The following is a 574,307-nucleotide window of genomic DNA, read 5'->3' as shown; positions in this document are numbered from 1 at the left end:
AAACCCTACAAGTAAAACACATCTAGGGTCTGCTCCTCTCCGGCTGCCCCGATGTTCTGTTGCTGAGGGACAGAAATTTCTTCCCAAGTTGGGCTTCCCTTAGGGACACTGTGCCCTTTCCCGTGGCGTGGCTCTCCCCTTCCCGGTACAGCCTTCATGGATATCCGCAGAATTCTTGAAAAAAGTGAGGGTTCTCGTCCCGCTTTTATGAAACTCTCCCTTATCGGAGTTGTTCTCTCCCGTGTCCTGAAACCAAGGGTCCCAACGTCTCCGCATTCCCCTTGGTGCCCCTCCCCTAAAAGCCTGGTGATACTGACTTCTTGTAGTTCTGTGCACGTAAATACAAATCTTTTTCTTGCATCGTATTTCTTGAAGTTTGGAAATAATATAGGCTAATGCTAAAGCCCCTTACTAAAGACAAGTCAGAAAATAGCCTTTGCAAGACTTCGAGAAAAGGGAGGGAGAAGGAGGCCGGACGGGTCTCCCGTCACCTGTGAAGCACATCAGGCCCCAACGTTGCCTTTGCACAGATCTGGGAATGTGTGAGGCCTTCAGAATACAGTGTCACTCCCGCCCGAGTGGAAGATAAAAGCGTGTGTGTGTTCCCTAGTCTGCCTCTCAGTCCAGGTTTCCTCACTCCTGTGCTTGGCACTGGATGGTTCTGCAGGGTCTGTCCCGCTTGGAGACCCTGGGAACAGCCATACGTCACTGTCCTGTCGGGCTTCCTTGCTTTGTTCAGCGTCCAAACCATCCAGAACACTTGGCACTTACGGCGGCTTCTGTGGGAGCAGGATGTCCGCGGGTGCCACGAAAGAAGCCCCCTCCTCACCCCTGCAAATGAGGTCTGCTCAAAGAGAAGGCACAAGAAGGGGGCTTGTCTGGGAACAGAAAATGAGGCAGGGCAGCGAGAAGAAAAGAGAAAAATAGACAAAGTCCCTGCTATTTTTAAGTAGAACATTCTTTTCTCCTTAGAAACCACGTGTTGAGTGGGGACAGAGGCAAACGCAGGCTGAAAATGGATTTTTATTGACAGTAAAGTACTTGTAAATGGGAATCTATTTTTGACTGGAGCTAAAAACAAAGTCCTGCTCTGGGGAAACACGCCATGATTGGCGTCCTGCTTTGTTTGTCTTCTGCACGCCATTGTCTCCGGCAGAACAAGAAGCATGTCTGCGTTATTTATTTAATCAGGCAATTCTCTTGCTCCTTCCCTTTGCAAGACTCTGACAGCGTCCTCCGGACGAGGAGCAAACTGCACGTTCCTGGCTCTCCGAGTTCTGTCCTGAGCTCATTCAGCAGGCCCACCTTTCGTGACCGTGCCCCGGGAGGCTGCCGCCTCAGCGTGAACTATTGCAAATACCGTGGGACACGGTGGGACCGTCCTGAGGGGGCAAAGCTCAGACCCTGAGTCCCTCGGAGCCTGGCTGCCACAGAAAAGTTCGCTTTGGTTGGGGCCCCGGAGATGTTCCCCTGCTGAGTGGTACCTTTCTTGTTTATCCGTGTTCTGAACAGGCTGAGACAAAAGATTAAAGACGGGAGGGAAAATATTGCCCTAACCGCTGATGGAGGTCAAGGCAGGTGGGATAATGCAGTGCTGTCCCCGCCCCCCAAACACACCCAAGTCCTCACCCCTGAAGCCTGTGAATCAGTTAGGGTCTTAGGGTTCCCCAAGAGTGATTTAGGCTGCTGAAGAGCTGACTGTACTTAGGGGGGATTATCTGGGTTACCCCAGCTGGGTCCTCAAGTGCAACAGTGAGCCAGAGGATGGGCCATCCGGGAGGCGCACCTGTGGGAGAAAGGCACCGAGGTGAGAAGCTGCTGACCTTGGAGACGGGGGACGGGGCCACGAGGAATGTGAACCACCCTCGGCTACTAGAGCAGGCACCCCAAACCGAGAGCTTGCTTCCCTGCCCCAAATCCCCGGCTGCACCTTCCCTGAGGTCAGTGCAGGTCCCCCGGGGGGACCTGGAATGTGTCCGTAGGACCAGGATTATCCAGGATCCGTCACCCCAAGGGTGGACCCCAGCCCTCAGTCTGGCCACATCCGTCCTGGATTTTCCCCAAGTGCGTGAGCCTTCTCGAAGAGCCTCTTCAAGATCTGTTATCCCCTCCCCTCCCACCCCTGACACTGGTTCTCTTTAATTCTCTAATTCAGCACTGCCCAAACTAGAGACAGCACCAGCCACGTATGAATGGTGAATGTCCTCGGGCGACATTTAAAAGGAGAAAGAAAAAAAAAAAAAAGAAAAAAACAGGTGAAACTCATTTTGATAATATATTGTATTTCACCAAAGATACCCAGAATTCCAACATATCTTCAATGCAAAATGAGATATTTCAATATTGATGAGATATTTTACTTTTTTTTTTTAATATGTCAAGTTTTGGAAATCCGAGGGCTATTTGTACTTCTTACCAGTGGATCTCAGTTCAGACCCGCGGTGATTCAAGTAGCCACGTGTGACTCGTGGATGCCCTTCTGGACGGCGTGGCCTGGGTCTTGTGAAAGCCGATCTCTCGATATTCTGGTTTTCATGTTTGATTTGTACGTCTTCACAGGAGACTGGCCTTATCTTCCCCGAGTAACACGCATGAAGTTGGAGCCCTGCGGGTGTGCAACATCATATCCTTTAATTTTTCTTTAAATTAACTTAAATCTAGCTCTGAGGGCCCATGATGCCCGATTGCCAGAATATTTACAATAAGCATTATTAGGGCTCCGAACCTGACCGCTCATGAACCCACAAGGTGCTCCTCCCGCTGTCTAACCCAGAGATACCTACTGTCTCACCAACACGGTCATTCAGGTCGGTGCTTTGGCAACCAGAGCACAGGCTAGATTTAGATTCCACTCATCCCTTGAGCTGAGCACCCTTGTGCAGTGAACAACCTGTGCAACTGTATGAGGAAACCTTTTTCTGTGCAACCCTCGGGAAGCTATTGACCACTCTCTGTGCCTCAGTTTCCTCATCAGTAAGGCAGGAATAATAACCTAAGCCACCTCACTGGGTGTGGGGATTTTCTGAATGAGCTAAATGGCATTGACACCCATGAAAACCGGCCCAGCACCAAAGTCAACTCAGAGCTAATGTGACTTGTGACCGACCCCCACCCTCTGCTCACGTTGCTCACGCTGAACTTTCACAGCATCGTGGCAGGGGTTTCCACACCGGGAAAGCACTGGAAGGAACTTCAGGGGCGGCCAGCGTGTGGCAATCATCAGTAAATGTTAGCGGCTGCTGCTGTCACTCTGTGCCGTGCAGCGTGTCCCCCTGGCTTTGGGCCCTTGCTGCACGTTCACATCTGCAGGAAAGGACCCGTGACCCCCATTATCTGGAGCCAGCCTGCTGGGCGCTGGGGGCCAGTGGGAGGTAGGAAGCTGGCAGAACATCTCGCCTGCCCTCTGGGAGCTGTGACCAGATGAAGATGAGGTCATCACCGGAGAATGGCCCCTTCGCAGAAGGTCGTAGTCCGTGTACATGCGGCCACGAACCTCCCAGGACCAAGAAATGTCCGTGTCTGCCAACGGGCTCCTGCGGGTCATTCTAGAAAGCAGAGAGCAGCATTACGAGGGGTGACTTTCTTATCTGCTCAAAGCTTCTACCTCCTCATTATGTCTAGGGGCACTGACACCTAAGAGGGGCTGTTTGCAGTTCCTCGTGGGCTGAGTTTGGCCAGAAGCCCCTCAGGCTGCCGGTGCAGCCAACACCCGGGGCTCTGTGGAGGTCAGTGGGACGACGTGGTCCTCTTTGAGATGCCAGCTTAATTAACAGCCAGCCCTCTGCAGGCTCCTCCCCTTTGGAGGCTCGCTCTCTCCTCATGCTCAGTCCCTCCCCTGGTTCTGGAAGGAGGGTCGTGGGGAGAGGGCCCAGGTGTCCCGCTGTCCACAGGGAACAGTGCTGGGGGGTGGGGGGAGTCCGGGTGAGGGGTGAACAGCCACAGCGGCATGGCTGGCTCGACCCTGGAGACGAAGTGTGGTCCTCCCGGGCCAGCAGGTGCCCTGTGCAGTGAATGGCCCTGACTCTGAGATTAGCACCCATGGGCATCGCTCACTGGCCAGGGGCCTGTGCTCCACCTCTCTCTCGGGGTCGGTGTCTTCAGGGCAAAAATGGGGTTCATCAAAGCACCAGTCCTCTAGGGAAATTCTGAATGAGCCTGAAATAATTCTTATCAAAGAACAGTGCCTGGTCACACCTGTAAGTCCTCAGTAAATGACCATTTGTAATGAGTGATTGATTTCTTCTTGCTGCTCTCACAAATGACCACAAACCCAGTGGCTTAAAAAAATGAAAATTTATCATCTCACAGCCCTGGGGGTCCTAAAGCAAAGTCCTAAAATCAGAGTGTCTGCAGGGCTGTGCTCCTTCTGGAGACGGTGGAGACGATCTGTTTTCTTGTCCTTTCCAGCCCCCAGGGGTCACCTGATTTCCTTGGCTTGTGGCCTCGTCATTTGCAAAGCCAGCAATGTTGTCATGCGGTCTCCCCCGGGCCCCTCCTCCACTTCTGTCGTGGCATCTTCCCCTCTGGCTCCGATCTCTGACCCTCTTGCCCCCACTTAGAGCCCACCGTGATTCCACTGGGCTCACACAAACAACCCAGAAGAATCTCCTCGAGACCCTTAATCACATCTGCAAAGTTCCTTTTTCCATTGAAGTTAGAATTTGTGCAGGTGCCTGACATTAGGATGCAGGCATGTTCGGGGGGACACTGTCCCGCCAACGACAGAACCCAAGGGGCACGCAGTGACTGGAATCCGCCCTAAATTAGGACAATGGTCAGCAGTCGACAAATTCCCGCAGCCCTTCCTTACCCGTCGGCCCACACACGCCGCCGTCGTCAGAAACAAGATCCCAACTCACATTTGGTGTCAAACTAGAGAAAACTGATTAAAACCGCGTCGGTCCTCATGTAAAGCTGTGCCCGACTGCCCGTGGCAGCTTTGTAAAAGCCAAGCCCGGAGGGAGTCCCGATGTCCTGCACCAGATATGTGGTTAAACCACCTCCGTATCTCCGCCACACATTGTCTGTCTCTCTCAAAAATAAATAAACATTAAAAACATTTAAAAATTAATTTATTTGCAATACAATTTCTTGACTCACAGATCAAGGATGTGTGTTCATTGGAAACATTTCCTTCAAAGCATGGCCAGGAAGCCTCCTTAGGAAGCTGTCTCTCCTTTATGAATGTATTTCCTGGTTTAGCTGACCCTGAACCTGAGCAATAGAAAACTCACACCTGAAGGAATCCTAGCACTGGGCGGCTTGATTTCCAGCCTTATTTAAAAACGATAAGGAATACTTGGGCAAAAGACGTTTCTCGCGGGAATGCGCAACAAGGGAACAAGAATCTGGGCTAATTCATGTTTAAATGACTCTGCACATCAACAGGAATTGTTGTCCGCTTGTTTACGGATATTTCGTCAGCACCTGTAATGATCACGTTTCATAGTATCTTGTAAACTGTCAGTGGATCAACAAATCAATGAAAGTCTGTCTTTGTGATGTTTCCTTTAGAAATAAAACTGGTTAAAATGGTTAAGTGTCCAGGGGCGCCTGGGTGGCTCAGTGGCTCAGCGGGTTAAGTGTCCGACTTCGGCTCAGGTCAGGATCTCATGGTTTGTGAGTTCGAACCCCATGTCGGGCTCTGTGCTGACGGCTCGGAGCCTGGAGCCTGCTTTGGATTCTGTGTCCCTCTCTCTCTCTCTCTCTGCCCCTCCCCCTCCCCCTTAAAAATAAACAAACTTAAAAAAAAGGATTTAAGTGTCCATGCCTCCACATTTGTGAAACGTGGGCACGTGTTTCACCGTGGTAGGTATGAGACCTACCAGGAGTGTTAATAAACCCAACCAAAGTCTGCGGGGCTTGTAGATGCCTGTATTGCTGTCACATGCAACGTGCCTCCCAGGGATTGCGTGGGGGTCCTGCGCTGTGTCCCCTGGGCTGACCCAGGACCCCCTCTCAATTCTGCTGCGATCACCACGCAGTGGAAGAGAAGATCTGCCTCAGTTGTGTGTGTTCTTGCTTTTTCAGTCGTACAGATGCAGCTGATTTTTTAAAATCTTACTTTTCCTAAAAGAATAAAATGTCGGGAGCACCTGAGTGGCTCATTTGGTTAAGCACCCACGTCTTGATTTTGGCTCAGGTCGTGATCTCATGGTTCGTGGGGTCGAGCCCCGCATCGAGCTCTGAGCTGACGGCACAGAGCCTGCTTGGGATTCTCTCTCTCCCTCTCTCTCTCTGCCCCTCCCCTGCTCACGTGCTCTCTCTCTTTCTCTCTTTCTTTCAAAAATAAATAAACTTAAAATAGAAAGTAAAAAGAAAAAGAATAAAATTTCACTCCGCTCTGCCCAAGGCCAAAGACTGGGAGGCAGGTTCACAGTCGACCCATACGGATTCTTATTCGGGAACATACCTGCCGAGCAGCAAGTAAGGACAGAACCGAACGGGACGGTTCTTCAAATGCTGTGCCGAAACCGCACAACTGAAATTAAAAGGTTACAGACACGGGCAACGGCAGCCCGTGTCATTAGGTCATTAGGAACACGGAGCTGGGGCACTTTGTTCGGCCAGTGAGTTAGGCTGGATTGAGGAGCTCTTGGCGAGCTGCTCGGGAGACCCACACTCCCCGACTCTGCCGATTGAGGCTTCCTCCACTGCCAAGCATTCGCCGACCGTACATGGTTGGGGAAATCAAACGTCTCCTGCCAATCCGGGAAAACTCGACCCGCAAAAGTGTGGACAAGACCGAAACGGTTTTAGGGGCGCCTGGGGGGCTCAGTCGGCTAAGTGTCCGACTCTTGATTTCAGCTCCGGTCATGAGCTTATGGTTTGTGAGTTCGAGCCCCGCATCGGGCTCTACACGGAGCACGGAGCCTGCTTGGGATTCTCTCTCTCCCTCCCTCTCTCTCTGCCCCTCCCCTGCTTGCGTGCTTTCTCTCTTTCTCTCAAAATAAATAAATACACTTTTTTTAAAAAAAAATGAAATGGTTTTATTATTGAATAAGCATTAAAGCCACTGACGACCCACAAAAGAGACATAAAGACAGGAAGGACGTCTCTCACTTTTCGGGAGTCAGACAGACACGAGCTGTTATGTACGTGTGAACTGTCTTTATCCAGAGGAAGTGCAGACCAGCCCACACCTTTGCAGGAAGGCACCCAGGACAGACTCCCAGCCGAACGGGGAGACAGACGGGCCACAACCCTCCTCCTTGACGTAATGGGAAGCGAAGCCTCCAAGGCCTCCGAAGGATATTCCCTGCTGAAAACTCAGCAAGAGACTTCTTTAGAAGATTCGCCTCTAAATCTTTTTAAGGGATTTATATATGTCTCCAGAAGACAGGGGAAGGATTTACAAACACGAGCTTTCCAAAGGAAATACTGACAGAAAAGGGGGACTCCTTTTCTCTTCTGGCATCAGGAGAAGTTCATTATTATTTTGTTTGTATTTACCCCACCGGAAGCTCCATCACACCAGGAATCATTCGTGGAAAGGGATTCAATGATGATCGAGGCTGTGGGAGCAGTGAGAAAAGATGAACCAGGGGCGCCTGGGGGGGTGGGGGGCTCAGGCGGTGGAGCATCCGACTTTGGCTCAGGTCGTGATCTCTGCTTGTGAGTTTGAGCCCTGCCTTGGGCGCTCTGCTTTGAGCACAGATCCTGCTTTGGATCCTCTGTCCTCCTCTCTCTCTCTCTGCCCATACCCAGCTCATTCTCTCTCTCTCTCTCGGAAATAAATAAACATGGAAAAGAAAAGAAAGATACACTCGAATCAGCAATCATCACTCCCAACCAGGCTGCGCACGGAGAGAGGGGGCATGTCTAAAACCCATGAGTCCCCCGGAGGGTCTTTTCCTGGGTCTTACAAAAAATAATCCAGAACAGTGTAAACCTGGGGGCCCCACTCGAGTTACCTATGAGGCCTCGGACGGGGGTGAAGCAAAAGGCTTTCTGCCCCTGCGGATGCGCACCTGGGACGGCGGACGGAGGCCACACCAGAGTGGGGTGGCCTGGACCAGATGCAGACACCCTCCGTCCTTCCTGACCCCGCTTGTAGCGGCAGGGAAGCGTCCCCACCCCCAGACTCCTCCCCTTGGGAGACCAAGGGTTCCTCTGCAGCTACAGTGGTCCCAGACCTACTGGAGACACAGAAGCTCTGCCAGGAGGCTTCGGGCAAAACCAGGTAACAAGAACGTCTACTTGTATCCTCACCGCTGTCTTGTTTGTGACATAGTTATGGGGACGTGCTGCCCGGTGCTTCTTCCGCTCACGTGTCACCACGGGCAGCAGCCCCAAGGATGAGGAACCCATGCTCAGGGCACAAGAGAGCGGCCAAGAGGAAGAAAAATCGGAAGGGATAGTCCAAGTGGGATTTTCTTCTCTTATTTTTTCATTTTATTTAAATCCAGGTTACTTAACATATAGTGTAGTATTTTTCTGAGTTTATTTATTTTGAGAGAGAGACAGAGAGAGAGCAGGGGAGGGGGAGAGAGAGAGGGAGAGAGAGAATCCCACGCAGGCCGCATGCTGTCAGTGCACGAACCGTGAGATCATGACCTGGGCTGAAATCAAGAGTCGGACACTTAACCAACTGAGCCACCCAGGCGCCCATACATACGGTGTAGACTTGGCTTCAGGAGCAGAACCCAGTGCCCATCCCCCACCTAGCCCATCCCCCACCCACCTCCCCTCTAGCAGCCCTCAGTTTGTTCTCTGTATTTAAGAGTCTCTTAGGGTTTGCCTCTCTCTCTGTGTTTATCTTCGTTTCCCTTCCCGTCCCCTATGTCCATCTGTCGGTCGTGTTTCTTCAATTCCACCCATGGGTGAAATCCTACGGTATTTATCTTTTAACCAAACGACCCATGCTTGTTGCCAAACCATTGAAAAATACCAAAAGAAAGGGAAAATGAAACGATTCACTCGCAATCTGGTGATGAGGCTTTGTTTCGCTTCTGAAACTTTAGGCTTCACGTCTAAGATCCTTTCCTATGGCAGAACCAGGGAGCCCGCTGAGTTTTCGGTCTTTCCCCCGCACCTCCCACCCCCGTACCCCCCGCCCTCCAATTCCCAAACCAGAAACATCATCAAGTCCAAGTAACTTCAAACTTCAAACGCTTCAAACGCTTAACTTCCCAAGCGTGGCCGGCGGGCCACGTGATGCTGTTTCCCTGGCGGTCACGGGCCGCGGGGCCTGGCAGCTGCTGGCCTCAGAATCGGGCTGGTACCCAGCGGCATCCCGTGCCCGACTCTGTATACTCACACAGTCACGCACTCGCTTATCTCTTGAGTTTGAAGCACAATCTCTTTGGAGGGTTGGCAGGCTGCGGGGACAGCCGGTGAATGCCAAGATAATCCAGCCACAATGACAAGAGAACCTTCGGTAGGACGGGAAAGCATTGTGCGCACGAAGCGTGGGTTTTGAATGGTAATGAATGCACCAGCAGGAGCCTTTGCAGGGCCCCTCACAGGCCGCACAAAGAAGGCAGCCTCCGTGTGGATGAGGGGGACTTTGCTCCCAGCCGGTGCAGCTGGTAATTAAGGGGCCTTGTCGGAAGGTCTAGATGTTTACGGATGCAGCGGGAAGAGGTGACTGAAGAAAATAAATGAGGAGAGCAAAAGAATATTAAGAACTGCCTCGAAAACCTCTTTGATGTCAACAAAGTTGAAAACACGTCGCTAAAATAGGGCGCCCAATCCTTGGCTGAAGGCACCATTGTAGAAACGTGGCTGAGCTTGACGAGAGCCTACTTTTGTGAGCTTTCGGAGGCGTGTGCGTGTGCATTGTTGACTCGGTAGGTATGTAAATCTGGGCTTAGTGAGGACGCAGACTGCTTATTTTGCAAATGCCCAGACCCAGCTCTAACGCCCTCAGAATGGAGAGGTGCAAGCCTGCCCAGGATGCTTCCATGGCCCCGGTGAGCGCTCTCTGATGGGAGTTCACTGGCCACTGACAAGCGCACTTAAGGCCAACACATCGCCCTCTCCAAAAAATACTGGTCCTTCTGTGAAGTCTGCAATTAGCTCGTTTATTACAGGTAACGCACTGTCCCTTGTGCACATCTTTGTTAAGTGGCAAAGAAGACATCATGATCGCATTACGAGGGCAGGTGAGTTCGGGTGGCGAGTTGTCCAGGAGAGGCCAGCTTCGTAGAGGCGGTGCGACCCGTTGGCTGAGAGCTAGGATTTTAGTGTAGAACCACCCAGGTTCCAATCCTAGCTTGGTAGCTAACTAGCCACACAAACGTGAGCATGTTTGTTCCTCTACCGCTGCTCTCTCTGCCCTACGATGGGGTTGATAAGTGAGAGACTGGACTTAAAAACAGATGTCGGAGAGACCACAGATGCCAACAGAACTCCGGCCTCCCACGTCCCCAACAGCCAGCCCAGGACGCCACACCCAGCCTGTGCAGCAATCAGCCCGTAGCCGTCAGGACCCAATGTTTAGAGCAGCACCTTCGACAAGAGTCTAATTATGGAAAGAGCCCAAATGTCCATCAACTGATGAATGGTGGCTCATATACATAATGGAATACTACTTGGCAATGAGAAAGAATGAAATCCTGCCATTGGCAGCAACGTGCATGGACCTGGAAGGTATTAGGCTGAGTGAAATAAGTCAGCCAGAGAAAGAAAGATCATATGTTTTCACTCATATGTGGATCCTGAGAAACTTAACAGAAGACCATGGGGGAGGGGAGGGGAAAAAATAGTTACAAACAGAGAGGGAGGGAGGCAAACCATAAGAGAGGCTTGAACACAGAGAATAAACCGAGGGTGGATGGCGGGGAGGGGGAAAATGGGGGATGGGCACCGAGGAGGGCACTTGTGGGGATGAGCACTGGGTGTTGTATGTAAGCGATGAACCACGGGAATCTGCCCCCAAAACCAAGAGCACACTTCACACGTTGTATGTTAGCCAATTTGACAATAAATTATGATAAAAAAAATAATTAGTCTCCCTGTATTCCCCTCCGCCTCACATCCTCTGGAAGCCATGGGCTGACAACTCTGTTTCTGCTTGAAGGAGGGGAAGGGAAACACAAACCAAATCACAGGAAATTAGCACCTCAGAGTATTATTTCGGGCACCCACAGGAAAATACCTTGAGGGCATCTCTACCTTCTGCACAGACATCATCACCCTCAGAGCCAGACCTGCTAACAAGGTTCCTCATGTGGCCTGCTTTTTTATTTATGAAAACAGGGGAACACGTTCCTGTTGGGGGCTGAGTGGCGGCAGTGAGCAGCATGGGGCGGGAGGAGAGGGGGCTTCTCTCCCTGTTATCATGCGACCTTCCTCTAGAATCGGCCAGCCTCAGGATGCTGTCCGCATGTACAGAAATAAATTTCCCCAAATGGGTGTTTTTGGCCCGCGAGATGATAAATTGCGTTGCTCGCCTCTGTGCAAATCAGGAATTGAAAAGTCGTGGCAAACGATTCCAGATGTCTTGAGGAGAGCCCGTGGGCGCTTGTAGGAAGGGGGGAGGGGGAGACGTGTCCTCAGGAAGGGGCTGGGGTTTGCAGGTCTGTGGTGACGGGGCAAATACGGGGAATTTCTTCCTAATAACATCACCATCACCTGAGCCTGCATTTTTTTCACTGATCTGCACACCCTTCCAAAGAGTCTGTCCTGTAATTCTGGTGAAAAGCGATCGATCGAGCTCGTTCCAGGGATGCCCTAAAGAGTCAAACTTCTTCCTTAGAGAACAAACCAAAAATTAGTTTCCAAGTGTTTACGGGATTCTCTGGGACAAATGTAGGTGCCTGAACAATTCTGGAGGAGAACACTGCAGAAATGCCAGGACCCGCTGGAAGAGACCACTCAAGACTCCCTGAGGACCGTCTGGTCTATCGCGGGGTCAACACTGATACGTACTGAAATGTTTCCAGGGGTCACCGCACCCCTTAAAGACACACCCACGTCTTTCAGCTTTGTCGTTTCTTGGAACCGGTAGGAAGTGTGAAAAAGCAATTGATGTGTTGTATGGAAAAACAAACAAGTTAGCGGCTGAACTCAAAGGTCCTTCAACACTGACAGCAAAAGCTTGAATGCCATTGTCAGTGTTTTGGGACTTCATAAAATCTAAGGAAATGCAGCCAACAATCCCAACGTGTATACACCATATGTATACAAATGTGCATAAGTATAAAATATTCAATAGGCAGCACCAACAGGTTAGAGAAAGAGATGATGTTTACGGACGCCCAGCAGGGCCAAACCGGCCAGCTCTCTCTGGAGAAACATGAGCCTTGTCAGCCCCCAGACCCCAGGTCACCGTGTCCACACCGTCCAGGATGCGAGCAGCTTTGCAGCCAGGAAGCAGGTGCGTCTGGCCTTCCTGGGGGAAACGGCGAATCCGCTCGGGGACACAAGCTTCTGTCCCGTCCCTGGTGCCCACTTTGGTTCCGCAGAGCAGGGCCGTGGATGGCCATCGGGAGGTCACCTTTCGGGGCTCCACCGGCCCTGGCTCCACCCTTCTCTCTGGGTCGGAAGCCTCCTGCAGGCTGCAGGCTGGTTTCTGCCCTCACCTGGGGGGTGAGCGTGGGCACCTGCACGGGGCAGCCAGCAGTCAACCAGGAGACACGTGTGATCAGACAGCCCCAGGCGAACGGGAGGGCCCAGAGCGTGTTGCCACAGGGACGCAGACAGAGGGGCCAGGCTTCGCTAGTGACAAATGTCACCGCCCCACTGTTTCTTCCTGGATTAAAGGAGCCCATCTGTCTGACCCGTTCACCCGGCAGAGCCGAGGCTGACAGCTCCTCGGGGCTCCGTCCAGTCTGGTCCACCGGTCACAGCCAGTGACGGGACCTAGGAATGCACTGCTCCAGCTGGAAATTTCTTTCCCCACCTCTAGTCCACGATTCTTCTTTTATCAGCGAGTTTCTTTCCTTTTGAATTGAGAAATTGTAATCTACTTAAAAATTCCAAAGGGAACTTATATAGAAAACGTCCCCACCTCACAACTTACCGGAGGTCGTGAGCAAAGTACCCGGGGCGTTAGGGGGTGGTGGTACAGGTGAAGGGGAAGAACCAAGGCCTGGAGCTCACCGGGAGCCACGAGCATCCCCGAGGGCGTCTCGGGCTGATGGGTGCCCTGCAGGACAGTGGCCTGAGGGGTCTGGTGTCCCCGTCTTGAGAGGCAGCGCTGTGACATTGGTGTGCCCTCGCTGAGCCTTCCTGTCCGCCTGGCAAGGGGCTGGGATACGGGGGTCCATCAACGAGGCCGGCCTGTACTGACATCAGGGCTCACTGGGGCACCGAGTCAGGTTGCCCATCTAGAAAGCTCTTTCTGCCCTTTCTCCTTACTTCCAAGTCCTTCTCCCTCCTTCGGTGGAAGCTGAAATTGCCAGATACACAACACTGCATCCGCCTTTAGAGCTGGGACTTGGGACTGTCTCTGATTCTGGCCGGTGGGAGGCAAGGAAGCCTCCTTGGAGCCCCTGGGACTTACTGTCCTCCCAGTAAAGACAGAAATGTGGGACAGAGGGTCTGCTCCCTTAGTTCTATTTGTGCGATGTTGCAGAGGACGGGATACTTGGAGCAGTGGCAGCCTTCTTGTGACTAAGAGGTAAAGACCTAGACAGTCCCACGGAGGCCCATCCACAGGCCTGAGATGACAGAGTCACCAAACCAACCCAGGGACCAAGTGTTTCTCGGTTGCCTCTTGTTAGCCAGGTGTCTGTTGTCTGAAGCAAATGCTGCACTTTGAAGGCACGACATGGGCTCTTCCCTTGTGCTCGTGTCCGATCTTCTCGTCGGCTTGGGAGACCCCTCAAGACTACCAGTTCCTCGTGGCCGAAGCCACGCCTTCCTCACGTGCCCGCGGTGTATCAGACCAGCTGAGATCAGTCCTTTCCCTCGGCGGATGGGGGAACAGGCCCGGGCTTCTCCCTGAACAAAGAGCTCACATCTGGCAGGACTCATTTCGAAGGATATTCATCCTCCGGGGCTACTGGTCAGACTCCAGTTTCAGAGAGATCCTCAACACAAGGGAGGGGACTTCGTCGCTTCCTGATGTGGTGAAAGTCCATCCAGAACAGAGACACCTGAATCCACCCCCTCCCACCCATTGGGACGAATACGGAGGAAAGCTTGGTTTCTGGCATTGTGTGCTTGCCGTATTCGAGGACAGTCAATCCTGCTGCGGAAAAGAGGAGGACGCGAACGAATGAGGCCCAGAGATGAAACCCACCACGGCCTGTGCCATTCGTAGGACAAGAGGGGGAGCACTGTGAGCAGAGCATGGAGAGAAATGAGTGGGAGGACCCCACGTGGGCCAAGTATCCGAGAGGCCGGGGAGCAGAAAATGTCCCTGGTGCACTGAGTGGCTAAGGCACCGAAAGGCAACAAATACACACGACACAAAAACCACACGAAACCATAACACTTCGAAGAGACCACGGGAACAGTATACATGTGACACGAGACACTCCTTTAGGCTCAGTGGTTTCTCTCATTTGCAACCAGACAAAGGGAAACGTGCTGGAGCCACGAAGGAGAGAGGAATTTGCTGGCACGGGACTGGGGCGAGGTCGTTTCATTGCAGGGGTGGGACTGGGACAGACGACGTGTGCGAACGATGAGAAGAGGGACGTCCGGAGACAGCAGATCAAAGAGCTGAGACGTGGAGCTGGGGATGTGCCCCTTAGGTGGGTGTCCGTACCCCCTGGTTCAGCCAGGCTGGGCGGGTGGGCGGCGTCTACACTCACGGCTGGTTAGCAGTGACCGCGTCCCTCTCGGGTCTGTTCTGGCTCGCACACTACAGGAAGGGATGGCCCTTTGCTCAGAGCACCCGAACGAAGCAACGTCTCCGGAGTTCTGAACGCACGACTTGCGCTCTGTGGCAACACGTTCCTTAGAGCCAACGGCCTATGCCTCCTTCTCCGGTGTTGACATTCTCCGGATCCACCCAGAAGACGGCGTGCAGGGAGCCATCCCCAAAGGGGGCCAGGGGAGGCCAGAGAGGAGTTTCCTCCTGTACGTGTGACGTGGGGGGACGGAGGAAGCACGAGGTGACTCAGAGAGGGTCACGCACTCGGCACAGCTCAGCCACTTCGGACTCTAATTACCGTCTGTCGGTAAATGTCAAGGTTCTTTAAAAACTCAGTCCAAGTGCACATGTCAGAAAGGGATTACTTCGCATTCTGCACGTCCTTCTCCACGCAGGAGGCTCTGAGAAGATCTCTTAGAGATTCTTAAAGAGGGTAGGCATTGCAGACACAAAGATGAGGGAGGGAAGGCCAGGGGCACCAGCTGGCGGACAGGGAGGCAGCAAAACGCAGTGACCCGGGAAAAAACCTATCGGGGCACCCGGCACTCCCAGCTAGATCTCTGCTCCGACCCCTATGCGTGCGTGCGCGTGCATGTCCATGCGTGTGTGCGTGCGCGCGCGTGTGTGCGTGGGTGTGCGTGCACGCTTCATGTCTCTGTGTCTGTCGCCGGGGGATGGGTGAGGGTTCCGAATTCACTGCTGTGCAGGCAGCCCTGGGGTGGGAGTCAGCAAGGCTCTCGGACCAGATTACGTCGCTCCGATTACGTGTTTTATTCAGAACACACAGCAGGAGGCGCAACAGGGACACGGGCGTTCGGAGGAATATTATTCGTAAAGAGAGGAAAGAGCGCGCCCGTCCACTGCCTGAGCAATGGATCGTCCTGGCCACGCAGTGAAGTCTTCATGCGATTGGGGCGGGTGCTTTTTTGGGATTGTGTGCTTTCGTCTTTGCCTTCGGAACAGGAAGGAGTCGGATCTCTCTCTGTGTCCTCCGTGGTGACGGTGTGGAGTGTCTTTCCACGCTCGGTTACGGCTGAGACTCTGGGACGCAGCCAGGCTACGATGGCAACACGCAGGAGTCCACACGTCTCCCTGAGGCAGGATTAGAACTCAGATCTCCGCTTCCTGCAGCTGGCGTTGCCATGGGACAGAGTCTCCAGGCTGGCGTTCCCGCACGCGTGACCTGAGCCTGTGTAACTGGCCACACCAGGAGCTCGCAGGTCACAGTAGCTGAGGGACTAGCCCGAGCTCCGTCGAGGCTGACGAGGCCACGGCTGATCGGGGCAGAATGCCCGCTTGGGCAGGCTGGCCGTGAGCATGCGCACAGAGAGCACGGGCTCCGGGGTGACATAGCTCTGACTCTGCGGGGCCACCCGGAGCCTGTAGGACTTGGGGCAACGTATCTCCTCTCAGCCTCGGTTTCCTCCTACAAAACAGGGAACTGGGGAAAACTCAGACATTGCCCCGGGAGCCGGTTGTGGGGGTCAGACAACTGAATGGCCCCAAAGCTTAGCCTGGTGGGGACTGCGTCAGTCGGGACCAGCCGAGATCAGAGACACTGTTGTAGGAACACGGGGCCTTGGTTACGCGGGTGCTGGGAGGATGAAAACCCAAACATATCGAGAAGCAGCGAGAGATGAGCAGCTGCGGAGAGCAGCTGTCCCCTCGGGGCTGGAGGAGAGAGGGAAGAGGGGCTGCCCCCGGTGCCCAGGAGCCGGGCCAGCGCTGGGGGCTGCCCCGGGGGAATCCTGGAGGAGGTGTAACCGTCGCTGGAGATGCCTCCTGAGGCCGAGAGCCTGGTCCCGGTTCTCCCTGCCCCCTGCCCCCAGCACCTCTCCTGGGCGGGTTCCAGCCAGAAGCCACGTGTCAGGGGAGCCTGTGACTCCTTGTGACAAAGAGCCAGGCCAGAGTGGGGGAGGGAGTGGATCACAGAGCGAAAGGGCGTGGCCTCCCCAGCGGAGGCGGGCCACCTACCAACAGGAGTGCTGGGCGCGGGGTCACCCCGTGGGCCCGTGGCTCCCAGGGATGTGCTGGGTGCACTCTGAGCCCTGCGTCCCTGGTTTCTCGAAGCATCTGTGAGACTTCCCATCTCTCTGTCCACCTGAGCTCCCAGCAGATTGCGATGATTCACTCCTTCAGCTGCTGGAGTCAGAAGTCCAATCTGTGGTGTGCAATGGGTGTTCTCTTTCTGGAAGCTTCTGGAACATTCTAGAGCATCTCTCGTTCTGAAATGTCGCTACAATGTCCCGGAGTCTGCGTCTCTTTCTCTTTTTTAAAAAAACGATTCCTGGTCCTAAGTACCTGGTGAGAGCTTTTACCTGGGAACGGATCGGTTCCCATCTTGCAGAATCTTCTTTAACCCTCCACCTGACGTCTCCTGTGTCCTGTCTCTGGAACCCGCAGTGACGTGTAGGCTCCCTGACCCCACGCCCCAAACTCGTCATCTGCTCTCACCTCGTTCTATCCCCGTGTTGCGTGTGGTTGTTTGGTGGGGCCTCCTGTCGTCGAGATGCCGTAAACGTGAACGTCTGATGCTTTGCTGTTTTAACTTTCTGCCCTATTTTCATGTCCCAAAGGCTTTCTGGTTTCCTTACTGTTCATTTTCACTGAAAGAACGGCTTCTGGTTTCGGGGGCTCGAAGGAAACCATTCCTGGGTGTTCAGAGATTTCCGGTTCCGGTAGGTGTCTCTCCCTTCAGAGTCTTTCCTGGACGTTTTGTCTTCATCGCGTTTCTTTCCTGGTGCGTCTCTGCCGGCCACTCGCATCTGGGGTTGATGAGCTGAAGCGCCGACCAGAGTCCCCGCAGGAAGGACAGAGCTTGACGTCTGGAGGCGGGCTGAGTGCCACCCGCCCGGGCTGTCCCTGCAGGTGCCTGGCGCTCAGTGTCTGTAGTCCAGGCTTTCCTCGGGGCCCCACAGGCCCTTGGAGAGGCGCCCTGAAGGTCCCGCCTGCACAGCAGGACGGACCACGGGGACGCTGCCTGCACCGTGGGCGGGGGACACTCGCTGTGGCCAGGAGGCCTCTGTGGGAACCCTTTGCAGTGTGGCCCCTCTGGCTCCCCCGGGCCTGGGGACGGAACCCAGAGCCCCTGGTGCTTCCTCCCCACGGAGTGACCCGGTCCTCCCCCGGGAGCCAGCGGGGACACTGCCCGGCCTCCTGTGCGGCAGGAACACAGGGTTGGGGGCCTGAGCCCCCAGGGGGTGCCCCCGTTAAGGACACTGCGCTTGTATTTTGGGGGCCCCGGGGCCGGGCTGGGGAATGAGACCTCAGGGGGCGCCCCCGTTAAGGACACTGCGCTTGTATTTTGGGGGCCCCAGGGCCGGGCTGGGGGACTGAGACCTCAGGGGGCGCCCCCGTTAAGGACACTGCGCTTGTATTTTGGGGCCCCGGGGCCGGGCTGGGGGACTGAGACCTCAGGGGGCGCCCCCGTTAAGGACACTGCGCTTGTATTTTGGGGGCCCCGGGGCCGGGCTGGGGGACTGAGACCTCAGGGGGCGCCCCCGTTAAGGACACTGCGCTTGTATTTTGGGGGCCCCGGGGCCGGGCTGGGGGACTGAGACCTCAGGGGGCGCCCCCGTTAAGGACACTGCGATTGTATTTTGGGGGCTCCGGGGCCGGGCTGGGGGACTGAGACCTGAGGGGGCGCCCCCGTTAAGGACACTGCGCTTGTATTTTGAGGGCCCCGGGACCGGGCTGGGGGACTGAGACCTCAGGGGGCACCCCCATTAAGGACACTGTGCTTGTATTTTGGCAGCCCCGGGGCAGGGCTGGGCTGCACCTTCCCCTGGCAGACAGTTACTGTCCTTCCACTTCCCGATTCCCCACGTTTTCTTCCTTAAATCTGCCCGCCCGGCTCGCTTTGTCCTTGTGAGCTGGTGTCCCCTTCCTCCCCCTTGTCATGTCTGTAGGCTCCTCACGTGCGGCAGAGCAGGAAGGAGTAAGGTGGGCACGTCCGTGCCACTGCCTGTTTAACCTCAGTCCCGGGTCACGGTGAAAGAGGTCATGTTAACAGGGGTTGGTCCCCGTCGCTCGTCCATCGTCTCCCCGGATCTGTGCTGCACAGAAGCTCTAAGGACAGCACCGTGCAGGGTTTGGGGCTTCGGCTCTGGAAGCATCCAGGCCCAAAGCCTGGCTCCACCCCTTCCTGGCTGTGTGACTTTGTGTGACTTTCTAACCCTCTCTGTCCTAAGCTTCTCAGCTATAAAAGAGGCACGGACCGAATCAGCCACTCGCAGCTTTCTCTGAGAATGAGAATGTGACGATGTGACGCGGGGGCACCGATACACGAGGGTCCTCATTCCCTTCGCCTCCAGGCAAGAGGAAGCGTCCTTTCCGAAGTTTGAGCGACGCAGCTCAACGTGCATCACCAGCCGCACACAGGTGCCGACACCTGGCGAGATCAGGCTGGGTCCTCGGTTCCCGCTTTTTCCTTCTTGTCTCAGCCCCCCACCCCCGTCCCTCCGGCAACACAAGTGAGGGGAGCGGCGTCGTGACTTGTGTGGTCTTGTTTCCCTGGGCTGGGGTCACACAATGAATCAGGTGCACGCGCTGGCCCCTGGGATTTCAGCGAGCGGGAACTGCAACGTCCTGCAGGTGGATGCGGGCGCCAGCCGTCCAGGAGGCCGGACCAGGTGAGACGCCCTTTCCAGCAGCTCAGGAGGAAAGTGACGGGAGCCCAGGGACATCAGCCAAAGGGGCCGTTAGCGTCTGCTTTGTTAGGAAGACGTCAGATGCTGTGTCCCCACACCGGGCATTTCTGGGATGACTTCGCCTCGTGTCCCGCCCGTCGTCTGCATCCCGACCAGGGAGGGACCAGGGAGGAGCGCTCCAGCGGCTGCATGGGGTCGAAGGTCCCGGGTCGTGTGAGGGGCTCCGGGACCCTCCCCGCGGGGAGTTGATGCTGGGAAGCTCCAGGTTTTGCTGAAATTCCATCCCTCCGAGGGACTAGCGTTCAGAAAAGCGTCCCAGTGACTTAGTGCCAGTGGCTCTCAGACGCCCTCCCTCTGCCCTTGCTCGTGATTCCTTCTCTCCCCCCATCCATCACCGCAGGCGGTCAACAAGGGGTCTGCCGGGTCCCCTCCTCTTCCTGGGGTTCGGCCTCTGAGTTTGTTCAGCTGGGGGAGCCGCAGTGACCGGGACAACGGGTCCGGGAGGCAGGCACCCGGTGCGTAGACGGCTGTGAGCACAGGTAGCCACCCCCCTGCGTGGAAAGCCGGCTGGAAACAGGTGCCCGAGATGTGTAAACAGGAAGCTGGGAGGAGGTAGCCCCAGGGCGAGGAAGGACGTCCGTCCGTCAGGAGAGCAGGAACCTGTATGTGACGCGAGGCGAGAGGAGGCCACCGCAGGTGGAGAAAGGGGGTGCCGGGCAGGAGGAGGAGGGAAGTAGGGCCAGGCAGGTGACCTGGGGGGGCCCCCGTGGGAGAGCCTGGGGTGAGGGGTGGGGGATGGTAGGACGGGGTGCTGGGCAGGTGGGTCCCAGCGACCAGCTCAGAGCGTCGCCGGCACCACGGGGATGTCTGTGCCGGGTGGTGACACGAGAGAGAGCTGGGGACTGCGGCGGATGGTGGCCTGGCTCTGTGGTCAGGGGGGCACAGGGTCAGCAACGCAAAACAGGTGCAGTGGCCCACCGGCTTCTGGCTGCTCTGGGCTTTATCCTACAGGCCGAATGAGCCGAGGAGAACGATCCAGGGGACTTCACGTGTTCGTGCTTTCCGTGCTCGCCTTGTACCCGGAGCAACTTGGGCGCTGACACCTGAGACTGATTTGAGGGCATAGGGAACAAGCACTCGGCGTCTCCGTGAGGCCTGGTCTCTTCGGGTCGGGACAGAGCGACCCCCTAGGGCTCCCGGGAGGCTCCCTCCCAACCCGGATGTTACCTCTGTACTTCAGGGAAAGGCTGACTTCCCAGCCTTCCTGCCAGGTTCATGGCTGTGGTCTCAGAACAGGGTCTCCGGCCCAGATGCCCACGCCCTGGTCCCCGAGGCTGTGAATGTGCTCTCTTGGGCGGGGGGTGGGGGGGGGGGCAGGAGGGATTCGCAGGTGTGATTAGTTTAAGGTGCTCGGGCTGGAGAGTTCTGGATCACCCAGGTGAGTCCAGTGTAATCACTAGCGTCCTTATAAGAGGGAGGCTGGGGCGCAGGCTCACAAGGGGTTGCGATGGTGGGAGAGGCGGCCGCACGTCCGTGGAGCCGGGAGCCCAGGCGCCTCCAGACCCAGAGAAGAGGGGAAACGCTTGTCCCTTGACGCTCCGGGAGGAAGGCAGGTTTGGTTTTCAGCCCTAAGACTCTCTCCCACTTCCTGAGTCCTAAGGTGATGAGTTGGCGTCCTCTGGAACCCCGCGGCTTATGGGGGCAGTCACAGCAGCCTGAGGAGACACGGAGCGGCCTCTGCCCCGGGGCCTGGGTGTCGGGTCGACCCTCGGGGGGCTAATGCCTGCTCCTCTAGGGAAAGTGGTGTTTTCCACGGACAGGCCGCTGCCCCCCCGGGTGTAGAAAGGCTTTATGACCTTGCTGCTCTAAGATTTGTAAGTATTTTTGGGGAGGGGCCAGACTTGACCCGGGCCGCCTGTCCTGGACGGTGGCTGCAGGGACAAACGGGGATTTCTGCATGGCTGTGAGGACGCCCCTGCATGGGGGCCCCAAGGAGGGGAGGGAGGAGGAAGCCCAGGCTGGTAAGGGGATGGGAGGATGTCTGGGGGGAAGAGACCCGGACAGGGTTTCGGTCTCCTCTCTGCTGTAAGTCTCCTAGGGGTCTGGGTAACTTTGTGTCTGGGGGACGCTGTCCAGGACGCGTCGTGAATCCCCATTTCCCTGCCGGCATGTACGGGGCGGGGGCCTGTGTTTCATGGTCCCCCGGTGGCTTCTGGGGGCAGAATTCCTCCCTCTCCCCTGGGAGGTGACTGGGGGCGAGACACCTGAGACCCTGCTTCCCAGATGGCGTCTCTGCTCCTGCCTCTTGTTGTCACCTGGACCCCACCCGGCAGAGGGAAAGCCGGGGGGCACTGAGTGACGCTCTGAGCGGGTGGGCTCCAGTCCTGCCTCAGGCACCCGCCAGCCACCGCGTGACTCGGGGCTCGTGGCCCGAGTTTTCCTCAGTGTTCCCACCTGTGAGATGGGGCCGACAACAATGTGCACCTGCTGGCGTGCGTGGGTGTCTGACACGTGCAGGGTGGACCGCCCCGGGCAGGTACTTAAGGAGGCCGCAGGTGTCTCCCTCACATCAGCGCTGTTCCGCGAGCCCGGGGTCAGGCTGGGCTGTGGCCCCGAGGCTGCCTGCCTGATGCCCAAAGGCTGTTCTGCACCCGGAGAGCGCTCCTGAGGGAGAAGCAGACCCCCAGTTCTGCAGCGGGTGAGGGCTTTGGTGTCCGATGGATCCGTGTGGGGCTCCTGGCCACCTTCCGTGTGGCTCCGGGAAGGTTTCTCAAATGGTCTGTGTCCTGAACTATCTGGAAAGTGGGCATCATGAGGACTCCTGCAGGAGGTCATGTGAAGATGAACTTGGGGTTCCCTGAAGGCCCCCACACGGGGTAGGGAATGTTGTCCTTGGTGTGGGCGTGGCACAGAGGGGTGGGGGGCTGGGAAGCCAGATGGCGTGGGTTCACATCCTGCTGTAAACCACGCTTGCTGTGTGGACCAGGCGAGTCCTGACTTTGCTGTGTCTGGAGCTCCGTCTGGAAAACGAGGGCAGGTGTCCTACCTCCCCACAGTTCTGTCCTGACTAATGGCTATCCACAAGCTTGGTGGCTCTAACAGCCCTACTGTCACTAGTTCTGAGGGTCAGAATCTCGGTATGTGGCTGTCCTCTGCACGGCAGGTCCTCGGGTGGGGCGGGGGTGTGAGGAGTTGGCCACTGGCTGCCTCCCGACCAGGGGCTCCGAGGGTGAACCAGGTGCACGGGGTCGGTCGAACTGCGGTCTTGAGCTGCAGAATGGAGCCCTGTCCCCTTTGTGGCTGTCAGCCAGGGGCCCCTCTGTGTCCAGACGCCCCCCTCCCTGCCTGGCTCGTGGCTGCCTTCGAAGCAGGTGGTGGGAGGTGAGCTCCATCTGACTTTCCCTTCTGCCTCTATCTCCCTCATCAAACGCGAAGTCTCCGAGTTCTCCATAGAAGTAAAAACTCGGTCTTCGAGGATACAGAGCTGTGCCACCATGACCAGCCTAGTGCTTGAGTATCTCCCTTCTGGAATGACCCCCAGGACCCACTCACGCGTCTCCAGGCCCCCACCTGGGTCCTCCCTGAGGGGTTCAGGTCGGTTAAGTAGTAACTGCCTGCATGTGCAGAGTCCTTCACGGCGGGACCTAAATGCTTGAGTAATTGGGGTCGGGGATGGGGGTTGTTCAGTACTGTGCCCCTCTGCCTCGGGTGGCTGTGGTTGTACCCAGCTGGGTGGTGTAGGACATGGGGACCCGTGCCCGTGGAGAGTGCTCCCGGGCTGGCGGAGGAAGTGCCGGTGAGGGAGCCCCCGTGACCTGGGTTCCAGGCAGCTGACGCGGGTTCACGTAACACTAACCAGGTGTGATTTCCAGCCCCATCTTCCACGTGGGGAATGGAGGCCCGCCTCCGACGCCCACGTTTCCACGTGGCTAATTCCACCTGCTGCTTCCTTAGCTGCTGCCCTTCAGGACCCCTCACGCCCCTCGTTTACCTTGTTGAATCCCTTCTCAGCCTGTACTTGCATAGATGGTGTGTCCCCCGCCCCCTGTCCGTGTGTCCGTGGCCCTTCTCCCTGGAGAAGCGGGTTTAGTGGGCTGGTGCGTGGACCACCCTGAGGCCCCCGGCCAGCAGCTGGAGGGAAGAACCTCTTCTACAGGTTTAAAACCTAAAATGGGTTGCATTGTGGCCCCTTGTGGGGGAGAAACGTGCCCGGTCCTAGAACACCAGCGCCTTGAGAGCGGGGAGGTGTTTGCTCTATTCCCGGAACTTTGGGGCCATGAGGGGGGAGTTTACGGAGCAGTGAGGGGCTGGCCTAGGGCTCAGGCCTGGAAAGCAGGCGGGTAACGGAGGAGCAGCCCGTGTTTCACTACGTCCGGGGTCCCCTGGGCCCCCAAAGCTGGTGGGGTGGGGGGCACCTGCAGAGCACGGGCCCGAAGCCCATCCTGGTCCAGCGCACCTGGTCCTGCCCCGGAGCTGGGTACCGAGGCCCAGGTGCACCTGCTTCGTTCTGACCCCGTGGGCTCCTCAGGCCTGGGCGGGGACGGTGATGGGACTATTAGGAGGGCCAGCCAGTAATCCCTGGGACCTGTGGTAGTCAGGGTTAAAGGGCCAAGGTAATCATGGTGAGGACCTTCACCCCAGAGCGGATCCTGAATTCTCCAGCTGGTCGCAGAAGAGGCAAAAGCTGGGAAGCCCAAGCAGGAGGGAGACTTGGGACCTGGCCCGCTGTTGCGGGTGGGGGTGGGGTCTGATGCAGGCGGGAGCGGGAATGCTGTTGGGGTCTGGGGGAGAAGATGGGCTGCTGGCTGGCACAGGGACTTCATCTCTGCCCCTGTGAAGAGCCGTAATTCGGCCAGTGATCACGGCCGGCCTGGACACAGACCCAGAGCTGGCAGGAAGGCGCACAGCCCAGCCGACATGGCCTTTGTGAGACGCTGGGGTGAGCCAGGACCCCCTGGACCCTGAGGGAGGTGATGTGTTGTAACCGGTGAGCCTGTGGTGTTATCCGGGTGACAGAAGGTGCCTCCTGGGGAGGAGCCACAGGGAGGAAGGGACAAAGCCTTGCCGAGGGAGTCGGGGGGGGACAGGGTGGTGGTGGGGGGGCACTGGCCACTATGGGGGTCATACGGGGTGTGATCAGGGTGGTGGGGACGTGGTGGCTGTGTGCTGGGGAGGGCAGGGATGGGGTCAGGGCGGGGCTGTGGGCTGTCTGGACACATCCGGTACTTGGGAGGAGGGTGGGTTTGGGGACTGGGGCTGCTCTAGAGTGCAGTGATGGAATGCCATCTTCTGTGTCAAGGGGGCTTTGTGTGGACTCCCTGCAGGGAACTGTCCCTTGTGGAGCCTAGAATCCCATGAACCCAAGGAACAGCCCCCCCCCCCCCCCCCCGGGTCCTGACTCCAGTGGCTGTGAAGTCCTCCTCCGGCGTTTATCGTGTTTTGTCTGTGGAAGTGACCCCTACGTCCTAGGCACAACCACCTCGTTCCTAACAGCCTGGGGATTGGGAACACTGCGATGGCCCTCACTTTACCCTCGGGGTATGTTGGGGGACGTTACCTGCTGGTGCACCCCTTGTGGCCCCTGGCCGGACCCGCCAGGGGAAAGTACTTTCTGGTGGTGGCATGTCCCCTGCCCAGCTCACGACAGCCTGTCCCTCCTGTGTGGAGAGCAAGGGAGGGCCCCAGGGCCCATCAGGGTTGCTGGTGGGGAGGGTCTCCGAGCAAGTCGAGCAGGACTGCAGGGGTGAGTGTCCACCGAAGCCTTGTGTGGCATTGTGGCCTCACAAGTGAGGCTCCCACGATACAACCCGAGTGGGTGGGGTTAGGAGGGACTCTGACCCCAGGCCTGTGGAGGATTGGGTGGCAGACCCTGGACCTGTGTGTGGACTGGGTTTTATGGACGTTAAAGCCCGAGGGCTGGACTGTCTGGTGCCGGGCTCCAGGACTGTGTGAGGTCCCCTCGGTGAAGCCCAACCTGTGGGCCCCGCTAAGCTAGTGTTCCCCGCTAAGCTAGTGTTCCCCGCTAAGCTAGTGTTCCCCGCTAAGCTAGTGTTCCCCGCTAAGCTAGTGTTCCCCGCTAAGCTAGTGTTCCCCGCTAAGCTAGTGTTCCCCGCTAAGCTAGTGTTCCCCGCTAAGCTAGTGTTCCCCGCTAAGCTAGTGTTCCCCGCTAAGCTAGTGTTCCCCGCTAAGCTAGTGTTCCCGCTAAGCTAGTGTTCCCCGCTAAGCTAGTGTTCCCCGCTAAGCTAGTGTTCCCCGCTAAGCTAGTGTTCCCCGCTAAGCTAGTGTTCCCCGCTAAGCTAGTGTTCCCCGCTAAGCTAGTGTTCCCCGCTAAGCTAGTGTTCCCCGCTAAGCTAGTGTTCCCCGCTAAGCTAGTGTTCCCCGCTAAGCTAGTGTTCCCCGCTAAGCTAGTGTTCCCCGCTAAGCTAGTGTTCCCCGCTAAGCTAGTGTTCCCCGCTAAGCTAGTGTTCCCCGCTAAGCTAGTGTTCCCCACGGAGACTGGCTGTGTCGGGTGGGGGCTGGGCTGGCATCAGGGTCCCTGCACCCTGAGCCCCTTGCACCAGGTGGGATCTCCTCCCTGTGCTGAGGGGGTACAGATGTCCCCCATCTGCCCCCCACCCCTCAGTGGCCGGTGGTGAGAGGGGTCCTTTGCCAGGTGGCTACTCCCTGTTCTGTCTCCTGACTGGGTCTCGGCTTGGGGTGCCCCCTGCCCCCTGCCGATGGCCTCTTGCTGTGGGGGAAGCGGAGGGCTCTTTCCCTGCTCCCTACTGTTGGCCAAGTAACCCCACAGCAGTGATGGTGGGCGTGTGACTCAAGGGGACCTCGTGCTCTGAGGGCTCCTTATCCCTGTCGGCACTCCCGTCAGGGTTTGTGGCTCAGGGGAGAGGGCTTCTCTGAATCCGAGATCCCGTCCTCCCTTAACTGGGCGAGATCGGTGCCCAGGTGCTGGGGGATGTTCGTACGATCAGATGCTGCCGATCCTGGCCCCGCTGGAGGGTGGGCACAGCGTCTGGGCTGAAAGAGGCAAAAACTGGGTCCTGGGGGCTTGTTTGGAGCTTGGAGCTTCCCTCCCTCCAGACTTAAGCATCTGTTGGCAAGAGTGCCTGTAAGTGAGGCTGGGAAACTGTGCCCCTGTGCTCGCGGGGGAGTCCCCCTGCGCATGGTGCACTGCGGGGCTGTTACTCGGGATGTCTCAGTCACGAGACCATGGGGTGTATGCTCAGGTCTGTCGTGGAGGCTAATGATGTGCTGGCTCACGTGGTCCTGGAGGCCAGGGGTCCCAGGCTCTGCTTCCTGCCAGCTGCTGATGAGACTGGGCTGGAGAGCCAGAGGGGGCCCAGGGTGCAGGTTCCAGGCCTGAGTGCCAGGACCCCTGAGGGCAGGACGAGACTCCAGTCCCAGCTCCGCAGCCAGGCAGGGGCTCTTTCTTTCCTGCACGTTCTGGTCTCCAGGCCCCGAGCCTGTGAGGGACACTCCCCACCTACGGAAGGCCTTCTGCTTGGCTCAGTTGGGTGACTGGGTGCAAACTTCCCCAGACACCCCCAGAAATAGAAGCCTAACTGGTTCCCTGTACCCCCAGGTTGGCACAGGACCCTACGGGCCTCGACTGTGTCTCAGGGACTTCCTCCTAACCCCCGCGAGCCCTCAGATCTGTGTGCCCTCCCAGGACATGTCCCTGCTGCGTGAACAAGGCTCAGCGTCCACACTGGCCTCCCAGGTGTCACCAGGGCTGAGCAGATGAGGTTCTCAGCACCGTGTCTGGCCACTGGCTGTCGTGCACAAAGTGTTGAGGGACTTCATCGGGGGTGGGGGGGGGGGTGCTAGTGATCTGGAGTCAGCAGGAGGAGTCTGGCCACTGTACCATCTGCCCAGCTTCCCAGGGGGTGGGGGGCAGTCCCTGCCTTGGCCTGACCTTCCCAGTTCTGTTGCTGCTCTGGGCCCCACCTGATGCAGGCGTTCCCCGGGTTTGGAGCCTGGCCTCTCCCTTCTTAGCGCCCTCCAGTGTGTCCTCTGACCCTAGCTGAGTCTGTTTGCTGGGTTCTGAGTCTGCAGAGGGGAGGGGCTTTGTGTGCTTCATGCCCGGTACAAATTGGGTACTAAAGGGTACAATTCCCTTTAGTGAGGTGGAGTCTGGGTTTGAACGACTTGATTTTCTCTCCCCCACGTGACCCATTAGAGGACCCCTGCTCCCCACCCCTGCTCCCCACCCCTGCTCCCCACCCTGCTCCCCACCTGTCAGCACGAGGGGCAGCAGGACAAGGTTCAGGGGAGACCAGAGAAGCAGATTGGTGTGAATCTATGCGTTTTCCTCTTCGGGAGAGACCAGTAAGAGTGGACTGCCCCTCACGTGGCAGGAGCAGACTTCCAGAACATTCAGTCCTCCCCTGGACTCCGCTTTGGTGTCTGTCCTCTCTGGGGTCGGAGGTGCTCAGGGTCCAATCCAAAGTACCCCCCCCCCCCACCCCGGGGCATCTAGAGTGGGGTCCTGGGAGATGACGTGCACCAGCCTGTATCTTATGGGAATTCTGTGGGTTCTTGAATCCCCTGGGCCCTGTACCCAGGATGACTTTGGGTTAAGCAGTATGGTGGCCGGGGCTCAGCTCCCCAGACTTTGTAGGGGATGCAGAGCAGAAATGGTGACCTTGCAATCTTTGACCTCAAATCAGCTGGCTGGCTTTTTCTCCAGCCCCCAAAGCTCCAAAAACCTTGCCAGGTAGGGAATAGAAAGGAGGAAGCCCATTTTCACCCTCTCCTTGGCCCTGAACCGGGTTGGGAACCACCTGTGGCTGGGGAGGCTGGGCGGCTGTGGTCACAGGGCAGGAAGGTCCCGTCTTCTCTCCCCGGGTCTTCAGAGCGGCCCCAGGAGGAAGGAACAGGGGTGTGCTGGGGTCCCCCAAGATGCCCCCAGGCCCTGTGCGGGGTGAGCAGTTGATCAGCTCAACAGGAGGCTGAACTGTTCTCGTGAAGGGTTGACCGATGTTGTGTTGGCGTGCAGTGTAGGATTCCAGCCCTGATGTGGTGCTCCCCGTCGTCCCCACACACCCACGTTGCCGGAGGATCGCCTGTATTCCCTGCGCTGCGTCTTGTGTCCCTGTGACTTACAGGTGGAGGTTTGGACCTCTTCATCCTGGTTCCTCACTACGCAGCCCCTCCCCCTCCGCGACAACCAGCTCTCTGTATCGGGAGTCTGTTTTCTGTTCTTCTAGGCTTAATCCCAAAGTAGTTAGCCTACGGTGTTCTCTTCACCTGAAGTGTGCAACGTAGGGACTCTGTACGTCCGTGCTCCTCATCGGTGCCCACAATCCCTATCCCTGTTTCATCCACCCCCACCCACCTCCCCTCTGGGGACTGTCAGTACATTAAAGGTAAGATTGGTCTTTTTCCTTTGCTCGTTAAATTCCACATATGCGTGGAGTCCTGTGGTCTCTGACTTTCGCTTGGTTTGATACTCTCTCGTTCTGTCCGTTGTAACTGACTATTGTAAATCTGCGGGAAACTTGGGCGCATACACCCTTCAGGATTCACGTTCTTGCCTTCTCTTGGTAAATACCTTCTAGTGCCGTTACTGGATGGCAGGGTAGCTCTCAACTTTTTGAGGAACCTCTGTACTGTTCTCCACAGTGGCTGCACCAGGTTGCACTCCCACTGACCGTCTGAGGGTTCCCCTTTCTCTGCATCCTCACCAACAGTCTCTTCTGTTGATTTTTGCCATTGGGAGGTGTGAGAGGGGATCTCGTTGTGGTTCTGATTTGCATTTCCCTGACAAGTGATGTTAAGCATCTTTTCATGTGTCTGGCCCATCTGAACGTCCTCTTTGGGGAGATGTCTGCTCACTTCTGCCCAGGTCTCACTGGACTATCTGTATCATGGCGTCATAGCTCTTCACGTACTTTGCATACTAACCCTTTATCAGATACGTCCTGTGCAGACATTCTCTTACGTTCTTTAGCTGGTCTTTCAGTTTCGTCGATTGCTTCCTTCACCGGGCAGAAGATGTATTTCCAACCGCTTGCTTTTGCTTTTATTTCCCTTGCCTCGGGAGACCGCCTAGAAAAGTGTTGCTACGGTCAATGTCGGAGAAATGACTTCCTGTGTGCTCTCGTAGGATTTTTATAGTTTCAGGTCTCCCATTTAGGTCTTGAACCCATTTTGAGATTATTTTTGCGCATGGTGTAACACAGTGCCCGGTTTCATTCTCTTGCTTGTAGCTGTTCAGTTTTCCAACGCCATTTGTTGAAGGGACTTTTTCCTATTACGTATTCTTTCCTCTGGTGCCCGAGATTAAATGACCATATAATTGTGTGTTTCTGGGTTTTCTTTCTCTGTTCTGTTGATCTATGTGATCCTTTTTGGGCCAGTAACCAACTGTCTTGATGAGCATAGTTTTGTGGTAGAACTTGCTGTCGGGAGTGTGATCCCTCCAGCTCTGCTCCTTTTCAAGATTGCTTTGGATATTTGGGGTCTTGTGGTTCCATACAAATTCTAGGGTTATTCTAGTCCTATGAAAAATCATTGGTATTTGAGGATTGCATTAAACCTACAAACTGCATTGAGTAGTAAAGCCATATTCTCCTAATCCCTAGTCATAGAATGACTTCCCATTTATTGAGTCTTCAGTTTCTCTCATCAGTGTTGTATGGGTATCACAGTATAGGTCTTTCACTTCTATTGTTAACTGATTCCTGGGTGTTTTCTTGGTTCTGGTACAATTGTAAACGGGGTTTTCCTAAAGATCTTTAATGTTTGTAACTTAATTTGAGGGGGGGTGGAGGGGAGCAGAGAGTGAATCTGAAGCAGGCTCCAAGTTGTCAGCCTGGAGCCCAATATTGGGCTCGAACCCACAAGCCATGAGATCATGACCTGAGCCAAATTTGGATGCTCAACCAATTGAGCCACGCAGAGACCCATGGGATTGTTTTAATTTCCCTTCCTGTTGCTTCATTATGGGCATAAAGAAATGAACAGATTCCTCTACACTGATTTTTGTGTGCTGTGACATTACTGGATTCATCTATGGGTTTTAGTAATTTCTTGGTAGTCTTTAGGGATTTCGACACACAGTATCCTGTCGTCTGCAAATAGAATTTTACCTATTCCTAACCTGGATGCTTTTTATTTGTCTGGTTGTTATGGCTAGGACTTCCAGCACTATGCTCAACAGTGGTAAGGATGGATATTCTTGTCTTGGTCCTAATCTTAGGGGGAAAGCTCTTAGTTTTCACCATTGAGTGTGACTGTAGCTGTGGGTATTTAAGGCTTTTTTCTTTTTTTTTTTTTACACTGAGGTTGTTTTCTCTCCTTCTACTTTACTGAGAGTTGACTATGAATTTATGTACCTTTTCAAGGGGCTTTCTGCATCTATTGAAAAATCGTGACTTTTTTTAATCCTTACTGATGTGATCTGTCACATTGATCTTGTGAATATTGAACGGCCCTTGCATTCCCAGAATAAAACCCATGTGATCGTGAACATTAAAGTAGTGTTGGATTTGGTTTAATATTTGAGGATTTTTGCATCTGTAATCATCAGAGATAACTGCCTGTATTTCTTTTTCACATCTTTATCTGGTTTTGGTATCTGGGTAATGCCCCTTAAAGTGAATTTGGAAGCTCTCCTTTATGTCTTCCTGGAATAGATGGAGATAGTTGTTAAAACGTTCTTAGGAAGGCATCTGGCCCTGGACTTCTGATTTTTGGGAGTTTTTCGATTACTGATTCAGTTTCATTGCTAGAAGTTGGTCTGTTCAAATTTTGATTCAATTTTGAGGGGTTATAGGGGTCTCAGAACTCATCCATTTTTTTTCTAGGTTGTCCAATTTGTCCTATGTTTCATAGTATTATAATCCTTTGAATGTGGTGGTGAAGGCTATTTCTCCTGTATCCTTTCTGGTTTTGTTGGAGTCCTCTCCTTTCTGAGGAGTTTTGCTAGAAGTTTATCCGTCTTGTTGATCTTTCAAAGAACTAGCTTCTGGTTTCATGGACTTATTTTTATTTTTTATTAGTTTCTATATCCTTTATTACTGCTCTAATGTTTCTTTCTGGTTTTGATGTGGTTTGTTTTTTTGTTTTTTGGTTCTTTTTCTAGTTCCTTTACATAAAATTTGGTTGTTCGTTTAGGATTTTTCATCTGGAGGTTGGCCTGTATTGCTAGAAATTTCCCTCCTAATATGGTTCTTTTGCTGCAACCCAAAGATGTGGGACCGTTTTCATTTTCATTCATCTCTAGTATCTGATTTCCTCTTTGATTTCTCGGTTGACCCATTCACTGTGTAGTAGCATGTTCCTTAACCTCCAGGCGTTTGTGGCTTTCCAGATTTTTTTCTTGTGGTTGACTTCTAGTTTATAGAGTTTTGGTCAGAAAAGATGGTTGTTATGGCTTTGATCTTCTTGAATTTGCTGAGACTTGTTTTGTGGCCTAATCGATGTGATCTCCTCCAGAGAACGTTCCATGGGCACCTGAAAAGAATGTTTTAGGATGAAAGGTTCTGAATATATCTGTCCATCTGCTCTAGGGTGTCCTTCCAAGTCCGTTTCCTTGTTACTTTTCTGTTTGGATGGATCTGCCTACTGATGCGAGGGGGTGTTAAAGCCCCTTGCTATTATCCTGTTACTATCTGTTAACTGCTTTAAGGACTTGGGTGCATAAATATCTCAATCGTGTCTTGATTGTCCCCTTAATGATTCTCTCCTGTCCTTTGTCTCTCGCTACAGTCTGTGTTAATGTCCATTTTCTCTGATGTGAGTATTACTACCCTGACTTTTCTTTTGACATCTGTTCGTGTGATCATTCTCCCAACTGATTTTCAGTCTGCAGGTGTCCTTAGGTCTAAAATGAGTCTCTTGTAAGCAGCATGTGGATGGGTCGTTTTGGTCCACGCTGTCACCCTAGGTCTTCCAAGAAGAGCCATGTAGTCCATTTACTACTTTCAAAGTAATTGATAGAGCTGTTTATTGCCATCTTATTTGATAGGTGGTGTTTGTAGTTTTTCTGTCTTGTTCTCTTTACTGTCTTTCTCTGGTGATCGACGTGCATTCCTCTTTATTTTTGCATACGTATTAGTGGGTTTTGATTCATGGCTACCATTAGGTTTGTATGTAACCCTTCGTATTGCCACCTGTATGAAGTTGATGGTTGCTTAATTCTGAGCCCATTCATGACTCCTCTTCTCACCGTGTTTTAGGTACAGCGGCCTGCTCTACAGTCTCTTGAGTCCCTTGACTGACTTTTTTTTTTTACAGAACTAATTCCTGCTTTTGTACCTCCTACCTTCCTTACTCTTTCCTGTGGTGCTTCCTTTCCACCTAAAGTAGTCCCCTATAGTGTTTCTTGTAGGGCTGGACTAGTAGCCAAGAATTCCTTTAACTTCTGTTTGTCTGGAGGACTCGATCTTTCCTTCTACTCTGAATCATAGTCTTGCTGGATAGAGCGTCCTCGGCTGCAGATTTTCCCTTTCGGCCCTTTGAATGTATCCTGCCACTCCTTCAGGCCTGCAACGTTTCTGCTGGAAAGTCTGCTTATGGCCTGATGGGGTTTCCTTTGTATGTAATAGCTTGCTTTTGCTGCGTTTAAACTTACCACTATTTTTTGCCACCTTAATTGCTACATGTCTTGGCGTGGACCTTTTGGATTTTGTTGGGGGTTCCGTGTGCCTCCTGGATCTGGTCTGCTTCCTTCCCCAGATCTGGGAAGTTTTCAGCTATTTCTTCAAATACATTTTTCTGCTCCCTTTTCTCCTTCTGGGATCCCTATAGTGCAAATATCCTGCGTGGTGGTGCTGAGTTCCCGGAGTCTATCATCCTTTTGCATAATTTTCTCCCTTCAGTTTGGTTTTTCTGTCTCCACTTGTGACTATTCTGTCCCTGGATCTGACTTGTTCCTCTGCTTCATCTAGTGTTTTCAATATCCTTTATTGTGTTCTTCATCTGATTGGCTCTTTATTTCTTTGAGGGTTTCACTGAGGTCCTGAGCCTCTCATAAAGTCCAGCAAGCATCTTTATGATCATTACTTTAAATTCTCTGGCAGACAGGTGCACCTCTGTGGCTCTGCCACGGTTAAGCGTCTGACTTCAGCTCAGGTAATCTCGTGATCAGTGCATTTGATCTCCATGTTGGGCTCTGTGCTGACGGCTCAGAGCCTGGAGCCTGCCTCAGCTTCTGTGTCTCCCTATCTCTCTCCTCCTCCCCTGCTCTCACTCTGTCTCAAAAATAAACCTATTAAAAAAATTTAATTCCTCTGGCAGGCACACTCTATCCATTTCATTTAGGTCTCTTGCTGTGACTGTCCTTTTTTTCTTTTTCTCATTTGCAGCGCCTTCCTCTCCTGATTCCTTTTGTCTAACTCTGGAACATTGCCAGCTAGGTCTCCTGCTTGTGGAGGTGGCAGCCTTCTGAAGTAGTCCTGGACCACCCTCCAGTGCAGTGTTTCCTGTTCTCCAGAACGTGGTGCTTCAGGGGTGTCTCTTGTACGCATGGTGTGCGCCCTGGCCCCTTATTTCTGCAGTCCTCTGTGACGGCTGTCTTTGCCTGTTGTGGGCAGTGTTTGGTCTCTGGCATTAGTTGCCTGTCTGGGGACACCTCAGCCACCAGTTGAGCAGATGGTGCATTTACCTTAGATGTGGTAGCCATGAGCTGAGGGTGCTTGGCCAGTGTGTTCCCTGAGAAGCTCTGATTGTGTGTGGAGCCTGCAGTCAGACCAGTCATCTGCCCCTAGCCCAGTGCCAGGGCCTCCATCTGGGGGGGTGTGTGGTTCTTGGCCCTCTCCTGAGGAGGAGTCCTGATGGAGAGCTGTGGCTCCTTTGGGAACTGCTTGTGCCCTGCTGGGCCCGGGGCACCACCCTCTAAAGGTTCTGGCCAAGAGCTTGTTGCAGAGACCAGATCTGCCAAAGCAGTGGTGAGGTGGAGGGTGGGGGGGGAAGGTTGGTGTAGCAAGTTTGTACCCTGTGAGAGGGGCCCTCAGTGCCTGAACTGGAGGGGTGGGACGGTGAATGCACGGAGTTGGGGGTAGGGTGGTGGTGCCAGCCAGTAAGGTAGTGACTCCAGGTGGCCCAGTGGTAAATCTGGGACAGGGGCATGAGATGTTGGCCAGCTCCTCTGTTCTTGGAAGAAACCCCTAGTGATTTCCATCCCTCCAGGACCTGCTTGGAGACCATTAAACTCTCCTTCCCAAGTGCCTCCTGTCCCTGTCACACTACTGCTTCTGTCTTTCCTCTCCAAGGGCTGTTGTGCTGCCTCGTCAAGGGCATGGACTCTGTCTCCTCACCTACCTGCTCTCCCAGAGCCGAACCCCCTGGTTTTTAAAAACTGCGTGTTTTAATCCCTGCTGGCTGTAAAAACTCGCAAAATTCTGCACCCTCCCTATCAAAGCCACCTGTTTGGGGAGGCTGCATAGGAAAAACAAGCCCCTGTGTGGGCCTCTATGCCGACAGCATCCCTCCCAAGGATGGTTCCATGAGCCCTTTTAGTTCCCAACCACCTCTCCACCCCTACCTTCCTCCATGTGGGCTCTTCTTCACACTTAGTTGTGGAGTGCATTCTGCCACTCTTGAGGTCATTTTCTGGGGTGCTTACACTCATGTGGGTGTTAACTTGTAGGCCTGGGATGAGGTGAGCCTATGGTTCTCCTCCACGGTTTTCCCTGGAAGTCCTTGATTTTATTAAACTCCATATAGATGAAAGCAAGGAGTCAAAGAATAACTTGATTATCCTTTCACTCTGCACATTTACCCTCTAGGGGGTAATCCATGGTCCATCCATGATGTCCTAAATGGCCAAATCTCATTCTTTTTATGGCAGAGTAATATTTCATTGTGTTTATACCATATCTTATCCATTCATCTATGGAAGGACACTTGGTTTTCTCCCAGATCTTGGCTATGGTAAATGCTGCAGTAAACCTAGGGTTGCATCCTTTTGAATTTGTGTTTTATCTTTGAATACTCAGTAGTGGAATTATACATCATTTGGCATTGTATCTTAATTTTTAAAGGAACCTGCATATGGTCTTCCACAGTGGCTAAACGAACTTCCCTTCCTACCAAAAATGCATAAGGATTCCTTTTTCTCTGCATCCTTGCTGACACTTCATGGTCTTGTTGATTCTAGCCATTGGGGGGCGTAAAGAGATAACTCATTATGGTTTAAACGTGTATTTCCCTGATCAGAGATGGTGAGTACGTTTTCACGTGTCTGGCCACCTGTATGGCCTCTTTAAAGAAATGTCTCTCCATATTCTCTGCCTATTTTCTAATAGGAGATATAACTTTTTTGGTGTTGTAGAAGTTCTCCATATAGTTTGGGCATTAATCCTTCTCACCAGCTATGCCTTCTGCAAATCTCTCCTCCTGTTCAGTAGGTTGTCTTGTCAATGGTTTCCTTTGTGCAAAAGCTTTTTGTTTTGGTGTTGTCTCAACAGTTTATATTTGCCTTTTATTTCTCTTGCCTGAGGAGGAAAGTCTAGAAAACCATTGCTTGGGCTCATGTCCGAGCACTTCCTGCCTGTTTCCTAGGAGTCTGGTGGATTTAGGTATACATTCCATCTTGAGGTGGTTCTTGTGTGGGGATGAGGTGGTCCACCTTCATTTTCTCATGTGTAGCTGTCCAGTATTCCCGGCACCGTTTGTTGAAGGGGCTGTTGTCTTCCCGTTGGATATTCTGGTCTCCTGGGTTCTCTGCTCTGTACCATTGGTCTAAGCATCTATTTTTGTCCCCCCACCATACGGCTTTCATTTACAACTGCTTTGTGTAGCACATTTTAATCTGGGATTGTGAGAAGTCCAGCTTCGCCTTTCCTAAGATCATGTTGGCTATTTGGTACCTTTTGTGGTTCCATCCAAACTTTAGTGTCCTAATTTGTGAAAAATCCTATCCTCATTTGGAAAGGGATAGTTTAGGCGTTATGGGCACTTAAATAATCTTCCAGCCCATGTGCATGGAACATCTTTTCATTTGTGTCCCTCTCAATTTCTTCAATGTTTTATAGTTGTCAGTGAACCAGTCACTTCCCTCCATGGTGGTTATGCTTGTTCCTAGTTTATTCTTCTTGGCCAATTGTAAATGGACTTAATCTGTTCTACTTTTGAACAGAAACACAACAGATTTCTGTATTACTTTTGTAGCCTTCAACTTGACTGAATTCTATTACTTCGAATGGTTTCTGGTGGTGGTCTTAGGGTTTTCTCTGTATAGTATCCTGTTCTCTGCAAAGAAGAACTCTTTAACCTACTTACCAACTGGGATGCATTTTTATTGTTGCTATGGCTAGGACTTCCAGTACCATGTTGAATAAAAGTGGGAAGAGTGGGCATCATTGGCCTTTTCCTGATCTTGGAGGGGGAGCTTTTCTTTTCCAACGAATATATTAGCTGTGGGTTTGTCACATTACGTTGAGCTATGTTCCCCCAAGACTCACTTTGAGTTTTTGTCATGAACAGATGTTGACTTTTGTCAAATGCTTTTTCTGCATATGTCGATCATGATTTTTATCCTTTGTTAATTCGTATTCCGTTGACTGATGAAGAGTGAACTGTCCTTGCATCTCTAGGATAAAACCCACATGGTCATGATGAATGATTCCTCTAATGTATTGCTGGATGCAGTTGATTTCCCCTTTTCTTGGAGACTCTTGCTTCTGTGTTCATCAGGAATGTTGACCTGTGAGTTATGTAGATCTTTGGTTATGGTATCAGGGCAATGCTGGCCTCCTAGAATGTATCTGGAAACATGCTTTCCTGTACAATTACTTGGAATAGGCATTAGCTCTTAATATTTGGGAGAATTCATTTGTGAATCCATCTGGTCCCGGATATTTGCTTGGGAGGTTTTAAATACTGGTTCAACTTTACTTGCAATTGGTCTGTTCAGATTTCCTATTTCTTCCTGATTCAGTTTTGGAAGATCTGTTGCTAGGAATTTCTCCATTTCTTCTAGGTTGTCCAAGTTATATAAATTGTCATAATCTCTTCTTTATATTTCTGTGGTGTCCTTTTATGACTTGACTTGGGTCTTCTTTAAGGAGCAGTTATATCTTTATCATTTTCGTCTTTTTAAAGACCCAGCTCTTGGTTTCGTTGATCTTTTCTATTTTTAGTCCTATCAATTCTGCTCTGACCTTTATTTCCTTCTAGCTTTGTGCTTCCCCCGTCCCCCCACCCCCACCCCGCTTCTGTAGGTATAACATTCGACTCCTTGAGATTTTTGTTTCTTGAGCTAGGCCTGTCTCACTATCTGTGATGGTTAGAACAACTTTCACAGGATCAGATTTTTGACCATATTTTCAGTTCTGTATTTTTCATATTTCATTTCCATGTATTTGATTTCTCCCATTGGTTTAGTAGCATGCTTAGCCTCCATGTGGTTTTTTCCCCCAATTTTCTTGTAACTTCGTTTCCTACCATTGTGATGGGAAAAGATGCTGGATAGATTTCAGTTGTCTTAAAGTTATTGAGACTTGTTGTGTGGCTGAACGTGATGTATCCCAGAGAATGTTCCACGTGCTTTTGATAAGGTGTTTTCTGGTTTTGGATGGAATGTTCTGTAGAGATCTGTTAAGTATTTTTGGTCTAATGTGCTGTTCAAAGACCGTCTCCTTCTTGATTTTCTGCCCAAATGATCTATCCATTCGTGTGCCATGTTAACCTCCCCTCCTACTGTATTACCATCAACTTCTCCCGTTGTCTGTTAATGTTCACTTAGGAATTGATGTGCTCCAATGTTGGGTGCATAGATATTTACAACTGTTACAAGGCTTCCAAATTTTGTGGTATTAGAATGAAAAGTACAGTGGTGGTGAATTTTCCCCTCGGGTAGTTGGACATTAGGCTGTGTATCTGTATTTCATGTGCAATGAAATAGGATGTGAAAAATACCTTCATCAGCTCCAAAACCACTCCTTTGGAGTTGTGTGGGCCTGAATGAAACTTATGGTAATAATTGCACACGGAGACTAATTGCGCAGAGAAGTCTGTTGAAATTCACAAGTGTCTATTCTACCTGCCCTCTAACTGCACTTCTGAAGCATCCTGCATTTTGTCAAGCTGTGAAGACTTTCTCTAGTGTCTCCAGGATGTTATAACCGCATTATAAGACTATTTCCGTGCCTACCCGCTTCACATGACGTTTACTCAGCTGTGAAAGAATTTTTCCCATCCGTGGGCCTCCTCTTCCAGCTCCAAAACGTCGATAGTCAGATGGTCTGCTGGCTGCTGGTCCTGCTCTGTAACTTGAATTGCTTGTCCCTCCAGTCGGGGACTGGAGTTCCAGAAGGTGCAAGGATCCCCACTCCTTCCTCCTGTCCATCCCCACCTGGACCACCTTCAGCCCACCATGCTGTGCACTCTCCGGGAGAAAGCATTCTGCAAACAGTGGCAAGCTATGGACTCTCCCTGAATGAGCCGAAGCAAATGCACACTGGAGATGGTCTTAATCTGAATGGGAGCGAAGCCGTGATCTTCCTGCTCCAGTGACCAACACTGGACTTTGCTGGCTGTACCCTCTGTGTGGCCCTGAGCCAGGCGTTCGTTGGGGGTATACGTAACCTGAAGGGGAAATGGGGTCTTAACAGCTGCCCCGAGAATTCCTCTGTAGTGGGTATGAAACTCACACCGGGTCGCCTGTGGAAAATAGAGGTTATTTTCAAGGAACTGTGTTGACTTTAAGCTCCAATTGTCCAAAGCGGCAGAAGAATTATTGTCGACTCCTGACTTCCCATGTCTTCCCTGCCTCAGCCCGGATCTTAGTTACAGGGTATTCCGTGTGTGTGTGTGTGTGTGTCCTTCCCCCAGCCCCCCACCCTGCCAGTCACCATAGAAGAGGGAGAAAGTGCTCCCAGGAGTCTTAAATGGATGGACCTCCCCCCACTCCCTGCAGCAGTCCTCCCTTGCAGTCCTGATGCCCAGGCCGAAGTGGTGTGGCCCCTACCTCCCCAACTGCAGAGGGCAGGGCAGCTGGAAATGTTTAGTGACCAGTTCCAGGGGCCCCCATACAGTGCTGCCCCCCACCCGGAGTTAGGTCGAAAGTTGTCGGGGGGGATCGGAGGGGGTGGCGGGGGAGGAGGAAGCAGGTGGATTGTAGGGCATCCATACATTGTGATGTGACCTGGCTCCGAATCTGCGATGAAGCTTACCCAGAAAGACTTCGCATGACGTCAGATTAATTTTCTCACTGAAACCAGCAACGGGGCTGAATCTGGCATTGTGAATGATGGGGTCCCGAGCAGCGCCAGCCCACGTGGACAGACTGCTGGCATCTTGGGCTCTCCTGCTGCTTCCTTGGAACTGCTTTGCTCTGTAAGAGACCCACTTTGACTGCACAAGTGGAGATGTATTCCTGGGAGCTGGAGGGGGAGCAGTGAGGATTCTTGGCTTCCTCCCAACCGTCTGTTCTAGCAGCTTCCTGAGCAGCCCAGAGCAGACCCCATCGGTTCTCGAAAGCAACACAGGGGGCTCCTGCCACAGAATATCTGGGTTTTTTTTTCATGGGGACAGTCCAGATGCATCTAACAGCAGGGCTTCTGGGATTTGTCTCCATTCCTGTGCTCCCTGAGGTGTGGGGTTGGTTTCACCCATCCAGAGACCCTGTGCTGATTCTTAAGACTTGTGAATATCTCTGGGTACTCATGTGATGGTAATCCTTGGTTTTATCCACACTAGAGTAGGCTGTCTTCTATGTCGGGGGAAATGGTGTCCTTACCCCCCCCCCACTGTGCCAGCCCCTCCTGAGACACTGAAGGGAAATGCAATTTGAGGAAAGGCCATTCATTAGATGCTTGCATCCAGGCTCAGGTGAGAGAAAGGTCCTAGAAAGTATGAATAGTCCTTGAGAAGGTTGAGGACAAAACCCAGCTGTACCGATCAGGGTCTCAAGGAAATTATAGGTCGTCCTTAAACTATTACAGTGATGTGGGAAGGCTTGAAGAGATCTTGGAGAACACTCAGGGCTTCCCTTTCCTTGGCCAGATGTAGCAAGTGGGGGGGAGCACGTGGGCATCGGTGCCCGAGGGGAGCACAGCCTAGGAAGGGTGGTCTGGAAGCACTATGGTCTTGTCTAGAGGCACACAGAGCATGCCAAACCTGGCGTCTGGGGCAGAATTTGGGGACAAATACTCTGCCCTATCTCTACCCTCCTCTGTTCTGGTGAGACCAGAGAGTCTCTTCTTAGATCGACTAATTAGGACAAGGGAGCCTGTGGAATACAATATACCCAACTGGGGGCATGGACTGGTGTCCCCAGTCTTGATGGAGCCATAGTGTGACCCGGTGCAAGAACTAAGGGGGAGAGGCACAGCCCCATGTATATCCCGGGCCCAGAACCCAAGAAGGGAGGGCCCCCTCGCAGGCTGGGGTGCTCTGCACAGACGTCATGCATGATGCGGGGCTGGATAAGAGCCCTGGATGAGAGGAAACCGTCTCCTGGGACTGGGTCTCCATTTCACACCTAATAATCCTGGTCCCTCTAGTTGCCTGGTAGGGATGGAGCTTCTCTTTCCTTGCAGAACTCCTCTTCCAGGGTGCATGTTGTTGGCCACCAGCGTTCTAGGCTCCAAACTAGGAACACAACCACATCTTAGGGGCCCCACATCCAATTGGCTGCAGAAAGCAGTTTTTCAGCTTCTAACCTCTCCTTGTTCTTTTAAGTTTAATTTTGAGAGCGTGTGCAAGTGGGGGATGGGGGCAGAGGGGAGGATCCCAAGCAGAGTCTATACCACTAGTGCAGAGCCCCATGCAGAGGTCAAACCCACGAACTGGGAGATCATGACCTGAGTGGAAGTCTGATGCTTAACTGACTGAACCACCCATGCTCAGTCGTTCTTTAGTTCCTGGGCTATGGGAGGGTTTCCTAAGACTTTTTTTTTGCCCCTGTTCCTTTTCACCTTGTTGGCTCATTAGGGGAGAACCAGAACAAGGTCACAAAAGGAAGATCTGCTCATGTGACTTCATTCTGGTCAAGAATTAGGCTCCCTGTTCTCCACCTAAACAAGCCCTAACTTCCAGCTCGTGTCCCACGCCCCCTGAAAACTGTCCTTGTAGGTCTCCTCTGTTCAGAGCCTCAGAGCTATGGGCAGTTTCCTAATCTCCCTGGAGTCTCCCATGCCTGCTTTATGCTGATAGTTCAACACCAGTGCTCTTGAATCACGCTGCCCGAGGTGGATTCCGAGCTGCCCCTCATGCTGGCTGCGTGATCAGAATCCCTGAATCCTTTGTCTGAAACCATCTGCCAAAGGGGGATGATGACGGCCCTGGTCATAGGGCTGCTGTGTGGGTTAATGGCGTAATGCATGCAGGGCACCCTGTACTCGTCCAATGTGTTGTCATTATTTGAATAGGCATCATGTCTACACGTTGATGAACACCCTTGGTGTTGGCTTCTCTATCCCTCCCTGTTGCTTGAGTCCTGTTCCCTGCTCCTGCCTCGGTAGGCGTCTTGCTGCTGAAGCTCTTCCAACAGCCTCCTGGTAGTACAATGGTAATGGGTCTGTCTTCTGGTAGGCTTCTCTGGGCTGTACAAAGACAGGCATGGTGTCTCTTAGGTTCCTTGAACAGAGGTGGGGTGTGTTGAATTTAGCTTTTGAAGGGTTTTTAGGTGTGGAAATGCCCTGTGCTCCTTCAGTGTCTTAGAACCCCAGAGATGGGTGGGACCTGGACCAGATTCCTGACTTTGGGAAAAACCTACAGACTTTCTCCAAGTCACAAAGAGGGGGCATGGTGAAGGACACAGGAATTTTAGCAGCATGAGGAAAACAACTCGGGGACGTTGATGAAATTGGAATTCTGACCTCAGACCTGGGTTTGCACCTGCATGACCCACTGGTTTGCTAAGGATGCTGAACAAGTGACTTGACCTCCCAGCTTCACTCTATTCTTTATTACAAAGGGAAATAATAGTACCTGCTTCAGAGGATTGTTGCGGTGGCTAGATCAGATAATCAAAGTGCTTAACATCCTGGTTGGCAAAGAGAAAGTGCTCAGTTAAACCCAGACTTCATCAGCTGGGATGAAGAGCTGTTTTGGGAGGGGAAGGGAGGAGTTGGAACAAGGCAGTGCGTGGAAAACCCGGTTCTGGAATATCAGCTGAGCACTTTGGACTCCCATCTTGTGGAGGGGGATGTCCAAAAGACCTGCATCAGAATTTGTTGGGCTGTCCTATAAAATCGTGTGCTTTCTGGAGCCCTTGATGAGCTCTCCTGGCCATTTTGGTGGATATTGTAACTTAACAGGTCTTGCTAAAAAGCATAGAACAGCACTAACCATAGAAAACATGAGAAGATGTTCCTAGGAATGCTTTGGGGACCAAGCCACATGCTCCCAGGTCTCAGAAGAAGGAATAGAAACAAGGAGCCTGGTCAACAGAACGGACCAGATGAATGGAAACAAGGAGCCTGGCTAACAGAATGGACAAACTCCAGGTGCTGAAGCTGAAATCTGAATCCCAAGAATCCGGGGGAAAGAGTGGATGTGTCACTGTTACCCTGAGCAGCTGGGTCTTTTAACGTGCCATTGATGACACCTATTCAGGGAGTTGTCCCCAGCAGCTCACTCTCCATTCACAGCATCCTCTCACTTAGAACTCACTTGGACGTGCAGAGAATCTGCCTCCATTAAGCCGGATTTCATCTTTGTGAACAGTGTCCATCTCTGCTTTGTCTATATATATGTTCTTGATCCCTCGTGACTATTGGCTTTTACCTCGTGTACTCATATGAAAGTTAGCTGGTTTGCCCTGAGTTACGATATTAAAACTGTGCCAACTCCTGCCTCTTTAGCTTTCCAAGGTGAAAGTTACTGGAGGCAACTCCTGGGGCTCAAAGTTTGCACAGAACAGTGAGATTGATATGGGGGTGGGGGGAGATACATGACCTAAAGGGAGAATTTTTTTAAGAAAGCCGTGTCTTTCTACCCGTTGAAATTTGTTAACTGTCATGGTCTAATATAACGTTTGAACAAGGACTTTCTGGTCACTTGAAAAACAAGTAAAATGTTGCCTGGTGTTTAGATTGAACACATCTTGACGTTTGGTAAAAAGTCATTTCTTCCTATGTTTACTTTGTAATTCTAGTCAATGTAATCAGTGAGACTGCTGTTATTTTACTTAACAAAAAAAAAAATAAAAGGAACAAAACAGGAAGAGGTGGGTATAAGGGGTCCCGAAGCTCTCTGAACGCAACAGGATGGAAAGCCACATGGGGTGCTCTGTGGTCGTGGAGTAGGCTGAATGTGGGCAGAGCCTGAGTCTCAAACTCTCGGAGCAGGACCAGTAACCACCGTGGGGCTCTAAGTGGTCTTCCTCAAATGCGGAGGACTTCTTCCTGCATCTGGAAGGGGACATCTGAGAAGGGCAATGTGTTCTGTAGACTCAGTGCCTCCTGGATTCCATCACCTTCCATGCATCTCCCCTCTGCCCCTTCCTCCTCTGAGCAGAGAATCTGCTGTCGGGATGGGGTTCCTATTCGGGAGGGAGGTGACCTGTGTGTTTGTCCCTCAAGTGGTGGGGCCAGCATCCCAAGCGTGGGAATCCTCAGCCTCAGAAGTTACCAGAAGGTGACCTGTAATTAACATGCAGTTGTGAAATGGCGTTTTGATATACGGACATTTTAGTACTCACCCCCCATCTCGCTATGGTCCTTTTGTGTGTTTTTTTAGGTAATTATTTATTTTTATATCAACCTCTTAAAAGTTCTTAAATTCCAGTTAACATGGTGTAAAAGTAGTTTCAGGTATACGATATACGGATTCAACACTTCTGTACGTCACCCAGTGCTCGTCATGACAAGTGGACCCTTGAATCCCTATCACCTATTCCCCCCCCACCCCGTGACCGTCAGTTGTGTATAATTAGCATTTCCTGGTGTGCCCCTCAGTTTTTTTCCTTTGCTCATTTGTTTCGTTACATTCCATGTGAATGAAATCCTATGGTATTTGTCCTTTCTAACTGATTTTATGGAGCATTATAATCTCTAACCATCCGTGCTGTTGCAAATGGCAGGATTTCATTCGTTTTTATGGCTGAGTAATCCTCCATTGTGTATACTGTATATACCCATCTTTATCCATTCATCTATTGATGGACACTTGGGCTGTTACCATAATTTGCCTATCATATGCTGCTGTAAGCATAAGGGTGCTTGTATCTCTTTAATCAGTATTTCCATATTCTTTCAGTAAAGACCCAGTAGTGCCGTGCTTGGATCATAGGGTAGTTCTATTTTTAACTTTCTGAGGAACCTCCATACTCTTTTCCAGAGTGGCTGCCCCAGTTTGCATTCCCACCAACAATGCAAGAGGGTTCTCCTTTCTCCACATCCTCTCCAATACCTGTTGCTTCTTGGGGTTTTGATTTTAGCTATTCTGATGGGTAGTCTTTTCATTTCCTTGATGAGTGATGAGAGATGAGAATTTCTTCACATGTCTGTTGCCCATCTTGAAGTAATTAGAAAAGTGTCTATTCACGTCTTCCCATTATTTAATTGGATTCATTTTTGCAATGTCCTATAATTTTATGTTTGGGTAGTCTTTGTTAGATGTTAGATATGTCTTTTGCAGACCTCTTCTCCCATTGTTTAGGTTACTTTCTAATCTTTTGATTTCTCTGCTGTGCAGAAGCTTTTGTCTTGATGTAGTCCTAACAGTTTATTTTGTCTCCTTATGTCAAGAGACTTATCTACAAAGCAGTTGCCATGGCCAATGTCGAAGGGGTTGCTGCTTGTGTTCTAGGATTTTGGTGGTTTCCTGTCTCACATTTAGGTCTTTAATCCATCTTGGGGTGTGTGTGTGTAATAAAAGTGGTCCAGTTTCATTTATTTGCATACTAGCCAGTTTTCCCAGTACCATTTCTTTGTCAGAGATCATCTTTTTCCCATTGGATATTCTTTCATTTGTTGAAGGTTAATTGTCCATATAGTTGTGGGTTTATTTCTGCATCTTCTATTCTGTTGATACACATGTCTATTTCTGTGCCAGTACCATACTGTTTTGATCACTACAGCTTACAGTAATGTAACTTGAAGTCCAAAATTGTGATGCCTCCAGACTTATTTTTGTCAGGTTGTTTTGGCTATTAAGGGTCTTTGGTGTTTCCATACAAAGTTTAGGATTGTTCTAGCTTGTGAGAAAATGCTGTTGGCATTTTGATAAAAATTGCATTAAATCTGTAGGTTGCTTTGGGGAGTATGGACATCTTAACATACTCCCAACCTATGAGCATGGAACATCTTTCCATTTGTGTCGTCTTCAAGGTCTTTCATCAGTGTTGTATAGTTTTCAGACCACATATCTTTCACCTCTTCGGTTGGGTTTAGCCCTAGATATTTTCTTGTTCTTGGAGTAGTTGTAAATGGGATTGATTCCTTAATTTCACTTTCAGCCACTTTATAGAAATGCGCGTTTTTGGCACAGTGATTTTTGTATCCTCTGACTTCATTAAACTGATCAGTTCTGTCAGCTCTTTGGCTGAGTCTTCAGGGTTTTCTATGTAGAGTATCCTGTCCTCTGCAAATAGTACAAGTTTCACTGCTTCCTTGTTGGCCTTCGTGACTTCTTTGTGTTGCCTGAGTGCTGTGGCTAGGACTTCCACTACTGTGTTGAATAAAAGTGGTAAAAGGGGACATCCCTCTTGTGCTGCTGCATCAAAGGAAAAGCTGTTTTTCCCCATTTAAAACATTGGCCGTGTGTTTTTTGTATAAGGCCTTTATTATGTTGAGGCATGTTCCCTCTAAACCCACTTTGTTGAAGGTTTTTATCATGAATGGATGTTGTACTTTGTTAAATGCTTTTTCTGCATCTATTGAAATTATCATGTGGTTTTTGCCTGTCTCTTACTGATGTGAAGTATCCTGTTTTGCAAAGATCCAATCGCCTTTGCAACCTGGGAATAAATCCCACCTGATCACCGTGAATGATTTTTTTAATGGATGGTTGAATTTGGTTTGCTCGTATTGAGAATTTCTGCATTCTATTCATCGGGGATTATTGGCCTATAGATCTCATTATTAGTGGTGTTTTTGTTTTTGGTACTAGGATAATGCTGGCGCCTAGAATGATTTTGGAAGTTTTTCTTCCTTTTCTATTTTTTGGAAGAGTTTGAGAACGATGAGTATTAACTCGTTAAATACTTGATAGAATTCTCCTGTGAAGCCATCTGGTCCTGGACTTTTATTTGGGAGGTTTTTTTTTTCTAATTGCTAATTCAATTTCATTGCCGGTAAGTGTACTGCTCAAATTTTCTATCCAGTTGAATTTTGGTACGTTAGATGTTTCAAGGAATTTATCCATTTCTTCTAGGCTGTCCAATTTGGTGTATAAGTTATCCTATTTCTGTGATGTTGGTTCTTTATCACTTCTCATTTTAGTCCTTTTTTTATGAGTCTTGCTAGATGTTTATCACTTCTGTTGATTTTTTTTTTTCAAAGAACCAGCTCCTGGTTTCATTAATATGTTCTATTTTTTGTTTCGATAGCCTTTATTTCTGTTCAAATCTTTATTCCTTTTGCTGGCTTTCAGCTTCATTCTTTTTCTAGCTCCTCTGTGTAACGTTAGGTGGGGTTTTCTTTTGTTTTTTGTTTTTTTTGGATTTTTTTTTCTTGAGGTAGAGCTGTATTGCTATATACATCCCTCTTAGGACTACTTGTGCTGTGTCCCAAAGATTTTGGACTTTTTCATTTTCATTTTTTCATGTTTTTAAATTTCTTGGATTTCCAGGTTGACTCATTCATTGTTTAGTAGCATGTTGTTTCACTTCTGTGTTTGTGATCTTTTCAGATTCTTTTTCTTGTGACTGACTTCTAGTTTCATTGCCTTACATTCAGAAAAGGTACAATGGTAGGACCTCAGTCTTTTGTATTTGTTTATGCCTGTTTTGTGACCTAACATGGGTTCTAGAGAACGTCCCATGTATACTTGAAAAGAATGTGTTCTTCTGCTTTAGGATGAGATGTTCTGAAGAGATCTGTTAAATCCATCCAGTCCAGTGTGTCATTAAAAGCCAAGGTTTTTCTTGTTTTTCTTGACCATTAGATCTGTCCACTGATGTAAGTTGAGTGTTAAAGTCTGTTAATATTGTACTATCAATTAGTTCCTTTGTGTTATCAATTGTCTTATATATTTGCATGTTACCATGTTGGGTGCATAGATATTCACAATTGTTCTATCTTCTCGGGTTGTCTCCTTTAATAAATGCCCTTTTTCTTGTTACAGGCTTTGTTTTAAAGTCTCTTTTCTGATCTAAGTATTGCTACTCTGGCTTCGTTTTGACATCCCTTTGCATAATATTTCTCCTCCCCTTCACTTTCAATATACAAGTGTCTTTAGCCTATGAGTCTCTGGTGGGCAGCATATTGAAGACTTTTTTTTTTAACCCATTATGACATCTATGTCTTCTGATGGGTATGTTTAGTCCATTTATATTCCAAGTAATCTGTATTGCCATTTTAGTTTGTGGTTGTTTCTGGAGATTGTCTCTGGTCTTTTATGATTTGCTGACATTCTTTAGTGGTATATTTGAATTTCTATTTGCATCTTAGTGGTTTTTGATATGTGTTTGCCACTAGGTTTGTATACTGCCTCTTCCTATAAATAGCAGCCTATATTAAGTTGATGGTCATTCAAGTTTGAACTCATTCTTTTCTCATGTCTTGGGTACATGTTATTTTATATCTTGTTTTGAGTTATTTGATTTTCATAGAACTACTCATTTTTACTGCTTTTGTGTCCCTTTATACTGTCACTTTTGGTATGTCTATTCTCCTCAGAGTCCCCTTTAATAGTTCTTGCAGGGCTGGTTTAGTGGTTATGAACTCCTTTAGTTTTTGAGAAACTTGATCTCCTTCTATTCTGAATGACTGGATATCTAGCTTTACTGGGCAGAGTATTCTTGGTGCAGATTTTTTCCCTTCACTTTGAATATATATTATGCCACTCCCTTCTGGTCTGCCAAGCTTCTGTTGAGAAATCTTCAGCTAGCCTTATTGGTTTTCCCTTAGAAGTTAATGATGATTCCTGTCTTGCTGGTTTTAACTTTTTCATCACTAGATTTTGCAAATCTAATTAGATGTATTGGTTGGCCTGTTTTAGTTGATTTTTGATGGGAATTCTCTCTGTGCCTCCTGGATCTAGATGTCTGTTTCCTTCCCCATTGAGGGAACTTTGCAACTATTCTTTCCTCAAACTTTCTGCCTGCATTTTTCTCTGCTCCTTCTGGGACTCTTATAATATGAATGTTACTATGTTTGGTGGAGTCCCTTAGTTCCCTAAGTCTATTCTCACGTTAATTCTTCTTTCTCTCTTGTTCAGCTTCATTGCTTTCCATTACTTTGTCTTCTAGGTCACTAATTCTATTCCTGTTTCTTCCAGCCTAATATTGATTGAATCAAGTAGGTTTCCAATCTCATTGCACTTTTCATTTCTGATTCTCTTAAAAGTCTTCAAACTTGGTGGTAAGGGTCTCACGGAGTCTTCTGTTCTCAAACCTAGTTGAGTATACTTCCACTTTAAATTCTCCAGGAGGCGCCTGGGTGGCTCAGTTGAGCGTCCAACTTCGGCTCAGGTCATGATCTCGCGGCTCGTGAGTTTGAGCCCCGTGTCAGACTCTGTGCTGACAGCTCAGAGCCTGGAGCCCGCTTCGGATTCTGCATCTCCCTCTCTACCCCACTCCTGCTTGTGCTCGGTCTTTCAAAAATGAATAAACGTAAATATCTTAAATTCTCCATCAGGCATGTTACTTCTGTCTTTAGGTACTTGGCTGTGGCCTTCTCTTGTTTTGTTCATTTGGGATAAATTCCTCTGTTTTGTCTAAGTCTCTGCCGCCACCTCTCTGTTAGAAAAGTCAGTTATGTTTCCTGTTCCTGAAAGTACTGACCTTTTGAAGACTAGTTCATGTAATGCCCAAGGCCTCACGATTCAGGGAGCATCCCTGGTGTCTGCTACGTGCACTCTGCTGTTGTGTTGCAGCTGCTCTATCCTTCAGGCCAGTTGCCTGCAGAGGCTTTATGCTGTGAGCAGTACTTGGTCCCCGGCCTGAATGTGGTGAATTTTAGCTAGGTGTGCTCTGGTCTGCTTGTGAAATGGGTCCTGCCAACCCCTCCGTTGAAATGAGGCCATGCAAATGTCTCTGTCCAGAAGATGTGATGTGAGCAGGGGTTTGTTGTGGTCTTCTAGGGGAGAGGCCCGAGAAAGGGCAGTTTCTTCAGGGGGCACGAGGGAGAGGGGTGGTGTAAGCAAGTCAGGCTGCTTGTGTGGGTGCTGTGCTGCTTCCTGCAGGGGGCACTAAGCCCTGCTAGTTGCAAAAACTCTTGAAACTCCTCCCTTCTCATTTTCTGAACCAGTGTCTTTAGGGAGATCGTTTCCTTGTGGGTTCCCCTGTGTGCTTCCCTCCTTCCCTCTCGTGTGCTCTCTTCCTCCTCCCCTCCTCTGTGACCATGGCTCCCTCTGCTCCACAATTGTCACCATACCTTTCTCCCCTAAACCATTCTATATGCTTCCCACCTTTTTTGTTGTAGCCTCTTCTCTCCCTCTATTTGTAGAGTTTATTCTGTCAATCTTCAAGTACATTTCTGGGGGTACTGAGGATGATTGGATCATTATCTAGTTGGGATTGTGAAACAAGACCCTAGGTTCCACCTACTCTGCCGCCATCTTTCTGCTCATGGTCGTTTCTTTCATCACTTTGTCACTCAGAAGGGAAGAGTCAGGAATGGGAAGCTGGCCATCGTGTGCTGGCTGGCCTGCATGGCCTTCCTAGACACGGGTTTACATTTTCAGGAAATCTGCAAGCCAGTGAGGCCTTTGGTAGCTTGAAATGTGCCATCTTGGGAGTATTTACACCATGAAATGGGCATGCCACTGGAAAGGAATACTCTGACTTCTGGATTTCCAGTCCAGCTCTCAGGATGATGGAAAGGAGTCTTTCACAGAAAATGCTGTAGAACATCTCCTAGATGAAGGAAAGGACAATCCAGAGCTTAGGTGCTAGTGGGTCCCTGAGAAAGGACATCTCATTGTTCACACAGTGAGGAACACAAATCCAACTCACAGGAGAAATTGGCAGATCTGAGAAGGAAGTTGTGTGTGTCTTTCCCTGGATATAAAGCATTGCAGGTGTAGGACCCCAGGGTAGAAATGGCTGTGTGGTATTAGGTGGGTGAGGCAGATCTCCAGGCCCCAGGGTGGCTGGGGGAAGTGGAACAGTTAGTCAGCCTCATACCCACATACAAATACAAGTGTTACCACGGTGATCACACTGAGGGAGGTGAATTTATCAGGGAGCTAATTGCACAGCCTGGTGTGGAGTGTCAGGGAATCCCAGGGAGTGAGCAGGAACCCAGGCAGGTGACTGTAGAGCTGCCCTTCTCCTGTAGCCCAGAGGGTCAAGGGCAGGTAGAGGCTATCAGAGCCTGGGGGGGGGGGGGGAGGGGTCCTCTTGAGAGGAGCAGTGAGCTCTGGAGGACCATGGCCAGACAAGGGACCTTTGCAGAGAAAGCCAGAGGAAGAACGATCCAGAACACCCTCTCCTTTCCTCCCTCCTCCAGCCAAGGCTGCTTATTGACCAAACCTAACAAAGTCATGGAGCCTGTTTCTGAAATCGCATTGACGCATGACGACACACAGCAGGTAGAGAAAGATGGGGGGGGGGGGGTGCTTGTTTTTGTAATTACAAAAGGTACACTCTTTTAAAAATCAAGGTCTCTGCAAACTTTGAGTATTATGCCTATTGTACTACATTTTCTTCTACCTTCTGTTCAGTCCACGTTAGTGAGTGCTTAAAAGACTTTGTAAAAGTAATAAAGATAGTAATGCACTGTACCCCAAACAGTGATTTCTAAGAAAAACAGGAAGTTTAGTATGGAGTCTCTTTTCTTGACCTACTGAAATAATTCAATTAACCTTCATTTTAACTGTTATGATCCATCTCCTAGGCCTAGAATACAGCAACTATCAATGAACGGAACATGATACTTTAAGCTGAATTGTACACTCTTTATATAAAAGACCCTGGCTTTTTTCAAAATAGTTTACTCAGCCATCAAAACGAATGAAATTTTGCCAACTGCAACGACGTGGGTGGAGCTAGAATGTATTCTAAGCAAAATAAGTCAAATACCATATGATTTCACTCGTGCAATTTAAGAAACAAAACAGATGAACATACGGGAAGGGGGTGGGGAGAAAAAAGTGGGGAAACAAACCACAAGAGACTCTTAAAGACACACAACAGAGTTGATGGAGCTGGGGGGATGGGCCAAATGGATGCTGGGTACTAAAGAGGGTACCTGCTGTGATGAGCCCTGGGTATTGTACATAAGTGATGAATCACTGAATTCTACTGAAACCAATATTGTACTGTTAACTAGGATTTTTTTAAAAATTTACAGAAGAATGCATTGAGGGAAAAGTTTGAATTTTATCAAAGACAACTTTCTCATAATTTGTCTCTGATCTTCAAATATCAGTTTCCCATGGCCATGGTGGTACGTGGGCAATAGCCTGAATTCCAGGAAACTAGGTGACAGATGGACCAGGTACTGGGCAGGCGGGGCCTTTCAGGAAAAGAATGGGAACAACACAGACCAGGGCTGTAAAGGGAACCTTCTGTGACCAAGGAAACGGTCCCTGTCCACGCTCTCCAATATGGCGGCCACCAGCCCCATGTGGGCTTTGGAAACCAGGAATTGAGTTTAAATGTATCAAATCTTAGTAGCCGTGGGTGGCTAGTGGCTGTGGAATGAGCACAGACTTAGAGCAACCTGCCAGCCCTGATGTCCCTGGGCCGGAGCCCTACAAGTTCTACCCTGGCAGAGCCTCTGGGCCAGGCAATGGCCACATGGCCAAGATTGTACACCTACTTCCTAAAACTCCCACAGGTCTGAGAAAGCAGGGCAGACCCCAAAATAGCCATGACTGACAGGAGACCCGTTGTGCAGTCGGCAAATGCTTTGCATATATGGGTTTCTATAATCTGTGTAACCTCATGATGTGGGTGCCACTATCCCCAAGTCACAGGCAAGGAAACAGTCTTGGGGGAAGCATCTTGCCCAAGACCACCTGAATTTACTGAGACAGGATGGAGGCTCAGGACAGAAACTGGGATTCTAGAAGCATAGATTTGTGCTGGGGCTGCCTGAGCGGGTGGCTGTGGTTCCTCCTGGCCCTGTGAGGACTGTGGTTCCTCCTTTCTGTGGGGGTGTTCCGACCCCAAAGGTACCGTGGGGTTCAGTCCCCTCCATCGGGTGGCCGGCAGTCTTGCTGGTGTGGCAGATGGGCTCACAGTGAGGCGGGCTTAGGCCTGAAGCAAAGTGATGACCCTCAAGGGACATCAGGTGACCAGGGAAAGGCTGGTGGTAGCCCCTTGAGGTCGGCGCCCCCTGGTGGTGACTAGAGGAAATGCGGGCCGTTCCTCCAGCCTCTGAGGGAATTTCTGGGGGTGGGGGAGGGAGTAGAAAGGTGCACACCCTCAATGGGGGTCCAGGCCTCTTACAGCGCACTGTGGACTGGCTGGGCCATCCTGGATAAAAGAGTATCTCTGAGACTCCGTTTGCCCCTTGAGAGGGGCGGTAGAAGTTCCTCTACAGGCGATCATGAGGGTAAAAGATCATTTTGGGGAACAACATGGAAAAGCTAAGGAAACCAGGCAGCATACCATCTCTGGAGTCTTACGCTTCCAAGCTGGCTGTGGCACCACGGCTCAGCTGCACCCCCAATGCTGTTCCTCGATCCTCGTGAGGTCATGTCCTCCCTCTGCTTGTGTTCTGTGTTCCTGGGGGACAGGGGTGGGCTGCACCATAGACCCTGCCTGGGCTGTGGGATCCAGGCTTCCTCTGGTCACTATGCACCTGAACCCTCAGGGACTAGGGGGTGAATCGTGCGGGAACTCGACCAGGCGACCTTGCAGCGGAGGGAAGGTTGGGACCTTCCTGTATCCTGTTTCCCTGAGACAGACGGTGGAGTCGTGATGCAATCTGGCTGGGCTTTGGGTCCCAAAGGGGTGGGATCGCTGCCTGGTCTGGGTGGACGTAAATACCAAAGGTAGCATGAACGGGGAGATTCAAAGAAAGAGGCTCTGATCTCAGGCTTGAGTCTCTCTCTTGCTGGAAAGGGTGGAGCATCGCGATGGAGCACAGCTGTGGGCTGAAACATTGTCTCTGATCCTTCTTGAGCTGTGACAGTCACTGTGGGGTGGCATTGAGCTCAAATTCCCATGGCAGGAGTCTCCTGGGACTCTCCCATAATCGCCCCTCATCAGTCGGAGTTTCAGGTATATGTCTAGCATGTTGAATGAGTCAAAAGTTGGATCCCATTATGTTTTCAAGGAGAGGGAGGGATGGGCGTCTGAGTGGCCCCAGGTCTGGAGGCGGGAAGAGTGAATCCATTGGCCGCCGTAGGTTTCGCTCGGCTGTTAACAGTGTCCTCTCAACAGCAAGGATCCCTCTCAAGTAAACCGTGTGTTTTGGAAGAATTCTGATCCCAGGCTGCTTCTGCAAGGTCTTCAACGTCTCTGCTCCCAAAGGGAAAGTAACGAAAATACTGGTTTTCTTGTTTTGTGGTTTAAATGATCATGGCTGCCCTGAGACTGAGGATTAAGTAAAACTGATTCAAGTCCTTATTTTAATCAATCCAACTCAACATTGTGGGTTAGGCCAGCAAACCCTAACGAACTCTTGTGCAATGGTATTTGCATATGTGTTCTCTACCCTTTGTGAGCGTGCACACTACGTATAACTTTGTACGTACACAGAATAAGTTTACCCAAAGTTACAAACCATATGAAATTTTCAAGTGCAACATTGGCTCCTTTTTTAACTATATAGGCTAAACTTAGAACCCTCCTTTTCAAAAATAGTAGGTCTGTGCCTCAAAGTAAGTTGCCATAAAACAGAGATGCCCCAAACCAATCTTGAAACATTCCAAAGAGTTTTTAACCAACAGACTGAGGAGTTCTTGCAAAAACCTCAAAATTAGAAATACTTTAGTTAAAATGTTAGGAATGGGTGAGGCTTGGTGTCACAGTCGAGTATGATGAAAAATCCAGCATTGGGATCATGTGCAACATGTTCAGATTTGCTCTTCATGACAGCATTTCTCCTCTACGGGTGAACATAGCAATGCAGACAGATGTGGGTTTGTATCCTATGTAGACACGATCGCTCAACACCCACATCTAATGAGCCCAGTGCTCTGTGTGGACAGTAAGTCACTTGAGTCTTGGGTGGAAAGTCCCATCCACACATTCTGTATTTCTGGTCTGTTGGGTGTTGTCCCAACAGGTTGCTGGTGAAGCCACTGGTTGTTTCTTCCCTCTTCTGTGGGAGTCTGTATAGTCAAATGACTCCAGGGGGTTCTAGTATTTCTCTAACACCCCAATCACCTCTCAAATGTGCTCTAAACATTTCTATCCATACACCAAGAATTGTTTCACTGAGGTCAGAAAGATCATCTTTGTGTTTGGAAGGTGTGGGTTCAAGACCACTTGTTTTCCAGCTGTGTGGCCCTGCACATTTCACATGAACTCTGATTTTTCTCATCAGCAAAGAGGAGAAAGAACACCTTAGCCAGATTCGGGGCCGAATTGCCACACACCTGTAAGGCCTTGGTCCGGTGGCTGAGTCCCATGTTCAGGGCTCAGGCTCCATGACCACATCTGTGAGAACCAGGCACACAGTGACATGAAGGAGGTAGGACAGTGAAATTCCTATCTCCTACCAAGCAGGGGCAGGAGTTGCAGAGGCACGTGATGTCCCACGGGGACCTAGTTCTTCTGTCTGGTGGCTATGTGTCCTCACTGTCCTAGGTGAAGGTGACCCAGTTCAGTACAAGACCTATAAAGGGTTCACATCCCATGGACCTGAAACCTGAGGACCTGATTATCTTGCCTGCACATCTAGCTGCAAGGGGGCTGGGAGGAGGTCGCCTTCATTCTGCGGAGCTATGAGTCCAGAGTGGGAAGGAGGAGGAAATGGAATCACTAATTACAGTAGAAACATGTGGGGCACAGTGATTCCTACCGAGGTCCCCTCGTTCTTTCATTTTTGCTCATTTATATCCAAGTCAGCGTAGAGTGCAATGACTTCAGGAGCAGAATCCAGGGATTCACCCCCCACATGTGACACCCAGTGCTGATCCCAAGTGTCCTCTCTAATGCCCCTCACCCGTTTAGCCCATCCCCCCACCCACAATGCCTCCAGCCCCCCTCTGTTCATATTTGAGTCTCTTCAGTTCTATCTCCCTCCCTGTTCATATTTTTGCTTCCCTTCCCTCGTGTTTCATCTGTTTTGTATCTGATTCCACACGAGTGAAGTCCTATGGTGTTGGTCTTTCTCTGACTGATTTCACCTTGCATAATACCCTCCAGTTCTGTCCACGTAGTTGCAAATGGCAACATCTCATTGTTTTTGATTGTTGAGTAATACTCCAGTATACATAAGTGCCACATCTTCTTTATCCATTCATCCATTGATGGACAGTTGGGCTCTTTCCATACTTTGGCTGTTGCTAATAGTGCTGCTATAGACCTGGAGGTGCATGTGTCCCTTCGAAACAGCACCCCTGTATCCTGTGGATAAATGCCTAGTCGTGCAATTGCTGGGTCGTAGGGAGTTCTGTTTTTAATTTTCGAGAAGCCTCTGTACCGTTCTCCAGAGTGGCTGCCCCAGTGTGCATTCCCACCAGCCTAAGCCCCCTTTATTCCCCAGCATCTTGCTCCATCCACAAAAAGGCAAGTTGATTCGATAATCCTCTGAGAGGCCCTTGCAGGTCCCAGCACTTGATGTGCATATAGGGACTTGATTGCTCTTCTCTCTAAAACACAGCTACAGATTCTGCTCCCCAAACACTTAAGACGTCCTTGTGGCTTTAATTTTGGGGAGAGAATGGAGACCAGGAAGCTTGATAGCAGGTGATACGTGAAATTGGTCTTGACCCCGAGTGAGCACTCTGTTGGTCACAGGTGCCTACCAGCTGTTGCCATAAACCCTGAGCCTTTCCCAGGGGGTTGTGGAGACACGAGCTTAGCACTGCTTTGGAGCAGCTGTTGGACACCATATTGGTTAGTCAGGCACGTGTCTCCCACTCTCCTAGTAGCATCGAGACCCTGGGTACATTTGAGATCCTGGGGAGCTCTGAGATGTGCTTTACCAGCGTTATCTTCACTCTGTTCTGGAATCAGCCCCGAGTCTGAGCAGGTGCTGGGAGTGCCAGATGGTCCCCGAGAGCCTGCCTCACCCAGGTCAGTCAGCATGCAGGTGACGGCTGGGAGTAGCCCCCGGCTGTCAGACCCCCACGCTGCACTGGGGACTTGAGACGTGACATTTGTATGTCCGAGAAAGCACACACAGTCCTCAAACCTGAACCCATTCAGGAGAATGAGTATTGGGGAAAAAGGACCTGACTGCCAGTGACCTGAGACCTGGACCCCGTCTCTTCTCCCATGATCCATGTGAGCTATGACTGTGTGAGCGTGGGAGGTGCCTCAGAACAGGGCCTGGTCCAGATCCTAACTGCCTCGCAAAGTGACATTGGGTTAAGGGCTCTCAAGACTGTTATGAAGGCGAGGACCAGCCCAGCAATGACTAGTCCCAGCCACCACCATCAAAGGGACAAAGGAGGTGGCTCCCCCCACCATGGCTTTGAGGCTCTCTGGGCAGAGCGGGAAGGTGCAGATAAGCTTTCTGACAAACCATTTGATTTCTGAAAGAATCCCCTGGCCGTCTGGTTTATTCCTTCCTGTAGACGATTAAGGTGAGTGAACTGTGGTGATTCTGATCTGTGTTTCCAGCTGCGTGTGAGGCACCACATTAAAAAGTGGCAAATGTTCTCTTCCTGCGGCCTTAGGAAGATGAGCAGATCATGATTGAGGGGGTGTTTAGCTCAAGGGACTTGTCGACAAGTGGTGTTTCCCCTGAAAAGACCCTATTTATAGTCTGGAGATGGATGCAGGGTGGTTCTGGCCACTCAGTGACAGGGCCCTGGGTGAGTGTCTCTGAATTCTCTAGGACCTTCCTCAAAAAGACCCTATTTATAGTCTGGAGATGGATGCAGGGTGGTTCTGGCCACTCAGTGACAGGGCCCTGGGTGAGTGTCTCTGAATTCTCTAGGACCTTCCTCATGGTCACAAGATGGGTGTAATTGCTCACGAATCACCTCCTCACATGACCGTGTCCAAAGAGTGCTCTCTTTTCACCTTTTCATGAGGGGTGAAACATGGGCACCAGAAACCCTCAGCAAACTTTCCCTCCCACGTTACTGGTGTGGATGGAGCCACAGGCCCTGGCACATTGGAGTCAACACTGGGTGCCTTCAGGTAGGGAGGAGGAGGGAGGATGATGGCTACTGAAGGAAACCGTTTCGGCCAGAGCTGATATTCTGGGTGAGAAACAGCCAAGGAACAGGAGCTTCTGGGTGTTGTAAAACCTTCCCTTCCATTTCTCACTATAAATGCTTGTAAATATTCAAGCCTCCCGGATAGTGTGAGGAGCAAGCACATCGCCATAACCTAGATTCTGCCCTCGTGAATATTTTATGTGCATTTCCTCCCCGGCGTGTGCTCAGCAATCACTGGGCGTCCCCAGCTCCGTGCAGAAACTTCACTGAACGCTCTTAAAACCCGAGATCATTCAGCTAATCAACATAGCACGTCCCTGTCACCTGACTCAAAATCTCCAGTGTGATGTAGGGTCTGTGTCCAATTCCCCTTCTAGCTGTTCTTAACCAGGATCAGGTGGAGACCCTTGCTACCCTGCCATCCACTCTGTCTCTCTGTGTTGCCCCCACCCTGCTGCTGGCTCAGGCCCCCTTGCACTAGGGCCCAATTCATCTTTAGATGCTTGTCTTCAGATTCTTCTCCTTCTGAAGTCTCTGCTCTCCCACTGGCAGAATCCGGTCTCCCCAGGAGCTTTCCAGAATTGGATTTAGCTTGGTGGGTGCTGCTCACGGCTTGTCATTCAAACACCTGCTCCTGGACGTCTGGGCCCAGGCCCCTTGTCAGTCTGCGCCTTCCCCTTGCCATGCTGTTCCTCTGGTATAGACCTCCTCCCTGTCCGTCAAAGCCACCTTGTCTAGTGCGGGGGCTGGTCTCCCCCTAGAACCGACCCCACAGGTCGCCCGGCTCCATGCTGTGCAGTCTGATGGTGGAGGTTTTATTGGCGAATTGGGTGCAGGTCGTGGATCTGAGGAGGTGTCTCCAGATCAGGAGTGAGGGGGCAGGTAGGGTGAGGCGAGGGGGAAGAGGTGATAGGACAGTGCATCTTCAATGCAGCCACCCTGCAAGGTGGGGGCGTGACTCTGCTGGGGGCTTGGAGGCCTGTACCTTGCTAATATGTTGAGAATGCCTGTATGTGTATGTGTCAGGGATGTTAACCTTAATCTTCAAGTATTTTTTCATCGTGCTACGTGTACTTTTTAATCCCCTTCCCCTGACTCCCCGTTCTCTTCCCTCTATCTCCCTCTTCTAACCAGCCATTCTTTACAGTCAGTGTCTGGCTTTATTTCTTTGTTTCTTTCTTAAATTCCACATAGGAGTGAAATCATCTGGTGTTGGTCTTTTTCGGAATGACTTATTTCACTTAGCGTTATACTCTCTAGCTCCATTCGTTTGCAAATAGCAAGATTTCAGTCTCGTGGCTGAATGATACTCATCATACACATACATCTTCTGGTGGACACTTGGGGTGCTTCCATAATTGGCTGTAATATAATTGGCTGTAATGCTGTGATAAACACGGGTGTGTGTGTTCCTCTATGTTAGCATCTTTGTCCTTCTTGGGTAAAGCCTCAGTGTGACTACTGGATCGTAGGGTAGGTCCATTTTTAACTTTTCAAGAACCTCCATACTGTTTTCCACAGTGGCTATGCCAGTTAATGTTTCTGCCAACAGTGCACGAGGATTCCTGTCTCTCTACGTCCTCACCCACACCTGTTGTTGTTTTGATTTTAGCCATTCTGATAGGTGTGAGGTGACCTCTCATTGTGGTTTTGATTTGCATTTCCCTCATGATGTTAAGCAGAATCTCGTGTGTCTGCTGGCCCTGTATGCATTTTTGGAAAACGTCTGTTCATGTCTCTTGCCCAGTTTTAAATTGGACTATTTGGGTGTTGTAATAGTTCTTTATATATTTTGGTACTGATCCTTAAATGGATGTGTCATTTGCAAATCTCTGCTTCCATTCAATTAGGTTGCCTTTTACTTTTGTTGCCTGTTTTCTTTTGGCTGTAGTTTCCGATAGCTCACTTTTGCTTCTGTTTCTCTTGCCTTGGGGATCATATCTAGAGAACTCATTGCTATGGCCAATGTCCCATTACTGCCTGTGCTCTCCTTAAGGATTTTTATGGTTTCAGGTCTCACATTCAGGTCTTTAATCCATTTTGAGGTTATTACAAATGGTGTAAGAAAGTGGCCCAGTTTCCTTCTTTTGGTTGTAACTGACCATTTCCCAGTGCCATTTGTTGAAGAGAGTGTCTTTCCAATTGTATACTTTATCATCCTTTGTTGAAGATCAGTTGAGCATATAGTTGGGTTTATTTCCGGATTCTATCCCACTGATGTATGTGTCTGTTTTAATTAACGCTGTCTTAATTACTACCACTTTGTAGCATAACTGGAAATCTGGGATTGTGACCCCTTAAGTGTTCTTTTTTGTTCCCCCAAGGTTGCTTTATTTGAGGTCTTTTGTGGTTCCATAACAATTTTGGTATTGTTTTAGTCCTGTGAAAAATGCTGTTGGTATTTTGATAGGGATTGCGTTAAATGCATCGATTGATTTGGGTAACACAGACATTTTAACAATATTCTGCCAATCCATGAGCATGGGACATCTTTCCATTTCTTTGTGTCCTCATCCGTGTTCGTGGTTTTCAGGATATGGGGTTTTTCACCTCTTTGGTTGAGTTTGTTCCTAGATATTTTATTTCTGGTGCAATTGTAAATGGGATTATTTGCTTGATTTCACTTTCTGCTGCTTCGTTCTTAGCGTATTGGGAATGCACCTGATTTCTGTACAGTGATTTTTGTATCCTGTGACTTTACTGAATTTATCAGTTCTAGTAGTCTCTTGGTGATCTTTTAGGGTTTTCTCTGTATAGTGTCACCTACAGATAGTGGAATGTTGACTTTACCAATTTGGATGCCTTTTATTTTTTTGTCTAACTTCTGTGGCTAAGACTTCCAGTACTATATTGAATCAAAGTGGTGAAACTGGCCATTATTATTGTGTTACCTTAGAGGAAAAGTTCTCTGTCTTTCTCCTCTAAGTATGCTGTTAATTGTGGGCTTTCCATAGAAGGCCTTTATTATGTTGAGGTACTTTCGCTCTAAAACTACTTGGTTGAGGGTTTTTATCAGAATGGAGGTTGTACTTTGTCAAATGCTTTTTTCTGCATCTATTGAAGTGACTGTTTCTTTTCCTTCTATTGATGTGATGTATCATGTTGATTTTGCGAACATTCAACCACACTTGCATCCCAAGAATAAATCCCGCTTGATCACAGTGAATGATTTTTTAAAAATGTATTGTTGGATTCATTTTGCTAGTATTTTATTGAGGATTTTTGGATCTGTTCATCAGAAACCTCAGCCACTGGTTCTTCTGTGATGTTCTTCTCTTGTTTGGGTATCGGGGTGATCCAGCTTCATAGAAGGAGTTTGGCTGTTTTTCTTCCTCTTTTAAATTTTGGACTAGTTTTAGAAGCTAGGTGGTAACTCTTTAAACGTTTGTAGAATTCTGTGAAGAGGTCTGGTACTGGACTTTGGGAGCTTTTGAATTACTGATTCAATTTCACCAGTTCTGTTCAAATTTTGTTTCTTCCTGTTTGTTTTGGTAGGTTCTATTTCTATGAATGTATCCATTTCTTCTAATTATTCATAATGTTATGTTACAATTTGTATTTATGTGCTGTTGTCTTCCCTTTTTCATTAGTGACTTTTCCAATTTTGATGTGTTCTCTCTCCCTGGCTAAGAGGTTTATCAATTTTGTTGAACTTTTCAAAGAACCAGCCCTTGGTTTCACTGATCTGCTCTCTGCTGGGTTTGGGCTTTGTTCTTTTTTCAGTTTCTTTAAGTATAAGTTTAGATCGAGATCTTTCTTCTTGAGGTATGCCTGTATTGCTATAAACTTCCCTTTTAGAACTGCTTGTGTTGCATCCCAAAGATTATTGGACCATCATGTTTTCGTTTTCATTTGTTTGCATGTAAGATTTAATTTTTTCTTTGATTTCATGGTTGACTCCTTCACTGTCTGGTAACCTGTCATTTAACCTCTGTGTACTTGTCAATGGAATACTATGTGGCAATGAGAAAGAATGAAATACGGCCCTTTGTAGCAACGTGAATGGAACTGGAGAGTGTTATGCTAAGTGAAATAAGCCATACAGAGAAAGACAGATGCCATATGTTTTCACTCTTATGTGGATCCTGAGAAACTTAACAGAAACCCATGGAGGAGGGGAAGAAAAAAAAAAAAGTTAGGGTGGGAGAGAGCCAAAGCATAAGAGACTCTTAAAAACTGAGAACAAACTGAGGGTTGATGGGGGGGGGGGGTGGGAGGGAGGGGAGGGTGGGTGATGGGTATTGAGGGCACCTTTCGGGATGAGCACACTGGGTGTTGTATGGAAACCAATTTGACAATAAATTTTCATATATTGGGGAAAAAAAAACTTCTGTGTACTTGTGCTTCTTGTGGTCAGCTTCTAGCTTTATAGTGTTCAGTAAAGATACATGGTACAACTTAGATCTTTGAATTTGTTGAGACTTGTTTTATGACCTAATATGTGATCTATTCTGGAGAATGTTGTGCGCTTGAGAAGAATGTGTATTCTGCTCTTTTAGGATGTAACTTTCTGAATATATGTTAAATCCATGTGGTTTAGTGTGTCTTCCAAAGCCACTGTTACCTTGCTGATTTCCTATTTGGATGGTCTGTCCATTGATGTAAGTGGGTGTTAAAGTCCCCTACTATTATATTTATTACTTATTTCCTTTGTTATTAACGGTCTTACGTATTTAGGTGTTTCCATGCTAGGTGCATAAATATTTACAATACTTATATCTTGGATTGTCACCTTTGTTATTATATAAAGTCCTTTTTCTCATGTTACAATCTTGTAAAGATTTAGTCCAAGATAAGTACTGTTTTCTTTTGACCTCTGTTTTTTGATAAATGCTCTCTATTCCCTCACTTCCCAGTCTGCAGGCATCTTGTGAAATGAGCTTCTTGTAGGAAGCACGTAGCTGGGTCTGGTTTATCTGCTGTTACCCACTGTCTCTTGATGGGAGCATTTAGTTCATTTACATTCAAAGTAATTATTAATATGTATTTGTCATTTTGATACTTGTTTTGTGGTTTTTGTAGTTCTCTGATCTTTCATGGTTTGTTGGCTTTCTTTAGGGATATGCTTTTTTTTTTTTTGCATATCAGTGGGTTTTGATTCATGGCTATCATTCAGTTGGTATAGAACACCTTCCACAATTAGTCTATATTAATTTGATGGCCACTTAAGTTTGAGCCCATCCTTTACCCCTCTGACCCCCCACATCTAACATATATGGTGTCCTATTTTATGAATCCCTTGACTGATTTTTACAGAAATACTTTCACTGCTGTTGTGTTCTTTACTTTTTATAGTCTTCCTTTATGATCTTTCCACTCAGTCCCCTTTAATATTTCCTGTAGGAATGGATAAGTGGTCATGAACGCCTTTCATTTTTGCTTGGGAAACTTTTCTATCCTGAATGATGGCCTTGCTGGGTAGAGTATTCTTGGTTGCAGATTTTTCCCTTTCAGCACTTTGAATATATCCTGCTGTTTCCTTTGGCTCTGTCAAGTTTTTGCTGAAAAATTGGATGGCCTCATGGGGTTTCCCCTGTATGTAAATGTCTTTTTTTTCCCTGACTGCTTTAAAGTTTTCTTTATCACTACCTTTTGTCTTAATTACTGTGTGCCTTGATGTCGAACTCCTCGGGTTGATTTTGGGAGTCTCTGTGCCTCCTGACTCTGGAGAGGTTTCCTTCCCCAGATTTAGGGAAGTTTTCAGCTATTTCTTCAAAACTTCTACCCCTTTTCTCCTGGAATCCTTATAATGCGAGTGCTACTATGCTTCATGGAGGCACTGCGGTCCCCAAGATTATCCTCATTTTGCAGATTTTTCCCTCTCATTTGCCTAGCTTGATTAATTTCCATTACTTTGTCCTCAGGTCATTAATTCATTCCCCTCCTTCCACTAGACTTTTTTATTCACCTTATTCCATCAAGTGCAGTTTTAATTTATTGTGCTCATCATCTCTGGTTCTTTTTTTTTTTTAAGGGTCTCACTGATGTCCTTCAGTCCTTTCTTAAGTCTAGTGAATATTTTTACAATCATTATTTAAACGGTCTCAGGTCTGTTTCACTTAGGGCTCTTGCTGTGGTTTGGTACTGTTCTTTCGTTTGGCAGATATTCGGTCTCCTCATTTTGTCTAACTCTGTGTGGTAGGAAAGTCAGCTATGTGTTCTGTGATTGAAAGTAATGGCCTTATGGAGAAGAGGTCCTGGAGTGCCCTGCAGTGTCCCCTGTTCACCAGCACCTGGCCCTTCAGGCATGTCGTGTGTGTGCACGCGTGCGCCCTGTTGAGCCCTGGCTGCTGCAGAGGCTCTCCTCACCTGTTGTGGACCATGTTTGGTGCCTGGGCGGGTGGGGGTGTTTTTACAAGTTGTGCACTGGCCTGCTTGCGAAATGACACCTGTCACTGCCACCTGAACTGAGGTCCTGCCAAACGCAGGGGTTCAAGAAGAGGTGGTCAGGTTTGCGCTAGTCTTCTGCACAAGGGGCCCCATGGTGTTGGGAATGAGGCAAGTGTGACTGGAAAAGGGAGATCCCAAATATGGGGGGCAGGGCTTGGTGTAAGCAAGCTAGGCCTCTGGTGGGCACTGCGCTGGTCCCTGTACATAGTCACGTTTAGAGTGGGAGACGGGGCCTGCCAGATCCTTCGTTCCTGGAGGGGCTTCTCCGTGACCCCGTCTCTCCAGGCCGTGCTCTGAGATGAGTGAATAACTCTTCCTTCCATCTGCCCCCCTGACATTTGTCAAACTGCTGCTTCTGTGCTCTGTCTTCATGGGCTGTTTGTCATCTGATCTCCTGAAGGGTGGGGACTCAGCTTCCTAATGTCTTCATAAAATTACAGGTTTCAATTCCCACTGGTTGGAAGAACTTAGGAAATCTGGCCTCCCTCACTTTCAAAGCCATAAGTGAAGGTGATTTGACTTCCCTACGTGGGCTCCTCAGTGTGATGGTCTGTCGTTCACCTTTCTCGGTGCCACAGGCTCCGTCTCTACCATGGATGGCCATGGTGCCTTTCACTCCCGAACTGCCTCTTCTGCTTTCCTTCCTCCTTACCTTTACGCATGGGGTTTGTTCAGCAGGTCTTGGATCATGTTCTCTGTCAATTATACACATGTGAGCATCCAGTTGTATCCAAGGCACAAGGTGACCTTAGGGTCCTCCTACTCTATCTTCCAGGCCTCCTTCCATAGTCTTGGTTTCAGAAGTCTGTTTTGTGTGATGTAGAATTGTTCCTGCAGCTTTTTGTTTCCATTTGCATGAAATCTTTTTCTCAGCCTTTGCTTTCAGTCCCTCTCTTCACATGACATGAGTATTTTGTAGGCAGTATAGAGGGTTCTGTTTTTTTAATTTTTAAATGTTATATTTGAGACAGAGCATGAGCAGGGAAGGGGCAGAGAGAGAGGGAGAGAAGGAGACACAGAATCCGAAGCAGGCTCCAGGCTCTGAGCTGTCAGCGCAGAGCCCAACGTGGGGCTCAAACTCCCAAACTGTGAGATTATGACCTGAGCTGAAGTCAGATGCTTAACTGACTGAGCCACCCAGGCACCTCTAGATGGGTCTGTTTTTCGATCCATTCAGCCACCCTAGTCTTTTAAAGCATTTAGTTCACTTACATTTAAAGTAATGATTGATAGGTCCTTACTGCCTTTAAAAAAAAATTCTGGTTTTTGTAGTTCCCTTCTTTGTGATTTAATGACTTGAGTGTTATGCTTGGGTTCCTGAATTTTTTTTTTGTCTATTTCTTACAGACGTTTGGTTCTGTGGTTACCATGCAATCCATCTAGAACATCCTAGGTATACTGAGGATATACTGAGTATTGTCTATACTGAGTTAATGGTTTCCAATGTTCAAGTGTGTCGTAAAAGCATCACATTTTTACTCTTCTTACCATGCCCCGTTTGTTTTACATCTTTGTGCGTCCCTTGATCTAATTATGGGTCTGGATGGCTTGACTTTCTTGGCCGTTTAACCTTCAGACTAGCTGTGTAGGTGGTGTGTGTGTTCCTTCCCTATGTTTATTTTCACCAGTGAGATGTTTCTTTAGTAATATTATGGCCTTCTATTTCTCTCTAGTTCCTTTAACATTTCTTGCAGAGCCAGTTTAGCAGTGGTGAACTCCTTTACCTGGTGCTGGTCTCCTGTCTCCTTCAATTCTGAGTGATAATCTGGCTGGGTAGAGTATTCTTGATTGCAAGTTTTCCTTTAGGCACTTTGAATATATCCTGCCATTCCTTCTGGACTGCAAAGTTTCTGCTGAAAAAACCAGCTGATAGTCTTATGGGTGGCTCCTTGTCCTGTAACCAGTTTTTCTCTTGCTGCTTTTAAGATTTTCGTTATATGATACTTTGATTCCAGTGTCTCTGTGAGGGTCTCCTCTCACTTGAGACTCTCTGCTTTGGGTTACAGATGTCTGTTGCCTTCACCAGGTTAAGGAAATCTCCAGCCTTTATTTCTTCAGATAGGTTTTCTGTCCCTTTTTCTCCCCTCCTTGTGGGAGCCCTAAAATGTAAATGTTAGTATACTTGAGGTTGTCCGGCAGGCCCCTTAAACTATTGTTTTAAAATTTTATTCCAGTTGTGTGATTTCCATGAGCCTATCTTCCAGATCACTGACTCATTCTTCTGCATCATCTAATCTGTTCCCTTTGGTTTCCATTTTCATTATTGTATTCAGCTCAGATTGGTGGTTATTCTTTGTTGAAGTTCTCCATGTAATTCTTCTGAGTTCAGTGAGGTTTTCATTATCACCACTTTGAACTCTTTGGTAGGTTGATGATCTCCATTTCACTTAGTTCTTTTTCTGAGGTTTTGTCATCTTCTGGAACATAATTGTCTCCTTTTGCCTGTTGGTTTCTATTATGGAGATGGGTTATACCTCCAGGTCTTGAAAAAGTGGGTTTATGCAGAAGCTGTCCTGTGGGGTGTAAACCCCTGGCCTCCCAGGTGCTCCAGGGATGCCCTCTATAGGGACTGCATGCATCCTCCTGTTGTGGCTGGGCCATGAGTGGTGCAGACTCACTGGCATGCAGGTCTATCCCTCAGTATGGCTGCAATAGCTGTAGGCAACCTGGTGGGTGGGGCAGGCATCCAGTGCAGCTGGCTAGGAGGTCCAGTTGTGACTCCTGCAGGTGCTTTGAGGGTGCGGGGCCAGCTCCCTGGGCAGAGAGCACTGGTGCCAAATGAGGCTGCCTAGCCAGGGTGGCAGGGGCCCACATGGGACCATCTATAATTCTCAACACATCCATGATGGATGTTCGGTGAGCTCCCCAGTGTCACTTTGATGAATTTGTTTTCAGCGTATCAGTCAGGGCTCAACTAGAAAACCAGAAGCATAAAGAGACATACGTTAGGATGGTTTTTTGCGAGAAATTAGCTTGCATGATGGCTGGGGGGAGGGGAGGGCAGAGGACGGCTAGGTAAATGTGAAATCCATAGGCAAGATGCCAGGCAGGGCATGACCTGAAGCTGCCATTCCCAGGCAGAATTTCTTGGTCTTCAGGGAAGTCAGCTCCCTTCTTGGGCATGATTATAGCTTAGAACCCTGACTGTGGTACCCATGACATTTAGTAGGGAGCTGAATCTCCTAGGAAGAGAAGAGGCCACGCTGAAGCCATGCAGAGTGAGAAATGAAAGGGCCTCATCTTCATGGCTGCATGGTCCCCACTTAGCTCTACACCTCCTGTTCTTGACGCAACACTCTCAGCAGTAGGGTAAAGGTTGGTCTCCTGCCCCACAGGACGGGGAGATCACTGCTCTCAACCTCAGTCCCTAAATCTATAGAAGCTGGTTTTGATACTTTCCATGTTGCTATTCTAGCCCATCTGCCTCTTGTCCCTTGATTTTAAACTGTTCTCTGTGCTTTTTAGGATCTACCGCCAATATCTACTGTCCCACAAAAGCGGGGACCTCCTTCTCACCTCCAGTTTTGCATATTGCTGTCCTTCTGCCTGGAACACCAGCCCTCCCCCTCCCCGCTCCATTTGGCCAATTCCTTCTTGGCTTCTAAATAGGAAATCTTTCTTGATCTTGAGTGCTGATGACCCTGCCCCAAGTTCACTGTTTGCTCCTGAGTCCTAGTGGGCATTGCCATGCTGGGTGATGGGGATTCTTGTTCTAAGGGGCTAACTGTTCAGTGTCTGTCTCTTCCCCTTCAGAACTACTCCTTAAACTGCAGTGCATTGGGCTGAGAGAAACTTACACTCATGGCTGATCAGACATTTACATGTCTACTGGAGTATGATGGGAAGACACAGCTCTGCTCCAGAATCTTTTGAGGATTTCCCCTGGAGTGGGAGACTTGGCAGGTCCCACGTAGCTGACACTTGGGCCAACTGTTGCTGCCTTCTGGTATAGGAAAGAGCTCAGTTACAGGAGTTTTAAAAAAAATGTGCTGATTCTTCAATAATGTTGGCTCATATGGTGACTTCATGTTTTACATCCCCATTCTAGGGTTTACACCGCAAAGAACTGGAAACAAGTGTGCAGGTTTATACATGAATGGTTCAGAGCAGCACTGCTCACAGGAACCAAATGGTAGAAGTCAAATGCCCATCAAGAGATGGATGAATACGTGGTCTGTCCATACAGTGGAATAGGATTCTGAAAACAAAGTATTGACACATTGGTGTTCGATGAAATAAGAAATAAAAGGGCATATATCCTAGGATTCCATTTGCACAAAATGTCCAGAGTAGACCAAACCATAGGCAAGTGGTTTCCAGGGAAACCATGTGGAGTCCTTGCTTTAGTGGGTATGGGTTTCTCTTGGAGCCGTGAGAATATTCTGGAACTAGATGGCGGGGATGATGGTCCTACAACATCGCGAATGCACTAAATGTCACGAATGGTGAATTTTGTGTATTGTGGCACAAATGGGAGGTGGCCCCCCCTGCTCTCCATCGCTGTGATGTCTGGTACTCGGTTTCACAAAACCTCAGCATGTTCTGAAAGTTGTAGAAAGCCTAGAGGGTCACCTGCCCAGTGCAATGGGACAGTTTTTGAAAGGTTTTTTAAAGAATATCTAGTATTCTCTAAGCCCTCCTATCTGATAACCCTACTTTACTATTTGCTAGAGGCTTTAGTTCATAAATGCAAATCTAACCCCTTCTCCTAGTCTGCTTCGGGGCTCTACCAAAATCCCATGAACTTGGATGACCAGCAGACCTTTATGTCTCCCAGTGCTGGAGAGTGGGGTGTCCAGAGAACTTGGGTCTTGTGAGGGCAGTGTGCCTGGCTTGCAGATGGCCACTTTCTTGCTGCATTGTTGCAGAGAGAGCTCCTCTCCTCCAGGAGGGCACTAATCCCATGGCATGAGGACCTTCCCCTCCTGACCTGATTACCTCCCAAAGGCCCGCCTCCTAATACCTCAACCTTTGGGGATTAAGGCTCGATACCAGTTTTGAGGGGCAGGGGGAACACCGTCTGTGGCACATGGGCCTGGAAACACCACCCTTTCAAGTTTTTCTCCCCAAGAATCTTAAGGACAGATATTCTCGGCAGGTAGCGGTGAATTTGATCACACAAAGGTGTGATGCCCCAGAGGGACACTCCAGGGCCTTTATCGCTTGTTTGGGTTGTGGTCAGAAGCCAGGAATGGGTTTTGAGTTCACCCGAAACCAAGCACAAATGGGGTCAGGGAGGCTGCTCCATCAACTTCTTGAATTTGAGTCTGCGTTTACATTTTCGATGGGACGTTGTTTTCAGGATGATCTAGGTTTTGCCTGCTGGTCTTTCCTCTGCCTTTGTTTTCACACAGCAAAGTAAATACTTGCCAGTAGAACCTGAGCCACAATGCTGAATTCTGCGATGTGGTGCCCACGGAGGAGAGGGTGTTTTTACCCGGAAAAGACCTTCCCACAGCACCATTAGGATAGCAAGGACTCCGCCCTTCCCTTCCTGTCCACAGATGGGGAATGGATCATGGAATCGAGTCTCAGAAACCAGAGGGTTTTTTTGTTTTAGGCTTCAGTTTCAAAACTTGGCAGTGACCCCTGATCTGAACTAATGCAAGCCTCTGATGGGCTTTGTCCTGGTTGGAGGATGGCCGCGTTTTCCTATAGTAAGAAGCAAGTGTTGGATTGTGGGGTGCCGCCCCACCCCTCACAGAAGACAGGAACAGAGAGCACATACGCCTTCTACATTCCTGGACATTCTTGGGTGGTGAAAGATCTGGCCCAAAAGTTTGAGGAGGAGGTCTGTGGGTCTATATTCTGCAGCGTCTGTCTATGAGGTCCGGTGCTTAAATAACCACACGCGTTGGCGATTCCTGTCTAATGCTGTGCACCTGTGTTCCAGAAAGTCTTTAGGAATCCAGCGTGACCTTCAATCCTACTTGATGTTCTGAGTTCACACCTGGGCTAGGGCTCCAAGGATGGGGTGAGAGCATTTGCACGTGGCATCTAGCCCAGGGGGCACGTGAGACCCTGTTCTGCTCACCGTGATGGGGACCCCAGATCAGGAATTGGATGAAACCGCTCTGGGGGTAGAGCCTGAATTCTCTGCGTTTCCCTGCCTCTCCCTGCCACCCTGTTTTATGCTTAAAGTGCCTGCTTGTACCCCAGCTCCTCACAGGGGCTGTGGGAATCCCTGTATGGACAGCGGAACCCACAAGAAAGGACCTGTCCCTACCTGCCAGGAGGAGCCCTTCCCAGCCTCGGGAAACCTCTGTAGCATCACAGCACCTTTTCAACCATGCATCGTATATTGACAAGGGAGGAGATTTTCTCGCGTGGATCGGAATAAATTGAAACCGTCTCTGAGGAAGGTGTCAGGCACCCAGATGTATGTTCATGAGCCACCAGCCCGTGTCAGCTGCCTTGTCACCTGCGCTCCAGGAGGCCCCTCTCCAGATCCTCTTGTAGGAAGGGACCAGGCTGGATTCCCACTGTGCGAATCTACAGCAAGGTGCTGGCCCTTCTCTGCCCTGCCCCTTGGGAATCTGAAAATCTAGGAGGAACAACAGGCAGAGGCTTGGAGCTTCCCCCACTCCATGGTTTATATTCCAGCCACATTCCTTAAACAGAAATAAAGCCATACTCCGTGGGGCTTCCTACCCCCCGCACTGCCCCAGTTAAAACTAAGGCAAACTTTCTCCAAATAGCCACTCTGATATGCTATCCTTCTGCATGGACCAAAGTGTTTTATAATTTTTCAGTGTACTTCAATAACTTGGCTGATTTGTATTATATGCTTGTCTTCTAGGGAGACCTTAAGTACGGTTAAAATTCAGGCAATCCAATAAAACCCAGGGGGATGCTGAGGAAGACCAGGCTTCTCGAACAGAAGCTCATTCCGGGGGTGGGACTTTTGTAGGTCCATCCAGGAGCTGCCGGAGGGGTCAGTGGGTTCGATTTGCTTCTGTGAGACCGGTGTTGATTTTTAAGCTTAAACGTTTAGTTGAAGGATCAGCACGTGCTTTGTGTAATGTGGGGAGAAAAAAAAAAATTACATCTAAGAATTGCTCATCGTAGCCTTTACACAGAGCAAAGAAATACGTTAGAAAACTTATTTTAGGAACACGTCTCCAGCAACTGCTGTCTGAAAGCCCTCACTGTATTATCAGGACTTCATTAATCTAAGGTTTGTGAAATAGGTAATATTTCAAAATTGTAAAGCCTAAAAGAGGCTTGGGCATATGACATTTGCATATAAATAGAAAAGAATTCAGATCCACACTACTAGGGAAAAGTGATTTTCTACACGTTTCATATAACTTTCACTAAATTAGACTTTAAAAATGTCCTTGTCATATAGATTGGTGGGTTTGTTTTGTTTTTTTTTTCCTATTTAAACAATGAAAATGAAACGTTTTTCTCAACTCCCAGGAACCTGTTACTAAATTCCGGACAAAGGAGAACCCCATGAAATGATGATTTTTCCTGCACTACTCATGGATCGCTCTCCTCCCTGAGAGCCTCATCAGCTGATGGGGGGCATCGGGGGCCTGCCGTTCCCCTACTCCTTCCAGATAACCCAGTGCTTTCTGGAATGCTCTGTGGTTCCAACATCCACATCTCTGAGGGATGAAACAACGTTTCCTGACTTATCACATGCCTTCGTGGGAGGGTTCAGCCTGCTTGCATTCATCTTGCTCTGGGTGGTAACGGTTAAAGCTTGGTCATTGCCCCTGCCCTACTCTTTCCTATTTCTGCTATCAACATAGTGACTTCCAACAACGTGGGTTGATGAAGTCGGTTCTGTGGTCCAGAAGTCTGCGGGGGCGGGGAGGGGGTCCTGCTTGCTCTGAATCGCCGGCCTGGGCTCTTACCTGGAGGCTCTGGTTCAGGTAATTAGCAGATGTCAATTCTGTGGGGCTGGGGTCCCCGTTTCCCCGTTGGCTGCCTGCCAGGTAATGTTTGTTCGTCTTTAGATCCGTGAGGGCTTGTTGTGTCCCCCTCGTACTGCACATCCGACTTCCCTCTCCTGCTCAGAGCTGGAGGAAGTTCTCTGCCTTCAAGGGCTCACGCGGTTACACTGATCACATGTGGGTAATCAGCTACTCTCCCCATCTCGAGGTCTCGACCATTCTATCCACGAAGCCTTTTTTCCATGTAACACAGCTATTCACAGGTTCTGAGGAGTAGAGAATGGGTGCTTTTGGGGGGGGGGAGTTGGGGGTATTCTGCCTCTCAAGCTCCCCAAATAGCCCAATATATATATGTAAAAACCAGTTCTGATCTGCAGCTACACCTGCGCCCTGCCCCCAGGTGCCGGGGGAAAGTTGGGGGTCCCCTGCACTGCCCACTTTCCTTCATGTGGTGCGTTCCCCATGTGGACGCCATTAGCCTTCCTCTCTGGGAGGATCTCCAGGCTCCTTATCTACTTCCTAAAGGGAGGAGGACGGACTAACCGTGGTCTTCTCGGCTTTTTTCTTGAGAGAGGGGTGTAGAAATGTCCCAATCTCTTGTGGATTGCTCTGCACACGGAGGTCTCATGGATGTGGTTCTCCACCTGGGGGTGTGTTACAAGGAGAGGGGCGCTTAGACCCTTGTCTGCCTCCCCTCAGAGGTGGTTGACGATCTCTGCAGGAGGAACCTGGGGCTTCTGAAGAACTCCAAGCTTTGCCTGGTGGTTCTTAGGGCTCCGGACCGCTGTCCAACGGTGTGTCCGTTTGCTCCTGAAGGTACATGTCTTCCCGGTGGTGAAGGAGACGCCTTGCAGTGTGCTGCCTGGTGCTGGGTTCCAACCCGGTCGTAGTCGGGAACCCAGAACTGTGTGGGGAAACAGCATAAAATACAAGGTACTGTTGTTAGAGGTCTTTTGCACAGAAGAGGAATTTTATGCTAAGAGACTAAGGGAGTGACACATGGCTGGCTTTTACCAGCGCTGGTGGTGTTGGGGTAAGAACGCTGTGCCCCAGGAGCCATAGCCCCCGCGGCTCCCGGAGGCTGATGCTCCAAGCCAGACAAGATTGGGAACCCCCCACAGCAGGTGCCTTGGCCTCGGTCTGGGCTCCTCACAAACTGGGTGTTCTGTGATCACGTGGCTTTTGAGCCTCTGTTTCTCCATTTGTCTGGTTTTGCCAACCACATCTTTAGGGCAAAACCATTAACCTGGGTGAGGGGCTTAGAGCCGGGTGGGAACCGTTTTTTTAAAACTGGATTTGATAGCATTATCAAAGACTGATCTTGTTTCATAATAAGGGGCTGTGGCGGTCAGAATCAGCTTTATTGTTGAAGCCTAAAAACTTTTTGTTGTTTTGAGAGTGAAATTAGCACCCATCCGTGGGTGGGCCCAGGGTTCTGGGTTCATGCAGTCCGAGAATCACAGGGTGGCGGTGGGGAGCAACCTGGCCATCCCACGAGATGGCGGCATCCATTTGAAGTCTGGGAATATTTTGGGGTCACAAATGATGGTAGGATCTTGGCTAGAGGCTGTGTAGGTTAAACTATGCACCAGGGTGCAAGCCTGCTCTATGCCTCATGTCCCCCAATGTATTCTGGAAACCTCACCTTGTGGAATGGATCTATAGGAACACACTTGGGCAGAAGGTGCTGGATGTGGATAATCAGGTCACAGACATCGTTGCTCAGTTGTTACTTGGCAGCTTTTTCCAAAATAATCTTATGATATTTGGTAAACGAAAACCCCTCGAATCAAAATGTCAAAGATTTTCGCCTTGCACGGAATGCTTATGGTACGATTTTAGGGGGAAAGAAGAGCACAGGGCTTCTATTCAGAGTGAACGTAAGAGAACTAACAGAAACTAACCAGAGAATTTACACTTGTGAATCGCAGCAGTCTCCAAAGGTAAGCGCTCGGGATGCTGTATCTCCTTCTATATTCCAGTCCTTCCAGACACAGTGGGATATTATTTTCTAACATACGTGACTTGCTTTTTTTTTTTTTTTTTTTAAACACAGAACTCCGTGTCCTTCATTTCAGGGTTTAACGGCTCCCCCCTCCCAGGGTAGACGCTGAGCAGAGGGATGCTTGGCTGGCAGAAAATCCCCATACGCCTCAGCAGGTGTTTCTTTCCTACCTTCTAAGAATCCACTTTTCTTGCTCTGAGGACCCAGCTTTTCTGTCCAATGACAGAGGGGAATTAGGCAAAGGTGTGCCACAGCCCCCATGACTCCAAGTCCTTTTTCCTCAAGAGAAAAGGTATTAAACACAGCACTGGTGTGTCCACAAATCACAAATTTGAGCCACTGAGGCCTGTGGGGTTGGGCAGCCTCCACTTCCTGGAAGGGCCAACTAGGGCTCACTGATGTGTCTTAGGGGGTCAGGAGCCTTCCCAACTCAGGGTCTTGTTCATCTTATTTTTTTGGTCAACTATTAACCACGTGTCTCCCATACCTACCTTTTTCTCTTTATGGTGCGAAATTAGGTCTGTGTTGTGTAGTAAGATTTGCTGTTGTCACGTGCTGGACATTTGATCCCTAGACTTGGAAGTTTTCTCCCTTTGGTATCTCCCCATTTCCCCTCATAACCACCATTCAATTATTTCTATGAGTGCAATTTTTTTTTTAAGGTTCCATCTGTGAGATCACAGTGTCTGTCTCCCTCTATCTGGCTAATTTCACATGGCATCCTGTCCTCTGGGTTCACCCTCATTGTTGCATCTGGCAGGATTTCCTTACATTTTTATGGCGGAAGACTATGCCGTTGTCCCTATACACCACAACCTCTTTATCCATTCATCTGGTGATGGGCATTTAGATGGTTTCCACATCTTGGCCGTTGTAGGCAATGGTGCCGTGAACGTGGGGGTGCAGACTTGAGGGAAACAAAAGTGTTGTTCGGCTGTTTTGTTGACTTAAACATTCAACTGTTAAACTTGTTCAAGCACACTGAGTGTTTAGTTATGAACACTCCTAGTAAAAGAGTAATTGTTTTTGAGATGCTTAGCAAGGGAATTTCAGTACATGAGAAAGCTATCTTTAGCTCATTTTCTCTTATCTGGCAATGCCAATGTCTATCTGTGCTTACTAATGAATAATCTATTTCAAAGAAAATAGATCAAGACTCTCCTATAATGAGAAGTTCTGAAGACTCCCAAAAGGACCAAAATGAAATACTGAGTCTAGCTTACTGTATCCTTCCCCACATCCACACCCCAGCCACGGATCCACACATCTTGTCATATGTGTTTGAAGTTGCATTGAAAGGGGATAAACTGAATTAGTTCTTGTTGATCCAAAGGACTTGTGGCATGAATTATGCATCATGCATGTAAGCTATGAAAGCGAAAAGTACAAATAAGTAAATGTCACTTTTGGGTTTTCCTCAAAGAGCACTCTGATGAGCAGCATACTATGGGCATGAGTACTGTGACTATTTTAAATGTCAAAGAATGCAAAAATGACCCTCTGTACATACAAATTTCTCTTCCCCTCCCTCTCCAGGGTCCCCATGCAATATTCGCGAAGATTAGCATCTGTGAATTAATTTAGAAAGTTCAATAATTTTGCCCCATGAGGTCTAAATGTGAGTAATCCATTTGTGGCAATGACTTAGGAACTAAATCACAACCCACTAGCACTGCAGAAAACAGCGTGTTCACTACATGTATGATGGATCATCAGTAACTGCCAAAATAAACTGACTTGATGCAACCCATACTTAAATGTGATTTCCAAGTCCTTGGTTTTGCTGGGGATATTGGAATGAAAAAAAAATCCCAATATTTGGGAGGTGTTTATTATCATTGACTTAGTCACCAAAACATCATGTCACGACTTCTCTATTTTCCCTAAGAAAATGGTACAGGCAGGCAAGATAGCTGGTGTATTTTACTGGGAAGATTTGAAAGATTTGAGTGAAACCTATCCCTGCCAAAGAGATGGTAATGTCCCAAACCAAGAAGTGCCTGAGAACCTGGCTGTGGACAAAGGGTGATTCTTGTGGTGAAGGCCTTTGTAAGGAATCCTATGTAACTAGACATCTGTAATGGCGGGGATGAGGCCATGGCCGTCTGGACATGAGCCCCAAAGTCCGTACTGCCCTTTGCTCTTCCTGTCTGCTTGTGTGACACAGGCAAGAGACAACGGGAGGCATAAAACCACGTTTTCCCCATGTAGCTCTGCCACCATTTCTTACCCATCGCTGATCTTGCTTTCTGGCTGGGGGTTGGGGGGAGGGAATGGCGAGGCAGACTGTTTTGGGGGAGGGAAGTGTTGGTCTGTGTTTTCTTAATCCTGTGCTTTTCAACCATGGCGATCTTGGCATCTCCCCATGAGTCCCAGCCCTGCCTTTTTACAGCGCCCCTTTTGGTGCTTCCTGGCTCACCACTGTCCCCCGAAGCCCTCTGATACTTTCAGTCTATACTACATTTAACAATCTAGTATGCCCATTGCTTGCTCAGGGTGAGTCATCTTTTCCCAGTGAGGTTACCACGGACTTGAGCGGAGGAAACCTTTCTTCTGTCCCTGGTCTTTCTTCACCAGCTGAGTGTGTGTTCCCATGTCAGGAACATGTTCTGCTCGAAATCTGATAACGCTAATCAGACCCTTGGGAGGGTGGCTTTAATCACCTGAGACGGATCTGATAAGCCTGTCTAGACAGGCAGTGCTCTCAGAACTGCTGAACGTGCTGAGAGCCAGAACGTTCACCCAGGGGTGAGTGATGGGGTGTGGACAAAGCCTACAATCCCTTCAGACCAATGCGCCATGACCCTGTGGGCTCCTTATGAGCAAAGGGGTTCACCTCAGCAGAGGTCTGAGTGAGGAGTATACTAGTATGACCATCGAATGGAACCGTTAAATGCCAGACCACCAGTGACACCAGTTGTGAAATGTATACTACAGTGTCTTAGTGTCTGAGCTGACCAAAAGCTTGTTATTAAGATAGAAAGTACAAGTGGTAGAAAAGTGCACTTGGCAGTGCAGATGTCTGGCAGGGTTGCAGGGGTTGGCCAGTGAAGCTCAGAAATCTGGGTTTAGGGAGAAGAGCTTTGCACATGGCCTTGAGATCTAGGACCTTGGCTGGGGAGGCACATGCTGACTTTGCACTTTCTGGGTCAACTCAGGGCTCTTCCCCCCCCCTCCCTCAGGATGAATCTATGGCGTTCATTTCTCCCTCCTCTTTGTCCCACCGGTCCCCTGCCTGAAATCTATCTCCTTTTGGAGGGGATATTAATGTTTTTGTAGTTTATACTCCATGGGAGTCCGCTTGTTTAGAGTATGGCTCTGTTTGACCTACGTATATGGTTACGTAACCACTACCACAATCAAGAAACAGAAAAGTCCCATCACTCTTCCCAAATTCCCTCACCACCTACTCCACCCCTAACCCATAGCTTCTTTGTGTCCTTAGAAGTTGAACCTGAGCCCAGAGAGTAACGGGAATGAAATTCTACAGTGTGGAGACTTGAGTCTAGCTTTCGTCAAGGGGTTTGGTCTGATTTTTGTGGGTCTTTCTGTTGACGAGGAACAGTCCGCTGTCTGAACACCTCACCCTCGTTCATTTAGCAAAGAACACCTGATGATTTCTGGTCCTCTGGGGTATTGCTGGGCTACAGGGCAGGTGCTTGCTAAACCTTTAGGACATTGACAAATCATTTTCCAAAGCAGGCATGCTGTCTTGCACACACACCAGCAATGTAGGGCTGTTTCAGTGACCCTGTGCCTTCCTATGCACTTTCTTTTTTTAACAACACTGAAACTTCTAGGTGTGTGGTATTGTCTCATGGTTTTACTACTTCTCCTGATGACTAATGTTAACGTTTTTCCTGTACTGTTTGCAGCTTCCCTACTTAGAGCCCAAACAGTTTGCCCTTTTTATTGGGAAGTTTGTTTTCTTCTTGAGTTTTGAGAGTTCTTAATGGAGTAGATACAAACCCTTCTTCAATTTTGTTTCTGTTTTCCTCCACTTGGAGGCCTGTTTATGCTCTGAATGGTGTAACTTCTGGAACTCAAGTTCTTAGTAGGAAATTTAGCAAATGAGTCCTGGTTTTGGTGTATCTTATCTATGACCTCTTTACCCAACTCAGGTCAAAAAGATTTTAGATTTCTATTTTCGGTTTGGGTGACTAAACAATAAAGATCTAAAACCATAAGGTTTTACAAGATCATCCTGTGTTCAGTGTGTGTCACCTGTATTTCATTCTCCCTGGAGCTTGGAAATGAGGGTTGTTCCTGATTGGGGTGCAAAGCAAGCCTGTCAGGTAGCAGGTAAGTTACAGCTCTGTGTTTGCCCATAACAAACTGGTTATGGGAAACTCCACATTTTCCCTTTCCTACATCAGTAAACAAGAGTGAGTGGCTGCCCCAGACGTTTCTACAGACTTCCGTCATTGCAGTGAATAACATTTAGCACCTATCTGGACCTACAGTTTCTTTTCAGAATCCCAGTAGTAAAGAGACCTAAAATTTGCAGAACTGTTTACAGAGAATATTAGTCTGTCGTCTAAGGGAAAGGCAAAACATTTTAAGTGCACCTGCATTTTTAAAAATACTTTCAAGGCACAGATGCACCTTTTCTTTGCAAAGCCTGTCACCAAATGAAGATGGTAGAGGGACCTATTTTAGGGGACCTCCCCTTCCCAGATGTCTGAAGATATAGATTGTGACCAACACATGATGATACGTCTGGTCTCAGGGTTGCACTAACCGAGATGACAGAAACCACTCCGTACAAATACTTAAACCAGCTTCTAACTACTGCTTGGGATGTACTATAAATAACTTTTTCCAACATTTTAATTATTTTGGGAATTTCACAATTGGGCACTATCTTATTTTTCTATCACAAGAGCTTGTTAAATATAAACATTCAATGTCCTACTTTTTGCAACTCTGGCTACTGTTCCTCTCTTGTTCCAGGATCCTGGGGGCAAGGCACTCGGTTTGGTGCATTTGGATGTATGTCTGTTTAAAAATAGTGGTACTTTTGCTTACCATTTGTCCCAATATTTAGAGACATCCATCAGTAACAAGACTAAAGCAAAAATCTTCTTTGAAAGAGGGGCATTTTGGTATTGTGCTCTCAGGTGATCCAGTTAAATGGAAACCAGAACTATCTGCAGGTTTCTGCATCTGCTTCACCCCTTACACGTCTCTGGCCTGGACGGGTCGAGTGATCACGTCCTTCCTGCATGCAAGGCCCAGTTCCACCAACCCTGCTCACATAGCAGGACAGAGTTTTAGAGCCATGTTTCTTTCACTTTATTTAACCTTATGACTATTTCCCGAGAGCTTGCCAGGAGGGTCTTTGAGATCTGTGTGTATTTCTTCATCCTACGACACACCAGCTCTTTCCTGGGCTCTCTGTCCACCAAGCCCCAGGCTACTGGTAAGTGGACTGACCCAGATCCCACCCTTGAGCAACCAGGGGTTTGGAGATTATACAGTGGCGATGCTCTGTGTTGACTTCCACATCTCTTGGTGTGCCTCTGTCCCGATCTGAGCACAGAGCTTGATGTCCGCTTTCTTGCCCTCGGGGCTCTGTGCAAGGCTTGGCCGACTGAAGGTGCCCAACAAAAAGAAATGGATGAACCCACCCATGCCCACTGTTTACAAGATGTGTGACTTGGGTGATTTTGTCCAATCTCCTGGTGCTTTTCACCCCTTAAAAATCAGGGATGTGGAGCACCTGGGTGGCTCAGTCGGTTGAGCGTCTGACTTGGGCTCAGGTCACGATCTCATGGTCGGTGGGTTTGAGCCCTGTGTCAGGCTCTGTGCCAACAGCTCAGAGCCTGGAGCCTGCTTCGGATTCTGTTTCTCCCTCTCTCTCTGACCCTCCCCCTCTCGTGCTCTGTCTTGCTCTCAAATACTAAAAAATGAGGGATGAATGTGGATCATTTAGTATGTTGGGGAGGATTGACAGCATTGGAAATAGCAGGGCCGAGGTCTTGTTGATGTTTGTGATGCCTGTGCCCATGTGAACCATAATCCCGGCAATGAGAACTGTCTTGGTAGCCCAGGGCTTTGTGACTCTGCTATACCAGTCAGGATTCATTTCATCGAAAAGAGAACACAAATAGATCATAAGAGCTTAAAAACAGGAGGTTCGGAGTCAGATGCTGACTCCTTGTTCAGTGCACAGAGCTGTTTACCTCCCATGCGAGATCTGAAGTTCAGGGATTAGGAAGAGGTAGCTTCTGGTTCCAAGGTCCTTCATCTTGAAGTTACAGGGTTTTGTGTTGGGTACAGCGTTCAAAGTCCTTAACGCCTGCCCTGGCCTGGCTCCAGTTAGAATGGTGCCAGCCGAGGAGGACGGTGTCTGTCCACTGCAGGGTGGCTGCACATGTGTTCTCCCCCGTTCCCCTGGGCAGAGCTGGTCATCCCTTTCTCCTCTGTTCTGAAATTTGCATGCCTCGCCCTGCACCTTGGCGGTCAGGATCTGAGTTTGGAAATTAATAGAGCCGTTTCCTAAATCAGAGGTCAGCAATCTACAGGCCTCAAGTAGAACCCTGTCACGTGGACGTTCTGTGGCCATAGCACCATGAGACACAGCCATGCCTGCTTGTGTCATCTGGTCGCTTCCCCACTGGGATGTGCACTTCCAGCCCTTTCTAGAATAGGTCTGTTGACCCTGCTCCAAACTATGGGTGTTAGGATCTCTTGGGCTGGTGACCTTGAAAGACCAAGGTGTGACAGCTCACGTGAAATCAAGAATTAGCCCACGTGCTGGGGTTCACCCAGCGTGAAATTGCTCCGGACTAATTCCAGTTTACGAAAGTTTGAGAGAGTGCAAGTGTGTGCAAAGGGGAGGGGGCAGAGAACCCCAAGCAGGCTCTGCCCTGACAGCGCAGAGCCTGATGCAAGGACCCATCTTCCAAACTGGGATCGTGACCTGAGCCAAAATCAGTCGGATGCTTAACCAAGGGAGCCACCCAAGCACTGCTAATTCCGGTTTAAATGCTTTGATTTCTTTGGCCTACCGAGATGCTAAATGCAAGATCCAAGTGCTGCATGGACCGGGCGTATCATGTCCTGGAATCGTGGGGTTTGCTTTGGAAGAGGCTCCACCCACCCCAGTTCCTACCTCGCCCCACAACTTAAACTCCCTTCATCAAAATTAGTATTCAATTCGCTGATCTCCTCCCAACGATCTTTTTTCCAAGAGCTGCTCGGAACTGAACTCGACTGCCTCCACGCTCAGCAGTGCCTGGAAATGTGTGCGTTTACTCACAAACGTGCGTGTGATGCCACACTTTCATGTTATTTTGCCCTACTTCCAACTACCTGGGAATATTTTTTTAGAGGACTTGCACTTTTTTCGGGCTTGGGGATGGGGGGGACTTTGACCTAAGTGTCCTCGATTGCCTTGTGTTTCTGTTGTGAGTGCGAAACTTTTGCATGATGGAAGATGATGCCAAGTGTCTGAATCAGGAGAGAAGGGCAGCGTTGCTGCCTTTTCTGTTCTGGCTAAACTGATTCAGAGCAGTCTAGCTAAATCATGAACAGAAGATACCGTGGGGGAAGCTGCGAGTAGGTGAGATGCAGAATAGCAGAGGTGGTAACCCCATCAGGGTCTGTTCCAACTTGGCTGCTCTTGAGACCAGGCATCGAAGGAGAGGAGTCTTGGGGCAGGTGGACCTCGGCTAGGACCACTCAGCCTGACCTTGTTCTCTTGGGCAACCAGTTCCTGGAGCCTAGACGGGGTGAGGGTGGGCACCCCCAGCGTGGGGGCGCTCTGGCCTCTGGGGGCTCAGCAGAGATGGTGGTTGGGTCCCTGCTTTGACTTGTCTCGGCGTGAGGGAAAGGAAGAGGGTTTTGGCTGTTGGCTGCCTTCCCTTCCAAGGTCAAGGCCATGAAACTGGCATCCCCATGCACCTCCGTTAAGTACCCCATCAGGTAGGTGGCATATCGATACCGGCTTCTGGTTTGAAGAAACAGACCCAGAGAGCCGAAAGGAGTTACCTAGGACTGCGTTGCTCGTTTGAGACCTGGAGCTTCAGTTTTGGAGGAAAACGCAGGAGACCCCGAGTCTACTGCAGGAGCCTAGTTTTCCACCTGCTAGAGGGAGCCTGTGCATGTTGTAGGGGCAGAAACTAGAGGTCCGTTTGACTCCCACCTCTGCCTCTTAGCAGCCTGTGCCCTTGGGAATGATGTACTTTATGTCTTGGGCCCGCTGCTGGGGTGTGCCTTTCTGTAGGTACACGTGGATTGACTTAAATGATGCACGTGTGGGCTGGTTGGTGGTTACCCCCCCCCCCAATGTAAAGGAACTTCAGCTGCTCCCTGTATGTGGACGTTCTTACCCAAGCCCGTCATGCCCCCAGGGCCAAGCAGTGCACCCCCATAAAATTCTTTTGGGTTAGGGCTGGGTTTATACATTTTGCCCAATGCGTTATAGTTGCAGATTGGGCCCTGGGTTAGCAAAGGACATACGCTTGCCTGTCTTTGTAGGATGCAATCCAAGACCCCAACCCTCTGAGTAATTCTACTGAAATCTCATTTTCTTAATGTACCAGTAACTCTAGGTGAAGCTAGAATGCTGTTACTGGATACAGACCGAGGATCTTGGAAAACAAAAGGCATTTTTGGACGTCAGGGACTCTAATGCTCTGGAATGAGCCTCTGCTCCAGGCTCTACCGTGTGTGCTGTCTTTACAATGACCCGGGGGGGTGGGTGCCATCCAATCCCTCGCTATCCCAAGAAGGGAAGTGCAGGAAGCATTCGGGCCTGCAGGCGGGCTTGAGTCCCCGGGTCAAACTCCTAGCTGCTGTGTCCCCCATCTCTTAGACCAGGGAAACACACACGTGCGTGTAGCTTGTGCAGATTGTATATGCACATGCATACACACCTACACATACTAACATACCACACATAACACACAAATCCACACATGTACACATCTGCAGATACACTTATCGGGCACATCCACACACAACTGACACCATAGGCACACCACACCCTCACAACACGCATACGCCACCCATGTGTGTGCACCTGCAAATAGGTTTACACATGCATGTGCTAACACACACTAGGCTTAATGCACAAACACCTTGCACACATCTACACCAATTCACCTACCTCTGCAAGCAATTCAATGTGCGTACATCACCTGCTCGAATATAGAGCCCACACACGGAGATTTCCCTGGGTAATGCAAATCCAAGATGCAGTCACGTGCTCAGATATCCTCACGTGCGTGTCACACACGGGAACCTTGGTGTGCTAACTCCCTGCTGGCCTGAAGGGTCGCTCTCACTTTCAGAACCATCGTCTCACGAGAGCCACAGTGAACTCTGGACTAGGGCTCCCACCCTGTCCTTCGTCCCTCGGGTCCGTGTTGGTTCCAGGAAGCTCTGTAATCCCGGGAGATGCACCAGCTGTGCTAAGTCTCTTGAATGTGCCAGCTCTCATGCCTGTGGCCACCTGCAGATCGCCAACACCTGGCTGTGTCACAACAGCTGCGGGAAAGCTACTGGGCCCACGTGAGTTCAACTCCCCCAACGGGCATTTTCCATCCCTGCCTTCTAGGCAAGTAAGTTAGGGCCTGGGGTTGCCTGCTGTTTGGCCCACAGCCAGTGAAGCAGATCGGGCTTGGCCAGTAGTCCCAGGACCGACTGCCTGCATGTGCTCTGCCTGTCCCATGGCATTGTTCCTGTCCCCAGCCCCACGATGGCCTTAGCGCCTGGGTGTCTTAGGATGACACAAGTGACATTCTGAGGCATCCACCTCTTGTCCCTCAGAAGCCACATGGCAGCCACCGGGCCTCGTGGGTGGCTTGCTCTTGGCACACTTGGGGACTAAAGATGTCTTCTTCATCTTAACGGTAGGGGATCACCTTCCTGAGGGCAGGAGGAGCCTCTGAGGTGTGCTGAGCCAGGGCAGATGGCATCAGAGCCTCGGAGGGGGTGTGATGGGGGACAGGTGACAAGGGTCTTATATTTGCAAGACTTCAGATGAACATCGGTGTAGCAAGAGGACAGATAGGAAGAGGCCGGACAGAAGTCCCAGACTTTTTCACCTTGTGCCTCATCCCCAGACCTCATCACGTATACAAGTGATGGAACCCCACCTATCACTGGGAGTTTGTGGGAGTGTGGCCACATGTCCACACTATGCTAACGTATAGAAACCTAGGCTGTTAAAAATCTGCTTTGAAATCCCTTTAAGAAAAATACACTTCCCTGGGAAGTTGGCTGGTGACCCAACAATGCTGTCCTTGCTGTTTGCCCAAAGGGGTTATGCTTCTGTCTACACAGAACATGCACACGTTATTCACAACTGATGAGATTTGGAAGTAGCCTAGATGCCCTTCCATCGGTGCATATACCGTGGCCCCTCCAGACAATGGAATCTCCTGGGCTGAAAAGGAGTGAGTCTGCCCAGTCACACAGAGAAATTTGAAATGCATGTTACCCTGTGAAAAGCCAGTCTGAAGAGGCTGCAGGCTGTGGGACTCCAGTAATGGAACATCCTTCAAAAGGCAGTGAATCTCCTCCAAGAGTGAATCACCCCAAGAGTGACCCCTGATGTAAACTCTGGAGGCTGGGTGGTGATGTGTTAATGTGGCCTTGTCAGTCATAAGACGTTCCTCCTGGCGGGGTGTTGACTGTGGGGGCAGCTGTGCACGTGTGGGAGAAGGTATATGGGAACCCTGTGTACCTTCCCCTCTATTTTGCCGTGAACCTTTGACTCTTGATTTTGGCTCAGGTCATGATCTCACAGTTCCTGGGATCAAGCCCTGTGTTGGGCTCTGTGCTGACAGTGTGGAGCCTGCTTGGGACCCTCTCTCTCTCTCTCCACCCACCCCCCCAACCCCATGCTTGTGAGCTGGCTCGCTCTCAAAAGTAAAAACTAGCAAGCCCTGTGCTCTGTGCAGCCCTGCCCCTATGGCTGGATGACCATGTAGCGTGGCTGTGCTGGAGGGGACACCAGCCCTGGACAAGGCAGTGACCTGCTAATGTGTATCCTTTCCTGCTGTCGGCTGGTGTGGCTTCTGGAGACGATCTGGTGGTGGAAACCAGGCCACCATGTACAGTGTCTCCATCAAGGGATTCTTTCTTGTCACGGTGACCAGGAGCAAGAGGGGCTGTGCCTTGGCCCCGTGGATGCCAACAGCAACCCCTCTGGCCTGCACAGATCTAGAATGTTCCTTTTCTACTTTCCACTTTGGAGATTCCCCCAACCTCCTGCTGCCTGAAGAAAGTAGAAATTGTTCACTGACCCCGAAACGACACAAACAGCCCAACCTCGAGCTCCTTTCTGTTCTCTGATCTACAAGTACCTAAGACAGAAAATCTGTTGGAGAGAAACTGAATGCAGTTGTGAACGTCTATCTGGTTCACTCTTCTCCCACATGCTGGTGAGGGCTGCTCGGTGTTCCCTGGAGGACCCGACCTCCTTCCCAGTCTGTGCTGGGGGTGCCCACCCACCCCTCCTGGCTCTCGAGGGCTGGTCACCCTCCCGGAACCTCCTTTCCCAGCTGCTGCTGCTCCTCCTGCTTGGTGTTCAGGATGAACAGAGGTTTCCATCCGGGGCTCCTGCTGCACCTGCTGACAATTGCACTCCAGGGAATCCTCTTGCTGGGCTTGGAGCCAGCCTCGGGGAGGCGAACACCTGATAACGTAGATTCGGCACCCCGATCCCCAGGACCCAGAAGCCAGGTCTATCCCCTGCCTTGACCCAGGCTGAATTGGTAGTCATTTACTCACCATGTGTAGTGATCAGGGGTATTTTGAGGAAACGTTACTAATGAAAAGCAGATTCCAGAAAATGTCTTCGCAAGACTTCAGAACCTATTTATATCCAACATCCATCGTTGGTTATCTGGAGTTTTTAGTGCTCGGCAGTTGCTAAACAGCAAGTAAGAAAGTTGCTAAAGGCAACCTCAGGGCAAACGGGTGGTAAGGTGGAGGCATTCAGGTCAACAGAAACCAGAGTGTGCAGCAGGTGGAAATGCTCTCCGGGTTGGGGCCACACCATCCCACGTGCCTGAAAAGTCCCGCGAGGTAGGACTTGCGTTCTCACGGGTGGTGGTGGGTGTGTGCTGTTGTAAGAATGAGGGGAGGGAGTCGGGGCTGGGGGGACCATCTTTGGGTCCCCAGAGCTTCAGAGGCCTTGGTAGCAGGCGCCTGTGACAGGTGCAATGTAACAAGTGACACGCGCTTCTTCGACATCAGGTGGTGCTGTCCCTGCTGCCGAGGGCATTCGCTGCTCTGTCTCCCCACCTAGTGCAGTGTGTTTATGGGGCTTGTCAAATATTCCGGAATTCAGGAAACCAGTTTGTCAGAGCCCTTAACTAGCTGGGACACCTTTGTGCTTCTGGTAGTTTGTAGGCAAGACAGATCGGCTCTTAGCTTTTTCTCACTCTTCATCTTGGCGGTATGTCTCGTTCAGGCACTGCCTCCCCCAAACCCTCCAGGCCCTATGTCCGGGTAGAGATTGATGCTCAGAAACCTCATTCAGTCTCTCAAAGGGTTTTGTTGTTGTTGTTCGATGATTCCTTGTAAGTATAAGACTAGATAGGAGTCCCCACCCTTCCCGAAATTCCAGGCATTTTTTTTCCCCTGGAGTGACGAATGGAAATCTGACTTGACAAAAGCCTTAATTCCATGGATGCTTGATTCTGCCTTTTCACCCTGGCCTGGTGGAGCAAATGGATGCCCAGAATGGTACTCGGTGGGTGGGTGGGGGTGTGTGTGTGTGAGAGAGAGAGAGAGACGTGTTTGGCTGTGTGTGCCTTGAGCTGTGGGGGGATTAATTACTCCCATGCACATCTTTTGTTATGGCACGGGTAACTTCTGCCTTCCAGGGGCAATGCTGTAGGGGACACTGGGGGGAGGGGAGAGGGGGTCTGGCTCAATCTGGGGTAGATGGCAGAGCTGATGGCAGCCAGCAAGGAAAACTCTGGGTTTGTCCTAACCAGACTGGTGGAGTGTGGGAGGTTTGAATTTCTCTCCCTTCTGTGCCACCCGACAGCTGCTGCCTCCGGTCCCCTGGCATCACTAGCAGTGTAAGTATTCGGGCACCTTTCTCAGGAAGGTTCGGCACAGCCGCTGGCCTCTCCCTCAGCAGGTGGGCACAGGGGAGCAGGCTGAGTGTGAGGCTCCTGGTGTGAGGTCTCGGGGAGCAGAGAAGTCACTTTTGGGACCCTTGTTTTTCTCTGCATGGACAGGAGAGGAGGGTTCCAGGGAAGAAGGGAGGCGGGAATTAACAGGCAGGTTTAAACTTCCCAGACTGTCTCCAAGGTTGGAAATGGTTGAAGGTGTTCTTAGGGATAGAAAAGCCCTCACATGGTATGAGAAGCCCTGGGAATCAGCAATCCGGAAACATCTGTCCTAGGCAAGCTTCCCCTGGGGAGGGGAGGGACTCCATCAATTCTCTCCACGGCGAGTGCCCGAACACCCATCTGTGTCCCCCTTAAGTACTAACCCCACCCCTCACCCTTCAATTTGTCTCTGAATTTGGCCACAAAGTTCTCGGGTTTCTCTACTTGTAGCATGTGTCCATGTCCCTGTTATAAGACTGAATAATAATTCATATGTATAAACCACCATACACGTTAATTTTTGAGAGCAATTTTAGGCTTACAGGAAAATTGAGCCAGATGGCAGAGAATCCCCCAGTACCCCTCCATCCCGCTTTCCTTGTTAACGTCTTGTCTGGATGCGTCTATTTGCTGCAACTGATGAACCAGTGTTGATAGAGCATTGACGGAAGTCCAAGGTTACATTAGGGCTTGCTCTTGGTGTCCTACCTCCTATGGATTCTACCCAATGCAGAATGTCACGTGTCCCGCAGGATGGTTTTGCTGCCCTGGAAACCACCCCCCTCCCCTGTGACACATCTCCCTTCCCTCCCAGCCCCTGGCAACTGCTTTTGCTGTTTTTATAGTTCTGCTTTTTCCAGGATGTCAGGGAGTTGGGAACCTATGAAACATAGCCTTTTTAAACTGGCTTTGTTCACCTAACAATACACATTTAAGGTTTCTTTCCCCTTGTCTGTGACTTGATAGCTCATTTTTATTGCCGAACAATCCATTGTCTGGATGTGCCACAGTGTTTCCTCAACCATTTTTAAAGGCAATGTTGGCTTCGATTAGAATAATGGATGGAGGGTGTGGGTCCCTGAAGTGGAAGGAGAGAGACCCAATAAGAGGCCTTCGGGGCACCTGGGTTGGCTCAGTCTGTTGAGCATCTGAATCTTGATCTCTGCTCAGGTCATGATCTCATGGTTTGTGAGTTCAAGTCCTGTGTTAGGCACTGTGCTGATGGCGTGGAGGCTGCTTGGGATTCTCTCTTCCTCTCTCTGTCCCTCCCCAGCTCACACCTACACTCCCTCTAAATATTAAAAAAAAAAAAAAAAAAAAAAAGTCTTCCAAGTTGTCCAGGCAGGAGATGTCCATGGTTTGCTCTAGGGAGGTGGGAAATGGACAGATTCCAAAAGTATGAAGGATTAACGAATAACTCTGGAATTTAACAGTCCTTGGAAGCAAGAGACCCTGACTTCTGTCGAGGGAGAACATCATCCCCAAAGCAGAAGCTTCTCTCCTGGTCCTGGACGATCACAGCAGCTGTCCTCAGCAGTCCCGGACAATCATGATGGATGTCCTCAATGGTAGAGATAAGGAGCCTCCAGGATGCTGTGCTAGGAAGACAGTCACTGGTCATGAAACTGGAGGAGTCCCAGGTCAGCTCTGCCACTTTCCACATGATGCTCTAGATCCTGGTTGCAATTAGAAAGTGGAACTTTAAAAAAGTTCTGATGTTAAGCTTCTACCTGTAAAATACTGGTCTTGTCACCCAGGCGACTCTAGAGCAGTTCTGGAGAGGAGTCTTCTAGAATCCCGAAATAAGCAGTCGGTGTGACCTGTGGGCATAAGGAAGGAGCTTGCTTTCCGAGGTTTGGATCAGATTAGGGGGAAAGAAGGTTCTGAACTTAAATAGGATTCTGGGATCCTTGTATTGCTAACAAGATTCCTTTGGTCACAAGTGGGGAGGAACCAGCCAGGGCAGCTTAAGCGAATACAGAGGTCTTTAAAAGCTGGGGGAAACCAGGGACGGGCACACAGCATTGCCTCCTTTCTTTGCTTGCTCTTTGTGTCCAATGCACAGGGTCACTGCCCCAACAGTGGTGGTTAATCGTTCCGCAGTTTCCAGCAGAGCCCCGACTCTAACCCGGACTCCAGGGAAGGTGACTTACCCGCCTATGGCCATGGGGTTGCAGGGCGGATAGGCACACAACGAAAACCTAACTTGGGGGCGCCTGGGTGGCTCAGTCAATTGAGCATCTGACTTCGGCTCAGGTCATGATCTCGGGGTTCATGAGTTTGAGCCCCACATCGGGTTCTGTGCTGACAGCTCTGAGCCTGGAGCCTGCTTCGGATTCTGTGCCTCCCTCTCTCTCTGCTCCTCCCCCACTCACACATGTGTGCATGCCCTCAAAAATAATTGAAAAAAATAAACCTAACCAAAAATACATACCAGGCCAGGTGGCAAGAAGTCCAACTGAGGAAAAACAAGACCGGGCCCCTGGCGATGGGTGGGTGGTGCTGAATCTTAGGAGAGGAAGACCGTGCTTTTTAGTGTAAGTTGCATGTAATGGGGTAAGTGCATGCTGAAAAAAACCTGTTGTTCATCCAAAACTCAAAATTGGGGTCCTGAATTTTTACTTGCTAACCTTGGCAACTTATCAAATTAAAAAATCAAAGTATAAAAACTCCACAGAACATCCTATTAGTTTCAAGTGTACATCATGGTGATCCAATTTTTTATTCAAGTAGGATCATCTAACATTTAGTTTCAGGTGTACGATTTAGTGATTCAACAATTCTGTGCTCAGTGCTCATCCATGTATGCTTCATTCCTGTCACCTATTTCGCCCATCCCCCCCACCTCCCCTGTGGCAAATACTAAATTTATAAGAGTCTGTTTTCTTAAATTCCACACCTAAGTGGAATCCACGATGTTGTTGCAGATAAGATTTCGTTTCTACAGCTGGGTGATATTCCATCAAACGGATATGCCACACTTCGCCTGTCAATGGACACTTGGGCTGCTTCTGTATCTTGGCTATTGTAAATAATAATGCAATAAACATACAGGTGCATGTTTTTCCCAATTAGAATTTTCTTTGGGCAAATACCTAGTAATGGAATTACTCGATTACACGGTAATTCTATCTTTAAATTTCTTTTATGTTTTTTAATCTTTATTTTTGAGAGCATGTGAACAGGGGAGGAGCAGAGAGCGAGGGAGACACAGAATCCGAAGCAGGCTCCGAGCTGTCAGCACAGAGCCTGATGTGGGGCTCGAACCCACAAACTGCGAGATCATGACCTGAGCCGAAGTCGGATGCTCAACCCACTGAGCCACCCAGCTGCCCCGGTAATTCTATTTTTAATGTATTGTTGTACCTCCATACTGTTTTCCATGGTGGCTGCACCAATTTGCATTCCCACCAACCATGCACGAGGGTTCCTTTTTTCCTACAACTTCACCAATACTTGAGTTTTGATTTTAGATGTCTGACAGGTGTAAGATATGTCATTGTGGTTTTTATTTGTATTTCCCTGGTGATGAGTGATGTTGAGAATCTTTTCATATGCCTGCCAGCCGTCTGCAGGTTGTCTTTGGGAAAGTGTCTATTCAGGTCCTCTGCTTATTTTTAATTGGATTACTTGTTTTCTTGTGTGTTAAGTTACATAATTTTTTTATATGTTTTGGATATCGACAATTTATCAGATCTATCGTTGAAAATATCTTCTCCCATTCAGTAGGTTGCCTTTTGTTGATGGTTTCCTTTGCTGTGCAGAAGCTTTTTATTTTGGTGCAGGCCCTATAGTTTATTTTTGCTTTTGTTTCCCTTGCCAGAGCAGACAGATCTAGAAAAATGTTTCTACAACTGATGCCAAAGAAATGACTGCCTGTGTTCCCTTCTAGGATTTTTATGATTTCAGGCCTCCCATTTAATTCTTTAATCCATTGTGAGTTTATTTTTGTGTATGGTGTAAGAAAGTGGTCCAGTTTTCCCAGAACCATTTGTCAAAGAGACTTTTCTCAGTGTATGTTCTTGCCTCCTATGTCATAGATCGACTGTAGAAGCACGAGTTTATTTCTGGGTGTGCTCTTCTGTTCCACTGATGTGTGTGTTTTCGTGCCAGTCCAGTACTGTTTTGATTACCATGGCTTTGTAGTACATCTTGAAATCTGGGGCGGGGGTACCTGCAGTTCTTTTCTCTCTCAAGATTGCTTTGGCTATTTGGGGTCTTTTGTCCTTCATGTAAACTTTAGAATTATTCTAGTTCTGTGAAAAATGCTGTTGGTATCTTGATAGGGGTTGTATTAAATCTGAAGATTGCTTTGGGTAGTATGAACTTTAACATATTCTCTAAATCCATGAGCATGAACTAGATTTCCATTTGTGTCCTCTTGAATTTCTTTCATTGGTGTGTTGTGGTTTACAGAGTAGAGGTCTTTCACTTCGTTGGTGAAGTTTATTCCCAGGTATTTTATTCGTTATGGTGCAATTGTAAATGGGATCGTTTTTGTAATTTCTTCATCATTACTAGTATAGAAACACAACAGGCTTCTATACATTAATTTTATATCCTGCAACTTTATTGAATTTACCAGTTCTAGTACTTTTTTGGTGGAGTATTTCAGGCTTTCCATATATTGTATCATGTCATCCGCAAATAGGGACAGTTTTACTTCTCTCTTACCAACTTGGATGGCTTTTCTTGTCTGATTGCTGTGGCTAGGACTTCTAGTACTGTGTTGAATAAAAGTAGTGAGAGTGGACATCCTTGTCTTGTTCCTGGCTTTAGGGTCAAAGCTCTCACTTTTTCCCCATTGAGTATGATAGTTGTGGGTTTTTCACACACGGTTTTTAGCATGTTGAGGTATGGTTCCTCTAAACCTACTTTGTTGAAGGTTCTTATGAATGGATGATGTACTTTATCAAATGTTTTTTCTACACCTGTTGAACTGACCATATGGTTTGAATCATTTCTCTTGTTAATGGTGATGTATCACCTTGATTGATTTGTAAATATTGAACCACATTTGCCCCTGCATCCTGGGATAAATCCCACTTAATTGTAATGATTTTTTTTAATGCTTGTTTTATTTTTGAGAGTGTGTGTGTGCAAGCAGGGAAGGGGCAGAGAGAGAGGAAGACAGCCCAATGTGGGGTTCGAACTCACCCATGAGATCATAACCTGAGCCAAAGTCAGATACTTAACCAACTGAGCCACCAGGTGCCCTGTGTTGAATGATTTTTTAAATGTATTGTCATATTTGGCTTGCTAATATTTTGTTGAGAATTTTTACATCTGTGTTCATCAGAGATATTGACCTGCAGTCTTTTTTTGGGGGGGGGGGTAGTGTCTTATCTGGTTTTGGTATCTGGTAATACAGGCCTCCTTGAATAAACTTGGAAGTTTTTCTTCCTCTTTATATTATTGGAAAAGTTTGAATAGAATAGGTATTAACTCTTCTTTAAATGCTTGGTAGAATTCACCTGTGAAGCCATCTGGTCCTGGACTTTTGTTTGCTGGGAGTTATTTTCATTCAATTTAATGGCTAGTAATTGGTGTGTTTAAACTTCTCCATTTCTTCCAACTTGTTTGCATAGAATTTTTCATAATATTCTTACAACCCTTTGTATCTTTGTGGCGTCAGTTTCTCTATTTCTGATTGTGAGTCTTTTGTTGAGTCTGGCTAGAGGTTTATCAATTTTGTTGATCCTGCCAAAGAACTTGCTTTTGGTTTCCCTGATCTGTTGCTGTTTTGAGTCTCTGTTTCATTGATTTCTGCTCTCATCTTTATTCTTTCCTTCAACTGGCTTTGCGCTTTTTCTGGCTCCTGTAGGTGTAAGGTTAAATGGTTTATTTGAGATTTTTCTTTTTGATGCCTGTATTGCAATAAATTTCCCTTTTAGAACAGATTTTTTTGCATCCCAAGGATTTTGGACCATTGTGTTTTCATTTTCATTCATCTCCGTGTATTTTTTAAACTTCCTCTCTGAGATCTCGGCTGATTTACTGTTCAGTAGGATGTTATTTTGCTTCCACGTATTCGTGTTCTTTCCAGATTTTTTCTTGTGATTCTGGTTTCATATGGGTGTGGTTGGAAAAGGAATACGATTTCAGTCTTGGAATTTGTTGAAGCTAATTTTGTGGCCTGATGCATGGTCTATTCTGGAGAATGTTTCACGTGCACTTGAATGCATTCTGGTTTTGGATAGAATGTCCTGAATATATGTTATATCCACCTAGTCCAACAAGTCCTTCAGAGGCACTGTTTCCTTATTGATTTTCTGTCTAGGATGGTCTGTCCATTGATGTAAGTGGGTTGTTAAAGTCCCCTACTGTTGTATTACTATCAACTTCTTCCTGTCTGTTAATAGTAGTTTTATGTATTTGAGCGTTCCCATATTGTGCATAAATATTTATAATTGTAACATCTTGCTGGATGTTTCCCTCTATCATTGTGTAGTGTCCTTCTTTGTCTCTTACTACAGTCTTTGTTTTTGAGTCTATTTTGTCTGATAGAAGTAATACTAGCCCAGATTTTTATCTCTTATTCTGAATGGTAGCCTTGTTGGACAGAGTATTCTTAGCTGCAGGATTTTCCCTTTCAGGACTTTGAATATATCATGCCACTCCTTTCTGGCTTGGAAAGTTTTTGCTGATAAATCCATTGGTAGACTTCTGGGGTCTTTGGGTGTGACTGTCTTTATCACTACTTTGTCATTTTAATTATGTGTTGGTGTGGACCTCCTTGGGTTGGTTTTTGTCAGAGGCTCTCTGTGCCTCCTGGGTCTGGATGTCTTGTTTCCTTCCCCATATTGGGAAAAGCTTTCAGTTATTTCTTCAAATAAAGAAATTCTGCCCCCTTTTCCCTCCCTTCTCCTTCTGGGATCCCTATATGCTTGATATCACTGAGTTCCTTTAAACTCTTCAACTTGGTGGTTTTCTGTTCCTGTCTTCCAGCTCTCTGGTCTGTTTTTATGCTTCCTCTAGTCTATTATTCTCTCTAGTGTATTTTTAATTTTAGTGACTTCTTCATCTCTAAATTTAAAAATAGTATTTTTTCTGCCTCTGTGGAAGGTCTCCTTGCGATCCTTCACTCTTTTCTCCGCCATATTGGTTCTCTTTTTCATTTTTTTATTTCTGGCCCTGTTACTGTGGTTTTGTCCTGCTCTCTTTGAAGTTTGACACATTCCTTGTCTCCTCATTTGGTCCACCTCTCTGTGTTTCTGGGTGTCCCAGGAAAGTCAGCTATATCTTCTGGTCTTAAAAATAGTGGCCTCATGAGGAAGAGGTCCTGCAATGCAATGGTGCCTCTTCAGAACTGGGAACTTGAAGGCTGTCTCCTGTGCATGTTGCATGTGCCCTGTTGTGGCTTAGCTGCGTTTCCCTTCGATCCAGTTGGCTGCACTGGTTCCCTTTGTTGATGGCAGGATTTTGTCCTTGTGCTTTTATGGGGCCAACCCGGGGCCACCTGGGACTTGTAGTTGGGTCAGGTCAGGTGTTTTCTCTCCCTGTGTTGTCCCAAGAGGCCTTTGTTGGTGGGCAGGGGCCTCAGTCAGAACACGTGCCTGTCCCAGTGTGTACGTTGGGGTGGCGGTGACACCAAACTACAGGGCTCTCTTCGTGCTGCACCCTGTGAGGTCTTTGGTGGTGGGTGGGGTGGGGGAGCAGTCGTACCACACACTTGCCCCCACCCCCTGTTGGAGCTGCAGTTGAACTGGTGGGCACGGCCACCTTCCCCTCTCTCCAAGAGTCACTTTGGGGTGGTGCTGGCTGCTGTCAGGGGTCACTGCCAGAGCTGCTGGCAGAATGAAATGTCAGGTGCCATTTTGGAGGGACTCCTGCTGAGTTGTGTTGGATGGGGTGGATTTGCAGGAGGATGTGGGGGCGAGAGGTGTTAGCCAGCTGGGTGTCCGGTCATCATGCTGGTTCCTGCAGGTATCCAGATACCTAGGCTGGAATTAGGGGAGAGGAACGTGCCTGCCAGCTCTTTTGTTGGGGAAGTCTCAAAGCTCCCTTACCCTCCCGCACATGTTCTGAGATCAGTAAATAAGTTTTCTATCACAGGCACTTTTTAAACTGCTGCTCCTGTGCTGTGTCCCCGTGGGGTTTTGTTGTGCTGGCTCTTTAAGGGGGGGGGGGGCAGGGACACTGTTTCCTATCGTTCTCTGGCTCTCCCAGAGCTGAGCCTGCTGATATTTAAAGTACCCAAAGACAAATGTCCTAGGGACTTGTCTTTTCAGTGCAGGTGCCCATGTTAGGGGGCCTGGTGTGGAGTCTACTGCTCTCCCTTCCCTGTGCTTGTGATGTCCCTCCTATTTGTGGTCAGTCTCCTCAGGAGTTCAGTGCCCGGTGCCATCTCCACTCCTCCGACCCTTTTTGATGTGCCCATCTCTCTATGATTAACTGTGCCTGTCTCAGGTCATTTTCTAGGTCAGGTGCACTGACGGAGCTCTTACCTAGGTGTGTCCTTGGGACGAGGTGAACTTAGGATCCTCCTCTTCTGCTTTCCCTGGCTCCCATCATGATTTGATATTTTTATATATTACCAAATGATTCTGGCAATAAGTTTAGTTACCATCTGTCACAATACAAAGTTATTACAACATCACTGACTGTATTCCCTGTGATGTACATTATATCCCCATGATTTATTTCATAACTGGGAGTTTTTACCTCTTAATCCCCTACACTGATTTCACCTGCCCACCCCCCACCCCCAAACTCATCCCTGCTCAGGTAACCAATAGTTTATTCCCTGTTTCTGAGTCTTTCAAGTTTTAGATTCCACATGTAAGTGAAATCATACGGTATTTTTCTCTGATAGCATAATACACCATGGGTCCATCTGTGTTGTCACAAAGGACAAGATTTTTTATGGGTGAATATTTCCTGTGTCTGTGTGTGCCCATGTATATACACACATCTATAGATACCACATCATCTTTCTTCTTCTTTGGGTGGGCACTTATGTTGCTTCTAAGTCTTGGTTATTGTAAAGAATGCTGCAGGGAACCTGGAGTGCATAGAGCTCTTAAAATTGGTGTTTTTGTTTCTTCAGATGAATAGCTCCAGTGGAATTGCCAGACTGTATGGCAATTCCATTTGAAATTCTTTGAGGGACTTCCACATTGTTTCCTGCAGTATATAGCTGCAGTGGTTTACCTTCCCACCAGCGGTGCACAAGAGTTTCCCTTTCTCCACATCCTCACCAATACTTGTGTTTTGATATTGTGACAGGTGTAAGGTGGTATCTCAGTGTGGTTCTGATTTGTATTTCTGTGATGCTGAGCATCTTCGCATGTGTCTGGCCATCTGGATGAAATCTTGTCTTTTGCCCATTTTTAGATTACTTTGTGGGTATTAAATTGTAGCAGTTGTTTATATACCTTAGATACTAACCCTTTATCAGATAAGCATTTGCAAACATCTTTTCCCATTCCGTAGGTGGCCTTTTACTTATTTTGATGAAGTCCCAGTAGTTTTGTTTTCATTTTTCTTGCCTCAAGAGAATTCTAGAATTTCTATAGCTGATGTCAAAGAAATCACTGCTTGTGTTCTCTTCTAGGGTTTTTATGGTTTCAGGTCTCACATTTAGGTCTGTAAACCATTTTTTAAAAAACTTCTCTGTATGGTGGAGTAAAGGGGTCCAGTTTCGTTCTTTTGCAAGTAACTGTCCCGTTTTCCCATTTGATATTCTTTCCTCTATTGTCCAAGAGTAATTGACCATGTAATTGTGGGTTTATTTCTGACTTTTTAATTCTCCCTTGATCTATGTGTCTGTTTTTGTGCCAGTACTATATTGTTTTGATTACTGCAGCTTTATAACATTTCTTGAAGTCTGGAATTGTGATGCCTCCAGTTTTTTTCTTCTTCAAGACTGCACTGGTGTTTGAGGTCTTTCAGAATTGTTTGTTCTAGTTCTGTTAAAAATGCTGTTGGCATTCTGTTAGGGATTGCATTAAATCGGTAGATTATTTTGGGTAGTATAGACATTAACAATATTCTTCCAATCCATGAGCTGGAATGTCTTTCCATTTTTTGGTGTGGTGTTCAGTTTCTTTCTAGTTTTCAGGGTATAGGTTTTTCACATCTTGGGCTTATTCCTAGGTATTTTTTTTATTTATGATTATAAGTAGGATTTTTTAAGATTTCTTCTGCATTTAGTGTATAAGAATGCAACAGATTTCTGTACATTGATTTTGTATCTTATCAGTTCTAGCAGTTTTTTGGTGGAGTCTTTAGGGTTTTCTATGTATAGTATCATTATAGTATCATGTGATCTGTAAACAGTGAAAGCCTTACTTCTTCCTTACTAACTTGAATGCCTTTGTTTTTGCTTTCTAATTGCTGTGGCTAGGACTTCTGTATTGAATAAACATGGTGAGAATGGACATCTTTGTCTTGTTCCTGACCTTGGGAAAACTGTGTTTATCCACTGAGGAGGATGTTAACTGTGGGTTATTCAGATATGGCCTTTATTACATTGAGGTATGTTCCCTCTAGACCTACTTTGTTGAGGGTTTTTCTCATGAATGGATGTTGTACTTTGTGAGATGTGTTTTCCTGAATCTGTTGAAATGATCATATGGTCTTAATCCTTTCTTTTATTGATTTTTTTTAATGTTCTGTTGGATTCAGTTTGCTAGTATTTTGCTGAAGATTTTTGCACCTACGATCATCAGAGCTATTGGCCTCTACTCCTACTTCTCCTCCTCCTCCTCGTCTTTATCTGGTTTTGGTATCAGGGTAATGCTGGCCTCATAGAATGAATTTGGAAGTTTTCCTTCCTATTCTATTTTTTTGGAATAATTTGGGAACAATGGGTATTCTTAAATGTCAGGTAGAATTTGCCTGTGAAGTTGTTTATTCCTGGACTTTTGTTTGTTGGGAATTTTATTGACTCCATTTCATTGCTGGTAATTGGGCTGTTCAAATCTTCTACTTCCTTCAATTTTGGTAGGTTATATGTTTCTAGGTATTTATACATTTCTTTTAGGTTGTCCAATTTGTTGGCATGTCATTTTTCACAATATTTTTAAGTCATTTGTATTTCCGTGGTGGTGGTGATTTCTTATATTTCTGATTTTCAGTCCTCTTTGTGTGCATGTGTGAGAAGAATCTGGCTAGAGGTTTACCAATTTTGTTGATCTTGTCAAGGAACAGCTCCCAGTTTCAATATCATTTATTTCTGCTCCAATCTTTAGTAATTCCTTCTCCTGGGTTTGGGTTTTGCTCTTTTTCTATCTCCTTTAGGTATAGGGTTAGGTGGAGACTTTTCTTGCTTCTTGAGGTAAGCCTGTATTGCTATAAATGTTCCTCTTGGAACATCTTTTGCTGCGTCCCAAAGATTTTGGATTGCTTTCACTTTCACTGTTTTCCCATGAAAATTATTAGCACAAATATGTTATTACATGTAATTATAAACAGCTGAGTGGCAATTTTTTCTGATGAAAAAGATTAATACTATGATGGCTATAATGATAATAGTTGTAATGTCTCAACAGCATTGTTTTGGTCAAGAAGTGATCAAAACAAAGCTATAATCTTTTATTAATAGCAGCAATGAATATGATCTTTAGGTAAACCTTGTCCCGAATTATGTCTTTACCATTTGTTACCTGTGCAAATCTGGGAATGCTGTTGAAATTTCCAAGCTTCAGTTTCTAATCTATAAAGAATTAAACGGCTAACTGTACCAAAAAATGCCTCTCATGAACTGCTTTCTAGTTCTTCAGACCCATGATTTTAGCATCTTTCTCCTTCTGAGATTCCAGTTAACCATTTTTCAGATTCCAAAGTAAAAGTTTATAAGTGACAAGGAGATCAAAGCAACACAAGTGGTTACGGTTTTAAGCAGGTCTCTCAGCCCCCCGTCTTCAACTTTCTCAACAGCTCCAGGTGTGAAAATAAAAGGTCAGAAATTACTTCTATGTACCAGAGACGTTTCTGTGAGCTATAAAAAACATTCAAGCGTTTATGCACCACCAAGACTATGACATATTAATAACAGAGTTCAGCTTGGCTAAACATTCAACTACCCTGCGGCAGGTACTTTTTAGGTGCAATGAATAAAAACAATTTAATGTCTGCACCACAGCTTACATATATTAATGGCAGATATTTAAATGTGAAGCATGAATTATTTATTAATGAAGAGAATATTCAGTGCTGGCAAATGAGACTGACACTCTCCTCCATTAGTCTTGCTATTTTACAATCTTTCTGGAAAGCCACTGGCACTATGCATCACGATCTTTACGTGTTAGAGATTTGAGCTCTACATTCTATTGATCCATATAGCCTCAATATATGTTAATAGGCATATACATCTAGAAAGATTAAAAGGGAAAAGGATTATCTTATCTCTGGGTAATGGGATTTTTTTTTCTTCTCTGCATTTTAAAAATGTTCTATTAAATATATGCATAGCAGTTTAAGATTTTTAGATTATACAGACATTGAAATCAAAGTCCTACTCATTACTGGGGGAGTGATTTTGGACAAGTTTCTTAAATGTTTTCTCACATGTAAAATAGTCCCAAGTGATAGGATTCTTATATTTGGTAATACATGTATTCTGAAAAAAAGGTAATCTGAAAAAAAAAAAAAAACTACTCCTTGACTGTAGGATACTTTACATCCCTGAAAGAGGTTTTTAAAATACGACTTGATATAGTAGTTCTGATGAATACCCTTTATTTCACTTAAATATCCTTTCGTAGCAATCCCAGAAGAAAATGCTATTTTTAGGAGTATGGTCAACTAAAAGGCTCATTTGTTTAATTTACATTTAGACAATTATTCTTTTGACAGAAGGTAAGCAAAGTAATGTTCCATGATGAAGCCCCCATCAAGCATCTCCTACTTAAGCACAGATTCCTTTTTTTTTTTAATATGAAATTTATTGTCAAATTGGTTTCCATACAACACCCAGTGCTCAAAAGTGCCCTCAATACCCATCACCCACTCTCCCCTCCCTCCCACCCCCATCAACCCTCAGTTTGATCTCAGTTTTTAAGAGTCTCTTATGCTTTGGCTCTCTCCCACTCTAACCTCTTTTTTTTTCTTCTTCCCCTCCCCCATGGGTTTCTGTTTCTCAAGATCCACATAAGAGTGAAAACATATGGTATCTGTCTTTCTCTGTATGGCTTATTTCACTTAGCATCACACTCTCCAGTTCCATCCACGTTGCTACAAAGGGCCAGATTTCATTCCTTCTCATTGTCACGTAGTACTCCATTGTGTATATAAACCACAATTTATCCATTCATCAGTTGATGGACATTTAGGCTCTTTCCATAATTTGGCTATTGTTGGGAGTGCTGCTATAAACATTGGGGTACAAGTGCCCCTATGCATCAGTACTCCTGTAACCCTTGGGTAAATTCCTAGCAGTGCTATTGCTGGGTCATAGGGTCGGTCTATTTCTAATTTTTTGAGGAACTGCCACACTGTTTTCCAGAGTGGCTGTACCAGTTTGCATTCCCACCAACAGTGCAAGATGGTTCCCATTTCTCCACATCCTCTCCAGCATCTATAGTCTCCTAATTTGTTCATTTTGGCCACTCTGACTGGCATGAGGTGATATCTGAGTGTGGTTTTGGTTTGTATATCCCTGATGAGCAACGTTCAGCATCTTTTCATGTGCCTGTTGGCCATCCGGATGTCGTCTTTAGAGACGTGTCTTTTCATGTTTTCTTCCCATTTCTTCACTGGGTTGTTCTTCGGGTGTGGGGTTTGGTGAGCTCTTTATAGATTTTGGATACTAGCCCTTTGTCCATTATGTCATTTCCAAATATCTCTTCCCATTCTGTTAGTTGCCTTTTAGTTTTGTTGGTTGTTTCCTTTGCTGTGCAGAAGCTTTTTATCTAGCTAAGGCTCTCTCCCCATGGGGACCCAATTCCAACGTCTCACAACATCACTCGTCTGAGGTCCAGAAGCGGTGCAGACTGACCCGGCATGGAAGCTGGAAGCTCCCCATGTCGTTTCCCAGGCCCGGCTACAGCAGCACGAGAGGTTTCCGGAGTTCCCCTCGACCAGGGGCCGATTCACGTGTGCGGCCTTGGCAGCCAAATACGGATCCCGACTGGCACCGTTCCTTGGGCACTCAATTCAGCCCTTCCCGGAGACCACTGCCCTGCTGTGGTTTCGGCGCCTGGAGCCTGCTGGGAGCTAACCCTGTCCCTAACCCAAACCCGATCCGGGACCCTCCACCGAAACCTAAGCCTGCCTCGACCATTAGCCCTGCAATTGAGCTGCCTTCGGGCACGGGCCCTCCCTTCAGCCCTCAAGGGAGATCACGAGACTGGAGTCGCTTCGGCCCTGGCGACGTCCCTGGACCGAACCCTAACCCTAGCTAACGCTCTCTCCCCAAGGGGACTCAATTCCAACGTCTGACAACATCACTCGTCTGAGGTCCAGAAGAGGTGCAGACGGACACGGCATGGACGCTGGAAGCTCCCCATGTGGTTTCCCAGGCCCGGCTGCAGCTGCCCGTGAGGATTCCGGAGGCCTCCTCGACCAGGGCGGATCGACGAGTGTGGCCTTGGCAGCCAAAGACGGATCCTGACCGGCACCGTCCCTTATGCCCTCAACTCAGCCCTTCGCGGAGACCACTGCCCTGCTGTGGGTTCGGCGCCTGGAGCCTCCTGGGTGCTAACCCTAACCCTAACCCTACCCCAAACCGGGACCCTCCACCGAAACCTAAGCCTGCCTCGATCCCTAACCCTGCAATTGGGCCGCCTTCTGGCACGGGCCCTCCCTTCAGCCCTCGAGGGAGATCTCGAGACCGGAGTCGCTTTGGCCATGGCGACGTCCCTGGCCCGAACCCTAACCCTAGCTAAGGCTCTCTCCCCATGGGACCCAATGCCAATGTCTGACAACATCACGTGCCTGGAGTCCAGATGCGGGGCCAGCGGACTGGGCATGGAAGCTGGAATCTCCCCATGTCGTTTCCAAGGCCAGCCTGCAGCTGTCCGTGAGGATTCAAGAGGCCTCCTCGACCAGGGGGGTTCGACGTGTATGGCCTTGGCAGCCAAAGATGGATCCTGACCGGCACCGTCCCCTGTGCCCTCAACTCAGACCTTCGCGGAGACTACTGCCCTGCTGTGGGTTCGGCGCCTGCAGCCTCCTGGGAGCTAACCCTAACCCTACCCCGAACCGGGAACCTCCACCGAAACCTAAGCCTGCCTCGATCCCTAACCTTGCAGTTGAGCCGCCTTCGGGCATGGGCCCTCCCTTCAGCCCTCAAGGGAGATCACGAGACTGGAGTCGCTTCGGCCCTGGCGACGTCCCTGGCCCGAACGCTCACCCTAGCTAAGGCTCTCTCCCCATGGGGACCCAATTCCAACGTCTCACAACATCACTCGTCTGCGGTCCAGAAGCGGTGCAGACTGACCCGGCATGGAAGCTGGAAGCTCCCCATGTCGTTTCCCAGGCCCGGCTACAGCAGCACGAGAGGTTTCCAGAGGTCCCCTCGACCAGGGGCCGATTCACGTGTGCGGCCTTGGCAGCCAAATACGGATCCCGACCGGCACCGTTCCTTGGGCACTCAATTCAGCCCTTTTTGCTTTTAATTCCCTGGTCTTTTGGGGATGTGTCAAGAAATTGCTACGGCTGAGGTCAGAGAGGTCTTTTCCTGCTTTCTCCTCTAGGGTTTTGATGGTTTCCTGTCTCACATTCAGGTCCTTTATCCATTTTGAGTTTATTTTTATGAATGGTGTGAGAAACTGGTCTAGTTTCAATCTTTTGCACGTTGCTGACCAGTTCTCCCAGCACCATTTGTTAAAGAGACTGTCTTTTTTCCATTGGATGTTCTTTCCTGCTTTGTCAAAGATTAGTTGGCCATACGTTTGTGGGTCTAGTTCTGGGGTTTCTATTCTATGTGTCTGTTTTTGTGCCAATACCATGCTGTCTTGATGATTACAGCTTTGCAGTGGAGGCTAAAGTCTGGGATTGTGATGCCTCTTGCTTTGGTGGTCTTCTTCAAAATCACTTTGGCTATTCAGGGCCTTTTGTGGTTCCATATGAATTTTAGGATTGTTCTAGTTTCGAGAAGAATGCTGGTGCAATTTTGATTGGGATTGCATTGAATGTGTAGGTAGCTTTGGGTAGTATTGACATTTTGACAATATTTATTCTTCCAATCCATGAGCAGGGAATGTCTTTCCATTTCTTTATATCTTCTTCAATTTCCTTCATAAGCTTTCTATAGTTTTCAGCATACAGATCTTTTACATCTTTGGTTAGATTTATTCCTAGGTATTTTATGCTTCTTGGTGCAATTGTGAATGGGATCAGTTTCTTTGTCTTTCTGTTGCTTCATTATTAGAGTATAAGAATGCAACTGATTTCTGTACATTGATTTTGTATCCTGCAACTTTGCTGAATTCATGTATCAGTTGTAGCAGACTTTTGGTGGAGTCTATCGGATTTTCCATGTATAATATCATGTCATCTGCAAAAAGTGAAAGCTTGACTTCATCTTTGCCAATTCTGATGCCTTTGATTTCCTTTTGTTGTCTGATTGCTGATGCTAGAACTTCCAACACTGTTAAACAACAGCGGTGAGAGTGGACATCCCTGTTGTGTTCCTGATCTCAGGGAAAAAGCTCTGTTTTTCCCCCATTGAGGATGATGTTAGCTGTGGGCTTTCCATAAATGGCTTTTATGATGTTTAAGTATGTTCCTTCTATCCCGACTTTCTCGAGGGTTTTTATTAAGAAAGGGTGCTGAATTTTGTCAAATGCCTTTTCTGCATTGATTGACAGGATCATATGGTTCTTTTATTAATGTGATGTATCACGTTGATTGATTTATGAATGTTGAACCAGCCCTGCATCCCAGGAATGAATCCCACTTGATCATGGTGAATAATTCTTTTTATATGCTGTTGAATTTGATTTGCTAGTATCTTAGTGAGAATTTTTGCATCCATATTCATCAGGGATATTGGCCTGTAGTTCTCTTTTTTTACTGGGTCTCTGTCTGGTTTAGGAAAGTAATGCTGGCTTCATAGAATGAGTCTGGAAGTTTTCCTTCCCTTTCTATTTCTTGGAATAGCTTGAGAAGGATAGGTATTATCTCTGTTTTAAACGTCTGGTAGAACTCCCCTGGGAAGCCATCTGGTCCTGGACTCTTATTTGTTGGGAGATTTTTGATGACTGATTCAATTTCTTCCCTGGTTATGGGTCTGTTCAAGCTTTCTATTTCCTCCTGATTGAGTTTTGGAAGCGTGTGGGTGTTTAGGAATTTGTCCATTTCTTCCAATGTGATGGCATATAATTTTTCATAGTATTCCCTGATAATTGTTTGTATCTCTGAGGGATTGGTCGTAATAATTCCATTTTCATTCATGATTTTATTTGGGTCCTCTCCCTTTGCTTTTTGAGAAGCCTGGCTAGAGGTTTAGCAATTTTATTTTTTCAAAAAACCAACTCTTTGTTTCGTTGATCTGCTCTACAGTCTTTTTAGACTCTATATTGTTTGTTTCTGCTCTGATCTTTATTATTTCTCTTCTTCTGCTGGGTTTAGGCTGTCTTTGTTGTTCTGCTTCTATTTCCTTTAGGTGTGCTGTTAGATTTTGTATTTGGGATTTTTCTTGTTTCTTGAGATAGGCCTGGATTGCAATGTATTTTCCTCTCAGGACTGCCTTCGCTGCATCCCAAAGCATTTGGATTGTTGTATTTTCATTTTCCTTTGTTTCCATATACTTTTTAATATCTTCTCTAATTGTCTGGTTGACCCACTCATTCTTTAGTAGGGTGTTCTTTAACCTCCATGCTTTTGGAGGTTTTCCAGACTTTTTCCTGTGGTTGATTTCAAGCTTCATAGCATTGTGGTCTGAAAGTATGCATGGTATGATTTCAATTATTGTATACTTACAAAGGGCTGTTTTGTGACCCAGTATATGATCTATCTTGGAGAATGTTCCATGTGCACTCAAGAAGAAAGTATATTCTGTTGCTTTGGGATGCAGAGTTCTAAATACATCTGTCAAGTCCATCTGATCCAATGTATCATTCAGGGCCCTCGTTTCTTTATTGACCGTGTGTCTAGATGATCTATCCATTTCTGTAAATGGAGTGTTAAAGTCCCCTGCAATTACCACATTCTAATCAATAAGGTTGCTTATGTTTGTGAGTAATTGTCTTATAGATTTGGGGGCTCCTGTGTTCAGTGCATAGACATTTTATAATTATTAGCTCTTCCTGATGGATAGATAATGCCCTTCATCTCTTGTCACAGCCTTTAAAGTCTAGTTTGTCTGATAGAAGTATGGCTACTCCAGCTTTCTTTTGGCTTCCAGTAGCATGATATAGTTCTCCACCCCCTCACTTGCAATCTGAAGGTGTCCTCAGGTCTAAAATGAGTCTCTTGTAGACAGAAAATAGATGGGTCTTGTTTTTTTAATCCATTCTGATACCCTACGTCTTTTGGTTGGCACATTTAGTCCATTTACATTCAGTGTTACTATAGAAAGATATGGGTTTAGAGTCATTGTGATGTCTGTAGGTTTCATGCTTGTAGTGATGCTTCTGGTACCTTGTCTCACAGGATCCCCCTTAGGATCTCTTGTAGGGCTGGTTTAGTGGTGACGAATTCCTTCAGTTTTTGTTTGGGAAGACCTTTATCTCTCCTTCTATTCTAAATGACAGACTTGCTGGATAAAGGATTCTCGGCTGCATATTTTTTCTGTTCATCACATTGAAGATCTCCTGCCATGCCTTTCTGGCCTGCCAAGTTTCAGTAGAGAGATCGGTCACGAGTCTTATAGGTCTCCCTTTATGTTAGAGCACACTTCTCCCTAGCTGCTTTCAGAATTTTCTCTTTATCCTTGTATTTTGCCAGTTATGTCTGAAGGGAGTTCTCTGTGCCTCTTGGATTTCAATGCCTTTTTCCTTCCCCAGATCAGGGAAGTTCTCAGCTATTATTTCAAGTACACCTTCAGCACCTTTCCCTCTCTCTTCCTCCTCTGGAATACCAATTATGCGTAGATTATTTCTCTTTAGTGCATCACTTAGTTCTCTAATTTTCCCCTCATACTTCTGGATTTTCCTCTTTCTCAGCTGCTGCTTTTTCCATAATTTTATCTTCTAGTTCACCTATTCTCTCCTCTGCCTCTTTGAGCTGTGGTTGTCTCCATTTTATTTTGCAGATTAATAGCATTTTTTAGCTCCTCCTGATTGTTCCTTAGTCCCTTGATCTCTGTAGCAATAGATTCTCTGCTGTCCTTTATACTGTTTTCAAGTCCAGCGATTAATTTTATGAGTATTATTCTAAATTCACTTTCGGTTATATCGTTTAAATCGTTTTTGATCAGTTCATTAGCTGTCGTTATTTCCTGGACATTTTTTTGAGGGGAATTCTTCTGTTTCGTCAGTTTGGATAGTCCCTGGAGTGGTGCAGGACTGCGGGGCACTTCCCCTGTGCTGTCTTGAATAACTTGTGTTGGTGGGCGGGGCCACAGTCAGACTGGTGTGTGCCTTCTCTTCCCCTCTCCTAGGGGCGGGATTCACTGTGGGGTGGCATGGCCCATCTGGGCTACTTGCACACTGCCAGGCTTGTGTGCTGGGGATCTGGTGTATTAGCTGGGGTGGATAGGTATGGTGCACGGGGGTGGGAGGGGCAGGCTCAGCTCGCTTTTCCTTTGGAGATCTGCTTCCGGAGGGGCCCTGTGGTACCGGGAGGGAGTCAGACCTGCTGCCGCTGGAGGGATGGATCCACAGAAGCACAGCGTTGGGTGTTTGTGCCGTGCAAGCAAGTTCCCTGACAGAAACTGGTTCCCTTTGGGATTTTGGCTGGGGGATGGGCGAGGGAGATGGAGATGGTGAGCACCTTTGTTCCCCACCAAGCTGAGCTCTGTCGTCTGGGGCTCAACAACTCTCCCTCCTGTTGTCCTCCAGCCCTCCTGCTCTCCAAGCAGAGCTGTTAACTTCTAACCTCCCAGATGTTAAGTCCTGCTTGCTGTCAGAACACACTCCGTCTGGCCCCTCCGCTTTTGCCAGCCATACTCAGGGCCTCTGCTTGGTTGGCGGGCTGCCCCTCTGCCCTGGCTCCCTCCCGCCAGTCCGTGTAGAGCGCACTGTCTCTCCGCCCTTCCTACCCTCTTCTGTGGGCCTCTTGTCTGCACTTGGCTCTGAGAGTCCATTCTGCTCATCTTCTGGTGATTTTCTGGGTTATTTAGGCAGGTGTGGGTGGAATCTAAGTGATCTGCAGGATGCGGTGAGCTCAGTGTCCTCCTACGCTGCCATCTTCCCAGTGCACAGATTCCAAACTATGGTCTGTGGCTCTTTTTACAGCTTTCATCCGAACTACATTTTATATTCTCTGTGATGTAGGCAATCTCTGTATATTCCTATCAGGGTAAAGGAAAAGGAAACAATAGGACAGATTAGACTTTGAAGTACAGACCACTAAGCTCATGATTCCTGTTTAAGGAGATTCTTTCCCTAGAGGTTAGTTTCTTAGTTCCAGATTCAGGTCAAGATGTGGCAGCCCTGTGATCCGTAAAATAGAAAGGTGGAGGCTCCGGGTGAGGACCACTTCTTGGGGACATTGAGATGCTCAAACTGGTCTACAACAAATTTGCGGGAGTGGGGAGCTTGGATGTTTAGGCCATATTAATAGCCTTGAAGGCTAGTGCCCTGTGGTCCATGATGCGGCTGTATGCCTGCCCTGCTGTGCAGTGGGGCATCCTCAGCCAGTAAGGGTTTTCCACCTCCTGTCTCCAGGTTATGGATTGTATTGTTTCACATGGAAAGACACAGTTTGTGGCCACCCATGCTTCCCAATCAACTGCCTGCCAGGAGTGCGATTGCGGAAGTGGAGGGTGGAACATGGTACCAGCCGTGTCCCTCAGGAGACCCCAGTCCCTCTGCATGCCAGTGGGATATGATCCTGAAAGTGTAACTTTTAAATTTATTCTTTATTGGTTGGCCCATTCATTGTTTAGTAGCATGTTATTTAACCTCCATGTATTTGTGATCTTTCCAGATTTTTTCTTGTGATGTCTAGTTTCATAGTGTTGTATTCAGAAAAGATGCATGGCATGACTTTGATCTTTTGACTTTGATCTTTTTGAATTTGTTGAGACTTGTTTTATGACGTGATTCATTCTGGAGAATGTTCCTTGTGCACTTGAAAAGAATGTGAATTCTCTTTTAGGATGAAATGTTTTGTTAATTAAAAAAAATTTTAATGTTTATTTTTGAGAGAGTGCAAGTGGGGGAGGGGTTGAGAGAGAGGGAGACCCAGAACCTGAAGCAGGCTCCAGGCTCTGAACTGTCAGCACGGAGCCTGACGCAGGGCTCGAACTCACAAACCATGAGATCATGACCTAAGCCAAAGTCAGATGCTTAACTGACTCAGCTACCCAGGTGCCTCTAAGATGTCATGTTCTGAATATAGCTGTCAAACCCATCTGGTTTAGTGTGTCATTCAAAGCCACTGCTTCCTTGGTGATTTCCTATTTGGATGATCTGATGTAGGTGGGGGGTTTAAAGTCCCCTACTATTTCCTTTAACTGTTTCAGGTATCTGGGTGCTTGCATGTTGGGTGTACATATATTTACAATTGTCCTATCCTTTTATTGGATTGTCACCTTTATTAGTCTGTCTCTTGTTACAGTCTTTGTTTTAAAGTCTATTTAAAGTCTAACTCTAAGCTTTCTTTTGACATGTATTTGCACAATTGTTCCTCCCTTCCCTCACTTTCAATCTGCAGGTGTCTTTGGGTCTGAAATCAATCTCTTGTAGGCAGCATACAGAGAGGTCTTGTTTGTTGATCTACTCTGACATCCTAGGTCTTTGGAATGCTTAGTTCATTTATACTCTAATTATTGATAGGTATTTATTGCCATTTTAGTACCTGTTTTGTCATTGTTTTTGTAGTTTTTCCTCCAATCCTTTCTCTTTCAGGGTTTGTTGACTTTCTTTAGCGATATACTTTGATTCCTTTCATTTTATTTATTGTATGTCTAATAGGGGTGTTTGATTAGTTGTTAACATTGGGTTCCTGTATCATGTCATTTGTATATAGCAGCCTATATGAAGCTGATGGTTGCTTAATTTTAAACCCATTCTTTCCTCCCCTCCCAACCACATGTTTTTAGGTATATGGTGTCCTATTTTACATCCTTTTATGAATCCCTTGCCTGATTTTTATGGATACTTTACTGCTTTTGTCATCCCAACTTTTCAAGCTCTTGATTATGGTCTTTACTCAGAGTCCCTTTTAATATTTCCTGTAGGGCTGGTTTATCAGTCACAGACTCCTTGAGTTTTTGTCTGAGAAATTCTCTCTCCTTCTTTATCTACTCCTTGCTGGGTAGAATATTCTTGGCTGCAGATTCTCCCTTGCAGCACTTTGAATACGTCATGCCACTGTCTTCTAGACTGCCAAGTTTCTGCTGAAGAATTGGATAGATTTATGGGGTTTTCCTTGTATGTAATACTGCTTTAAAAAAAAAAACTTTAATTACTCCGGGTCTTGGTATGGACCTCCTTGTCTTGATTTTGGGGGGGGGGGGGGAAATCTTTGTGCTTCCTGGATCTTGATATGTTTCCTTCCTTGGATTAGGGAAGTTTTCAGCTACTACTTCAAATGTTTTGTCCCCTTTTCTCTCCTCCACCTGGGATCCCTATAGTGTGTTATTATGCTAATGGAGTTAGAGTCCCCTAATTTTTTTCTCATTTGCTCAGATTTATTAATTTCCATTACTCTGTCCTCCAGGTCATTAATTCATTCCTCCAGCCTATCTAATCCACCAAGTATATTTTTAATTTCATCTCTTTTTTCTCTTTAAGGGTCTCACTGGTGTCCTCCAGTCTTTTCTCAGGGCCAATGAGTATCTTTATGATATTAAATTCTTCACCATGTTACTCTATCCATTTCACTTAAGTCTCTTGCTGTTGTTTGGTACTGTTCTTTCATTTGGGACCTGCTCCCCTGTGTGCTCCTTTTGTCTAAGTTCCTGTATTTTTGTGTTAAGGAAGTCAGCTATGTCTGCTGCTCTTGAAAGTGATGGTTTTATGAAGATAGAGGTCGTGTAGTGCCCTGCCATGTAGTGCTCCCTTTTCTCCAGGTCCTGGCACCTCAAGAAGTGTCTTCTGTGTGTGTGTCCTCTCATTGAGTCTGGCTTCTTGTTTCTTCGGTCCAGTTGTCTACAGAGGCTCTCCTTGCCAGTTGGGGGCAGTGATTGAGCCCTAGCTATGTGAGGTGTGGTTTAACCAGGTATGTGATAGTCGTCTTGTGAAAGAAGACCTGATGCCCCAAACTGAGTTCCTACAAAATGCGCAGGTTGGGAGACCAGATGTTGGGGTTTGCACCAGTCTTTTGGAGAAGGGGACCCACAGCACTGGGACTGAGACAAGGGTGACTGGGAAGGGCGCATCCCCCCAAGCGCATTAGGGGGGCAGATGCTGGTGTAAGTTAGGCAGTGAGTGTCCACACACAGTTCCCAGAGGTGGCTGTGTGTTTATGCCGGGGCTGGGGGAGGCAAACGGTGCGTGCAAGCATCTTTGTTCCTAGCAGGGCTTTCCCGTGATTTCTGCCTCTCCAGGCCATGCTCTGAGATGAGTACATTTATTCTACCTACAGTATGTCCCAGATGTTTTACAAAATGTTTCCATGCTGATCTCAGCTGGCTGTTTGTAGTGCTGTCTCTTTAAGGGTGGGGACCCCACTTCCTAATGCCCTCTGGGTCCTGCCAGAGCCCAGCCACCAAGTTTTAAAATTCTAGGCTAGGAGTGCCTGGGTGACACAGTTGGTTAGGCATCACTCTTCATCTTGACTCAGGTCATGATCTCATGGTTCCTGAGTTTGAACCCTGCATGGGGTTGTATGCGGATGGCAAGGAGCCTGCTTGGGATTCTCTCCTCCTCTGCCCCTCCCATGCTTGTGCTCACTTGCTCTCTCTCAAATTCTAGGCTATGGTTGCCACTGGTGTAAGAACTTATGAAATTCAGCCCCTCTCACTTTCAAAGCCAAATGTTATGGGTATTTGTCATCTTGGGGGTTCCCTGCTGTGTGGGAGTCTGTCTCTGCCCTTCCCATTTTCTTTGATGTGGCCTCTTCTCTACCAGTTTATTCTGCCAGTCTTGAGGTCATTTTCTGGGTTCTGTAGGCTGATGTGTTATTCAGTTGTAACCACAGGAGGAGGAACGTGTAGGGTCCTACTGTTTTGGATATTAAGTGCTTATAAGGTAAATGATTTGCAAATATCTTCTTGCCTTTTAGTTTTGTTGGTGGTTTCCTTCATTATACAAAAGCTTTTTAGGGTGATAGCCCATTTGTTTTTTGTTGCCATTGCCTGAGGTGACTGGTACAAAAAAGTGGTGCCAAGACCAAAGTCCAAGAACTTGCTTTAATCCATTTTGAATTCACTTTGGTTTTGGAAAACCTAGACCCCTTTCTTAAACCATATACCATTTGCTGAACAGATGGTCTTTTCCCCATTGCCCATTCTTGCTCCTTGGTCATAGGTCAATTGACCATATATGCATAGGCTTATTCCTGGGCCCTCTGCTTCTTTGTCCTGTGTATTTTTGTGCAAGTACCATAACGTTTTGATTGCCATAGCTTGACATCAGGGAGCAGGATGTCTCCAGCATGGTTTTCCTTTCTCAAGATTGCTGTGGCTATTTGGGGGCCTTCTTTGGTTTCATACAAATTTTAGGATTCTTCGTTCTGTGAAAAATGCCATTGGTATTTTGACAGATTGGTTGGAGTACATTTTATTCTTCCAATCCATGAGGATACCTTATCACACATGTCATCCTCTTATTTCAGACTTCAAGTCTTTCCCCTTCATTAAATTATCTGTATGTTAATTTGGCATCTTCTAGGACTTTAGTGAATTCCTTTATTGTAGTTGTTTGGTGGAGCCTTTAGGGTTGATATATATGTCATCTGTGAATAGTTTTAGTTCTCCCTTTCCAACTTGGATGCCTTTTGTTTTGCCTATTGGCTAGGACTAGGACTTTTGAATAGGGTAGCCAGAGGTGGGCATCCTTGTGTTATTCCTAGAGGAAAAGCTCTCAGGTTTTAATGGTGGACTATGATGTTAGCTGTGAGTTGATCACTTATGGCATTGTTTAGAAATATTTTATAAATGGATATTGGATTCTGTATCAAGAAGGTATGCCACACTGATGTGTGGATATAGAACCATCCTTGCATTGCTGGAATAAATCCCCCTTGATCATGGTATATATGTAGTCCTTTTTAAATATATGGTTGAATTTGGTATAATTTGAGGATATTATGTTCATCGGTAACATTGGCTACTTTTGCAGTGTGTGTTTTTGGCATCAGTAATGCTGGCCTCATAAAATAGGGAACTTTTCAATTTTTTTGAAATTTGAGAAATAGTTACTCATGTTTTCATAGACTTCACCTGTGAGGCTGTCTGGTCCTTGACTTTAGTTGGATTACAAATATTTAGAAGTTCTAAGAATTTGTGTAAATCTCAGTTGAGGGCTTGCTCTTATTCTGAAGTCTGTATAGAGGTTTAGCAGTGTTATTTCTTTAGGTAGGTCTGTGTCACTATGCACTTCCCTGTCTGAACTGCGTTGACTGTATTCTGCATGTGTCTCAAGGTATTATTTCTTGACCTAAATTATGCTGGTGGAGGCCTGAGAACTTTGAAGCCAATGAAGGAGTCACGGGGGTGTCTGGGGAAGGGAGAAACAGGAAGGAAGCGTCTGCCATAAAGTTGGAGGGACAACTCTTAGGGATCTCTCAGGACCTTCTAGACCCTGGTGAGCTGGGGCTCGGTGGAGGGAACATAGCAGTAGACTGGAGCCAGGGCCAAAGCACAGAGCTCCTGAAGTGCCGACTGTAGCCACTGCCAAACAGATGGTGGGGCAGTAGGTACAAGTCAGAGCCTCGACATCTTCAGTGGTAAGGTCCAGGTGCCAGATACAGAATTTGCAAAAGCCCATGTTCCAAAATAATTTCAAGATAGGGACAGAGCATGAAACGCTAAGCCAGGGTCCCTTTGGGACTACAGGGGCCATGTGTTCACGAAGCTGTACCTGGTCATGGACAGGGGGAGTGGGACAATAAGAGGAGGGAGGTTGAGGCTTGAATGGATGCAAAAGGGCAGGAAAACAACCTCCTAGCCCTTCTACAATCCAGATAATTGAAAACGGTTCTCAAAACGGAGATACAAGTAGGAAATCTGCCTGCAAGTGAAATACGGAGATCTACCACCATCCAAGAGATTATGCATTGTGACTTTCTGGGCCTGATGTGGTTCAAGTGTTGCAAAACCAGAGCTTCTACACTTGCAAGTGTGCTATTTGCTAATAGTTACGAATTCCAATGTTTGCACAGATGTCACAATCGGGCTCAGGAGACTGATGGGCCACTTCTGGAACAGGCATGTCCACATGCTGCCAGTCTCAGCCAGCATGGGCTTTAAAAGAAAAACAGCAACAGTGAAGATGCATAGGTTCAAATAATGCCTGAGATTTTAAATTTTCTTAGAGCGCACAAGCAGGGCTGGGAGAGACACAGAATCGGAAGCAGGCTCCTGGCTCTGACAGGTCAACACTAAGGCTAACGTGGGGCTCAAACCCACAACCTGAACTCATGACTGGAGTGGAAGGCGGCTGCTTAACTGAGCCACCAAGGTGCCCCCAAGAATGCTGGATTTTAAAAGGTCAGCTGTTTTTATACAAAGGAATTTGTATATATACAAAAAGTTATGATTTAGAAAGTTGGTAATTTGTTTTTAATGCTAACCATCTGCAAATAAAAATCTTCCTCTTTGCCCATATTTATACCTTTCCTAGCAACAAAAGTCATACCCAGAATAAACTGTCTTAAATGGCTGGTGAGACCTACCTTGTCATGGGATGATTACACATGAATCCCTGCCCCACACATACTAGAAGATGCAAGGCCCTCAGCCCATGGACCCCGAAATATGAAGCTGCTCTGGTATCTTATTGGACATAGAAGGGATCCAAAGATCGATTCCTCTCCAGAGGCAAGGAGATGATGCCACACCCAATGGTAGCAATTTTCTGCCTTGAGGTTACAGTGCAAGCAAATTCAACTCCTTTGTGAATGGTGTCCATCAGAGCAAAAGAGAAGGTTTTGGTCCTCAGGATCACAGCTGCAGTGAAAAAGTTTACAAAGGCAGCTCTATTGTGGTTGGGGTACTGGAAGAAGCCGCAGTCTTCAAGCGAAAGCATTTGTGAACAGGTCATGATCCCTTCGTTGTGAAAATACTCTTTTCTATCCCTGAACATAAAACCCTCTCCACCCCATCCCCTGTAACAGTGTGTCTCCGCAAGGGACCTTTGCTAGGCAGCAATGCTTCCATGTTGCTTTAATGGAGACCAGGTGCATAATTTAACCTTTATTCCATTTATAGGTCCTTTACAGCTGTCCCCACGCTCAGAAAGCGTAAAAGGAAAAGATGGCTTTCTTGGCCTCCTAAGTCATTACCTAAGAAAAGGTTTGTACCTTCCTGTTGCCTTTTTCTTCCTGAACCATTTCCAGACATACTGGAAGGTGGGGTCCACCGCCAGCAGTCATAGCAGGTGTCAAGAGGGGGTTCCTGGGGGTCAAGTGAACAAATCCCAGAAGAAACAAGTCCAAGGAAGCCACTAAACATTCTGAAGTCGAACAGCATTGGGACCCAGTGTAGAGCAGGTTGCTGCCTGGGGCAGAAGGGCCCCAAGGGGGTAGTGGGGCCAGGTCCTGGCAGCAGGGGGGTGGTGAACATTTATATATTTAGGCATTTAGTAAATGAAAGGGAAATCCATGATACAGGTATTTGTTCATCAATAATAGGTCTACATTCCTAGTCCCTTCCTACACAATGTATATATAAACAGGGGCAGAGAGAATCCCAAACAGGCTTGATGCTGACCCTGTGGAGTCTGATCCAGGGCTCTGTCTCATGAGCTGTGAGACCATGGCCTGAAATCAAGAGATGCTTAACAGTCACCTAGGTACCCCTAAATCTGCCCTTTAAACGGAAATCTCAGAGGATGTGCAGGGGTGGCTCAGTTAATCGTCTGACTCTTGATTTCAGCTCTGGTCATGAGCTCCTGGTTTGGGAGTTCAAGCCCCAGGTCGGGTGCTCTGCCCTTCCCCTCCATGTGTGCTCTCTCAAACTCAGTGGAAAAAAAAATCTTTACGTGCTACTGTAACCTGCCTGTTCTACACCCTAACCCCAAATTGATAGGAAACAATCTCCAAGGGCTGACCTTCTCCAGCAGGCTACAGGGCTACATAATTTTAACCCCCACTACTCAAACCATCTGAGACTCCATTAAATGGAAACTCCCAAATGCTCCCTCGTTCTTGCCTTGCCTTAGGGACTTAGTGGCCCATAAATTACGGTTACTTTGGGGCTCTGCCTTCTTAACCTGGTAAAGTTTGTGTCTTCCAGACTCCCAACAATTCCCAGTGAGGCTAATGATGGCAGAAGGATCCCAATTCCTCTAAGTCTTTAGAACCATCGGCAAGAGATTTTTACACCTCCAAGGTAGGACAGGGATAAGGGCCCCTGAGAGCAAAAAGCAGTTACAGAAGACACTGCTGCCCTTCACCCTCCCATGAGGATAAAGACCTTAGGGGAAATGAGACCATCTAGGAAAACAACTCCTGTGGAGCTCCTGGTCTGAGGCAAGGGTCAAAATTTCTCTACACTCTTAGAGACCAATACCTCCCAAGAAAGTAAACAAATGAGAGAATAGCCATCAGGGCAGAAGGGTGGTCTAGGCAAAATTAGAAAAACTAAAGCCTTCTATTTTCCAGGAGTCCTAAAAGAATGTCAGCCATGGAAGAAGGCCTCCTATGATTGTCTTGGGACAAGCATCAACCACGAGATATTGACCGTGGGACTGAAGGATGCTTTCCTATGCTCAGCCCCTCACCCTTTGGAGGGTGCATTTGTAAGGCTTGGACCCTTCTCTTTGAGGGACTGACATTCATCTTTCTTGTTGGCTCCACGTGTACAAGCTTTCTCTGGAGTGTCCATGTCCTACCAATGAACTCAAGAACCTGGTCTTACAGGTCCGGTAAGGAGTGGACCAGAAAAATGCACTGACCTGGACTTCCCCACACTGTGTGAATCCAGGCTGGCCTCCACCTCTCCCCAGAAGCCAACCTGTGGGGTTTAGTAATGTGCTTCTATGGTTCTTTGCTCGTATATTTGGTATTGTTGTAGGGTCTGGAACCAAAGAGGAACAAACCAAGTACCAACCCTCACTAGCCTGTTTCCTTCCTACAAGAGGATCTGGAGAGCAGAGGGGGATAAGGTGGCTCACCTGCATGCACCTGGGTGCAGAGCACTGTCACCATGTTCCAATTTTGATCCACACAAGAAAATATCCTCCCTTGTCAATACAGGGTGCAGTGTTGTGAAAGATAGTGTTGAATAACACAGTGTTACATTTTGCTGCCCCGTTGTCCTTTGATCTCTTGGCTTAAAAAGATGCCGTGTTCTTAAAAGGTTTCCTGAGGCTGGGAAGGACTCCTCCGGGCAGGTAGGACAGGTCCTTTCCCGTCGGTTCTGCTGTCCATACAGGGATTCCCACAGCCCCTGTGAGGAGCTGGGGTACAAGCAGGCACTTTAAGCATAAAATAGGGTGGCAGGGCTCTATCCCCAGAGCTGTTTCATCCACGTCCGGATCTGGGGTCCCCATCATGGTGAGCAGAACAGGGTCTCACATGCCCCCTGGGCTAGATGCCACGTGCATATGCCCTAGCCCAGCTGGGAGCTCAGAATATCAAGTAGGATTGAAGGTCACGCTGGATTTCTAAAGACTTTCTGGACAACAGGTGCACAGCATTAGACGAATTACCAGGGTGGGTGGGTTTTGCTCAAAACAAAATGCTTTTTAATATAGACTCACAATCCTTCCACCCCTTTTGGGCCAGATCTTTCCACATCTGAGAGTGGTTAGGAATTTAGAAAAGCATATGTGCTATTCTCCTTCAGGTCTGCTGTGAGGGGTATGGCAGTACCCTCTAATCCAACACTTGATTAATCTTACTACAGGAAAACGTGGCCATAATTCCAAGTAGGACAAAGCCTGGCATTAGTTCAGATGGGGTTGCTGCCAAGTTTTGCTACCAAAGCTTAAAAAAAATATTGCACAGTTCTAATCAGTTAAATGCACAAGCCAATTTCATCTGTTTCTCATCAGGGGCAAGTAGAGGAGGGCTGAGTCCTTGCTCCCCTAAAGGTGCTGTGGGAAGATCTTTTTTGGGTAAAAGCATTCTCTCTTCCATGTCCACCACTCTACAGAGTTCAGTAATGTCATTGCTTGAGTTCTAGTGGCACATTTACTCTGCCATTTTCACACAGCAAAGACCAATGGCAAAACCAAGCTCATCCTGAAAACAAATATTGATTCCTAAATTCAAGAGTTAGGTGGATTCAAATCACATTCCTGGCTTCCAACATCAATCCAGACAAATATCAGAGTGCTCCTTGGGGGAGTCACACCTTTGTGTGATCAAATTCACCACTACCTGCCAGAGAACATCTGTCTTTAAGAATCTTGGGGAGAAAAACTTGAAAGGGTGGGGTTTCCAAGCCTGTGTGCTACAGATGGTGTTCCCCTTACCCCTGAAAATGATATCGAGGCTTAACCTCCCAAAGGCCCTGCCTAATACCTTAACCTTGGGGGATTATCTGGTCAGCAGGGGGAGGTCCTCATGCCATAGGATTAGCACCCCCCCCCCGGGGGGAGAGGAGCTCTCTCTGCAACAACGCAGCAAGAAAGTGGCCATCTGCAAGCCAGGCATGCTTCCCTCACAAGAACCAAGTTCTCTGGACATGGACCCCCCCACCCTCCAGCACTGGGAGACATAAAGGTGTGCTGGTCATCCAAGTTCATGGGATTTTGGTAGAGCCCCCGAAGCAGACTAGGAGAAGGGGTTAGAGTTGCATTTATGAACTAAACCATCTAGTTCCAGAATATTCTCACAGCTCCAAGAGAAACCCATACCCACTAAGCAATGACTCCACATGGTTTCCCTGGAAACCATTTGCCTATGGTTTTCTCTTCTGGACATTTAGTGTAAATGGAATCCTAGGATATATGCCCTTTTATCTCATCGAACATGTGTCCATACTTTGTTTTCAGAATCCTATTCCACTGTATGGACAGACCACATGTTCATCCATCTCTTGATGGGCATTTGAGTTCTACCATTTGGCTCATGTGAGCAGTGCTGCTCTGAGTATTTGTGTATAGATCTGCAGTTCTTATTTCCAGTTCTTTGCAGTTCTAGAATGGAACTGTTGGCTCCTATGGTGACTTCATGTTTAGGTTATTGAAGAACGAGCACATAATTTTAACTCCTTTAACTGAACTCTTTCCTAGACCAGAAGGCAGTGAACAGTTGGCCCGAGTGGCAGCTGCACGGGACCTGCCAAGTCTCCCACTCCAGGGGAAATCCTCAAAAGATTCTGGAGCAGAGCTGTGTTTTCCCATGATACTCCAATAGACATTTAAATGTCTGACCCATGACAGAGTTCCTCTCAGTTCATCACACTGCAGTTTAAAGAGAAATTTTGAAGGGGGAAGAGACAAAGATTAGAGAATGAGTTGGGCAGTAAGCCCCTTGGAGTAAGAACCCACATCTGCCCTTTGACCACTGTATCCCCAGTACTCAGCATGGTGCTGGCATCCAAGGTGTTCAGGGTATGTAGTATCCACTAGGAGTTAGGGTGGATAGTACAGAACTTGGGGAAGGGTCCTCACCCAAGGAGGAGTTTGGTATTTCCTAAATATTTAGAAGCAAAGCAGGAATTAGGCCAAGTCAAGTGAGGGGAGGGAGGGCTGCTGTTCCAAGCAGAAGTGGCAGCAATAAGATTACAGAGGTGAGAAGGATGTCCCCACACCTGGGGGATAGTAGATATTGGTGGTCAATCCTAAAGAGTGCAAAGAACAGCTTAAAATCTAGGGACGAGAGAGAATATGTGATAAAACATCACCATGTGAAGTTTCAAAACACCATTCTGCAGGTTAAAGAATTGATTGAGGTTCAGAGATGGCCTCTTTCCTTTCTAGGAGAACGATAGATCCCTGGTACAGGTCATGGGAACCAGTCAGGTTTCTGAGCTATAAATCATGCCTTAGAGGAGAGCGGACTTTCCTGAAGAACAAGGAATTCTGCCTGTGACCTGCAGCTTTACATCATACCCTTCCCGGCATCCTGCCTATGGATTTCACCCTTGTCTACCTGCCCCACGTCCCTCCACCAACAATCCAGGAAGCTAACATCTAATAGTTCTGTTCCTTTAATTGTCCCCAACTGATACACTAAGCTGAAAATAGTCATTGGAGGGCTCACAGAATATCATGGATGTATTCAGAATGCTAGAGTGTCCACAAGTGCCTCCCACCCCAACTACCCCCTCTGGTAGATAGCCTCATTTGGCACCAATGCTCTTTGCCCAGGGAGCTGGTCCCACACCCTCAAGCACCTGTGGGAGGCACAGCTGGACCTCCTAGCCAGCTGCACTGGATGCCTGCCCTAGCCACCAGCTTCCTTGCAGCTACTGCACCCACGCTGAGGGCTAGACCCATATGCCAGTGAGTCTGCACCACTCACGGCCCAGCCACAACAGGAGGATGCACGCAGTCCCTATAGGAGACATCCCTGGAGTACCTGGCTTGGAAGACCAGGGAGTTTGTACTGAGTCCCCCAACTTTTTCAAGATCTGTTGCCAAAACTGATCTACTTAATACATGGAAATAGGCAAAATGAGAAGACAAAGGAATACGTTCCAAAAGACTAAAAAAAAACTCAGAAAAATAGATGGAGATCAGCAATCCACCAAATAAAGCAAAGATGCTCACTGAACCCAGGAGAATAAACAGAACTTCAACAAAGAACATAACCACTCAGAGCTGAATACCATAACAAATGAACACTAGAGGAAATCAATAGGTTAGATGATACAGAAGAACAGATTAGTGATCTGGAATACAGGCTCATGGAAATCACACAACTAAAATGACAAAAGAAATTTCAAATGTAATAAAGGACCTGGTGGGAAACATCAAGTGTATTACCATTTGCATTACAGAGATCCCAGAAAGAGGGAAGAAAACCTGTTTAAGAAAATATGGCTGAAAAACCTCCTTAACCTAGTGAGGGAAAGTTATCCATGTGCCTTGGCAAAGAATCCCAAATTAGAAAACCCAAAGACACCCACACTGAGATCGTATAATCAAAGCATCAACAAAGCAAATATTAAAAGAGAAAAGCTAGTTACATGACAAGGGACTGCCCATGAGACCATCTGATTTTTTTTTCCAGCAGAAACTTTGAATAGATCCTACCACTCTTTCTGGGCAGCAAAGAGCTGAAAGGAAAACTTCGAGTCAAGAATACTCTACCCAGCACGGTTATGACTCAGAATTGGCAAGATAAGGAGACCAGCAACAGGTAAAGGAATTCACCACTGGGAGGCTGGAGGAGGACCCTAAGTTCGTCTCCCCCCAGGAATACAACGAAGTGAAACACATCAGCCTAAGTGACCCAGAAAATGATCCAAAGACTGGCAGAACAAACTCCACAAAGACCAGCAGAGAGGAGGATGTATTGAAAAAATAGGAAGGTGAAGTCATGGTCTGGGGGCAAAACGGACTGTAGCCATCCATGTTGGGAAGGGAGCTGGTGACAGAGAAGGACAAAAATTACCAGAATTTTCACACCAAATAGCCCATGGGTAGGGAGGATGGATCTCTGTAATATTTTCCTCTCAATGTGAGAGACTGAACTTTAGGAGCTCTTACAACCAGTGGGATTTAAAGCCTGGAATTTTTTTTGTCTCAGCTCTGAGAGGGCCTGTTGGGAAGGAGTCTCTCTACCCATTGTGAGACATAACAAACAGCCTATGGAGATACAGCTTAGACCAGCAATTGGAAAACACGAGGGTCAGACAGGACAGAGAATGATTTGCTCATCTCAGTGCACCCAGAGCAGCAGGGATTTGCAGGAAGACACCACCAGGAACAAAGGAGCTGGCAGGCACCATTTCCCTAGCCACCATCCAGTATAAACAAAGGCCACCCGAAGGAACCGTCAACAGTGGTACTTAACTTCTGTACCCCTGCCCCCCTGCTTCAGCAGATCCGTCCTTCCCAGTCATGCTTGTGCTAGTCCTGGTGCTGTGGGACGCTCCCCCCCCTCCCAGACCTGGGCACAGATCCTACCACATCCCCCTTACAGCATGTCTTGTGGGACCTTCATTCTGGTGTGGAGGGCAGGTCTCATTTTGCAAGTAGTCCACCATGGGTGGGGACCAAACCCTGCTAACAAAAGGCAAATGACAACCTCTGCAGCAAACTGAAGGAAAGAGAGGCCACGACTCAAAAGAGCACACACAACACACGTAAATGGTACACCTGAAGCACCAGGCCCCGGGGAACAGGACACTGCAGGAATTACAAGACTGCTTCCTAAGAGCATTACCGTTAAGAACAAGAGATGTAACAGACTTTCCTCGCCCAAAGAAACAAATGAAAAGAGACACAAAAATAGGTCCCAAATGAAAGAATAGGATGAGCCCACAGTCAGGCACCTAAGTGAAACAGGTGTAAGTAATATGCTGGATGGAGAATTTAAGATCATAGTGATACTCGACTTAAAGAGAAAAAATAATCAGATGAAGAGCACAAGAAAGGAAATTAAAAAGACACTTGATGGAATAAATAGGCCAGAAGAAGTGGAGAAATGAATTAATGACTCAGAAGAATGGAAATTGAGCTGAGCAAATGAGAGAAAAAAAAGGGGACTCCATCAAGCATAACATCTGCATTGTAAGGATCCCAGAAAGAGAATAAAGATGAAAACCTCTGAATCTGAGGAAGCAGATATCTAGATCCTGGAAGCATGGATATGTCAACAACAAAGAGTTACACACTAAAACACATAGTAATTAAAATGGCAATGTAGTGATAAAAACAAAAGCAGTAAGAGAAAAGACAGTTACATATAAGGGAAACCCCAAACGCCATCCGTTGATTTTTCAGCAAAAACTTGGCAGGCCAGAAGGGGGTGGCATGATATATTCAAAGTGCTGAAAGGGAAAAACCTGCAGCCAAGAATATTCAGCAAGGCTATTATTCAGAAAAGGAGAGATAAGGAGTTTCTCAAACACTAAAGGAGTTCATGACCACTAAAACCAGCCCTACAGGAAACATTAGCAGGGACTCTTTGAGGAGAATGGAAAGACAAACTGGCAGTATGAAGGCAGCAAACACTAGAGGAAAACAAAAACATAAAACTATTTCTGTAAGAATCAGTCAAGAGATACAGAAAATAAACGGGCATAGAACACCATACACCTAAAATGTGGGGGTTGGGGGGTATAGTAAAGAATAGGTTTAAAACTGAGCAACCATCAATTTTATAGAGACTGCTGTATGCCTAAGATGTATAAACCTAATGGTAACCACAAAACCACCCAGTAATTTATATGCAAGGAATAAAGAGAAGGAAATCAAAGGTTCTCACTAAAGCAAGCCAACAAACCACAGAAAACAAGGATCAGAGAAAAACTACAACCCAAAACATTTAGCAACATGGCAATACATATGTATCAGTAAATACTTTGTTCCAATCAAAAGACACAGGTGACATAGTGGATAAAATCAAGACCCATGTATATATTTGCTTACACAAAACTCATAAATACACCTGCAAGTTCAAAATGAGGGGATGGAAAAACATCATACAAATAGCTATCAAAAGAAAGTGGGAGTAGCAATACTTATATTGGACAAAATAAACTTTAAAACAAAGCCTGTAATAAGAGACAAATCAGGACACTATTGCAAATATTTATGCACACGTTATGGGAACAGCCAAATACATAAAGCAGTGAACATAAAGGATACAATCAATAGTTCTGTAACACCTCCGTTATATCAACAGACAGATCAAACAAACAACATTGGCTTTGAATGACCCACTAAAACAGATGGGTTCAATACATGTATTCAGAGCATTCCATCCTAAAACAGGATACACATTCAAGTGTACATGGAGCATTCCCTCAAATAGACCACAGATGAGGCCAGGAAACAAATCTCAACAAATTAAAAAAGATTGGAGTAATTCCATGCATCCTGTCTTACAATACTATGAAGCTAGAAATCAACCACAAAATAAATACAGGGAGGTTAAATGACATGCCACTAAGCAATGAGTAGAAATAAAATAGCATGCAAATGAAAATAAAAACACAATGGTCCAAAATCTTTGGGATGCAGGGAAACAGTTCTAAGAGGGACGTTTGTAGAATATAGGCCTACCTGAAGAAGGAAGAAAAATAGCAATGTAGCTTTTCACCTGAAGGAGCTAGAAGAAACAAAACCCAAACTAGCAGAAGGAAAAAATGCTAAAGATTAGAGCAGAAATAGAACACAAATCAACGAAACCAAGAGCTGGTTCTTTGAAAACATCAAAATTGATAAGGACTCAAAATCACAAAGAAATACCAAAATATTAGGAGAGAATACTATGAAAAACCACTTGTCAACCAATTGGACAACCTAGAAGAAATGGATAAATTCCCAGAAACAACCAACCAAAACTGAGCAGGAAATAGAAAATTTGAACAGACAAGTTACCAGCAACAAAACGGAATCAGTAATCAAAAGAACTCCTAACAGAAGTCCAGGACCTGATGGGCTTCACAGGCGAATTCTACCAAATATTTAAAAGAAGAGGAAGGCAAACTCAAATTCATTCTAAGTATTACCCTGACACTAAAGCCAGGATAAAGATACCACTAAGAAAGAACTGCAGGCCAATATCCCTGATGAACATACATGCCAAAGTCCTCAAGAAAATACTAGTAAACTGAATCTGACAATATATTTTAAAAGTCAGCACAATCAATAAGACTTCTAGGATTCACGTGTGGTTTAACATTAATAAAGGGTAAAAAAAACAAGATCATTTTGACATGTGGAGAAAAAATTTCACAGAGTGCAATATCTATTCATGATTTTTAAAAAGCTTAAAGTAGGAGAAGAGGCATACCTCAATAAAGGCCTTACATGAAAAACCCACAGCAAATATCATCCTCAATGGTGAAAAACTGAGAACGTTTCCTCTATGGTCAGGACGAAGACAGGGATGTCCTCTCTCACCACTTTTGTTCAACACAGTACTGGAAGTCATAGCCACAACAGTCAGACAACAAAAAGAAAAGGCATCCAAATTGTTAAGGAAGAAGTAAAACTTTCATGATTTGCACATGGTATTATATATAGAAAACCTAAAGACTCTACCAAAAAACCCGCTAGAATGGAAAGATAAATTCAGTAACGTGACAGGATACAAAATCAACGCGCAGAAATCGGTTTCATTCCTATACACTAAGAACGAAGTAGCAGAAAGACATTAAGCAAACAGTCCCACCTACAATTGCACTAAAATGTTAAGCTACCCAAGAATAAACCTAACCAAAGAGGTGAAGACCTGTACTGTGAATGGTAAAGACTGATGAAAGAAACTGAAGAGGGGACACACACAAAAAATGGGAAAACCTTACATGCTCATGGGTTGGAGAAACAATTATTGTTCTAATGTCCATAGGACCCAAAGCAAGCTCAGATTTTTAATGCGCTCCCTATCAAGATACCAGTAGCATTTCCCCCACAGATCTAGAGCAATCCTAAGTTTTGTATGTAACCACAAAAGACCCCCAATAGCCAAAGCAATCCTGAAAAAGCAAAGCAAAGCTGGAGACACAATTACAAACTTCAAATTATGTTACAAAGTGGTAATTAAAAGAGTATGCTACTTGCACAAAAACAGACACATAGATCAGTGGAGAATAGAAAACCCAGAAATAAACCACAATTATATGGTCAATTAATCTTTGGCAGAGGATGAAAGAAAGTCCAGTGGGAAAAAGGTCTCTTTAACATATGGTGTTGGGAAAACTAGACTGCTGCATGCAAAAGAATGAAACGACCACTTTCTTAAGCCATCCACAAAAATAAAATGGATTAGAGCCCTAAATGTGAGACCTGAAACCATAAAAATCCTAGAAGAGAGCATGGGCAATAATTTATCTGACATTGGCCATAGCAACTTCTTTCTAGATAGGTCTCCTGAGGCAAGGGAAATGAAAGCCAAAATCACCTATTGGGACTTCAAGATAAAAATCTGCACGGCAAAGGAAACAAAACTAAATGGCAACCTACTGAACAGGAGATATTTGCAAATGACCTACGTGATAAAGACCTAGTATCCAAAATACATGAACTTCTAAAATTCAACATCCAAAAACCAAATAATCCAATTAAGATGAGACGACACGAACAGACTTCTCTCAAGACGACATACAGATGGCCAACAGACGTTCACCATCACTCATCAGGGAAATACAAATCAAAACCACAATGAGCTATGACCTCACACCTGTCAGAATGGCCAACACCAAAAACATAGGAAACAAGTGTTGGTGAGGATGTAGAGGAAAAGGAACCTTCATGCACTGTTAACAGGAATGCAAACTGGTGCCGCCACTGTGGGAAAAAGTATGGAGGTTCCTCAAAAAAAGTTAAAAATGGAACTACCCTAGGATCTGGCAATCATTCTACTGGGGATTGCCCAAGAAATACAAAAAGAATAATTCAGAGGGATACATGCACCCCTATGTTTACTGCAGCATTATCTACAAGAGCCAAATTATGGAAGCAGCCCAAATGTCCATCAGCTGATGAATGGGTAAAAAAGAAGTGCTATATATACACAAAGGAACAGGATTCAGCCATAAAATGAAATCTTGCCATTTGCAACATGGATGTAGAAAGTACAATGCTAAGAGAAAAAAAAAATTCAGAGAAAGACACCATATGATTTCACTTATATGTGGAATTTAAGAAACAAAACAGGGGCAAAGGGAAAACAGATAAACCCAGAAACAGACTCTTAACTATAGAGAACAACCTGAGGGTTACCAGAGGGGAGGCGGGTGGGGGGGATGGGTGAAACAGGTGATGGGGATGGAAGAGTATACTTATCAGAAAATAAAAAGAAAATTAAAGTTCAGCACAACTAAACCAACCTTGCAAGAAATACTCAAGGGACTGTAAATGGGAAAAGAAAAATTTCACTGATGAAAGTAAACAGTAAGGGTAGTGAATGAACCACTGACATAGCCAATTAAATGATTAAAAGACCAACCAAGTTCTCTGGACTTACAGCAGTCAAGGGATACTCAAGATGTGAAATGTCCAAAACCAACAGGATAGGGGGAGGGATAAAAAAATATATTGCTTTTACAACATGCTTGAACTTAAGTGACCGTCAACTTAAGGCAGACTGCTATATACATAGGATGCTCTAGATGGACCACATGGTAACCACAAACCAAGTACCTGTAAAACACACACACACACACACACACACACACTTGTTGAATCCAAGCACATAAAACTAAAGTCATTCAATCAGAAGGAAAAGGCTGTAGTAAGTACATATCAATAATTACTTTGGACGTAAATGGACTAAATCCTCTAAAAGACACAGGGTTGCCGAATGGATAAAAAACAGACACATCTACATGCTGCCTACAGAAGAGTCACTTCATATGAAGACAGACTGAACGTGAAGAGATGGAAGGAGATATTCCACAGAAATGGAACCCCCAGAAAGGTGGGGTAGCAATTCTTATATCAAATGGACTTTTAAGCAGAGTATAACAAAACACTAAGCATTGCATAACAAGAAAGAGATGAACACAAGACAATTGTAACTATGCACCCAACATAGAATATATAGAGTATATATTTAAAAAATAGAGTACACAAAATATAAAGTATAAATTATATAGTATATATTATATAAATATATATGAAGCATATATAAAATATATAAAGTAAATAGTAACAGAAAAACTGACACTAATACAATAGGACATCAATGGACAATCCAGAGTACCAACAAGGTAACATTGGCTTTGAATGACCCATCAGACCAAATGGATTAGTATATTTACAGAACATTCCATCCCCAAGCTGAATACACATTCCTCTTAAGTGTGCTTGAAATATTCTCGAGGATAGATCACCTGTTAGGCCACAAAAACAAATCTCAAATTTAAGAAGATTGAAACCATATTAAGCAACCTGTCCAACCACAATGGTATGAAACTAGAGATCATTTGTAAGACGGTGGAAAAAACAAAGACATAGAGGCTATACCTGCCACTAGGCAACCAATCGATCAATGAAATGAGAGTAAATCAAAAAATACTTTGAGACAAATAAAAAATGGAAACACAGGGGCGCCTGGGTGGCTCAGTTAAGCATCTGACTCTGGGCTTCAGCTCAGGTCATGATTTCATGGTGTGTGAGATCGAGCCCCACATCGGGAGAGAAACTGCTCGGGATTTTCTCTCGTTCTCCATCCCTCCCCCTCTCAAAACAAACAAAAAAAGGAAACAATGGTCCAAAATCTTGGAGTTAAAGCAAAAAGCCGTTCTAAGAAGGAACTTTGTAACTATACAGACCTACCCCAGGACACAAAATCTCAAGTAATCTTTCTATGTAAAGAAACTAGAAAATGAACAAAGCCCAATTTGAAAAAGAAGGAAATAAAGGTCAAAGTGGAAATTAAGCACAGACTAAGAAGAGAAAAGAAGTAAATAGCTGGTTATTTGAAAAGAAAATGGCCAAGTCCTTAGCCACCCTCAGCAAGGAAACAAAAGAGCAGTTACTACGATACCACAGAAACAAAAAGAACAAGGGACAAGTAGGAACACTTGCATGCCAACAATAGGATAAATTCCTAAAAATATGCCATCTTCCAAGACTGAGTGAAGAAATAGGAACTCTAAACAGACTGTTTTCTAATAACACAATTGAATCAGTAATGAAAAAAACGAGGGCCAGGTGGATTCACAGGTGAATCCTACCAAAAATACATATTTTTCCTCAAACTTTTTCAAAAAAAGAACTCATTTAACAGGGCCAGCATTACCCTGATATCAAAACCAGAGAACATCTCAAAAAGGTATAGACTGATATCCCTGATGAATATAGACACAAGCATTCTCAACAAATACTTGCAAACTGAATTCAACAACATGATCAAGTGAGATTTATTCCAGGGATACAATGTTGGTTCAATATCTATAAATCAACAGGATACATGTTTACAAAAGGATAAAAACATGTAATAGTGGCAGAAAAACCATTTGACAAAATTCAACATCCATTTACGACAACTTTTAAAGTCAATCTAGAGGAAACATACTGCAGCATAATGAAGGCTGTACATGACAAACCCACAGCTACAGCATTCTCAACAGGGAAAGATTGAGAGCTCTTCCCCTAAGATCAAGAACCAGGATGCCTACCCTCACCACCTTTATTCCCCCATGGTATTGGATGTCCTAGCCACAGCAATCAGACAAGAGATAAAAGGCATCCAAATTGGAAGGGTAAAACTATCACTATTCGCAGACAATGTGATACCACGTAGAAAACTCTAGGGCTCCACCAGGGCTACTAGAACTAAGGAAGGAATTCAGTAAAGTTTCAGGATACAAATGATAAATTCTGCTGCATTTCTCTATGCATAATGCCTCGTAATGAAATATCAGAAAAATTAAGAAAACAATCCCATTCACAATTGCATTGAAAATAGTAAAACGCCTAGAAATAAATTTCACTGAGGAGCCGTATACACTGAAAATGGTAAGGCACTGATGAAAGAAACTGAAGATACAGATAAATGGAAAGCCAAGACGTGCTTGTGGGTTGGAAGAATATAGTTAAAATGTCCATTTTACCCAAAGCGATCTTCCCCATCCAAATGTCAATAGCATTTTTCATAGAAGTACAACGACCCCTGAAGGAATCCTGAACATCCAAAAACAAAAGGCCTCAAGTAGCCAAGGCAACTGTCACAAAGCTGGAGCCATTTCACTCCCTGCTTTCAAACCATACTACAAAGCTATAGTGATCAAAACAGTGTGATACAGACACAAAAACAGATCAATGGAACAGAAGAGTCAACAAATAAACCCATATTTATGTGATGAATTAATCTCCCAATAAAAAAAAAGGCAAGAATATGCAATGGGAGAAGACAGGATCTTTGACAACTGTTGGGAAAACTGGACCACTTCACGAATGAAAGTGGACCACCCTCTTACACCAGAGACAAAATTCAAAGTGGATTAATGGCTTCATTGTAGGACTGGAAACTGTAAAAGTCCTAGAAGAAAACAGGCAGTACACACATAGATGTTGGTCTTAGATATTTACTGGGCAGGGAGGGGGCGGGGCACATCTCAGAGAAGATCAACAAAAGGAAAAATAAATGAGATTCTACCAAAATGAAAAGGCACAGAATGAAAGGCAACTTACTGAATAGAAGATATTTTCAAATGACATATCTGATAAGGGATCCATATTCAAAATATAAAAAGAATTACCGTAACTCAATAGCAAGGAATCTAAAATTAGAGAAAAAGAGGGGCACCTGGGTGGCTCATTTGGTTAAGCATCTAATTTTGGCTCAGGTCGTGATCTCACATTTCGTGGGTTTGAGCCCCATGTTGGGCTCTGTACTGACAGTGTGGAGCCTGCTTGGGATTCTCCCCCCCCCCCTTCCCTCTCTCTCAAAATAAAGACAAAACAAAATGAGCGGAGCACTTGAATAGATGCTTCTCCAAAAACAACATACAGATGGCTGACACATGCCAAGAGGCCACAATGAGATTACCTCACAACTGTGAATGGCCATCAAAAAGAAACGTGTTCATAAAAAGGTGAAAAAAAGAAATCATTGGGCACTGTTGGTGGGAATGCAAAATGGTGCAGCCACCGTGGAAAACAGGATGGGGATTCCTGAGAAAACTGAAAATAGAACTACCAATATGATCCAGCAATTTCTTCTGGTTATTTATCCAAAGAAAACACAAACAAATTCAAAAAAAGATGTACACACCTGTATGTTTGTTACCGCATGGTCTCCAACAGCCTAGACAGGGAAGCAGCCCAAGGGTCCATCGGTAGATGAAGGGGTAAGGATGTGTTATACATACACACGTATACCTGGTATCACTCAGCTTTGACCATTTTTTTCATGAGAAAGCATGAAATTGTGCCGTTTGTGACAACATAGATGGACCTAAAGGTGTTATGTTCAGAAGTCGTCAGAGAAAGACCAACCCAATGAGTTCACTTATGTGTGGAATCTAAAAACACAAGAACAAGAACAGATATATGGGGCACCATCCTTTGCCAGAGGGAAGCGGGTGGGCAGTGGGGGATAGGAGACAAAGGAGATCAAGAGGTATAGACTTCAGACACTGGGACGCAATGTACGTAGAAGGTAGTTACTAGTGTAATTTCACATGGTGACAAGTGGTATCTAGGTAGGTTCTGATCACTTCCTATATGTATATATACGTATATATGTATATATACATACACACATATACAAATACATACAAATACATATGTAGAAATACATATATAAGTGAGCCACAATGTTTTATACTTGGAATATTGTATGTCAACTACACATCAATTTTTATGCAGCCGGAGGAAGAGAAAGGAAGAAACGAAACCCCCGTCTTGCTGAGGAACTTGCCCTGCCGGACTCCAGTGGAATTGCCCCTTGACCGGCCTTGGTCTTCGAGCCACAGAAACCTCAGAGACCCTGACACCAGACTCTGCTCCCCGAATTGTCCCAACACCGCCCTAGGACGTAGATGTAGCCACCAGTGCCATTGCCCCAACCTGTAGAACCATGGTCCCCAAAAGGCTTCATTGCCTGCAGTTCCTGAACCAGCAGGGATGTTGTGAGTGATGGAGCAGAGGTCACGGGCTAGTATTCTAGCTGCGAGGGAGTCTAAGTAGTTGACTTCTCAGCTTTTATGGTGAGGGACAGTGACTCACAAGGACATTCTGCAGGTAGAGTTACCCAACTAAAGGATCTCAAACCCCCCACGTTTGTGAAGGGGAGAGTCACCCTAACACCCATCTTGCGTGCTCTAGAGGCAATTTTACTCACACGGGCAGCCACATACCTAGGGCACTAGGTCACCTCTGCAGCTGCAAAAGGCAGTCATGGTAACCCCCTTTCTGTCTGCCCCTACTCGGTCATGGAGGGGATACATGTGGCATTTGCTGGGGGTTTCTGAGAGTATTGTGGGAAGCAGCTCTCTTTCCTGCTTGACCATCCCCACTTGCCTGAAATGCTGCCACGTGAAGATAGGATACTGGGAGCTCTGGAGCCATGTACAGCCCAACTGGAAGGCGATGAGAGCCAGGACTGTGGGGAGCCACAGTCACAACAGAACAGAGCTTGTGAACAACCCTACCTCTGCTCCCCTCCGTGCTTACAGAGTGCAGCCATCATTTGGGTATTCTGCCAGACTCCAGAGGCAAATAAATGATGTGGTCTGGCCACAGATGACAATGGGATGGGACCTGTACCCTCTGCAGCAGCCAGCCCAGTTCTGCCAGAACTCGTTCAGTGACCGTCAGTCACCCCTTTTTTACTGTCCTCCTTCCTCTGATCAGAGAAACCAATTGTGCACCCCACAACTGTCACCTACAACCTCTCCTTGTTAACCCGCCTCCAGCTTTCCCTGGCCAATGACCTCCCTCCTCACCCCCCCAGCAGACCCGAGCCTCCCCAGGTTTCCATTATGGGCTCCCCCACTCCCCCACCTTTGAGTCTTTGCCAAGCTGAAGGCAGTTTGACTGAACCCCCTGGGGTAGCAAACTCTCAGTCTGTTTGTTCTCATTTGGGGGACCTTGGTGTCTACATCTGTACTTTCTACACCACTCATCCCTGGTGGAGACACCTTTCCTCCACTGTTCTGGAGAGAGAGACAAACACCATACCTCAGGCGCCCCCATTTATGCCCTCCATCACCTGGTTCTTCTGCGGGCGGCACCTGTACTTGGCATGAACAATTGCAAAACGACCTGTTTAACACCTGCCTTTCTCCCCTGCTTCCACGAGGCCCAACCAGGAGCTGAGAGAACCCTGTTCGTCCCCATGTGACAGGCCCCTAATGTGACCTCTGACAGAGACAATAGGCCAAAAATATTCGCCAAGCAGAAGATGAACTGCACCGAAGATTTTATTTTCTTTTCAACATGGAACATGGTTCCTAAACTCTGGCACGAGCCGTACTGAAACCCAACCCCCACCCCGACCCCCCCCCCTCCCCCGCAAGCACCTTCCCAGTGAACAAGCCAGGCAAATTACTTCTTGGAAGTGAACTCTCAAAACATTATCACAAGTCTCTGTACAGATTCCTGCAAATCCCTGAGGCTTCAGAAACTGCCCTTCAGGCCACAACAGTCGCTCACATTGGATCACGTGTGTTGGGAGGTGAACACGGGACAAACGCTCAAAGAGAAACACATTGTAGGGCTAGCAGCTCCGTTCCAGGGGCTGAGCCAGACACACGGTTGGCACCCAGTCCTGGGCTGGGGTGCACTGTGCTGACCGGGTGGCCTCCAAAGGTCATGTTCGACACAGCCAGTTACTTGGAGCTGCAACCCTGGGATGCCTAGGTGGGGTCCACTGGCCTAGGTAGGAATCCTATCACGTCAAAACCCCTGTGCTGGTTATACAGGTGACCCTGGAAGGCTGGGCCCTCATTAGGTGGGTGTGGACAATGGTCCCTCTGCTGGAGCAGGAACCTGACATCACAGGGTTCCCTGTTTACAACGTCCACCAGGCTCTAGTGAGTACATCGCGTTGAACTAGCCCGTGGTTTCCTAATCGTGACCATTTGACAATAGCTCCTTGTGGGTACTGGTCCGAGGCAAGCACATGGGAGGCAGGTATTGGCTTGCCTGGACACGCTGCGGCTTTCAGGTTGGAGTGTATTGAGAGTGTCATTTGGTCATGAGGTGTAAGCAAATAAAGGACCCCAAGGGCCCCACCCTCAGTATAGGACAAGACATTCTCTGGGAAGGAGAGGGGAAAACTCACGTACTAAGCACCTGCTACATGCTAATTTTCAGAGGCAACGTTTATTTTTCCCATTGTGCATCTGAGAAAGCAGAGGCTCATAGGTGTTGGACTCCACATGTACAAAATGGCTGGGCGACCAACGACAATGACCCAAGATATTGAACCATAGCTTCTCCTGGGTTCAGCTTATACGTTCAGAACTTGGCCAACAACTGCCATCTTTCCTATGCTGTGCCCACACTTCCAACTCAGAGTCTAACAAAACTACATACGTTCCCCAGACTAGCCATAGAAGATGCCCTCCTTTCACTGAGCCCGCCTCCAGCTTCCCTATTGCCAACAACCTCCAATCAAAGTACATCCAAGCCTTCCCTTTTTCTACCACATGGTCCTCGGCCAGCTCTGGAGTCTATGCCAAACACAACTAATGGTCGCTCACACCTTTGCTATAGCAAGTTCTGGATAGCCTCTGTGGGTTTCCTATCTGAACGTCATTTCCATACCTGCTTATCTGGAGTAAGTGCTAGTAGAGGGAGAGGGAGAGGGAGAGGGAGAGGGACTAACCCATCCCAGTTTACACAGGACTTTCTAGGTTTGGCACCAAAGTCCTGTACTTCTAATACTGCAGCCCAACCAAACCAGCATGCCTGGTCACTCTAGGCAGAACTGGCCCTTGAACTTAGGATGGTTGGTCTGTAAAGCCCATGTACTTTCTACAGGGACAGCAAGACGATTTCATCCCTTGTGCCAAACCTGGCAGACCAGCCAGAGCATCGTGTCCGGACGGAAAGAGAACCATGAACAACTAGCAAAGTCAGCCTCTGCCGTGAGGATGCTGGAGATGCACAGGCAGCACAAGGACCAGAGGTGCCGGATGATCTCCTAGGAAGACCCCATTCATGGCACCCCTCCCATCAGGATGGTCTTTATAGAGAGTTCGCCTCCCCTCGCCATCTGGCTGGCCTGCTGACTTGTTATGACTGAATGGGCTACTTCTGTGACTGCCAGCTTCAGTGTCACCCTCCGGGAAGCCACCTGCCCCGAGGGAGGGCACACAGGAGCCCCATGAGGGAGACCCCAGAGGATGAATGTCCATTTGGATGGCCAGCCCCAGGCATGCTCTTTGCTCAATACAGCGAGTGGTGGGGAGGCAAACCACCCCTAAGAAGGGTCAACTCACAGTGTCACAATGGAGGAGAAATCATTGTTTTTTTAACATGCGTATTTTCTAATTCAGGTGAAATTCAGATAACAAAGTCAGCTACTCTGGGGTGAACAGTTCAAGGATACTTAGTACCTTCATAGTATTACACAACCACCCTCTCTAGTTTCAGAACATGGTCCTCACTCCAAAAGCCAACACTTAAAAAGTTGTGACACCGGTTAAAGATGGGAAGCCTTTTCTCTATAGCAATAAGGTTTGTAGCAGAGAAGAGAGATTGGGTTCAACCAAGAACATGCACAAGTGAGTGTCAAAGCCAAGGAGCAGGAGGTCAGTGGATGGAAAAATCATGGGCAGGAAACATCAGACATGGCTAAGTGGGTGGGGGGTTGGGGGGGGGTCAGGCCTAACGGACTTGACAGGATTCCTACTGGAGACAGACCAGAGGGATAAGATCTCGAGAGGGACTGGACACCACAGGGGAGGGATTTCTGCTAAACTGACCCAGCAGGATTCTTGCTAAAACTGGACTTAGTGGGGCCAAGGACAAAGCCCCTGGTCATGGTCTAGATCATGGTCTGGTCGAGGAGAAGGTCTTTGTCTTGTATGTTAAGGAGTCTCTCCCTATCTCCCCTTCTTCCAGCCACTGGCAACCACCACTCAGCTTTCTGTCTCTGCTGGTAAGTGAAAAAGTTCTAAAATTTGACAGTGGTGTGAGAGCAACAGACACCTCAAGAACTAGGTATTCGCTCCCTAAATCAAACCATAATGTAGCCCCTGTAGAACCAAACTAAAGTGGACTCACTTGTGTCAAGGACAGAATGCAGAAGGTCAATGCAGGTGCATAAAGGAAACAGCCTAACCTTACCAGAATTTACAGCTCTTCTCTGAGGTCAGGACACCCATTAATCTCCAGACACCAAGTCTGTCCCTGCCGTAGCTGAACTTGCTTATTTTGCTGAGTCGCTACCCTGTTCCAAGAAAGATGACCAGTAGGCAACCCATCAGCTGAAAAAACGAAATAACCCCCATATTTACCCCCACAAAAATCCCATAGTCAGTGACCAACTTGCAACTCATGGTTCCTATAGACTTGAGTTTCGTGGCTTGCATGTTGAAAGCTTCATGACAAACTACCTTTCCTGCTTCATTTTACCAATGAGAGTTTGGTTTTTGATGGACCCAATAGGCCAAACCCCTCCCATGGATGTTGTTTTAGGATAGACCTTAGACCTTCAAAGCGTGGTCCCTGAACAGCATCACCCAGGAAAACTTGTTAGAAACACAAAACTACCAGCACCCATCCTAGACTTATTGAGTCCAAAACACCAGGGGTAGGTCTCCAGGGGGTCCCGGGTGATTCTGAAACAGTCCACGATTTAGAACTGCTTCAGGATTACGGAAGAATTAGGTACGTTTTCTTACTGTAACCACCATGTGTCACCTGCCCTCCAACGCACATATGCCCCTGTACACACACATCCCCGTCAACATTCACATGCCCACCTCTCCAGCTCCCTTTCACCCTTCCCCTGGAACAATGCCACACTGCCGTCCATAGGTATGGACTCCTACCAGGCCAGTCAAGGCACGCCGTTTCTCCAGAACGGACACACGACCTTACAGCAACCACAGAGACCATTCTCCTGCTGCTTCTCAGAGAACTCAGATTAATTTCCGCGGGACCTGACCTTGACAAGTCTCCTGCCATGATTCGCAGTCCAAGGGAGGCCTTTGTGGGGCTGAAGAATCAGGAAAGACCAAGCCCGACACCTCTGAGCCCTGCTCTCCAGGCTTGTCTGCCCCCAGCCGTCCCCGCCGACAGTTACAAGAGCCAACCAGCTCCCACCTCGCTCAGCCCATGAACAGTCATTTATTCACAAGGGAGTCTAGCAATTACCCTGCAGGACATGCAGCACCCCAGATGATCTTTGTACTCAGGACGCTGACCCCAGTGACAGTATTTATGGAGATAGTAAGAGTTCGTTTAGGGGAAGCCACACTAACCCGTGCAGATGTGGAGATCAGCACAGACACGTCTCCTTGGCACATCTCTGGCTTGAGGGGCAACCACGAGGGGCAACCACGAGGGGCAACCACGAGGGGCAACCACGAGGGGCAACCACGAGGGGCAACCACGAGGGGCAACCACGAGGGGCAACCACGAGGGGCAACCACACGCGAGCCCAGGCTTATATGGGAGCACCCAGCTTAGCATCACGCCCTGAGTCACCTGCTGCTGGTGTCCGAGCCATCCCTGAAGCAGCACAGGTGTCAGGGCAGAGCGCAGCCTAGAGAGGAATTCGTCCTCCAGGAGAAAGTTCTACCAATGACAGACGGGAGCCACTGGATGAGTCCTGGCCTCCCATCCTTCACATGGGCCTCACACAGGCCTCCAAGCCCCCAGCAGAGTCCTGCCCCCACCTTGCAGGGTGGCTGCATTGAAGATGTACTGTCCTATCACCTCTTCCCCCTCGCCTCACCCTACCTGCCCCCTCACTCCTGATCTGGAGACACCTCCTCAGATCCACGACCTGCACCCGATTCACCAATAAAACCTCCACCATCAGACTGCACAGCATGGAGCTGGGCGACCTGTGGGGTCGGTTCTAGGGGGAGACCAGCCCCTGCACTAGACAAGGTGGCTTTGACGGACAGGGAGGAGGTCTATACCAGAGGAACAGCATGGCAAGGGGAAGGCGCAGACTGACAAGGGGCCTGGGCCCAGACGTCCAGGAGCAGGTGTTTGAATGACAAGCTGTGAGCAGCACCCACCAAGCTAAATCCAATTCTGGAAAGCTCCTGGGGAGACCGGATTCTGCCAGTGGGAGAGCAGAGACTTCGGAAGGAGAAGAATCTGAAGACAAGCATCTAAAGATGAATTGGGCCCTAGTGCAAGGGGGCCTGAGCCAGCAGCAGGGTGGGGGCAACACAGAGACAGAGTGGAAGGCAGGGAAGCAAGGGTCTCCACCTGATCCTGGTTAAGAACAGCTAGAAGGGGAATTGGACACAGACCCTACATCACACTGGAGATTGAGTCAGGTGACAGGGATGTGCTATGTTGATTAGCTGAATGATCCCGGGTTTTAAGAGCGTTCAGTGAAGTTTCTGCACAGAGCTGGGGACGTCCAGCAACTGCTGAGCACACACGGGGGAGGAAACACACATAAAATATTCACGAGGGCAGAATCTAGGTTATGGCGATGTGCTTGCTCCTCACACTTTATCCGGGAGGCTTGAATATTTACAAGCATTTATAGTGAGAAATGGAAGGGAAGGTTTTACAACACCCAGAAGCTCCTGTTCCTTGGCTGTTTCTCACCCAGAATATCAGCTCTGGCCGAAACGGTTTCCTTCAGTAGCCATCATCCTCCCTCCTCCTCCCTGCCTTAAGGCACCCAGTGTTGACTCCAATGTGCCAGGGCCTCAGGGAGTACATCACGGTTGTCCTAACACCCACGGCAGTACCATTCCCCTTCCCGGATGCCCAGTTTCCCATCGTCCCTTGCAGCAAGGGCACCACGTGGCTCCATCCACACCAGTAACGTGGGAGGGAAAGTTTGCTGAGGGTTTCTGGTGCTCATGTTTCACCCCTCATGAAAAGGTGAAGAGAGAGCACTCTTTGGACACGGTCATGTGAGGAGGTGATTCGTGAGCAATTACAGCCATCTTGTGACCATGAGGAAGGTCCTAGAGAATTCAGACACACTCACCCAGGGCCCTGTCACTGAGTGGCCAGAACCACCCTGCATCCATCTCCAGACTATAAATAGGGTCTTTTCAGGGGAAACACCACTTGTCGACAGGTCCCTTGAACTAAACACCCCCTCACAACCATGATCTGCTCATCTTCCTAAGGCCGCAGGAAGAGAACATTTGTCACTTTTTTAATGTGGTGCCTCACACACAGCTGGAAACAGATCAGAATCACCACGGTTCACTCACCTTAATTGTCTACAGGAAGGAATAAACCAGACAGCCAGGGGATTCTTTCAGAAATCAAATGGTTTGTCAGAAAGTTTATCTGCACCTTCCCCCTCCACCCAGAGCACCTCAAAGCCACAGGGGGAGCCACCTCCTTTGTCCCTTTGATGGTGGTACTGGGACTAAGTCATTGCTGGGCTGGTTCTCACCTTCACGGCAGTCTTGAGAGCCCTTAACCCAATGTCACTTTGCAAGGCACTTAGGATCTGGACCAGGCCCTGTTCTGAGGCACCTCCCACGCTCACACAGTCATAGCTCACATGGATCATGGGAGAAGAGACGGGGTCCAGGTCTCAGGTCACTGGCAGTCAGGTCATACTCATTCTCCTGAATGGGTTCAAGGTTTGAGGACTGTGTGTGCTTTCTCGGACATACAAATGTCACGTCTCAAGTCCCCAGTGCAGCGTGGGGGTCTGACAGCCGGGGGCTGCTCCCAGCCGTCACCTGCATGCTGACTGACCTGGGTGAGGCAGGCTCTCGGGGACCATCTGGCACTCCCAGCACCTGCTCAGACTCGGGGCTGATTCCAGAACAGAGTGAAGATAACGCTGGTAAAGCACATCTCAGAGCTTCCCCAGGATCTCAGATGTACACAGGGTCTCAAAGCTGCTAGGAGAGTGGGAGAAACGCGCCCAACTAACCAATACGGGAGCTGAAGGTGTCCAACAGCTGCTCCAAAGTGGTGCTAAGCTCGTGTCTCCACAACCCCCTGGGAAAGGCTCAGGGTTTGTGGCAACAGCTGGTAGGCGCCTGTGACCAACAGAGTGCTCACTCGGGGTCAAGACCAATTTTACGTACCACCTGCTATCAAGCTTCCTGGTCTCCATTCTCTCCCCAAAATTAAGAAAGCCACAAGGACATCTTAAGTGTTTGGGGAGCAGAATCTGTAGTTATGTTTTAGAGAGAAGAGCAATCAAGTCCCTATATGCACATCGAGTGCTGGGACCTGCAGGGGCCTCTTCGAGGATTATCGGATCAACTTGCCTTTTTGTGGGTGGAGCAAGATGCTGGGGAACGAAGGGGGCTTGGGCTGGTGGGAATGCACACTGGGGCAGCCGCTCTGGACAATGGTACAGAGGCTTCTCAAAAAATTAAAAACAGAACTCCCTACGACCCAGCAATTGCACAACTAGGCATTTATCCATGGGATACAGGGGTACTGTTTCCAAGGGACACACATACCCCCATGTTTATAGCAGCACTATCGACAATAGCCAAAGTATGGAAAGAGCCCAACTGTCCATCGATGGATGAATGGATAAAGAAGATGTGGGAAGATGGCGGCGTAGGACAACACTGGGCTCACCACACATCCTGCTGATCACTTAGATTCCACCTACACCTGCCTAAATAACCCAGAAAACCACCAGAAGACTAGCAGAACAGAGTCTGGACCCAAGCGCAGATGAGAGGCCCACGGAAGAGGGTAGGAAGGGCAGAGAGGCGGTGCGCACTGCACGGACTGGCGGGAGGGAGCCAGGGCAGAGGGGCAGCCCGCCGGCCAAGCAGAGCCCCCGAGTCTGGTTTGCAAAAGCAGAGGGGCTGGATGGAGTGTGTTCTGACAGCAAGCGGGACATAGCATCTGGGAGGTCATAAGTTAACAGCTCTGCTCAGAAAGCGGGAAGGCTGGAGGACAAAGGGAGGGAGAGTTGCTGAGCCCTGGGATGACAGAGCTCAGTTTGGTGGGAACAAAGGCGCTTGCCAGTGCCATCTCCCTCGCCCATCCCCCAGCCAAAATCCCAAAGGGAACCAGTTCCTGCCAGGGAACTTGCTTGCTCTGCTCAAACACCCAAAACTCTGCTTCTGCAGAGTCACCCCTCCGGCAGCTGGTCTGACTCCCTCCCACTGCCACAGGGCCCCTCCTGATGTGGATCACCAAAGGAGAAGCGAGCTAAGCCTGTCCCTCCTGCCCCCATGCACCTTGCCTACCCACCCCAGCTAATACGCCAGATCCCCAGCACCACAAGCCTGGCAGTGTACAAGTAGCCCAGATGGGCCATGCCACCCCACAGTGAATCCCGCCCCTAGGAGAGGGGAAAAGGCGGCACACACCAGTCAGACTGTGGCCCCAGCGGTGGGCTGGGGGCAGACATTAGGTCTGACTGCAGCCCCGTCCACCAAATGCAGTTATACACCACAGCACAGGGGAAGTGCCCTGCAGGTCCGCACCACTCCAGGGACTATCCAAAATGACCAAATGGAAGAATTCCCCTCAAAAGAATCTCCAGGATATAACAGCCAATGAACTGATCAAAAAGGATTTAAATAATATAACAGAAAGTGAATTTAGAATAATAGTCATAAAATTAATCACTGGGCTTGGAAACAGTATAGAGGACAGCAGAGAATCTATTGCTACAGAGATCAAGGGACTAAGGAACAGTCAGGAGGAGCTGAAAAACGCTTTAAATGAGATGCAAAATAAAATGGAAATGACCACGGCTCAGATTGAAGAGGCAGAGGAGAGAATAGGTAAACTAGAAGATAAAATTATGGAAAAGTAAGGTGAGAAAGAGATAAAATCCAGGAGTATGAGGAGAAAATTAGAGAACTAAGTGATACACTAAAAAGAAGTAATATACGCATAACTGGTATCCCAGAGGAGGAAGAGAGAGGGAAAGGTGCTGAAGGTGTACTTGAAGAAATAATAGCTGAGAACTTCCCTGATCTGGGGAAGGAAAAAGTCATTGAAATCCAAGAGGCACAGAGAACTCCCTTCAGACGTAACTTGAATCGATCTTCTACACAACATATCATAGTGAAACTGGCAAAACACAAGGATAAAGAGAAAATCCTGAAAGCAGCAAGTGATAAACATGCCCTAACATATAAAGGGAGACCTATAAGACTCGTGACTGATCTCTTGAAACTTGGCAGGCCAGAAAGGCATGGCAGGAGATCTTCAATGTGATGAACAGAAAAAATATGCAGCCGAGAATCCTTTATCCAGCAAGTCTGTCATTTAGAATAGAAGGAGAGATAAAGGTCTTCCCAAACAAAAACTGAAGGAATTCGTCACCACTAAACCAGCCCTACAAGAGATCCTAAGGGGGATCCTGTGAGACAAGGTACCAGAGACATCGCTACAAGCATAAAACATACAGACATCACAATGACTCTAAACCCATCTTTCTATAACACTGAATGTAAATGGATTAAATGCGCCAACCAAAGGACATAGGGTATCAGAATGGATAAAAAAAACAAGACCCATCTATTTGCTGCCTACAAGAGACTCATTTTAGACCTGAGAACACCTTTAGATTGAGGGGGGAAGGAGAAATATTTATCATGCTACTGGAAGCCAAAAGAAAGCTGGAGTAGCCATACTTCTATCAGACAAACTAGACTTTAAAGGTTGTAACAAGAGATGAAGAAGGGCATTATATAATAATTACAGGGTCTATCCATCAGGAAGAGCTAACAATTATAAATGTCTATGTGCCAAGAAAGCTGGAGTAGCCATACTTCTATCAGACAAACTAGACTTTAAAGGTTGTAACAAGAGATGAAGAAGGGCATTATATAATAATTACAGGGTCTATCCATCAGGAAGAGCTAACAATTATAAATGTCTATGTGCCGAATACCGGAGCCCCCAAATACATAAAACAATTACTCACAAACATAAGCAACCTTATTGATAAGAATGTGGTAATTGCAGGGGACTTTAACACTCCACTTACAGAAACGGATAGATCATCTAGACACACGGTCAATAAAGAAACTAGGGCCCTGAATGATACATTGGATCAGATGGACTTGACAGATATATTTAGAACTCTACATCCCAAAGCAACAGAATATACTTTCTTCTCGAGTGCACATGGAACATTCTCCAAGATAGATCATATACTGGGTCACAAAACAGCCCTTTGTAAGTATACAAGAATTGAAATTATACCATGCATACTTTCAGACCACAATGCTATGAAGCTTGAAATCAACCACAGGAAAAAGTCTGGAAAACCTCCAAAAGCATGGAGGTTAAAGAACACCCTACTAAAGAATGAGTGGGTCAACCAGGCAATTAGGGAAGAAATTAAAAGACATATGGAAACAAAAATGAAAATACAACAATCCAAACGCTTTGGGATGCAGCAAAGGCAGTCCTGAGAGGAAAATACATTGCAATCCAGGCCTATCTCAAGAAACAAGAAAAATCCCAAATACAAAATCTAACGGCACACCTAAAGGAAATAGAAGCAGAACAGCAAAGGCAGCCTAAACCCAGAAGAGAAATAATAAAAATCAGAGCAGAAATATAGAATCTAAAAAAAACTGTAGAGCAGATCAACGAAACCAACAGTTGGTTTTTTGAAAAAATAAAATTGACAAACCTCTAGCCAGGCTTCTCGAAGAGGGAGAGGACCCAAATAAAATCATGAATGAAAATGGAATTATTACAACCAATCCCTCAGAGATACAAACAATTATCAGGGAATACTATGAAAAATTATATGCCATCACATTGGACAAGCTGGAAGAAATGGACAAATTCCTAAGCACCCACATGCTTCCAAAACTCAATCAGGAGGAAATAGAAAGCTTGAACAGACCCATAACCAGCAAAGAAATTGAATCAGTTATCAAAAATCTCCCAACAAATGAGAGTCCAGGACCAGATGGCTTCCCAGGGGAGTTCTACCAGACGTTTAAAGCAGAGATAATACCTATCCTTCTCAAGCTATTCCAAAAAATAGAAAGGGAAGGAAAACTTCCAGACTCATTCTATGAAGCCAGTATTACTTTGATTCCTAAACCAGAGACCCAGTAAAAAAAGAACCACAGGCCAATATCCCTGATGAACATGGATGCAAAAATTCTCAATAGGATACTAGCAAATCGAATTCAACAGCATATAAAAAGAATTATTCACCATGATTCCTGGGATACAGGGCTGGTTCAACATTCGTAAATCAATCAACATGATACATCACATTAATAAAGGAAAAGATAAGAACCATATGATCCTGTCAATCGATGCAGAAAAGGCCTTTGACAAAATTCAGCACCATTTCTTAATAAAAACCCTTGAGAAAGTCGGGATAGAAGGAACATACTTAAACATCATAAAAGCCATTTATGAAAAGCCCACAGCTAACATCATCCTCAATGGGGAAAAACAGAGCTTTTCCCCTGAGATCAGGAACACAACAAGGATGCCCACTCTCACTGCTGTTGTTTAACAGTGTTGGAAGTTCTAGCATCAGCAATCAGACAACAAAAGGAAATCAAAGGCATCAAAATTGGCAAAGATGAAGTCAAGCTTTCACTTTTTGCAGATGACATGATGCTATACATGGAAAATCCGATAGACTCCACCAAAAGTCTGCTACAACTGATACATGAATTCAGCAAAGTTGCAGGATACAAAATCAATGTACAGAAATCAGTTGCATTCTTATACACTAACAATGAAGCAACAGAAAGACAAATAAAACTGATCCCATTCACAATTGCACCACGAAGCATAAAATACCTAGGAATAAATCTAACCAAAGATGTAAAAGATCTGTATGCTGAAAACTATAGAAAGCTTATGAAGGAAATTGAAGAAGATATAAAGAAATGGAAAGACATTCCCTGCTCGTGGATTGGAAGAATAAATATTGTCAAAATGTCAATACTACCCAAAGCTACCTACACATTCAATGCAATCCCAATCAAAATTGCACCAGCATTCTTCTCGAAACTAGAACAAGCAATCCTAAAATTCATATGGAACCACAAAAGGCCCTGAATAGCCAAAGTAATTTTGAAGAAGACCACCAAAGCAGGAGGCATCACAATCCCAGACTTTAGCCTCTACTACAAAGCTGTAATCATCAAGACAGCATGGTATTGGCACAAAAACAGACACATAGACCAATGGAATAGAATAGAAACCCCAGAACTAGACCCACAAACGTATGGCCAACTCATCTTTGACAAAGCAGGAAAGAACATCCCATGGAAAAAAGACAGTCTCTTTAACAAAAATGGTGCTGGGAGAACGGGACAGCAACATGCAGAAGGTTGAAACTAGACCACTTTCTCACACCATTCATAAAAATAAACTCAAAATGGATAGAGGACCTGAATGTGAGACAGGAAACCATCAAAACCCTAGAGGAGAAAGCAGGAAAAGACCTCTCTGACCTCAGCCGTAGCAATCTCTTACTTGACACATCCCCAAAGGCAAGAGAATTAAAAGCAAAAATGAATTACTGGTACCTTAAGATAAAAAGCTTCTGCACAGCAAAGGAAACAACAAAACTAAAAGGCAACAGAATGGGAAAAGATATTTGCAAATGACATATCGGACAAAGGGCTAGTATCCAAAAATCTATAAAGAGCTCACCAAACCCCACACCTGAAAAACAACCCAGTGGAGAAATGGGCAGAAAACATGGATACTTCTCTCAAGAAGACAGCCAGATGGCCAACAGGCACATGAAAAGATGCTCAACGTCGCTCCTTATCAGGGAAATACAAATCAAAACCACACTCAGATATCACCTCACGCCAGTCAGAGTGGCCAAAATGAACACATCAGGAGACTATAGATGCTGGAGAGGAGGTGGAGAAACGGGAACCCTCTTGCACTGTTGGTGGGAATGCAAATTGGTGCAGCCACTCTGGAAAACAGTGTGGAGGTTCCTCAAAAAATTAAAAATAGACCTACCTTATGACCCAGCAATACCACTGCTAGGAATTTACCCAAGGGATACAGGAGTACTGATGCGTAGGGGTACTTGTACCCCAATGTTTACAGCAGCGCTCTCAATAGCCAAATTATAGAAAGAGCCTAAATGTCCAACTGATGAATGGATAAAGAAATTGTGGTTTATATACACAATGGAGTACTACGTGGCAATGAGAAAGAACAAAATATGGCCATTTGTAGCAACGTGGATGGAACTGGAAAGTGTGATGCCAAGTGAAATAAGCCATAAAGAGAAAGACAGATACCATGTTTTCACTCTTATGTGGATCTTGAGAAACAGAAACCCATGGGGGAAGGGAAGGGAAAAAAAAAAGAGGTTAGAGTGGGAGAGAGCCAAATCATAAGAGACTCTTAAAAACTGAGAACTGAGGGTTGATGGAGGGTGGGAGGGAGGGGAGAGTGGGTGATGGGTATTGAGGGCACCTTTTGAGCACTGGGTGTTGTATGGAAACCGATATGACAATAAATTTCATATATTGAAAAAAAAGTTGATGTAAGATTCAAAGATGTAAATGTATACAAAGTAGGGAAGTAAAAAAAGGTGGCACATATATATACTGGAGTATTACTCGGCAATCAAAAAGAATGAAATCTTGCCATTTGCAACTACATGGACAGAACTGGAGGGTATTATGCAAGGCAAAATCAGTCAGAGAAAGACCAACACCATAGACTTCACTCATGTGTGGAATCATACAAAACGGATGAACATGAGGGAAGGGAAGTAAAAATATAAACAGGGGAACAGAACTGAAGAGACTCTTAAATATGAACAGAGGGGGGCTGGAGGCATTGTGGGTGGGGGGATGGGCTAAACGGGTGAGGGGCATTAGGGAGGACACTTGGGATCAGCACTGGATGTCACATGTGGGGGGTGAATCCCTGGATTCTGCTCCTGAAGTCATTGCACTCTACACTGACTTGGATGTAAACGAGCAAAAATGAAAGAATGAAGGGACCTTGGTAGGAATCACCGTGCCCCACATGTTTCTACTGTAATTAGTGATTCCATTTCCTCCTCCTTCCCACTCTGGACTCATAGCTCCGCAGAATGAAGGCGACCTCCTCCCAGCCCCCTTGCAGCTAGATGTGCAGGCAAGATAATCAGGTCCTCAGGTTTCAGGTCCATGGGATGTGAACCCTTTATAGGTCTTGTACTGAACTGGGTCACCTTCACCTAGGACAGTGAGGACACATAGCCACCAGACAGAAGAACTAGGTCCCCGTGGGACATCACGTGCCTCTGCAACTCCTGCCCCTGCTTGGTAGGAGATAGGAATTTCACTGTCCTACCTCCTTCATGTCACTGTGTGCCTGGTTCTCACAGATGTGGTCATGGAGCCTGAGCCCTGAACATGGGACTCAGCCACCGGACCAAGGCCTTACAGGTGTGTGGCAATTCGGCCCCGAATCTGGCTAAGGTGTTCTTTCTCCTCTTTGCTGATGAGAAAAATCAGAGTTCATGTGAAATGTGCAGGGCCACACAGCTGGAAAACAAGTGGTCTCGAACCCACACCTTCCAAACACAAAGATGATCTTTCTGACCTCAGTGAAACAATTCTTGGTGTATGGATAGAAATGTTTAGAGAACATTTGAGAGGTGATTGGGGTGTTAGAGAAATACTAGAACCCCCTGGAGTCATTGACTATACAGACTCCCACAGAAGAGGGAAGAAACAACCAGTGGCTTCACCAGCAACCTGTTGGGACAACACCCAACAGACCAGAAATACAGAATGAGTGGATGGGACTTTCCACCCAAGACTCAAGTGACTTACTGTCCACACAGAGCACTGGGCTCATTAGATGTGGGTGTTGAGCGATCGTGTCTACATAGGATACAAACCCACATCTGTCTGCATTGCTATGTTCACCCGTAGAGGGGAAATGTTGTCATGAAGAGCAAACCTGAACATGTTGCACATGATCCCAATGCTGGATTTTTCATCATGCTCGACTGTGACACCAAGCCTCACCCGTTCCTAACATTTTAACTAAAATATTTCTAATTTTGAGGTTTTTGCAAGAACTCCTCAGTCTGTTGGTTAAAAACTCTTTGGAATGTTTCAAGATTGATTTGGGGCATCTGTTTTATGGCAACTTACTTTGAGGCACAGACCTATTTTTGAAAAGGAGGGTTCTAAGTTTAGCCTACATAAGTTAAAAGGAGTCAATGTTGCACTTGAAAACTTCATATGGTTTGTAACTTCGGGTAAACTTATTCTGTGTACGTACAAAGTTATACGTAGTGTGCACGCTCACAAAGGGTAGAGAACACATATGCAAATACCATCGCACAAGAGGTCATTAGCGTTTACTGGCCTAACCCACAATGTTGAGTTGGATTAATTCAAATAAGGACTTGAATCAGTTTTACTTAATCCTCAGTCTCAGGGCAGCCATGATCATTTAAACCACAAAACAAGAAAATCAGTATTTTCGTTACTTTCCCTTTGGGAGCAGAAACGTTGAAGACCTTGCAGAAGCAGCCTGGGATCAGAATTCTTCCAAAACACACGGTTTACTTGAGGGATCCTTGCTGTTGAGAGGACACTGTTAACAGCTGAGTGAAACCTACGGCGGCCAATGGATTCACTCTTCCGCCTTCAGACCTGGGGCCACTCAGACGCCCATCCCTCCCTCTCCTTGAAAACATAATGGATCCAACTTTTGACTCATTCAACATGCTAGACATATACCCGAAACTCCGACTGATGAGGGGCGATTATGGGGGAGTCCCAGGAGACTCCTGCCATGGGAATTTGAGCTCACCACCCCACAGTGACCGTCACAGCTCAAGAAGGATCAGAGACAATGTCTCAGCCCACAGCTGTGCTCCATCGCGATGCTCCACCCTTTCCAGCAAGAGAAAGAGAGTCAAGCCTGAGATCAGAGCCTCTTTCTTTGAATCTCCCCGTTCATGCTACCTTTGGTATTTACGTCCACCCAGACCAGGCAGCGATCCCACCCCTTTGGGACCCAAAGCCCAGCCAGATTGCATCACGACTCCACTGTCTGTCTCAGGGAAACAGGATACAGGAAGGTCCCAACCTTCCCTCCGCTGCAAGGTTGCCTGGTCGAGTTCCCGCATGATTCACCCCCTAGTCCCTGAGGGTTCAGGTGCATAGTGACCAGAGGAAGCCTGGATCCCACAGCCCAGGCAGGGTCCACGATGCATCCCACCCCTGTCCCCCGGGAACACAGAATGCAAGCAGAGGGAGTACGTGACCTCACGAGGATCGAGGAACAGCATTGGGGGTGCAGCTGAGCCGTGGTGCCACAACCAGCTTGGAAGTGTAAGACTCCAGACACAGTACGCTGCCTGGTTTCCTTAGCTTTTCCATGTTGTTCCCCAAGATGATCTTTTAACCCTCATGATCACCCGTAGAGGAACTTCTAGCACCCCCCCTCAAGGGGCAAATGGAGGCTCAGAGATGCTCTTTTTCCACGATGGCCCAGCCAGTCCACAGTGCACTGTAAGGGGCCTGGACCCCCATTGAGGGTGTGCACCTTTCTACTCCACCCCACCACCCCCCAGAAATTCCCTTAGAGGCTGGAACAACCTGCATTTCCTCTAGGCACCACCAGGGGAGCCGACCCCAAGGGGCTGCTACCAGCCTTTCCCTGGTCACCTGATGTCCCTTGAGGGTCATCACTTTGCTTCAGGCCTAAGCCCGCGTCACTGTGAGCCCATCTGCCACACCAGCAAGACTGCTGGCCACCCGATGGAGGGGACTGAACCCCACGGTACCTTTGGGGTTGGAACACCCTCACAGAAGGGGGGAACCACAGTCCTCACAGGGCCAGGAGGAATCACAGCCACCCCCGCTCAGGCAGCCCCAGCACAAATCTATGCTTCTAGAATCCCAGTTTCTGTTCTGAGCCTCCATCCTGTCTCAGTAAATTCAGGTGGTCTTGGGCAAGATGCTTCCCCCAAGACTATTTCCTTGCCTGTGACTTGGGGATAGTGCCACCCACATCATGAGGTTACACAGATTATAGACACCCATATATGCAAAGCATTTACCAGACTGCACAACGGGTCTCCTGTCAGTCATGGCTATTTTGGGGTCTGCCCTTTCTCAGAATTGTGGGAGCCTTCAGGAAGTAGGTGTACAATCTTGGCCATGTGGCCATCGTCTGGCCCAGAGGCTCTGCCGAGGTAGAACTTGTAGGGCTCCGGCCCAGGGACATCAGGGCTGGCAGGTTGCTCTAAGTCTGTGCTCATTCCACAGCCACTACCCACCCACGGCTACTAAGATTTGATACATTTAAACTCAATTCCTGGTTTCCAAAGCCCACATGGGACTGGTGGCCGCCATATTGGAGAGCGTGGACAGGGACCGTTTCCTTGGTCACAGAAGGTTCTCTTTACAGCCCTGGTCTGTGTTGTTCCCATTCTTTTCCTGAAAGGCCCCGCCTGCTCAGTAACTGGTCCATCTGTCACCTAGTTCCCTGGAATTCAGGCTATTGCCCACGTACCACCGTGGCCGTGGGAAACTCTGATATTTGAAGATCAGAGACAAATTAGGAGAAAATTGTCTTTGATAAAATTCAAACTTTTCCCTCAATGCATTCTTTTGGAAAATTTTTTAAAAATCCTAGTTAACAGTACAATATTGGTTTCAGAATTCAGTGATTCATCACTTATGGACAATACCCAGGGCTCCTCACAGCAGGTACCCTCTTTAGTACCCAGCATCCATTTAGCCCATCCCCCCAGCTCCATCAACTGTTGTGTGTCTTTAAGAGTCTCTTGTGGTTTGTTTCCCCACCCTCTTCCCGTATGTTCATCTGTTTTGTTTCTTAAATTGCACGAGTGAAATCATATGGTATTTGACTTATTTTGCTTAGAATACATTCTAGCTCCACCCACGTCGTTGCAGTTGGCAAAATTTCATTCGTTTTGATGGCTGAGTAAACTATTTTGAAAAAAGCCAGGGTCTTTTATATAAAGAGTGTACAATTCAGCTTAAAGTATCATGTTCCGTTCATTGATAGTTGCTGTATTCTAGGCCTAGGAGATGGATCATAACAGTTAAAATGAAGGTTAATTGAATTATTTCAGTAGGTCAAGAAAAAAGACTCCATACTAAACTTCCTGTTTTTCTTAGAAATCACTGTTTGGGGTACAGTGCATTACTATCTTTATTACTTTTACAAAGTCTTTTAAGCACTCACTAACGTGGACTGAACAGAAGGTAGAAAAAAATGGAGTACAATAGGCATAATACTCAAAGTTTGCAGAGACCTTGATTTTTAAAAGAGTGTACCTTTTGTAATTACAAAAACAAGCACCCCCCCACCCCCATCTTTCTCTACCTGCTGTGTGTCGTCATGCGCCAATGCGATTTCAGAAACAGGCTCCATGACTTTGTTAGGTTTGGTCAATAAGCAGCCTTGGCTGGAGGAGGGAGGAAAGGAGAGGGTGTTCTGGATCGTTCTTCCTCTGGCTTTCTCTGCAAAGGTCCCTTGTCTGGCCATGGTCCTCCAGTGCTCACTGCTCCTCTCAAGAGGACCCCTCCCCCCCCCCCCCGGGCTCTGATAGCCTCTACCTGCCCTTGACCCTCTGGGCTACAGGAGAGGGGCAGCTCTACAGTCACCTGCCTGGGTTCCTGCTCACTCCCTCGGATTCCCTGACACTCCACACCAGGCTGTGCAATTAGCTCCCTGATAAATTCACCTCCCTCAGTGTGATCACCGTGGTAACACTTGTATTTGTATGTGGGTATGAGGCTGACTAACTGTTCCACTTCCCCCAGCCACCCTGGGGCCTGGAGATCTGCCTCACCCACCTAATACCACACAGCCATTTCTACCCTGGGGTCCTACACCTGCAATGCTTTATATCCAGGGAAAGACACAACTTCCTTCTCAGATCTGCCAATTTCTCCTGTGAGTTGGATTTGTGTTCCTCACTGTGTGAACAATGAGGTGTCCTTTCTCAGGGACCCACTAGCACCTAAGCTCTGGATTGTCCTTTCCTTCATCTAGGAGATGTTCTACAGCATTTTCTGTGAAAGACTCCTTTCCATCATCCTGAGAGCTGGACTGGAAATCCAGAAGTCAGAGTATTCCTTTCCAGTGGCATGCCCATTTCATGGTGTAAATACTCCCAAGATGGCACATTTCAAGCTACCAAAGGCCTCACTGGCTTGCAGATTTCCTGAAAATGTAAACCCGTGTCTAGGAAGGCCATGCAGGCCAGCCAGCACACGATGGCCAGCTTCCCATTCCTGACTCTTCCCTTCTGAGTGACAAAGTGATGAAAGAAACGACCATGAGCAGAAAGATGGCGGCAGAGTAGGTGGAACCTAGGGTCTTGTTTCACAATCCCAACTAGATGATGATCCAATCATCCTCAGTACCCCCAGAAATGTACTTGAAGATTGACAGAATAAACTCTACAAATAGAGGGAGAGAAGAGGCTACAACAAAAAAGGTGAGAAGCATATAGAATGGTTTAGGGGAGAAAGGTATGGTGACAATTGTGGAGCAGAGGGAGCCATGGTCAAAGAGAAGGGGAGGAGGAAGAGAGCACACAAGAGAGGGAGGGAGGGGAGCACACAGGGGAACGCACAAGGAGACGATCTCCCTAAAGACACTGGTTCAGAAAATGAGAAGGGAGGAGTTTCAAGAGTTTTTGCAACTAGCAGGGCTTAGTGCCCCCTGCAGGAAGCAGCACAGCACCCACACAAGCAGCCTGACTTGCTTACACCACCCCTCTCCCTCGTGCCCCCTGAAGAAACTGCCCTTTCTCGGGCCTCTCCCCTAGAAGACCACAACAAACCCCTGCTCACATCACATCTTCTGGACAGAGACATTTGCATGGCCTCATTTCAACGGAGGGGTTGGCAGGACCCATTTCACAAGCAGACCAGAGCACACCTAGCTAAAATTCACCACATTCAGGCCGGGGACCAAGTACTGCTCACAGCATAAAGCCTCTGCAGGCAACTGGCCTGAAGGATAGAGCAGCTGCAACACAACAGCAGAGTGCACGTAGCAGACACCAGGGATGCTCCCTGAATCGTGAGGCCTTGGGCATTACATGAACTAGTCTTCAAAAGGTCATTACTTTCAGGAACAGGAAACATAACTGACTTTTCTAACAGAGGTGGCGGCAGAGACTTAGACAAAACAGAGGAATTTATCCCAAATGAACAAAACAAGAGAAGGCCACAGCCAAGTACCTAAAGCAAGACAGAAGTAACATGCCTGATGGAGAATTTAAGATATTTACGTTTATTCATTTTTGAAAGACAGAGCACAAGCAGGGGTGGGGCAGAGAGTGAGGGAGATGCAGAATCCGAAGCGGGCTCCAGGCTCTGAGCTGTCAGCACAGAGTCTGACATGGGGCTCAAACTCATGAGCCACGAGATCATGACTGGAGCCGAAGTTGGACTCTCAACTGAGCCACCCAGGTGCCTCCTGATGGAGAATTTGAAGTGGAAGTATACTCAACTAGGTTTGAGAATGGAAGACTCCGGGAGACCCTTACCACCAAGTTTGAAGACTTTTAAAAGAATCAGAAATGATAAGTGCAATGAGATTGGAAACCTACTTGATTCAATATTAGGCTGGAAGAAACAGGAATGAATTAGTGACCTAGAAGACAAAGTAATGGAAAGCAATGAAGCTGAACAAGAGAGAAAGAAGGATTAACGTGAGAATAGACTTAGGGAACTAAGGGACTCCACCAAACATAGTAACATTCATATTATAAGAGTCCCAGAAGGAGCAGAGAGAAACACAGGCAGAAAGTTTGAGGAAAGAATAGTTGCAAAGTTCCCTCAACTGGGGAAGGAAACAGACCTCTAGATCCAGGAGGCACAGAGAATTCCCATCAAAAATCAACTAAAACAGGCCAACCAATACATCTAATTAGATTTGCAAAATCTAGTGATGAAAAAGTTAAAACCAGCAAGACAGGAATCATCATTAACTTCTAAGGGAAAACCAATAAGGCTAGCTGAAGATTTCTCAACAGAAGCTTGGCAGACCAGAAGGGAGTGGCATAATATATATTCAAAGTGAAGGGAAAAAATCTGCACCAAGAATACTCTGCCCAGTAAAGCTAGATATCCAGCCATTCAGAATAGAAGGAGATCAAGTTTCTCAAAAACTAAAGGAGTTCATAACCACTAAACCAGCCCTGCAAGAACTATTAAAGGGGACTCTGAGGAGAATAGACATACCAAAAGTGACAGTATAAAGGGACACAAAAGCAGTAAAAATGAGTAGTTCTATGAAAATCAAATAACTCAAAACAAGATATAAAATAACATGTACCCAAGACATGAGAAAAGAATGAGTTCAAACTTGAATGACCATCAACTTAATATAGGCTGCTATTTATAGGAAGAGGCAGTATACAAACCTAGTGGCAAACACATATCAAAAACCACTAAGATGCAAATAGAAATTCAAATATACCACTAAAGAATGTCAGCAAATCATAAAAGACCAGAGACAATCTCCAGAAACAACCACAAACTAAAATGGCAATACAGATTACTTGGAATGTAAATGGACTAAACATACCCATCAGAAGACCTAGATGTCATAATGGGTTAAAAAAAAAAGTCTTCAATATGCTGCCCACCAGAGACTCATAGGCTAAAGACACTTGTATATTGAAAGTGAAGGGGAGGAGAAATATTATGCAAAGGGATGTCAAAACGAAGCCAGAGTAGCAATACTTAGATCAGAAAAGAGACTTTAAAACAAAGCCTGTAACAAGAAAAAGGGCATTTATTAAAGGAGACAACCCGAGAAGATAGAACAATTGTGAATATCTATGCACCCAACATGGTAACATGCAAATATATAAGACAATTGATAACACAAAGGAACTAATTGATAGTACAATATTAACGGACTTTAACACTCAACTTACATCAGTGGACAGATCTAATGGTCAAGAAAAACAAGAAAAACCTTGGCTTTTAATGACACACTGGACTGGATGGATTTAACAGATCTCTTCAGAACATCTCATCCTAAAGCAGAAGAACACATTCTTTTCAAGTATACATGGGACGTTCTCTAGAACCCATCATGTTAGGTCACAAAACAGGCATAAACAAATACAAAAGACTGAGGTCCTACCATTGTACCTTTTCTGAATGTAAGGCAATGAAACTAGAAGTCAGTCACAAGAAAAAGAATCTGAAAAGATCACAAACACAGAAGTGAAACAACATGCTACTAAACAATGAATGAGTCAACCTGGAAATCCAAGAAATTTAAAAACATGAAAAAATGAAAATGAAAAAGTCCAAAATCTTTGGGACACAGCACAAGTAGTCCTAAGAGGGATGTATATAGCAATACAGCTCTACCTCAAGAAAAAAAAATCCAAAAAAACCCACCTAACGTTACACAGAGGAGCTAGAAAAAGAATGAAGCTGAAAGCCAGCAAAAGGAATAAAGATTTGAACAGAAATAAAGGCTATCGAAACAAAAAATAGAACATATTAATGAAACCAGGAGCTGGTTCTTTGAAAAAAAAAAATCAACAGAAGTGATAAACATCTAGCAAGACTCATAAAAAAAGGACTAAAATGAGAAGTGATAAAGAACCAACATCACAGAAATAGGATAACTTATACACCAAATTGGACAGCCTAGAAGAAATGGATAAATTCCTTGAAACATATAACGTACCAAAATTCAACTGGATAGAAAATTTGAGCAGTACACTTACCGGCAATGAAACTGAATTAGCAATTAGAAAAAAAAAACCTCCCAAATAAAAGTCCAGGACCAGATGGCTTCACAGGAGAATTCTATCAAGTATTTAACGAGTTAATACTCATCGTTCTCAAACTCTTCCAAAAAATAGAAAAGGAAGAAAAACTTCCAAAATCATTCTAGGCGCCAGCATTATCCTAGTACCAAAAAACAAAAACACCACTAATGAGATCTATAGGCCAATAATCCCCGATGAATAGAATGCAGAAATTCTCAATACGAGCAAACCAAATTCAACCATCCATTAAAAAAATAAACATTCGCGGTGATCAGGTGGGATTTATTCCCAGGTTGCAAAGGCGATTGGATCTTTGCAAAACAGGATACTTCACATCAGTAAGAGACAGGCAAAAACCACATGATAATTTCAATAGATGCAGAAAAAGCATTTAACAAAGTACAACATCCATTCATGATAAAAACCTTCAACAAAGTGGGTTTAGAGGGAACATGCCTCAACATAATAAAGGCCTTATACAAAAAACACACGGCCAATGTTTTAAATGGGGAAAAACAGCTTTTCCTTTGATGCAGCAGCACAAGAGGGATGTCCCCTTTTACCACTTTTATTCAACACAGTAGTGGAAGTCCTAGCCACAGCACTCAGGCAATACAAAGAAGTCACGAAGGCCAACAAGGAAGCAGTGAAACTTGTACTATTTGCAGAGGACAGGATACTCTACATAGAAAACCCTGAAGACTCAACCAAAGAGCTGACAGAACTGATCAGTTTAATGAAGTCAGAGGATACAAAAATCACTGTGCCAAAAACGCGCATTTCTATAAAGTGGCTGAAAGTGAAATTAAGGAATCAATCCCATTTACAACTACTCCAAGAACAAGAAAATATCTAGGGCTAAACCCAACCGAAGAGGTGAAAGATGTAGTCTGAAAACTATACAACACTGATGAAAGACCTTGAAGACGACACAAATGGAAAAACGTTCCATGCTCATAGGGTGGGAGTATGTTAAGATGTCCATACTCCCCAAAGCAACCTACAGATTTAATGCAATTTTTATCAAAATGCCAACAGCATTTTCTCACAAGCTAGAACAATCCTAAACTTTGTATGGAAACACAAAGGACCCTTAATAGCCAAAACAACCTGACAAAAATAAGTCTGGAGGCATCACAATTTTGGACTTCAAGTTACATTACTGTAAGCTGTAGTGATCAAAACAGTATGGTACTGGCACAGAAATAGACATGTGTATCAACAGAATAGAAGATGCAGAAATAAACCCACAACTATATGGACAATTAACCTTCAACAAATGAAAGAATATCCAATGGGAAAAAGATGATCTCTGACAAAGAAATGGTACTGGGAAAACTGGCTAGTATGCAAATAAATGAAACTGGACCACTTTTATTACACACACACACCCCAAGATGGATTAAAGACCTAAATGTGAGACAGGAAACCACCAAAATCCTAGAACACAGGCAGCAACCCCTTCGACATTGGCCATGGCAACTGCTTTGTAGATAAGTCTCTTGACATAAGGAGACAAAATAAACTGTTAGGACTACATCAAGACAAAAGCTTCTGCACAGCAGAGAAAACAAAAGATTAGAAAGTAACCTAAATAATGGGAGAAGAGGTCTGCAAAAGATATATCTAACATCTAACAAAGACTACCCAAACATAAAATTATAGGACATTGCAAAAATGAATCCAATTAAATAATGGGAAGACGTGAATAGACACTTTTCTAATTACTTCAAGATGGGCAACAGACATGTGAAGAAATTCTCATCTCTCATCACTCATCAAGGAAATGAAAAGACTACCCATCAGAATAGCTAAAATCAAAACCCCAAGAAGCAACAGGTATTGGAGAGGATGTGGAGAAAGGAGAACCCTCTTGCATTGTTGGTGGGAATGCAAACTGGGGCAGCCACTCTGGAAAAGAGTATGGAGGTTCCTCAGAAAGTTAAAAATAGAACTACCCTATGATCCAAGCATGGCACTACTGGGTCTTTACTGAAAGAATATGGAAATACTGGTTAAAGAGATACAAGCACCCTTATGCTTACAGCAGCATATGATAGGCAAATTATGGTAACAGCCCAAGTGTCCATCAATAGATGAATGGATAAAGATGGGTATATACAGTATACACAATGGAGGATTACTCAGCCATAAAAACGAATGAAATCCTGCCATTTGCAACAGCACGGATGGTTAGAGATTATAATGCTCCATAAAATCAGTCAGAAAGGACAAATACCATAGGATTTCATTCACATGGAATGTAACACAACAAATGAGCAAAGAAAAAAAACTGAGGGGCAAACCAGGAAACACTAATTATACACAACTGACGGTCACGGGGTGGGGGGGGGAATAGGTGATAGGGATTCAAGGGTCCACTTGTCATGACGAGCACTGGGTGACGTACAGAAGTGTTGAATCCGTATATCGTATACCTGAAACTACTTTTACACCATGTTAACTGGAATTTAAGAACTTTTAAGAGGTTGATATAAAAATAAATAATTACCTAAAAAAACACACAAAAGGACCATAGCGAGATGGGGGGTGAGTACTAAAATGTCCGTATATCAAAACGCCATTTCACAACTGCATGTTAATTACAGGTCACCTTCTGGTAACTTCTGAGGCTGAGGATTCCCACGCTTGGGATGCTGGCCCCACCACTTGAGGGACAAACACACAGGTCACCTCCCTCCCGAATAGGAACCCCATCCCGACAGCAGATTCTCTGCTCAGAGGAGGAAGGGGCAGAGGGGAGATGCATGGAAGGTGATGGAATCCAGGAGGCACTGAGTCTACAGAACACATTGCCCTTCTCAGATGTCCCCTTCCAGATGCAGGAAGAAGTCCTCCGCATTTGAGGAAGACCACTTAGAGCCCCACGGTGGTTACTGGTCCTGCTCCGAGAGTTTGAGACTCAGGCTCTGCCCACATTCAGCCTACTCCACGACCACAGAGCACCCCATGTGGCTTTCCATCCTGTTGCGTTCAGAGAGCTTCGGGACCCCTTATACCCACCTCTTCCTGTTTTGTTCCTATTTTTTTGTTAAGTAAAATAACAGCAGTCTCACTGATTACATTGACTAGAATTACAAAGTAAACATAGGAAGAAATGACTTTTTACCAAACGTCAAGATGTGTTCAATCTAAACACCAGGCAACATTTTACTTGTTTTTCAAGTGATCAGAAAGTCATTGTTCAAACGTTATATTAGACCATGACAGTTAACAAATTTCAACGGGTAGAAAGACACGGCTTTCTTAAGGAAATGCTCCCTTTAGGTCATGTATCTCCCCCCCCCATATCAATCTCACTGTTCTGTGCAAACTTTGAGCCCCAGGAGTTGCCTCCAGTAACTTTCACCTTGGAAAGCTAAAGAGGCAGGAGTTGGCACAGTTTTAAAATCGTAACTCAGGGCAAACCAGCTAACTTTCATATGAGTACACGAGGTAAAAGCCAATAGTCACGAGGGATCAAGAACATATAGACAAAGCAGAGACTGACACTGTTCACAAAGATGAAATCCGGCTTAATGGAGGCAGATTCTCTGCACGTCAAAGTGAGTTCTAAGTGAGAGGATGCTGTGAATTGAGAGTGAGCTGATGGGGACAACTCCCTGAATAGGTGTCATCAATGGCACGTTAAAAGACCCAGCTGCTCAGGGTAACAGTGACATATCCACTCTTTCCCCTGGATTCTTGGGATTCAGATTTCAGCTTCAGCACCTGGAGTTTGTCCATTCTGTTAGCCGGGCTCCTTGTTTCCATTCATTTGGTCCGTTCTGTTGGAGAAACAAGGCTCCTTGTTTCTATTCCTTCTTCTGAGACCTGGGAGCATATGGCTTGGTCCCCAAAGCATTCCTAGTAACATCTTCTCATGTTTTCTATGGTTAGTGCTGTTCTATGCTTTTTAGCAAGACCTGTTAAGTTACAATATCCACCAAAATGGCCAGGAGAGCTCATCAAGGGCTCCAGAAAGCACACGATTTTATAGGACAGCCCAACAAATTCTGATGCAGGTCTTTTGGACATCCCCCTCCACAAGATGGGAGTCCAAAGTGCTCAGCTGATATCCCAGAACCGGGTTTTCCACTCACTGCCTTGTTCCAACTCCTCCCTTCCCCTCCCAAAACAGCTCTTCATCCCAGCTGATGAAGTCTGGGTTTAACTGAGCACTTTCTCTTTGCCAACCAGGATGTTAAGCACTTTGATTATCTGATCTAGCCACCGCAACAATCCTCTGAAGCAGGTACTATTATTTCCCTTTGTAATAAAGAATAGAGTGAAGCTGGGAGGTCAAGTCACTTGTTCAGCATCCTTAGCAAACCAGTGGGTCATGCAGGTGCAAACCCAGGTCTGAGGTCAGAATTCCAATTTCATCAACGTCCCCGAGTTGTTTTCCTCATGCTGCTAAAATTCCTGTGTCCTTCACCATGCCCCCTCTTTGTGACTTGGAGAAAGTCTGTAGGTTTTTCCCAAAGTCAGGAATCTGGTCCAGGTCCCGCCCATCTCTGGGGTTCTAGGACACTGAAGGAGCACAGGACATTTCCACACCTAAAAACCCTTCAAGGGCTAAATTCAACACACCCCACCTCTGTTCAAGGAACATAAGAGACACCATGCCTGTCTTCGTACAGCCCAGGGAAGCCTACCAGAGGAGACAGACCCATCACCATCGTACCACCAGGGGGCTGTTGGAAGAGCTTCAGCAGCGAGACACCTACCGAGGCAGGAGCAGGGAACAGGACTCAAGCAACAGGGAGGGATAGAGAAGCCAACACCAAGGGTGTTCATCAATGTGTAGACATGATGCCTATTCAAATAATGACAATACATTGGACAAGTCCAGGGTGCCCTGCATGCATTATGCCATTAATCCCCACAGCAGGCCTATGACCAGGGCCGTCATCATCCCCCTTTGGCAGATGGTTTCAGACAAAGGATTCAGGGGTTCTGATCACGCAGCCAGCATGAGGGGCAGCTCGGAATCCACCTCGGGCAGCGTGATTCAAGAGCACTGGTGTTGAACTATCAGCATAAAGCAGGCATGGGAGACTCCAGGGAGATTAGGAAACTGCCCATAGCTCTGAGGCTCTGAACAGAGGAGACCTACAAGGACAGTTTTCAGGGGGCGTGGGACACGAGCTGGAAGTTAGGGCTTGTCTAGGTGGAGAACAGGGAGCCTAATTCTTGACCAGAATGAAGTCACATGAGCAGATCTTCCTTTTGTGACCTTGTTCTGGTTCTCCCCTAATGAGCCAACAAGGTGAAAAGGAACAGGGGCAAAAAAAAAGTCTTAGGAAACCCTCCCATAGCCCAGGAACTAAAGAACGACTGAGCATGGGTGGTTCAGTCAGTTAAGCATCAGACTTCCACTCAGGTCATGATCTCCCAGTTCGTGGGTTTGACCTCTGCATGGGGCTCTGCACTAGTGGTATAGACTCTGCTTGGGATCCTCCCCTCTGCCCCCCATCCCCCACTTGCACACGCTCTCAAAATTAAACTTAAAAGAACAAGGAGAGGTTAGAAGCTGAAAAACTGCTTTCTGCAGCCAATTGGATGTGGGGCCCCTAAGATGTGGTTGTGTTCCTAGTTTGGAGCCTAGAACGCTGGTGGCCAACAACATGCACCCTGGAAGAGGAGTTCTGCAAGGAAAGAGAAGCTCCATCCCTACCAGGCAACTAGAGGGACCAGGATTATTAGGTGTGAAATGGAGACCCAGTCCCAGGAGACGGTTTCCTCTCATCCAGGGCTCTTATCCAGCCCCGCATCATGCATGACGTCTGTGCAGAGCACCCCAGCCTGCGAGGGGGCCCTCCCTTCTTGGGTTCTGGGCCCGGGATATACATGGGGCTGTGCCTCTCCCCCTTAGTTCTTGCACCGGGTCACACTATGGCTCCATCAAGACTGGGGACACCAGTCCATGCCCCCAGTTGGGTATATTGTATTCCACAGGCTCCCTTGTCCTAATTAGTCGATCTAAGAAGAGACTCTCTGGTCTCACCAGAACAGAGGAGGGTAGAGATAGGGCAGAGTATTTGTCCCCAAATTCTGCCCCAGACGCCAGGTTTGGCATGCTCTGTGTGCCTCTAGACAAGACCATAGTGCTTCCAGACCACCCTTCCTAGGCTGTGCTCCCCTCGGGCACCAATGCCCACGTGCTCCCCCCCACTTGCTACATCTGGCCAAGGAAAGGGAAGCCCTGAGTGTTCTCCAGGATCTCTTCAAGCCTTCCCACATCACTGTAATAGTTTAAGGACGACCTATAATTTCCTTGAGACCCTGATCGGTACAGCTGGGTTTTGTCCTCAACCTTCTCAAGGACTATTCATACTTTCTAGGACCTTTCTCTCACCTGAGCCTGGATGCAAGCATCTAATGAATGGCCTTTCCTCAAATTGCATTTCCCTTCAGTGTCTCAGGAGGGGCTGGCACAGTGGGGGGGGGTAAGGACACCATTTCCCCCGACATAGAAGACAGCCTACTCTAGTGTGGATAAAACCAAGGATTACCATCACATGAGTACCCAGAGATATTCACAAGTCTTAAGAATCAGCACAGGGTCTCTGGATGGGTGAAACCAACCCCACACCTCAGGGAGCACAGGAATGGAGACAAATCCCAGAAGCCCTACTGTTAGATGCATCTGGACTGTCCCCATGAAAAAAAAAACCCAGATATTCTGTGGCAGGAGCCCCCTGTGTTGCTTTTGAGAACCGATGGGGTCTGCTCTGGGCTGCTCAGGAAGCTGCTAGAACAGACGGTTGGGAGGAAGCCAAGAATCCTCACTGCTCCCCCTCCAGCTCCCAGGAATACATCTCCACTTGTGCAGTCAAAGTGGGTCTCTTACAGAGCAAAGCAGTTCCAAGGAAGCAGCAGGAGAGCCCAAGATGCCAGCAGTCTGTCCACGTGGGCTGGCGCTGCTCGGGACCCCATCATTCACAATGCCAGATTCAGCCCCGTTGCTGGTTTCAGTGAGAAAATTAATCTGACGTCATGCGAAGTCTTTCTGGGTAAGCTTCATCGCAGATTCGGAGCCAGGTCACATCACAATGTATGGATGCCCTACAATCCACCTGCTTCCTCCTCCCCCGCCACCCCCTCCGATCCCCCCCGACAACTTTCGACCTAACTCCGGGTGGGGGGCAGCACTGTATGGGGGCCCCTGGAACTGGTCACTAAACATTTCCAGCTGCCCTGCCCTCTGCAGTTGGGGAGGTAGGGGCCACACCACTTCGGCCTGGGCATCAGGACTGCAAGGGAGGACTGCTGCAGGGAGTGGGGGGAGGTCCATCCATTTAAGACTCCTGGGAGCACTTTCTCCCTCTTCTTTGGTGACTGGCAGGGTGGGGGGCTGGGGGAAGGACACACACACACACACACGGAATACCCTGTAACTAAGATCCGGGCTGAGGCAGGGAAGACATGGGAAGTCAGGAGTCGACAATAATTCTTCTGCCGCTTTGGACAATTGGAGCTTAAAGTCAACACAGTTCCTTGAAAATAACCTCTATTTTCCACAGGCGACCCGGTGTGAGTTTCATACCCACTACAGAGGAATTCTCGGGGCAGCTGTTAAGACCCCATTTCCCCTTCAGGTTACGTATACCCCCAACGAACGCCTGGCTCAGGGCCACACAGAGGGTACAGCCAGCAAAGTCCAGTGTTGGTCACTGGAGCAGGAAGATCACGGCTTCGCTCCCATTCAGATTAAGACCATCTCCAGTGTGCATTTGCTTCGGCTCATTCAGGGAGAGTCCATAGCTTGCCACTGTTTGCAGAATGCTTTCTCCCGGAGAGTGCACAGCATGGTGGGCTGAAGGTGGTCCAGGTGGGGATGGACAGGAGGAAGGAGTGGGGATCCTTGCACCTTCTGGAACTCCAGTCCCCGACTGGAGGGACAAGCAATTCAAGTTACAGAGCAGGACCAGCAGCCAGCAGACCATCTGACTATCGACGTTTTGGAGCTGGAAGAGGAGGCCCACGGATGGGAAAAATTCTTTCACAGCTGAGTAAACGTCATGTGAAGCGGGTAGGCACGGAAATAGTCTTATAATGCGGTTATAACATCCTGGAGACACTAGAGAAAGTCTTCACAGCTTGACAAAATGCAGGATGCTTCAGAAGTGCAGTTAGAGGGCAGGTAGAATAGACACTTGTGAATTTCAACAGACTTCTCTGCGCAATTAGTCTCCGTGTGCAATTATTACCATAAGTTTCATTCAGGCCCACACAACTCCAAAGGAGTGGTTTTGGAGCTGATGAAGGTATTTTTCACATCCTATTTCATTGCACATGAAATACAGATACACAGCCTAATGTCCAACTACCCGAGGGGAAAATTCACCACCACTGTACTTTTCATTCTAATACCACAAAATTTGGAAGCCTTGTAACAGTTGTAAATATCTATGCACCCAACATTGGAGCACATCAATTCCTAAGTGAACATTAACAGACAACGGGAGAAGTTGATGGTAATACAGTAGGAGGGGAGGTTAACATGGCACACGAATGGATAGATCATTTGGGCAGAAAATCAAGAAGGAGACGGTCTTTGAACAGCACATTAGACCAAAAATACTTAACAGATCTCTACAGAACATTCCATCCAAAACCAGAAAACACCTTATCAAAAGCACGTGGAACATTCTCTGGGATACATCACGTTCAGCCACACAACAAGTCTCAATAACTTTAAGACAACTGAAATCTATCCAGCATCTTTTCCCATCACAATGGTAGGAAACGAAGTTACAAGAAAATTGGGGGAAAAAACCACATGGAGGCTAAGCATGCTACTAAACCAATGGGAGAAATCAAATACATGGAAATGAAATATGAAAAATACAGAACTGAAAATATGGTCAAAAATCTGATCCTGTGAAAGTTGTTCTAACCATCACAGATAGTGAGACAGGCCTAGCTCAAGAAACAAAAATCTCAAGGAGTCGAATGTTATACCTACAGAAGCGGGGTGGGGGTGGGGGGACGGGGGAAGCACAAAGCTAGAAGGAAATAAAGGTCAGAGCAGAATTGATAGGACTAAAAATAGAAAAGATCAACGAAACCAAGAGCTGGGTCTTTAAAAAGACGAAAATGATAAAGATATAACTGCTCCTTAAAGAAGACCCAAGTCAAGTCATAAAAGGACACCACAGAAACATAAAGAAGAGATTATGACAATTTATATAACTTGGACAACCTAGAAGAAATGGAGAAATTCCTAGCAACAGATCTTCCAAAACTGAATCAGGAAGAAATAGGAAATCTGAACAGACCAATTGCAAGTAAAGTTGAACCAGTATTTAAAACCTCCCAAGCAAATATCCGGGACCAGATGGATTCACAAATGAATTCTCCCAAATATTAAGAGCTAATGCCTATTCCAAGTAATTGTACAGGAAAGCATGTTTCCAGATACATTCTAGGAGGCCAGCATTGCCCTGATACCATAACCAAAGATCTACATAACTCACAGGTCAACATTCCTGATGAACACAGAAGCAAGAGTCTCCAAGAAAAGGGGAAATCAACTGCATCCAGCAATACATTAGAGGAATCATTCATCATGACCATGTGGGTTTTATCCTAGAGATGCAAGGACAGTTCACTCTTCATCAGTCAACGGAATACGAATTAACAAAGGATAAAAATCATGATCGACATATGCAGAAAAAGCATTTGACAAAAGTCAACATCTGTTCATGACAAAAACTCAAAGTGAGTCTTGGGGGAACATAGCTCAACGTAATGTGACAAACCCACAGCTAATATATTCGTTGGAAAAGAAAAGCTCCCCCTCCAAGATCAGGAAAAGGCCAATGATGCCCACTCTTCCCACTTTTATTCAACATGGTACTGGAAGTCCTAGCCATAGCAACAATAAAAATGCATCCCAGTTGGTAAGTAGGTTAAAGAGTTCTTCTTTGCAGAGAACAGGATACTATACAGAGAAAACCCTAAGACCACCACCAGAAACCATTCGAAGTAATAGAATTCAGTCAAGTTGAAGGCTACAAAAGTAATACAGAAATCTGTTGTGTTTCTGTTCAAAAGTAGAACAGATTAAGTCCATTTACAATTGGCCAAGAAGAATAAACTAGGAACAAGCATAACCACCATGGAGGGAAGTGACTGGTTCACTGACAACTATAAAACATTGAAGAAATTGAGAGGGACACAAATGAAAAGATGTTCCATGCACATGGGCTGGAAGATTATTTAAGTGCCCATAATGCCTAAACTATCCCTTTCCAAATGAGGATAGGATTTTTCACAAATTAGGACACTAAAGTTTGGATGGAACCACAAAAGGTACCAAATAGCCAACATGATCTTAGGAAAGGCGAAGCTGGACTTCTCACAATCCCAGATTAAAATGTGCTACACAAAGCAGTTGTAAATGAAAGCCGTATGGTGGGGGGACAAAAATAGATGCTTAGACCAATGGTACAGAGCAGAGAACCCAGGAGACCAGAATATCCAACGGGAAGACAACAGCCCCTTCAACAAACGGTGCCGGGAATACTGGACAGCTACACATGAGAAAATGAAGGTGGACCACCTCATCCCCACACAAGAACCACCTCAAGATGGAATGTATACCTAAATCCACCAGACTCCTAGGAAACAGGCAGGAAGTGCTCGGACATGAGCCCAAGCAATGGTTTTCTAGACTTTCCTCCTCAGGCAAGAGAAATAAAAGGCAAATATAAACTGTTGAGACAACACCAAAACAAAAAGCTTTTGCACAAAGGAAACCATTGACAAGACAACCTACTGAACAGGAGGAGAGATTTGCAGAAGGCATAGCTGGTGAGAAGGATTAATGCCCAAACTATATGGAGAACTTCTACAACACCAAAAAAGTTATATCTCCTATTAGAAAATAGGCAGAGAATATGGAGAGACATTTCTTTAAAGAGGCCATACAGGTGGCCAGACACGTGAAAACGTACTCACCATCTCTGATCAGGGAAATACACGTTTAAACCATAATGAGTTATCTCTTTACGCCCCCCAATGGCTAGAATCAACAAGACCATGAAGTGTCAGCAAGGATGCAGAGAAAAAGGAATCCTTATGCATTTTTGGTAGGAAGGGAAGTTCGTTTAGCCACTGTGGAAGACCATATGCAGGTTCCTTTAAAAATTAAGATACAATGCCAAATGATGTATAATTCCACTACTGAGTATTCAAAGATAAAACACAAATTCAAAAGGATGCAACCCTAGGTTTACTGCAGCATTTACCATAGCCAAGATCTGGGAGAAAACCAAGTGTCCTTCCATAGATGAATGGATAAGATATGGTATAAACACAATGAAATATTACTCTGCCATAAAAAGAATGAGATTTGGCCATTTAGGACATCATGGATGGACCATGGATTACCCCCTAGAGGGTAAATGTGCAGAGTGAAAGGATAATCAAGTTATTCTTTGACTCCTTGCTTTCATCTATATGGAGTTTAATAAAATCAAGGACTTCCAGGGAAAACCGTGGAGGAGAACCATAGGCTCACCTCATCCCAGGCCTACAAGTTAACACCCACATGAGTGTAAGCACCCCAGAAAATGACCTCAAGAGTGGCAGAATGCACTCCACAACTAAGTGTGAAGAAGAGCCCACATGGAGGAAGGTAGGGGTGGAGAGGTGGTTGGGAACTAAAAGGGCTCATGGAACCATCCTTGGGAGGGATGCTGTCGGCATAGAGGCCCACACAGGGGCTTGTTTTTCCTATGCAGCCTCCCCAAACAGGTGGCTTTGATAGGGAGGGTGCAGAATTTTGCGAGTTTTTACAGCCAGCAGGGATTAAAACACGCAGTTTTTAAAAACCAGGGGGTTCGGCTCTGGGAGAGCAGGTAGGTGAGGAGACAGAGTCCATGCCCTTGACGAGGCAGCACAACAGCCCTTGGAGAGGAAAGACAGAAGCAGTAGTGTGACAGGGACAGGAGGCACTTGGGAAGGAGAGTTTAATGGTCTCCAAGCAGGTCCTGGAGGGATGGAAATCACTAGGGGTTTCTTCCAAGAACAGAGGAGCTGGCCAACATCTCATGCCCCTGTCCCAGATTTACCACGGGGCCACCTGGAGTCACTACCTTACTGGCTGGCACCACCACCCTACCCCCAACTCCGTGCATTCACCGTCCCACCCCTCCAGTTCAGGCACTGAGGGCCCCTCTCACAGGGTACAAACTTGCTACACCAACCTTCCCCCCCCACCCTCCACCTCACCACTGCTTTGGCAGATCTGGTCTCTGCAACAAGCTCTTGGCCAGAACCTTTAGAGGGTGGTGCCCCGGGCCCAGCAGGGCACAAGCAGTTCCCAAAGGAGCCACAGCTCTCCATCAGGACTCCTCCTCAGGAGAGGGCCAAGAACCACACACCCCCCCAGATGGAGGCCCTGGCACTGGGCTAGGGGCAGATGACTGGTCTGACTGCAGGCTCCACACACAATCAGAGCTTCTCAGGGAACACACTGGCCAAGCACCCTCAGCTCATGGCTACCACATCTAAGGTAAATGCACCATCTGCTCAACTGGTGGCTGAGGTGTCCCCAGACAGGCAACTAATGCCAGAGACCAAACACTGCCCACAACAGGCAAAGACAGCCGTCACAGAGGACTGCAGAAATAAGGGGCCAGGGCGCACACCATGCGTACAAGAGACACCCCTGAAGCACCACGTTCTGGAGAACAGGAAACACTGCACTGGAGGGTGGTCCAGGACTACTTCAGAAGGCTGCCACCTCCACAAGCAGGAGACCTAGCTGGCAATGTTCCAGAGTTAGACAAAAGGAATCAGGAGAGGAAGGCGCTGCAAATGAGAAAAAGAAAAAAAGGACAGTCACAGCAAGAGACCTAAATGAAATGGATAGAGTGTGCCTGCCAGAGGAATTAAATTTTTTTAATAGGTTTATTTTTGAGACAGAGTGAGAGCAGGGGAGGAGGAGAGAGATAGGGAGACACAGAAGCTGAGGCAGGCTCCAGGCTCTGAGCCGTCAGCACAGAGCCCAACATGGAGATCAAATGCACTGATCACGAGATTACCTGAGCTGAAGTCAGACGCTTAACCGTGGCAGAGCCACAGAGGTGCACCTGTCTGCCAGAGAATTTAAAGTAATGATCATAAAGATGCTTGCTGGACTTTATGAGAGGCTCAGGACCTCAGTGAAACCCTCAAAGAAATAAAGAGCCAATCAGATGAAGAACACAATAAAGGATATTGAAAACACTAGATGAAGCAGAGGAACAAGTCAGATCCAGGGACAGAATAGTCACAAGTGGAGACAGAAAAACCAAACTGAAGGGAGAAAATTATGCAAAAGGATGATAGACTCCGGGAACTCAGCACCACCACGCAGGATATTTGCACTATAGGGATCCCAGAAGGAGAAAAGGGAGCAGAAAAATGTATTTGAAGAAATAGCTGAAAACTTCCCAGATCTGGGGAAGGAAGCAGACCAGATCCAGGAGGCACACGGAACCCCCAACAAAATCCAAAAGGTCCACGCCAAGACATGTAGCAATTAAGGTGGCAAAAAATAGTGGTAAGTTTAAACGCAGCAAAAGCAAGCTATTACATACAAAGGAAACCCCATCAGGCCATAAGCAGACTTTCCAGCAGAAACGTTGCAGGCCTGAAGGAGTGGCAGGATACATTCAAAGGGCCGAAAGGGAAAATCTGCAGCCGAGGACGCTCTATCCAGCAAGACTATGATTCAGAGTAGAAGGAAAGATCGAGTCCTCCAGACAAACAGAAGTTAAAGGAATTCTTGGCTACTAATCCAGCCCTACAAGAAACACTATAGGGGACTACTTTAGGTGGAAAGGAAGCACCACAGGAAAGAGTAAGGAAGGTAGGAGGTACAAAAGCAGGAATTAGTTCTGTAAAAAAAAAAAAGTCAGTCAAGGGACTCAAGAGACTGTAGAGCAGGCCGCTGTACCTAAAACACGGTGAGAAGAGGAGTCATGAATGGGCTCAGAATTAAGCAACCATCAACTTCATACAGGTGGCAATACGAAGGGTTACATACAAACCTAATGGTAGCCATGAATCAAAACCCACTAATACGTATGCAAAAATAAAGAGGAATGCACGTCGATCACCAGAGAAAGACAGTAAAGAGAACAAGACAGAAAAACTACAAACACCACCTATCAAATAAGATGGCAATAAACAGCTCTATCAATTACTTTGAAAGTAGTAAATGGACTACATGGCTCTTCTTGGAAGACCTAGGGTGACAGCGTGGACCAAAACGACCCATCCACATGCTGCTTACAAGAGACTCATTTTAGACCTAAGGACACCTGCAGACTGAAAATCAGTTGGGAGAATGATCACACGAACAGATGTCAAAAGAAAAGTCAGGGTAGTAATACTCACATCAGAGAAAATGGACATTAACACAGACTGTAGCGAGAGACAAAGGACAGGAGAGAATCATTAAGGGGACAATCAAGACACGATTGAGATATTTATGCACCCAAGTCCTTAAAGCAGTTAACAGATAGTAACAGGATAATAGCAAGGGGCTTTAACACCCCCTCGCATCAGTAGGCAGATCCATCCAAACAGAAAAGTAACAAGGAAACGGACTTGGAAGGACACCCTAGAGCAGATGGACAGATATATTCAGAACCTTTCATCCTAAAACATTCTTTTCAGGTGCCCATGGAACGTTCTCTGGAGGAGATCACATCGATTAGGCCACAAAACAAGTCTCAGCAAATTCAAGAAGATCAAAGCCATAACAACCATCTTTTCTGACCAAAACTCTATAAACTAGAAGTCAACCACAAGAAAAAAATCTGGAAAGCCACAAACGCCTGGAGGTTAAGGAACATGCTACTACACAGTGAATGGGTCAACCGAGAAATCAAAGAGGAAATCAAATACTAGAGATGAATGAAAATGAAAACGGTCCCACATCTTTGGGTTGCAGCAAAAGAACCATATTAGGAGGGAAATTTCTAGCAATACAGGCCAACCTCCAGATGAAAAATCCTAAACGAACAACCAAATTTTATGTAAAGGAACTAGAAAAAGAACCAAAAAAACAAAAAAACAAACCACATCAAAACCAGAAAGAAACATTAGAGCAGTAATAAAGGATATAGAAACTAATAAAAAATAAAAATAAGTCCATGAAACCAGAAGCTAGTTCTTTGAAAGATCAACAAGACGGATAAACTTCTAGCAAAACTCCTCAGAAAGGAGAGGACTCCAACAAAACCAGAAAGGATACAGGAGAAATAGCCTTCACCACCACATTCAAAGGATTATAATACTATGAAACATAGGACAAATTGGACAACCTAGGAAAAAAATGGATGAGTTCTGAGACCCCTATAACCCCTCAAAATTGAATCAAAATTTGAACAGACCAACTTCTAGCAATGAAACTGAATCCGTAATCGAAAAACTCCCAAAAATCAGAAGTCCAGGGCCAGATGCCTTCCTAAGAACGTTTTAACAACTATCTCCATCTATTCCAGGAAGACATAAAGGAGAGCTTCCAAATTCACTTTAAGGGGCATTACCCAGATACCAAAACCAGATAAAGATGTGAAAAAGAAATACAGGCAGTTATCTCTGATGATTACAGATGCAAAAATCCTCAAATATTAAACCAAATCCAACACTACTTTAATATTCACGATCACATGGGTTTTATTCTGGGAATGCAAGGGCCGTTCAATATTCACAAGATCAATGTGACAGATCACATCAGTAAGGATTAAAAAAAGTCACGATTTTTCAATAGATGCAGAAAGCCCCTTGAAAAGGTACATAAATTCATAGTCAACTCTCAGTAAAGTAGAAGGAGAGAAAACAACCTCAGTGTAAAAAAAAAAAAAGAAAAAAGCCTTAAATACCCACAGCTACAGTCACACTCAATGGTGAAAACTAAGAGCTTTCCCCCTAAGATTAGGACCAAGACAAGAATATCCATCCTTACCACTGTTGAGCATAGTGCTGGAAGTCCTAGCCATAACAACCAGACAAATAAAAAGCATCCAGGTTAGGAATAGGTAAAATTCTATTTGCAGACGACAGGATACTGTATGTCGAAATCCCTAAAGACTACCAAGAAATTACTAAAACCCATAGATGAATCCAGTAATGTCACAGCACACAAAAATCAGTGTAGAGGAATCTGTTCATTTCTTTATGCCCATAATGAAGCAACAGGAAGGGAAATTAAAACAATCCCATGGGTCTCTGCGTGGCTCAATTGGTTGAGCATCCAAATTTGGCTCAGGTCATGATCTCATGGCTTGTGGGTTCGAGCCCAATATTGGGCTCCAGGCTGACAACTTGGAGCCTGCTTCAGATTCACTCTCTGCTCCCCTCCACCCCCCTCAAATTAAGTTACAAACATTAAAGATCTTTAGGAAAACCCCGTTTACAATTGTACCAGAACCAAGAAAACACCCAGGAATCAGTTACCAATAGAAGTGAAAGACCTATACTGTGATACCCATACAACACTGATGAGAGAAACTGAAGACTCAATAAATGGGAAGTCATTCTATGACTAGGGATTAGGAGAATATGGCTTTACTACTCAATGCAGTTTGTAGGTTTAATGCAATCCTCAAATACCAATGATTTTTCATAGGACTAGAATAACCCTAGAATTTGTATGGAACCACAAGACCCCAAATATCCAAAGCAATCTTGAAAAGGAGCAGAGCTGGAGGGATCACACTCCCGACAGCAAGTTCTACCACAAAACTATGCTTATCAAGACAGTTGGTTACTGGCCCAAAAAGGATCACATAGATCAACAGAACAGAGAAAGAAAACCCAGAAACACACAATTATATGGTCATTTAATCTCGGGCACCAGAGGAAAGAATACGTAATAGGAAAAAGTCCCTTCAACAAATGGCGTTGGAAAACTGAACAGCTACAAGCAAGAGAATGAAACCGGGCACTGTGTTACACCATGCACAAAAATAATCTCAAAATGGGTTCAAGACCTAAATGGGAGACCTGAAACTATAAAAATCCTACGAGAGCACACAGGAAGTCATTTCTCCGACATTGACCGTAGCAACACTTTTCTAGGCGGTCTCCCGAGGCAAGGGAAATAAAAGCAAAAGCAAGCGGTTGGAAATACATCTTCTGCCCGGTGAAGGAAGCAATCGACGAAACTGAAAGACCAGCTAAAGAACGTAAGAGAATGTCTGCACAGGACGTATCTGATAAAGGGTTAGTATGCAAAGTACGTGAAGAGCTATGACGCCATGATACAGATAGTCCAGTGAGACCTGGGCAGAAGTGAGCAGACATCTCCCCAAAGAGGACGTTCAGATGGGCCAGACACATGAAAAGATGCTTAACATCACTTGTCAGGGAAATGCAAATCAGAACCACAACGAGATCCCCTCTCACACCTCCCAATGGCAAAAATCAACAGAAGAGACTGTTGGTGAGGATGCGGAGAAAGGGGAACCCTCAGACGGTCAGTGGGAGTGCAACCTGGTGCAGCCACTGTGGAGAACAGTACAGAGGTTCCTCAAAAAGTTGAGAGCTACCCTGCCATCCAGTAACGGCACTAGAAGGTATTTACCAAGAGAAGGCAAGAACGTGAATCCTGAAGGGTGTATGCGCCCAAGTTTCCCGCAGATTTACAATAGTCAGTTACAACGGACAGAACGAGAGAGTATCAAACCAAGCGAAAGTCAGAGACCACAGGACTCCACGCATATGTGGAATTTAACGAGCAAAGGAAAAAGACCAATCTTACCTTTAATGTACTGACAGTCCCCAGAGGGGAGGTGGGTGGGGGTGGATGAAACAGGGATAGGGATTGTGGGCACCGATGAGGAGCACGGACGTACAGAGTCCCTACGTTGCACACTTCAGGTGAAGAGAACACCGTAGGCTAACTACTTTGGGATTAAGCCTAGAAGAACAGAAAACAGACTCCCGATACAGAGAGCTGGTTGTCGCGGAGGGGAGGGGCTGCGTAGTGAGGAACCAGGATGAAGAGGTCCAAACCTCCACCTGTAAGTCACAGGGACACAAGACGCAGCGCAGGGAATACAGGCGATCCTCCGGCAACGTGGGTGTGTGGGGACGACGGGGAGCACCACATCAGGGCTGGAATCCTACACTGCACGCCAACACAACATCGGTCAACCCTTCACGAGAACAGTTCAGCCTCCTGTTGAGCTGATCAACTGCTCACCCCGCACAGGGCCTGGGGGCATCTTGGGGGACCCCAGCACACCCCTGTTCCTTCCTCCTGGGGCCGCTCTGAAGACCCGGGGAGAGAAGACGGGACCTTCCTGCCCTGTGACCACAGCCGCCCAGCCTCCCCAGCCACAGGTGGTTCCCAACCCGGTTCAGGGCCAAGGAGAGGGTGAAAATGGGCTTCCTCCTTTCTATTCCCTACCTGGCAAGGTTTTTGGAGCTTTGGGGGCTGGAGAAAAAGCCAGCCAGCTGATTTGAGGTCAAAGATTGCAAGGTCACCATTTCTGCTCTGCATCCCCTACAAAGTCTGGGGAGCTGAGCCCCGGCCACCATACTGCTTAACCCAAAGTCATCCTGGGTACAGGGCCCAGGGGATTCAAGAACCCACAGAATTCCCATAAGACACAGGCTGGTGCACGTCATCTCCCAGGACCCCACTCTAGATGCCCCGGGGTCGGGGGGGGGGGTACTTTGGATTGGACCCTGAGCACCTCCGACCCCAGAGAGGACAGACACCAAAGCGGAGTCCAGGGGAGGACTGAATGTTCTGGAAGTCTGCTCCTGCCACGTGAGGGGCAGTCCACTCTTACTGGTCTCTCCCGAAGAGGAAAACGCATAGGTTCACACCAATCTGCTTCTCTGGTCTCCCCTGAACCTTGTCCTGCTGCCCCTCGTGCTGACAGGTGGGGAGCAGGGGTGGGGAGCAGGGGTCCTCTAATGGGTCACGTGGGGGAGAGAAAATCAAGTCGTTCAAACCCAGACTCCACCTCACTAAAGGGACCAATTTGTACCGGGCACGAAGCACGCAAAGCCCCTCCCCTCTGCAGACTCAGAGCCCCGCAAACAGGCTCAGCTAGGGTCAGAGGACACACTGGAGGACGCTAAGAGGTGAGAGGCCAGGCTCCAAACCCGGGGAACGCCTGCATCAGGTGTGGCCCAGAGCAGCAACAGAACTGGGAAGGTCAGGCCAAGGCAGGGACTGCCCCCCACCCCCTGGGAAGCTGGGCCAGATGGGTACAGTGGCCAGACTCCTCCTGCTGACTCCAGATCACTAGCACCACCCCCCCAGATGAAGTCCCTCAACAAACACTTTGTGCATGACACCCAGTGGCCAGACACGGTGCTGAGAACCTCATCTGCTCAGCCCTGGTGACACCTGGGAGGCCAGTGTGGACGCTGAGCCTTGTTCACGCAGCAGGGACATGTCCTGGGAGGGCACACAGATCTGAGGGCTCGCGGGGGTTAGGAGGAAGTCCCTGAGACACAGTCGAGGCACGTAGGGTCCTGTGCCAACCTGGGGGTACAGGGAACCAGTTAGGCTTCTATTTCTGGGGGTGTCTGGGGAAGTTTGCACCCAGTCACCCAACTGAGCCAAGCAAAAGGCCTTCCGTAGGTGGGGAGTGTCCCTCACAGGCTCGGGGCCTGGAGACCAGAACGTGCAGGAAAGAAAGAGCCCCTGCCTGGCTGCGGAGCTGGGACTGGAGTCTCGTCCTGCCCTCAGGGGTCCTGGCACTCAGGCCTGGAACCTGCACCCTGGGCCCCCTCTGGCTCTCCAGCCCAGTCTCATCAGCAGCTGGCAGGAAGCAGAGCCCGGGACCCCTGGCCTCCGGGACCACGTGAGCCAGCACATCATTAGCCTCCACGACAGACCTGAGCATACACCCCATGGTCTCGTGACTGAGACATCCCGAGTAACAGCCCCGCAGTGCACCATGCGCAGGGGGACTCCCCCGCGAGCACAGGGGCACAGTTTCCCAGCCTCACTTACAGGCACTCTTGCCAACAGATGCTTAAGTCTGGAGGGAGGGAAGCTCCAAGCTCCAAACAAGCCCCCAGGACCCAGTTTTTGCCTCTTTCAGCCCAGACGCTGTGCCCACCCTCCAGCGGGGCCAGGATCGGCAGCATCTGATCGTACGAACATCCCCCAGCACCTGGGCACCGATCTCGCCCAGTTAAGGGAGGACGGGATCTCGGATTCAGAGAAGCCCTCTCCCCTGAGCCACAAACCCTGACGGGAGTGCCGACAGGGATAAGGAGCCCTCAGAGCACGAGGTCCCCTTGAGTCACACGCCCACCATCACTGCTGTGGGGTTACTTGGCCAACAGTAGGGAGCAGGGAAAGAGCCCTCCGCTTCCCCCACAGCAAGAGGCCATCGGCAGGGGGCAGGGGGCACCCCAAGCCGAGACCCAGTCAGGAGACAGAACAGGGAGTAGCCACCTGGCAAAGGACCCCTCTCACCACCGGCCACTGAGGGGTGGGGGGCAGATAGGGGACATCTGTACCCCCTCAGACAGCACAGGGAGGAGATCCCACCTGGTGCAAGGGGCTCAGGGTGCAGGGACCCTGATGCCAGCCCAGCCCCCACCCGACACAGCCAGTCTCCGCGGGGAACACTAGCTTAGCGGGGAACACTAGCTTAGCGGGGAACACTAGCTTAGCGGGGAACACTAGCTTAGCGGGGAACACACTAGCTTAGCGGGGAACACTAGCTTAGCGGGGAACACTAGCTTAGCGGGGAACACTAGCTTAGCGGGGAACACTAGCTTAGCGGGGAACACTAGCTTAGCGGGGAACACTAGCTTAGCGGGGAACACTAGCTTAGCGGGGAACACTAGCTTAGCGGGGAACACTAGCTTAGCGGGGAACACTAGCTTAGCGGGGAACACTAGCTTAGCGGGGAACACTAGCTTAGCGGGGAACACTAGCTTAGCGGGGAACACTAGCTTAGCGGGGAACACTAGCTTAGCGGGGAACACTAGCTTAGCGGGGAACACTAGCTTAGCGGGGAACACTAGCTTAGCGGGGAACACTAGCTTAGCGGGGCCCACAGGTTGGGCTTCACCGAGGGGACCTCACACAGTCCTGGAGCCCGGCACCAGACAGTCCAGCCCTCGGGCTTTAACGTCCACAAAACCCAGTCCACACACAGGTCCAGGGTCTGCCACCCAATCCTCCACAGGCCTGGGGTCAGAGTCCCTCCTAACCCCACCCACTCGGGTTGTATCGTGGGAGCCCCACTTGTGAGGCCACAATGCCACACAAGGCTTCGGTGGACACTCACCCCTGCAGTCCTGCTCGACTTGCTCAGAGACCCTCCCCACCAGCAACCCTGATGGGCCCTGGGGCCCTCCCTTGCTCTCCACACAGGAGGGACAGGCTGTCGTGAGCTGGGCAGGGGACATGCCACCACCAGAAAGTACTTTCCCCTGGCGGGTCTGGCCAGGGGCCACAAGGGGTGCACCAGCAGGTAACGTCCCCCAACATACCCCGAGGGTAAAGTGAGGGCCATCGCAGGGTTCCCAATCCCCAGGCTGTTAGGAACGAGGTGGTTGTGCCTAGGACGTAGGGGTCACTTCCACAGACAAAACACGATAAACGCCGGAGGAGGACTTCACAGCCACTGGAGTCAGGACCCCGGGGGGGGGGGGGGGGGGGGGCTGTTCCTTGGGTTCATGGGATTCTAGGCTCCACAAGGGACAGTTCCCTGCAGGGAGTCCACACAAAGCCCCCTTGACACAGAAGATGGCATTCCATCACTGCACTCTAGAGCAGCCCCCAGTCCCCAAACCCACCCTCCTCCCAAGTACCGGATGTGTCCAGACAGCCCACAGCCCCGCCCTGACCCCATCCCTGCCCTCCCCAGCACACAGCCACCACGTCCCCACCACCCTGATCACACCCCGTATGACCCCCATAGTGGCCAGTGCCCCCCCACCACCACCCTGTCCCCCCCCTCTACTCCCTCGGCAAGGCTTTGTCCCTTCCTCCCTGTGGCTCCTCCCCCAGGAGGCACCTTCTGTCACCCGGATAACACCACAGGCTCACCGGTTACAACACATCACCTCCCTCAGGGTCCAGGGGGTCCTGGCTCACCCCAGCGTCTCACAAAGGCCATGTCGGCTGGGCTGTGCGCCTTCCTGCCAGCTCTGGGTCTGTGTCCAGGCCGGCCGTGATCACTGGCCGAATTACGGCTCTTCACAGGGGCAGAGATGAAGTCCCTGTGCCAGCCAGCAGCCCATCTTCTCCCCCAGACCCCAACCGCATTCCCGCTCCCGCCTGCATCAGACCCCACCCCCACCCGCAACAGCGGGCCAGGTCCCCAAGTCTCCCTCCTGCTTGGGCTTCCCAGCTTTTGCCTCTTCTGCGACCAGCTGGAGAATTCAGGATCCGCTCTGGGGTGAAGGTCCTCACCATGATTACCTTGGCCCTTTAACCCTGACTACCACAGGTCCCAGGGATTACTGGCTGGCCCTCCTAATAGTCCCATCACCGTCCCCGCCCAGGCCTGAGGAGCCCACGGGGTCAGAACGAAGCAGGTGCACCTGGGCCTCGGTACCCAGCTCCGGGGCAGGACCAGGTGCGCTGGACCAGGATGGGCTTCGGGCCCGTGCTCTGCAGGTGCCCCCCACCCCACCAGCTTTGGGGGCCCAGGGGACCCCGGACGTAGTGAAACACGGGCTGCTCCTCCGTTACCCGCCTGCTTTCCAGGCCTGAGCCCTAGGCCAGCCCCTCACTGCTCCGTAAACTCCCCCCTCATGGCCCCAAAGTTCCGGGAATAGAGCAAACACCTCCCCGCTCTCAAGGCGCTGGTGTTCTAGGACCGGGCACGTTTCTCCCCCACAAGGGGCCACAATGCAACCCATTTTAGGTTTTAAACCTGTAGAAGAGGTTCTTCCCTCCAGCTGCTGGCCGGGGGCCTCAGGGTGGTCCACGCACCAGCCCACTAAACCCGCTTCTCCAGGGAGAAGGGCCACGGACACACGGACAGGGGGCGGGGGACACACCATCTATGCAAGTACAGGCTGAGAAGGGATTCAACAAGGTAAACGAGGGGCGTGAGGGGTCCTGAAGGGCAGCAGCTAAGGAAGCAGCAGGTGGAATTAGCCACGTGGAAACGTGGGCGTCGGAGGCGGGCCTCCATTCCCCACGTGGAAGATGGGGCTGGAAATCACACCTGGTTAGTGTTACGTGAACCCGCGTCAGCTGCCTGGAACCCAGGTCACGGGGGCTCCCTCACCGGCACTTCCTCCGCCAGCCCGGGAGCACTCTCCACGGGCACGGGTCCCCATGTCCTACACCACCCAGCTGGGTACAACCACAGCCACCCGAGGCAGAGGGGCACAGTACTGAACAACCCCCATCCCCGACCCCAATTACTCAAGCATTTAGGTCCCGCCGTGAAGGACTCTGCACATGCAGGCAGTTACTACTTAACCGACCTGAACCCCTCAGGGAGGGCCCAGGTGGGGGCCTGGAGACGCGTGAGTGGGTCCTGGGGGTCATTCCAGAAGGGAGATACTCAAGCACTAGGCTGGTCATGGTGGCACAGCTCTGTATCCTCGAAGACCGAGTTTCTACTTCTATGGAGAACTCGGAGACTTCGCGTTTGATGAGGGAGATTGAGGCAGAAGGGAAAGTCAGATGGAGCTCACCTCCCACCACCTGCTTCGAAGGCAGCCACGAGCCAGGCAGGGAGGGGGGCGTCTGGACACAGAGGGGCCCCTGGCTGACAGCCACAAAGGGGACAGGGCTCCATTCTGCAGCTCAAGACCGCAGTTCGACTGACCCCGTGCACCTGGTTCACCCTCGGAGCCCCTGGTCGGGAGGCAGCCAGTGGCCAACTCCTCACACCCCCGCCCCCACCCGAGGACCTGCCGTGCAGAGGACAGCCACATACCGAGATTCTGACCCTCAGAACTAGTGACAGTAGGGCTGTTAGAGCCACCAAGCTTGTGGATAGCCATTAGTCAGGACAGAACTGTGGGGAGGTAGGACACCTGCCCTCGTTTTCCAGACGGAGCTCCAGACACAGCAAAGTCAGGACTCGCCTGGTCCACACAGCAAGCGTGGTTTACAGCAGGATGTGAACCCACGCCATCTGGCTTCCCAGCCCCCCACCCCTCTGTGCCACGCCCACACCAAGGACAACATTCCCTACCCCGTGTGGGGGCCTTCAGGGAACCCCAAGTTCATCTTCACATGACCTCCTGCAGGGAGTCCTCATGATGCCCACTTTCCAGATAGTTGAGACACAGACCATTTGAGAAACCTTCCCGGAGCCACACGGAAGGTGGCCAGGAGCCCCACACGGATCCATCGGACACCAAAGCCCTCACCCGCTGCAGAACTGGGGGTCTGCTTCTCCCTCAGGAGCGCTCTCCGGGTGCAGAACAGCCTTTGGGCATCAGGCAGGCAGCCTCGGGGCCACAGCCCAGCCTGACCCCGGGCTCGCGGAACAGCGCTGATGTGAGGGAGACACCTGCGGCCTCCTTAAGTACCTGCCCGGGGCGGTCCACCCTGCACGTGTCAGACACCCACGCACGCCAGCAGGTGCACATTGTTGTCGGCCCCATCTCACAGGTGGGAACACTGAGGAAAACTCGGGCCACGAGCCCCGAGTCACGCGGTGGCTGGCGGGTGCCTGAGGCAGGACTGGAGCCCACCCGCTCAGAGCGTCACTCAGTGCCCCCCGGCTTTCCCTCTGCCGGGTGGGGTCCAGGTGACAACAAGAGGCAGGAGCAGAGACGCCATCTGGGAAGCAGGGTCTCAGGTGTCTCGCCCCCAGTCACCTCCCAGGGGAGAGGGAGGAATTCTGCCCCCAGAAGCCACCGGGGGACCATGAAACACAGGCCCCCGCCCCGTACATGCCGGCAGGGAAATGGGGATTCACGACGCGTCCTGGACAGCGTCCCCCAGACACAAAGTTACCCAGACCCCTAGGAGACTTACAGCAGAGAGGAGACCGAAACCCTGTCCGGGTCTCTTCCCCCCAGACATCCTCCCATCCCCTTACCAGCCTGGGCTTCCTCCTCCCTCCCCTCCTTGGGGCCCCCATGCAGGGGCGTCCTCACAGCCATGCAGAAATCCCCGTTTGTCCCTGCAGCCACCGTCCAGGACAGGCGGCCCGGGTCAAGTCTGGCCCCTCCCCAAAAATACTTACAAATCTTAGAGCAGCAAGGTCATAAAGCCTTTCTACACCCGGGGGGGCAGCGGCCTGTCCCGTGGAAAACACCACTTTCCCTAGAGGAGCAGGCATTAGCCCCCCGAGGGTCGACCCGACACCCAGGCCCCGGGGCAGAGGCCGCTCCGTGTCTCCTCAGGCTGCTGTGACTGCCCCCATAAGCCGCGGGGTTCCAGAGGACGCCAACTCATCACCTTAGGACTCAGGAAGTGGGAGAGAGTCTTAGGGCTGAAAACCAAACCTGCCTTCCTCCCGGAGCGTCAAGGGACAAGCGTTTCCCCTCTTCTCTGGGTCTGGAGGCGCCTGGGCTCCCGGCTCCACGGACGTGCGGCCGCCTCTCCCACCATCGCAACCCCTTGTGAGCCTCCGCCCCCAGCCTCCCTCTTATAAGGACGCTAGTGATTACACTGGACTCACCTGGGTGATCCAGAACTCTCCAGCCCGAGCACCTTAAACTAATCACACCTGCGAATCCCCTCCTGCCCCCCCCCCCCCACCCCCCCGCCCAAGAGAGCACATTCACAGCCTCGGGGACCAGGGCGTGGGCATCTGGGCCGGAGACCCTGTTCTGAGACCACAGCCATGAACCTGGCAGGAAGGCTGGGAAGTCAGCCTTTCCCTGAAGTGCAGAGGTAACATCCGGGTTGGGAGGGAGCCTCCCGGGAGCCCTAGGGGGTCGCTCTGTCCCGACCCGAAGAGACCAGGCCTCACGGAGACGCCGAGTGCTTGTTCCCTATGCCCTCAAATCAGTCTCAGGTGTCAGCGCCCAAGTTGCTCCCGGGTACAAGGCGAGCACGGAAAGCACGAACACGTGAAGTCCCCTGGATCGTTCTCCTCGGCTCATTCGGCCTGTAGGATAAAGCCCAGAGCAGCCAGAAGCCGGTGGGCCACTGCACCTGTTTTGCGTTGCTGACCCTGTGCCCCCCTGACCACAGAGCCAGGCCACCATCCGCCGCAGTCCCCAGCTCTCTCTCGTGTCACCACCCGGCACAGACATCCCCGTGGTGCCGGCGACGCTCTGAGCTGGTCGCTGGGACCCACCTGCCCAGCACCCCGTCCTACCATCCCCCACCCCTCACCCCAGGCTCTCCCACGGGGGCCCCCCCAGGTCACCTGCCTGGCCCTACTTCCCTCCTCCTCCTGCCCGGCACCCCCTTTCTCCACCTGCGGTGGCCTCCTCTCGCCTCGCGTCACATACAGGTTCCTGCTCTCCTGACGGACGGACGTCCTTCCTCGCCCTGGGGCTACCTCCTCCCAGCTTCCTGTTTACACATCTCGGGCACCTGTTTCCAGCCGGCTTTCCACGCAGGGGGGTGGCTACCTGTGCTCACAGCCGTCTACGCACCGGGTGCCTGCCTCCCGGACCCGTGTCCCGGTCACTGCGGCTCCCCCAGCTGAACAAACTCAGAGGCCGAACCCCAGGAAGAGGAGGGGACCCGGCAGACCCCTCGTTGACCGCCTGCGGTGATGGATGGGGGGAGAGAAGGAATCACGAGCAAGGGCAGAGGGAGGGCGTCTGAGAGCCACTGGCACTAAGTCACTGGGACGCTTTTCTGAACGCTAGTCCCTCGGAGGGATGGAATTTCAGCAAAACCTGGAGCTTCCCAGCATCAACTCCCCGCGGGGAGGGTCCCGGAGCCCCTCACACGACCCGGGACCTTCGACCCCATGCAGCCGCTGGAGCGCTCCTCCCTGGTCCCTCCCTGGTCGGGATGCAGACGATGGGCGGGACACGAGGCGAAGTCATCCCAGAAATGCCCGGCGTGGGGACACAGCATCTGACGTCTTCCTAACAAAGCAGACGCTAACGGCCCCTTTGGCTGATGTCCCTGGGCTCCCGTCACTTTCCTCCTGAGCTGCTGGAAAGGGCGTCTCACCTGGCCCGGCCTCCTGGACGGCTGGCGCCCGCATCCACCTGCAGGACGTTGCAGTTCCCGCTCGCTGAAATCCCAGGGGCCAGCGCGTGCACCTGATTCATTGTGTGACCCCAGCCCAGGGAAACAAGACCACACAAGTCACGACGCCGCTCCCCTCACTTGTGTTGCCGGAGGGACGGGGGTGGGGGGCTGAGACAAGAAGGAAAAAGCGGGAACCGAGGACCCAGCCTGATCTCGCCAGGTGTCGGCACCTGTGTGCGGCTGGTGATGCACGTTGAGCTGCGTCGCTCAAACTTCGGAAAGGACGCTTCCTCTTGCCTGGAGGCGAAGGGAATGAGGACCCTCGTGTATCGGTGCCCCCGCGTCACATCGTCACATTCTCATTCTCAGAGAAAGCTGCGAGTGGCTGATTCGGTCCGTGCCTCTTTTATAGCTGAGAAGCTTAGGACAGAGAGGGTTAGAAAGTCACACAAAGTCACACAGCCAGGAAGGGGTGGAGCCAGGCTTTGGGCCTGGATGCTTCCAGAGCCGAAGCCCCAAACCCTGCACGGTGCTGTCCTTAGAGCTTCTGTGCAGCACAGATCCGGGGAGACGATGGACGAGCGATGGGGACCAACCCCTGTTAACATGACCTCCTTCACCGTGACCCGGGACTGAGGTTAAACAGGCCAGTGGCACGGACGTGCCCACCTTACTCCTTCCTGCTCTGCCGCACGTGAGGAGCCTACAGACATGACAAGGGGGAGGAAGGGGACACCAGCTCACAAGGACAAAGCGAGCCGGGCGGGCAGATTTAAGGAAGAAAACGTGGGGAATCGGGAAGTGGAAGGACAGTAACTGTCTGCCAGGGGAAGGTGCAGCCCAGCCCGGCCCCAGGGCCCCCAAAATACAAGCGCAGTGTCCTTAACGGGGGCGCTCCCTGAGGTCTCAGTACCCAACCCGGCCCTGGGCCCCCAAAATACAAGCACAGTGTCCTTAATGGGGGTGCCCCCTGAGGTCTCAGTCCCCCAGCCTGGCCCCAGGGCCCCCAAAATACAAGCACAGTGTCCTTAATGGGGGTGCCCCCTGAGGTCTCAGTCCCCCAGCCTGGTCCTGGGGCCCCCAAAATACAAGCACAGTGTCCTTAACGGGGGCGCTCCCTGAGGTCTCAGTCCCCCAGCCCGGCCCTGGGGCCCCCAAAATACAAGCACAGTGTCCTTAATGGGGGTGCCCCCTGAGGTCTCAGTCCCCCAGCCTGGCCCCGGGGCCCCCAAAATACAAGCACAGTGTCCTTAACAGGGGCGCCCCCTGAGGTCTCAGTCCCCCAGCCCGGCCCCAGGGCCCCCAAAATACAAGCACAGTGTCCTTAACAGGGGCGCCCCCTGAGGTCTCAGTCCCCCAGCCCGGCCCCAGGGCCCCCAAAATACAAGCACAGTGTCCTTAACGGGGGCACCCCCTGGGGGCTCAGGCCCCCAACCCCGTGTTCCTGCCGCACAGGAGGCTGGGCAGTATCCCCGCTGGCTCCCGGGGGAGGACCGGGTCACTCTGTGGGGAGGAAGCACCAGGGGCTCTGGGTTCCGTCCCCAGGCCCGGGGGAGCCAGAGGGGCCACACTGCAAAGGGTTCCCACAGAGGCCTCCTGGCCACAGCGAGTGTCCCCCGCCCACGGTGCAGGCAGCGTCCCCGTGGTCCGTCCTGCTATGCAGGCGGGACCTTCGGGGCGCCTCTCCAAGGGCCTGTGGGGCCCCGAGGAAAGCCTGGACTACAGACACTGAGCGCCAGGCACCTGCAGGGACAGCCCGGGCGGGTGGCACTCAGCCCGCCTCCAGACGTCAAGCCCTGTCCTTCCTGCGGGGACTCTGGTCGGCGCTTCAGCTCATCAACCCGAGATGCGAGTGGCCGGCAGAGATGCACCAGGAAAGAAACGCGATGAAGACAAAACGTCCAGGAAAGACTCTGAAGGGAGAGACACCTACCGGAACCGGAAATCTCTGAACACCCAGGAATGGTTTCCTTCGAGCCCCCGAAACCAGAAGCCGTTCTTTCAGTGAAAATGAACAGTAAGGAAACCAGAAAGCCTTTGGGACATGAAAATAGGGCAGAAAGTTAAAACAGCAAAGCATCAGACGTTCACGTTTACGGCATCTCGACGACAGGAGGCCCCACCAAACAACCACACGCAACACGGGGATAGAACGAGGTGAGAGCAGATGACGAGTTTGGGGCGTGGGGTCAGGGAGCCTACACGTCACTGCGGGTTCCAGAGACAGGACACAGGAGACGTCAGGTGGAGGGTTAAAGAAGATTCTGCAAGATGGGAACCGATCCGTTCCCAGGTAAAAGCTCTCACCAGGTACTTAGGACCAGGAATCGTTTTTTTAAAAAAGAGAAAGAGACGCAGACTCCGGGACATTGTAGCGACATTTCAGAACGAGAGATGCTCTAGAATGTTCCAGAAGCTTCCAGAAAGAGAACACCCATTGCACACCACAGATTGGACTTCTGACTCCAGCAGCTGAAGGAGTGAATCATCGCAATCTGCTGGGAGCTCAGGTGGACAGAGAGATGGGAAGTCTCACAGATGCTTCGAGAAACCAGGGACGCAGGGCTCAGAGTGCACCCAGCACATCCCTGGGAGCCACGGGCCCACGGGGTGACCCCGCGCCCAGCACTCCTGTTGGTAGGTGGCCCGCCTCCGCTGGGGAGGCCACGCCCTTTCGCTCTGTGATCCACTCCCTCCCCCACTCTGGCCTGGCTCTTTGTCACAAGGAGTCACAGGCTCCCCTGACACGTGGCTTCTGGCTGGAACCCGCCCAGGAGAGGTGCTGGGGGCAGGGGGCAGGGAGAACCGGGACCAGGCTCTCGGCCTCAGGAGGCATCTCCAGCGACGGTTACACCTCCTCCAGGATTCCCCCCCGGGCGGCCCCCAGTGCTGACCCGGCTCCTGGGCACCGGGGGCAGCCCCTCTTCCCTCTCTCCTCCAGCCCCGAGGGGACAGCCGCTCTCCGCAGCTGCTCATCTCTCGCTGCTTCTCGATATGTTTGGGTTTTCATCCTCCCAGCACCCGCGTAACCAAGGCCCCGTGTTCCTACAACAGTGTCTCTGATCTCGGCTGGTCCCGACTGACGCAGTCCCCACCAGGCTAAGCTTTGGGGCCATTCAGTTGTCTGACCCCCACAACCGGCTCCCGGGGCAATGTCTGAGTTTTCCCCAGTTCCCTGTTTTGTAGGAGGAAACCGAGGCTGAGAGGAGATACGTTGCCCCAAGTCCTACAGGCTCCGGGTGGCCCCGCAGAGTCAGAGCTATGTCACCCCGGAGCCCGTGCTCTCTGTGCGCATGCTCACGGCCAGCCTGCCCAAGCGGGCATTCTGCCCCGATCAGCCGTGGCCTCGTCAGCCTCGACGGAGCTCGGGCTAGTCCCTCAGCTACTGTGACCTGCGAGCTCCTGGTGTGGCCAGTTACACAGGCTCAGGTCACGCGTGCGGGAACGCCAGCCTGGAGACTCTGTCCCATGGCAACGCCAGCTGCAGGAAGTGGAGATCTGAGTTCTAATCCTGCCTCAGGGAGACGTGTGGACTCCTGCGTGTTGCCATCGTAGCCTGGCTGCGTCCCAGAGTCTCAGCCGTAACCGAGCGTGGAAAGACACTCCACACCGTCACCACGGAGGACACAGAGAGAGATCCGACTCCTTCCTGTTCCGAAGGCAAAGACGAAAGCACACAATCCCAAAAAAGCACCCGCCCCAATCGCATGAAGACTTCACTGCGTGGCCAGGACGATCCGTTGCTCAGGCAGTGGACGGGCGCGCTCTTTCCTCTCTTTACGAATAATATTCCTCCGAACGCCCGTGTCCCTGTTGCGCCTCCTGCTGTGTGTTCTGAATAAAACACGTAATCGGAGCGATGTAATCTGGTCCAAGAGTCTTGCTGACTCCCACCCCAGGGCTGCCTGCACAGCAGTGAATTTGGAACCCTCACCCATCCCCCGGCGACAGACACAGAGACATGAAGCGTGCACGCACACCCACGCACACACGCGCGCGCACGCACACACGCATGGACATGCATGCGCAGGCACGCATAGGAGTCGGAGCAGAGATCCAGCTGGGAGTGCCGGGTGCCCCGATAGGTTGTACTCCCGGGTCACTGCAGTTTGCCGCGTCCCTGTCCGCCAGCTGGTGCCCCTGGCCTTCCCTCCCTCATCTTTGTGTCTGCAATGCCTACCCTCATTAAGAATCTCTAAGAGATCTTCTCAGAGCCTCCTGCGTGGAGAAGGATGTGCAGAATGCTAAGTAATCGCTGACATGTGCCCTTGGACTGAGTTTTTAAAGAACCTTGACATTTACCGACAGACGGTAATTAGAGTCCGAAGAGGCTGAGCTGTGCCGAGTGCGTGACCCTCTCTGAGTCACCTCGTGCTTCCTCCGTCCCCCCACATCACACGTACAGAGGAAACTCCTCTCTGGCCTCCCCTGGCCCCCTTTGGGGATGGCTCCCTGCATGCCGTCTTCTGGGTGGATCCAGAGAATGTCAACACCGGAGGAGGCGCAGGCCGTTGGCTCTAAGGAACCTGTTGCCACAGAGCGCAAGCCGTGCATTCAGAACTCCGGAGACGTTGCTTCGTTCGGGTGCTCTGAGCAAAGGGCCATCCCTTCCTGTAGTGTGCGAGCCAGAACAGACCCGAGAGGGACGCGGTCACTGCTAACCAGCCGTGAGTGTAGATGCCACCCACCCGCCCAGCCTGGCTGAACCAGGGGGTACGGACACCCACCTAAGGGGCACATCCCCAGCTCCACGTCTCAGCTCTTTGATCTGCTGTCTCCAGACGCCCCTCTTCTCATCATTCGCACACGTCGTCTGTCCCAGTCCCACCCCTGCAATGAAACGACCTCGCCCCAGTCCCGTGCCAGCAAATTCCTCTCCTTCGTGGCTCCAGCACGTTTCCCTTCGTCTGGTTGCAAATGAGAGAAACCACTGAGCCTAAAGGAGTGTCTTATGTCTCACGTATACTGTTCCCGTGTTCTCTTCGAAGTGTTATGGTTTCGTGTGGTTTTTGTGTCGTGTGTATTTGTTGCCTTTCGGTGCCTTAGCCACTCAGTGCACCAGGGACATTTTCTGCTCCCCGGCCTCACGGATACTTGGCCCACGTGGGGTCCTCCCACTCGTTTCTCTCCGTGCTCTGCTCACAGTGCTCCCCCTCTTGTCCTACGAGTGGCACAGGCCGTGGTGGGTTTCATCTCTGGGCCTCATTTGTTCGCGTCCTCTTTTCTGCAGCAGGATTGACTGTCCTCAAACAAGGCAAGTACACAATGCCAGAAACCAAGCTGTCCGCCGTCTTCGTCCCAATGGGTGGGGAGTGGGCGGGGGGAATCGGGTGTCTCTGTTCTGGATGGACTTTCACCGCATCAGGAAGCGACGAAGTCCCCTCCCTTGTGTTGAGGATCTCTCTGAAACTGGAGTCTGACCAGTAGCCCCAGGGAATGAATATCCTTTGAAATGAGTCCTGCCAGATGTGAGCTCTTTGTTCAGGGAGAAGCCCGGGCCTGTTCCCCCATCCGCCGAGGGAAAGGACTGATCTCAGCTGGTCTGATACACCCCGGGCACGTGAGGAAGGCGTGGCTTCCGCCAGGAGGAACTAGTAGCGTTGAGGGGTCTCCCAAGCCAACAAGAAGATCAGACACGAGCACAAGGGAAGAGCCCATGTCGTGCCTTCAAAGCGCAGCATTTGCTTTCAGACAACACAATGCCTGGCTAAAAGAGGCAACCGAGAAACACTTGGTCCCTGGGTTGGTTTGGTGACTGTGTCATCTCAGGTGTGTGGATGGGCCTCTGTGGGACTGTCTGGGTCTTTACCTCTTAGTCACAAGAAGGCTGCCACTGCTCCAAGTATCTCGTCCTCGTGCAACATCACACAAACAGAACTAAGGGAGGGGACCCTCTGTCCCACATTTCTGTCTCTACTGGGAGGACAGTAAGTCCCAGGGGCTCCAAGGAGGCTTCCTTGCCTCCCACCGGCCAGAATCAGAGACAGTCCCAAGTCCCAGCTCTAAAGGCGGCTGCAGTGTTGTGTATCTGGCAATTTCAGCTTCCACCGAAGGAGGGAGAAGGACTTGGAAGTAAGGAGAAAGGGCAGAAAGAGCTTTCTAGATGGGCAACCTGACTCGGTGCCCCGGTGAGCCCTGATGTCAGTACAGGCCGGCCTCGTTGATGGACCCCCGTATCCCAGCCCCTTGCCAGGCGGACAGGAAGGCTCAGCGAGGGCACACCAATGTCACAGCGCTGCCTCTCAAGACGGGGACACCAGACCCCTCAGGCCACTGTCCTGCAGGGCACCCATCAGCCCGAGACGCCCTCGGGGATGCTCGTGGCTCCCGGTGAGCTCCAGGCCTTGGTTCTTCCCCTTCACCTGTACCACCACCCCCTAACGCCCCAGGTACTTTGCTCACGACCTCCGGTAAGTTGTGAGGTGGGGACATTTTCTATATAAGTTCCCTTTGGAGTTTTTAAGTAGATTACAATTTCTCAATTCAAAAGGAAAGAAACTCGCTGATAAAAGAAGAATCGTGGACTAGAGGTGGGGAAAGAAATTTCCAGCTGGAGCAGTGCATTCCTAGGTCCCGTCACTGGCTGTGACCGGTGGACCAGACTGGACGGAGCCCCGAGGAGCTGTCAGCCTCGGCTCTGCCGGGTGAACGGGTCAGACAGATGGGCTCCTTTAATCCAGGAAGAAACAGTGGGGCGGTGACATTTGTCACTAGCGAAGCCTGGCCCCTCTGTCTGCGTCCCTGTGGCAACACGCTCTGGGCCCTCCCGTTCGCCTGGGGCTGTCTGATCACACGTGTCTCCTGGTTGACTGCTGGCTGCCCCGTGCAGGTGCCCACGCTCACCCCCCAGGTGAGGGCAGAAACCAGCCTGCAGCCTGCAGGAGGCTTCCGACCCAGAGAGAAGGGTGGAGCCAGGGCCGGTGGAGCCCCGAAAGGTGACCTCCCGATGGCCATCCACGGCCCTGCTCTGCGGAACCAAAGTGGGCACCAGGGACGGGACAGAAGCTTGTGTCCCCGAGCGGATTCGCCGTTTCCCCCAGGAAGGCCAGACGCACCTGTTTCCTGGCTGCAAAGCTGCTCGCATCCTGGACGGTGTGGACACGGTGACCTGGGGTCTGGGGGCTGACAAGGCTCATGTTTCTCCAGAGAGAGCTGGCCGGTTTGGCCCTGCTGGGCGTCCGTAAACATCATCATCTCTTTCTCTAACCTGTTGGTGCTGTGGGACAAGTCCCTTCTCTTGTCCCATTAATAGGTTTGTCCAACCCAAAAATGTAATTTTCCCGCATGCTCGTTAAACCTCATCTTTCTTTTCCCAAATGATGTACAGGAGACAGTTGTATCCCTGAAAACAGCAAGCACTTCCCCGCCCCCCACCCGTGTCCTCTCCAGTACTGATAAGTTCTCGCCTTCGCTTGCTTTTGGCTTTCAACACCTCTGTCTGCAGGTGGAAAAATTAAAGGCAGCAAAGGCCTCTCAGTTCCAAATAGCAATTGTCCGTGTTTGCCATTTGTTCTTACTTGGAAAAACCAAAACCACCCAGATAGAGAAATGCACTGGGTTTAGCTCCCGAGACTTTGTGGTCATAGAGATAAGCGGCGTGTTTAGATGGACCACACAGAGCACCAGCCACCTTCCTTAGGGCATCCGGGCGCACTGGCCCCTTGGCAGCTCGGGGTCTGGAGTCCTTAAGCAGCAATCACGTCCCTGCAGTGATTCATACACCTGGACTAGGTCAGCGATTAGGGACCTCGTCCCAGAGGCTAAGGGAAGTTATTTCTGAATTGCCTTTGGAGAAAATACCTGAGCTGCACAGAAAGCAAAAAGAACCCGGCACCCAGGATCGGTTCTCACAGAGCCGAGGACAAGGGGAATTCGGTGACGGATGCTCGGGGGAGGCTGAGAGGACATCTGATTCCTGTGCACTCGGGTGGGCTGGGCTGGAGAGCTGGTGCCAGCCACGCGAGGAGGGTGAAGTCGCGGGCTGCCCAAGGCACCGTCAGTGGGCAGTGAATCCCCTGCGTTTTTATCCCACAGACTGTCACGCCTTTAGCAGGTGGGTTTCTTCCACCTCAGGTCACTAATGAAAACACACCTGGGTCATTTTGCTGGCTAATATGCAAAATGAAAAAGCGTCAGCCTCCGAGATTTCAGTGACCTTCCGAAGAGATCAAACGACAGGCATATAAACATCTTTCTGCTGGTTCCAAGTGACCTTATTAAATGTTATGAGTTTCAGATATCAGACACCAGGCTGTGAAATGGGCGATCGTTCCACCCAATGCCTACTGGGCACCTGTGAACGATGATTGACAGGATGGCTTTTCTCACAAATGGCAAACCCCCCTTGGCCATGTCCCGGCTCCAAGAGCCTGTGTGATGCCCGGAGAAATGATCTTCCCCACGCCTGACTGGGAAGAGAGACTTCAGACCCTCAGATACAGTCAAGGACTCCAGGTTATCCATTCACGTTTGTCTTAATTTTGTCAGACCAGTTGACTTTGAACTAGAGGTGGCCAAGGGAATTAATAACAGAGAATAATCCACTCCTGAGTGCCAGGTGATGTCAGGTGGCATAAGCGATGTCGGGTGGCTCAGCTGGCCCGTGGTGTGGCCTTGGAGGCAAGCATGTGAGGTCACTGTCATGTCTCGTCAGTCATGAATGGCATCACCAAAGCCCGGGCCGTCACTCCCCTGTTAATGAGAGTTGCTTTACCCCACTGAAACAGACACTTGTCCTGGGAGTCCCCTCAAGCCTCTGGCCTATCGGTACAAGAATCCTGGAACATTATCTGCTTTTCCCACTCTGGACACTAGAACACCACCATGTTCAGTGTGGGCGACCTTGACTCTGGCTTGCAGGCGGGTTCAGCCAATGAGCAGCCCGTGAAGGAGAGCAGGGAGTAGGATGTAATTCTCTAGTCCTGTGGTGTCGCTTCCAGGAGGGTCTCCCTGTCCCTTACAGAAAGGCAACAGGACATGCCCCCCACACTTAACTAAAGAACACTCTTCTAAAAAATCCATGCATTGGGGCACTTCAGTGGCTCAGTTGGTAAAGCGTCATGGATCTAAATAGTCTCATGTCTCAATCAAACCGTACATTGAATTAAATAAAAGTGAAGATACCATGTACCCAAATCTGTGGGATACAGCTAAGGCAGTACTGTGAGAGAAATTTATAGCCTTAAATACAGAGATGGGAGGACGAGGGAAAGTCTCAAATCAATAATCTAAGCTTCCACCTGAAGAACCTACAAGAGGAAAATAAAAATAAGCCCAAGGCAAACTGAAAGAAAGGAACAGTAGAAAGCAAAAGTCACTAAGACTGAAAATGGAAAAATAATACAGAAAATCAAAACAAAAACAAAAACAAAGAGCTGGTTGTTTGGGGGAGATCAATCAAATTAACAAAGAAAACAATTAGAGAAGAAACAAATCGCTAGTATCAGGAATGAAACGGAGATATTCCAACAGACGCTGCAGACATCAGGAGGGTGATACAGGAATAGTCCCAGCTACTTTATAGATATAAATTTGATGACCCACCTGAAGTAGGCAATATCCACCGGTGATATCCTACAGACTTTCACCCCTACACATCCTCTGTGCTCTGCCCGTTCACCTCTACCTTCTCAACCCTGTCAACCACTGATCCTTTCACCGCGCCCATAAATTTTGTCTTTTCCAGAGTGTCATGTAGTTGGAATCATACAGTCTGTAGCCTTTTCAAATTGGCTTCTTTCACTTTATAATATGCATTTAAGGTTCTTCTGGATATTTTCATGGCTGGATAGCTCACTTATTTATAGCCCTAAAGAATATTCCATTGTCTGGATGGAACACAGTTTATGTTTCAACTATTCAACTACTAAAGGACATCTTGGTTACTTCCAAGTTTGGGCAATTATGAATTCATCTGCTATCAATGTGCATGTGCAGGGAGATAGAAGTTTTCAACTCTTTGGGCTAAACATGAAGGAGCAAGATTGCTGGAGTCTACGGTCGTTGCATGTTTGATTTTGGAAGATAGCACCAAACCATCTTCCAAAGTGGCCACACCGTGTTGCATCCCCACCAGCGATGAATGAGAATTCCTAATCACTTCACGTCCTCACCAGCATCTGGTGTTGTCAGTGTTCTGGATTTGGACCATTTTAGTGAGTGTGTAGTGAGGCGATCTATTTTTAACTGTGTGCCTTCTCTGAAGCAACCGTACTTTAGACATCAAGGCTGCGGAGGTGCGCAAGGCAGATAAAGTGCCTGCCCTCACGGGGCTTCCCTCTGAGACAGGTTCTCGTGTCAGCTCTCTACCTGTGGCTACCCAGGAAATCAGATAACTAGAGGTGGAATTAATTTCTTAGAGGTACAACCCATAGCTCAAAGAGAAATGGAAGCTCTAGGATGTTCCTGAATCTAGGACTCTTGCAAGTTTCAGTTAGAATCTACTCAACGTTTTGTTTTTCATTGGCTTACTGGTCTACCTAGTCAGAGACATCTTTGTTTTCACTGCATCATGAGTGAGATGGAGTTTTGTTGTTTTTTTTTTTATCTTTCTCCTGTACGTTTTTATTGCTTTTTACCGAAATATTGATTTGTCTCCACGTAATGTGTCAACCTGGGTGAATTCCATCAAAGTTAGGGAGATTTTGGTTGTTGTTGTGCTTGTTTTCCTTTGCTTGCAAGCAGGGTCAAGGAACTCGTTCTAATTTCAAGTGTTTCCTGTTGTGACCTGGTGCTGTCACCAACATTCTCTGCATTCTAGAACTAACTGTTATTTGCTCGCACAATAGAATGTACAAGGCACAAGATGCCCATTGACCACACCACTCGTGATATTTCTCCTCTGACTCCACGTAGCAGTACCTGCCGTTGGCGAACACACTTCTTGTAGCGACGTGATTTTATACTTTTATTCCGGGGCCAAAGGACTGTTACCTAAAACTGTTTCCTATCACATTCCAATATCAAGTATGTTGGATTTACACAGGCAAAACTATCTGTATTTTTCCTTACAAGATCACTTTATTATTTTTTTTACAAGGTCAGTTTACAATCACTCCCAAAGTCTACATGATAAAACATATTTAGACTTTTTTTATTCCCCCCCCCAAAATTTTTCCCTGTGAAATAGGATGTCTTTCACACTCTGGCACATCTTCTATGGGAGCAGATCTTAGAAGTACTTCAGGCTGGATCTGCAGGAGACTCCGAACAAAAGAAGCCTAAATAGCATTTATTGAGCACAGAATTTTACATGGAATATTTTATGCAATCCTCAAACAACCCTGAGGAAGCAGGGCGGGAAAGAGGTCACACAGCACATCTGAAACTGCCGTTCTTAGAAAGGTTTGCTTGCAGAGATTGGCCCCAAGCTGGCTTCTGAGACCTTGGCTGCTGATACAGAACTTTCCCTAAATGACGAGGTGGCTCCCTGTGCCTAAACTGTTTGTACAGTCTGTTCGGTTGTACTGACACCCGCTTTCCTGTGGGAGTCCGGAATTTGGGTATGTGCCAGGCAGGGTGCGTAAATGACCAGCCCCTAGTAAACACCTTGAGCCCTGAGTCTCTAATGGGACGCTCCACTGAGAGAAGCCCCTGGAATCTTGATCCTGGTTCCCCCAGGCTTTACCCCACATGCTTTCTTCCTTTGATTTTGCTTTGTGTCCTTTTGCTGTAATAAATCACAGCCATGAGTATGCCCATATGCTGCGTCCTGAGTCCTTGTAGCAAATCACAGAACCTGAGCATGCCCCCCCGCCCCCGCTGAGGACCATCCACATGGGTGTATCACCACTGACACTTATAGACGCGAGGAAAGGGGGCCCCAGTGTGGTGCCCAAGGCCACACAACTAGGAAGGGGCAGAGCTATGGACGCCTCCTTCAAAATCTCAAGAGATGCCCTCCTTCCTCAAGCTGAGGGTCTGTCTGTGCAGCTCCCAGATGAAGGGGAACCGCTCAGTGTCACTTATGACTTCTATTCTGCCGGTCGGGTGCTTGAAGCTTGTCTTCGGGAGCAGTTTGTGGGATTGGCGGATTCTAGAAAAACACAAGAGCGATTCTAGATCCTAGAAGCCAGTGGGGCCCGGTAAGTAGTGAGGCATGCGCCACACATAACCACCCCATCTACGAGGCAACATCCACGACCGACATCGTGCGTTTGCCACTCCCGTGTCCCCAGTTCCCAGATACACACGTCCCACACTTTAACTGCCCTTTAACTGGGACACGCTGTGAAACAAAGGCATCTGCTGACTGTATCCGGAGGCACTCTCGAACGGCGGTCTACAAAATATTGATAAATCTTACAAGAGAAGGAATCTTAGAGTTGATAAAATAAGGTGATTCATTCTAAGCATACGTCTCCCCCACGACCATGCAGATTCTTGCTCTAACAAACCGGGCGTAGCAGACGTGTTTCCTGACAGGTGGCAGTGAACGTGTCATCGGGATGAGCTGGCATTGTTTGAATTTTTCATAAGTCCCGGGATGCACTGGCAGTGGTGATGCAATTCAGGCAAACATAAAAAGGACTTACCTCCCACGTGGAAGCAATTAATGTCAGTAATTAAAGCTAACGGGGGTTTGTGTCCCCTTTCAAAGTTTCTACACAATTCAGCTGGCTTTAGGATTTTCTGGAAGGATTTGCAGAGTTTCACCAACCGTCTCTCACCAGAGCGGTTGAAAGAGCAAATGCGTTTCTTACCCTGACAGGTTCACGCTGCTGTGTTTCCTCACCACAGGCTTAAGCCCATCTGCACCCGAACTTCTTCGCGTTATATTTGTCGTTGACTCAGTTTGTGTCCCATGCCTCGTGGGGTTTTGTCACCTGGGCCAGCACGCGTCTCGGGCACAGCCAGGGGAGCCAGTGCCTGGGCCACCGTTCCCATCTCGCAGGCACCAAGGTCATGCAACGGGCCTGAGAGGCGGTGCTCTGCTCTCTGAGCTGACCTTGGAGCCCAGAGCCTGGGCCTCGGGAAGCAGCCACCTGGCTTCCAAGGGCATCCAGGAGCCGCCAGAGCTCTCCTGGTGGGTGTCCTCAGTGCAAAGCTGCAGGGCAGAGAGCCCGTGGTTACAAAAGCACGCCTCTGCCCGGCCACAGGGTGTCAGATCTGGCCAATGCTTGGTGATCCCCCAATGGACACTCCTATCCTTCCGTCTCTCTTTCTGGGCCTTAATCCCAGGGACTAAGAAAAAAAACAAATGCCATGAAACGGTGGGGAAGGGAGTCTTAAAATTCCCAAATAGAGAACTGGGGCTTCAAATCTTAAAACTAGGCCGTTGTCATCGGTCTTTCCGATCAAACTGGAGAATTATTATAAAATATACATTTTAGCTTCACTTAACGAGGCGTTCAAATTATTTATTTATAAACTGAAATCACAGAATGTTCACCGTGGAAGCAATCTCGGAGACCATCTTGTGTAATCACTTTATTATAAAAGGTAGGGAAACTGAGGCCCACCCGGTGAGCGATGGGCCCGACGGCCAGGCAAAAGCAGGACCAGGGACAGCCCGAGACCTCAGGGCTCCCCCATTTGGGGGTTATTTCCACCAGAGGGGTGGATTCTCAGGTACAGACAGTGCAGGGTATAGGGGAGTCACTGATGGAGGAGGAAGAAATTGTGTGGGACAAGACCACACAGTGACAAGGTGACAGCTGAGCAGAGGAGGGGGGAGAAGAGTCTTGTCCGGGAGCTGTTGGGGGCCCCACTCCAGCTCTTCCTGAAGCCGAAGGAAAGAAGGTCCCTGTGGACACGCTAACATTTATTCCTGAGCTCCTTCCAAAAACGACCATTTTATGTCACTGCTATAGCCTTTGCACTAAATTTGGATGAATACTCTGTGCTTTTCCCATTGATATACATTAAATTATCAAAAAACACTTCCTCTCCTTTTCTTTTTATGTACTGATGTTTTATTTTTTGAGAGAGAGCAGGGGAGGGGCAGAGGGAAGGAGAGAATCTTAAGCAGGCTGCATGCTCAGGACAGGGCTCAATCCCATGAACCTCGAGATCATGACCTGAGCCAAAATCAAGAGTCGGACACTCAACTGACTGAGCCACCCAGACGCCCCATACAAACCTACCTTTTGCCTCTAAATGTCTCATGCTTATCCAGACTCTTGAATCCACTTGCCCCAAATGTCCCCAGTCAGCTTTGGGCTGGACTTTTGTAGCTCGGGACCTATAAACAGCTCTAAGGTGACGCGTTAGAAGAGGTGACATTTAATGAAGGGGAAGGATCCTTTTCAGAAGTTGGCTAGCCAGCAGTGAATTTATTCATTCTCCGGGTGCAAGATTTAGGATCTTCTGACCCTTGGGTCCAGCTAAGGTGTGATTCATCATCTTGCAGATCTGTTCACCCCATGCTGCCATGATGCCCAAGGCCCAGGATAATTAGAGGTGGACGCTGGGCGCTAGGTGCCTTGCTAGGAAGCACTGAATCAAGTATAGGGAAGACATGTCCAGTGCCCGGATGGGGTTTCGCAGCTGGTTGTAGACATCTGCTGAAAACAAGGTAACACTGAGGATGATGGATGGTAATGACATTGACTGAGCCTTGCTCTCCCGGGAAACGTTTCAAGATTTCAAACCAGGTTCCCCAACACCCCTTCAGCTGATTTCCTTATTAGAGGTATCTCCCCTCATTGATCTGACTAGGAGGGTGACAGTTCCCTAGGGACACCCAGAGCCAGTCGTCAGTGATCTGCTACAATTCCCTCCTTCCTTCAGAGCTGTGGTTAGCAAACCGCCTTCCGTCCAGACTCCTGCTTGTCACAGTCTCTCGAGTTAAAGTCTGTTTTCTCCAAACCCCACCCTGTTGTGCTGAAGGAACAGCGCATGGCATAAGGGAGCAGAGATGCGCCCCTTTCTGCTGTCGACGTGCGCAGACATTCCGCTCTGCTGAAAAGTCACGATTTCAAAACTGCAGATGTCCTTGCCTTCGCCCACGTGATGGCGTCATTCTGGGGCCGCACTGGTAGCATCAGAAGCCGCCTTGGTGGTTCTGAGCACCTATCAACAGATACTTTGAAACGTTCCTGTTAAGTCTTTTATGACGTTGCTGTAGCAAATGTTGGGAGTCCATTTTCCCCCTTCTAAGGGGGATGTGGTCTAGCAGAAGTGATGCACCTGACTTCTGAGCGCTCCCTGGGACCACCAGGAATCAGCACACAGGCGCTCGAAGGTGAGCGGGCCAGAGCAGCACAACTTGTGTCCCGGAAACTTGGGCAGTGACGGAGGGGGTGACGGACTGGAGTGAATTCAGAGAGCCTGCCTTCACCGTCACAAGCAATTTGTTCCTACAGGTGGCTCCCACAGCACACGTACCCCTCAGAGCAGGTGACCCATCCGCCCCAGCTCCGGGGTAATTCCAGAATAGTCTAAACTGATCGTGGCATCCTTCCCTTGCCAGTGATTGGTTTAGGAATGGGCATGTGACCCAATTCTGACCAGGGAGATGTGAGAGAAAATGTGCTGGGAGAGGGACACACAGAGTGCTGCCGGGTCGTGATAGAAACCCAGAAGCTTCAACTACCGCCTTGCAAAACTAAGGGAACCAGGTTGAGACCCAAGCTCGCATCCAAAGATGGAGAGCAGGAGACAGAAAGAAGCTTTACTTGAAACTTGTATACATTAACATGTTCTGGAACATCCACACCTTAGGGCTTCTGGATACGTGAGATGCTAGATTTTCCTTGTCATTTAGCTGCTTTGCGTCAGTGTTTCTGGAAGGATCTTTACTGAAACTGCACCATCTTTAAACAGAAAGCTCTTGACAATAAATTTCATCTTTAAAAAAAAAAAAAAAGAATGATTCAGAAATGTGAAAAAAAATAAAATAAAATAAACAGAAAGCTCTTGGCTGGCTGCCGGGGAGCCCACATTACTCCTAAAACCAAACTGTAACCAATGCCTGCACGAACACAATGCAGAGAAGGGTCTCCATCCAGTTACCAGGCCACATACCCCTCCCTTCACTGCAGAATGCAGCCCCAAACACGGGCCCTCTGACGATGAGCCTGTCATTTCCGTGCTCAACTTTCAAGCCTGAATCAGATCTTCACTCACACCAGGATGATGAGGGGGGAGGGGAGGGCTTTGGGGCTAAAACAGCTGGTTCAGATCCCAGCTCTGTTAGGTTGGGCGATGGCCCCTCAAAGATGTCCGTGACCGAATCCTTAGAACCCGTAAACATGCGTTTTACGTGGCAAGAGGGGCTTTGCGAACAGCACCAGGATCTTGAGATGGGGAGATTATCCCGGACGCTCTGGTGGGCTACAAGGTCCGTGTGAGAGGGAGGCAGGAGGGTCTCATAGGGAGATGTGACAAGGTTGCAGGGATGCGCTTTGGAGCTGGAGGAAGGGGCCAGGAGCCAGCGTGTGCAGGAAGCCTCTAGAAGCTGCAAACGCCAAGAAAACAGCCTCTCTCCCAGAATCTGCAAGAGGAACAAATCCCTGCCCAAACCTTGAGCTGAGAATTCTGACCTCCAGATCTGGAAGAGAGCATACGCGTGTTGTCTAAGCCACTCAGTTTGTGGCCGTTCGTGACGGCGGCATTAGAAAATCAGCACAGCGGCTCCCACACCAGCCCCTTAGGGGGCCCCGAGATGCTTGCCTCTGAGCTCTGGCTTCCTCTCTCTCTGATGATAATAGCACTCAGTTTTCGGTGGCGATTGGACATGTTAATACTAGCAAGGCCCTGAGAATAGTCCCCGGGACACAGTAAGTGCTCAGTGACCTTAACCCATATTAATCTATCACTCCCTCCCAGCGATCTGTTTTACAAACCATTATTGAGCACTTTTGAATTTGCTGAAAATTTCCACGGGGAGGAGCCGGAGGAAAGAATATGTGATCAGGGGGAATAAATCCCAGGTTCATACTTTGTGACACCCCCAGCTACTCTGGTCTTTCTCCCCTTCCCCTGCCCCCCTCCAAGTAAGCGCACACCAGACACAACAGGTCCAGCCCGGTTCCGTCTTAACTACAGTGTAAACTCTGCTCTCCGTGCAGAGGACGTCTGGACCCAGAGACTGAGGGCATCACGGCCTGAGAGAGGCCCCCGGGCACAGGAAGATGAAACTGCAGGAGGGCCAGGCCCAGGAGAAGCTCAGAGAAGCTCCGTGGAGGCGGGACCTGAGGGCTCGAAGGGTCCTCACCAGATACAGAAGAGAGCTGTGTCACCAGCCCCGCGTCACCAGTTCTGCCCCGGGGGCCCATGTGACGGTCACCCTGATCCGGAGTGAGAGCAACTGGAGTTTGCTGTATTTACTTTACCATAGAATGGGGACACTTTAAATGGTTTTACTATAGAACTGCATATTGTACAAATTCAAGTCTTGCTAACAAAGCCAGACGAGGTCCAAGTCCCCAGAAAGACTTAGGGAGGAAAAGAGACTTGAGTTCGACTCTTTGGTATTTTGGCTCAAGGACTGTCTGAACGTGTGGAAGGTGAATGGGGCCCCTGGGGGGCGGCTCAGCACGGTGCCCGGGCCTGAGGCTCTCACACCCAGGAAAAAGGGCCTGCAGAGAAAGCTGTGGTTGCCGGGTCCCCAGGGGGCGGTGGGGATGGGGTGGGGATTTGGTCTCCTCTACGAAAGCCGCATGCCTGTTCCTCCAAAGAGGTGGCTCGCACGTGGAGCAAAGGGTTCAGGGAACCACAGCCCCCCGTGTCCTCCGTCAGGTGCGCAGCCCCGGCTCAGGGCGAGAAGTTCGCGACACGGGACAGGATGCGGATTAATCCCCCGCTCTCTGTTGGACGGTCCCTCTTCGCACAGCTGGCCGCCCCACCCCGCACCCCCCACGACCCAAACCCGGCGCGTGGGGAATCCGTGTCGTCCTCAGGGTGGCTCAGCACAAAGATCGTGTTTTCTGATTCTACACGGTGGCCTCCCACACCGTCGTCAGACGTCAACACCGTTCATCATGCCGCCCCTCCCCCCGCCGCGCCGCCTTCCCTGTGAGCGCTGAGGCCATTAGTTACGTACACATCGACCCTCGGAAGGTTTGTGGCCTGGGGTTAGGGAACCACCTTGTTCAACGTTGCCAGGTGATGGAAAGGAAGTATTGACTTCCCTCCAGGAATGGAAGCGTGGAAGGCTCTGCCTTGCAGTGACAACCCAGAATATTGACCTGCTCTCACAGCCAACAAAGGGAGCTGCATGCCGCGTGGACGCGAGCGATGCCTGCGTCCCAGCTCCTAATGCGCGGGCCACCCCGCAGGCTTCCGAAGGGCTTTCCAGCAGGCCTCCCGGAGGTCTGCTCGCACGTACACGGTGTGTCCCTCTCGAACCTGCACAACATCCAGGCTGAGGCTCCAAACACTCGGGGGTTTTCCTTGGGATGCCAGGGAGGGGGGAGTCGCTTAGGTGTCAACTTTGAATTCGGACTTCTCAGACTGAGAATTTAGTTCACTTGTCCAGGGAAAGCCGGGAGGTCCTAGGAGCCTCTCAGAGGGACAGGAAGGGGTGGAGCCTGGACCGAACCCCACCTGCACTCCGTCTCAGGTTGGTCCTTGTCCCACGCAGCCCCAGTTTTCCCTGGACACGAGTCACAAGGGGAGGTCGACCATCCTGCCCGCGGCCCAGAGAGGAGTCTCCGGACCCGGGCCGTCCCTGCTTGACTCTGGGTGTTCCTTGCAGTTAGAACGTAGGTGGGGGGTGAGTCTGATGGGCTGTATGGTCTCCTGTGTGCACTCCAGGGGGGACCTGTCCTGTCTCCTCAAGACTTCTAGTGGCTGTGAAGATGCTTAAAGTGCTAGCTTTTAGCTGTGTTTGCATTTCTTACTGCCTGTTTCCCCCTCTGGACATGTTATGTGATCTCTCCGTAGTCCCCCAAGGGTGTGTGTGTGTGTGTGTGTGTGCGTGCGCACGCCTTCGTGAGTGTGTACCCATGTGTAAAACCTCAGAAGAGCCACTTCCTTCCACCAAAGCAACTAGAATGGCCGCTTTTTTCAATCTTCTTCATGAACACACCCGAGTAAATAAACTTATACGAGAAATGGAGGTCTCAGCTGGCTTTTCTTTCTAGATCTCCAGATTTCCTTTATGTTTCCAGAATCCCCTTTTCTTCAATTCTCCTGGTCCCTTCAAACTTTTTTTTTGACTCATTCTTTTAATTTATTTATTTTGAGAGAGAGAGGAAGTGTGTGTATGTGTGAGTGAGGGAGGGGCAGAGAGAGAGCACGTGAGAGAGAATCCCAAGCAGGTTCCAGGGCAGAGCCCGACGTGGGCTCGATGCCCACAAACCACGAGATCATGACCCCAGCTGAAATCAAGAGTCAGACCCTTGAGGGCCCCTGGGTGGCTCAGTCAGTTAAGCGTCTGACTTTGCTCAGGTCATGATCTCCCAGCTTGTGGGTTCAAGCCTCGCATTAAGCTCTGTGCTGACAGCTCAGAGCCCGGAGCCTGCTTTGGATTCTGGGTCTCCCTCTCTCTCTCTCTGCCTCTCCCCCGCTCAGGCTGTCTCTCTCTCTCTCTCTCTCTCTCTCTCTCTCTCTCTCTCTCTCTCTGTCAAAAATAAACATTAAAAAAAATTTAAAAAACAGAGTCAGACCCTTGACTGACTGAGTCACCCAGGGGCCCCCCTTCCAACTTTTTTTGTTTCCAAGCATTCTCCATTGTCTCTCCGAAAGCACTCGTGAACTGCCCATACATAAGCCAATATGTACCCCAATGACACGGCTTTGCTCCGTTTTGGCTTTCCTACAGTGTTTTAATTTTTTCGTTATCATAAAAAAAAATCTAAAAACCTGGATGTGTCACTTGTCTTGAGCTGGTTTCCGACATGGAAACACTCAGAGGTAATGGCTTAGGTAGGGATCACACTCCTTCCAGCAGCAAATGACTTCCCAGCACATGTTGTGGGTCAGGGCTATTTTAGGCACTGGGGATGCAGCAGTAGACAAGGTTTAAAATCCCTGCTTTTTTCTCAACTGGGTTTTGGCAAGTGGCTGAGTCCTACGACCAACAGTTGGGCTACGTTCTCAGTGGCTGTCCCCGCTGGAGACACAGAGGGGAGACGTCCATTCGGAGCTTGGAATGGGTCCTTTGGGTGTTAGGCATGCGCCCCCAGCAGGCTGACCTGGGAAGACACCTGTGGCGTGGGGGGGAGGGGGGGCAGCGGGAGGGTGGCTTCCTTCCCACTTGACAGACAAAGCAATGAGCCACTCAGTCTGCCTGACTTTCCCAAAGCCCCACAGAATCAGATAGAAGTTCCTCCCTCATCCCAGAGTCTTCTCCACTACATCCGGTCGTACCTCTGGGCTGTGACAAAGCCACCAACCACTTGTGACCCAGTGTCCCAGACCCCGCCCCTCTCTGGGGTAAGAAGGCAGCGCTGGAGTGGCCTGCATCCAACTGCCTTAGATTTATTCCCCACATACAATCACCCCCCGCTTGCCAGATTCTGTATTTTATGCTCCTAAATGCACAAGCTGTCCCCAGTGCTACTAAGGAGCTAACTTGTGTCTCCTCCACTGGGGGGGGAAACGTCAAGGCAAAGAAATTGAAGCTATTATAGGAACACTGAGACTCTGTCTTTCCAATCCCAAACATGGCTTCTTAAGCGCAAAACGGTAAATGCGAAATGTCTGGTGGCTTGATTTCAAATGACAAAGTCTTCAGTACGATCCCCCAGGGATTTCGAAATACTTGAGGAACCTACTTAAGACCATCTTTCGGCAAGTTTTATGATACAGCTGGTTTAATTTACATGTCTAGATACACAGTCTGGGCCACTATCTCTTTGAAGAAGCTTAGTGCTTTGCGGTGGCAATACAAGGATAGATTGCCGGTGTTTGGGGAAGGAGAGGCATGCGCTTGGAAATATGTATTAAACTTTGTCATTTAGTGAAGTTGTCATAGTCAAAGGCACGTCCCTGCTTAAAAAGGAAAGCGATTGCCTAACAATTACTGGGGTTTCCTTTACAGGTGACAGAAAGTTCTGGAACCCGAGGGGAGGGGACGATTGCATGTAACATGAGTGTACCTGACGTCGTGGAATCCTTCATTTTTAAAGGATGAAAATGGGGGCGCCTGGGTGGCTCAGTTGGTTAAGCGTCTGACTTCGGCTCAGGTCATGGTCTCACGGTTCGTGAGTTCGAGCCCCGCATCGGGCTCTGTGCTGATAGCTTAGAGCCTGGAGCCTTCTTTGGATTCTGTGTCTCCCTCTCTCTCTCTCTGCCCCTCCCCTGCTCATTCTCTCTCTCTCTCTCTCTCTCAAACATAAATAAACATTAAAAAATTAAAATTATGAAAATGGTGGATTTTATGTTATGGGTATCTGACCACAATATAAATAAATAAATAAACAAACAAACAAACAACAAACAAATAGAACCTCAGGTGCTAAAAAGATCTGCCAACCTCTTTTAACGAAGACTGATTTCCACTCACCTGTTCGTCCACTCCTTTACCCGGTCGGCGTGCGTGGCAGCCGGTCCACACCAGGCACGGTTGCAGATCTCAGGATGCAGCCCAGATGGACCATAAAGAGATAAAGAGTCCGAGTAAAGGCGGAGTGTTCAGAAGACAGGGGAGCAGGATGGTGTAATGACCGGAGGGCAGGGTGGGCTGGCGAGGTTAAACTAGTTCTCCTCTCTTGCAAAATAGACTTAAATAATCCCCTTTGAAATGCCCTTTAACCCCCAATAAATAATCCCCTTTGAAATGCACTTTAACCCCCCAAGAACAGCTGTCCTGTGGGGAATGTGAGGTTCAGCGACACCCGCAGGGGAAATGCCGGGTGTCCCCGAGATGTTAGCCACTGGTTAGCAAGCACCCATGACGCAGGGACAGGGGAGCTCTCCTCCCCGGGGTGCTTTGTGTGGAAGTGAAGGAGTGTCCCCCGCAAAGCCACTCACTGCTTCGCTCGCCCTGGACCGGGAGGCAAGCGTGCGCGTGTCCCAAGGATGAGGGTGCCTTTGCCTTTCCTGGGGTGTCCCTGCGTGTCCCCCCGGGGTGATCCTTGTTCCTGGTGCTCCCTGGAGCTGTGCCTTCGGTGGTCCGGTGGGAAGCCACTCAAGCCTCACAGATGCAGGGAGAGCCAGATCCTCTGCTTGCCCTCTGCGCCCAGGAGGCCAGGAACTTGCCAGAAGGTCACGCAGGTGTCGGACCCAGGGTTTGGTCCCAGCAGCACGGCTGCAGGAGCCCCTTCAGAATCGCCCTGGGATGCTGCCTCCTCCAGACTGTTCCGCGGCCCCCTGGAGAGCACACAAAACTGGGGAAACGACGGGTGTCTCGATGGCCCCCATCAGAAATGAGCGGCTTTCACAGTAGTTACATTTCTTGCTCGCCGAATGATGTGACTGAAATGCTTTGGGCTCCAGATGCAAGTGACCAGGTGACCCCGCGAGGAAAGCCTGGGTTCCTGAGGCTTACCCTCCTCCTGAGTCCTCCCCCCAGAACCCTTTCTTGCTCCGGGGCTCCTCTCTTCCTTTGTCCTTCCCCTCTGCCTCTTCTTGCCCAATCTCACGGTTACCATTGTTGGGTGGCCATTAGGGTTCTGTCTTTTTAAGCCAGTTAATCCTCCCCACAAGCCTGTGACATCAGAATGATGACCGTCCCCATGTGACACAAGGGGAAACTGAGGTTCACAGATACCAAGCAACCCGCCCAAACATTCTAGAGCCAAAGGCCAAGATGACACTCAGACCCCAAACGGTCTTGGCCAGAGTCAGGCCATGCGCTCTCGCTGTCCCCCGCTTCCCCTTCTCCTCCTCCCTTCCTTTCATTATTTCCCTTCGCTCTGGATGAATGTGAATATCCTTATTCTTTAATAAGGGAAAATGCAGCTTGGTTAGGGGAAGAAAGAACAGAGGAGGAGAAGGAGGAGGGAGCTAAAAATCACTTCTCCTTGTTAGCTGATTACCAGATTCTTCTGGGTGCCCAGCAGCTGCAGCTCCGCATAAAGGCAGCTCCGAACGGCAGGGCACCGTGGCGAGAACGTTTGAACAACAATGATGCAAAATCAGTTTATGCGTGCCTGTTAACGCAGCCACGACCCTCCCCCTTCGCGTGTGCATAATGAAAGTTGCCGTGTGGGAAGGAAGCCACTCTCAGCAGAAGCTAAAGCCTCCAGAACAGCAGTCCTGCTTCTCTTCTTCGTTCTCCCCCGCTCCCCGGGGCCCTAGCCACTGTCCCCACCGCACTCCTGGGGAGCTAGGTTGTCCGCCCCCCTGCCTGGAATAGGAGTGGGGTGTGGGCTATTGCTGGAGGTGAGTCCTGCCCTCGCAGCCACAGGGACACCTGCTGGTTGGCCTGTCTGCCATTTTCCTTGAGGACCTGACCCCCTCCGGGGTAGTCGGTGAGAGCCCCAAGGCTGAAGATGGCCTCGTGCCAGGCACTGATCGACCCACGGCCCCAGGCAGAGACATGGGCTCAGTGGTCGCCAATGACCCAAGCCAGGCCCGCGAGCACTTCCGTGGGAATTCCAGTGCACTGGACAAGCTACTCGCTCCCGTCACTGGGCTCTCAGCTGACGGGTCAGGAGCCTGTAGGTGTGCTTTCTGTCCAGCCTGCGGGAATCTGCTTCCACACCCCTCAGCGCTTAAGTGTGTGTGCCGTGGGCGCCTGTCGAGACCAGCTTTCTCCACGGTGGCACCTACCAAGATGTCTTGGTAGCCGCTCGTGTGGGCTGTGGGGAGCCACAGTGCCCTGGAGAGTGACTGACACCCTAGAGGCCCGTGCGGGATCCGGGCACAGCCGGGGGCTTGTGCCCACACACGGTGCACCTGCTGTCGGGCCTGTGGGGAAGGGCAGAGTCGGCTCCCGGCACCGTGGGCCACCCTCCCAGGGACTTGCTATTTTACTCGGTTCTGTTTCATCTTTTAAATGCTGGGGGCTGCACATCAAATCAATGTTGTGACCTCCTAACGGGTCACAGCCCACTGTTTGAAAATGCTGGGACAGATCATGTCTCCACACAGGCCCAGACATGCACCAGTCTCGGACGAGGGGGCGTGACAGTGGAATCGCGGTGGCAAAAGAATCCGGCGACCAAGTGTAGATACAGGCCTTGCTCCCCTTTCCTAAAGGGAGAGGTTCCTTCTCTAAAGTGTGTCGCTCAAGGCCCTCTGTAGGGAGAGAGCACGACCGTCTTCCTCACGGCGACGTGCGTCCCTGGCTGGAGCCCTTGTCTGCCTGGGCTGCTCCTTGGATTCTTCAAACAGGATCCTCTGGGCTGACTTTCCCAGTCTCCATCACAGCCAGGCGGGGAATAACTGGAGATTTTGAAAACAACCAATCATGAGTGCATCGATTTGGAAGATACAAGAAAAAATATGCCTCATTTGTAACCCTTTCCAATGCACAAGCACATACATCAGCCCATTTGAATCCCTCTGGATATTGCAGTGAGGCGGCATTGACTCTCTGCCCTCAGTTATTAAATTTTCCCGAGGACCCTCGTTCCATCCGCCAAAGCTCTCCCGGAGAGGGTGCGTCCAAGGAGAAGGTTCAGGACCACCCTCAAAACACCCTCCACGAAAGGCAGATCTTCCGGGGAAGTGGCCAGTTTTATAGAGTGACAAATGTTAAATTAAATACCATTCACTTTCTTTCTCTCTTTTTTGGATTTTAGAATAAATATATGTTCAATAGGAAGAATTCGGAAGAGAGAGGAGAAGGAAAAAAAATCACCCAGGCTCCAGCCAGTTGTCACATTTTACTGTTTCTTTCCTTTCTGATGTTTTCTTTCTCGTTTATCTTTACTGATACTCCTACTTAATATTATTTTATTTATGGGGCCCCTGGGTGGCTCAGTCGGTTGAGCGTCCGACTTCGGCTCAGGTCAAGATCTTGCAGTTCGTGGGTTCGAGCCCCGCGTCGGGCTCTGTGCTGACAGCTCGGAGCCTGGAGCCTCCTTCGGATTCTGTGTCTCCCTCTCTCTCTGACCCCCTCCCGCTCGCTGTTTCTCTTTGTCTCCCAAAAATGAATAAATGTTAAAAACAATTTTAAAACATCTTGTATTTCTAGGTGTTTGAGTGGTACACACAGTAAGAATTTATCTTTTTCGTTTGTTTGTTTGACCAGGTGAGGGACTAATCCACCCACAATGACTCGGTGGAAGGTATGTTTGCAGGGAGCCCCGAGGTGGACAGGTGCCTGGAAGCAAGTTCTCTCCTTCCTTCTGCATGGACTGTTCATGCGATTGGGTTAGGGGCAGAGAGAGAGGGAGACACAGAATCTGAAGCAGGCTCCAGGCTCCGAGCTGTCAGCACAGAGCCTGAGGTGGGGCTTGAACTCACAAAGTGAGAGATCATGACCTGAGCCCAAGTCGGACGCTCAGCCGACTGAGCCACCCAGGCGCCCCTCATTAACACTTTCTGAATGGCTCTCTTTATTGTTTTCTTCGAGTGAAATTTCACAAAGTGTTAATAAAAAGTAGATTTGCATTAGATGCACATTCAGGTTGCACAGATTTGACTATATCCTCTCTGCTAATAGGGAGAGACAGAGAAAAGACAGTTTAAATATCGAAGGTGAGAATCCCCAGGGCAGGTGGGGTAGGGGGACTCTCCCATCCCCACAGATGGCCTGATCTCCAGAGCCTTTCATAAATTAGTACCTCAACACCTCTACACTTTACTCTGTATTTAGAGGGCAAATGAAAGGAGTTTTCAAATTCCATACACTAGGGGTTGGAAAAAATGTTTCCAAGAGCCAGGAAGTTTATTTAGCTCTGTGGGGCACAAGGTCTCTGCCACAGCTTTTCAACCCCTGCTGTCAGAGCAGGAAAAGAGCCATGGGCAATATGTAAATGGATGGACATGACTGTGTTCCAATAAAACTTTATTTACAAAAGCAGGCAGGGAGCCGGGTTTGGCCCAGGGGCTGTAGTTTCCGGGTCCCCACTACAAACAAGTTATGGCTTTTGCCTTAACAGGGAAGCTACTTACTCATGGCAACTCCCATTTCTCCAGAGGTCCCTCTCTGCTCACGGGGACCTCGCTCCCTGCCCTTCACTGACTCCTGCCCACAGAGAAGGATTGACAGCTCTGATGGGTGGGGCGGACCATAGGAACACAGCTCAGCCCTGGCCACTCCCCTTCAGAGTCCCCTGCCCTCCCCTCCTCTCAGCTGCATCCGGGTGGCATGGTTCATGCAGGATGGGGACGAGGGGACCTGAGTGTAGCCACAGGTCAGGCACATCCCGCAGGCTGGTTCTTCCAGTAACAGAGCATGCGGATTGGTCTCCGATGTTCGGCTTCTGTATCTACCTCTCAACTGATTCTGAACTAGGAGGGCGAGCAGGGGTGTCCCGTTGTCCCCACAGGGCATCCCCGCTCTGTGCTCCGGGGCGCTGCCCCAGTGGGCTCCCTGCCCTCTGAATGCAGCTGGCCTGGCCCTGGGAGTGAGACATGGGGACTGTCACTCCCTGCTAGGTCTTTCCAGCTGGACGGCCTCTGTCTACCACACCTCCTATCTCATGGTCTTATCTGTGTGGCCCAGGGGGAAAAGACAGGGACCCCAACCCTGCCTTCGGATCCTCTGGTGGGTTGAATTATGCCCCCAAAATCACATCCCCACCTGAACCCTCAGAATGTGACCTTATTGGGAAACAGGGTTTTTGCAGGTGTAATTAAGGTGAGGACGGGGTTGAGCTCATAGTGCATTGGGGCGGGGGGACTAAACCCAGGGAAGGTGTCCTTATCAGAGACAGAACAGGACACACAGAGAGAGACCTGAGAGATACGTCTCTGACCAAGGAGCACTCCAGAAGCAGGAGGAAGCAGGAAGGACCCTCCTCTGGAACCTGTACAGGAACATGGCCCTGCTGACAGCTTGATTTTCGACTTGCAGCCTCCAGAGTGAGAGCGAATGATTCTGTGTTTTTGCACCCCCACCCCCACCCCCTGTGTGTGGTGCTTTGTTGAGCCACCAGAGGACGGGGACACAGGACCTACCGTCCAGAATCTCTTTATATAGCAACTGTATCTTCCACAAAACGTGTCTGGATCTTTTTCTCCAGAGGTGATACCGACGACGAGAATCCCACTTGTTCGGGGACACTTGGGCGGTAAGCTCCCAAGAGACAGGCTTCTTTCAGGGCACCGAGCACCTTCTACAAGCTGACCACCACCGTGTCGGGGGGGACAGTGTGACCATCAGCCCAGAGCACCTGCATGAAGCCCCCAGGCTCTCTCTGCTTCTGTTTCCCCCGAGTCCCCAAGTGCCCTCTGTCTGCTGTTCGTTTATAACAAAGCCTGGGGCAGCCCAGCTTCCTCCCAGAGCCCCTCTCCCTCCAACTACCACGCGACCACGTTTGCCACGTGTGGTTTAAGTGCAGCTCCAGTGTTTCTAAGAATCCACAGGTTTGTCCGCTGTGGTGCCAACGATTGTCAGGGTTTGCTACCTCGAGTTTTCTGTGCGTGTTTTGAGGCAGAGATTTCCCAGCGGGTTTTGTGTGTGTCTTTAGGACAAAGATCACAAGGTAGGAGCCAGAAGGACTCGGGCCTCACCTTTGCATTTTTTTTTTTAATGGAGTTCACACGTGACAAAAATAAAATTAGTGGCCAACACTCAGGCATCAGGACAATTTCCCGAAACCTCGGTCAGTTTTATAAAACTCGGGCTCTTACGCTGGGCCTCATTCCTCCCCGCCAACAACGGGCCACAGTTGCATAACAGGCTGCCTTTCAACCCAGGCCGTTAAAGACAATTTGCCACAGTCTGTACCTCTCAGGACTGTCTGACACCCGCTCTGTCTGGCTCAGCACAGTGGGACCCTCTCTAGACCCGAGTTCAAGTTCGCAGTCTCGGAAACGGGCTCTGCTGTGATTCACATCTTACTTACAAATCCTTGCAGCACGTGCAGGTCTGGCCAAGTATGGCTAAGTAGTAGAAATACAATGGGGGTCTGGGGGTTCAGTCAGTTGAGCGTCCGACTTCGGCTCAGGTCACGATCTCGCAGGTCTGTGAGTTCGAGCCCCATGTCGGGCTCTGTGCTGACAGCTCGGAGCCTGGAGCCAGCCTTCCCCGCTCATGCTCTGTCTCTCTCTCTCAAAAATAAATAAACGTGGGGCGCCTGGGTGGGGCAGTCGGTTAAGCGTCCGACTTCAGCCAGGTCACGATCTCGCGGTCCGGGAGTTCGAGCCCCGCGTCGGGCTCTGGGCTGATGGCTCAGAGCCTGGAGCCTGTTTCCGATTCTGTGTCTCCCTCTTTCTCTGCCCCTCCCCCGTTCATGCTCTGTCTCTCTCTGTCCCAAAAATAAATAAACGTTGAAAAAAAAAATAAATAAATAAACGTTAATTAAAAAAAGAAAAAAGCACTAGAAATACAACAGTGAACAAGGCAGGCATGTTCCCTGCCTTCCAGGGACTTATATTCAAGTAGAAAACCGAGGTCCTAGCACCAAGGGACGAGGGAACACAGTTTAACCCCTGCAACACCATCCCCAGGATTCAGGATTTACCAAATAAATAGGCTTCGCTGGGTGTTAATTTTTCACTTCTTGGTGTAACGGGTCTCAGGCAGGCTGGGAAGTTAATCGCTTGATTTCGGTTGTGTTTGAGGTTCTGATTGTTCTCCGGAAAGTTCCCCCACGTGCCTGAATTCCCAGCATTATTCCGTACCTACTGGATTCCCGGCAACACCATACCTGATAGCTGTTCGATCCTAAAAAAGGCAAGTTTTGAACTTGTCAGTAATTAAAATTGTCATCCAGTCAAAACTCCTTCCCCAGCCTGCCGGAATAAACTTAGGATCTTTGTCCATTGTATAAGCAGAGAGTTCGCGATCAAACTCCTCACAATGTAAGACAGCTCTTTGGTGTACCTGAGGAAATAACCTATTTTAAGGTGAATCAATAGTTGCTTTTAATTAGGGGAGTTGTTTTTTTTTTTATGTTCATCAGGTCCACTTGACCTCCCAAACACCCCCTAGGTGTGGGTTCAAAACCTCAGGAGCCTCCGGGTGAAATCTGAAACCCGCCCAGCTTGGGGGGCAGAGAGAGGCCGGAAGGAGCAGAGCCCCAGGCGGCAGGTGCAACAAACAAGCAAGAGAACCTGACTCCAGGCTCTTTTTGGGCGGAGCACTGTCTGCCCCCTCCCCCGCCCGCCTGCATCCTGGGGTTCACGGAGAGGCCTCAGCGGGCATCACTGCACAGTTCATAGGGTCTCAGCGCCACACGCCTCTCAAGGCCGCCGGCTGGAAGCCCGCTCCCACCGTGGAACGGCAGGCAGAGCCCCATCCCAGGGACAGGAGCCGGAGGGGCCTCCCACAGCCCCGGGGTCAGCCAAGGGTCAGCCGGGGTCATGTCCTGTGGCCTCCTTTCCTCCACCACGGTCAAAGCAGTTCCGCAAAGTGTGTCCTTACTGGAGATCTGTTTGAACAGCACTTGTAACTTTTCTGTGAACTTTGACTTTTCTCTTTCTTCAAAACCACCCGGTGAAAACAGCCCTGGTAACTGACATCGCCGTTGTTCGGGGCAGGCGAAATCTCCCCGCAAAGTACCTGTACATGTGGCCACCCCGGTCCAGGCTCCGCTAGAATGTCCACCTTGGTCAGAGGGTGAGGTGTTGTTGGTACACCCCCAACACGCCCCCAAGATTGCCCAATCCCTGCACCTCTGTTCCCGGCGTTTGTCAGGCTGGGTTGGGGGACATCTACAGGTGGCAGAACTCCAGGGAGGGGGTCCCCACTCAGGCACAACCGAGCACTAGTCTGTGCTGTGCTGCCCCTGAGTCAGGGCCTCTCCTCCCCTCTACTGGCCTCCTGCCCAGATGCTTCCTTTTTTCCCTTTCCGCCCTCCGTCAGCTCCCGCCCCGCTCTCCTCCCCCAAGCCTTGCTCTTGTCCAGTCCCTGGGGACAAAGAAGCCACCCCATCAGCAGACGTCTGGAATTTTCTGTCTCAGCCCAGCTCAGGGTCAGCTCTGCCGGAATCCTCATGGGGGGAGCCCGACCTAACCTCCTTTGGCCGCGTCACCTGGTCACAAGCTCGTTTTCACGAGCCACGAGGCGTGGGATCGGGAGTGAGGATGCTCGGCACCCACGCGTGCACACCCAGAAGCGCGAGGCTTCGCACTGTGGGGTGAACATTCGCCCAGGGGAGGGTGGCGGACGGGGCAAATTCTTCTTCCTTTCTCTCTCACCTGGGTCTGCTCGGAGCCCCCCTCCCTCCCACACCCTCTCAGAAGCCGGGCCTGCAAGGTGGAGCACAGAGAACCAGTCCTCCGCAGGCCAGGCCGTGGGTTTGGGGAAGGCCTCGCCCCTCCTACTCCCCGGTGTGCATGGTCTAATAAAGGAAGCTTTCTGAGCTTCCCCTGAAGGTGTTCACCGGTGGGCCTGTGCCCCAGAGTCTGCTCGGAGGGCCTCCCTCCCTAGGTGAAACTCCACACCTCACAGGAAGGTATATTTTCTACCACAGCCACGGCAAATACTGCCAACACAGCAGCTTAAAACAACACCACGCCCGCTCCTGGCTCCGGAGGTCACAAGTGGGCTCCACGGGGCTCCGTACCGAGAGCCCCACAAGGCTGAAATCAAGCCGCTGGTCAGGCTGGACTGTCGTCTGGAGGCTCTGGACAATTACCAGCTTGCAAAATCACTCAGATCACTGGAATCCACTTCTGTGTGGTCATGGGGGCGGGGGGGGGGGGGACCAGAGTCTCCTCCAGGAACCACCCACCCTCAGCCCCTAGAGATGGCCTACATTCGATTAAATGATAACCTCTGTTTGGTTAATCCAAAGTCAACCGACTAGTAACCTTGCTTACTTCTACAGAATTCCATTTACTTTGTAAATATAATCCCAGGCAGATACTATGGTGACATTATCTGGGATTAGGGCAGGAAATCTTGGGGTACCATCTCAGAATACTGTCTACCACAGATGAAGAAGGCCTTCTGCCTTTTTTCCCCCCCTCCCTCCTTCCTCCCACCTGGAACACAAACATAATACCGAGAGGCACAGCAGCCATTTTGCGACCATGAGGCAGCCAAGTGCGAATGACGGTGGCAGAAAAATAGAACCTGCTCGCTGAGACAAAATCGAGCGACTGCACAGTCTGGGATCTTTACTCCTTATAAAACACTTCAAATAAACTCATCCGCGGGAGCTACCATTCGTTAAGTGTTAGGTTAATCCTCCCAAACACAGGCCTGTCCACGCCTCGCCCTTTCTGCTTTCCACCGGTGACCTAAGCCACCCCCAGCTCACACACGTTTTCTCGAGCAGGGATGGAGTAGATGGCGACAGCAACGTCCAGACCCACTTCTTCATTCCTCCTGGGCTCCGGTGTTCTCGGTATGCAGCACATGGCCTGGGGGAGAGAGCAGAGCCTCCTTCTCCAGCTGCTGGAGCTGCAGTCCAGCCCGTGTGACAGACCCAGGCTCTGCCCCCCTCCTCTGCCCTCCCACTGCACATCCGCATTCAGAGCAGCACCTCACAGAGCAAATTGCATCATCTTGTTCTATCCGTACGCTGGCACGGGGCCTAACGAGGTCAGACAGGTAATGGAATTCTCTTATGCTCCTGAGCTCTCTGGGTAAAAGGGAGCTCCGTCCGATTTCTAGCTCAGAGAGCAGCCTCGGCATGTTGGCTCCACAAAAAGACCTGCTCTTGCCATCGGAGTAAGCACTGCCACCTTTGGGTTTGTTTGTATGATCAAATAGGAATCTTTGGTCTTGATCGAGCCTGTGACCTGACACTTCTGAAGACCTGCCCTGCCCCGCAGTGTCGGGGGGGAAATGGCTTCTAAGGGGCTGGAGTCTTCGAGTTACTCTCCTTTACCTATGAGAACGGAAGCTACCAACTGCCCTGCAGCCCCAAGACAAGCCCCTGAAGCCGAGTATGTGGTCGGCCGTCTTTGGAGGACTGTGGTGATTTCCATGCGACCTTGTCTAGATTTGTGGCGAGGTGTCTCGGCCATCATTAACGGGAACTGAGCGAATCAACTGAGATCGAGTCTAAGATCCAGGCAGGTTAAGCCTACACCTGTAACTTCTCGCGTGTTCCCAGGAAAGGGTCCTTTCTAATTATGAGAAGACAAAAGGCAATGAAGCCTTCTTCCAAAAACACCCAGAAAATACCTCTCATTCACCTGATCAAATAGGTGGGGCCACAAGTCCCAGATCTCTGGCTTATGAATCGTGTCGTCTGGCAACACGGGCGGGACGGCTGGACGACCCGATTGAATCCAGTGCTGGCGAGAGATTATGAGACCGAGGCAAATTTCTGAGAAAGAAACCGGTGGATGCTGGGTAGGCTGACTGCTCTTTGCTTCCCTGGCGGCCGACTGTGGGCGCAGTGACCCAGCCGGCTTGCTGCAGGGTCGGAGCTTGGCACGGCCGTCAGGGGCCTGGCCAGATGTTGAAGAACTCTGCAGGCTTAATTCTCTGTTCGTGCCAGACATCTTGCGTTTATGGTGGTGTCCAGATGCGGAAAAACAGCGCGACTCTGATTAAAGCTGAAAATGTCTGCGGTGTGTAAGACTCGCCCACGGAGGCCTGAGAGAGGGCGATTCCTCTTCCTCAGCCCTGAGAGGGGGAAATAGCAAAGTCACAGGCACTGGTGAGACCTTTACGGACCATGGGAACAAGCCCCAAGTGGAAAACATTGGGCACCTGGGGCGCATGGTGCTGGCTGTTAAACCATGACCCTTAGGGAACAGAGCCAGGGGCCAGGACGGGCCCCCACACCAGCTGCACTTAACGCAGGGCACCTGCAGGTATCAGCCAATCAGGACGAGGCCCTTCTGACCAATCAGGAAGAGGCACTTTTTCCCCCCTCCCTTATTAGCATATTGGACGGAGTGGGACCACCTGACCAGTTTCCCTACAGGGAGCCCAGCCTAACTACTCTGTTAGTGCCGTGTCCCCCTTGAGCTCGAGCCCTGGCCCCAATAAAGCCTTGTCTGTGCCTTTTTTGGGGGTCCGGCCTGGTTTCTATCATTGTGGGCCCAAGAACCCGACTTTGGTTACCCTGGGATATGGGCAGTCAAGGTCCAGCTGTGTGATCTTGGGCAAGTGACTAACCCTCTCTGGGCCTTCATTGTGTCAACTGTCACCTGGGACAGCTAATCACATTGGGCAGGACTGCCATGCAGGATGAGGTGAGACTGTTGAAGTGGCCCAGAGTAGGGGTGCCTGGGTGGCTCAGTCGGTTAAGTTTCAGACTACGGCTCAGGTCACAATCTCACGGTTCAGGTCATGATCTCACAGATTCATGAGTTCGAACCCTGCGTCGGGCTCTGTGCTGACAGCTCAGAGCCTGGAGTCTGCTTCGGATTCTGTGTCTCCCTCTCTTTCTGCCCCTCCCATGCTGGTGCTCCGTCTCTCTCTGTCTCAGAGATAACCTTTAAAAAATGTGAATGGTCCAGAGCATACAAGGGCTGGACCCTTTCCCTCTTCCTCCATGCACGTAATGGCCATGCCAGCTTTGCTGCTGGGAACACCTACTTCTCTAATCCTGTAGGCCCAAATAAACCAAAGCACAGGAAATTAAATTTCAGAGGCCACAAGGCCTGTGAGATTGTCTCACTCACAGATGCAAGCTGAAGAAATCAAGTGATACCACTGCAAGGTCACTGCCTGATTGCAGCAGAGCAAGGTAAAGTTCCTGCATCCTTCCCTGGGCCGTGTACAGCCTTGGAAACCCCACCTGACATGACTTACGTGACACTGGGATTTATTATCTCGTTAACAGCAGGGCATCCGAGCCAGGATGGGTTCATTTATGAACGTGACATCTCGCCCTGTTTGGACACTGCCATCCAGGATGCCAGCTTTGTCCTCGGGCCAGCTCCGTCATGATGATACGTTCAAGATGTCACCTCCACCACTGCTGTGCTTGTGGGAAGAAGGGTCACCCGGGATCCTCACGCAAAAGAGCACTGGAAGTGTGATGTGTGAGGGGATCGTGAGGGTGTGGGGTAGGTCGCCTGAGTCATGAGGTCCTATCCTAACCTTTGCCTACCCTGCATCCTAGTCACGCAGTGGAGGACCCGGGATTTGGTTTTTAATAGAAAAGGGGGGAAAAGCCAATGCAGAGAGTCTCTGAGCCCATCAAATAAAGTGTGTAAGACAAGCACACGAGGAAAGGTTAAAAGGACCCACCTGCATCGAGGACACAGGTCATGCAATGATCTCTAGGGGCCAGTGGCTTTCCCACCCTTTATTTTTTAATTTTTTTTTAATGTTTATTTACTTTTGAGACAGAGAGAGACAGAGTGCGAGCGAGGGAGGGGAAGAGAGAGAGGGAGACGCAGAATCCAACAGAGCCCGACACGGGGCTCGAACTCACAGACTGTGAGATCATGACCTGAGCCCAAGTCGGACACTCAACCGACTGAGCCACCCAGGCGCCCCTTTCCCACCCTTTAAAGACTGCATATTTTTACCCAAAGACTGCACAGTTTATCCTAATGTCGAGCAAACATTTATAGTTGTAAGGAAATAAAAAAGGCTTTTCTTTTGAAAAAGTTTCACAAGATGCCCCAATTCATTCCAAGTGCTGTGATTTGCTCCGTGTACTTTTCCATGATGTCAACTGGCCTGCAAGCGATGGCCGGCCCCCCGGGGGACTGCAGGAGCCCCTGCAGGCTGGGGCAGCTGGGGCGGCTGGGGGATCTGACCAGCAGGTGCACTTGCCTTTTGAGTGACTCCGCAGGCACATTTGAAATGTAAACCAGCATGTTAACTAATTTGAATTTAAATAAATACATTTTTAAAAATATAGAAAGTCAAGTGAACAATTTCAGGAGCAAAAAGACGACAATTCCTTTTCTTGCTTTTGTTTTTTTTTTTTTTTTTAACTGAAATGCATAGGGAGTGGGTAATTGCTGGGGAAGGTTTACAGCAGAGGCAAAGCCCATCCTGGGAAGCTTGGGACCCCAAAAGAAGGGAACAGAGACACGGCCCCCTGGGCATTGGTGGCCATGTCACTCCCCGGCCCTGGTCTCCGTCACAGAGTCTGGGCTTGTGCAAGCTGAGATAGGACACTTTTATTTTCTTTAAAGCTCTACTGTCTCTTTCTTTCCATAAGGCTAAGAAGTCCTATTAATGTGAAGCATCACCACCATGTGCTTCTCTGTGGTAAGGCCTAATAAACCATCTCATATCGAGGGGCTAAAGATTTATTGCTTTCAACGTTTATTTATTTTTGGGACAGAGAGAGACAGAGCATGAACGGGGGAGGGGCAGAGAGAGAGGGAGACACAGAATCGGAAACAGGCTCCAGGCTCTGAGCCATCAGCCCAGAGCCCGACGTGGGGCTGGAACTCACGGAACGCGAGATCGTGACCTGGCTGAAGTCGGACGCTTAACCGACTGCGCCACCCAGGCGCCCCTAGATTTATTGCTTTCAAAGACATTTTATTTGCAGAGCAAAATGAAGCCTCTCTTAGGCGATTCTGCACCTATCGATGAGTATTTCAGTGGGGCTCTCAAACGGAGGGAGGGGAGGCACTCGTTCGGGTACCTGGCGACCCCTTCCGGGACGATTGTGCCTCTCGACCAGGACACGGTGGGATTTAGCAGGACCTTTTCAACGTGGGGGCGTTTGTGCACACCGCGCGTGGTGCCCTGCCCACTGAGTTTGGTACAGCAATGCCTCCGGCCCTTGTCGCCCCAGCGACAAGCAAACTCACCCCACAATTTCCAAGTGCCCCCACTTGAAAGCAGAAAGGGCCAGGCCTGGTGTATCAAGGGCGGGGGGAGAATGGGGGTGAAGGAGGACTGGAGAGGGAGGGCGGAGGAATGTATTCCAGGTTCTAGCAGAGGCTAAGACCAGCCCCCGGCTGCTCTTCCTAAGGCTGGTAACACAGGATAGTTTTTTCCCCGTTTTTGTGGGTGTTTGCCAACTTCAGCCAAGTGGCCTGACAAACGCAGAAGGAGAAGTGATTAATAACCATTTTTGCAATAAAGGAATGCATGAGTGACTGCCTTCATCGTGTCCTGCGAGTCACAGGAGGCTGCCCGATTTATTAATGGAGAATTCTCACCGTGGCGCCGTAATAAATATCACCGCACGCCGCTAGACGAAAGAAGGCGCCCGCTGGTCTCCCGGGTGCTGACCGTGGAGAGGCAGCCTGTTAAAAGGCAGTGCTGTGCACACTCCCATCTCCACCCGGAGCCCATGAGAGAACGCCCACCGGAGCAGGAGATGCGAGGCCGAAATCCGGAGTGGGGCGACAGCCAGGTCTGCGCGACGCTGCCCCCTGCCCTGCCTGGCTCGGCGCGCCTGTGCCTCCTCCTGCCGTTCTGTCCTTCGCATCCTTTTAGAACTTAGAACAGTCCTTCTCATGTGAAATTATAACAGCAACGGATCGTCATGTATAATTTGCTGAATATTTAAAATCTATTTAATTGGGGGAAAAAATTGGCACCACTGGCACGCTCCCAGGAGGACACTTTTGGATGACGATTTTGCTCACCCGGTATTCATTTTCCTTCTGATAACAGCACCCCCGTTTCCTTTGGGCTAACGCACATCCTGCCTTCTCACTGGGCGTGGTTTATGCAGGACTGCGCTAATTTCCCAGTCTCAGGGGCAGGGGCGTGGCCTAGACCTGGCCAATCAGGGCTCAGCTCCCGATGGACCGCAGTGATTGGATCAGAATGAACAGGTGCTCACAGCCGCAACCAATGAGGTGCAGCCCCGGGCCTTGGGGTTCCGTTACTAGGCAAGAGAATGTGCTTCTCTCCCAGGGGCCGAGCTGGCGAGCTGTGCACCTGTAAGCCCCGGGATTGTCACTCTGTGTGGTCCCCGCATCTGAGGACGCTTGGTTCAAGGGCACAGAGACCACCACATAGGACTGGGAGTGAGCACAGCTTCTAGGCCCCACCTTGACTGGGGGGACAGAGTCGAGGAGCCTCTGTGCTATCTTCTGTGTGGTCCGCCTCACTAGAGGCCTCCTGGCAGTCCTGTTTCCCTCTCTTCATCTTTTTCTGACCAGTTGCTGTGCCCACACCAAGACTTCCGGAAGCATCTCTCAGTTTCCCTATCCAGGTACAATGGGAACAGTCGAGGTAGGTCAACCCACCTTCTCTGGGCCATTCAGCTGCTCTACCAGTGACCTTCTCATGCTCAGATTTAAATTAATGCTCTTTCCTCTTGTACCGTAGCAGCTTCTAAGTTCCACCGGACCACTAAAAGAACCACACGGATGTTTATTGTTGAGGCAATAGACACATGCTTTACCTTGACATCCATACCTGTATTGGGATAGAATAACAAGTACCACTACTACCAGTATTAAGATTTTGAGCATTTACTACGTGCTGGTCACTGTGTTTCATGGTTCACACCTACAGTGTCATATAATCTATACTGCCACACTATGGTGACGGCATTATTAATATTCTGTATCATGGATGAGCAAATTGTGACTCTGGGAGACTAAGTAATTTGGAGGAGAAGTGAGCCTAATATACAAAAGGAAACAAAGTCAGTAGAGAGAGATAAATCAGATACATGGCTCTTTCATTGACCCTGGATTCAGCCATACCTGAAGCTGCCTGCATCCCTGAACTCCCCATTTGCAGATAAATGCTTCTTTCTGCTTTCAGGTATTGCAAAGAGTTCTCACTACTAAAATCAACTTGAAAGGTAAGTGTGGTTATCCTTATTTTAGCAATTTTCGAAAAAAATTTTAAATGTTTATTTATTTTGAGGGAGAGAGAGAGACACAGAGTGAATGGGGGAGGGGCAGAGAGAGAGGGAGACACAGAATCCGAAGCAGGCTCCAGGCTTCCAGCTGTCAGCACAGAGCCGGATGCGGGGCTCGAACCCAGGAACTGTGAGATCATGCCCTGAACCGAAGTCGGACGCTTAACTGACCTAGCCACCCAGGTGCCCCTTATTTTAGCAATTTTTAAAAATGAGGTTGAGCAGTGAACTCACTGACCTAGGGCTCCATGAAATGGATTATCTCTATTTTGCTGAGCATGAAATCTGCATTTCTGATACAACACCTGGTACTCACCTTTGGCAGAAATGGGAAGGAGGAAAGATGGAAAGAAGGAAAGAAGAAAAACCCTTCACAGTTAAGAGATGGAAAAGGCAGGGTTTTAACTGAAGTTCACTTGCCACTATGGGCATTCACAACATATAGTATCAGGGCACCTGGGTGTCTCAGTCAGTTGAGCATCTGGCTTCGGCTCAGGTCATGATCTCATGGTTTGTGAGTTCAAGCCCCACCTCAGGCTCTGTGCTGACAGCTCAGAGCCTGGAGCCTGCTTCAGATTTTATCTCTCTCTCTCTGCCCCTACCCTCCCCCCAAAATAAATAAATATTTTTTTTAAATTAAAAAATATTATCCCTCTGTTTGAAAGTATGCACCCCATAGTTTTTCCTCTGGACCCTACGATTACTTTCTCTTAGTTATAAGAATGCCGAACACTTACTAGCTTCCCTGGTGCTAAATAACCAGCCACTTTACTCCTTGTTTCAGCTGAGGAACGAGCAAGACACAGGAACTATTCTAGATACTTTCAACTCACTTGTCTGATGCAGGAATGAGCACTAAGAAAAATCATGGGATGCCCGAAGGAGGGGTTTTAGGCGCTGTTTCCACATGTTCCTGCCTTTTGAGTTTCAAATAATTATGGATTATTGTCTGTGCATGGTAATTGTTATGCTGCGGGACTTTTGAATTCTGTGGAGACTCTGGATTCTGTTATATTCCTCAGAAAAGTGTCGACTTTTTCACTTTGGCCATCAACTCGGTCAGATTAAAAAGCCATGTCTTGGGCTGCAGCTCAGATAAGTTCAGTTCTTTTTTCCTCCATGCATACAGGGTCCATGCGTCTCCCAAAATTGTGTGCAGAGTTTATACACATAATTTGTGTATAATTTGAGATCTTCCCTTCTGGCCCTGCCTGTTGCTAGGCTCGTCCTGTCTACTTTCCAGTGACTGTGATTGTTCCAAACTCTGTGCTCTGTTCTTCAGACTACAAAGAATGGGTTCTACAGGTACGTCTGTTATCTTGAGTGGCAAGGACGGTGACCTGTCCTGGGGTGGGGGGTAGGGGAAGCCACAGAAACAGGCTGTTTTCTCCATGCCTTTTTTCTTCTTCAGAGAGTCAGCTCCCTTCTGGAATCTGCCTGCCTTGCCTCCCTGCCTCCCTGCCCCCCTTCACTCTTCAGAGCCCTCAGGAAGTCTGTTTTGCTCATTTGTTCATACTTCTCTTTTAGTTGTGGGTTTTCTTCAGAATCCGGAGTCGTTAGCAGATTCTGGGGACAGACTCAGGAGTAGGCATTTACTCAAGCACAGCAGAAGCTGAACTCCCCTGTAGCGCCCCCCCCCCCCCCCCGAAGAGCTCCTCCCGCATCGCCCTGCTCTGGAGGCTGGACACTCCTGCCTCTCCCCCTCCTCTGCAAGGTGCAAGCTGCTCACTTGAAGCAGGCTGACAGCTGAGCTCGGTGCTTCACAGAACTGGTTAGTGACTTTTGCTTATCCTCCCACTCCCCCTTCTGGAATTTGGCGTCTCTAGCTTCTCCCGCAATGATATAAGGTCTCATTCCTGAAATAAGTTCCCTTTTCAGAGTGGCTCAGCTCCCCCCATCGAACCTTGAAGGATCCTCCGAGCTCCATCAGAGAATACAAGGGCCACCTACGGGATTTATGCGTGATGCCTGGGGCAGCGATCCGGTAGGGAGAGAGCCCCACCCCTTCCTCCCGCCAGCCTTGCTCCTGGTCCTGGCCGGCCCAGCCTTTAATCTCTTAAGCTCCCGGAGACAGCTCCAAGGAGACTCTCCATGCCAGTCTCTTGAGCTCCATGAAGGCAACTGCTTTACAGGGAACACCATGTACTGAGATCCTACAGAAGACCGGCCAGGACGCATCACACCTGTTACTCACAAGTCACAGGCAGAGCAGCCGTAGTGACCGATACGGCCTCCCTCGAGAAGAAAGACATCGGTTTGCATAAAACGCTGCTGAATTGAATGATGCTAAAGATCTGTCTGCCACTTGGCTCAGACCCAGAAATCTGAGCTTGTTTTTCTCTCTGCCAGCAGCAAATGCCAGTGAGCGCCACCAGGGGGCACTGTTGACTCTATAACCACTTGCAGCCAGCGCCTGGGGTAGGGAGATCTATTCGTCACATAAATTAACACAATTGGCACTGCATTGTTCCAACTGTCAAAACAACACAATTCTGGCAGTTTTCCATTCGAAGCTCAATCTTTTTTTTTAACGGGCCATCAGAGAGTTTTAAGGGGAGTCGAGAACAGTGCCGTGGGTCTGGCTGCAAAGCTTCTGTAGTTACCTGGATTGTGTGAACCTGAGAAGAAGGGCGGTTGAAAGCAGCCGGTCACGCATAGCAGGTGACAGGCTAGATCTGTAATGACTCATTAGCGATGCCATAGCTTAGGATGCTGATCTCGGGAGGCCAAGAGGGGCTTTAAAAGGGAGATGAATATCACAGCTTACAGACTGGGTGGCATCTCACCGTGGTTGGATGAGTTTGAGTTGAATGATTCCCTATTAACGATTCAAAGTTTAGTTCCTACCAAGTAATGGCTATGGAATTGAGAACACAAGACCAAAGACTTAGCGGGGACAGGATGAAATCAACAGAACGGCTGAACCCACCACAGCTAAGTGCCAGTGGTACTGGAGTTGCTTTGTTTCTTCTGGCTGTCAGAGAAGTGACATTTTCTGCGCCTTGCTCGCGGGCTAGCCCACGTTCTGGCTTGCTCTTCCTTCCCCGAAGACTCTACCCTCCTGTCTTGCCCAGCTCTACTCTTGTTCCTTAAGATTTTATTTTTAAGTAATCTCTCCACCCAACGAGGGGCTCGAACTCGCCACCCCGGGATCAAGAATTACACGCCGCACCGACTAAGCCGGCCGGCCGGGCTCTCTCATCATCCCTGAAGCCAGCAATGGAGCATCACTTCCTCGAAGCCATGACTTAGAATACGTCCCATGAAGGACGTGTTGGGCTCCTTCTTGGGTTCTGGGAGAGTGGCCAGGGGGAGAAAGACCTCGCCGAGGGGGGGCATTTAAAAAGAGAGGGAAATTATTAAGGGGCCCTCGGGGAGGAAAGACAGCAAGTGTAAAGTCTCTGAAGGGAGCATGAGCAGAGCAGAGGCAACAGAAGGTCCGTGCAAATGGAGTATAGGGAGGCAGTGAAACCATCCTGGCCTTCTCTGGGCTCTTCTCACATTGGATTTGCGCCTCTTTTCTGATGCTCACCTAAGACCTCTGTTTGCATGTTACCCGAGGGCAGATTCCTAGCCCAGTGCCCACCTGTGGTAGTCACGCAACAATTATTTACAGGGTCAAAGAAGGAAGAAGCATGGGAACTGTTTTCCTCCTGCTGCAAGACCTGATAATCCAGAAGGAGCAAGGGCGTTGCTGAGCGACTGAATCATGAATCTGAATGCCTGGTGTCTCAGGGAGGACAGGTTATGTTTTGATACAGTTATCAAATCACCCCCAAATGTCAGCAGCTTAAAACAGCAAACATCCACGTCTCATTCAATATTTTTGTGACCACTGCTGGTTGGCAGGGAACTCTGCTCATGCGTTCAGGGCCCCGGGTGACAGAGCAGCCGCCACCTTGGCCAAAGCCAGTCCCCGTGTCCATCCCCTTTGACTTTTGAGTTTAGCGAGCGGTCGGTATAAAGTATCGGTCCTCAACCGATGGCATAACAAGCCCTCCAATCTCATGGTTCTTCTGGAATGATGCGATACACTGAATGTGTTGTGATTACTTTTGTGTTGAGACACAAGAAAGAGTTTCACTTTGGTGAAATTTTCAGATAAAAAGTAGTTGGAAGAATATGACTTTGGATAATTATGTAGGGAGCACAATGGAGTAATGATTTAGGGGAATTGGTCCTCCAAAGCTGGTCCCCTGATGCAGAGCCTCAGGGTGAGCTGGGGGCTTGTTGGAAATGCGGAGCATAAGCCCCCCATCCTGATCTACTGAATTAGAATCAACGTTCTAACAAGTTCCCAAGGTAATGCATAAGCACAGTAAGGTCTGGGTATTGTTCACAGGGATTCTCTAGCCAGACTGATTGGATTCGAATCCCAGGTCTGCCAACTACTAGCTCTGTGACATTGACCAAGTTACTTCAACTGCGTGTCTCCATTTCTTTGTTCGATGGGGCTAATGACAATAGTAACGTCATCAGATTATTGTGAGGATTAAATGAGTCAGAGGATTTGTCAAAGTATTTAAAATAGTGCTGAGCACAAAATGAAAGATCTAGAAGTGTTAGGGATGATGATGGTGATGATGGTGATGATGATGCTACAAATACAGTTAAGGAAATGTCCGTGTGATTACTTCTATTTGTAACGTAATCTCAAACATTACTCAGTTCCTATACCACAAGGACCATTTGCTGACCTTGGACCCTGAGTTGAAAGGCAACGGGTAGGAAATCTCCGCGGGTCTTTAACACAACGATGAGAGTCTGGGAAGGCAGCAGGTGGCAGGAGGGATACAGGATAAGGGTCGTGTGGACACTTGAGCATCCGTCTTAAAAGTTGTCCTCACAGGCCAACAGTCACCTGCGTTTTGCATCTTGGCTGACGTAGCGGGCCCGTGTTCCCTCCAGGGAAGATTAATCTCCACAGAGGCTGAGTGTGGGTAGAGACCAGGGCAGCACAGCCACACTGGTGGAAGTTACAAAGGAATACTTTTTTAGTGTTTGTTCAAAATAGAAAGGTCCAGCAAGGGAGACTTAACACAGGTTACCGAGACAGCCGGTGTAGAGAATGGGCAGACGTGAGCACACACCCGAACACAGGTCAGGGTAGCGAATGATTACAGACGGCCTAGATTCAAACCCGGGTCGACCACTTCCTAGCTGGGTGACCCTGACTGAGCCCAATAACCACTCTGACATCAGCTTCCTGGTCTGTAAAATGGGAGCATAAACGTACGTATCCATAGGTTGTCAACAGGATCCGTTGGCAATTAGCAAGCACCTAACAAACGTTATCGCCATTACTGTTACCATTATCGTTACTAGTATTGGCTAAGTGAGCTGAAGATAAAATGTGGGAAACTCAGCTTCCTCGTAGTAATCTATAGCTTTGCAATAGCTGCTCTCTGGACAGGAGTTCATCTCTGTGCCCACACTCGCAGGGCTGGGAACACGGGATGGAGCAGGTCGGACATCTTCCCCCACGGGGCTGACATGGGACGGGGAAGCTGTGCATAGACAGATGGTAGTGGGAGGAAGGATGGGCTGTTTCTACACTCCACGTCCCCTACCCTGTTCCACCTTAGCCAGGTTGAGATCCTGGAGTTTGTCAGAAGAGAGAGGCCGAGGCTTATGGCTCTCACCGACGTCAAGCCCAATTTTAACTCAGAGTTGGGGGCTGCAAACCGGCCATGCCATTTCTGGGGCAGGTGGAGCGCTCATTCATCATTGAATGCCACCGCTGCCGCCTAGGAGCATGTGACTCCAGCTCCCGTCTGAGCCTCGGTAGCCCCATCTGTCCCAACGTGCCCCCACGACCTCTTACCCCCGTGTTTTCTACCTCTCCAACGGGTGTACTGGGTACTCAGTGGCCTGGGCCAAAGCCACGGGCTCTTGCTACTTTCCCATCACCCAAACTATCCACCCGTAGGACCTTCGCCACCATCTGAAGCAGGCGGCATTAACTGCTCTCCGTCTCCACAGCAGGACTCTGCCCCTAACTCCCAGGGTGAGCCTCCAACACCCGTGTGCCTTCAGCTGACTTAGTGAACTCCAGGCTTCCTCTGCTCTCTGTGTCCTTCAAGAGGCCACGGAAGGAAAAAATGGGACCCTTGGCTCTCCCACCTCCTGGCCTTTGCGCTTTGGGTTTCTCAGCCCGAAAAGCCCTCCTTGCAGAAACTGCTGTCTTATAGGATGGGTTTCTTTGCATATTTCTTTAGAGTCTGCTTCCTGCATTGTAAGATCCATGAGTGTAGGACCTTCATCTGTTTGGCTCAGAGCTAGAACCCCATATCTGGGCTTGAAAAATGGTGAGCAACAGACAGCTATTTGTTGAGTGAGTGAATAAAAGACCAAAGGACAGTAGTTCTCTCATTAGGGCTTAAATGAGATGATTGCTGTAAACATTAAGTAAAATGTCAGCACAGGGTGACAAACGCATGCCTTCTTCCCTTCCTCCCCTCTCCTTCTTTCCTTTGTCCCTCTCTTCCTCCCTCCCTCCCTTCCTTCTCTCTAATACCAAGTACTGTAGTAAGGACTTGACATTAGGACAACCATAGCTGCCTCATGAGGCCAACACATAGCCCTTACCTTCCTTGTTCTTGGTGTATGTATAATACTTCTAGGCCCCCCATCTAGAGGCAGACCTTACGGGAAACACTTGAGCCAACTTCAAGAATTGCATCCCTCGTTTGACATGATACTAAAGATTTGGAACGTAAGCACGAACAACATAAAATCTGAAGTTACCTCTTTGACTTAGGAACCCCAGGCACATGTGGAGGCAGAAGGTTTCCTCTTTCCAATAGCTCTTGTGTCGTATAAATCATGTTAATTGTCTCCATGTGCCCGCAGCCCACGGGGAGTTTCGCAACAGCCTTTGAGGGGATTAGTGGTCTCTGGTGTTTGCTATGAAATTCAGAAACGCATCTGGAAGCAATTGAAGTTAAGGAATTAATGATTTGGGGGTTAAATAATACATGCCTTAAACAAAATAAATACAGGAAACTGTTAGCCTGAATGTCTAAATTCTCACCTCCATTTGGGGGGGATTTTCCTAAAAAGAAAGAAAAAAAAAAAGGTAACCTGACCGCATCCTCCTTTTTTGTTTGTTCAGTTTTGTGTGCAAGTTTGTTTGATGTTTAGAAGGTCACAGGGCAGACGAAGTGCAGAGGGGCAGGGGACTGTGGAGGGCATAATTTGGGGTTTTTTGTTCCTATTATCAGACAGGAGGGAGAGAGGATCCTAACCCCTCAGTCAGGAATAATAGAGAAGTTGTATCTCTCACCGAAGCTGGAAACATTTAAATGAAAAATATTTCTTCTCCAGTGACTTTAGGCTAACAAATAAAAATGTGAACGAAATGTGTTTTCCATTTTAGAGGCCCGAGTCTACTTTATGAGTGCTTCCCAAGGTTTGTCTACACTAGCGGAATGAACTGGAGAATTGGGCAATTATCAGCATAATCCACTTAAGAAATGAAGCCTCTGCCACCCAGGCCTCCCCAGGCCTGGCTGCTTTTTCCTGCCGCCTAGCCGTCTCCCCACGACAGGCATGTGGAGGGGCTGAGAAAAACAGTGAGCACTCTTCCCTTGAAAAGCCAGTCCCGGGTCCCAGCCACGCTGGCTGGGAGAAGAAAGGGCCCCCGAGCTGGGAGTGCGCTCCAAGCCTTCGCCACCCGACACCCCTGGTTTCTCCTCGAGCCAGGCACCTGCTCCTCTGTGACTGAGCCCGTCAGGAGAAATGGGTCTGCGGCTGCTACGATCGTTTCTCTTCGTTCCATCAAATATTTTTCTTTTCCTCTTATTTGAAATTCATTCCAGGCTCTGGTGGCCAGGCAGGATGGTGACACATGGCACAGTCAGGCTTCTTTTCCGAGGCTGGGGTAAGCCAGCCCAGGTGAGAGCAGGCCCGCTGAGCCCAGACACCGATCCCAGGGGACCACAAGGCGCGGCTGGGGAGGGCTGGGCCTCCCGGGGAAGCTTCTGGGCTCCTGATGCATCGCGAGATGGAGTTGGGGTCCCGCCTGCAGATCGTTCAGCGCCCCCCGCCCCGGTCCCCGAGAACCAGTAACCGCACGGGCAAGCCCAGGCAAGCGGCCGCGATGCCCGCGCGCAGGGAGAGCAGCGCTGCATGAGTAGGGTGGTGGCGGGGGGGGGGGGGGGGGTGGGCAGAGAGGTGCACATCTTCCTCGTCTGAACCTCAGGTCTCTAGCCACTGCAGGATCAGGTCTGGCAAGGAGAGGGGAGCGTCCCCGCCTCCCTCCCTCCCCCTTGTCCTCCGAAGAGTTAGTAAAAAGCTCATTGGGGTGGGGGCGACGCGCACCAGTATGAAAGGATACACAGTGGGAAATGAGCCTCCCGCCCCGGGGTTCCAGCCCCCCTCCCAGAGATACGGCACACAGACGCACACACATGTGCACACGCCTCTGTATCCTATGCACCCGGGTCCCCCCTTACACGGTGCCGCCCGTGGCTTTCCCCACTGAATGATCTGTCCAGAGCTTTCCGCAGCGAATGCACGAGACTTCCACTTCCAGATGTCCCCAGCTCTCAAGACAAAAAACATCCAGGGATGACCGGAAATCGAGGTGCAAGGCAGTGCCTACCCCTCGCCCCGCAGCGGCCTCGGGAGGGCGGCGCGGGGAAGGGTCCAGCTCCATCTTGAGGCGCGGGTCCCTGCGCCGAAGTCTCCGGGACGTGAGCCGCAGGGCGCGGGGGGCGGGCGGCCGCACGCGGGCGGAGGGGACCCCCGGGGGCGGCCCGAGCCCCGGCTCTCCGCGCTCGGGGTCTCCTCCCACCACCAGGGATCCCTCCCGCGCGCCCCTCCCCGCAGGGCGAGCTGGGCCCCGGCCCGGGGCGGGGCCGGGGGCGGGGCCGGGGGCGGGCCGGGGGTGGGCGGGCCCTGGGGTGGGCGGGGCAGGCGGCGGCTGCGGCGGCGGCTGGAGAAAAGTTGTCCCGGCCGGAGCGCGCGCGGCCGCGGGATCCGGAGCCGCCGCGTCGCCACGGCGGGGGCAGGCGCGACCACCGGATCCGCAGCCGGGCCGGCCGACTCGCAGCCGGGGGTCGCCCCGGGGCATGGGACAGCCGGCGGGGACGGCGGGCCGGCGCTGCGCCCCGGGCGGGCGGAGGGCGGCCTGAGCTGCCGGGACGCAGGATGCGCTCCGAGGGCGCGGCCCCCGGGCCGGTGGCGCCGCTGTGCGGGGCGCTCAGCCTGGTGCTCGGCGCGCTGCTGGGCAAAGGTAAGGCGGGGCGGGAAGTTCCCGGGTCTCGGTGAGCCGGGGCGGGGGGAGCCGGGACCTTGGGGAGGGCTCTGGTCCCACCCGGAGCGCCTGTGCCGGGCGCCCAGCGGCCCTTGCCGAGCCGGGAGGACCCGGTTGGGCGCCGCGTGCGTGGGGTCTGGGCAAATTCCGCTGGTCGGCTCTATCCGGGTTCTGGGTGCTTCCCAGGGGTGAGGGGGGGCGTGGCTGGGGGGGGGCACTGTGGCCCCCAGGCCCGAATTCCGTGCGGACCTAACCCAGCCCCAGCAGTCACACTGTGGAGCGGGGAGCCTGCCTCGTTCTCCCCCCCCCCCCCCCCAGCCCTCCGGTCGGTCACACTGGAACAGGAGGTCCAGGAGGGCGGACCTGGTCCTTTGCGCCCCGGCCGTGGGGTCCCGAGAAGCGACCTCGACCCCCGGAGGAACGCGCGCTCTCCGCGCGCCGCTCGCGGGGGCCCCGGCGGGAGCCCGGCTTGGAGGCGGCGCTCCTGGGGCGTGCGGCAAGGTGGGGGGCGCGGCGGCGGCCCGGGACCTGGGCTTCCCGGCAGCGCGGTTCCCGGAGGCCGCGCGCCTCAGTCTCCTCATCTCGGCAGCGGGGACGACGACCCTGCCCAAGGCTGGGGAGGCTGCGGCGAGCGAGTGCCGGGCGCGCAGAGGGCTCACGGAGGGTGCCGCTGCCACTGTCGTGGCGGTCGTGGGCGTGTGCGCTGGGGCCAGCGGCGGGAGCGGCGCGGAGAGCGGGGCCCGGGCCCGGAAGCGCCCTTCCCGGCCGGGCGCCGGGGCCGCGGGCGGGCGGGGACTGCGGCGCGCACATCGCTGTGCGGAGTCCCGGCTGCCGGGCCGGGCGCGGAAGAGGAGAGGGGCGCTCCCCTGCCGCCGGCGGCGCGCGGGGCGGGAGACCCGGGTCTCAGGGTGACGCGGCGGTGGCACAGGCGTCCCTGCGCCTTCGCGCGGCGCCGCGGCCCGGGCCCGGCCGAGTGCAACCCGAGGAGAATCCCGGCTCTCTCCCGGCCCAGGCTCTGCGGGCTGGGCCGCTAAGGCGTCGGGAGACACAAGTTGCCAACTGAGGTTAAAAAGTAGCATTTGCTTTTCCAAAGTGCTTAAGCACCGACCGAAATTCCAGAGAAATCTGCGTGCCTTGAGGCTGCAGGTTCCCAGGCGCACCACCTGGACAGAGTCGTTGTTTTCTCGAACAGTGTTCCTTTCTCCCAGAGCCCCAGGTAGACGGCAGTGTGCGCTCGCGCGCCAAGGGCTGGGGATACTTTTCTGTTTTATCTGGAAGAGCAAACATTCGGCATCTGGCGCCTTAATTCTGCTGTTATAGCTCTGGGTCCTATCATTTGTAGGATTCGGTTTCCCAACATGTAAAGTGGCCATTAAAAAAGAAATCCCTTCCCCAAATACTTCCCGGCGACTTTGGGATGGGAAAGCGGCTGGACGGATGATGGAGAGGAAGGTGGGGTCATTGTAAAGTGACCAAGGGGTGAGAGCCCCTGATCAGGTTTACTTCCCGCCTCCGTAGAGGATGTAATCAGGCCAGAAGTCTGGGTGCTGAAGGTGCCTTGTAAAAGTAAGTTGTGGGCTTCTCCTAATTAAATCCCTTCTTTCCACCCCCCCCCCACCCCCCAATCTGGAGGATTCTAACTGTGATTTAGAAGAGGTACCCTTACAAATGCCCATGTAGAGGAAGCTAAGGGCAGAGATTTGGTGGGAAAGTGGGCCTGGGAGTTTTATTTTCAAAATGCTGTTTACACAGCAAGGGTTGGGGGGACTGAGACTACAGGGATGGAGATTTCCCACCTCTACCCACAGCTACCCCTCCCTGGCTTAGCACCACCTTGATTTTCCTTTCCTTGCTTCCTTCTGCTTAACAGTTTTCAGCTGCGGTTTGGGGGCCTGCGGCCCGCAACTCATCCCCTGTCAAATGTTTTTCATTGTTTCCCAGGACCGAAAGCAGCACGGCAGCTCCCTTCTGATGCCTCCCCAAAGAAAAAGTGAGATTTCTTTCTAGAGAGGAAAGTGTCCCCACCCTCATTTAAATCTGTGCTGGCTGGGGGGGGGGGGGGGGGTGGGGAGCCTTCTCTGACTCTTCCTGCCAGAGGATTTAAGTGCTGATTTCTAGAATCCTTGAAACCACTGATCAATGTTTATTACCAATTGTACGTTTATTTTCCACTGTGGATTTAAGTCTCTGCAAGTCTCAGGGTTCAGAGTAGAGTCCTTGTTCCTGGGAGGTTCTATAAATAGCCAGGACGAAAGAAGGGAGTCTTCCTAAGATTTAAGACCTAAGATGTAAGTAAGACTCGGTGAGGGGAAGTGTCCTTCAGTTAGAGGTTGAGGAATTGACCCCAGATGAGGCAGCGGGAGGGGCCTCGGTGGGCTGAGAGGCTGCCCCAGAATGTACTCATGCTTGTTGGTCGCATACAGGACCCCGGGGAAGGTCACACGAGACCACAGCCTGTTCTGAAGTCTGTGGGGCCCGATGTGCTTCAAGATTCAGAAATACTGAGACCTTTGAAGAGCTGGCTGGCCAGAGGCATAGGGTCGCACACACCTATGGTATAGCACCCCCAGGCTGGGTGTGGGTTTGGACCCTGTAACTGCACACATTGGTAATTTTGCGTGAACTGTACAAGTACGTAAAGGAGGATAATACCCCAACTAGCCTCGCTTCGCTTTATTTAATTTACTGATGCGTGTAGTTACTTCTTCTAAAGATTTTAAGTCCTCTCTACACCCACCATAGCGCTTGAACTCACAACCCACACACCCTACCGTCTGAGCCAGCCGGGCGCCCTGAGGCTCACTTCGCTTTGGATCCACACTGGCCACCAAGTGAATTAAGACCAAACAAGCAGACCTTTTGGGATTTCGAGGTTCTTAAAATGTTTGTTTGTTTTGATTTATTTTTGAGACAGAGCGCGAGCAGGGGAGGGGCAGAGAGAGAGGGAGACACAGAATCCGAAGCGGGCTCCAGGCTCCGAGCTGTCAGCACAGAGCCCCATGTGGGGCTCGATCTCACAAACCGTGAGATCACGACCTGAGCCGAAGTCTGACGATTAATCGACTGAGCCCCCTGGGTGCCCGGGTGTTGTTTTTTAGAAAGTGAGTGGACTCCCCAGATTGGGAGAATTCATGATTAAAGCAGGATTTACAACTTCAACCTTGCGTGCACATTTCCATAGGCCTCCACTGTGCCAAAGCTTGACATAGGAGTGCCTCCTGGGTGGGCTGATTATTCACCTGCTTCCCCTCCTTGCTGCCCTCCCCCAGCCACTTGGGCCTCGGGCTCTTTCTTCTTCCTTTGTCTCACTGTTCACTGTTCGCTTAATCACAAGAGTGGCCAGCGTCAGGCAGAGAACTCAGAACTCTCAATTATATTAGTAGCTAACACCTCCATGAGCAGAGGTTAAAACAAAGCCTCTGCATGTATTAGATATTTCATACATCCATAGTCATGAGAAGCAAGGTTAATAAAAACGAGTCTTTGGTATATTAATTGGAGTGAAAGGGAGTATTACTGAATTAATGGAATAAATGGAAAGTCTGATGGATAGAATTTTTTTTATAGCAATCCACTTTGTTTAAAAGTCAGATTTATTAAGATATAATTTGCATACAGTAGAATTCACTCTTTTGAGTACAGTTACATGTTTCGACAAACCCGTGTACTCCTGCAAACACCGCCACTGTGATGGTGCAGAATATTTCCATCACTCCCCAAAATTCGTCTGTGCCCCGGGTGGCCTCCCCACAGCCCCTGGCAGCCGCTCGTCCCTTTTCTGTCCTTATAGGTCTGCCTTTTTCATAATTCCGTAAAAATGGGGTCATGAGGTGATGCAGCTTTTGAATCTTTTGCTTAGTACAGCGCACTGGATAAATATTCACCCACATCCAGTACAACAGGTTGTTCCTTCTGGATGGTACATGACATTCCGTCGGATACCTGGGTCACACTCGTTTATTTGTTTCCTAACTTGAGGGACATTTGGATTACCCCTAGCTTTTGGTAATTATGCAAAGCGTCACTGTAAATACTCACAAGCAAGTTTTCACGCGGGCGTAGTTTTTTATTCTCTTCGGGTACGTACCTGGAACTGGGATTGCCGGCTGTTACGGTTAGTGGATGTGTAACTTTATCCCACTGCAAACTCTTTTCATACGTAGTGACGTTTTGCATTCGCACCAGCAAGGTATGAGAGTCCCAGCTGATTTCTGTCTCCGTCACTGCTTACTGCTCACCATTTTGTTCTCTTTGATTTTTAATAGTTTTAGGAGGGGGCAGTGGTGTTTCTTTGAGGTGTCGGTTGTCAGCCTTATGACTAACGGTGTTCAGCATCCTTTGTGATCGTTTGCTGTTTTCTGTTTTCTTCGGTGAAATGTCTCTTTCCGATCTCTGCCCATGTCTGTTATCGGTTCTTGTTTTTCCTGTTACCGATCTTGGAGGATACTTTTTATATTATGGTTGTGAGTCCTTTATCCGATACATGTTTACAGTTACCTTCTGCCAGTCTGTGTTTTTGGAAAAGCAAAGGTGTGTCATTTTAATGAAGTTTGCTCTGTTAATTTTACTCTTGGTAATTTGGTGTCACATTGAAGAAGTATTTGCCTAGCCCACGGTCACAGGGACGCTTCACATGTTCACCGTGTTGTTCAGGCACCTCCCATTCCTACTGACTTTAGTTTCTTCTTCCATCAGTTACTCAGAGGAGTGTTGAGATCTCCAGCTCTGTTTTGCAGCTGTCTGTTTTTCATTAAAGTTCTGTCAGCTTTTCCTTCGTATATTTTGAAACACAGCTTTAGGTCCATACACACCTCGTATTATTATGTCTTTGTGGTGAATTGACCTCTTTTCCATTATGTGATAGCCTTCTTTATCCTTGGAAAAATGTTTTGAAGTCTGTTTCATCTGCTATTAACATAGGCACCCCAGCTTTCCTTTGATTAGTGTTTGCGCTTGTCAAATCTTTTTTTTTTTTTTTTTAATGTTTATTCTTGAGACAGAGAGAGAGACAGAGTGTGAGCAGGGGAGGGGCAGAGAGAGAGAGAGAGAGAGAGAGAGAGAGCGAGCACAAGTGGGGGAGGAACAGAGAGAGAGAGGGAGACACAGAATCCAAAGCAGGCTCCAGGCTCCAAGCTGTCAGCACAGAGCCCGATGTGGGACTTGAAGCCACTAACGTCAAGATCATGATCTGAGCCAAAGTTGGACACTTAACTGACTGAGCCCCCTGTAAAATCTTTTTTTTTAACTAATCTATTTATTTATTTTTAGAAGTGTTTATTCATTTTTGAGAGAGAGAACGTGAGTGGGGAAGGGGCAGAGAGGGAGAGGAACAGAGGATCTGAAGCGGGCTCCACGCTGACAGCAGTAAACCCAAGGTGGGGCTTGAACTCACGACCCATGAGGTCATGACCCGACCTGAAGTCAGACACTCACCCGACTGCACCATCCAGGTGCCCCTGTGTCTTTATATTTAATGTTGTTTGTTGGGTTTTGCCTGTTCATTCCATCTGTTAATCCGTGTCTTTTAATCTTTGTGTTTAGACCGTTTACATTTAATGTGATTATTGATATGTTTGCATGGAAATCTGCCACCTTGCTCTTTGTTTTCTTTATAGTCCACCTGTTCTTTACCTTTTTTTCTTATTTTTCTGCATGGTTTTGTATTGGATACGTGTTTCATGATTCCATTTATGTCCATATTGGCTCATTAGTCCTTCCTCTTTAAATTTTAGTCATTGCTGTAAGGTTTACAAAATACGTCTTTAATTCATCAAAGCCTACATTCACAATGTGTTATGCTGCTTTAAATGTTGTGTAAGAAACTTAAAACAGTGCACGTCCAATACTTTCTCCCTCTATGTATAATCCTTTTCAAGTGCATACATCTTACACCCTAGGAATCGCTAAGAGAATTTTCAGTTAGAGATTATTTGTATGTACTTTGAGGAAGGATAAAAATCATGTTTCATCGGCTTGCCTTGGTTTCTGAGCGGGTACTTCTTATACCCTTGAAATAGTTTTCCCTGCGGGACTTTGTTCTGTCTCCTGCTTGTGTGCTGAGCTGCACAAAAGTGTTTAAACACCTTAGGGATTTAGAAGTTAACTGCCTTTAAGGAGAGAACAAAGGTGAAATACAACACAGCCAAGTCTGAATTAGCAAAATTTCCAGAACAGTGGTTCTAGATGCTCTCCTAGAGTGACTGATTCCTTGTCTTCTGCAGTGTGTACGTTCCTTTGCCACTGATTAAGGATGTTCTTGGTGGTAATGTTAGGCGTGTTTGGTTCACAATTGCAAATGTCTGCAATGCTAAGGCAATTCAAAGGGTCCGTATAGGAGACCATGCGTTGTCTGCATAAAATGCCTTTTCTTTCTTCCTCAGCACCCTTCCTGTTGTCAGCAACGTGCAAAACTATCACTTATGGATTAGGTAGGCAGGCTCAGTACCATAGAAGGAGAAGCTTAACTTTGAGCCTTTGTTGTGTGATTTCCTAGATGCATTGGCCAGAAGCCTGTGTCAGCCACAGAAACATCTCAGGGCCGCCTGAGAAATAGGGATTTGGAGCGCATGATCCTGGAGGTAGAGGAGAAAGGAGCCGGTTTCCTACGGGTCAGAAGTTGCCTTATTATAATTGATGTCTTGCCTCATGGTGCTGCCATCGTTTTATTCATTTTATCTCTGTGCTCCCGTGTTGGAATCTAGGGAGAAAGAAAGCCTAGAACCCTGGGCGAACTTTAGCATCACCTGGGGAGCTTTCAAAAATGCTAATCCCCAGGCCTTACCCGACACTGATTGAATGAGGATCTTTGGCAGCGGTGCACGAGGGGTGGGCATCGAGGCGGGGTTGGTCGTACTTAGTTTTCTGAAGCTGCTCTGGGGATTCCACGGTGTATCCAGGATTGAGAAATGGTTGCCTAGGGTCCTGTCTGCGCAGAAAAGATGAAGACCCTGTGATGGACACTTTCACCATTTTGTGTTCAAGCAGAAAGGGTATTTCTCCCAGACGACAAAGGACGAGCTGTTACACAAGGCGGTGGGGTGGGCGCTGGATGCGAAATCAGCACCTGTCCATCCAGCCTCAGTTTCACGAGGTGGCAGTAATAACACCTGCTCTGCAGGATTATGGAGAATGTGGAGGGAACAGCGAGCGGGAGACCTTAGCCCCGGGCGTTAGTCTCCTGAGGCTGCTGTCACAAGTAACGCCGAACTGGGCAGCTCAGTGTGACAGAACCGTATTCTCTCTCAGTTGCAGAGCCTGAAATCTGAACTCTCGTGCCGGCGGGGCCGTGCTTTTCTGAAGACTGTGGGGGAGGACCCTTCTTTGTTCTGTCCGCTTTGCTGACCCCTGGTGCTCCCTGCCTGCACCTGGATCCCCCCAGCCTCTGCCTTCCTCCTCACATAGCTTTCTCTGCACACCTCTTCCCTCTGCCTTACGAGGACACCTGTCACTTATTTCCGGCCCACTCTAACCCGGGGTGAAGTCGTCCTGAGATCTTGGACTGAATTACGTCTGAAAAGACCCATTTTGCAAATCAGGTCACGTTCACAGGTCCCACGTGCACACAGCTCTTGGCGGCCACCATTCCATCCATCATAGCCGGCGAGATCAGGCACGTAGAAAAAGCTCACTAGGGGCGCCTGGGTGGCTCCGTCGGTTAAGCGTCCGACTTCGGCTCAGGTCATGATCTCACGGTTTGTGGGTTCGAGCCCCGCGTCGGGCTCTGTGCTGACAGCTCAGAGCCCGTAACCTGCTTCGGATTCTGTGTCTCCCTCTCTCTCTGCCCCATCCGCACTCATGCTCTGTCTCTCTCTGTCTCAAAAATAAATAAACATTTAAAAAAAAAAAAGAAGAAAGATAAAAGAAAAAGCTCACTAAACCATAGCTCTTAGGACATGCATAATTACCAAAGCCACAGAGAAGGGGAATCACACAACGTGATCTGATAGAAACTACCCGTGGGCATCATGTATAAGAAAGAACAGTGAGCGTGGCAATATCAGAGAACAGGAAACTCTGGTCAAGTGTGAAGGTGTCCACTCATTATCAGCCTAAACAGAGAGCTGGTGGTTTATATTCTGAGACCTCCCTTGATGTACTTCATGCTTAAATGCAGCTTAGATGTGATTCTGTCTGGCTTAGTCTCCTAATACCCGTGATACCTGCCTTCTCCCCTGGGTCCCCAGAATATCAGAACCATCGAGAACAGCTCTCTCGTCTTTCCTAGGTTAAAGTTTTCACCCAGCTCTGCTGCGGACTTTTCGTCTTTCTTGTTCGGTGCCTCCCTCCGGCCCCTTAATTACAATGTCTGCTTTCCGCCGTGTTTCCTCACGGTCTCTGCAGACTCAGAAGCAGTAGACGTGTGGATATAACACTACCCACTTGGGCATATGGTGGTCGATGAGCAGCTCTTCGAGGCAATGAGGGATTCTCGTCTTCTCCAAATAAACAAAGGAAGTTTAAAGCAGGCACCCGCCATCCCCGCCACACACACAGAACAGAAGGCTACTTCTGCTCTAACCTTGGCGTTCCAGCGAAGTGATGATTTGAAGCCAAAAAAAAAAAAAAAAAAAAAAAAAAAATCTAAACCTCACCCCATAAACAGGATGTGGTGCTGGGAGCAGCATCTCCAGTGGAAACAATGAGGTTGTGTTTGAAGCCCTCGGACAGGTTTTCCCGCCTCCCTGAGGGAGGTGGTCTTTGAAAACGCACCAAAATGCCCCAAATCCCTTGATCAGTCCTGACTCCCTTGGTTGCACATAGTGAAAAACCCGACTTGCGCACATGGAATCAAAGCCACAGACTTTAAAAAAAGGAAAAGAAAAAAAAGGCGGGTAGAATAAGTGATGTTGCTCAGGTGACTGAAAAGCCCGTGTGGGCTTCAGACACTGCTGGATCCAGGGGTCAGTTAGTACCACCAGACATCACTCTTGGCTGTCTGTTCTCTCCCATGCCCTCTGTGTTGGCTGCGTTTTTGGGTGGTCGTCGTTGTCACCAGGGGCCCTCCAGCTTCACGTCCTGTTCACAGAGTGCACTCACGAAAAAGAAAGTGGCAGGGCGCCTGGGGGGCTCAGTTCCTTGAGCATCTGACTTTGACTCAGGTCATGATCTCGCGGTCCGTGAGTTCGAGCCCCGCGTCGGGCTCTGTGCTGACAGCTTGGAGCCTGGAGCCTGCTTCCGATTCTGGGTCTCCCTCTCTCTCTGCCCCTCCCCTGCTCGCACTCTGTCTCTCTCTCCCTCTCAAAAGTAAACAAACATTAAAAAAATAGAAGGACAGAAAGCGGCTTCCCAGGGGTGCCCGGGTGGCTCACTTGGTTGGGCATCCAGCTCTTGATTTCAGCTGAGGTCACAGTCTCAGGGTTGTGAGATCGAGCCCTGTGTTGGGCTCCACGCTGACAGCTGAGAGCCTGCTTGGGATTCTCTCTCTCCCTCTCTCTCTGCCCCTCCCCTGCTCCCTCTCTCTCTCTCTCAAAATAAATAAACATTAAAAATATTATCAAAAGAAGGAAGTGGCTTCCCAAATGATCATAGAAAGAGTTGATGGAGTACATCTCACGTCGCTCACTGGGGTCCCTGCCCAGCCCTGAGCCAGTCAGGGGTGAGACGAGAGAGAGAACGGAGGTGAAGACTGGCCAGGCCTGGGACGTGCTGGTCTCGGGAGCCCGGGGTCATCGTACAGAGGGCGTCGTGGCCCAGAGACCCGGCAGGCCCTAGGAGACGCCGGGTGGGCACGAGTCTATCCAGCCAAGCAAACGAGCGACACGAGGGAAACCAGAAGCCAGTGGGGCGGCTGCCTGTGGCAGCTGTCATCAGTCGGAGGCGCAGCCCGCGGGAGGTCACCCTGTCTCCCGGCCGTGTGCACACGTGGCCGCGTCCAGGCCCTCGCGCCTCCTCCCCCTCCCAGGCACCTGCATGCACAGTGGTTTTGTCTGGTCTTCCCTTAGCTCTGACTTTCCTCCTCCCCTCCCCGCCTCCCTCCCTGCATCAGACCTTCCCTCGGGGGTGGGCTGGGGACCGGGCACTACAGCAGGGGCAGTGAGGTCTTCTCCCTTCTGGCACCTGCCAGGCGCCCGCCCAGGACCCAGAGGGGCCCCCGGCCTCTGGAGCACTCAGCCACAGAAGGCGGCCTTGAGAGGCATCCTCGCTCACGAGCGAGAAACCGGATCCTGGGCGAGATCTCCATTAGGGGGGTTTGTTCCGCTCCAGCGCCGTTTCCTCGTTCCTGCTCCCTGCGTGGCCATGTGTCTGTGAATCTTTTGGGTCAGTGCACAGCCTCAGGTGACCGTTTTCTTTTCCCCCTTTATAACTGTAAGCAGAGAATTGACTCTGAGAGCAGGCCCTCTCCATTTTCCTTCAAACCTGGTGTTTTCATCTAGTGCGCCGATGTCCTGATGACAAAATGCCATTTTCTTGCCGGAGTCTGTCATTCCCTGCTACTGGTCAGTTGTCTCCCCGGCCATGGTGTGGCCCTGGACACGCGCGCCCCCCAGCATCCATGGTGTGGCTCCTGCACACCCGCCCCCCCCCCCCCAGCATCCATGGCTTGGGCCCACCCACAGCAGCTTTGGCAGGGGGGTTGCCCATTAGTTCGGGGGGCTCCCTTTCTTATTCACGGGCAAGGAAGTGTGTGGACATCAGCTTCTTGCCAACCCTCAGTGGTTTGGGATTTCCCGGTCAGGGGGATTTTGGGTTTTTTTTCTCAGATGCCTTAACCACCTGTTCTCCCGGTGCACACGTTGCTGATGATTTGGTCCTGTCACTTCCTCTTTCCTCACTGCCGATCCTGTAGAGAGAGTCCTTGATGACTCCAGAAGACCAAAGTGTCCACCGTTGTCAGCTCGTAGCAACTGCATCTCGGTTGAGGAGGCCCCCTTCAGACGCTTCCTGACCAGCAGTGAGATCGCGTCGTCCTCTGTTCAGAACCCGGCAGGGGCAGAGGCTCCCGTCAGATTCAGAGCCAGAGTTGCAGTCTGTTGCAGGGGCTCCGAGGTGCTGGGTGACCTCTGATCCCCGAGCACCCTTCTGGCCTCATCCCAACCTCCACACCCTCACATGTGGACTCCGACCGCAGGACCTTTGCACGTGCATATTCACTTCACTGACGCTATCCACGTCAGGTCTCTGATCACAGGTCACCTTCTCTTAGAGAAGTCCCTCTTTCTCTGTGCCATCTGCTGAGTCGTCTCCTTACGGCACTTTCTGTGCTCTTTCCTTTTTTCTTTTCTTTTAGTCTTTCTTTGCACTTATCACCACCTGATAATCCACAGATTTGACGTATTTGTTTATCTGTCTCCCTCTCCCCTAGGATTTAAGCTCTCTGAGAACAGAAAGTGTTTTCTGTCCCGTTCACTGTCGTGTGTCCCTGTTCTCCTTACTGGCTCCAGTGCCTGGCGTATATGAGGCCCTTACTACTTGGCGGATGAGTGACTTCATTCTATCTTTGTGTCTGCCTTTCACACAGAGCAAATCTCTTCGATCTTGGAAGGTCAGAAGTATAGGTACGTTTTATGTGCAGGACCTCTTTAGCTGGCTACCATTTTAGGAAGGGTCTCGGACTGGGCTCAGAACCCTCCAGTATCCCTTCGTCCCCTCAGTCACTCCAGAAGAGCGTCCCTGTCAGATTTGAGGTGAGAAGGTTCATACAGGAGCGTGATGCTGGCCAGGAGATGTGCTGGCCAGAGGCCGGTTAAGTCTCCAACGTTCTTTCTGTGTGGCCATCCTTTCCTGCGCCCCTCTGCCTCTTTCTGGTGAGATCCAAGAGAGGCTCCTTCGCAGATAATGGTTCCCAGAAGTGGCCACAGGAAAGGAATCAACTTAAAACAGAGACCAGAATTTCACTGTGTAAACAGTGAAAAACATCCTTGATTAGGACTTTCTCTGAACAACTGAGTGGATTACTGAAATAATGGCAAGTGATTGCACATGGGTACGAGATATCTTTTGGGGGATGATGAAATTATACTAAAATTAGTCATCAGATACGGCTTGATCCAGGTGTTCAATTACAGCATCAGTCTTTGTTTCGTTCTTTTCTTTGTTTTAGTTCTTCTTTGCCTGTGATGGTGGCGCCTCGCGGTCTCACCTTCTCACCCTTGCTGAGGTGAGGCTGTACTGTGCCTCACTGCCTCAGTTTGGTTCTAGAACCTGGGGGAGGAGCTTCTGAGGGCTCAGAGTGGGGTGCCGAGGAAAATTTGGGTGGTACCGCGAGAAAAAAACGGTGAGCGACTGGGGACAAAAATAAAAACCGACGTCCCTACGTTTCCAAATCGAGGAGTATGCACAGCACAGATAGAGGAGACAGAAGTCAGGCAAACAAGTTGTACCTCTTTGCCGCTCAGAAATCTACCTGCGTCCGTGCGGACGAGCAGGACGCAGTGTGAAGATGTGTTTGTCTAACTGAGTCTGTGTCAGACTTGCCCGAACCCGGGATGAGCAAACGTCATTCATCACTTGCCTGTCAAGCCAGCGTTCTCCACCCATCAGGCAAGATCAGGTGCCAGACGTAGTTGGAGAGACAAAGGCAGGATCCAGAGGGAGCCGGTTTCAGCAAGTCCGTATTTTGGCCTTGGCCTCGCTGACGGGTCCTCACTGGGAGGCAGGGAGGGATAAGGTGTTCATCCCGCCTGGGTGCGATCGCCGCTCCACTGTGCAGATATGGGCACGCTGATGGAGCCGGCAGAGCCCCCGTTTCTGGATCTGTGCAAGGAGGCTCAGAGAGATTGCAGAGGGGCCAGTGGTTGTTGGATAGTTGGCTCCCCTCCCCCCCGCCAACCATTTGCCCACATTCCAGATACAATATCTATTCTTTACATCCTTCTCTGGGCTCTGGGGGGCTGACCCCTCAGGGGGCAGTTCCTGTGCCTGCTGGAGTCCGTCTGGAGTTGGCCAACGGGGCCTTGGCAGGGGCTGGAGGGCAGAACAAGAGGAGGCTGGCGTATGTATGATGCACCTGCTCCCTGTGCGTCTGCCCCACCCCCACCCACGACTGGAACACTTGTCGGGGGCCCCTGTCTAAGACCCGCCCGGGCTCACTGGGTTCAGTAACACTCCCTTCTCCTCTTGCCCCATCTGAAGGTGCCAGAGACAGCGCTGGGTACCACTGGGCGCCCCCACCGTTGCTCATCGGTGGGCACCCAGTGCCGGCTTCACACTTCCTCCATGACTAGTCCCCCCTCAAGGCACGCGAGCCCTCTGAGTTGGATTCTCCTTCCTCTTGAGATGGACACGTGTCCAAATAAAACTCACACATAGGGGAGGGTAGTCGGAGGCTTTCTTGTTTTCATCTTCAAACAAGCTCAGACATCTGGAAGAGCTTCGAGGACGAGTGCCTGGGACTTTTCGCCCCCCGAGCCATTTCCGAGTAATGGACCAAATAGATGCTCATCGCCCCTGAATGTTGGCTGCGTGTTTTCTCGCCCACAAAGCCAATCTCTTCCGGAAGCGCAGTGCAGCAACAAAATTGGGGAATTCGTGTTTCTGCGTTACTGCCTCCCAGTCCTAAGACCCCAGCCCAGTCTCCCCTGTTGTCTGGATAAATCTCTTCCATGTCACGCATGGCTCTTTATTTTCCTTCAGTCTTTTCTCGGATTTCATGACCGTGACTCTTCTGAAGATCGCAGGCTGGTTATTTTGTGGCCGTCTCTCGATGTGGGTTTGTCTGGCGTTTCTTCATGACCGCCTTCTGATGATGCACCTTTGGCAGGAGTGTCCCAGAGGGGCTGTTCTGGTCTTGTTGCATTTTGTCAGGTGGCACGCGATTTAAATTTGTCACGCTGAGTGGTGGTCACTCCCTTGATTCAGACGGCAGGCGCCAGGCTTCTCTACTGCGAAGTCACTCTTGTCCTCTGAGAGATGAGTAAATATTTCGTGAAAACACGTCTAGAGACAATGTAAACATCCTGTTCATCCTAAGAGTTTCGATATTTCATTTATGGATTTATTAACAGAATGGGCTCCTGGATTTCTTTTGTCAAAGGCTTCGGTTTCATCGCTGCCATTATTTTGATGCTCAGGATATCTTACCTTTGGCCAGCGGGAGCCCTCTCATCGTATCCCGGGTCCTCTGACACGTCCTCATTGTCCCTTTAAGCTCCCTCTTCCTTCCTGGGTATCAGAAGAAGGTGGAAGGTGCATCTTGTACTTCCCCTGCCCTGGGCTTAGAATCAAGCTGAGTTCCTTTTAATGGGCAGGCATGGTGCTTAGAAACCCAAATCTAGGCTCTCGATGTGCTTGTTGCTATTTGGGAGTGTGCTCCGTCCAAACCTCTCTGCGGATGGAGCCAGGAAGTGTCGCACACACGTCCCCACCTCTGTCTTCGTCTTAAAATGCGTGAGTTCACACCGGTACCTCACAGTCTAATAAGAATCACAGGGCTTGCTCCAGATTTCTTCTTCTCTAGGTTTGTCACTCCCTCCCCCGTCTCCATTCCAGGCCACCCCCCCCCCCCCCGTTTGTCCCCTTCTCAGGCCACTTGGGCTCAGCCACATACACCTCTTGCTGGCTGCCCTCCTCGCCCCACTAAGTCTGTGGTTCCTGAACATTCCATCCCAGCTGGCTGCTTCTTCCAACCACCCCCACCCTGGTACCCAGCCCGGAGCCACTACGTCCACTGGCCCTGGCCTCCCAGGCTGGCCGCCCTCCCAGCCCTGGTGGCATCACGCCAGACTACTCTGAAAAGGAGGAGTCTGTGTCTTCTTATTTGCATGAATTTCACTATATTATTTTCTTAGAAAACGTCTATACGTTGCAAACCACAGGGATATGCTACAAGTTCTCTGTGCCAAGGGGTCCTTCTCCTTTTCAGGGGCGGATGAGGACTGCAGCCACAGAGGACCGCGGGCCACCCCACTCTGGCCACTTGTTTCAGGAACCCCTTGTCCACAGGATGGAGGATGGAGTGGGTGACGCCACTTTAATGTTTCCTGGTACCCATCTGTGATTGCCAACGTGTACCGGGTGTGGGCGATCTGAAATGAACTCGTTTTAAAGATTTTTTAAATGTTTATTTATTTTTTGAGAGAGAGAGCAGGGGAGGAGCCGAGGAGCCGGGGGGGGGGGGGGGGCGGGGGGACAGAGGATCCAAAGCGGATTCTGCACCAACAGCAGAGAGCCTGATGCAAGGCTCGAACTCACGAGCTGTGAGATCATGATCTGCCAAAGTCAGGCGGCACTCTACTGACCGAGCCTCCCAGGCGCCCCCGAGACGAACGCAGCATAAACAGTTTTGCATTTGCAGTACCTGGGGAAAAAAGAAAGTATTTTTGGTGCCTCTAAATACCTTTATTCGCCTTCACACATGTGTTTGGTATTCCGGAAGGGTGTGCCTCTTTGGGACAGATACACCCATGTATGTATATATTAACTTATTCTTCACAGAGACCCCACGAGATGGGTACAGTTGTTATCCCGATGACCGGGAGCACGGAGGTCTTCATGACGCAAGCAGACCAAGAAATCTGGGCTTTTAAGACCGTGAAATGGTCCTGTTTTCAAGGTGTGGCTACAAATCCAAAATCTGTTCAATGCTTCATGGGACACACAGTCGGGATTATGGTCTCTGGGCTTCCAGTCTTTCTCCCCTGCCTCTCGTGACTCCCCTTGGGCAGGAAAGGGCAACTAGAACTGGCCCAGTCTGGGCACAGGCCCATGCGACCACAGCAGCGAGATCCACACACGCAATGATGTTGGCCTCCAGTCCACACGGTTGGAGTCGGGAGAAGAGTTCTTCCCGGGAGAGGCAGGGACGTGGGCACCAGACAGAGAGGAGGGATGCTAGGCAGACCGAAGCAGTGTCCACGGTAGAGGATCCCGTGGACTGGGGGGAGGGGGGTGGAGTGACCCGAGATGCTGGACAAGAGACGGCAACAGAGAGAGAGAGAGAGAGAGAGAAGGCTAAGAAGGAGAATGAGGGGCACCTGGGTGGCTCAGTCGGTGAAGCGGCCGACTTTGGCTCAGGTCGTGATGTCGCCGTCCGTGAGTTCGGGCCCCGCGTCGGGCTCTGGGCTGATACCTCGGAGCCTGGAGCCTGTTTCCGATTCTGTGTCTCCCTCTCTCTCTGCCCCTCCCCCGTTCATGCTCTGTCTCTCTCTGTCTCAAAAATAAATAAACATTAAAAAAATTTAAAAAAAAAATAGAAGGAGAATGAGAGCTCCATCAAGGGCCGTTCCTTCTCCAGTACGATGGTGGCAGATGTCTGGCAGGAAGCTGGCTTCTTCCTTAAGTTTTTAAATCAGGGTGGCATGCCCCTCCCCCAGTTATGACCCCCCGAAATGTCTCCGGAACGACTGGGCCTCTTTTGTCTCTCATCACCCTGAAGAGCACAGGCCAGTTTTTCGGTGCGGTCTCCCTCGGGTTGGCCAGTATTGATTTTGGAGTAGTAGCCGTATTTTGAATTGATCTGGCCCTTCTGGACGTGAACTTCTGAGTTTGGATGATTGTGTGTGGTGGAAACCTAGTATCACTGATGTTTCGAGATCCCTGCAGGATCCACTGTCCACCCCCCCACCCCCACCTTTTATGTTTAGCATCCTGGCTCACTTGACAGAAGTCCCCAGAAGCCCCAGCATAACGGAGACCGGCTTGTGAATTTGTTTATTTATTTATTTTGAGGAAGGGAGGGAGGGAGACAGAGAGAAAGAATGCAGTGTGCATGGGGGAGGAGAGAGAGAGGGGGAGAGAGAGCATCCCTAGCAGCCTCCACATTGTCATCACAGGGCCGGATACAAGGCTCGAACTCCCCAACCGTGAGATCATGGCCCGAACCAAAGCCGAGAGCCAGGCGCCTCACCGACTCGGCCACCCAGGGGCCCCCGCCAGCCTGTGAATTTTAGCCAGAGGTTCTGCAGAGCGAGAGGACGCATCTGGCAACCCCACTGGAAGCAGTTGTCCTGAATCAGCCGTGGGCCAGGCCCCACTCAAGCCCAGAAGCCCGACCCAGCCTGCTGTCCTGGAGCGTCCCCTGGGATGTAAGCCCTTGTGACGGCTGGCCCTTCGGTGACAGGTGAAGGGAAGGTCACATCTTCCTGCTCCCCCCACCCCCGCAAAAACATATTAAAATAAACACACAACCGATAACGTGTTTGAAAGTCCTTCTGTGTTTTACGCAACGTCGTCTCCCACCCTGCACGTGGCAGCAGCAGACGGCGGCAGGAAGCTCTGATAACGGGCACTGTTTTCCTTCGTGGGCTGAGTGTCCTGTGTGCTGTGTCACCGAGCTTGGAAGCAGAGGGCTTCTGCTGAAAGTGTAAGAGTGATTTCCCCAAATCTCGAAGGAGGGGATCTGAAGCCAAAGAAGGGAACGTCCTTGGCAGTCACAGAAGCACGCGGAACATGCGACACGCGGACCCTGGCGTGGCGAAGGAGGAGTTGTCCCACCCGGAGGTCACCTGTTCCAGACCGTGACATCCCCAGGCTCTACCCAGTATCTCAGGCAGCGTTTCCCAGCTTTGAACATATATGCTCTTTTGAAATCATTATAACAATCCGGAGATTTTTCTCCGTCCCTTCCCCAGGGGGCTATATATATATACTCTTCCTTAAGCATCCTGCTCTGTCTTTTGAGAACCAGAAGAGCGACAGATGCTTGCACTTTGCCTTCTGTGGCTCATCACAACACATCGGTCATTTGTCAGTTTACTCACCGGAAATATCGAGCAGCGTGTTGAATGCGAAATATGCCCCCAGGAGAGGCACACACCAGACCCCTGGCTGAGAATCCCCACCTTGGACGGAAGCTGGCTGGAGCCCGGCTTACCTGGGTGCCGCCCTGCTGGTGAGGCCGAGCACTGCCGCCGCTGGGTTGCTTGTGCAGAAAGGGAGGCCCCAGAGGGAACGGGGACACCCTCAGGGAAGTTGCCCTGGAGACACTGGAATCCCTCGTGAGCACAGCCCGGGACAGGTGCATCCGAGGTGGAATATGCTGTGGCTGTCCCGTGCTCCGGAAGCTTGTGAAGCCAGCCCTGCTCCAGTGCTGCCCCTGGCTGGCGGTGGGCAGGGTCTTCCTAGAGGCTGTGCTGCTGCTCGGCCGCCCTTGCCCTCGGGGTCCCATTCTGTTGGCCGCGGCTGGCCCTGGCCACGGGCTCCCCCCCCCCTCCCCCGTGGCCCCACCGCTTGGCTCGGCAGTGGCTCCTACGGTGGCTGGGACCTGGGGGTCTCGCCCTCCTCTTTGGCTTCTTCACTCTTGTGTCTCCGTGTAATCAAGTCCCTGCCTTCAAGCCCCAGTGGCAAGAGGCCTCGGTTTCTGTCTTTCTGTCCGGATCCTGACAAAGTAGCCTTTCCCCCCCCCCCCCCACCCACCCCCACCCTGTTGAATGTTCAAGTTTGCTTTCTGCTTCTTGCAGTCAGAAGACTCCTGACCAAAAAGAGTGCAAGGAAATAGACTTAGATGGAGACCCCTGGACACAGGTCTGTGTCTGTCAGATTCTCCCCCAGCCCCGCTGCGAGCCTGTGTTTGTGTCATTTAGAAGGGAGTTGGGGGTGCCCCGGTGGCTCAGTCGGTTTCGCATCTGAATCCTGATTGCAGCTCAGGTCATGACCTCAGGGTTCCTGGGGTCGAGCCCCACATCTGTGCTGACAGCATGGAGCCTGCTTGGGATTCTCTCTCTCCTTCTGCCTCTGCCCCTCCTGCTTTCTCTTTCTCTCAAACAAACTTAGAAAATAATTTAAGAAAAGCAGGTTGATGATCCCTGCTCACCTCCCATACGGAGTAAATGTGGCTCAGAGTGGCCCCGGGAAGGGTTTTCTGGTCTATACTTCTAGAAGGTAGGTTGCCCAGGAGCAAGGATTTTTGTCTGTTTTGGCTGATCTGAAACCTGGGTACCTAGAGCCGGGCACAGAGTAGGCACGTCATAACACCTGCTGTATGAATCGGTAAGAAGGCGGTGAAATCCGTAGACTGGATTGCTACCAGCATTTCTGTTTAACGAATGGAATCGAGCGGAAACTCTCCGAGTGCCTCTCACCTGGTAGGTCTGTATTCTCTGCGTGTGCCAGCTTGCATTATAAAACGCATTTCTGGCGAGAGATAGGATTGAACATAAGTTCGAAAGCCAACAAACGAAACTACGCAGGTCACTTTCTGCAAACAGGGGCTGGGTACATCTGACCACGTCTGAGTTCTCAGTATACCTCTGCGGCACAACTATGTTTTCTTGCCATCCCACACCATGTCATTCTCTAACCTTAGGAGAATGTGTCCTATAGAAATTGTTGCTGGTTCAAAAACCGGGTAAGGTATTTAAAAAAAAAAAAAAAAAAAGCCTTTGGTGGTGAGAGAAGTCCCAGGGAAGGGTGGGTTTTATTTCTTGTCTTTAGTACAAAATATCACTCCCTCCTTCTTGAGCTTTTGCGTAATTGGACACACCCCCCGTGGCTGGGGTCGAGGGTGCAGAATACGTGTGTTTCTTTCCAGAGCTGGCTCCGTGCAGAACCCCAGGCACTCTGGGGGGGTGCGAGTGCCGTCTTCTATTTGAATGAAAATAACAGGTCTGTTCATTTCTTCTTCTTGCTGGCGGGTGAAGGCGGGAGCTTGAACTTGCTTTAGTGAGGGGAGAAACCTCTCCTTTGGGCTCCTGACTTCCTCTTTCAGGAGTGGAACTCCTCAGAAACTGGCCTGTCATTGTTTTCCTTGTTCCCCAACCTGCTCAGGTCAGGGGTAGTTCTTGACAACAAGGTAGGAGCGTTCCGGTGACAGTCAGAACAAACCAGAGCCTGTCACCTAACCCTGTCACCTCCCTGGGTTTTATTTTAACCGCCGTTCTCTTGAAAAACACGGTTCCTATTAAATTATTCATGGTGGTATAATGTTTATGTGATCAGAGTAATTATTATAATTACACATTGTGAATTTTCATAATTAATGACCGCGCTCAGGTTTCCTCTGGCGCAGAATATTTCCAGAGGGGAATCAGATGATCGGATCCCCTGGGGACTCGGAAGGGAATAATAGGGTGACCTATCTTGCGTCTTGCTCGGCAGCAGAAAGGTTAGGTGTTGACCCCCCGGGGATGGGGACGGGAGGCGTCTTGAGGAGAGGTGGGAGAAATGGAACCCATTTCACGGAGCGCGTTAGAGGCTCCAAGTTCAGCCCCTCTCAGGACACCTGCCCAAAGCTGTCCTGCTAGGACCTCAAGGCGATGGCAGGGAAGGGCGCAAGGGCCCCTTCCATGCCGATTCTGGCGGAGACCAGGACCTGCCAGTGTCTCTCCTCATCCCAGACCACCCAGAAACAACTCGACAACAGTGAAACCACTCCCTGTGGTTCCTGATAGCAAGGTGGCATTGCCCTGGACTCGGGGTTCAGCTGGCTTCCTCCACCGTTCTTGAAAGCGTACAAAGTGCAAGCAGGATGGGGCGCCTGGGTGGCTCAGCTGGTTAAGCTTCCGACTTCGGCTCGGGTCACGATCTCGCGGTTCGTGAGTTCGAGCCCCGCGTCGGGCTCTGGGCCGACGGCTCGGAACCCGGAGCCTGCTTCGGATTCTGTGTCTCCCTCTCTCTCCGCCTCTCCTCTGCTCTCTCTCTCTCAAAAACAAATAAACATTAAAAAGTATAAGTGCACGCAGGAGGGGAAACGGGTGGTAGTGTCCTGATCACAGGAAGATGTGGACGTTTTGTGGTTGACGTTTTGTGGTTGATGCACAGTATTTAATTCCAGCGCCTTAATTCCCGCATTCTTGACTCTTATCGGAGGGTCTGGGTTGCTGTAAGCCCAATGCAAATATATTCTGTAGTTATTCTCAAAGACCCTTCATACGTATATTATTCCATTTCAGCCTCACACCCGTCTCGCAGATGGGAACACTGAGACTCAGTGTGGCACAGAGAAGCCATGGTGGCCGCGTGCAAGTCTGGAACATCCACCTGCCTGTCCCACCCCTTCCTGCCACTTGCGATCTAATCCTTCAGGCAACTTCTCAGGCATCCCCCCACCCTCACCTCCCAGTGTGCCTTTCAGTACCCTGGAGGAGGGGACAGTCAGAACAGGGAGAGGACCAAAAGTCCCACGTGAGCTCTTGCTGGGCGATCGGAGGTCAGTCCAGACCCCCCGTTGAGTTGTGAACACCGGCTCAGTTAACCAAGTCCGCCTCCCCGGGCCTCCCGTCCTCATCCACAGAGTGGTGCACTTTTCAGATCCCGGAGAGTTTTCCGGTCTTCTGTCTCCCGCCCCCCTGCCTCTGTGACTTCTTGAAGACACGACTTTGCCTCACGCGTTCCTACGTTTTCTGGGTGTTACGGAGCATCCAGTGCGTAAGAGTGAGACGCTTCTCTAAAGAATGAACGGACGTCCTTTTTCTCAGTGCCTCTTCTGGCCTCTCTTCCTTCTTTGTGTCACCTGTCTTTGTCTCTCTTTGTTACATTTACTGCAGTAGCACAGTATTTTAGAATATTTGCTGATGTGATTTTGGAGCTCATGGCCTGCAGCCTGAACCAGGAGAGAGTACTGAGGGCTGATCCGATATTGAGACCAGAGTGTCCCAATCTCTGGCCACTCGGGTATCATAATTAGGGTGCACTGAGCTGCAGGTAAGTAAGCTGTGTTCCACTGTGGCTCACACTCCGGAAGTAGGGTAGTTACTGTGCTCACCGATGCCTACTGTTGCCTAAATGGTCACCATCGCTCCGTCTCTCCGGAACATCCTCAGGGCTGGCCTCGTCCTAAAGCTGGTTGTCCTCACGGTCACGGGACGGCTGCGCGTGGCTTTCACGGTACACAATTTATGCTTGCATGGCCGGAGGGGTACACGAGGTTTCCAGGGCTCTCTTTCAAGGATGGGGAGAACCATCCTCAAATTTCCCTCTTTTTGTCTTGTTTGTCACGTTCAAGGCTCCTAGCCTTTCTTCAGCCAGTCACAGGGAAGGGAGCTGGATTAGCCTCACACAGATCAGAACCAACCCTGTGGCTGACAGTGGAGTTGGTCTTGGGCTCCATTCCTGGCTCCCAGGGTGGCGAAGCACAGGGTTGAATAAAATCAGGAGTATGCCAGGAATTAATGTTTTTCATTACACTGACGCATTGCTTTCACTTGCCAACCGATTTTTTTTTTTTTTAAATCCCCGGGTTTAATATACTTGCAATAATGTCTTCTAATAGGCATTGAAATAAATATATAATAGTACAAATAACACATATTTATCTGTGTGCCATTTTGGGACTCACTGAATTAGATGAGATGCCCCCACCTGCTTCTTCCGCCGAAACTCATCCTGCGATCTCTGCGTGGAAATGAGGACGTGTGGATGCAGCTGCAATTCTGCCCAGTAGATGTTTTTTTTTTTTTTTCCTCCCTAATTGCAGTGGACATATATTAGTTTTTTGCCTTTTTAAACTTTCATGACTCCACAGAAAGAGTGGAGAGGTTGTTTTCAGGGCTTGGACTCAACAACTTTTCGCTTGGCCCGGGCTTGAAATGAAGAGAGGCAAATGGAATAAATAACAGCCGCGAAGGAGATAATGCGCTATTCACTGCTTGCCTCTGGCTAATTTTCTGCGATATGAACACCATGCCTACGTCGGGCTGGACCTGATGGCCCCCCACCGGTGCGGGGCCAGCGGCTGTGACTATTACAGGTTTGTAAACTCAGAAGGGCTCCAGTGTGGAGCTAGATTTATTTAAAGTCATAAATGGATTATTGGATTACCCCTTGGTCTGCCTCTAAGTAATTTATGCCCCCGAGCGTGGCGCTAAGCCTCTAATAAGCTCCACCTCCGGGGGCGGGGGAGGTGGTTAGCGGGGGTCTTGCCATAATTAATGTGGAATCTCCTTTTTTATGTTGTCGCTGCATTGGGGGTCGACATTGAGCTGGGGTCCCAGGATGCTGGCTTAGAAGGCGCCGTGGACTTGAAGTCACAACTTTGATCCTTCTGTCTCTTTCCCAGTCCTTTGGAGAGCATAGAACTCTCTGCTGATTAGCACATGGTGTGTGGTTGTCTTTTTTTTTTTCTTTTTTTAGGATTCAGTGTCTCATCTGAACCCTTCCCGGCTGCCAGTTAACTCTCTGAGTATAATGATTTGTTTGAATTTTATGTTATGATTTTATTTTTTTAAAGTTTATTTATTTTGAGACAGAGACAGAAACAGAGAGAGAGAGAGAGAGAGAGAGAGAGAGAGAGAGAATGAGTGGGGGAGGGGCAGAGAGAGAGGGAGAGAGAGAGAGAATGAGTGGGGGAGGGGCAGAGAGAGAGGGAGAGAGAGAATGAGTGGGGGAGGGGCAGAGAGAGGGAGAGAGAGAATGAGTGGGGGAGGGGCAGAGACAGAGGGAGAGAGAGAATGAGTGGGGGAGGGGCAGAGAGAGAGGGAGAGAGAGAGAATGAGTGGGGAGGGCAGAGAGAGAGAGAGAGAGAACGAGTGGGGGAGGGCCAGAGAGAGAGGGAGAGAGACTGATTGGGGGAGGGGCAGAGAGAGAGGGAGAGAGAGTCCCAAGCAGGCTCCACACTGTCAGCTCAGAGCCCACCTCAGGGCTCAGACTCACAAACCGTGAGATCGTGACCTGAGCCCAGATCAAGAGTCGGACACTTAACCCGCTGAGCCACCCAGGTGCCCCGGTTTGCATTTTCAGACGTGACACATAAACAGAGAATTGAATGGTAGTTGCACACTAGGCGTTGAGGGTGGAGGAAATGGGGACATCGGTCCAAGGACGCGAACGTCCAGCCGTTAGATGAGTCGGTTCTAGAGATCTCGCGGACAGCACGGTGACCCCAGTTAACGCTGTGTTGTGCACTTGGAGGTTGCCGGCAGTCGACCTTAAATGTTCTCACTACAAAAGAAAAGTTGTAGCGATGTGACGTGATGGATGTGTGAAACCACGTGTCCTGGGGGCATCGTTTTGCATTATGTTTGTGTATCAGATCATCGCGTCGTGCACCTTCAAGTTGCACAGTGTTATATATCAAATACATCTCCGTAAAGCTGGGGGGAGAATAAGCCGGGGTCTGGTCAAACCCCTGAGAGCCCGTATGCTGAAAGCAATGCCATAGTCCCTGCTGGCTGCCCGCAATTCACAACTGACACGGTACTTAGCTATAAAGCAAAAGGAAGAAAGCCCAAGTAAATATTCATCTTCTCCTGGTTCTGACTTCAGTTATCAAAGGTTTTGGAAAAACACCCTCTGCCCCCTTGTTTGTGGTTCCCTGCCGTGCGGGCCCTGGGTGTAGTTGCCCAGAGGGCCGTTGAGGGCCGCGTTGGGCTGCGAGCGTAGTTGGAAAGGTCGCAAAGCATTTTCATGTTATCCCCCCACTTTACCTTCTCCGGGACTCCTGGGCGGGCGCCGTCCCTCCTGCCCAGCACTCTGCTCGGGATGCCACCGAGAGAGCCCTGAAACCCGTGTCGTACATCGCATGTGGGGGCCCGTGCTGGGGCATCAGCTCCAGATGGCCGTGTGCTGTGGTCCTGCCTAATGCCGCTCCTTGAACCCCAGCCACGCTCCCTCCCTCGGCCTGGGCTCTTTTCAAAGGAGGGGACACCCATACCCATGCCTGGTGCGTTGAGAACATGGTTCTCTCTTAGAAACTTGGGGTTTGGGTGGATACCAGGCTCCGTCTGTAGTGGACCTGAGCTAATCTCAAAACTCAGGGGCTGCAGGGCAAGCACCTGTTATCACGCACCTGTGGTGGGGGGCACGCCAAGAATGCCCTCTCTCCCTTTGGCCCTGGAATCCACAGATCACTGTCCCAGACCGTCCCCGGGAACCATGTCTCTTCCTATGCCTGGGTATCTGCCTTGATTTCTGATCCATCAATTACACACTATGGGATGGTAAGATTCATGTTTTAAATTATTAAATTAAATTTTATTCCCTATACCACCATCACCGCCCAAAGAGGAAGTAAGTTCACAAGGATCAGAGGAGAGGGGTCCATTTCTTTTGCGTTGGTTTGGCAACATAGGGCCGAGAGTGGGTGCTCAATTCCCAATGGCACTTGCTGAGGGGACCGGCCTCCCTGTCACTCCACGTCGAGCCCGACATTGATGTGCTGGGTGGGACCCGGTGAACTTTCAGGGAGAGGAGTCTGGGGGAGAACTTTGTGTTGCCTTCTTGCTTTGTGTCATTAGCGCCACATAGCTTCAGGTGAGCAGGCCAGTGACATCCACGGTGTCGTCTGATTATGTTACCGTCTCTCCCCACAGACCGAATGGGTTCATGCGTGTTGTGCAGGAAAGCCGTGTCAAGGCAGAATCAGATTTCCTGCTCCCTGGACAGTTGTGGGACTCGGTCCCCATAGGGGTGCCTCTGGCTTTACCCATCCCCCCTGGAATGCCCTCAATGTTCTCAGATACTTGGGGCCCTAACTCTGTCCAGAAGAGGCCGTTGGTACGCAAGTCCAGCCGAGTCAAGAAGGGCCGGGTACCATGTCGTGTCACAGATTTGCCAACAAGATTGACTGAGCATTGACTGTGTGCAGATTACCGTGAGATGGCGATGGAGAAGGGGCTTTCCGGGGAGGGCTACAGATGCTGCCTCGGGAAGTTTGTAAGTGAGGGTAACCAGATGTGCACCTGACACAATGTGAAAGCGTCAGGGCTTGGGCCTCGGTCAACATGAAATGACGGTGGTCCCTAGTGCGGTAAGGTCAGCCCAGATGAGCTATTCCAAGTGGGTCTCTCAAACTCTGATTTGTGGACCTTCCTGCATCAGTTTATAAATCCCCCAAATAAAAGTGCCTTAGCCAACAGCTTGGGAAGCATCTGTGGACCCCAGGGCCAATGTCCTCCCTGACCCCCCAAGGTGGTCTCCTCCCACGGGAGCAGAAAGTGATGGGGAAAATGGCAGAATAGGGCCAAAGCTTTCCTTCCAAGACCTTAGGATCTGTGCCCTTCGTTACTTGGGTGCAAGGGTATTGATGAAGTGCAAATTGTATTACTTGACCAGACCGTGTGGGTTCAAGCTTCTGCTTATTGAATAAAAGTAATCATTCTATCCACCTGCTGTTCAAGCGGAAGGAAATTTATCAGTAAAAACGGGTCCAAGCTCTCAGTGGCCTCAGCACAGTCTCTGATCAAGCCTTTCATGTCCTCCTTTTTCCCACGGCCCCCGCCCTCCCCCAGACTGTTCCCAGTGGCAGTTTATTGGCAGATGTCCTGATGATAAAGCAGCAAAGGGACCCGCTGTTTCTGACCCTGATTCCCAACGCTTTCTTCATCTGGGGAGCGAGGGCAAGGGATTGTGTTAATACCGTTTGCACAACTTCAAGCCTGTCTCTCAAAATAACCCCTGGCCACATAGTCGTCGGTCAATCCAAGCGAATTATATGGTTATTCATCTGATTACTCATAGACACAAAGGCTAGTGAAAGAGGTCCCAAACCTTAGGTATCATGGCGGATTGCAGAAATGGCCACACGTCTCCTACCCTCCAGGGAGGCAGGCCACTTTGCAGCTCCCCCCACCAAGAGGAAAGTCTCACCTCCCTGCGTCTCGAATCCAGCCGTTCTCGTGATTGTGTGGGCCGAGGGAACCTGGCAGAAGTGATGTTGGGCTAGTCACTTTGGAGCCGAGGCCTCAGGGAGTTTTGTGTACTTCCGTCTCCCTCTTGGAACCGGCCGAGTCACCATGCTTAGAACCTGCTGGAAGAGGCCAAGAGACCACCACTGGGGAGGAGCCTTCCTGGCTGAAGTCATTCTTGACCAGCCAGTCCCCACCAGCCTGACCGTCGCTGTAAATGCAGGTGTGAGCCCAGCAGAGCCTGGACATCTGAGCTCAATGCTCGGTGACTGGGTTTTTGTTTTAAGCCAACTAAGCCTTGGGGTGGTTTGTGACATGTCGAAACTGACGGATACAATTGGTGTCACCCAGAAGTCATAAGTAATAGGTAATTAGGGGGCGCCTGGGTGGCTCAGTCGGTTAAGCGTCCGACTTCAGCTCAGGTCACGATCTCGCGGTCCGTGAGTTTGAGCCCCGTGTCGGGCTCTGGGCTGATGGGTCAGAGCCTGGAGCCTGCTTCCGATTCTGTGTCTCCCTCTCTCTCTGCCCCTCCCCCGTTCATGCTCTGTCTCTCTCTGTCTCAAAAATAAATAAACGTTTAAAAACAATTATTAGTAATAGGTAATTAGATTACTGAGGCATATTTTCAAGGGCATAAACACATCCCTTTTCTTCACCTTTTGTAAACACGTTTTATCGTTTTCTCTGATAAAGAGACTGGGATGACCAAGCCTCCGTAGGCATTCAGAAGCGGCATTTGCGAAAATCGCGTGTGTGAGAGGTGGCGTGCGTGCGGAACTTTGCAACAGCCTTCTGGAAGCACCGGGTGTACATCTGTTTGAGGAGAAAACGTCGGCACGCGTGAAACAGTTGTGGGAAATTCAGCTGCCGATTTCAGAAGCCTTGCGTTGCTGGTTTCCACTCAAAGGTCCTGTAGCTTTGAAGGGTCAGCGGTGGAGAAGGGGGAGTCTGGCCAGTCGAGGCAGCAAGGGCTCCCGGGGCAGGACAGGATGGTTGGGAGAAAAGGCACTTGGGAAGCATGGGGGCAAGAACCAGGGTAGCGAGGCTCAGGCTCCCACCGGTACCAAGGAGACTAACGGCCAGCGGGTTCGGGGTGGCCAGAGACAGACACGGGGTGCGGCCTCTTCACCCGCTTCTGACCAGCCCTTCCCCGGGGGCTCTGCCCGTGATGCGTCGGTCCCAAGAGTGAGGATTTCACTTTGGGGAGAAAGGGACTTACCTTTTCACTTACTTGCACACGCTACCCATCTTGGCACTGACTCCCTTTCCCCCCAGGTTGCCCAAGCCCTCCCAGTAGACCTGAATCCTGAAGTTACTACCAACCCTGAAAACTGAATCTATTCTCTAAAACTCAAAGTTGGCTCTGCACCTGAGATGATGCTGTGGCTCCGTGTTGCGGTTTCATGGCTTCCCCGCCCCCCCCATTATTATTATTCATAATTAAATTATCTGGAATGAGGAAACCACAGCTGTTACACAGTGGGCATCAGATGACATTTAAACATCATTACCTGAGGCTCTAATGGAAGAACTGGCTGGTGATTAAAAGCAGGAACCCCCCACAGTCATCTAAAGAGTTGGCTTTTACAAATTACCTGTTTTAGGAAGGCCCCTCCCCCCACCGCGCCCCCCCACCCCCCCCCCCCCCCACCCCATCACCAACCTGTTAGCTTTTCAAAGAAAGTGTAATGCCAGAATCCTCTGCATCTGGGGTTTGGGAGTACTATGCTGATTTCTGGAAGTTGTTTCTCGTGTGATCCTGGAGTTTTGGTGCTGGCCACCGTAGACCGTGCCTCGAACGGACTGTAGCAGGCGATGTTTACCTTTATGATGCGACGCCTATTTTGGAAATCATCTCAAGGAGCCAGTAATTTATTTTAGGCATTCATTATCAATTCAGGCATTCATTATCTTGTGTGACGTGCAGTTAGCGGGGTCTGTCTGAGTCTGTACCCACCCCAGTAACGCGTTGGATGCCAGAGGGGGTAGGTGCCACGTTCCACCCAGAAATGCAAAGTTTTTGCCCCAAGAAAAACTTGCGTCCGTTGGCTTTGATTTAAAGTGTTTGCAAGTAAAGGTTGCCGCTCAGAACGCACCTCTTTGCCCCGTGAAGAAATTCTGGCGTGCAGTTCGGTGGTTTACGCTTTTTGCGTTCGCGAGACTCGGATGATCGCAGGAGGGGTGAAACGCACGCGACGGCACGATCTCCGGAGCAGTTACTCTCCTGGGTTCCGAAGGCTTCACGGAGGGCACAGAAAACGAAGTGGCCTTCGGCAACTTCCAGAGAAGCTCTGTTTCCCCATCTGCCCAGCGGATCATGGCTACATTTGGGGAGGAGGGGAAGAATGAGTTGGTGGGGGGTGCTCTGGTCTGGATGTGTCCCCCCGAAATCCATGTTGAGGCCCTACCCTCCGAGGTGATGTGGAGGAGGGGGGCCTTTGGGAGGGTGGGGCTTTCATGAACGGGGTTGGTGCCCTTGTGCAGGAGACCCCAGGGAGCCCTCTCATCCCTTCCAACCTGGGAGGACTCAGGGAGAGATCGGTAGGCCGTCTACAACCTGGACCTGACCGTGCAGGCACCCTGACCTTGGACTTGCAGCCTCCAGACGGTGAGGGATGCACGTCTGCTGTTTCTAAGCCCCCACCCCCTGTCCACCGTATATTGTGACAGCAGCCTGAACAGGAAGTTGCTGCAGGAACTGGTTGTCGGTCTGTCTTCCCTGGTACCTCCCCCTGCCCAGAGTGGGTCACCTGGTGGTGATGATGGGTGTTCCAGCCCTGGCTGTGGTAGGCACTGGGGCCAGGGGCTCGGCCCTGGGGCTTAGAAGCTGCTTGCACGCCCTGAATCATTATTACAGGGACAAAGGGAAGGAGCCACTCGAGGAATGACCTCCTCCTTCCTGGCATCCTGCACATTCAGTCTTTGGCTAGAATTCTGTTGACCACAGTTGGGTCGTGCACCCACCGCTGGGTATGTGGCACTTTCCGGGGACCTTACCAGCTTTAAGGACTTCCTTTTTCACTTAGATTGGACAGTCTGGGAGGAGTGATACCCGTCCCCAACGCCCCTCAAAATCAGGATGCTATCCGGGAGAAAGGGCATGGAGTGGTCAAAATGTGCAAATATTCACCCCCACCAAGGGCCAAAATGTGTCTTAGAAATCTAGGAATGTTTGAGGAAAGATGTTCAAAATCATCCACTTGCTCATAAAACTATGAGCCCCAGCTCTCAGAATTTGAAAAAAAAAAAATAGCGAAGCTATCAAGGGCCCGTATTTTAACGTACGTTATTACATTTCGCAATTGTTTTGCAGGATAAATTTCTATCAGGTGACATGAAAATGAGGCCAGATATTTCCATAATCTCCTGTGACCCAAATGTATTATGAATTCCTTCATCCAGTTTTAATATAACTCTAAATTATTCCTCGACGTCTATTAATAATTAAGGAAAGCAAAAACTGTATTATCTCTTAATGGCATTTTGACTTTTTCGTTTCGTTTTGGAATAAATGTTCCCGGTGCATCTGTTGTGATGCCGGGATCGTCGAAAACCCCAGATTTCCCTGTTCCGTGACTTTGGTGCCCCGGTGCCTGAGTCCAGCTGCCGCCTGTGAGAATCCCCAGCAGTCCCGGGATCCCTGTGGATTGCCCTCCTTACAAGGGCCACCGGCTCACTCTTCTTGGGGGAACTGCCCTCCCCTTCCATCCCCAGACATGGTCATATGACCGAGGCCCAGCCCGTGAGACCTGTGCATTTCTTGGGAGTTTGTGACTGGCTCAGAGGCTGGCACATTTTCCAAGTGGGGCCACTCAGAGGCGGTGAGTGGCTGTCCTGGACTTCGGCTGCAGCAATTAGACTTCGGATTTTTTTAAATTTTATTTATTTATTTATTTTTACCTGTGTTGTACCCCCTGGAGCTGCTGGTGGCCATCCTGCCTAAGAATGAAGCCCACCCACATAGACGCAGCCCAGAGGCTCTCAGAACATCATCCGAGCTCTTCGATCCAATATCTTTTGGACCCAGGCGTCCCCCTAGCCTCAATCGTAGGAGCCCGTAACATACCCTCTTGGGATATTAAAACCGCAGTGAGTTTGTTTGCATTTTTGTGCCTCTGCGTCTGGTCCGAGACGCCGCCCCGTTTCCTCTTAGGTGTGGGGATCCGATTCTGGAAGTCCGTTCCCTTTCTCCCGTTCTGGAAACACAGCGCTTAGGACAGCAGGCGGTACCGAAGGAGGCGATCAAAGCGAACACAAGGACCAGTGTGTAGAAGGGACTCGAATTGTGTGGGCCATGTGATCGGGGCTCGAGCCAGGTTGTGGATTGAATGGAAGAGCTGCAAGAAGCAGAGGGCCGCCGTCTCGCCGGCGGGTGGAGGATGGACGGGGAGGGGTGGGTGGGAGAACCCTGTACCTGCCACGCACCCCCCTCCGGTGCCACGGACCTCTCGAGAGCGCCCGCTGAGCACCGTGTTCCAGCGGGAGGGGTGCTCCCCTGGGGCTCTCCGACGACTCCAAGGGAGACGCTACAAAAACCTGCCGTCTCCTCTTCCTGGGCTAAAGGTCTTACGCCGTGTGAACTAATTAGCTCTTAGGTTCAATTGCCTTGTCTCCCTTGGTCCCCATAGAAGGAAATGGCAGTTTTCCAAGGTGTTGGGAAGCATCCCCGTCCCCGCAGCTGCGGTGACACAGATAGCTGTCATCTCCAGGCTGGGGTGAGGCCAGCCTTGTGGAATGCTCTGTGTGTCTGTGATGACACGAGACCCGGGAGACACTTGAAGGGCCGTCAGCGTCCTCACTCAGACGAGGAGAGAGTTCTTTCAGTCACGTCCCACAAGGCCACAGCCCCGCTCCCCCGAGAACTGGCAGGCAGGGGTGTGTGGGGAGGAGGCGGGTTCAGAGCCAAGCTGCGTCCTCGGGTTTGCGAGCCGGGCCCAGGAACGAGAAGCCGGAGCAGAGAAGGACCCATGTCTTGCCTTTTCTCTCTTTACCTCGCGACATTCGGCAAACTACCCGTCCCTGCGAGCGTCAGGGCCTTCTTTGCAAACTCGCCACGCGTCGCACCCAGCAAGTACCGACACGTGCATTTTCTGGCCATCTCGAGGGGACATCCTCACCACGTACAACGAACTTGTCTCAAGTGTGTGCTTCGCCAGCACAAGGCGCATTCACACTGGCGTGCAGCCGTCCCCTCTCCGGAGCGTCAGACGTCGTCACCACCCCGGGGGGATGCGGGGCCCCCCTGGGGCTCGCTCCCCACAACCCCCAATCTACCCCCGTCCCTGTGCGTTTGCCTCTTCTGGGTGTTTCATATAAAAACAATCATACAATCTGCGACCTTGATGAATGGTTTCCTTCACGGGACATCGTGTTTGCGAGGTTCCGTTATACCATTGGAAAACGCCACCGTGGCGGTCGAGCTACGACCAAACACCGATGGGCTCGATCAGACTTGCCCAGACGGGGGTTCCTCGCCCGCATCACTTTGAGAATGGTTCTGTTGTGCGCTTTCTCCCCGTGGGAGGCTCGTGGGGCCCCCTCTTCGGTGTGGCCCCTGCAGGTGATGTCGCACCTGGACGCGCCCTCGCCTCCCCAAGGCCACCTGCTCAGCGCCCCCATCCAGCAGGTTCTGGCATCCTCAGCCCTCCCCAGCAGCTGCAGCATACATCCACAGGCTACAGTTGCCTGTTTTCCGGGGGTGAGTCAGACTCGGGAGGGGAATCGAACCCCTGGGCTCATGCTAAGCTCACCTCAGACTGCGTGCATCCTGATTCTGAGTGGCCGGTGACAGGCGTCCAGCTTCAAACGGCACTGGGGGGATCCACGGGACCTGGCTGGCTCACCACTTACAAAGCCCAGCGGTGGAGGCCGTCCCAGGAGCAGTGGGCTTCCGGGTACCAGAGCGTAGCTTCCAGACTCTTCCCTCCTTCTCCTGGTCCTGCTTTCTTCTGTGCGGCCTCCCCAGTGACATGGGCAGTGTCACCCCAAACCCGTGCTTCCTGGAAGCTCGTCGTGTGACCTTATGTGGAGAGAGGATCTTTGCAGAGGTGATCAGTTAAGGTGAGGTCCTACTGGAGTAGGGTGAGCCCTGCCTCTGACGACTGATGTCTTCGGGAGGGAAACCAGAGGGAGATTTGGATGCAGGGACACACAGGAGGGCCGCCGTGTGACCATGGGGGCAGGGACTGCAGTGATGTGGCCGTGAGCCCAAGACACCAGGGATCCCAGGAGCCAGCAGGAGCGGGGAGCCAGGTGTAGACCATACCATTCCCAGGGCGTTCCGGTGGGGCAAGCCCCGCCCACACCTTGATTTCGGGCTCATGGCCCCCAGGACAGTGAGGCATGGTCGTGGTCATTTGTCACGGCAGCCGTGGGGCAGCAGTGGCCTTCCTTCACTGGCTGGTTCTCACCGAGTGGAATCCGTGATGCCTCCCGGCGTCTACCTGCACACTTGGGCTGGGGGCGGGAAGGGGGAGGGAGGGGTGCCTTTTCCCCTGCTGTTGAATCCGCCCTCGGAACGGTTGCCCAGGCCACGCGTCCAGCCTCCTGCCCAGCCCCCCGCTGGCTCACTGGCCGCACGGGAGGGAGAGGATCCCCCGTGACCGTGGGCGGAGGGCCGGGCCCTCACTGTCACTTCCCCTCGAGGCCTGTGCCCGCAAGGAGGGTGTCCCCTGTTCTGCTCCGAGCCAGGCAGATAGGCTCAGCACTCGGGCACATCCCGTGGTCCCTAACCTTGATGTTTTCAGTCCACTGTCTCACTCCTGGGTTTGCTATCACATCGTTTCCCCCTCTGAGCAGAGAGAGGATAGAGACACCCAGCGACCAGCGGAGGGTCACTCGGTGACATTAGATCCAGAATCGGCCTCCGCACCGGGCTCTCCGTCGCCGCACCGGGGCCCCCGCACACGGTCTCCCAGAGGCAGACTGCAGACCCAGGAAAAGTGGGGGACTCTTTCCCCGGAGGCCGGAATTGCCCCGTATCACGACAGGCTTTTCTCTGTCTTTATTAGCAGGGAACCAAACCCATTTCTAACAGCAGGATTGTGGGTCACCTGGAGCCTGCAGACACAGAGGTTTCTTTTCTATGAGGCCCTGGAGGACCAAGGGTTTCTTTTTACTATGATTAACAGATCAATTAGGACGCAGCCCCGGGGACCGCAGAGGGGGCCGGCAGCGCGGAGTAGATTAAGTGGTCGGACTGGGGTCCTTCGGGGAGGGTGGTCACAGCCTTTGGATATTTGTATCATACAAGGTGATTTCCTGCCACAGGCACCATGGGCAGAATTACAGAGAAAACACAGCATATGAACAAGTGAGTTATAACAGGAGGGTATGGTGATGGCTGAGCATATGGGGATTAATTTACTTTATTATATTTCTTCTCCCTGGAGAATCTTCAAGTTCCCACAAAGAAGAAAGACCTGCCTCCCCCCTTGTTTGAGGCTAGATATTCTCTTTATACTGCAGTTGTCTGAGAAGTTGATTAAACCCATCACTCACAGCCGGAGAAGAAAGGGGTGGGAAACCCCAGAAATGGCCAGGGTCCCTGGGAGACACTTGAACTTGGAATCTATTTAATAACTGTTGGCACAGAAAGCAAACAAGAGTCTCCCAGAGATCAAAGGACTTTTATCTCGCTCGGTGGAGAAATCTGTTACTTCAATCACTTATTGTTTGAGCCAGAAATATCGCTGGAGTGGGAAAAGAGGAGGAAATACATTGTCCATTTCACTCTTTCCTACAAATCCGAGTGTTTACTTTTTAGGTGATTTCTGCGTTCTATAAGGAAAAGAAATTTAATTGGGGACGGCATGCCTCGATAGCCGACTCTCAGACCCTCTGTTCGGGCTGTTCAAAGTTAGAGTTTAGAATGCGTCATTGGCGTTGAAGCTCCCCTGTTAATCCCTCAGTGTTTAATTGAGAACCTACTGTGTGCCGCCCGCCATTGGGAAAACCCAGTGGTGGAGTGGGTTGAATAGCGTTCCCCCAAATTCCACATCCACCCAGAACTTCGAAAGCAGACTTTCCGCAGGCGCAATTAGTTAAGGTAAAATGAGGTCCTACCGGATTGGGGGGAGCCCTAAAGCCAGAGACGGGGTCCTTATAAGAGGACACGGAGACACAAACACAGAAAAGGAGGTACGTGAAGACACAGGCAGAGGGCTGGAGTGTTGAGTCTGCATGCCCAGAGTCGCCGAGGACTGCCAGGGACACCAGACGGGAACATTCTCCCCCGGAGCTGTCTGAGGCCGTGCGGTCCTGTCGACACCTTGATCCTGGACATCTGGCCTCCAGATCTGTGCAAGAATAAATTCCTGTTGTCTCCAGCCTCCCACTTTGTTACAGCGGCCACAGGACAGCACTTCAGCAGCTGCACAGCGAGGTCCCCCTCCTTCGGGGAACGGGGGTGGGCTGTAAGAAGAAAAAGAGAGGCCCAGGCCGGGGAGAGGGGTGTGTTTGTCGCGGGAGATTCAGGATTGGCCTTATTCCTCCCTTTGTCACTGATTCAGTGACCGTGTGCCCACGATCAGGACAGCTCTGGGCGGGTGGGGTCCCAGGTGGCCTGACCCATCCTGGATGCTCTGGTAAAGCCGCTGGGTGCAGACCTCTCTTCCTCCCTTCCTTCCTTGGATTCCTTGGCTTCCTCTCCCAGTGGTAAAACAGACCCAACAGACTTGTTTGGGGGGGTTTCGGTTGACTCTGGAGACACGCTTTGCCATTCTAGGGAAGGGAGTATGTGGGCATCAACCCTCTATAGACAGGACCTGAGCTAGGGGTGCCTGGGCGGCACAGTGGGTTAAGTGTCTGACTCCTGATTTTGGCTCAGGTCATGATCTCACGGTTCATGGGTTTGAGCCCCGTGTCCGGCTCTGCACTGACCGCACAAAGCCTGCTTGGGATTCTGTCTCCTTCTCTCTCTGCCCCTCCCCTACTTGCTTTTTGTATCTTTCTCAAAAATAAATAAAAATAAAACTTAAAAAACAAAACAAAACAGGTAAGGACCTGAGCTAAAGTGAACTGTGAAATCTCCGAAGGAAGCCGGGCTGTGCATTTGGAAACACAGCATGAGAAAGCGGTTGGGGGGGGGGGGCACACTTTGTGGCCTCTGGTGTTACAGGCTTCGAAAGACCAGGATGCAAGTTAAAAATTAGACTTTCTGGGGCACCTGGATGGCTCAGTCGGTTGAGCTTCCGACTTCGGCTCGGGTCATGATCTCACAGCCCGTTGAGTTCGAGCCCCGCGTCGGGCTCTGTGCTGACAGCTCAGAGCCTGGAGCCTGCTTCATATTTTGTGTCTCCCCCTCTCTCTGCCCCTCCCCTACTCATGCCTCCGTCCCTCTCTCTCTCTCAAAAGTAAACGTTAAAAAAAATTTTTTTTAATTAGAATTTCCCGTGAGCCTCTGGGGTGGGGGGGCAGAAAGCAACCGTCTTATTTTTTTATTGTTGTTGTTTTATTTTGGACATTTCAGTGTTACATCATTCTTGGTTTCATTTTTTTTTTTATTTTTACTATTCTTTTTTGCCTACAGGTGCAGACCTGGCTTAATCATGACTCTCACTCCATAACACACTTCCTTTTTTGTACCGTGTGTCACTCACTTATATTTATAGAGTTATTCGACGAAGTATGGTTAAATAACGGGATAAGTGCTTGCAAACTCATCACCCGAAACCAAATCTGGGACCTTGATATGTATCCCCATTTAACCTGAATTTTTCGAATAGCTATGCCCACCAGCGTTTTAAAAACGCAGCTGTATACATACTCTGAGGGCTTGAATTTTTCTGTTTGCTCCATAACCACCAAATCTGCTTCACACATATCTGTAATTCTCAGGGAGGAGTTTTCCACGTTCAAAAGTATTTCTCCACTGGCTTCTGGGTGGACTCTTCTCTACGGACGAAATGTACTTTTATACGTACACATTTTTTCCTAAGCAAAACTTGCTCATTTTTCTTCAGGTTTTTTTTTAATGTTTTTTATTTATTTTTGAGAGAGAGAAACAGAGCGCGAGCAGGGGAGGGGCAGAGAGAGAGGGAGACACAGAATCGGAAGCAGGCTCCGGGCTCCGAGCTGTCAGCACACAGCCCGACGCGGGGCTCGAACCTACAAGTTGTGAGATCATGACCTGAGCTGAAATCGGATGCTTAATCACTGAGCCACCCAGGCGCCCCTAATGTTTATTTATTTTTGAGAGAGACAGAGACAGAGCTTGAGTGGGGGGGGGGGGGGGGCAGAGACAGGGAGACACACAATCCGAAGCAGGCTCCAGGCCCCGAGCTGTGAGCACAGAGCCCGATGCACGGCTCGAACCCACAAACCGCGAGATCATGACCTGAGCCGACGTCAGACACTTAACTGACTGAGCCCCCCAGGCGCCCCAAAACTTTTTCATTTCTTAACTGGTTTCTTTAAGGAACAAAGTCAGAAGTTAGGACAGACAGTCAACTCAACCACTAAAAAGTTTATCTTTTCAAGCCGGAAATGCATATTACGTGTTCTGAGGTTCGAGATCATGGCGCTGGATGTTCAAGTGCCAGCAGATAAAACACAAGAGCGTTAAAAATAGACAAGCCCACTTCTATCCAGAAACCAACCAACAAATACAAGATGACTCAGCCCAAAAGAAAGTTTGACCTGCTGTCTGTGTATTTTCTGTTCCCTTTTACATAATTCCCTCTGGGGTTTCTAGAAACACAGTGCTCTGTAGGAGAATGGGGGTTATAACTCAGGGAGAATTGCAGAGATTTTAGGAGCGAGCAAATTCTGGCTATTCTAGGGCCTCAGATACACTATCAGAAATGCCCTGTAGACAGCGTGGAATGTTTGTGAGGTCATGAATGCAGGAGGTATGCCGTTGGGGACGCGCTTAGACACCAGAGTGGGGCTTGACCTTGAGGACACGGTGAACAAAACAGACGTGGCCCCAGCCCTGCAGCTTGCCGAGGATGAATCAAAAATGGAAGTTGGAAAGGGATATCGAGCTTGACTTGTATTTGAAGGTGCATTTTCGCAGTCATGAGAAACAAATTCCAAGTTTCTCACTCACCGAGTCCCGGGGAACAGGTGCTTGAAAAGTTAGGTCTTGCATTTTCCTGCGATTGTAAATGCGACCAACACGTTGGCCAAGTGCCCGTTCGAAATTCTTTTATGTACTTAAACGCTAAGTAAAAACACACACTCCCCTAGAGGAATATTTGACTTGCCAAAGGGTTTTGTATCGGAACAAGGGTCGTTATGAGTTCTTGTGTTGTGTGACATCGGTCCAACCTCAAGAGTTAATTACATTCTTAATTACAGCTTCGTGTTGAATTAGGGAACTATCATCCATAGCATAATTGAAACCCTGCTGAGATCACGTCTGTTGCCAGCTAATTGCATGCCATTTTTTAACCAAACTTTAACTAAAAACCCGTATTTCATTTGCCTGTGCCTTAATTAATTGACAGGAGAAACTTAGGGTGGGGGGTTGTCAATAGATTGAATATTTTCAAACGATCACTGAGATCGGCGTTACGTTCTAGCACAGCAGCCTTCAAATATTCAGCTGGGAAGGCACTCGGGCGAAATTTAGGAAAGAAACCTGCGTAGAAGTAATTTGTTGCCCCGCGAGAGGCAAGGTTGCCAGAAGAGAAGAGGTAACTAGGAATCAGAAGTTGTGGGTTCTGAGCCGCGCCTCGATTGCCAAAGCATGTCGCCTTTCCTCTAGGGCTGAAGGGTCTCCACCTCAAGAGCGAGAGTTGGGTAGGCCTTATAAAAATCCCTTTGGACTCAGACATCCTACCTTGGTAACTTGGGGTAAAATGCCCAAGTTAGGAAAGGCAGATCCAATGCCAGTCATAAGACAAAGTGGTTAGGATCCTGAATCACTGTTCTTTAGAGAGTAGGGTTCCTGGTTGGTCAGCAACAGAAACTCCATGTTAACCTGACAGAGAAGAAATTCCAGAAAAGATGCTAAGATGACCAGGTTAGCAAAAGCCAGACCCAAGGGCCCTGCTACGGGTCTAGTTAACAGAAACCCAACAACCCTACCAGATGGAACCTGGGAATGGAATCATGGTCTCCCCATGTGTGTTCTTTCCCTGCCTTTATTCTGCGCAAGCTTCGGAATCCGACTGGAGGGACTGTTAGGTCAAGCACAGCTCACACGGTGTGTCTCAGCGTTGGGGGGGGGGGGGGAATGGGACATTTGCATGACAGTCTTGTCCGATCTCACACAAGGTGGGAGAGGCATTTCCCATGATCAGAAATGATGGTATAGGGGCGCCTGGGTGGCTCAGTCGGTTAAGCATCAGACTTCAGCTCAGGTCATGATCTTGAGGTTCATGAGTTCGAGCCCCCCTTTGGGCTCTGTGCTGACAGCTCAGAGCCTGGAGCCTGCTTCGGATTCTGTATCAGCCTCTCTCTCTCTCTGTGTTTCAAAAATAAAGAAACATTTAAAAAATAAAACAAAACAAAAGAAATGACGGTGCGGTAATCAAAAGCAGAGACACTGAATCTGGACAGCCCAAACCAACAAGCCTTCCTGTCCTTCCCCACCTTGGACCTTTGCAAACATGTAAATGACACATGTGGCATCTGTCTGAGGAAAATCCCTACTGTCCGTAAGATCTGGGACATTTGTTGGGGCGCCTTGGTGGCTCGGTCGGTTGAGCGTCCGAATTTGTCTCAGGTCATGATCTCGCAGTCCGTGAGTTCAAGCCCTGTGTTGGGATCTGGGCTCAGAACCTGGAGCCTGTTTCAGATTCTGTGTCTCCCGCTCTCTCTGACCCTCCCCCGTTCATGTTTTGTCTCTCTGTCTCAAAAATAAATAAATGTTAAAAAAATTAAAAAAAAAAAAGATCTGGGACATTTGCAAGAGATAAAAACGTTAGCATCAGTGTTTGGAAAGGAACTGTCAGCATAAAGATTGTGGATCTCAGGGACATTAAAAAAGAAAAAAAAAAAACAACTTCTTTAATTATCTTGCCCAATAGTCTCATAAGACTCAACATGAAGTCCCAAAAATTATTGTGAAAAACACTTCTGGTTTTGCTCTTGTGAGCTGTTTTCTCTAAGTGCATTTTTCTCAGGTGAATCACCCTTGTCATAAAGTCAACTCATGTGATTTCACTCGTCAAGAGCAGTGAAATGTCACAGGGAGGGTCTACGTGTAACTTCTCTTTTCTTGCTTTTGGTTTTCCATGCTGAGTGTATATAGATGTTCGTTGGAGGATTGCGCAAAAAGTTTTGTTTCCGTTGCTTTGAGAGTGTGACTTTTTCCTGAATTATTTGTGTGTCTGTAGTTTCAGATCTGTATTATGGTGCTGACTCTCATTTGTCTTTTGAGGCCCGTTGGCCGTAGACATGTCCAGAAGGTAAAGATGTCATGAAGGATAAGAATCAAGTTTCTTAAGTGGCGCCTGGGTGGTTTGGTCGCTTAAGTGTCCAACTCTTGATTTCAGCTCAGGTCATAATCCTAGGGGGGTGGGATTGAGCCCCACGTCTGGCTCCTCACCAAGCATGGAGCCTGCTTAGGATTCTCCCTCTCTCTCTCTCTCTCTCTCTCTCTCTGCCCTGCTTGCACTCTCTGTCTCAAAGAAATTAAATAAATACAAAATTTAAAGAGAGATGATAAGGATTTTTAAAATAAGTTCCTGAGAGATTGGACACTTTGCAGTCTCTGTTCCCTGGACTGTTGTTGACGGAAAGCCCTTGCACGTAGTAGCATGTCAAGTGCAGTTCTTTCGTTTGCCTATGTTAGAAGCCAGCTTAGTGTAATTTAAACAAAAGAAAATGCTTCCGAAGCCTACCAGGGACTCATAACAGCTGGTGTGGAAACCAGGACAGATCAAAGGGAACCTCAGCCATGATTTTCAGTAGGTGAGCGCATTATCCCGAAAACCAGACCAACAACTCCAACTGTTTCTTTGGCCCTTATGTTGTGGTGTATAATTTAAAATTCTGAGACAACATGTCCTTCAGTGGGAGGACGGTTACACAAACAGTGGCCCGTCCATTCAACGGAATACTATACGGCCACGAAGGGGTGGGGGGCAGGCTATGGATGAAAGCTGCCATTTGGGTGAATTGTCAAGGAAATCTATTCTCGAAAGGCTTCCCATTGCATTATTCCATCTAGATCACGTCTTTGGAAAGGTCAGTTTTGGAAATGGTGAATGCAGTAGTGGGCACCAGGGACTGGGGATCGCTATGCAAGGACAGCAGGAGGTGTCCTGGCACTGAACTCTGTCCCTTGACTGTGGTGGTGGATGAGGGAACGGGTACCTGTGATAACGGCCCAGGACTAAAGGCAGATGGGCATAAATGACCGAGCTGGGGAAGTCTGAACAGGAACAGTGAGTTGCCTCAGTGTCAGGATCCTGGTCATGTGGTTGTGTTCTTCTGCAAGATGGAGCCGTTGGGAGAAACTGGGTAGAGCTCCCCCCCCCATCTCTCTACATTACCTCTTAATAAGTCCATAATTATCTCAATAAAAGCTTCGGTCCAGGAGAGGCATCCTAGGAGAGGGTGCACTTTGGTGGTGAGAGATCCATCCACCTTCCTAGACAGAAGCCAGCACCTTGACTCATTTCATGTGGCAAATACGTCTCACAATGACTCTTCCAGAAACTTGCCACACCCCATTTGGAGGTGGGATTTCCCTTCCCCTTGAACCTGGGCAGGTTTGTGATTTCTATGGCAGCTCGAACATGCTGGTGATGCTATGTGACATGAAGACCAGGTCGTAGCAGGCGATGTGGCTTCTGCCTACCCCCCCGCCCCGTCTCTCTTGGGTCGCTTGCCCTTAGGACCCACCATGTTGTGCAGAAACTTAATCCGCATGGAGAGGCCACGTGTCCTGGCTGGTGGTCCCACTGACCGCCGGGTCAGCTGCCAGACGTGTGAGCAAGTGTGAAGGTGATTCTCACCGCCAACATCTGAGCCACCTCAACTGACGTCACGCAGAGCCGAGGCAAGGGGTCCGCGGCTGTGCCCTGCCCAAATGACAGATGTGTGAGCAACGTACGAGTTGACGTTTTAAGGCGGAAGTTTGGAGGACGGTTTGTGACAGCCATGAGTAACCAGACCACCATCTTTGCGAACAGTGCACACGGTGGCAAAGTGGACATTGCCTGTTAGGGTGATGCTAAAAACAACATATGACTACTCCACGGGACAGGGACCTGTGTCACCTTTTCACCCACTGCACCGATCACTTAGGAGAGCTCGCTTCTGGACCCTGGGGGCGGGGCGGGGGGGGGGGATTGGCTGCAATGGCCCCAGGGGCCAGAAGACATCAGACCAGGAAGTCGCCCAAGAATATCCTTTTGAGTCATCTAGGGGGTGCTATTTTATTTAATATTTTGGGCATCAATTATATGTGAGCACTGAATAATCTCCAGCTGAAAAACCCCTGTTTTCTTGAAGGTTTCCTGACTTGTTTACAGATTGATGGTTTCACCCTGCTGCTGCGTCCATATTGAAGGAGAGACATCCATGAAAATGATAAACAGGAAGAAACTCAGGGAAGGTTAACTATGCAATATTTATTATGCTAAATAAAGCAGAACTCATCCATTCATTCAGCATATATTTTCAAGTGCATACACTGCCTGGGACAGTAGATACGCCCCCATGAGCCAGTTGGCCGGGGTCCCTGGGTGGGGTCCCTGCCCCTGTGCGTTCTCTGTCCTGGTGAGAGAGACTGCACAGCGCAGACAGGCTAATCTCTGTCTCTGTCTTTTGGCGAAGCGTTGAGAGCATCGGGGAAGAAAACTTGTGGAAAAAAATGCAGACTTCAAACACTGACTCCCGGAGAGAGATTTCCATGAGGCGCGGGCTCCGTGCGGGCGAAATGAAATAAGGACCGAGAGGAATTCCAGCAGTGGAGACTGGCTAAGTTTCCCGAGCCTGGGCTGATCGGGAGCGTGTTAGACAAAGCGTTAGGTCCATCAGCTGAAGATCGGCCCCGAGCCATGGTCCACAGAACGGAGAGGCCACCAGCCTAAAAGGCGAGATTGTCAGGCGGGACGAAGCAGGAATTTTAGCCGCAGAATATTCACAAGTTGCAGACCAAGAGGAAAGTGGTGATGTGCATCTTCTCTCCGCAGCCTTGCTCATTGAGGGACCGGCTGTCCTTTATTGTTAATATAAAAATCAATATAGCGAGAGGCGAGTCTTTGCTGTGATAATATTGGCTCCTTTCACCAGGCGTGTGGAATTAGATTACTGATAGGCGGGCCTCTGTGCCTCCCCAGGCTCCAGATAGAATCTGCTGGCTTTGCCAATAAGCACGGTGACAGAGCCAGGATCAGGGACCAGCGGGTGGCCAATCGCAGTGGAGAAAATGCAATTCCCTTGGAAGACGCCATCCTGGAGGGAGCCGGGAAGGCGGCTCGCCGAAGTACGTGTGTGCACGCGGCTGCTCGGGGGCCGGAGCCCGCCACAGGAAGCTTGGGTACCCACGGGGAAGTCGGGGGTGGGGGGGAGGTGAGAGGCAGAGAGAGAGAGCGGAAGAAAGAAAGGGAAGGAAAAAGGATGGGAAGGCAGGGGGGGACGTCCAGAAGGAAGCAACACCTGCCAGCAGTGGTCTTGGAACAGCCGCCCTGAGGACCTTGGTGGAAATGTGGCACTTCGGATAAAGGGGTGCATCACGGACGTGTCTGTCCACACGTGCTCTGTGCCCGGGGGAGCTCCTTTCTCAACACACGTTGTCTGGCTCCAGGAGCCTCTGGGGGCCCTTCTCCAGCCGAGCCGAGCACGGTCCTCGAAGCCTCTGCCCGGAGATCGTAAGGCCTGGCGCAGACTGGGAACCCGAGGCAGGTGTTAGACCGAGGTTGCGATCAACTGTTTTTCCCGTCGTGGTTTTTCACATGGCGAAGCTAAAAGGGTGTGGAGGAGTGAGACAAAAACCATGGGTTGTCCCCACTCAATGACACCGACCGTCCATCATTTCACATGTTTCCTGCCCAGTTTCTGGATCGAGGGCTTACCTGCTTGCCCTCTCTCCACATATACGGGCTCATGCGTATAAATGTGTCGTTGGTTTGTTTGCAAAGTTAGAACCAGATGGCATTTCCAGGTTCTCCTACAGATTTCCTTTCGCCGTCTCCTGTCATTTTGTGAGCATTTCCTTACGTCTTTGAGAAGACGTTCATGATGATGTCTTCTACTTGATCCCATTAACGGACATTGGAATTATTTCCAGGTTGTTTTTTTTGTTTTGTTTTTTTTTTTTTTTGCTGTTATCATGCCCCATAAACGGTGTTGGGTGTAAGTCACCGATGTCTTGTTTAAGTCAAGTCTGATAAATCCCTAAATGTAAATCCCTTACACCAAATTCCCAGCAGCAGAGGGGACGACGGAGTTGGAGTCGAGGGAAGGGGCCGTCTGGGCTGCTGCGGTCTCCACGCAAGACAGGCATGGCTGTTGGCGCCCAGGACAGGCTGGGTCCGTGGCAGCCAAGGGCCCCTTTCTCTCGTTTCCACTGGTTGCCTTAATGGTACCTGCTGTTCCTGCTGTGCGTGTGACATAGAGAAATACAAGGACAGAAACTAGTAACAGCCCATAAATTCAATGCCCACATAATCCTTTTGGGAATTTTAAGTAACATCACCCCCCCCCCCCAGTATCTGTATCTGGTCCAAAAGTGGCACTGCAGCAGAAGGGTAGACAGGGGAATTGACCCCTGCTGAGCCCATTCATAACCTTCCCCAGTGGTACCATTAATAGCATGTTGTGATCCTTCCAGAAAATAAAAGTACACGTGTGTGCGCGTGTGTGAATTGTAGACCTATATGAACATACATAGAAAAGAACATCTATATGTATGTAGTCTTTTTAAGTGGCACTTAGAATAGGCAGTTCGTATGTCCTCTTTGTCAGGGTTTCACCGATAGGCCCCAGAGGTGTTTTCCTTTGGACGTGTATTTCCCTGCCTGGTTTTACCATCACGGGCCACACAAATTGTGGCTGTTTCCAGTTAGGGGCCATTACTCACAGGGACTGGATGTCCCCCCAGTGCAATCCTGTTGGTCCCCATTGGGTGGCCTGGAATGGTCCGGGCGCGTTTTACCCCCAGCAACCTGACCGCCAGGCTGCCCTCCCTGTAAGAAAAGCATCCTGGTGGGATCGGGCCATCCCCACTGTGGCTGTTGGGCCACTAAAGTTTTTCTCTGTTTCCCAGTCCTTACTCCCGGCTTCTTGGCCCCACGTGGGCAGGACAGATGTGGTCCCTACTTGCACACGAATAGAGTCTGTGCTGGGTGACATTCCTGGGGCCCAGGGCAGTAACTAGGACACTGCCACTCAGTATGGGGATGAGTGGAAGAATGAATGAATGAATGAATGAATGAATGTCTTTTCGAAGATAAATGTCATTTCGATCAGTGAGGTGGAAAGATATCCCCTGTGGCATTGTGTTATGTTTTTGATTCATGTAAGGTTATACCTCATTGCTAACCAAATTCCAAGGAAAGCATTAGGGCTGAAATCCTTCTGGGTTCTGTATCTCTGCTCACCCCCCACTGCCTCTCCCAACTGAACGTCCTGCCTCCTTAGACCCTCCCTTGTCGGATTCCCTGGAAGGGAGAGGGTTGTTTGGCCTAACCTGGGAGGGCTGCACTTTTCAAGTCCGCAGACCTGCTAGAAACAATTATGAAGATGAATTCTTCCCTGCCTTTGGCTGATGTCACATGTCTTCCAAAGGCAGAGTCACAAGTCATTGCCGACCTGAAGGGGACCTTGGTTTTCCGTCCTCCCGAACTCAAATGCTCCTCAGAAGCCCAGGCATCTCCAGGATCTGGAATCAAAGCCGTAGCTGGGGGGAGACAGCTCCTGCCGTGATGTGTCCACAGCCTGGGAGAGAGACAGAATATTGGGGTGGGATCTCTGTCAGTCCCCGTGTGACCCTACCTACTCCCAGGACTGAGAGGGTGGAAGGCAGGGGGCTGGGAAGCATGGAGACTCCCGGGGCCTGCGGCTCCAAAATCTCATTACGTCACAATATAGTTTTTTTTTGTTTTTCTTTCTCAACAGCACAAACAACGCTCGGGAATTAATTGTATTTTTTATAAAGCAGAGCCTCGTTTTTCTATCTTGATTGATTTATTTTTACTTTGAATTTGCTCAATCTGGGAAACTGAAGATTGATTACCCTTGTGGTAGGGAGAAAAATGTTAAAAAAAAAAATGGAGATGTTAGTGATTTTCTTTTTCCCTTTTGGTTGTCTTTCTTTCCAAAACCTGTTGGCTGTGTCACAAATGACATCATAAGGCAGGTAGGGTCGGTGGCTTGTCATCCCTTTGGCTGACTCCTTCCTGTGTGGCCAGACGCTCCTGGGCAGGCAGTTCTGGGTATGTGTTCTCCAGGGCGGGAGACAGGTGCGCATGAACAAGTAGATGGACAGGGAGGTGTCAGGTGCGATAACAAGGAAACAAGGAGGGGGGGGACAGACGGAGCAATTGGGTGACCGTGCTGTCAAAATTATTATTATTATTATTTTAATGTTTATTTATATTGAGAGAGAGAGAGAGAGAGAGAAAGCAAACAGAGGAGGGGCAGAGAGAGAGAAGAAGAAAGAGAATCCCAAGCAGGCTTCATGCTGTCAGCACAGAACCCAACACGGGGCTCGAACTCATGAGCTGTGAGATCGTGACCTGAGCCGAGATCGAGTCGGACGCTTAACCGACTGAGCCCCCCAGGTGCCCCTCAACATTATTTTTAAGCTGAAATGTTGGAAAATAACCAGCTCGTCGAAGCGCTAATGTCCTGTGATTGCTGAGAGCGACGCTGACTTTCAGATGAGCTGATGGAAAAGAACAGTCAAGTGGGCAGTATTGGTCCGGAATGGATGAGGCCAGACTGGGACTTGGGGTGACCTGGGAGAGGGGGGTGGAGACTCAGAGCAGTGCTGTGGTGACTTAAGCCAAATGCAGAATAGCCAGAGTCTTTCAGGGGCCTGTGACCCAAATCTCTCCTCCACAGGCAGGAAGCCCAGATCTGGGGACATGTTGACATCTGTCCCTTGCTATCCTTTCCGCATTTCTTCCCTCTTCCCTCCCTGCTGGTTTCCATGGGAACCCCCAGTCGCTGATGTCTCGAGTCAGACACTTGTGCCTTGGGCCCTGGGATCTCGAGACGGAGCGGGTGGCCGTGCTTCACGAGAGGGACCTGGGGTTCTCATCCCCTGGCCAAGGGCAGCGCTTCGGTCGCCCATGCATTTGGAAGGCGTCTCTCTTTGTGTCGTGGATGTAATTCAGCGTTCTGCCCTTAAAGAACCCAACACGGCTGGACCCTGGGATTATTGGGGGGATGAAAACTCTATTCTTAGCATCGTTAGATTGTTTTTTTTTTTCCTTTCTGCTTGAAAAAAAATTTTTTTTAGTACCCTGACCTCAGTACTATATCAGGGAGTCGGTGGGGAAGGCAGAGACGAATCCTTGGAGGACCGCGGGCCACTAAGCCTTCTGGCCATTTGTAAACCGCCCAGAGCATGGGGCCCGGGGGGGGGGGGGGCAAGAAGATTAAGTTTTATTGGGTTGTGAAAATACCGGTTCTGAGAGAAGTTGAACAAAGTTGTGTTTTCCCCGCCTGGGGTCTATAGAGGAGCGGGGCCCTGCTGTTCTTTTCTTCTTTGTGTTTAGAGACAGGGAGATGGTTTGAATTATCATCCTGCAGATGGATGCCCCTTGATGTTTAGATGGTATGCAGGGGTCTGGTGGCCCCGGGGGCTCTGGGCTTCTGCGGCCCCCCGCTGCTCCTGTAATGGTGAGACAGCCACGCCGGTGGGGGACGGGGGGGCCCCCAGCTGGACCCCATGGAGAAGGCATGTGGACACATTAAGCTGGTCCCCAGATGTCTGGGCTGCTAAACCTTAATAAGGAAAACACCCCTCAAATATAGAGAGCCAGGTGTCATAGTTAAGATCGCCGTCCTTACAGGTGCCGCGGTTTGATTTATCATGGGATGGAAGCTGCTGGATGCAGGGCTGACAAGGTTCCTGACAGCCTCCCGGCTCAGGTGTGCGTGTGCCTGTGTTTCTTCACTGCCCACGTGGTGCAGGGCCCTCTGTCTGCCTGCAGGCGAGGGGCCTCTCATGTCCCCGTTGTGTCTGGGCATCACGGAAGGGGACCGAGGGGGTGAGCCGGTTGGAGGTGGAAACAGGGACCTCGTTCTGGCCGGCATTGCGCTCCAGCCCTAAGGAAGGCGACGATTCATCTGAGTTCATCTCTTCTGGAAAGCAAGCAGTCCACGGGCGCCTCCCCGGGTGTGCAAACGCATGTGCACGTGAGCACACACGTGCATAACGTAGCAGGTCGGGGGATGGCCCAGCCAATGCCTCCGGGGAGCTTCCCAGAACCATCCACTCTGCAGCCCCACTACACTTCCGTCGCGAGTGGACATCACTTGAGAATCTGCCGGTCCTTCCTCTCTGCCACCAGAACTAAGCTTGAGCGGCGCCTGGGGGGCTCCGTCGGTTGAGCGTCCAACTTCGGCTCAGGTCATGATCTCGCGGTTTGTGGGTTCGAGCCCCGCGTCGGGCTCTGTGCTGACAGCTCGGAGCCTGGAGCTGCTTCGGGTTCCGTGTCTCCCTCTCTCTCTGCCCCTCCCCAGCTCATGCTCTGTCTCTCTCTCTCTCTGTCTCTAAGATAAAACATTAAAAAAATTTTCAAAACAGGGCACCTGGGTGGCTCAGTTAGGCACTCGACTTCGGCTCAGGTCATGATCTAGCGGTTTGTGAGTTCAAACCCCGCGTCAGGCTCTGTGGTGACAGCTCAGAGCCTGGAGCCTGTTTCGGGTTCCGTGTCTCCCTCTCTCTCTGCCCCTCCCCAGCTCATGCTCCGTCTCTCTCTCTCTCTCTCTCTCTCTGTCAAAAATAAATAAACTTAAAAAAATTTTTTTAAATAAATAAAGTAAATAAAAAAAAAAGGGAGCTGTTAGTAACATCAGAGTTCCATACGCATGACTGTTAATCCTAGTTATAAAAATTAAAACAAAAAAATGCCCGTTAAGAAAGATAGACTCGTACAGAGAACGAGGTCACGGACGTCCGTCGCGGGGCCACAGATGCTGACGTTGTATCGTGTTCGCTTCGGATGCCCTTTTTTTTTAATGACACAAAATGAATCCGACGTCACTGACAACGTGGGACTCCTGACCACACCTTCCCCAGAACGTGCTCCCCTGTCCGTCCTCCCATCTCTATCCCTGTCTGTCTGTCCGGAGGCAGCTGTGCCGTCAACCTGCTGTCCGTTTTCCGGTCCCTAACTGTGAAGCCTTCATCACTGCAGGCATATTCGAAAGTGACGTTGTTGGGGATCCGGGCGAATAGGGTGTCCCCGTCTCTCTTTCCCCGTTGGCTTTGTGACCCCAACGTGATGGCTTCAGGCGCCAGCCCCGGAGACGCTGTGGGTCGAGGCCCTCGAGTCTGCCCTCGAGTGTCCGTGCAGGGCCTCGGGCTTGCGGCCGGCCCCTGGCCGACGGGAGTGCAGGATGGGCCCGGCATGTCGCGGTCGCGCCCACGGGTGCCCCGCGGGGCCTGTGCACGTGGGGACCAGCCCCTCCCGGAGGGGGTCTCGGCTGTTTCCTGAATGTGTCCACGACCTCCCCGCCCCGCGCAGGCCTCCTGCTTCTCGAAAGGCAGAGCCGAGTGTTTTGCTCCAGGAAGGCTGTCCTCTTCGCTCCTCTGCTGTCCTTTTTCTGTTGCTGGAAGAAACGTTTCTTCACCAGCCCTGGGCCTGTCATCTGGAAATATTCCTATGAGGAGCCACGTCGGTTTGCTGTCGTGTGTTTCACGATTGTTAACAGCTCTGCCCCGAACAAGTCTTTTCTCTCTCGTTCTCCGCGGCGAGCTGCAGTGGTTTCTTGGAAGTGATAGACCATATAATTCTCACCTGTCAAGGTTCTAAGCCCGAACCCTCCGGCACTGCCTCTGATTTTCCTGAGGGATTAAAAATAGGAGGCCACGACCCGGGCAGCAGCTGCCGGGTGCACCTGGCGGTAGGACAGCACGGGGACAGGCTGGGCGTCCCGCACCGTGGGGCACGCTGGCCCTGGAGTGTCCACCGCGTGTCCCAGGGCCCCCCGTCTCCGTCCTCTGCAGGAGGGGGATCGGGCGTTTCCCAGTCGTCTCTGAGATGGTCTCTGTTCTTCCAAGAGCTGCGGTTGTCTGAGCCTCTGTGAGGCGTGCCAAGTGGCCTGGGATCTTGGAAATCAGCCCTGCAGCCTCTAGACAGCACAGAATCCGCTGCAGACATCGTGGGTCTCCGAGGCTGGCGTTAGAAAACACGCTGAGATGCCTGTACAGCGTTAGGCTTTGAAACGTTAGGTGTAGAGGGCTCCTGATTATCTGGGGGGGGGGGGGACCAGCGAGGTGAAGGAAACTGCTCTCCTCTTGTCTCTGCTTTTCATGCCCCCTCCCTGTCACCCCAACGCAGCAAAAATCAGAAAGTTCTGGATTTCAGGAAAGCCTGGCAGGAGTGATAAAGACCATCTTGTGTCAGTGCACGGTCAGCTGTGCGACCTGAAAAGGGGCAGCGGTTGTAAAAATACCGACGTGGCCACTGCCCGGGCCCCCACGTCAGTGTCAGGCCAGCCTCTCCCGGGGCCACCATGTCCCCCCATGTCCCCAGATTGCAGGTGTGGAGACCCCTCAGGGCCCAGGGCCTGCTCCAGCTCTGGGGCTGGTGCTTGAGCCCCCAGTGTTAGTAGGTTCTGCCCGTGGTGCCTAATGGGCTCCCAGAGACGCCTGGCCCTCTGCAGACGCGTGAATCTGTACCTCCAGGGCCATTAGCCTTCTTAGCTTCTTGATGTTAAGCACTACTCATTTATTGACCTTCTTCTCCTTTTTCTGCACACTTCTACGGCCAGAGATTTCCTTCCAGGCCGCTCTGGCTGAGCCCTCGCCAAGCCCTCGCACGTAGCTCCCCACAGTCAGGGTCGGGGGTTTCCATTTTGATTATTGTTTCTTTAACTCAAGGGTTATTTGGATGTATCGTGGTTGCTGAAGTCAAAGGGCTGGACCAGGACTTTCTGGAAGAGCATCTTCTTTTTTATGAGCATCCTCTTTCCAGGGGCGCCTGGGTGGCTCCGTCGGCTCAGCGTCCGACTTCGGCTCGGGTCACGATCTCACGGTTCGTGGGTTCGAGCGCCGCGTCGGGCTCTGTGCGGACAGCTCGGAGCCTGGAGCCCGCTTCGGATTCTGTGTCTCCCTTTCTCTCTCAGCCCCTCCCCTGCTCGTGCTCTGTCTTTCTCAAAACAACGGAACAAAACAAAACATCAAAAAAGTAAAAATAAATCCAATAAAAAGAGAGGTCAGCGACTAAGATTGGCAATCACGGATATATTTTGACTCTCTATCAGTGTATCCAGTGAGGTCGAGAAAGATAAGCAACACCAACATCGGCTCGAACACTTGCTACAGTGAGCAGCACTCCCGCCTAGCGAACCTCACGCGGTTATCGTAGCCTATGATGAAGGGCCAATAGTTCTTCTCTTTTTAAAAAGTGGAGATTTGAAGCAAAACCAGTAAAAGACCTGGTTCTGATAAAGCCAGATTTAACCTGTCAGTGCTCACTGCAGCCCCACTGGGGGTAGATCCTTGTATCACCCCATTCCACAGAGGGGGATAAGGAGGCACAGAGAGGGTGAATTACTTGCCCAAGGACACCCAGCGAGTAACAGGGGCCGGGGAACGATCTGGTTGCTTAGCTGCAGCTCTGAACCCCTTTCCTGGACGTGCAGGGACAAACCCAGATCTCGCTCACCCCCCAGCCCTGCGGGCTTTCTGTCACTCCAAAGTGCCTCTCCCGGAATTACTCTATGGAAAACACAAGAGTGTAGATGCTCTCCTAGATCTGATCCTTAATTATCCACAGTGCTTCATCCCCTCTCATTAAATTAGATCAATGGGGGGAAAAAGTGTTATTTTGCGACTGTAGTATTGGAGTTTAAGTGATCAGGGTAATTTTCCATTATAATTTTGTGTCTGAGGTAAATAGAACCAGCTTCACTGTGAAAACACTTGTCTAATATCGGGCAATAAATGTTTAAGTGATTTCGGTTTAATTACCACTCATACTATCGCACTGGATAAAATAGAATTGTCTTTGAGTTTGTTCATTAGATGGATGGGAAGAAGCTGAATTTATAAAAATACATGTGTGCCTTTATTACTGCATTTAAATATGGGCACATGTAAACAGATACTTACTTATTTATATACATGGTCATTACAGGGCTTTGTGAGAAGTGGAATTTCCCCCGCTCAGTCTGTGGTTCTGGGGGTGGGGGTGGGTTTGCCGACACGACACCCATTTCATAACTGAGTGTCTCCGGTTAACTAATTATATGATGAAGACGTCCCAGCTGCGACTCTATATTTAAAACCGAATTACTATTTGCAGCAAGACCATTCTTTTGAAAGGTCGGTAAGTCCTTCCTTTTGTTTTGCTCTACAATTTAACTATCGCACAGGCATCATTTTTCCCCAATAGGCAGCCACTTCTCCAGAGGGTCCACTACTGTTTTTACTATGCTAATGGGAGAAACAGGCCAACCGTGATGAGAAGCCATCTTGGTGAGCCATCTGTCTGTCCCTGGGCTGTGGTGGCATTTTCTGTCTCGAGCAGTGGGGGACAGACGCTGGGGGAAGGGCCATTTATGATACAGAAGTCCCCGTGACGCAGCTTTCGGAAGCCCGTGTCCCCGCCCAGTTGCCATCGAGTCCAGAGGTGCTTCCTGGAGGAGGTGGCACAGAGCAAGCTCGCGTCTCCTCCGGGCACTTGGGGAGCAGTTGGCCCGAGACTCCACTGCTTCTAAGTTGGCGGTGTCCATTTCGTCTGCGCTGCGGCCGTTTCCACGTTGGCGTGACAGACGTGGGCCTGCGGCCGTGGAGATGGCCACACCGTCCGTCAGCCTTTGAAGATGGCGCTTTGAGAGAGCTGCAGCTGTGCAGGGACAGAGCTTCGAGCTTCGAGAAGAGACCTTGCTTCCTCTTCCTCCCGCGCCTGTTTTCGTGGTCTCCGACCTCGTTGGCACGTTCTTTCGTCACTGCTGCTGTGTCTGCAACACTTGGCCCGAAGGTTGTAGCGTCTGGTTTATGATGTTCGGTGGGGAATGACAGGGTAACGATCATTGAGGTCACTGCGCGGGGGCCCGGCTCCCCGATTCTGCTTGCCCGTTGTTCCCAGATGCCCACGCTGCGTCCCCTGCTCAGCCTCGCCGGGAGCTGTAGCTGACGCGAAGTCAGGACGAGGCTTCGGGAAAGAGTGTGGGTTTCTCCAAGATGGGATTTCCCTCACATTTCCGTCTTTTCCTGGCTCCTCGGGCTGCCATGCCCTTCTTGGGGACTTCTTGCAGCCACCCACCCTCGCTGGGACAGGACGAAGAACTGAGAACCCTATCCATCACCCGGCTCGCGGAATCCGAATTAGCCTCTGCGCTGAGCAGTTCTGGAAGCCCGATTTCTGCTACAAACAGAAAGGAGGTTTCTGGCTTGGACGATCTCTGCACTGTTCCCTCCAGCCTTTTCCAATCACACCAGCCCCTTTGCTGTTTCTTTTCTTGGGGAGAGTTCGCCGCACCCCGTCTCGTATTTCAAGAGCTCTCTGTCGGACTTTTTATCTTCATGTTTGGATGATTTCCTGTCTGCTTAATTCTTTCCTTGTGGAGCTCTTGAAATGGATGCATTAATTTGAAGGTAGATTTTTTTTTTATCCCAGTTCACGAGCATGTAAGACCCTGATGCTGTCGTAACTCTGAAGACCGTGGCACCCCAGGGGTGATCAGCTGTGCGGTTCCCAAAATAACCAGGACATCAAGAGCCTACGTATTCCAGCTTCGCCTCCCTTTTCTCTGCTTTAAACTCTTAGCGCTCTGGTGCAGGCTTTATGCACGGCCGTTTTTGCCTTCGATTTTTACCTGCTACCTGAAAAGCTCTCGAAGCGATGTGACCAGTGCGTTCAAGGACCAGACATAATGTTTTCTCTTTCATGCGTAGACCAGCGTCCCAAGCAGTTGGTTAGGTTTGTACATAACGTCTTTTTTTTTTAATGTTTTAAAATTCATTTTATTATTTAAAAAAAATTTTAATGTTTTTATTTATTTTTGAGACAGAGAGAGACAGAGCATGAGCAGGGGAGGGGCAGAGAGAGAGGGAGACACAGAATCCGAAGCAGGCTCCAGGCTCCCAGTGGTCAGCACAGAGCCCGACACGGGGTTGGAACTCACGGACCATGAGATCATGGCCTGAGCTGAAGTCGGCCGCTCAATAGACTGAGCCACCCAGGCGCCCCCATTTTTTTTTTTTATTTCTTAATGTTTATTTCCTTCAGAGAGAGAGGGAGAGAGTGGGGGAGGTGCAGAGAGAGGGGAAGACAGAGGATCCCAAGCAGGCTCTGAGCTCTCAGCACAGAGCCTGATGCGGGGCTCGAACTCACAAACCACGGGGTCGTGACCCGAGCTGAAGTCGGACACTTAACGGACTGAGCCCCCCAGGTGGCCGGTTTGCACAGAGCATCTTTGAGATGAGAGTGAGGAGGACGCAGCTCTTGCACGGGGAATCGTTGGAGTAACAGCACCGTGTGAGCTCGGCCTAACGGAGGTACAGCTCTCGAGTCGCCACGCACAGCGCACAGACGTCTCCAACAGCTTCTGCGCAAGAGGCGAGTCATCGTTCACTAGCTCTGTTCCGGTTCGTCGTTGCAAATCTAATGGTAACGTGGTCTCTTATTAAAACCCGTTCGTCTGTTTATCTTCGGAAGGAACGACCTCACAGGACTCGGGTTTGTGAGCATTGAAGCAACCGTCTGCTCTTTTTCCAGCTCCTTCTGCCGATATTTAGGGCTTCTTGCCCTTGTGCTTAGGGAGCCCCACGGGCATTCTGGCTTTTCCGGCCCTGTTCACCCCACTTTCATGTTTGCCCATGAACAAAACGAATGACGAGGCTAATTAGAATTGCCCGAGGAGGGTAAGAGCAAAAAATACAGGGACTTCTCCTCCTAGGTGATGCTCTGAGAAATCCAGTCCGGTGTTCGTGAAGGAGAACTTTCGGACGCTCGGCCTTTTTGTGCGCTTTGCCGAATTCTGGTCTGGATCACGTTCTGGATGGTGGCTGTTGGTTTCCCAGTCTGCCTCTCCAGGTCCATGAGGGGTTCTTAGGGTGAGCTAGCAGTGGGCTGAAGTACCCAAGGGAGCATTTCTTGGGTAGCGTTGTGGAGAGGAAAGGGAAAGAGAAAGCTGTTTCGAGAGGACGTTCGGGGTGGCAGCCCTGACTCCGCTGAGGTCCACTGTGACCCCAGAGTTCACGTCAGGCCCTTGTGTGGAAGGAAACAAAGGGGTGTCTTCAGAAGCCTGTGGATGGTGGAGTTGCAGGTTGGCTCTTGATACGACGGGAGTGTGGTAAAGCTGAAGCCATCAGCAATGGGGACCCTCACTGCTTGTCTCCCCCAAGGGTCCCAGGCTCTCACCCCCAGGTCTGGGAGGCATTATTGCTTCACAGCATCTAGGTGAGGTTGTGTACCTCTTTTCTCTTGTTAATTTTTAGGGTTTTTTTTTTTGAGATTTTATAATATGGTGTTTTATTTTGTTTATTTTTTATTTTAAATATCATTCATTGTCAAGTTGGCTAACATACAGCATGTGAAGCGTGCCCTTGGTTTTGGGAGTAGATTCCCGTGATTCATTGCTTGCATACATCACCCAGTGCTCCTCCCCAATGGTGCCCTCCTCGGTGCCCATCCCCCATTTTCCCCTCTCCCCCACCCCCTCATCAGTTTGTTCTCAGTATCCAAGAGTCTCTTATGGTTTGCCTCCCTCCCTCTCTGTTTGTAACTTTTTTTCCCCTCCCCTCCCCCATGGTCTTCTGTTAAGTTTCTCAAGTTTCACATATGAGTGAAAACATATGCTATCTGTCCTCTGACTGACTTATTTCCCTTAGCTAATACCCTCCAGTTCCATCCACGTTGCTACAAAAGGCCATATTTCATTCTTTCTCATTGCCAAGTAGTATTCCATTGTGTATAAAAACCACATCTTCTTTATCCATTCATCAGTTGATGGAATACAAATCAAAACCACACTGGGGCGCCTGGGGGGCTCGGTCGGTTGAGCATCTAACTTCGGCTCAGGTCATGATCTCTCAGTTTGTGAGTTCGAGCCCCGCGTCGGGCTCTGTGCTGACAGCTCGGAGCCTGGAGCCTGCTTTGGATTCTGTGTCTCCCTCTCTCTCTGCCCTTCCCCTGCTTGTGCTCTGTCTCTCTCTCAAAAATAAATAAAGTTAAAAAAATTTTTTAAAAAAGCAAATCAAAACCACACCGGGGTGCCTGGGGGGCTCGGTCGGTTGAGCATCTAACTTCGGCTCAGGTCATGATCTCTCAGTTTGTGAGTTCGAGCCCCGCGTCGGGCTCTGTGCTGACAGCTTGGAGCCTGGAAGCTGCTTTGGGTTCTGTGTCTCCCTCTCTCTCTGACCCTCTCATCACACTCTGTCTCTCTCTCAAAAATAAATAACGTTAAAAAAAATTTAAAAAAAAAGCAAATCAAAACCACACTGAGACACCACCTCACACCGGTCAGAGTGGCTAAGATGAACAACTCAGGAAACAACAGATGCTGGTGAGACAGGGACCCTCCTGCACCGTTGGTGGGAGTGCAGACTGGTGTCCTTGTGCACTTCACGTGTGACGGTCATATCCCCCCCTGCCCCCCACTCTCCAAAGATGCAGCGTTTCCATTTTGTCCCACGTACACACAAAGGAAGCCATCGCCAGTCTGCAAGAATGACATGTGTAGATGTCCGCATGGCTTCTGCCTTCACGTGGCAGGTGTCTGTTCTGTGTCGCCGTCCCGGAAGTCCTCTTGATGAAAATCACAGCCTGCAGCTTCTGCACACCCATCGGGAGGGCTGGAGTCCAGAACACCGACAACGCCCCATGCAGGCGAGGACGTGGGGCATCCGGGAGCGCTTGCTCTTGGCTGGTGGGAGCAGAAAATGGTGCCCACCTTTGGGAAGACAGTTTGGCGGTTTCTTGCAAAGCAAAACGTAGGCTTATCGAGTTTTGCCATCGCGCTCCTTTTTATCTATCCGAAGGAGTTGAAGAGGCGGGTCCACACAAACTCGCACACGGGTGTTTAGAGCAGCGTTATTCATAATTGTCAAAACTTGGGAGCCACCAAGATCCCCTCCAGCGGGTGAATGGATGAAGAAACTGGGTTTCCGTCCAGACAACGGAATATTATTCAGTGATAAAACGAAACGGGCTGTCAAGCCTTGGAAAACACGGAGGAGCCTTAGGTGCACATTGCTAAGTGAAGCCAGCCACTCTGCCAAGGCTACAGACTCTGTGATTCCAACTATAGGACGTTCTGGAAAAGGCACAGCTCCAGAGACCATAAAGACGTCAGCGGCTGCCAGGGGCTGGGAGGGAGGGAGGGACGAACGTGTGGAGCACAGAGGACCTTGAGAGCAGAGGGCTCTTCTGTAGGGACACCGCAATGGTGGTTGCATGACATCATGCATGTGACAAAGCCTACGGACAAAGCCACATCGTGCATGAGACAAAGCCACACACGCGCGTGTGGAAGGGGGAGAGGAGACCCACGACACTGCTCTGTCCTTTCCACCCGGTGTTTCCGTAAACCTAAAAATGCACCTGGTGGACGTCTGGTAAATATCGCTCGGTGGATGGACAGGAGGAAGGGCTGGGGTTGGGACGGAAACTCTGCGAAGCCCGCGGACGCTGTGTGCCCCTTGGATCCCGCTCTGACTTGCCTTCTTGAGATTATAGATATGGTTTTTTTTCCTTTTTTCTTTTTTTCTGCCCAGAAGATGAAATCCATCCCAAGGTCTTAAGATTTATTAACTGTTGCCTGAGCCCTTTCATGTGATGTCAGGGGAGGAGGTGAGCCGAGTCTGCCTTCGCTTAGAAGGGCCCCGCACAAAGGGCTTCGGGTAATTCCCTCGATTTTCTAAAGATGTTGGTTGGCTTAAGTGATTAGCGAGAGATCCTGAAGGAGGACTTAACTTAAGCATTTCAAGATCTTCTGCGGCTCTCTGAGTGCCCCTCCTGGGTTGTCTAGATTTGCACATCTGGACGGCAAATTTAAAAAGGGTTTCCAGCCTCTCCTGCTCTCTGCTTATTTTTCCCCCCCCCCCCCCGAGCCCCGTTTGAGTGTGTGGCTGGGGGAGGCTCCCACTTCAAAGCCCGGAGGTCAGCCTCCCCCCGCGGGCATGTGGCCAGTGGGTGAGCCAGAGACTTTCCAGTTTCTTCCAGGACTATCAGCTCTCAGAGGCAGAGGGGATCAAGTTACAAAGGGTTCTCTTTTAAGTTCCCGGCCAGGGCCAGCCGGTCACCCAGGGGGTGGGGGGGTCTGCCCCTGGACGTCTAATCTTGCCTTCGCTGGGTCATCCAGCGGAGCCCGGAAGGTCACAGCCACGAGGGGTCTCCTGATTTCATCTCACGTGCTGCCAGACAATCTGGTTGAGAGCAGCTCGTGTTCCCATGACGAGCCTGCCCTTCCTGCTTGGGTTCAACTGAGAGGTTCCTTTCCTCCCCCATCCAGGCTGAAGAGGATGACAGGGAAAGTGACCACGTGCAGGGGCGGGGGGTCTGGGGGGGGTTCTCCAGCCTCGGGGACCTCGGTCTCGGTGGTGTTCACTGCCTTCCCCTAACGATGGGGCTGCAGGAAGGGGCTCTGAATTCACCCCACGGGCCCCACTGTGGGCCTCGCCCCTCCTCAGTTGTAAACAAGGAAACTGAGGCAGCGTGCCGTGTTCTCTGGGCCTCCGAGGAGGCCATACCTCACGACGCGGACCCCACGCCAGGGAAGAAGGAAGTTGTCAAGTCTTTCCCCCATCGAGAGCGGCTGCTGGGTGACCCTGGAGGGTTGCCCGTGACCTCCATGGGTCCAGGGTCTTGGCAGAACTGTGTGTGAGCAGGGAGCCCCGCGAGGATCGTTCCAAGCCACTTTCTCTACCCGTGTCTACCTTACAGACGCAGTCAGGGATGCGAGTCTTTGCGCAGACAGTTGAGGAGCAAAGAGAAGATTGGATTCGTCCTCTCCAGCTCCCATGTACCTTTCCACACCCATGCAGGGCACCGGTACCTTCTCAAAATGCCGCCCATGCTGTTCCTTCCCGCTTTTTCCTGGAAAGAGACCCTTCTGGAACGTAGGAAGCCTGGTGAAGAGTGAAGTTCGCGTACAGGGAGTGTTCGGTTTTCTCTCATCTGCCCTGTCTTTAAAAAACATCGTCTTAACTCTGTCAGGTCGTGAAAGTTTTCTGCCTAATTCTGTTCAACAACTTAAAACCCCAAATGGTGGGGCGCCTGGGGGCCCAGTCAGTTAAGCGTCCGACTTCGGCTCAGGTCATGATCTCATGGTTCATGAGTTCAAGCCCCGCATTGGGCTCTGTGCTGACAGCTCAGAGCCTGGAGCCTGCTTTGGATTTTCTGTCTCCCTCCCTCCCTGCCCCTCCCTCACTCATGCTCTGTCTCTCTCTGTCTCAAAAATAAATAAACGTTAAAAAAAATTAAAAAAAAAAAGAGAGCTGTTAGGAATCAGTAAGTAGCATTAGTAGGGACAGAGGGCTAGGGCAAGAGTAAATGAAGCCAGGACCTAGTGTATGAGATGAACGTGTGAATCCATTCATCTGTGACTTTGGCCCTTGCATTCCTCCCCACCCTAGTCTAGGGGGTCCTGGGAGGACCCCCTAGAGTGGACAGTACGTCCCGATCTCAGCACCCCCATCCTCTTTCCCTGGGTTTCTGCTGGCGAAGCTCTGACCAGCCTCTGTGTTGCATTTCATTTGTTCCCAGGGGACAGGGCGCAAGGAGGGTAGGATGGAAAGGCAGCCTGACCCCCTTGGTTCTCTGTCCTGGTTTGACGGAGAAGCCTCGGTAAATATTTTCATTCGGAGTCATAACGGAAGATAGAAGTAGCCTGTGGGCGTGAAAGAGAAGTTCCTGTGATTATCACCCAGTTACTCCCTCAGGTGTTTTATTTCACTCCTCAAGGACTTCAGCATATTTTAGCTCGACGTCACCCACGCATTTGGACTCAGGCAAACACGTGTGGTTTAGGAAAAAAAGACTACGTCATTCACCCTCCACCCTGAGCTCAGTGGAGCTAACTAATGTATACAGCAGGCTATAAACGGATGTAGAGTGTGCACACCTTTTAGGAAATTTCTTCAAAAGGACTTGGAGCGGGCTTCTTCCCTTTTCTTTTTGCTGCTGGCTGGAATGTAGACATGATGGCTAGAACTGTGCAGCCATCTTGGGCCATGAGGCAGATGTCGCAGAGATCATAGGAATTTGCGGGTCTCACACAGTGGTCTCATCAGTCCAGCCCTGGACTTCTTCACTTCTTCGGGCTTTAAATGAGAAAGAAATGAAATTTCTATCTACTTTATAAACCACTGGTACTCCGAGTTATCCTCACCAGTGTTTATATATTTATTATATTCCATCTCTCTCGAATCGTGACTCCATGGTGCACCCCATTCTCCTTGTTGAAAGGCCACCAGACCACACTTCTTTGAGGTTATTTGGTGAGAACACAGAAGGGGCCCCGAGCCTCTTGTTTATAGTGCAAAGTAAGCAGGGTCCCTGTGCTGACCCGTGGGGACTTAGCAGATGGGAGCCACAGGGACAAGGGGACACTTAGGGTGACAGACGACGACAGGTGCCGGCCGGAGAAAGTTCAGGGCAGTCGTTTGTGTGGCAGACTCCGGGATTTGAGAGGGAGCTACTTTCTTAACCTCTTTAGATAAAAGGTAACTATCCTGTTGCCGGTAACTTCTTCAAAAGCTTGGCGGGCTCTTGGACCTCCTGGAGTCCTGTTCTGTTCTGTTCTATGGTCCTGTTCTGTTCTGTTCTGTTTTGGGGTCCTGTTCTGTGGTCCAGGAAGGGGGTGAATTATTCCACTCATTTTTAAAATATATTTTATTTACTAAGAGGTTTCCTAGCAGCCCAAGTGAAAAGGGCAATGTGATTAGACACCCGGTTCTCCCTGTTCAAAGGAGAAAGGCTCCACGACGCGGTGGCCGTGAGGCTTCCAGGACCCGGGCTTGGAGCAGGGAGTTTCTTATAGAACTGAGCCTCCGGCGGTCTGCTCCCCTGACCGGTGGTGTGGGCTCCAGGACAGAAGCCCAGGGGGCAGCCCAGAAAACGTCCTGTCAGTTAAGATTCTCCCTCTGCTCACTTGCTCCTCCCCTCCAGGCTGTCCCCGGTGTGTGTGCTTCCTGTGAACTGTGTCACTTACTGCAAGGGTGCAGCCTGCCTTCCTGTGGGGTGTGCACTGGGCGTCCCGCCTCTGCAGGGACCTGGGAGCTGGGCTGAGTGGCTGTGCAGCACCCCGTGCTTGCGCGTCCCCTCCCCAGCCTCGGGGGCCTGCCTGGGAATGAAGTGAGGCTCCAGGAGAGGCGTGCCAGGGACAGCGAGGACAGCTGAGCGGGGAGCGAACCCCGGGCTGAGTTCTCACAGCCCCTTGCTGGACTCAACTCTTCCTTGGGTCCCTCGGGTTTCCAGTTCTTTGGATTCATGGGTAACAAAGAAGGAGGAGGAAGGAGGGAGGGAGAGGGAGAAGGGAGGGGGGGAGCCAGCCGAGAGGAGGGAAAGTGGAGGGTCCCGGGCCGCAGGGGTCCCCTCCGGGAACAGTGTGTCGGCAGGGCAAGCACACAGGGATGCACACCTGGGGAGTGTCCCTGTGGCCGCAGGGAGGGCGCAGCCTGCAGTGAGGCGTGGCCCACAGACTCGCATCGTACCAGAGGCTAAGTCCTGGTGGCCCTGGGGGACAACTGTGTGGCGTGACCGGCAGGTCTCTCCCCCGGACGGTTGCAGGAACCTCCGAACAGGTCTTGTGCTTTGTTTGTTTAAAGGTTTTCTGCTTCTGCGCTTCCTCCCCCTCCACACGTGACCCGGGTGGCCGTCCTGTGTCCCAGGTCAGCTCATGCCACCCACCGTGGGCCTTGTGGTCACTCGGAAGGCACGGTCTACACCTCCTGCCACGCAGACTCTTCCTCTTGTCCCCTTCCTTCCTCTACCCTGGTCTCCTGGATGCTCCGGGCAATCTCCTACCTCAGGACCTTTGCACGTGTTCTCCCCATTGCCCATAGAACTCTGCACGCCCTATTGTGGCTCTTTCTGAGCTGTTAACTCCCATCTGCTCAGGGAGGCTTCCCAGGGCACCCTATTTAAACCTGGCTCCCCAGTCTCCTTTCGCCTTTCTGCCTTGTCTCCAGCTCATCTGCCAGTATTTCATTTACGTTATTTTGCTCGGTGTTTCTTCCCCACCCCCACGTGCTTTGTTTTGTTCTCTGCTATATCCTCGGCCCCCAGAACAGTGCCAGGCATCCAGTAGGCACCCAACAGGTGCATGCTGGGAGAATGGAGAAGTGAATGAATGAATGATAGTGGAAGCCTAACCCCCCCCCCCCCCCCCGCCCCACCGCCTTGAAAATCCTTACGGGGGTTGCAAACTACAAGTTTTTTCTCTACTCTTGGAATGGACGGCTTTCTCGCAGATGGAGCTCCTGAGGAAATAGCCTGTATTCCACGTCGAATGAAGTTGAACAAAAACATGTGTCTTTAAAGACTAGAATGCCCAAGCAGCAGGGGGAGGCTGACGTTGAAAGGAGCCGCAGATCTGAGACCCAGCGAGTGAATAAAAATCCAGATCGGGGGCGCCTGGGTGGCTCAGTCGTTTGGGCGTCCGACTTCGGCTCAGGTCACGATCTCGCGGTTCGTGGGTTCGAGCCCCGCATGGGGCTCTGGGCTGACGGCTCGCAGCCTGGAACCTGCTTCGGATTCCGTGTCTCCCTCCCTCCCTGCCCTCCCCCGCTCATGCTCTGTCTCAAAAATCAATAATTTTAGTCCAGATCATCTACCTAGGCCCTCCACCGGCCGCCTAGTCACGTGCAGAGTGGTGGCTGCGTGAGCGACACCCTGACCTGCTCTCTTTCCCAGACAGTAAGTAGCATGTCCGCGAGCAGCACTGAGTGACGCCACTGTATACACGCGCCCGGAAGCGTGACCGGTTAAGTCAGTTGCCCTCTTGTTAGTGACTCTCTGAGGGACTCTGGTGCCTCCAACAGGATGCTTCCTGCTTCCGTGGGAAGATCGGGCTGCCGCCGACCGTCCCTAACTTCCGGAGCGCTGAGTAGCCAGCCTCCAGTTCGGTTGTAGTGACGCGTGTGCCAATGTTACAGCCTTCTGCCCGCACTGGGGCCCCCACGCCACGTCCGGCCTCGTGACGAGTCTTGTCGGCTCTGCGTTGGCCTTTCTTGGGGCTGCTTTCCTCTTCCCACTGGAAATGGGCTCGTTTCCACCTAAGTTGGAGACGGGCCCTCCAGCTTGAATAGGAGGATGAGAAGGCACGTTGAGCTGGGGGGCACAGCGCCGACCGGTCGCCGCCCCCCCGCCCCCGAGGACCCGTGTCCCGGCCGTGGCTGGCGCGATCCCCGCTTGTGTCTCCACGGATGCACCAGCTGCCTGTGGGGGCGGCCCCCCTCCTGGGACGGCCCCCCACTACACGTGTGTTCTGTGTTTCCCTCCCGTCGGATCGCTGGAGCAAGAGACCCAGAAGGTGCCAAGGTGGTGCCCCACTTCCCGGGGCGCGGCCGCTTTAGGCCCGTGCTGCTGTTTACTGCTTCTGCTCTCCCCCCACACCCCTCCCCGGGCCCTCCCTTCCCCCCCACAGCTCTGCAGGACTGCAGGGCCCAGGGGAGGGCACGCAGGGACAGCCCCGCTCGGGGACCGCCCTGCGCTGGGCGTGCCCACTCTCGCGTCAGCCCCGCTGCTGCTTCTCGGGGTCTCGCTGGGGCTGGCGTGGGGCGACCCTTGCAGGCGAGTGGGGCTCCCGGAGCCCCAGCAGCCAGGCCTGCGCCCCAGGGCAGGGCGGGCAGGCTCCCCTCCAGGCACGGGCGGCCTGGAGAACTCACAGAGGAGCGACCCCAGGTCCCCACCCCCCAGAGAAAGCAGGTTTACAAAACCTGTCGTGTAAAGGACCAAGCAGGTAGCAAGTCCCCAGCGTGCTTCTTGGAAACGTTAACGTTCACCCCTAGCCACGGTGTCATCCTGCCTCTTGCTTCTTTTGCGGAGCCTCTGAGACCTTCTGCTCGTCTCCTGAGGCGTGAGAAACCACGCCACCCTTCCGAACGTATCTTTCCCCCGACGCGGTTCTAAAAAGCAAATCACCAAGATCCGTGCTTCTGTTTGGGATTTCTGAGGCTGTTTTCAGCTTGCGGCCCCCTCCCTGCCAAGACACATCTCCAGCACCCCGTGCTTTTCCTCGGGCGGCCGTGTGAGGATTGCTCGCCACACCGACACCCCTCGACAGGACCCTGAGTGGCGTGAACTTCGAGAGAGCGGCTGATTAGTCTTTCCAGCAAGATAAAGCTGGGTTGAAGCAAGCTGATGAGAGCACAGGTTTGTAGCAGAGAAGGCAAAAAATACCAGCTTAGAGCCTGAGAGCCCTGGTGACGGAGGACGTTTTAACTTTTCAGTAATTTCTGTTAAGCTGCGAGGAGAATGGTCATCACGGCCTCGAGTGTGGCCGTCACGCCTGTACTCGCTTGACAGGTGTTTGTGGAGCCCTGCTCGGGGCGAACCTTTGCTCGGTCCCAGGAACACCACGGACGCCGTGCCTGCTCTTGGTGACCTGTGACTTTGAGAGAAGAGTCAGATAGGAAATGGGTCCATCTGCAACAGCCATTTTATTTTACTTTTTAATTTGTTTTATTATTATTCTTTTTAACGTGTGGCAACTTTATTTTATTGGACTTCGCTGCAGAGTGGTCTAATTTTATCTTGATCGTTCAATGGTTAAAAAACCGTGTGCGTTACAACTAGAAACACCTAATTATATGCCAACAAAGAAAAGTCTTAATAAAATACACTGTTCCCTACATGTACCCACCCTGGCATTATGTTATAGGTACCTCAAAATCTTTAGATTTGATCACTTTGCACCAAAGACGATTAAAATGTTTATTTTTTGTAACAGCCATTTTGTTTTTTTCTAAATTTTTTTTTTTTAGTGTTTATTTATTTTTGAGACCGAGAGAGACAGAGCATGAACAGGGGAGGGCCAGAGACAGAGGGAGACCCAGAATCAGAAGCAGGCTCCAGGCTCTGAGCTGTCAGCACAGAGCCTGACACGGGGCTCGAACTCACGGACTGTGAGGTCATGACCTGCGCCGAAGTCGGACGCTCAACCGACCGAGCCCCCCAGGCACCCCTGTAACAGCCACACCATGTGTGTGTGTAAATGTGCACGCACAGGCACACACATGCCCCAGACCAGGGCAGTGTAACCGAGCTTCAGGTGACGTGGGACTGTGCTGTGTCCACTCGGTGTGGCCGCTGGACATTTGAAATCTGGCGACACTGAGGAACTGCATCCTTCACGTGCCTTGGTTGTCCTCAATTTGGAAGCCTGCTGATCACGGCCATGTGCGCGAGGGACCCGCCTGTCTCCCTCGCTCGCTCCGCGTGCTTGGTGAAGTCAGCCCCAGTGCTGACTCCGTGTCACAGGCCCTAACCATGAAGAAGGGGAATAATCCACTGGGCCACAGCAATCGGCAAAGAGACAGCTCAGTGGGAGGCCCTCTTCCGGGCCTGAGAATCTTTAGCAAGGCGTGGGAGCCGCTGAGTTCAGGGGTGACACCCCACGGGACGCTCGGCCAGCGTCGGCCTTCTGCCCTCCAGAGCTACTCTTTTGTCTCTGCTCTTTCCCTGCTCACGTCTGGCACATTCCTGTCCCGTCTCCAGGTGCGCCCCAGTCCTGAGGGTGCCCCGTGAGTCCTTTGTCTACATACGTGAGCCAGAGTGGTTTCCCATCGCTCGTGAGGCCGGACTCCACCTCCTAGTGTTTCCTGGATGACCTCTCTCACCACTCACTTGTTCAGCATGCATAGAATGAGCTCCTACTGTGTGTGAGGCCTGATTCAGGGTGCCAGGGACCCAGAGGTAAGACAGAGTCTCTACAGTCTGGAGAATCAGGGCAGAGAAGACGTCATGCACCTGACTTTGACCCTCTTGGCTCCCCCGCGACCTACATCACCTCCGTGGGCCTGAGTTTCCTCATCCATCCGCCCAAAGGGTTGGCCGAGGAGGGCCAGGGAGATTCGTCTGGCCGAAAACCTGGTCACTGCGAAGCAGAGGAAGGGCCGGGGTGACTGGACTTCCATGCCGTCCGTCAGGAAGGAAGGCGAGACGCAAGGACGGCTGTGTGCGTTGCCCACACGTTGGCCGGAAGATCCCAGGCCGCCTGTGTGGGGAATCGCCCACGAGCAGGCACCAGGGAAATCTGCGGGTGCCCGCCTGGCCCCTGCCGCCACGTCGCCCTCAGCCAGGCCAGACCTGGTGAAGCCAAGCCTTTCCCTGGACACAGCAGACGCCTGCTCTGGTGGCCTCGCAGCCGGTGGTAATTGGGAACAGAAGGTGCGTGGTGACGGCTGTGCCTGGTGGCAGCATCTTGAACCGCTGTCGGGGCCTCAGGCTTCGCCAGAAACTGAAACACATGTCTCCCAGGGCTCCTTCCTTCCGTTGTTGTGTTCCCCGTGCCCGTGGCGGCAGAGGGGGGCCGTGTGCTTCCGATTCCCGAGGACCCAGCTCTGCAGATTACACGCCGACAGGGGCGCTGGTCACGCGGCCACCAGTGGCTTTGGCTCCCGTGTCCTCCGCGCGGGTTCCTTTAGGAAGGGGACGCCACCTGCCTTCCCGCTAGAAGACAAATGCGAATCACGGGGAGGCTGGGAACGCCAAGACTGTGCAGCCTCAGCAGGTTGAAAAGGTGGGGAACCCACTGATGAGCGGAGCAGGTAGGGAGGGTGGGAGTCTGTCCCAATTTCTCCGGGGAGGGGACCCTCGCTCTCAAGGCCATGGGCCTGTCCCCCCCCCCCATGCTGTCCCCTGCACCCGCACTCGCTCTCCCCTGTGACACGGCCCCCGAGGGGAGCGGCCAGCCCCGGGGCCTCCCCCAAAGGCCGACTCGAAAGAGGGAAGATGACACGGAGCCGTGGCGGGGGGCGGTCCTCATCTCGCAGGAGCCCTTTCAGCTTGTCATGTGGCGCCCACGTGGCCACACGACCTGGTCGGATGGCCCAGTGCGGGACGGTTAGAAGGCGACGTTCTCCGCAGGAGAGTTTCGCTCATGACGACGCGTGACGGGGCTCGGTGAGTGTCCCCACCTGTCACCAGGGGACGGAGCCTTCTCCTGACCCCGCTCTCTCTCGTGTGGGGGTATCGGACACATCCACCTTTTCCTGCAGAGCAGTGAGTTTGCAAAAGATGCAGGGTTTCCTGAGCTCCTTGGCAATGATTGTTTGGATGAGGTTTTCCAAGCGGGTGCAAAAGGAGTGCGAAGGAGGCCAGGGAGGTAGGGGTGGGGGGGGGGGGGGGAGCTCCGCCGGCTCAGAGAGAATGAAAAGGGGAAGATTTTAAGTGTCAAGAGAGGGGCCTTAGGAGATCGATGGACCAGTCTAAGCCTTCGCAAAACAAACAAACAAGCAACCCCAAAACGTCCTTCTTTACGACAGAGCTGTAAAAAGTCAGATACAAAAACGTGTCTACAGCACTGTCGCCCAGTTTTGTAGGAAGACGTCAGGTCGCTGTTGTTTGTTTTCGCGGAAAATCACATCGGTGTTATTTATTCTGTGTTCTAAAAAGTGAGCGTGTGGTTTTAATTAAAACCTACACCGTGTTAAAAAGGCAGATCCAATGTAATTCTTTTTCGTGACGTTCGCTTTTCACAAGGGAGCCCTCTCATCCCTCCCTGCTTCAACTGTTTACAACAGGGTTGGAGAACTGGCAAACTCTTCCATTAAAACGAGCCCCTTGAAGGCTTCCGTGGTGAGACAGGGACCTAAGATGACAGCAGGCGGGCTTTCTAAGCGGGGGAGTGGGGGGAGGGGCGGTCCGCGTGGGGTCTCACCTGTGTGTCCCTGCCTCGGGTCTGCGGATCAGGTGGACAAGTGTCGGGGTCCCTCGGCTCCATGGGATGAGCCCAGCGCCCACGCACAGGGCTGCTAACACCACTGAGGTTCCTTCCCTTCAGCTGTATCCCACAGGGCGCGGGCTTGTGACCTCCGAGATGTGACCTTCGCAATGGCGAAGACACAGAAGCAACCGGAGTGACCATCACCAGAGGAGTGGCTAAAGAGGATGTGACGCGTAGGCACAACGGGACGATATTCGGCCACGAGAAAGGACATCCTGCCCTTTGCAACAAGGATGGACCCAGAGGGCGTTATGCTGAGTGACGGAAGATGGACAGAGAAAGGCAGATACCGGATGCACTCGCTTATCTGTGGACTCTGAAAGCATCGAGCTCCTAGAAGCAGAGAGTAGAGGGGTTGTGAGCGGGGGCTGGGGCTGGAGGACGGAGGGAGGCGTTGGCCCAAGGGCCCAGGCTACCAGCAATCACATGGATAACTTGGGAGCGTTCAGCGTGGCGGCTGTAGTTAACCACGCTGTATCGTGCGCTTGGAAGAGGATCTCAAAAGTCCTTATCCCCCCACGTTTTTTAGAAGGCAACTATGTGAGGCACCGCGGGTGTTCAGTAACCTGAATGTGGTTACCCTTTGACATCTGTGGGTCCCAAATTGCCATCTTGTATGCCTTAAACTTATACAATGTGATACGTCCGTTACACGTCCATCAAGCTGGAGAACGGGATTAAGGAGAGAGCAGCGTTCGAGGGTTTGAACATCTGGCCAGCTTTATGTGAGAAGCGTAACATTTTTACTGCGACGTGATGAGTGACTTCACTAATTTAAAGTCGTCTGTATCATCCTTACTTTTTTTTTTTTTTTTTGGCCAACCAAACAGACATTTCTCCATCCCTTTTCCTTGGAATCCAAATCCTAGAAATTTCTGAAGCCTAGAATCTTCTATCCACTGCCTGATTTTAGCATTGGATTTTGGAGCACAGTGTTAGCAGGGAGCGTGATTTCCATTGAGCTCTAAAGCCACATAAAATGCAAATCTCCAAGGATGGCTTCTCTCCCCGCCCCCCCCCCCCCTTCCTTGGTTGCACCGGAATAGTGTCTGAGCTTGGTTTTTACAAGGGGCCTTTAAAAGCCCCTGGGCCCCCTGGGAAGCCCCAGCCCCCTTTGTCCAGATGGGACCGAGGCGGCCGGGGCGGCCCTGGAGATTGTGCTCCGGGGAGCCCTCCCTGGGAAGGCTGTGATTTATACGCGAAGGCTTGTCACGGGGTGAAAGGAAGGGCCACTTTTTCATTTTGATCAAATGTTGGGTTTGAAAGCCACCCACTGCTGTGGACTCAGCTGGCTCCGAGGGCCAAGATGAAACACATTGCCCGCTTTGTTGCCGAGATGGTGTTTGGGAAGGCGCTGTGAACGCGTTTCCCTTTGCCCCGAGCACAGAGACAAGATGTGGGGCGAGGAGGGTGAGGCCGCGGGCCGTGAGGCTCCCAGGGCTCTGTTCCTCGTCTCCGTACCCTTCTCCCAGCCCTGCGAACCCCGGATCTGCCCTCCGGCATTGTGTTTGCCAGTCGTGCGACCTCCCAGCGTGCCAGCCTGGAAGGAGGGGCTGGTTGGTGCGTTTTCCCCCGACGTGGACAAGTGCACAACACAAACTTCCTTACTTCCCTTAGTGGATCCTGTGGGATGGGGGTTAAAAAAAAAGGCCCCAGTGTGTCAGCAGAGCAGACTCTTAATGACATTCCAGCTTCCCAGCTGGACAGGGCTCCTCGTACCCCGGGATCACAGAGCTCTTTGACGGTGTTCTGGATCTCTGGCGGCTGTCTGACGTCTTGGTGAACAGGACACAGAAGTAGCCCTTGTCTCCCTCCTGTTGGCGAAGTTCAGGCTGGTGTGATGGAAACGTGTGCCAGCCTCCGGCAGACAGCGGGAGAAAGTGGGAGCGTCCTGCGGGTGCCCCGACGTGGTCTCAGAATCCTCATCCGTGAAATGTGCAACTGCACTAGAGGGGCTGTAGGATGCTTTCCAGCTTGTTGCATTTATCTGGCGTGCATTTATTAAGCACCTACTGCATTGCTGGGTGCCGGGTTACAGAATAGGAGTGCCAAGCTGGGATATGAAAGACACGGTCCCGCATGACATCCCTGTAGACAGCCAGAAAACAAGCGAGTAGATACACGATCAAGGTGAACTCAGAGAAGCATGCACAGTGGAAAAGAAACCAAAGGGGTGGCCTGAAGGAACCTGGGAAGGGGTGTGGATTTAAACCTCCCTCGACAGTGGCATCGGAGAGGGGCTTTCTGCAGAGGTGACGTTTGAGCTGACACTAGAACGGAATGATGGAACCAGCCGTGGGAAGAGCATTCCAGACTGAAAATGGAATGTGCAAAGGCCCGGGGGCATGAGGTAAATAAATCGCTAGGCTGCACAGAAAAGCCACCAGTGTGACTGGGGTTTAGAAGGTAAATGGGGTGGAGCCCCCCAAGACCGGTCACTGAGGGTGGTGAGTAAGCACGCTGGCCTGTGGCAGGAACAGAGGACTCCAAAGCAGCATCCGTTCCCGGAACCAGCCCTTCAGTAGAGTTTGCAGCAGACGTTATTATGTATACGAGCTCCTGGGACTGCTCATGACGCACCATGGCCGTCTGTAGGGGGTGAGCCCCCCATGCTGCTGGGGGGTTTCGGCAGCCTCCTCTGGGTAGTAGTCTTTACCGGGGTCGAGGGGGACCTGTCTAGCACGGTCCAGATGCTCAGCCGGCTCTGCTCCCACCCTGGATGGTGCCGTTCTCCGGGGAGCCATGCCAGACCTTGGAGTCAGGCCTGCGCCATCCGCCTCCCGTGGGTCGCCGGCCCTGTCGATGCAGCCTGTCTGATTCCCCTTGAACCCTTTCTTTTTCTAATTCGACTGCTCTGTTTTAGCGCCTCAGTATTCCTGCCTGGACATTTCTCTGCATCCCCTTTAAATTTATCTAATGTCTATTCATTTTTGAGAGACACAGAGAGAGACAGAGCGTGAGCAGGGGAGGGGCAGAGAGAGAGAGGGAGACACAGAATCGGAAGCAGGCTCCAGGCTCTAAGCTGTCAGCACAGAGCCCGATGCGGTGCTCGAACTCACGAACTGTGAGATCATGACCTGAGCCGAAGTCGGATGCTCAACCGACTGAGCCCCCAGGCGCCTCATTGAAATAGTCCTTTTTGCCTTCGCAAACCACATCCCCCTCAGTCTCCTGGGTTTTAATTTGGGGTTTTTGCCCAGACACGGATCTGAATTCTCCCCTTCTAACTGCTCATCCTGGCCGTGGCTTTGGACTGCCCAGAATATAAAATCAGGATCTCAGGGACAAGGACTGAGATCCGTGTGCCCTGCGCCTTCCCCGCTACAGCTGGCCAGCGGGCCACCCTCGCGGTGTCTTCAGGTGCCCCTCACTCTGTCCTGTCCAGTGCAGTCACATGCCCCGTGGAACCCTGGCAGCCAGCTGCAAATCGTGATGTGCTCTGAATGTGTATATACACTGCATTCTGAAGGCTTAATGTGAACAAAGAATATTAAAATCTCGTGGATAATTGATGTGGTGATTGCGTGTTGAGACCATAAGGATTGGGGTACGTCGGTTTACGTAAAGCGCTCTTCAAGTTAATTTTACTGGTTTCTGTGTACCTTTTACTGCGGGTGCTAGGAAATCTGCTGTGTTTTGGCCCGTGTTTGAGGCTTGCATCGCGTTTGTATGAGACAGCATTGATCTAGCAATCCCACAGCACTCCCGTTGGACTTGAGACGGGAAGGAGACAATTTTATGTAGGACGTTCCCAGAGCTTTTGCTTTGAAACATGACAACTTTATGTGACTTAGAAAAAGCTGCTTCCTTTGTGCATAATAAAATGGAGAAAATACCTCCTTTTCCAAGAAGACCCAGCTCCCAGCCAGGGGCACGGCTTGTGAAACGGAGCATGGAGCAGACTTCAACCTCCACCAGTGCCCTCTTGGCCAGGAGCTTTTGTGCAGTTCACAACCTGCACAGCTGTCCATAGCAGCCAGGACTGATCTGTCTCCTGCGCTGTGCAGTATAGGCAGAGCCGATGCTGTTTGGTTTGGGTGCCGGGGAGCCTTACTGGAAGCAAGGTCGCCTCGTGGTTAATCCTGGTGTCTCAGGTTAGACGTACCTGAATTCCGGTCCAGCCCTGATAACAAAGTACCAGACATCTAATCCTGGACAGGTTATTTACTTAAACTCTGAGTTTCCATTTCTCCACTTGTGAAATAGCAGTGACATTAACGGGGCCTTGTGGGTTTGATGAAAGGGTTCATGACTCTCCCGTGTGCCCAGTCCTGACACACAGCAGTCACTGCATAGCTGTTTGCTGCTCTTGGGATGGTGAGTGTCCCAGTTGTAGCTCAGCGAGGTGAGCACGGGGGGGCATGAGGTGGGAACGGCTGTGCTTGATGAAGAAATTTCTCTCTGGCTCTGGAGGACCCTCAGTCCCCTGGTTGGATTACTTTCTGTGCCCACAAAATGATCCTATGAAATACAGACCACGTTTTCCACTCCCCACATTTGGGTGACCGCTTAATTAGCTCAACCAAAGCAGATGCCGTCAGCCCATTCTATAGATCGGGGAAACCTGGACTCGGGGTGTCCTTCCCCAGAGTCTGCGTGTCCAGGTAGAAGAAGGACATGCCAAGGGCAGGAAGACGGGCTTTGGGGACTGACTTTCCCCTGAGGCGGGGCGAACGCTCCAGGGGTGTGGTTTGCTAATTCCCTGAGGCTCCATGGGGGCCTTTCCGTGTCCCGAGGGGGGCACCTGAGCAGGTGGTTGGTATTTGTTGACTTTATGTCTTAGCCTCCTAATAAATTTAGAAAGCCGCGTAATTCTAATGACAGTAACAAGATGGCCATGAGGTGACAGGGGGGTCACGGTCACTCTGGTTTTTTGAGCCCTCTTTTCCGGATGCTGTTTTCAGCATCTTACACAGATGATCTCAGGGACACTCAAACCAGCCCCCAGGAGGAGGCTCTGATGCTGTGCCCCTTTCACAGCTGAGCAGACCGAGGCACAGCCTACGGTGACCGGCTGGGCTGTGCCTGGGCGCTCGGCCCTCCGTGTGCGGGAACCTCACATCCTCACGCTCGGCGGCCGCGCCAACTCTTGGAGCCTCAGTCTTGCCATCTGGACTGCTCTTCCCATTGATGGACGACTTCGAGCTTGTCACCTGCGGGGATGGTGATCCTGGGGGCCACGGTGTCTGTCCACGAGTCTAGGGCTCGGGACGGACGAGTCCCTTGCCGAGTGGGGCTTTGCACCCCGTGCTTAGGTGGGGCGGACTGGGGCACGTCGGTCCTTTTGTGCCGCATCATGGTCCTAACTTGTTCCTCTTGTAGAGACCCTGTCCCTGGTCCCGAGTTAGTATACGCATCCCGAGGCAGCTGCGCGCCTGTTCCCAGCGTTTTCCCGGCTACCAGCCCACCCCACACCAGGTCCAGGGTTGGGCTCCCTGCCCTGTGGCTCCTGCTTCTTTATTTTTTTAATTTTTAATACTTTTTTACCGTTTGTTTATCTTTGAGAGAGACAGAGCGTGAGGGGGGGAGGGGCAGGGAGAGAGGGAGACACAGAATCCGAAGCAGGGTCCAGACTCCTAGCTGTCAGCACAGAGCCCGAGGCGGGGCTCGAACCCACGAACCGTGAGACCATGACCTGAGTCGAGGTCGGATGCTGAACCGCCTGAGCCGCCTGGGCGCCCCAAGCTTCCACTTCTTAAAACCCTTTCCCTTCTTCCCTGATTGTCACCCACCCTCTGCTGTCTCCTCTGACGCCTTTGGGGCCCAGGCTTAGAGCAGCAGGTACCCTGGTCAGCAAGTCTCCGGCCGGAGCTACAGCCCAGGAGCGTGGGAGGACCCACACCGCCCTGCGTCAGTCCTATGACCTGTGCGTGATGCTCACCCAGTGTCCCAGTTCTGACACAGTCTCCTCTGGCGGCTGTAAGTGGCGGGGCGGGGGCGGGGGGGCATTTCAGGCGAGCTAAACGTGCCTCAAATGAACACGGACGGGCGTGTCGGGGAGAATTCTTGTAGTGGATGGCGAGCATCCCAGCCAGGACCAGCCTTTGCCCAGTGTGGTTCACATGGAGCATCTCCCCTCGTAAAAAGTTTTTAAAGGCTTTAAGTGTAGTTCCGGTGTGGTTAGCACACAGTGCGGTGCCAGTTTCAGATGGGTGAATGTGGGGCGCGAACCCGCGGAGTATGACTCGTCCGTCAAAAGGAATGGGATCGTGCCTGCCACTTGTGACAGTGTGGATGGAACTAGACGGTGTTGTGCTAGGGGACACAAGTCAGAGAAAGACAAGTGCCGTGGGGTTTCACCCAGCTGTGGAACGTAAGAAACCCAGCAAGCGAAGAAAGGAAAAGAGAGAGACAGAGAGTGGAGCCAGATGAAGCATCTTCGGTGAAGGGACTGTTGGCTGAGCTGTGGACAGGGTGAAGGGGACAGATGAGGTATTCCAAGGTACCCAGGGATACACAGCAGAGGGGAGTGTCTCCAGAGCCAGTGGTGTTGAGAGCTGTGGAGACGGAGGTATGGACCAGGAGGACAGTGACCACCTCCCAGGAGGGTCACGGGAAGGCATCCTGGTCCCTGCTCCTCCCACACCGTCTCCTCCCTCGCCCTGAGCCAGCATGCAAGGACCTGGGTCACACATCTGTGGGGCAGCTCTCTCTGTGGCCCAGAGACAGGTAGAGGATGAATGGAGGGGGGTCGGAAGGCTCCTGAAAGTTAACTGTTCCAGGGGCACCTGGGAGGCTCCGTCATTTGAGCGTCTGACTTCGACTCAGATCATGATCTCACAGTCCGTGGGTTCAAGCCCCGCATCGGGCTCTGTGCTGGCAGCTCAGAGCCTGGAGCCTGTTTCACATTCTGTGTCTCCCTCTCTCCCTGCTCCTCCCCTGCGCATGGTCTGTCTCTCTCGGTTTTTATCAAAAATAAATAAATATTTAAAAAAATTGAAAGTGGGGTGCCTGGGTGGCTCAGTCGGTTGAGCATCCGACTTCGGCTCAGGTCACGATCTCGCAGTCTGTGAGTTCGAGCCCCGCATCGGGCTCTGTGCTGACAGCTCGGAGCCTGGAGCCTGTTTCAGATTCTGTGTCTCCCTCTCTCTGTCCCTCCCCCACTCATGCTCTGTCTCTCTCTGTCTCAAAAATAAATAAACGTTAAAAAAAAATTATAAAAAAAAATGAAAGTAACTGTTCTGTGTATCTTAGAGCTGAGCCTCTCCCGCTCAACAACACAACAGCAACAGCCAACACGCAGGAGTCGTCCGCGCCCTGGGCATCGCTCTTAGGGCCGTCTGGGGACCAAGTCGTTCACTCCCACAGCTCTTTGAGACGGGGATCATTTCGTCCTCGTGCGACTAGAAGGGGTGAAGCTGGCGTTGCCATCTGTGTGTTTCGGTTCTAGAAAAGTCTGCAGTCTCCACGGGCATGCTCACGAGCCTCGGGGGACATTCACACGATGGGACTGCGGCCCTGGCTGAGCAGAAAGTGGGTCAGTATGCAGAGACTGCTGCGGTTAGCAGCCGCCAGATTTTCCTTGGGGACGTGTCCCTCCCTAGCTCTCTGTCAGTGGGACTCAGGGGCCACCGACCTTGTCTGGGCTCCTGGCGAGCCATGTGACCCAGCCTGTCCAATCCGAGCACTCCTCTCCGTGGCCAACCGGCCCGGCCCGGAGATGGGGTTGCGCACATATTAGACCAGTCAGAGCCAGCGGGACTCGCCCCGGGGTCTTGTCTTTGCGTTGGGAGTGATGACGTGACAGGATGTGAGCGTGCACCTGCTGTCATCGTGTTTCTTTTCCAGCTGAACAACCTGAACAACGTGTCACTTACGTACTCTAAAATTCGCTTCTCTGAGTATACAGTTCAGCGATTTTCAGTAACTTCACTAACATGCGACCGTCACCGTGACTCCAATCTTTAAGACATTTCTATCACGCAGAAAGACCTCTTGTCCCCCTTTGGAGCTAAGCCCCAATCCCACCCCAGCCCGCTTTGTCTCTGCGGATCGCTGACTGCCACCTCGGCATGCTGCAGGGAGGTCTTGTCTGAGACGGGAGGGGGGTGGAGGAAAGCGGGGTGAGCCACGGAGAGCCCCCAAGTCCTGTGACATTGTCTGAGCCCCTGGATCTAGCTGGACATTGCTGCATCTTTGCTCCTGAGGTTTGCGTTTATGAGAGACTGTACAAAACTCTTACCTGTAAAAGTGTGTGGGTGTGCGTGTGCGTGCGTGTACTCACATGCAGGTGCCTGAATGCATCTGTGAACAAGTAATCTGTCTCGTGGAACTCGAAGTTTCCTGACTTCCACATCCCCAAATTACAAATTGTATTCCAGAGGGAAAGTGAGAGAGACTTTGAGACGGAAAGAATAAGAGAGAAGCTAAATCAGTATCACGTTTGCTGCTCCTTTGCACACACACAAAATTTTTGAGTGCCTACTTATTAGTTTCTTATAATCCGTCTTTTACGAAAAGGAAAAAAAAAAACAAGGCTTACAAAGACGCTGACAAGACGGGAAGGATAAGTGAATGAAAATAACGACAGAGCAAAGAGGAGGCGGGGGCAGGGGAAGAGGTGGAAAGTCGAAGCTCGGTCAACAAAACGCGCTGGTGAAGGCTTATGAACAATTACTGAAGGCTGATGACAGTGGAACTGGGCTTTCTCGGAACCAAAACTGAGGGAGAACCATGCTTTGTTTTTAATACGCGAGGGTGGTAAGTTTGCAAAACCAATCGGTTGCTGGATTTCTCTCTTGAGCCATTCTGTAGTGCAATGAGCTAAGACAACTGTCGGGGCCATTTGACCCTGTCCGTGGGGGACACAGGGTTGGATGCCCATTGAAAGAGCAGGTGCTTTGTGTTATGTGCTAAGTACCGTGTGCTCAGCTCTAAGGGTGTTAGGATCCTCAGGAAGGCTTTCGGCCTCAGTACTATGGTGAGCCGCAAAGGTTTGCCATCATTTTTAATAACAAGGACTCTGGCAGGGGCGGCGGGGGGGGGGGGGCTTCCAGGTGTGGTTCGGCGACTCAGGTTTCCTCAGCAACCCAAGGTCTTTCCATCTTTCTGCTTGGTTTTTCTCAGATTTTTAGCTTCTTTCTTCAGGATCAAAAAGTGACTTGTGTCCCCTTAGGCGTCACATCCTTGGCCAAGAAAGGAAGAAGAGTGGGGTCAGTCCTCTCTGCTTTGTCGTATCTAGAAAGGAAATGCGTTGCCCATAAGCAGATATGCCCTTAACTATAAATGAGGGGAATTGGATCACCTCTACCTTCCAGGCAGGCTGGGAAATGGAGAAGCCTGTTCAAAGGGAATGGGATTGGGGGCCGGCAGGCCAGTTCTCACCACCTTGCTGAACTCAACACAATAAGTTTCACTTGGCAAGGAGGAAGGAGGGTAGGAAGCTAGCCATGTTTGCCGAAGGGACAGTGATGAACACAGTTCCTGGGCAGATGGCTTCTCTCTCCCGTGCGTAAGACAGAGGGACGCTTGGTGCATCACACAGCAGAGAAGGTGGGCACCTGGCCCCACAGGGCATCAAAGACCCAAAGTTTGTTGACTCCTGAGCTAATCTTGAAGGATAAGTAAACAGTCCCTTGAGAATGAGGGAGGGGAGATTGGACTCCGCAGGTAGAAGCATGAGTTAAGAAAGGAGATCTACATCCCTTCAGTGTTTTAAAAGACTCTCACGTGGGGCGCCTGGGTGGCGCAGTCGGTTAAGCGTCCGACTTCAGCCAGGTCACGATCTCATGGTCCGGGAGTTCGAGCCCCGCGTCAGGCTCTGGGCTGATGGCTCAGAGCCTGGAGCCTGTTTCCGATTCTGTGTCTCCCTCTCTCTCTGCCCCTCACCCGTTCATGCTCTGTCTCACTCTGTCCCAAAAATAAATAAACGTTGAGAAAAAAAATATTAAAAAAAAAAGACTCTCATGCAGTTCTGTATTAATGTATCGTATTACGAGACTCAGGGAGATGAGACCAGAAAGGCGCCTGGGGAGGAGGTCGGGGTTGCCTGGCATGCTCCGCTTCCAGTGGGTTCCATTCCCGGAGCAACAGCCTGCATCCCGTGCTTTAATCAGCCAAGGCGTTGAACTTAACCTACGGGGCGGGTAAGATCATGGGCTCTAGAGTCTCAATTCCTAGGTTGAAATCCTGCTCTCCCCCACCGACCCTCTTTGTGCTTTATTTTTCTCGTCTCAAAAGGGGAAAATAAGAGTGATTACTTCCAGAGGGTTGTTGTGAGACATAGTGAGTGGGACAAAGAATGGTGGCTGATACATGGTAGTGAACCATAACATGTGGAGGTGATGGTGATGGTGATTGTGGTGGTGGTGATGATGATGGTGATGATGGTGATGGTGATGATGGTGATGATGATGGTGATGATGGTGATGATGGTGATGGTGATGATGATGATGGTGATGATGATGGTGATGATGATGATGGTGATGATGGTGGTGATGGTGGTGATGGTGGTGATGATGGTGATGGTGGTGATGATGATGGCGATGATGGTGATGGTGATGATGATGGTGATGGTGATAATGATGGTGATGATGGAAGGGCCATGTGAAGACAAAGGCAGAGACTGGAGGCCCTGGGGACATCATGTGGAAAAAGACACAGTCTCTGCCTTCCTGGAACTTACATCCCAGAGGAGAAGACACAATAAAGCCATAAACGGAGAATCACATGATCCCCATCGTGCAGAAATAAGGCTACAAAAAATAAGTGAAGGTTGATAATGGGTTAGAACAAGGTTTCTCAGCCTCAGTACTATTGACCACTGGCCAGCCGAGTCTTTGTCGTACGGGGGGCATCCTGGTCTTATGAGATGTTTAATGGCATCCCGAGAGTCCACCAGCTAGATGGCCAGGAGTGTCCCCTACTTGCTCCAGCCAAAAATGCCTCCCAGTCTTGCCAGACATCCTCTGAAGGACAAAACGTCCCTGGTTGAAAGCATAGGGCAGACAGAGCGTGCCTGAAAGTGGATGGTGCTGGTTCCCTAGGAAGTGTAAGGGCGTCTCTCTTTGTTCGTTTCTTGGGGCCGCCATTACAAATCCCACTATCCTTGGTGGTTTACATCAACAGAAGTTTCTGGAGGCCAAGAATCTATAACCAAGGCATCAGTGGGTTGGGTTCCTTCTGGCGGCTCCAGGGGAGAATCCTGCCCATACCCCTTCTGGCTTCTGGTGGTTACAGGCAGTAATGGTGGTGGTAATGATGGCCACTTTGGCTTGTGGCCGCGTCACTCCAGCCTCTGCCCCCGTCTTGACTTGGACTTTCTGTTTGTCCTCTGTGCCTGCACGTCCTGAATATCCCTCTCCATCCTGACAGGGAAATCAGTCCTTGGATGCAGGGTCCCCCTAAGTCAAGGGTAATCCATGTGGAGATTCTGAACTTACTACATCTGCAAAGACCCTGTGTGCATCTAAGGTTGCATGCACAGATCAAGGATGAGGAGTTGGATGTATCTTCTGGGGGACACAGTTCACTCCATGCACTCCCTACAGAGGTGATGGGTGAGGGGGTGAGGCACGTACAGAAGTATGTGTGTGAGAGAGACAGACTCCAGGAAGGGTCACGGACGCAAAGCTGAGGGATCGAGCACGGGCCGTGGGGGCATGAACGAGCATGGCGTGTCAGGGCAACAACAGTGGCCTCTGGGTTGGGGCTGTTGGGATCCGGGCTGTATGGGTCTGGAGAACCTGGCCTTGGGGGGCCACAGGAAGAGGCTTGTCTTGTCTTCTTAGAGCTGCGGGAGCTGCCCGGTGTGAAACCGGGCTTGCTCTGGGTTTGTTAAAGTTCCCCGTGTTCCCTTTGGTGGAGACTTGGGGAGAGAGTGATCACTTTGCAGCTGTTAACCATCCGGAAGCGGTAAACACCAGGAGATTGTTGGAAATCACCAGTTGAGGATTTTTTAAAGGAAGCGAACAAAGAAACGACACCGTAGCCTGCCCCAATTATCTCCTGGGCTCTGAGTCACCAGGTGCAGTGACAAGGCTGGTTTTCTTCTTCTGATTTATGAGGGTCTCAGAGTCTGCAGTTTGAAACTGCTGATAGAATGTGTTCTGGGATGTTTTCCCAAGAATCTGAAACTTCTCTTCTGGTCTCACAATAAATTTCCTGTGATTACTCGCTCAAGGCCTTGATAGGGAAGAAAACCTCCAGAATCTCTCTTGTGGCCCAATACCCACTTTATATATCAAGAGACGCCCATACTGTTAGTTACTATAAAAGGGAAAAGGAGGGCCATGGCCTCCTAGGATTCAGAGGGTGGCCCGCTCATGAACTAGAAGCCGTAGACAAGCCCTTCAGATCCTAGGGGTCTCGAGGCTTGTGTGACAGGTGTCACTCTCCCTCTAAAAGCTGATCAGAGGTGAGATTATTTACGCGCCGTAGAGATTTTGAAAGCCAGCCTGGTGCTTTGGCCGTGGGAGGCATTCGGAACAATCGGTTGAATGAATGTTTGTCTCACAGATGAGAAAACCTCACTCATGCAGGGTATTCATCCCACTGTGTATTGACAACAGAAAGCATGAGGGAAAGAGAAAGAGAGGGGAAGGAGCTTGATCCCACCGCTCTCAGATCCCTTGGCTCTCGCCTCTCTGACCTCTCGTCACATGAGTCAACTGTGTAAAGATACGCGTCGTCACTGCGTATCTGTTTGTCCAGCTGTGTCCAGCTGCAGAAACATCTATTGGCCTGATGCTGGAGGGAGTCGCTTTCCGGGCTCACCCTGCTCAGGGACAGCACGTTCTTCCCCGTCATGCTTTCCGGAGGACTTTTTCCAAGGATGCGCTGACCGTGTGTTTTTGCCTCACGGACTGACCGTAAAACATCAGTTCCATGGTGCAACTGCTAACAATGACCCATCGGAAGGTGGTGAGATCACTTTAGTGGGTATTTTTTAATTTAAAGGGAATCAGAACAGCATAGAGTGTGGTGGAACTGGCCGTCACGGAATAGAGCAGAGTAGAACAGACAACAGAGCGCTGAGCCCTGCGACTGTAGGTGTGTAAGTGCGCGTCCTTGTGGTGATGAAGATGTGTCCCCTGGGGACGCACCTGCAAGTGCGTGAAAGCACCGCCTGCCCTTCCGCTTCCGTGTCCTCGTTGCTACGTCGCGAAGCGGGGAAATCGCTCAGACCGAATGGTTTGGGTTCATGGCAAGTCATTTCTCTGCCATTGATTTTCTTTCCTCCAGAACAGCGCGGGCTCTTTCCCTCGGTCGGGTAGTTAGCGGTGTGATGCGAAGCCTCCGTTCCGACGTCCCCAAGTCTGTGCCTCGGGTTGCCTCTCTGCCCGTGGCATTTCCACGGATGGGTCCCCCAGCTGGTGCGAGATCCAGAAGTGGGCTCGGCGTACAAGAATGCCTTGAGCACGCACCCGGGAATCTGAGCTGTGTGGCCACAGTTTGGGCTTGTCACTGTGCCCGTTTAAAAAGCTGGCATGGAGATTGAAGGAGAGAACAGAGTTTGGGGGCACCCAGGTGCTGGGTGGCTCAGTCGGTCACACGTCTGACTCTTGATCCGGGCTCAAGTCATGACCCCACGGCTTGTGAGATTGAGCCCCGCGTTGGGCTGTGCGCTCACGGTGTGGAACCTGCCTGGGATTCTCTCTCTCCCGCTCTCTCTCTGCCCCTCCCCTGCTTGCACACGCTCCCCCACCCCCTCTCAAAGTCAATAGACGTTTTTTTTTTTTTTAAAAAGAAGAGTACAGAGTTTTTAAAAAGCATCAAGTGCAACTCTTCATTTACACCTTCGTTACACGGTGAGGGGATCAAAATTTAATAGAACGCGCCCGGTTCATGCCTCTCCCGCTTTTACAGGACAGGAGCACACGGTTTCCAGGCTGTGCTCATCAAAGAACTAATTGGCCCTGTTAGGGTGTCTCTGCCCATTGCCGGTTCGGTTGTCATGGTGACGTCGATTTCCCCGGGCTCAGCGAGGAGGCGAGGACCGGTTTATAAGGCGAGCAAGCTACCCGGACCCCCCCACTCCGCCCCCTCCGCCCCTGCTCGGGACAGGTAGCATCCCAGGCTACCATCGGGGAGAGATGTGGGCCGAGGGGCAGGTTGTAGGGAGAAGGAGGGAAGGTGGACGTCCTGGGTGGTGTTGGTGCACATGGGCTAAGCAGGTGCCGCTGTGCCTCCCTCTGCATTCCACCAGCAGATCAGCCCACGTGATATGGGTGGTCCTGGTGGGTTTTTCTCAGCTGGGCTCTTTACAGCCTGTATCAGTCACCTACGGCCGCTGTGACAAAGGACCACAAACCAGGTGGCTTGAAACAACACAAATGTACTCTCTTGTAGCTCTAAAAGAAGGCCAGATGTCCAACCCACTCCCTCCAGAGGCCCTGGGGCGGCTTCCCGGCCCGTCTGGCGTCTGGTGGCTCCCGACGTCCCTTGTCTCGTCGCCGCGTCATGCCAACCTCTGCCTCCCTGAACACATGGCCTTGCCTTCCTGTATCATCTCTTCTGTTTCTTCAAAGCAGGGGGTTAAAGGTCCACCCCAAATCCAGCATGATGTCATCTCAGGATCCTTAATTCCATCGGCAGAGATCCCTTTTCCGTGGAAATAAGGTCACCTTCGCAGGATGTGGGGTTTCGGAGTGGACCTGTCTTTTTAGGGCCCACCGTTCAACCCACGGTACGGTCCAAGGGAGGAAGGAAATCCAGTCTAATGGGGTCAGAGGATAGCTCTGTTCCGTAATCACCTGCCGGAGCATCCCCTGTGCTGTGACCTGGGGGACAGTGTGTTAGGACAGGCAGAAAGAGAAGGAGATGGTGTCGTGATAGGAGGCAAGCCACTCCGTCCCCCATGGCCCCGCTCCCTTCCCTGGGATATCACCTTCTCTCCAGCCTCTCGCTCTGTTGTTATCTTCCCCATGGGACGCACAGCAGCCCTGCCCCTGATCTGCCTCCTTCTGCGCAACTGCCTCTACCAAAAGCTAACACACTACACGCTGTACTTCTTCCCGTCCCTGTTGTCAGAAAGTAAGTTCCAGAACGGTAAGATCTTGGTCTCTCTTGTTCACTCTTTAAACCTCAGTGCCTCGAACGGTGCCCGGCACCATAGTAGGTGTTCGGAGACTGAGTGTGGGACGCGTGGATGGCTGGTGGGGCGGGTCAGCGAAGGCTAGTGTGAACTAGGTTAGAGAATCTGCACACAGTAGGGTAGCAGGTGTGAGGTCCAGCTCCCCTCCCCCATGTGCTCTACATTTTGCGTTGCCCTGTGTCTCTCCTTTTTTCTACATGAGATCTCTAATGCCTGGGCCATTATTTATTCTTCATGACATTTTAATGTTTATTTATTTTTGAGAGAGAGAGAGAGAGAGAGAGAAAGAACAAGCAGGGGAGGGGCAGAGAGAGAGGGAGACACAGAATCCGAAGCAGCTCCAAGCTCCAAGCTGTCAGCACAGAGCCCGAGGCGGGGCTCGAACCCATGGACCGCGAGATCATGACCTGAGCCAAAATCAGCACCACCCAGGCGGGTTTCGACTTTACAAATAAGCTGCCGTGAGTAGGTGGCCTCTCAAATACGGAATCCATGGGAGTGGGGATTGGCTGTGTCTCCGGTGTGGCCCTGCTGACGACGTACACCTGCTCTACTTGTTTGGGGCGCCTCCCGGGAAGTAGGTCCAGATACAGCCAGGAAACCCGAAGCCGCTGATGCCGAAGGCACGTGCCACGCGGGGGGACCCTCAGTCTTTGCAGAGACAGCTTCAGCTGGTGGTTGTGGATGCTCGCGTTAGAAGAGGCTGAACGTAACAGTGACAACACGGAAGGGCGTGGGTAAGGAAGCCTGGTCCTTCCAGGGCGTGACTTGCGGGCTGTCTGCGGTTCTGGAAGGCTCTCGTCCCAGGCCGGGCTCCTCGGAGATGCCCCAGACACGGAGCCTTCCAGGCTGGAGGCTGGACGGGACTTCACACCGGGAAGGTCACCAAGAACAGCTTGGAGAGGGAGACGTCTGTCAGCTGGAAGACGGCCAGCGGCAGGATGCAAACTTGAGTGGCTCACCGAGGAGCTCCCCTCGCTCGGAAAGCCCCCTCGATTTTGTTCTGCCCTCGATTTTTTTTGCAGAGGAAAGTGCTAGAAGTTCTACCACCCCCTGAGAGGAAGGGAGATTGGCTCTGCAGAGGACGGTGAGCACCAAGAAGGGGAGACTCTCCCCATGCCCTCTCTCTTTGTCCCCATCCTGAAAAAGACCCCCGTCAAAGTTCCACATCCAGGGGCATCTATTTTGCTGGTGTTTTCTTTACTCCAAGGAACTTTGCTTTGGGGAACACAAGTAGCCCGTCGGTACATTAATGGCCCAGCTAATTGCCTGCTGCACGGGATCCAGGGCACCCCAGCATCTCACCGGGGAGGAATCTGACCTCATCTCAAAGCCCTGGCCCCTTTAATACTTTCCACGTACAGAGAGACACATCCCCGCCCAAAAATGCAGAGTGTTAGTTTCTGAGTTTGAAAAATTATACAGCTGCCGTCGTGTTGTGCTGGTTTTCCCCCGTCTTCAAACCCAAGATATGTATTTTAATACCTGTGTTGCTGAATAGAGATCCAGACAGTGCTGACCAGGAGAGCCTGCACCAGGCTGGAAATGTCCCCGAGCACTCGAAATGCCGTGAGCAGCGCCGAGGAACTGAGTTTCTCATCATGTCTAATTTTCGCCAATTTAAATTTCAATACCCATGCGTGGCTGGCGGCTCCCATATGGGCAGCAGACATAGACCTACGTCGCTTTTCTTGTTACTTTGCAAGTTAGCCTTTTACTACGGGAATTTCAAACCCATGCAAAAAGGGGAGACTCTTGTACTGAATTCCCACGTATTCCCTTTCCAGCTTCAAGAACTATCAGTATGTCACGATTCCTTTTCCAGATTCTTCCTTTTAGCTGCCTTTAAAAAAAAATTATGTTTTAGACATCTTTCTCCAATGGATCGATGGGCGTTTGGGCTGTTTCTAATTTCCTGCTAAGACATGTAAGAGACTGAACTTCCTTATACGTTTCTCTCCGTGCATGTGGGGTGTGTGTGTATATCTGTGTGTGTGTATATATATCTGTGGGTGCATATGCATAAGTGTGCACGTGTGTGTGTGTGTGTGTTTCTCTAGGGCAGGCACTTAGAAGTGGATTGTGGGGTGGGTGCATTTTTTCGCCTTCACAACGGCCAGTGGCTCCTTCGTTTCCATAAGCAGAGAGACAGACGCAAGGTTGCAACATGATCCAGGCTCCGGAGGGGCTCACGGTGATGCCCAAATCCGCCCTCCACGGTGATGGATGCTTGGGCCGTTTCCCATGGCGCTCAGGTTCTGGACACCCGACTGGGAATCCCTGGGTGTCCCTGGACTCAGGGCAAGATGAAGGCAGGTCAGATTAATGCCACAAAGCCCTCCTGTTCTCCTAATCATTTCATCATTCCTAAATTTCTCTCCCCACCCCCAGGGGATTTCTATTTTCTCCCTCCCCGGCCCTTGTCTTGGCAGGGCAGGGGACCGTCGGTGTTTTGAGAGGTTACTTGAATGAGTTTTTCCAGGCGAGTACTTTCCCATAAAGGCACAATTAATGCAGGAAGGAATCTGAAGTTCTGGGACGGAGAAGGCTAAGCCACTTTGCTCTCTCACAGCTCGCGAGGTTGTGCTTTGCTTCGAGGAAGCCTGCCGTCGCAACTGCTCCTTTTAGCTGAGAAATCCCTCGAAATCAGGATCTTTTTGGATTACCTAAGTAACTCTGCCTTTCAAACTGTTAAGAGAACTGGCATCTGTTCAGCCGGTGTGCTGAGGTCCAGTTGCTAACATCAGGTGTGGAGTTTCTCTAACCTGCTCAGTTAAAAAAAAAAAAGAGAGAGAGAGAGAAATGTCTAAACCTGTAAAGTAAAAGGAGGCAGTCAGCTTCCGGAAAAGGGAACGAGGGCAGAATCGGATGAGCGACCTAAGTCATTACTGGAGGGACAGACATCTGGGAAGACAGGGGTCAGCACATCGGATTAACAGCAACCTTTCTGGTGTGCGGGACACGGGCCGGGGTCCCAGAGCAGGAGGCCAGCCACAGCCCGACACCCTGCAGAACACATTTGGGGTGCAGGCAGCCCCACGATGGGCCTGGGTGGGTCCCGAGGAACCTGCCATCAGCGCTGCTGTCCTGGCCCCCGTGACTGCAGTGGGAGGGCCTTTATTTGGCTTCCGTCAGGTGAAAGGGGGTCAAAACACCGAAGGACACTTTTTAGGGGCTCGTGTCATGAGTCAAAGATCAGATGCCAGTTTCCCTGAGCGAGGCGGGCCTGGCGACCCAGCACCCGATGGCCTTGCCGCCGGCTTCAAGAGGCCACCGTGTGGGGACGTGCGTCATGATTCCTTGTCGTCGGAGTCCCAGGGATGTCCCGAGGCTGGAGACTGGTGGTTCTTACGAATCTGTCTCGTTCCGTTCTGGTTTGTTCCATGTATGTCTAAGGGCTTTGGGTTCACTTACTCAGACCACGTTTGGGAGGTGGACATTTGGTCCCTCCGGCTCCCCCCTCCACGGCAACGGCACCAGATACCAACTCCGCTCCCGAGTGACGTCCCCCACCCTCCCCGCCCTGACATGCACACAACTCACTCACCAGCCTGCCACCCAACACCACAGAGCCCGAGTCCCTAGAAGCCCCTCCAGGCAGGTGCGCCCCTGCCCTGCAGTCCAGCCTCAGGACACAGCCTCGCGTCTTGAGATCTGTCGCTTGGTCTGGAAACATGCGAGAACCCTCCCAGCCCTCCTCCTCTGCCTTCTGCAGGTCCAGGAATCCAGGTGGGGCAGTCGGAATCCTGCACGACGAGGCGTAGCTAACCTGTCAACCTCACCCTCCCCATCCGGGGGAAGCCGTGGGGACTGCAAACCTAGGAGGAACTTTTTATTGAGATACGTAGTTCGATCTAATTGACATCCCACGTTGTGTTAGTTTCCGACATTCAGCGTCACGATTCGGTATGTGTATGTATTGGGGAAGGATCACGGCAGGAAGTCCCGTTAACATCCGTCACCAGCATTGTCACATGTTTTTTTGTTGTTGCGATGAGACCTTTTAAGGTCTGGTCTCTTTGCAACTTTCACACGTGCAGGACGGGGTTGTTAACTATAGTTGCCCTGCGTGCGTTACATCCCGAGGACTTACTCATCTTATACCTGGAGGTTTGAGCCGTTTCACCCCTTCTGATGACCCCGGGAGGGTGACACAAACGCCCAGTTCCTCGCAGCCCCCCTGAAGCACGACGGGTGACTGTCGGATTGCCATCCCCTTCCTGAGAAGGTTGTTTGGGTTTCTCAGTTAAAGTCTGTGCCCAGGAGAGAGCACCCGGCGTGTGGGCTGTTGGCGAAGTGTGTAAAGCCACGTTTCCACTTCACGCAGGACACGCGTCCACGTCTGTGCCATTTCAGTCCTTCGTCGCGGCTGCCGGGAGCTGCCAGGCGGGAAATGAGACGCGTCTCAAAGCCGGAGAGGAGCCCCGTGGGCGCAGGTCCTTCGTACCAGCCCCGCCACATGACACACAACATGACCGGGAAAGAGCTGATCTGTAGCTGAGATGGGGTGGCAGGACCCGCGAGGGGGTGGGAGCCTGGCCTTCCCCCCCCCGGTGGCCGTGAGGGCCAGCCGTGACCTCCACGCCTGCCTCCTGCTCTGAGCTGGGGCCGCGGGCCGTCTCTGGGCCCGGGCTCCCACTGCCACGAGAGCCTGCTACGCGTCTGGAGCACGTGGCCGTGGCCGGCTGGAAGGTGGGTGGCACTCGTGGGAGGCATGCGTGTGGAGGGCTGGGTACCAGTCCCGGTCCTCTGCCGCATTTCACTCAGCGGAGCCTGACGGGCCGCGAAAAGGCTCCCCATCCTCCGGGTTGGGGTTGGGGTTCCGTCCCCATCCCAGCCGCCCCTTCCTGGACTCCGTTCGCGCCCTCCATCCGGGTTGGTGGTGAACCCGGCGCCCTTCTCCCTCTGACCAGCATTCACGGCCTCATCTCCGAGACTGCTGGGAGGCCCAGGGCTTGACGCGTGGGGGTCTCCACGGGAAGCCCTCCCTTCCTGCATGCAGGAAGCCCCCAGGTCGCCCCCAGGTCCCGGCCGCCCCTGAAAGCGGGCTCCTCCCTTCCTCTCTCCCCCTCCCCTCCTCGTCGTCGTGGCCGTGCACAAACCCTGGTTCTCACGGCCACGGTGGGAGGGGGTGGATTCGGGGCGAGAAGGCCGGAAGTATAGGCACGGCCTGGCACAGCCCAGTGTGGACCGCGTGTGCCCACAGCTGGAGCGGCGAACCCAGCCCTTTGCCCGTTAGCCTGTGAGCTTTCCGGGTCCTGTGGTGGATTCTTCCAGCAATTCTAAGGAGCCCAGCTGCTTGCGATCCAGTCCAGTTAGAACTGGAAGTCACTGAGAGGCACCCCAGCACTGTGGGGGGGCCGCGGGGTGCTTCCCGAGGCTGGCCGCTGTGTGCCTGGGGGACCGCGGGTCTTGGCTGTCCGAGGCAGGATAGACGACCGGCCACCGCTGCCTCGAGGCCGGCCTGGGTGTGGCCCTCGCCCTGTCCCAGGGCCTTGGCCTCCCCTGGGCCCCCGGAGCATACCCTCTGCTGGTGGACCTTAGGAACGTCCCCTGGCTGTGTGGCCAGTGGTGCCTGTGTGCCTCCCCTGACTTTCTGCAGGAGGCCTCGTCTTTTAGAGCATCAGGTGCTCGGGGGAGCCGGGGCTGAGCCAGGGGTCTGGGCCTCTCCGGCAGCAGAACTTGGCTGAGTTAGCCTCCCTCCTTTGGGATCGGGGGCCTTAAGCACACCACGCCGGGAGGCCGGGGTGGCTGACCCCCAGAAGGCAGAGGGGGCAGCCAGGTGGGGGTTCTGGTGACCTGGAGACTCAGGGGGGGCACCTCCTTCTGGCTCCGGCCAATTGCAGCCAGGCAGGAAGGCAGCCTGGCGTTGCCCCCAATTCCAGTCTTTTAAAAGAAACAGAATCTAAATGGGTGTGCGTGCTCCCTGTAATTTTAAAGGATTGGCAGTCCTCTCTCTCTCTCTCTCTCTCTCCCCCCCCATCTCCCTCTCCCTCTCCTCTCTCTCTCACTGCCCTTCTGCTTCTTCCCTTCCTCCCTCCATCCCTCTCTGTTTCTCTTTTAAGTAAACACTGGGCCCTGCAGGGAACCTGTCTGGGGGCCCCCAGGAGTCAAGGCCAGAGATGTTGGCAGGACGTGGGAATCTGTTGGCCACTACGGGACGGGTGGCCTGGGGTTCACTGGCACTCGGGCATCTATTCTGTTCTTTCGTTCATTTGCTCGTTCATTCGCTCATTCATTCATTGATTCACTAATTCACTCACTCATTCCTTCCTTCACTCACTCATTCATTCATTCACTACTTCCTTCATTCTTTCATTCACTCATTTGTTGATCCACTAATTCATTCACTCACTCATCCGTTACTCATCCATTGTCTCGTCTGTTCATTTACTCATTCACTCATTCATTCCTTCATTCACTCATCCATTCACTCATTCACTCATTCATTCCTTCATTCACTCACTCATTCACTCATTTATTCCTTCATTCACTCATCCATTCACTCATCCACTCATCCATTCACTCACTCATTCACTCATTCACTCATTTATTCCTTCATTCACTCATCCATTCACTCATTCACTCATTCACTCATTCATTCCTTCATTCACTCATCCATTCACTCATTCCCTCACTCATTCACTCATTCACTCATTCGGAAAGTACCTACTGAGTGTCCCCTCTTCCCGATACCTACCTGGGCACTGGGTCATGGGTTTTCCGGGCCAGCAGGAAGGACAGTTTCTGGTAGAGGGCACTGAAGCAAAGGAACCAACCAGTCAACCAGAATGATGTTGGACAGATGGGCAAGGGCCACAGACGGCGAAAGGGGAGCGCGGGTGCAGGCGGCTGCACCGGAGGAGTCGGGAGGTGAGCTCCTGCCCACAGACAAGCCCCCCTTCCCAGACCCGACGCTGTGCTTCCTGCAGTGTCAGCACCAGGGTCCCAGGCACTGTCTTCGTCACTGTGGTCCCCTCCCTGTCTGGAGCAATGTCTGGCACGGAGTAGGTGCTCAGTAAGTCGTGTTGAACACAATGAACTCCAGGGAGATAGCGCAACAGGTGCACCTGTGCAGCCTGGACGACCCCCCCCCCCCCCAACACCAGGTGTTCCCAAGGAAATCATCCCGTCCGCCCAGGGTCTAGTGACCCCTTCGTGTCCCAGGATAAAGCAGGCATTTGGATGCCCGTGTCTCTGTGTTAATCCCATTACCTCCCCTCTCCTTTGAAGCCAGATGCTAGAACACAGAGAAAGGGAAGGAAAAAAAAAAGTAATTGTACCTTTAAGTGGTGCACCTGCTGTAAAGCCAGGCACAGGGCTGAGGCTACACCCGCTTTGTTGTTTTAATCCGTCCAAGCGCGTTGCTGCAGGCCCACTGCCACGGGCCGCTTCTTAGAGCATTTTAATTGCGTGAACTAATGGTCGAATACACTCTCTCTTATTTTATAAAGTAAAATAAAGCATCCAGTGAAGCTAAACTCCGCCTGGCCATCTGAAAGATCCCATGTTCCTCCTTCCTTCTCTCAGGTGGCCCCTACTTGAGTACGACGTTGTCATGAAAAACTTTCAAAACATTTGTGTGCTTGTGCGTGTGCTGTTCTTGCGTTTTTAACATAATGATGTTACGTCTCTTCATATTTATTAATTTTTAGAAATATCAGTATTGAGGGGCCTCTGGGTGGCTCAGTTGGTTGAGCATCCAACTCTTGAATTTTGCTCAGGTCATGATCTCACGGTTCATGGGCTCGAGCCCCACATCAGCCTCTGTGCAGACAGCACGGAGCCTGCTTGGGACTCTGTCTCTTCCTCTCTCTCTGCCCCTCCCCTGCTTGCATGCATGCTCCCTCTCTCTCTCTCTCTGTTTCTCAAAATAAATAAATAAACTTAAAAGGGAAACATCAATATCGGTAGTTATTTTTAACATAATTATTTTAACATAAATGATCTTCCACTTCTGTGATCATGGTCACCCAATTCTGTCTACACAAAATCCATTCTCCCCTCCTGTTCCTTTACGTGTTAATTTGCTGGGGGTGGCAATGTGCCCGGTTAACAATAGTCACCTTTCCACATCCCCTGCAGCTGTGTAGTTATGAACCAATATTGGCAAGAAGTTATAAGCTGAAGTTTACTGGGAGAGTCTCCCGGGGAAAGCCAAGAAAGGAGCCAACATTTCTTAATATACTCACCTGGTAGAGACAGTGTTCCCTTCATTTTTTTTTTTTCCTCTCGGGAATTCAGATGCACTGGCTGGCTGGCTAGCAGCACTTTTGCGATCATGAGCGTGAACGCTTGCGTTAGAGACGGTGGTGCAGGAGGATGAACGGAGCCTGGGTCCTTAGTGACTCTGTGAATAAGCCCTGGGTAGTGTTTCTGTGAGGCTCTCTGGGAAAACGAATCTGTGGCAAAATGTGATTCAAACCGATACTTGTGTTTTTTGTGTAAGTGGCATTGTTCCGCAACCTCGTTTCAGCCGGTGCCGTTTCCTGGAGGTCCTCCCATGCTGATACCTGTCGTCGTCCGCTTTAGCTGCTGCCCCGTCGTAGCTGAAATGAACAGGTGTGCCGTGTGCCAGGCACGACTCGGGGTCCTTTACATCGGTAGCTGCTCTAATCTTCAAACAGTCCCCTGAGGCGTGTGCCGGTGTTGAGTTCATTACACGGATGGGGGGCACAGGCAAGCTAATAAGGAAGCGGCCGGCCCTCGCAGCCAGGAAGCGACAAGGCGGGGATCGGCACCCGGGGAGCTGGCCCCCCAGCTGGCCTCTAGACCGGGCCCCTCCCTCTTCCCCGGGTTGTCCACAGTGTTCTGTCGTGTGGCTCCCTGCCGGGAAGCCCTCCACCCTCGCTGGGCATTTACATCATGTCCAATCTGGGGCGTCACAGTGGACCCTTCGGAGCTGCCCACCGGCGCCCGTGGGCGGGAGCGGCCCCGCGGCAGCTGGGGACCAGGAGGAGCCCGGCCAGCGGAAGGAGCACTGAAAATCCCAGCGGGGGCCGGCACAGTGCTCCCCTAAATGGCAGGGCCAGCTGGTGCTTGTGCGGTGACCGGCCCTTTCTCACCACTGACCCCTGCCCCAAGGGGGGAGGCGGCCGGCATGCAGCGGCCAGGGCCCAGGGCGGGTCTCTGCCCCTCCCCCTAGCACCCTGGGTCTCCCCCTTGTGCTCGGGGTTGTGGATGGGGGGCTGTTCTGCCATTCTTTCCTCTTCCGCTTGGTCAGGCCTTTGTCCCAGGGAGAGAGGAGGTCTGGGCAGGGCCTCCCGAGTCCATTCTGACAAGCTCCGACCTCGGGCCCCTGGTGGCTCGGGCCATGAAGCGCCCGACTCTTGATCTCGGCTCAGGTCATGATCTCACAGTTGGTGAGTTCGAGCCCCGCATCGGGCTCTGTGCTGGCCGTGCAGAGTCTGCTTGGGCTTCTCTCTCTCTCTCTCCCTCTCTCTCTCTCTCTGCCACTCCCCTCTCTCATACTTGCTCTCTCTGTCAAAATGAAAAATAAAAAAATAAACATTAGAAGTTTGAAATGCTCCGTCCTCTTTGCCTTGTCCAGAGCTCTCTAGGTTGGTGAGTTTCCAAAGGGGAGGGCGCAGCTTTCTGGAACAATCGCAGACAGAAATGGCCCCCAGCACCCAGGTCCAGCTGGATGCCGGGGGAGGGGAGGGAGGCAGGGAAGGCATCCCATGAGGACAGCGACACCGAGTGAACATTGGTCCTTGTCACCGTGTTCAGAAATAGCACTGGCAGCGAGCCTCGCGGACCCCGCCTCCTGCCCCGCGCAGACCCCTCCCCCCCCCACGCGTGGCTCCCGACCCCTGTCAGCATCCCCAGCTCGGTCCTTCTGCCTCACGCTCCCCGTGGCCACCTTCTGCTGCTGCTTCTCGCCGTCTGTGGCTCGTCCCTGTCCTCTGCTTGCAGCCCCCTGAGCCTGACGCACGTAGCCGACTTGCGTGTCTTTTCCGACAAAAGCGAGGAGGCACAGGACACCGAGAAGGCTCTCGGGGAGCGTTCGTTGAATGACGAGCACGCCTCGTGCTATCCCCCGGTTGGTTTTCTGTGTGTGAGATTCTGTTAGGACAAAGATTGATGTCTTACCCCTGCAACGGTAAATAAGAACATGAGTGAGCTTACTGGGCTCGTCAATAAAGAACAGGATGCTGAGTATCAGTTCAAAGGAAGCCCATCTCAGGCTGGCTTCTAAGCCGCGAAGGGAAAACTCCAGAGACCCCCGCCTTCAGGCGCTGCTGGATCCAGGGGCTCCCTCTCTTTCCTCAGCGGGAACCTGACTTTCAAGCAGGAATTCTGCATCTCTGGGCCGACACAGTGTTTAGAATAGTACTCCCCCCGTTCCTTTAAGTACTTAAATGTTTTAGTTACTTTAACAAGGTCTGGCACCCGAACTCCGTCTTCCAGGCAGGACAGCATCGAGGTGAGCGCACAGGGCTTCACTTCAAATCCTGATTCTGGGATTCCTAGCTGTGTGACCTTGGGTGAGGCACTTAACCTCTCTGGGCCTCGTCTCCTTATGTCTGAAATGGGGTAGCAGGAGTACGTACCGCACGGGCCCTTGAAGGTCTACAGGAGTACGTGGCGGTGTGAGATGGGAGGAGACGAGCCACCCGGGCGTTGATCGTTGGGGCTACTGTTTTCATCCTCCTGGGTCGATAACGCAGGCTCGTGAGGCCACGCTTTCATCTTCTGTTGTAGGGATTTTTTTGTTTTTCCCCTTTGGCTTTTTTTGAAAGAATTCTCCGCCGTATGTTCTCCATTCTCCTCGGGCAGCTCTGTGTCAGCGTCTTCGTTCACGGGAGAAAAAGTTAAAGACGGTGTCACGAACGAGAACAACACCTTCATCTTCTGGTGTATTCTTTCCTTTTTTCGTTTTTTTTGTTTACTTCGCCATCAGGAAAGCATTTTCTACTTTGTGTCCTAAGACTTCTCATTAATATAATCATCCTAAATACTGGTGTAGCCAAACAAAACTACAGATGGTAACTAGCAGGCAAATGAGACTCATATGTGGGGAAAAATGAGAATGAGTCAATGGGATAGAGCAGAGGTTTTTTTTTTTTAATTATCTGTAATTAGTGGGAAAGAAAATACGTAGGCTATATTAAAAATAAGCTCTTTCTTTTTGAGGAAAAAGACCATCATAAAGAACGGGGATGCTGTTCCCTTTTATTGACATGAATTGAGATAATTAGAACTCTCAGGATTAATGTAAGGTTCCATCATAAATAATACCACCATCTGCGATAAATAGATGCCTGTCTCCTTGAATAGACACAGCGAAACATTCTCAAACCGTAAGCTATATGAGCACCAAATGCAGCCATTTAAATTCTGCTATAAAGGCTTATATTATGCAATTCTAAATCCCTTCTGATGTTTGATCAATTTTTTTTTTTTTTTTTTTTTTTTTGCTTCAATTTCCAAGCTGTTTTGGAGGCATAGTAAAAGCCGTGTTTACATTTCGGATCAATGAGCTAAACCTGGTGTATAATTCACATTGTAAAGGGCCCCGAAGAAAACACCAAGAAAGCCATCATCTGCGTGAAACAACCACTCTTAGAAAGGCTTCACTCCATCAGAAGTCAGCCAATGGTGGCTGCCACTACCTGTTTTTGTACAGTCCCCAAGAAGAATGCGTTTACGTTTTTTCATGGTTTAAGAACATTTTTTAACGTTTATTTATTTTTGAGAGACAGAGCGTGAGCAGGGGAGGGGCACAGAGAGAGGGAGACGCAGAATCCAAAGCAGGTTCCAGGCTCTGAGCTGTCAGCACAGAGCCCGACGCGGGGCTCGAACCCACGAGCCGTCGGATCACGACCTGAGCCGAAGTCAGACGCTTAACCTACTGAGTCACCCAGGCGCCCTAAAAACATTTCTTTAAACGGTAATGTGGCTGACTTGTGACAGTTCTATGAAATGTCGATTTCAGTGCCCATCAGTAAAGTTTTATTGGAACAGGGACACGGTCATGAGTTTCCATTTGTCTCTGGCTGCTTTCATGATACAATAGCAGGGCTGAATGGTTGCAAACAGAGGCCACTAGTCCCATCAAGCCTAAAATATTTACTCGCTAGACCTTGACGGAAAAAGCGGGCCCATCTCGTCTTTTTATGGCGTGCAAAGCCAACACCCTCCATTTGGCCAAAGCCACAGTGTACCATTTTAGAAGCTTTTGGCTGAACAAAAAAACCGATGCACGATGGACATCCTTCGGTTGACCCAACAGGAAGGGGGGCAGGGAGGCAAGATCCAGAAGGTCCAGGTTGCGCTCATCAGGATCCAGCGGTCCCTCTGTTGTAAAGCCCAACTGCCACATTCCTGTGCTGTGCCCGCTATCGCCAACTCTGCCTCTGGCGATCTCGCTCATAGTTCCGGGATGGACGACCGCGTTACTGGGGACAATCCGGTCCGTCACTTGCTGTTGGAGAGAAAGACATTCGCTTCCCTGATTCTCTCAGAAGGGAGGACACTTCTTGCCCGGAAGCCACAGCAAAGCCCTCCTCATCACTTCTTGGTCCCAACTGGTCCAGGACATGGCTGTCCAACCTCAGCATGGTTCACTTTAAGGCCAGATGATGCTCTGTGGTGGGGCTGTCCTGTGTGTGGAAGATGTTGAGTAGTATCTCTGGCCTCCACCCGCGAGATGGCAGTAACGTTCCCCACCTTGACCACAAGGATCAAAAATGTCCCCAGACATTGTCAAATGCCCCCGGTGTCAGAAGTTGCCCTTATCTGAGAATCACTGGCTCAGGCCTGTGCGTAACTGAACAAGTTACTGGGAACAGGTTTGAAATTCCCCGTTTGTCTTCAACCGGGGATTGGCAAATACGGCATCATGGGCTTTACCCAGCCCCTGCCTGTTTTTGTGTGGCTTGTAGCTAAGAATGGTTTTCACGTTTATAAATGGCTATATAAGCACCTGTGTAGTATTGATTTTGCCTCTTGGCCTGCAAAACCCAAGATGTTCATTCTGTGGCCCTTTCAAAAAATGTTTACCAACCCCTAATCTCAACCCTCCACCTTTATCCATCATGAAATTAAATTCGTAATCGTGTCACCTATCGAAATACATAACTAAATCACGTCAGCGTGGGGCCGTGTGCTAGGCAGGAAAAACATGAGCGGAGTAATGGTGTCTTAGTAGTAAAATAGTATCTCCGTGCATGTACTGGAGAACCAGATAAACCAGTCAGATGCTTCCTGTGTTTAGAGACCCCGTGGATGTGTCGGCCACAGATGCAGACTGGAGCAGACAGGTTTGGCCAACTTGCATTCGCAAGCAGATTGGGCATCGCTGGTGTAGTTTTCCAAAAGGATAAACGCTTCTTCGCTAAGGTTTCATCAATTGAAGTACAATTCGACCCCACTAGTTGCAATACTGGAAAATGCACATTATACGAAATTGTTGCCCACCCCCCCCCCCCCCAATGCTTTTTGTAGCCGTTCGAGATAGCTCGGTGCTTCGGGTATTTATGGTAGGTTTCTCACCCTCGTGGATGTCCACCGGAAGTCAGTGCCAGGCCGGGCAGGAGTCTGTCGTGTGGGGCCGTGTCATGCCCTGTAGAACATCTGGCAGAGCTGTCTAAATGCCCGTGGGGACCCACCCTCCGATCCTTGGGGTAACCAGAAATGCCTCCAAGGTCCCCCGAGTGCCATGTGCGCTGGGCTGAATGGTGCTCCCTCCGAAGAGTCTGTGCCCCAACCGCCAGGACCTTACCCGGCAGAATGGACCCTGAAGATGCAATGAGCTTAAGGATTTGAGATGTGGGGATTCTCCTGGGCCACCCCGGGGTGCCCGATCATCACCAGGGTCCCTGTGGGAGGGAGGCAGGAGGTCAGAGGCAACAGAAGCCGCAGGCTGCTGACTTTGAGGAGGGAGGAAGGGACCGAGGACCGCGGGCGTCTCTCAGCAGCGGAGAAGGTAAGGAAAGAGATCCTCTCTGCACCTCGCCACGAGGAACACGGCCCTGCCCGCCCCCTCATTTTAGACTTTTGACCCGCAGAACGGCCAAATATTTTTCATCGTTCTCAGCTCCTCGGTTTGTGTCATTTATCACCACAGCAACAGGAAACGAATACACCAGCTCTCAGGGGAGCAGTTCCTTCGAAAGAGCCACAGCTGGAGCCCCAGAGCCCCCTGCGGACTTGGGGTCCACACCACACGCAGGGACACGCGGCCACATGGCCACCGCTATTCGCCAAGCTCGACTTCAGGAAAATATAAGTGCCGTGCAGTTGAAACCTTGCATTTTTAGACTTAATGGCTCTACCTAGTAAATGTTTTCCTCCGTGCGTGCATACCCAAGGCACCATTCTCACACTGATAGAGTCAGAGTTTCCAAGTGTTTAGAGAATTCGTCTTTGAAAGGCATCTGCTCTCCTGGAGACGGGGGAGCGATGGAGTCACACGTCAGGGTGATTATGGAGCTCTCCCCGAGAAAGGGGGGTGTCCCCCCAGGGGCTCAGAAGGGGGAGAGGGGTACCTGCTCGTTTGAAGGAGAGCTTCTCTGTTCCGAAATTGCAAAGCACACTATGTAATTTCAGCAAAGGACATCCAGGGGCCTTGTTCAGGGAGGCACTGAAATAAAATAATCCATTTATCAAGGTGCCTTTTGTTTCAAGAAAAAAGAAACAACGCGCCACATTTAGCAGAGAGAGACATTCTGTGTCTGGAGAATGTCAGTAAATCACGAGCCCAGGAGAGGAGGAAAACCCCAGAATACTCCCGCCGGCTCGTGTTTCAAGTAAGCAGCGGTGGCTTGGAAGGGAAATCCTATCAGGGTTTTCCTGCACGCAATGGGGACAGGTAGGCTCTGTGTCCCGGGGGGTCTGACCCCAGGCAGCGGCGTCTGGGGCCCAGCGGCCCCCCCTGGACTCACGGAAGGGTCCGCCGTGCGTGCCTCGCGCAGAGGTCGTCGTGCCTCTTCTCGTCTCTGTGGCCTTGTAACCTCTCAGCACGGTTGGAATCATGGTCCTGCTCATCATGCTAAGAATGATAGTAATGACAAGAGCAAAACACTCTCTCTAGGTGTTGAGCGTGTTCTGGGGTATTTTGCTTCTTGGTTGTGAGAGGACTCCCCTTGTGGAAATGAGGGCTCTGGAGCTCGGAGGTTTAAGGTGTGTATGCCGTGTGTATACACAGGTAGGGCTATCACATCGTGCAGCAGGGCTTCCTTGGGTTTGGTCTGACCTCAGGAACGGCCTCACGCCACAAGCATCCCTGTCCTCTCCCGGATTGACACGGGTTTGGCCAGAATCCTTCCTCTGTCTCTTTTGTGCCTTTGGTGAAGCCCTGAACGCCTCGCGTGCGAATCGAGTTAGCTTACGCTCTCCCAGCCTCAGCTTGACTGACATTCCCGGACTGGACGGATCTTTCTGGAAGGGGACTGTCCTGTTGACATCACTGGCCTCCAGCCCGTCGATGCCAGGAGCATCCCCTTCTCCCGGTTGAGAGAATCAGGAATGTTCCCAGGCATTACCAGGTGCCTGTCGGAGACAAAACCACCCTTCGTTGGGAACCCGTTGTGCAGCCTCAGACAAGACACTGATGTTTTTTTTTAGAGCTCAGATATGCTAACTTTCCTAGGTGTTTGCTTTCCTCGGGGCAAAATGAGCACATATCCGCTTCTTTTTGTCTCTCAGACAATGCTTTTAAAATCAAATAGCAAACCCAACACAGCGTAAACCCGGCCCGTCTGGAGAGTCTTTGAAACGCTCATGTGCCATGCTTTACGTTCTCCAGCTGAACAGGAAAGCAGGACCTAGGATTTTTACCAAGTACCCAAGGCACGTCCACTGCTTACTCCATTCACAGCAAACCCCGGCCCCAACCCATGCTCCTAGACCGCCTTCCTGCTCCTCACGTGCCGAGGCCCCGAGCCTCTCCTGCCGAGCTCTCCTCCTGAGCCTCTCCTCTGTTCATGCCCCCTCCCGGGGGGGTCCTGTCTCCCATCTGGCCGACTTTCATGTCCCAGCCCAGAGAGAATCAGCTCCGAAGAATCCTCTCCAGTCAACACATCCACAAATGAGCATCGTGATGAAGGTGGTGTGCGTCCTGTTGGCCGAAAGGGTCATTTCCCCCCGTGTTATTCTGTCTGGGTGCAAGTGACACGGACCTCTCCTGTGTTCGCTATCTTAGAATCTCAAAAACCCAATTTCTGGCTGCAGCTTTCCCATAGAGTTCTCCAATGAACACCTGATGGAGTGTTCCAATATCCCCAACACCGACAGGCAACACAGATAAAATGGATCAACAGGAAGGGAGACAGCAAATGAACGTGCCGTCAACCAGGAGAACAGATAAAAAGGTGCCACCATCAACTGCTCCCTTGTCCCCCTCTCTATGGCCTTAGGGAACCAGCATCGGACTTTTCCAGGGTTACTGTTTCAGATCAATGCAAATTACCGAATCATCCTATCTCTCTGGGAGACGTGGGAGCAGATGAACCAGAAGGCGGGGGTGGATGTTTGTGCTCAATGGGTCACGGTGGCCATGGAATAGTTTCCTTGCCCTCGGCAGATCGAGGGTCGGGAGACAGATACAGGGAAGGCTGGCAGTCCCTTCTGCTTCCTTAATCTGTTGGGTCGGGGTCCCCAAAATGTGAGATGAGTTTGGGTGATGGACAGGGTCGCAGTGTGGGAGGACGTCCGTGGTTGATTTTGGGGGGTACAGTGACACGGTGTGAAGTCACCCGAGTCTCACAAATGAGAAAACGATACCCTTTTCAGTTCTGTTTGGATTATTCTAATTCCATCAAGGAGAAAGTCTCATTTTGGTGTCCTGTGTCTTTAGCACCTCACACTCAATAACCTCCCCACTTCACAAAGAAAGGGCAAGTGTTAGGCTCAGAGCCATACACTGGCAACAGTTGGGAGCATTGGGTCCACTGGGATTATCTAAACAAATGTATGAATTAATTGCCTGATGTTTGATTAAGTATTTACTCTAATAAGTTATCGATAAAATCATCGATTAAGTTGTAGTGCGTAACTACACGGCTGATGTCATGAACGTGTTATCGGAGTGTCCGAAGCTTAGGAAACACCATCTTCGGTTTGAATTATTGTGTGTGCAGGGAGCTGTTCCTGGCCATCATGGGCGTACATATGCTCAATAGATTCTTGTTTTTGAAGACTTTCTATTTTTAGACCGGGTTTAGGTTCACGGCAAAATTGAGGAGAAGATACAGAGAGTTCCCATGTACCCAGAGTCCCTAGTTTACGTTAGGGTTGACTCTTGGTGTTGTACCTTCTGTAGGTTTGGACAAATGTGTAATGACATGTGTCTAGTGTTGCAGTATCATACAGAGTATTTTCACTGCTCTTAAAAAATTCTCTCTGCCGTACTCGTTGGCTGAAGTAAGTCATGTGGCAACGTAGATGCAAGGAGTGGGCCAAGAGACTCTTCTTCTTGAAGGGAGGGCTGCAGGGCCACATGCAAAAGGTATAGATACAGGAGAACTGGGTCCATTTTTAATTGCTGCACACAACTACTGTTTTGTCCCAAATGTTTGGCTCTATCTACCTACTTATCTATCTACTTCCTATGCATCCATCCATCCATCCATCCATCCATCCACCCACCTGTCCATCCATCCATTCACATTCCTGTCCATTCATCCATCAGTCCACCCATCTGTCCATCTGTCCATCCATCCATCCATCCATCCACCCACCCACCCACCTGTTTGTCCATCCATCCATCCATCCATCCATCCATCCATCCATCCATCAATCCACCCATCTGTCCATCCATCCACCCACCTGTTCATCCATCCATCCATCCATCCATCCATCCATCCATCCATCCACCCACCTGTCCATCCATCCATTCACATTCCTGTCCATTCATCCATCAATCCACCCATCTGTCCATCTGTCCATCCATCCATCCATCCACCCACCTGTTTGCCCATCCATCCATCCGTCGATCCATCCATCCATCCATCCATCAATCCACCCATCTGTCCATCCATCCACCCACCTGTTCGTCCATCCATCCATCCATCCATCCATCCATCAATCCACCCATCTGTCCATCCATCCACCCACCTGTTCATCCATCCATCCATCCATCCACCCACCTGTCCATCCATTCATTCACATTCCTGTCCATTCATCCATCAATCCACCCATCTGTCCATCTGTCCATCCATCCATCCATCCACCCACCTGTTTGTCCATCCATCCATCCGTCGATCCATCCATCCATCCATCAATCCACCCATCTGTCCATCCATCCACCCACCTGTTCATCCATCCATCCATCCATCCATCCATCCATCCATCCATCCATCCATGGAAACTGAAGCTCCCAGAATGTGAGAACTTGCTCAAGATCCCATGATGGTTCAGTAGGTCAACCCTTGACACCTCTATGGCCAACCTTCATGCCTTTAACCACCGTACTAGACCCACTTCCTTCTTCATGGTGTCTGTCTCTTCTTGCTCACATTAAATCTCTCATGAACTGGAAAATTCGGAACTGCATTTAGCGGGAAGGTAAGAGCGAGGCGCTTTTTCCTCCACCAGAAAGGTAAGGAGTGACCTACTTAAATAACAGAGAATCCCGAGAGAGAAGACAGCTAGACAGCACGCCCACTCCAGCTTTACTTTATAGAAAACAAAGTCAGCATTTACAAAAAAACAAAAGGTCCTATTTTAGGCTTTGTTGGGCATGGAAAATCCACAAAAACGTGGAAAAAAAGGAATCCCTACTTGCAGACAGAGTGAAAAACGAGGAGAAGGCTTTGTGGTGGTGCTTTCTTTGGCGGGGAGCACCCAGCACGCATGGGCTTAGCATCCTGCTCCGCTCCTTCAGAGAGCCTGCAGCCCCCTTCGCCCCAAACAAATCGGCCTCCAAATCTCCACGCTTCGGGGCTTCAGGGCGTTTTCGGAGAGGGATGGGCACCCGAGAATAAAACATCTGATGTGGCGGTTCAGCTCGGGTTTTATAAAGTATTGCAGGTAGCTTAAATAGTCCATGGATCGTTTAAGGACATGGAACCAGAACTCTTTCTGGGATGTCCGACGCTGGCAGGGCCTTTTGAGGGCGATTTACCCCGGTTCTGGAATGGAGAGGGGAGAGGAGAGAGAGGGGTGTTACCCTTGTTACTGGTGGTGTCAGCTCACAGTCTCCGGCCAAGAGCAGGAGAGGACGCCGACTCTTTGAAAAGCCGTCTTGACAACCCAGCCCTTTCGGCCTCGGTGCCACCGAGAGCAGCTTTGATCGGCCAGCTGGTGTCCCTGCTGGGGGAGGATTAGGGGGGCTGCAGAGCTGAGAGGCACAGGCCGCCCCATGTGCTGGATGGGCTGTGCCTGCCGCAGTCAGGAGGAAGGCCAGCGGGGGAGAGAGCACTCCCCTCTTCCTCAGTATAGGAACGGGGGGCCACGTCTGCGTTGCTGGGCTGGTTTTCAAAGACAAGGGCAAGGCCATGGGCCTCGGGGGCCTCGCAAAGTCAGCCACTGGGCGCTTGAACCTCCTAGTTGCGTATGTAGTGAGTTTTCGTGAGCCACCCACAGTGCAAGTACGAGCCAGGGGGCACCTCTAGAGAGGAGAACCTTCAAACGGCAAGGAGCCTGCTGGCCGTATTGCAGGCCATGCCTGTGGGGGACAGAGAAGGGCGGGCAGGCAGGGGAGATGCTCTCTCCCGTCTCAGCGCCGAGCTCCCGCCCCCGGTGGGGACTCACTGGGCTGCAGACACCAGTCGGGGCTTTCCAACTCGGATGCACCTGGAGGTCAAGCAGGTGACTTAACTGAGCCCCGTGGCCTGCTGAGTGTCTCGCCCGCTTGTTGCCGCGTCCTCCCATGTGTAAGGGGAAGCTGGAAACCCAGATGCCTCCCAGCCGTTAAAGATGGTTCCCATTCTTAGGGATTCTTTAAAACGCTATGGGCAAGGGGCTCCTGGCTGAAGCGTCCGGCTTCGGCTCAGGTCATGATCTCACGGTCCGTGGGTTCGAGCCCCGCGTCGGGCTCTGTGCTGGCAGCTCGGAGCCTGGAGCTGCTTCCGATTCTGTGTTTCTCTCTCTGCCCCTCCCCAGCTTGTGCCCTGTCTGTCTCTCTCTCGCTCAAAAATAAATAAACATTAAAAAAAACTTTTTTAAATACTGTGGGCAAAACAAAGCCCATTGCCAGGCTGGGTAGGATGCCGTAAGTGAGCAGTTTGCACGATCGCCCCATCTGCCCTTTTTTTTTTTTCCTGCTTTGACTTTATGAACTTTTTTGTTCTGCAAAACATTTAAACAGTCCTTTACACAGGCAAGGTTATCACTTTGTTGAAAATTGCATTTGGATCTGGAGTCATAATTAGAAAGCGTTCCCTACACTCAGCTCGCAAAGGAACTCATCCATTGTTTTCTTTTAGTACTGAAAAAAAATTTATTTCCTTTTATTTAGATCACTGATTTACATGAAGTTTATTCGTGGGTATGGTGTGAGATATGGATCTAATGTTGTCTTTTGTCTCAGGGGGCTAGCCAGTTGTCCCAGAACCACTTATTAAAGTGTCTCTCTTTGGGGCGCCTGGGTGGCCCAGTCAGTTAAGCATCTGACTCTCGATTCCAGCTCAGGTCTTGATCTCACAGTTTGTGAGCTTGAGCTCTGCATCAGGCTCTGCACAGACGGCGTGGAGCCTGCTTGGCATTTTCTCTCTCTCACTCTGCCCCTCCCTGTTCTCTCTCTCTCCCTCTCTTTCCGGCACAAAATAAATAAACATTAAAAAAGCAAAAACAGAGGTCTCTTTTCGCCTCACGATTTGGGTACTGCCTTTATCACACGCCAAATTTCCAGATGCACCCGAGTTCTTTTATGGACCCCTCGGTTCCACTGGTCCGTTTCTCTGTTCACGTATCCCTGCCACCAAATGTTTTAACCTCACGCAGACCATTAATAAACATCCTGACTCTACACCCACAGGTATCTTGCCAGCTTTTTGTCACATGGACATAGGAGATCGTCACTGCTGAATCGTTCCCAGGGAACAAAAATCTAGAGCTCCAGGCTCCAGTATATACTTGGCATAGCACACAGTCCTTTACTGGCTGATGCCGGGAGGACCGTGAAAACGCTGGCCACGTGGGCTTTGGAATGTTCCTCCTCGTTTCTGAGTTGCTTGTGGGCCTGCTGTGTTCCCCGGAGTCCAGTAATGACCCATTCTCTGTCTTTTTTTCTTGTCTCCCGCTGCCCCCGCAGTGATTGAGGGCCGCGGGGTCACCGACGACGTGCACAGGTTCTCCTCGCGGCCGCCCTACCTGCCCGTGAGCTACCACATCCTGGGGGCCGAGACCGCCTTCTTCCTGAAGGAGGCCAGCCAGGACGCCCTGCACAACTCCAGCCTGCGCACCAGAGTCGAGTCCTTCTTCACGTACAAGGCCACGAGGCCCCCGGCGCTCAACGCCAGCTACGGGCCCTTCTCCGTGCAGAAGGTGGTGCCCCTGGACCTGATGGTCCCTTCCAACCTGCTGGGGCCGGCCAGCAAGTTCGGCCTCAACTGGAAGCTGAGGGCGCACATCGTGCGGGACAAGGTGTACCTGAGCCGCCCCAAGGTGCAGGTGCTTTTCCATCTGCTGGGCCGGGACTGGGCGGCACGGAGCCCGGGCGAGAGACTGCCCTGCCTGCGGGTGTTCGCCTTCCGGGAGACCCGGGAGGTGCGGGCCGGCTGCCGGCTGCAGGGGGCCCTGGGGCTGTGCGTGGCCGAGCTGGAGCTGCTGGCCGGCTGGTTCGGGCCCCCCACCGTGCTGGCCGGGAGGAAGAAGGCGCCGGGGCCGCCCGAGGGGAGCCCCGTGGAGCTCTACTATGCCGTGCAGCCGGGGGACGGGCGCGGGGACTGTGCCGGCGGCGGGGACGCCAGGAAGGGCAACTCCATCCGGCCGGGGAGGGACGGGCCGGAGGAGGCCGTGCCCCGCCTGCAGAGGATCGGGAGCGTCAGCCTCTACCGGGCCCAGGACAGCGCCCAGCTCCGCGAGCTGCGTCTGGACAGCAACGTGGCCATCTGGCTGCCCTCCCAGCCCGTGAAACAAGGAGACGTGGTCACTGCCTACGTCAGCGTCGCCAACAACTCCACCGTGGACCTCTTCATCCTGAGGTAGGTGCCCCGCCTGGCCCGCGGCAGCCTGGGCCCTTGGCCCCCTGCGGGGACCCTCTGGCTTCGCGGTGAAGTCACGTTCTCGGGCATGCGGCCCCCCCCACGTGCATTCGGCAGCCCCTCTTACGTCGTGGGTGAGGGGGCGGGAGGAAGGGGGCCAGAAACCGCTTCCGAAGGAAACAAGTGGGAAGGAATCGCTCTTCTTTGACCTTGAGTTGCCATCGAACTTGGAGGAGAAGGATGTGATTTTTCTTTCGCTTGAGTTCCTTTGTAGATACGCAGACAGCACTTGTGTGACGGAGACCGTAAGGTCCCAGGGCCCGAGAAAAGACCTAGGGTTTTTGATGCTCCGTTTTGGGCGTGCGTGGGAAAAAGGGCAAGGACACGCCCTTCATAAAAAAATCCTTGAGGTTCAATGCTGCCAAGTCGGGGCTGGGGAAGCCTCAGTTCCTGAGCCCAGGTTAGCGGTGATTAAAGGAGAAATCGCCGCACGGAGGTGTTGCGTCTTCTAAAAAAAGAAAGAACAGAAAGTCAGTCGAAGCAACAGAATAACCCGGCTGCCGTCACCGCAGCTGGCTCAGCAGGTGGCTCAGGGTTTCTCTGTGACTCTGTGTGACGATTCCGGGTTCGGTACAGGAGCGTCTGTTATCTGAGGATTATTCATACTGGGGAAAAGCCACTTACGGCAAATCCTCTTAAATTGCGGACCCGGATTTCATCATAATGAGAAAATATTTGATTGAGATTTGTTTAAAAGATAACGATGATAAGAATCGCTTCCCTCCCCCCACCCCCTTTCTAGTTAAGAAGGTCTTGGGTGATACTTACAGCTACGCTGTGGTTCTTTTTAGCATAAAAAAAAAAATCACACTTGGAAAGAATTGCTCGGGAAAAGTATCTGCAGAGTAGAATGGTGGCATTTTATCGCATTTTTCTTTTGGTTTAAGTTTTGTCATTTACCTTGAAGAATGGTCATTTTCAAAGGCTGTGTTTGTGTTTGTTTCCCTAAGATGCCCTCAGAGGTTTCGAGATGTGTCTCCAGGCATTGTCTTCATCCCCCGGGATTCAGATAATTCTCTAAAGCGGCTGTCTTGGCATTGTCCTTGTAATCGTTTTCTTTCAATTTTTAAGTGGGCTGATTGTATCCGCTCTCCCGTTGCGTTCTTGGATGTGATCGAGGGCTTCTACAACATGGCTATGAAATCCCACGTCTTTTACAAGATACCAAGTTTGCCCTGCGGGGATTCCCAGTGCGGCTACACTGTCAGCCTCGGTGGTCAGCCAGACCCCTGCTGACTGTGTGTGAGAGGACGGACACACCTCCCTGTCAGGGCACCGGTGACTTCACGGCAATGTCAACCTTACAACCGCGGGGCCAGTATAGCAAATACTGAGATAAGAGGATCAGGGTTTGCTTCCTCCCGTCTTTGATGGGAAAGATACAGGGAAGGTGTGAGTTTTGTTCTTCCTGAGTTCCTTAGCATGCTCGGTTCCAGATCGTTTCATTCTAAATAAAATAAATACATGCGGCCCTGGCTTTGGAACATAGATGCACAAGACGGAACCAACGGCACCAGTGGGAGGAGCCAGCACAGTTCTGAGCCCAAATCTTCTGCTTCCCGGGTTGTGCCAGCTCCCTGTGCCTCTGTCCCCTCATGTCTACATCAGATGCCATCGTAGCCTATCCTGTTCTACAGGGGAGGCCCCCGAGGGCCAGTATTTATTCGTTAAGGCTTGTAACAGTGCCTGGCACGTAAAAGGTGCGTATATGAGGGTTGTGTTTGGACATCCATCAAAACTTGCAGAAGTGCTGAATTCTGTTTCAGCAGTAAAAGGACATCACCGTGCCTTGCATGAAACTGCAGCTGCCAGCTCTGTTCTCGACGTCCTATTGATTCCCGCTTCACCGTGATTTTCTTTGAAGAGCAAAACTATTTTGTTTTTTGGTTTTTGGGTTGTTTGTTTTGTTTTTAATAACGACAAGCCCTTTGGAGCACAGAGGGCAGTGATGGCGGGGTTCAGGGCTGGACGCTGCGTAATGCCGTGAAGTGCGGCAGCCTTGTTTCTGCCTTCCTGATCTTTCCAACCCCAGACCAGAGTCCTGGGGGACAGGTGGGAATGACTCCCAGACGGGAGGCCCGAAGGATGTGGCTCCCATGACCGATGGGCAGACTGTGCAAGAAGCAGGCTTTCCCTTTCTAGATAATATATTTCATTTAAAGAAATTGTGTTTAAGTTTATTTATTTATTTTTTTTTGAGAGAGAGAAAGAGAGAGAGAGAATCCCAAGCAGGCTCTGAGCTGTCAGCACAGAGCCCAACACAGGGTTCAAACCCACAAACCGCGAGATCATCACCTGAGCCGAGGCTGGATGCTTAACCAACCGAGCTACTTGGGCGCCCCTATTTATTTATTTTGAGGGCAAGAAAGCAAGCTTGCGTGAGCAGAGGAGGGATGGAGAGAGAGAGAGAGAGAGAGAGAGAGAGAGAGAGAGAGAGAGAGAGAGAACCCCAAGCAGGATCTGCACTGTCAGTGTGGAGCCTAAGTGGGGCTCCAACCCACAACCTTGGGGTCCTGATCTGAGCCAAAATCAAGAGTCTGATGCTCAACTGACTGAGCCACCCGGGTGCCTCCAAAATAATTTTCCTGTTTAAATACATTGTTCCAAGGATAGAAATACAGTAAGAGAACAGGAGGGGACCCACACAGATGCGGCAGGAACAGTGAGTCTGCCCCTTCCTCCCCGCCAGGGCGCGTGCTCACGGGATCCCACACCCAGCTGCCCTCCACCCTTCCCTCCCACAGGAGAAACCCATCTTGCCCGTCACTGTTACCTTTCTCCTCAGAAATTCCGGGGCCTTGAGGAGTCCTTGAAAGGCCTCTCCTGACTCTGAAATCCCCCCTCATTCTCCCCTGTCATCTTTCACCACGGCTTTGACGACAAGGCTGTATTTGGAGACATCCAGGACTTTTTGGAAATCGTTACAGGGCCACTACCCTGTATTGGAACCCGGCCTGGGCCTCCTTTCTAAGATCATTTTCGCGAATGAGACCCTCTTCCATAGGCAAAAAGCAGCAGCCTCCTTTTCACTGGAGACTTCATGAATTTAATTCAAAGGCAACCCCAGTTTTATGATCAAAGTCAAGACGTGGAAAGTTGAAGCGTTGTGCCCTTTAGTCGTAACGTTATTTGGAAAACCTACCTGAGAACGTGACAAAGAATGATCACCACCATAAATGAAGCACGCATAACCGGAGGTGTTTCATAGACACATCTAAGTGTGTCCATCCAGTGGGCAAGGCCCCTTGGTCCCTTGTCACACATCAAACCACAGAGCAAACGTATATGGAATTCATCCAAAACCAAATACCTGATGTCAAGCTTGTATCACATACGTCCCTTTCTGTGGATGTTCTCCTTCACGACTGATGGAGACTTCTTGATCAATGTCAAGATTCCTTATAGCGGGCGGAGGCGTTGTTCCCTCTTCTGGGGACTTCCAGAATACATTGACGGTTGGAGTCGTCGGTCCTGAAAATTCCCGTTGCCGTCCCCACGTGCCTGAATGTTCCGGAAGCTCTCGGGATGCTGAGGGTGGCTCTCATTCCCGGCCACTGCTTCCTCAAAGCCCCGTGTTACATGAGGTTTACAGTTTCTTCCTGTGTTGGGATCAATGTTCGCTTTACCTCCGTGGGTCCGCACCTTGCAGGTCATTAAAGGGCTGAGCAGGGAAGGCCACTGCCCCTTGGCCTTGTCACTGAGCAACGAAATTGATACCTTCAGATGCCAAAGAGGTGGCCCATTGTCCGCTGTGGCTGGGGACAGGCTTGCTTCCTTGTGTCCAAAGTTCAGGAAAACAAGAACCAGAAGTAAAACCGATGAATCCCTGAAGTCATAGTCAGCAAACGTTTACTGTGAACACACCAGAAGGACACTGCACACCGGGAGCCCTCCAGCCAAAACATGGAATGAGGCTTGAGTGGGGTGTGTGTTAGAAAGCGGTTCCCAGAAGGGCACCTGGGGGGCTCAGTCGGTCGAGCGTCCGACTTCGGCTCAGGTCACGATCTCGTGGTTCGTGGGTTCGAGCCCCGCGTCGGGCTCTGTGCTGACAGCTCAGAGCCTGGAGCCTGCTTCCAATTCTGTGTCTCTCTCTCTCTCTCTGCCCTTCCCCCACTCTCACTTTGTCTCACTCTTTCTCTCAAAAATAAATAAATGTAAAAAAAATAAACAATAAAACAAAATAAGAGAACTCTTAAAATACAGAAATCGGCTCCTGGGTGGCTCAGTCAGTTAAGCATCTGACTTCGGCTCAGGTCCTGATCTCGCGGTCCGTGAGTTCGAGCCCCGCGTTGGGCTCTGTGCTGACAGCTTGGAGCCTGGAGCCTGCTTCGGATTCTGTGTCTCCCTCTCTCTCTGTTTCTCCCCCACTTGTGATCTGTGTCTCCCTCTCTCTCTCTCTGCCCCTCCCCTGCTAGCACTGTCTCTCTCAAAATAAACAAACATTTAAAGTTTTTTTTTTTTAAAGAAAAGAAAAGGGAAGGGGAGGAAGCAGATCCCAGAGCCTGGAGGCACGGACTGTTTCTTCTTCACGGGCGTTGGTTACAATATTAGGATCTTCTTAAATGGAAGGAAATGGGTTACTGGTTACCTCCTCTCCATTTGGGGGAACAGTTTAAATCTTGCTTATGGTTTCCAGAGGCATAAGCAAGCAATGACCCAGTTCAGGTTGGCCTCGCCTGTCTTGCCAAACAAGCTCACCGAAAAGCTTTGCTTGTGTGACCCACCTGGGTTTGTCGGCTCAGGGAGTTCCCAAGGCTGGTCTCTGCTTGTGTGTGGTTTCAATACACCCCCACCGCTTTGGGTCAGCAGAGTGTGAGCAGCTCGCCTGGTGTGACTGTCACGTCACTGCTGGTGCGGCGTCCAGGCTGAGGACCCCCACGTTCGCTGCTCCAACATTCGCCATCATGCACGCGGGCGGGCTGACTGTTGAGTTCCTTCAGGCGTCGGGTCCTGATGGACATGGATTGATGTGTGAGTGACCGCCGAGGGGCATCTAAGACCTTGGGGAGGAGACAGAGGTCAATAGGATGACCAGAGAGTAAAACAGTCCCCCAGAGCAGAGGTTCCCAGAAACCAAGACTTAGCCAACTGAGCAACTCAAGTGGGTTGTAATCAGATTCAAGTTCTACCAGTCGAGGTCAATCCACATTATTTTCCCGGTGATTTCACACAGGTGCAAGGTGATGTGTTAGCGACCGCCTGTCCTCACGCTCGCTTGGGACGAGATGGCCGTGAGCGTGTTTCATTTCAGGAGGTGGTGCTGCACGTGGGCTCTCCCCTGAACCAGGACTCTGAGCCCCGGGAGCGATCGCTAATTTAATAAGGAGGCATCTCTTTGGAAATAAAAGAATACGAAGGTGGATAATCCGAGCAGATGATAAGCAGTCTAGATCTGAGTTGGAAGCTCTTCAGAGGGTGGGGTTTCAGTCCCAGGGGTTTTCCCGGTTTGCGGGTTGACCCTTTGATGATGTGAACCTCGCGGCCTGTCGAGCAGCGGGCACGAAGGTCGTCCCCACGAGTTCCATCGCGGTGGTTTCTCTGACGTTTACAGGTAGATCACAAAACCCGAGAGACCACAGACAGTGAGGATCTGATCACGGTACACTGTAGCTTTCCCCTGAAATACCATTTTTCTAGTCATTTCAAAGATACAGTGAAACTCATTTGTTTGTAAAAAAAAAAAAAAAGGCTAATTAAATGTGGATTATTGATGTAAATGTGGTCAGAATACTGATTCTGTGCATATTCCCCAGAATGACATTTTAGTAACAAGCTGTGGTCAGATCCAAAGGGCCTCACCCGCTCCCTAAAGTCAACCTCAGTTCTTAAAACTGTCTGGTAATAAGGAACATCAGACCTTTAAAGGGTCTTTATGCTAAGAAGCCACGCGAAGATCTTGTCTAATTGTCACTCATTACAAAGAGAACAGATTCTCGTTGAGCTTATACGAGTACATGTGTTATCGGGAAAAATGAGACTATTTCATAAGAGTTTCTGAATTCCGGGGCAATCAGGTGGGGAGAAAGAGACGGATGTTTCCGTCTTTGTTTACAGTCATACGCTTTGTCAAATTGCTGTGAGTTACAAACGTCTGAAGAGAGAGGAGGAAAGGGCTTCCTTCACTCGGCAAAACAAAATAGTAAAGAACCAGCAATGTTTGTCAAGTTATCAGAAGAAGCTGTGTTCTGGAGGTCAGGTCGGGTCTTTGCAGACGAGGGACTTTGGCCTGTGGGAGAATCGGGCGTAGAGCGGGGCGTCTCTGTGACACAAGATGTACCAACGGTGACGGTGAAAGATCTGGAGAGTTCCCCCTGTGTCTAGACTTCCGTGGGCCTCGGCTTGTCACCCTGTGTCCCGCCAGCCCGTGACCAGCCAGCGGGCTGTCCTCCGGGGTGGCCGCCCTCTGCCCCGGCCGCCAAGGCACAGGAGCACGGTTAGGAATCTCGGCATCTCCTTTTCTGCTCGTTCATCCGGACCTTGTGTGTTTCTCCAGAGTTACTGACAAGGGAGCAGTAAGTCTTTGGTCCGCTTTGCCCTTTCTGGGTGGGTTTCACGAGCCGGCACTGATAACGGAGCCTTTGGGGCATCAACCCGAAGAGATGATGTTTTTTTTTTTTTTTGAGTAAAACACGGTGAGGTAAGGAGGTAGTCTTCCCAGAAGTAAAAATGGGAGCAGAGAACAGACCCTGTGTGCCGTGCAGCTCCGTTAATGGCCTGTGCTTTGGTGAGGCCGGATCACAGATCAGGGAGCAGGGGAGGTGTCCTCAGCGGATGGCACAGGGATGCGGGGCTCCTGACTCATGAGCTCTGTCCCGATTTGACGGGTGGATGTGTGCTGGGCATCCTTGTTAACCACCGACGTCCCCCCAACCAAATCAACGCATGTCGCCTACACTTAACAGCTCCTCTGTGTTTCCAGCATCTTCCGGTAAATAAATCAAAAGGGTAAAGGCGGTGGGGGGAGGCAGGGAAGAAGCTTTTAAGGAGATGAGCCAAAGGGACTTAGTATGCAGGGATGTCGGGGGGAGAGAATTATTTCTGCAAACGGGATGAGATCTGTCAGCAGACTCAGTCCTAGATCCTAAATGTGTCGGGGCGGGGGGGGGGGGGGTGCGTGCAGGTCGCGTCATAAGCTGGCTGTCCCCTCCTCTAAGAGCATTCTGTGACCCTGACCTTTGACAGGCAGACCTGGTTCCCAGCCAGCCCCAGGGGCAAAGGGCCCAGGGCTGGGCTCCCGCTGGTGGGTGGCTGGTGGGGGGATTCATGGAGCGTGTCTTTCCTGCTAGACTGAGCCAGTCGGAGAGCTCTGCTGTGTCGTCTGCTTACACAAATACACAGAACACACAGATGCCCACAGCAGCATTTTTCGTAACAGCCAACGCGTGGAAACCACCCCAATGCCCAGCGGCCGACGGATGAGCAAACTGCGATCTATCCACGCAGTGGACTGTCCCGTGCAGAGGACGGAACGAACTAATGGTTTGGGCCACAGCGGGGATGGACTGGAAACCACGGTGCTTTGGCGGAAGAAGCCACCCACGGCGGCCGTCTCTCAAGCCCCTGCACGCGGTGGCGCGGGGACCCGGGTTTGCTGCTTTTGACGAGAAGCTGGAAACGCGGGCTTTAAGCACAGCCTTTGCGTTGATGCGTGTGGACAGGGCAATCGCTTCTCAGCCCCGCCGCGCAGGCCTGGGGACCCGATGGCGACCCTGGGCTAAGCTGTGTCTCCAGATCTAAGTCGTGGCTCCACGCAGCAGGTGTATTTGCCTCCCAGGGCTTCTGTAACAAACTACCCCGCCCTGGGGGCTGAAAGGGACGGAGACGTGTTCACACGCAGTTCCGGGGGCAGGAATCTGAAATCAGCTGGCAGGGCCGCGCCCCCTCTGGGTGAGTGTCCTTTCCCCGTCTCTTCCCCATTCTGCTCGTGGCTGCTTTGCTTCCCCCGCTGTGGTCGGTCCCTCTGGGTCCCCTCTGCGGCCGTGCCTCAGGTCCCCTCTCCTTCCCTCGCAAGGACCTCCTGGACTACTCACGTCGGCCAAGACCGCTTCCCAGCAAGGCCGCATTCTGGGGTCCCCCACAGACAGGAAGTCCCACCCACTCCAGAGAGGACAGACCACCCCAGGCATTTTGGAGCCTCCCACTGTGTCCTCCCAGGATCTTCTGAGTTACTACGTGCCCCTCAGCAGCTCCGACCGTAAGCGGAGCTACAGATGGGTGCTGGGCCTTCGCCACGTGGAGAACACCCCCTGCTCTGCTCGGTGCACCTGCACCTACGTTCTCCAACCCTCCCCCTGGTTACAGACCGCAGCCGGTGCATGCTGCTGTAAGTGAATTTGGGGGAGCTCTCTTTTCTTTCCCTGATGCCGTGTTGCCGTGTATGTCCAAGGACATGGAAAAGCCTCGCCCCTGGATAATTCGACTACCCGTTTCCAACTAGGCATCTGTCCCCAGGTCAGGTGGGGCGCTCAGGAGTCCCCAGGACTCATCGTCAGGAGGAGACCCCAAAACACAGTCGGGTTTGCATGGGCTGCACATTCGGAGCTTGGTGCAGACAGTACGAGAAACTCATTTTCCCACAGTCTGCCTAAAATTCATTTCCCTGTTGAATGTCTCCGAAGGAGAGGTTTGTTTTCATTTTGTTCAGCTTGTCATTTTAAGTGTGTTCTCCTGGAACAGAGAAAAGGAACAATTTTCTTTCTGCTTGGGAAGACGTGAAGAAATAATGTTTCCTGCCCGGGGCCCCCGCCCCGGCTCCCCACAACACATCTGCGTTGCCAGGCAGCCCGGCTTCGGTGAGCCCGTTCGGCTGTTGTACGAAACACAGACTCCACTTCTCTGAAAGCAGAGAGGAAGGGCCGCCTTCCTGACCCAGACCGGCCGCCTCCGTTCCACCTGCTTTAACCGATTTAAGTTACTGTAGTCTTCAAAAGAAAAGAAAATAATAAAAGGCGTCTTAGTTTTTGAGCTTCCCAGATCACAGCTGTGTCTGTTGCAAATGGTTTAGCACGTGCATAAGGGGACCTGGGACTTGCAGTCCTGTCTACCTGGGCGTGTTTGGGGAGCAGCAGTGGGCTGAGGGGTGAGTGATAATTGCAGAGGGAGCGTGGGGTACTCCAGTGTCCCAGAATACTGGGGTGTTTTTTGTAAAGACATTTATTTTCAAGTAGTCTGTACACCCACCGTGGGACTCGAACTCACAACCTGGAGATCAAGAGTCGCACTCTCAGTTGACTGGTGCCCTCATACTGGGGTATTTTTTTTAATGTTTATTTATTTTTGAGAAAGAGAGACACAGCACCAGCAGGGGAGGGGCAGAGAGAGAGAGAGGGAGACACAGAATCTGAAGCAGGCTCCGGGCTCTGAACTGTCAGCACAGAGCCCGACGCGGGGCTCGAACGCACGAATTGTGAGATCATGACCTGAGCTGAAGTCAGGCGCTTCACCGACTGAGCCACCCAGGCGCCCCTACACTATTTTATTTAGAAAGGAGGGCTCCTGGAAATGGGGACATGAAGACAAGAGGACCTGTGGTGTTGGAGGCGATCGAAGGGGGAGAGAGGTGGGCAGTGGGTCTCAGGTCCAGCTTCCAGCCATTTCCTCAGGTGAACCCAGTGACCGTGGCTGGGGTCCCGGTGTCCCTCGCCATCTTTCCTCTGGAGTGAACCCGTGTTCTCGAGGCCTGACCTTGCTGCCTTAGCCTAACTTATGTCAACTGGGGCTTTCTCTCTCTGTCACCTTACCTCAGAAGCACCAGCTAGAAGGACCAGCACGTTCGGACCTGGATGGTGGCTGTCGCTCAGGTGGAACTGTTTGGGGGGACAGCACATAGAGAAAGATGAAGACCGTATCTCACGTTTCCCTAGAATATCAGCATCCAATGGCATCTCGTTCTGGTATTGTGCTCACTTTGGACGTGGTTTCCTGAAGAAAGCGTCTCTTCTTTTGAATGTCTCAGGGGGGCTTTTGAAAGATGGAATCCCCACAGCATTGGAGGACACAGGCTTTTAGAGGCTCTTACCCACTGCTCCCTGGATCAGACCCATGACTCCTGAGAATCCATATCCTGGCTTCTCCTGGGACTGCTGGTTGGATGGCCCTATTGGGCTTCTAGAAAGTCATATTTACATAGCGTTTGGCAAGCCATTATTCACAGCACGCCATGCAGCTTTCTGAACAACCAATTCTGAGATTCATCTTCTCTCACCCCATCATCTGAACCCCTGTCTTAATGCTGTCCCAACTCCTACTGGCTCCCTCCGTGGTGACTCCAGTGGTTCCCAGCTCATACAACACTTAAGAGTTTGAAAGTGCACGTCTCCTACAAAGAAATACCACCTTGCCCCCATTAGGATTGCTGCCGTCGAAAACCCAGAAAATGGCCAAGTGTCAATGAGGGTGTGCAGTAGGCGGAACCTTGTCTCCTGTGGATGGGATGTAAAATGGTGCAGCTGTTGTGAAAAACAATATGGCGGCACTTCAGAACACTAAAAGTAGAATTAGCGTATGATCCAGGAATTGCACTTTTGTGTGTGTGTGCCCCGAAGAAGTGAAGGCGGAATTTTGAAGAGACACTCATATATCCACAGCAGCATCATTCACAACGACCAAGAAGCGGACGCAGCCTGAGTGCCCACCAATGGATGAATGGAGAGCCATCGGCGTCCACACACAACAATGGGATATGATTCAGCCTTTGAAAGGAAAGGGATTCTGACACCTGCTGCAACACGAATGAACCTTGGGGACATCATACAACGTGCAATAAGCCAGTCAGAAAATGACAAATACTGTGTGATTTCCTCTTACGGGAGGTACTTAGTCACAGTCATCCAGACAGAAAGGAGGAGTGCGGTCGTCAGCGCTGGGGGGCTGGGGGCATTATCGCTGAATGGGCGAAGAGCTTCGGTTTCACAAGATGACATGAACTCTGGAGATGGGCCGTGGTGAGTGCGTTGAACGCTGCTGAACCACATGCTTAAAAGTGGTGATGATGGTAAAGTTTGCGTTCTGTGTGTGTGTTACCACCGCGACCACCACACCAGAAATGTGTAGGCGGACACTTTTGTCACAGATGAGCTGGAATTGAGTCTGCCTTATTGGAGCCACGTACCCATCCCTAATGCGTTTATCGGGACCAGCGAATTGGAACGTGCTTATTCAGCAGGCTACCCTTCACATTTGCAAGTGGTGGATTAATCTCACTGCCAATGGGCGGAGAGCAGAGGCAGAGTGTTTGACAAAGGGGAAACTGAGGTATCAGTACTGGAAGACAGTGGGTTTACCCACGGGCCAGACAAGATGCCCACCGGTAGCGTCGGGATGGGGTGTAAGCTCTAGAGACGATGCTTGAGTTCAAATCCTGAACCCACGGTCTCCCAGTGGCAACACACAGACAGCCTCCTCCACTTTCCTGTGCCTCAATTTCTGTAGGAGGATAAGAATCTTTGCAGCTACGCTTAGGGATGTTGTGAGGCTTAAATTGGATAGAATTTTAACCTGTGCTTGGCACATTTTGAGCACCTGGAAAATACCATTTATTATTATTGCATTATTATGTTTTTATTACTACATGTGTTTTTCCTGAAGTTACATGGAGGACACATTAAACAATTTTTTAGGTTTATTTATTTATTTTGAGAGAGAGAGTAGGGAGGGGGAGAGAGATGCAGGGCTTGAACTCAGGAACCGTGAGATCATGACCTGAGCCAAAACCAAGAGTTGGACGCTTGACCGACTGCGCCACTCGGGTGCCCCACACGGAGGGCACATTATAGCTGCTCTTGGTTGAGAGCTTCCAGATGCAGCTGAAGCTATTCTAACCGATGAACTTCCCTCTCTGTGGTAACGTCCGCATCCTTTAGGAGGAAGGATGCCCTTGCTTCCATTCAGGCAAAACCATAGGTTCTCAACCAGGGATCAGATTTATCCCCCCTCCCGGGGGCCATTTGGAAACCTCCCGTGACGTACTTGGTCATCAGAGCTGGGGGAGCGTTTCCTCTGGTATCTCATGCGTAGAGGCCGGGGACGATGCTAGGTATTCCCCAACACACAGGACAACCTCCTTCTCCCCAAAAAAGGATATCCCAACTCATAATGCCAATCAGTGATGCTGGCATTGAGAAACGCAGAAGAAAACAAATGGTTGATGACCAGGGGCATGTCTGTAATCACAGGTGATAGCCCATCTGCTCTTGGGCGTATAAGGCAGCTGTGGTTCTCAGGGAATCATGATGGTCCCCATGAACATGTGGCAAGACGTGGCTGTTGGGAACATAACGGCCTTGCCTGGCAATGTAAGAGGTTCTGTTTCTTTGAAACACTCTTCCCAGATGTTGGCAGCAGAGAACGTGGCAACAAGCCATTAAAATCAAGGCCAATTTTCATGTTTACCAAAGAGCAAGGACCTGATCTAGTCAGTCTATACTTCACAATAAGTATATCTTAATATCCTTTCTTAAGAAAGAAGAAGGGCTTTGATAACATCAGAGAGGTATATTCACAGACAGAGCCCATCCTTGATAGCTCATTGGCAGAAAGCGTATCACACTTCAATTACATCCATTTCATTGGCGTTAATGAGCACTTCCCAGAACTGGCTTCTTAGGCGCAGGACTGCCTCTCAGAATTGATAGATCACTGTCAGCATCTCTCACACAGAAGAGGTAAAGATGGCATCCCGCTGACAAACCCAATTATGCCATCCTGAAATGCACAGTGGGAAGAGGGGAATCGAACATGGCAGCCGCATTAAGAAGGACGGTGGGAAGGCACCGTTTTCACTTAGCTGAGCTTGGCTGCAGGGTCAGGGAGTGACGTGACCTCCTTCTCAGTAACCACTCAGGCTACAGAATCTCCAACGAGCTTAAGAGACCATTCGTCTCCCCATGGTTAGTCAACCTGCTATGGGTATTTAACTGTCCATCAACCCACCTTCTGTTGGGGGGTAATATTTTTTATTTAATAAGTGATATATTCATCCCCTGATGGTTCTTAGTCTGCCATGGTTCTTCCCAAGATTCAAGCCATCACACGAACACGTCATGCTGATTTCCATGAAGAATGGGATATCATAGCACACATGGAAAACAAGAGCGTGAAACCCTTAACTTTGGAATTGGACCAAAAAAATTGTTAAAACTTCATCAGGTTGGTTCTTTTTCCAAAAGATGAGGTTAAATAACTCCTCAACTGAGGGTAAAGAGAAACAGAGCATCAGGCGGGGACTAGAAGAAGTTACGTGTTGGTCGGACACTGAAAGGACCCTTGAGACACGCGTGGGAAGTTTGGAAAGACCAGAAAGCAGTGGATATCTTTTCTCTTTCTCTCCAGACGAACCAGAGAATGAGGATGGCCTCAGAGCAATCGATTGGGCAGCGTGTAAGAAAGAGCTGTGGAACTCAGAAGGGTGTGGTGTTTCTGGCAGAAAGGCCTGTGAGCCTCACACACGGGTTCCCCATATTTTCTGTGCGCTGTACAGGGACAGAGAAACAGCTGAGAACACATGCTGGCTTGGTTTTGGAAGTAAAAAAGACACATCGTTGGACAGCCTAGGTGGCAGTTCAGCTGATTTGGGAATATTCCCTTGACGTGTATTCATCTGGATAGCAGCACGGACAGCTAGCAGGTGCCGGTGTGGCCCGGAGCCCCAGGGCAGGGTGCCCCCCTCACCCTCCACCCCCACGGAGTGGAGATGCTCCTCTGGGATGGGAATCCGCCAGCCAGGTGCTTTCAGCCACCGTGAGCGGCTCACAGCCAAGAATAGCGTGCACCAGTGGCTCCCCACCTAGAGGGGCGTGAGCATTACCCACAGTACCTTTACAGTGTCAGTCACCGGACCGCACTTCTGTTTGTGTTTAAAGTTTGTTTATTTTGAGACAGAGAAAGTGCGAGCAGGGGGAGGGAGAGAGAGAATGAATATCGCAAGCAGGCTCCAAACTGTCAGCACAGAGGCTCGATCCCACAAACCATGAGCTCACGACCTGAGCCCAAATCAGAAGTTGGAGGCTTAACCGACTGAGCCACCCAGGCGCCCCCGGACGGACCCACGTCTAAAGTTTCTGGCTCAGTAGACGTGGAGTTGGGCCAGAGAACTGATTTTTCTAACAAGTTCCCAGGTACCCTCGCTTACATTTGTGTGCAGAATCTCTGCGTCGTAGTCCTAACGCTCAGTACCCTAGAAAGTGACCTTATTGGGTGGTTAGGGTCATTGCAGATGTAATTAGTTAGGATGTAGGCATACGGGAGTGCAGAGGCCCCTAATTTGGTAAATCGCGGAGAAAGATCAAGGCAGTGAGCTCATCAGGGAGACAGACGGAGAAGCAAAAGTGGGTGTAGCAAAATTTCAGAATTCGTCAGTTGAGCTGAAGGTTGTAGTTGAGCTGAAGGTTGTACAGGCATTTGTGGTGCTATGCTTGTAGTCTTTTCCGCGGTGAATTAAGTGCTCTTTCCGATTCTGGTCTCCTCCACCTGTTAACGACAGTCGCTTGAGAAGGGAAAGAACATTGAGAAGTGGTCTTAAGTCAAGACACAACAAATGCATTAAGAAATTATATTCTTCAACCCAACAGAGACAGAGAAGGTTAAAAGGAAGTCATTTAACAATCACAAGGTGTAAAGGCCGTTCGGTCAGCCTCCCCATCCCCTGAAGTGACTTGAAGCCACGAAGAACCTTACTCGGGAAAAAACGAGAAGTTACCTGTATCTGGAAAAGCTTGTACACACCCCTGAAATTCAGTCACCTGGCATTGCGACTTCCCCCTGGGTTCTTGACTTGTCTCCAGAATTGCAGGCGGCAGGCCGTTGCTAAGGAAATTGCTGGCTTTGTGTGTGTGTGTGTGTGTGTGTGTGTGCATAAAATATTACATAAACACCTACAAATTTTTTCGTATTTTTTCCTAGGCTCCAGATTGCTATCATTTTGCATGTAACTTAAACTGTTCAAAGAGGGGGTGGGCAGGTGTGTGCATTGGGGCACGGCTATGAGATTCGAGCGGCCTCTTGCTCCCCCACCATTGCTTATCCTCGTCTGACCTCTGCCGTGTCACTGCTTTCAGAGCCGTCAGTAGATGTTAGGCAGAGAGAGCCATGCCCCGCTGTGGTGTCACAGAAGTTGTTGCCATTGGACGCGGTCCTAGGATGCTCCATATCCACCAAAGAGGCCAAGAGCTGTGGGGAGCAGGTGTCCCCCAGGTGAGCTGGCATGTCCGATGGGGGAGACGAGCTCTCTTGGGGCATCGTGTGGCCGCCACCGCCGAGAAGCGCTTCCCAGGCTGGAGTGTGGAGGGCTCACCGTGAACGCGCTGGTGTTTGCAAAATCTCCAGAGAGCATCTCTCTTGGTGTCCTGGCACTGGCTTAAAAGTCTGTACGGAAGAAGAATGAACACCCCATGGTGGAGTAAATCGCAATTAAAAAGCCCCCTCCCCTGGGGATTTTACACTGTTTTCCAGAATGTTCTATCTTCAGACCCACAGCCAAGCCTGTGTGTAGAACATGAAAGGAGAGACCACGAAACACTAAAGAATCACAATAATTGAGTCCTAATGAATGCTGAGTGATTAATCTCTGTCATCATCAGAGCCGCTGACATCTTTGGAGTGCTGAGTTTTCTACACAGGGAGCATGACTTGGGGAGGCTGGAGGCCCGGTCCCCAGACTCCCCCCAAAAGGGAATGTCACCACACATCAACTGGATTTTTTTGGTTTGCCAGTGCATATAAAGATTACGTTTACACTCTAATAGTCCGCTACGCGTGCGATCGCATTATGTCTAAGAAAATGTACCCACCTTAATTAAAAACACTTTATTGCTAAAAAATGTTATCATCTGAGCTTTCCGTCACTGGTAATCACAAATCACAGATCACCATAAAAATACAATAGTATCGAGAATGTTCGACCTTTTGCAAGAATTATGGGAATGCGACGCGGAGGCAGGAAGTGAGCAAACGCTCAACAGCGGCTTGCTCAAGGCAGAGCAAACACGAACCTTCAGATTGTGAAAAACACCATATCTGCAAAGCGCAGTGAAACAAGTACGCCTGTATATCTTTTTTTCTGGAATGCTATGAAAAATAAACATAGGACGACGGTGAGGTCCAATGTATCCCTTGGGTCAAGAGGGAGAAGTCATGATTCTTGCCACTGCCTGGGCGACATCATCACCAGTTCAGGGGACGTTCAGACTCCCAGGGCGATCACACGTGAGGTTGGGCTTTCCGAGCAGACATGAGGGGTCTTGATGTGGATGCAGGACACTCGTCCCTCAGCAAGAGCCGAGCGTCTGTCCTTGGTGTGAAAGCCAAGTGCCTGGCCCTAAACACCACACATGAAGAGCCACAGCCTTCCCTAATCATAAGACGCCCTTCTTCCCATTTTCCCAGAGGCATCTGAATCTCTCCATCCCATTCATTCATTCATTCATTCATTCAACTATCTAGCCAGCATCCAGGGACTGGACTCCATGGTCACCATGAAAGAAACAGCACGGGGCAGCACTTGAGGAAGGCTGGCTCTGTCTTCTTCTAAATTCTGTGGCTCTGGCCTCCACTGCCTCGCAGGCCGCCCCTCTACCAGGGGCCCCTGCTTCTGGGGACCCTTGCTTCTGGGGGCTGCAACAATTCAGGTGTTTGGGATCATTTCCACCCCTCACTGAAAAGTGATGGCGTAAGAAATGGCCTTCTTAAAACCGATACGATAATGCCTTCATAGTTTGCCAGTGGGACTGATTGCACTACTGTTTTCTAAAAGTGGGGCCATGGGGCGCGTGGGTGGCGCAGTCGGTGAAGCGTCCGGCTTCAGCCAGGTCACGATCTCGCGGTCCGTGAGTTCGAGCCCCGCGTCGGGCTCTGGGCTGACGGCTCGGAGCCTGGAGCCTGTTTCCGATTCTGGGTCTCCCTCTCTCTCTGCCCCTCCCCCGTTCATGCTCTGTCTCTCTCTGTCCCAAAAATAAATAAACGTTAAAAGTGGGGCCAGAGCTGCGTGTACAAGTGAATGAAGAGTATATAGGGTCCCAGAGTCCAAGGTCTAGGAGAGCGTATGGCTTTCCTACCTCTCTAGTTCCTGGAGAATCACTCGGGACTCCCCATCAGGGATTGGACATAATGCTACAAAGGGAACTCGTGCCCCTAGAATCTTCTTATCAAAGAAGGGACTTTGGGGCGCCTAGGGGGCTCAGTCAGTTAAGCACCTGACTCTTGATTTCGGCTCAGGTCACAATCTCACGGCTTTTGTCGGGCTCTGGGCTGGAGCCTGCTTGGGACACTTTCTCTCTCCCTCCCTCTCTCTGCCCCTCCCCCGTTCTCTCTCTCTCTGAAAACCAATAAGTAAACTTTATTTTAAAAAAAAGGGAGTGTATTTGGGGCGCCTGGGAGGCTCAGTCGGTTGAGCGTCCGACTTCGGCTCAGGCCATGATCTCGCGGTTCGTGAGTTCGAGCCCCGCGTCGGGCTCTGTGCTGACAGCTCAGGGCCCGGAGCCTGCTTTGGATTCTGTGTCTCCCTCTCTCTCTGCCCCTCCCTTGTTCGCTCTCTCTCTCTTAAAAATATTTAAACATTTTTTAAAAATTTAAAAAGCAGACTAATATAATCCCTAAGACAAGCCTACCACGTACACCTGATTTCTGAAAGACGTGGCCTGCTGAGGGTTACGCACCGTAAATTAAGATTTATTTTTTCAGTTGTTACTGATGGAAAAGGACTGGAGGTCTTTTTCAAAACTTGGGTGAAGAGGACAAAATTGTTAGGGAGTAACAGTCAAGAACTTAACGGTGTGCCAGGGGCCAGTCCACTGGGTCCCACGGGCTGTGCTCTCTCCCTGAATCGTCACTGAGGCGTTACGAAGTGAGTACGAATATTGTCATTATTGCCTTCATCTTCCCGAGGAGGAAACTGAGGCATCGCAGTCACTGTTCCAAAGTCATAGAGCTTATCATTAACGGAGCCGGGGTATGAACCCCGGTGATACCACGCACTGACCTAAAAATTCAGTGACAGTAGCAGATGTGAGAAACCACCCCGGAAATTACAGCAGTTTCCTTAGCTTGGGATTTTGTGGGTCAGGGAGCTGCGCTCTGCTCAGCTGGGCAGTTGTGACCATGGCTGTGCTCATCCCTGTCTGAGATCCACTGCGGGTGAGCCCGGCCAGCCGCCCTGCTTCTGTGGGTTGGCGGTCCATCGGCTGGGATGATGGGGCCTCGGGGCCGTGTGTGTGTGTCCTCCGCTGGTGGGCCAGCCTGGGCTGGCTTCCGTGGCGGTCCCAGGGCTCCAAGAAGCACGTCCCAGCCTGGAACTGTGCAGTCACCGATCAGCGGATAGGGAGCCAGGCTTCACCTGTTCACGAGAGTCGCCGAAAGTCGCTTTGCTAAGGGACTCCTAGCAGGGAAGGCAAGAACCGTGGCCACTGTTCCCATCTGTCACGAGGGATAGTCTGCTCATGAAATTACACTTTTTGTTTCTCCTTTATGAGCCGATTCATCAAAACATTGCTTAGTAGGGGCACCTGGGTGGCTTCGTTGGCCAAGTGTCTGACTCTCGGTTTCGGCTCAAGTTGTGATCTCACAGTTCTAAGTTCGAGCCCCACGATGGGTCCTGCGCTGACAGCATGGAGCCTGCTTGGGATTCTCTCTCTCCCTCTCTCTCTGCCCCTTCCCCCTTCTCCAAATAAATAAATACATGAAAAAGAAAACATTACTTAGTACATGGCTTAAGGTCTGGGGGCTCGAGGACGTTTTGTTGGGTGTGCATAGAATTTTAAAAATGAATTTTATTTAAGAATCTGATCTTCCGTTTTCTCTTTTTAAAAAAAGTCAGAAGATCTTAACGTTGAGGCCATTTTTCTGCTCTGAGATTTTGGAGCGAACTCTGCGTGGCTTTTGTTCACTCCATCACGACCCCACCCCCCCCACCCCGCCTCCCTCCAGAACCTCCCCACAGCCTCCTCACTTACTTAAATTACTTTCCTGATCCCTGGAGGCATTTTCGCTCGGATCCAGACTTCAGCATCTCGTACCAGCTAGGCTTCAGTCCTTGGCTCATCAAGTTAATTGTGTTAACCTATTCCACCGCCAGAAACAAGCAGACCAGATAACCTTCTTATTAGTCTGTGCTTTGGGTCTGTTGCCAGTTTATTAGGATGACTTCTCCATTTGGAGCAAAGCCAGGATGGCACCTCATTCTTGTTTGATGTTATCACGATTCTATTACCGAGGAAGTAATCATGGTTTTCCAATATGTAACGCGTGAAGACGCCGTCTTATCAGAACTTGGCTGTGTCTGTATTACAGTGTGCCCGTCAGAGTACAAGATAATAGCACTGTAAACGATCCCAGTATCTCCCAAATAGCAGTGGGGTGTTTTTTTTTTGTTGTTGTTGTTGTTTTTGTTGTTGTTTTTGACAGGTGTCTTCTTAACGATGTGTAAGTAAAGTGGATAAGGCTGCTGCTTCCTGGTAAAGTGGCTGAAGGGTTCCATGTGGACACTTTGCCAGGAGATGGAGGTGTATTTGACAGACAGAAGCAGGAGGAGGCAACTTCTGGAAAAAGGCATTGAGTTGAATACTCGGAAGGTTCCAGAAGCTTCCAGGGAAATAGCCACAGTGCCTAGGAAGAGTTGGAGATGCATCTCCGTGCGCCTCTAGAGGATGTGGGGCCCTGAATTTCACAAACGAGTTATTGAAAAGTAGCTCCTGGGTGTGGACAGAGTGTGGTTTCTGGAGCGGAGCTGGTTGGTAGAACTTTGTGTGCTGGTCGAGATGGCCTACGTACATTTGCTCCTGACAGCTGAACAGCCTCTCGCCCTGGGTGGCTATCGAGCACTCGAAACGTGGCCGGGGATGTGGAGGCACTACGTGTTGAATTGTACTTCATTTTAATTCATTTTAACTTAAAGAGCCACATGTGACTAGCATATCGGCTACCATATTGGATAGCGCAGAGCATTCAGAAGGCTGGCCTTAAACCCTGCCTTCTGGGTGTCCAATGTCTAGAACGAGTGGTAGAGTGGGCCCGATTCCGTGTATGGCTGGGGTCCCACTAAAGGACAAGCCTTGGAAGTTAGGCTGTGTTCTTACCTGCTCTGTCCCCAAGCCCCTCAGCCCCCGAGTCAGCTATCAGTGACGGTCGTGTGAGGTTGAAGGCTCTTCACGATGCCCAATGTTTGGGAGGATAATTCGTTCCAAGAGTGGGGTGAGCGTGTCACTGGCCATACACCAGACTTTAGTTACTATTTGGGCATGCTTCTTTCCTTTTAGTAGTTATAATGTGTTTTATTGTGTATAAGAAGATTATAATTAGGTTATATACTAGTGATGTCATAGATAAGAGGGGAGGCGAAATTACTTACAACTCATTAGGTTTGAATTCATTTACAGAAAAAAAAAATGACATGAGCAATGAGATGATTGCCCTCAGATAAGGCAAACATTGCAAAGTCAGTGAGGAAACAACCGAAATGTAAGAAATGCTGATGTGGATGCTGGCACTTTTCATGCTCTGAGTATTGTAAGTTTTTTGTTTTTCTTTTTCTTCTCCTTTTTTTTTTTTTTAACAGATGCACACGTCTTAAAACATAAAATCTTGTCCTCCAAACCTTTGTGCAGCTGAGTGAACTGCTTTTTTTTTTTTTCCCCTCGTTTCATCTGGCTTCTCTTGTTTTTATTTGGAAGTAAGCCGAAAACATGAATATTCATGATGCTGTTAAACAAGATTTTTATTGAAAACAAAAATGGATCCAAAGTTTTCCATTTGTGGTCTCTCTAGTCGGAGAGTGAAAGCCTCATTGGAAGGTCGGTAGCAGAGATCTTTGGTCACTTGCTGTTTACTTTTGCTAAGAATGTAGGGTTTTTTTGTTTTTGTTTTTGGCTACGGAGGTGTTATCCCCTTTGGGAACAAAATGCAAAAAAATAAATAAATAGATAAAAGTTGCATTCATATACTTCCATTGCCTTGTCCTTGAGTATCCGAGGAAGAAACGGTGAGGTTGCTAATGAAAAGGGGGGAAATGCTGTTTTTTCGGATGTGCTAATAAGTGCGAGAAGAAAGGACGAGGGCGTAGAAGGCTAAAAATGTGCCTCTGGTTCCTCTCCAGCCCCTTGGCCTTCTGATTCCTAGAAAATTGATTCTCTTCACTCGTTTCCATTCATGTGAGCTCGTGCCCGCCACCCTCTGAGGGAGAGGGGGGGCTGCGTGTTTCGCGAGGTTGATTAATCAGCACATTATTCTTTCTCACACATTCCAAGGTTCAGGGCTGTCCATTTTTCATCAGACCCATTGTTACTTGGCGGAAAATAAATACAGCATCAAAAATGTATTGCGTTAGGGGCTAAAATATGAAGGGAAGTGAGCGTTTCACGTTGGGTTGGCGCAAACAGCATTGATTTATGAAGAAAAGAATCCCAGAAGAGACTTTATAATCAAACGAGCTGACTCTTGATTGTGCGGGGCGGGGGGAGGTCCAGGCCTTGAGGCAGAAATCATTAATTTATTTGTTTATTCCTTTAGCCACTGACTCAGTGGTAAGCGCCTACTAAGTGCAGTCTCTACGTCCCAGTGATGGGAAAGGCAGCAAAACGGACCGAAGGCGTCCTCATGGAACTTGCAGCCTGTAGGTAGGCAATTGTCAGGTTATAAAATCTAGTGACTTAAAAGTACGGTGATACGTGCAAAGGAGACAAATTAAAACAAAAATTAAACTTTCTCACTCTGCTCAACAAGTCTGGTATCCAGAAGTGATCTGGGAAAGAGGGATGACCACGTAGGTGGACATGCGGTTTCTGCCAGTGTGGTGTGTGTGTTGCTGGGGGGGCGGGAGGGGGGCCAGGGGTCAGCACCTTTAAACGGTAACGATCGCGTTGTTAGTGTTATGGAACCCTCCCGTTTTCATCAAGGGATGCAGTGGTTCTGTTCATAGTAGTAATTTAATTTTTTTTAACATTTATTCCTTTTTGAGAGACAGAGAGAGACAGAGCGTGAGCAGGGGAGGAGCAGAGAGAGAGGGAGACACAGAATCCAAAGCGGGCTCCAGGCTCCGAGCCGTCAGCACAGAGCCCGACGCGGGGCTCGAACTCATGAACCGCGAGATCGTGACCCAAGCCGAAGTCAGAGCCTCAATCGACTGAGCCACCCAGGCACCCCTGTTCATAAGAGTGATATAAAGTTTCATTCTCTAGTAAATTTATAAGCAGATAAGGCAGGTTGTTGTGAAGCAAAATAGTAACGTACGGAAGTTCTGATGTGAGGATCTGAGAACGTGTGTGCGTGTTGCACACATACCACGGTTCCAGTGAGCTGCAGGGATGCTGGCTGTCCAAAACCGAGACCCCAAGGGAGAAATGCAAGATAAGACCGTGGGTTCTTTAAGCATTGCCGTGCGGCCGAGAGCTCCTACCGGGGTGGTGGCCTGCCCGTCGTTCTGTCGCCTCATGCTGCGCCACCCAAAACTCAGCCTTGCACAACAGCCCGGGCTTGCTCACCCTGGTTGGTGAGTCAGGACTCAGCCAGTGTGCCGTGTCTGCTTCCTGCAGCCGAGGCTGGGCTTCTTCGTGCACCTGAGTTTGGGCTGCAGGCTCCCGCTGCCTCCCCCTCCGTCTGGCCCTCCGGCGGGGGCTTCTCTCTCCTTGTCCTCTGTCAGCCTCTGGAGTGACCCCCCTCCGTGTGGTCTCTCCAACCTCATTGCTGGGCTTCTTCCTGTGGATGCCCAGGACCTCAAGAGAACAAGTGTAGAAACCGCCAGGTTCAAAGCAAGTCCCTGGGCCAGCCCAGAATCAAGGAGAAGGGGGCTCTGTGTCTTGGTGGGAAAAGTTGCAGAGCTCCGTGACAGAAGGACATGGGTGTTGGGCATGCCGGCGGCCGCCATGTTTGGTACAAGTCTACAACAATCCGCCTTCTGGAACTAGAACACATTGGACCCCAGCAAGTTAGGAAGCATTCAGAAGAACGTGGGTGCTGGCGGCTGGCGTGGGGGCGGGAGGGTAGCACTCAGGGCTTGGCGCTGTTTCAGGTAAGAAGAAGGAAGGAAGGAAGGGGGAAGAGAGCGGGCTCTTGGGTCATCTAGAGGAGACCAAGAGGGGTGAGGCGATCAGAATGGCAAGACCCAATACCTTAGTACCTGAGTTTGGTAAGAATGCTGGTTTGGGGAGAGACTGCTAGGGAAAGGCAAGGGAGGACGTGTGGAGGCCATGAGTTAGGAGGCGGAGGAGGAGAAGAAAGGCTCAATAGGAAGATTTAGCTCTGGGGTCATTTTTTTTGAAAGGAAGATCGATTTGTCTTTGCCTCCGTGCATTTTCCCCCACCTAGATCCACAAGGAAGTAGACAAGATAACCAAATTTTACCCGTGAACTCCTTGGGAAGGTATATGAGAAACTCTTAAGTACATTTGCACATAGAATAAGAATAGAAATAGCTATCATTTATCAAGTCCTTATTATATGCCAGGCACCATGTTAATGCTTTGCACAAATTAACTCGCGGGAGGTTAATGCATTGAATTTTTCAAAGTTGTGGAAACTATGTCGGGTACCTAGCCCGTGTCGTCTGCTCTGTCACACCAGATTCCTGATGCCGTTCAAGTTCACGTAGTCACTCTTCTTGTGTATCCTCGTGCCTCAGGGAATGTTGACTCCTCCTCCAGCCCCAGAAGCTGATACGATTATTTGTCTGGTTACTGCTGTTCACAAATTACCCTGAAAACTCAGAAGCTTAAGACCCCCCTTTTGTTTTGCTCCTGATTTTGTGGGACGTGGCATTTCAGGGAAGCTCTTCCTTGGGGGGAGGTCACTCCTGAGGGTGTAGAGGGTTGGCTGGGGACGAAATGATCTGGGACCTCTACTGGGTCAGACACGTAAGATAGCACTCCCAAATGGCCAGACTGTTGGCCGTCAATGGCAGCCTTGTACGTGATCTCCCCAATGTGGCGGCCTCTGGGTTGTCTGAATTCTGACTTGGCAATTGGCTTCCCTCCAAGGAAGCATTCCAAGAGATGTTTTTCACACCTAGCCTTGGAACCCACATGCAGCCCTTCTGCCATTCTCGATTGGTTGAAGTTATGGGGAGGACACATAGACCCACCTCCTGATAAAAGAAGGGTCTAGGAATCTGGGGCCATCTCTTAAAACTTGCACAGTGGGTCCAAGAAAAACACATTCCTTTCTCCATGAATTGGTTCAGGAAAGGATACGGGTCCCCACGCACGTCTCTTGAAAGTTCCCGTTCTTTCTCTAAGCGTCACTGTGTGCGACGTGACGCCTAGAATTCAGTAGGCATTTGCGTACCAACTTGAGGATAAAGCCAACGAGGGAAGTGGCAGGTAGGGGAGAAGAAAGGAAGCAGAGTCCTTGATCATTAAGCCCCCGGAGGAGCCAACTCTGAAACCATTGAGCGACCTGTCCTTTCAGGTCATATATTCCTTGACTGGTTACACCAGTTGGAGTTGGGCCCACCACACTCACCTTGGCCAACACACCTCAATCTTTAGCTCTTCCGACATCAGTGAAGGGGGTGGGGAATGGTCACTGCAACTCAATGGGCGCCTTACAGACCTCAGCCATGGTCTTTGCCCAGCCTTGGTGACTTGGCTTCTGGACTTTGGACGGTCACACTGCCTCCATCAAATCTGTTGACTTTGTGCAAGGACAGATTTGCTATTTCATCCATTTTATTATGTTGGTTCTGGGTGACTTCCAATTCTTATTCATCCTCTTTTCCTGCCTCCACCTCCATCGCCGTTCTTCTTGGTGTCCACCCCCCTTCTCTGCTTTGCTTTGATGATTGAAAATGCCCACAGGTCCTGTGCACACTTCCGCCGTTCTCTTCGGAAGCCTGGAGCTCCTGGCATGGAAACCATTACAGATATGTGCGGTAATAGGTTTTCAAGCATTTCCTCCCAGGGTGAAATGATATTTCAGGGAACTATACGTTTATTGCTGGGCGGAAGATTAAAATTAGGTCAAGGTGATTAAAAGGAAACTGTTTTCTATTTTAAACGCGGTACCCAATGAATATAAAATGGAACGCCACAAAATCCTTGTGCCTTTTGACATCCGCAGAATTCATTTAAAGAGTAGATGATTCATCTGGTCTGAATTAAATACGAACCAACTAACGAGCTAAATAACAGTGGTGACGTTTCCCATATTTATCTGCCGGGTGACAGGTGTGGCTGTGTCCAAGGGACCCACTGTGTGGACTCCTCACTAGGTCTTGGTATTCAACGTGTTGCTTATACTTGAAAGACGGGAGCTTCCCAGCAGTATCTATGTTAGTACATCCCTGTCATAACCCAGGAGACACTAGACCTGGGCATTGCCGTCTCTGTGTGAGACCCGTCATCCGGCAGTGGCCGGTTCCCACTCGTGAGGGGTCAGGGGCACATAGGAGACACATGGGGAGGAAGCCAGAGGGAGCCCGGCCACAGCACAGGTGCCCCGCAATGTCCCCACGAGGCCGCAGACGTCGATGAGCAAATACCCTGCTCAGATCCCACACTTACTCGTCGTTCTCCTGGGGCCTCGGCCATCACTTCCAGGACAGGAACCTTGGCTGCAGGGTCCTTTCTTGTTAATGGGGAGGGTCACCTAACATGTACATTTTGATGTGTCCCTCGTCCCTGAAGAAGTGATACCTGAGTGCTTCGCGGATCTCATTGGGAAGCGGTCTCCTATCCGGTGATGGGAGCTCATACCACAGGTCACGTGTGGCCGATATCGCCCTTGACTGGGAGCTCCAGTCTTCTGTCTTCTCCAGCCGACCTCCCTGGTCCAGCACCGGGGGAGAGCCAGGAGCACGCGGAGTTCAGAGGAATTTCCTTCCATAACCAACCAAACAGAACAGCTCTACAGCCTGGGGACCCTTGCTGGACGGAAAAGTGGCCGATCCCGCCGCTGGAGTTTCTGTCCTCCGGGGGTTCACAAACTACGGCCCCAGGGCCAAATCCAGCCTGACCCTATGATCGTGCAGCCCAGGAACCGTGAACGGTTTGCACCTTTTTTAAGGACTGAAAGAGAGGTCTGAAGAATAACGCTTCATGACACGTGAAAAATTACATGACATTCGTATTTCCCAATCACATAAGTGAAATTGTATTGGGGTACACACCTGCCCATTCCTCCCTGCCTCATCCTTGGCTGCTTCCTCGTGGCAGTGACGACGGAGGTGAGGGTCAGCCCAGGTCCCCCACAAGGCCCTGCTTGGTCCTCTGCTAATCGCCGTGAGGCAGGTGTAACTTGAAAGCAGCAATAAAGCTCTGGTGGAAATGTGTTTCCTCTCTTATTAGATGAGGACGCCACATGCACCGTCCCCTTGGCCTCTCGGCCCCCAAGGGCTAAAGTGTTTCCTCCTGGGCCCTTCGCAGAAGAGGTCAGCCGAGCCCTGCACCCATCCCGGATGTCACGCCTGCCCTGGTGACACGTTGGTCTGATTGCATAGCAAGTGGATGGAGAGAGTGAGGGGGTTGGGGGTGCTTCTGGCTCGCCCCACAGAGAAGATAGCCCGAGTGATGAGGGGCACCATTTCTCTCATCACCCTACTCGCCTGGGGTGACTTCAGCCCCCAACGGGACAAGAAACCAACAGCCTGCAGAAATATTCAGGAGGTTTGTGCGCAAACATGTCCTAATGTCTCCCGGCTCCTGGCATGTGCCCCAGAGCTGATGTCCCCTGCCCCTGCTGGGCCCCTGGGACACAAGTCGAGACAGGTCTCCGGTCCTTCCGAAGAAGGTGGCTGACTCTGCCCCTTGGAGACTGGCCTCCTGGCAGAGCGGGTGGGGTGGCTTGTCCCTCCCCTCGTACGTGCGGAACGGGGAACCGGATGACCACGGAGGGTAGGAGCTCGGGCCGTGTGATGGAATTCTTTTTCCTTAAAGTGTCCTTTGTGGTGGGTTTCCCTCCCTCCCCCTCCTCTCCTGTGACTGCAAGAAAAACCCGAATTTTTGCTGCTCTAAGTAAGCTTGAGATAAGATGAGTCTTAGGTGTGAGAATGGCTCGCAGGGAAATGCTTCTCAGTAAGTAAATCAAGGCTGTCGCGTCCAATTAAGTGGCTCTGCAGTGACCAGACCCAGACTCTGTCCCCAAATGGAGGCGGCCGACTTCAGAAAGAACAGGCGTGAAAGCATGCAGACCACCTGCATGCTGCTTGACTTGCGTTCAAGGAGGGAGTATGGGTATGTCACCTGCCGAGGTGACATCGGTCCCGCAAAGTGACAGAGAAGCCCTAAGTGGGGAAGATGGGACCCTCGTGGCTCATCGCGAGAGAGGTCACTTTCCCCCACCGAGATACGTGAACTTGCTAGTGAATCGCGGGGCCGCGTAATTACACCGCCAGGAGGGGCAGGTTTTCTGTCTGGTCCTTTGAATCAGCAAAGCAGAAACAGAAAACCTTGTTCTGTGGGTGACGGGTAAACACAACCTGTGCCGTGTCGGTGGCTTTTGACGGCAGGTTGCGCACACCCAGCCGCGGGCGACAGAGGTCAAGGAGAAACAAGGCACGCAGGGTCTGGGGAGCAGGGCAGACGCCGACCTGGGGCGATGGGGCAGGGTCGGGCCAGCCGGCCCACCTGAGCGCGTGCTCTGGGCCCAGGACAGCTTCTGGATGTTCGTTAGCAGGACTCTTTCAGCCGGCGTCTGGTGTTGGTAAAAGGGAGAGATGGTTAAGACAGGAGGCTTGTAGCCGCGAGCTCACGTTTCCATCCAGGGCGGCCGGCGCATCAGCAGCTCTCGCCCAGTCCGTGGCTGGAACGATGTGCTGAGAAGGGAGCTGAGGCCGCGTCCCCGTGCAGGGGAGAGAGGGCACCAGGGGAGAGGCTGTCTGCAGGCCACGTGTCTCAGCTCAGGGACTGAGCTCTTAGTCCGGGTCACATCGGAACTCGGCGGCAGATACAGGAAGACCCAAAGTTTGGGGCCCCAGGCAATCCCCAGATGCTGATTGGATTTGCATGGGAATATTACCTCCCTTTTTTCTATCCCCCCCCTTGTTTCTTTATGGAACCCACCAGAATTCATATTCTCTGTTGGTTTCCTGCTTTTCTTCTATATTTTTATCGACACGATTTGCATGCATGAAAATGTGCAGTTAGATGGACGGGTGACGTTTGATAAACGCATATGCCCTTGTAAGCCCACACCCTTCTCGACACAGAGAACAATTTCCTCATCCAGAAAGTCCTGCCGTGGACCCTCCTGGGCAGCCGGCTTGCTCCTTCGCTGAAACAGCCTAACCCCTGCGATTAGTCACCTGCTCTTAAACTTCATGTAAATGGATTTATCAGTAAGACGCTCTTTCCTCAGATTTTTTTTTTTTTTTTTTTTTTGAGCTTGGTGCATGTCAATACGTGTATCAGCACTTTATTCCTTTTTATTGGGACTGTGTTCCATCTACAGGGACGACACTACTTGGTGTAGATTCATTTCCAGTTTGGGCTGTTAGGCACAACGCGGCCCGGAATATTCGTGTACAGGCTTTTGTGTGGACATATGCTCTCGTTCACTTTGGAGTAACATCGCCAGGTAAGCATATGTTTCCCTTCTTAAGAAGCTCTCGCTTTCCCAAAGCCGCGGTGATTCGTTTCTACCGACACTAAGTAACGAAATACACAACAGCGTGTGCCTTTCTGTTCTTAGTTTGTTTCTTCTCACGTCACATCCGGGAATCAGCAGGGTAGGGATGCGGGATCCCTGTGTCACCGTGCTGGGGACCCAGGCCCCTGCTCACTGTTTGCTCTGCCTTTCTTGAGTGTTCTCCCTGTTGGACGGATGGCCCAGCACCGCGCACTAATTTCAACCCGTGGAAAGGACGGGGAGGGGAAGGAATCACCCCTTCGCCTGCAGGCAGCGGTGTGCTGGGAAATGTCAGACAGCGGGGTTCCACACAGAGCTGGCGGAGGCCGGTGTTTGCTTTCGCCGATTTCCATGCTGCAAATACCCCAGTGTGGGGCAGCGGGGAGAGGTACCCACGGGACAGGCTGGTCCAGGACTGCCCTGCCCCAGCGCAGATTTAAGAGCACCACCTAAAGTTGTACCTCATCACTCCTGCCCACATCCCACCGGCCAGAGCGCAGACTCGAGGCCACACCCAGCGGTGGAGCACAGGGGAGCACCAAGGGACTGAAGTTGCCTTTCAAAGTCTTGCTGGCTGCTTTGCAGAGAGACGGGAGGTGTGGGACCGGGACAGCGAGGCCAGCGGGGCGGCGGCTGTGGTCACTGCGGCTGGGACGGAGAGGACGGACTGCGTGTGGGAGGTTTAGGAGATGAGCCCCCCAGGATTTGGACGTTGGTTATTAGAAGCTGGTGGTAGGATGTTAGGGTTCAAAGGGGGGAGGACGGAGATAGACCGCACGTCTCCAGCCTGGATGACAGTGGTGCTGTGGATTGGAATAAGGACAACAGATCGAGGGCCACGTTTTGAGGAAAAGGGGAAAAAGGGCTCCTCTGAGTATTGACCAGCAAGCATTAAAAATAAGGCCTGGAGCTTGGAGAGGGCCGACTGCAAAGTCTTCGGGATCCATATTAGTAGTTGGCAGATTTGAATTTCTCAGTGAATTCTGCAGACAGGAGCTGCGTGGGGTATAATAAGCCGTTTGGGGCCATTTCAATTATGATGGAAGAAGCTCAAATCGAACTGGCTTCAGGAAATGGGAAGAAAGCGGTTCATGTAATGGAAAAGTCCAAGGATAGTGTGAGCTTCAGGCATGGCTGGATCAAGGCCAACAGCCGTGTCGTTGGTACAGGACTGCCTCTATGTTCCGCTCTCACACTGCTTTTTGGGCCACGTCCCCAGGCAGCTTCCGTGCACCCGGTAACCAGATGGCTGCCAGCAAAAAAAAAAAAAAAAAAAAAAAAAAAAAGGAAATGTATCTCCTTTCAGCTTGGCAGGTCAGGTCGTTCAAGCCAGAGTCCTGGGGCTGGTTCTCAGTGGCCCAAACTGGGTCACAAGGCTGTGCCTGAAACAGTTCGCTGTGAATCCTTTGGTCTGGCTTGACTGTTGTGCCCGCCCCCAGAACAATGAGGTAGGTGGGTCCGCCCCCGCTAAGCCACACTCCAGGGGCAGTGGTCACCCAAAAGAGAATCAAAGGCATCACCGGAAAAACAGAGAATGGATGCCGGCCCAGCCAATGTAGCAGGTGGCGGTCAACTGAGGCTCGCCTCCCGGGAGGAGCTGTTTTCGTTTGGTTGCCCCTTTGTTGGGGACGGTCATGGGCACTCTTGTCCCTCACCTACCCGAGCTCCGCTCCAGGTCTGGGCAGTCGCCACTGGGCTGCGACCTCTTGCAGCTGGAGTTTTTCACAGCTTAGCATCTCCTTGGTGAGGGGGAGGCAGGACGGGCAATGGAGACCTTACCGGAGAGAGGAAGCGGGCCAGCCCGCCGATTCCGATGGCTCAGCCCGCAGTCGCTCACTTAATTGGAAAATGACTAGCTAGGGAGAAGGTAGTGCGTTCGTCAAACATCTTGGACTTCTTTGTACTGGTGTGTGTGTGTGTGTGTTTAAAATAAGTTAATGAAGGCATGTTTGAAAGAAATAACAATAACATAGTGACGTTCGTAACCTTGTCTGTGACCCAAATTAAAAAACCATTTATCTTCTCTGTGTGAAGGTTCTACCTCAGAAAGTTTGCTCCTGGCAGCTGTTAATTAGAAAGGGGGGGAAAAAGAGACAATTGGCATCTAAAATCCTTCCCTCCATGTTCTGATTCTCTTTATTCAGGAGCCACAAGAGACCAGATGGGGAGCGTAAGGGGGCGCACTGGGAAGAGCCGGTTAACAGAGAGGAGTAGCACGAGTGAACGCGGGTTCCGTTGTAAAACGCTTTGAGTTACCTGAAAACCCTATATAGGTCACCCCCTCCCCGAAGACAGACAGACAGAGGTCTGGGAAATGATTTGGCTTGACGACTGTTAATTGAGACCCCAAAAAAGTGAACCACAGTTTTCACTGCATCTCATTTCGGGGAGCTGCCTCCTCACTCCCCAGGCCTGCCGTGCACAGTCGTGCAAGTTGTTCACTGCTCAAGTACACTCAGCTGAGGGGACGACGGGGGCTGAAATGTTCACCAAGCCGGGAGCCCAGGGGCCGGGTCTGCCCAGAGGAAACCCTCTTCTGTAATTCCTTCACAGGCGATGTATGCGCTGGTGGTCTACCTTCCCCGCCGAAGCCCCCGGAAGAAACTCCACTTTTACGTGGTTCGCTTCCCAAGGCTCGTGCCTCAGAATCCCGTTCTCCAGGGAGAGCGCCTGGCTTACGACCCACTCATAAGAAGGCTTTCGAGTGAGATAGTTCTGTGCTGTTGGGATGGCTCTTCATGCCGTCCCTGGGGGGGGGGGGGGGGGTTTGGCTGCCTCGCAAATGCACCATCAGACGGCAAGCAGCCCCTGGTCCTGGGCATCTGGCTCCAGCTTGCGCGCTCAGCCGAAGGTGGGAGGCGCCTTCACTGTGCATCCGAGTCTCCCTGCAGCTCTGGGAAGAGCTTCAACCCCTTTGCTTCTATGTTTGCGAAAGAATTAAATACACGAAAAGTGCCTGTGATCATGACACGAGCCTTTCTGTTATTCAGTGCACATTTATTGAGCACCTGCTGTGTGTCAGATACTCCGCTAACGCATCTGTGGCGAAGACCGTCCAAGAACCCTCTCTCCCGGGAGCTTGCATTTCAGTAGCAGGACATGCACTGTAAGTTGGAAAAACAGTGCAGACATAAGACAATTTCTGATACCAATCAGATGTGTTTTGAAGAAAATAAATTGTGAGAGTCATAGTTTTTGATCAGACTGCCGGGGACGTTCTTCCTGAGCAAATGACATTTGAGCAGCGAATGAATAACAGGACAGATCCGGCTAGGTGAAAACCAGCAGGGGAGGGCGCAGCCGGTATCGAGGACTGCCAGTGCAAAGGCCCTGGGGTAGGAACGAGCTTGGCATGTTCAGTGGACTGAAAGATAATTGTCGCTGGGGTTTGTAAGGAGGACTGAAAATGTGGGCAGGGCCCAGACGGGGAGTTTGTCCCGTGTTCGTCGTGCAGAGCGGACTCTGAGCTCTCTGCCACGTTCCTGTCATGTGACTCCAGCCTTACGTTTGGTGATTCCACGTGGGTGTCGACTGTTCTGCTTGTCTCAAAGCACATCGACGAAGGAAACCCGTTGGCCCGTTGTCCACAGGCTCCCGCTGCTGACCCCAGCCCGGAAGAGAAACTTCGCAGCGATTCACGCCACCTGTACGTTGCCCGTCTTGGTAAATTCACCACCATCTGCCCAATCCACGATTCACACCGGGCGTCTCCTCTTTTGTTACCTAAGCTTCCGTTCCGTTCCGTAATCTATCGTCCGTGCGGCAGCCGGGTTGATTTTTGCACGACGTCTCAAGAGCTTCGCCGCAAACTCTCCAAAGGCTTTCCATCACGTGGGGAATGTCTGGATGGGAGCCCCAGGAATTCAGCCGTGACTTTGTGTGTGTCCTCCCTGTCCGCTGTGAGTCTGCCCCACCCTGGGACACCCTGACGGGGGGACCATCTCCTGTCCATCTCCCCGCCCAGCCCAGCACTGCACCTGGCACACAGTAGGTGGTCAGCTGCCACTCGTCAGGTGCGTGGTTTCACAGAGTCACGAAGCGTCTGGAGTGAAGTTAGTCAGTGGGGGCGGCTGAGGATTCTTCTGTGTATCACAAGATTCTGGAACTGGGCGACACGTGTCCGCATCCTAAATACTTCCTTGGGGGGCAAGGGGGGGGTTAAAAGGTGGGATTCAGAGCAGATGGTGATGACCCCAGCAGACGTGACAAAGGATAAAAGCCAACTTCCAAGAGACAACGGAGGGATCCCTGGAGAAAACACCGGAATGGGACTGTGATCTCCCCGTTTGATGATGTGTTGTTTTCCCCGGGGCTCTGGTGCGTTTCTTTCTGTCCGGTTTCCCCAGCACGCGTGGAAGTAAACGCTTGCGTGAAGGGAGCTTTCGTGAAGGTGGCCGCGTGGCCGGGCCTGGCCATTCCTTCATTCCTCCCGCTGAAGGAAAGCCAGACTCCAACTGCTTTTATTTCTTCCTATTTTGTGTTTTTCTCTGGCTTCATCTAGGAGCTTACAAGAGTTCCTGAACGCGTGGTTGTGTGCACAAACATGTCCAAGGGCCTGTGTGTGTGTGAGCCTCAGGAGGGTCTAGTGGGATGCATTTTGGAGGAGGAGGAAGGGGAAGCATCTGTCCTGGCTTGCGTGTGTCAGTGGAAATGCCCCTCGGCCGCCAGGACCACGGTACCCAAATGAGAGCAGTTTATTTTATTTTATTATTTAACTTTTTAAGCGGTCTTTTTTTTTTAATGTTTATTTATTTTTGAGAGACAGAGGGAGACACAGAGCATGAGCAGGGGAGGGACAGAGAGAGAGGGAGACAGAGAATCCCAAGCAGGCTCCAGGCTCCGAGCCATCAGCACAGAGCCCGACGCGGGGCTTGAACCCACGATCCGTGAGATCACGATCTGAGCCGAAGTCGGACGCTTAACTGACGGAGCCACCCAGGCTCCCCAAGAGCAGTTTAAACAAGTACTTGTGGGGTATTTGTGGGAGCACAGTCCACGGGGAGGAGGCAGCCACGCTCGGTAGCTCACCGCGTCGAGGCTGTGGGTTAGCACGTGCCAGGGGCACTTGACCTTCCCGTCGTGCCTGCGGCTGGCTGCTCCAGGGACCAGGCTGATGTTCAGGCGGGAGGAGGGAGGCCTCCCAGCATCGGGCAGGACCTTCCATCTTATCAGAAGCACAGGTATCCTGGGGACATTCTGGAAACCTCCATTTCTGTGTAACGGACCCTAAGTGTATCATGTGGCCTCCTCCACCTGCCACAGAAAACGTACTCCTTTCTCTCGGCTTCTATCATGACGGCAGAGACCGGAGGTTCACTGGAAACTCACACTTGCGCTTCCTTGGTACGAAGCTGGGTATGGCCGGGGGGCACGGAACGGGCACTCGTCACTCCCAGCCTCCGTCTGTGGCCGTCCCGCTGTCTTTCCCTTGTCCACCAGCCGCGTAGTGAGGACACAGACGCCCCAGGGGTGGGCACGCTGCAGGATGGCAGAGGCCTGAATCTGTGAGTGACGGTGTGCAGACGTGTCCCCTGCTGACCACAGCGTGGTCACCCCTGGACGGTGATGGGAGCGACAGGTGCACTCGGACGGTGTTAAGCCCTGCGGTGCCTGTCCCCCCGGCCCAGGCGCGTCAGCAGGCAAGGACCAGGCTGGATCAGTGCTCGGTTATCTGCCCACAGTGCCGGCCACACTGAGTTCTGTCCGGACACCTCCCGGTCCCTGAATGTCCGTTCAGCCAGCCCTTCTCCCCGGCAGGAGTCGTCCTGACCCTTCAGAGCTCTCACCCCTGGCGTCGGAGGGAGAGCTGGAGCCCGCACCCTGGACGGCTGTCCCACTGGGGGGGTCCCCTTCACGACTGAGTGCAGCAAGGACGGCCTGGGCCCTGCCTGCCCCACGCTCCGCCCTGCCCACACCCCGATGGGGTGCTTCTTCACTGCATCTGCAGGGCAAGAGCCCGCCCACTGGACCAGGAGCAGTGGTCTCACTGAGACCATGCTGGCTCAGAGCCTTTGGAAATGGAGCACAAGGCCACAGCCACAGAGCTGGGAGGGGGGAGCCTGGAGAGCAGAGCTGGGAGGGGGGAGCCTGGGGAGCAGAGCTGGGAGGGGGGAGCCTGGAGAGCAGAGCTGGAGGGGGAGAACCTGGAGAGCAGAGCTGGGAGGGGGGAGCCTGGGGAGCAGAGCTGGGAGGGGGGAGCCTGAGCCTGGAGAGCAGAGCTGGGAGGGGGGAGCCTGGAGAGCAGAGCTGGGAGGGGGGAGCCTGAGCCTGGAGAGCAGAGCTGGGAGGGGGGAGCCTGGAGAGCAGAGCTGGGAGGGGGGAGCCTGGAGAGCAGAGCAGGGAGGGGGGAGCCTGGACAGCAGAGCTGGGAGGGGGGAGCCTGGGGAGCAGAGCAGGGAGGGGGGAGCCTGGAGAGCAGAGCAGGGAGGGGGGAGCCTGGGGAGCAGAGCAGGGAGGGGGGAGCCTGGAGAGCAGAGCTGGAGGGGGAGAACCTGGAGAGCAGAGCTGGGAGGGGGGAGCCTGAGCCTGGAGAGCAGAGCTGGAGGGGGGAGCCTGGAGAGCAGAGCTGGGAGGGGGGAGCCTGAGCCTGGAGAGCAGAGCTGGGAGGGGGGAGCCTGGGGAGCAGAGCTGGGAGGGGGGAGCCTCGGGAGCAGAGCTGGGAGGGGGGAGCCTGGAGAGCAGAGCTGGGAGGGGGGAGCCTGAGCCTGGAGAGCAGAGCTGGGAGGGGGGAGCCTGGAGAGCAGAGCAGGGAGGGGGGAGCCTGGACAGCAGAGCTGGGAGGGGGGAGCCTGGGGAGCAGAGCAGGGAGGGGGGAGCCTGGAGAGCAGAGCAGGGAGGGGGGAGCCTGGGGAGCAGAGCAGGGAGGGGGGAGCCTGGAGAGCAGAGCTGGGAGGGGGGAGCCTGAGCCTGGAGAGCAGAGCTGGGAGGGGGGAGCCTGGAGAGCAGAGCAGGGAGGGGGGAGCCTGGACAGCAGAGCTGGGAGGGGGGAGCCTGGGGAGCAGAGCAGGGAGGGGGGAGCCTGGAGAGCAGAGCAGGGAGGGGGGAGCCTGGGGAGCAGAGCAGGGAGGGGGGAGCCTGGAGAGCAGAGCTGGAGGGGGAGAACCTGGAGAGCAGAGCTGGGAGGGGGGAGCCTGAGCCTGGGGAGCAGAGCAGGGAGGGGGGAGCCTGGACAGCAGAGCTGGGAGGGGGGAGCCTGGAGAGCAGAGCAGGGAGGGGGGAGCCTGGAGAGCAGAGCTGGGAGGGGGGAGCCTGGAGAGCAGAGCTGGGAGGGGGGAGCCTGGAGAGCAGAGCAGGGAGGGGGGAGCCTGGGGAGCAGAGCAGGGAGGGGGGAGCCTGGAGAGCAGAGCAGGGAGGGGGGAGCCTGGAGAGCAGAGCTGGAGGGGGGAGCCTGGAGAGCAGAGCAGGGAGGGGGGAGCCTGGAGAGCAGAGCTGGGAGGGGGGAGCCTGGAGAGCAGAGCAGGGAGGGGGGAGCCTGGGGAGCAGAGCAGGGAGGGGGGAGCCTGGAGAGCAGAGCAGGGAGGGGGGAGCCTGGAGAGCAGAGCAGGGAGGGGGGAGCCTGGAGAGCAGAGCTGGAGGGGGGAGCCTGGAGAGCAGAGCAGGGAGGGGGGAGCCTGGAGAGCAGAGCTGGGAGGGGGGAGCCTGGAGAGCAGAGCAGGGAGGGGGGAGCCTGGGGAGCAGAGCAGGGAGGGGGGAGCCTGGAGAGCAGAGCAGGGAGGGGGGAGCCTGGGGAGCAGAGCTGGGAGGGGGGAGCCTGGGGAGCAGAGCTGGGAGGGGGGAGCCTGGGGAGCAGAGCTGGGAGGGGGGAGCCTGGGGAGCAGAGCTGGGAGGGGGGAGCCTGGACAGCTCTGTGGACTCAGGGTCCCCGGCAGCATTTGGGGGAGCCGTGCAGGGTGCACGCGTCAGTGAGGAGTGAGTGAAGAAGCGACCTTAAGAGGCTTGGACGTGGCAGATGAGGGAGCGAGGGAGGGGATGGGGGGGAGGAAGACAGGTGCAGGGGGGGCCGTCCTCCATTTGCCTTCTCAGTCGTCCTCTGCACATACCTGCCTTTGCAATGCTGTCCCAGTGCGTTCCCTCAGCTCCCATCCAGGCACCTCCTCAGCACCCCCACTAACGAGACCCCACGTCCAGGAGCCGTTCATCGCCCTCCTCATGCACGATGTACTCATCCGTGCAACACCCATTTGTTAGGACTCTACGTGAGCGGTGCTGCTGGATGCTGAGGGTTCCGCCAGCCTGAGGCCAGCACCGTGTCCGTCCTCCAGAGGCTCGCACTCGACGACTGTCTCATGAAGCCTGGACGCGGGTCTGTCTGCAGTCACGAGCGGTACAGGACGAACCCGCTCTGGTTGGTGTGAAACGATACCCCACCCGCCCCGTGCACCGTGCCCTCTGCCAAGGTGCGAAACCCAGCAGAATGCTTCGGAGTCTCGATCAGCCACTGGGACTGCAGGACGAGGGCTCAGTTAACCAGCTGGGGTCCGCTAGCCGGCTGCCGGCCTCTGCTCAGCAGGGCTGTGGGAAGGTGAGTCCGGATGAGGCGTGTCCCTGGGAAAGAGACTGTAACAGGTGAGGGAGGGTCCATTTCAGGAGCAGGGCCAGGACCCTGGTGGGGCAGGTGAGGTACTCACTCAGGCGCAAGGTTTAAGGGGCCTCCAAAACACTCAATAATAAAGTAACGTTTTCATGCTATATTTTTTTTTAAATTTTTTATTAAAAAGTTTTTTTTAATGTTTAGAGAGAGAGAGACAGAGCGTGAGCAGGTGAGGGGCAGAAAGAGAGAGGGGGAGAAACAGAGTCCAAAAAGCAGGCTCCAGGCTCCGAGCAGTCAGCACAGAGCCCGACGCGGGGCTCGAACTCACAAACTGTGAGATCATGACCTGAGCCGAAGTTGGATGCTTAACCGACTGAGCCCCCCAGGCGCCCTCATGCAATAGTTTTAAAAACCAAAGATAATGCAAAAAAATCCATAAAGAATGCAATGCCAGCATTTAAAATAAAGACAGGGCAGGGCAGGGCAGGGCAGCGGGGTTCCAAGTGGGAAAAGAACTCAGAAAGGACACGGAGATTCCTCAGGTCCAACAGAGAATCACAGATCGTGTGCAAAGACAGGACTGTAGAATTGAAGGGGACAAGGCGACTTGCCTCTGTGAGCCATGAACCCGAGGGTCCACGTTGCTCTCGGAGGGAACCGTCATGTAAGCAAAAGTCCTACAACAGAGGGAGGCACGATGACAGCCTTTGGCTTAGTTGGCTCTGCGAACATACTTTGTTGAGCTCATTCGAGTCTCCCACTTTGCTGATCCCAGTTGCCCACATGTAAGCTTTTCATCCAAAAACTAAGGTTCTGGAAATTCAGAATGTGCTGCCATACGGATCACCTGGAGTGGTGGGGAGCCGGACCCATGCTCCAGGTCCTGACTTTCTCACCCCTGGACCGCTTGGCTTTGCCGTGTTACCTGGAGGTGCGGGGGCTGGGGAGCTCCGACCCTCAGTTTCGTGGGGGGCGAGGTCATGTTCCCAAGGAGCTGAAGAGGGCGGGGTTGATGCGTCCGGAAGATCCGTGGGGGCCTTGAGCTGGCGTTTGAACGATGCGTAGGATTTCAACAGGCAGAGGTCACAAGTCCTGCAGAGATGCCAAGGTCTGGGTGCGTGAGTGGGAAAAGTCGAATCCTCCCGTCTTCCAGCCGCCGTCGGAAGCCGCCAGGCAATGGCGGGTTGGCACGGGTGGGCCCCCAGCATCCGACCCTCTGCCGGTTCGGAAGGAAAGCCCTCCTCATGAACTATTTACACCCACTATCATACACTCTGGGTGAGTTTGGTGGCTTCTTCCCGAATCGCTTTGTTTGGGAAATTAACAAAGACGCTCTCAGCTCGCGGGAACGATGGGCACACTGCAGCTGCTACAGACTCTCTCCTCCACCCCAGCAGGAAATTCGCATTCTTAATAAAAACGCCACATCGTCCTGTCTTGCGGAGAGGGAACATTCCGGAGTTTCTGATGATAATGGCCGCGCCGGCTTGGGCTGTTGCTTCAGTGATTGAATTAAATTAGTTTATATTTTAACGAGGTGGCTAATCAGAGGCTGATTGTTACAGATGATTGTGGGCCAATCGAGCTAAGTTTTGTTTTCCTTGCCTCTCCCTCCAAGAGTTCTGATTCGGTGGGCTGGCCTCCTGACCCCTCAGCGGCCGGGGTCAGGTTCAGGGCCGGGCCGCTGACACGGCTGCTCTGGTAGAAGAAGCAGGGACGCCCCCAGCACCGTGGCCTGCGGCTCACTTGGAACATGTTCCTGGATCGTTGGGCCGAACGCTTCTTAGGATTCCGCACACAGGGGCGGCATGTGGGAGGGAGGAGGAGAAGGAGCCGCGTTGGGTTCCGACACGCGGCCCCCCACACCCCGCAGCCCCCATCCCCCCATCTGCAAGATGCACGCAGACATCCCTCCATCTGTCTGTCCCAGTCATCCATGCAACAAACAGGTGGCGTATGTCCATGGGGAGCTGGCCCTGCCGCACGAGGGTCCGGTCCGGTGGAGGACACGGGTGCAGTCTGCCGGGCAGGCCCCCGAGTATCTGGTGGTACCGTGTGCAAAGGGAACTGAGCACGGGGTTTCCCGGTGGGGAAGGGGAGGGTCTGGCTACACAGGGAGCCTGAGTAGGGCAGGGAAGTAAGTGTCTGGTGATAACGCGATGCTTGTCCATGGGGGTTGGCGCACCTGTTCGGGTCCACACTTGTCGAGCAGGATGGAGGGCGTCCACTGTGCAGAGAGAGCGAGCGGTCCAGACAGAAGGAGTGGCCTTGGGGTGACGAGGATGAGGGCCAGCTAGGGGCACCCTCTGGAGCCCTGTGAGGGGCCCCACCCACCGAGGCAGGAGCAGGGCAGGTGGGGGCTTGGACCTTCTCCTAAGAGCACAGGGACACCATTGAGCACAGGAGAATCAGATTTGCATTTTAAAAGGATCCTTCTGCCTGTCACAGGGGAGAATAAATGGGGGAGAGTCCGGCAAGGTCAAGACTCCTCAAAAATGTAGGTGGACATAAACATTTTTATGGATGTAATTATGCGTTTAGTTGTTTGTGCATTAGGAAAAAAACTATTACATAAAAATCTGCAGAGACATTATTGCTTAGGACAAAACATAAAAATCAGTGAAAACTTTAAGGAACAGAATGGGAGTTATGGCTCCAAAGAAAATCACAAAAATACTCAAAAGACGAAGTGTGGAAAATGTTGCACATGATTTCTGTCCCCCCCCTTTTTTTCCTAGCCCTTTAATACTTGGATTTCTTTGGTCCCAGAAACACAAAGACTTAAACTCGTCCCTTGCAGGCAAACAAACACACACTCTTTTTTAAAAAAAAATTTTGGGGGGGCGCCTGGGTGGCGCAGTCGGTTAAGCATCCGACTTCAGCCAAGTCACGATCTCGCGGTCCGTGAGTTCGAGCCCCGCGTCAGGCTCTGGGCTGATGGCTCGGAGCCTGGAGCCTGTTTCCGATTCTGTGTCTCCCTCTCTCTCTGCCCCTCCCCCGTTCATCCTCTGTCTCTCTCTGTCCCAAAAATAAATAAACGTTGAAAAAAAAAATAAAAATAAATTTTTTTAATGTCTATTTATTTTTGAGACAGAGACAGAGCATGAACAGGGAAGGGGTAGAGAGAAAGGGAGACACAGAATCTGAAGCAGGTTCCAGGCTCTGAGCTGTCCGCACAGAGCCCAACACGGGGCTCGAACTCACAGACCATGAGATCATGACCTGAGCCAAATCAGAAGCTCAACCGACTGAGCCACCCAGGCGCCCCCAAACACACACTTTTAATTGAAGCTAGATCAAACTCTTACAGGAGGCAAAGGATTTGCTGACTATGGGTTCATAACTCAACTATGGGCTCATAACACTCTCACGTCAAAGGGCCTTCGGACCCCAGCAATACCATTGGCTGCACCCGGCTGATCACAGACTCCCTCAGGTTGGACGTACTTAGGCGAGAGGAGTGTGTTCAAATTTTTATGGAGCCCCTTAAATCCGGTGGGCAAGGGTAGGGAGATGTTTCTCTCTGCCTTCCTCGTTCTGTCCCAGCAGTTTCTAGCATTTATAAAAGAGATCCACTATTCCAGAGTCTATAGGTGCCGTTGAAGGCAGGATTTCTCAGCCATTGTTTTGTACACAGAAGCATGCTTTACCTTAAGATTTCAAACACTTGGTCCAGTGTGAGTATGAAACAAATAATATCATATATGAATTCTTACAGTCATTGTGGTTTTGCGTCGACACACAGATAGATTTCAGATGTAAACATGTATGTATGTTTTGGATACAAATGTACCTATTCGTGCACGCATGGACGCCCGTGTGAATGCACACGTATCCATGTCTGAAATCAAGTGTCACAAAACGGTATTTACTTCTGCTTCATGTGACGAGTTGCCGTGTTCCCATCTTTTGTCCGTCGCTACTCATAAAAGGCTACTCATCGCCCACTAAACTGGTTTCAAAAGCCAGAAGGGCTTGCCGTTTGACGATCGCTGATCTGAAAAGTTTCGTGTTCTAAGTGAACCAGCTTCTGAAAAGCTGGGGCGGAGTGTGTGTGGGCAGGATGCCAGATTGGCTGGTGGCCACTCATTTCGCGTTTGCCGGGTGACCGAAGAGGGAGGGTCACCCACCAAAGGCACAGAGAGTGGCTTGCTGACTCACCACTCTGCCCGGGCTATTAGGAAGGATCATTTCAAACCAGTGAACTCTGGCTGCAAAGAAGCACTCGTCTGAATTTCCTGTAATTCCCGAGACCAGCCTCTGTCCTGCTTAATTGATTTCTCTTTGGTTCTTTAGCTCAGGCAGTGGTTAAAGGATCTCCTAATGGCACGTTAATCACTTGCGTCTCTGTTCCCTCCTGGTCTCGGCAGGCCGATTTTCCAACAATTGCTACTTTGGAAGGAAACTGTGCAGGGCAGCGAGGGAAGGGTGTAGGGATATAACGCAGTTCCTAAAGCTAGCAAGGACCCATCGCTCTCACGTCGAAGGGCCGTTCGGACCCCATCGATCCCATCAGCTGCGCCCGACTGAGCACGTCGGGAGTGACCGGACTCCCTCAGGTTGGACGTACTTAGGCAAGAGGGGCGTGTTCAAATTTTGATGGAGCCCCTGAAATCCGGTGGGCCAATTTTTCCTTAAAGGGCCAAACGGCAACTGTTTTCGTCTTTGCAGGCCAGAAGGTCTCTGTCACGACTCTGCCATCCGCAGAGGATACATCAACCAATGACTGTGGTGTTCCTATCAAGCCTCATTTACGAGCATCACCAGCAGGCTGGATCTGGCCCACAGGCCATGATGTGTCAGTCCTGCCTTAAATTGCGCCTTGCTTGCCTGCTCACGTTTTCCTGCGATGGACTGTTTTGCAGGCGATCTCTATCAGCTGGCGCTTCTCAGCTCCTTGACGTTTTAAACCGCGTGCGTCTTCGTGGTGGGGACCGTCCTGTGACCAACCCTGGTCAGCATTCCTGGCTTCTGTGCGCTAAATGCCGGGAGCATCCCAAACCCCGGGTGGACAGCGTGGAGATAACCAGAAATGTCTCCAGACCTCGCAAGATCCCGGGGCGGGGGGCAGAGGTGGGCGAATTCACCCTCGTGTGGGAAGTCCTGCTTTAAACTCCGGCCGGTGTTTCCTCTCAGGCTGTATTTCCCACCTTCTGTCCCTTTGGCGTAGGTATTAGGGCATTCATTTGGGGGGTTGGAGGGGCAGACGGCCCCCAGTTGTAGCTTGCAGGGTTGATTACCATCACGTCCTGTCTTGTGAACAAACAAGGGGGCGCCCAGCCCTGCCCCTGCCCCAGGCACAGGTGTGCAGAGGAGATGTAGATGTGGAAGGTAAGAAATGCGGAAGTTTTCGTTATCAGACGGATTTGAAATGCAAGGAGGGTCTTGAGCGAGGAGTGGGACCGTGTATCACGGGGCTTGCGTGCACAGACCCCGGGGCAGCTCTGCCTGGCTCGCGGCCCCGATGCCGGCCTCCCTGGCTGTGTGACCTTGGGCCAGCTGTCGACCTCTGCGTGCATCAGTCTCTGGTCTGTAAAACGAGAGCCTCCGTGCTTGCCTGGCGGGGCTCCGATTACGCTGGGGTGAGGCGATACGGAGAAGGGCTCGGTGGGGTCTGAGCTGGAGGACGCAGTCTCCAAGTGTTTGTCAAACGGCATAAATTAAATAGAAGCCCAAGTCAAGGAGGGCACTCTGAAGGCCACTTTGGGGCCTCGCTGAATTAGGAAATTTGGAAATGTTTGGTCGGCCGCGGAAAGCAATATCCCGAGTGCCTAGAAAATCAAACACTCGACTTTGTTTTTTGCAGGCTGGGGGCGGCTTGGGGGTGATGCTGACGAGGGTCCGTCCTCCACCGGCCCTGGCAGCTCCTGAGAGGTTTGCACACGTGTCCCCTGGGGTGGTGCTGGCACGTCCCTGGCCTCTTGCTGGTGACCGTCCAGGAGGAGAGCGGGACTCTGTGCCTCTGACAAGCTTGGGGGCAGGTGCGCGGGCGGGTGTGGAGATCGGATCGTGCAGCTGGGCGAGGGGGGAGCACAGGATGAAGGCGTCTCCCCACCTGCTGGGCGGGGACAACTGAGCACAGTCTGCCCACCTTGACCTGCCCGCGTCGCAGGGGCACTTGGGCTTTGTGCGATGCTGGCTTTCTCGGGAAGAGAGGCCCTATAGCCACACAAGTTTGGGGACCAGTAGGTGAGCCAGAGGGAACCAGGCTTCTCTGCTCCTGGGTTCCTCAGAGCCTAACAGGCCACTACGAAGGGGACTCTGCGTGGGGCACTTTGGCCTGTGGTCCCCTACCTTCGATCAGATACCAAATACGCATTCACGTCATGCGGCTAGAGAAGGGCCACCGTTAAGAGCCCTTCCCCCACGTCTGGCCGGGAGCAGGTGCAGAGGAACGGCCGACAGGAGCTTTGATGATGTCAAGGCAGGTCCTCAGGACATCGCGCTCCCTGTGTTGATGATTAGTGCCGCGGCCGTGCCGTGGATTTCAAGCAGGGACGATATCCGTGTTGGAATTAGGAAAGGCTGCGGTTGGCGCTCGGAAGGGGAACTGAGCGGGGCAGAGGACCGCATGCGTCAGAGGGTCATTTCGACCTTTGTCCAGGCCCGAAATGTCCGGGCTGCTAGAACGGAGTACCATACGTGGGGGGCTTACCCAACAGACATCGCTAGCTCACGGCCGCGCTGGAGGCCAGAGGTCCGCGATCAGCGAGCACGCAGCCCGGTGTCTGGTGAGGCCCGCATCCTGGCTCATGCACGGCCGTCTTCTCTGTGTCCTCACGTGCAGGAAGCTCTCTGGGGCCTCGTTGATAAGGGCGCTGATACCCTGCATGGGGGCTCCACCCTGCTGACCTCATCACCTCCCAAAGGCCCCCCTCAAATGCAGTCAGCACGTTGGGGTTAGGTTTGAACGTGTGCTTTTGAGGGGGGGACACAGACACGGCTGTAGCATGGCTCCTTGATTCATCTGGGAGCAGGTGGGCCAAGCCCCCTTGAATGCACGGCTTTGAAAACGGTGCTTCTCATCCACGTCCTTTTGTTACAAAATGGCGCCCTGTGGCATGACCATTCTTGAGGGTGGCCGGGGCCCCGCGTTATGCACAAGGTCAGGCCAGGCGCTGGCTCCTGCCCTCACACACCGTGCTGACCACGAGACTTAAAACGACAGAAATTTATTCTCCCCCAGTTTCGGAGCCCACACGCCTGAAATCAAGCTCTTGGTGAAGTTGGCGCATTCTGGAAAACCCGTTCTCTGCCTCTCACGGCTTCTGGCGGTTCCGGGAGTCCCTTGGCTTGTGGTTGCTTCCTCCCATCTCTGCCTCCTCGTCACGTGGCTTCTCCGTCTTCTCCCCTCTCCTCCGTGTGTCTCTCGAAGGACGGTGGCCGATGGATACAGGGCTCACCTGGACAAGCCTGGATGATCTCGTCTTGGGATCCTTAATTACGTCTGCAAAGATGCTTCTTCCAAATAAAGTCACTTTCACAGTAATTTCCTGGGATGGGGACATATCTTTGGGGGTCACCAGTCAACCCGCCACAAGCTGTGTCGTCTTGAAAATCGACGATGCTATTGATAACAACCCACTTGAGAGACATCGCCGATGCTTCTGCTAATTCTCTGCGTTTCTGGATTGTTCTGCTGTAAAGGTATAGAGCAACGTACAGTTTCAAACTTGGCTGGGCATCAGCGTCTTCTGAAGGGCTTAACCCAACCAAGCTTAAAACACAGATGGCTGGGGGCGCCTGGGTGGCTCAGTCGGTGGAGCAACCGACTTTGGCTCAGGTCATGATCTCGCAGTCGTGAGTTCGAGCCCCACATCGGGCTCTGTGCTGACAGCTCAGAGCCTGGAGCCTGCTTCCGATTCTGGGTTTCCCTCACTCCCTGCCCCTCCCCTGCTCATGCTCTCTCTCTCTCTCTCTCTCTTTCAAAAATAAATAAACGTTAAAAAAAAAAAAAACACACAGATGGCTGGATCCCAGTCCAGAGTATCTGATGAGGCACGTCTAGAGTGGGACCCGAGAAGTTGCATTTGTAGGACCTTCCCAGTGATGCTGATGCTCCAGGGACCCCACTTGGAGAACCACTGGCCTAACAGGTTTTCTTTAGGAGGGAATTCACACGGACTCTGGGGCCCCCAATTTTCGGGTGGTCTCTGTACGCCTTCAGCTCTCTCAATGCTCGTTCAAAAGCCTCCCTGCCTTCAGCACACACGGGGATCCTTCAGAAAACCTCGCCCGGAGGACGTCTTTGGTCCATTGAATTGTTCCGCCAACCCCCAGACAGCATACCTCCAACAGACGCATTTATTTCGCAGCAGAGGAGGTTAAATTCAAACACATTTTCTTAAGTAAGATTCCAGGGGCAACAGAGGTAATGTGATATCCATCGCAGTAATTAGAATGCCCAACAAGGGTGCTCAGTGAAGCGGGAAAATCCTGACATCCCCGGAGAGGAAACTACCAAATAGCCTCTCTGTGATACCCCGTGCCAGCCCCTGATTCTTGCTATGAATTCCGGAATTATGGCCGTGTCTCTCCTTCGAGCAGGGGTCTGTCGAAGACTTCAGGGTGGCAAGCCGCACAAATTGGTGAAAACCAGTAAATCTCGGAAATAACCTACCCCTTTCTTAAAAACAGCCGCTGGGTGTTTAAGCAACGGGCATCATCCGGTTTTCGATGAGGGGGCGAGCGTCAGATACCGTCCGTGGTGGAGGGACTTCTGTGCGCTCCAGCGACCTGGGCTCCAGAGCGCAGGAGAGCAGGGGCGAGGCTACAAGAGGGGCTGGGGGAGGGCCGGGTGGGCAGCAGATGGGCGGGGGGGGGGGGCGAGAGCGTGGCAGGACCTTGGTGCCTGTGGCCCTTTGCAGGATTCAGGGAGCAGCCAGCCGATGTGGGGAGCAGACGGCACACAGCCACAAGTCAGGGGGCAGGTAGTGAAATCCCAGCCGTCCCCACCCACCCGCACCCCGTTTCTTGGGCACCCAGCAAGTTTACCTGCTGCTTGTCTTTTTTTTTCCCAATAAAAATAACTCAGGCTCCCACACAAAAGGCCACATACTGAATTTATTTCCGTTTCATTGCTACATAATCTCCTCACGCAAAAACAAATCCACAGAAAATAGATTAATGGTTGCCGGTTCTGGGAAGGGAGGTGGGGGGCCACTGCCGGTGGGGATGAGCTTACCTTTTGGGGGGTGACGAGAATGTTCTGGGTTGTGCTAGTCTGTGAGCATTTTCATGCACATCGAATCCACTTTTTTTTTTAAGTTTATTTATTTATTTTGAGAGAGAGCGTGAGCAGGGGAGGGGCAGACAGAGAGGGAGACAGAGAACCCCAAGCAGCCTCCACACTGTCAGCACAGAGCCCTACACGGACGGGGCTCGAACCCACGAAACGGTGAGATCGTGACCTGAGCTGAAGCCAAGAGTCGGATGCTTAACCGACTGAGCCCCCCCAGGCACCCCTTGAATATACTTGAAAATGGTGAGTTATATGACATATGAATTCTATCTCCATAAAAAAAAAACACAACTATTGAGGCTTTTGATAATATTGAAGACGACTTTATCCAGCAGGTGACAAAATGCAGAGAAAAAGAGTCAATAGTCTCACGTACACAGCTCACTGAGGCCTTCTGGGATTTCCGTAGAAGGCGGGTCTCGTGTCACCCCCTTCTACTGCCTGCCCAGGATGTCAGTGCTAGTGGATGGCCAGGGGGGCATCAACCTGGGATTGATTTCCTGCTCATTTCCACACCTGTTGGTTGACCTCAGGAGCCCGCAGAAACGTCTGTCCCATCAGTGACTTTTGCTCTGTAACTTTACTCAGAAGATAAATCAGTGTACCGTCCGGGCCACAGGATGCGAGGGAGCAACCGAGTGCCCGCCTCCCTCTTGGCAGGCAGCAAAGGCCAGACCTGCCTTTCGAGTTGGTCTCTGATAAGCCCAGCATCTTCTCGGAGTTACCTGTGATGGGCAGAAGTCCCCCAGGAAAGGCTCTCAGTGGGTTAAATTACTTGCAACTGAAATGGCAACAGGGCCGTCTGCTCTCACAAGGTCTGGAGTGGGCATTCCTGGGGCCGGGTACTGTTCCCTGTAGGTTTTGGAAAGGATTGCACATCCCACGTGGTGGCCCAGAGGGAGCAGCTGGGAGAGATATCCCCACATCTCGACACTTGTACGATGCACAACGAAGAGGCAAGAGGCTTAATGACCCGGGGAGACTTTACCGAGAGAGAAGGGGGAGAAAAGAATGTTTCTCGTGTGGCTTGCAGCTGCCTCCAGCCTGGAAGGGGAGCATTTTCTGTCTCCCTTATAAAGTCATGTCGGAAAAGAACCTCCTGTCTCCTCTGATGTTGACGGTGTCTGAAGTATACTTAGTGTCAAGGGAAAAACCCTCGGAATTTGCTAAAAATCCTCCTTACACTTCCACTTTTTCGATGTCAGCATCAGGTGACCCAGGTTTCTCTGCAGTAGCCACACTGCACAGTCACGTAGGGAGCTTTATGCAAAGTCTCTGTGGCTCCCCCCAGACCCGTGGATTCCCGAGTCGTGGGAGGGGGACCCAAGTGACCTCTCTGTAGATAAAAGCGTTGTGCAGCCAGAGCTGAGAAACGTTTGATAGTTGTATTTGCCAACTAGAATCCCTAAGTAAGGAGTTTTAACGTGCTTTCCACAGTCTGTAGGACAGAGCTTCAGTTATCCACATAAATACTGATCATCCAAACTGGTACATAAAATTCTGCTTCATTTCTACTTTGATTTAGAATATATCACAGTTATTTTCCCCAGCAAAATTAGCCTCCTGCTTAAGTTTAACTTAAAGTGTATCAGTTAGCTACTGCTGCATAAGAAAATCACCCCCCCCCAAAAGAAACGCACTGGCCGGAAACAACATTCTCCACTGTGCAGTTTGGCTGGGCCAGGCATTCTGCTAATGGCACATTGCTCGTCTTGGCTAGCCTCACTTGTACATCATGGGGGAAGATGCCCCCTGCTTTGTAAATCTCAGCTGCCCCCTGAGGTCAGCAATCTAGCATGGGGATGTCCTCTTTGTGGCAATGGCACAGCACAGCGGTCCATGGTCTCTTGGGCCCAGCACAAGTCATGTCCACCTTCTTCTGTTAATTCGTGTAAGTCTGTGGCTGAGCTCAGAGATGAAGAGTGGAGAAGAAGCCTCTCCCCACCCACCACACCTCTTGTCACATGTTGGGCTACAGAAATGGATAAAGACTTGAGGCCAAGTATTGTGATATCTGCTATCCTCCCCAGTGGTGGCAAGAAGGTGCTCTAGAAAGGAATCTGGTTCTCAGGCACCCATGATGGACTGCGATGTGACTCTGTGTCCCCACAATGGGTCTGTTTTATCCAGGGAAGGAAACAATGGCACCTACGGTCTTAAGATACTGCCTTGTTCGGTTTTCTGGCTTCTCAGTCCCACAGGCAGGAGTCTGTGGGTTTACGAGTATGTATTTTCAAAAGTTATTTTTTTCAGTTTGCCAACTCCACCGACAGCCAAACAGGTGAAGCATCTCTCTCTCTCTCAGAGAAAAGTAGGTCAATGCATCATTTCCTTTAAAGCCCACATGCAGTACCGCATGTGGATAGATGCTTACTGAACGCTCGTTCGGGATGATTACGGCAGCATTTCCAGCCTCAATTTAGCCATCAGCTGCTTATTGAAAAACACTGATTGTTTTTTTTTTTCCCCAATCTCTAAGCACTTATGGTTCTTAAAGAAAATAAATTGTGTGGCAAACTAGCAGACTTACTTCTACTCCTTCTAACTTCGGGAGGCCAGTGAGGCTTCGTAAAGGAGTAAAAAGCCAGGTGACCCCCTTTCAGAGAAGAATGCCATCCTGGGCGTCGGCCCAAAAAGCACTCAGAAATGGGATCCTTCCCATGACTCTCCTTTTACCCCAAGGTGGACCAGGGAGTGTTTGCTTCCACCCGTCTGTTTTTGGTTTTTTTTTTAAGATTTTATTCTTAAGTCATCCCTACACCCAATGTGGGACTTAAACTCACAACCCTCAGATCAAGAGTCACACGCTGCACTGACTGAGCCAGCCGGGTGCCCCTGCTTCCCCACCCGTCCTCTGCTTCTGCTCTGGATGACTTGACTGTCGCCTTACAGCTTGCCAGAGGGTGGTAAGACAATGGCCCAGCCTCCAGACACTCTAAGTCGCAGTGTCGAGGCGAGGGCATATGAAGTCTCCTAAATTACCTGCACACCCATCAGACTCAGCGAGGACTCAATGCGCACCTAGACATGTAAGCCCCTCTACCCAGCACCCCCCAATTTGTGTCGCGAGATCTCACAACGGTGGCCATTATAGCTGGATGATGCAGACTGGGGGGAAGTACCCTACCGTTCTCCCCACCGTCGGGTGCATTTGTGAACCCTTATAATAAAAACTTAAGAGAGAGGGAGAGATCACACAAATGCTGACCTACGAGAATGTCCTACGAGCAAACCCAAATCATTCAGCGTCCCGTTACAGGTGGTGTAGCATATTGGCCAAGAGTAGGGGTTGGCAAACTACGGTCCCCAGGCCAGATCTGGCCTGCCACCTGTTTCTTTTTGTACAACCGGTGAGCCAGGGATGGTGTTTACGTTTCTAAGGGCTTGACAACAAGTTGGAAGAAGAAAATATTTTGGAACACGTGAAAATTGTATGAAATTCAGATCTCAGTGTCCATAAGTAAGACTTTATTGGAACACAGCCACGCTCGTTTATCGTGTCTGGACTGTGGCTGCCTTCACACTCCAACGGCCAAGCTGAGCACTTGCAACAGAGACCGTATGGCCCGAAAAACTTCAAACACTTACCATCTGGCCCTTTACAGGAAATGTTTGCCGACCCTTGGCTAAGAGCGTGCAGTCGGGAAGCAGGCTTGCTGGGACAGACCCCAGCCCCGCTAATGTACGCGTCGCGCGACCTTGAGCAAGCTTCTCGACCCGGCTGTGCCTCAGTGTCCCCAGCTGCACAACAGGAATGATGGTGGCGATGGAGACCACACCCTTCTCGTGTAAATGTGGTCAGAAAAATAAAAAAGAGCTAACATGTATTCAGTGCTTAACGCAGTCCTTCACACATAAAAATGAGTCTCTCAGTGATGAGGAGCATTCTGCCAGGTGTAACCCCTTGTGGGGAAAACTCTGAAAAAACGCTCCCTTTGATCCTGCTGGCAGAAATTCATAGACAGCAGAACTCGGCCTGTCTGACACACGGGTGCCTCTTGTGACCGGACTTCCCCTGCGGAACCTGTATTTCGTCTTTCTGCTTCTTAGGCTAAAACAGACAGTGATGAGCATTTCAGCCTGCACCCGGGATCTGATGTGGTTAACAGACGTGTATCCCGTGTCTCCTCCAGCTACCGTGGGGGTGCAAGGAAGTGGCCGCAGTGTCCCCGAGTGAGCTGGGGAATCAGGCAGGGCTCACCTTTGGCACAGGCAGTAGGCCTGCTGGATGCACAGAATGTCCAGACTGGAGGGAAGCACCCCTCCCCTTCCTTAGTGCTGAACTTAGGGCACTCCCGGGCGTCCCCCACATTAACGCTGATGTACGGATTGCTCATCCCGATCAGGAGTACGACTGTGGCCCTGAACAGCCTCCGGAGCCCCGTTCCCTATGGGGCCAGAGCCCGTGGGAGAAAACCAGAAAAGCATTTGGTATGCTCAGCTCAAGTTGTTTGAGCAGGAGCGGTTCAGACGCACGCACCGTCTTTCAGCACGCGATTTATCAGAGAGGATTCAGCTATTTGAAAAGGGTTTGCGATCAGATCTCCCTTCGGCTCAGGGAGGACGGGCACGGAGCCCGTGTGGTTTATCCCTGTTCCCGGCTCCCAGCATTGTGCCCGGCAGATAGTAGGTGTTTAACAAATGTGAGTAGAAGGGCTAAATGCATGGAGTGACCCTGGGCTGCTAATGGAGTACGGGATTGCGCCTGGTCAACTCTGCCGCATTCCGGCATCCAGATGCTTAATCGTGTCACTGCTAGAACAAAGACCAGCATGCACCGTGGTGGCCGTAACGATGTCAGCAGCAGATAACAGTTACCAGGGGCCCACCAGGCCTGGCTGTGACTCCAGCTTTGATATGCGTTAAGGTCACCGTCATCCTATCGACAGCCCTGAGGATTTGTGTTAGAGGGAGACACAAGGAAGGTTCTGAAGCTTACCCAACGCTGCACCGATGGAAGGCATGGGCCCAGGATGTCAGCCGACTGCCTGGCTTGAGCGCCCCGGCTCCTAACCTCTCCGCTCTACTCACACTGACAAAGAGCAGGGGCCATTTGCACAGCACTCCCCTGTCCCCTGTCAAGGGCTTCTCCAGCAAGAGCCCCTAGAAGCCTCATGAGGACTTCAAGCACCCTCCCATCCCCTCTCTGCAGATGGGGAAACTGAGGCTTGGTGCAGCTCATGGCCCAAAGTCATGTAGGCAGTGAGGGGCAAAGTCCAGCCCCTCTCCCCCACTGCCCCCTACTCTGGCAGTCTGACCCTGGAACCAGAATCCTAATCCAGCCTCCTCACCAGGGACATCCCAGACCTTCAGTGTGGGATTCACAGTCTGTATCCAGACCTGCAGAGAACTGCACGGAGTACCCAGAGAGAGAGGAGGGCTGGGTGGTCTGGACCCTGGCTTAGCGGCTGTGTTACTACGACCGTCTGCTTGGTTTCTTGGAGCTTGATTTCCTCGTGGGGGAGTGCACGTGAGATCACATCAGCCCAAGCAGGGCGGTTGCCAGGCCTTAGCAGAAGCCTTGAGCCCATGGCAGGCTCACCACAGGTTGGGACTGGTTTTCTCAGCCATTGTCTCTTCAGGCTCAAGCCCCACTGCATACACACCTGTAGAAGCCCAGAGACCTCTTCCCTCTGGGACTCCCCTGACTCTGAAGACAGGGCCGCCCGTGGCCCACAGTGGCCCCCTTGGACATCCTGAAGATAGGGCCTATTATTTCTTATCATCTCATGTTAAGCAGGAGCTCAGCATAAATGGATGTGTGGATGGATGGATGGATGGATGGATGGATGGATGGACAGGTGGGTGGGTGGATGGATGGATGGATGGATGGACAGATGGATGGATGGATGGATGGATGGATGGATGGATGGATTGGTGGGGGGATGGATGGATGGATGGACAGGTGGATGGATAGATGAGTGGGTGGGTGGATGGATGGATGGACGGATGGATGGATAGATGGGTAGGTGGATGGGTGGGTGGGTGGATGGATGGATGGATAGATGGATGGATGGATGGACAGGTGGGTGGGTGGATGGATGGATGGATGGATGGATGGACAGATGGATGGATGGATGGATGGATGGATGGACAGGTGGGTGGATGGATGGATGGATGGATGGATGGACAGATGGATGGATGGATGGATGGATGGATGGATGGAGTGGACAGATGGATGGATGGATGGATGGATGGATGGATGGATGGACGGACGGATGGATGGATGGATGGATGGATTGGTGGGGGGATGGATGGATGGATGGACAGGTAGATGGATAGATGAGTGGGTGGGTGGATGGATGGATGGACGGATGGATGGATAGATGGGTAGGTGGATGGGTGGGTGGGTGGATGGATGGATGGATGGATAGATGGATGGATGGATGGATGGACAGGTGGGTGGGTGGGTGGATGGATGGATGGATGGACAGATGGATGGATGGATGGATGGATGGATGGACAGGTGGGTGGGTGGGTGGATGGATGGATGGATGGACAGATGGATGGATGGATGGATGGATGGACAGATGGATGGATGGATGGATGGATGGATGGATGGATGGATGGACAGATGGATGGATGGATGGATGGATGGATGGATGGATGGATGGATTGGTGGGGGGATGGATGGATGGATGGACAGGTGGATGGATAGATGAGTGGGTGGGTGGATGGATGGATGGACGGATGGATGGATAGATGGGTAGGTGGATGGGTGGGTGGGTGGATGGATGGATGGATGGATAGATGGATGGATGGATGGATTGGTGGGGGGATGGATGAATGGATGGACAGGTGGATGGATAGATGGATGGGTGGATGGATAGATGAGTGGGTGGGTGGATGGATGGATGGATGGGTGGATGGATGGATAGATGGATGGATGGACGGACGGATGGATAGATGGGTAGGTGGATGGATGGATGGATGGATAGATGGGTAGGTGGATGGGTGGGTGGAGGTGGGTGGGTGGATGGATGGATGGCCATGCAAATGGGGTCTGGGTGCAAAACAAAAAACAATGTTTGCTCAAGACCTACAGGACTGAGTGGAACCATCTGTGCATTGTCGGGGTGGGGGCTCCAGGGACTCCAGGAAATCCCCTCCACCCCCATGGTCCCTGTAAACTCACCCCATGTTTTCCCAGGTTCATATTCACGATCCAACACTTCATAACGATGTGCACGTTGGTGGGGTCCCCACCTTCTGGCATAAAATGCAGTTTCTATGAGGATTGACATGAAGCATTTAGAGCAGAGCAGGCCCAGAGCAAGCTCTCTTAGGTGTTTGTCAAATACGTTTCTGTGGCTCCGAGCAACGGTGTGTGGGAGTCGGTATGCGGGCTCGTCAGGGCCCAGGAATCGTCTGAGCTGGTCGTGTCACCTAGCCGCCACTGAAAAGTAAATTCTATTAAAGCGTAATGAGATAAGTTGTACTGAAACAAAGGTCATCGATCGTCAGAACTCATCAACTCCCCAGTGACGACACTATATGGTCCTGTGCTCTTGAGATGATTCATGTCTGTTGAATCCAAGTGGTGGAAATACTGCATAATATGCTCCCCACGTCCCTTCGCAGCCCCAGGTCAGAGCCCTCACTTAACCTCAGCGATGTTGGGAACGTGGACTCCACAGAAATTAACGAGGAGCACAAAGCAGGACTTTGGTTCCCCCCCCATCCGGAAAGCTGGTTGTGACTCTCTTCCTGGCACACCCCTGGATGATGTCACCCCTGGTGTCACATCGTCCCCTTTCAGATGCCGGCACCTGAGGGAATGACATTTTAAGCTGGTTTCACCATTAACTTCTCTGTGTGAAAGGTTTTATCGGCTCACAGACCTGGCCAAGGGTTTGAACCCAACAGGGGGTGCAGAATGGAATGTGAGGGGGAGGCCCCACCAGGCCCCACAGGTGGACGGGGCGGGCAGGTGACAAGTGGGCACGGCCGATTTTCCAGGAGACACGGGCCCCACGGGCCGATGCAGAACTCAGACCTTCCATTGGTTCTGCGCTCTGGCCGTGCCTCCCTCGTGGGGCTTCTGCCCTCCCAGAGAAGCAAGAGCTTCTCGCTGTAAGAACTCCTCTTCTGGGATGGTTGTGCCCAAATACGGAAAGGGCGATTGCACAGGCAACACAGCATCCCCGGGAACACGAGTCCAGCTCAGTGAAAGAGAGACTTGCTGAGGAGCTAGAGGGGGGCTGCTCAAGAAACAGGCTTGGTCCTGGAATGAGCTTCAGCGAAGAGTTTGGGAAGAGCCCCCTTGGCCACCCAGAGAGGCCCCTGGAGAAGGGATCCAGGCTTTGGGACGGAGGCTGTGGCTCTCAGAGGGGTCAGGGGGATGGATCCTGAAAGGTCTGGAGACGTTTGGGGTTGTGGCAATGCTAATGGCCTCTAGCAGGTGGAGCCTGGGGATGATGCCAGGGAACTCCAGTCGTGCACAGGACAGCCGCCCAGCGAGGCTCGAGCCAGCCCCACGTGTCAGCAGGGCCGAGGCTGAGGTTGAGAAACCTGCTCGGAGATGCAGTTCCCACCCCCCTGGTCTCGGGCCTTCACGAGATGATCCAGAAGAGTTTTGAGTTTCCAAACCGCTGATTTTCCGCGTTCCCGCCTCCGTGCTGAGTCCTAGCAACATGCTGATGGAGGGTGTGGAGGTTTCTGAGGGACGGCCAAGCACCCCCCTTCCTCCCTCCTCCTCCTTTTGGTTTTCATCCACTTTTCCTTTTACGGAAGCTGTAGGTCATATTGATAGCATGTAACGCTTCAAGGTTACACTCTGAGATGTCGACTCGAGGAAAAACGGCCTCTCCCGGGACAGTCAGGGATCCCTCTTCATCGTGAGGGGACAGAGATTGACACACCACGGGCCGATTTCATTTTGGAAGTGGGACGACGGCATAATTCACGGAGACAGAGTTAAAAAGTTGCTGTCCACCCCGCTACACTTCACGACCCAGAATATTGTCAGACTGGCTGTCTGGTGAGTCATTTGTAAACACGTCTGCTGGCTTTTACTTCCCACAGTCTTGCATCAAAGCCTCACTCTTTGGAAGATGCTTGTCAACTTCATCTGGAGGCCTAGGTGACACAGTCTGGTTGTGAGAAGTGACAGCGTTGTTTCAGCATTCCCTGTCCTCACATTTCCAAGACTGGCACCGTGGGGAGTTTGGCAAGAGATGGAGAAACTACTATTTCTCAAGTTTGGGAAAAGTAATTAAGGGGACACACACAGAATTGGACACTAAGGATGAAAATAAATTGGGTGGAAATTGACCCGACATGTATCTACAAGCTAAGAGGCAAAGATTCCTCCCTCTGGAGACAGGAGGCACCTTCCCTCACACACATTTCGCTTCGCAGAATCTCCAAATCCCTGCCTTGCAGAAATCGTGGGCCAGTAAGACTTTAAAAAGAGTGTGGTCTCCTTGGCAACACCTCTTCCCTCTTTATTTGTCCATTGCCTCTTTATGCTCTTCCCACTTTTGAAGAAGCCATAACAAGCGAATTACCCCAAATTACCCCAAATGAGGGGACATTTGGGCAGGAAGGGCCCCTCCGTCCTTGGGCAGTCCAGGGAAAGTTCTGGCTACCGTCACACCTCGTTGTCAACATAGCACTTACAATGTAGACTTTACAACACCTGCCGACATAATCGCAGATTCTCAAGAATGTATTTTTAGACGCTTTACATACACGTGCACACGCACACACAATTCAGCACTTTTAGTGCTGGTCCTAGTGTGAAATCCAAGAAAGAAAAAAACAACGTCGAGGAGTGATAATGCTCCTGGGGTTGTGAGTTCCTGCTCTAGTCTGCAAACTCACTACCTAAAGCCAGGTGACAGAAAGCAGCAAAGCAAGCACGGAGCAGTGCGGAAATGCGGGAGGCGGGGGCGCCTGGGTGGCTCAGTCGGTTGAGCATCCAACTTCAGCTCAGGTCATGATCTCACGGTTGGTGGGTTTGAGCCCCGCATCGGGCTCTGTGTTGATGGCTCGGAGCCTGGAGCCTGCTTGGGATTCTGTGTCTCCCTCTCTCTCTGACCCTCCCCTGTTCATGCTCTGTGTGTCTCTGTCTCAAAAATAAATAAACATATAAAAAAATTTAAAGAATTATAGGTATTGTAGAACATGATCTTCATATTGTGACCACACGAGGCATGCCAGCTGATACTCAAAAATTATGCCTACGTTAAAGGACCGCCAAGTGGATAGTGCATTAACTGGGATTTTGTTTTTTTACAACATCCTGAACCATGCTTTTTTTTTTTAATGTTTATTTATTTTTGAGAGAGAGAGAGCAGGGGAGGGCCAGAGATGGGGGGGATGGGGTGGTGTAGAGGATCCAAAGCACAGCCCAGCATGAAGCTCAAACTCATGAACTGTGAGATCGTGACCTGAGCCAGTGTCAGACGCCCAACTGACTGAGCCACCCAGGCGCTCCATGTAGGCCACCAAAATTTTAGTGTTTGAAAGTGTGCCATGAAACTCAAAAGACTGACGGCCGTCGCCTGACAGCCTTGACTGAGCATTCTCATGGTTTCTGTCCCTTCAAAATATAATTCAAACTGGATTTCAAGTCAGGGGACTATGTGTGGGGCAGGAAGTCTCAATGGAAGGTTGATGGGGGAGGTCATTTGAGAAAGGAAGGCCTTCGCTCGCCCTCTCTTGGTGAACGTTCAGTTCCCGTCACTGAATGCCCATGGAAGCAACTGGGTTTTGAGCAAGAGCTTTGTATTGACTCAAGAACTAGCTTGGGTCACGGATGGTTCTAGATTCCAGCTTGTGCATGGCTTGTCTTTTAAGAACCAGCCCAGCTGTGCAGCGATCTGAAGCATCAGGAAGGGGTTTCTTCCCCTCACCTTGCCCGAGAAATCTTCCCAGTCTGCCAAAAAGCCTCTGGGCCATTCTGATGGCCTCCAAGTCCATATGAATCCAAATCTGCCCTCTTCCCAGCATAATGAGAAAGAATGACTTTATGGTGCAGCCTCATGTCTCAGCTGGACCCAGCCGGGGGCCACATGAGCCCCAGGAGATGCACAGTGGTAGGACGATGGAGCACATGGTGACTGTCACCCTGAATACTGCTAGGTCACCACAAATTCTCTTTACAGAGTCCCTGCAGTGGGTTTTGCGTGGACCTACCTACTGATCAGTTCTAAATGGGGAGCCAACCACGGACTAACCCGTGTAGCACAGACACTGGTAACGGCCCTTTCCATCCATGGGACAGCTTCACCCCGACAGTTATCCTTTGTTTAGCGGTTACGGTATGCCGGCTAGACCACGCTCCGACTCCACTTAATTCTCGGCCGTATGAGGGCTTCTGCGTAAAATGGCCATTTTTCAGATGAGGAAACCAAGGCTCGCTTTTGAGTGACTCCACACCCCATCAGTGAGGCGTGGGGCTGCTGTCCAGCTGGCACTGACTCACTCCGGAGGCCACACTTCTAACCACAGAGCTGTGCCCTTGAGGTGCTCCATCAGCACATCAAGAGCAGCTGTACCAGTCCCGGGACACTTGTCGCTGAGAAGGAGCAGGGCCATCACCCGTCTGGAGCCTCCTTTTTCTTTCTTTTCTTGGAAAACAACAACTTGGATGTTGATGGGTTTGGCTGCAGTTGAACAATCTGGGCGTCTTAACAAGTTGGGCATTACCAGTTGAATCTAGCCACGGATGTAGCTTCCAGCTACCCTGCCTTGTCCTGAGTAGAGCAGCACATCCTGTCCCAGAGTGTTAGCTGACTAGCTGGCTGATTGTAACCGGCGGAGTGAGGGTCCGCTGGAGATCAGCCCCCGAACCTCAACGTGGCTTCTCTTTGGCTCAGATTTAAATTGCGAGCATCCTGATATCCCCCCTGGGTTGCAGGTGCCCAAGAAGCTTCTCTTAAGCCACGAGTGCCTTTTCTGCATGTAACCAACTTGCTCCCGTTCCGGCTCAGGCCCCGGGGTGCTGGACCCTGGCCTCCGTGCCTCATCTGTGAGCTCATTCTTGTCTTGTAGACTTAGCACATATTGACATCGTGTTTCCTACACAACCATTTCTTGGCTCCTTCTCAAGAACTTGGGGGTCGTACTGGTGTCACAGGCTCTCAACCGCAGGTTTCCCCATGCAGTCAGCACTACCCCGGCTGTCCTCTGGGCTATCTGCCAGTGAGTTTTTGGCTCTAATAATCCTCTGCAGGGGATGTTTCACATGGATTCTTCTGGACCAGTGGTTCTCAGTCCTTCACTATCATTCTGGTGGTCTTTGGGTTAACTCGCGCGGACTTACCAGTTCTGTAAGGATATAAAAGTTTTGTCGTGTTTTTATTTTGGTTGAACAACCCCCTTACATGACTATAATCTCTATAAAAGCAGAGACCTTTGTGTATTTTGCTTACTACTCTCTATAAAATAGAATCTGGATGACCGGGAACAAGACAAGTGTATCCGCTCCCACGTTTGCCATTCAGCTTGGTAGTAGAGGTGGTGGCCAAGGCAAGTAGGCAGGAAAAAGAAATAAAGCACATTCTGATTGGAAAGGAAGCAGAAAAACTAATCTGTATGTTCAGATGACATGATGGTGTGTGTAGAGAACCCTAAGAAATCCACTAAAAAACAAAGAGAACCAATAAGACAACTAAGAAAGATGGCAGGGTATAAGCTCAATATAAAACACTGTATTTCTTTCCTTAATGTTTATTTATTTTTGAGAGAGAGAGAGAGAGAAAACATGGCAGCAAGAGAGGGGAACAGAGCATCTGAAGCCGGCTCTGTGCTGACAGAAGTGACCAGAGCTGGAGTCAGATGCTTAACCAACTGAGCCACCCGGGTGCCCCAATAGATTTTTTTCCCAATACACTAGCAACGAATATCTGAAAAGGAAATTAAGGAAAACAATTTCTTATACAATAGCATCGAAAAGAATAAAATACTTAGGGATACGTTTTTTAAGAAGGAGGGTAAGACAGGCACCCTGAAAACCGCAAAATATTATTGAAAGAGGCTAAAGAAGCCCTGAGTAAATGGAAGGGCATCTCGTGTTCTGGGACTGGAAGACTTACGATTGATGAGATGCCAGTACTCCCCAAATTGATCTATAGATTCAGGGCCATGCCTGTCAATGTCCCTGCTGCCAGCTTTGCAGAGATGTTCAAGCTGGGGCTAAAATTTATGGAAATGCAAGGGATCCAGAATATCCAAAGGAGGCTTCAAGAAGAAGAACAAATCTGCGGGGCGGTGGTGCTCACACCTCCTGATTTCAAAAGCTTGCTACAAAGTGCATTACGTTTCATACCATAAAGACCATGTGACGCTGGCACGGAGACGGACATATCTGGAGATCGATGGAGTAGAACTGAGTTTGGAAATAAACTCAGTGGGTTTATGGTCAGTGGGTTTTCAGCAGTGATGTCAAGGAAACTCAATGGGGAAACCATAGTCGCGCTGAGGCAACTGGTTACCTTCATGCAAAAGAACACGGTCTGATCGGGTCCTCCGATGGCACCAACTGTGGTGGTTAATTTTACCTGTCAACTTGACTCGGGCTAAGGGGTGCCCAGATACCCAGTAAAACACTATTTCAGGGTGTGTCTTGTTGGGGGGCATTTTGGGAAGAGAGGAGACTTTAAATGAGTAGTCTGAGTAAAGAAACGTCCTCACCACATGGGTGGTCATCATCTAATCCGGTGAGAGCTCAACTAAAACAAAAGCATGGAGGAAGGGAAAATTCTCTTTCTGTCTTCTTGAGCTGGCACGTGCATCCCCGTCTGCCCTTGGACATCAGAGCTCCTGGTTCTTGGCCTTCAGACTCCAGGAACTAGACCAGCATCAGCACCATCACCCCCAGGGCTTTGGACTGAATTATATTGCTGGCTTTCCTGGGTCTCTGGCTTGCACACAGCCAATGATGGGATTTCTCAGCCTCCATAATCAGGTGAACCAATTCCCATAAGAAGTCTCTTCTCATATATCTATATTTACCCTCCGGTTCTGTTTCTGTGACATACCAACGGATGACACCCACCCAGATAACCCCCACTTTCGGTGGAGGGCTTGGTGGCTCCCCACTGGCCTGCGATGGCTGCCTTCTTTTGAATAAATAACACAGGTCTAGAGGACTTTCCATCTGCCCTGTTCTCTGTCATTCGGTCCCACTTAACCACTCACAGAGCACTTTAGAAGGCCGTGTCAGTCGGAGTCTGGAATAATAGCACTGCCATTACCTCAAGCATTGTTGAGACGTGAATGGTAAAATGTGTCTCAGTTCTCAGGTTCTCAGAAGGGATGGCATCGGGCCAGATGGTCCCATTAACTCTCGAGGACTTCCTTTTGATGCTTTTCACCTTTAAATAGTAATTTCTTCTCAAGGAAGTGAAGAAAAGTTGAAGGCTATCATCGACCTCCATACAGCAGAGTTTCTCACATCTGAAGACGCATTACCTATGCATGAGGCTTTTGGAGTTTATCCGGCCAGAGTCTGATATACGCTTTTTAGAGTCAAGGAAATTCTCCCCCTCTTGATTCAAAACAATGAGGAATTCGGAACGCAGGCAAGGAGCCGCAGATTCTGGAATGATTCAAATCAGTCTGACGCTCACAACTGAGAACATGGCCAACCAGCACAGGGCTGCCGACCTGTTAGTCCCTGCTTCACCTGCCAACCCAGCTGTACCTGAGAAACTCGGACCACCCTGCAGAGGGAGGTGATGATGTACATGAATATTGGCCCAGGCTGCTTCTTTTCCACTGGCCTGTGTGGTCGCCTTTCAGACGAGAGTCCCAAGGACAGGATTTCTCCCGAGGCATCGTCCAGTTGCTTGGTTTCCCGGGACCGTCTCACAAAAGCTTCGGATACGTCGGTGAGAAATCTGAAAAATCTCCGTCTCTCGGAGATGGGACTCGGAGCAGCCGTGGGCCTCTTTCTGGGACCTCGCCAGTCATTCCTAAGTCATCACCTCATTTAAATGTTTCGTACGTTTCGGGAAAGGTGTGAAAAGGCTGTCCTGCCCACAAGCCCATGACGAGGGGAGCCAACTCTCCTAGAAGCATTTTCTGGGAGGAGAAAGGGACTCCCGAGACTCTCAGCTTCTCTTTGGGTGATCATGCATTGCCGGTGATGGGAAATTGCTCACGGGCAGGGAAACCGAGGCTTGTTATGTAAAGTGGGACGAACGAGCTGTCAGTAGAGACCCCGCAAAGCGGCCAGCCAGTTCTAACCGGTTCAGTACAGCCAGGTGCTTCCCGTCTACCATCTGGATCCTTGCTGGACATGAACCCAGGGGGCAGCGCTGTGAACTCAGATGGCCTGGGCACACCCTGACTGCCCCCACCCTGACGGTCCCCCTTTGTCTTGGAGGCACCGCCCACATACCCCTCGGGATGTGGGGTTCACGAGGGTTTGTTCTGTTGACCACAGAGGTGGTGAAGGACAGAGCAGGTGTCCGGGCCCAGAACCTCTTCCTGAGAGTCAGGAATGTTCTGCCTCACTCCCCAGCCTCTGGGGAGCAAGGCCTGGCTCTGAACGCCCCCAAAGATCTCCAGGTGTGGAGTTCCTTCATAACTAGCCCCCCTTCCGCCCGTCAGGCTCCTCCCTGCTCCCAAATCTCCACCGTAAGAGCAGCTGCCCTTGGTTTTCTGACCTAATCCCTCCTGGGCGCCTCGGTTCCTCAACTGTCTGGGCTGGGACAGGAGGGGCACACCATGTCCTCCCCCCAAGGCCCCTGGGAGCCATGCTGGCCTCCCTTCCTGCCCGTCCGTCCCGATGGCTGGCTCACACCCTTCTCAGATGGTTTTGTGTGAGCTCACTCTTCGGAGTCCTTGGACCGAGCCCGATGTGAAACTATGGACGATCCTGTTCTTTGGCAGCCAGTGCTCATACCAAGACCTTTCTGTGCAAGTTATTCCCAGTGGAAACACCAGCCTCCCAATTCCTGATATGGGCTTTGCCTTCTTTCTAGAGTTCTTTCCACGTGCCTATTTTGGTTTTAGGGACTTTTTTTTTTTTTTTAGAGAGAGAGTGAGCGAGCAGGAGAGGGGCAGAGAGAGAGAGAGAGAAAGAATCTTAAGCAGACTTCCCGCTCAGCCCAATGCAGGGCTCGACCTCATGAATCATGAGATCATGATCTGAGCTGAAATCAAGAGTCAGACACCAACCGACTGAGCCACCCAGGAGCCCTTGTTTTTAGGGGCTTTTTACCCAAGTACAATACACGTATCAGAGAGCACGCAAATCTTAAGTGTTCAACTTTGAACTTTTGGGAAGTGAATAACTGTGTAACTAGAATCCAGAGCAGGAGTCAGAATACTGCCCCCATCTGGCAGCCCTTTCCAGTGGCGTCCAATCTCCCCCCAAAGTTGCCGTTGTTTTAAAGCAAGTTTCACGCAGGTGGTAGAATGTTCGTACCGAGATGGGTTCATCAGTCATAACCACAAAACGTAGTGAAGATTTATCTGGAACTTACTATATGGCGGGCATTGCAAACACAACGTTAATTAACTCCTTTTATGTTTATAGCAATTCCACGAAATAGGTTGCATTATCATTTTTATTATTATTTTACTTTATGCCCCATTAATAATGGGCACGAGGGCACGAAGAGACGATCCTACTTTTCCTAAGAGATCCAAACAAGCTTTACAACTTTTAATAAGGCTGGGGGAGGGGGGAGTTATTTCAAAAAGCCTTGTATTTGTTCCCTTTAAAGGAAACATGCAGATTTTAGTTGTTCTTCCTAACGGTTGGCCTTAAAGACTCGGTGACTTTGTGTGGTATTAAGAACTGACTGGAAGGTTTGAAGCCATCCAGTCCAGGAGGGAGGACCCGCCAGAAAGAGGTACTGATGTAGGGGGAGGCCGTGCTGATGGTGGGGGGGTCGGGACGGACAGAAGGCGACTAGTTCTGGAGCTCGCACCCGCTGCCATCCCTGGCGCCTTCCACGCACAGCTCAGCCTGCCAGCCTCTCCTCGTGGAGGATCCCGTGGCACCTGTGGTCCCGCCTCACGGGGCTGCTCAGGGAGGAACCGGGGGCTCTGGGAGGACGGGACTCTGCGGCCCACCGCCCTGTGCTCCTCCGGCAGCCTGGCCACCCGCTCACTGCCCGGGCGAGACGGTGTGGGGGACACGATGCGTGACAATCAGAAGGACGTGGAGCAAGGGCAGAGCAGCAGGCTGGTTTGGGTCTTGGGGGCCAAGCCAGCCGACCCGAGCACCTCCCCCGCGCCCGACAGCCCCGACCCTGGTGACTCGGACAGGGCCCAGCAGGACCACTGGAGAACTCAGCCTCGGGACGCAGTCTGGGGCCGGGGAGGGAGACAGCCAGGCCCGCTGTCGGGGACACCGGTGTTCGGTGACGATCCTTTACGACCAAGGCAGAGGAGGCTTTCTGTACGCGTCACAGGCGTGAACGCGCTTTACGGCTACAATAACGTGTCCGTCAGTCATCCGAGGGTCAAACGGAACACTCGTGGGGAACAGCCTGCTCCTTTCTCCTGTTCTGGCCACGCTCTCGCTGTGCCCTGGTCCCCTGATCAGAGGACAACATTAGGAAAGCCACAGGGAGCCATACCAGGGCCGCCCGCGGGTGACAGAGTGTCGTGATGGAGCTGGACGTCCCCCAGGCGCTCCCCCTGCTGCCCCCCTGCCTGGAGCCCAGGGCCCAGGCGGTGAGTCGGGCTGTTCTCCAGAGCTCTGGGGGAAGAGGCATCGCTGGGTCGGGGTTCCTCCTCGTTCGGGGATTCACCTGCTTCTTTTTTATATTGTCACATACTCTTCCTTTGAAATCCGGGGTCCCTCTAGGGTGACGAGCAGGGAGGCGGCCACCGTGTAAAAGCATTTAGGGGCGGACAGGAGGGGGCTGGGAAAGGCCGTCCGTGCAGGGAGCACCGTGCACACAGGTGGGGGACGCGCTCGGCCACAAGGGAGGCATCCCGAGTGCTTTCATATAAATAAGTGACGGAACTTGGGGCACCTGGGGGGCTCAGTCGGTTAATCGTCCGACTTCAGCTCGGGTCATGATCTCGCGGTCCATGAGTTTGAGCCCCGCGTCGGGCTCTGTGCTGACAGCTCGGAGCCTGGAGCCTGTTTCGGATTCTGTGTCTCCCTCTCTCTCTGCCCCTCCCGTCCTCATGCTCTGTCTCTCTCTATCTCAAGGATAAATAAAAACATTAAAAAAAATTTTTTTTTTTAATTAAAAAAAAAAAAACCAAATAAGTGACGGAATTCGCTTCCCGTTGTCCCCGGGTCTTTTTCCGGGGCAGGCGTCTTCCAGGCTGTCTCCTGGACGGCCGTGCGCCCCCCCACCCCCCACGTCTGCAGGTTCTGGCAGCCCATCGTCCAGAAGGCTCGCTGTGCGTTTTCCGCGTCACCAGAGCTGGCTGACAAGTGACGCAGGCTCTCCGGCTTTGGTCTGGCGTCCCTCAGAGAGACAGGAACCTGGCCAACCGCGGTCCCCGCTGCGTCACCGGGTGGGGGAGGGAGCCAGAGCCATCCTGCGTCTTCTGGAGGTCTGCCCTCCGACGCCGGGAGGGTGAGCACACGGAGGGACGCGGGATGCCCACCGAGGCATCCCCGCCCGGCCGCTGGCAGGCCTGCCTGTCGGTGCCCCGAGCTGCCCCGAGCTGCCAGATGCACCCTCCCCCACACGGCGGAGGGCCCGTGACTCAGGCTCCGTGCCCGCGGACCCATCTGTGGCCGCTCTGCATTCCAGCAGCCCCAGGTTGTGTGTCTGCCGGCCAAGGGCTGCTCCCTTCCGGGTCCTGCTGGACCCCCCCCCCCCCCCGCCCTCAACAGGTCGGCAGCCTGGGAGGTGATTCCGTGCATCGGGAGCCCTGTGTGTGTGCCAGCCCGGCGGTGCCGTTTGGGCCCTGGGGTTTCTGCGCTTCCCTGGTGCCCATCGCCCCTGCTCTGCCGCGGGCCCTCGCCTCCACCCCAGACTCGGCCGCTTGTGTATATCCAGCAGGCACTGGGCAGCTGGCATTCTGATGGGGTGGTGGTCTCTCACCAGGTGTGTGATAAGCAGGGGGTGGGAGGGGAGGTGCTGGGAGGAAACGGGGGGTCCCAGAGGCAGGCGGCGGGGAGCAGCCTCAGCACTGTCGTCGGGACGGGCTCTCCGAGGACGTGACGTTTCTGCACAGGCCTGCTTGCCGTCGGGGGTCAGCCACGTGCTCACGGGGGAGAGGCTGTTCCCGGAAGAGGGAACAGCCCGGGGAGACATCCTGAAGTGGGGAAGGGGTGTGGCAAGAGCAGGGAGAACAGAACAGCCTCCCCACCCTCCCCTGCTCCCAAACAGGCCACCCTAGGAATTAAAACCACAGTGATTCACATATTCAGCTATAACCCCAGTACATGTCTTGCTTGCTTTTCCTTGGCGTTTGTCAGGGAGAAAAAAAAAAAAAAAGAGCACAGTAGGGCTTTCTGCAGAGTCACCTGTGAACCTTCTAGAAGAGACTCTCGGCTCTGGGGCTCCGACATCTCAGTCGCTATTTTACGTGGTTACGATGCGAGTCCCAGTTAACCGAGAAGGGAGCACGCTGACTTTCTCAGGTGCGGCCACGACATCTCCAGTTACAATGGGAACGTTGTTACCTGGCAGGGAAGGCAGGTACGAGGATGGGATACGGGCCCTGCGGACATTTCTTCTCTCTGAAGAATCATCTGGGGGCCATGAGGCTCTTTAATTGAACAAATACTTTCCGACGCTGTCCGGCCTCCCTTTGGCAAAGCCCACGCTACAGGGTGACCGGCGGGAGACAGGCTGGGACTCCGAATTGCTCAGGCTTCTTCCTTGCACGCAACCAAAAGCAAACGGAGATGAACCCTCTTGGAGGAACAGCACCCAGGCCACGCTGACCCTGCGGTGACAGAGACCCGGGAAGGGATGCTGCCTTTTGGGCGATCTGAGGTAGCTTCGCCTTTCCTGACGTTTTTTGGCTCGGAAGTTTCCCGGGTGGAGTAAAGACCAGGAGGAGAGGACAGAAATGCCACTGGCCTGTCTGGCCCACGAGGGAGACACAATCCCCCCACTTTGTTTTTCAAAGACATCAGTGCGGGATTCCGTTAAAGCAAGAGAGAGCAGTCCAGTCCGGGTGTGGGGCCCCCTGAAACCCAGGCACCAGAAACTTTGCTGAAAGAAGTTTATAATTGGATATTTCAAAGGGAATCAAAGCAGGAATCATGGGGAGAACTTGTTTCTGTTTATTCGAACGAGGACTCGTAAAGCGCCGACTCCGTTCTCCAAACCTCACCGGTTCTTATTTAATCCTCCCAAGGATGCTACGATATAGTCTCTGTTATTCTCTCTATTCCAAGACAAGGAAACCAAAGCACAGTGATTCATCCATGGCCAGACATGGCTTCCCCACACTCCTTTCATGACCTTGTCTTATCTTCATTTTCATACGTCCGGAAGGCGCCACCAGGAGCTACGACCACGGGGACTGTTCTCAGGGTTTCCAGAGGTCCGATTTGGCCCCACGTGCAAAGTGTTCACCCAAAAGAACAGGTCAGTGTGCTCGATATTAACAGGAGGGAGAACGTTGTGAGCAGCAAGAACTGGGACTTTTTCAGGCCTTCGTTGGGAGGACGAGGAATTCATGACCGCGTGAGGCCTGGTGCATTCGTCACAGACGCCACTACACGGCCAGGACAGGGTTGGGGCACTTCCAGCCTTGCCGTGTGTATAACTTGATCCCTAACATGCTGGGCACGTTCTTTGTTAAAATCGAGTAAATGTCCATGGCAGGCTTCATTGGTCAGCTAACCAACAGCCATTACCAACCATTTTCTCCCTTGTGTTGTGGAAGAAGCCGTGTAACCCATTTCTGGGCGTTTAAATATTTGGGTGCCGTTTGGGAAATGTACAAGGAGAGAGAGCCGTAACCAGATAGCTCTCCTGCCTTGCTAGTTCTGCACCCCCGACATCTGCACTTGCACACGATCACGTGAGGATATATCAGGAGCTGTGGCAGCCTTTTTGTGAGCATGAGAACAAGCCATTGAGGATGGTCAAACATGAGAACAGAATACAGCCCCGTCCTGAAACACTAAGCAACAGAATTAACAGTGGGACTACCTGCCCGCCTTTGATTCAACTTTCTTCTATTTGTAGCTGAAAGCATATTGAATTGATGTATTTAAATTTTTTTTAATGCTTATTTATTTTTGAGAGAGACAGAGACAGAATGCGAGCGGGTTAGGAGCAGAGAGAGAGGGAGACACAGAATCCGAAGCAGCTTCACGTTCTGAGCTGTCAGCACAGAGCCCGACACGGGGCTCGAACTTACAAGCTGTGAGATCATGACCTGAGCTGAAGTCAGACACTCAACTGACTGAGCCACCCAGGCGCCCCAATTGATGTATTTTAAAAACAAAGACATCCCTTGTGGTGCCTGGCTGGCTCAGTTGGTAAGCATCCGACTTCGGCTCAGGTCATGAGCTCACGGTCCGTGGGTTCGAGCCCTGCGTCGGGCTCTGTGCTGATGGCTCCTCGGAGCCTGGAGCTGCTTCGGATTATGTGTCTCCCTCTCTCTGCCCCTCCCCTGCTCTCACTCAGTCTCTCTGTGTCTCAAAAATAAACATAAAAAAAATTAAAAACAAAAACATCCGCCATCAAATACCAAGATATCCACAAAAAGATCTGATTACAATGTTTATAGTGACTTTATTCATAGTAGCCCAAACCCAGAAATAGCAAAGGTGTCCGTCAACAGAGTGGATCAACAGTGGTCCAGTCATACAGTCGATCCCGACTCAGCCGGCACAGGCAGCCGCATGGATGAATCACAAGTGCATTGTTCCGAGGAACGATGTCAGACAGAAAGACGACATCCCATGGGATTGCCTGTATGGAAAGCTCTATAACTGACAGCCTGATGTACGGGGGGGACATCACGACACCGGATGTGTCTGGAAGGGTGGAGTGGACAGTCACTGGGAAGGCGGCTTGAAGGGACTTTCTGGGGCGATGATCACGTTCCGGACCCTGACGGGGTTAAAGTCGCACAAGTGGGTAAAAAGGTTACGGCTACGGATTTGTGCATTTCATTATATATAAATTTTGCCTTGACAGAAAAAAAAAAAGAAACATTAAAAAAAAAAAGATGGGCTTCACGTGAATGGGCGTTTAGGGTGTTGCACTCTAACACTTTGCAACGCATCCCCAAATCAGACTGGCGTAGGGGCGGCTCGGTGGGTTGATGCGCGAGGAAATATGAGGAACTGGAAATATGAGCACTGTTCTTTGACATCCTCTGTGTTTTGGACGTTTGCATAATCAAACGTGGAGGGAAGACGTGAACGCAGACACGGCCGAAGTTGTTGCCATTACTCTGTGTCACGTTTGGAAGGCAACCACGTCCTTCCTCTAGGGAAGGCGGTTTTATGGAAATGAGATTCAGACCTAGGAGTCCAGATGAGCCCGGGGGTGGAGTTTTACTTCTCCGGACTGAGCTGTTTATGCAAAGCTTCCTGTAATGCTGGGAAGGAGTGTCTCCGACAGATACAAAAGGGGGCACGTCAGCGAGCACAATGAGCTTAGCCTCAAAGACCTGAATAAACCTGTAAGCCAGCGACCTGGGGATTATGCTGCATTGAAAGTTTCAGCAAGGAACATTGAAATTCAGGTACCAGAAGTCCTCGCCCTTGGGGGAAAGCGTGGCTAAGCTCCAGCCTTTTCTCTTTTATTAGAATCGACAGCTTCTGTGGCACAAACAAATGTAGGCTGAAGGCTCTGAGGCTTAGCCCTGCCCTTCCTGGGCCCTGGGTGGATAATGCTTGTATTTTCTGGGCCACTGATTTATTTGCACAGAAAGTGAAATAATGCGATGACTATTAATGAGATGGAAATGGAAAGCACCTGGGCGTTGATTGCAGGAGCCTCTGGTTTAGGTCTGGGGTTGTTTCTCGTTGACCCACCACCACGGCTGAGACAGGGAGGAGGAGACAGGGAGGTCTAGACGGTGTCCGTGTTGCTTCGGCTCTGGGACCACCCTGGAGGCCATCTCCCACCCTGTGGTCTCAAGGGCTTGGGGTCTGTGTACTGAGGAAGGAGATGAGGTCCAGAAGGACACGGCGCCTGGCTGGCTGGACCTGATGCTACACGAACCGTTGCAGAAATGCCAACTCCTTTTCCCCTTGGTTTTGAAATAGATACCTTGTTACACTTTATGCAAAAGTCGTGAGGATAGCCGTTGGACACTTTTTGAAACATTGCATATAACTTTGTTTTTCCGAAACAAAAAAAAGTCCAGAGCCCCTCTCTCAGTCCCTTGAGGTGGACACCAGCGTGTGTGTGTGTGTGTTCACATAGGCGTATATGCACACGCACGCACGCACGCACATTCTTGCGACTCCAGAAACCCGAAGCAGAAGATAACCCTGGTTTGAACTCCAGCTTAAACACATGCTTGCGTGTGAGCCCCTGAGCCTCTCTTTCTCGTCTTTCCTGTGGGAATAATTTTCCCTGCCCCGTGGCTTTGCATAAGGATCAAACGTGTTAATACATGTACAGAATGAGGAGACGTCCCGCCACGTGGAGAGCGGAAGATGGCCTGTGTGACCTTATGCGTGATGTATCCGTTGTTCGCGAGAGGTCTCAGCGTTAGCGTCGCCCTGCGTGACACGCTGCTTCCCGTCGCGTGGTGTTACCCGAGGTTTCTCCCCGTCGCTACGTCCTGGAGAACGTTCCACACGAACACACAGCCCGACGTCTCACGGCCTTTCGCTGCTGCAGAGAATCCACGGCACGGACGCACTCACGTTTATTTAGCGGTTCTTTTGGGAGAGTGCTGTCTCGTTTGTCCAAACTGGGCACGTGTCCTCGTGAGAGGATGCTTCCGTAGTAATTATTCCACGACCGCAAGTGTAAGTCAGGCTGTCCTGGGGAATCCACGAGACATGGCTCCCGTGTGATCCCCACCATCAGTCCAGCAGTGAACACACACACACACACACACACACACACACACGTCCTTGTGCTCAGCTGCGTCTCCGCACCAAATCCCGACAAGTAAACTCTCCGCGTCCTGGGGCAGAGCGTTTTCGTTTTTCACACATCCATGGCCGTCCTGCAGAGCTGAACCGTTCTTACGTTCCCCGCGACCCTGACGTTCAGCGGGGGAAAGCATGCCTGTCATCTTATGCCGTCAGCTGTTCCTTATGTGAAGGCAGAAAATGGTACCTCGTGTTTGTTCTGATTTTCATCTCCCTGATACCCGTGAGGTTGACATCTTCCTTTCTCCTCCTTCCCCTCCTCCCCCTCCTCCTCTTCCTCCTCACATAGGTGTGCATTTTGACATCTGATACGCAAAGCTTGCCAAGTAGTTGTGCGATAAGCCTCGTCACCTTCACGATCGCGAGCTCGCTGTGGCCAGGTAGGATGTTGGACCTGCTGTGATAATCCATGTGTCTACCCAGGCTCTATCTCTGCGGCTGCTGGGACGTTACTTCCTTCACCCGTCGTTGGGGCATCATAAACCCCGCCCCGCCTAACCCGCCGTGTAATTAGGAAAGACAAACTGTGAGGAATGTTAGCAGGGAGCAGGTAGTCCCTTGTTCTTAACCTGGGTGCTTACGTGCTGTTTGGATATTTTACAACCGGCACGATACCCTGTGTTGCTAGTGGCATTAAAATTATTAAATTTAAATTTTTTTAACGTTTATTCATTTTCGAGAGAGAGAGAGAGAGAGTGCGAGCAGGGGAGGGGCCGAGAGAGAGGGAGACACAGAATCCGAAGCAGGTTCCGGGCTCTGAGCTGTCAACACAGCACTGCTGCAGCCCCACTTTGCAGACAAGGAAACTGAGGCAGAGAGAAGTTAACCGACTTAAGGGGCCCAGGGTCTCACGGAGCAGAGCCAGGCTTGAACCCGAGCGAGCTGACTCAGCACCTGTCCCCCTCACCCCCCAGGATGTCGTTTCCCTCCTTTGGAAGCAGACACACTCTTCAGTTTTAGTCCCATTTAAATATGTCCTGGCTTCTCATCTGGCGTGGAACATAGTTCTCCATCAGCAGGGGTTGGCCCCTGACCTAGGCCAGCAGGGGGGCAGGAAGGGGGTGGCCTCCAAAATGAATCTCCGTGTAGAGGGACCAGCAACAATGACACTCGTCCGGGCGGCGATGGCAGTGACCCCCGGCTACTCAGCGCCCATTCAGCCCGCGAGCTGAGCCACGTGCCGAACCTGGTGCGTGCATCAGTCCGTCCACACGTTCATTCTGTGAGGCACAGACACTCCAAGAGGCTGACCCACTTACCCGAGGCGGCACAGCTAACAAGCGGCAGAGTCGGAATTAAATCCCGACCGTAGGCCAGAGCCCAGGCACTTAACGGCCCCAGGGCTCCCCTGTAACGTAAGGCCCCAGACATCAGTAATTCGAGTCGTTATCCTGATGCAGCTAAGCGCACAAGCACTCTGCCCGGAGATTCCCTGGTCACACATGAACTGTGTGGTGTTTTGCAGACCCAGACTCGGGATACGCTGATTTGACACACGGTCAGACAACGGGGGGAGGAGATCTGAACCCCACTGTCTCCCAAGAGCGCCAGGGTGCACGCTCCCTGCAGTGGTTTCATGCTCGTTCCTGTAGCATCTTGTCACAGCGATTCGGGATGCTCACAGCATGTAGGGAAAGCGGGCCCCGCGGGCCGGGGTTCCGCCCTCGGACATCGGCAGGTGCTGTAGGAGCCGCTCGGATCCACTTCCAGAAGGGCAGTCGGTTTGCAGGTGTGCCCATCGCGAGACCGGCCCCAAACGTGGCCTTCTCCATGAGGTCTGTCCAGATGCCCCCGGGGCACAGGGGGCAAAGCCCTTTGGCCTGCACACCGTCTGTCAGAGCCCCTCGCTAATGTTGCTTCGTTGTGTCATTTTCTCATTTATATATGTACGTCTGTTCCATTTTCTGTCAGGCCTCAGCTTCAGAAATGCATTATTCATTCATTCATCAATTCATTCATTCTGCTTTCTTTTTCATGTAGTGCTAAGATGTACAGACCCTCTCTGTTGTTATCGTATGTCTAGACCAATGGTTCTCGGCCTCTTTGCTGTCAGGACTCCTTTAACTCTGAAATATCATCGAGACCCCCCCCCCCCAAGAAAAAAGCAGTTTCTTATGTGGGTCACATTCATCAGTATTTACAGTATTAAAAATAAAACCTGGAGGGACCTGAGCGGTGCAGTCGGTTAAGCGTCCGACTTCAGCCCAGGTCATGATCTCACAGTTTGTGACTTCAAGTCCCGCATTGGGCTTTGTGAGTTCAAGTCCCGCATGACAGTGTAGAGCCTGCTTGGGATTCTCTCTCTCCCTCCCTCTCTCTGTTCCTTCCCAACTCGCACTTTTTCTCTATCTCAAAATAAATAAACAAACATATATGTATAAAGGGGCGCCTGGATGGCTCAGTCGGTTGAGTGACCGACTTCGGCTCAGGTCATGATCTCGCGATTTGCGAGTTGGAGCCCCACATCACGCTCTGTGCTGGCAGCTCGGAGCCTGGAGCTGTCTTTGGATTCTGTGTCTCCCTCTCTCTCTGCCCCTCCTCTGCTTGTGCTCTGTCTCTCTCTGTCTCTCAAAAATAAATAAATGTAAAAAAAATTTTTTTAATCTATATAAAAAAATAAACCCTGACATTTTTTTAAAAAATTGATTCTATGCTAACTAGTAATAATATTTTATTTAAAATATCTACATATCCCCATTGCACAAACGTATCTCGTGAGAGATACAAACGTATCTCACCATTGACACAATGTATCTCATGAGAAAGAACTGGTTCACGGTATCAAAGCGATATAGTGAGGAGTTTCACTGTCACACATTGTTGCAAACCTGGTGTGTTCAAGGGCACCCGAGTTCTCCTGCCTGCTTCTATATTCAAGGCGATAGGATGTTTGTTCTGTGGCTGACGTGTGTAACGATCCCCTGACCTCACAGAGGTGTGTGGTTGGAAAAGGGCTGACCTCCTGGACATCCCAAAGGGGGCTCGGGGAGCCTTGAGGACCTTGGAGCATCCTTTGAAGACCACTGAGTGGTCAAGGACACCCACCCTGTCTCACCCTTCTGTCCCCCAAACACTCCGTCATCTTCATGGCCGTGTCTTCCCCCTTCCCCAGGCCAGGAGCTACAACGTATCCTGGTCACAGGGAGTTCAGCAGTTTATGTGCAACATTTGGTGGCAAATCGCCCAGCGTCTACAACACTCACTGAACGTTCATTCACACCTTCTGCAAGTATTTATGGAACACCCATTTTCAGTGGGAAAATCCAGCCGTGAAGAAGATAAACACCGTCCCTGTTCTCGTGGTGCTTACATTCTGCTGGGAAATCACACTGTATAAAATAAACAAAAAACATGAATAAGACGTCTTCAGTTAGTAACGGGTGCCGCGAGGAAGCTAAAACGAGTGTCATGTTAGAAAGTAAAGGGGGAAAGTCACTAGGAAGGGTAGTCTGGCGTGGCTGCTCTGAGACTCAACTGATCAGAGAGGAGTCAGTCCCAGAAAGATCTGAGTGAGAAACATTGTAGGAGGAAGGAACGGCAAACGCGGAGGCCTTGAGGTTTGAATCATTTGTGTGTCTGATGCATGGAAAAATGAACATTTATCTACTTTCTTGTGTGTTCCCGCATTTATATGGTGATGCCTTGTTCCTCATTTCAGTGGCAAACGGAACAGTTCCTGAAGTTTTAGAAGTACACTTCTGTTTAAGATATATTGGCTATTTGGGGCGCCTGGGTGGCTCAGCCAGTTAAGCATCCAACTCTTGATTTCGGGTCAAGCCATGATCTCATGGTTCGTGGGATCGAGCCCTGCGTCGGGCTCTGCACTGACAGATCAGAGCCTGGAGCCTGCTTCGGATTCTGTGTCTCCCTCTCTGCCTCTGCCCCTGACCCGCTCATGCTCTCTCTCTCTTTCAAAAATAAATAAACATTAAAAAAAAATACTTATGATGGCAAATTTTATGTTATGTGTATTTGACCACAATGTTTTAAAAAAGGAGATTGATTCACTGTACTTGCTGAAAAGTCTGGAGGTCATGCTAGATTCATGCAGAGCTGGATGCAGGGATTTGAATGGTGTCGTCAAGGCTGTGCCTCCCTCTGTTTCTCAGGACATGTCCACAAGGTAGACCAGATGCCTCCCACAGCCTCCCAGCTTAACAAGCTTTGGGAAGGGGAATTGTTTCCTATTGCTTTCCCAGAAAAATCTGTAAAGAACTCTGATTGGTCAAGGTTGAGTTATGACCCATCGCGGTGGCCAGGGGACGTGGTAGTTATGGTGGGTACAAGTTCAGCAGCAGGAAAATGACACGGAACGGATTCCTTGGAGGACGGTGGCATTCCGTGATTGGGAGGGAAGCGGGGTGGTGTTCGTTGAGGTCAGCCGTATCCTCGATGTGACGGACCTTTCTGGAAAGAGTTCGGGGAATGTGTGGAGCACGGTTGTAACCACCGAGTAGCTTTATAGCGCGTGAGGAGTGCGCATTCCAAGTCCCAGCAGCAGCCTCTCCAGGACATTAGTGCTGCCACGTGCTGTCTGTGGGCCACGGGAGCTGTCCCTTGTAAAGCGTGGCTTTTCTGCAGAGACCCCTTCCATCGCTGCCATGGCCACCATTGCTCATGAACACGATGGCATTTATGGCCCTGGAGAGCCTTTCGTTCTCTTCCTGTTCACCTGCGTTTCAACCAAGAATACAATTCCACTCCTGGAAGACAACGCGTGGGGGCAGAACTCATCAGAAAGGAAGCCACAAACAGTAATTTGTGGACTGGGAGGAAACATGCCGACTCATTCAAATTCCGCAGCAAGGAAGTCATGATGGGGCTTTAGGCCGAAGCTTCCTTCTGAAGCAGGCGTTGGGGCGCATTTTCTTCCTGTCTCGCAGAAAGGGGCACATGTGGCAACAGCAGAATCCCCTGTGGGTGACCTGTCCGCTCTCTGCGCCTCTATGGGCTCTGCCCGCTCACCAGACCAGGAATGCGACCCGTCACCGTGCCGGGGAGACCCTTGCTTTCCCTCCTTGCCCGAAATGCCCCGTCAACGCGGAATGCCCTTCCTGGAGGCGTGGGGTGTGAGACTGTCCTTCCCTTCCGTTTGTCCATGGGGACAGCTGCTGCAGCTTGACCTGGAGGGGCCCCTTGAGGGACTGACTCGGTGCCCACGTCTCCCCTCCTCTCTGCTCCCAGGAGTCTGCTGTCGCTCCGCTGGCAGGGGAGGTACCCAGATCTCAGGAGGGTGGGCTGGATCGCGACTGTTGATCCCACTTTCTTTGTCCGGCGTGTCCTTTTCCCAAGTCCCACTCTAGCTGGGATGGTCTTCTGGCCCACGAGTTGTGAAGAGAAGTCTTCTGTTGTGTCCCTGGGACCGGGCCTTCTGGAGACGAAGCCTTTTGCCATTGCTGCTGTTCACACGCCTCGGTCTTTCTCGGTCCTGCTCGCGACGGTCGTTGAGAAATGTGACGCTGTGGCAGCTATCCAGGAACAATGGGACAAAACCCAAGAGCATCATGGAGACGTCAGCCCAGCAGGAGCCGGCCTCCATACGTCCTGTGCTTTGAGACTGTGAAATGTCTTTCTTTTTCAAGTATTCCTCACCCTGATTTTTTTGCGGCCAAAGCTTTCCTAATCAATAACATCAAAAACGTGCTTTCTGTCGATGACGGTCAACGCACGATTTGAATTTTGCCCGTGTCCTCCCAAGAGATAGATGATGTCTTGCAGGGCAGGAATTAGGATGCCAGAGCCCAGCTGTGTTGCCTCTTGTTAGCTGCAAGGGACTTAACTGCCCAGTGCCTCGGGTCCACGACACGGAGCTTAGGTTTGCTGAGCTGAGCAGTTAGACCCCGAGATCCGTGAAAGCCCCCTGATGAAACACGTGGGGCCACTGACACGCCTGAGGCACAACAGCGTCCCTGGTTGCCGGTGGCTCACTAGACTGCCACTGGCATCAGAAAGTCTTGTATTTGACCTCACACCAGGGGAACCACACACGTGCGGCCGTCCTTCCAAGAGCTCACAATCCAAGATGGCAGCCTCATTTCCACCAATCTCCACTCGTTCAGGCCATTTCGCTGAAAGCAGAAGATAGATGCTCAACCGAAATGTGGGACATTGCAGAATGAGCTCTCTGCCAGAGGTTTAGAGTCTTATCTCTGTATTTCAGAAACCAGGTACGATGTCAGCCCTAGGGCAATCACTTGAGAAGTAAATATTTATTAAAATTGCTCAATAAATATGTTTGAGTACCTGTCATGTTCCAGGCGCTCTTCTAAACCCTGGAAAGACTGCAGGGGACCAAGGAGCAGAGTCCTTGCTCTGATGGAGTTTACATTCTGGTGGGGGACACACATTAACAAAAAGGAAACAACTACCTGTGTCAGGTAGTGATAAACATTAACGGAGGAAAAATAAAGTGGGATAAAGGGATAGAAAAGATAGGGCAGGTCCCATACTGTAAAGACATGTCTGAGGTGACGTGTGAGCACAGACAGGGGAGGCCGCCAGCCATGTGGGTATGTGAGGGAAGGGCATGCAGGAGGATGGAACAGTCAGAACAAAGCCCAGAGGCAGGAGCACCGGGAGCCTGGCAGGGCTGGATCGGCGTGGGTAGTGAGGGTTGCAAAAGGAGGTCAAAGGGGCAGGTGAGTGGGAGGTGGTGGGCGAGCAGACCACGGGGGCTTTGAATAAATGAACAAGGGCAGAGAGCATCTAGGAAGTGCCAGAGGCAGGATTCGAACCCAGGTAGTAGACCTCAAAGTGCTCAATTAAGCACACGCTGGTAACCCCCCCCCCCCCCCGTACGTACCTGACCTCCTTAAAAGCTAGAGAGATGTCACAGCGTCTGCACCCTTCAGGAGAACCTCCATTGTGGCTCACAGTTGGAAGACACCAGAGGTCAGTCACTGTGTCCCAAATTGCAGCTCACACAAGGACCAAAGAAAGATGAACCCCGAGCTGCGGGGGGCTCAAGACGCTGGTTACCGGGTGATGCTGCCCCAGCACAGGGGGCTTGGTGTTCCTGTCTCCCCCTCAGCCGGCGGTTGGGAAAGAGCTTTGGCTGCCTTGCACGGAAAACTCTGCTGCAGAGAGACGCGATGCTCCCGCAGGGGCGAGTTCGCCGATCGCCCTCATCAAATATCGATGGCCCGGCTGTACCACATCTCTCCTCCTGCCCAAGTGCCCTCGTGCCTGGCCATCAAGTCTCAAGGAGACCTCAGGTACCTGCGAGCGGTTACTCAAGGAGCTGTCACAGACTGGACAGATGGGCCCTTTTCCCCTTTTTGGTTTTTATTATTAATCCATTCTTACCAAGGTTGTGTGTGTGCACATTGGGGGTGTCCGTGGGCGTGTGTGTGTGGGCGTGTTGTCCCCAAATGGCTGTCCGTACCCCAGTGGGAAGGGTATGGCATCAGGGACAATGTTTGCAAGCCGACGGTTTCTGAGCGGATCACCGGTCCCTTCGCGGAGGGACGGGCGAATCTGGCTGTTCCAACTCTGGAGCCAGACGGCTCGGATCAAACGCTAACCGTGCCACTTTGATCCCTGTGTGATCCTGAGCGGGTTTCTGTGCTGTTCTCTACCTCTTTTTTGCTCACCTGCTTAAAAAGGAGCATAGGGATGGAAACTGCCCAGTGGAATTGTCGGGAAGTCTTTATTGTTTTTTTAAGGCTTTAATTTTTCAGAGCAGTTTTAGGCTTATTGAAAAAAACTGAAAAGAAGGTACATAAATCCCCGTGTACCCCCTGCCCTCGCACCTGCTCAGCCCCCTCTCAGCGTTGGCATCCGCAGCAGGTGGTGCACCTGTTACAACTGATGCGCCCTCACTGTCACATCTTGTCGCCCCCGGTCCCCAGATTACCTTAGGGGTCCCTCTTGGCGGGGTGCACGTTCTGTGGGTCTGGACAGACGTGTAATGACACGTATCCACCATCATAGAATCTCACAAACGATTTTCACCGTCCTGAAAATCCTCTGTGCTCTGCGTATTCGTCTCTCCCTCTTCCTAACCCCTGGCAACCACTGGCCTTTCTATTGTCCCCCTGGTTGTGCCTTTTCCAGAATGTCACGTGGTTGGAATCACACTGTATTTAGCGTCTTCAGACTCGCTCCTTTGACTTAGTGATGTGCATTTAAGTCTCCTCCGTGTCTTCTCATGGCTCAACACCTCCTTTATTTTTAGCGCTGAGTAATATTCTGTTGTCTGGATCGACCACAGTTTACCCACCCGCCTCCGGAAGGACCTCTTGGTTGCTTCCGAGTTTTTGGCAGTTGTGAATAAAGCTGCTATAAACATCTGTGTGCAGGGTTTTATGTGGACATACGTTTCAACTCCTTTGGGTAAATACCAAGGAGTGTGATTGCTGGATCATATGGCAAGAATATGTTTCGTTTTGCAAGAAACTGCCAAACTGTCTTCCAAAGTGTTTACGCCGTTTTGCATTCCCGCCAGCAATGAATGAGCGTTTCCATTACTCCACATCCTCGCCAGCATCTGGCGTTGTCAGTGTTTTGGATTTTGGCCATTCTGGTAGGTAGAGGGTGATGCCTCATTGTTGTTCCAATTTGCATTTCCCTGGTGACTTACGGAGGGTTTTGTTTGTTTGTTTGCTTGTTAAGTAACACATGGAAAACACTTAGCAGGCAGCCTGGCTGATACAGGAATTTTAGTGGTAAACGTCGGCTGTGTGTTTTTGGACAGTCTCACGAACACAGACACAGCAGAGCACTGTCTAGATGGCTGTTTCCCTGCTCGCACAGGAGCTAGCGGGTGGAGGCGGCAGGAAGAGTTTGGTTTTGTCCTCTGCTGGTGGGCACTGAGACATAGCCAGGTGAGGCCCCCTTCCGGGACGCTGGGTCCTCGCTCACCGTGGTCCCTGCAGAGCCTCTCGCCTGGCCCGCCGCGTGGGCTCTCCTCCTGATGGTTTATTCTCCCATAATTAAATTAGCCCTGTGCCAGCATACTCTTTTAAATGGATAAGATGAGGTCATAAAAACCCTTTACTGTCACAGTGCAGTAATCTCAGAGCGACAGACGCAGGTAGAGTGTCTTGGGGGAGCACACACAAGACACGAGGTGTTCTGGCCATTGGACCAGGACGCCCGCTGTGTGCCAGGCCCACTCTGCCGGCCGGGCGCTTTGCCATGGGGCGGACTTCCTCGGTCCGTCGCTATGGAGAGCTGGGGCCAGGCAATCCTCTGTCGCGGGGGCTGTCCTGTGCACGGGGCAGCGGTCAGCCCCTCCTTGGCCTCTGTCCACTAGACGCTGGCTGTATCCTGTCCCGGCGTGACTCCCACACACGTCTCCAGACATCACCACCTCTCCCCTGGCTGAGACCCTCTGCCTGGGAGCCTCACTCAGAGTGACACGTGGGGCACAGAGTTCACAGCGGGTGGTGCCGGGACCCCCCCCCTCCCCCACCATACACATCGCGACAGCCCTGTGCCTGGGTCAGGAAAACTTGCTCCGTCCTGCTGGGACTCTGCAAGGCTTCTCATTCCAAAGCTCGAGGTTCACTTGACGTGTTGGCCCTTTCCCGAAGTATACCTCTTCTCAGAGCCATGGCAAACGGGTGGCCAGCTGGCATGGCTGACGCACCCTGCGTGGCACTGATTTACGACAGCTCTACTCATCCCAGAAATACTTACGTAAGACACTTTAGCGGATGCTGGCCTCCCCACCCCCCGGGCTCAGTACATGATAACAACAAACACAGAGCACAGCTCAGAAAGTATTTGTGCCGACACCACTTGATGTGTGTAACGACTTGATATCCAACAACCGAAGTAAAGGAAAGACGGGGGGAGAACCAGTCGAATGGCAAAGACACAGCCACATAAACCAGCGCCTGGACATCATGGGACAAATGACTTAGTATTTCAAAAAGTATCAACTGCACGAATGAACAGGGGAAGTGACACTATTCGCAGAACACAAAAGACTTAAGAACATAACAACCAAATGCTCTGTGTTGGCCTTGTTTGGATTCTGATGGGAACCATCCAATTATATCAAGTAATATCCTTGAGATAATTAGGGAAACTTTTACATTAGGAACTTATTAATTTTGTTAGATATGATAATGGAAATGTGATTGTGTTAAAAAAAAAAAAAAACTTGAGGTATTTGAGAGTAAAGCAGCATGCTACCTGAGTTTTGGGTTGAAGTTCTTCAGCATAAAATCGTTGAGGTACACAGTCGAAACAAGGTCGCCTCAACGTAGACAGTCATTGAAAGTGACTGATGGCTACGTATTAGATTGTCTGTATTTGCTTGAAATTTTTGCTACTGAACAGTTGAGTTAATGCCACTTTTCATCATGGTAGACTGAGTGCCACATGCCCACCTACCAAAGAAAGTTCACGGGCCAAACTCTACTTTCTTTAGGCAGAGAGGCATTTGTCATGATATTTCCTTCTGTTTGGGCTCTGGTGAATTATTTTAACCATAATAGTTCACTAAACTTAGTCAAGACACAGCCCCAAGCGTATAACCAAAATGCCAAGAAAGAGTGTATGATCTGTTATGATATAGAGTCTATGGTGACTCAAAGCGAGGCCAACTCCAAGAAACTGGAGAAACATGAAGACATCGGCCATCATTGAGGGATGGGTAAAGTTCTTTGTTGTCGTGACCAAGGGAGTAACATCACTGCCAAGGAGGAGGAAGTAAGCCAGGACTGAGGACGGATGGAGCACATATGGAAGACATCCCAGCACACCCACTGGGGTGCCAGCAGCAGACAAAAGGCACACTCCAAGTTAAAATATTTTTAAATTTATTTATTTTTGAGACAGAGAGAGCACAAGCGAGGGAGGGGCAGAGAGAGAGAGGGAGACACAGAGAGAGAGGGAGACACAGGCTCCAGGCTCTGAGCTGTCAGCACAGAGCCCGATGCGGGGCTCGAACCCACAGACCGTGAGATCATGCCTTGATCCTAAGTTGGACGCCTAACTGACTGAGCCACCCAGGCACCCCGAAGGCACACTTTAAGTTTAATGGAAAATTGTTTGTAATTGAAGGAACTGTTTAGAGAGGTGCTGGCAGGTTGAGGCACCCCTGGGCCTGAAGGGCTGGGAAGGCACCTCCTTTGCTGGAGCCTCATGAGAGCTGGGGCCTTGGAGGTGGGGCCGCCCCAATGCAGGAATACACCTGCTAACCACATCATGCTGCTGAACGGAGACCGGCAGGTGCCCAACCTCCCTCTCCCCTGCCCTCCAATCTGGTATTGTGTCCCCATTAGCCAGACTTCTCTGGAGCGAGGGTGAACGGCCCCCCGAGTCAGCCACCTGGGGCACAGAGTAGAACAAAGGGCAGGAATAGACCAGCAGCTGTACAAGTGGAGAATCCTCAGCAGGCATATTGGAGGCTTGCCCAGCCCAGGGTGGTTGGAAGAGAATAAGGCAGTCGTTGGCGTGCATTTGCCTTATTTGGGAACATTTGCCCTATAAGTCATCCATACATTGCTGGCCCATCAGACACCACCAGGGGTGTGCGGGTCAGTGTCTCACAGCTGGCACTCTGAGGGGAAGGGTCCTGAGGTGCAGTGTTCCCCAATTTCTCTGGTGTAGATACTCCCACCACCTCCAGTTTCAAGCTGGAGGTGAGATAGCAGTGAACGCACAGTTGGGTACAGGTGGGCGGTGGCCCTGCATGGTACAGGACGTCCTCCTCAGAGACACACAAGGACAACCTCACGAGAACTGGATTTTGTAAACTGGTAGAATAATTAGGGAAGAATGGGCTTTGAGTATTTATTGGTTGTATTTGTTTTCTTATATAGGTTACTCCCTTGTAAGTTTCTACAATGTATATTTCAACAACCGCTGTCTTTTAACAACCGGCTTGCAAAATCCCACCCCCGCCCCCCCACCAAATGTAAGAGCTGGCACACCACTGGCTCATGACGACCAGCCTGAAGTTTCAAAGACCAGAACAGTAGGCATGAGGAGACGGACTTGGGCGTTTGTAGGAGCAAAGCTGTGAAAGCAGAATATGGGTATTTATTTTACAAACAGACATCCCATGTGCCTAGTTTGCAAAACTAGAGAGATTAGCTCATTGCCCGGGACCAGAGGAGCAGGGTTGGGGAAGACGTAATGGAGCTTGAAGTAGCAACGTGCTCAAGAAACCCCCGTGTTCTCCGAGCCCTGGACTGGACCTCAAACATTCGTGGAGTTGCCGATGCATTTTATTTTCTGCACCTGATATCGAAGGCAGATGTGAGGCAGCAGAAGGTAATGGCCAAAAGGGGTCAGTGTTTGAGAAGCTGAACAGAAGACAACCCAAGCCACTCGGCGGGGGGAAAACATTCGACAGCCCGCGGTTTTCACAGCAGACTGAGAGGTGAGGGGTGCTTGTTCAGATGCCCTGGCGGTGACTGTGGTCTCCGTCAGTGACAGGCGAGGAATCCTACACGCGGGAGAAGGAGCCGGCTTTCAGCGGATACACACACATGCGTGCCCACACGTATAGGCACACGCAAATTCACACAGGTGCACACATGCACGCGCATACATGTCACACACATAAACACATGCACACGTGCACAGGCACACGTGTGTGTGCACACATCCATGCACATGCACACTGGCACACGCCTACATATATGCACACACAAATTCACACAGATGCATGCACATGTACAAACACACGCACACACACACATGCACACACACACAAGTTCCTTTCGGAAGCTGCAGCAATGACCCCTGGAACACTGTCCCCCTCTTGGAACCAGTCTGTTCCTCGTTTCCTGGGGTCTCCCCTCCCGTCGGTGGGCAGAGGGCTGCCCCCACAGGAAATCTAGGAATGATTCAAGAGGACGCCACCAGCGGGCAGGAAGCTGGGCCCCATCTCGGAAAGGCTGCTGCCCCCAGTCAGGGAGTCCCTGGCTCCCGCTGGAATGGGATGATGGTGGGAGGCGGGCAGACGGGAGCCAGCTCACGCTGTTACCGACAGAGCGCGGAAGAAGCGTTCGCGACACTCTCATGACACGGGATCCTTCGGCTTTCCCCTTCCTCCGTGTTCTGAAAGACCCTGTATTAAAGCTCCACGCGTGAAGGAGAACCCTGCAGTCTTAAACTCTATGTATGTCAACGCTTCCTGAGTGTGGCAGGCACAGCGGTAGCAAGATAGGTTATTTTATGAGATTCACGTACAGGCTCTTTAAAATTTGACCGTCGTGTGTTTAGTTTAATGCGCATTTCGGAAGTTGTTTTTTGTTTTCGTTTTTTCCATTTGTGCTTGCTACAGAGTTCCTTTTCTGAAAGAACTTTGCTAAAGCAAAAAAGAAAGGGAGGGGGCAGTGCGTTTCTAGAACAATATTAAATAGATGATAGCACAGCGAGTGTATGACTATGTCCAGTATTTGAGGGTAGGATTTGGGGAAACCCCGGTAGATATTTCACATACACCCAGCCTGCACTCGGCACCAGCCCACGATACCAGGGTAGCCACGCGGACCCGGTGACATTATGAGGACAGCAGGGATAGCACCGATATCCGTTAGATAGCTATTCGGAGACCCGGATCTCAGACAAATGTCTCTTTTCCCTTAAGTGCTTTGAAAGAACCAAAAAAAACCCTCAAGCCCCTTTTGTCTGCCACGTCAGTTTTATGGGACTTGTCAGGTTCCTGGGTGGAATGGTTGTGGACGTGGATTTATGAGACTTATTCGCGTGGCAGGGTGACCAATCAGGGTGTCACGTCCTCATACACAGCACACGGCCCATGCAAAGCGCGGCCCCTCGTGCAGGAACCGCCACGAGCACACAACAGGAGGTTGCTCCGCCGTGGGGCGGGTGGGGGGCACTGAAGCCACGGCCACTGGGACGTCGCTCCCCTGCTCATTCGCGGACGTCATCATTTTTTGCATCGCGCGTCTCCTCGCAGGGGCCAGGCCACGTGGGCTGTTTCAGAGGCTGCTCGCTCCGTAGCTCCGTCCTGGCCAGCTCCGTCCGAAAGAGACCCTGAGGTCAGGTAGGACATTCTGGTTTATCGTCTGTCTCTCCCAACCGGACGTGAGTTCTCCAAGGGAAGACATGTGGGCTTGTGGGATTCTTGTCCCCAAGAGCAGCGCTGGGCACGTGGGGCCATGTGGCACAGTTGTTAACTGCTTGCTGAATGACCGAACATCACAGCGGCTTAAAAGCACAAATCCAGAATTTTGTATGGAAGCTTTTTATTGTAGTTTTGAGTAAGCTCTGCACCCAACGTGGGGCTGGAACCCACAACCCTGAGATGAAGAGTCCCACGCTCCACCGGTGCCCCCCTCCTGGTTTTATTTTAATGTCGGCAGCTGTGTTGGTTTGCTGGGGCAAACCCCTATTAAGTGGAAAGAACAATTTGTAGCTTCAGTGAAACCTGGAGTACTGTGGGTGGTGGCTCAGAGGACAGATGTGTTGTGTGTCGCTCTTGAAGGCCAGGAGTCCAGAATCAAGGTCCCTCCTGAGGGCTCTGAGGGAGAGCCTTCCCAGGCCCCTCTCCTCGGTGTGCGGACGGCTGGCTTCACCTTGACATGGCGTTGTCCCCGTAGGGTGTCTGTCTACAAGCTGCCCTTTCTTCGGGGGACGTGCAGTCACCGTCCCGCTGCTTTGGGGCCCACCCTGGAGCCACCCTTGAACGGGGTTGCCTCTGTGCCCGTGAGGTCCCGTTCCAAAGCGCTGGGGTTGAGAGTTCAGCATATGGATTTAGACGGAAGTACAGGGCCACCCATAATAGCAGCTAATTATATTCTTTCCTCTTTTACTTACTCTGCGGATCAGATTCAGCCGACTCAGCCTTACAGGGCCAGAGACCAGGTGGTACCCAGCCCCCCGTCCCCCGACCCCCCCTCCTGAAGCCACGCAGATGCTCATTCCAGCAGCAACCATACCAGTGGCTTCTGGAAGCTCAGTGGCTTGGGGATCTTCTAGACAGAGAGCATCTCGCGTGGGGATTCTGGCGCACCCCGAGTTCGACGCATCGGAGGACAGAGATCAGGCTTCCTGGGTCCAGAATTTGTACTGAACGTCGATTTTCTTTACGGAACGCTTAATCATCCCTGTGTTACAACAGAGCCAAGGACATTTTGAAAAGATGGGGGACACATTTGGGTTTTAAGCACCCAAGGACTGAGTGGACTGAACGGAGCGTCAAGTACAAACGGGTGTGCGGACGAGGGGCCGCCCAGGCGGCTCCGTCGGTGAAGCGTCCCACCCTGGGTTTCAGCTCAGGTCAGGATCTTGCAGATCGTGAGTTCGAGTCCTGCGTCGGGCTCTGCGCTGACATCACAGCTTGGGATTCTCTCTCTCTCTCCCTCTCCCTGCCCCCCACCCCCCTCCCCAGCTCATGCTCTTTCTGTCTCTCAAAATGAATAAACTTAAAAAACAACAGCCATGTGGGGGTGGCACGAGCCGGCTCAGGGGCGCTCAGACCGCACAGGAAGCATCCCCCGGGCGGTTGGGTGCCCGGCGCCTGTGATGACGCGCTCAGCGCCCTGCACGCCGCCTGCGGGGGTGCCCGTGCCGACGTTAAGCAGGTGCCGCGGCGCTGCCTCCCAGCCTCCAGAGTCACCTCCTGACCCGGGCAACAGCAGAGCCACACGTAGGGGACCCCACCCCCTAGGCAGAGAATGAAAAGGAGGAGAGGGCAGGGAGTGACTGACGTGCCCAAGGTCGCCAGCAGAGGCCGCCCCGCAGCCCAGCCGGTTTCCCCACATCCATTCCAGAGACTCCGCTCCCTCACCACGGGGATGCTGAGTGGGCGTGGCCTCTCTGGTGCCAGGCTCCTCCCCGAGAAGCCAGGCGTCCTCACCTGCCCATCGCGCGTTCCCACAGGCCCTCCCTCCTCGCAAATTCCACTCCTGCTCCTTGGGGGAGAGGGCCACACCCGCTGGTCTCACGCAGAAAACGCCCAATTAGCAAAATCGACCTCTGAAAGCCCGTGCCTTCGTCCCAGCTCGGGCTCATGGCCCACGGCCCACCTCGTGCACAGATGAAACCAGCCTCCGCGCCCGTCAGCAAGAATCCTTCTATTTGTGCGAACTATTAAGTGGAAAGAACAATTTGTAGCTTCAGTGAAACCTGGAGTCTTGAGCAAAATCCAAATGCAGCAAAACCCCATTTCAAGCAAAGTCACATTTCATGAGGCATTTCTTATGGGCAGTAAAGGTAGAGGGTGTCGGTGCTAAGAGACCATTGGGGCGTTGATTTCCCCCGTCTTAGGACAAATGGGGGGCTTTTGCATGCTAATGTGTCCTAATGCCCATCCTTTAGGTGCGCCCCAGTCTCCTTGTGGCCAAGGTGACCAGTTGCGTTCAACACATCATTTAAAAAAGACATTTTTTTTAATGTTTATTCATTTTTGAGAGAGAGAGAGACAGATTGCAAGCTGGGGAGGGGCAGAGAAGGAGGGAGACACAGAATCCGAAGCGGGCTCCAGGCTCCGAGCCGTCAGCCCAGAGCCCGACGCGGGGCTCGAACCCACGAACCGCGAGATCCCGACCTGAGCCAAGGTTGGAGGCTTCACCAACTGAGCCACCGGGGTGCCCCTCAGCACATCATTTTAATGCAAGACCTGGGAGAAGTTTCTAAACAGCAGGTGCCTGATGCTGCTGATTTGCTTTTGCCGCTCTGGGGGCTGATGCTGACCTGGACGCCTGAACTTTGACAGTGGAGATGTGGCTTACTGAGTGCTGGCAATCAGGTTTGCTCAGCTATGTTGATGTAGCTTCCCAACTATTCGTGAGGATTTATGTCCTCCACTCCTGGAGGGGGGCGGTGAGCAGGGCAGAGGTGTGCATGCACCTGTGTGTGTGTGTGTGTGTGTGTGTGTGTGTGTGTGCCTTGCTGATACTTTCAGAAGCTGTAACCCTGCATATACCCTGAGGAGTCCAATCTTTCTGCAGAGTTTGTCGGTCAAAACCGTATGTAACACGCTCCCAGTGACAAGATGGTGGTGACAGAACAGATGGGTGTTTGCCAGGCGTGAGTGTTCCAGGCTTTTCTGTGTTGTTCTCTATTCTGTCTGGCTGGCAAGTACACGAGAGATGCCGTTTCTAGCACCCCGAGAGATCAGCACACCTGACAGCAGGTGGGATCCAAGGAAGGTGTGTGCCTGCGTTCGGTAAGATGTGATCACCGGGGGAGCGGGGCGAAGGGCTCACGAGAAATCTAGGATTGCCCGGTTGGTTTTGCAACTTCCTCGTAACCTCAAAGCATCAAACTATTTTAAAATGAAAACTTATTTTTAAATTGTTCTTTTTTTTTTTCAACGTTTATTTATTTTTGGGGCAGAGAGAGACAGAGCGGGAATGGGCGAGGGGCAGAGAGATAGGGAGACACAGAATCCGAAGCAGGCTCCAGGCTCCGAGCCATCCGCCCAGAGCCCGACGCAGGGCTCGAACTCGCGGACCGCGAGATCGCGACCTGGCCGAAGTCGGACGCCTAACCGACTGCGCCACCCAGGCGCCCCGAAAACTTATTTTTAAAAAATACTGCAGTGTTCTGTTTCCTTCCAGAGGCAAAATTCTTACTTTGTCTGGTATTTGCATCCATATCGCTGACAGGGATAGTGACGTTGATGCATCTTGCTTTGGTGTGTGTGTGAGTGTGTGTGTTTAGGCAGTATCTATAAATTTCCCACAACAAAGGACAAAATATACCTCTTCCCCCCCCCCATAAGGGCACTCCTCTCTACGCCTCCATCCTTCCAATAAAATAATCATATTTTGTCTGGGTTCACATTCGGCGTTTAAAATATTATAAGCATGTGTGCTAATCACAGTAAAGCCAAGTATGAAATTCTGATCACGTGGCATCTTCTGAGTGATGATTTCTTGTCTTCAGATTTAAAAACTGGTCCGGTTTTATTCCTTCCCTTCATTTTCTGTATATTGAGCTCTCGTTCATTCCCAAACGCTTAGCTGACTGTCTGGATCTCCTCCCGGAGCATTCATCCCCACCAGATTCCTTAGGAAAATGTCCATTTCCGGACGGCAAGGCCGCCAGATTCTCCTCCTTGCTGGGGCCCCCTGTCCTCTGCGGCCGCCTTCCCTCTGTGCACCTGTCGTGCATGGGATCACGTGTTTCCTGCGCCTCTGATGTCTGACATCCTTCTGGGTTTCTCCCTCGCTTGATGGAGCACATCTCCAGGTTGCTTTCTGAGCAAGGATGTAGGAAGTAAGTTGTCAGAGAGCTTGCATATCTGGAAAGATGGTCTTCGGAATCAGGCTGGGTATAGAATTCGAGGTTGGGAATCACTCCCCCTTTGAGTTTTGGGCTATTTTCCATTGTCTCTTGGTTTCCAGAGCGGCTGTCGTGAGTTCTGAATCCGTGCTTGTCTCTGACGCTTCTGTCTCTTTGGAGGAGTGTGGAACTCACTCTCCCGTACCGTCGACATGTGCCGCTGCTGTGCCTGGGTGTGGGTTTGCTCTTTCTGCCTCTAAGGACAAATCTCCTCTATCCACCAGCCAGCCAGTCTATGCCTTTATATTTCTGCTATAATAGTTTTAATTTCCAAGTGCTCTTTTTTTTTTTCTGGACGTTTTTAAATAGCATTGTGTTTTTGTTTCATGATTGTGGAGTATTGTCTGATTTCCCTGTGAATATGAATGATTGTTTTTTTTTTTTTTTAAATTATGGTCTTTCCCATATTGGCTCTATTTTGTACAGATTGCTTTTTTTTTTCCTGTTTGTCTGTTTGGGTGTCTGTAATCACGTAGAGACTTTTCTCAGTGCCCAGTAGCTCCCGTTTGCTCCTATAAGTGATTGGGGGCACACGGCCGTTGGGAGGTCTGAGCCCAGGCACCCTGGCTTGCTGTTTGGAGGAACCCCAGTGTGAGCATTCACTCCCGCTTTGGGGCTGGGCCTCCGAGTCCTCAGGCCGCTTCCCCGGTGTGATCCCCGCTGACTCTTACTTTTCCCACCGACCGCTGGTGCCGCAAGTGGAAATCCTGCTCCCAAATTTGCTCGCGTCAGACCTCTTTCCCGTTCCAGAATCCGTGGCAGCTGGGCGTGTGCCCTTCCCACCTCGTGGGCCTCCGTTCTCCCGTGAGCGGGATTTGGGGGAGAGGACAGGCAGGCGGTCGCGTTCCATCTGCTACTTTTCTCCTTGGTATGTCGACAAGAGCACTGAGGTTCAGAGGGACCGAGTCGGCCCGGAGAGGAAGGCTTCCTTTGTTTCAAGCCCTAACTTAGTGCACTTGGGTTGGCAGCCTGCCTGGAGGAGGCAGTTACATGGGAGCAAGTGTAGCAATAATGGACACTTATTAAGTGCTTGCTGTATGCTTCACCCTATTCTAATCTCTTTATAGGCATTAAGACATTTCATCATTCAGCTTTATTAGCAGATCCATTTTGGGGGTAGGGGGTGAACTGAGACGCAGAGAGGGTGTGGTTGGGCCCAGACCACACAGCTACAAAGTGGTGAACCCAGGGTGTGAGCTGGGAAACCCCAGCACTATGGACCCTCCGGACTGATGAGTCTGTTGTGGGGATCGTGCCGGGCATTGTAGGATGTTAAACTGCATCCTTGGCCTCCCCCCCACCCCCAAGGCAGCACACCCCCACCCAGTGGCGACAACCGGAAATGTCTCCTGACCTTGCCACCTGCCTCTGGCAGGACACCAGCCTCCCCAACAACCACCAAATGAGAACAACTGGCCGAGGCAGACTGACGGTCCCCCTGAACGCTTTATGGGGCTACGTCTCTGTGTCCGGGGGGACAACCAGGGCCCCCCTACCCTCACCACGGACCCGGGCCTCCGGATCCGCCGTTCTGGAGTCCGTGGCCCCTCCCCCTTGCACTGTCTCCGCCCACCCCGGCGTTACCCCTCTGGAGCCCTCGGTCCGTCTCTGCACCTGCCACGGGAACGTGCGCGTGAACGTGGAGCGGGCGATCGCAGCGCAGTGGGGCTCGGGCACGTTTGCAAAGGCCGGGTCACTAATGCCGTGGGTCTCTCTCGCCTGTCTTCCTGCCCGCAGAGCCAAGGTGAAGAAGGGGGTGAACATCTTGGGCGCTCAGACCAGCGAGCCCCGGCAGTGGGACGTCAAGCAGGAGACGGGCAGCGGCGGGAAGCACACCACCGCCACCCTGCTGTGCCAGCGCCGGGCGCCCAGTGCGCACAACAGGTAAGCGCGCACCGCGCGGGCCCGCACTGACCCCGGCTTGGCGGAGCTCTTACACCCTCGGCCCAGAAAGCTGGAGGCACCCGCCTTGACTGGCAGGACCGTCTGGCAGCTACTGGCGGGGGCAGCTGCGGCTCTGGTCCTGAGCCTGCGGTTCTGGCTTGGGCGCAGAGACCTGTCGCCAAGGTTCGCCCGGCCTCCCGGCCCCCGGGCATTCCATCCACCTAGGCTCAGGTCCCGCGCGGTGTCACCTCCCCTTGAACTCCCTACGTGATCAGAGGCTGCCTCCTAAGTGCGCATCCTCTGCACGGAGTGTGTGATGTTTTGCCCCTTGGTAAGAAACGCGGATCCGGTCTTCATCGCTGTTCCCGGCACAGAGCTCCTAAGAGCCTTAGAATTTCCCGAGTGACGAGAGGAACAAAGGTGGCCTTTCCTGGGTTAATGAAGTGACTTTTGTAAAGCACCGAGGTCACCCCCCAAACCACCCCAACATCTCCCGGGAGGGCAGACAGGCTGGAGGTTGCATTACCAGCGGCCAGTGACTTAATCAACCTTACCTCTGTAGTGAGGCCTCTAGAAAAACCCTAGAGAAAGGGTGTCAGAGAGGGTGCAGGTGGGTGAGCCCCTGGCACTCGGGGCGAATGGTGCCCAGAGAGAGCATGAAGGTCTGTGCCCCCTTCCCGACACCCATGTGTCTCCTCAGTGTGGTTGCCCCTGAGTTATTAACATCCTTTAACCCGGTCAGTAAGGGTTTCTCTGCATTCTGTGAGCTGCTCCAGCAAATCAGTAGAGCCCAAGGAGGGGGTCACGGGAACCTCGGGCTTATAGCCTGGACCAGTGACCGGCACCTGCAATGGGGAGGGACAGTCCTATGGGATGGAGCCCCTCACAGTGGGGGGGGGGGGGGATCTGACGCCACCTCTGGGTGGATGGGGTCAGGATCGCATGGCACCCGAGGATCCCAGCTGGTGTCGGCGAGCTGCCCCGGGGGGGAAACACACGCGTCGGAATTGATGTCTGAATCGTAAAGGCTTAGGCCCAGTCTTCAATGAGGAAGGATCTGAAGATGGGGTGACAGTCGGTGGCGATCGTGTGTAAGGACGTGATGCTGTGTGACATTCTACACGGACATCTGGATTACTCTTTAATTGTTTTCTGCATATAAAAACAATACATACTCCTTTTAGAGTATTTTTTAAATTTATTTATTTTGAGAGCAGGGAAGGGGCAGAGAGGGAGGGAGAGAGAGAATCCCAAGCAGTCTCTGCACCATCAGCACAGAGAGAGACCGATGTGGGGCTCGAGCTCAGGACCCTAGGATCACGACCTGAGCCGAAGCCAGGAGTCGGACACTGGACTGACTGAGCCTCTCAGGCGCCTCATAGAGTCTTTGTGAAGCACAGTTATGCAAGGAAAAAACGTTAAATAATATATCAGTGCCCTGCCACCCAAGGATAACCCAGTGCTAATAAGTCGGTCCATTTCCTCCCAGCGTTTTATACGTACAATAAATGTGCAATCGGTTTATTTCTCTTACAAATCTGGTATCATAATCTCTACAGGTTTTAGGATACCTTCATTTCTATTGTAAACATTTTCTCTTGACATTAAATTGTCCTCAGCAACGTTTTAACGGCCTCGCAATATTCTGTCATATAGATTTAACATTCCGTCAATAGCCATACCCATGTCTCCGGACATTTCCACTGTTCTTTTTATAAACAATGCAGCAGTAAACTACCGTCCACATACAGCTTTATCTCCTTCTCTTCTCACTTAAGGTGGCTTCTTAGAATCAAAAAGTTTGAATCATTTTTAGGGCTCCTGATACCTTCTCTTTGTGTATTTTCTTGAAGAGAGCAGCACTAAAGGAAAAGAATAGCCCCTCACCAGGCACGTTTTCTTAAGTGAACGCTACAAGAGTGCCAAGGAAAATAACACAAATTCTCTACTTTGTGTGGAAACGCCCAGTCCTTTGATCGCAGACCCTGTGCTCGGTCCTCCCTTTCACGGGTAGCCAGCGAAAACATCTGGTGCCCCGAGCGGCTTCCAAACAGCAGCCTCTTCCACAATTGCCCCCAAGAAGGACCGTTAGTACATCCTGCGGTTGAGTAGGCAAGTTAAGAGCGGAAGTGTTCATTAGCAGTGAAGTCAGGCGTGGAAATCGTCCTTCGTGACACCATCAGGAGCCTCAAAGTGAGGGAGGTGCGCCCTGTGCTGGCACGTCCTCACGGGTCCCTGAGGCCACGCTGTTTGTTCCGCGTCTTCCAGAAAGCGCGCTCTGGGCTCAGGTGTGTTTGCCGAGAGGGTGAGCCTTTGTTCGAGGTGTTTGTTGCAAAGCCTGTTTCCCAGCACACCGCCGATGGGCGTCCTGTGCTCACTGCCTCCCTCGCGGAGAGACGACTTTCTGCAGAAATCCTTGCTCGGTTCACCTGTGCTCCGTGCCAGGCTGATGTCCGCTGAACACGCTGACTGTGGTCCAGACCACCCCCATCAGCGACCTAAACGCTGCAGACCTGGCCCCAGAAAGACCACACTTCAAATAAGGGTGTTCGTTGACGGGGAAGGTCCAAGGGCTCGCTTCCTCTGCCCGTGGAGCAAAGGCCAAGCGTACGAGTCGTCTACTGCTGTGTCACAAACTACCCCCGAGTTTCAGGCACCACATGCTCATTATCTCGTGGCCTCCGTGGGCCAGGATTCAGGCACCTCTGAATCGGGGTCTCTACCCCAGGGTCTCTCACCGAGCCGCTGTCTACGTCTCCATCGGGAACCGGGGTCTCATCTGAAGGCTCAGCAGAGACAGTATACTTCCAGGATCAGGTGGCCGTTGGCAGGACTCCTGCCTCAGTTCCTCGAGGCTGGCAGGACTGGGGGTCTCAGTTTCTTGTTCCTTCCCGGGCGTCCTTCTCCGTCAGGTCAAGCATGCGTGAGAAGGTCCAGGGAGGAAAGAAGTGACAGCAAACGGGGGCAGAGTATTTACAATCTAATCTCACAAGGGACATCCAAACACTCTTGCTGTATTCTGTTCATGAGAAACAAGTCTGGGCCACACTCCAGGGCAGGGGGGGACGCAGAGGGGAGGGTGCCGGGAGGTGGGGTCACTGGGAACTGTCTTTAGCCATCAGCCTGAAGGTTCTTCTGGGCTTTGGAGGGTGCCTGTCAGGTGTCCTGGGGGGGGGGGGGGAGCAGGAGGAAGGAATATGCAGGCACAGAGGCCCCGCCCTCTCTGAAATCACCTGAAATCAGGAGACCTCAGGTGGTGGGGAGGGGGGGCCGGGACCTTACTCCAGGTGACCTAGAAACGACTTGCAGAGATTAATCCAGAAAGGTAGGAAGGCCGTGAGACGGAGGGACGTGGCTCCCAGACCAGTGGCCTCAACTGGCCTTGCCTTAGCTGTGTGTCCCATGGACTCGTGTGCCTCATTTCACTTAAGCCAGGTGATGAAGGGGCAAGGTTTATGTTACCATCTGTATGCGGGCGTGTGCTTAGATGCACTAAAAGGGGATGATCCCGGCTCATTCAATCAGAAGAGCAACTTACCCCGAGGACGTGTTGGGAAATGGTGTGGAATCAGCTTGGAAAGTAGAAACTGTAGGCAAATCTCGGCACCCACCGGCACCCGCCCAAAGTCACGCCGCGTCATGGACCCTTGGACCGCTGCTGGCGCAAGAGTTTTCTCTGAAGCGTCTTTAAATTGCTCTGCGTTTTTACAATCACCTTCGTTTTTAGTCATACTGTCCTTGAAGATATACATTTAAGGTACTCCCGTTAGTATCTAATGCGCATTACGCTATGAGATACAAGAATTGCAGTATTCTATTTTATTCTAGTTTTTAATGTTTATTTTGGAGAGAGAAAGAGAGAGCAAAGTGGGGGAGGGTCAGAGAGAGAGGGGGAGACACAGAATCTGAAGCAGGCTCCAGGCTCCGAGCTGTCAGCACAGAGCCCAACACGGGGCTCGAACTCACAGACCGTGAGATCGTGACCTGAGCCGAAGTCGGACGCTTAACCGAGTGAGCCACCCAGACACCCCATTTGCTCAGATTTTTAAAAATCACTGTGCAGATACAAGAAAAGGAATGTCGCTCAGGAACATTGTCCACCAGCAGGTGAATTGCGTGGGAGTAGTGGCCAGTCTGAGCGCATCACGTGCTCTGCTGTGGACGAAATCATACCTGCCTTCTTTAGGGCAAAACAGCAACACAGCAGCAAAACAGCCGTCCCGGCCTGGACGGTGCCCTCTTTTAAAGGGACTGCGGAGTGAGGCCAACCCGTTCAGAGACTCCGCTCCCTGCATTCTCCCCCACACGGTCCCTCCTGAACAGATACAGCCCAGGGTCCCCGGTGTTTCCAGCAGATGCTGTAGGCACATGTCTGTCGTCCGCTTCCTTATTCGTGTTTGCCCTCAGCTCTCTTGAGGGGCAGCCCTTCCAGGGAACCTGTCTGTGGCCTGCGGTCCCTCATTCCCCCCACCCCACTTGTCACCTAGCTTCTGTTCTGCCAGGCGGTCTAGACCAGAGACGTGCTCTGGGTCCCCGCCCTTCCTTGGACCCCAGCTGACACCCCCTCGTCGTCCCCTCTCCCTGGAACAGCAGCGCCCGTGTGGCATCCCCGGCCCGCGTGGCTTCAGCTCGGCTGCAGGAGAGACAAGGAAGTCAGGCAGGTAATAAAAGGAGAGAGTCTTTTCCCAAAGCAAAAATGACGGAAAACGGGGCATAAAGTGCCCGTTAGTATTCATTCACGCAGTCTCGATCGCAGACCTTCTGTGTGTGACGATGCTCGGCTGTTTGTTTTCGGAGAATTCTGGAAAATGAACGTTCTCGTAGCTGCTTCGTATGAACAGCTTCAGCGAAGCTTCGGGGAGTGGTCCACAGAGATAATCTGCTTTTCCCTAAAGGAAATTGCCCAGACCGCGTCTTCTTCTTAGGAAGATTTGGAAGATACCGCAGAAAACATGCTGTGCCGGTGTCCCAAGTGAAAACTCTCCCGGTTGGTGCGCATGCCAAGTCCCCAGAGGAAGAAGCCAACAGTGTCCCCATGCAGCCCGCTCTCAACGCATGACGGACGCACGTCAGCACCTGCGGCAGGAGAGTTCCTTGATGGGCACCTTGTGTGGGTCCTCCCGCTGCCAGTTTGTGCCAGAGGCAAAAGCCCAGGATGGTGGAGATTCCTGGTGTTTTCTGGCATGTATACAAACTAGCCCCCCACCCACAAGAATTTCCCAGAAGAGCCTGGGGGTGGAGAGCAGCTAGAGAGGAAGCTTTGAGAAGGCTGGGAGGACAGATGTTCCCGGAGACCAAAGCGCTGGCTCTGGCATCCGACGTTGATGCGTTGTCCGAAATAAACAGCCGTGGGGTTTCTTCCATCAAGTGGTGTCGTGGGCGCGTCCAGCATCCATGGGCCCTCATCCCATCGAGCCTGCCTGCGGTGGAGGCACCCGGCTTCCCCAGAGGGATCAGCTTCTACAGAGAAGGACTAGACCCTGGGCGTTAGAACCATGGCGCCTAGGAGAGCCTTCACAACACGGGACGTGCGGTGCGCCTCCCTGCCCGCTTCCCCAGAGCCCCCGCGGTGAATGTGGGCTCACTCAGTTTCCCTGCGAATGACCGGTGCCCCTGTGAACGAGAGGTTGCGTTTTCCAAACACGTTGGCAACGCGGTCAAGTTCTCAACGCCCCCAGCTGTGTGCTCTCCTGGAGGTCGCTACGCAGCATTACAAGGTAGAGCCTTCATCCTTCCCCTCGAACACGGGTGACGTTTGTGACCATCTTGCTGTGAGCACAAGGGTCGCCCTGTGGCTTGGAGAGAGCTGGGTCACAGAAGAGCCAACAGGCAGGCAGCCCCATTGCCCCGAGGCCTCCAGTTATCCCGCGTGGAGAGACCCCAGGGAGGACCCCGCACCAAGGGAGAGGATGTGTCCAGCCAGCCCCACCTGGCCCAGCCCTTCCGGAATTCTTGAATCACAGACACAGTGATCGTTTCATGCCGCTAGGTTTGCAGGGCAGTTTGTGGCAGAGCAACATGTAACCAGAAGACGGGGGGCTCCCGGGAGGGTTGAGGTGCTCTCACCCCCTACAGGTCCTCAGGGCCAGGCGAGCGTTTTAACCCCGTTCTCTGGGGTCACCTCCCAGCGCAAGGAACAGTTGCCCGAGTGAGGAGACGTGGACACGGCTTGTCTTCTTACCCCAAAGAGCCCTGCCCGGTTCCCAGCCCCTCCCCGCCTCTAGAGGCCTGCTTCTCGGCTTTGTGCACCCGAGCCTCATGGAAGGCTTTTTCTGGCCAGAATGAAGCGTTTCTGTTTTCTTCCTTCCATTACGGGCTGACATGTGGTCCCCGGTCCAAACCTAAAACGTGGAAAGTAAATATATCTCTCAGCATCTGCCCTGAGATGACTTATTAGAGCACATTAAGAAATCTCTGGAGCTCTTGCCAGACCAGTAATGGACTTTTAGGGGAGGCTGTGGCCTCCGACCCAAGCAGGTGGCTTTCAGAGCCCCTGATGTTGCCACGGAGACCCCCTCTTATGCTGAGGCGCGGGTACAGCTGTCTCCCTGAGGCGGTCGCCCTGTCACTGGCCCTCAGAGAACAGCCCTGCGGCCCTGCAGCACCCCACGCTCTGGGCACAACACCCGACACGGTCAGAGTCCTCCAACTCCCCACCCCCGCCCGCGGCTGCCGCGAGATGCTGGCATTCTCCACTGTGACTCTTTTAAATTGAGGGATCCGGGTCCTCCCCACACTTGACCGGTCTTTACAAGAAAATGGTGAACAGCAGTGGGAATGAACCACAGCTGCCCATTGAACAACGTGTGTTTGCAGTGCTCGGTCCGCTCACAGGCACGTCTTTTTCCGTAAACAACAGCACGGGACTGTCAATGTGTTCTCTCCTTAGGACTTTCTGAGTGGCGTTTTCTTTTCTCTAGCTTGCTTTGTTGTACGAATACCGGAGAGAATACAGAGAACACAAAATAGGTGTCTGTTGACTGTTTACCTGATGAGTCAATGGCAGGCTCTTGGTAGTTAAGAATGGGGAAATCAAAAGTTATTCGTGGATTGTTGACTGCGCGGGGGGTCAGCGCCCCAACCCTCTCATTGTTCAGGGGTCCATCATGTTTCCGTTTTTAAAAACAATGTATTTTCGTGCCCGAACGGTAAAAGCTTGGGTCATGTAGTGCCTCCATCGTCCTGCATCCCGTGAAGCAATATGGCGCCGTGAGTAATAGCTTGGCCTCTGGAGCCAGCCAGGCAACTTGGATTCAAGTCTCAGCTCTTCTACTTGGGACCTGTGTGATTTTGTGCAAATTAGTCCGTTTCCTTGGGTCTTCTCTGAAAGTGAGATGGTAAATAACCGCGGTGCGTTTGTCGCTCATGGACATTGAAGATGTCAGTCTACGGTAAGCGTCCACAGAGAGTGCTGGTTCTTGTGTTTTGTACGGAGCGAAGCTTCCTTCAGTTATTCCTGACATTTTTACGCAGTGGCCCAGACTGCCTTGCATTGTCTTTGTGACAAGGCATGGCACTCTTTCCCATGGTGGCACATGCCAATCACAGAGCCACCCTGTCCTGTTGGCTTGGTCTGGGCCCCCAACATCGCACTGGAACTCCATCTCGCTCACTTTCCTCCCCGTCTCCCCCGCTGACCCTCTTGGCTCACTCTTTTCTTGGAGTCGCAGTAGCTGGTTGGCTCTGGGCTTTGTGCCCACCCTCAGGGCAACCTGACCGTCTAAGGGATGGCAGAGCCAGGTGCCAGAGGAACAGTGGTAACCTGCGGGCACCTGTGGGTTGAATATCGCTCGCTTTGGCTATTCATAAGCCAACCCCAAAGGTCGAAGGCTTGTTGTAATCTGTCACTTTACTAAGGCACATTTTCCCCTTCTGCTTTTATTATTTTCTGCTCTTAATTTTTTGTTGTTGCTGTTGGAGGAGTGGGGGAGGACCAGTGATGCATTCACACAGTTCCAAACCGAAAATGTAGACAAACCAACACACGGAAATCCACCCCTGCCCTCCCCGTACGCAGCTCCCTTCCGGAGGCCACCGACATCGGCGCTTTATCGCACACCTTTCCAAAGACATTCCACGCCTACGAAGCAAGCACACCCTCACACGTATTCCCTCCCCACTTCAGCTTTGAACAACGTTGCTTCTCTTTTCGACCTACTCATGTATCTTGCAAGTTTCCCATGTCGGTCCATGAAGGTCCTTATTATCCTTTTGTTGTTTTTTTTTTTATAGCATTTGCTTATTATGGTGTCCACTGTCTAACTGGACTGGTTTAGAGCGTCCACTGTCTAAACCAACCCCGTTAGGGTCTTTTGTCCTTTGCTTCCAGTTGCTGCTCTGATTAACCTTGTCCACACGCTGCCTGGCACTTCTGTGGCTGTGTCTGTGGAGCACGTTCCAGAAGTGTGCTGTCTGGTAGAAGGGCTTGGGCCTCTGTGAGTCTTGTGGACACTGACGTGTTACCCTGTGCCGGTCCACGCCACCAGCCACCCGTGGCTGACAAATTGTTGGACCTCGTGATGCTTGTGTTTTGTCTCTTCACGGATGACTTGACTAGCGGGTTGCCTGAGAGCAGTGTTTCACGTGGGAATTGTGGGTCTGCAGGCTGTTGACCCCATCCATCCCGGTCTCTCCTGGGAAACTCTGGAGTGGCGTTTATGGCCCCGGGACCTGCCCTGTTCCTGGAGCATCTCCCTTGGGCGTGCAGTGCGTCTGCTATATGAATGGGACTGTTTGCAATCACGCGCCTCCAACAGGTTGTACCTTAGGTCACTTATAAACTCTCACCTAAGCTGAGCTCGCTGTCGGTACCCTGGCCATCCAGTCTTCTCAAAATGGCCGAAACACTCTTTAAAAGAAAATCCGATCCCGGAACTCCCTATAGCCTCAACTTTCCAGGGCTTTCCAACACACCCAGAAGAAAACCCCAGCTCTTGGCCGTGGCCTCCAAGGCCCTGGGGGATCTGGCCCTGCCCACCCTCCTGATCTTACCCCCATGCTTCTCTCATCAGTCACCCATCTTCCTTTACCCCATGCGCCAGACTTGTTCGTGCCACGGGGCCTTTGCACCTGCCATTTCCTCCGACTGGACTCTGTGAGTTGATCGTTCTAATTTTTAGGTCTTAGCTTAGACATTGTGTTCTCAAAGAGGCAGCCTGTGACCGCTCAGACCGATCACCTGACTGACTTTCTTTCTGGAACTCACCAGCGTGAAGTGACTGTTTACCATTTGTCCCTCTCCACAAGAATGTAGACTCCACGAGGGAAGGCAGGGACTTGCCCATAGTCTTCACCTCTGTGTTCGTGTCTAGATCGGTTCCTGGCCCAGAGAAGGGACCGAAATACTCACTGAGTGAACCAATACGTGAACGACCGTGCAACGATATGTTGACGTGGGGCATGTCGTCTGTGGTTTGGACGAGGAGCCAGGATCAGAAGGCCCCTGTGTTAAGACCATGAGGACCGTTTGCCAAAGACCAAGTGCGTGAAGCATGTTTGTTGAGGCGGAGCGTGTGGCCTCATTGTACACATGACGGAATAAGTTGTGGGGGGGCTGCACGTGCGGGACAAATGGCATCCCGGGAGGCAGGGCGGGACGTCCCCAGGCTTTGGGAAGGGCGGTGGTGGAGTCCTCTTGCCAGTGTTGCGCTAAGCACTGCAGACAGACAGACATTTTCTGCAGACGGCTTTCCAGTTGGCAAGAATCCCGCGGCTCTGCCCAAGCCTGAACCTTGCTCGTCATGAGGAAACATCCTTCCGCTTCATCTTGGTATTCCGTGTCCAGCCGCCCGGAACGCAGAGACCTGCAGGGAGCAGAAAGGCTCCCCAAATCCTGGGAAGCGGGGGATCTTCAGGAATCACATCCTGACTGCCTGTTAAACCCTCCCAGGGGGAGCTTTGGACCACACGAGCCCGACTGGAGGGTCCCAGTTCACAACCTGGATTTCTGTGTTTGTCCTCAGTCATCAATGATGGAGGGCCTGCCAGGCTCTGAGAATATTAGGGCTCACAAGACGAGCATGGACCCTGACCTCACGGAACTCACTGTCCATGTGAAAAGACGGAAAACAACCCAACAATAAGTATGCCAGGAAATATTTCGCTGCAACACCGGTAAATGCCATGGAGAAGTATGTGGTGCTAAAGGTGTCGCAATCAGGACGCGAATTCCTTAGGATGGGGGTCAGTTGCCGCTAAAAGAAACCTTGCTCAGGGCAGCGTACGTTCAAGAAAACATCATTTTCGTCATGTAGGGGTCTGGGGAGGTGTGGCCATCCAAAGCCCGGGCTCCGTGTCTCCCATTTCTTGGGCACCACCGGGGGCTGCCCTCGCTCACAAAATCCAAGATGGCGCACCAGCCCACAGAAGCCCAGCCCGTGGGAAGGTGGGGAGGATGGAGGGCAGCGGACGCCAGAACCACAGAGGCGTGTTTTGGTTTATCTAAAGAACAGTGAGAAGAAGGCAGGACAGAGGCACAGTCACGTTTGCGTGAACGATATTGTCAGTGAGCCTATGGAAAACAAATAGGGAGGGGTGGTCCGAGAAGACGCAGACGGCTCGTACCTCAGGCCCAGGTGAGGACAGAGGGCTGTGCTGCCCGCCACGAACTTCCTCCACAAGCCCCCCGACGACCGGACACCCACCTCCCCTCTCTCTGCCACCTTCACATCAACCAGCACCGCCATGCTTTCTGACACGGAAGCCCAGCTGCCCGAGTCGGCAAAAACGCTCGAGGGCTTTGTTCAGGAGGAAATACAGCACTGCCTCTTGGAGGGGGAACAAAAAGTGTGGAAGAGAGGCAGTCTCTTAGCACGGACAGGTTACTCTGATAACCTCAAATCAGTCCTTCAGAGCCCTGACTGGGTTCTCTCCTCAAAGACCCGGTGACAGGTGGTTCTGTAAGCTGATCTCCGTGCCTCTCCGGGGCAACTGAATACCTTCTTTCCTTTCCATTCTCCACATCACATTAATTCTTCCTAAGTGGTCCTTATTATTCCTTACTTGTTCCATCTCAAGAGCAGTATTTCCTCGCCAGTGGTGTGTAAACTAGGCCAGCTAAATGGCACAGACACCTCATCCATCATGCCTTTAATTTTCCACCTTGGGAGGAAGCGTTGAGGCTTCAGTTAAAGATAAAAGCCAAGTCACCTTAATACTCCACTGGCTCTTGGGCTGAGCCCGTCCACTGCTCACATTCCTACACCGGGGCGGACGGCGGACGGTCCCCACGCAGGTGTGGATCGGTTCAGGCAAAAGGGTCCGTGGTTGTGACGGAGACCCTCCCCAAATCCCTGATTAGACAAGATGGGGGTTGACTTCTCTTTTGTCTCTGGTTTGAGTCGGTGAGGCAGCCGCTCTCTGCAGAGGCACCTTGGAGATGATACATGTGTGTTGTTTCAAGCCACCAAGTGTGGGGGCTAATTTGTTGCAAGCTAGTAGATAACTCACACTGTGTTCTTACAGACACTCCAGGATTGCTTATGCGAACTCCTAAGATTAAAAATGATACTCAATAAGGCTCTGTGAATGTAAGACACAAAAATTCCTCGTGACTTTACGGAGCTTTATCGTCTGCAAAGGCAACTTAATGGATATGTTTAATTTGATCATCGCAGCAAACCTGTGAGGGTTGGAGACCCTGGGTATGGTCTCCTGGGTCCTGGAGGAGGGACCTGGGTCCTGGGTATGGTCTTTGTTACGGGTGTGAATAAACTGAGATTCAAAGGCATTCGAAGTATTTAGTCCAAAAGCACCTGGCAGGTTGAGAGGAGCAAGTTATATTCTACCCTTGATTCCTTTGTTCTTTGCAAGAAACTCACCCCCTATTTGGGGATTTCCCTTTGCAAAACTGAAAGCACGTGTCTTTGGGCATAACTCGACCCCTAAGAACTACATGAAGGTCAGTGATGTAATATAACCTGAATAGACAAAATAGATTTTGAGAAATCAGTAGCCACTTCTGATCTTTCAGATTCCCTGAATTGTAGGCATTCAGATTAAAGAAGGCCCATCACCCACCCTCCCCTCCCTCCCACCCCCCATCAACCCTCAGCTTGTTCTCAGTTTTTAAGAGTCTCTTATGGTTTGGCTCCCTCCCTCTCTAACCTCTTTTTTTTGTTGTTGTTCCTTCCAATGGGTTGGGTCGGTTCCACCTTCACCTGAAATTCTGAGATGTTGTTCGCCTCGTGTCAGTTGTGACCACACCACCGGTGGGGGGTGGGGGTGGGGGCCGGTCTGCAATGCTCGTGCTCGCTTCTGCTTCCCCAGTCTGGAGAACATCAGGCTCCCACAAAAATCCTACGGCGTGATTTCTGAGGACGACTGCAAGTGGGGTGCTGTTCTTGCACGGCGGTGATCTCTGTGGCTGACTCTTCCCTCAGGGGAAGGGAGTAGTACTAGCTCAACAAAGAGCTACATCCCCCGATCCCGCCCATGATACAGCAGGACGGGCTCGGAGCTCAGGCTCGGAAACGAGACGGCCAGCATCCTGATGCTCAGACTGACTCAGGGAACTTTGGCGCTTATCAGACTTGTGTGCCTCTGTTTTCTCATCTGCAAAACAGGGGTGACACCCTAATAGCATCTCCTTCCTGCAGGTGTTTGGAGGGTTAAATGAAACAGCTTATGAGAACAGTGCCTGGCATGCGTTAGGCATTCCCGGGGTTGCCAGGTCAACAGTTAGACAGCGTGGGGGCGCATATCCCAGACAGGTGCGCCATTTTGAAGAGTAAACCCAGTTCCTTGACCCTCTGGAAGGCGCCCGGTCCTGGTTCCAAGTCTTCTCAGGGAGGCTCAAGCATGGCTCGTGTCCTAAGGCCTTTCCATGCCTCCTTCGGGGAATGGTCCCCCCAGAGCCGTCTTTATCCAAAATGTTCTCTTGGTTCAAAAGAAAGAAGGGCCAACCCGAACGGAATTGAGAAAAAGAAAAAAAGAGAAGAGAGCTCGAACCCCGGGGAGGAAACTTGAATCCGCACAAGGGCGCTTGGCTTCAGATTTCCGTCAGCTGAAAATGGCACCCTCCATTTGGAGGTATGGGTTCATCCGTGCTCCCCGTCACCGGGGCCATCCTCCCGGCACGCATTGGCCACGTCAGCTGCGGCCTTGTGACCTCCCAGGTCTGCCAGGGCAGAGAGAAGCCCTGTTCCCGGGGCCAGGCCAAAGCTCCGGGGTCCTCCTGCCATTTTGGTCCCACACTAAGCCTTCTGTCTGAACGGAGCATGGCACCGTTGGATTAGCTCCGCCAATCATGTGCCACGCCTCGGGACCACATGTGCGTCACCCAGACCGAGAGGCAGGGAGGGGAAGAATCCCAAGTTAAAAGAAACAGGGACCAACATCCATCACACAGCCTTCCCGAGGCGGAGACCACGGGCAAAGACATTCCCGCCCTGCGCCTCCCGCCGTGCCTGAGAGTTCAGAAGGAGAGTGAGTGTCTTGCCAAAACAGACCCGATGCTTTTTGTGGAGCAGAGCCCTTCGAGATGGAGACCTTTAGTCTAACCGTTCGTGGCAGGCAGCGGGCTCCAGTGAGGAAGGCGCCGAAGGGTATGTAATTGAAGAAAAACAAACCATCGATGTGCGTGGCTTCTGGCTTCTGCCCAACAGCTTTATTATTTATGCTCACACCCTGTTCCGCAAGGGGCTTTCCGTGGTTTAGGGTATTCCGCCCAATCTAGGAAGCCAACACTGAATTCCCAACAAGTAACAATCGCACGTACTTTGAGTGCTGCACACACACACACGGCATTGCTCTGAGCGCCTTTTTTTTTTAACGTTTATTATTTTTGAGTCTGAGAGAGACAGAGCGTGAACAGGGGAGGGGCAGAGAGAGAGGGAGACCCAGAATCCGAAGCAGGTTCCGGGCTCCGAGCTGTCAGCACGGAGCCGGAGGCGGGGCTCGAACCCACAAACCGTGAGATCACGACCTGAGCCAAAGTCAGACGCTCAACCGACTGAGCCCCCCCCACCCCCAGGCGCCCCTGCCCTAAGTACCTCATACTCGCTCCTTTAAAATCTCCACATCCCCTACCAGGGAGCTGCGGTTATTACTATGTGTGGTCTACACACAGGGCCCCGAAACACAGAGATTAGGAGACTCCCCAAGTGGGTGCGGTGGGGAAGCCCAGAACAAGACTTCAGCCCGGGTGCCTCGGAGCCGGCGCTTTCCCTCTGGCGATACTGACGGGGAGACGAGGAAGGCAGGGAAATGAGGTCAAGGCAAGAGTCTGGTTAATCCATGAACCAGATGCCTTGTGCCTCTGGACCCTTGCTGGGGGGCGCCTCCCAGCCTGCCCGCAGCCCCCCAGCACTCACTACCAGCTGTAAGATTGCCCACCTCTCTGGAAACGGAGTCAGTTTGCCCCGAGAAAACACGGTCAAGGTGAAACCCAAAGGGAATTGCTGCGGGGCGTTATTTTGTGCAACGTGCTGCCGTCCCCAGCTTCATGCATCCATTTGTCACACATGCATCCAGATGCTTCTCTGTGCCAGGCCCTCACCCCCCTAGGCTGCGTGCACGGGGAGACAGAGACCTTTCTCTCTGGTGGGAGGACAGAGGAGAGGGACAAGAAGGGGACGCAGAGGATAGTCAGTACGTACTGCCAGAAGGAGGTGGGCACAATGAGGGATACCGAGGCAGAGCATGGCTGGGCCAGTGAGCCGGGTCCCCTTGGAAGAGGTCACATCTGACGCCTGAAAGAATCTGAGAGTGAGCCCCCCCGGCTACGTGAGCGAGGGCATTCCCGGCCGAGGGACAGACGCGGGGACCGTGCCAAGGCCAGAGAGGAGAGTGGGGACCATTCATGATGTCATCAGTCAGGACAAGTGGGTCACACATTCATGACACGTGCATCCAGAGGCCTCGGGGCCTGGCCACAGCCTCTTTTCCGCAGCAAAACTCAGCTCCGAGTATGGTGTGGACCCCACCTGACTTACAGAGATGGGTGTTAGAGGCACCAGTGACCCCTGTTACAGGGGCAAACAGAGAAAGTGCTTCCGCTGACCTTCACACAGGTGTGCAAGCACGTGTTTACAGGCTTCTGAAGATTGCATGCGACAAGGACAGGCCGGAGAATTCTCCGCCCACGGAGTCAAGAGAAGGGGGGGAGGCGGACGGAAGAGAAGAAGAAGCAGGGTTTACGCTTTCCGTTTATGCCACCGGCTTTTTATTACCCAGGTGACACCCAGACAGAGCCCGCTCTCTGGACGCCACTTGTGGTCATTTGGCGAATCAGGGCAGTCAGCAAACATCTGTGGAGGGTGATAATATTCAAGGGGCTGTCACTGTTTCTATGAAAACTTAGTTACGCCGGGCTGAGATTAATTTTCCATTGTCTCCGCTTAAAACGAAGATTGCTTACACAGCTGCTTCAAATAGAACCTTGATTGCCTGCCGTCTTTTGCCAAAATCATGAAAGACCAAAAAAAAAAAAAAAAAAGTTAAATAAAATCAAAGACTAACTTCAGATGTGTTGAAGTCACTGCTGCCCTCTGAGCCCCTGGATTCTTTCTTTCTCCACCACGTTCTCTTTCGACCGGTGTTCATGCTTTTTTATTCTCATGCTGTTACCATGAGAAGGGAAAGCAGAGTTGAAGGATGAAACCCTGGCCATATTAGGCAAAAGTATGAAAAAGCACGTAAGCCAGAGCGAGTACAGCTGGGGCTCTTTTCCTGTCGGAAAGCCCCTTAGCCCCAAAGAGGAGAGGACGGGTACGAGAAGGACAATGCCAGGACGAGGACACGCAGGCATGCACACACACGTGCACACGCACGCACACGCACTCATCCACGTGCACACACATGCACACACACACGTCTATGAACATGCATACCCACTCATGCACACGTGCACGCTCATGCACACACCCCCAAACGTGTGATCCATGTGCACATGTGCACACACATGCCCATACACACACCCGTGCACGCACACACCCATGCACACACACGCACTCACATGTACATGCACACCCCACAGTCACACTGGAGCTCAGCCACTTGGGACGTGCTTTCTGTTGTCCATTTCCTTTGCAAATAAAGAACCTCGCTTGCAACACCCACGGACCCTCACAAATCTCGACGTACGTGTCGGGGAAGAACTTCTCTGATGAATGAGTCTCGAGCAGACCTCCTTCCAGAATCCAGTGTTTTCCGTCATTTTTCTGTGCATACGCCACCCTCCCGCATGCTTTAGCGGATGCCCTGAGCAAACACCAGACGACAGTGGCCGTCCCGAGTAGCTTGCGTCCCTCTGACAGTGGGTCTGTCCAGCTGAGGCCGAGAACACGTGTTTCAGCTGTCTTTATACCAATTTTCGTTATCTCAAGCCCAGCCACGTGCGTTGTGTGACTCGTCCCTGAAGACAACGGTGTTTGCAGCCCCTCTCCTGAGGGGTCAGTGGGTAAACAGTGGACCGTGGCAGACGTCACGGGTGGAAAGGACGGACACCTAGGGAGTTTCCCTCTCTAGTTACCTCACACGCCTCCCTTCAAGCACACACGCTTCCTCGCTTTGTCCTCATTCGGAGCAGTGAGAGCCCCACGCTGTCTCTGACTTTCTTGGATTAATAACTAACTTTTACCAGTTTTCACATTGTTACAGGATAATCCTTGCCCACCTGCCCCCCCCCCCAGAAAAATGGCAAACATAAAATGAACGTGTGAAAGATTTTAGCTAAGCAATGATTAATGAAGGGAACATGTGTCATGTTACAACTGTTCAAAGAAGCATTCGTGAAGCAGAGACATGTATAGACGACCATAAAGTAAATGTGTAAGGGGTGAAAGCTGACTCTTTCCACTAGGGTGGGGAGAGAAATCGACTGTCCCTCCACTGCGTGTAATTTATTTGTGTGCCTGTTGGCGAGAATCATTCACAGGGCTACCGTTTACCTGCAGTTTACAGAATTGTAAAATAGCTCAGAGATGGGGCGCCTGGGGGGCTCAGTGGGTTGAGCGTCCGACTTCAGCCAGGTCACGATCTCGCGGTCCGGGAGTTCGAGCCCTGCGTCAGGCTCTGGCCTGATGGCTTGGAGCCTGGAGCCTGCTTCCGGTTCTGTGTCTCCCTCTCTCTCTGCCCCTCCTCCGTTCACGCTCTGCCTCTCTCTGTCCCAAAAATAAATAAACGTTAAAAAAAAAAAATAGCTCAGAGATCATGAAAGACACAAGTACCGTAGGACCCGATAATGGGAAAGACGTGTCCTGTGTGTCCTAAGCAATGCGTAATTTTGCATCGAAGGAAGCCAGTAGCATCTTGGTCCACGCCAGTCTTTTGCAACATCTCCCTGCAACATGGTGGCCACCAACTTGCCGGAGGCGGAACTCTCCCGTTCCTGGTGCACCTTCGCGATAACTCATGGTCGGCACCGACCCTACAGAATCAGCTGCATGCTGGACCTGGGAGGGTGGGGTCAAAGCACTCCGTGCTGAAGTCTTCAAGATCATTTGTGCAAAGAGGAGGGCTCCACTGAATAGGGAGAGGGTGGTCCCATCTGTAGGGCGCAGTCCTCTGTGCTCGGCTCATTAAGGCAGCCCATCCGTGGGCGTGGTCTCTTTGTTCCACGGCTCCTACCTCTGAGTTCCCCCCCCCCCCCCCCCCCCCCGCCGACAGGAGATTCACCTTTGCATCCGGCGGAGGTTGGGCAGAGAGACAAGTGGCACTTAGCGGTCAGTCGTTATCAGTAACAGTCGGCGTGTTTGTGTGCCATTAGCTGGAACCTTTGCTAATACGCACCTCGAGTGTCTACATCGCCGTGTGGGTCCTCGGCAATGGTCCCCATTTCGCCCACGAGGAAGGGCAGCAGGATGCCAAGCAACTCTGCCCATGAGCACGCAGCTTAATGGGCTGCAGGGTTTTGAAGGCCAGTCGTCCGATCCCGGGGTCTGTGCTTTTTTTGTTCAAGATGGTGTTGGTGGCAAATAGGCTTTTTATTGTGCTCAGAGAATCCCGTCCAGAACCCTTAAAAGGTGCTTTAAAAATCAACTCTCTCCTGCTTTTGTTTATCATACAGTCTTTTATTGAGATGTAATTCACATACCATAAAATTCACCCTTTAAGAGTGTAGAGTCTTGTGGACTGTAGGGTATTGAGGCTTGCTCAGGCATCACTACTAGTTCTGGAACATTTTTGTCACCCCACAAGTAGCCCTCATACCCATGAACAGTGACTGGACCTTCCTTCTCCACCCCCACGGCCCTTGGGACCCCCCAACCTGCTTTGTCCCCAGGGATTTGCCTATTCTGGACCTTCCATATATATGGAATCCTACAGTACGTAGCCTTTGGGACCGGTTTTCTTCGCTTAGCGTCACGTTGTCAAGGTTGGTGGCTGGATCAGTGCCTTGTGCCTTCTCATCGGTGAATAATATTTCACCGTACGGGTAGCCCACGTGGGTCCGTGCACTTTTCAGACAAGCCTTACTGAATATAATTGGTCAATAAAATTGTACACATCCTTTAAATGTTTATTTCCTTTTAAGAGAGAGACAGAGTGTAAGCAGGGGAGGGGCAGAGAGAGAGAGGGAGACAGAATCAGAAGGAAGCTCCAGGCTCTGAGCTGTCAGCACAGAGCCCGACGCGGGGGTCGAACCCATGAACCGTGAGATCGTGACCTGAGCCGAAGTCGGATGCTCAACCGGCTGAGCCCCCCGGGCACCCCAAAATTGTACATATTTTTAAGTGGACAGTGTCATGATTTCATTCATTGTGAAGTAGTTGCTGCAGCCAGGTTTTTGGTGTTTTGTTTTGTTTTGCTTTGTTTTGTTTTTTTGGCGAGAACACTTAAGGTTTACCCTCTCAACAACTTTCAAGTACACAACGTGATATTGTTGACTGTGCCCACCGTGTGCGGCACCCCCTCAGGACGAACCCCTCTTAGACCTGGACCACCGCCCCCCACCCCTGCCCAGCCCCTGGCGACCACCGTGCCATGCGGTTTCTACAACGTCGATTTTTTTTTGCGTTTCACATACGTGAAAGTCAGTCCCATACAAGTTAGTCTTTGTCTGACTTCTGTCCCCCAGCACGATGTCTGCCATGCTGTCACAAGCGTCAGGCTTTCCCGTGGCTGAGCGACACTCCGTTGTGTGGCTCAACCACATCTTTATCCGTCGTCCCTACGGACCTGTGGTCCTGATCCCTTTCTTTCCTATGTCTTTTCGCTGCTGGGAGGACACCAGCAGATGGAGAGGAGGGAGCACTTCCATTTCTACCCCGAGGTTGTGGCCCTGGCCCAATGCGGGATGGGGGCACCGGGGACACGCCTCCCTGGGCGGTGTTCTTCCTTCCCAGGCATCGTTGGACCCACGGCTGTACTTGTGTGAAATAGCCCACCGAGACCTTGGGTGAGCGTCTGGTCCCGAGCCTCGGAAACACGCCTCCCGTAGAGGGATTGGGCCGTGCCTCCGGGCTCTTCTCTTACTAACTCAGCCCTCCACCCTGGCCTTTCCCTCCTGAAGCGGCCCTTGATCCTTTAAAAGTTTTATGAGGTTACATCTTGGGGTTACAAAGAGAGCCGTTGCCTTGACTTCCCCTAGGGTGTGGGATGAGCCCTCCTTCTTCCAGCGATGCAGCGCCCTGAACTCCGGGTCCCGCTCTCACTGCCTCGTTAGAAGCCTTGAAATCCCACCTTCCCCACGGCTGACCTCAGACGACCCCGTGGTGACTCCGGGTGTCTGTGGCACATGTCCCTAAATGCCACTCCCGATTCTTGCCGTGGCCACAGATCATAAGTACAATTATTATTTAGCTAGTGTTTCATACTAAAGTCGACTCATCCTTTTTGCTACTTAAATAAATTTGTGTCAAGGGGAAACTTCATCTCATTACTGGCTATGAAAACCCCAGTATCGTTCGCCATAAGTAGAAGGGAAACCTACAAGTAAATGCAATGAAACGCTCCGTCTGGAGCCCACTTCCCTTCATTCCAGCGGAGTCTTGTGATGCTAAAAGCCTGCCCTCCTGCTTGCCGATGCCCCAAGAGAGCTTTCGGCTTAATCCCTCTCTTTTGTATGAACAGAAGGATGCATTTGAAATTAGAATGTAGGTCATGCCTCCAAGCCAGGCAAGCTGGGTGTCTCCCACCTCCCAACCCTGGACGGTCCCACTTGCGGTCACCCCGAGTGCCACCTGCTGTATGCACACCCCACTGTGGGAACTGTCGGGTGATCAGACGGGGGAGGGGTCTTGCCCCGGCATTCCAGGCCCCCATCACACGGCCACAGCCAACAGATGAACACGAATACCTACCCTTCCCTTAGCCCAGCCCCCTCTCCCTTCTGACCAGCCTCCCTTCCTCTCACTCATGACTGTGCTTATCCCAGCCCCCCTCCCCACCAAGAATACCCTTTCTCTTCCCCACTCATCCAAAGTCATTCCTACCTTCCAAGTCTACCTCTTATCTGATTATCAGATGCGAATTATTTCCCAAGTAGACCCTTTTCTTCTATTAAGCATCCCCGTGGATGCAAAATTGTAAGGGTTTTTGTGTTTTTTTTTTTTAAAGTAATAAAGACACTTGTAATTAGGAAAGAAAAAAAAAAAACAAAAGCAAAAACCAAGCGTAAAAAGCATTACTCCAAATAGAAGTGACTGGGGATTTTTATCTTTAGGGGATTAGCTATCTCACTCCACCTTCCAAAAATGAAATCAATTTCCCAAAGTCTCTTCAGTAGAATGCCAGTGCCCCAAACAAATGAATGCTACCAAAGAAAAATGAGTCCCCCACATGGAGGGGGTGAGTGGCGCCATCTTGGAAGGGCAGGAGTGGGCGAGGTGGAGGGGCTCGCTGGGTCTGCCCACTGGCCGGCTGCAGAGCAGGTGCACGTGAAGGAATCCTCCCCACCCCCACCCACCTTCCCTGCACGTCTCCACCTAGTGTCCCAGCTCCGCTCACGCTGCGAACAGACTGGCCCTTGCTGATACGGCATTTCCACCCAGATGGCTTCCACTCAGTGCGTATCCACCAACCTACCAACACCTCGCTCTAAAATTTGTTGGAAAACTGCCACTTTGTGCAGATTTGCTGGGGCAGGGAGGACATGAAAAGCCCCCTTGCGTGACTCACTGCTCCAAACAAACCCTTTGACCCCTGGTTTTCTAGTCGCATACGTTCGGATAATTGTGCAATTTACATCGCCCTTTCTTGGCGCGTCCCAGGGCCCATTATGTGGCAAGGCTCTGATAAGTCCTGCAGCGAGGAAGCTTCTTGCTTCCCAAACGTGTTGTTGTACCCACGGGTACACCCAGAGAGCCCACTCAGAGCAACGGTGCGTTCACTGTTTGCTCTGTGCCGTCCTCCGTGCAGGGCAGGTGGGAGAGGAGCCAGAGCCCCTGCCTTCAAAGGGCTCAGTGGGCGGGGAGGTAAGACTGCGTGGTTCTCACCCAAATCAACCAGGATGACTGTCCCGATCCACTGGGCTGCGTGAATCCAAGGGGGCAGTGAGGATGCCTGGGTACAGTCAGGGAAGACTTCCTGGAGGAATCGTAACCGGTCCAGGCCTGGATATGCAGCTTAGATTTAGGTGGAAGAGGAAAAGGAAGGCCAGACAAAGAGCACGAGGCAGCGCCTTCCAAGCAGCGAGAGAAGGTGCCTGCAGACAAGGGTTCAAAACCCGCCTTGAAATCCCCCCTTCGCATGACGACTGCCCACAAGCCTCAGCTCTCTCATCAGCAGAATGGAGCAGTGCTCTGGAGAGCTGATACAAGGATGGAAACAATCACCCACGTGAAAGTCCCGGCCAAGATCCGTCTCCCTTTACGGGAGCCTGGTGGAAGGAGTCCGAGCTCTGCGTCCAGGCTGGGACACTGGACGTCTTATCGATTCCATACGGAGGCTTTTAAACCAGTACGTTCTGCCTGAAAGCTTAGATTTCTGAATTCTGCTGGAGACACCCCTGGCCTCTACCCACCGGGTGCTGACACACTTCCCCGCCCCAACTGCCGCCACCGAAAACGTCTCCAGAGGTCGCCAAGGGTTCCCTGGGTGTGGGGGCAAACTGAGCCCTGGCTGGGGACCGCGGGTTTGCCCCAAACACCCTTCTGCTCTCCGGAAGCTGAGGGTCCTCTTAAGAAGTGAAGGGAAGTCAAGTTAATGGGAGAAACCCATCGGGGCTCTGGATCTCACCGGGGCGGTCGGGAAAGAAAATCCCAGGCTCCTTGAATCGGAACCTTTTCCCCAGTCTCCAGAAACGCAAAGTTCGCCAGTAGAGAGACCAGCCAGGACATTAGACACATTGGACACCCAGCTGGAGTGTATTTCAGGGCCAGGCGGCTGATGTCGATTTCCCGACTTCTCTTTTTGTCTTTTCCCTGCGCCAGCTCGAGGGGGCTCTGCTTTGGGGGGATCCCAGTGGTGCCAAGTCATAAAGGACAAAGTTATGAGGAAATGGAGAAAGCAGATGTCTTACTCACGTCCCCCCAAAGAGTCGAATTGGAGGTGACGTGTCGCGGGTGGTTCTATGCCACCGAGGAAAGGTGGAGACAAGGGGCGAAGTGAGCTGAGGGGACCCAAGCACGTGGCCTCAACTCCGCGACTCCGTCCTGCTCGGCAAGCACGCAGCCTGCTGTGTGGCCAACGGGAGTCAGAGAACCGAGGGGCAAGGATGGGAGCGGTACGGCCCCAGGAGGCAGTGACCACAGGGCTCTGTTGGGCAGACAGGCGTATAAAGAAGTCGAAGGTATGTGCAGCCCGCCTAACAGATGAGGAGTGGTTGCTCTCTCACACTGGGGGTGTAGGAAACACAGTATTGAAGTGTCACCCATCCACTGTTCGGCTTCTGACACAGAAAAGGTGGACGGAGGAGGTGTCTAAGCTGAATGGTTTGGTAGGGATCTGGCAGCCTTAGGAGAAGAAGCCCAGAGGAAGACCCGGCAGAAACAAAAAGTTCCCTGCACCTTGCGTTCTGCGCGTTCCGACTGTGCTGTGGTGGGGCGAACGCTGGTCCTGCTCAAACATCTTTCTTGATTCCCAGCTCCAAGGGGAAGGTGAACCACTGATGAGCTGAGAAGGACACGTCGGTGTGGGGAGTAAATCTGACCTCGCCGTGGTTCTCAGCTGCCCGCCCTGCCCCCACCCCCGCCATGATTCAGAGAAAGCCCCCTGACCTTGGTTTGATTCTGGAAGAAGGAGCACACACCGTTATCCGTTCACGAGCAACTTTCCGGAGCTTAAAAGTCAAACTATGGCTCAATGCCCAGAGCAGTGCTCACCTCCTCCATGAAGCCCTCCTGGAATCCTACCCACGGCCGAAGTTAGTGATGCATCTCGAACCGTGGTGCTTTCGACACACGCTTTGTCCTTAGCACATTCCGGCAGTAAGTGTTTGTTTTCAGACTTTACACAAATCCCACTGTGTTCTGAATGATTTGTGAAGCTAATTATTGCTGAGTCACAGGCAGCCCCAACGGTCGCTTTCTTCCCCTCCTTCTGCACCTCAGGCCTTGCCTGTGATCTGGAGGAGCCTCAGGAGGGACCGTGTGCCCTGCGCCCGCGGTGTCTGTGACGGCCTCGCGCACACGGCTGCTGTTGGGACTTGCCTTTTCCCCACGGCGGCCTCAGGGGAGTCAGAGGCTGGCCTTCCCCAAACCTCTGTGTCTCCTTCTTTCGTTTCTAAACCACTTTCCTGAGGTTTGACTGACACGGGAAAATCCGCACGTTTGTAACGTACACAACTCGGCACGTTTGGGGGTAAGTAGTCACTCGTGAAACCATCACCCCTGCCAAGGGCACACACAGACCCGTAACATCCCTAAGTTTCCTCCCTCACTGTCATTATTATTGTGACTGTGTGTGTGTGCACATCAGCTCTTCTTAAGGCTCGGGTCTGGGTCCTGTACTCCCACATCACTTCTGACACGTTCTCTCTGGCAAAACCTGTCCTGGGGCCAGCCTAGATGCCCACAATATGCAATCGTGAATGCCCCAAACCCATGACCGGAGGGAGGCATCCTGTCCTATGTTCGTTCACGCATCCGCGCGTTATCTGAAACGGGCTGGAAACGACCGGTCCGATAAATTCTGGCAGCTCCGTTCCATGGAATATTACACAGCCATTTAAAACGAGGTATATCTGTACCTGCTGATCTGGAAAGTTCTCTAAGAAATACCGCTAAGTGGAAAAAGCAAGGCACCGAACTGTGTGTGTGGAATATGAACACTTGAGGTTCAAAAACAAAAAGATGTTCGGCAGCAGGACCCGTTTCGGTGGATGACCCTGGAGGACACGATGCTGAGTGAGAGAAGTCAGACGCAAGACGACAAACACCGTAGGGCTCCTCCAGGGGTCCCTAGAGTCGTCAGAGTCACGGACAGAAAGTGGAGTGGGAGGCACCAGGGGCTGGGGTCGGGGATGGGCTAGGGCTCCAGGCAGTGTCATTTGCCAAGATGACACAAGTCCTGGGGATACAGGTGGCTGTGGGGGCACAACAGCATGACCGTACTGACCCCCCCCCGAGCCGCGTGCTTAAAAAATGAGCAAGATGGGGCGCCTGGGTGGCACAGTCAGTTAAGCGTCCGACTTCAGCCAGGTCACGATCTCGCGGTCCGTGAGTTTGAGCCCCGTGTCAGGCTCTGGGCTGATGGCTCGGAGCCTGGAGCCTGTTTCCGATTCTGTGTCTCCCTCTCTCTCTTCCCCTCCCCCGTTCATGCTCTGTCTCTCTCTGTCCCCCCAAAAATAAATAAAACGTTAAAAAAAATGAGCAAGATGGTTAAGTTTTATGTTATGTGCATTTTACCGCAATTAAAAATTAAATATGTCCTTGTAAGTGGACAGCACGTCTCTGGAAAGCTACGCCATGTGAAGGATGTGAGAAATTAAGACTCAGTCAGGGATGCGAGTGAAACTCCATCTCAACCTATCCCTTTTCCTAGTGTGTGATATTTTTTTTTGTTACCCTGTGTGTGTGCTAAGTTTAAAAGTATCTTTCTGAGGCGTCAACAAACGGTTAATAAATACAGTAGCCAAATAAAGCCTACACAGATAACGCCTGCTGGTAAGGAATTTATATTATATACTTACATGGATATATTGTGTTTATATAGATATAGCCTGGATATTATAAAGATATATTTAGCAGTATATACTTAGCAATCGCTGACCTAGTTTGCAAGACCAGAATTCGGCTCTGTTGTGGTTAAAAAAGGATTATCAGCTACAGAATGAACTGCGATCCGGCTCCGTTTTCCACCATTGCATAAGCGAATGGACCCACCGGGCTGCGGTCCCTTTACGTAAACAGTCCTTACTGACGGGAGAGGCTTCTCCCCACCCCGCATCTTCCTTTTCTTCTTCTTCTTCCTCCTCCTCTTCTTCTTCTTCTTCTTCTTCTTCTTCTTCTTCTTCTTCTTCTTTCTTTTCAAGAGAAACAATCATGGCTTGCATGGAAAGAAAATCATGGCAAATGTTAAACAGTAAGCGAGGTGAAGCAGAAGGGGGGTGTTTCTTAGCCGGTCTGAAGGCACGTGATAACCAAATTGGAAGGAAGGCCCGGTGCGGCAGGCAGGCTGGCCTGTTGGAAGGGCAGTGGGGGCGGTTTCTTGGGCAGCCTGGTTCTGAGAACGTTCCCTCTTGACGCGGGCGCTCACAGCGGGTGTCGCCAGCAGTGGCATCGGTAGACAAATACACCTGACGATCCGCAGAGTAACACATAGGACAACTTGAGTCGGACCGCGCACGCGGTGACATCGGGTCGCCCAGATCACGGACACCGAAAGCAATCTCACGTCCCTGGTGCCCTGTGAGTCCGTCCGATGAGCCGGGTCGCCATGCGGCCTGAGGGCTCAGCGTCCAGTGAGTGCATTTGCCTGCTTTATTTTGTTCTGGCGAGCGGACCCCGCTCCCAACTCGGTCTCCTGTCAAATAAATGCAGGTTTAAGAAAAAGGTGAGACCGTTCGTGGGGAAAACACAAAGTAAACAATGGAACGAACCGTGCTTGGCTTTGGTCAAAGGTGACGCGTGTGGTGGGTGTCCCGAATTTGACGTTCGGAGGCCTGCACTGAAGGGTGACAGGAATAAAAATCACCAGAATGGCATCCGGCACTGGAAGGGCACTCACCTGGGTCAGAGTCTGATCGAAGCAGGTGATGCGTGTTGGCTCGCTTCCCCCAGGTAAGCAAAGACCCTGTGAGGGGCACACCTTCGTGGATCCCATCGCAAAGGGGAAGACACGGTCCAGGGTCTAGAGTCTCAAGAAATAAATTTCAAGCCCTAAGCAGTGGGTGGCCATAAGATCCCCTTCCGATATACGCGTGTGTGTGTATTTCTCAATCTGGTTTCCAATTTATTGACAAGTGATTGGAGCTTTGAAAGTCACCTTGGGCTGCAGGAACCCGAGCCCTGGCCTGGTGTGTGAAGGGGGGTGAAGAGAGCGGCAGGGGTCGTGTCTGCAAACTTACGAGTCTATCTCCTGCGGGACTAGGTTCGCACTGATTTTACGAGGACCTTTGGGGAAGGGCTCCGGGCTGCCCTGCCCGTCCGAGCTGCTGGAACTGGACGGCAGACAGAGGTGCCAGTGTGTGTCGTGCTCCATGAAGGCCCTGGATTTTCATGCTGGTTCCCCGCGTGGAGAGGGCCTAGCGGACTCCCCAGCCAGACAGCAAACACAGGCAGCTCTCCTGATGCGAGACACAAAGGCAAGAGACACACAAAAAAAGCAGGACTTAGCAGAGCGTGAGGACCCACCCATCAACCGTCTCCTGGCAACTCCCCTGCTCCCAACCTCGAGGGGGCCTCCCTGGGCCCTCAGGATCAAAGTCAGACCTTACTACAGCTTGTATCCCTCTGTCCAGGCCTCCATCTGCACATGCCCTCACTCTGTCCTGTGTACCTCAGGGCCTTTGCACATGCTGCCCCTTCTGCTAGCTTTGCTTTAGCAAGGCTCTACTCACTGCCCAGATTTTCTTGACCTTCCCTGCCTCTCCCCACATCTCCCACCCCACTCCGTAAGCTCCCCAGGTACCTCCTCATTATAGTATTTTGGCAGTTTGTAGTCATATATTCACATGATTATTTATTGCCTGCTTTTAGCATTAATTCAGGAGGCTGAATGTGAAATGGGCAAGTGGTTCCTAAGGTTTGCTTGCCAGGCTTCCATAAATTCACCTGGCAAAGAAACAACGGATACAGAGAGATTTAGACAATTTATTACTCAGTACGGCCAGCGGCAGGAGCTCCGTGCACTCAACAGTGTCCCCGTCCCACCACCGGGTCCCAGACTGCAGTGGCTGGGGGCTGTGGACTGAATGCGGTGTCCCCCCCAATTCAGATGTTGCAACCTAACCCCTCAGGTGATGGTTAGGAGGCGGGAGCTTGGGGACCAGGCGACGGGGGCCCAGGGCTCCCTCACCCTGTCTCCGCCGTGGGAGCAGGAAAGGGGCCTCACCACTGAATCTGCGGGTGCCTTGATCTTGGACTCGCGGCCGACAAGGGCCCCCTTTGATGTGCGGGGTGGACGGTGATGACTCCAGGCATCATCCAACCTACGTGGCTGGGCCGTGTTTCAGCACCGTCTACTCTCTGCACAGCACACAGGGGGAGCCCCGTGAACCTGAATGAGATCACGTCCCCTCTCCGCTCAAGCCTCCTCCTGCTTCCCTCCCCCCTCGGAGTGAGAACCAAAGCCCCCAGGGAGAGATGTGGACCCCGCGGGCCTCCTTGCTCCCCTCTCCTCTTTCTCTCCCCTCGACGTGCCTCCCAGCCACTGCGGCTCCGCTGGGCCTTGACCGTGACCCAGTCTTCGCCTGCTCTGTTCCTTCTGCCTCGAATGCTTTTCCCCACAGACATTTCTGTTGCTCACAAGCCCCCGCTGTCTGGTATTGGGGCCAAGCCAGCGGTGGTGACACAGAACAGCCCTGGGTGGGGTGGGGGCCACGGGGGGGGGTCTCCGAGACATGCTGGGCTTACAAGGACACCCCAAACTTACAAGGGCAGTGGGCACACCTGTCCAGGCCTTGCCCTGCAGCACGACGCTGTCTCCACTCTCCTGGACAGCAAAGCGGCCTCCGGTGCCTAGGGCGGTTTGCACAGCAGGAAAGGCCGGCTCGGGGGGCACAGAAATGCCAGAATCATCACCCGACACCCAGGCAGCAGGGGTTCTGCTCGGCATGGACTCCCCGAGGCTCCGAGTGGCTGCCTGACGCCCGAACACGGGACGGCCTGGATCAGTGTCTCATCTCCCCATTACCAGCGCGGCCTTGGGCCAGGCGCCTGACGTTCCACGCCTCAGTTTCCCCATCTGGAAAGCGGGGATAATGGCACTGCTCACCTCGAGGAGTCTTCTGAATCCTACGTGGTCCCGTGAAATGTGTGGAGCGGAGCCAGGCACACGGCCGGGCCACGAAAGGGCCACGTGTTCCTTGCCACCGTGACCGCCTCGGGGCCTGGGTGCCCGGCTCAGCGGGGGGTCCCTCACCGCAGGCCGAGCGGAAGGCGCTTTGGGGCACACGGGATTTCTTTTTACCGTTCACCTACCCGGGTGGCTTCGGGCACGTTTCCTTCCTCCTCCAAGCCGCTGAGGCGTCCCCTCCGGGCCTGGCTCCGGGGCTGCCAGCCTCCCCACCCTCGCGGCCGGACCCCACCGCACCTGCGCCAGAAGGAAACCTCCCGCAGAAACAGGGTCTCTGTTCCGGCACCGCCAGGTCCCCGGGCCCCCCAAAACCCGGTGCCGTGGCTCGGTGGCTCTGCGGTGAAGGCGTACACGGGGCACCCTGCAGGCGGAGGGGTGGCTGGAGACCTCCCGGCCCGTGCCTGGGGGAGCTCGGAGCCCCTGGCCCTCCCCAGCCGGGCCGAGACCCACAGAAAATGAGCCAGAACAAGCTGTCCAGCTGGCTCCCCGACACTTGAGCACGCGAGGGCTCTGGGATTGCAATCATTTTGCAGCGAGGATGATGTTTCCATCACTGGTGCGAACACAGTATTAGTCAATTCCCCGCAGCCCTCCGTCCAGGGAGTCCACCTAAACGGAGTTTATTCTGAGACGAAATTGCAGCCTTTAAACTGCTTTCTCGAAGGACACGGTTCATTTCTGCATCTTTACTCTGTCTTCGCGCACGGCTTCCAGACACCCAAGAACGGCGTTTTCCAAATTGCAGGCCCCCTTGGGCTGCCTCCGCTAAACAGGGACGGCTTCGGTGCCTTTGATTCGACACATTCCCCCCCCCCCCCCCCGGAGCTCTCCGTGGCGGCTGCTCCAGGGACAGCGGCTTCGGTGGCGGGTCCGTCCCTCACGTCCGAGGAGGGAGAGAGCCGCTCACCAGCATGCGTTCCCTTCTTACGGTGGGTCGGAGGGGTCGGCCACGCCGAGAGAAAACGCGGCTCCCCCGAGAGCAAAGTGGGGGAACGCATTTTGGCCCTCCGTTCACTTTCCATCTGCTGCATTCCCCGCCCCCCGATGTCTGGTTCTCTTGCTGTTTCTGGTGACGGCTCACAGGGCAGACATTTGCTCAGGGCATCGGCCCGCCTTTCAAGCCAGACCATCCTGGTGCTGGAACACAGGGAACCATCAGACGCGGCTCCCCAATAACGGGAGGGAGGCAGGGGCGTCTTCCAAAGCCCCATCGTCTCCAGGCTCTGGCTTCCCCAAATCGCTGACGTCTGGTGTGGGATAAGCCCCACTGTGCGCAGAGCTTCAAGCGCGGGGACGCCTGGTCCTTGCACCACAGCCTCCTTCTACTAAAGGGGAGACTGAGGCCCACCCAGGCAGAGGCCAGGGTGACCCGGGGGTGCTGCTCATGGCCGGTGGCTGCAAAGCTACAGAAACCGAATCTGGGTAGCTAAAGCCGCAGGAGGTCACAGGACCCTGAGAGGCAGAATGCGGACTTGGGAAAGGACAGAACCAGTGAAATACAGAACAAGGCGTAGCAGGGACCTTGAGCCAGAAAGACCAGCCAGCAGCGGCTGGAGTGATGAGCTGACTGGGCCGTTCTTCGTGTCTCCCTTCTTGGCCACACATGTCGGCGACGTCCCAGAAGGGTGCACCCACCCGGCGCAGCCACGGGGCAGGACGAGGGCAGCCGCTTCACCTTGCGGTCTTTAAGGTGGGGGCCAATTCGCACCGGAAATGAATCTCCCTTCGCAGCTCAGTGTCCGAGGGGCAGGACGATTCCATGCTGCTCAGTCGTACGAACTGGCTGGACGCTGGGAGGCTCAGAAGCAAGACATACCCACGACGTCAGGGTTACGGGCATTTTCTGGATCCCTTCCCCAGTTGGCCTGTCACACTGGGCTGCCTCTCATGTGCATCCTGGGGCGACGGGGGGCTCAGCGTGAAGAATCTGCACCCCCCCACCCCCCCACCCCCCCACACACAGCAGGACGGCCCGGCTAGACTTCCCCGTCCCCACTCGCGAGCTCTTCCTGCTGGCATCCATCTGCCAACCCTGACTTAGTGAAATGCTTCGTGGTCTCCCGCGGACCCGCAGCCACTGGCGTGACAGAGGACCTCTCTCTCTGTGATGCAGGCACTTCTCTGCAGCCCGTCTAGTTCTATTAGGGATGCTGTTGAGGCACTTTATAAAAGCTCTTCCTGAGCTGGGTGTGCCGACCGGTGCAGACTGGTCGATTGAGAGGGAGGCTTGGCCCCGTGCCTGTCCCCGGGACGCGGAAAGGCCTCTGGAACCCAGACAAGGGGGTCTGCAAGGGAAGCTGGGCCGCCCCTGGGTTCCGAAGCAGCATCTCTTTTCCCTGGCGAGCCAACGACGAGGGCAGATTCTTGAGGGACGGCTTGCTCTGCGGCCCAACAGCCCGCCTCCAGAAGTGAGTTTCCTTCTCCCCACCGACTGTCCTGCTTACTTTCGCTTCCCCGAGTGAGCTCAGCCTGTCGGATGGGCCCTTCTGGAATGCTTCCAGAAGGCGCTGCAAGGAAAGAACAGGGAGGTTTACAGGATGGCTGGCTGACCTAACGGGCGAGGTCACCCAGGAGTGACGGGGCTGGGGGTAGAGCAGAGGAGCGGATCCACTCATTCCCCTAATGGAGACGTGCTCACCTCCGCCTGCGTCCCCAGGAACCATCCCCGGCCTCGGGGGTACGGCAGAGACTGAGACAGACCAAGTTTCTCATCTCGGACAGCTTGCATGTTGGTGAGGAAGACAGAAAATGAGCAAAGGAGGGCCAAAGAATCTCCCCAGCAGTGGCCAGCGCGGGAGTGAAAACCTAGCTGGGGATGTTTCTCCTGGAGCGTGGGTAGCGGGAGTGTCTCTTGGAGCCGGACGTGTTGGGAGGCGCTGGCTTCTTGCTAAGTGACAAGACGGAGCCACGCGGGGCCACGCAAAGAGCAGCCGGAGGGAACAGCAGACACAGAGGTGGGCGTGGGCTCACCACGGCTGCGGAGCAGAGAGAGTCCCGGTGCGGCCGCAGCACGGTGACCAAGGGGGAGAGGGCAGCACGTGAGATGGGAGGGAGGGGACGCGTCCAGGCAGGGACCCCAGGTTGTATGGTCACCGTGGAAGGAAGCCAGAGGGACTTTAAGGATGCGCGTGGCCCTCTGAGTTGTGTTTTACAGAAAGGCCCCTCTGAGCCCGGAGCAGACAAGAGAGGCAACCGCAACGGTCCGGAGAAAGAGGACGAGGGCCTGGGTGACGAGCTGGCAGCGAGGACACGGAGGAGTGGGTGCACGGAGGCACGGGCCGCAAGGGGACAGCAGCCATTACTTTAGTGGCTGCAGCTCTTAGCATCAGGCCGAGTGTTCCTTTTTGTCAACCCACACACAAGTGTCCAAGGAAGATGGTTAGAGAGAGGAGCTCCTTGTCGCTGAGTCTGGTCGACTCCTCACTGCCTGATGTCCCGTGTCCCCTCCATCACGAGCACTAAGGGGGTCTCTCCCCCTCCCCGTCCGGCCACATCCTTCGGCCCCGAGCTGCCCACTCTGCTCCCTGAGACCCGAGGCATCTTCCCCGAACGGGAAGCCAACCCTTCCCTCTTCCAGTAACATCCCACGTCCTTCCCTAGATGCTCTGCCGTCTGCCCAGGCCTTGCCCTGTCTGTCCTGGCGTCTCAAACCCCAGACCCTTCCTCCTCAGACCCTCCTGGAAGCCGACTGGGGACTGAGTGAGAAGAGCTGACCCCTGAGCAGGTGCACCCAATGTGATGCCTTCTCAATTTTTTTTTAACATAAAATATTGACCTGGCATTTTATTAAAGCCACGGGTTTTTATTAAATTTTTTTATTTTTTGATGTTTATTTATTTCTGAGACAGAGAAAGACAGAGCGCGAGCAGGGGAGGGGCAGAGAGAGAGGGAGACACAGAATCCAAAGCAGGTTCCAGGCTCCGAGCTGTCAGCACAGAACCCTACGCGGGGCTCGAACGCACGGACCGCGAGATCGTGACCTGAGCTGAAGTCGGACGCTTCGCCGACTGAGCCACCCGGGCGCCTCAAAAGCCACAGGTTTTTAAATGTTAGAGGAAATGTGTGAGTGACCGCCCACCCCCTGCACCCCTCGCAGTGACACAGGGTGCTGGCCTCGCCTCCGGCTTGCCTCCCGGGGGTTGTGTCTACACCTGTGCTCACACTCTAGCCCACCGGTCCTCCTTCCTTCTGGAAAGGACCTCCCCCCAGCGTGTCTCCTCCTCCTCCTCAGATGCCCCTTGCCCGCTCCCCTGGCTTCCCCACCCCCACTCGCTGCTCCTGCCTCAGCTCACTGTCCGATCCTACAGTAAAACCCGTCTCAAGGGAAGAACCTCGCCTTCCTGGCTCCGCATCAGCCAGCACGGAGCCAGGCTTCCAGTGGATACTCAGCGATGTCTGTTGAGAGACCATCTACCTCGTTCTGACCGACGGAGCCGACCGGTCTGCAGACTTCCCGGGGGGGGTGCCGTGGGACGTTGTGCCGAGCTGGGGGGAGGTACGCGGGGGCTTTGGAGGGAGCGCGTGCCAGCCGTCCGCCATTCCCTGCCCTCCTGTCACCCTGTGACCCCTCCACACTGGCCGGTTTCCAGGACCCCATGCCAGCCGGCTTCTGGCTACGTTCAGCCGGTGGGAGGCCCGGGCGAGAGACTCAAGTAAGAAGGAAGGAAGGGGTCGGGGCGCTGGTCGGGGCACTGTCTCGGGCGCTGGGTCCTTCCCTGTGGCTCCGGCTCCTCCTGGAAGCTGTGCGCGTGGCTGCAGGGGTGACCGAGCTCCTGGTGGCACCACCCCCACCCGCTGCGAGAAGAGCTTCCTGCCAACGATAATCTCTCGGTGCTTCCCCATCCCTCTGCCTTGTCTGCCCACCCAACGCCTTTACAACTGCAGTGAAACCTCCTCTCGGAACTACCTGGCGTGGCCTTGATTTCCTGACTGATGAGCACGGAGCGAGCAGGATCCGGGAAACCGAGTCCTCCCGGGGCTGGGTGGGGCTTCCCACGGCGCTGGGAGAGCCGGGCAGGGAGGGAGGGTGGGTGCGAGGGTCTGCGTTCAACTTTGCCCTCTTGCTGCTGCTGAGTTTGCTATGAAATAAGTCTCTATATTGGAATCTAGTCCCTTTAGAAAACAAAAAACAATGAGCGTTTTTTCTTCACCCTGGCTGCACTTAGAGATACCCTAAGAAGATTCATCAGAAAACCAAAAAAAAAAAAAATGATTTCCCCTCTGGTGCTTCCAGACTCAGTATTCTTGCTGGGATAGACCGGTTGGATCTGAAGGGGAGAGAGGAGAAGGTGTTATTTATGTATGTAAGTATGTATTTATTTTTCTTAACGTTTATTTATTTTTGAGACAGAGAGAGATAGGGCATGAGCAGGGGAGGGGCAGACAGAGAGGGAGACACAGAATCGGAAGCAGGTTCCAGGCTCCCACCTGTCAGCACAGAGCCCGACGCGGGGCTCGAACCCACGAACCGTGAGATCATGACCGGAGCCGAAGTCGGACGCGCAATCGACTGAGCCCCCCGGGCGCCCCGGGAGGTGTTTTTTAAAAGGCACTGGGGCTTTTTGGACATGTAGATTGCTTTGGGTAGTATCGACATTTCAGCAATATTTCTTCTCCCGGTCCACATCAGAGTGGCTGATGTCAACCACCCAGCAAACTCAGCAACCAACAGATGTTGGCGAGGATGTGGGGAAACGGGAGCCCTCCCGCACGGTTGGTGAGCATGCGAACTGGTGCAGCCGCTCTGGAAAACGGTGTGGAGGTCCCTCAAAAAGTTACAAATAGAACTGCCCTACGACCCAGAAATTGCACTACTAGGCATTTAGCCCAAGGATCCAAAAATGCTGACTCGAAGGGGCACGCGCACCCCAACGTTCATAGCAGCACCATCGACAACAGCCAAAGTATGGAAAGAGCCCACATGTCCATCGAGGGATGAACGGATAAAGAAGAGGTGGAGCATATATACAATGGAGTGTTACTCGGCGAACAAAAAGAATGAAATCTTGCCATTTGCAACTACGTGGATGGAACTGGAGGCTGTTGTGCTGGGCGAAATGAGTCAGTCAGAGAAAGACAGATATCACATGCTATCACTCGTATGTGGAATTCGAGGAACTCATGAACACGGGAAGGGAAGGAAAAATAAGATAAAAACAGCGGGAGGCAAACCATAAGAGACTCTTCAATGCAGAGAACAAACTGAGAGTTCCTGGGGATGAGGAGGTGGGGGGGGGGTGGGCACTGAGGACACTTGTCGGGATGAGCCCTGGGGGTCACATGTAAGTGATGAATCAGTGGGTTCTACTCCTGAAGCCAAGACTCCACCGTATGTTAGCTAACTTGAATTTAAACAAAAAATTTAAAATGCAATGAATAAAAGCCTTGGTGTTTTGTAAAAGCTCACTAAGTGATTCTATCACACAGCTGGGTCTGAGGATATTAGATAAGTGGACAGGGATTGTTTGTGTAGCTTTTCCCTGAGTGGGGGTACTGTGGACCCCCCCCCCCCCCAGTAAAAAGGGAAGTGGGAGCGCAACAATTAGACTCCTTTCTCCACTCTGGTGCGACCTGCCTGCTCGGAAAATGACCAGGGACGAGAGCAGAGAGGCCCCACGAGGTGTGGCATCTGCATTCTCTCTGGTCGGTCTCCTCCCTGTGTCTTTAGCCTAATACTTGGGGAACTGATACCGGGCTTGGGGGAGCTCCTGTGGAGGCCCGTGACCCGCTGTGGACGCGGTGCCTTCACTCCGCGTCCGCAGTGTGGGAGGACGGTGGCTGGCACAAAAAGCAGATGTTTGGCGAGCGTTCGATGGGCGGACGGCTTGGTGCTGAGCGGAGCACGCCTGCCATTTTGCAAAAACATCCCCCGTCTCCTCCGGTTCCTCGAGTTCGAACAGTTCTCGCTGTGCCACTGAGACCCTCAACTCATCAATTACAAACATTAACTGTAAATTATACTTTTGCATAGTTAATTCAGCCTCTCATTATGTATTTAGTGGAGCTCAGCAGGCATAAAATTCAATAGCAAGCTTTGGAGCAGCTCCAACTCCTGTCTTCTGTGATATTTGGAAAATGCGAAGTTTTAGTAGTGGACCTTGGAGCGTGTCTTTCCTGGAAGGTCTCCAATGGGCTCTGCTTTTGGCTTCGCTCTTGGAAGGAGTTCAACCCTTCTGGGAAGGCTGATAGCTTCAAAGGATGCGTCTGCCCCCCTGTCTCCACCAAGCAGAGGCTCTGCCTCCTTCCTAGAGTCGAAATTAATATTAACCTGACCAGTGGAAGGAAAGAAAAGTGTGAATATCAGCGCACTTGGCTCCTGGAGCCATCACTCCTTCATTATTCATTCAACAAATATTTACTGAGCACCTCCTATGGTCAGCGCTGTGATGTATCATGAGAATAGAACAGTGAGCGTTGAGAAGAGGGAGGCAGATGGTAAATGACCAAATGCATCTAAATGTCTAATGTGTCGTGTGGCGATACAGATAAAGTGGCTGAGTGAGCCGTGCATAATAGGGCAAATGCAGCGGTGGGTGAGCCATCAAGACGTCTGGGGCACGTAAGTGCAAAGGCACTGAGGTAGAAAGAAGCTTGGTGTCTTTGAGTAATACTAAGGAGGCCAAAATAGAAAAATCCGGGAAGAAAATGATAGACAAGGAACAGTGTAGGGAGAGAGAGAGACACCGAATTATCAAGATATGGAGGATGAAAGTTACTTCCCAATTGCTAATCCCGAGGAGAGGCTCAGAATTGTCAGTCAGTGAACGTTTGTTACACCATATTCCACAATCTGCAACCTCTAGTGTGCGAAACAATGTATACAACTCTCTTCCTTCATCTGTCCTTGCGCTTTAAGCCCCCCTGCTGCTCCATAGCAGAAAAATTAATCTGGTTGATTCCAAGCTTGCTGAGGCATTTCACATTCAAACACAGCCCGGCAGTTTGTCAAGCTTGGCCTGACTTTCTTCAATATTAGCCCAGTGGGAAGAGTCGGGTGACTGTGGATTATGGAATTGGGTCTTCAGATAGATGTTCCCTCTTCTGGCTTCATCCACAGGGATGCCACCCTGTGCTGGGCGTGGTCATTGTTTGATGCTGATGTTCATGAGGTTTCCAGGCTTCTACCTGACCTCTGAGAGCACCCCAGGTGCCCCTCTGCGGGAGACTGAGGCCAGGTTGGGGTCCGCCTCTGTTCCGTCAGTGGACTTCAGTACCTTCCCTGGAACTCGGTGAAAATTCTGCCACTCCCCTGCACTACTCAGGGCCTTTGGGGGCCAGGCAGTGGGGTGGACTCCTCCTCCTCCCTGCTCCTTGCACCCCAAGCTGCTTCTATTCAACCTCTGCCATATCCCGCTGGGAAAGCACAGAGGATAATCTAAGGTCTCGAAAGAACTGTCAGGGCCCACATCCCCTCTCTGTTGCTGTGTAACAAACTGTCCCAAGTTCCTTATCTTCAAACAACTCTAATTTGTCATAATAAATAGGACACCCATGGGCAATTCCTCTGTTGTTTTTCCCTAGACTCTCTTATAGAGCTAAATGTATTCGGTAGAGTACTTGGAGCTAGGATGGCTGGGCCTCTCTGTCTCCACACGGTCTTGCATCTGGGCATCCCCACGACCCAACTGGATCTGACGGGATGGGCCCAGTGCTTTCCCCTGGGGGTAGGGACCACCATGGCGGCACCAGGAAACCCACCATGGTGCTGCAGAACCCTAAGAATGTCGTACGGGTCCATGCCTCTCCTACCCAGACCTCCGAGGTCCTCTTGGCAGCTGTATTTCTTGAAGTGTGACCCAATTTAGCTAAAATTTCAGCTGCTTGCCAATTAATACAGCATACATTCCTGGCGTGTTAGGTTCGGGAAACTGCAGCGTGCATGGAAAATAAAAGCTAGCAGGAAAGCATTCCACAACTGTGCCATTGTGTGGCCCAGAGATCCCTGGAGCCAGTGGGAGTCTGGGGAAGGATCCCACAGGGATCGAGAGGAACTGGGCACCTTCCTGCTTTCTCCTCACCTTTCAAAGTTTCTCCTTGGCCCACAGTTTCGTTCAGCTTACCCGTATCCCTCTCACAGACCCCAGTTTATTTTACTAATTGGATTAGTTGCCAACATTTACACAGCTGTGTGCCAGGCTCCCAGGGTGGGTTAAGCTTGCACATTTATCTGCCTGAATATGCACAATACCCTGCAAGACCAGAGTGTATATCCCCATTTCAGGGATGAGGAAACTGACACATGAGTGATATGCATAGTGACTCCAGGCTAAGTGTGGGATTCATATCCAAGGCTTTGCCTCCAAAACCTGGGCTCACACTCACCCGTCATGCTGTAGCAAGGAAAATAAGTGACAGGATGTGCTCCAGCCAAATCCAGGGGCAGAGTGGACTTGAATCTGACACCCAGTGGGGGGACGTTGGGTCAGGACCTGGGGGGCTTGGGTATGGTCCTGTTTTCCCCCCACCTGCTGCCTTCAGCAAATCCCAGGTCTTGTGGCCCCAAGAGGACAAAGGTTTGCAAGTCCTTCTAGGTTACTGAACAGCAGAAATATTATAGTGGTAACATAGTTGCGATTGTGTGTTCTAAGCTCTACACGCGTGCTATACCATTTATCCCTGCAGTAGCGTCGTGCGGTCGGCTTAGCACAAATCAAGAAGCCAGTTCTTACAGAGGTGAAATTAGCGGTTTTCACACCTTGCTGCGTATTAGAATCATCTGCAGAGTCCCTAAGAATGCCCGGTTTCACTCCAGACCAGTGAAGGTAAGATCCCAGAGGTGGGACTCAGACATCAGAATTTTTTAAACCTCCTCCACCAAGTCATTCAAGATTGCCACCAAGGCTGAGAACTGAAGGGTTAAGTAACTCACCCGGGATCGTTCCCAACCCCACTGAGGAGCAAAGTCAGAAATCAAACCTGTGTGTCTGATTTCAGAGCCCGTGGTGGTCGTAACACCGACCCAGTACAATTGCTACATAGACACGGGGAAGCAAAAAAGTAATAATAATTTGCAAGTGAAGTGCTTGGAAGTCACAGAGAGAGAAACTTTTTGTGGGTAGCTGTAATTGCTGATGCTGTGGCCGCACATTAAAATCACCTGCGCATTAAAAATCCTAGTGTCTGAGTGTCACCTCTTGAGATTCTGATTCCATTGGTCCAGGGTAGACCCAGGTATCAATCATTTTTCCCTTACTCTCTGCAGGTGATTCCAACATGCAGCCGAGTCTGAAAGCCCTGCTTTGCAGGACGAGAAGGCTCAGATTGTTTTCATGAGGGCTGTGATTCTTCTCCGAAGCACTGTCATCGGTACCAGTGGGATTTGCAGAAGAACGCTCGCAGCAGAGAACTCACTTTCCTCACCCCTTCATACATGTATCCGCTCCTATAACATTTCAGGCTCTGGGGGCTGACATAGAGAGAAGCCGAATGTTTCTTTTTTAAATCCAAACTCCTAATCTAGTTCAAAGGTGCTTGGGAACAGAGCAACCTTCCTGGCTTTTCTTCCCCGTCTGCCATGCACTGTTAACATGCATCTTTCCCTATGTGCTAATTGCAGACAGCAAGGACGAAAGATCCTTCCTCGCTGCCCTGGTATCTTTTAGGGTGTGTTATCTTAGCCATTCGGATTTCTCCACTCAGCCCTTTGAGCGTGGGCTTCTGATGCAAAAACAATCCAGGACAGTAGAAAATTGGTTGTGGCACCGTCAGTTTTGATGACAGAACAACTGGTTTTGTCCCAGGCTCTGGTCTTTTAAGTTTCCTTTGCTCCCGCCTACTCTCCATGTCTTTCTCTCCACACTTTTTCGTAATTTTGAGGCATTTGGTAAGTTCCCTTTTCTTTGCCAGTCAACCCAAGGTGACTTCTGTTCCTTGCAACTCATATCCTGACGGGATTCCTTCAGCACCATGGAGAGCTCTTGGAGGTCCGTTCGGCATCCATGTTGACATTGGGGTCAATGAACTATCTAATAAAGTCTTCCTGGAAGGGAAGCGGGTGTCCTTTGCCTTCATGAAATTCGCATGAAGCAGAATGCGTAAAATAAAAGCCCGGGCTGAATGACTCTGTTCTCCTGGACTGGCTTCCCTATTCTAAGGTTGATTTCTTCATTTTGTTAGCCTCATTTCTTTCTGTCAACAGTGGCTTTGAAATCCCGTACACCCCATAGTGGGGAAGGGGAGTCCTGATGGTGCCATAACACACCCCCCAGACTCCATTTTCTTACGAGATAGAGTTCAGTCGCTAAAAGGTTTGGTAAATTGGGTTTCCACGGGTCCAAACTTGATTATGACTATTGGGGGAATTTATTTGTTTTTGAGTAAGAGCTTTTTTTAAGCCAATTTTGAAAATTTCTTTCAAGAGTTACTGCAATAAATCTGCACTATTGATTTAGCAAGTGGTGGTTCTTAGGCACTCTCTGGAGTCACTTAAGTGTTTAAATTCTTCTCTTTATTACTCCAACAGTACCACTGGCCCCAGATGGGCAGACATGCAGGGCTCTTGGGCCCTTCAAGGCAAAAGCTTAGCAAAGATTTCCATCAGCTCAGAGACAGCAGGAGGGCACTGACGACGGACAAAACCACACACAGATTTCTTCCTTTCTTGGTCTCCCGTCTGCCAGCGGAAGTTGTGATACCATGGTATCGTGTCTGACGGGGACGGCTATGGAGTAAACGCAAATCCGAATAAATCCCAGATGGCAATGAATGGTGGAGAATTATGTCTCTACTGTGGCTTGTTCTCAGGGACTCCTGGACCAGCCCTGAGGGGCATGTTTTAAAGGTGGCTTTAGGCAGTCAAACCTCAAGTCACTGAGCACAAACACAGTGCCAGGTTGTGCTAAAAACAAGAACAGTTAACGTTTGCTGATGTTCGCTAGTGCGAAAGCATTCTAAGCGCGTGACACCCGTTGGCTCATTTCCTTATTCTCACACCAACTCTGTGAAATGGGAACAAGTCGCATCTCCAGTTTGCAAACAGGGAAAAGGAGGCCGAGTTGCCCAACGGTACCGAGCTGGTGGAGCCAGGATTTGAACTCAGGACCCACAGCACGCTCGATCATAACACTTGCTGTGTTTCCTTGGCAGAGTCTCGCGTGACAGTCTTGGCTCCACCCCCCTGGTTCCCTCCTCCCTCCCGTCTCTTGCTTCTGCCTTCCTACCTTTCCCCTCCTTCTCTTCCTTCCTTCGTGCCTTGTTTTCTTCTCCATCCTTTAAATAAGTACTTCTTGGAGGCCCAATATTACAACACGTAGGGGTGGAGTTGCTTTTGGTGCTGCAGGGGTGACGTTAAGGACCAACTCCAGTCCACAGCCACCGCTGTCACTGCCCCTTGGTATGCTAAGGGTCCTGGGACCACAGTTTGGAAATCATCCCCCTGCATTGTCTTCAGGGCCCCATCGTCCAACGAGCATGGCCCTTCTTTGCAATGCTGCCTCCAGAGGACAGGGATACCATCTTCCTGAGCCAGAGACCGCAAACTGACAGCCAGCAGAGATGCAGATTTGAGCGACATCATGGCTAAAAGGTTGAGGTTCTTATATTTTAAAATTCAGAGATTTTATAGGAAAACTCCAGAAAAAAAAAAAAAAACCCTTCATGATCCACAAGGCAGCGGTTGGCGGGAGCGAGGAGGCCACATACCCATTCAGATGAGCAGAGCCGGACCACAGGCACCATGTGGCTTTCTCCCCTAAGCGCCCCTAAAGTCTCACGTTTCAAACTGTGGCTCAATTCACTTTACTGTGGGTATGTCACATTATGTAGATTTTAGGGACGAAGCAGGTAAAAGCCGTGTGGGGTGAGGGAGGGTAGGAAGAAGCACAGTCCCACAAAAGTGAGCCGACAAAGGAGTCGATTCTTTCTTCCCAAAGGAATTCCTCATCTGGAGTCAGAATGTTTCATCCCGAGCCTCCCTGGGGTGCATCTCACTGTCGGGGCCGGGCTTGCCTGGCCTATTCTGTCGCATCTGTTCCCGAGATCCCTGCCAACACGGGCCAGCTTCTTGCTCCTCTCGGTCTGAGGTCTCCAGCCCCCTGCAAAACTGTGTCAACCTTCTGCCCCCAGCACCACCCTGATGCCACTCTGACCCGGGATTCTGCACAGCTCCGGGGAAAGCTGGAGTTTCCCCCACACTGTGACTTCTAATTGTTTTTCCATCTTGAAACCAAGAGTCAGCATGAGTGGGGGGCTGTGGCAGGTTCCCAATGGGCACCTGGCCAGGCACTGCCTTCCACCCCTGGTTGAGCACCACGTAGTGCAAACACCCCTCCTGGGTGCAGGGACCTGAGAAAGTGCTCTGCTCTGGCATTTGTGCAAAATAGGAACCACAATTACCTCTGAAAGGGATTTTATTGGGATTTGAAATAATATATGCATGGGACCTGGTCCAGTGCCTGGTACGCAGGGAACATTTCATACACGGTGGCTTGTTGTCTTTATTTTTTTTTAATTTTTCTAAATACTTATTTATTTTTGAGAGACAAAGCGCAAGTGGGGGTGGGGCAGAGCGAGAAGGAGACACAGAATTGGAAGCAGGCTCCGGACTCCGAGCTGTCAGCACAGAGCCCGACATGCGGCTCGAACTCATGAACCGTGAGATCGTGACCCGAGCTGAAGTTGGACGCTTAACCGACTGAGCCACCCAGTTGCCGCTTGTTGCCTTTATTCTTACGTTACCTTGAGAATACCTCAGGAAAGTCACCTGTCGCCCGCAAAAACCATATAACACGATATCTTTCAAAGTCGCAAAGGCAAACTCCGCATCTCTTTTCTCTTGTTCGGCACTGAGACCCCCTTTCGCACAATTGCAGCAGAAGAGGACGCAGCTCGGGTTGAGTTGAGCTGCCCCTTCCGCATTCCAGTGTCCTACCTGGAGAAGGGGAAGGCCATCATTTCAGTCGTCTAGATGACGGCACTTAGTCTGAGTAGGTGGTGCCGGCTGCTGTGATGCTCAAAATAGAGTTTTCTAAGAAAATGAAGACGGGCGCAGGTTGAGGCACGTCGCAGACTCCAGCACATCCCAGTGGGGCCACAGCAGGGTCTTGGGGCTTTTGTCTCATCCGTGACCAAGGAAGATAGACTGAGCAGAGTCTATCAAGCAACCACTGGACGTCTCCAGCGTACTCAGCCCGTACCCAGCTCTGCTGAGGAAGGAGATGCCCGTGCGAGGGTTCTTGCTAACAGAGCACAGTTGACCCCCTGACATAAAGCCCCGCCTGTCGCCCAGGGAAGAGACAGACTGGGCCAGAGCAGGTGGGAAGGATTTCTGGGGGCCGAGTCGAGCAGGCTCAGGTCCCTGCAGGCTTAGCTGCCGGACCAAGTGTGACTCTCCTGGTTTGGAAACATTCCAGACTCCAGACACTTCTTCCTCATTTTCCAAGGCAAGTCGTCCGTTCTTGAGATTGCACAGCTCATGGACGGATGCACCAGACAACGGATTTGTGTTCCCTCCCACAGGAGTATCCAGCATCCCATAAACCGTGGTTTTCTCGGTACCACTTCCCGCCTGGAGAGCACGAGGCAGATTCCCGAGTCCCAGGGGGCGTTGGTCAGTGCGGCCACCTCCCCGTCACCTCCTCCCCCAGCTGCCGAACAGGGCTGGAGGTGATGGGCTGGAGAATTAGCCTTCTGGCTGCTGAGCAAGCCCCCCAAAAATCAGGTGGGTGTGTCCTTATCACCCCAGCAAAGGGAAGGGTTTCTCTAGCAACTCGTCATAGTGGTACCGGCCTCTGTTTGGGGTGCAGGGTTGTTGTTTTTTTTTTTTAAGTTTATTAATTTATTTTGAGAGAGAGAGAGGAGAGAGAGTGACAACCAGGCTCTGCACCATCAGCACAGAGCCCGGTGCAGGGCTTGAACTCCTGAACTGTGAGATCATGACCGGAGCCGAGATCAAGAATCAGACACTTAACTGACTGAGCCACTCGGGCAGCCCTGGGGTGCAGTTGGTAAGCAGACCTGTTTCCCTCTCGACGTGCTATGGAAAATTCCCCTCGATTCCCTCGGAAACACGTGGGACGCCAGCCTGTGATAACTGCCATCGGCTGCCCGGCCCCCCGGCCCCCCCACGTTCCGGAGCACAGCACGCGGGCAAGCGGGCACTGCAGGCCCTCCGCTGCCCGGCTTTCCGGCTCACCAGCATCCTGCCCCGCAGACTCCGCTGCGTGCCTGGAAAGCCTCCTTCCTGCCTATTTCCACCAATGGTGATTCTGTCGATTCGGCAGCTCCACAGAGCTCTCCCGGTTCCTTTTCTCTGACCTCCCGCAACAAGGGCTGGTGTAGGTGATAAATACTCGAGGCTCTGCAGGCTTTCCACAGCCTCACACTGCTACTCGACCCCGCTCCTGCACCACGAAAGCGGCGGAGGCGAAACGCAAAGCCCACCCAGGGCCGCGTTCCAGCGAAACGGTTCACGCAGACGGGCGGCAGGCTGGATTCGACTCACGGGCCGCGGTCTGCCGACCCCCTCACCGGAGAAACTCGCTCGCCGGGTGCCTCGTGACCCCACACTTGACCTCCGGCTGCCGTGGGGAGCACAGTTCAGGGATCCGGAGATGCCGCCTTCGCTCTGACTCTGCGGGGTCGTGGGCAAGCCGATTCCCCCTTCGGGGGCCTTCACCGCGGTGTCTGAAAAAACGAGAAGTTTGGACGGTCGCGGGTTCCCAAAGCGTCACACCCGCTGGGGCAAGCTTGCTAACGAGACACGTGTCTGGGCTCACCTCGGATTCAGGGTGTTGATCGGGATGCCTCGTGGGGAACCAGAGCCCCGCTAGCTACGGGCCCCTCCGTCGAGGCACAAGAGGCCGTGTCAGGGTGTGCGAGGCAGGTCATGTGGTCTCAGGAGAGCCACCGCGATGAGCCAGCGAGGCAGCCGGGAGGACACCGGTGGAGAAAAGCAGCAGCTGCGTGGAAACCTGGCACCAGCCGGCCGGCACAGTGACCTGGGCTGTTCGTGGGAGGTGCCCCCGCCCCTGCCCAGAACTGCTCACATCCTCCGAGCTGCCGCGTCGTCACGGGCCTCCCCGCCTGCATCCCCAGCCCCCTTCAGCCCCGCATCCAGGCGCCGAGGGCCCTGCTGTGATTGTCGGCCCCTACAGGACAGGAGGAGACGCCAGGGCGGGTCAACGGTGGTGAGCGAGCCACCTGCCACAACGGGCTGACCCGCCGAACTCAGCTCAAAGGGAGTCTCTTTAGTCCAGAGTTCCCCAGGCTCCTTCTGCAGGGGTGAGGCTGCGGGATTTGCCGCTTGTCTGAGGAGCTGGTACAAACCGGCCCAGACACCTGTGAACACCCAGCGCTCCAGACTCTGCCCGGTTCCTCCCTTGTGGGGGCCGTTCCCTCCGTCCCAGCCGCCGCGCCCACGCACTGTCCCCGGCAGGTGTCTGCTCTCTCCTTAGACGCGAGTTACAGCCCGAAGGAGAGAAAAGGGCCCTCTCACAGAACACGGTCAGCTAAAAGCCATTTATTTCCTTTGCTCCCTCCCTTCCAGAAGCAGCAGCTCGTTCAGCGAGGTCGTGCAGATGAACTTCGAAATAGCCAGCTTCAGCAGCCTCTCGGGGACGCAGCCCATCACCTGGCAGGTGGAGTACCCACGGACGGCGACCACCGACACAGCTGTGTCCGAGATCTTCATCAGCCAGAAGGACCTGGCGGCCATCATCCCCCTGGCCACGGTAAGGGACCTCGCCTGTGCCCCGGGGGGGGGGGGGCCTCCCCTCTGTCCCAGGACGCGCGCTGCCTCCAGAGGCCCCAGGGCACTGGCACCTCCCTGTGCCTTGAGGAGGGGCCGTACCATCAGCCTGGCCTCTCTCAGCCCAGGTTACTGCCCTGCGACCCTCACCACGCTCGCTGCAGCCCCATCCCGGTTCGCCATGTGCTTGATTTCCTTCCATTTGTGCTCCTTGTTTTTCTTGTTATCTTCTGCTCCTTTTGTCGTGCTCCCATAAATACGTTGTAGTCTTGGCTTCAGGAGCAGAACCCAGTGCCCATCCCCCATCTAGCCCATTCCCCCTCCATAAACCCTCAGTTTGTTCTCTGTATTTAAGACTCTCTTAGGGTTTGCCTCCCTCCCTGTTTTTATCTTATTTTTCCTTCCCGTCCCCCCGTGTTCATCTGTTGTGTTTCTCAAATTCCACCTGTGAGTGAAGTCATCTGATAGTTGTCTTTCTCCGCCGGACTTATTCCGTTTAGCATAATACCCTCCAGTCCCATCCACGTTGTTGCAAATGGCAAGATTTCATTCCTTTTCGCTCAGTAGTATTCCACTGTGTATATACACCACATCTTCTTAATCTATTCGTCCTCCGTTCATTTGGGCTCCTTCCGTAATTTGACACAGTGACCAGGGACCTGTTAGGGTGAGACACTATAAACAGTGGGGTGCAGTGCCCGTGTGAATCGGCATTTTGGTGTTCTTTGGATAAATACCTAGAGTGCAATTGCTGCATCGTAGGGTGGTTCTACGTTTCATGTTTTGAGGGACCTCCACACTGTTTTCCAGAGCAGCTGTGCCAGTTTGCATTCCCACCAGCAGTGCAAGAGGCTCCTTTTAAACAAATTTTTTAATGTTTATTTATTTTGAGAGAGAGAGAGAGAGCAGGGGAGGGGCAGAGAGAGAGGGAGGAAGAGAATCCTAAGCAGGGTCCACAATGTCAGTGCAGATCCCGACGTGGGACTTGAACTCACAACCGTGAGCATGACCTGAGCCAAAATTAAGAGTCAGATGCTTAATCGACTGAGCCACCCAGGCGCCCCTCTGCTCCTTGTTTATAAGGAAGCGTCAGGCCCCTCTGTATGTTAGTCGGATAAGCGAGGCAAGACTACCACCACAAACAACCTCAGAAACTCAGGTGCTCAGCACAACACAAGTTATTCTTGCTTATGTTTCATGGATCAAATGGTAGGGGGCTCTGTTCCGGCCATGTCTCAGGGGCATCCCCATCTTGTAACTATGACATCAGGAACATGTGGCCTACACGGTCTCTGGGACAGAGGAACGGACGTGTGGAAAGTCACATGCGAGCTTCTCTAAGCGATGGCATGGAAATGACTTCCCACACCCACGCGGCTGGTCACAGGGAGTCCCGTGGCCCCATCAGGTTTCCAGAGGGCTGGGTGAGCACCATCGTGGGGCAGGTCAACACGTCATTGACCCGCGTGGGTCACAGTGCGAACCCGTGCCGTGACTTCCGGCTCGACCCTGTGGCTGCTGGAAATGAGCCCGGGAGAGAGAACGGTGAGAAGGTAGATGGCACTTTTGCTCCGAGGTCTCTCACCTAGCACGCTGGGACTTTGTCCAGGGCCATCCCTGAGCTCGGCTTTGCTCCACGTAGGGATGCTTTGCCAGGAGGTCCGAGAGGATGGCGTTTCAGAGGCGCGTGTGGTTCAGCTTCCACTGTCTTTGCCGGAATTCTCCCTCCCTCACACGGAGCCTGGCACAGATATTGCAAAAGCAGTTTCTGTTCAGCTTTGGGATGAGCAGGCTTCACTGATACCAAGTTGGGAAATCCATCAATTAGGATTCTTTGGGTTACATGTGACCAAATGCTACCCAGTTGGCTTAAGCACAGCGAGAATCTGCCGGCCCGTGTGACTCAGAATCCAGGATCCGTCCTGGCCTCGGGTCCGCCCGATCAGACCCAACTCTGTCTCCGGGACTCCGTTTCTCTGCCTCTTGGCTTCCCTGAGTCTACGCACGGTGGCAGCGTGGCAGCCAATACTCTCGCCAAATGGTTCAAGCCTCGAGCCCAGGAAGATCAGCCAGCTCGTTTCCAGAAAGCGCAACCAAGGTCTCGTTGCCAGGACTGCTCCTGTGGGGTCCTGCTGTCTGCCCGAGGCGGTCGCCGTGGCAGGGACGCCACATGCCCAGAGTGTGCGTGGCCTGGAACAGATGCCGTGGACGTCCCCTCCCGCCCTCGCCCCGCCCACCTCCTCACGCACTGGCACGTTATCACCTGAGAGTTCTGTCTCGCCTGCAAAGCCGTCCTTCCCGCCTGCGCGGCAGGGCAGACGCACCGAGGAGTTTGCGTGTCCCCATCCAAGGAGCCCTCTCCCCCGCGACAAACGGGAGTTGGCACGGACTTATTCCAGCACCCTGGGCCCTCCCGTGGGTCAACGCAGCTCGACACGGGGCCTTCCCCCACCCGGCGGTCCTGGCCAGACACCTCCTGCTGTGGTCCCGAGTGCCCTGCTCTGTCTCACTTCCCCACCCCCTGACTGAGGTTGTCTGCCCCTCCCAATAAACCACCTGCAATGGAATCCTTCTGGGAAAACCCAAACCAAGATGCGGGTCGACCGCACAAACCACATGAGTTTGAGAGCAGAGCGGTTTCCGGATCGTTTCACTAGAAAACACGAGAATTGACACCGGGCAGCAAACAGCACACGCGGCCCCTCCTGATATCTGACGGGCGAGGAGGCTGAGGTGCCTTTCGCAAGCAGTGAAGCCACTCTGTGCACAGGGAACCCACAGACTACAACCCCAGGGCCAAACCCAGCCTGTGCTCGCTTCTCTAAGTACAGATTGTTGGGGATGCAGCCACACCCGTCCATCCCTGACCCCTTCCACTGGTCACAGGAAGAAGTGAGTAGTTGGGGCAGGTGCTGGGTGGTGCACAGTGCCTGTACTGCCAGCCCTTTCTGGAAAAAAAGCATCCGACCTCTGCTGAAGGAGACCTGAGAGGGTGATTTCTAAATGCTGGCTGAACGGGTGAACCACCCAGGAGGTTTAGAAATTGGTGCAGTTGGGGCGCCACCCTGACAAATTGAGTGCGGATCACTGGAGGTGGGACCAAGCACCACCGGATGATTCCATGGTGCAGCCACGGTTGGAGATGAGTGTCTCTCGGACTTCAAACGCCATTACTCTCACATTACTGTTACCAGGGCGCGTCGGTAAGAGCTTGTAAGCAAACGCGCTGAATCCCACGATGGACTCCAGGAAACAGATCAGAGCTCTTTGGGTTACACACCCTCCCTACCCCACCCAACCCAACCCAAGCAAGGCTCACGGAAGGTAAACATCTAGGAAAGCGTTCTCACTCGTGTGCACTCAGATCACCTGGAGACTCTTCGTGGGGCAGATTCTCATTCAGGAGGTCTGAGTTGGGTACTTTTATAAAGTCCTGAGTCGTGCCAGTGCTGCTGGTCTGGCGGACCAGACGTTGAGTGCTGACGATTGAGTTGAGCGAAATTTGTCATCGGGGAAGGTGGTTTCCCTTCTGCTTTCCTCTTGTGTCCCTCCCGGTTAGAGTCACTTGCAGGAGGCTGTGTTGGGCGGTGCCACGCTGACATTTTCATGGCATCGGGTCCAGCAGGAGGAGAGCAAAAGACGCCTCGGTGCCAACACTCAAGCAAATCTCCCGGCACTGGCTCTGATTAGAACGGGTTGGCTCGGCTCGGGTCACGTGACCAACCTGAAGCCGGTCACTGGAGCCAAAGGGCGTGATGCTCTGATTGGAGGGGTCTGGGGGACTTGTCTTCCCGGAGCAGGTGTGGAGTCAGACTGAGAGCGGGTGGGCATGGTGCATGATGGGAAACTCTGGCTGCCCCTGGGAAAGGGGGAGCAGACAGACACAAAGAGCAGATCCTCACCACAGAAGGTATCATCTACCCCCAGGACCCGTTAATACGTTGAGGTCGGAGACTGATTGCTCCTGACTTCGCGTGTCCAAGAATAGGCATCAACAATGTATAGCCCGTGGGCCAGAGTCAATCCGCTGCCTGTTTCTTGTATACCGTGCAAGCTGGGAATCGTTTGTGTGTTTCCAAATAGCTACGTTTTAAATAGTTATGTAAGGAGCGTTTTAGTACGCTCCATTTTGCCTCTCGGCCAGCAAACCCTGAAATACTTTCCATCTGGCCCCTCAGGGAGAAAGTTTGCAGGCTTACGGCACAGAGCATCACCACCAGTTCTAGGGTGTAAGAGCCTGGCTCCTGTCCTACCTAGTTTAAACAGAGAAGGCATTCAGGGGCGCCTGGGTGGCTCAGTGGGTTAAGCCTCTGACTCTTGATCTCAGCTCAGGTCATGACTTCACAGTTCGTGAGATGGAGCCCCACATCAGCTTCTGTGCTTGGGATTCTCTCGCTCCCTCTGCCTCTGCCCCTTCCCTGCCTTGTGCCCTCTCTCTCTCTCTCTCTCTCTCTCTCTCTCTCTCTCTCTCAAAATAAATCCACTTAAAACCATTTACAAGAAACAGAGAAGGCATCCAGATATGGTGAAAAGCAAAATCACGATAAGGATAGGAGATATTATTTCATCCCACTTTCCAAGGGACAAGAAAGCGCTCCTTGGAGCGTGATGTGATTGTTGGGGTTGTTGCGTTTTGGAAGATGGCATGACTACTGATGTCATACCCAGAATCCGTTTGTTGGCGAGTAACTGTGAGTGAATTCCAACTGGCTTCACCCAAACGATCTCTGATGGCCCCACATCTCCGCGCGGGGCACAGACCGCCGGCCCGTGTTCAGGTGCTCGTGTGACGTCATCCCCCGCAAGGTTTTTCTTTTCTTTTTTTTTTTTCTAGATGAGAAATGTTGTGTTTTGGTTTTGTTCTGTTTTTTCAAAAAGTAACTAGGAAGCAAATCCTTATGTTACCTGTTAGCGAGCCAACTGGTCAGGTCTGGGAAATAAGTAAATTGTCCCCATTGTCGCTCATTCTGAAGAAAAACCGTCAGAAACCTAAGACAGATCGCCGGGTGGGCAGTGGGCCTCAGGGGGCACGGTGCTCACCTTAAAACCAGGCCTTCTCACGCGCCCTCCGAAATCCAGGGAGAAAGCTGGGAATGTGGTGATTCTTCAGGAGCCTTGGGTCCCTCTCAGCTGCAGGTTCCATCTGGCTCCCAGGGAGTCGGTGAGGTGAACGCGAGGCTGTGTCTCAGCTCTCCTGCAGAGGGAGCCATCGAGGCAGGACCTCCGAAGCCACACTGTCCCTTGGCCCTACTGTGAGCCGGCGGGGGTAGAGGGGTGGTGGTCTCTTTTCGAGGATAGAGGGGCAGCGGAATCCATTCAAGCTCAGGCCAAGCCCTCGTGATGTGAAGGCCGCTGTGGATGCTCACCGTGAGGGGTCCTGGGAAACAGGCAGTGAACCGACAGGTCTGGCCCCCAGGGGTGGGGTGGGGGTGGGGCAGACAGCACACAGGTCGGGATCTCGTAGGACAGGACCAGGTAACCACAAGGCACTGCTGTGAAGACAGGGGATGCAGGGAAGGGGAGTGGAGCCTAGCTGCCTCTGTTTTCCCTGGCGTCGATTCCAAAATAAAAGACTAAATCCCAGGCCTAGTCTGGAGGAGGCAGGAGCCCCTAATGTGGGCAGGTATAGGCCCTCTGCTCCCGGACTGACCGGCTTAGTCCCAGCCTGAGTTTCCTGGGAAGATTCACCCCGAATTTTGAACAGGTTTTTGGCCTCGGCAGACCTGAAATGAGATCCTTTTCCTTGACTCCCGAAACATGGTGGGAACTCAGGTGTTGTTGTTTTTGTTTCCTTATGTCAAGCTTTCAAGATTCCTAGAACGTGTCTGCATCTCTCCGCATAAAATCAAATTGGAAATCAAGTGGCTATGGCCAGGGCTGTTTAAAGGAGAGATTTCTACTTGTTCTCATGTCTGCAGAATGATGATCTTAATCCTCGCCTCTCCGGGGCGTCACGGCGATTCATTCGGGTCTGAGAGATCCCGGGAGCCCCTGGCCAAGCGTGTAGCAGGACAGGATTGCCGGGGGGGAACGTCGGCAGTGGCTTGCCCTTGTGCTCTGCTCTGCCTCTGGGGACTGCCGCCCCCAGTCCCCCTGGACCTCTGGCTTCTGGTGGCGTTCAGCCAGTGGGAGGCACCACGGGAGACCGGACAGAGCAGAGAGAGACGGAGGCTCCTGTGGCGGGCTGAACCGTGACCCCGAGAAGCTGTGTCGACATCCTAAATTCTCTCCAGTCTACCTGGTCCCCTCCCCATCTTGCTACAAACCCGCCAGGGCGTGGTCGTCTCTGTCCACAGCTCCTGTCCTGCAGGGGAATCTGTTTTCCCTGGCTCTCCTCCCTCTGGGCTTCCAGAACTGGCTGCCTTCCCTCTGGGCTCCCAGAACTGGCTGCCTTCCCTTGCCCCTGGATGTGGGGCTCCTAACAGCTCCCAGCTTGTCCATCCCTGGCTACTTCCTTCGCTCCTGCCCGTGACTCTGTGGGGAGCCCCTCATCGCACATGCTGCAACCCGCCCCTTTGAGTGGGCGTACCAGTTCCAGCCAGGACCCCGAGGGCGGCAGGCTCCGGGCTCCCTCCAGCTCTTCCCAGGGAGCACGGCAGGGTCATCCGCAAAAGCAGACACGGCCAGGAAGTGGTCCTGACCACCGAAGGGTCGTCTGTCTTTCATCCTTGCTTCGTACAAAATTAACACAGAAGGTACAGGGTGAAGGGATCTGCTGGGGTCCCTGAGCCCCACGGTTGGATTTGTCCAGCCGGCAGCCTCCTGCGGTGGCTTTTCCACGTCCTTTCCTTTCCCTCGCTGAGTCCAGAGAACCCGGTGTGGGCAATGGGATGGGCATTAACAGGCAGGTGGCGTCGCAGAGATGCGCTTGGACCCGCCTGTCAATCTACAAGTGATGAATGACTTCGCTCTGCATCGGGGTCCGTGGGGAAGTGTGTTGGCAATATCCTCTGGGTTCGAGAAGGCAACAGCAGGCATTTCAAAGAACCGAGAGACATCTCCTTTGACGGGGATTGCAGAATATTATTTTTAAAAGAGACAATAGATAAATAATGTTTTATTGTTTTCCAGAAACATCCTATCCTTGATATTCATGCCCCTCTTCCAACTTGGAAATTTTACATTGTGACTCCCTGGAGAGGGTTTTAAGGATGGCTTCAGTGCTCTCGGGCAATTGGAAGACGTTTGCTGGGTCGAAAAATAACTATATGGGCGGAATAAGTATTTCCTTGTCACAGCTGGAGATTTACTGTGGAATTCAATATAGAAACACCCCTCCTTCCAACCGCCTGCCACCGGGCTCTGTCTAAAGAGGAAATCTGTGACTCATCCGAGGCTGCTTGGCCTTGGTAGGAATGTTTTCAGGGTGACCGATTCATTATCCGATGAGTGACCCCTTACCCACCACCTGGCACAGAAGAAGTGCTCAGACCGTGGCAATAGTCAGCGTTGGCATTCACACCAAGGTCGCCAGCAGCCGGGCCGGGTTTCCCCAGCAGTAAGGGAAGGGGTGCCATGGAGGGATGTTCGGGCCTCGTCCAAGTTTATACCTCCCGTTATCTTTCTCTCTTTACTTAGCAAAACCTGTGTGTTCTAACATTAACGATTACATAAGGTCGCTGGGGATAGGAGACGGAGGTGGGGAACATAGAAGCAAGAAAGAAAAGAAGAGAGAACAGAAAAATCATCTGTCCTCCCAACATGAACATTAGCAGGAAGCCTGATAGGGCAGCAGTAGCCCTGGTTCCGGGAGAGGCGCCCAGGACGGTCACCCTCCACACCCCTGGTACCACACCTTTAATCTTTTCTCTGAGTTCAGAGAAACTCTGAACAGGACTTGGGGGCTCCGCCTCAGGAGCCAGCTGGGTGGGCGTGAATCCCAGCACCTCCTGTGAGGGGCTGTGTGACCTCGGACAGGTAGCTTGGCCTCTCTGTGGCTCTGTTCCGTCGCCTGTAAAATGGGGAAAAGACCAGCCCTGGAGCCCTAGGAATGTTCTGAATGCATTTAGCACCCTTACCTGGCCCCTCTCCCCTGGGGGCTGAGCCCCAGCCCTGCCGCTGGAGTGGCGGAAAATCAGGCCTGGGGGGAGGCGACCCTGCAGAAGACCCAGCGTCCCCTGGGGGCCCTCGAGGAGATTCGGGCGTCTGCACCTTGGTGTTGCGACTCTGCCCAGAGCTCAGTGTTCCCTCCCATGTGAACGCAGATCACAAGCCCCCACGGTCCTCGCAGGCACCACTGAACTCGTTACACAGATTTCCATCAAGGTTCAGCGGACACAGAGATCTTGAAATATCATTCATACTCTTTGCTAGTCTGAAATTATGGTCATTTTTTACACCCAGTGCTAGATCTTATTACTTAGTGCGGTAATGCAGAAGGACCAGGACTAGTAGATCTGAAATTAGTTTCCCTCGTAAGCCTGTGTTATTTTATGCATTTAAAAATGTATTCTGAGAAGGGCTTCTTAGACCTCACCAGCCAGCCAGAGTTGCCTGTGACCCAAAACAGGCTAAGAATTGTTGCCCCAAGGAAGTAGATCTTCACCTGAGCCCCTCCATCACTCAGCCCCTGCGGGGAGAAGGGAAGTTCCGCCCCTCCATCACCCAGCCCTGGGGGGAGGGGAGAAGGGAAGTCCCGCCCCTCCATCACCCATCCAGGGACAAGGGAAGTCCCGCCCCTCCATCACCCAGCCCTGGGTTGGGGGGGACAAGGGAAATCCCGCCCCCCCATCACCCAGCCCTCGGGGGAGAAGGGAAACCCCACCACAAACCTCTCCTTATTAAGCACCCACTGTGTACGGGCATTGTTGTCGAGACTGCTGCACCTGTCCCACTGGGCATCTCTGTCCTTGCCGTGTCCCCTCCCGGAAGGCTCCTTCTCACCACTGCAGACTCCGCTCAAACCCCACTGCGTGAGGGTCTCTTCCGACCCTCCTGCCCCTGACAGCACCCACTGCTGCCCCTCGCTCTCGAGGCACCGTGTCTCAGTTTTGTGTCTGATAAAATCACTGAGACTCCTTCTCATGCTGGTATTTATATGATGCCTGCCCCCACCACCCTCTCCCAGCCCGGAATGTTGACTGGGGGGCAGCTGGGATTTCGCCTCTATTTCTTAGCCCGAGCCCCTTACCTGTGACCATTCGTGCCGTGGATGTGCTTCTTCACCGCAGGCCAGCTCAGTGCCAGGCTGGGCAACAGCAGAGAACTAAAGGAACACGGTGACAGTGCTGTCCCTGTGTGCTGGCATCCCAGACGGTATCCTGGACGTTCACTTTGGGAGCCCCTGTGTGCCTGCTTCTCCTGTTCCCGTGCCTCCAACCTGGGGTGGTTCGGACACGTTCCCATCGCACTACCCGTCTGCTGTCCCAAGTCCTGCCGCCCACCAGCCAAGGAGTCAGGCCTCCACATCCAGGGAGCGCTGGATCCTGGCTGGTGCCATGGGCCCCACCAGGACCTAGACGGCCCTCAGCGCGTGGCCCATGGCTAGTCTCTGATCTAACGACCACTGCCTCCCTTTCCTCCGCACCCCAGCCCCGGGGCCTTTGCACTGGCTGTCTCCTGTGCCTGGAGCCTCTCCCCAGATTCCATACTGTGTTTTCCCTCACATTAGGCAGGTCCCCACTTCCCTAGCCAACCTCAGTTACCTTACCTGAAGTCACAGCTCAGTCACTCTGTGCCCTGGCCACCTTGTTTTTCCTTCGTAGCTCGATGCAACTCCCGTAACTTATTCAGATGTTCGTTGTCTGAATTTCCCCGCTGCAATGTCCGCACCGTGAGAGCAGGGCTCACTCCATCACTACCATATGCAACTATGCCCAGCACACAGTAGGTGCTTAATAAGGAGCTGCCAGTGACTGAATACATGAATGAATGCCCACGTCTGTCTTCCCCGCCCCTAGAGTAAGCCCCTTGAGGTGAAGGAACTGTTTTCTTCTCCATCATTTGGCCACCAGCACCTGCAGCCCCGCTCCGGCCTAAATCCGCATTATTCTTCCTGTCTGGTGCGTGGTTCGTCGTGCCAAGGCTCGCGTTCCGTAACTGCCAGCCTTTATCCTCCGGCCCCGTAATTATGTCAGCATCTGAAACGTGTTCGAGCACTGCTCTGTGAATGAACGCATAACTCAGTTCAAGTCATTGCCACACAGGAGGGACAAGGAAATGTTTTGGAGGCAAAAGACAGAGAACACGTGTCTTCGTGGACGTGAGGGACTCTCGGGGGGCATTTCCATCCACCTCACAAACACCACGTGCGTTTGGCCCTATGTGACGGCACTCTCCCTTCCGTTTTCAAATGACGGTAGAGTTCACCTGCCACGCAGGGTCCTTCGTTCAGCTTTTGTTAGTAATCCTGCGGATTAAACAGCCAGTTGCGGACGAAGAGAGGACAGTGGACTGGTCCTTCCCGTGGTTCTCAAACCTGTGTGTGGTCAGGAGGGCTTGTTAAAACAGGGCGTGTCTGCTTCGACAGCTCCGTGGTGGGGCCCAAGAATCTGTGCCTCTGACCGGCTCCCGGTTACGTGGATGCCACCGGCCACACCTTCAGACAACTGCCCTGGATCAGGGGTCGGTGCCAGAACCGCCGGATCAAATCCCCTGGGGTGGGGGTGGGATGGAGGGGGGTGCTTCCTGGCCACACCCCCAAATTAATTATACCAGCGTCATTCGAGTCGGGCACCTGCGTCTAAACACTCTGTAGGTGATTCGGATACACTCGTTGCAGCCCCCGTCACCGGCGGACGTGATGTTACGTGTGTATCTGTTGACCCGTTTACTGTCCATCTCCCTGTCTCCGGTCCTCTTGCTGTGTCTCCAGCTTCTAGAATGGGGCTCAGCTTCTGGGGGGTGGTCCACAGATACCTGCATTGAATTCATGAGGTATAATAAAGTTATAGCTTCTCCATGTTCCTAAGTATCGTATAACTCCAGCTACAGGAAGGAAAGAAATAGGAAGGAACATTCCTGTTCGAAACTTCTAAGCTGTTGTTCTACAGTGGAACTTTCCGGAACAGTGTTCCTTGTCCGCACCATTCAGTATGTCACGAGCTATGTGAGGTCACTGGACACTTAAAACTGGCGGGAGCCACAGAGGAGATTAATTTTTAACTTCACCTAATTTTATTTTTTTTAATGTTTATTTATTTTTGAGACAGAGAGAGACAGAGCATGAACGGGGGAGGGGCAGAGAGAGAGGGAGACACAGAATCGGAAACAGGCTCCAGGCTCTGAGCCATCAGCCCAGAGCCTGACACGGGGCTCAAACTCACAGACCGTGAGATCATGACCTGAGCAGAAGTCGGACGCTCAACCGACTGAGCCACCCAGGCGCCCCATCTTCACCTAATTTTAATTAATCGATGTAAATAGCCACACATGTCTAAGGGCTGCGGAACAGCGACATAGTAACGGTAATGAAAGTGGCCAAGTGGAAAATGTCAATGTCGGTCCAGATTCCACCCCAGCCCTGCTGTGAGTTTGTCTCTTGCCATCCTTGTTCGTCTGTCGGCTTTTTCAGCAGCATTCCTGTGGGACCCGCCAGTGGCACAGTTCCTTTTTTTCCCCATATTGTCTGTCATCTGATATGTTAAAGAAAACAAAAAACAAAAAAAAGCAAGCATAATAGAAGATCTTTTAACGCCTTATATTTTATCAGCACAATTTGGGAGCAGGTAGCAAGAACCAAACTCAACTGCCTTACTCCAAAGAGAGAGTTAAGTCGATTATAGTACCCCAGAAGGAGGCCAGGCCCAAAAGGAACCACAAAGGATTGGAGGGGATATGAGAAATTGCCTGCAGGGGCTCAGCAGACAAAACCCCACAGGTACCCATCACCCTGGCTTTACAGACCCCACGGGCAGGGTTGGCTTGCTGCTTGGTTTGTGATTCACTCGCGTCCACAGGATAAGAACACAGCGGCAGGGCGAGCCCAGCCTCAACTGAGCATCTGGCTTTCACAGCCACAGACCCAGCCTCTTGGCCTAAACTCTGTCCCAACTACCTCTTGCCGGATGTTATGATGACAAAATAGGGGATAAGGCATAGGGAGAGACTGACGACAGCATAGATGGTGGCAAATACCTAGCTTTGAATCTCAGATGCACTAGTTTGTGCACTGTGTGCCCTTAGGCAAGTTGCTTACCCTCTCTGGGCCTCCGTTCCCTTGCCTGTAACAAGGACGTAATGATGGTGCCCACTGCATAGCATTGTAGTGAGGATTAAATCAGCTAATAGATGCAAAGCCCTTAGGAGAGTGTCTGACACGTATTAAGTGCTCCTTCAGTGTTGGCCATTATTATTCATGAGTAGCAATATTAACAGTAGTATTAATTAATTAGCTTTTGCTCTCCACACTCATAGGAAGATGTCTTGTTTACTACACGGGAGCAAATTCCTGTTGTCTGATCCATACAGACTTTATTAATGTTCTTCTGAAGTACCTCCTCTGAGTTCATTAACATCATGTGAATTTCTGCCCCAACGCATCTGGTGGAATTGTGCCCTTAATTCCCGGGTGCGTACAAGACCCGAGACCGGGAAAGGGGGCAGATGACGGAGTGGGAAGAGCCCTCTTGCCTCCAGGAGCCCCCGAGGGAAGTGGCAAGGACCTGCTGTCCCCCGGGTGTGTGTGCACAGTCGAGCAGCCGGGTGAACAGGGGCCGCCTAGCCTCCTGGACATTGGGCCACATTGCGCGGCCCAGGTCGTCTAGTCTAGTACTCCACTTGTGCTCAGATGCGTGTGGACTACATCTCCCTAAATTCTGTACGCCTTCGTGCTGTGGTTATCAGAGGTGGTGTGGAAACCCCCAGGGGTCCCCAAGGCCCTTTCATAATACGCGCTCCCTATTGATGTGTGACAAGTCAGGCCAAGATGTAGTGGCTTCAATTAGCAATAAAGGGCAAGAATCCCGGACCAGCTCTGCTGGGGGGGTCTGACTCGGGGTCTCTTTTGGGGGAGGGGGAGGGTCACAGCCAGATACTGGCTGGGGCTGCATCGTCTAAAGGGCTGGGGTCCCCCTGCGAGGCGGCACACCCCCACAGCGCTGCCTGAGTGGCCCCATGGCCAGCAGCTGCGTCCCCCCGGGGAACCACGGCAGGAACTGTGACGGCCTCAGGGGTCACACACGGGTTCTTCTGTGTCCTTCTGGCTACACAACAGTCTCTGATTCCGTGTGGGACGTCAGTCAGGGCGACGAAGGCCAGGAGACAAGGATCCGGGGGCCAGTGCGGAGACGGACTTCCCACAATGCTGGCGGGTGATGTGCTTTGTTCACTGCCTTTCTCTCGTCAGAGCCCAGGGGTGCGGGGCGATGGCCTCCCCTCACGGCTGGCGGGATGTGTGCTCTTGTGGTCTTGGATTGCCAGGCTTCCAGTTGTGGTTTCGAATATACAATAAGTACCAATAGGCATCGTGCACGTAGGCAAGACCTCTGAGGGTCCTCAATAATTTTTAAGGCCATCAAGGGATCCTGAGACCAAAATGTTTGAGAGCTCTCGGGCTGAGGAGGGGAACTGGAGGGATTGAGTAGTGAACAGGTGTCTCGGGGGCGGGGGGAGGGCGGGGAGGGGCGGGCGGCTGTGTCTCAGATCCTCACCCAGAAACCCAGTCCCCCGACCAAGTTCTTTACAAATGTGTGAGCTAAGTGTGAGCGGGGATTTCTGTCATCCACCTACTAACTTCCCACCTAGAATCCTGTTCATGGTTGACTCATTCTTTCCCTCCTTCCTTTACCTTCCCTGCCCCCAAATTCATGATTAGTGATTGATTATTAATTAATGGTTATTAGTGATGAATTACCTTGGGAAGAAGGTCGTGGGGGGACACAGCCAAGGGCAGGTGTCAAACTAACCACAGTCGTAGCTTCGGGTCCAGAGCGACCCATCAGTTCATTTATTCACTGAACGAGCATTCGCGGGATGCCCGTAATGTGCCAGCCAGGTGGGTGTTCCGGACTTGGAGTTTAAGGAGTGAGCAAAATAATCAAGGCTCCAACTTGCATGCTACATGAATCAACATGCCCTTCAGTAATGACATCGAAAAGTAAAGAGGCTGGGCTGGATTTAGAAACCAGTCTTCTCTGTCTTAGGGGAGACAGCCGTGAAAGTATCTGTGTGTTGCTGCTTCTAATCCGTGATGTCTGGAGGGAAGGTCCGGACCACTGGCCCAAGCAGCATCTTTATGCACGTTAGAAAGAGGTGCCCTTCCATAAGGCACTTGACTTCCCCCTCTGTCAGAAGATTTACTCTATCTGCAGTCTGAACGCAGAGCCGTTGTGCAGTGAAAAACCTGCCCAACTGTACTTGGCAGCCCCGACTGAAGTTAACCAGCAGACCACGTAAAAGCCACTTTCCTTAGTTATAATGGAAGAGATGCCATCTACCTAATATTCCTTTGGTTTTGTCTTTCCTCTTCTTTTAGACTCTAGCACCAAACAAGGACCTTGATTTCTGTTTTTGTTGTTGTTGTTGTTGTTGTTGTTGTTGTTTGGTTTTTGGTTTTTTCTTTTGCCAGTGTCTAAAGTGACTATCATTAGTGGCTCAAAATTCATGGTTTCCCATTTACTTCCTCTCTCTCTGAAGGGGCCTCAAAAAGGCAGGATTTATTAGAAAACAAGTATGTGAACAGTATATAATTCCTTTTCCAAGTCCCAGTGCCGCCGGGTGGTTGTAGCTACAAGCAGTCTCCGTGCCTGTTGATAAATGCTGGGCTGGCGTGCGTGTGTATATCATCCACAGAAACGGTAAGTGATCAAGTTACTTGGAGCGAGTACGTTAAATCACTCCCTGGAATCAAATGTAAAATGCACTTACAAATGGGAATATTATCTCAGATACACGCCTGCGTAATATTAAGAGACTGTAAAAAATACACCTTCTCAGATACTGCATTGTGTCCTATAATGGGAGAGAGGGGAAAAAAAAAACCCAAAACAAGTTTTCAGAATGCTTCCAGAAGCCCCGCTGTGCTCAAGTGCCAGAAATCACCAAAGCCAGAGTCCGTGCAGACGGAAGATTCTTGGAAGTAAAAATGAAAGAGAATTGTTAATGGAATTTCATTTTCGAGAACCTTAGGTGGGTACAGATTTGAATGAGAATTAATCTTGGTATTTTGCTTTATAAATTCATATAAGAACAGCTAGATGAAATGAGATTTCTTTTCTTGCCTTCATCTGGATTTTGCCATGGAGTCTAGAAAGGTCAAAATCAGCACATTCATTTATTTTATTGAAGAGCGTTCGCTTGCCTTCCGAAAGAGTTTGCGTTTTCCCTTTTGGGGGGCGACCTGCCGCCAGGGCGCACGAGCCCCTGACACAGATCTCCGTGAACCAAAAGCAGCCTGCGGGGAAGCAGAACTTCTCACGGTTGGGACAGGACTTCAGAAGAGCCTCGTTTCCGTTTCTGAACCAAGAAAGAGCATCTGAGCAGCTGTGCTGACCGAGCTGGGCTGTTCCCACAGCACACGCTCCCGCCCTGCCTCCTTCTTGCCTCCCTCCTTCTTTTCCCTTTGCCCTTGCATCGTGGGGAGGGCCAAAGCCGAGGACAAGAGGACTAAATCCTGCACACCGAGCACTCAGGGCAGGAGGGGCCCGCACAGCCCTGTGCTGGCCGACCTCCCAGCGCAGCTCCGTGCGCCCACTTGTCCCGGGAAGCCAAGCTCTCTCGCTTCGTTGTGCCCTTGGGTTGCTCAGGATCCCTCGCATCTGCCTTAAAAAAAAACAAAAACAAAAACCCAGCTCTGTAGAGGTGTAATTGACGTGCAAATAAAAACCCAATGGTACCTGTCCAGTGTATGAAATTGCACGGGTTTGAACACGTGTGCACACCCGGGGAGCCACCTCCCGGGTCAAGGTAACAAACGTCTCCAACGCCTCCCAAAGCCTCCTTGGGTCTGACTTTGTGGTTTAGGTTTCCTTTGTCGTGAGAACCCTTAACGTAAGATCGACCCTCCGAACAAAGCAGAAGCCACCTGGGTAACCACGGGGCACGGGGTTGGCCGGCACGTCTCTGGAAGGTACGCATCCCGGTGACCCTGACTTCCCACCCGCGGAACGGCATCTGCCCCCTCTCCCTGGTGACCATTGTCCTCCTCGCGGCTCCCGTGACGGTGACTATGTCAGACTCCTCGTGTGAGGAGCATCCTTACCTCCCTGCGCATCATGACCTCCAGCTTCACCCACATTGTTGCAAACGGTGGGATTTCCTTCCCTTTTAAGGCGGAAGACTGTTCCACCCTCTGTACACACGTGTCCTTACCCGTCTGTCTGTCGACGGACGCTTGGGTTGTCTCCATGCCTTGACCATGGTCAATAATGCTGCTGTGAACTTGGGGTGCAGGTATCTCTTTGAAACCCTGACTTTGATTATTTCGGACGTATACCCGGAGCTGGGATTGCTGGAGCCTCTGGAAGTTTCTTTTTCTTTTTCTTTAATTTTTTGAGGTCCTGTCGCCCTCCTTTGCTTGATCCTCCCAAAGTGTTACTAGAAAGCCTTCGGACGCTCTGCGTTCCTCTACAGCAGGTGTACCTGGCACCGTGAATGCTTCCCACACACTCAGCCTGTTATGTACAGCCTCTCTTTAAGTCACGGCAAGAGCTCTGTAAGGCAGGCGTGATCCCTCCCACTTCACAGATGGGAACGGTGAGGCTCAGAGAGGTGAGGCCACTCACCCAAGATCACACAGCTTGTAAGTTGCATACGTGGGGTGTAGACCTCAGACTGTTTGACCTCGTTCTTCCCTGTGACCCTTGGGAAGCTGGGAGACCAGATGAACCCCAGCTACGGGCGTTCTTTATTTTTCTTTTCAAATGTTTATTTAAATTCTAGTCAGTTAACATAGCGTGCGATAGTGGTTTCCGGAGTAGAACTCAGTGATTCATCACTTATATACGACACCCAGTGCTCATCCCAATAAGTGCCCTCATTAGGACCCCCATCACCCGTGCAGCCCATCTCCCATCCACCTCCCTCCATCAACACTTAGTTTATTCTCTATCGCTAGAGTCTCTTATGGTTTGCTTCTCTCTCCTCTTCCCCCCTTCCCAGATATGTCCATCTGTTTTGTTTCTTAAATTCCACCTGAGTGAAATCGTATGACATTTGTCTTTCTCTGACTGACTTATCTCACTTAGCATAATGCTCTCTAGTTTAATTCATGTTGTTGCAAGTGGCCAGATTTCCTTCTTTTTGATGGCTGAGTAATATTCCATAACATATATATCTCTCTCACATCTTCTTTACCCATTCATCAGTCACTGGACATTTGGGCTCTTTCCAGTTGGGCTGTTGTTGACAGTGCTGCTATAAATATCAGGGTGCACGTGCCCCTTTACATCTGTATTTTTCTATCCTTTGCATAAATACCTAGTAGTGTAATTGCTGGGTCGTAGGGTAGTTCTACTTTTAAGTTTTTGAGGAACCCCCGTACTGTTTTCCAGAGTGGCTGCACCAGCTGGCATCCCACCAACGATGCAAAAGAGATCCTCTTTCTCCGCATCCTCGCCAACATCTGTTGCTGCCTGAGTTGTTAATGTTAACCATTCTGACAGGTGTGAAGTGATATCTCGTTGTGGTTTTGATTTGTATTTCCCAGATGATGAGTGACGTTGAGCATTTTTTCATGTGTCGGTTGGCCATCTGGATGTCTTCCTTAGTGAAGTGTTTATTCCTGTCTTTTGCCAGGTTCTTCACTGGATTATTTGGGGTTTGGGTGTTGAGTTTGATAAGTTCTCTATAGGTTTTGGATACTAACCCTTTATCTGATATGTCATTTGCAAATATCTTCTCCCATTCTGTCGGTTGCCTTTTAGTTTTGTTGATTGTTTCCTTCGCTGTGCAGAAGCTTTTTATTTTGATGAGGTCCCAGGAGTTCATTTTTGCTTTTGTTTCCCTTGCCTCTGGAGATGTGTTGAGTAAGAAGTTGCTGTGGCCAAGATCAAAGAGGTTTTTGCCTGCTTTCTCCTCGAGGATGTTGATGGCTTCCTGTCTTACTTTGAGGTCTTTTATCCATGTTGAGTTTATTTTTGTGGATGGTGTGAGAAAGTGGTCCAAGTTCATTCTTCCAGATGTCGCTGTCCAGTTTTCCCAGAACCACTTGCTGAAGAGACTGTCTTTATTCCATTGGATATTTTTCCCTGCTTTGTCAAAGATGAGTTGGCCATACATTTGTGGGTCCATTTCTGGGTCCTCTATTCTGTTCCATTGATCTGAGTGTCTCTTCTTGTGCCCGTACCATACTGTCTTGATGATGACAGCTTTGTAGTACAGCTTGAAGTTGGGATTGTGATGCCTCCTCCTTCGGTTTTCTTTTCCAGGATTGCTTTGGCTATTCAGGCTCGTTTCTGGTTTCATACAAATTTTAGGATTGTTTGTTCTAGCTCTGTGAAGAATGCTGGTGGCATTTTGATGGGGATTGCATGAAATGCGTATGTTGTTTGGGGTAAGCTAGGCATTTTAACAACGTTTGCTCTTCCAATGCATGAGCATGGAATGCTTTTCCATTTCTTCGTGTCCTATTTAATTTCTTTCATACGTTTTCTACAGTTTTCGGAGTACAGATCTTTTACGTCTTTAGTTAGGTTTATTCCTGGGTATCTAATTGTTTTTGGAGCAGTTGCACATGGGATCAATTCCTTCATGTCTTGTTCTGCTGCTTTGTTATTGGTGTGGGCATTTTTTTTTTTTTACTGCAACCTTTTCTAAATCACTCCTGCCATCTCATTTTTAAGGTGTCTCCCTCTCGCACGTCTCCCCACCTGCTGCTGGGAAACACAGCAAACAGAACGGGGCCTCCCCTGATACAAACGTCCCCATTGGATGCCGCTGTCAGCAGAGTGGAAATTCCTGAAACAGGGCTTAGCCAAGTTGACTGTGACTATTTGCCTTTCCGTGTGACCTGATTTCTCTTCAGGCTTCTGCGTCCAGGTAGGGACTCTGGGACTTCCGGAGTCAGCAAATGAAAATGTCACCCACAACTTGGGGACTGCTTTTAACTGAGATTATTTATGAAATGAGTTTCCTGTGGAGGGACACCATGGGAGACCTAAGAGTGCCTTTATTTCCTGCGGAACCTCCAGAAGCTTCCGCAGGAAGGGAGGCCCGATTCTGGGTATTTGGTGCTCAGTCCTGTAAAGAGATTGGGGTAAAACATGGCCCCAGATGCCTTTCTTGGTTCTGGGAGTGGCTGAAGCCTAAACACGAAATCGCACGCAGTCCCCTTCCCTGACATCTGCTCTCTACAGTTTATAAAATGCTTTCCCGTTTGTGGTCAGTTTTACGTTTTCAGTGTCAGTCACGGGAAGTCCTCCTTCCAGGCGGTCATCACCGAGACCCGCCTGAAGATGTGGCTGTGTCGTCCTGGGGAGCCTAATCTGGGAGAGTCAGAGGCAAGGACTAGCAAAAACCTCCAGAAATCAGAGCTGCCCTGGTGTGGCGAACGTGCGAGATCAAAATCTGCTGAATCACAATGAGGTTCACTCCCGTGATACCGATAATTCGCATTCACAGGGCGCTGGTACTGGGCTAACTGCTTCTCATTCATCATCTCATTTAATCCTCATAACAGCAGCTCCAACAGTGGCTAAACCGGCATTGTCTTCATTGTGTGGGTGAGGCACTGAGGCCTGTGGGCACAGCTAACATGCCCGGGGAAGCGGTGCAAACAGGGTCTGGCTCAAACCCAGCCCCAGGGCCCTCCTCTTCACCACCACAGCTTATCGTGGGAACTGTGGGCAGTGAAAGGATGTGGAAGAGGAGATGGGTGCTGATGATGGTGATGATGGCGATAATAATGGTGATGGTGGTGATGATGCTCACGGTAATAGTGAGGAGATCGTCTTTGAAAACAGTCAGAAGTCAGATCCGATGAATGAGGAAGTTAGAGAAAGAGAGTAGTATCTTTGATCCAAGTGGTTGTGTAAATAAATTGAAGAGATTGACTTCTTTCCTTCCTTGTTCTCCTAAATTCACTCAGAGCAGTTCCCCAAAGATATTGTGAGAGCCACAATATCCCAGACAGAGGCACCCATAAGCCTAGACTGCGGCCTATCAATATCCTGACCCACCATTCCAGTTTGCCTGGGACTGACGAGGTTCCCGGGATGTAGAACTTCCAGTTTTAAAACGTAGAGAGTCCAGGGGCGCCTGGGTGGCTCAGCCCGTTAAGCGTCCGACTTCGGCTCAGGTCATGATCTCGCAGTCTGTGGGTTCGAGCCCCGCGTCAGGCTCTGTGCTGACAGCTGGGAGCCTGGAGCCTACTTCAGATTCTGTGTCTCCCTCTCTCTCTGCCCCATCCCCACTGATGCTCTGTCTCTCTCTGTCTCTCAAAAATGAAAACGTGTTTAAAAATTAAAAAAAAAAAAAAAAAAAAAAAAAAAACTTAGAGAGTCTGGGCAAACCAGGATGAGTTACTCACTCTTCCTCCCAAATTGACTTTGGGGTTACGCACGGGATGAGTATGGTCCTCTGTAATTATTTTAAGGCCATTTTGTTACTTTACATGCAGAGATTGTTAACTGGAAGATGTCCTTTGTCTGAATCCGACCCGGAGATGAATTTTATTTGTTATCCATGTATAGTAATGGGGAGATTTCCCACAAATACATCTGGATTTCTGACGTCTCGTGAAAGAATCAGAAGATTTGAAACCCACGGCCCCCTTTCTTGGAAGGTGGCCATCAGGGTGGCCTGTAGGTCAGCACGACCCAAGGTTTGCAGTGTTTTCTACCCCAGCTGCTTTACCCATTTGCTGCTCTGCCCGGCCTCTGTGGGTGTTTTAGTTGGGATGATGCATGCAAACTGCATGGCGCTGGGCCCATGGGAAGTACTTGGCCATTCTAGTTCCTGAGGCCTGCTTGGCCCCCCAAGAGTGCCACAGTCATTCAGCAACAAAAAGGAATGATGTGCTGACACCTGCTGTACCACGATGGCCCTCGAAAGCATGATACTGGGTGAAAGCGGCCATGAAAGTCACGCAGTCACGAAAGACCACGTATTGTGCAATTCCGTGGATGTGAAATGCCAGAAGAGGTAAATCCACAGAGGCCGAAAGGGACTTGGTGGCTGCTCGGGGCTGGGAGGGGCTAGGGGGCAACAGGGGACACCGGGTTTCTTGTGGGGTGGTAGAAATGTTCTAACGTTCACTGCGGAGATGGCTGCCCCAGCCTGGGAATCTGCTGGACACCATTGGATCCTGAGTGGCAAGGCGTGTGAACTGTATCTCCGAAAGCTGTGTGGTTGTTTTCAAGAGTCCTGTAGCCTGGGTCACTTCCAAGTGCAAACACGGTGCCTCTCTGAGGTAGGGCTGAAAGGGTGACAAGAAACAGACAGAAGGCTCTCTGGGGGAGGCTTGAAACAGTCCCCGTTGGAAACGCAGACTCTAGAAATGAGCGGCGTCCCGACCCCGGGATGTGTAGACCGCACTGGCACCAGTGGCCTCTCTCCCGCATTCCCGGCTGGCACGCGGGCCTCCCTCACGCAACCGGTCCCCTCTGCCCGTGCCCTCGTCCCCGCGTGAATACACCACCGACGGCGTCCCCGTCGGTAATAATCACAATCTGCCAACGACTGCAGACGTGTTCTCTGAGCATCCGTCCCTACGATGTTTGCGCTCGGCTGGATTGCGTCCCCAAGAGAGATTCCTCCACGTCCTAACCCCTGGCAGCTACGGATGTGAACTTGTTCGGAAATAGGGTCTCTGCTGATTGGATTAAGGGACAAGATGAGCTCATGGTGGGTGTGGGTGGCCCTAAATCCATGAGGATGTCCTTATCACAGACGAGAAAGGAGAAGGCACAGAGCCACAGAGAGATGAAGCCCGTGTGAAGCGGGGGGAAGAGGTTCGGTGACGCAGACACAAGCCAAGAAACGCCAGGGACGCGGCCGCACTGACACCTGGATGTCGGGCTTCTGGCCCCCGGAGCTGTGAGCGAATATTTTTCTGCCGTCGAAAGCCCCCGGCGTGTGGTGATTTGTTACAGCAGCGGCATCAGGAAGCCAAGACAAGGCAACCGAGGGAAGCTAGTATCTCCTTCTTAAAGAGGAGGAAGCTGGGGCACAGAGAGGTTAAGGAAATGTGCCAAGGACACACAGCTGCTAAGTGGCAGAGGTGGGTTTGAAGTGGGTGGCTTGTGCCGTTAAACGGCTCCACAGCCCCAGCTGGAACAGCAGGGACCCGGGAGGGGTTCCGGTGAGCACTTTACGGTGAGCAGTGAGCCCTCCATCCTCAAAGGCCACTCCTGTCCTTAGTACTGTGATCCTGTCTCCCTGACCCTTCGGAGAAGCCTCCTTCTTTGAATTGGCCAGAAAAGCCGTTCTGTTCCCCTTAACCACTTGAAAGAGAGAGGCCGGATTCTCTGTTCTCCCCCCAGGCTTTTATTTATCTAATATGTCAGGAACTCCGCGTGGGACAAGGGCTTTTACGACCAGATTACTGCTTATGCGTCTCAAAATTAAATCTGCAAAGCTGGGCTGAGGCAGAGGAGACTGGAAAAGCTCTCTCCTAATTTGTAAGAGGTCTGCATGCGTCTGAGAGATCTGCCTGGGGCGGTGAGGGAGCCTCTTGGCTGCTGCTGTCTGGGTGGACCCTTTTGATGTGGACCTCACGTTCCAGGGGACTCTCCCAGACTCCTCAGCAGACACTCGTTAACAATTAAGGAGGAGGCCGTGAAACCCCAGTGAGGAGCCTGCTCCCCCGGGGGGCAGAGGGACCACCCAGCCAGCCAGCAGCCCGAGCCTGCGCGTGGTGTCCTGGAAATCTCATTACTCAGACACTGACTTTGCAGGATAGACAAGGGCCACGTATCTCTGTGAAATCCCAGTATTACCAGGAAACTTGGGCTGGTGCATCTGTGAAATACTTCTAATTATATATAGGTTGGTAATGAGGTTAAATGGCTGGCCACAGAAAACGTGACAGTTACGTTTGGGCCATTAGGATGCCTCCAATTAACATTTTTATTTTCTTCATATTTTTCTTTGTGTGTGTGTGTGAGAGACGAGCCAACATGCCTCCTTGCTGTCCTATTATCTGGGGGTTTTTTTCCCCCACACTCTGTTAACATAAAGATCAAATATGATAATGTTGGGGCAGTGATCGCATGGGTTGGAACCAAGGCCATAGTAATTCGTTTTAATCTGAAAAGTTAGGAGAATTCAAATACTCAGTATGACCAGGCATTTGGAAACGTGATCTAAAGCCCGACGAAATTCCGCACCGTGCTCACCAGAACGGCCAAAACGGAGAAGAGGGGTGAAACCAGGTGCCGGCGTGGATACAGGGAAACTGGCATTATCACCTCAGCATCCCACTGGCATCACGCAGAGAAACGTGCACGCGTGTGGGATGGAAACTCCCAGCCAGCCGCGGGCGGCCGTCTTCGCATCTCTCGAGGGTGCGGAGTCTCCACTTGCCGTTAAACGTCCTCGATTCTGCCGCTGGGAACCTGGACGGGTGAAAACGCCCATCCGAAAGGAGACGGTGGGCAGGTTTGAGAACAACATGTTTGGCGATTGCCAGAAACTGCAGCCGGCCCGGAGGTCCCTCGGTTGGAGACGTGGGACTCAGCGGAAAGGAGGGCGGACACCAGAATGTATGTGGCGGCAGCAGGGAGAAAGCCCCCAGGGCGCCGAATAACAGGCTCCAGGAAGCCGTGCATCAAAATACTACGTGTGTCGTAGGAGTCTCTGAGTGTGTGAAGTTTCCAGAAAAGGGAACCCTGTAGAGACAGAAACCCGATCAGTGTCTGCCTGGGGCCTGGGGCCTGAGGCGGGAGCAGAAGTTAATCGCACGTGGGGCGCGGGAACCGAAGGGCCGAAACGGGAATGTGCCCCTCATTCCTCACGATGGCAAGTCCCTAAGCGCCATCGAGCGGTGCAGGCGAGGACGATTCGATTTCGCAGCATGTGTGGTTCACCTCGCGAGGGCCCTGGGGCCGTCACCAGGATTGGGGGCGCACACGCCAGTCCGCGGGGGTCCTGGTGCGCTCCGGGGCGCGTTTGCTCCCACGGTTCCGGATCGCGTGAGCCGGCCGCGCTGGCCGGGCCGCTGTGTGCTCCGCTAGGAGGGGGCGTCACCCTTCCTTGTGTGCAGATGTTCGGCTTCCCATCCGTGATTCTGGCCAAGGAGGACCCGTGGGGGGTGTGACAGATCTGGGCAGGAGAAGCAAGGCCCCTGTGCCCACAGCCCCAGGGGAACGGATCTGGTGCCCACGTGCAGGTTTCTGGACTTTGCTGCCCCGCATCCGTGTGGCAGCCTGCCGAAGGAGCGGACTTTTGGTCCTGCCAGGGCCTCTGACCCCGGAGAAGGCCAGGGAAACGAGGTGTGGCAGTGCTCCGTCCCCAGGACTGGCCTGCGAAACACCCTTGCTCTGTGGCAGGTAGCGTTTGTACGTACTTTCACGGTGCAAACGTACTGAAAACAGGGACTCCAGCTTTGGAGAAAGAAAGTGCGGCTTCCCCACCTGCCTCCTCTCTTGGCCAGGTTGCAAAAATGTGACATTTCTCCGGGAAGTTGGCGCCTCATTTTCCACCCACCCTCCCAACGGACAGTCCCATTTAATAACTCAGTTTGCAGCCCGGGACCTTCTGGAGACGCGCGCCTTCCTAAATTGAATTGTTTTCTTGTTTTGAGTGAGCGTTTTGGAATGGGATCTCCATCTTGCATTGGAAGCAAATTGATGGATAAGTCAAGTGGGACGCCTGCGTCCCCGTGTGCGCCGTGAATGAATTGGAAGTAAATGAGGTGGGGGGTGGGTCCCCGGTAGTGGCGCAGCCCAGAATTATCGGTCTGTTGCTGCCAGCCCGCGGAGCCGTTAGCACGTGTCCTCGGGGAGGGGGGCGGACTTGCTTGGCTACTGCTTGAGACAAGTCTCGAGTCCCCAGGATTGATCTGTGAAGTGGTTTACTGTTGGGAGTCTGCTTCTCCCGGGGTAACGGCTGGCGAACACACCGGGAACACATCTTGTTGGCCTTGGTGACCGATGCGCTTAGCACAGCCCTCCACGCTGCAAACCCACACGCCTGGACCCTGGCGGGCCATTTCAGGAGGGCGCTGTGACCCTCCGTGCCTCCCCGGGAAGACCCATGAAGACCTGTGTGACAGTCTCATCAAAAGCCAGTTGCTGGACCACTTCCCGCAGGAGATGCGGGTGTCATCGCGGCCACGGGCAGGTGCAGAGCCTGGCTCGTTTACCCTGCATTTCCCGACTGCCGACAGGGGTGATGATGTCCCCACCCTTCACCTTCTGGAGCGGCACGGGCTCCAACCAATCAGGACGGCAGAGGCATCGCCCTGACCAATCACCCGGGACGCTGGCTGCACCCACGTGACCCAGCGGAATTTCACCGGGATCCACGCGGGATGTCAGCTTCCATGCACCAGACGGGGTGTGAGAAACACATTACCCCTGGCTTCCCAGGAGCGCGCCCTGGTTTCTGGCACCCGCCCCCGTCCCGTCGGGCGCGTCCCAACCCAACGCACGTGGGCTTGTCACCCCTTTCTTTTTGCCTAGGAGTTCCCAGCGCTCCTGCTGCCCAAGTCAAGGCTGCCGCAGCGAGGGACGTTCTGGTTCATGGCCCTGAGCCGCACCGGTGGCTCCATCGTTCCTGGACAGCGGCCTCTGTGCCAGACCCAAGGTCCTGGCCTCATTTCCAAGGCCGGTGTGGTCAGGCGAGACCCCTTCCAGGGTCTGGATTTGGCTCCTGAGCAAAACAGGCCAAGCCTCCTTCAAGGCCACCTTCAAAAGCCTTCCAGTTCTGTTTCCCAAATGCTTTTAGAACCTCGGGCTAGCAAGGCATGCAGACAATTTCTTTCTCATCTGTTCTCCGTGCATTTGTGAGCACAGCCCATGAGCGGCCACTGTGCCCGGCCTGGGGACAGAGCCAAGGACAAAACAGTCCCGAGGCTTTCTGAGCTCTCTGAGAGACAGACGTCGCCCCAGAGGAAAAGCGAAACACATAATGAATGTCTCACGGTGACCAGGTCCCTGGGGAGCCCAGCAAGGGAATGCAGGTGGGGTGGTAGCATTTGAACAGAGACCCCGGCGGGGGGGGGGGGGGGCAAGGATAGAGCCATGTGGATGTCTGCGGGGAAAAGCATTCGAGGCAGAAGGAACAGAGCAGGCGAAGACTGGGTCACGGTCAAGGCCCAGCGGAGCCGCGGTGGCTGGGAGGCACGTCGAGGGGAGAGAAGGAGGAGAGGGGAGCAAGGAGGCCCGCGGGGTCCACATCTCTCCCTGGGGGCTTTGGTTCTCACTCCGAGGGGGGAGGGAAGCAGGAGGAGGCTTGAGCGGAGAGGGGACGTGATCTCATTCAGGTTCACGGGGCTCCCCCTGTGTGCTGTGCAGAGAGTAGACGGTGCTGAAACACGGCCCAGCCACGTAGGTTGGATGATGCCTGGAGTCATCACCGTCCACCCCGCACATCAAAGGGGGCCCTTGTTGGCCGCGGGGTGGGGTGCGTGCCAGGAGCAGACTGCGCACGTCACATGCAAGGACCCTTTCCTGTCCCCCCGAGATGGGAAGTGGGAGGGGTTAGCGGCACAACACCCCATTGATCCGTGCTGCAAAACGCGGAAGGGACGCGGGATCCAACAAAGGGCCCCTGTGTGGACAAAGGGTCAGCGAGGAGGGGTCGCTCATTAAAATGCAGCTGGAAAGGCAGCCGCTAGGCGGACGCTGTAATTAATGACCCACCGTCCAGGAACGTTTGGGCTGGGGACACGGCGTTCTGAGTCACAAGAAGCTGCATTCACGGAAGAGAGAGGGAGCTGTCGCCCGCGTGCCTCGCCAGTGCAGGGAACGGGGCGCCCTGGGACGAGCCCCCCACCGGGACTCAGCATCTCTCCTCCCAGCCTCGGTCCTGTGCCCCAGTCCCTTTCCAAAGTGACCCCCTCCCCCAAGTCACCTCCCGTTGGCCAGAGGCCAGAGACGTGGGCTGACCGCTGTTAAGGGCAGGGTTCCGGGAGGAGGGGGGCTCCCTACGTCCTCCGGGCTGTGCAAACTTGGTCCGTGCAGAGGGGTCAGAGGAAGATTCTTCATGCCGGCGTGGAGTGCAGGGAGATGCTGGTTCTCAGAAGGAGCCCTGCGACCCCCGCCCCAGGCACACGTGGCAGACAAGTGCAGACCCTGGTCCCACAAAAGCTTGTTCCCAGCAGAGCAGCCCCAAGTGCTCACACGGCCGCCCCGACGCCCGCCGGTGGACGAACGGATGCACAGACTGCCTTCTGTCCTCGCGGCGGGAGGCTAGCGACAGGAAAGGGAATAAGGTGCCGACGGGCATGGTGACGGGACGACCCTCGACGAGCTGACAACGGGGTCAGTGAGAGAAGCCCCCAGAAGACCCATGTGCTGTACGATCCCACGTGGGGAGGATCAAAGCGGGCCGGTCCGCCTTTGGGGCAGTCCAGCGGAGGCAAATCCGTGGACGCAGGGCTGGGAGGGGGGAGGTCGGGGAGCTACAGGCAGTGCACCTGGGGTTTGTTTGGGGTGATGGAAACGCTGTGGACGTAAATGCAGGGGCGGCCCGTCTGCTCCATGCGAGCCGTGTGGTGTCTGAGTTACATCTCCACAAGCTGGGGGGTTTTTAAGGTGCTTTCCCGCCAGGTTTGACGTACGCATTTGCTTTTTCAGCGTTGATTCAAGGCGTTTTTAGGGATGCTGCTGTCAGAGGCCGCGGTGGCCCGGGGCGTGGGCTGCGGCCCCGTTTCCTACCCTGTGGGGTGCGGAGAACCAGAGTACCTGCCTCCCCGGGTGGTCCAGACGAGTCAGCGAATCAAGACACGCAAAGATGCCTGGAACAGCATGAAGTACTTGGCAAGACTCAAAACCACGAGGTGGCCACAGTGCGGTTGGCATTTTTGCCTCTGATGCTGGCGGAGGGGCTGTTTGCATCGAGGAAGGAGCTCACGGAGGAAGGGCTTGGCTGTCAGGAGACGGGAGGTTCGAATGCCAGTCCCGTGGGCCTCGGTTTCCCCCACTGTGGTAACATCTACCCTTTCTACCCTGCCATGTTGAAATGACACGTGTCAGGAATCCACACGAAAGTTCTCTGCAGAGGAGGAAAAGGCGCCTGTGGGTTTAATGGTGCCCCTGAAAAGATGCGCAAGTCCTAACCCTCAACACCTAGGAACGTGACCTTATGTGCACATGGGTCTGTGTTTGTGTCGTCAACTCAAGCTGAGGACGTTAGGGCGGGCCGTGATCCACGGTGGCCGGTGTCCTCGGGAGAAAAGGGAACTCTGGACACAGACACGCACAGGGAGGGGCCTTGTGGCCACCGAAGCAGAGGTGGGGAGCATTGCGTCTCCGGGGCAGGGGGAGTTGGAGGAGGCGAGGCAGGTCCCTCCCTGGAGCCCCAGACTCTTTAAGAGGACACATTCCAGGCCACCCAGCGTGTGACACTTTGCAGCATCCCCGGAAGATTCCCACAATGATGATTGTTATCACTGCGGTGAACGCTTGCTGCCTGACCCCTGCAGGCACCCAGTACGTAGGGGCCTGTCTGAGAATTTGCGGCCAGGCCCTAGGACGTGAGAGCTGGCTATTCCCGCTCAGCCCCGGCGTGCCCTCTGTACCGTGCTCTGGAGTGTGGACTGAGACCCTTCCTGCTGTCAGACATGAACCCTGCTCGGTCCACCGTGCTAAGATTTCTGGAAGGCACTGCCGGGTGAAGACAGGCGGAGGTGACCGAGGAGGACGTATGACTTCATACAGCCACAGGTGGATGGACCCATCATCCCTCCCGCTCCCTGCGGGGTCTGGAGGAGAAGCCCTTCTGGGGAAATGTGCTCGCGCCCCCTCCCTGCCCCTCCCCTCCTGGCCCTGGCTGCTTCTAGAAGACCCCAGAGTGGCCACGAGGAGGAAAGTACAGCAATATTCTTTTCCAAGTCCCCATCAGCTGCGGGTTCCCCGTCGGCATCTCCCCAAGCGTTTTCAAAATCAATTTTGCCGAAACATGATGCGGAACTCTGGGGGACGGGTTCATCAGGACACAGGCAGGGAGGAGGCAGGGTGGTCAGAGGGCAGGTCCGGTCTGGCCTGTTCCATCAGGCCTGCCGTTCCGGTAATAAGGTTCCCCTTCCCTCCCTGATGAGAGAGATTTTGTTAGGCCGAGCCAGGCGTCAGCGCTGGGTGTCTGCACTCATCTGGGTAGAGGGAAAATCACATCAGCGGCTGCAATTTTGTGAGGCTGCCCCTGCACCATCTGTGTGCGGACATAAAATATTCTTAATCACGGGACCATGGAAATAGCTGGCCGTACCTCACGAAGTTTGTTAATCTGACGGCACTTTTCTGGATTCTTCGGCCCTGAACCCAAAACCATCATTTCAAGCACCTTCGCTAATGAGCTTACCAATTGGTTGCTCAGGCGTCCCATGCATCATTTTAACTAGGAGGCCTCGAATTGGGAAAATGAAGTGCTCTTCTGGAGTCATTTTTTTGTTTTGTTTTTGGCTGTTGCAAATTGGGGGGAATTGTCAGTCTCTGATTGAGGCCTTCTCTCTTGCCTGGCTCCCCGGTGAATAATGGCGTGACCACCGTTTCCAACACGAGAGCCAGCAGCTAGCACCCTGCCCGAGGACTTGCCTTCTCCTGGTTAGGAGAGAAGAAATGTCACCTGCCATCAGAGCAAACAGCAGTCTTTGTGCACCATCTCAAGCACAGAAAGAAACACGTACGTGAGTTAGTCTTAGGTTTGCCTGAGTTTAACAGAAAACTCTCGGAACCAATAGTCGAAACACGAAGGAAGTTTATCTCACATACCTAAGTCAGTCCAGGGCCACTCCTCAGGTATGAGAGATTTAGGCTTCTCCTGCCTCTCTACCCCGCCACGTTCAGTGAGTGGCCTCCATTTCCGAGTTTGTCTCATGGTCCAGAAAGGCTGCTCACGCTCCAGCCATTGTGTCTGTATTCCAGGTAGCCTAAAAAGGAAAAAAGGAACAGACTCCAGTTCCCATTAAGCAGATTTCCTAAGGTCCTGCATAATATTTCTACTTACATTTGGACTAGAACATTTCTCAAGCTTTGAGCAGCTTAAGGATCACCTGGAGAGATGGTTAAACACAAGCCAATGGGCTCCACCCCCAGAGTTTCTGATTAAGGATGTTCAGGGTGAGGCCCAAGAATCTGCCTTTCTACGGTGTCTGGGTGGTGTCGCGGCTGCTGGTCTGGGCACCAACTTTGAGAAGAGTGGGTACTGAGGGCACACAGCCCCTTTTTGCTACAATACCATTTGTCACTATTTCATCCAAACCAGATCGATATATTTTTCTAGCCGTCGCCTTGTTCTGGTCGCTTCTGGGATTCAGAGGCCTTTCGTGCTGCCACAGAGGTTCACCAGACAGCCCCCTGTCTTGCCGCTTCCCAGAGGGGCCAGCCGGGAACCGGGCACTTGCTGCCTCCCTCAGAATCCAAAGACCCCTCTCACCCAGGAGAGGGAACTGTCTGCTCCAGAGGGCTCGGCGGAGGGGGAGCCCCCTTCTCCCTCCTGATTTTGGCCAAGACCCTTTGTCAATACCTGTGAACCCTCTGCCGTCTTGGGAATTTGTGGAGGGTTTGCCTGCCCAAATGTCTCAACTACACAAAATCTCTCAAAATAACTATCCCGCCGGACAGACCTCTCGGACAGACCCGTCTGGCGGGCAAGAATTGGAGGGAAGATTTTTTTCTTTACTTTGGGAAAGGCGGTGGAGGGGGGGGGGTTGATCACTCCCTGGAGGGTCAGTCCCAGACCCAAATCCGCTGAGTGATCGGCACCAGTGGGCTCCCGCTCGCTCACACCCCCGGGTTCAGCTTCAGGGGTCTGCAGCCAATAGCAAACCCGTTCACACCCTGGGGAATGGGTCCTGGGGCTCCTGCTGCTGGTCTGTCCTGATCGAACTGGAGGTTTAATTAAAGAGGTGCTCCGTCAACTTGCAAGCAACGCTAATTCAGCTCCCAAATCAGTCATAGTCAAACGCACACCGTCTTACAGCCAAGAGCACACGGGCTGGTCCCGGGACCCAGGATGTTGAAACCCAGGGTCAAGGCTCTTGGACCTGTTTCCCGGACGGGGCAGGCGTTCGTGGGATGGGCACCTTTGTGCTGAGCACTGAGCCGCTGGGGGGCTGGTGTCCAGTCTCAGGTTCTCAAAGGAGCCCTGGAGGGAAGTGGGGTCCTCCCATTCCACAGATGAGGGAGAAGCACCGAGGAGGAGGCAGGACCCGAAACCCCACACGGCGAGCGGGCAAACGGCAAGCTGGGTGCTCTTGAGTTTGCACTCACCGAAGCAGTGAGGGTCTCAGCCCCCCCAGTGCTGGCAGCTGGACTCTGCTTGGTTTCCAAACCTGGACCTTTGACCCTCCCAGAGCCCGCTGCATGAGCCAGCTGTCCCCACAGCTCTCTGCCAGCCCGGGGCATGTTTTGCTGACCCACTGCACCTGGAGGAGGACACCGTTGGCTTTCCTGCTCCTCTGTCTTTTTGCGATGTTATCTACCACCCTGACATCTGGAAGGGCCAGTTGTAGTCGGATCTTATTATCGCTCAGGTATCCGTATCCTTCCTCTCCTAGAGCTAAAACCGTGGGCAGGGAGACAGATACAGTGGAAATAATCACTACCGTAGATTACGAACCACTTAAAAGTGAGCCACAATTCAAATATCTCTTCCTGTGTAACACGAGTCCATCTGCTTTAAGGGGTCCAATGCTTGTTGTGGGTCCAGAGGGTTCGGGACTCCTGCACGCAAGGCAGGTTACCACAGGGACGCTGACCCCATCGGCCCAGCAGAACAGCATGACTTGAACCCCCCAAATACAGGAGACACCCCCACGGGATGCACTGAGAACCCCGTCATTTTAGGAAAATGATCTTCTCGCCCAGGGACCAGCAGAGTTTTCTGTAAAGGACTAGATAGTATTTTATGCTTTGTAGGGATGCACACGGTGTCTATTGTGTATACTTTTTTTTTTTAATTTTTTAACATTTATTCGTTTTTTGAAAGACAGAGGGAGACAGAGCGTGAGCGGAGGAGGGGCAGAGAGAGGGAGACACAGAATGCGAAGCAGGCTCCAGGCTCCAGGCTCCGAGCCGTCAGCACAGAGCCTGATGCGGGGCTTGAACTCATGAATTGAGAGATCGTGACTTTAGCCGAAGTCGGATCCTTAACCAACGGAGTCATCCAGGCGCCCCTTGTATATTCTTTTCTTAAAGCCTTGACAAGTAACGAAATCATTCTTGGCTCTTGAGTCTATGTAAAAACACCCCATGGGCCGGATTTGGCCCCTGAATCTTGTTAACCGGCCTGCAAAAGTCTAACGAACTGCGAGAGGTTATTTGCAAGGTTGTCATAGACACCTTGCCTTCCTGCCAATATTTTACTTAACTAACTAACGTTTTAAGAATTAGTTCTAAGAAGCAGCACCCGGTTGTCACCTATCTCTGCCTCGACGGTGAATCAGCCAATCGTAGACCTTCCTGTGTGTGCAGCTCTCAGCCTGCAATCAGAGGAGACCCCAGCGGGACACGCCGGGCTCTGTCTGCACCCGGGAGGGTGGAGGGTTCGCTTCTGCTGCTTCTCCCTCTTCTCCCTCAAAGCCGGGGGGGGAGGGGCGCACGGATTTGAGAGCAGCTCGTTCGTCTTGTACCCTTCACAGGCGGAGAGAAGGAAGCCTGGATTTAAGAGTCCCTGGATGTTCACAAAGGGTTTGGATAGAAACGGGAAAGATCTCTAACCAGTGGCTTCTCTAGACGCCAAGGCCACCTGTCCAGTCACAGCCAGGCTCGCCCAACTGACCCATGTTCTAAAGGGTCAATGCAGTGTGGAGGGTAAGAAAAAAAAAACTATATATACAAGCTGCATTCCTCAGGCAGAATTTCTTCCTCAGGAAGCCTCAACTTTGCATCTAAAGGCCTTCGACTGATTAAACCAGGCCCACCCAGATCATCTAGGATTATCTGCTTTCCTGAAAGTCAGCTGATTATGAGCATTCATCGCACCTACCCAATACCTACATGGTAGTGCCCAACTTAGTGTCTGATGGAATAATTGGGGGCTGTCACCTGGCCGGGTTGACACGTAATCACCCAGGTGTTGGCAAGAATTTCAGGAAAAGGCACTTTGCCTGCCGTTGCTCAGAGTTTAGATGATAGCATGACCACACAGAGAGGATCAAAGAGGAAATGTGTGTGCCACTCAGCCCCGCAATTCCACGGGCACCAGGAGGTGCTGGAGAGTCTCCAACACGTGGGCAGAAGGAGAGAGGGTCCTTTGTACTGGCAGAGTTTGAGACATCCCGAACTGCCATCAGTGGGTGAGCAGAAAAGTCAACTATGGAAAAGGCATGCGATGGACACCTAGGTCTCTTTAAGACAGAGCCGGATCAGCACGTGGATGTGGATCTCAGCGTGGAGTGTGGTTCGGCCGTGTGGACGTGAGCAGTCAGGAAGACATAACCGTGAGCAAAAGAACAAATGAGTAAATGGATGAAAGTCCAGGATGCTATATCGGTATAAACTGTCTAAAATGCATGTTTGTACAAAACGTAAATGGAGGGAACAAGGCCACGGGTCCTGTACTTGTGCGGGAACGTGAGAAAAGTCTAGAATCGCAAACTGGAAAGGTGTACAAGTCCCAGATGGCAGGCGCCTCTGGGGAGGGAAATCGGGAGACCGGATGGGAGCAAATGATGAGGAGCTTTCAAAGTTATGAGCCCCATTTTCCCTCTTTTACAAGAGAAAGAAGACCTGTAACGACCACAGAAGGTGATAGCATCCTGCTGCTCTGGATTTTGTGTGTTTGGATGCTCGCTGCCTGCTCATCCTGGTTTCTGTCTCCCACCCCCCACACACGTGGGACAGGGGCGTGGGCTTTCCTCCGTGGGCTGGTGGCCTGACCCACACACCCGCCGTCACGCTGCCCGAGCCCTGGCGGGAGGCTCGTAAACGCCATCGGATGAAATCTTCACAATGATGCTGAATATCCCCCAAGTTCACAGCCAAGAAACGGGTCCGTGAAGGATTTAAGTAAAGCAGGAAAAGGGGCAGAATCAGGACAGGGGCCGTTCTGTCCCAGGTCCTTAGGCCGTCCAAACAGATGTCTCAGCCCCGGGGACACGTGTTCAAACCTGGCGAGGCCACCTTCGTGCTGCACACCTGAACACGCCACTGTATCAGCTCGGGGCCTCAGTTTCCCCATCTGTGGGCCGGGGATAGTAAGACCACCTGCTTCATGGGTTGGGGGAGGGATGGCAGTGTTCAGTAACACCCGGGGTGTCCCAAGAGCTCCCCAGATGTGACCTGGTGTTTTTATTAATGAGGCCTCTTAATGGCCCGCCTTGAGAGAGGTCGTTTTTGCCCTGTCAGGAATGTTCTAGATGCAACGGCTCCTGTCCTCGGACCCTGGTGAGGTTTGAACCCCCGCGGTTGGTTTAGAAGGCCAGGCGTCCGGCCTCGGAGCTGCACACGTGTTTCTCCGAGGGTGAACAGACTCTGAGGGTGGCTTGGGGGGCCGAGTCAGGCCGTGGCCTTCCCGGGGCGCCGGCCCTGCTCCCACACACGCTGGCCGCCTTCTGTCCCGAGAGGCAGTTCATGTCCACAAAGGCTCCGCTCCGAGCCTGCAAGTGAGTGGTTCTCAGTATATTCACAGGGTCGTACGACCACCACCCGCTCTCTGTCTGTGTGGATCTGCTGTTCCGGACACGTCACGTGGACGGAACCAGGCGCCGCGTGGCCTTCCGTGTGGCTCAGCATCTCGGATAGCTCGGCACTGCTTTCTGGGCCTAAATGCCTCCCGTGCACGGACGGGCCACACGCACACGTCCTGCTTTTCCCTCCCGAGAGCGCCCGGGGGCTCGCTCGTCCCACATCGCGGGGGTCACTGCACACCCTTCGGCCTGTGGGACACGCTCCGGAGTAGTTCTGTGCCCTCTCTTCATTTAAAAACTAAAAATCCGATTTGCACCAATGCAGAAAACGGCTAAACCAATTTACATTTTTGAGGGCAGCTCAAAACAACGACACGTTTTCTGCGAAGCCTCGGGCTTCTTGTCAAATTTGAAATGACAGCGATTTAAAGTGCCTGACTTTCTGGATTCTTCTCAGCAGAAAGCGCGGTTTCCAGCCTACGGTGGAAGCAGGTGGAGGGAGGGAGAGAGCAGCACCGGGAGGGGGGAAGCTCCGTAGCTCAGAGAGCCGCCAGGTGGGGGCCGTGCCCGCGTGGAGCTGGAGAGGCCGTGCAAGGGACAGCGAGCTCCTCTCCCGGCTGCTGCGGCCCGCGGGCGGGAACCACTGCCTTCTGTGGCGCTGGGCAGGGCACGGTTCTCGGGGCCGCGGGGCCGCACATGTTCCCGGCCAGCCCTGCACGGGAGGCGCTCCGCTGGGGCCGGAGCCTGGCATGGGGGGGTGGGTTCTGAGCGAGACCCAGTCGGATGCGCTGAGATAGTGTCCTCAGCATCTCGTCCAAGCAGTGAATCAGCCCGGACCGGACAGGGCTTTGGGAGGACGACCAGCCATGTATACAGCATGGGGAGCTGTGTCATTACACACGTGTGCACGCACGCAACACGCATGCACGCGTGTGGGCAGACGCACCTGCATACCTCACACATGCACACGTGCACACGTATCACACACACGTGCGTACCACAGACATGCACACAGATGCACGCACACTCACAGGCACACACACAGGCACGTTTCGGCCCCAGGAGAGCTTCCCTCCATCCCGGCCCGGCCCCCTCCCCGGGTCCTCGGGGCCAGAAGAAGGCCTCTCCCGCCAGACCCGTGTCCGGCCACGCCCGGGTCTCTCCGTCCTCCCTGCTTCTACGACGTTCCCGTTGTTTCTTGCAATCCCACAATCTGGGGAGGCAGGAGAGGACAGTCCAGTCTGAAAACTGCTCGTTCGCAGGGACCGGAGGCTGGTGCGGGAGTTTTCACTTCCCACCTTGGAGGTGCCCGGGCCCACCTTGGGGAGACAACCAGGGCTCAGCCCCAGACGCTGGGACACACCCTGTGACGTGTTTCCCCACACCTGTCTCCCCCCGCCCAGGGCCCGAGACTCACGAATACTGGCCACCACTCACCACCGCGTGCCTGTTTGCCTACCGACAGTGACTGTGCCTTTCTTCGTGATGGCACAGACCCCTCTCGGGTCACGATGAAGGACACATCCTTGCCCTGCTTTGCAACGTAGCGTCAGGGCTGTGTTACGGTACGGGGCCGTCTTCTAGGGCTGCCGGAACAAAATACCAGGGGCTGGGGCTTAATCAGCAGAACCTTTGCGAAGGTTCTGGAGCCTGGAGGTCCGAGATCAAGCTGTCAGCAGCTTTGGCTTCTCCCGAGCTCTCTCCTTGGCTCGCAAATGCCCGTGTCCCTGGTGTCCCTTCCTGTTCTTATGGACCTATTGGATCGGGGTCGCCCTTGGGACCCCAGGTAACCTTAATTACCTCCTCAAAGATACCTCCTGTCTTGAAATAGTCATGCTGAGGATGAGGGTTTCGACATGGATTTAGGGTCGGGGGGGCACCATTCGGTCCACAGCACACACAGACCCTGACCTCAAGAAATCCCACGTCTAAACTGGAGAGCTGGAATGAGGATCCAGTGCATCAAGGGAGGGCACGGATGGCAAAAATCAGTGTCAAAACATGCCCTTAAATGCTTGCTAAGCGTCTGTAGGAACACTAACCACGTACCGGAAATAAAAATGTTCAAAAGTGAACTCATCACTGCAGGGCATTCCTCTGCCGTTGAAGCAGGTGAAGCCTTCATTCTCCCCCTGTATCAGTCAGGCGGCAGTAGGGCGAGCGGCAGTAACAAACAGCCCCAGTTCTCACCGTCATTCAGAGCCTCGGGCCGGTGAAGCAGCTACCATCTGAGTAATTCCGGCCGCTCTGCCTCAGGAACGGAGAGCCCGTCCCTCCGTGAAGGCGGGGAATCGCTCTAGTCCAGGAGTGACACACGCCGTGCCAGCTCACAACTGACTGGCCAGATTCGTCACACAGCTCCCAGCAACCACACAGGCTGTGTGCAGGAAGCACAGTTTCATGGTGTGTCCGAGGTGGCCAGAGGCCAGAAGGCGAGGGGTCTGTAGCTTTGTGCACATGAGTCAGCCTCGTGGGACCCTCTGCAGGGCAGAGTGGGTCTGGAGGGACCCCCAGAAGACACTCGGTGCGTGACCTACACCCCGACACGTCTCCAGCTGGGCCCCCCGGCCTGTGCTGCCTCCCTGGCCGCAATTCAAATAGGGAGCCTGGACTCAGTCTGAGTCCCTGACACCTGACGCTTCCTGCCCCCATTTGGAACCCCAGTGACGGGTAACTCTCTGCTCCCGTGGTTTATGCCATTGGCTGGAGAGACACATCCAATGTCCAACCAGTCTGAACCTTGCTGTGATTCAGTCCAGGGATGGGACGTGTCGGGGAGAGGATCGTGGGCGTGTGCGTGTGCGTGCGCACCTGCAGTGACCGTTAGGAAGCTAATCACAATTAATCCACGAGGGAGTTTGCTGCCTTAATGAAGCCATTAGCCAAAGACCATTCTGAGAGAGAAAATGTGAAGTCTGAACTCTGAGCACATTACCTGTAATGAACCTGAAAATGGACTTGGGGAATTTCCGCGGTATTCTTAGCATCCATAATAGCCGGTGGGCGCGCCGCCAGATCGCGGCCCCAGCTCCCGGGAATCCTGCGGACCCAGGAGAAGACACGGCAGAGGCTTATTTAAGGGCTGGCTTCTGGGTACAAGCATCAGAGAGAGGCTGGGGCTCCACTTAGAACTGATGACTCTTCCAGCTGTGCTCCTGTCTAATGCAAAAGGTCATTTCTGTGTCAGTTGCTTCCCTGGAGAAAGAAGCGAGAAAAATCTCTTTCCTTCCAACTCCCGCTTCAAAGTGGGGCAGTGCTTCTGTAGAGGGACTTCGAGAGAAGTTGGCCCAGAGGGAAAAGGTGTTAATAGAGGTAGGGAAGCATTACGAAAGTGCGAGCCCGTAGTGCCCACAGACTCAAAAGAGAAGGCGCTTTCTTTATCACTTTGAAAATCACTACATGTGACGCTAATCATTTTGCATGAAGCCAGGAAGGACACGATGAACCGAGGTCCCCATAGCTGCGATGGAGTGGGCTCTCCAGGGCAGGACAGGAAGAGCCTGTGGTCTGCATAAAAGTCTGCAGAAAGATCCCAGCGGTCTGGTGCCCCTCACCAAGGTGTAGTGACCGTGGCCACAGGGGATTAAAAGTGACCTGGCTCACCGGTGTCGTAGCAGAACACCCGCCATTACTCTTTGCCGGGAGGAACCTCTTCCTTCTTCTTCTGATGGTGGCCTTTCTCCTGTTGGACTCCGTCTTGGTAGGCTTGTGAATCAAAGGGGAGCCATCCTCCGCGGGATAAGGGATGGCCATTTAACCCGACCAGACTCCCCCCACCCCACACCCAGGGAATTTAGATAGATCATCTACGGAGTGACTCAGGAGACAAATGGCCGAAGCCATTCACTGCACTCCACTCTGGAGATCCTGTCCCTTCCTGGCTTTCAGTGTCCCGCAAGCTGATCTGGGCCCTGCCTTTCCAAGGCCCCTTTCAGCTTCTCCGTTAACCCTGGGAGTGGCCCAGGACCCAACGGGTAAGAACCTGCATTAGCCTCCTGTTGCCATACCAAATTAACAGCACCTCCTTATATTACAGTCCTGGACACCAGAAGTCAGAAATGAGCCTTTATGGAGCTGAATTCAAGGTGTCAGCAGGGCTGTGTTCCCTCTGGAGGACCTAGGGAAGGGTCTGTCTTTTTCCAGAAACTAGAAACCATCCACGTCTCTTGGGTCATGAGGACATCACTCTGGCCTCTCCCTCTGTCCCTGCCTCACTCCTCTTCCTCTGACCCTCTTATAAGGACTTATGATTCCATTGGGTCCTGCCCCCAGATAATCCAGGATAGTCTGCCCTTCTTAAGATCCTTGACTTGACCACAACCGCAAAGTCCCCTAATACCATGTAAGGGAAAAGACTCACTGGTTCCGGAGATTAGAACAGGGCGGGCCTCTGGGTGGGAAGGACTCACCTGATTCCATTTCTGTTGCCTACAACCAAACCCTAACTGGTACATAACTTCTACTCTCTCTCTACAAAAGGAGAATTAATAACTTTTGACTTTGGTAGCTGGAAACCAAGAAGGCGGCCGTAAATAAACGAAATTGTAATGTTCTTGGAAAGTTCTTCCAACGAATGGCCTTTTTTGCCCCAAATCCCAAAGTCAGTGCTATGGTGTCTTGTCCAAACAAACACAGCCTGGCAGATACTTGGGGAACTTCCCGCTTGTGTCCAAGAGCGCTGAGCATACCAGCCCCCTTGACCCAGCTCTGTCTGGTTCTTCTGACAGGACACTGAGATTCTCAACACCGCCATACTCACAGGAAAGACCGTAGCCCTGCCCATCAAGGTGGTCTCTGTGGAGGAGAACAGTGCCGTGACGGATATCTCAGAGCTGGTGGAGTGCAAGTCCACAGATGAGGACGTCCTCAAGGTAAGCACCCCCACTGACCAGTCACCTGGGTTGAAATGATGGGAACTGTTGGGGCACACCCATTCAAAAAGAGGGGTCAGCACCAGGAAGTATGAAGTCCAATCACACGACCACTCTTCCAGCTCCAAACCCAGTTTGGAGTGTGGTCTGCTTTGGAGCGTGGCTCAAACCCCAGATACTTCCAATAACCGAGCTGGTGACACGGCGGGTGAAGTGGTCAGGGCAGACGGACACGCCCCACACTAGCTGGGCATCCGGAGTTCGGCGCCTACTGATGTGGTCCCCAGTAAACGGGAGATCAGTATTGCCCTTCCTTCAAGAGAAGCCGCAAATTTGCGCTTTATGTAAAAGTCATGTGTTCACAAATTTGGGATTTATGTAAAAGTCGCCCGTTTTTCAGTGTTGGCCACCAGTTGTAACTTTTTGTTAATGGGCAAAAAAATAAAATACGTCTGCAATGTGAGTCTGGCCCAGGCAGCTGTCCAAACCTCTGTTCTGTTGGGCAGACCATGAACCAGGAGTCAACTCCAGCCCTCTGATCGTTGTGTAAATAAAGTTTTATTGGGACACGACCGCTCAAATCTATCTCTGTACTGTCTGCGGTGGCTTTGGCACGACCACAGGAGCATCAGGCAGTTGTGACCGAGACCATCTGGCCCGCAACTCTAAAATATTTGTTGCTTTGCCCACGCCAAGGAAAAGTTTGCCTAGAGCAACCCCTGCTGTGGAGTTTAAGTTTCATGAGGGAACGACCCGAATTCTTGGTCTTTCCCACCACATTTGCTGGGATAGTGTACTCACAGTGCTGGCTCCAGGGATAAGACAGCATAAGGGCTTTTCCAAGCCAGAAATGAAGCATCTGGCCTTTCTCCAGATGAGAGAGATCTCCAGATCTTTCTCCAGATGCATTGGGTCTTTATGTTTTCTTGTAGGTATGTCTCTGGGATTACAAAAGATGTAATCTCCGGCATCTCAAGGAAGAGAGGCTTTTCCCCAATTCCCCCAAAAGTGATCTATGGGCTAAGGGCAGCCCCAAAGCCACACACCCAAAAAGCCAGTGGCGGGAAGGGCGGGGATGAAGTTCTAAACCATACTGTTCAACATGAGCACAACTGTGGGCCACACATGTCGTTTAAAATTCTCGGTCACGTTCACGAAAGGGAGAGCAGGTGAAGGTAATTTTTTAGATGTCTGTGTTTAAGCCATTATATTAAAAACATTATCATCTCAACATGTGATCGATATAAAAATCATGAACGCGCTGTTTCGTACTCGGTGGGGCCCAGTCGCTTCGAATCTACGGAGAGCGCGTGTCTGTTACTTTTCCACGTCAGGGCTTCCTGGCCACCGTGGCGAGCGGCTTCCCCGTTGGACCGCTAAGATCCAAACCCGGGGCAGGATTTTGCAACGTCGGCACTATGCTGGTGTTTTGTGCCAGATAATTCTTTGTTAGGGGGCTGTCCTGTGAGATGGATTTCTGCCTCCTACCCCAATACATACGTGCCTGTCACACGCCCTGAATGGTGAAAACCAAAAATGTCTCCAGTCATTGCAAAATGTCCCCTGGTGGGCAAAATTTCTTCCACTGAGAACCGTGCTCTGTTTCTGGCTGAACAGTCACCCCACTTCCTTGTGGCCGAATCACCCCCACTTTGTTGGTGAGGCCGAGGTGGGGAGGAGTCTCTTGGTTGGAGCTGGAGCCCTCCCTGCCCCGGCCACCATCACGTACCAGATCCCTGGTGGCCATTGGTTTTCATTACTGATCTGTGATGGGCACTGGGGAGGGCACCTGTTGGGATGAGCACTGGGTGTTATATGGAAACCAATTTGACAGTAAATTGTATTTAATGTTAAAAAAAAAAAAAAAGAGCCAGGACCTCTGGGACACCTGGGTGGCTCAGTCGGTTAAGCATCCGACTCTTGGTTTGGGCTCAGGTCATGATGCAATGACCATACAGAACCTGCTTGGGATTTTCTCTCTCTCTCTGCCTCTCCCTCATTCGCACTGTCTCTGTCTCTCTCAAAAATAAATAAATTAAAAAAGTGTTTTTTAAAGAGCCAGGACGCCTGATGACTTTTCTAGATGGATAAGAAGGCCATCTGTCAGCCTGAAAAATCCCAGAACCAAGTTTTACCGCAGTTGTGGGTAGAATCATCCTTAGCTTCTCTTCTAGGAGTTTGTCATGGAGCCCATTACCAATATTTCCAGAAACATAATCAGCGTCTTCAGAGAAACAAATGTATTCGAACCAGAAATTGCCCCTGGAATGAATTTGGAGCAGGCTGCCCCTGGCTGTTGACAAAGCCACGTGACATCCTGCACTCAAACTCAGTCCCCAGGACCCCGATTCGGCCGGTGGTTTGGGGTCTGGCGGGGTCGGCGATGCTCGCAGAGCTGGTCTGTCACAGCGCGGGGTTCCACGGAGAGGACACGGGGCAGGGGATGTGTAGTCAGTGTCTCCCCTGCAGCAGGTGTGTGCAGGGCTAGATTGGGACGGCCCTGAGTTCCGCAAAGGACTGGAGACTCTGAGATCCACGCCGCGCCTCCGACGAGCCAGCCTGCGCAGTTTGCGGGCAGAAGACGCGACTCCTGGTCAGGGACGTAGGGCATCCAGGGAGTTCGCGCCTTCCCGCACCAGATGCCTGAGCGCCTCTCCCCACAGGGTCATGCCACGGGCCATGCCGGGACACCTGCATACGTAGGCTGTAAGGAGCCCTGGGCTTAGGGGACCTGAGTCCTTTATAAAAGGCACATTATGGGCTGAACGTTGGTGTCCCCCCCAAATTCATACGTTGAACCCTTCATCCCCCCCCACCCATGTGATGGCGTGAGGAGGTAGCACCTTCGGGGGTGATTAGGTTTGGATGAGGTCATGAGGGTCGGGCCCCTGTGGTGGGATTGGTGTTCTCGGGAACAGAGGAAGCCACGAGAGGTCTCTCATAGACGGCCGCGTGAGGTCACAGCGAGAGGGCGGCTGTTGGGAAGCCAGGAGGAGGGCTGGGCCACAGAGCCGATCTGTGCTGGCACCTTGATGGGGGACGTCCAGCCTCCGGAACCGTGAGGGACAGAGTCTCCCGCGTGAGCCACCCGGTCTGTGGGGTTCTGTCCAAGCAGGGCCAGGCGGACAGGGGCAGAAAGCCCGCTCGCCTCCCCCGCCCTGGAGAGAGACGGCGTCCCTGTTCTGTTTTGCCACAAGCATGCCCGCCCTCTGCTCGACAAGGGAGCACCGGGGCTGTTCGCGAGACGAACATCCGTGACAAGACCATTCAGACAACGGCAGCCGAGGCTTTGTAGGGTGCCGGAAGTTCAAGGGTGCCGTGGGGAGTTTCTTCTAAAACGTTCTTGCTTTGCCTTTCCGGGCTCCACAGTCTTGGGCAGCTCACACGTTCCGTCCGCCTCCAGGTCTCCTTCGGAAAGTGGGGACAGTCACGGTGCGTGATTCAAAAGGCCGTTGTAAGGACTACCAGGTTTTATTAATCCAGTGAAGACTTGGCCACTAGGTCAAGTGGAAAGGACTGGACTCTGACCCCGGTTGGCTCGGGCAGTCCCCTCGATAGCCCCGTGCGGTCGGTCAGGGGCTGCAGACAGAGCACCTACAGGTATCATCTGTGTGGTGTGCAGAGTATGGCTTAAGAAAATCAGAATTTCCACCTATTTCAAGTGTGCAGCCCAACGATATTTAAGTAAACTTACTGGGTTGGGCAACCATCACTGTGACCCAGTTTTAGAATATTTTTGTCACCCCATTTACCGTTAATCCCATTCCCACCCGTAGCCCTGGGCAACCGCTAATCTACTTTCTGTCTCTACAGATTTGCCTTTTTTTGGACATTTCACATAAATGGAATCCTACAATATGTGGTCTCTTATTAAAACAGTTCGGTGATCATTTCTTACACGTCTCTTGACACATCTAGGTATAGCCGCACGTACAGAGACAATTTTTTAAAAGATGGGATCATGTCAAAGGTTTTTTAGCCGCAGTTTTTTAACTGGCAAAGCTACACACACACACACACACACACACACACACACACACACCTGCCAGCCAGCCTTCCTCCACGATGGAGGGATCACACACGTAGCTCGAACACACAGATAAGGATCGAACACACAGAACACGTAGCATTCACACCGTTGTGTCTGCCCCCTTCTCGCGCCCTGCGATGCCTCCCGAGAGCCCCGGCTGGTGGGGGTTCGGGAACAGAGGCACCACAGGAGTCGAGGGGTCCGGTGTGCTGTGTGCTCAGCGTGTGGGTTTGCAGGCGTCAGACTGTGAGGGCGGGAGGCCGTGGGACATCCACGAGAGTCTGTGCGGGTTTCCTGGGCGGGGGAGGAAGACCCGTGTCCCGAGCGGGTCAGGGATTTGCTGTCGGGCAATAGCAGAGGAGACGGCGTGCCGTGGACAAGCCCCCCCGGCTCCCCGCACCCACGGAGTGCTTTTGCCCACATTTGTGCACACCTCCGGCATAAGGCCATGTCCTGTAGCCGAGGACAGGGCATAGGACGCTCTGCAGAGGCATCTTGCTTGCGGTCCTCGAGGTGGCGGTCTCTTAACGGCGTGGTTGAATCACACGCTGGTGTCTAGGTCCCCTTCTGGTAAGAATGACAGGTGATGACGAGGCACACGGGGGGTGGGGCTGGAGAGGGCCCGGGGCGAGGGACGCTCTGGATGGAGCGACGTCTGAAAAGGACACATCTGGGCCACTTGGCAGGGAGACGACAACTGTCAGTGCCCACTGTAACCCTGTCCCCCCACTTGCACCACGCCGTCTGCGTACCCCCTCATCCTTAGGACGAGACACCGGGGCACCCCACCCTGTGCCTCCTGAGTAACCCCCACCCCGGCCTGCTGCCTTCCTGTCCCTTCCCCGGGGGCTCCTGGGGTCACAGGTGGCGAGGCCCCGCCCACAACAGGCTGGCAATGCTGAGATTCCGGGCATCGTTAGCAAAAGTCCCTTTACTGGATTTCCAGGGCTGACCTCCAGGGCCCGGCCCGGCTGCTGGCCCTGGTGCAGAGCTAAAGGGGATGCGTGTGGGCGGCCAGCTGCCCAGCTCTCCCAGTGACGAGTGCCTGTGATGGCTCCTGTACGTGCAGGACGACCCTGCTGGGGCGGAGGCCTCGGTTTCCCGTGGTTGCTGCTCCTGGGGGCCCGAAACGTCCTCTCTCTTGCATGTGCTGTTGGTTCCACAAGCTGAGTCCATGGGGAGCTGGGCTCTTAGCAGCAGCCCGAAGTCGTTGGTCTGCGAGGCCCTGGGGTGGCGCCCCTCGCCCAGGGGAACGTGGGCAGGGTTTCCATGGGGGGAAGAGTGCTCCCCACCGTGCTCCTCGCACCCAAGGGCTGTGGGAGAAGCATCTTCAGCCCCAAGAGCCACTGGGTTCTGGGTGAAAGCAAACCAAGGACCGCAAGGAAGTTTCTGGAACGCAGGGGCCCTTGCTGCCCACGTCCCCAGTGTGGGTCAGGTGCACGCCCACTGCCCGCCTCTTCCTCCAGCTCCGGTTCTGTCCGCTGCAAAACCGCGAGACAGAGTTTTAACACACTTGTGCAGGCAGAGCGGGTGGATGGTGTGTTCATGGCAGCGTCTCCTGCATCCAGGGCAGACCCAGGGCCCCCCAGGGGACATGGGGCGACGTTCGGAGACCTTTGGGATGGTAGTGACTCAGACAGAGGGGCTACTGGAGTCTGGTGGCTGAAGTCCAAGGGTGCTGCAAAGGGTCCAGATCCCAAAGAATCATCCGGGCCCCGATGTCGATGGCCCCGGACCATCCAGGACCTTCGGGTTTTACCATCAGAATCTGGTTTTCTTCTAAGAGAAGCAGGATGCTGCAGGATACCCTGATTTGGATTTCAGAGAGATCTCTCCGGCAACGCTGGGGTCAACGCTATGATAAGTTCATTTTACAGATAAGGAGGCTGAGGCCCAGAGAGGTCAAGCGACTTGCCCAAGGCCACACAGCCAGAAGACGGCAGATCCAAGATCGCAACGCAGGTCTGCCTGATCCCCGGCCCGGCGCACACGGTCTGAGGCGTGTCTCCCAGCCAGATGTGAAGATTTGCCTCAAGCTGCACGGTAAATCAAGTAAAGTGGAATTGGCAGCTGCCCAGTTGTGCGGGTGACACGTGGCCAGCGTCTCCTGCTGGACGGCACCCATACAGGACGTTCCCAACGTCACACCGACCCGGAGCCTTCGACTGGTAGGAGCCGTGCCGTGCGCTCACTCCTACGAGGGCGTGATGGACAGAAGTAGGTGCCCGGGACTGGCCGGCGGAGGTCAGGTGGCTCCGAGCCTCCGTCTGACGCTGCAAAGAAGAGCCTGTTCTAATAAAAGACGTTTGCAAAAGATAAGGTCGTTTATTTGCGAGTTAGATTTTAGTGGAGTCCAGGGAGGCTCCGTCCGCATTTGCCTAACGAGCCACAGGGGTTTCAAAGCGCCAGGAATCCTGCAGCTGGGAGGGAGTGGCCTTTGCATGGATGAGACGTTTCTGGCCAGCTCCGTGAAGCGTGGGGGACAGAAGTCCGGGTCGGAGCCACGTGGCTGGCTTGCCTCGGGACGGTTGGGTCTGGGTACCAGCTCTCCCGTGCTGGCTTCCTCTGCCAGGTACGAAACGTCCTCTCCCTCTATGGCCTCTCTGCTGAAATCAGTCTGAAAACAGGGATTTGGTCTCAGGCAGCACTGAAGCCTGCCCAGTGGTCCATCATGACGTCATCAAGGGCGATGTGCTTGTTGAGTGACTCAGACTCTCAAATTGGCTTCGTAAGTCAGGGGAGAAACTGTCTCGTGCACGGAGGTTCGGGGGCAGATGCCGGTCTCTGCATCTCTGAGCTCTGTCTCGGCTTGTGCAGGTGTCATTCTGAGCCCCCATATGGCGGGCCCCGGAGCCCGGAGGTCCTCAGCCTCCCAGGTTCAAGTGCAGCGGAGATCAGCTGCTACCTCGGCTCGGTCAAAAATCCAGTGACTTCCTGTCACTGAGGTCGAGACCTACCCAAGCACAGGGACCGAGCGTGTGGATCAGCGAAGGCTCCCCTGAGAATATTTTTGAAACTCTTGCCGAAAATAAAACGAGTAGATGTCGGGGCAGCAAAAATAACGGACGTCCCCGGTGTGTGAGCTGGAACCTAGGTTACTCCTGTTTGCTCCCTCTTCCTCCCATGAAGCGCTGCCCTTAGAGGATTAATAATGTTGGGCAGTGTCAGCCCATGACCGTCGTGCCTTTTTAGTGGTGCCTTATCGTGTCCTCCTTGCTGGGATGCGGTGGAAAGATGCGGTGTGTGCCCATGGGTGATTCCCGGCACGGCTCTGCCCCTCGTATCCGACACCATGATTTTCGTTCACAGACAACATCACCCAAACTGAATTAAGCCGAAAAGGGAAATTGTTGGCTCCTCTATCCGAACAGGAAGAGATTCCTGGCTTCAGGAGTGGCTGGATCCAGGGGCTCAGCATTTTTATGTCTCTGTCTCTTGGCTCGGTATCCTTTGTGCCGGCTGAATGCTTGGACAAGTTGTTCTAGGTCAGGATGGCTGCAAATGGCTACAAAACTCTGTTTTCACATGTAGAATTTCAGCAGAAATGAGCAAATGCCTTTGGCCCAGCCTGAAAAGCTCCTGAGATCCCCTCTGTCTGCACCAGCTTAGCTCATGTGCTCAACCCTGCAGCCAGGAGCTGGGACCAGAAGGATGTAAGGCTCTGCTTGGATTAGGACGTGGTCACATGACCCTCCTCTTGAGGCTGGAGGCGGAGCTTCATCCAAACCTCCAGATGGACCAGCAGGAGGGGACCATCCCCTAATGAAACAGGGGCTGAGGACAAGGACAGGTGCCTAGAGAGGGTTCCCTCCCCTCCCATCCCCTTACTCCTCGCCATCCAACCTTTCCATGCCCCGGGACCGTCCTTCCATTTCTTAATTTGGCCAGGGTTAGAAAAAAGGGCCTTTCCAGCCCGGCCCAGGGGTGGTTTTGCCTCCTTAATTTTTCTTGGTGACATCAGCCAAAGCACTGACCTACCCTGACGGAGCCAGAGAACAAGAGGGGGCAGTGGAGTCTGAATTCTCTGGAATCTTCCAGCAGACCTGTGCACCGAGCTCTCCCAGGGGGACACGGCCCTGCCTTTGCCTGTGAAAGCCCCTGGATAATCGTCCAGGAAATGGACACTTGGTGTGCAGAAGGCTTAAACGAGCTGATCCCAACTCAGAAGAGGAAATGAGGACCGGATGAAAACACCTGGCAGGTGAATACAGCAGACTCGCTTGAAACTCGGACACACTGGCCTTCCAGCTTCATCTGGCCCCCGAGCTCCCAGAGGGGACACAGGTGTGGTCACGGCCACCCCTCCCCGGATTCCCCATCCATCGTGTGGCTGGATTGTTTCCATCCTGGCTGCCTGGATCCCCCCGTGATTAAACCCTCTGCTCCTCCCTCCCAGTGACAGAGGTGACAGCATGGAGTTCAGGCGACGGCTGCTGCTTCCGTCCCCGGGCAGCTCCTCCAGGCCTGGGGGCTCGAAGAGAAGCCATGTGGCCCTCCTGTCATCACAGGACTTCTCTGTGCCTCGGGTCCCGCATCCCAGGATTTTCGGGTCCCAGGTGACATCACCATCTGCCCAACCCTCCACAGATTCCCCGTTTGCTAAGAGGATAGAGACTAAATTAAACCTTCTCGGCACACACGGGTCCACACGTGTGATGGGAACTGTGTCCGAGGCAGGTGCAGTGTTTAGCTGGACCACGGCGATCTCTTCACGGTGCGTACAAATATCAGAACGTCAAGGCGTCCGTCTCAAATACCTAGGACTTTGATGCGGCCAAAATACCTCAGTAGTGTCTCAAAGAAAATCAAAGAAGGCTTCTTCCTTCAGGAAACACTATGTTAGTCCTAATGTGCCAAGGTGACAAACATTCAGCTCTGCTCTTAAAATCACACGAGTTAGGGGCGCCTGGGGGCTCAGTTGGTTAAGCCGCCGACTCTTGATTTCAGCTCAGGTCATGATCTCACAGTCCGTGGGTTCGAGCCCCGAGTCGGGCTCTGTGCTTACAGCTCAGAACCTGGATCCTGCTTCGGATTCTGTGTCTGCCTCTCTCTCTGCCCCTCCCCAATGTTCTCTCTCTCTCTCTCTCTCTCTCAAATAAACATTAAAAAAATCTAAAATCACACGAGTTATTGTGCATGAGTATGTGAGAGCGACTTCTCAAAAGACAAGGAAAGGAATCGAGTGTACTAAGTCTCCTGCCTGTGAGCGCCTAGGAACGGAGACCTCACAGAGGGGGGACCATGTCATCTCAGACCTCAGGAAGTGTCTTTATAGCCATTGTTCTTTTTAATTCAAAAGTGGAAGAGTTAAGGTAACTTTTCACCGATTACATTGGCAAAGATCATCAAAAAACAGAAAAGAGGAGCCTTTGTGGAGCCAGACAACTGCTTTCACATGCAAATCCGAGTGCTACCGGCTGTGTGACCTTGGACAAGCGGCTCAGCCTCTCTGTGCCCCAGGCTTCTCACCTGTAAGGTGGCTTGTGTGGGGACAAAAGCACATGTGATTCGGAGCAGAATCTGGCATACAGAAGGCACTTAATACGTGCTAGCTCTTCTCATCGGCCCTCTCCTCCTGGGACCTTCTTCCCCCAGGTGTCCAGGGCTTCCACCTTCCGCCAGGCAGGACTCTGTCTGAACGTCACCTCCCGAGAGGTCTTCCTGTGCGTGTTCTCCATCCTTAGCGGGTCCTTAGGTCATCATGCTCTCGGTGTGTGTCACCTGCGGTTAGTTCTTTGTTTGCTTGTTCTCATCTGTGGCCATAACGTGTGCACGAAATATAACTTCCGGAGAGGGGTCTCTTGCCTCCCTCTTCCCGTGTCCAGCACCTGCGAACGTGCCTGGAGCAGAGCAGGGGCACGGGAGGAGTGCGGGGTCCCCTTCGCTCCCTGAGCCCGAGTGCCCTGGCCAGCGTCACGGCCTGGCCCCCCGGTGTCTCTTCCCGGCCTCCCTTCCCAGCCTCCCATCCTAGCCTCCTTCCCCAACCTCCCTTCTCGGCCTCCCTTCCCAGCCCCTTCTCCTGGCTTCCCTTCCTACCCTCCCCCTCTGGCCTCCTTTCCAAGCCTCCCCTCTCTGTCTCCCTTCCCAGCTTCCTTTTCTGGCCTCCCCTCCCAACCTCCCTTCCCAATTTCCCTTCCCAGCCTCCCCTCTTGGCCTCCTTCTCCGCCTCCCCGCCCGGCCTCCCCCACCCCGGCCAGGCCTGGCCCAGCATAGCCACCTGCACGGACACAGGATTCCTGAGCCGAGACCGTGTGCTGTTTCCATGTCTTGGCAGCTCTCCGCCCTGTCGGCTGGGTGAAGTGCGGTTTATCGCTGCACGGATTTCTGCGGCCGTGGGAATCCCGTTTGGCAACCACAGCAAGGGGCAGGAAGGGGAAGGAAGGGAGGTGTGCAGGCCTCGCCTCAGCAATGCTGGCCAGTGCCAGCCTCTGCCGGTCCCCTCTCCTCGTCTTCCGGGCGGCGGGGGGGAGGGGCGACTGCGCCCCGATGCCAGATGGGCGGCAAGGTGTGTGGGAAAGCGGACACGGGGAAAGCAGAGGGGCCCTAATCCCCAAGGCTGGGTGCAGGCAGCACCTCCACTCCAGGAAGAGAGGCGCTCCATGGAGGCTTCTGGAAACCACTGCGCCCTTCCTAAACCTGGAAGCAGGGCTCCCCCAGTCTTCTCCTCACAGCCCTTCAGCAGCCTCTCGGCTGCCTGGGGATGAGACCCAAAAGGGTAAGACGGGCTGCCGGGAGTGGGGACAAGACAGGACGGAACATGGAAGTCCCCGAGAGTTCCAGGCAGGTGCAGCGGCACCCGAGCTCTCCACAGAATAACTCAGGCCGCTGTGCTGTGTAACCGATGACCCCAGCATTCACCTGTTAAAGGAGTGACCCCTATTCTCGCTCACGCGTTTACAGGTCATCTGGTGGTCTGCGGGCTCAGCTGGGCGGCCCCTCCCTGCGGCGGCGGGGGGGGGGGGCTAGCATGGGCCCCATGGGGCTCGTTCCAGATGAGGTGCACATCTGAGGTAGCAGCTACGTCTGGGGAAGCGCCTCGTGGCAAAGTGCACAAAGACTACCCGAAACACGCGGCAGCTCTAAGGCCTGGGCTGGGACCGGTCGACTGTCACTTCTGCTCACATGCTCCTGGCCAAAGCTAGTCACGTGGCCGGGCCCACCATCAGCGGGAAGGGGAATCCACGCACAGTAGGAAAGACGGAAGAATCGAGACTGAACAGCCTCATCACCACCGAGCCGGTGGGCATCGGGATTGAGAGCAGAGCTCCGGGGTCTGCCTGGCTCCCGGACTACCTGCTGTGTGATGTTGGGCGAGTTGCATCACCTCTCTGTGCCTTCCTTTCCTCACTTGCAGTATGGTTATGATTAAGAAGATAGAGTAGCTCCCTCGTGTGTTCACAGCAAGGCTTCAGTGAGATCATCCATGTGAGCCTGTACTGAGTGAGCTTAGCGTAAGAGCTTAGCATAAGCACTCAGCAAATGCTGGCCACAGAGCAAACGCTGTGACAGAGCACGCAATTACCAGTGAAAGCCCACCTCCTTGTGTGCACGTGTGTGTGCACCTGCGCGTGTGTGCACCTGTGCATGTGGCACGTGTGCATGTGTGCACCTGGGTGTGTTCCTGGGTGTGCATGCACCTATGTGTGCACCTGTGCGTGTGTGCACCTGTGCATGCACCTGTGTGTTTTCCTGTACGTGTGTGCACCTGTGTGTTCCTGTGTGTGTGCACCTGTGTGTGTTCCTGTGCATGTGTGCACCTGTGCATGTACCTGTGTGTGTTCCTGTGTGTGCATGCACCTGTGTGTGTTCCTGTGTATGTGTGCACCTGTGTGTGTGTGCACCTGGGTGTGTTCCTGTGCGTGTGTGCACCTGTGCATTTGTGCACCTGGGTGTGTTCCTGGGTGTGACTGCACCTATGTGTGCACCTGTGCATGCACCTGTGTGTTTTCCTTTACGTGCATGTACCTGTGTGTGTTGCTGTACGTGTGTGCAACTGTGTGTTCCTGTGTGTGTGTGCACCTGTGTGTTCCTGTGTGTGTGTGCACCTGTGCATGTGTGCACCTGTGCGTGTGTGCACCTGGGTGTGTTCCTGTGCGTGTGTGCACCTGTGCATGTGTGCACCTGGGTGTGTTCCTGGGTGTGACTGCACCTATGTGTGCACCTGTGCGTGTGTGCACCTGTGCATGTACCTGTGCGTGTGTGCACCTGTGTGTGTTCCTGTGTGTGTGTGCACCTGTGCGTGTACCTGTGTGTGTTCCTGTACATGCGTGTACCTGTGTGTGTTCCTGTGTATGTGTGCACCTGTGTGTGCACCTGTGTGTTCCTGTGCGTGTGTGCACCTGTGCATGTACCTGTGTGTGTTCCTGTGTGTGCATGCACCTGTGTGTGTTCCTGTGTATGTGTGCACCTGTGTGTGTGTGCACCTGGGTGTGTTCCTGTGCGTGTGTGCACCTGCACATGTGTGCACCTGGGTGTGACTGCACCTATGTGTGCACCTGTGCATGCACCTGTGTGTTTTCCTTTACGTGCATGTACCTGTGTGTGTTGCTGTACGTGTGTGCACCTGTGTGTTCCTGTGTGTGTGTGCACCTGTGTGTTCCTGTGTGTGTGTGTGCACCTGTGCATGTGTGCGCCTGTGCGTGTGTGCACCTGGGTGTGTTCCTGTGCGTGTGTGCACCTGTGCATGTGTGCACCTGGGTGTGTTCCTGGGTGTGACTGCACCTATGTGTGCACCTGTGCGTGTGTGCACCTGTGCATGTACCTGTGTGTTCCTGTGCGTGTGTGCACCTGTGTGTGTTCCTGTGTGTGTGTGCACCTGTGCGTGTACCTGTGTGTGTTCCTGTACATGCGTGTACCTGTGTGTGTTCCTGTGTATGTGTGCACCTGTGTGTGCACTTGTGCATGCACCTGTGTGTGTTCCTGTACGTGCGTGTACCTGTGTGTGTTCCTGTGCGTGCATGCACCTGTGTGCGTTCCTGTGCGTGTGTGCACCTGTGTGTGTGTGCATCTGTGTGGCACCTATGTGTGTTCCTGTGCATGCGTGCACCTGTGCATGTGTGCATGCATGTGTATGTGCACCTGCGTGTATGCCTGTGTGTGTGTGCACCTATGTGTGCACCTCTGTGTGTGTGCACCTGTGTGTGTGCCTGTGTGCAGTGGAGGGGTGGGGGGAGCTGGCAACCCTGAGTGGCCGCTGGGGTAGGGAGTGTGTGGTGAGCCCCATACCTGAGCACCAGGTACTATTTTAGGCACTAGGGATACTACCCTGAACAAAACAGTCAGAAAGCTTTGTCATCCTAGAGTTTGTGTTCTAGGGAGAGAGGACAAGTAATAACCACAATAAATAGGTAAAACATCTGGTGTAAGGGAGGGCAATAAATGATAAAAGAGAAAAATAAAGCAAGGAAGGGGCTTGGGGGAGTTGCAATCCGAAGTACAAATGTCAGAGAAACAGGGTGTGTGCGTCCGGGAAGTTTGCGTCTGAGTAAGGCAGTGCCTCTCCACTCAGCGCTGCTGACGCTTGGGGTCTGCTGATCCTTTGTTGGGGGCCATCCTGTGCAGTGCGGGATGTCGAGCAGCACCGCTGGCTTCAACCATTAGAGGCCAAGTGCACACCTTCCAGCTGGGACAAGCCCTCCCCTGGTTGTGACAACCAGAAAGATCCCCAGGGACCGTCAGATGTCCCCTGGGGGACCCGCTGGCCCCTAACTGAGAACCACTAGGTTGATGGGGTGTGGAAGGGCCAGCCGGGGCGCAGGAAACAAACGAAGATGCACGGACAATGCGTGGGACGGATGGCAGGGGTGCATCAGGGAAGGGCCTGTACCTCTCTAAGGATTTGTCCAGAGTTAAAAGGGTTCTGTGATTCACACTCAGTTGTACGCGTGAGCCCCACATGAAGACAGTAACTTCCAAGTGGAGAAGAGCTCTCTGTGTTGGAAATGCCTGCTGGTCTCTTCAGATCCCTCTAACCTCTCCTCCTGCTCCGGGAGGCCAGCCTCTGTGGGGTCTGTACCAGGCCCCCGGTTCCCCGCACACTGGGGCAGAGGGAGGCTCCAGCCGACAGGGGTGGAGCGGGGAGAGCGGTCTGTACTCTCATCCCTCTGGGCCCCTTCCAGCAAGCTTACAAGCTGACCACAGCTGCCTCGTCCACCAAGGTCCCCGCTCCCGGAGGCAGGCGCCTCTGATGGGGCAGTGCCCATGCTGTGCTCTGACTCCTGCTCCTCCCCTGGCCTTTCCGGTGGTGGCCACATGCACCAGTGTCCTGGGGCTGCCGTGGCAAATGACCACGGCTGGGGTGCCGAGAGCAATACTGTTCTCCCACAGTCCTGGAGGCCGGAAGGCTGAAAGCAGGGTGTGGGCAGGGCCCCGCTCCCTCTGAGGGGCCCGGGGGTCCGGGTCTCCCAGCTCCCGGTGGCTGTGGTCCTAGCTGCTCCTCGGCTCGTGGCCGCATCTCTCCGTGTCTCCCTGTGTCCCCACATCACCTCCGAGTGCTTGCATCCGCAGACTCCAGTCCTCCATGGCCCACGCCCCAAGCTGGTAATGACCTCATTTCAGATGACATCTGCAGAGACCCTATTTCCAAACCAGGTTCATTCTGAGGTCCCGAGTGGGCGCGGATTTTGGAGGGTGCTCCTGAACCCCCTCCATCCCTGTATCTCACCTGTTGCACCATCACCTGCTGGTCTCCTGGAGTCCAGTCTACACCTTTGTAAGGAGTCCCCTTGTCATGCTGTCCTCTGGGCTGCGTGTGGCATCCGTTCCCTGCCCGGGTTTGGACCCATCCAGCCCATGCAGGCAGGTTCACTGGGGACGGGCCAAGAGACTAAGGGCTGGGCCGCTCGTGAAGAGTATGTAGACGTGATCCCTCTCAGGCTCACTGGCCGGTGGCCTCTCAGCCCCTTCCTGTCCCTGCCCACCCGCCAGCAGGAACGGAGATGACCCAAGACCCACAGGGCACGAAGGGTGACTTCCAACGCCGCAATCTTGGGATGCCGCCCGCGAAGGCAACACAGTCAAAGCCGTCTGCCGAATCCTGCAGCCGCCGTGCTCGCAGACCCTAGCCTTCACGCCACCGCCCCACCGCGGCCAAGCCACAACCTCGGCGAGCCCCCGCTTTCTCATCTACAAAATGGGATCACGACTGCTGCCCGTAGCTCCAGAAGGGACCCACGTGAGGAAAGCACGTCGCAGATGTAAAACAAGGCATAGCTACTGCACAAGACCGTGCAGTATTTTATGTGAACACAGCAAAGTACACACGTATACTCAGGGAATGTACTCCCTTACACGTATAGGGAATGTAAATCTGATTTTTTTGTATCTGTGCTTAATTTCTGTGTCCAGCCCCCAGGCTCCTAAACGGGAAAAAAAAAAAAAAACCCACAACACTATGCCAGGAGTTTGATTTCTAAACATATTAAGTTTGAGATGCTAATTAGAGATCCAAATGGAGATGTTGAATAAGCCATTGGGTTCTTCAGGCAGGATGCTGGGAGTCGTTAGCACCTAGGTGGTTTAACTACATTATTACAGTAATGAAAGGAAGGTGTTCTAGACTGGATGTCTGGGTCCCCCCACTCCAGTTCCTAGGTTGAGACCCTAACCTGCAATGTGATGGTATGACAACGTGGGACTTTAGGGAGGGGACTGAGTCATGAGAGTGGAGCCCTCGTGGATGGAATTCGTGACCTTACACGAGAGACCCCGGAGCCCTCTCTCACCCCTTCCGCCACGTGAGCACACGGCGATGAGACAGGACCGATTCTCACCAGACACATCCTCTGGGGCTTCCAGGCTCCAGAAGTGTGAGAAGCTGTGTCTGTTCTTGACCCCCAGCCCATGGTATTCCCTTACCGCAGCCCGAATGGACCAAGACAGGAGATAGAAGATGCCGTGGAAACGGAAGAAGGCCAATCGCACTTTTGAAGGAGTGAGTCTCCATGCGTGGTCCCCAGATTTGGAACGTCAGCATCACCCAGGACCTTGATAGAGACGCAGAGGTGGGGGCCCCACCGAGATGTGAGACTCTGGGGGTGGGTCCAACAGTCTGTGTGTTGACCCATCCTCTTGACGCTCAAGTTTGAGAACCTGCTTGGCTACTTTCTCAGACAACAGTCGCGTTGGACGCCAATGTGACCAGCAGATGGCTTTACTCTCCCCGTGGAAAGTGGTCCCCAAGTGGCTCCCAACGGAAAGGTGGCGTCACCGGGAAGTTGCCAAGGCCCAAATGACAACAGAAGATGCCAACTGACCATGTGCTGCTCAACCAGACCCATGCTGGCCCCTCTGGGTGCCAAGAGCAGACATCAGTGGCCGGTTCAGTGGCCATGATGTGTTCAAACTGGATACTTTAAAGGTCAGAGGGAGCAGAGGCCAGCGGGCAGCTTTCTCAGCGGGAGGCCCATCCACCATGAAAGATGAAAAAGAGTGTCAAACGAAGCCAAGGGACTGAAAAGATTCCTTTGGGTTTTCGGTTCCTTTTTTTTTTTTTTTTTTTTTTTTTTTGGCAGCTAAGCTGGCTCATTTTGCGATATTGTGGTTCTCACTTCTAGCCACTTAGGAGATGATGAATGCATCCCGAGACTTCCCCAGACATTTATGACACCTGCAGGATTAGCAGTGACAATGGCTCTATCATGCACCGCGACTCGATACCCTTGGCGTTCCTCTTAATTATTTATATATTCTGGAGCAGCCGCGTTCCCTCCCACCAGAGCTCGGGAAGGTAATAAATGAGGAAAGTCAATGGTCTGTAAATTACAACATTGATTAAAGAAGTGATTACTGATATAACTCTTGCTTGGCTATTATGCTAATGGCTGCCCGGATCCAGGACGGTGTTTACATGCTAATGGCGAGTCTGGGACGGCAACTGAAATTGGTTTCCACCCTTAATCAGTAGGTAAACATTTTTAAACCACTCTTGACCATGAGTGAGAAGACCCATCCGTGTGTTTCCTTCCCAGCTGCTCCTGCCACTGTCCCCAGCAGATGGAGGAAACTCTCCCAGCCCAGCCCTCACCAGCTGCCCTTCCAAACAGAAGTGAGAGCTGGGGATGAAAATTGGGCCCAGGGTAGCCATCCGTAGTTCCCAGAGGCTGGGGAAAGAGGGGTGATTGTGCAAGTTCATTGCTCAGCAGCGATGTGATTTAACTGGGTCCACAGACCCGCCCCCCCCCCCCGGCCGAAGGAGACGCTGCTTTTTCTAGAGTGCACAGTCCCGACAGGAGACAGATAAGCAAATTGGCAATTACAGCTTAGTATGTTAAGTGCTATGTGAGGAGTCCATGTGTGACTTCATTAACTCTGGAATGTTATGCAAAACTGTAGGTATATGCATTTCCATGGCAAGAGTGAGCTTGACTTGTGTTCTCAAAGGAGTCAGTGACCCCAAAAAAGTTAGGAAACATTGCTTGAGACCTTTCTGGAAGCTTTCAAGTAAACTTCTTGTGTTTCCACTGCTTTTGGCTCCATTGTATCTCATTCTCCGACCACATCTCCCCTCACCCTAAGATCCTTCTTTGGTTGTCTTGAAGCAGGCATCCCCATGAAGAAAGGGTTCAGTTCATTCATCCACCCAGCTTTCCATCAACCCATCCATCTATCCATCCACCTGAATATATGTATACACACACACACACACACACACACACACACATCCATTCATCCACCCACCTATCCATCCATCCATCCATTCATAATTCATCCATCCATTCATCCACCCACCTATCCATCCATCCATCCATCCATCCATCCATAATTCATCCATCCATTCATCCACCCACCTATCCATCCACTCACCCATCCATCCATTCATACACCAACCAAATGCACATACATACATTGGTCCTTTCAGTGTCCACTCTGCCAAGTTCCTGCTTCTTGAGCATCTGGTGTGAAGAACCAAGACATCAAAGATTTAAAAAAGATGTACTTCTTTCCTTCAAGTATCTCACGGTTTGGTGGTTGATCTGGACACGTGGGGCCAGTATAAATCATATCTTATAAACTTGAATATGCAAGACAGCCATGTCATTTCTTAAAAACCCAACTTGATTTCTATTCTCAATTGTCAATTCATTAAGGCTACAGAACATAGTCCCAGACTAATTTCCCGGAGATGTGACTGTTATTGCCCAGGTCTTGGGAGAGGGGGCTTCTAGTCTTCACATGTCCTGCTTACAGTCCCTAGGGGCATCCAATGTCAGAGTTACCTAGGATACGGTCCCTCCCCTGTCCATGGCACTTCTCCAGCCCACTTCCAGGGAACACCACCGGCATCTCCCTGCTGTTTCTTCCCCGCCTCCCACCCCCGAGCGTCCATGGGGCTGTATATAGATTCATCTCCCTAAGGGTTTAGACTTTGGAACACACTGCCTTAATGCTTGCAGACTTTTATTTTATTTTCTATGTGTTTATTTTGCTTTGTGCTCTATCTTGTCTCTCTCCTGAGGCAATGATGTGGTAGGAACTGGAAAAGCAAGGGAAGGACTACATGGGGAGGGAACATACCTTGAAATGGCAATGCTGCCATTCACAGGATAAGCAATTATAATACAAATGCATAAACCATCCCAGGGGGTCGGGGAGGTGCCTGGCCAGGCCAGTAGGGAAGGAGGGGCGGGCCAAGGAAGCCCCGCATGCAAAGGCCCTGGGGTCTCGGAGACTGTTGGGGCTGTGATGGGGGGGGGGGAGTGAGTCAGGCTGGAGAGGAAGGCAGTACAAACCCTGCAGCTCTGGGGGGCTGGTTGGGGTGACATGTGGGTATGGCTCATTTTATGAGCAGACATCACCTCTGGGCCCCACTCAGAGTTCGGTCTCAACTGCGGATCTGTGCAGGTTCCAGCTCACGTGGGGGTGGTACCACCTTCCACCTCGAGCTCCTACTGTTTTCTATCCCGGGGCCTTCTCAGACGCCATGCACCTGTGTCTCAGCCTGGACGTGCAGGGCAGTTAACACACGGGCAGTGAGAGAGAGGAGCTGGGAGATAACGTTCCTGCCTCTTATCCTTCAGGTGGGCAATTTTGTAGGCTTACGTGAGGTTCCAGAGAAACTGATCCACGGCAAAAAAAAAAAAAAAAAAAGTAAAAATGCGCCTTCCTATTGACTCTTTATCTTTCTCTGTCTCCCTCACTCTGCTCGCTGGCCCCCACTGGGGGCCATCTCCCAAGTAAACCGAGTGCACTGAATCCTTGTCTCAGGCACTGCATTGGGAGGAACCTAAATTAAGCATGTATGCTGTGTGAAAAAAAAAAAATAAAAAGGACACATGGAAGAAGAGTGGTCTCCAGGGCCGGTGACTTTTCCATCCCCTTCTGTCTTCGCAGGTATCTGACGGCTGTGATTACGTCTTTGTCAACGGCAAAGAGATAAAGGGCAAGGTGGACGCGGTGGTGAACTTCACCTACCAGCACCTGAGTGCCCCCCTGCACATCACCGTGTGGGTGCCCCGACTGCCCCTGCAGATTGAGGTCTCTGACACCGAGCTGAGCCAGATTAAAGGCTGGAGGGTCCCCATTGTGGCCAGTAAGAGGTGAGCCCAGGATGCAGAGATTAACCGGAGGCGTGATAACAATGGTTTTATTTACTGACCACACCACCGACGGAGCCAGTACAGGGCCCGGCACGTGGTAGACGCCGGTAAAATGCTGTGATTACATTTTCTCCAGCCCACCCGAGGCCCAGGATAACCAGCCGGGAAGGAGGCTGGGAAGCGGCAGGATCTGTATCACCCCCAGGCCGTGTGCACTCTACACTTGGACCTCTCCCAGACCCTCCTGAAACAGGCTCCCCCAGAATGAAATGACAAAAATGATAGATCTTTCTGGCCCCTCAGCACCCTGGGGAATCTGAATTGGGGGTTATTTTCTCTAAGCGAAAGTGACTCCTTTTTCTGTGCTTTGTGAATATCCATAAGCTTGATAAGCTCTGTGTGCATCGAATTACTGCATAACATTTCATTGCATGTATATTGGACTATGGTGTTACTGTTTGCTCTTTAAAAAAAAAAAAGGCTCTTTGTTCTATGTGACTCTGGATTGTCATACGTAGGAGCTGGGGTCACCCATCCTGAATGCTCAGGGCTGTTTTCCAGAATCTTCCAGGCACCTGGTCCTCATGTTAAGGGGCAATGAGTGCTTGAGCGAACGTACACTCAGCACGAGCCCCTTGGGCCCGTAAGAGGCAACATCCCTCTCTGCAGGGAGAACTTGAAAGAATCTTCTCCAACTGCAGAGGGCGGTGGTGAATCCGGGCAATCCTTCAGACTGTTTAGTGGTCATGAGTGACCTAGAGAATGAGCGTGCCCCGTGCCCCTGGGGAAGGCAGACCTGAGCCTAGCTGCCACTTTCTAGCTCTGTGAGCTTGAGCAGGGTCCCTAACCTCCCTCCCCAGAACATAAGAATAATAACACCCGTGTTATGAGATTAAGAGTCCATACGTGTGGAGCCTAGAAGGTCACATCTCAAGAGAGTAATACAGCTCTGCCCAATAGAACCTGCTGCCGTGGCGGAATGTTCTAGAACCATGCTATCCAGTATGGCGGCCGCTAGCACATGTGGTTAGGGAGCGCTTGGTATATATAGCTAGTGTGCCTAAGAAATTTACATTTTTGATTCATCTCATTATTCATTTAAATTGAAGGGTAAGTGGGCACACATAGCTACCAGTTACTCATTTACTGGACAGCGTAGACTTCGTAAATATTAGCCCGTAAGCCGTTTGTCAATAAATGCCTTCAGGAGAGGGATGTCCGACCCTCTGTGCTGCCTGTGATGGAAACAGCACTCTCGTGGGGTCCTGAGGCCCCCGCCTGGGATGTTGTCCCATGGAGGCTGGGGCGGGCACGTGCCTGTCTGGCCTGTGCCTCCAGAGCGTCTGAATCCATTCCTGGGACCTGAGAGCTTCTCGTTCCCCCAAGGCCCACGCGGGAGAGCGAGGATGAAGACGACGAGCGGCGGGGCCGGGGCTGTGCCCTGAAGTACCAGCATGCCACGGTGCGGGTCCTCACCCAGTTCGTGGCCGAGGGCACCGGCCCATGGGGCCAGCCCAGCCACCTGCTCGGCCCCGACTGGCAGGTGGACATCACCCACCTGGTCGCGGACTTCATGAATCTGGAGGAACCTCACGTGGCCACACTGCAGGACAGCAGGGTCCTGGTCGGGCGGGAGGTCGGGATGACCACCATCCAGGTAGGAAGCCAGAGCTGGGCATTTCTGCCCTGAGCACCGTGCCGGGCTCTGGGGGAGGCTCCCAAGAAGGGTGGGTCATTGTGCCCAATTCCTGGCCCCCAGGATGGCATCCCCGGGACCCCAGAAGCTGAGCTAGGACCAGCCCGGGGGAGGGGGCCAGTCTCCTCACGAGCACAGCTGGGAAGGCGGTGGTCACAGCCCCTTAGCACCTCACATGTCCCCTCTCCCAACTGCTGTGTGCTCCGTTCCCAACACCTGCCAGCCCTCCCCGTCCTGCCCCTGTCTGCCAACCCTTCATCCCGCTGTCCACACCTGACATCTCCTACACCTCTCAGAAGCCTCCTCCCTTCCCCTGCATGCTGCTCATGCTCGTGGCCGGGGGAAGGTGCCTCCCTCCTTCCCATAAAGCATTTAGTCATTCTGCCACGGATCCATCCAGCAAACCTCTCTTCGAAGTCCTACTACCCTTTTTGTTCAAGGAAACACATACGACAGGGAGTGGTGGGCCTTTTCCCAAATCCTTCAACTTCCACCTTCCTGACTGTACTTGGGGGGGGGGGGGGGAGAGGAGACTATAATTCAGTTCCCCCACAGTTACTTCCATAGTTCATTTAGAACGTGATTCAGGTTGCACAAAGTCAACTCGTGTGCGACTCTTCCTGAGCCTCGTCAGCGGGATTGATTGCCATGCACAGTTAACCAAGTTGTGCAGGGTACAAGAGTCCCTCATCTCAATGGGAGGGGTCCTTTCCGTTTAAAAACAGAATGGATTTTAACATTTGTTGTCCTCTCCCCACAGAGCTAAAGTGTCGTGGGGAAGGGTGACTTTATCTGATTCTTGCAAAGGCCTGGCGTGGGCTGGTGCATCTCTAGGGAAGAAGGTGGGAGGCTCCTTCACCCCGTACTCTGGACCCAGGCCTGGGGCAAGAAGGAAGTGTTGCCGGGGAAGCTCCCAGCATCTGGGAATCTTCTGTCCTGTCCATCCCACAGGTATTGTCCCCGCTGTCAGACTCCATCCTGGCAGAGAAAACAGTCACCGTGTTAGATGACAAAGTGTCAGTGACGGACTTGGCCATCCAGCTGGTGGCTGGGCTGTCCGTCACCCTCCACCCCAGCACGGAGGACAGCAAGGCCATCACGGCTGTGGCCACAGCTCAGGAGCTGCTTCGGACTCCCAAGCAGGTAGGGATGGTTCTAGAAGCCGGAGTTCAAGAGGAGCAGGGCGCTTGCCGTGCCTGACTCCGCGAAAGGGGCGGGGGGAGGGAGGAACGGAGCAGAGTCTCTGAACCACAGTCCAGAATGCAGTGATGGGGAGGCTGTGAGAAGCCACAGGGCTACGTCATGCCGGTCGTGGGCTCTGTGATGAACCAGACAGGTGATGCCCAGTGCACAAGTCTGGTTCCACAGACTTGGTGGTGTACAACAAGGCCCGCTTATTAGCTCAGCTCGGTGCGTCGGGGGCCGGGGCGGGCTCAGCTGGGTTCCAGGCTCAGGGCACCACAGGCCGACAGCAGAGTGAGCCGGCGGGGCCCTTCTTGGCGTGTCCTGGGGAATAATCGGCCTCCACGCTCGTTCCTCTCTCTGCACTTCTGTGGCAGGTGTCTGTGTCTTTGGTGGCTGTTCCCCGGGGACCCCTCTCAGCTCCCTAAGGCCACCCGTGTTCCTTGTCACTTCCCACACCCCCACTGTCTTCAAAACCAGCAACATGCATGGAGTCCTTTTATGCCTTAGACCTCTAACCTCCCCTCTGCTGCCTGCTAGAGAAACCTCTCTGCTTTGAAAGGCTCATGTGTCTACACCGGGCTCAGCCAGATAATCCAGGCAGGTCTCCCTATCTCAAGGTCAGCTGCGCCACACAGCACAGCACCATCACAGGAGTGGCATCTCATTATGTTCCCGGGTTCCAAAGATCAGGGCGGGTCATTCCAGAAAGTGTGAGGCTGCTAGCTGACTTTGCCCCAGGGTGTCAGCAGGAGGGTCCTGGAATACGTTCACATCCACGTCAGGCCCCCATTGATGGCTTCTCTCCTGGGGGCGAGGTGTTCTCTACTCTCTAAGGAGCAAATTGAGGGGAGCGGAGCAAAGTGGGGAGACAAGGCAGAGAACGTGGAGCTATTTGCTGAGAATGGGTAATTAATTAGGGCATGATTGGCCTCGCAACCTTCCTGGCTTGGGGGCAGGGGCCCCGACCCCCATCCAGTGTGTCCCATCTGTCTTCATCGGCTGATGGTAATTGGAGGTCCCCGCACGGACTCCGGGGGGATTTATGGATGCAGTTCATTTGATTTGCAGACATGACTCTGGAAAGGATGGAGCTTTAAATCATTCCTGGGCCTGTGTTGTTTTAAGTCATTCAGAATTTCTCATCTTTGGGGAAATGCACTGGCCTCTCCTGGGCACGTCCTGGGGTCCAACCTCACTGGGACCAGCTAATCACCTGACTTAACCCTCAATCACACAGCAGCACCGACTCAGATGGGTTTCGGCAAGCCCGCGGGGTTCTGAAGGCTTCATCCAGACTGTCTGCCACTCAGGGGGCTGGTTTTAGGTGAAGTTCTTTCCCCGTCTAGAGTGTGTGAAGAAAAATTAGTTCAGGATGGAAAGTCAACCAAGATGAACTCACAGACCGCGTGAACAATGTGTTTATGCCAGCCCTCGGCGCGTGGAAGGCCGGCACCTTGTTCTTGATATTTCAGCCCTGAAATACAACGTGGGAAAGATTTTTACACCCGTCAATACGAGGGCAATCGTATATACTTTGCCTGTGCCTCATCTGTTCGGAGGAAAGCCAGGACAGAAGGGTGAAATGGGAAATCCCCTGGCCTTAATGCATTCGATTTACCAATTAGAAGGGGGGTCTGTCGGATTGTGGGACTTGCCATTGATGCGGACAGAGGGGACAAGGGTGGGAAGCAAAACTCCTGAGCCATATTGCCTGCCTTAGTTTCGATCCCCCAGAAGCTGAGCCTGCCATGAGGATTCGCGATCAAGTGTTTAATTTGAGTGGTGGAGGGAGCCCCAATACGGGAGTCGGGAAGGGCTACAAGGGTTAGAAGACAGCAGAACGTGCTCCCCACCCGCGGCCTCCGCCGTGGACTACTGGAGCCCGAGTCTTCTGGGGAAACCACCAGCCAGTGTTGACCAGGGGCCAGGGAGCTGGGCTGTATGTCACATCTCCTGTCAGTCATTGTTGAGGGCTGCTTTGGGGGGGTGTTAATTCCTTGGCACTTCTGGCTACAGACATGGCCACGTGGCTTCCAGAGGCCGGAGAACTCCCTCAGACAAAACAGTCTGGCAGAACTGACCACTGAGCGGGCAGATGCCGAGAGGGGGAGTGGGCAGGTGCCACCAGTGAGCGCCATGCCGTCCTGAGATTTCGGGCACTCCTCTCAAGCAGCGGGTGTCGGCCTGGGCTTCCAGTTAGTGGAGACAGAGCCCAGACCCAGGCTGGCTCCAAGCAGACATCGGTATTTATCAGTTCGTGCCTGGGGATTTGTCTTCAGGCCGAGCTAGATCCAGCTGTCCTGAATGCTAGAGAATATTCCAGCCACTCCTTCCGTGGATCCTGATGTCCCCATCTGCCTTCTCCACATTCGTTCCGTCTGGAACGTCTCACCGAAAACTGTCGGTGGCTCTCGTACTGTCCTTCCTTTCCTTCCTCTTGCCTTTTTTGGTGTGTTCCGTCTCTTTTGATCCCTGTGATTGTGTTTTGGGTAAATTCCTTGGCTCTGACGCCCTGGACACGGACTCTCTTCCCCCATACGTGTCTAATCTGCTTTGCAAACTAGCCGTTGGGTAATTTCAGCTGGAGCATTCTTTCGCGAAGTCCTCTCCACGCCTCCCTGTTTTTTGTTTTTGTTTTTTTTTTCCCCCTCAGCCTTCCTCTCAACGTGGTGTCTACTGCGTTCCTTGTCCCTTGAACCGTTTTATTTCATGGGCCATTTTGTCGTTGCTGCTGGTTTACTTTATTTCGGTTGTTCTATTATCCAAAACCCTTGCCCTGCTGATCGACCTGCGTTTTTTATGATTCCCTCTACGGTAGAGCCCTCCCTCCTCGGGACTGTAATTTTTTTTTTTTTTTTTTTTTTTTTAATCAGAAGCGCCTCAGGCTGTGGCTTCTTCCCTTCGCTCCCAACAGGAAATCCTTGCAGGCCTGCATTTGCAGGGGCCCAGCCCCAAGTGCGTCTTGCTGTCGGCGGCCGGGCATCATATAGGTCGTGCACCTTCAGACCCCATACCCAGGTGTGGGGACGCGGTGGGCTTTTGATTTCCAGGGGGCACATTTTCCAGGCAGTGCTCAGAGCACAAGCAGGCATCGTGGCTGTTTCTGGCCCGGTTGGGTAGGACTTTCTCATCGCCGCCCGCCCGGTCTCGATAGCCCTGCTTTTACGCAAGGGGTCCCATCCCCAGTGGACAGTCCCTAGGTGGGCATGAGCATCCCTGCCTCTGGCTGGCAGGCCTTCTGAGCAGCTCTGACACCCAGCCCACCTCGGTAACAGCTATCTGTATGGACCCCTCTGGTACGCGTTCCCTCTTCCTTTCTGGTGCCTGGGAATTTTCATGCTGTTTTGTATATTCCCACCCGGCTTTTAAGTGGTTGATCCTCAGCCAGTCTACTTTGTGGTTGGAACACGCTCTTCAGAGAGTCTCTCTCTCCATTTCTTAACTCTTCTTCCCCCTGCGTGGGCCTCCTGTTCCAGCGGAGCCCCCCTAAGCGGCTACAAGACCGCCACTATTGCCGCAGACTTGCCCCCCAACTCAGCAGTCCCGGGGGCTGCAAGCTTCCCATCTCTGGTTCCCGCCGAAGCCCAGGGATCCCCTCCTATTGGCTGCTTTCCATCCTGAGCCCCTTCCTGAGCCAATCCCTGTGAACGGGGTGGTGGGATGCTCCGATTGGCCAGAGCTGGGTCACATGCCTAGCGGGGGCGGGGCCAGCCCCACCCCCATCCCGCCCCTGCCCCGCGTGCCCCGCGTGTGCTCGCGCCCTGAGTGGGGAGGACTCGGTTCTCCAAAGGGAAGCTGGTGTTCCAGTCCCAGGTGGAAAAGAGGGCTAGAAAGTATCCAGGCCAAGCAGACTTCCATCTCAGACCCTGGGGTGGAGGGGTTCACACTCTCAGCTGGGGAAAGCGGATTGTTTGGGAAAAAAAGGGGGGGGGGCAGGACAAATAGCGCATCCACGTGTTTAACTCACAACTCATGTCAAATTCTCGGCCCTCGGTTGTCATGCCCAGAAGCCAGGACCAGAGAGCACACAGGATCCTGTACCTGTAACAGACCCCTGGGGTGGCGTTAACTCTTCCCTCCCCGACTCTGCTCCTTGATTCTCCTCCAGCACTTGCAGCAGACTGTCCCAGGAAGGTCAGCCCCGCCTCCGTGGTGGCCGGGGCCTGCCCCTCTCCTCCTGGCCTCCCCGCCCCACCCGCAGCTCCCCTACACAGGCAAGCACACTGCCACCTGTGCACACGACCTGTCCCCGCGCGCCACCGCTCACAGCCCCGTGTGTTTTTCTCCCTCCGGCTCTGGGCGCCCTCTCCGAGGCTCCGCCGTGTCTGGCATGGGCTTCTAACCCATGTCCCTAAATGCCTGGTCTTAGAAAACACGGAAGAATTCCAGACACATCAAAATTATCGTGGTGAGTGGCCGTGGTGGTGGGACTCCGGACGGACCTCCGGGCTCAAACCCCCCATTTTGCCACTTCCCTGAGCCCGCCATGCTGTCCATGATCCCGCCTCCTCACCTGCAGCAGGAGAAGAGGTGACAGTAAGAGTAATAGAGTGATAGTAAGAGTGAAACCTCGGGTATCACTGTGCGGGGAAAGTGAGTCCGTCCTCGGAGGACACAACAGTGGCGGGTTCCCAGGATGCACAGCCGCCACTCCCATTTTGGTGGCTGGAACATCGGTGTGCCAAGGACGGCCCCCCGGCCCAGCTCCCAGCTCCTGGGAACGCGTCACCTTGTGCGGCCAGACAGACTTTGCAGGTGTGAGCAGGGATCCCGAGGTGGGGAGATTACCACGGGCCAGCCAGACATCTCAAGGCTGGACCCTCCTCAGAGGAGGTGGGAGCATCAGAGCGAGCTGTAGGGAACCTGCAGACTCCACGTGGAGTCTGCGAGTAAAGCCGTGGTGCCATCTCCGCGAGGCTTCCTGGTGGCCCTCCCCAGCAAGGGTTAGGCTGGAGCTGTCCCTGCATCTGTGTCCTTATTTAACTTACAGCGATTTTCTGATCCTGATGTAAAACCTGAATGTTTTCTCCCCAGATTCATCGGCCACCGGGTCTGGATTTGAGTCCAGCTCCTGATTCCTTCGGGTTCTGTTCTAGGCCGGCGGGCAGGTTCCTAAGAGGAGAAGCATCCGCAGGCCTCACGCTGCGGCCTCCTAACAGCCTCTCTCCTTGCAGGAAGCCGTGGTCAGCACGTGGCTTCAGCTCAGCGACGGCTCGGTGACGCCCCTCGACATCTACGACACCAGGGACTTCAGCCTGACCGCCACCTCCCTGGACGAGGCCGTCGTGTCCGTCCCCCAGGCCCGCTCTCCCAGGTGGCCGGTTGTGATGGCCGAGGGGGAAGGCCAGGGGCCGCTGGTCCGAGTGGACATGACCATCGCAGAGGCCTGCCAGAAGTCCAAGCGCAAGAGCGTCCTGGCCGTGGGCGTGGGCAGCGTCAGGGTCAAGTTTGGCCAGAACGACGCCGACTCCGGTCCCGGCGGGGGCGGCGACGAGGGCGAGATCAAGAACCACGCCAGTGACCGCCGGCAGAAGGTTCAGGAGCCCGAGGGGCCCCCGCCTGGCGGCTCCTCCGTGGAGCGCGAGGAAGGCGCCCCCCGCAGAGGCGGCACGACGGCCCGGCCGCTGCCGGACAACAGGGTGGTGAAGAGCAGCCGGCCGGACGCGGGCAGGCCGTCCGGAGAGGGCCAGCTGCAGAACATCCCCCTGGACTTCACCAACTTCCCGGCCCGGGTGGACCTGCCCCGCGCGGGGGGCGGGCTGGGGGCCAGCGACCTGCTGCAGACCGCGAGGGGCCTGAGCGACCTGGAGATCGGCATGTATGCCCTGCTGGGCGTCTTCTGCCTGGCCATCCTCGTCTTCCTCATCAACTGCGCCACATTCGCCCTCAAGTACCGGCACAAGGAGGTGCCCCCGGAAGGCCAGGCCTCCGTCACCCACTCGCACGACTGGGTGTGGCTGGGCAACGAGGCCGAGCTCCTGGAGCACGCGGGCGAGGGGTCCCCGCCGCAGGACGAGCACACGACCGTCCTGGACCGCGGGCCGGGCGGCAGCGAGGAGAGCAGCTGTCTGTTGCTCAACGGCGGAGCCCGGCAGCACATGCAGGGCCGGGGGCACGGGCCGGACTCGGGGGGCGGGCAGGCCAGGGACCCGAAGCCCGAGCCCCTGCACTCGCCCACCTCCAAGAGGAAGAAGGTGAAGTTCACTACCTTCACCACCATCCCGCCAGACAACGGCTGCCCCGGCGTGAACTCCATCCTCGGTGGCGGGGGCGAGGACATCAAGTGGGTATGCCAGGACGTGGCCGCGGGCGCCCCCGAGGAGCTCAGAAACTACCTGGAGAAGTTCAAGGAACAGGCGTAGGCCCCTCCGGCCGGCGGCTCTGCACCCCGCCCCTCGCGGGGCTCGGAGTGGGTCTGGCTCCGGCGTCGGGTGGGATCCGGGAGGGCCCGGCGTGGAGCGGGGGACGCACCCCCGCCGTCAGGCTGTGCGAGTCCCGGAGCCTCCGCGAGGGGCCGCGTGTCTTTTGTAGCAAGGATTCTGTAGCAGTCGATGATGGCGGAGTTTCAAGAGTCAGCGGAGCCAGCTCTGGGTGGGTTGCTGACCGAGACCCTGAACCGCACAAGGGCCACGTTAGGAAGGTGATGTTACGAGTTGAAACATAACCCAGACAAGCTACCAAAAATTATTTGTTAAAAAAAATGCAAAAAGACAAATAAAAAGACAGAAGGAATCATCTCTTTATTTATATTTTTAATAAAGTAGCAAAATCTACAACGAGGTCCTGCTAAGGCCCCATTTCTGTTTTAGTTCAGTGTCCCCCCCCTTTCGAGGACGGCCGTCTCTGGGAAGAGACCATCCCAGCCCTGGGTGCCCTGGGATGATGAATCTGAGGGTTTTCGATCTTTCCTGGATAATCTTCTCTTCTCCCACATTTCCTTCCCTCCTTCCAACAAGTTTTCTGTGTCCTATGCTGCCATTTGATTTGTATTTAATGTTTATTTCCAAGGACCAAATGGTATATTTTTCCTGATTTAAACATACGTTGTATTCGTATACATGAGGTGAAATCTTAGAAATAGTCTCCATTTATCCATCCTTTAAGTAGTAAGTCTGATGCTCTTCTGTACTCCTCCAGTCTTGTTGATATTTGCTGGGGTTTAAAAATCAAAGGGTTGGGGAGGCGTCCCCTGGATCTTGACCTTGCCCTCCACCACACCCACCCCCCAGGCCACAGCCTGTGGGCAGAACGCTGCCCGAGGCCGTTCCAAGGGGACCCAGCCAGCCACGCGGAGCTCACAGAGCCCAGCACCCAGCGGCTCCCCACTCAGGGGAGGTCTGGTCAGATCCACGAGGGAGAGATCGCACCCAAGAGAAGTCTGTGCCTCCTCGTGCGGGACATCTGTCACGAGACCCGCGGACGCTGAGAAACGAGCAGGATAAAAACTCTGGGAGGGTTTTTGAGTCGTCCCTCTGACTCTGTTGGGCGGAACATGCCAGCGTGGACCGAGACGATAAAAATCTGTGTTAGATGGTCAGCCAACTGTGGTTTTTAACAGCCTGATTGTGTAAGCAGCACGTTTGCAAAGACGCATTGATCCAAAGTCAGCTGTGTGTGGCCGAGAGAGCACCGTGTCCTGAATGAGCCCCTCGGTGACTGCCAGGCCCTGGGGCCTGCTCTGGGCAGGCACCGCTCACCCGTGAGGCTCGTTGTTTTTATTTTTTTAATTACTAGAATCAGTAGCTAAGAAAGGGTCCTTGGAGCCTCGTGACCTTTTCAAAAGGCTATTTCTAGCACATATTACAGACGGAAGGGAGATATTTATTTATACCTGTGATGCCAGTTGTCATTAAAATGCTTTCCGTGCCTGGACAAGTCAGTACCTTGTGGGGTGTTTCTTTTTTCAGTTAACTCCTAGTTCCTCTCCCGCCGAATGTACAACTTGCTGAAGAAACCACCTGTCTGCTGGGCTCGAGGGAAGACAGCACATACGTGGGTCCCGTGACTGCTGCAGAGGGCTTCCCAGGACCCCCTCGTCTGCCGTCACCCCCACCGGCGGCTCTCATGCTGCGCGTGCCCACAACCGCCAGGAGGGCTCATAAACTACAGGCTGCTCAGGAGGCTCCAGAAACACGCATTCCTGACAAGTTCCAGGGCAACGCGGATGGGGCAGGTCTGAGATCCACACCAGGTAGAGGAACACCTTGACACTGGGTGGAAAGGGTGGGAGCCCCATCCGGTGGGAAAGGGGTTTCTTTTATCGGGACTGTTTTTGTGTGTGGTGTTTGAGGTCTCAGTGGGACTGTGGTCGCCATTGGTTAGCTGGGGGTAGAGAATGTTTTGGTAGAAGATAAAGTGGCGGGATTTTTTTTTTTTTTTTTTTTTTAGTAACAGCTTCATTAAGACACAATTCACGTGCCATAGACTTAACCCATTTACGGCGTACGATACAGTGGGGGTTTTTTTGTTGTTTATCCAGAGAGTTGTGCATCCATTGCCACCCTGACTGTCGAAAATTTCCATCATCCTGAAAAGAAACTCCACACCTGTTCCAATCACTTCCCATTCCTTGAAAACCCCCGGCTTCCAGGAAACCACCGGACTTGCCCAGAGGTGCTGGTGTCTCTCTCCTTGTGGGAGAATTCTGACCATTCCCTGAGCAGGATCCTCCTTCTTGTGGGGAGCCGATGGGGTTAATGCGACGGTGAGGTTTCCTAATCAAGGCACCAGGAGATCTCGGTGCCCCTGCAGCACCTCTGGACAGTGCAGTGGGAAAGCACAGACTTCAAGATCTTTGGTGTCCGCTCCTAAATCCAGCTACCTCCCTGGCTAGCGCATACATTTCTTTAGAAGGTGAAGGCTCCAGATAAGGGGAAGGAGGGCTGTGGTTGGTTCTACAATGCTGGGTGCTTCGTCTCCGCCCCGCGCTTGGAAAGCGATCAGACCCAGCCACGCCCCACCCGTGAGCTCCCGCAACAAGCCAAGGGCGCTGGCCCTGGGCACATAACTCACGCGGTCCACTCCGGTGAGCTGAGCTGCGCCAGTTCTGAGCCCGTGAAACAGGGAGGGCCGCTGAGGTCTTCCTCCCCGGGCAGGAGGCTCAGGGAACACCCCCGCTGTCGTTGGTGGACAGCCAAGAGGCCAGGTCGGGGTGACCGCCTGGTCCCGTTTCCCCTGGGACCGACCTGTGTTTTAAAATGGGGAGACCCTTTTTATTTTCCAAATTAACACAGTGTGCATCTGAAGCTCACACCATGTTGAATGTCAAGTATATTGCAATTAAGGGATAAATTAGGAAAGCAAACCTGAAGACCCGTGTCCCATGCAGCGTCTCTGGGGAGGCTGGGATTGGTCGGCCGCCCTGGGCTATGGAAGCGATACCAACTCCCATTAAAAGCTGGTGCTGTCCGCAGACAACACGTCAGTCCCGCCCTCCCCTGACTGGGGTTTGTGACACGGGAGCGCACGTCCCAACCTCCAACTTGGGGCTGGAGCCCCTCCCTTCCGCGTGTGTCCTGGGTGGGATCAGAGGGCGAGGTCTCCCTCGTGTGTACGTACACTGAATAAACGGTACATGAACAAACTGTGAGACCCTAAAACACATCGGATCGGGCATCAGGATCCCCTATTCTCTTTTATTCTGAGCACCGATGCCGCACCCACCCTCCAAGCCCGCCCGCCTGCCTCCCTCTTGACATGTGAGCCCGTGAAGGCCCTGAACGAGTCTGCAGACCCACAACCTCTGATTTATTCCCGAGGGTGCGTGCCAGCTCCTTCTGCAAAGAAGGCCCCAGGTGAGCTGTGCAGGGACCTTCTCCTAGAAGGCACCATCTTCTTTACAATGACGTGCGTCTGAGTCTGGGGAGGGGGTCACCACAGCACTGGGACTGTTCAGAGAGACCAGCTGTAACTCCTCCTGTTACAACGATCCAGTAGAACGAGAGTGGCCTGTCTCCTGGTTGCTGGTCTCGTTATTCACTTAGCAGGCACCGACCGAACGCCCGCTGTGTGCCTGGCCCTGGGCAGCACGCAGAAGGTGGAATAAAGGAGACGCTTGCAGCCAGGGCAGGGAGGAGGCAGGGAAAGGGGCAGCTAGAGCCCAGAGCAGTGGGTGCAACAGCGGGCTTGGTGCGCGATGGGCAGCGTGCACCCCACTGCTCTGTTCGCGGCTGTGTGCCCCAGCCGGACCCGCACGGCCTCTCCAAACACGAATCTGCTCTTTCTCGTGTGAAATAGATACCGAATATTTGCAGGCATTAGCATGAATCTTTATTAATATTAGCAATAATGCATCGACACTATTAACATTAATGCTTTTTAACATTAGCCATAAGTACGATAATAGAGAAGAGCCACTCCATTGAACAAGTGTCAGCCAGGCCTAGGGTTGAACTTCCCTTACTCACTCCCTGGCCACCCTCCGAGGCAGGTGCGTTGGCTCCGTGTCACAGACGAGGAAGCAGGCTCTGAGCATCCTGCCCAAGGTCACGCCCAGGACATAGCCAGACCGGGCCTCAAGCCCATGCCTGTATCCCAAAGATTGTGGTCCTAATTACTACACTAAGGCAAGCTTTGCATAAAGTTTCTAGCATTAAAAATGGAGTAAAACTGGGGCGCCTGGGTGGCTCGGTCGGTTAAGCATCCGACTTCGGCTCAGGTCATGATCTCACAGTTGGTGGGTTCGAGCCCCGGGTCGGGCTCTGGGCTGACAGCTCGGAGCCTGGAGCCTGCTTCACATTCTGCGTCTCCCTCTCTCTCTGCCCCTTCCCCTGCTCGAGCTCTGTCTCTCTCTATCTCTCAAAAATAAATAAGCATCTAACAAAATTTTTAATGTTTTTTCTAAAAGAAAATGTACCATTACAGATGTGACTTAAATTAATTTTTTTTTTTTTTCATTTTAAACGTAGCACATGAGCAAAGTGTTTGTGAAAACAACAATTTGCCTGTGCTGGTGCTTCGGCAGTGACCTTCCAGGTTTTTGCTCTCAGATTTCTTCTTTCCTCCAGAGTTGAGGTCAAAGTGCAAACACTGATTTTAAGCATCATGAACAGGGACGGTTCTGTGGCCCTCGACGGAAGACATATGGTCACGAAAGTCACGTGTGGAGGCACAGGCTGTGAGGTGCAGGTGGGGCCCCGCCAGGGGGACGGGGAGCCCCGAGACTGAAATCAAGCCCATCTTTGCTGGCCGAGAAACTTCCGCCTGGAGGAGAGGCCGAGCCCACTCGCTTGAGCCAGAGTGCCCCCTGCTTGCCAGGCGAGACATTCGGACTGCACCTTCCGGGAGGAGGCCACGGGCCACGCTCTGCACCCAGAGGCACAAGGGGCGCTGTGGGAAGACGCGAAAGCAGTCGCGGCGAGAGCCAGCCTCGCCTTGCATGGCCCGGGGCCAGTGGGCTCCATCAGACTGCCTGTCCCGTACAGAATAATAGCACAACCGGTGTCAAGTCCAAAAAGCAGCCGTTTCGAGGCTCCAGAGAGCCTCCCGAGCGTGGGCGTCAGAGGGCAAAGACCCCAGGGAGGTGGGGAGGCTACGGAGTGAGCCCCCACCTGCCACCACGCTTCCTCTTGGGGGCTTAGCTCAGAGCCTGAACAAAATGGCACAGCCAGAGCTCAGAGCAGGCTCACTGGGCTGGACAGACAAAAATTACATCCAGGACTACGGAGGCAGCGCGGAGCTGTGGGCCCGGAGGCCTGAGAAAAGGGCTTGCAGGGAAGGGAGCCCGGTAAGAAGGGCACAATTTCCCCATGAGGCACTTGCCAGTCCCTGAACTGCACGTGAATGGGGCAGTGACGAAGAATCTAATGACACCAATGATGCGGAGGGTTAAAGGCTAAGCTGACAGTCCTCTCCCAACGGGGTTTCTGGTTAAGAGCTGCCCTGGGAAGATAGACACCCCCAGGCACGCTCACCTCCAGGCAGGTAGGCATCAGGGAGTCCCCTCACAGCCAAGGGCGCTGGATGCTGGAAGGGAAGGTGTGCAGAGGGGGGCGGACGGGATGCACCCGGGGGGTGTCTTCACAGACCACTGTGACTGGTTCACCGGAACAGGTGCACAGAGGTGGACCCCAGGAAAGCCTCTGATGGGGGCACCGTGGTGGCCACGAAGCTCAGGGAAGCCATCTGCGGACACGCGGCTTGGCCCAATGCATGGGGCGCATTCCAGGTGCTAGCTGACCTCCCCGGCCCCACGCAGGCAGGGAGAGCTGGGCCCGGCCCCGCGCTGGAGCCCGGCTCACATCTGTGGGAGTCACTTTGCCCCCTCTCGGCGCTGCTGGGGACACAGGCCAAGTGCACAGGACACAGGGCAGCTGTCCAAATGGGCATTCAGGCCGAGTTCTTCTTCACTGAGGCCCAGGACAGTCAAACCTTCGACCAGATGCCGAGGTTTTCGCATCTTGAAACGTCCAGCTGAGAAACGGCTGTGTTGGGTGGGTTTCTAAGTGTTTGGACAGGAGGCTCGCTGACTCCTACAAGCAAACCAATAAACAAAAGGAAAACCCAAGGGCTCTGACTTAGCACTTCTTTGAGATGCAGGTGCTCATCAGAAAACTCGGAGGGAGCCAGGTTTATGAAATAGAGCAGAGGAGTAAGAGGAAAGCCAGATCACCCTGTTCGGTTTCTCTTTCAAGGAGAACATTAGATAATGTTTCACAGAATGAAGCAAATTGGGACATTTTTTTCCAATTTATATTCTACTGCCCAAAAATGTCCGAAAGCCTTTTTTTTTTTTTTCCTGTCAAAAAGGGCATTTGGGTGGAAAGAAATTACCAGACTGTGAAATTTCATTGATCTTAAAAACGTGGGTTAAGTTCGGGGTCAAGATTTACATTTTCTCTGATTTTCTCTGTCCTCTGAGTGAGGGCACGGTCGGAAGGCTGGGGCCGTTTCATCTGTGAGGACTGAGTGCGTCGTGCCTTCGGAGCACGGTGTCAGCCACGGAAAGAGAGAGCCGTCACGCTACATGTGACGGGACGGGGTTAGACGGCACAGGACGGAGACCGGGGCCCCGACAGAGGATGAAGTACATTCACCGTCCCGTCAGCTAATACGTGCAGAGACTGGCCGTGGCTGAGTCTCAAAGGCTCCGTACTGGGAATATGACCACAGACAGGAGCACCGGGGTCCCTATCCACATGGAACCCGTCTTCTCACGAGGGCGGGGTGGCGGGGACGGGGGGGAGGCAGATAACACAAACATGAACAAAATCAACGAGATGATATCAGATTGCAAATAAATGGCAACACAAAGGACATAAGCCGATGTGGCGAAGAATAATCAGGTGCCGTTCGTGGAACGGGACTGTTTGGCAGGTCACGACACAAGGTTATGTCTGGGTACTAGTTTGCAGTTCAACGAGGGTAGGTGCAAAGGCCCTGCAGCCAGAGCCGGCCGATGTTGCCTGGAGAACCAGACATCACCAGGGTGGCTGGAAGGCGGTGAGGGCCACGGAGACGGCAGGGGGGAAGGCGGGAAGTGCAGTGAGCAGGGCGAGGGGGAGGCCACTGCAGGCTGCAAGCCTCAGATTCCCCGAATCTGAGGCCTGGGCCTTGCCCCCGTGAGAAGAGAGCTGTGGGAAGGGCGCTGGATCACGAGGCATTTTGTGACCGTCCTGGTGAAAGATTGCGGGCCTTCGCCGGAGGCGGTGGCCGGGGAGATAGAAGGAGGCGGGCATGCGTTCTGCAGAGTGGACGCAGCAGACCTTGTCAGTGCCTGCCCGCACTCCCCGACCCTCATGTTCCCAGCCCTCCTGGTGCGGCGCGACCGACCCAGACCGCAGGATTCGGAACAGCCAGGGAGCTGCCGTCCTGGTAAGCAGCCCCCCGCCAGGGCCCATCGGGACCCGGAGGGAGGGGGTCCAAGGCGCCTTGGAGCTCACGTCCGGCGTGGCCCCCACCCGCACTGCAGACGGCTGGTGTGGTTGAGGAGCGGCGCACACAAGAGGCGATCGTGTTCTCAAAAGCACTGCGGTTTCCCCTCTTGGGTCGCTCATCCTGCGGGACGGCAGCGGCCTCGTGGTACGAATGCTCCGGCAACTCCCCTGCTCTCAGGGACCCTGCCCCAGTCAAGCCTTCGGATGCCAGAGGCCTGGCGGAAGCTCCACAGCATCAGGAGACCCCCAGCCAGAGCCGCCGGCTCTCCTGTTCACAGAGCCTTCGCCCACAGGCGCCGCGAGGCCATAAACGTCTGCGTTGCAAGCCGCCGAGTGCCGGGGTGCTCGTCATGCGGGACGTGTGCCCGGCGGGGCGGGGGGTGACTTGGAGGTGTGTTGAGCCCCACCCGGGGATGCCCCGCAGCCAGTTCACCCTGGCTCACAAAATCTGATCGTGGGACGCTCTTCCCAAATCCTCACTCAGGGATATCTCACTGGTACCTGGAAACCAGGCAAGGCAGGAACATTTTAGGTCACGAAGCGTGGCAAGTACTGTGCGTGTCAGTGTCCTGGGGCTGTTGTAACAGCCTGGGTGACTTAAGACAGCAGAAATTTATCCTGTCATAAAGACAACTTACGGACTGGGAGAAGGTGTTTGCAAACGACATACCCGTTAAGGATTAGTACCTAAAATATATAAAGAGCTGATACAACTCAACATACAAAAAACCCACAAATAATCCGTTTCAAAAACCGGGCAGAAGACATGAACAGACACTTCTCCAAAGAAGACATCCAGATGGCCAACAGACATGTGAAAAGATGTTCAGCGTCACTCATCATCAGGGAAACGCAAAACAAAACCACATTGAGAGGCCAACTCACGCTGGTTAGAAAGGCTGAAATCAACAACTCAGGAAACAACAGATGCTGGCGAGGATGTGGAGAAAGGGGAGCCCTCGTGCCCTGCTGATGGGAATGCAAACCGGTGCAGCCGCTCTGGAAAACAATACAGAGGGCTCTCAAAGAGTGAAAAATAGAACTACCCTACAATTCAGCAATTGCCCGAAGAATTTATTGTATTTACCCAAAGAATACAAAAACACGAATCCAGAGGGATACATGCACCCATGTTTATAGTCACGTTATCTACAAGAGCCACATTATGGGAGCAGCCCAAGCGTCCATCAGTAGACGAATGGGTAAAGAAGGGGTGTGTGTGTGTGTGTGTGTGTGTGCGCGCACAATGGAATATTACTCAGCCATCAAAAGAATGAAATCTTGCCATTTGCAACGACATGGATGGAGCTCGAGAGTATAATGCTAAGTGAAACAAGTCAGAGAAAGACAAATACCATAGGATTTCCCTCATACGTGGGATTTAGGCAGCACAACAATCCAGGGAAGGAAAAGAGACCGAAAGCAGACTCTTCACTACAGAGAGCACACTGATGGTTACCGGAGGGGAGGTGGGTGGGGGTTGGCGAAATAGGGGAGGGACATTAAGGAGGCACTTGCCACGAGCACTGCAGACAATTTCTGAATCGCTATATTGTCACCTGGAACTAATGCAGCACCGTATGTTAACGATGCTGGCGTGGGGGAGGGGGACAGAAATTGATTCACCGTTCAGAGAGCCAGACGTGTCAGGTGGACCACACTCACTCTGGAGGCTCCGGGGAAAGTCTCTCTTTGCCCCTTCCAGCTTCCGGCAGCTCTGGGCTTTCCCTGACTTGTGGCTGCCTCATCCCAATTCATCCCAATCTCTGTCTCAGTCTTCACATTGTCTGGTCTCTGTGTGTCCCTGTGCCTCTGCCCTAATACAGGACCCCAGTCATTGGATTCGGGGCTCACCCTAATCCACCATTACAGTAATCACATCTGCAAAGACCCACTTTCCAAATAAAGGTCACAATGTGGGGTTCTGGGAGGACACGAACTTCGGAGGAACGTTACTCAAGCCGGAACATGCAACTTTAGTCCCCTGCGCCCAGATCTTTGTCCTACGTTCTGCTCCTGCAGGAGCCCCCCCCCACCGAGACAGACGTCCGTGGGGACTTGCTAAGGTCGCACGTGGGGTTAAGAGGAAGGCTAGGGCTTCTGGCAGATGGTTCCTCTACTAGCTAAGGTCATGATCGAATGGTGGAAGCAAATAAAACTCCAACAAATGACGTGGGTAGAAACGCCTGTGTGGAGCGCTGTGGCCCAGGAGGCCGGTTCCGCGTGAAGCAGGGTGAACGGCCACCGGCCCACAGTGCACTGGTGTGTGCAAATCAGTAGGAAGTAGTCTCTCTCCCCATGTTCCCTTTGGTCTCATTGCCTGGTGTAAAGGAAGTCCTCGTTCCAGGGCAGCCCGGCATGGTTTCCCAGCCAAGAAGAGAGATGCAAAGTGCAGCAGACCCCACAATTTATAAAGATCTGGCGACTGAGATGACCCCAGTGCGCAGCCGTGTTCAAACCAGTATCGGGCGCCTTCCGATAAAGGCAATCAATTCCACGAAGGGGAACAATTGGTATCACCCAGAGTCACAGTTCACAAGTCGCGAGTAAGAGGATGTTTCTCATTTCTACTCTAAATGACTAGTCTTGCTGTTTATAGCGAGGACGCTCATGGCCTCAGGCAGACACGGAAGGTTCCAGAACCTTTTGTGCCTTCACAAATGACCTAAACAATAAATAAATGACTTAATATAGTAAAAGTAAACGGGCTTCCAATCTAAACAACCTCAAGATAAGAAAACTTATTTCCAGTGGAATGTCTTTTAGGCCAGAAAGCTCAGGTCTGTAAAAAAATATATATATCACTTTTTGCCATGACTGAAATAAATTGTTCTTATGAAGTCTTTTACCTTTAGGAATGAGAATTTAATTTCAAGCAATTCATATCCCTCCCCCCTTGCTCCCTAGGGATACACCTAAGCTCCAAAAGGCTGAACTTGTGCCAGGAAATTATAGGAAGGGGTGAGGGGAGGACCCCATCTGGGTGAGCCGTCCATCCACACAGGCAGCTGCTGGGCCCCTCCAGGACTTGGTCCCAGCCGGGCTGCTCTAGAATCCACGGGATCATTCTAGGGTTCCCACCCCTCGTGGGGCCTGGAGGAGACCTCGTAAGCCTGTCCCAAACCACCCCACACCTGTGCTCCTTCTGTGTGCATGAAACCCACGGTGATCAAACCACTTTGAGTGTAAGGGAGCTCTTTGATGTAGGTTTTTAGGGCTATCTGCCCTAACAGAAATAAAATTTATTGAATAAAAACCAAGATACGTGTCTCACAGACTTCCAGTTTGAGTATTAAAATTTGTATTTGCTACAGGTAATTTTTTAACATGACATGGACTGGTCACCATCCCCAAAGCTTTGCCTTCTTGCAAAAGGACCCATCAGAGGAGTCTTTAAGAAGTAAGTGCCCACGCTGTGCGTTAAATGTGATTTACTCTGAGCACAACATGCAGGCACGCATCGGTTTACCGAGCAAAGTACACAGGGGGAGGGGACACATAGAAGGACGGGACAGATTCTGGCCTGTGGATGCACAGGTGCTTTTATGCTCTCAGCACGATGCCCAGAAACCTCTGCTGTATGAACAAGCAAAAGGCAAAGTGAGAACTAGTCCAGCTGAGCTGTTGGCCCTGTTAATTTTTTCTGTTCAACATTTACATGACCTTAAGAATCCCTTCCTTGCGGGGCGCCTGGGTGGCTCAGTCGGTTGAGTGTCCAACTTCGGCTCAGGTCATGATCTCACGGTTCATGTATTCTGTGCTGACAGCTCAGAGCCTGGATCCTGCTTCGGATTCTGTGTCTCCCGCTCTCTCTCTGCCCCTGTCCCGCTCATGCTCTGTCTCCCTGTGTCTCTCTCTCTCAAAAATAAATAAACATTAAAAAAAATTTTTTTTAAGTCCCTTCTCCCACACAGTGGTTAGGACAAGGATTCAAGAATCAAACAGATCTGGTAAAAACCCTGATTGGGTCAGAATGGGTTAGAATTGGGGGCGGGGGCAGCGCACCTGGGTGGCTCAGTTGGTTAAGCGTCTGCCTCTTGGTTTCAGCTCAGGTCATGATCTCATGGTGTGTGGGTTCGAGCCTCGCATCAGGTTCTGAGCTGACAGCATAGAGCCTGCTTGGGATTCTCTGTCTCCCTCGCTCTGTCCTTCCCCTGCTTGTGCTCTCTCTCCCCAAATAAATAAATGAACTTAAAAAAAAAAAAAAAGAATGGGTTAGAATGCACACATCAACCCCGAAAGAAAGGACCATTCTGTACTGGCTCTGAAACCCCACCATTATGTTTGACTGTGAGTAGCAACCTCCGTCAGGACACGGCCCAAATGAACCTTCCCTGTTAAGTTTAAGGGAGACATAACAACGGCACAGGTGTAATCCTCATAGTTCTGTCTACCTCTGACGGTCTGCAGAATAACCCCCAGAGGTGTCTACATCGTAGTTCCCAGAGGCTGTGAATGTGCCTCCTTGCACGGCGTTACGAGGACCCGCCTAGGGGACGAGGGACACAGGACGTCAGAGGCAGAGAAGACGGTACAGACAGGACACGGATCGTCCCCTAAAGTCCCCAGAAGGGACGCGGTCCTGCCCACGCCCTGCCGTCAGGACTCCAGGTCTGGAAAAGGGTAGGCGTGGGTTGTTCGCAGCCACAGGGCGCTCAGACGCTGACCAGAGAGAGGACACAGCTCTAACGACGCACTGTGTCTGGGCTCAACACGAGCTCATCTGCTCCCCGCAACCAAGCTGTGTAAGCACGCGTGTTATTACAGCCACTGCTTTGCAAGTGAGAAAAGGGAGTCAGCAGGAGGCCACCGCGGTCAGTGACGGCCACACGCCGTTCGGCCCTGGGACGCACACGGGGTGGCCTGGGGCTGGTGTCCACCCCCAGCCCCTCACGTAAAGCACGCTCAGTGTGGGGTGCCCGGAGGACGCTCCGTAAGCCCGGGCTCGTCGTGGGTTTCCTCTGCTCTCCTGAATCGGGCAGAGAGGGGCAGACAGCCGGGCGCGGATGTTTCTGCCACGTCGAGCACAGAGGCAGCAAAGTGGGTGGTGTCCACACCTGCAGGCCGTGCCTTCGTGCCCCCTGGAGGCCCACCAGGTCCTCGGGCCGGCCCTCTGCGGGGCCCTCTGTGCTGAGAAATCCTCAGAACCGAGGAGCCGGCCAGACAGGGGGCTGAACCCGCGACGGCGCCCATCTCCGCTGCCGGCCTCCCTCCCGTGGCCCTTCCCACTGTATGTGGACACACAGCACTGTGGCCTGGCTCGGTTTTCTCTGTTGGGTTAAAGACAGACTTTCGGGAGGGCTCCCCTACTTCTGGAGTGACTGATGAGCGGGGCCCCTCGCGGCTCTGGACGGTGGCGAGAGGGGGTCGGGGAGGCTGATGGCTCTGTGTTCTAGAACATTCCCCCCACAGGCTCTGGGATGTAGTTCTGTGTGTCCAGGGGTTGGAACGAACACGCGTGTGCCCACTGCCGCTGACGCCCGTGCTGCCACGCACGTGCCACGGACCCGCCCAGACGGGGCGCCAGGGGAAACCCCACAACGCACACACCGACCCTCCCCTGCCGTTGCTTTCTGCCATGTATTTTCGGCCCAGCACGTGCCCCTGGAAGCACACGGCCCCGCCCTGCATCTTGTCACTTCTACACAAGGTTACTGTCCTTTGGTTAAGATGCCTTACAGCGCGTTCTACCCACCCCTTTGAGCGGCTCATCACTGAGTTCTCCAGAGTGTATTTGCGACGCACGCGTTAATAAACTTCTGCTGGTTTTTCCCTCGTCCATCTGCCTTCCCTCGGGGGAGTCTGCAGGGCCCCGGGCGTCTGCAGTCACGTCGCATTTGCTGGGACCGCAGTCCGTGCACCCGGGTCTGAATGCTCTAAGCACGCCCGAATAACGAGGGCTTTCTGTCTGATTCAACCCGCGCCTGCACGTCTGCAGAGCTCGCTTTATAACGTCCAGAAAGGTGCCTCTGTGGCTTGGCAGATTCTCTTCATTTGGGGCAATTTAGTGGAAAGGTAGAAATTCCTAATGCGATGGCAAGAATAGACCAGAGGAGAGAAATGCGAGCAGCTGTCAAAAGGTCTCTTTTCTCGGTAGCCACGCACCTTCTACTGCTCCGTGGAAGTCCTTGTGGGGCCTGACGACTGCGTCTCCCTTCCCGGGCGAACAGAGCAACTCCTCCCCTGGGTTGTTCCTTATCACTGAGGGGAAGGAAAACGGGGACCGCAGACAATTCAGACTTGGGGAGGCAGAGAAGGGATGGGATTTAATGAGGGCTCAGAGATGCCCGAGAGGAGAATTTCTCCTTCCCTTGGCTTCTCAACTCCCTCTTCCCTACTTTGATGCCTTCTTCATGTACTGACCAGGTACTAACTGGCGGAAGAAGAAATATAAAGAATCAATAAGCATCTACAAAATGGCCAGATGACCGCGAATGGAAACAGTCTATCATCTGTGATAGGCTCCAAAGCGGCCACAGCTGCGATTGTTTTACTGATCCAAGTTGGGGCAGGGGGTGGGGCAGAAGCAACGTAACCATGCAGGCTGGCGGGGGTTTAAATGTTAGAAACCATCTGCAGGGCAACTAGGAAATTCTGCAAATGCGGATGGCCTGCCTCAAAATAGGAATGGATCGCCAGAGAGAAACAAACAGTAAAGGAAGAAGATCTACAGGAAACAGAAGTATTTCAGAGACGGAAGGTCCCTCATTAAGGACCCCTGCATCAAGGATGCCTCGTCATCGTTGTCAGAGTGGCCATGCCCAGAACACAAGAGTATGGTGAAGGGGCGCCTGGGTGGCTCAGTTGGTTAGGTGTCTGACTTCGGCTCAGGTCACGATCTCATGGTTCGTGGGTTCAAGCCCCGTGTTGGGCTCTATGCTGACAGCTCAGAGCCTGGAGCCTGCTTCCCATTCTGTGTCTCCCTCTCTCTCTCTCTGCCTCTCCCCTGCTCACGCTCTGTCTCTCTCTGTCTCAAAAGTAAATAAAAACATTTTTAAACAATCTAGGGTCTATTCACTGAGTATCTATGACATGCAAAGTGTTAACCATCTCCTCTGTGCAGGACAAATGGACAGTCCTAGGAGACAGACAGACAGAACAGTGAAGCCACCACGGACTTGGAAGCTACATTTTTGTCTGGCTTAAAATCCAAACTCCAGCTGCGTGACCCTGGAAAGTCACTTAGCTCCTCTGTGCCTCCGTTTTCTCATCTGTAAAATGGGACTATTAATGACAGTACCCATCTCACAGCAGAGCCTGCACATAAGAAGGACAATGCAGCATTCGTTATGTTGCTGGTGGTGACAAGAGGGGCACCAGCCTGCCCCCAAATGCTGACATTCCAAAGAATCATCCCTTAGTGCTAAAATGTTTCAGGGACAGATGAAAAAGTGCAGAAAAGTGGGGCGCCTGGCTGGTTCTGGCGGTTAAGCCTCCGACTTCAGCTCAGGTCAAGATCTCACCGTTCATGAGTTCGAGCCCCGCGTCGGGCTCCGTGCTGACAGCTCAGAGCCTGGAGCCTGCTTTGGATTCTGTGTCTCCCTCTCTCTCTGCCCCTCCCTGCTCACGCTCTGTCTCTGTCTGTCTCTCTCTCAAAAATAAACATTTAAAAAACCCAAGAATATGGTGAAGAAGCCATCAGAAAACAATAATGACCCCCCCAAAAAAAGTGCTCTTGGAAATTTAAAAATAGCATTTCTGGAGCTACAGGTGAAGAATGACTAGAAGAATTTTTATAGGATACCGAGGGAGTCAGCAACCAGGAAGATCTTGCTCAAGAGACACTCCAAACAACAGAGGGAAGAAAAATATCAGAGAAATAATAAAAGAAAAGTTTCCAGCATAATAGAGAGATATGAATCCTTAGAATAAGAGAGTTCACCTCATGTAGACACAGCACATTTTTAAAACACCCACATCTAAGACATGCTTGGAGATTTAAGAGCTTCATAGATAAAAAAGAAAAGCCCAGAAGCTCCAAGAGAGAAAAAATATCTGTAAATGAATTAAGAACCAGGCTTGCAGCAAACGTTTCAGCAGCAATGCTCAAAGCCACAAAAATGTAGGATGATTACTTGGAAAGTCTACGTGGAAATTACTTTGGATGTCGACATTTGAGCCTATGCACGGATGAGTGAGGCCACTGGCACATATGCAAAGCCCCAAGCCCTGCCCGTGTCTGCAGAAGCGACCTGTGGGGGACAATGATGGTAACCCAATAGAGGGTGGGGACCCAAGAAGCCGCAGAAGTGACGCGGGCATCCCCCGACAAGAAAACAGTAGTATCTGCAGCTGGCATAGGAGGGCATCAACTCAAATGAAGCCCGAAGTCAATGTCTCACTGGAGACATTGTCCTCTTTCTTCAGGAAGAAAAATGGAGGCCTGCATTTCAGGAGATGGAATGAGGGGAAAACTGGAAGATCTTAGCAACATTAGGAAGACGTGTATTTCTTCTCTTTGAGAAAGCGGGAAGCTGGTTAGAGAAATCTGGAAAACAATAAATCGTACAAGAAAAACACGGCTCTGGGTTGAGCAAAAAGGATTTCCTGGTTCCTGGTGGAAGATACATGGAGAGAACCTGTTTTTTGGGGCTGAGACTAAGCGCCTGTCATTTGGCTGAGGGCATAGGAGCCATTTTATTGAAGATGAAGGATGGAAAATTATATTCTAGGAGTCTCTCTGATGGTGAAATGAAAATCTCAATTTGCACAATTGTGTACTCATTTCGTGTTCATTTTCAACTTTTAAAATCAACTTACAGTCAAAGGAGCTATTATTTAATTAGGGTTGCCAAAGAGTAAATGTTTCTGAACCCTGTGTCATGAAACAAAGGTTTAGCTAACAGAAGGAGGCCAAAAGACATGGGAAACAAATTGCCATCTGGTCATGGCGACGCGACAATGGAAAATTCCATGTGGTTGTATCAGGACGTGGAGATTGCCGTATGTTATTTAAAACTACAAATATAACCAATTGAAGAATTAAAAATAGTTGCGTGGCCATCAACAACTTAAGGAAGAAGGTGGGAAGGGTGCCACAGTACTAGGCAAAGTGGCATCTCAAATAGCCGGGAGCTTCCAGAGAACGTCTGATGTTGGTAAAACACGAAATTGTGGGGATACAAATGAGGATTGTGGAGATAGTCACCGATGGCTCGCATGAGAAATGGTTAACAATCATCACCTCAGGGAGGAAGACGAGAAGATGGTTGGGGTGGGTGCAAAGGAACAAGGCTTCTGGCTAATTGCTCTTCTGCATGTTTTAATCCCCGGATCATATATTAGTTTCCAGTTGGTGCTGTGTCAGCAAGGTTGTTGGCTATAAACACAGACTCAGAAGCCAGCCAGACCTGGGTCAGGCCCCAGCTCAGATTCCACTCCTGGGCATACGCTCAAAAGAACTGAAAACAGGTGTTCTCAACTCACACGTATTTATTTAGTCAACTACTCTCTGACAAGAGCGTTAAGACAAAATAATGGGGAAAGGACGGTCTTGGGATAAACGACATTGGGATATCCACATACTGACCTGCAGAAGACCTGAATAGACCTTTCTCCAAAGAAGACAAAGAAATGGCCACCAGGTGCATGCAAAGGTGTTCGACGTCACTAAGCGTCAAGGAAAGGCATGTTTCTTTTAAAAAATGAGCTATCGCCTCACACCTGTTAGGAGGACTATCATCAAAAAAGACCATCGGTAACAAATGTTGATGAGGATGTGGAGAAACGGGAACCCTCGCGCACTGTTTGTGGGAATGCAAATTGGTGCAGCCGCTCTGGAAAACAGTGTGGAACTTCCTCAAAAAATTAAAAAGAGAATTTCCCTACGACCCAGCAATTGCACTTCTGGATATTCAAAGAAAATGAAATCACCATGTGAAGAGACGTCTGCACCCCCAAGTTCACTGCAGCCTTACAATGGGCAAGACGTTTAAATAATCACAACGTCCATGGATGGATAAATGAACTTTAAAAATGTGGTATGTGCATATCCTAGATTATGATTTAGCTTTTAAAAAGGAGGAAATCTGGGGCGCCTGGGTGGCGCAGTCGGTTAAGCGTCCGACTTCAGCCAGGTCACGATCTCGCGGTCCGTGAGTTCGAGCCCCGCGTCAGGCTCTGGGCTGATGGCTCAGAGCCTGGAGCCTGTTTCCGATTCTGTGTCTCCCTCTCTCTCTGCCCCTCCCCCGTTCATGCTCTGTCTCTCTCTGTCCCAAAAATAAATAAATGTTGAAAAAATAAAAATAAAATAAATAAATAAAAAGGAGGAAATCTGATCATTTACAACAACATGCATGGAACCGGATGGCATTCTATGAAGTGAAATAAGCCAGACGCAAAAAGACAAATCCTGTAATGATCCCACTTACATGTATAATCTAAAGTAATCAAACTTATGGAAGCAGAGTAGAAAGGTGATTTTCAGGGGCTAGGCAGGGGAACTGGGGATCATGGTCAAGGGGTACAAAGCGTCAGTGATACAGGATAAGATCTGGAGATCTATTCGGCATCATGCCTGTAGCGAACAATATTGAAAATAAGTTTTTCTTTTTCTTTTAAATTTATTTATTTTGAGAGAGAGAGAGAGAGAGAGAGAGAGAGAGAGGAAGGGGCAGAGATAGAAGGAGAGAGAGAATCCCAAGCAGGCTCCACGCTGTCAGCACAGAGCCCGACTCGGGGGCTTGATCTCACAATCTGTGAGATCATGACCTGAGCTGAAATCCAGTTGGACACTTAACTGACTCAGCCACCCAGGTGCCTGAAAATAAAATTTTCTAAGAGAGGACATCTGGTGTTAAGTGTTTTTGCCACAAGAAGTAATACCAGTAGCAATGGGGGTGGGAGGAAACTTTGGGAGGTGATGGATGTGTCCAGGACCTCGATGGTGATGCTGATTTCACAGGTGTATCCTTACCTCCAAACTCATCAACTTGTGTGTGTGTGTGTGTGTGTGTGTGTGTGTGTATTTTAATATAATTTATTGCCAAGTTAGCTAACATACAGTGTGCACAACGTGCTCTTGATTTTGGGAGTAGATTCCCGTGGGTCATCGCTTACATACAACACCCAGTGCTCATCCCCACAAGTGCCCTCCTCAATGCCCATCACCCATTTTCCCCACACCCCTTACCCCACTATCAACCCTCAGTTTGTTCTCTGTATTTAAGAGTCTCTTATGGTTTGCCCCCCTCCCTCTCTTTTTGTAACTATTTTTCCCCTTCCCCTTCCCCTCCCCCATGGTCTTCTGTTAAGTTTCTCAAGCTCCACATGTAAGTGAAACTTGTATATGTTAATTATTTACAGCTTTTTACATGTTAATCATGTCTCAATAAAGTGAGTTTTAAAAAAGGGGGGGGGGTGCCTGGATGGCTCATTCGATTGAGCATCCAACTTCGGCTCAGGTCATGATCTCACAGTTCGGTGGGTTTGAGCCCCGTGTCGGGCTCTGTGCTGACGGCTCAGAGCCTGGAGCCTGTTTCACATTCTGTGTCTCCCTCTCTCTCTGCCCCTCCCTTGCTTGTGTGCTCTCACTCTCAAAAAAAAATAATAATTAAAAAAATAATAAAGGAGGGAATGAAAACAGGCATCACACAGAAACTCGCACATGAATATCAGTGCCACTCACAACAGCCAAAAGGTGGAAACAACCCGAATGTGCATCTGTGGGTGCATAGATGAACAAAACGCAGTATAACCACACGGCGGGTTATTACTCGGCCATAAAAAGGAACCCGATTCTGAAAATTCCTACAAATATGTGCGTGAGCCTTGAAAACGTGCTAACTGAAAGACGCCAGACGCTAAGGGACCCACCCCGTGCAAGTCCATCGATGTGAAATTTCCACAAGAGGTAAAAACCACCGAGACAGAAAGTGAGTCGTTAGTGCTTGAGGCTGAGGAGACTAGGAAAGAGAGGACTAAAGAACGTGGGGTGTCCTCTGGGGGACGACGAGCATGGTTCAAAATTGACGGCATTTTGCTGGCACATCTCTGGGGCTACGCCGAAAGCCGCTGAAGGGTCCACTTGAAAAGCCAGACCAGCTGGACCTGCTCGGCTTTTCCTAGCTGGGTGGCCATCTGCAAAGTGACTTTTGTCCTCAGTTTGCTCAGCTGCAAAATGGGAGCGAAGCCCACCTCCCGCATCCCTGGGGAGACTTTCTCACTTAACACAGGCGAGGGAGCCCAGTGCTTGCTCTTTGGAAGTGCCCCACAGAGAGCGATATCACAGGCAGGTGTCCTGATGAACTCGTGTGTTCTTTTTTACTGTGCTGAGCTGCATTGGCAGCCTCCAGCGGAGGCCTGTACGTGCCTTTGAGGATCTGAGTTCAACAGTTTCTGTCCTTTTGACTGTGTTCTTGGGAGGAAAGACTGGGGGAGACAATGAGGAGGGATCTGTTAGACAAGGGTGCCTGGCTGGCAGGACTGACCTGTCAAGCATGTGTCTGCGGTCCTCGCTTTGCCGGGAGGCTACGAAAGGAAATTTGGCTCTTTGCTAATGTTCCCATTTTAGCAAACGATCAAACTCGGCAGTCCCCCGAGAGGAGGAAAATCCACCTCGGTTCAGCACGCCCTCGGCCCAAACTGTATATTCTGAATCGTGTGATCAGTCAAGAGAAGCTTCTCCATCAGAATGAAGAAACCACACTCTTTTGGAAACGGCTGAAAATCTGCTTTTCCCATCAATATCACCGCTGATATTATTTTTCCTTTCTGGGGTTCTGAAAACAGTTAATCTGACAATAGACTCGGTGAATTTTCTATGAGCTGACTGCGTTCAAATGGACGGACGGCCCATTACTATTGGCAAAATGCCATCGTGCTCTGGCCATGGTCCCACCTGGGGACCTAGGAAGAAAGCTTTGTGGTTTATACAGAGCAAAGCTCGTCGCTGAACTGGTGTGATGGGCAGAGGTTGTCATGTTCCGTGGGAAATAGGGATCGAAGAATGCCATCTAAGTGATCCATCTGTGAAGAGTGGTCCCCAAGAGCAGGGAGCCCAGACCAGTAGCTTTAGTGGTGGGCAAATGACAGTGTTAGGAAGTCCTTACATCTGGGCACGGCCGGTGGTCTCACTTCAGAAGGCCCTGCTCTGCACGCTGTTACAGACTCACATCCCTCCTGGGGAAAGGGGCTGTTAGGGGCTGACCTGTGTCCCCCAAAACTCACGCTGATGTTCTCACTCCGTGACTGTATTTGAACATAAGGGCTTTACAAAGGTGACTAAGTTAAAATGAGGCTCTTGGAGGGGGGCCCTAATCCTACCTGACTGGTGGCCTCATGAGGAGAGGAAATGTGGACACACGGGGACACCAGGGGTGGGCACGTACAAAGAGGTGGCCCCCCGAGAAGGAGGCCATCTGAAGCCAAGGAGAGGGGCCTCAGAAGAAACACCCACCAGCCCCCTGACCTTGGACTTCCAGCCCCAGAACTCTGAGAAAATGAATTTCTTTGATTGGATCTGCCCAGCTGGGGGACTTTGTTACAGCAGCCTAGGAAATCAATACAGAGGCCGATGGGATGTGCCCACCAGGAGTTCTGGGCCTCCTTTCTGACCGTACTCCAGGTATCTGGACCCCATAATGTCCCACACAACGGCCCCAGGCCCACCTCTAGGCCAGCAAGAGCCCCTACCGTGAGGCTAACCTTCTAAGGGGGGACCATGAGGCCTGTGTGCCCAGCCCTGGCCCAGAGAGGTGCCGGGGGCAGCTGGTGTCGGGGATCTGAGCAAGGCCTGCTTCTGTAGGACAGGTGTCCCCGTGTCTGCAAGTGTGGGAGAAAGACGTGGGGAGGTAGGACCTGGGGCCAGGCATCAGAAGCTGCTTTCCCTGTCCTGGGGAAACTCCAGAACTCTATGCACCTCCAAGGGGTCAACGGGTTTTCAAGTCAAGCCCAGCCGTCTGGGCTGATGTGGAGGCACAGAGCCAAAGCCAAGGGGTAGAAGGCATTTTGTTGCAGAGGCAGCCCGATTGGTAGCTTTTATGCATTTGCACACGGCACGTGGGCCTCCATTCATGCTCTTAGTTTGGGGTGTCACGAATGCTGGGGATGAGGCCAATTAGCATCCAGCCAATACGGGCCTTCGGACAGCCACGTTCCATCTCTCGGATCCTGACGGGGAGCAGGGACGAAAGACGGTCCGCGGACCCTGTCAAGCTGCCTTTTCCAGCCTCTTTGATAGAAACGTCGGCCGATCGTACGCCGTTCTGAGGGGCTACGAATGGCACTTGTTGAAGGCACGTTTGAAAACACATGAACTGCAGATGACTGAGTCTGGAGCACAGCACAGAAGCAGGGTTTCGGTCCGGGTGGTGGGTCTAATTCTAAAGAGTGAGCCTCCAGTCTGTGGTGTCGGCGGTTAGCTCTGGCAAAGTGGGGTTACCATGGAAACCCCTTTCAGGCTCTGTGGCCCAGACTCCGGGTTCTTGTCATCCGCGACGTCCACGTTTTTATTTTGTAAAAAATTTTAATGTGTGCTAATTATTCTGAAGCTGCTCCTTCCGTAACCAAAGCTCCAACCCCCCCCCCCCGGCCCCACCTGAAATGTCAAGTTCAATGTGAGATTGGGGCTTTTCTTTGGAGCAATTTCATGGCCGTGTTCATAGACGCGTCCCCCTCCCCCAACGGAGGGTGGACACTCTCCTTCTTCTTCTTCCTCCTCTGGGAAAGAGAAAATGAGCTGCGTGTCGTCCAGCAGGCGCCCGGAGGAAGGCCGCCACGTCTGTGGGCTTCATCAGGGGTTTTCTTCTGTGAAAGGCGGAAGAGATTACAAGCAGAGTCTTTGTTTCAGCGGGACGTGAATTGCACAGAAGCCCGGAAAAACGATCGAATCTGTTTGCTCAGAAGTGCAGGCTTCGGGACCATATACTGATAATTCCGTTTTGCAAGAATGCTGGAACAGAAAGACTGGAAACTATGATATTTTTCCCCCCTTAGAAGCACAAACTCGAAGGCAAATATTAAACCTTGGGGAATTTGCAATGTTAAACATTCCCAAGCCTTGCAGAGCCCCTCAGTCCATACCCCCACGTGTGGAAAACCAGCTTTTGAAAGAGAGGAGTCTGGGCTTGAAAAATGAAGCCTAATTTGGCTCTGAAGTAGCCTTGGACCTGGAACAGCAACGCCCAGGCTCAGCTCCAGGTATCTCTGCACGTCGATGCTCTTATGCAGCGGCGGTACCTGATTCGTTCATTGTGGCCCCGAAGGGAGCACTGTGCTGGCCCCAGCAGAGAGCTGGAAAGCCAGCTGGAAGGGGAAACAGGTAAAAACAACAGAATCTGAAAACGTGAGAGGAAAACAGGACAGGGTACCCGGTGGCTCAGTAGTTAAGCATCCGACTTGGGCTCAGGTCATGATTTCACGGTTCGTGAGCTCGAGCCCCGCTTCAGCTAAAACGTGAGCCCCACTTCAGGTGATCCTCACTCCTCCCTCTCTCTCTCCCTCTCTCTCTCTCTCCCTCCCCCTCTCTCTACCCTTCCTGGGATTCTCTCTCTGCCCCTCACTCATTTGCACACACACTCTCTCTCTCTCAACAACAACAACAAAAAGCCATTTGCAATGATGTGGATGGACCTAGAATATGTTATGCTAAGCGCAGTAAGTCAGTCCGAGAAAGACAACTACCATATGACTTCACTCATATGTGGGGTTTAAGAAACAAAACAGATGTATGCAGGGGAGGGGAAGGTAAGAGAAGAGAGGGAAAGAAACTACAAGAGACTCTTAACTATAGAGAACAACTGGGGAGGGTTGATAGATGGAGGTGGATGGGGGATGGGCATTAAGGAGGACACTTGTGATGAGCACTGGGTGTCGTATGTAAGTGATGAGTCACTGAATTCTACTTTTGAAACCCATATTTCACTGTATGATAACTAACTAAAATTTAAAGAGAAAAAGAATGTTGGGGAATACAGAGTAAAAAAAAAAGACAGAAAGGAAGAGAAGGGAGGGGAAAGAGAGAATGAGAACTCGTACATGATTTCTGTAGGAGGCACACTCCTCTGGTTCCAAGCAGTAAGAAATCTAACTCAAAACTGTGTAAGGAAAAAAGGGACGGGTGTGGAGGGCTGACATTAAAAGTCCAGGAGGCTTTCAGGCAAAGCTGGATCCAGGTGCTCCTGTGAGGTCCTCGGGGATTGTCACTTTTGTGCTCTCAGTTCTGCCTTTCTCTGAGTTAACTGCATGCCCAGGCAGCCAGGAAGATGGCCATCAGGAGCATCAGTCTTGCTTGGTGACTTCTCGGTGTCTCTAGTGAAAAGAACCATTCTTTTCGCTAACCGTTGACACAAAATACTCATAATTGGATCTCTTTAGACCATTGCATTACATGGCTCTTTATCAAGCCACCATTGTGTCTACAGGCATTAGGTGCTCTGGTTGCCTGGGTCCAATGCCTACCTCCAGAGTCAAGGAAAACTCAAGAGACTGAAAGCAGTCTCACTGCACCCCCAAATTGTATGGTTTTGTTACCCAAAGAAGGAGGTTGGGTGCAGGACCGAGAAGAGACAAGGCCGCACGGCTTCACCAAACGACTCAGCACTCAGAGAATCAGATGCGAGGACAGTGATTCCCCATGAGCCCCGGCTGGTTCACGAAGGACTCTGCTCTCTTCCTCCCTGCCCAACCAGCATGTGGAGAGCAGACGTGTGCACCTCACCCCCTCCGGCACTGGAACGCCACACACAGGTGCTAACAAAGAGCCGTGGATCTGAGAAAGGACCCAGGGGTTGCCGAACACAACTGAGTGTTTACTTTGTCGTTTCTTCTTGCCCTGGTGCGTACTTGTGTGGTTTCGACATCTTGTCTTTAAGAAAACTGCACATCTCTCTTTTCACTTCCCTTCTCTCGCCCCCACCCCCTAAGCTAGCCAAGGTGCTTGGAAAAGATAACAAGATCTGGGATATTATATAAACATACGGGGTTTTTAGGCGGACAGCTCTGGGATGTTGTCAGGCCGGTCAAGTGCACTCACCCAGGGCTGTGTGGAAACAGCTTATGAAGCCATGTTTTCCGCCTTCATCAGAGCAAATAACTTCTCCGAACAGAAAGTAAATCAATAGCAGTTGAAGGCTGGCTTTTCCTGGTTCAGAGGCAGAAAATGTTAACGACGTTCTCCTCTCCGAGCCCCCTTTACGCCTCTGAAGTCATCAGTGTAGAAAAGTTAGTGGAAGAAATGGTGCATTTTGGAGAGTCCAGGGAGGTGAGCGTCGTTGGGAAGATGTTTTCATTCACTGAACCTGCAGGACGTTGAGACACGTTTCGTACTGTGTTTGCATCAAAATGGTATGCGATTTGGCTAACTTTAGTATTCCTTTGCTGAATTTACACCACACACACACACACACACACACACACACACACGTGTAAACCCCAGGGTCCCAGATAGCTCAGCCCCTGTAGTGCCACACGACAGCCAACAAACAGGAGAGAACAGTCCAGCGGCCAGAAATCATGTTTTAAGAACACCTTTCATGAAGATCAAGTTTCTTAGTCATAATTATCAGAAGCTGACTCTAATGACTGAGCTCAAAAAGGCTCCTTTCAAGGCCGTTGGGAGCTCACAGAATCTCTGCCAGGACTAGAGAACACGTGTGGAAGCTCAGTTTCCAGGAACCACGTCCGGCATCCCACAGGAGACGCAGCCAGCTGTAGAAACCGGCTCTGTTGTTGCTGGGGGCCCCAGAGAAGGTCCCCGGAGCAGGTGCGAGTGTCGGCTCCCCTCGGCGAGTCCACGTCTGCCCCAGGAACTTGCCCTACGTCGCCAAGAGAAGGGCCTCTCCCAACACCAACCACTAACCCTGGCTTCAGCCACCAGGGCGGATGAACGTGGCCGCTGTGAGGCCAAGTTTCCTCTCATTGCTCACCTTGGAACTCAAGTCACATCCAGGGGAATCTCACTGAGTCGGATGGGGCCTCTGCTGTGTTGGGAGAGGCACTGCCCGGGTCCTGGAGCATCTCTGTGTGTCCTCAGCTATCATGCCAATTATCTGCCAATTACCGTGCCAGATTATCCTGCCAATACTGAGCAGTCTCAGTAGCTAACCATGTAGGCAACAGAGAAGGTCAGGAGCCCATGGAGGGACCGTTTGCTGGCCCCCCATGCAGGCCCTGGGTCCTGGCCGCTGTGCTTCCTGGTGGTGGTGCCCCCCAGTGTGTGTGTACCCAGGAGCCTCATGGGGCCTGGTGCAGGGGGTGGGGCACGCTGACCCTGACGCTGGCGTGGGCTCCTGTATCGTGAGTGCTACACGCTCTGCTCCCTCGGGTCTGGCTGTCTACTTCAGCAGCCCTGTAACTGCACCAACCCGAGCCGCTCGCCTGCCCCGTCATCCGCTCGAGTCCCGGTGCTGCCTGCCCTCCCGAGAGGCTTCGGTTCCTCCCCAAGAAGCGGCATCCTTGCAACAAGACGGGAGGTGGAGGGCGTTGGGGACTTGCCATCTGCCTTCTTAAATGAACGTGAGGCTCCCATTGGGAGAATGTCCCTGAGATGGGCCGATGAGCAACATCCTCATCCGAGACTCAGGGACGTGAAAATCTGTTGCCTTCGCAGCAAAAGAATATTTGCAGATGGGAGCGAGGCCCTTCAGGTGAAGAGATTATCCTGGATTATCCTGGGGGCCAAGGAACACCAGCTGCCTGGGGAGGCCGGAAAAGCCAAGAGGAGGATCCTACCTGGGGCCTCTCGAAGGAACGTGACTTTCAGACTTCTGGCCTACAGAGCTGTAATATAATGAGTGTGCATTGTTTTAAGCCACTTGCACATTTGTGGTGATTCGTTACAGCAGCGATGAGAAATTAACACATTCCCTAAATGGGAAAAGACTGTTCCAAGGACAATGAGGGCAAAATAAATCAATGTAGGAAGGAGGAGACACAGGACGATGCTGTGCAGGGTCTGAGAGGGGCAGGACGGGGGAGTGACACAGGACAACGCGAGAGCAGACCCAAGCAGCGAGGGCTCGGTCCTGGGCTCCCTTCTCTTTTCCACGACTGTGCTCTCCTGCTTGGGGAGCTCATCTGTGCCTCAAATTGATGAACACGGGTCTGTCTGGGCCGCGGCCCTGTCCCGAGCCCCAGGACCCTATGACCTCCACATCTCCACACTGCTTTCCATCATTCGGATGACACACGGGGGCTGGGCTGGAAACAGCGGGATTCTCACGAAATGGAAGATGAGAGGTGTGAACAACAAAGCTTCTTGATTCAGAGGATGGGGAAGAGCAGTCATCTGAAATGTCTGAAACGTATTTTGCCTTTGCGTCATGAAATGGAGAAATGCAGTTTAAAAAACAAACAAAGGACTGCTCCATGGATGTTGTTACTAGTCTGGGTTCTCCAGGGAAACAGAGCCAACAGGATAAACGGAGAGAGATAAGAGTTGCGTTACGGGGAGCTGGCGCAGGTGATAACGGATCCTGAGAGGCCCCGAGATCTCCCACCTGTGGCTGGGGGCCAGGAGGAGCCGGATGTGTGATGTCGTGTGACGAGGAGGCCAGAGAGCCAGGAGGCTGGTGTGGGAGCCCCTCCCTGACAGCTGGGGCCTGAGACTCAGCTCACGCAGAGAGGGAATTGACAATCGCGCTGTTTTTTGTTTTACCCAGGCCACCAGGGGGCCACGTGGCACCTGCCCGCATGGTGGGCAGTGATCTTCCTGGCCCACAGGGTCAAGGGCTGATCTCTTCCAGAGACACCCAGAAATCACACTCACCCGCTGTCTGGGGGCCCTTCATTAGTTCTGCCCACTGACACATAAAGCTACTGTTCGACACGCTTTCCGGAACTCGGTGTGAAGACGGCGGCTGCCTGGCACTCAATGATGGAAGGTTCTGGAACTCAGCTGGCCCGCCTCCATCGGGGCTCCACAGCCCCCAGGGTCACATTAAGAGCACTCGGAATTTGGGTTGTAAGTAATGTGGATTGGAGTAGGGCAACATTAAAATACTAATAAAATCTAAATGACCAGCCACATTTTAAATAACACGAATCCCCTCAATCAAAAACATATCAAGAGTCCCACCCATCTGAATCAGTCGAACAAAGTCCACTGTGACCAGTGTGCTGTCTATTGACAGATTCTGGTGCCACGTCTTAGTGGGGAGGCAGACGGAGCCCCCCCAGCATTGCCAGGAGGAGCCCCTCTCTCGGTCGGCCTGGGCTCCACATCCGAGTGTCCTGGCCGAGCGCCTGTGAGGTTCAGAACACATCACATGCCTGCGGCTCTCAGTCCATCTACTAGTCCCCTGCCCTTCGTCCCCCGCAAGGAGGTCGGTCCTGAGTGGGATTCTGTTCACCCAAATGCCAGGCGACCATCTTTCTCCTTTGTGACACATCCTTTTGCCCTGGCCCCTGGCAGCCTTGTTGGAGGCATGAGTCAGGTGTGCCCCTTACAAGTCCGTTGGGCAAGTCACGGCACAGGTGAGGCGTCAGTGCTGGAACGCCAAATGGGTCTCCAGAGGTCTGACGATTATCACTCTCCCCCACGTGTCTATCACTCAACAGATGAACATTCTCCGACCTTCACAGGTCTGCGGAGAGCTGGGAGGAGTCCCGATGTTCCGCCAGGCGACATCAGCCCCCGGGGCCCCAATGTTGGTTCAGACATGATTATGTCTTGCGACAAGGGTTTTATCCAGGTAATTTGCAGCTGGATCGCTTCCTCTTCCCCCACTTGATAGAGCGATGCCAATAAAGCCTTGTTCCATCACACGGGAGAGAATGGAGATGGTGGCCGCAGAAACAGCTCGCAGGCTCGGCCCCCCAGTGCCAACAGCGAGCTTCGAAAATGAAGGACATTTTTTTTTCTTTTTTTTTTTTTATTATATTTTTTTCAACGTTTTTTATTTATTTTTGGGACAGAGAGAGACAGAGCATGAACGGGGGAGGGGCAGAGAGAGAGGGAGACACAGAATCGGAAACAGGCTCCAGGCTCCGAGCCATCAGCCCAGAGCCCGACGCGGGGCTCGAACTCACGGACCGCGAGATCGTGACCTGGCTGAAGTCGGACGCTTAACCGACTGCGCCACCCAGGCGCCCCACATTTTTTTTTTCTTTAAATGAAAGACTCTGTCAAGGTTTATGGTGAGGCAGGTCCAAATAACCTTGTCACTCGTCCCCACCGGGGGCCGGGGCATTAAGGTAAGTGTGCAGGTGGATCTGGAAAAGCCCTGTGCCCGTCACCCCATTAGCGCCCTCCTCCCCGGGGAGCGGGGGTAGGGGGAGAAAGGAGGACAGCGGGGGGAACACTTTGCACCCGAGGCAAAACAACTCTCATTACCAGGTAAGATTTCCCTCACCCTCCCCTGTCAATTTGTCAATGTTGCCAGAAGCGAAGGAAGGAAGGTTTCGTTGTCGTTACTCAACCACGGCAAGAGCGTTGCTTTGGAACCACAATGTGTGAGGCTTGGGGAGGAGGCAGCGGGCACCTGGGTTTGGTGGAACCAGCAGCGGTGGCCCCCGGAGGTGGCCCTCACTCGGCCGCCGGGTGACAGGGGCACCCTGAGACACGCCCGGGCGCGGACCAGCTTGTAACGCAGAGCCTGTTCAGGCTCTTTCAACAGCCCCTCACCGTGTTTCTTGATCTCCCCGTTAACCCGCGCGTTCTTTCTAGGGGCGTTCTGCGTGTACAGCTCAGTCCTGGGCAGCGGAGAGGCAGCGGTTCATGAGCGTAAGCAAACTTCCTGAGGTCACAGATCTTACATTTTACTGGAGAAAGATGGTTCATAAGGAAGCAGATAAGGAGGCCTTTTAATGAAAAGTCAGGACACCACGGTAATGATGTGGATGAACCTTGAAAACGTTGTGCCAACGGAAAGAAGCCGGTCACGAAAGGCCACATACTGAAGGATTCCATTTATAGGAAATGTCCAGGAGAAGCAAACCCATAGAGACACAGCGTAGACGAGTGGACGCCAGAGGATGGGGAGGGGGTTTTGGGGTGGGGGCGGGGCCACTGCTAGAGGATGCCAAGCTTCTTCCTTCAATGATGAAATGTTCTAAAATCAACTGCACGGATGGAAGTGCCACTCTGTGGATAAATGCCACCGACTCGTACACTTTGACAAGGGGACTCGCAGTTAAGTGTGAACGATCTCTCAATAGAGCCTTGTTAAAGGAAAATTATCATGGCGGCCGTATGTCATTGTTGAGTAACGTCGCCCCAAGAAGCTTCAACTTAACGACTGCTTGTTATGGATTCCGAGTTTATGCATCAGCCGGGGGTTTGGCTGGTCTTGATGGCTCGTGGGTCCGTGGTCAGCTGGAGAGGTGGCTGAGGGCCGGTGATCTGGGACGGCCTCACTCACACGTTGGCTGATTGGCTCGCTGTGGGCCGGGGCAAGGGGGCGACTGGACCATGTGCCATCTTCCACCAGGCTGGGCTGTGCTTGCTCACGATGCGCCCGTGCCACGTCTGAGGCTGCTGGAGGCCTTGGACCGGACACAGCCTCCCCTCTGGGCCAAGACACGTTACCAAAAGAGCACTGAATCAAAAGCGTAGACTCGCTTTTAATGGTCCTGCCAAGACAGAATTCATACGCCGTCCAGTTCGCTCATTGAAGTGCACATTCCAACGGCTTCTAGTACATCCACTGTTACCCTAACGCCACGACAACCCATTTTAGCACATCCTTATTACTCTGGAAAGAAACACTTCACCCCTCTGCCTCCCCCTGCCCCCTGCAACCCCCGGCATCCACTAATCCCCTTTCTGTCTCTGTGGATTTACTTATCTGGGCACATCACACAGGTGGAATCCAGCCGTATGTGGCTTTGTGTGCGGGCTTCTCTCACTTGGCGCCCTGTTTCCAAGATTGTTTTGTGTTCTAGCGCACGTCGGTGCCTCATCCTTTTCATCGCTCGGCAACAACCCGCTGAGGGGGTATCCACATTTGAGAGGTGCAGACCCCCCCCCCCCGGATGGAGGAGGGGCAAACTCACGTTGCGAGGGGCACGGATACCGGATGGCAGAGAACCGAGGCCACTGTTGGGAACAGTCTACCCAGGAGCACAGACCCGGGCACATAGTTTGAGAGTGATTGAGCAGCATCTGGTGAAGCGCGTGTTCCCTTGGTGGTGGACGTCTGGTCCCCTGTCAGCAGGTATCCCTGCTTTTTGCTACACCGACTTTGTACAAGTGATGCTGTGCCCAGTCTCGGGATGAGTCACGACTGTTCTGGGCTCACCACAGCAATCCTGTTCCTTGTGCCAAAAACTCATCCAGGTTGAGGGTGGGAGGGGGACACGGGACACAGCTCCAGGCAATGCTGATTAAGGGGAGTCTTCTGGGCGTCTCAGTAAAAGTTTCTTCCTTCCTAAGCACCGAGCTGCACACGACTTCTCTGCCTATTTCCCAACGGGCTTTTAAGGCTCATGGTGACCTTGTGTGATTTTTGCCTCATGCGCCATCTACAGAATTACCATCGTGCGTCCTGGGATGAACACTGCACCCACCTCCCGCCTAAATTCTTGTGCACCTGGAACCTCAGAACATAGTTTTTTGGAAACAGGATCTAATCTCACCGAGATGAGGCCACGCTGGATGGGGAGGGTGGGTCACTCACCCAGTGACTGATGTCCTGGTAAGAGGGAGATTCAGACACAGGAGGACAGCATGTGGCTGTGGGAGCAGGGAGTACAGTGATGTGTCCACGGCCCAAGAGATGGACGCAAACCCTGCTGTCACCTGGGTTTTGGATGTGTGGCCTCCAGAACTGCCACTCCACTGTGGCCCCGGGAACTAACACCCTGTGCTATTCCATTATTTTCAAAAATAGACTTCTCACAACGCACCAGAGAAAGGACATGGCCCCCCAGAACCTGCCCAGGTACCGGGCGTGCAAGAGACAATGGCCGGGGAGGAGGACTCCTCTGCCGTGCAGGCCTCGCCCATCCAGCCTCAGCTCCCATCACAGGACAGCGTGTCTCTTTGCCCGCGGCACGTGACCTTCAGCGTGCTAACCACAGGACAGCCGCCAACACGCTCCACTGTCCTCACAGACACGGGCCTTTTTATCGTAGGCAAGAAAATATACGGTTTCTCATTTTAAAGGATTATGGGCCATTGATGCCCACTTTCCATATGTTAGAAGCATATAAAAATTTTTGAGCAATGAAAGTGAGTAACTGGAGGTCCGCATACGATAAAGTAATTTTATTTTTTATTATAAGGCAGTTTGGTTTGAGATGACAAAAGGATGTTGTTGATATTTCAAAGAGATGGGTTTTGTCCTGCTGGTCAAGGACAACGAAGGACTTGTCAGGTCTCTGCGAGGGCATTTAATTACCTACAAGTGAGGCTTTGAAGCGACTCTCTCACCAAGAACTAGGAAGAGCTTGGATATCCCAGAAAATGAGAGTTTGCTGAGGTTTTGTCCCCAAGGGTGCAACTCAGTTGATCTGTGCACACACACACACACACATATACACCCACAAACCTCACGGTCATGGTCCCTACACATGTGGACACGCACGTGCACATGCACACACAGACACACACATGAACTCACGTGCACACGGATACATATACACACACGTAAGTACACAAAGACAGACACATAAAACTCACATTTGTGGCCCCACACATAATACACACAATGCATATATGGACAGAAAATCACACATGTGTGTACACAGACATGTATGGACACACGCGGGCCCATGTGGACACATAGGCACACACACAGACGTGCACACGTGCTTTCCGTAGCTGACCACATGTTCCCAGATGTCACTGACAACAGATCCCTGTAGTCTGTCGTCAGGTGGCATTGCACCGGGGGTCTGTCATGGAGAACCATGGTCCCTACCCCCCACGTGGATTGTGTTAGACATCCTTTAAAGGAGACGATCACACGAGATCAAAGACCTAGATCCTGACAAATAACATGAATTCTGCTGCCTCCCTGCCTTCCTTGCAGACTGTTGCAGGCCAGGGACCCTGAGCTCGCCACCGGCATCCGTGAGAACAGAGGGATCAGGACAGCAGTGGTTCTCGCTGGTCGGCACTCAGGGGGCCCACGCAGAAGGTACCTGTTCGTCCTCCCCACAGGGCTGTGGGTCTGGGAGACAAAGCAACCCAGCTTCATGGTGCCGTTAGTGAGAGCCCGTGACCGTCCCCCGCATGCACCATTATCGCTTCCTACCATGAGAGGGCCCTCGAAACACTGCCTTCTGTTGTCGCTGAGCTGAAATTCACGTAGAACTCATCCGTTAATGTGTACAACTTGGTGCCATTTGGTACATTCACACTGTTGTGAAACCATCACCTCCATCTACTTCCAGAACAGTCTCATCCCCCCCAAGAAAGGAACCCTGTGCCCGTTGGCAGTCGCTCCCCACTGTCCCCTCCCCCAGCCCCTGGCCACCACTCAGTCTGCTTCTGCCCCTGTGGATTCACCTGCTCTGGACATTTCAGATCAGTGGAATCGCATGGTGTGGCCATTTACATCTGGCACGCTTCATCGGCACCAGACTTTCCAGGTTTATCCATATGTGTCTGTTCCACTCCTCGTTAACGGCCGAAGACTATTCCAGGCCAGGGGCAGGTCATACTTTATTTATCCATTGATGGACACTTGGGCTGTTTTCTCCTTTTGGCTGTTGCGTATAGAGCAGTCATGAGTATTTGTGTACAAGTTTTTGTTGAACACGTGTTTCCCATTCTCTTGGGTGTATTCCTAGGAGGGGAATGGCGGGTCATGCGGTCCTTGTCTCTCACTTCTTGAGGGATGCCAAAGTGTTTTGGTGTTTTTTGTTTTTGTTTTTAGTTTAAATGCTTTTAGATTAAATACAACACAAGTCCAGAAAGTTGAAAAAACAATTAATACAGTGTTTATTATTAAATTATAACTTACACAAGCACTGTGTTCATCGACAATTAGTAAGTTATCACCAGAGGAACACTCTCATAAGCACCACCTGTACCATCCAACCCAGAAGCCTTCCAGGTGCTCCCCACCCAATTATAATTCCATCGTCTCCGTGAGTGTAGCTACTATTTTCTTATACATCATTTTTTAAATAAATTAATCTACAGGTTGACGATCCTTTCATTTTTGAACATAAAGTTCACTCCATTTAAACTGTTGTTTAACGTTCACTGATTTTTTGAGAGACAGAGTGCGAGCGGGAGAGGGGGCGAGACACAGAATCTGAAGCAGGCTCCAGGATCTGAGCTGTCAGCACAGAGCCCGATGTGGGGCTCGAACCCACGAACCATGAGATCATGACCTGAGCTGAAGTTGGAGGCTTAACCCACTGAGCCACCCAGGTGCCCCTAAAGTTCATTCCATTTCGCAGCCACCTAACGTGACACTGTATGGGGCAGCTACCGTTTATCAGACCAGCTCTGTAGCTGAGCGCTTGGACTGTCTTCTCTGTTTTGCTGTGACCTTCAGAGGACTCCTCAACCCCTCTCAGGTCCTTGGCATGTCTTCAAAAGAGAAGGGAGGTGATCATCCCATTTGAAATAAAGTGAGGGAAAGCATTTGGCAAACTGTAAATACAGGTTCCGGGCCTGTGCTAGACCCCGAAGTGCATTCATTGGAGCTGAATGCCCTCATTAGGATTCATGGGCCTGACCAACCCATGTGGCAAGGCATACTGTCCCAAATAAACACCCAGCCTCCGTATCCCACCTGATCTTTTCATAAGGGGGAAGAGGCTCCTTTTTCTGAAAGGTGGACTAAGTTCCCTCCTCTTGAATCTTGGGATGCCGTGACTGCTCCACCAACAGCATATGGCAGAAGGGATGTCATGTGACTTGCAAACGTAGGTCTTAAAAAGAATGTAGTTTGTGCCTGGCACTCTCTTTGGGCAATGCTCACTCTGGAAGAAGACAACTGTTTCATTATGCTGTCAGGTAACCGAAACTGGTCCACATGGATGGACCACATGGATGGATCCACACGAAGAGACCACACGAAGATATTTCATGAAGAGACCACATGAGTGGAACACCGCCAACAGCCAGCATTAACCTTCAGGCTCCTAGGTGGATGACCCTTCAGAGGACTGCAGCCCGACTGTGGCGTTTCCAGCCGAGACTCCAGACCCCATGCAGCAGAGATGATCTGTCCAAGCTCCTGACCCATGAAACCTGTGAGCATCCCAATGGCTGTTCGACGCCCCTCAGTTTTGCGGTACTAAATGATGCAGCCATGGTAACGGAAACAGTCAGATCGTCCTTACAATGAAGTGTGCTCTGTGCTGTCTACACCCAGGGCTGCTCCTTGGGACTGGAGACGGGGGGAGGTGGATCCTAAGGCAGCTGCTTCCAGGGGGTACTCAGCTGAGCAAAACAAACAAGACACGTAAACGTCACCTTCCAGCGTTAGAAACTGGGTCACGGCACGCTGAGACAGTTCAAACGAGTGAGTCCTCTCCAGCAGGGGGATCCACATTTGGGGTTCCTCCAGGATTACCCACCTCCAAAGGGCTTCAACAACAGATAAGTGTCTTCCTTCCTGCGACAGAAGTCCTGAGGTTGGGAAGTTCACAGGTTCTCAACTCACATGGTCACCAGTGCCCATGAGGAACCAGGTTCTCTCTGTCTTCCCACTGCCATTCGGAGCGTGGATCTTCCCTCAGAAATTTCGCTCCAGGGTTTCAAGATGGCAGCCACGTTTCCGGGTATCACTGAGCGACATGACAGGTGAAGGGAGGAAGGGCTCATCGCTGTGCATCTCCTTCTATTTGACTTTAGAGAGTGGGAGAGAGAGAGAGCACATGCAGGGAAGGGGCAGAGAGAGAAGAGAGAGAGAGAGAAGAGAGAGAGAGAGAGAGAGAACCACCAGCAGGCTCAGGCTCAGCATGGAGCCTGGTGTGAGGCTTGATCCCAGGACTGTGGGACAATGACCTGAGCTAAATCAAGAGTCAAACGTTCGACTGACTGAGCCATCCAGGCGTCCCTGCATCTTTTTTTAAAAAGCAGGAGCATTTTCTAATGCCTCCGACTAGTCCCACCCGACCTTCCTCTGGCTGGAATGGTTTTGTATTCTCATTCCCAGACCAACCTCTGCTGAGCAGAATGGGCCTCTCATGACTGGTTTGGGCTGGGGGGTGAGCACCGGCCCGGAAATGACAGGTTCCTTCCGCACAAGAGGCAGGCAGGTGCCCGGGTCCAGGAGGCTCTGGCAACACCCGCCGCGGACACGTAGGAGCTGAGCCGCCACCCTAAGGGTAAGATGCGTGTCGGAGAAAACGTCCTGGCAGAGCCATTCGGTGGTGGGTCCTGCTGAGGCTTTTTAAGTCTGAAAAACTCCTCACCCTTCCTCTCGGACTCGTGACCTCCGACCACTCTTGCCGCCCAGCATTTTCAGGTGTTTGTCCGTGTTTGGCATTTCGCCACTTTGGTCAGGTGTCCAGAACGTCTCCGCTGTTTAACGTAAGTTCCCAAACAGTGACACTTTCTTACCTATTAGCGTCCACAGCAGGGCCGCGGAATGTGGGAATCAGATTGAATTTCCCATCAGCCTTGAGCTTAACTTTAGCAGCGACCAAGCCCCCGGGGAGAGAAGTCGATGGAGAGGTAATTAGGGATCATGTCGTATCGGGGAAATAATTACGGGGTGGGGGGAGGACCCCAGGCTGTAGTTCTCAGAAGCTGTGGCCGGCCAGGTGATTCGTCGGCAAGCGAAGGCACTGAGGATTCCTCTGAGGCAAGGAAGGAAAGTGTTCTTGTTACGGTAATCAAGGGAATTGGATATCGGATGGTGGTGTGATTATTCGAGGAAGGAAACTGCCCTCTTTCACTGAAGGTACAGAGAAATCTCACGGCCGTGAGCAGGGCTGCGGTGAGGAAGGGGCGCTGGACCCTGTGCCTCGGTTTCTCCATCTGAAGACGTGTCTGATAAATGGAGCTACCTCACAGGCTTGATCCGAGGAGTTGGGGGGTTAATCGGTGGCAGAGAGCAGATCGGTGTCTGCTTGTCGACGTTCCACAGGCTAAGCAACGACGGATCGTGGGCATGTCCCCTACTGCCCTTCAAAGCCCCTGCCGTGCACCTGACACCGGGCGTGCAGACTCGAGTGAGGCCGACCATCTGGGCGGGGACGGCGTGGCATGGCCTGTCGCGACACCACCTGATGTCGGGCTGGGCTTGGGTGCAAAGTTCTGCAAAACGGACACCCGGACCAGGGGGGACACGGTCGGACGATCCCCGGGCGAGGCTGAGGTTCAGTTCGAGCTTGAGCGATGACTTCAGTCCCCTCTCACTTTGGCCAGACTTGGTTTGCCAGTCCCCAGCGTGCAGCCGATACAGGGAGTCCGACTTGAATGGCAACATCTCAATTTCAAGGATGTTTGGGATTCGGTCTGCGAACGTGGCAGAGGATGGGACTGTGGATGCGGAGGGACAGGTGCAGCTGCAGGGGAGGGGCGGGCCAGGGCCTGGGTGACCGTTGAGGCACCTGCCCTCCAGGCCCCCACTGCCCCCTGCCGGCTGGGTCCACGGCGAGCCGTTCAAACTCCCTGAGACTCAGTTTCCTCTGCCGTAAACTGTGTCAGCCGGAAAGACCTGTCCCTCCCGGGTGTCGTAAGAATCACACAAGACACCAGACGCGGGGTCACGGACGACCCAGTGCGTGTCAGTGTGCAAAACGGTGCACACGACAACTGGGGCAGTGTCCTCGCCAGGGAAGGGGACGCGGCTGCGTATTCTGCGGGAGACAGCAGGCCACGGGTCAGTGGCAAGGGGACGGCACGCTTTGGCGGAAGGCCTGAAAGTGAGCTGGGTCCTGTGTGCTGCTGCCTCAGCAGGTGGGGTGAACCAGGAGGGCCTGGCACGTCCTCAGCCAAAGCTCCTCCCCGGCTCTGTTCCCACAGATAAGGCCCCCAGGGCAGACGACGGGGGACCGGGCGCCTGCTCACGCCCAGCAGCGGGGTTAGCTGTCCACCAGTG

General features: G+C 51.6%; 1 protein-coding gene across 1 annotated transcript; it reads left to right on the top strand.

Annotated features, from left to right (window-relative positions):
- The first annotated feature begins 228,275 nt into the window (after window positions 1-228,275).
- On the top strand, window positions 228,276-537,274 carry TMEM132C (transmembrane protein 132C). The gene is made up of 9 exons (XM_027044313.2): window positions 228,276-228,585; window positions 332,255-333,146; window positions 423,444-423,590; window positions 468,412-468,595; window positions 507,949-508,092; window positions 527,453-527,658; window positions 529,045-529,315; window positions 530,306-530,497; window positions 535,714-537,274. The coding sequence occupies exons 1-9, from the start codon at window positions 228,501-228,503 to the stop codon at window positions 536,899-536,901; spliced, it is 3,309 nt and encodes a 1,102-aa protein (XP_026900114.1). The 5' UTR covers window positions 228,276-228,500; the 3' UTR covers window positions 536,902-537,274.
- The last annotated feature ends 37,033 nt before the right edge of the window (window positions 537,275-574,307 follow it).

Source organism: Acinonyx jubatus, chromosome D3 (assembly GCF_027475565.1).
Source record: "Acinonyx jubatus isolate Ajub_Pintada_27869175 chromosome D3, VMU_Ajub_asm_v1.0, whole genome shotgun sequence".
In the NCBI taxonomy this organism is placed as follows: Eukaryota; Metazoa; Chordata; class Mammalia; order Carnivora; family Felidae; genus Acinonyx; species Acinonyx jubatus.
This window is presented reverse-complemented; position numbering and strand designations above follow the sequence as displayed.

What these genes read in the sequence shown, in the direction of transcription:
- TMEM132C (XM_027044313.2), top strand. Translation starts at nt 228,501, where the DNA reads ATGCGCTCCGAGGGCGCGGCCCCCGGGCCGGTGGCGCCGCTGTGCGGG. An exon ending in CGGCGCGCTGCTGGGCAAAG is followed by an intron (nt 228,586 to 332,254) that starts GTAAGGCGGGGC and finishes CTGCCCCCGCAG; the next exon opens with TGATTGAGGGCCGCGGGGTC. An exon ending in CAGATGAGGACGTCCTCAAG is followed by an intron (nt 508,093 to 527,452) that starts GTAAGCACCCCC and finishes CTGTCTTCGCAG; the next exon opens with GTATCTGACGGCTGTGATTA.